This window comes from Serinus canaria, chromosome 2 (assembly GCF_022539315.1).
Source record: "Serinus canaria isolate serCan28SL12 chromosome 2, serCan2020, whole genome shotgun sequence".
Classification (NCBI taxonomy): Eukaryota; Metazoa; Chordata; class Aves; order Passeriformes; family Fringillidae; genus Serinus; species Serinus canaria.
In genome coordinates, this window is record NC_066315.1 from 131,707,874 (window position 1) to 132,228,648 (window position 520,775).

General features: G+C 36.5%; 2 protein-coding genes across 41 annotated transcripts; both read left to right on the plus strand.

The window, feature by feature from the left end:
• The first annotated feature begins 20,365 nt into the window (after nucleotides 1–20,365).
• On the plus strand, nucleotides 20,366–469,254 carry RIMS2 (regulating synaptic membrane exocytosis 2). Of its 40 annotated transcripts, XM_050971289.1 has the most exons (42): nucleotides 20,366–20,535; nucleotides 107,015–107,225; nucleotides 114,978–114,989; nucleotides 134,957–135,264; nucleotides 212,138–213,063; nucleotides 254,215–254,423; nucleotides 255,776–255,895; nucleotides 257,731–257,830; nucleotides 258,565–258,688; nucleotides 263,383–263,429; nucleotides 264,576–264,688; nucleotides 270,200–270,247; nucleotides 277,651–277,781; nucleotides 280,512–280,683; nucleotides 281,224–281,377; nucleotides 289,171–289,197; nucleotides 296,178–296,246; nucleotides 306,595–306,751; nucleotides 311,334–311,450; nucleotides 321,290–321,355; nucleotides 321,951–322,058; nucleotides 325,699–325,764; nucleotides 328,213–328,275; nucleotides 331,623–331,697; nucleotides 334,135–334,206; nucleotides 335,709–335,888; nucleotides 337,007–337,116; nucleotides 337,937–337,969; nucleotides 344,069–344,122; nucleotides 345,479–345,523; nucleotides 356,138–356,227; nucleotides 364,662–364,694; nucleotides 374,713–374,748; nucleotides 379,715–379,815; nucleotides 399,275–399,447; nucleotides 400,404–400,643; nucleotides 415,119–415,360; nucleotides 462,301–462,442; nucleotides 463,813–463,925; nucleotides 464,701–464,802; nucleotides 465,762–465,901; nucleotides 466,365–469,254. In XM_050971289.1, the coding sequence occupies exons 1-42, from the start codon at nucleotides 20,366–20,368 to the stop codon at nucleotides 466,581–466,583; spliced, it is 5,718 nt and encodes a 1,905-aa protein (XP_050827246.1). In that variant the 3' UTR covers nucleotides 466,584–469,254. The 40 variants fall into 40 exon arrangements, with proteins under 40 accessions (XP_050827246.1, XP_050827247.1, XP_050827251.1 ...); XM_050971290.1 differs by lacking the exons at nucleotides 331,623–331,697; nucleotides 344,069–344,122; nucleotides 345,479–345,523; nucleotides 400,404–400,643 and adding exons at nucleotides 80,195–80,227; nucleotides 80,633–80,719; XM_050971294.1 differs by lacking the exons at nucleotides 254,215–254,423; nucleotides 270,200–270,247; nucleotides 289,171–289,197; ... (10 more) ...; nucleotides 374,713–374,748; nucleotides 400,404–400,643 and adding exons at nucleotides 80,195–80,227; nucleotides 80,633–80,719; nucleotides 254,031–254,098.
• Nucleotides 469,255–503,442: 34,188 nt separating this feature from the next.
• On the plus strand, nucleotides 503,443–515,899 carry DCSTAMP (dendrocyte expressed seven transmembrane protein). The gene is made up of 4 exons (XM_009090553.4): nucleotides 503,443–503,525; nucleotides 510,408–511,470; nucleotides 514,513–514,833; nucleotides 515,532–515,899. The coding sequence occupies exons 2-4, from the start codon at nucleotides 510,445–510,447 to the stop codon at nucleotides 515,592–515,594; spliced, it is 1,410 nt and encodes a 469-aa protein (XP_009088801.3). The 5' UTR covers nucleotides 503,443–503,525; nucleotides 510,408–510,444; the 3' UTR covers nucleotides 515,595–515,899.
• The last annotated feature ends 4,876 nt before the right edge of the window (nucleotides 515,900–520,775 follow it).

The window sequence follows — 520,775 nt, forward strand, 5'->3', positions numbered from 1 at the left end:
TTGCTTAACATCATCTGTGCAAAAAGCTCTTTTTAAGTCTGAACACTACCGTGTGTAATGACGTTCCCCTTGCCCTGAGTTTATGCACAAAAAAAAAAAGGTGAACTCAATTAGAGTAAACTTAATACTTCTTTTTTTTTTTTTAATCTGGAAATCGAGCACTTTGAGCACTTGCCTTCATATAGTATCCTGTTTAATGTTTCTGCTGACACTAATCCATATGCATTTCTGGTTCTTTAACTTGTCTCTTGCAGTACTGTTTGGGCAAGATTCCTGAATCATCATGGCAAAATTATGGCTCTTTGGTGATAAGAGGCCATAATGTATCTTTGACTCTCTGGATCACTTACCTTTATGGGGTGATGCAGGAAGAGAAGCAGATCTGAAGAGCTATAAGTAGGATGATGAGAAGAAGTGGAACAGATCAGGAAATAGGCTGATGCTGGCTGTGTGCCCGTTGTACTAATATGGTGCACTCTGTGCCAAATACAGTTTATTTTCTTCCTGAAATGCTGAAAAAATTGAGGGAGAATATGCAGTCCAAAATATGGCTTGTGACACAGCTGTAGTCAAGTCTTGCACGATTTGCAAAACCAGACTAATCTCCTGAAATGTGATTAAAAATTTTCAGCCTTGTCAGTTTTGCGTGAGTTGAAGCTGTTGATTATTGATTTGTTGAGTCATGGTAACCTCTGGTGTGAACAAGCCCTGCTGCTTGGAATTTATTAGCTTTGGTGCAGAACTCTGAATGTAAAGAGAGCTCTCTGTTGTGTGGTTGGTTAGGTTGTGGTGTGGCACTGGAGTGGAGCAATGGGTGTGAGCCATGTCCAAAGGATCTCCTCATGTTCTAACACCTTTGTGAACTATTGCTTTCAGAGAGAATCTGAGTGGTGCAACTAAAGTGATCAGGGTTAGCTAAAAATTGCTAGAAAGATTGTAACTATGCTGAAAAAAGGAATTTTAATGTTAGGAGAGTACTCAGAGTCTGTGCATTCAGTTATGAATTCCTTCTCCAAAATCTGTGGATGTAGTTTTACACAGAGATTTGTCTTGGCATCAAGTGGGGCACCCTCTTACCATTCCAGGAAAAAGTCTGTTTTCCAGAGTCAATTCTTGCTATGACTTCTAGAAACATGCTAGATGCAATATCAGTGTAGGTCTGAGCTGGAACTTTCTGCTTGGAAATCAGGTATTTGGAATTTTGCATGGATCCTTTGTCAGTTCAGAGGATCCCTGGCCATGGATCTGTACTCTGTTGGGCTAGCAGCTGTTGATTTATCCCTTTTGGAAACTCTTACAGTGTCTCTGGTGCTTTTTGTGGTCATCCACCTGAAGTACATAATGCCACAACACTCAAAAACATTTATTTAAATTTAGTAGTTGCCCGGTGTGCAACTGTGCTTGCAAGAAGTGCTCATGTAAGTCTGTTACAGGCCATTGCTGAAATGATTTAGAAATTAAAATAAAGGAGCTGGAGCCCTTAATCAGTTTTTATTTGGCTGGAGTTTTTATTATTTTTTTCCCCTCAGTGATTTGAGGGGTGTAATCAGACTTCATCTTAATCACCTCGATGGAGTTACTTAGATTTATCAAAATGATTGTATGTAAAAAGACTATGGATGCATTCATCTGCATGTATGTGTACCCAAGTGTATGCAGAATAAAATCCTTAGCACCACATAAAATATTGAAAATCAAAGGAAACTAGTAATGTTTCCCTTCCAAATTTTGGTGCTGTTGATTAAAGAAAAAAAGGAAGATGACGTTATTTTCCAAACTAAGGCATTGCCTACAGACCTGCTAATTAAAAAAAACCCAGACTTGTGTGTATGTTCTTTCTTTGGGAAAATACCTAGGGAGTGGTTTGAAAGCAAAATAGTTTGTTTTTTGCATAAATACTTACAGCAGTATTCATAGCCTACCTAGGTGAATTTCGCTGTTTCATGATACAGCAGCTATGGAGTCATCAATATCTTATTTCTATTTCATCATAGCCAAGCTATGTAATGAAACAGATATCTGAATATAGTAATTTCTTTTACTCTCCATATATTACAGATACCTAAAACTAACAAAATGACCACTCAGATATGTGAAAATATATAAACCTTTAGATCAATTGAAATTTTCAACAGGAGGGTTGTTTGCCTGTGTCTGTGTGACCCTTCTTCACTTTGCTCATGCTAGCAATACCTTAGCAATACCCTGGCTTTTGGGATGAGGGCTTTTTTCTTAATTTCCCCTACCAAGCCAAAGACCCCAGGCTGTTGTGATTCCTGTATCAAGCTTGTAACAATATGAAGCAATACCTGTGTGCACACCTACACGCAATACAAACAAGAAACACTGCCAGGCACAAATCCCAGGGGCAGAGTGCAGTGCTCGTATTGGCACCTGTGTAAACAGAGACTGGGCTGGGTACTGCTGCTCCTCCCTTTTCCTTCTCTGGCTGGCCAGGCTGAGCCTCACGTCTGGGTGTGCACACAGCTGCACTGGGGCTCTGGTGGCTGCTCTGGGAGATGCTCCAGGAGTGACTCCAGGCATGTTTCCCCTTTGCAGGCCCCTGGACCTGCAAGTGCCATGGCCATGTGGTCCTGCTCCAGTGGATCTTACTCCTGTTGTCCTGCCTGTGGGCTAGTCTCACTTGAGGTTTGCTAGCCTTGACAGGTACCTGCACACAAGACTAGTCAGAAATAGGGTGCAATAATAATATGGGATGGACTGCAGCAGTGCAGTGTAATTGGTAAGCTGTCTACATAGGACTGGTCTCCTTTATCCTCTCTGTCCTTGGTTTTCCTATACCTCTTTCTCTCCAGTCTACTTTAGTCTCTCCCTTTACACACTTTTGGTAGTTACCTTACACATCCCAGAGGAAGTTTAGCACATTGCTGCCATCCACTAAAAAAATAATCCTCTAATAAATTTTACACACCCCCTAAATTCTTATTCTTCTGAAGTCTTATAATCCCTCAGTTTTCAGAGTTTTCTAAGGAGTTTCCTATACTTGTTTAGTGGGTTTTGCACTAGGAGCAGTCATCTGTATCGTTCCCCTTCCTTGTTTTTTGGATTGGTGAGTCTGCACACTTGGTTTTTGCTAATTGTTCTGATCCTTGCTGTGGCTTTGTGTTTAATTGGTAACCTTTAGTCAGGTAACATGCTCTGTTATATGGAAGTATCTCTGCAGTACTTTCCCAGTGACTGGACCAAGAATGTGGTGGAGGCAGTAGATTGCACCTTGCTTAACCTTAGATGTCTGCAGTGCAGGCCTAGTGCACAGCTTTGCATACCTGATACGTACTCAGTGGGGTAAATGCTTATTTCAGGAGGTGTTTATCCCATGCTTCAGACATTTGTGTTTTAGTTAGAACTTTATACTTAACATTATGGTGTGAAATATGAGTAGTTAACTTTTGAGTATCTGTCTAGGTTTGGACAGAGCTGCACACAGAGGCAATGAGGTTCAAGATGAGCAAAACCAGGGACAAGCAAACACCTTGTGCACCTTCTGCAATTCTGCATCTAAAAGTCTAAAAATGTTTGAAGAAAGATGAATGAGGTTTTGTAACTGAAGACAAAGAAACTTCTGTGGATAATGGTTTGTGGGAAACAAACTCAGTGTTAAACTAGAGAAAGATGTAATGGTGTTTGAAGAAGAGGGACTTTAATTGGAAAGAAAAGACTGTGATGTGCTCACCCAAGACTTCTGGGCTTTAGAAGGTATGTGAAGAATTCTAGCACAAAATCAAAGATCACAGTTCAAATACCACCAACTAAAAACTGCTGAAAGTGTCATTGCTTACTTTAATAAATAAAAAAAAATATACTTCTCTCAGTTGAAGATCATGTACTTTATACACAGTTTGAAACAACCTTAAGGGCTTATTTTCAAAGGTAGTGAGTAATTACTGTTAAACTAACTTAAGGCAGAGCTGCTGTTTCCCAGTGCCTTCAAAGTTTGATCTGTTATCTCTGAAGTTTTTAGAATATAAAGTGGAATATCTTGAGTTTAATTTTTTTTTTAATATTAATGAATATTAGTATACTTAATCATTTCATTTTGTCCAGGGCTGGAGCAGTTTCAGCAGGTACAAAAAATGTGAGCTTGTAGCATGTTGCATCATGTTTGATACTTTTATGGCTTGTGTGGGCAAAACCAAAGATCTTTCAGCAGACAAAAGAACATTGCTGATTATTAAGAAGATAAATGGATGGAGATGGTATTTTGACTGTCATTGTAAAAATGTGATTAAAAACCATAATATGATAGAAACCCACAGATTTAATATAGATTCAGTAGACATATTGTGTTCATGTATTTATTACAATACTGACATCCAAGCCTCTAACTTGTATTCAGTCAGAGTGGAATTATTTGAAGATGTGGCTTTTTTTCTAAGAGCCTTATTGTAGAATATGACATTTTTTTTCAGCAACCTGAAAAATGCCAATTACTTACAAAACAGTATATGAAAGCTGTAGTGGCATAAGGTACAAGTGAGCTGTGGGGTGTAGCAAGGGATGGGGGATCTGTTACACCTGCTAAGAGAGGCCATTGCATCAAACAACAGCCTGAAACAACTCCACTAGTTCATGACAGAGCCAAGCCTTATCAACAGCTGCAGAGTCCCAGTCTGAGCACTCCTGCTTTTGCTATCTGGGGCAAACATCCCCGGGTAGCTAAGCAGCAGCATTCGTCATTACTCATTTCCCTTTCACTCTGTCCTGTGAGAACAGCTGTTTGCTGTTTTTCTGCACTTTGAGATCTAGGGTAGAGATCAAACAGTACCTGAGGATGAAATCACTTCTTCCTATTTGTAAAACTCTTTTGATCTGAGGATTCCAGATTTTCCAGCATTATGGTTTTCTTTCTCATCTAGTTTTGTTCTCTTCACATCCCTGCTTCCCAAAATAGCACCTCAGAAATTCTTGCTTTCTCTGTGGTTATCATTGACTTGGCTGAATGACTTAGGTTTTGCTAATCAGAAAATAGAAATACTTCTTTCTTGAGGTTATTGCTACTGTATAATATCTGGGGCAGTATTACCCCTAATCCCTCCAAAAATGAGGACAGTTTTGCTTTTAAAAACCTATGGTTGCTTTAATCATTTGCAGATGCCTGTGAATCTACACTGTGGTGTGTGCAGTATTTGGGATGCATTAAGGGAAAGGAAACCTGGACTCAAAAGTTCATGGAGGATGAGAAGCCAGGAGAGCCAAAGGGGAAAGATCATTACCAGAATATAATTACAAACTGGCCAAAGGGGTGCAGTTTGGCATGGCAGGAGATGGGGGAGCTATGAGGCACAGATCAAAAAGAAAGGAGCATGTCAGCAGTTTTCTCACTCAGTTTGAGTGAAGACGAAAGGGAAATTCAATTCCTCTTATGCTATAAGAATGTAAGGTGAAATATCAAATATGCTTTTTTTTTTTTTTCCTCACACATGGGATAATCCAGCATTCAAGTCTGAAGGCAAAAAGACTCATTGGCTCAGCTGGGTATCTAAAGGTATCATATTTATAGACCAGCTATTTCAGGAATAGAGCCTGTGTTCTTTTGCATCACTTAAGGCAAAATATAACCTTGGCAAACAAAACCACTGGCAATATTTGGAGTTGCATCATTCTCAAGTGAGTATTTAACATCAGAAAACATTAGGACATTCATGATAAGCTGCTGTTTTTACATAATCCTATCAGTTATGGCTGTCCAGTAGCTGTGGTACAATATCTCAAACAGAAAATGTTCACTATCACAAGTTAAAGCAGCTTGGGATAGGTAACTGGATTATGATACTGATGTCAAACTGTGGAATAAACTTAATTCAGTAATTGGGTGTCTAAATGTGATTTGAAACCAAGGTTTAGTCAGAAGAGGGTTTTTTCCCCTCCAGGAATAAAGGAATAAAACCAGAAATCTGGCTTAGTGACAATTCCTTAAATTATGGACAATGTGTAGTAATTTGCTTCAAAAGACAAATACCTTTGTGTTTTGTGCCTTACTCTGTGGAGAATCTTTTGTGTGAAGAGCCCTAGACAGAGATTTTGACAGAGCTCTCTATGTTGAAGAAATGTCATAGTGAATTTTGGGCAGAGCCAAAATTCAAACGGATGGTCACACTAAAGGATGCAGTCACAGTAGCCGGCACAGAAAAATGTGGCAGAACAGATCAGAACTAAATTCTTAAAAAACGTATTAAAATGAGTTTTGCTAAAATGTTTAGCAACCAAACATTTTATTCATAAGATAGGAAAAACTAAAATAGTATGCAGAGGATTGCTAAACAGACCAGTTACATATTTCAGTGAGAAATACCTGAAGGAAGAAACTGCAAATCTGTCAGGTTCTCATTTTATCTGTCTTAATTCAACCTACTTTTCATATCACCAGAAGCATAAGACTTCAGCTGCCTTGAGGAAGTACTATCAGAAGCCAATGCCATCACAGTTTCCTAAATTTTCTTGCAAAACTGCTGCTTTAGTGAATACTGTGCTGAAAATGTCTCTGGTTTTCTTGTCTTTGGGGATGCCAAAGTTTGGGTGGTTTGGGCACAATGTCCAGTCCAAGATCAGGGCCTGCTTTTCTCTGTGCAACTCTTTCTGAGTAGCCAAGGGGAATACCAATGCCAACAGCAGTTTTCCATCTGTTCCTTCCTGACCTGCAGATATATGTTTAATGCATAGCTACAAAAGACTCTTAGCTTGTCATGGAGGGCGTTAGATTTCCCTGCTGGAGGCCGGCCATGGCAAAGCAAAGCTTTCCACTTGAGTCATTTGCTCACAGTTGAAATCGTGCAGAAGTTGCTGTTTTAGTGAGGTAATGATACTTTAGACTTCCCTCTTATGGAGCAATACAATTCTCTGAGGTCACACTGGTTTTTATCACCTTTGTTTATCGACTTTCCGACTTCAGGACATTTTATTCAGTTCTGACAGTTCTTAAGCAGCATGTTTTTTATCAATGTCTCCAGGAAGCAGATACCATCAGCAATGTCCAGACCTACATGTGCGTGACCTGACCACAGAATTTCACTGTCTTGAAGATGTGTTACCTCCAAAATACAGTAAATTCACTATTAACTTTTAGAGATCTTGGTCCATCTATCTGGTGTCTTAATGAAAACCATAACATTTTCTGGGTATTGTACAGATTCACTAACAAATTTCAGAGATCCTCTTTGAAAGCTTTCTGAAAGTCAATACCAAAGACCACAGTCTAGGTATGTTTGGAATGTGCCCTGTGTCCCACTGTGCACTGGTTGTTCAGTGACAGTGCACAGCCTGAAAGTACGGTCAGCGCAAGAGCAGCTGCCAGAAGTAATCTTAAAGTACCTGAAGATGCAGTGATGTTGCAAAGCCAATTCAGTGTAACTATGTAGGATAGTTTTCTTGAGAGGTCTGTGATGCTATGTCAGTCTTACAGTCACCAAAATTGTCTTTCAGGTAGGTTTTTCTTCTACATTCTTCTAAAGTGGATCCATTCTTTTATGCTCAGTTCAAGATTTAGAGCATCATTTTGTGATTCTTTTTCCTGCCTTTGAGCAGATCTGATCTGTTTTACCCCACACGGTGTTGTGCCTTCCAGTTCTTCACTTTTAAGCTATTTTTGTGTTAATGCAAGATTATTTTCTCACAGTTATTGTCTTATTTAAATTAGCCACATAGATTATTTTTCAGTTGATAGGGTAGTTTCATTATGAAGTGGAAATCTCTGCTTTAATTTGGGATAGGGTTTCTTTTATGGTAATGGTATTTCCTCCTTTGTTTTTTATTAGTTAATTCTAGCTATTATTAAAATCAGAAGCCCCCTTTTTCCTATCTGCCAATGTGATTGTCTTTTATTCATAAACATTTATTCACTTTTTCCATTTAATGGGATTTTGTCCTGACCATTTGGGAAGTTCTGCTTTGCTGGTCCCTTTCTGACACTGCCACTCCATAGTACTGCAGTGACCCAGCCCTCCTATTTTTATTGAAAAATACCAGAGAAGTCTTAGTTCTACTAACATATTTTGCTGAAGATCCTCAGGTTTTGTTTTTGTGAAACCTGAAAATTATGCCTTTTGGTAGAAAAATTACTTTTTAAAGAACTGACATTTAAACACCATACATTTGAGTGGCTATTTTTTATTCACTTCTGCAAGTATTTTATTTAAATTTATTTTCCACAATGGCAGTACATATGTCACACTCACTGTTGGCACCTAAAACTTACATGCCTAAATGTTCAGAGGAACAAATAAAAATTAATATAGGTTAAAACCATGTTGTGCCCATATTTTATTATCACCAGTCTGATGTGATTTTGTGGGCAGAAGAACATGCTCTTGCCATCAAGAGATAATTTAGTTACCAAAGCTGGATAATGTCTTTATTGGTGCTGCTGTGTGAACAGATTCCAGTTATCCAGTCATGTTCTGGCCATAATTAGTTCTCCCTACTTTCCCATTTATGCCCAGCCATGTTGATGCTGGTGTGCTACTTTTAATAAGGTTCTGTAAGATGTTTTAGGAAGTGGTTTTGTATCATGGTACCGTTTGGAGGGTTTTCATCCTCACTTACTTGAACTGTGTACCTGCTGCTTTGCTGCTAATTGGTTCCTCATCAGTCTCACAGGGCTCTTTATGTGGTGTCACTCACAATCAGTGCAACTTCTCTGTTTTCCTCCAGCAGGGGAACCTCAGTAGTTCATGATTTTATTATTGTTCTTCAATTTGATACAATCTGTTCCTGACCATCTGTACTCACTCATGCTGAGAATATCAATACTGTAATTTTCCATCTCCCTCAAAACTTGAGCTGATTTTTCCAGCTTGCAGCATTGGATGTACATGCTAGGATCTTGTACATAACATGGAGCAGCAGATACCTTCAAGGTTTGAGCTCTTTGCTAAGATGGGATTGGATTGATGCTTGTTGCACAGATTTGTTTGGGGCTATCCACTAATCCAAGGAACTGAGAAGGCTATTGTCATGGAGACAAAGTGAAGGCTTAGCCAGCAATATTTCTAAAGAGGAAGGTGGTCAGCCTTGCATCTAGCTCCCACGCTTGAAGAATCAAGAGAGAAATTTCTGTCTGGCCTCTATCTTTGATTTACCCAGCCTTGGTAGACCTGTCGGGAGCTTCCATAATCCTGCTGACATAACTTTGGATCAGAGTCTCCTAAGCAACCCAACAGAGCAAGGTACCAGGTTCAGAAATGGGGAAAAATGTGGGTTAGCCCCTGGGTGGGGTGCGCGTGCATGCGTGCGCGCGTGTGTACTTTGCATAATTCTGGCAATTTGTATTCTACTGTACTTAGAATTAAGCAGGTTAATTTAGCTTTTCCTCTATTTGTTCATATCTGGTGCTTAGAGGATTTGCAAAATCCTATTCTCAGCCAGCAGCTAATTTCATAGAACCTACCACAACTCTTATATGTTGTCTGGTGGACTATTTTATGATTTCATTTTTGAATTTTTTTTTCCTTCACATGATGTCTTGAAGTAAAATGCTTCTAAATGACATATGATTAGAAATCTGATAAATTAAATCCTTTCAGTATTGAAGTAATCCTTCAGGTCATGCAGACTGCTACATTTGTGTGTGTGAGAATATAAGGGAAAATGAAGATACATAATGGACTATAACAGGAGGTTTCAGTGGTGTTATAAAACACAGGAGTAAAGTTCAGATAATTTATGGTCCACTTAATAGAAACTCGTAATGGAATAATACCTCTATAAATCAAAATTTGCCCATTGCTTATTTTAATATGTGATTCCGATTCATTAATCCATGCCTTGTAGAAATTTCGATACCTTCTTGAGTCATGCAAATGTTGTCTCCTATCACCCCAGATATTGCTTTCTTGAGTGATTAGCTCTGTTTCACCCTACACAGTTGTCATATATTTTTTTACTTAATCTAACTTCACCATTTTGGGGAAAATATACTGTGCTAATTTTTCTTTTTCAAATATAGTGTAGAATTCGTTGTACCAAATTTGGAGAGGTACAAGAGGCAATCAGTATGTACACATTGTAGAACCAAATATGGAAAAAAAAAAGTATACACGAACAGAATAATTTGGGCTGCTTTCTTCATGTTACCTTTTTCCTGCTTCAAAGGTCTGGTCAGAACAAAATGTATTTTTGAAGGACATGTGGACATCATCCACTAGGGAGACAATGTACTTCTCCTCAGCTAGTGAACAGGTTTATCTTTTCCTCTTTTTAAGTATTCTGTGAGAGAATAAAGCAAAGCTGAGACACTTTGCATGTCCTTCTCATCCTAGAAAGAAACATGACATAAAACATTGGAATTAAATGCTTGCTGGATATGGAATTATGGACAGTAACAGTGTAGGGCAAGAGCAGGTAACTGTATAAAAGCTGAAGATGTTACATCAGGTGGACAAAGTCAGAGGAAGCAACTTTCTGACTGAAATGAGAAGGAGTTCCTTGTAAGAGAAGCAAACAGCCATGTGTCCATCATGTCCTCTTTGCTCTCAGGATGTGAGTCAGTAGCGTTGTAGATGTTTGCAGTCATCTGCTACTGCAGGTTAGGGGTTAGGCTAAAAGGCTTTACTGAAGTCCAGACAGACAACGTCCACAGCCTTTCCCTCACCCACAAAACAGGTCACACCATCACAGAAGGAGATCAGGTCAGTCAAGCAGGACCTGCCTTTCATAAAACCAACCTTGCCAGGCCTGATTCCATGATTGTCCTGTACATGCCCCATGTTGGCACCCAAGATGATCTGCTCCATGACTTTCTCTGGCACTGAGGTCAGGCTGAAATCTCATTGAAACCTTGTTCCAGCCTTTCTTGTACCCCTTGGCTAGTTTCCAGTCAACTGGGACCTCTCCAGTTACCCAGGACTACTGGTGATGACTGAAAGCAGCATGGCAAACTCTCTGCCAGCTCCATCAGTACACTTAGGTGGATCCCATCTAGCCCCATAGACTTGTGGGTGTCTAAATCACATAGCAGGTTGCTGGCTATTTCCTCTTGGATAATGGGAGCTTCATTCTGCTCCCAATCTTTGTCTTCCAGCTCAGAGGACTGGATATCCAGAAAGCAATTGGTCTTGCTGTCAAAGACTGAAGCAAACTAGCCACTAAGTACCTCAGCCTTGTCCTCATCCTCTGTCACTTTTTCCCTCTGCACCCAGAACTGTCAAATGTTGATTTGTCCTACACACTTTGTGGACTGCTGTGATTTGTACATAAGAAGCAAAGCTTTATTTTAGTGTAATAACTCAGTTTTCTGTATTTTTATGGCTGAGTTTTGAATGTGTTACAGACTCTTTTTATAGGTTTTGAACTCTTGACAGCTATGAATACTTTTGAAAACAACTGTGAATGATGGATGAATACCTATGAAATCCACAGTATAACCAACAAAATGCCATCAGCTGTTATTGATGTTTTTTGCTTGGTATCTTTTGAAATAGCTGGCACAGGGGAGACTATACACATAGAACATGGCTACTTATTAGACCAGCTCATATTCAAGACAGAAACATAGGAAAGAATGCACCCAGATTACTAGAAAAATTTATTTGGATATTTAATGTTGACACATACAGTAGGAATTAAGAAAGGTTATTAATCTGCCCACTGTTATGGAGAGAAGTACAGCAGTAGTGAGACATTTTAAGGACAGGACTGCTTTACTGAAGCAACTCTAAACATGTGTTCCTAAGCGCAGCTGGGTACTTGCCAATACCTGCTCAGTTTGCTTTATGGGAGTGCATGTACAATTGCTGTGAAAATATTTCCTATGGAAAAGCAGAGACTAGGCTGGGAAGTCTTTCTGCACAAGTGTATCCTCTTTGGCTTTGTAGTATATCAATTCTGTAGCAATAATCTGAACTGTAGTACAGTGGTTAATGACATTTAAGCTAAGCAGCTGTGTTAACTCAGTGTTTCATACTTCAGGGTAGTTACTGGTCTTGTTCTTTTCCAACTCATAAACGCCCTGTTTTTGAAAGTGTCAGCCACTAATTTTATAGTGGATGTACTAGTACCTTTTTAAGAGACAAGGCAGACTTTAGCAGCTGATAATCTAAAGTATTGTCTCTCTAAAAGATTCTCTGCACACTAGCAATGGAATAACTCCTTTTGCATTCAAAGAAGGAGATTCCCTACACCTTCTTTTTTAGATATACCTCTTTGAAATGCAAGAGGAAATGTCAAAAATGAGCTCATATTTTATTATTCCTTCCCTTCCATCCTTCCTTTGTCAGACCATTTTTATAGAGAATTTTTTCCTGTCCACTATAAAACCAGACTGTGTTCAAGTGCTGCTGCTTATATTTCACTATCATCAGGAAAGCTGGAAATAGAATTGTAACTTATATTTTAAATACCTTTGTCTGACAGCAATCCTAACGTATACTTTTTGTATCAATTTGTAAGATGCTGTAGCATGAAAAAGGTAATAATTGTACTCAGAGGTTGTGTATTTTCTGAGACTAATATTGCTAGTAAAAATAGCCAAGCTTTTCTGCATGTGAATCCCTCCTCAGAATGTTTTGATTTTCTACTTATTAGAAAATCATTATGAATGTAATTATACTAATGTAGCTAGTGAATGAATCTTGTTTTAATCATACTTGTACTTCTAAGTATGGCAGAATCCTGGTCTGGAGAGCAGAACACAAAGCAGCCATCATCATGTTACTACACGTTTGCTGACTTTCATTTGGCCTAATGCAATTTTCCCCTTAGCCTAGTAAAATGCCAAAGTTGATTAATGTTGATTAAGACTGTTCATAAACTTTTCATGCTGTACAGTTTGATTTTATCTGAGGCATGTCAGCTAGGATCTCATGGGGAGCCCTTTCAGGGAAACAGTGCTAGAAAGTGTCAAATAAGTGCTAATGATCTCAATGAACAAGAAAGAAATTGTTTTCCAATTAGACTTTAACTTTCGCCATTCTAGTGCCTTCTGTCTCTGGAGTGTAAAATGAACTTTCACAAGATACTGGCTCCTTTCTTCATGTAGGCGAGCTAAAATTGTAATGTATTCTTGCTTGAATTTAAAAAAAAAATTAAATTGCCTGTGCCATTATGGTTTTAGGAACAGTTTCACAATGCTACCACTTCTGCCTTTAAATATTATTTGAATTAATTGAACTTCCTGATAAGTTTGGTCATTTGACAGATGTGCAACCTAGAAAGGTTGGTTTCTAGATAGAAAATACCAGATGCTAAACTTTAATTATCATCCCTTTCAGGCATGTTTTCATTATCAAAGCTACAGTAGTCCGGGTCTGTAAGACTGTAGCTGAAGATCCAAACAGCTAATGCCCTCCTGCCTTTGGGTTTTGAGGAAAGCAAAGAGTCAAACCAGAATTTTCTACCTCTTGCCAACGGAGAGGTCAGAACTTAAACTGGATGCAGTAAAAAAGGAACCTCAGTAATGGACTGGTTTTGCATGAATGGATGTTACCTTGAGAACTTTCCACTCAAATGCTTCTTTGGGAAAACTCTAAACAGTTCTCCTCCAGCTATGATGCTCTGTCTCCCAGATTGTGTCTCATTTTTCTTCAAAGATCAATTTAATACCATCTTGTAATAATGTCTATGAAAAAATAGTCATCTTCTAGTTCTCTAGCGTTTTAATTACTGCTGTCCTCCCATTTCAATTGCATTTGTCTGAGTTACCCATGTATTGTGCTTTGTCTGTGGCTCTCTGAGTTTTCTGTGGCTGTTGCCTGTGCTATTTTTTCTATTGATTTCTAGGGCGCTAGACTCTTCAGACATGACTAGGCTTTCTAAGCATGACCGTAATAATAATAATAATAATAATAATATAATAATAAATAATAATAATATAATAATATAATAATAATAATAATAATAATAATAATGGTTCAGGATATTATTAATACTTCTAATAATGAATAATAAATTGAGAGACAGAATCACATAGTGCAGTTCACAAAAGAAAAAAAAAGAAAAAAAAGAAGAAGCGAAAAAGGGCAAACAGTCATTTCTATCTTGTATAAAATCAGGAGATTTGGGACTTTCAAGATGTCACTACAATAAGAATGAATGTATTCCTGAGATCTGGAACAGGATATTCTGTACCAGCTCTGGAGGACAATCTTATGACTGAATAAAAAAAAAATCACATGGGACTTAAGAATACTGGTGTTTCTTCTAAAACAGCTTGAGTTTCATAAATGCAGGAGGGGTCAGGGAAGAGGGATTAGAAGGCAGCAAAGAGGGAAGACAATGCTGCATCCATAACTTACAGGAACATATTGTAATGTTCTAAGCACCAACTGTGCTAATGTAAGCCTGTGCTTTATGTGTTGAATAATGCCTATATATTCATCATTTAGAAACCAGTGTAGTATCTGACAACTCAGAACAATTGAAAAGAAACCAGAATGCTCAGGCTGGGGACAATTTTTAATACCAATAAAGGTATTAAATACCAATTAATGGTAACTTATCATTGGTATTAAATACCAATTAAATACCAATTAATGGCAAGTGACCAAAAGAAATAGACTTGTATGGTTTTGGTAGGATTCTTGATTCTACAATTCTTTTAGCTGGACAATTGCAACACTGTTGATTTATTGCTATCAGGACAGTTAGATTTTAAGAAATAACTTGCTGCCCAGTTACTTAGAAACATTGCTGGTACAGGTAGAGAATCAAATAGAAATGAATAACCAAAGAACTCTCATTACATGGGAACTTTTAAAACTTCCTTCTTTGTTTTTCAATCAACTAACTGAACAATCAAAATTGAACTGTCAAATTCAGACAGAAAATACTGATTTAAGATCCTGTAAAGATTTTAGCCTGCAAATTCAGCATGTTTTATGTCACAAATATGACAGAATATTTCAAACTGAGCATGGAAACAGAAGTGCAGGAATGAGACATAATAAAGTTTATAGCATTGATCATATTTACAAACTTATGTACCCTGTGTCTGTGTATAACTGCTCTCGACAAAACATCCAAGCTGCAGAAATCATGTTTAGCAAGTATCCCATCCATAGAATAGTTTAGGTTGGAAGGAACCCTTAAAGGTCATCTAGTCCATCACCTCTCTGAGCAACATGTTCCAGTTTTAACTACCCCTATGGTAAAAAAAGGTCTTCCTTCTATATATCTACTTTAGTCTGCAACAGGCTAAAATATATTTCCCCATCTAACTTACAGACCCTCTTTAGGTATTTACAGGCCACATTAAGGTTACCAGACCCTTCTCTTCTCCAGGCTGAACTGCCCAAATTCTCCCAACCTTAAACCAGAAAACTATCTAATTGATCTGAACCTCTCTTCAGTTTTCAGCCAGCTGTGCTTACAGAAAACCAGCGTGCTAAGGCCTCTACCATATTGCATTTCAAAATAAAACATGGATCCCAGCTCCTTGGTCCACTGAGAGAAGGCAAATCAATCTCTTCCTAGCAAAGCTAATTCAGGAATAAGGTTGGACATCCTCCGTAACCCAAGCAGTTCCCATGATGCCCACGGAGAGCCCCCAGTCCACTAATCCAGAAGGTTTTTGTTAATGGTTCTCCATTAGCAGGGAAAGGGTTTGGAAATGAGTAAAAATTAAGTTACACATTTCAGCACAACTTAAGAAATTCACCCTTCTGACTCAGTGAAGACACTGATCATATGCATAGAGTGGAGGAAAAAATGTGTTCTCTAGATAAAAGACCAATACCTTTCCATCTGCTGCAGACAGATCCTTAACACCAGTTAAAGTGGGAGGAACTATTTCACTGGTATAGTTGGTTATGGTCAGTACTGTGTATACTATGGATGACCCTCTTTTATAGGGAATGAGATTAACAAATAAAAAAATCTAACTTCCACCCCTAAATATCTAGTATTTTTCAAATCACTTGTGGGGAAGTATCCAACTAATAGAAATTTGCTTGGAGCATAAAAAAATTGCATAGAGAGTAGCAAAATCCTCCTGAAAGCAATCAAATGACAATTTAATGACATTATATAATATGTTTCCTCAATTTAGACAGGAGAAAGCTGGGAAAGATCCAAGACTGCACCAGAAAACCAGTCCATGATGGTTGGGTAGCACTTAGTACAGGACCTGGAAAACACAATTTGTTGCAGTATAGTTTTTCCTTCCTGTATGGGAATTTGAGGAGTCCCCTGCAGATTGCTTCCATGAAGTGTCCTGCAGGAAACATTCCTTGTTGGTTATATATCTGATTTGATCCACTGAGAGTCTGAGTACTGGTCATTTTCAGCCAAGAATATGGTTTTTATTTCCTCCATTCACTGATCCATAAGAGAATACTTCAAAGTTCTCTTCATGTCAGCTATACAAAAATGCTTTCTGAGCTTCAAATTGGGACAGAAATAATAAATAATTAGTTACACTGGATTTTTTTCCCCCTTATACAAAACATTATAAAGCAGATGTTAGCACTTCCTTTTCAGAGAAGACATACTTGACATGATTAAACAATGAATCTACCAACTCATTTACTCTTGTAGTTGCTATGAGGAAGGAAATGGGAGTAAGTATAATGAGACCCTTAGAGAAAGACATTTTGTGGTGATATATAAAACTAGGTTACAATATCACTGTTTCCTTGGGAACCCCTCATGTCTGGCAGAACTGAAAAGGAACAGATAAAAAAGGGTATCAGAAAAATTATATTAATAGCACTGCTGGTGTCAGTACATTTAGATGACTTACAGAAGCCACTAAAAGAAAGTATCATGTGCCTTTGATATACAATTAGAGTGAATTTTCATTTACAGATTTTGCAGCGAAGAACAATTTCAGCAGAGGATTGTAAACCAGGAGTGGGAATCTGTTTTTTTGGAGGCTTATAGTGATTTCAGAATGAGAACTGAAAAGAACAGGAAGGGCAGGGAAACTGGAGACAGATGAATGGGAATGTCAGAATTAAAAATAAATGCTCCTTAAAAATAATTTTTGTAAATGATCATACGACATGATAGTATGGTCATTTGTTGGTTGATTATAAACTGCTGTTGACCCCATTACACTAGAGTGGGTAGGGAAGTCTGTGCTGTATGTTTTCATTAATATATCACCTGAGTAATGTAAATAACAGAAACAACATGAGACAATTCTGTGCAGGCTGACAGGAACATGAACAAATAATGTTTGTTTTCAATTGCAGAAAAATGTGAGGAATGATAGGTGGAACTGATTGTGAGAAAGGAAGGTAGAAGCTTAGAAAGGTCAAGCTGAACCATTTTTTCCTTGTCATCAAGATAGGATGTCTTCTACTCTGAATCTGCTTTCTCTTTTCAAAACAAATAGCTAGATAACATATGGGGATTACAACTCCTGTCCCTGTATTTGTTTGTTTACAGTTACCCAGTAATGGCAGGGGATTTAGGGGAAACAAGGCAAATACCAAGGAGAAAAGAAAGCTCTTGAAATTCTACAGTAATGCTGAGAGCAAGTATTTGTCATTTGTGGATGAAACATCACAGGAACATTGAAATGAAGCAAGCACTGTAAATCCAGAGAGTTCAAAGGTAAATATCCAACGGGAAGAATCTCAGCTGAATGAGGCAATGCACAAAACACTGTAGTGATTTCTCGCAACTAAAACTACAGCTTGAATACTGCTTGTGTTTATGGTTGAGGCACGGCATGAAATATTCTTGAATCAACTGTGTAACCTGACAGGAGTGGCTACTTTCAATTGGTCTGGTTCTTTGTAATCATTTTTAGAAGTGATTGACTGATTTCTCTTGTTCTTCACTTCCCTGGGATAAAATGTATTTTCTAAAGGCTTCTCTACAACATTCAACATTCTTCCATTAAACATTCATAGATTGATAAAGAATGTACTATCTTTGGGAATCTGGTGACACATGGTTCTAAATTTCCTCTTCTTTTTGACTTCAGTGCCAGATTTATCTAGTGCCTGGAAGAAACCAGGAATTCAGTGAGAGCCAGCTGGCTGGAATCCAGTCCGAAAGGTGAAGGTGATGTGAACTGGAGGAGCAGAATGCTTTCAGGACTGAATGAAAAATCATACACTTTATTTTACAAGGATATTTGCTTAAATATAATACGCTCAGTGTCTTACACAATGGTTTATAGTTTTTACCATAGGATCTATAAGAATCAAGTTTACATCAAGAAATGGAACGGTCTCCTTTAGCTAAGGATGCCAGTGACATTTCTAAAAAAAATTTAAAATTCAATTAATATATGTGCCTGATAATAGGTAGAGATTATTGTTAAGACCTGCTTTACCACAGCAAACCTCTCATGTCCTTCCAACAATCTGTTCCTCCAGAATTTGTTTCCACAAAGGAATGGTGTTTTCACACACAGGCAGAACTCTTTAGTTTGTGGACCCTCATCCTAGAATTTATTCTCTGTGGAAATACAGCTAATGAGGACCATAAAAGTTTCTGGAAGATGACTTATTTTCCTGTGTCTTTGCACCTGGTTATAAATTGATGTCATGGCAGATAACAAATAACACCAGCTCCAAGACTATATGATCTGGGATGAGATTTCAAACTGCTGAAATTAAAACTTTAAAATCACTTTTTTATCGCTGTATACACTTCCATGTTAACCAGCACTGATGTTATGTCTCACAAAATGAGAGAACAGCAAGCAGAACTCTATTGTCTCTTACAGAGTAAAAACATACAGATTTAGATTGAATTGTTTCTTTGGCATTCTTGGATAGGGTATTTCCCATTTATTTGGTCTGAATGGCATTTTGGGTACTGTAGGATGCTTTTCCCAGAAATTATTTCTTGCCACAAATTGATTGCTCAGGTGGGGGATTTATAGGTAGCAAGAGAGTTTTGAGAGGTTTATTTCACCACTACCCATGTGGGAGGAGGACTTTCTTCTCCAAGCTTCTCTAATGAGTGTCACGGTCTTGCTCTTCTGGGTTGTAGGAATCTGTCCAGATAGAGGCTGGGGTAGAATTCACACCTTGCATGGGGTGAAGGACACTCTAGAAGTACCTTATGTGGGCGATCGTGGAGCAGCAGGTCTGTTGGGCTGGATTCGCACGGCTGAACAGCGATGCTGTTCCCAGCTCGAGGGAACCGGAGGCCGGCCCGGCGCACACCCCGCGTCAACCTTTATGTTGCTCTGAGGTTCTCTGCCCGAATTGTGGACCGTGCCGTGGGGCTTAGGAGGGGACGGAGGTATGGGTGCTCCGCTGCCCTCCCGGGCCGCTCGCCCTCGCCTTTCCCTCTGCCTCCATTTCCTCCTCCCGGGGCAGGCGCTCCTCAGCGCCACATCCTCCTCCCTAGGGCTGCACTCGGGAACCGGCCCGACCGAGCGGGTGCCCCTCTCCGGCCACCCTGCGGACGGCAGGGGCAGCGGGAGCGGCGGGAGATGCGGGAGCGGCGGCCGCGCAGCGTCTCCCCGCCCTCCCCCTTGCCCCCCCGCGGCCGCCGGGCTCGGTCCTCCCAGCGCGTCGCCGGCGCCTTGGCTCCTCCTTGTCCTTCCTCGCGTGATTTTTATCGCGTCCATTTTTTGTGCGGGGATAAATAAATAAATAAGGGCAGCTGCCATCCGCTGCCCCCCGCCGCCAGCCCGCGCGGCGCCGCTAGGGGCGGCAGCCGGGCCCCGCATCGCCCCGCGCCGCTCGGCTCAGGAGAGGGAGGCAGCGGGGCGATGCAGAGCCCCCTCCCGTGACTCCGGCTCTTCCGCCATGCCATGGGTTAGGCGGACTCCATCCCGCAGCCGAGAGGGCACCAGCCAAGCGAGGCGGCGGCAGGAAGCGGCGCGGTCCGGCAGAGGAGCGGCGGGAGACGGCGGCGGCGGCGGCGTGAGGCGAGCGCGGCGCCCCGCGGCCCCTTCCATGGACGGCGGCGAGGAATTATGAGCCGCGGCCGGCGGCCGGGACTGGCGCTCGCCCGCTGGGGCTTTCCCCGCTGCGCGCCCCGGGGCGCCGGGGCTCCGCTCTCGTACGGCGGCAGTTGCCCCCGTCTCCTGACCCCCCGACGCTCGCTCTGTCCCCCCTCTCCCTGCCTGGCGCTCGGGGTTGGGATAATCTCGCTCGCACCCAAACCCCAGCGCTCCCGCGACTAATCCTGCCCTCTCCCCTCTCCTTCCCCACCCCGCCCCAGGCCCTTCCTCTGCTGCCCTCTCCCCTCCCCGCTCCCCCTGCTCACCCCCCGGGGCACCTCCGTCCCCGTCCTCCCGCTGCCGCCGGCGGCCCGGCGGGTGGGTGCGAGGTCGGGGCTGCCGGGCACCCCGCCCCTCCCCGGCGGGGCCGTCATTAGGCTGCCGGTTGATTACAGGGTATTGATTTGTATGTGCTTCTCCCGGCGCCGGCCGCTCCCGCTGGTGCTGCTGGAGTTCGGGCAGCGCTTCTCGTAGCGGCGGCGGCAGCTCCTACCAAACATGTCGGCTCCCGCCGGGCCCCGGAGCGGCCCCGCCGCTCCTCAGCCTCCTCCGGCCCCACAGCCCGAGATGCCGGACCTCAGCCACCTCACGGAGGAAGAGCGGAAGATCATCCTGGCCGTCATGGACCGCCAGAAGAAGGAAGAGGAGAAGGAGCAATCCGTGCTCAAGTAAGGGCGGGCGCATCCCTTTTTCGTTCTCCCGGGCCCGCGGCCGCGGAAGTCTCTCCTCTGGCCCCGGGGGCGGCACGGCCAGGGCGGGAGAGAGGAGTCGGGCTGCCGGGGTCGGGCAGGGGCGCTCTCGGCGCCGGGCGAGTGTGGGGCACGGCGGGAGGGACCCACGGGAGCTGCCAGGGACGCGGCAACGCTCGGCGCCTGCCTCAGTCGCGCTCCGCGGGGCGGCTCCGGCTCCGCACGCCCCGGCGCCGGCGGGAACCGGGCGCCCAACATGGCCGCACAGGTGCCGTCCTCACCCGGCGTGTTCCAACGGGAGGACGGGGGTGGGTCGGGGCGGCGGTCGGCGCCGCCGGAGGGGGCGGACCGGCAGCATCGGGCCCGGTGCCGGCTGCGCGGAGGGCTCCGCGCTGGTGGCGACGGCCCTGCCGGGCGGAGCGGCACCACCGGGGCCTGGGCTCCGGCCGCCTGGCTGGGTGGGTTTGCCACAGCCGCCATCTTCCCCCGACAACGTGTCTGCCGCCCGCCCCCGCCTCGCTGCTCTTTCCAAGCGTGAGCCCGGGCGCCGGGGAAAGCGGGACGCCTTCCCCCTGCCCAGCGGGGGCGTGGGGGTGGCCCCGGCCCCAGCACCAGCACCAGCACCAGCACCGGCACCGCGAGCTGTCCGGGGCGACCTGGCTCAGCATTTGAAGCTAGCTGTCCAAAGCCACCCTGCCCAGCTCAGCACCGGGAGCTGTCCACGGCCACCCTGCCCAGCTCAGCACCGGGAGCTGTCCACAGCCACCCTGCCCAGCTCAGCACCGGGAGCTGTCCACGGCCACCCTGCCCAGCTCAGCACCGGGAGCTGTCCACGGCCACCCCACTCGGCCCAGCTCAGCCCCGGGAGCTGTCTGCGGCCACCCGGCTCAGCCCCGGGAGCGTCCGGGCAGGAGCGCGGGGCCCGGGAAGCGAGAGCTTTCCCGTACGCCGTGCCCCGCTCCCGGGGTGACACCGGTCTCCTTGAAGGCCCGGGGGTCCCGCTGCCGTGCACAGCGTGGGTCACGCCCTGCCACAGTCGGCTGGCAGACACTGAGTAAAGTCGAGAAAACTGTTCTCCCTTCGTGATGGAGTAACCACGCTGACTTCTAGTGGCTTAAAAATAAGCAGAGCTAGTGCTGTCATGGACTTGACTTTGATGAGTGTGGTGAAGCTGAAGCTCTAAGCTCTGAGCGGTTTTTTTTTTGGTACCAAAATTAGCGTTGTGTCTTGGACATGTTAATTGCAGCTGGCCTTTCACACTCAGCACCTGGAAGCTGTCTTCTGGGCTTTAGTTGCTGACTTTGGAAGTCTGTTTCCAAGATTCATTGCATCATACCAAAAACTTCAAATATATTTTGTGTGACAGCTCCTAAATGTTGAGGAGATCTCCTAAAAACATTTCAAAGTCTGTTTAAAAAGGTTTTTTGTTGGATGAACATTCTGAAGCACGTCAGTGTAATGTGAGCACTGGAAATAAAGTACCATACCTTCTTTTGTCACCACATCTTAATATCTTGCTCTACAGTTTGTTTGCTATTGGGATACTTTTATTTTGAAACAATTTAGACTATTTTATTAAGTTGCATGATATACCAAAATAAATGCAAATTTTTGTCTAAAATTTCTGCACTCTTAAAAATCATTAACAAAAATGAAAGTTCAAGTTGGAAGCTGCAGGAATTCAAGGAATTAAGGTTGCTATTATTACATATTTTAAATATATAATAATAGCATTAAAGTTTTAAAGAAGGCTCCTGTCAACTTTTGCTGTGGAGAGTAATATTTATGATCAAATATAAAGTAAAACATCAGTACAATACGAGGATCAGCTTGAATGGTTAAGCTTGCAAATGAAGAATAAACTGTTCTCAAGTAAGGGTAAGGTAAAACTAACTCAAGAAATTAAGCAGAATTGTTTTCATTTGTAATACTGAGAATCTTGGAAGCAGACAATGGGCAAAGAAAAGGTCTTGATCAAACCTAAGGATAAAATTTATGTGGGGTTTAGTTTCTCATTATGTCTCACTAAAGTGTCCTCTTGTGTTCTGTGTAAGCTGCGAGAGAGATGGTAAGGTGTAAAGTTTATGCATAAAAGATAGCTTAAAGCAGTGCTATTAGGAAAATGCTATTGTCAATGGAATTTGAATAGATGGCCCACAACATTTTAGAGGGTCATGAGAAGTGAGTTGGTGTCACATGAATAACTCACCAGTTTCATTTTTCTTAAAATGAAGTGTCTCCTTGAACCATCAGGTACATGTTTAATCTAAAAATATCTACTGATTTATCAAGCACAATGCTCCACCAAAGTCACACCAGCATATTTATGTAGATATTACTGAGTTTAATTCTCTTGAGAGATATTTTCCTTCTGAGAAAGAATAAAAAAACCCTCCCATGTTTATATGAATGAACTACTGTTATTGCATAGAGATAAATATAGAGCTAAATCCTGTAGTCTTTGTTCAAGTGTAATTCTCCTCGAAGGCAAGTTTCTTTTGAAGTGGAAGGTATTTTTGCCTCAGCAATAAAATTGTGTCATTTCGTTCCATGGAGAAATATAGCAGGATTAAAAAAAAATGCTGAAAACAAGAGCTGACATTTAGAGATATTAACACAAGAACTGTTCAAATGTTGAAGAAAGCAGCAAGCATGTATTCCCTCTATTTATTTTTAAATCATATATGGTGATTGACTGTCAGTATGAATGGCTACTCCCTGGGCTCTACTTCCTTTCTCCATTCTGTTTCTATCTTGTGTTTTTCAAATTCTTATGCTGTTCCCATCACTGTGGTATTTGAGCCTTTTCCAAAAGAGCATTAAGTAGTGTGACTCACATCTGTAATGTGGACTATTTATTCTTTTCCTTTCACTCCCTGGGGTAAAGATGTGTGGATTTAAAATAGATACATAATTTCTCCTTATGCTTGTTTTACTCTTTTTGCGGAAAGGAAATACAGATGGTGTTGAGTTGTAATCTGTAGCAACTAATAGTGATCGGGTCAGCATGAATTCTTGCCAGGATTTGATGGAACATGATGGCATGGAAAGCAGAAGCTTTCCAGATTTGCTCTGTCCTTTGGCCTGGTTTGGTCTGTGAAATACGCTGAGCTACAGTTGTGCACTGTGTTCCTGAGGTGGAGCTTCTGCTTTAAAAAGGATGGGTGGCAAACTCTACCACCTCATTCCGCTCCCTTGTAGTAGTCTTTGTGGTCTCTCCTTTCTTTTGTTTTAATAATTTGTACTGCTTTTTGGGCCCCTCTCAAAGTTGTCATTGTTCCTTGCTCTTCACTCTTATCACATGCTTAGACTGATGACAGCTTTGACTGTCTCGCTTCTGGAATTTTTGGGACCCTTGGAGTGCATTTTGAGTGTTATGGGCTAAGAAGTTGTCTTTTTGACAAGGTTATTGAATATAGATTTTGCATAATATTTAATATGCGTAATGCGTGACAGAGTGAATTTATGTCTGTACTCTGAGTGTAAGTCTTTGCTGTTTGAAGAATATTTACATATTTTCAACTTTTTTCTTTGTGGATATTTGGATATAGAATTTTTGATGATCACTTTTCCTTTAAATTATGCACATCCTTCCTCTTATAAAATCTGGTTTTGTGTGTGTAAGCTTTTTAAGAGATTTTAGACAGCACATTTCCTCCATACAGACTGATTTATGAGATCAGTCTTGTGCTTTTTTTACTTTTAATTTGTACTTTATTTCTGTGTTGAAGAACTGCGTTGAGAGAATGCACACAGGAAAAAAATAGATGTTAGGATGCTGCCATTATTTATTAAGACTTCTGTTTCAGTCGGTGTGATGTGCATCTACACTTTCCTACTTGAAAAATCACAAGTTTCCATCTTCTTTGCTGAGCAATTCTAAAGATAAAATGCTCTCCTCACAAAGTCAAACTCATGGCTCTGAAAAGACATGTATTTCAACTTTTCCCAAGTGTTTGGCCCAGCAGTAGACAAATTTTCTCAAGAAATTTTTTTTAATGAAATATCAGCTTTTCATATATTTGCAAAGCATTACAGGTCTACCCTGTAATAGATTTATTGTAAAAGATTTCTTTTAAAAGTGTGTGGCTTTGTCAGCTGATTTACCTAAGAAAGGTGGAAACATAGAGGATGGTGGCTCTCTGTGAACCACCACTGTCAAGTCCAGAGTGAACTTTAGGAAGGTACAACTAATTGCAGGTTCAGTTACTGTGGTAGTGATTGCACAGACGTGGTAAAAATGGGGTAGCTACACTGAATGAAACAAAATCTCTGACAAGCAAACCTCAAGGGAGCTGGGCTTTGTGAGCTCTGTATGACACTGTGAGTGAGGTGTGGGGCAGGATGCTCACCTGGGGAAGAGGAAGCAATAAGTTGATGGCCATGACTTACGCAAGTGTAAATATCAGACTCACAAAGCTATTGTACTATTATATATATAATTATCCTACTTTATAAATAATCAGCTCTGATTTAAACTGTCTTAAAAGCATTGTATGTTTTGGATTTGGATTTCTGGGCTGGAGAGAAGAAGGACATATATGTGGTGATTATTAATTTTGCTTTTGGAAAATGGACATATGTATAGGAATTCCTAAAGTTTCTAGAGAAAAAGGCAAAAAGATTTGCTGTTGACGAAATAGTAACTAGGACTCCAGGCAATGTTAGTTATGTTATGCTCCCATAATTTTACATTGCATTTTGTTTGAATTTGGAGTGCTGATTAGAACAGTTTGTTCTAATCTACACCACTTATAATTTTGCCCTTGTTTCTATGTGTTATAAATTCAAATATGGTCCAAGTAACATTAAAAGTAATAACTTTATGCAGTATAAAATAAGTGATAGTGGAAGTTACACAAATATATATGTCTATAATTGAGGAGGATACTTGCCCTCTTTCCTGCCCTGCCATGTCCTCTTCCCTTCCTACCACCTCATTCCACTCCCTTGTAGTATTCTTTGTAGTCTCTCCTTTCTTTTGTTTTAATAATTTGTACTGCTTTTTGGGCCCCTCTCAAAGTCATCATTGTTCCTTGCTCTTCACTCTTATCACATGCTTAGACTGATGACAGATTTTATACTGTAGATAATACTTGTCGGGTTGTTATGGCTTGTACCATTTGCTCTTCAAGAAGACTCATTATTTACAATTCTTCTCTGAAGAACCTAACTCACTTTTAGACACTGTCTACCAATGACTAAAGCAGTACTTCCTCTTAGTGACTAAGCAGAATATATTTGGAGATTATACAGTGCCAGTTACACTAATTATTTGGCTTGATAATTTTCATGTTGAGTAAAATTTTAGAAGACTGCAATAGTGCTGATGTTCCCACAGTCAAGAAGTACAAGTAGGATTGGTTGGATGTAGAAAGGCTTGACATCATATGGGGCTGAGAAATAATCTAACAGATACAGAATTTAGTTAACAAAGAACCCCCAAAATAGACATTCAACACCAAATAGTATGTTCTTTCTGGAGTCTTGTCAAATAAATATCTTTCTGCACTTCTTTGAAAAAAAAAAAAAAAAAAAGAAAAAAAACCATTTTATTTTACATCTAAAAGAGAGGAGTGGTGATCATAATTTTAAGGTGCTGGGACTGTATCCTAGAAAGCAGTGACTGGGTGAAATGCAGTAGTCTCTGGAGGTGAGGTTAGCGGACTGAACAGTCCATTCTGGATTTTGTCTGCATGCATCTCTGAGCTGGGTAACACTTAAATAACTGAGAATGTCAAATAATTGATTTTTCCATTGAAACAATGGCTAATTAGTGTATATATTGTAAGTGTCAAAATACACAGAAGTGATAAGTTACTGCAAAACTGGTGTAAAATGTGGTTTTATCCTGCCAGTGAAGTATTAAAATACTTGCAACATATTCAAAGTTCCATAATAGGGAGGAAAAAGTAAATTGATAGTTTGAACTTGCAATTTAAATCCAGTGGAATGGGATTTTCTTCAGCTTAATGCCACCCCTCACCCTTTTGCTTTACTGGCTTCCTTCAAGTTTTGTTACAGTCAGAATGCTAGGGCAGTTTCTAAGACCATTAGACCAACTTTTTCCAAGAAGGAATATTTTGGTGTGATCTTTTCTTTTCCCTCAACATCTTCACCAATGATGCATTTTGACAGAAATTTTGGGAGATAAAATCCCAAGAACACATTAAGTGATGGGTTATGATCTCACCTGTTTTGCTGCAACAGACGTTATATGTTAGCAATGAGCTTTGAGGTGAGGGTGGTTTTTTAAGTTAAGTTTAGATCACAAAGACTGTTTTAATAATATGTTTTACTATATCAAAGTTATTGGCTGCAATTTACCTTAGACAACCTCATCTCTCTAAGAGTGGGCAAGTCTTTGTTTTAATTTAAACTCATAAGCAGGAAGAATCTCTTGAAATACTAGTTGTCTGCAAATGGCATTCAAAAGCAGTCATTGTTCAGGCAAAGTTATTCATATTACAAATCTGAAGTTCATATTAACCTATATTATTTTCAGTGCTTACTGAGCTTAGATCTCTTTTGCAGGACTACATGGTGTAACAGGAGGAGCTGTTACATCCTTGAAGTAACTCTGTTGAGGGTATATTATAGTTTATTAATAAAAACAGTTTACACCAAATCTGGTAGTGCATTTGTAAACTCAGTAAACTCCATCAACTTCCTCTCAGGAGTTGTTTATACTTTTGGTGATCCAGTAACATTGCAAAATCAATGCTGTGCTCAACAGCTGCCTCTGCATGATGTCATGTGGTGACTGTCCTCACGTAGTTTCTCCAAGCTATGGTCTTGAAGCTGCAAAGATGTCAGTAAGGACTGAGACTGTAAGAGTTAATGTAACAAACAGTAAGAGATTGTATAGGGGAATAGCAGAGCATATAAGAAGTAAATACATGTAATTTTTGGAGAGTAAGAGTTCAAAGCAATTTCTGCTTGTTTCTGTAGTTGAAGTTGCATTTTGATAAAGAAATCAAACTCATATATTTTGATAGAGGAAAAGTAATAGTCATAATAGTTGACTTTATGTATCTGTATCTTTAGGGGTTTCTAAGTTTTGATATGAGGCTATAAAGATTTTTGATTTAAACTTTAAACTTTCTATTAAAAATATAGTGAGATATCGTGTTTGTTCTAGCAGGAGTTAGCAAGTGTTTTAAACGAGTCTGAGTACTTCTTTTTTGAAAACTCATAAGAAAATCTTTAAACTTTAAATAACACATAAAGCCCATTATTTTCTTTGCTTACTGTCTCTGTGGGGTTGGTTCTTTCTTCTTAAATCTCATATGAGGTTGTTTAAATACTTCCTGATGACCTATTCTTTATTTGACATTAATATCTTTAAGGTTAATAATTTCTTATAGCAAATATTATATTGTATTTGTACTCAGAATATTTAACAGGTCATAACATTACTAGATATTTGATATAATGTGGCATTTTGGTTTTGTGTATTTTTGAGGGCAGACTTACTTTAGAATGTGTACTGGCTTAAGCATAAGAAGGACATAAAATTTTTTCACCTTTAAATAAAATTGTGTGTTTGAAGCAGTCAACCTGTTTTGGAAAATGGCTCACAACCATCTTTCGTATAACTTTTCAGAAATGTGTACTCCAGTGTGTTAGCAATAAATCTTTTTTCATATAGTGTTTATCTAACTCTTTGTGCATTTATACATTTTTCTGATTACAGAAAGGATGAGTGAGAAGAAGTGATTTTAAAGCTGTTTAAAGGCCAGAGAACACATAGAATAATAAAAAACATAGCTTGTTGTGACCTCAACAGGTCTTCCAATTAATCCTTTGCCTCAAGGCATGACCAGCTCTTAAGACAGCAGTTTCTGACACTTATTTGTATAAACTATTGATTTGCAATTGTGAGACACCACCTAACCAGTGGAATAAATAGCCTTACTGGCTGAGGCAAGGGCACATAGCAGATGATGCATTGAATTCCAGCTAATCATCTCTGCAAGTGCTGTGTTGCCGATGTAGCAGAAAGTGAAGAGTGGGCCAAGCAGATCCTAGGGTAAAGCTCCTGTATACAGTATGAAAATATTACATTTTTCAAATTATAGATTGCTACTGAAAGGTGTGAGAAGAATGACTACACTACCTACTCAAACAGGGATGGAGATTTGGAGATTTCTTGAATTCCCTAGATAATTTGTCTCAGTTACTCAAAGTCCTTATCCTTACCACTAGAATTTTCCCCCTACTGTTAAACCTAAATCTCTTTTCTGCCATTTGCTACTTACTCTGTCCACAATGGAAGTGCAATGCAGTTTGTTATTTTTCTGTTTGCAGCAACCTTTTATGTATTTCATAAATGTGATCATATCTCCTCCTATGTATTTTCATCACTCCTTCCTGTGGATTCAACAAGCCATATTATCTAGATTTCTGACCGTTCTTGCTGCTAGTCTTCATATATACTTTTTGACTGTTTTTGTTTTTTTTTTTTTTTAATAGTACAAACCCAGACACATATTCCAAAAGTATGGGGAGAGCATGAGAATAAAACTGTCTTGCACAGAACTCTTTCCTTGTACAGACACTGTCACATGTGTTTGGGGTTTTTCTTGTGGTACAGCACTTATGGATTCATGGTTAGCTTGTGATCTACTATCCTTTCACCATGCTTTTCTGCAGAACTCTTGTTGAATCAGTCATTCCTCATTTTGTATTTTGAATTTGATTACCTCAGCTATGCAGTGTTTTTCTTTAGTGCCATTGAGTTGTATTCTGTCTATATCAGATGCCTCTTATGAATTTTGCATTCAATTTGCTTAAATAAAATGCACAACAGTCCTTGGAGCAGGAATGAGGACTTGCCTCTTGAGAGAGAGAATGCTAATCACAGATATTTGACTTCCTCTTGCCTGTCCATTCTCATTCCACACTTGTATGCCTTCATTGACAGGATGCAGAATAAACTTTTCCAGTTTTACCCATAACTTGTTTATTTTGGAAGAGAGAGCTGTGTTCAAATCTCTTCCTGATAAAGGAGGTCTTTCACCAACTTGGAAATATACAAATTCTATATTATTTTAAGGGAAACAGTTGCATCTGGTGCCATATTTATTCAGTAGGTTCAAGATTTTGGTTGACTTACAAAAAATTTGACAAAAATTTGAGGTCCCAAAAAGACGTAATTATTAGGGGTTGAATGAAGATAAGAAGATGGGTAAGTGGAAGTGATTTTCCATACTCCTGACTGGAAAAGTCTGCTCACACCATTCTACATACCAAGGAGCTCTTACAGGGGAGAACCAACACTGGCATCAAAATAAATCCATCATGAGGTGTGAGTCCTCCTAAAATCAGACTTCTTTAAGTTCAGCACGCATAGAACTGTTTGGTTAATGAACATCGTTGCCTCAGTTTCCGTATCTTTTTCATTCCCACAATACATTGTTCAAAGCTTGGATTACACTATTTGAGCCCAGAAATTCTTTGGGATTCTTCTGACCAGATCTGAATGCCTACAGAGGAAGACATCCATTTCTGAAATCACTTAGGTTCAATTTGAAGCAAATGGAAATAAAGAGGTGCCTTTAGGATGTGATACATCTCATCTTAAATTAGACATTTCAAATAGGCCAGATGAATTGCAGAGCCTATTTCTGGCTGTGGACTTAAAAAGAAGATAGAGGGAATATGTCAGATGAAGAGGTCTATTTCACAGACTTCTGGAGCTAGGTTAGTTGAGTCTGCCTTGCAGAGTTCTTCCTTTGAGAGTAACTCTTCATTATTTATTTGGTCTAGTAAGAATGCCATAGATACTTTGCCAGCTGGCGCTGATGTTTATGGTTCCCTAGAAGCTGTTTGTGAATCTGCATATTTTGCTTATATTTCTATCAATTATTAATTAGGATATGCTTATTTATCCATAACTTTACTATTTGAGAGTCACTGCTGGGAACTTGAGTATGCTTCCCTTCTAGTCCATGGTTATTCTTAGATTTGGCATATTTTTTATACTGAATTCAGAAAGCCTTTGAAGAATGAGATCTAAAAGCAGACCTTGGGATATAGTATCTTTCCAGCATGTGGGATTAAGCATGCCCATCATCAAAAGAACATTGCAAAGAAAACCTTCCAATGCCATTCCCCAATAAGAATAACTAACAAATATTTTAAGGTAGAATTTCATAGATGAAACTAGTCACATTACTAGATGGGAAGTCGCAAACAGGATTTGTCTACTACTTGTAGGATTAAACCAGTGTAACACTAAGACCCAAAGAAAGCTCTATAAACTCAGTTTGACAGTTTCTTTCCTTAACTCACACACCATCTCTCTTTTGCTATGTATTGTTTTAATGGGATTTGTTTAACTACTGTGCATTTACAGGCTGATGGGTCACTTTTGATGGTAGGGTGTTAAAAACATTCTGTTGTCCTGCTATGTATTCTGAATTCAGCATTTACGTGCTTTGAAAATCTTGATAAACAGGTATCTATAGAATATGCTATATGGTAGGTAAATCAAATATATTTTTGCTGAATCAGGCCCTAGGACAGTTTGGGAGCATGAGTTTTGATTCAGCATGGTTTCATTAATTTGGCTAGTCATTGCGATTGTGATTCATTTCATTCTGTGTAACCGACTGCTGCACAGTAAGTGACATCTGAACCATGCATTATCCAACAGCTTGAAAAATAACATCACTGTCACTTTTAGAAGGCTGAGGATTATGCTTTTATCAAACACATGTTTTTTACTAAAGTTAAAATGCTTCAGGAAAATACTGTATTTTTTCAAACTACTTGTAACGTTGCAGTAATGAAGTGATGAAATATCACGGCAAACACTATGAACTATTTAAAATTAGAAATTTCATTTTATTCTGTGGATAGAATGAAGCAGCTTGTACTTGTTTTTATTAATGTATTAGCTTTTTGGATTGGTAGTAAGGTTATGCCTGTTGATATTTTGATGGTAGTCTGATTTACCTATAAGTAGTAAATCTGATAGGCTTAGTTTAAGTCAATGGTAAATATTTCTAAAGTGTTGATATTACTTCCATGCTAATGTATATTACATCAGAAGACATTTCAAGGGAAGTAGTAATTCTAATTTCTTTGTGGAACTTTACCAAAAATTCCAACAGATTTTAAAGTTAAGCAAAATCCCAATATGATTGAAAGAAATCTGTATTTTTACCTAGTACCCATATTTCTCTTAAAAAACTGTATCTTCCAAGTTTAAAAATATATATAAAAAATCCAACTGTATTTTTTTCCTGCCCTTTTTTTTTTCCTGTTTATGGTTCATCTGAAAATTTGCTGTAGAGGATGCTTTGAAGGCACTGGGCCAAGAAAAGGTGCTTTAAGGGTAGAGTACAGAGAAAGTACTTGTTATTTGAAAGCCTTGAATTCTGTCTGGTTGATATCTGAAAATGCAGGTGGCCAAAGCTGAATGAAATTCAATGTGCTACAGCTGAGCACTAATGTACATTTATGTATTTTGAATTTATTTAGACATGGTTGGAAGATAGGTGTTTTTAGCTATTCTGTAGAGTTTATATGAGCTTGTCTTCTTCAGAATTTGCAGAGTGTTCTTGTCTGAAATTTGGTCTGAGTTATATATTCCCAAGCTTTTATTTGGAGAAAGACAAAATAAACATTTAGTTATATTTTTAACTTTTAGTATGAAGGGTGATATTTGTTCTGCATAAAGAAGAGTGATAAAAATGATAGAATTAGTCAGTGATAACACCGTGTCCTAACTTAATGCCTCAGATATAAATAAATATGTCTTAATTAAGTAAGACCAGTTAGTTACAAGTAAGAAGTTTGTTTATTAAAAGGAATATGGGTTAAAATGGTGCCTTTGTTTAGATTTATAATTTTTCCTAATAAAACTTTAATAATCATAAATCATTCACTGAATCTGGAGTTTCACCATGGAAACTAAGTTGTAGTTCAATAGGTGTTGATCATGTGGTCATTATAATAAGTAAAAGCACTGATGTATATTTTTTCTTGTTATTATTGAAATAATTAATGATATGCTCCTAATTTTATTTTTAAAATAAAATTAGGTTAAATATGAAAGAGCAGTTTAGAATTGGTAACATGTTTTGTCACTCTTCATAGCCACAAGGTTTTTCTTTGATAAGGGCTTAGGAGTGTTTTATTATAGTAATCCACAAAAAATTTGTATTTCAAAGGGACTGCTGGTCCTAACATGAATAAGACTAAACATGATGACCTATTTTAAAACAGCTCTTGCCTGCCATTGAAACTGCTAGATTTTCAGTAAAGCTGCCCAAAAGAAAGATGTTGGTTTGTGTTAAAAGAGCGAAATAGCCATTAAAAATCTTCTCTCTTGGACATAAGTACATTTTATTTAGGTCCTGAATGGTATTAGGATGTGGAAGGAGGTTTGAATTCTACAGTGCCTTTCTACTGCTTGGTATGTTTGGACATTGTTAGTATGTTTTTAGTGACTGTTTGAACATCTGCATAACAGTTTTTGTAATTACGTCACCAAAACCTATTCTACCTTTAGTTTCAGTTTAATAGAGATTGTCTTCAAAATTTTTCCCAGTACGCCAAACAAAGGAAGGAAAGGAGTTATTGAACTGATGCCCACCAACCCAACTATTCTTTGCCTTTTAATTCATATTTAAGTTTATATTGCTATAATAAAGGGAAACTTATATAAAAACTTATATGGAAGCATGTAACTCACTAGATTCATAACTAAAAATGGTATCACTTCTTCTGGTGTGAAGGAAGTATTCATGCTGCATTTACATGTCCAGGTGTTGGGGTGAAGCTGCAGGGTTTGCAGAAGACACCAAAACCTGCCCACATGTCAGAAAAATTGGTTTCTGCCAGCTCCAAAATGGATCTGCCACTGGCTATATTGTCCATTAGTGACACTGCTGGACAGTCATACATTAACTCTGTGGATAATGTATAAGAGAAGATTAAAAAATCTGTGCAACAGCTGTGAGAGAGAGGGAGTGAGAAAAATATGGGTGAAACAGCCCTGAAGATGCCAAAGTCAGTGAGGAAGGAAGGGCAGGAGGTGCCTCCAGGCACCAGGGCAGAGATTGCCCTGCAGCCCATGGTGAAGAGCATGGTGAGGCAGCTGTGCCCCTGTAGCCAGTGGAGGACCTCATGGTGGGCAGGTGGATGCACCTTGTATGAAGCTGGGACCTCATGGAGAGCCCACTCTGGAGCAGGCTCCTGGCAGGTACTGCAGCCTGTGGAGAGAGGCACCCACACTGAAGTAGGTTTTTGGGCAAGACTTCCAATTCTCCAGGGGCCCCATGCTGGAGCAGGATGTTCCTGAAAGACTGCATCCTGTGGAAGAGACCTGGAGCAGTTCTTGAAGAACTGTAGGCTGTGAGAAGGACTATGGTGGAGCAGTTCAGTAAGGACTGTATCCCATGGGAAGGACCCCACATTGGGGCAGGGGACAAGTATGAGGAAAAAGGAGTCACAGAGATGAAGAGCTCTCAACTGACCACAATGTCCCTGCCCCCTCCACCTGCACTGCTCCAAGTGTGGAGGTAGAAGGTGCATAAGTGAAGCTGAGCCTGAAAAGAAAGAAGAGGCAGGGAGGAAATGTGTTTTTAGATTTTTTATTTTCACTGTCCTACCCTGTTATTAAGTGTCAATAACCTGAATTAATATTCCAAAACTGGAGTCTGTTAACTGGTGAGTGGTCTCTCTGTCCTTATCTTGACCTATGAGCTTTTGCATCATGTTCTCTGCCCTGTCCTGCTGAGGAAGAGGAATGAAAGAGTAGCTTGTTGGGTGTCTGGCCAAGGTTAATCCACCACAATATTTATTTAGAAAATTTATTTGCAAAGTCTAACCTGAGCATAGATGATACTACTCTTCCTGGGTCCCTGTGGAATCAATACAGTATGAAAAAGAGAGGCTTCTCTAGAAGGCAGATCTGAGAGGCTAAATTCAGCTCCAGAGCCCCAGGCAATTCCTGCTGTCAGTGCAGCACCCGCAGCTCCATTGCCAGCCCAGCTGCTCCTTCCTGCCTCCATGACACCATCATGGCCCTGGTGCAAGTATCTGTTGAACTGCCTAACAAAACTATTTCAGGGAGGTTAAGCTAATGAAAAAATATTTCCCCCCTTCATCACTTTGGCAGAGCATCTTTTTAAGCTACAGAAAGGAATTCATCTGATTTACTGTACAGTCCTACAAAATGCTGAGCTAGCACAGCTGAAGGGCTGAGAGAGATTAGCTACAGTACTTTTGGTGTCTCTGAGAGCAATGGAATTATTCCATTGCTATTCCACCACTATTTCCACAGTCTACAAAGACTGGTTTTGTTGCAGTCATTGAGAAAACCAGTGGACAAACATGTGCAAACTAACTTTTGATTTTGAAGTTGCTGTTTAAGGTCTGTGAATCAATGCCACCAAAATCAGTTTTGAAAAAAATTTTGGTGAAGAAAACAAAATGCTCATAAAATTTTTCTGCTGAATAATTGGAATTGGAAAGTCATTAGTGTTATTACTTTAGATAGAACTAGGTTTTGTATCTCCATATTAAACAGCAGGTTTTCTTCTTTAACACTTCTAAAGCTCTGATTTTCAGACATAAGTTAGTTCAGCTCACAGGAAGAAGACAAAAAGGCGAGATGAAGTACCTCAGATGACTCGGTTTGAGTGAATGAGCTCTGTAAAGCTGTGTTGTTCCATTTTCCAATGTGATCTGGGACATAAATAATGAAAGGTGTGTAGCAAAGGCTGTAGTTGTAATTGCTGCACACATGCAACAATTTTCACAGGTGACTGGACAGTCTTTTTGTTGTGTAAAATAATGGGACAGCTGCTTCACCCCTAGTATTTCAGATTTTGTATGGGAAGATCTTCTGATTATTTAAAATGTGCGATGGCTTTGGCTCTAAGTTTGTTTGCAATTTACTTGAAATATATGCTACATCAGTATTTTTCAAAAGAGGACACAGAAATAGTTTCTGTTGCTGTTGCACAATGCTACTGTCTATGCCGACACATAAGAAAAACATAGACCTTGCATCAAAGCATTTAATTTTTTTTTATAATCACAATAAAAGTAATTGATTCTCCTAAGTTGCAGGCTTGCAGACTTACTTGTGCATTTGAGATGTAGCCTCATTGGCTTAATTGAATTAAAAAAAAGTCTGAGAAATGTAGCAATTAAAAATATTGCCATGCTAGTAGCAATTTTCTGGATGCCTACCTAGCATTCTTATTTTTAAGCAATGCTATATTTAGAAGGACATTTCATTCTTTCAGAAGAGAAATGAATCTATCAGGACTAGGACAATTATGTAGGAATATTAAATATTCACATATTTTGTACTACTTGGTTGCTAATATTAGCCCAGTATTCATGAGGACCTACATTCTACTATTGGTTAGAATTTTTTTCTCTTGGATTGCTGTAACTTTCATCTTTGATCTGCATTGTATTGAAAAATAAAACAGATGTCTCCTTTCTTATGTCTCCCCTCTAGAGTCCTGGTAAAAATTACAACAAAAACAATATTTTAACATGTTAAGATGTGTAATATCCCCAAATAACTTTCATGATCAAAGCCCACTCTTCTGCAAAGATTTGCTGCCCCCACATTGGAATAAATTATACATTTAAAAAATGTCGTATTCATTCAGAAGCCAGTAATTTTATTACAACTTTGTTTTGAACTTTTTTCCTATCAATGTCAGAAACACATTTCTGGAGGATATAGTGAGCTTTTAGCTTCTCACAGGTTAATATTTGGACTGTTTCAGTGGCTGGTTAAAAATTTCCAGTGCCTGACTGTACAGTAACTACATTTTTGTAGTACTGGAGCCTAGAATGTCTGTGTTAGTGTAAAATGAAATACCAAAAGGTCTTTCCTCCTAATGCTATATGTAAAGAAGGAGCGCTTATATGAGATGTTTCTCTTGCTAGAAAATGAGAATAGAACTTCTACAGAGATCTACCTGAGATGATAATGGGTTTATTCTGAAAAATAAAAGATATTTTGAAAGACATGTTCACGTTTAACAAGAACTTTTTCTACACAAGAAGTTATATATTTCTTCCAATGCTCCAAATAAGTTTTAAATCAAGTAAATTGTAGTTTAATATTTTTATTTTACTTTCATTTGAATTGCACAAGATAGGATTTCCAAATTTTTTCATTTTAAATCCATTTTGTAGGGAAAAGTATTCTGGGAGATGACCATTTAAGTCTGTCAGTTCTTTGTATTTTAATACAGACTTATTTGAAGCTGTTCATTTCCCCCATCTCATTTTTTAGAGATATGATGAAGCTTGTAAGAAAATATTTGGTTTAGACCCTCTCACTGGCAAATAAAACACTTCATAGCTTTCTTGTTTTGCTTTCCTGAAAATTTTGTTTCCATAATGAAACAACAGAGCTGAATTTTGGTTTAACTTGAATTCTTTTATTCAGTTAGAAGTCTACTAATGTCATTAGATCACTTCTGATTTAATCTTATTGTGAAAGAAAAGAAATTACCCCCATCATTTCTCATCATTTATGTCAAAACCTCTAAGGGCCATGCAGGAGTGAGAGACTGCAGACCACCTTGCTCCAGCCCTGTAGAATTTAAGCCATGAATTTGTACTTCCTGAGCTGTCTCTGCTGCCTGATGAAGAGTGAAGAGAACAGCAATCTGAAGTGAGGTGTAGAGCCCTTCCTGGTGAAATCTTGAAACAAATGAAAACACAGTCTGTCACATTGGAATTGTAAGATTTTTTTGCCTTCTTACTTGATAAAAAGTATACTTATTTTATTTTATTTTCACTGTACAGTCTTCCTAATTTCCCGTTAGCAGTAAATTAACATTTACTGTTACCATTGCTGGAGCAGGAGGTGCATGTAGTGAAAGCATGGGTTGTGGATTGACTCCTAATATTTTGTGGATGTCTTTGTTTTTCTTACACAGTAAGGGGTTTTCTGGTAATTTCTGTAAAGATTGATATTATTTTCCCTTCTAGGAAGTGAATAAACATCATAATAGCTAGTGTTCCAGCAAATGTAGATGAATAGATAAAATATGTAACTATTCATATGATAATACGATTTTAATATATAAATTAAAATTCACATATTTATATGTGAATATCTATATGATAAATATAAAATAGATAAAAATAAAAATTGACCCACCTTGTCCAGAAATAACCTAGCAAGAGTAACATGACAGGTATCTGTTATAACTATTGAAATTCATCTAGCTGTCCACTGTACCTGTAAAATGTGAAGAAGTTAGCAAGACTTGGAGTCTTAGTGGTTTTCACTGTTGCTTCTAGAGCATGCTCCTTTATTTTTTTAAACTCAATTGCTTGATTAAACTGATACATCTTTGACTATTCTGCTACCTCTGGATACTTTTGTGTATCATCAATTTGTGCAATACACACAGTATAAAGGTTCACAATTTAATAAACTGAAATTAGTGTGTGTTTCACAAACATGATAAAGCCTTGGGTTAAAGTTCAAGAATAATCACATGTGTAGCAAGTATTCTGCTTACAGTAATAGAAAGAGAAGGAGCTGAAGGAAATTGCAAATTGATATTTTCACTTATGACAGCAGCTTTTATGTAGATACAGCTTCAGGTTTTTGTTTGTTTACAGTAGATAAAGCGAGGACAGTGGGGCTTTCAGTGGTTCTTGTTCTCTACAGTTAGCTCATCTTTAAGGGCACGCACACTATTTGAGTTACATGAATCAATTTCTATAAAAATGTTTCTGGAAAAAAAAATATTTGAAGAACATTTCTGATTTAAAGCTAAAAGAAAGTAATTTCAATAATAAAGTGTAATATTTGAAGAACATTTCTGATTTAAAGCTAAAAGAAAGTAATCTCAATAATAAAGTGCAAAGTAGAAGTTATGAATGCACTTAACTATTACTAAAAATCTGAAATGTCATCTGTATCTGTGTACATATAATTTTAATAAAAAAAAATACAGCTATGTTTAAAAAATAAACAATAGCTAGTCAATATCCTTTGGGGTCTCATTAAGAAAATCTCTCTGATCCAAAGTTTTTTACTTTGCCTTTTAAAATGTCTTAACACTATTTTATCTGTAGTAGACAATATGTAAATACAGCTGTCATATTGCCTAGAATGATCTTTGTACCTACAGCTTTCTACTAGCTCTTTTTGGAGGAAAGCCCCTATATTTCTCTTGCTAAAGAAATGGGTGCTAACAAAATTAACTGCTGTCCTGATAAATTCATCCAGTTTTGTCAAGTAAGCATCAAAGTAACATTATTCTAAAAGAGCCTATTTATTTAATGTTATTTCTAAGAGCTGGCATCTGATAGTTGAAGCTTTTTTTTGTGCTGTCAGCTGCACCATTTCCAACTGAAGTACTGTTTTTAATTTGCTTCTGACAGACAGCCTTGCCAGTCAAAATGCGTGAGCCTGGTTCCCATCAGTTTCTGTTCATTTGCTTATTCACTTCCTTGCTTTGCTACAACCTAGTTGTGCTTTCTCAATCTGTCAGATACTCTTAAAGGAAGTTGTAGTCTACATTTCTACCCTAGTTTTGTTTCCCCATGTTTCTTTATTTTAACAATTTGTTTTATCCAGTTTTAGTTAGTGCAGATTGATCTACATTCTTTGGAGGATTGTGTCAAGGTGCTTGTAAGAATGACACCAAAATGCTGAATGTACAGTGAAATCACCCAACCCTGTTTCTGCCTGTACTGAAGAGGAATACAAAGCTTTTTAAAGGACTGCTACTTTCCATCTCCAGCTGTTATGTGGGTGTTTCCTGGACAAAAGTGGAGAGGGAATTGACCTTAACATTTGTTAGCAAGTTTTGGAATTGTCTGCACTCTCACAAAGAAGGAAGTGATTAGAAACAAGAACAAATCTGACTTAGATTATCCTTTTGCACTCCCAAAATTCATTTTTACTACTTTGAACAAATGTTGCCCCTGAAGCAGCACAAGTAGGTTTTGTTCCTTTCTCTGGGCTTTTGGTAAAAATAGAGCAAAAGCGCATCATCCACGAGACTCATATCTTAGTGTGCTCATCTTTGTCTCTCTCTTTCTGCTTCTTTTATTTTCTGTCCTTGAGGAAGGATGTTATTATTGCAAAAGTTTTCACTGGGAAGTCTAGTGGTTGAAAATAGAGAAACTTATGTTTCAGGTAGAATATTATTTTCTACTGAGTACTGAAAATCCAAGAGCTTCTCAGAACACATTTCTCAGTATCTGCAGCATGGTACATGTTCATGTTCTCTGGATTCAGATATGCAACTCAACTTTGTGGTATTACTCCATAATAGCACAAAATTAAGGTGTCTATCAAGTCTCTCCATGCTTCCTGTGTCTTGGTTTCCACAAAAAGGAAGCCTCTCTGTGACAGTCATAGTATACTATAAAAAATAGCTGATCACAGAGGTGAGGATATCTGAGTCCTGATGCATCATAAAGGATTTGTTTAGGTTGCCTTCGGTCCCCTCCTAAATTCCATTACCTGCAGGGTGCATGGCATTGTAATATCTACTACCCATGTAATATAGCAGTATCTATTGCAGCAAAACCTGTAGCTTGCCCTGCAGTCATGTTTTTAACTGTAGTGTGTGGTGATGTGGTTCTTCCAGGTTATTCTTGTTTCTTGTTGCACATGGAGGTTGCTGAATTTTATACAAGTTAAGTTTCTCATATTTTTTAGGAAGAGTTGAAATACTCAACATAGAAAATGATTAAAGCATGAAAAAAGGTGACATTGTTCTCATTTGAAAACAGAAAGTTCAGACTCCTGGATACTTAAGGTTTTAAAAACACTATTTTGTCATCAGTACAACTGTGCCACTAGGAGAAATGAGGAATCCAGAATAACCCCATGATAGTGCACTTGATAATCATTTCACTCTTAATAATCTAATCTGTCCATTGTAGTGAAGCAATCAGCTTGCTCTGCCCCTAGCTGTAATCCAAGAGTGAATAATGACATTTATTCTTGATTCAGCAGTTTTGCTGTTGAATACTACTAGGTGGGGTTTATTTGACCTGTCCTTTCAGGCCTTTTACGTTGCAGGAAAAAAATGTTTTTATATGTCAGGAAATCTGTTGCAAGGACATTTATGATAGATGAATTTAGCTTGCTGTCATAAATTTCCTTGGTTCAGAAATAAAGGTGACATAACATTGGAGGAAATAAAATGGAAAAAAAATAAAGAAAAAAAGGGCAAGGAAAGGAGAAACCACAGCTACTAATATTTCCTCAGGTTTCATTTGAAGTGATTAAAGAAGTGATCTGTGACAAAGTATTACTCTTTCCTGATCTCATCAGTGAGCTTTGGAAGCTTCCATATATTTTTCAATTTCTTTTATGGTCTTACACTCAATTTCAATATATATTATTTTTCTAAGTCTGTCTGGTTAAAATAGGAACAAAAATTCCTTGTATACTTTTTAAATGGGCTAAACACAAGATTTTATTCGATGCATAATATTTAAGGATTAAGTATGTCTATTTTGACTTCACAAGAATTTGGTAGCACTTGTTTTCTTTCTCATATTATTTTTTTCTTTCCCTTGCTGTGCTTGTTCCTTGTAAGAGGTTTTTATGATACATGTAAGTTTTGTCTAGTGCAGCTCTTACTCCACTCCTACAACGACAAAGAATTCAGCCTCAAATACAGCCTTTGGGAGATGTCAGGAGAAAGAAGGCAGGAGTGTTTGGGTTTTGTTCACTGCAACCACTGAAAGACAGTTCCAGGTAAAAAGTGATATTAGGAAGTTTTTAAGAGGAGAAAGCACCTTTCTTTTGTGTAGAGTTTTCAGGGGTTTATTTACCTTCAAATTCTACCTACAGATTTTTCTACTGCAGTGTACTGTGCATGTTCTTCTAAGCTCATGGGATCTTTTCAGATCCTCAGTAAGGTCTTGATGTACTTAAGGCTTCCTTACACCTTCTCAACCTTTTTTGGGAATTTGCATTTCATTGAGGTAACGAAAGATTATTTTCAATTTTTACCGGGATTTTTTGACAGAACTTTTCATGTGATGCTAAAAGCCAGACAGGTTTTGATATCTGGATTCTGATGGAAGAAATCTGAATTTCTGCCAGGTCCTTTCCCCAGCTCTTTGGCAGCCTCACTGGCAGGCTGGTGGGAAGCCATATTCTGCATCCTTTGACTTGTTCAGTCCCTGGTTCTTCAGCAACAGAGACAGCTGGAGCTTCCAGGATCCTTAATTCTGGGCAGCATGTCAGGCAGCTTTTTGCACAACCCGAACTCCTGATTGAAGTGGGTCAAAAAAAAAGTAATTCCAGTTTGTGAAAAAATTCTAAATATGTGTTCTTCATTCTTCCATAAAACAGAATCGCTGCTAGGCTTGCAGCTTGTATATTCCTTTCCTTATGTGAATTTTGAATGTTTTGAATGCCCTCCTCTCTGAATTTTTTTGGTATCTCAAATGAATGTAATGCCTTTCTCTCATTTATCTTTCTGTCTGCCGTCAGTGACAGAACAATGTTTATGGGTAAAGAGCACTTTCACAAATGAAATAGTGAAATGATAAGAATGTATGATCTGACATGTTTTTCAGGTAAGACAAAAATTTCAACCCAGTTAGTCTATACAGTGAGAGATTATTATTAAATTTGACTGCCTCTCTCTTTACTGGGGATTGAAGTCTCTGAAATAACCACTGAAACTGCATAAACCAACTAAGTTTTCATCCTGAATAGGCATAAAATGTAAAATTGGTTTTGTTCTATTATTTGATTAAAATGAACCAATGCTTCATTCTTATATCAATCTGGCAGCACAGTGGGCAAACCTCTGCTATGAATATTGATATTTTCTATACCATATAGTATTTAAATATATTTTTCTGTGTATTCAACGCAGACAACAAACAAAATGTACTTCTAAATATTGTTATCACTGAGTAAGTAGCCTTCTGTTGTCTATTTTAGAACAAGAAACTTCTTTAACTCCTCAGAAAACTAAATTAGTCCCATCCTTACAGAATAGTAGAAAACAAATTTAATTGCCTGCCATTCCTTGTCTAATTTATATTGTTAGCATTTGGGGGCAGCTCACAGAGTTTTTATTATTTTAGATGTTCATGGCTACTCTGGGTTATGCTAAAATTTGTGGTAACCATTTGCCCTTAAGGTTTTTTTTAAAAACATAACTATGATTGGCATTCCCCAAAGGATCTAATCTTAAATTAGCCTCTGCTTTCATTAATTTTTTGGACAATCTGGAAAAGATCTCATGCTGAAAACATATAAAGAGATATGAATAAAAATAATAAATGTAATAGAAGAATAGTAAACAGAATTAACACAAATCTTAACCTTAAATTTATTTGAAGGCTAAATCCACGTTAATCAGCTTTTTTAAATATAATTGAGGCAAACTGCTAAGTCAGACACATGGTGGATTTTTTCTTTTAACATTTATCATCAGATATTCAAAGATATGAAGATAAAAAGTATGTAAGTATGTTGTTTCACACTTTCACCTGTTTTTTAGGGTGTTTTTTGTTTCCTTTTTTTTTTCTTTTTTTCTTTTTTTTTTTTTAGTTTATGGGTTTTTCTTTTGTTTGTTTGTTCACTCAAAAATGTTAGGGCCAGAGAATAGCACCCTTCTGTTTCCTGGTTTACAAATTCCTCTACCATCTGAATTTCATGTTGGGTTATTTTTGCAAGACTGCTTTACTGGAGCAGCTCCACACACTCAGAAAGCTGCCCTTTTAATCAGGGGTCAATCTCTGGAGAAAGAATAGGTAGATGCACAAGAAGAGGTAAAAGAATAAGAGAATAGAAGGAAGATCTCTGAGGTATTCACAGATAAACAGTTTGGAGAAAAATGAAATTTCTTCTGTACTATCTTTGGAATTTTTTCTAAATTATGAAGAGCAAGTGTTCTAGTCAGAAAAATGCTTTGGAAGATGCTGAGGGTGTGGTCTTTCATCTATAGGAAAAGAATAAATTACAGTCTCCTGATTCTTTCCATTGAGGAAATTATCACAACATCCTAAAAAACTGGAAGATTTTATTTTCATATTTTTTCCCAAGTTTATTTAACATTCCAAGTGAGAAATCTTGAAGCTTGACTTGTGGGTGAAGTGTTCATCCACACTGGGAAGAATATAACTAATTCCCTCTGCTTTTCACCATTCTTGCCTTAAGCCTGAGTGACTTTATGGCACGTTTTTCCAGAATTGTGTTTATTCCTTTTTGCAGGCTACACGTGCAAATCTGCATGAAAGGTTGCAGTGCTGTGGTGCTGTTGCCAGACTATTTCATATGTATAGAAGCAATTTTCTTGGAAGAAAAAGAGGGTTTTTATTCTAAAATCCTTGAAACTGAGGAGGAATTTTTTATTATCTTGGCATTAATTTGGGGAGTGGTGATCAGTTTGGATGTTCTGGAAGTTTTTGTTGTTAATCTCTTCACCTGATATCCATAGCAGACTGAAAACATACAAAGAAATTTTGGATCAAACCAGACTTTTCACTTTTCAGCCTGGCACTTAATTCGTATCTGGTATTCCTTGCTCATTCTAAATAAGAGTTGGATTTTCTGGGAAGGGTTATGTGTCCTGATGGTGTCTACTGTGATGGAAAGACTATCAAGAAGATTATCAGGGCTTCTCTCTAGACTGCAATGTAGTGATGGAACTGAAATCATGTTATTTCTGTTCTTCAGAATTTTTGGTTATTTAAACTCCTCCTTTTTCTTCAGTTTCTATCATAAAATGGCATGCCAACCAAAAAGTCTGAAGGAGTAAATGTCAGAATATTAGGCTGAACAAAGAGACATTTGGAGGATTCTGAATAAGTAAAAAATTTGAAACTTCCTTGTGTCTTTTTTTTTGTTGCAATGAGGTGGAAGATTGTGTTGAGGTGGGGGGTTGTGCCTCTTCTCCCAGGCAGCCGGGGATAGGACAAGGGAAAATGGCCTCAAGCTGCACCAGGGGAGGTTCAGTTCAGGTTTTATTATGATGTGGTTTTGTGAGTATCGTGGTGTTCATATTCAGTCTAAGGTATTCAGTCTAAGGTTGAACTTGATGATCCTGGTGGTCTTTTACAATTTTAATGATTCTGTGATTCCACTGTTTTGGAAAGGAGGTGGTTTTCCTCCAGGTACAAGTTAGAAGGTAACAGCAGAGCAGTGGGAAATCTCTGGCTTTCCACCAAAAACCTTTGCAGAGTTTAGTCTCTGCCCATTTCCAGGAAGAGAATGAAGAAATTGATTATATTCAATCATTATGAAGTGCTAGCATAATAAAATTCTATAGGCTTACTTTTTAAGAATATCTATTGAAATCAGGATTTCTATTTAATTTTATGTTCATCTGGTGTCTTCTATTTTGTCTACAGAACATTTAAAAAAGAGGCCACCCAAAAGGTTATGATCATAACCACTTACAAGGAATATTTTGTGCTATGTTATGCACAAATATTTTGAAGAACTTCTCAGAACACAGACTTTTAGGGATTGTTGGTTTTTGATTGTTTTGTTTTGTTGTGTTTCGAAGTGGCATAGATCAAAAATTCTTTAGTAATATGGCCATGAAAAATCACCAAGCATGTTTCATATTTTTTTTTGTTGTTTGCTATAGCTATGTCTATATTTAGCCCATTTTCACCTGTTTTTTTTTTTTTTTTTTTTACATTATTGATCCAAAGCTCTACTGGCATATTATTGCCACTTGTGTTTGAATGACTCTGTGGGTCTTTCCTAAATGCTGTTTTGCCACTTCTGGGATCCCTATGGACCTAGCTTCACTTGTAAGTTCTATCCTTGACAGACTGGGTGTGCTGTTTTACCTCTGTCTGATTATGGAACCAGAAAAGCCTTTCTGTTTGCCAAATGCACAGTGTAGGAGTTGGGATTGCTATCATAGGCTTGTAATACCTGTGAAAACTAAGCTATTAATTTTTCCTCAATTGCTAAAATAATTAGAAATTTTAACTTGTCAATTAATGAGGCTCGTGTGTCTCAGGAAGATCAGGAATTTCAGTTTCTAATTTTTATAATTATTTTCCAAGCTAAGGGTATAAATTGATAGAGAAAGCAGTCACATTTGCTAGTGTGCACTCCCAAGACAGCTGTCACAGCTAGGAATTTGGTTTAATATTGCCAGGAGTGTGTTAGAAAATATACATGAAAAGGGATATAGGAAAATCAGAGATTGAAAAATCTAAGGGGAAAGCTATAGGCCATTGTTTTGAGGAACATGACACCAAAGAAATGTTATGACATCTCTCAAACTTTGTAAGACATACTGGTGGTAAAGGGCATGGAAGAATCTAACGTGGGTGAGATACAAAAAATTAAATTATGTGGTAAAATAGTCACAGATGTGTAAATGCATGCTGAGAAAAATTTTGCTAATTCCAGACTGCTATTTTCACTTCCTAAAGTTCTTTACAATTTGGCACTGCAACTGAAGGGGTTTCTAACCCAATTATGTATGGTAATGCTTATCAACAGATCTCTTTTCTGGGCATGAGTCATATAGTTTGCAATATCTTTAAGTAACAAGTCTGTAACAGTAGGCCCTGTTGTTCCCCTGGTTGGTGAGGAATAGAATTAAAAATAATGTGAAAGCTCTTGATTGAAGCTGGGAATATAGAAATCTGTTTATGATTTCTGAAACATGTAGTATATTCATAGTGGGATGCTATTTGCTATGGAATGATATTTTATTCAAGAGAACTGTAATAGAATATAACAGATGTATTGGGAAAGAAAGTGGGGTTTTGCAGAAGAATCAGACATGACTTTGTTTTGGCTTGGGGCCAAAGGAGGCTTTCACTAATTCAGTAAATGATACAGTCCTGTGCACCAAGATGAACAACCTTCAACATGGGGGATGTCATGTGAGTGCATCCTTAGACTTCTAATATTTTCACCTCCAATAGTGGTGAAGAAATCAGTAGAATTTGTCAACTTCTGCAGGAATATTTGGTGCTAAATTCTCTGGAGAGAATAATGGATGGGCAATAGTAAAATGAGGTTAATACAGATGTGATTTACTATGGAGATAAATACCTGAAGTCCTGTGCTAAGTAATTATTGATTATTCATTGATAAGTATGCTGGGAAAGAAATGGTGCACTGTGCCTTTCTCAGTATTCTGATGTACACTTTGCAAAGGTTGGATACATCAGGAGTTGAAACAATAAGAGAAACCCCAATTTCCCTGATTTGTAATAACCTGATGTAGTAAGAACCTAGAGTGGAATTCAGGAACAAATCTTTAAATACTAGAAGAGATATGTCTTTTCCCCCCTCTCTCCATAGAACAGGAATAAAAATATTTTTTCAAGGTTTTTCTAGTTTTTGTGTAAGAATTGGAATGTAATAACATTTAGTCCATCTTGACTATTAATGAGGCTGATCTACACTGGTGTTACAGTCCATTGCAGAGTGGAGAATGATCTGGATTGCCCCGTGGATTGTAAATCTCATTGAATTTTTGCAATAAATGCCTTGTTTTGCCTTACCTTCTCAATAACGCAAAAGACAGGCAAAATAATTTTATTTGTGAATGAGAGACTAAATGATTAATATGTACAATGACAGACTAAATGATTAAAATGTACAAACTACCCAAATGGTCCCCTGCATTCATATACAGGCTGATATCTCTGACAGGGGCTAGGCATAAATATGTAAGAAAGAATATCTCACCAGGCAGTTTTATAGCCTTTTTTGCTCTATATGAAAAGAAATTTGCCTTGACCAAATTCATTGTGTTTAAATAGAATTTTCTACATGTCCCCATAACTGTTTGATTTTACAGTTTATATATTTTCAGCTTATCTCAGTTTGATCTTGGGCTCTTAAAAGTACCACACGTGGATTTTTTCAATGTGGAAATCATTCTCTGCTTCTGATCACCCTTACTGTCCTTGTAAGTTTTTTTAAATACATTTTTTTTTCTTTTTGAGGGGCAGTAAATAGATCTGAAAGGTGAAAGATATGAGAATACCACATATTTATCAAGTAGTACAGTAGTATATTGTCTTTCATAATAAATTCCGAAGTTATTTCTTTTGCTTTTCTTGATTACTACTAGAAACTGATTTTTTTACCTGAAATATAATAGCTAATTTATCAGAGAGCTTTAAATCTGTTGGTAGGGTTATTTTGGTCATGTGCATTACTTTTTTACGTACCCACACTGACTGTTATCTAGCATTTAGTTACAAAATTACAGCAAGTCTGTACCATTGAGGAATTCATTCATTAAAGTTTGTATTTTGATGTTTGCCTTGTGTTTGGATGACAATATTCAGGCTTTGAGAACTGCCTTCTTGAAATGAGAATGCACTAGATATGGAATTAAACACATATATTTAATTTAAAACTTTGTAATGCTCCCAATGGAGGTTTTCTCAGATTTTTCGTGTCCTAGGTACAATCTGGAAGAGAAATTCCTGTAGTTTGATAATTTTATTGAATTGATAAGATCTGAAGTAGATTTGAATACAACTATTGCTCACTTGCCTTCTAATGCTCCAGTTACTGAACTTAAGTCTTTTTGTACCTCAGAACTAAGACATCATTTTATAATTAGTGTTAGACTGTAGTAGTTATCTATGCAAATGTTAGGGAAATGCTGGAAAATGTGGTCTAAACATAAGTATGACTTTATGCAGTAAAACTTATCCCTTTTTTCTTTAGAGTTTTTTAATGTATTTGGTTTGCCTTAAAAAGAGCAAAGCTCTACTAAGTGGAACAATTTAGTGAGTACAGACATATGTGTATATGGTCATAGTACAAGATTTATTTACTTAGCTGGAAATCCTGTTAAAATGATATATGTGACTGTAATTTAGATAACAGAACAGATGGAGTGCTGCTCTTTTTAGATTAAGGTTTAAAAAATTATTTATTTAAATGTATTTTCATCTCTAGGTTTTCAAGGATTTTTTTAAATTGGTTGGTTGGTTTGTTTTGGTAACATTTAGAAAATTTGGCATTACAGTGCTTTCTGATAGTTTTGGGAAGATTATAATGTACTTGCTGTGTTGCATTTACACTGAATTCTGTGAGAGCAGTGCTTGCAAAATGTACAAGGCTCTTACAACCAGAGGATTCCACATAACACAGAAATACCTATTGAAGACTATTCCTTAAGTCTCACCAGAATATTTAAATATCCAAGGCACCTTTATAGCTGACTCTTAAAAATGTAGATTTTTTTTTTTTTTTGAGTGGGTGGGTGGATGGGGGCATGTGTACTTAAAAATATCTGGAAGTGTTTGAGGAAAAGAGAGAAATGCCAAGTTTCTGTTGGTATACACATATTTAGTACCAAATAAAAAATTCATTTATTCTTTTGATTTTAAGAGGAAACATGATAATTATTCTTTATTCCTGTTCTTTTAGTATGTATGGAATGAATGGAAGATGAATCCCTAGACAGGATGGATGATTCTTAGGTCATCTGGTCCAAACCCTAGCTCTCAGTCAAGCAGCCTTAATAGCCTCTTTGAAAACTATTTGATAGGTAGAGCTTGATTAGTTTAACTGTATTTTGCTCTCACTATTCTTACTTGAAGATGTATTAGTGTACCATTCTCTTTACAGCTAGAAGCCATCTTCTAATTTCCTGCTTAAACCAGTCCCAGACAATTTATGCCTGTTCTTTATTGTTTTTCTTGTTTCTATGATATTTGGCTATACCTTTAGTCCAACTTTTTATTTCTTATTTTACTACAATTAAATTGTGCTCTGTATCTCCTAATCATCCTCCTAACTCTGCAGGTGTTAAGTTCATTTTTCTTGAAGATGGATAAACTGGACTCTGTGTGATATTCAAGGCAAAATTTTTACAGGATCACTGAGTTGGCATTAACACTTCTTTCTTTACCATAAGTGACTGTACTAGTTCTCTCTCTCCTCTTTTATCCTGCCTGTTCTCTGGTATGAATGACTTTTGTACACTGCCTTCCAAAGACCTGATCTTGTACTGGGTACAACTGTAGCACTTTGAGAAGGAACTAGGAGCATGGAGACAAAATGATCTTGTATACCAGCAGCACACTTAATCACAGATATATTTTATGTTAATGACTTACATGACCTCCCTGCTCCACCAAATAGAGGACAAAGCCTAGGAGCAAAGCTGGGGGGCAGCATTACAAACAATTCCTTACATGACCTTCTGTGAGCAGAGATTATACAGTCATGAATGGTTTGAGTTGGAAGAGACCTTCAAAATCATTGGTATATGGTAGACTGGGCAAGGAATAGATTGAGAGAAACCGTGAGGAGACTTTGAGGTGTTGCTGCATGGAAAGCTGGACACAACGTGGCAATGTGTTTTTGCAGAGCAGAAAGCCAGCTGCATCCTGGGCTGTGACTAAAGAAATGTGGCCAGCAGGTCAAGGGAGGTAATTCAATACCTCTACTCCTGTCTTGTGAGACCCCACTTGGAGTACTGCAACCAGCTCTGGAGTCGCCAGCATATGGACATGGACATACTGGGCTGAGTCCAGAGAATGGCCACAGAGATGCTCAGAGAGCTGGAGCACCTCTGGAGTCAGAAGACAGGCTGAGAGATTTGGGGCAGTTCAAACTGGAGAAGAGAAAGCTCTGGGGACACCTTATAGAACCTTCCGGTATCTGATAGAGGCTCAAAAAAAGAGGGAAAAGGACTTTTTACAAGGACATGTAGTGACAGGACAAGGGGGAATGGCTCTAAACTCTAAGAGGGCAGGTTTAGATTGTATATTAAGAAAAAATTCTTTACTGTGTGGGCAGTTAGACACTGGAATAGGTTGCTCACAAAACTTGTAAATGCCCCACGCCTGGAAGACTTGAAGGCCAGGCTGGTTGGGGTTTTGAGCAGCCTGGTCTAGTGGAAGATGTCCTGGCCATGAGTGAATTTGATAATGAACTCAAGAACTTTGTTATCCTTAGTGACTTATGTGCAGCATACTCCTCTTCAAACTTACGTATTTTCCTCAGAAATCCAAATAAATGAGACACATCCTGGATGCCATGTCTTTAAGATGGAAAACCTATCTTCATTTTTATAATTTTTTTTTTTTTTAAATTATTTCCCCCCCCATTTGCTTTATTTACTTATGTCTTATTTACTCTTTTTTTCCTGTCTGTTCATAAACAGTAGGAAAGTTAATTTCTTGCAACTTTTCCCTAGAAAGTTGATTTTTTACAAGTTTTCCCTGGACTTTAGTTTACTTTCTTCACAAATCTGCTGCTTAAAAAAGTGCTCTGGCTTCTGGCCTTGCTTGGCATGCAGTACAGCAACCTTCTGTCAGACAGCCATTCTTACCTTCTTGGATTGTGTGTCTGGGAGCAGACATGTTTGGAAGAATTCAGTGATTGCCAGATGTTTGAGCTCAGAAATAGGAAAGAACTGCAAAAAAATCTCAAAACTTCTTGTCTGAGAGTTTCAGCAGATATTTTCCACTTTGGCAGCTTAGGTCAGAATGAAAATGAATGAATTAATTGGAATGTCATGTGGGTTTCTCTCTGGACTTTTGCTTGCATAAGTGAGGAATTTTCAAGATTAGTCTAATACCTAGTGTATTTCATGCACAGAACTAGTCTTTAGAGCATATAATTTTGACCTTGTTATCATCTTCTTTCCCACTGCATATAGTCATTAACACATACTCTTCCTCTTCTGCTTTGGTGGTATGACCCTGGCCAACAGCTAAAGAGAGTTGCTCACTGCTTCCCCTCTCCTGTGGAATGGGGGGAAAAATCAAAGAAAGGCAGTAACCTTTGTGAATCAAGATAAAGGCAGTTTAATAGGTGAAGCAAAAGCTAGATCTGCAAGCAAATAAATTTATTCACTACTTTCCATTAGCAGGGAGATATTTAACCAGTTTCTGGTAAGTTTGGCCTCAGGGAGTAACCATGAGTTTCCCTGCTTACATGCATCTTTCTTGAGATTTTATGGCTCAGCAAAATATTGTATGGTATAGAACATCCTTTTGATCAATAGGATCAGCTCTTCCAGCTGTGTGTTCTTCCAATTTCTTGCCAACACCAGCCTACTTCTGGAGTGATAGACTGGGAGAAAGCCTTAGCTCTGTGCAAGCCCTGTTCAGCAGTAACCAGAATTCTGCTCTGTTATCAACAGTGTTAGTCACAAATGCAAAAAACTTCAGGACCATTCAGGCTGCTGTGAAGAAAATTGACTCCATCCCAGCCAAATTGAGTACACCTGCAGAGATCTTATCTAAAAAAATCTCCACAACAGGAACAGGAGAATAGGGGATTATTTGGAATCCCCTGGTGTTGTGTGGAACAAAGTTGTGCCTTTTACGTGTGACACACAGCTATTCAGCTGGTTTGGAGATTGAAGAAACATTCCTTTGTTCTACTTCCAGTTCCCCAAGAGATTTTTTTTTCCTTACTATACCCTGAGGTGACCTTTCTCTTCCATTTAGACATTGATAAATAATGAGTGATGGTAGGTTCATTTGGTGCCTGTGTTTTATTCTCTGGCAACACAGTAATTCCTTCATTCCTGGATCAACACTTCTTTTTTTGGTTTTTGGCTGCCATTTTTGTCTGAAATGTAGAAAGTCTTATGGAAGATTATCCCTATAGGTTTTTCTCAATAAGATTTCACTTAGAAAGGGATCCAAGATAAGTTCTAAAGTGTTTGTTTAATTAAGATAATTGAAAATTGTATATTGTTCCAAAACTGGAACATGGCTTCACATCTTGGATGTCACTTTCCATATGGATTGTATAGAATAATTTACATTTTATATATATTAAGCAAAACTATTTTGCCTTTCTGTCTCTGAACTGGAGGCAAACAAAGACCCTCACAGTAAAGTGCATAAAAATTCTTGACTAGTATGAAAGCACTAAGAACACAGAAAAAGCACCAGTTTTCTAATATGTTTTCTAACTCTTCAGGTCCTTCTTTTATAAGCAAAAGTGAAGGTGTACAAAGATACTACATCAGGTTGCCTTGCACTGGTCCTCATAAGGATGGAACCTTCAGAATGACAGCTCTGATCTCTGTTCCAGGAGCTAATAAAGAATTAGCATTGACTGTTCCTGATTTCTCCTGAATGCACAGAAATCATGTCATGGGATATGTTGCCAGTGACTGTCAACAGTGTTAGCAGAGGAATGCTCTGAGTTGTGGGTTCTGAGTTTAGGTGAGTTAGGAAGTAAGTGTAGCATATATTAGGTTTTATAAAGGATTATAATGCATCTCCTGTAAGATGCCTGAACCCAGCAGGGAGCTCAGGAAAAAGTCTTTCTGTTCTTATTTCAACTGTCTGGATCAAAACCTGATATGACTCACAGAAGCTCAGATCTATCATTATGGATATGGTTGTGTTCAGCCCAGGTTAGAAGACTCTCCTTGCAGACGAAATGTCTGGAGGATTTGTCTTCTAAAATATAAGAATTCTCTTTAGTATGTGTGATCTGAAGTTACTCTCAAAGTAAATTTTTTTTTCCTGGCTTGTGTTTGATGTTCAATGGCACATCCTTTGTTAAATGTTAAGGCCTTCCACAAGAGATTGTTCCTCAATATGATATAATATTTTGAAAATTTTAAATTTTTTTAAAATAAAGCAGTTTATTCTCTTGCAGCTTTATTTATGTAAATACAGGCCATTATAGAGGTATTTAAAGAAAGAGGGAATTAAACCCCGTGATGTGGAATGTCAGGTTGAATGGTTGAAAAGTGACAAAGTTTTATGCAATTGAAAACAATATTTTATAACAGGAAGTGCATTATCAATCTTGTCTATTAATAATGAATAATATTTGTTAAACTAATTGGCTCAACTAAACATTCGTTTGTGTGTGTATATATATCTTTCTTTTTCCCTTTAAAATTATAATGTATTAATTTTGTTTCTTACCACAGAAAAATAATTTAGGAGCAGGGCACAGATGTTGCTAAAAAAAAAAAAAGAGTCCACGATCTACTCTGAAAACTCCATAAGATTATTTTTATATTTGGTAGGATGTAGGGGCTGATGTTGTCTGTATGAAATAACATTTCTTCTCTACTGTGAATGAGAACAGGAGAGGCTAAAGGGGACTGATCATGTGGTTATGTTTGAAAAATGGCTAAGTGGAAATGACAGTATGGAGTTCCACATAGGTGTGGTGGAGTCTGTGACCTTAAAGAAAGCAGAAAAAACACAAAACAAAACCTCTGGAACAAAATCTTAGTGCTTTATATTTGATAGACTTTAAATCCTGGGAATTTCAAATTAAACTCATGGCTTTTTTCACTTATGTTCTTTATCATATGCAAATTCATGTATCAGGAAAAAGAATGTCAGTAAATAATTTTCCTGAAAATGAATTTAGGTTAAAATATATAAAATATAGCACAGCTATAAAATATATAGGTTATAAAATATAGCACAGTAAAAAATTAGGCTGTAAATTGAAATAGAATTTATTTCATTGTCAGAACAATGCTGGGTAAATTAGTGGAGGTGAAAAATTCCTGAAAACATACTTATAAATGTAGGAAAGTGGCTTAAAAACACAGTGGAACATATTAAGACAGTAATTTTAACTTAAAAAAATTATACATTATAAAAAAATTATACATTAACAAAAATTTGCCATTTTAATGGTCTCTGACAACACTGGGAGAACTCTAGAACAACTCACAAGTGTAAAGGAAAGTTTTTTTTCCTACTGTAAATGTATTTGTAAGAGGTTGTTGTCTGTGAATGTACACTTATACCACAAACATGGTATGCCTCACATATTACAGAATTGAAATATAAATTTGTAAAAAGAGAATTGCAATTTGTTTTCAATTGTGCACTGAAGAAAACCTTTTACATAATGAAATTAGTTTTTATGTGGAGGTAGGTAGGATAGTACCCTTAAATGTCTGTATTACATATATTTATTCTTTACATTTGTATAAAATTTTCTTGTTTTATTAAGGAGAACAAAGCAAGAAAGAGTGCCAGATTTTTAAAGAATACTAAGTGAGGCAGGTATAGTCAGATTTGAAGTTAAAAGAACATCTAGCTTCATTGGTGTAAACATGGAATAAAATAATTGACTTTTAGAACACATATCAGTGTCACTCTCCAGAGCAGCCTGTGCTTACAGAGGTTCTGTTCTACCTGGCGTGTGCTCACGTGCATGATGGAGTGGGGACCCGGAATGGTCACTTCCCATGGATGGCTCCTGGTTGGAGGGGCAGTGCTGTATCTCAGCTGTGATGCACACAGCCTTTAAAGCACAGAAAGAACCAGTAAATCCAGCTAAATGTATTTCTAGATTTTCTTTCTAAGATTCTAAATAATCCTGAAATTTTATTGAAACCTTTTTGCAGTGGGTCAAGGTCTATTTTTTTCTGAGATGGAAACTTTTACTTAAAGGACCTAACCTTCTGAAGTTTATGTAATATTTATATAAAATTCAATAATATTATGTGTTTTGTATCTATACTGCCTTATATGAGCCTAAAAATAGATAATTGGTATACTTTATTAATGTTGTAGTTGTTGATAAAATGGAAGCCTTAAACAGCTGTAGTTATGGGCCTTTCTGTCTTTGCTGAAAACCAATAACTTCTACATCACAATGTAATTGACAGAAGGAATAAATTCCATTTCACTTTTTTGTTCACTGTGTTGATTTTCTCAAATGGAATTAAGAAACCAATTGATTTGCTGCTTGTTCTTCAGTTAGCAAGTTGTGTTTCTGATCTGATGGTGGTTACCTGCCCTGTCTGTATATGATATTACTAAATTACTGAATATTAGGTTGCTTTCCCCTGTCTTTTTTTCTGTTTAGTGGTTGAAAATTGTGATTTGGTGCAGGAGGGGTCATGCTGTCTTATACTTCATACAACATTCAACACTCAGGAGGCTGCCAGAGCTCAGGTTAATAATAATAGACTAGCTGAGCTTCAATAGAGGAGTGATATTCAGTTTTGAGGGGATAAATGTGTTTAGCAAATAATTTAACAGCAGAGCAGAGCCCAATGTCTTGGCCTGGAGGATCTGGTACTCGCTGTTGTACTCGGTGCTGGCTCATGGGGGTGCTCCAGTCCTGAGTCTGGGGCTCTGCAGGAGCTTTCTGACCTGGTGCCAATGGGAGGTCAGATGAAAGAGGAAGTAAATGGCAAAGAAAAGATGGACTGGTTATATGTCTTTCCTCAAAGTTTTTTCTGTGATTTATGAGCAGCTGTTTGAGATGCCTTTTATGACAATTTTGGATTGGCTGGGATATTTCTTAGGATCAGCGCAATGAATGCTTGTTACTGATCCTTTGGTTAGTGGGTCACAGGAGATGAAGGGATGCAAATAGTCCTTCTGCCAAATGATGACTGAAGACATAATCCAACATAGCCCATTCTTCAGCTGGTATTTTCCCATCATTTAAAGCTAGTTTCTGATCTTCTGTTTAGTTTGCCATGCATCATTAACATATTGTCCTTTGGTGATAGAAGTAAGTTTTGAAAGAAAAGTTCTTTTCAGTTGCTAACTTGCTTCTTCTGCCTACTCTATCTTTTCCTGTCAATATTAATTGTTCTAAGACAGCAGAAATTTTAAGAGCAATTTAACATGCAAGACTTATGATTTATTGCAAACATAGGATTCCTTCTTGTACAGTATCTTCATGTCCTGAGTTGATTAGGAATGAAGCACAGTGACAGAACAGCTGAGACTTCAAGAAGTCTCCAATACAATAACCTAACTGGTTATTTTAAATTGAAATTTAGGTCTTCATATCTTGTCAGATTCCCATGTACACTACTCTTAGACCGACAATTTTTTTTGTATTTTTTTACTCTACTCTTATCATTGCATCAGTTGTCACATAAACCTACTCAAGACAGAGAAAACTGCATGCTTGCACTGGTGTAAGCAGACCTTTTTCACCCTTCAGAGTTCCTTCTTTATATTTTTGTACCAGTTAAAGTAAGAGAAGAACAAAATAATATATACATTAATTATATATAGCGTAATTATTACTTAATCAAGGTGGAGCTTAAATTTTTTGCTGATTTCCATTCTTTTTAATGAAAAATTAAAAAAACCCTCAAAAATATTTTAGTGGAAATAAAAACATTTGCTAGAAAAAAGTTAATTCAAACAAAGTTTAGAGGCAAATAGCTGTACTGCTATATTTAGGATAACTTCTAAATATTCTGCATATCAGTGTCATTCCTTCAAAATTCAGTTCTATATTAAATTAATAGTGAAAGATTGTTACCCTTTTGTGTCATAACTAAATCACCATGAAAATTAAGAATGACTTCTGTTGTAGGAGAGAACTGAATTTTTTGTACTTAATTAAATATTGAAACAATAGTTATTGTTTGACATAGTTAAGTTTTTTTCATGTGACGCCTTAGGCTTCCTCTTCAGAAAGAAATGCAAAATTGCTGTCAGTAGTCAGCTCTACCCAAAAAGTGTCAAGCTGCTGTAAACTTAATTCAGCATGTGTCCTAACATTTAGTTGTTAAATGGTTAGGTCATTGATTTTACAGCTATGAGAAACTCCTCCTAAAGAGGTGTCATTGTGACCATATGGTCTAACTTCTGTATAACACATTGCAGAATTTTTGTAGTAGTCTGTGATAAAAACTTTGGCTGTGAGAGCTAGTTAAAAATTACATAGCTTGTCTTCTATATCTTCACCTTATTTTGGGTGTTCAACTTTGTGGTTTGATTACTAGCAGAATTTGTGCCCTTTCATTGTTAAACTAAAAACAAATACTGATAAAAGCCAGTACTCATGCTTTTATGAATACACATCATAGGATCTCTTGTCTTTCAAATGGGTATTAGTGTAAGCCCATATTTTAAACATATTTGGTCAATTGGAAAAATCATGAAATATAGTCTTTAAAAATTTGTCCAGATCTCCTGAGAATTTTTCATTTGCCTGCTTATTTTAATCCTTAGATTTGAGCAACATTTCATTGTGGGACAACTGTTGGAGCTCTAAATCTCTTGTTTTCTATTAGAAAGGAAGATGTCTTTTATATATCAACTAATTGAAACACCTTAGATAACTTGTATGAACTTCTGTGGACAGTCAAAGATGAAATACCTATTTGATATCCATAACATCAAGATGATGAATTTATCCCTTTTGTACAGCACATTTTGAAAATAAAAATAATTTAAAAATGGAAGTAGCCAGTCCAATTGTTGCCAGTTGTGGTGAATGCTTTGCAAAGCAAATGTTAGGCATTTGGTTTAGTGGTGGACTTGAGAGTGTTAGGTTAATGGTTGTACTGGATGATTTTAAAAGTCTTTTCTGACCTAAATGATTCTTGGAATGTTATGTTCACTTTGTCACATAGTGATAATTTGCTCTGTATTAAACAAAAAAGGATCGATAGCATCTGTTAGAACCCACCTGCCATGTTACTGGATATAGTTATTTGTTAGATGTGTTCTGTAAGAACTATTGCAGGAACTGTGTTTGCACATTTCAGTGCAAATATTCATTACCCTATTTAATTTTTTTTAAAGCTAGTTCATTTTGTAATAAGTTCCAACAATAAAAAAAATGGAACTTGCATAGATTTTGCTGTTTCAGCTTTTCAGATGACAAAGCTAAGGTGATACTCTTTCATTTGGACAGTGTGTACTTACAAGAAAAGCACAATAACTTTTTTTTACACTAGTACTTATCTATAATTTAGAAAGATGGCCTATCTTATTTTTCTAGAAGCTTCTTTGAATCCTCCTTCAAATATTTGGTTTTGTAGACTGCAATAGTATTTGGTAATGGATAGGTAGTGCAATGAATGATGACAGAATAAAATGTAATTTAAAGAGTGGAGCTGATACTTGTTTGTGGAATGAGCCATTTCTGTTTGAAATAGAATGAAAGCAACACTGATACTAGCAGGGAACAATGAATGTACTACTTTGCCTTGAACAGCCATGCATAATTTGAGAAAAGCGTATAATCTCCAAAATTGCCAAGGTTACTCACAGTCTTAGGAATATTTGCAAGATCAGGATGTCTAAGAAATTTATTTTCTGACCTATGCCTACCCATCACCGTGCAACCTGGTATTTGCTCTAGACATGCTCTTGCATGTCTAAATTTGGGCCTTAGCATGTGCACAGATGTGTCTTAACAGGAAGAAAAAGGATATTCAGCTTGTCACAATCAAAAAACACCCAGAAAAGTTCCTAAACTCTGTCTGAGCATCATCAGACATACAGCAGGCTCACCTTATGACAATAGGCTCACCTATGGTTTTGAGTCTGTCATAAAAGATATTTTAATAAGGAAATGAAAGAAGGTGACCAGAGTACAAGCCCAGACAACAAAAGGTCCTGGGGGAGCATCACTAGTTCTGGGCCACCAGTTAGACTTCAATGTCTGTGCACTATACCCTGAGCCTGGCAGTCCAATCAGTTTTTCATCTGCTTGTCCAGTCCATGTGTCCCCAGTTTGTCTAGGAGGATGCCATGGGAGACCAGGTCACGAGGCTTTACATTGCCCTCACACAGCCAGTCATTTCATCAGAGGTGGCAATCAGATTATTCAAACACATTTGCACTCTCCTGTGCTTGGGAATGGCATCCACCAGGATGTGTCCCATAATCTTCCATGAATGCCTGATAGGACCTTCATTCTCCAGGAGTGGAACCTGTGATATGCAGAAAATGCAGAGCCTCAAGCTCTGTAGTCCTACAAGTACAGGCTTCATCTGAGAGGGCAAAACAATCCAGATTTCTATCCCAATAATTTTATTTCTGGCCAGACAAGCTATTAGCCAAAGGATCAATACCATATTTATAAACAAATAAATTTGTTCAGTTAAATATTGACTTCTACAAGAATATTCTGTGAAAAGATAATCTGTGGTACTACTGCACATAATTTAAAAGTTCATACATGTAGAGAGGCTTCAGTTAGCTACCCAAATTAATGGAAAAGACTGAAATTCAGAAGAGTAGTTTCCTTATCTTTCTGCTAGCTAGATCTATAAAGCTTATTTGTCAGATTTTAGGTGTCTGCATTATATTTTGAGGATACTTCCTTTATTATACTAAGTGCATAATTTAGTTTTCTTGGGGTTCTTTTTAGGCCTCATTAGAGTGCAGCACAGTAGTTGCTAAATCTTGCTATTAGTCCTTGCCTGTTCAGACACTTGTGTGAAGTTGGAGATGTTCTTATATATTTGCAGTCTTTTGCTGTATCTATGGACTTTAACATATAAGTGGAGGAAAGGAGTTGCCTGTGGCCTCCATGTCATATCATTATGCAGAGAAATAATATTTTTTGTTGAACTCTAACTCTGTTTCTTGAAGGTTGATTTAGCCTTGCCTTGTGTAAGACTTGTGTATTTGCTTGCCTGATAGCTGTGTCTGTATTATGGCCACAGCATATGGATATGTCCCTGATGGAGTAAAAACATATCAGACATGTATAAAATAAAGCTGTGATTTTTAAATGAGAAACCCAAAAGTCTAAGGCTCTTGCAGTAAGATTTTTTTCTCTGAGTGCTTAAAAGCTCTAAGCTGTCAATTGTATACAAGACCAGTAATTCTGGGGTAGAATTACTTCCAGGAATGATTACAGGGAATTTGCTCTTCTTTCCTGGGGAATGAATTTGTGTTTTGTTTGTTTTTGAAAGGACTTGCAGTATACAAAATTGATTTATATTTAAAGAGCTATATAAATTTTAAGTGGTCATTGACATTCCAACCAGAATATATTTTTGTAGAGTTATCATGGAGGTGGCATTTTGAGATAAAATACATTCATTATAACAGTGTCATCACAGATGCTACTATTCTGGCCCATTTTAGATAAAATAGCTTACATTTCCTGTCTAGTTGAAGTTTCATAACAGAAAAGGCTACTGTGGCTATTCCACAGGGATGTTTGACATCATACATATTTTTTTAATTGCTAGTTGACCACCTGCTTTAATAATTCTCTTAACTTCAACTAATATTTAGGAAAATGGCTAGCATTTAAAAATATTCTTAAGGATATTCCAAGGCTTTTAAAGTTTATGTACTCTCTTTATGGGTGTTCATGTTGAGCTCTGAGGTTTTTAAGTAACTGCCAATAAATATTATTATTATACAGGTTTTTTAGACACAGCTTTAGATTTTTTTTTAATTATAGCTTTTTCAAAGCTACTGTTAGTGATGCACAGAACAAATTCCCTTTTTTTGACCTGCTGTAATAATATCTGTAATTAATGATACAATAATTATAGGAATTTTGGCATTTGCTTGTGGTTTCAGTAACTAATTTAGATAATGCTTATGATGAAGTCTACCCATTGACATCCTGAAACTATACACAGGAACAACAAAAGACAAAGGGTATTATTAGTGTCACTAAGTTTGACCACAGTGTTGTGGTGTGGTCATCTGTGGCATATTTAATGTTCATTTTGAGTTATAGGTTTCTGGGCTTTTGACAAGCTTTATAGCAAATTAGAAGTTCTGATGTGCCTTTGTTGGTCATTCTGTAGTTCTCAATTTAATTAAATGTGAAAAAGAGATTTGGCTTTGCTTTTTATTTTATTCCGTTCCCTCATTTTAACAATAGATACCGAAGTGCTAATGCCATTCTGTTTTGCAGAGGTTCCTCATCAACATATATCTTTAGTCTTTCAGTCATGCATTACATGATATGACTAACATCTGTTACATTTGGTTTGTCCTCTCATATTCTCTCCCTGGGGGAGGAATTTCATGTGCAGTTAGTGGGGTTTGTTGTAACACGGAGGGGTTTTTTTAAAATGTGTGTATTTCCTTGAGTTCATATTAGAAGATGTGAGCTCTGTGCCCTTTGCACCTACGACAAAAGACAGAATTGTTTAGGAGTGGATGATTGTTGTAGGAAAGTTCTGTCTCCATTTATATGGACTAGAACCATTGTTATGTCTGAGGAGGGAAATTGCTGACCATGATCTTTATCTTGGACATGTTGGACACAAGGTGCTGAGCAATTTCAACATAGGAATTGAAATGTCCCACTCCATGCTCTCTTCTCTTAAAAATCAATGCAGAGAATAGAGGAGTAGGCCACAGAGCTCATGGTGGAAAAATGTTAAAGGGAATGTGATAATGGCTGATGGTTTCTTGTTAATGAATTTTGGATTACTGTGGTGAGGTAGGTAATGATAATGGCAGCTGATAAATACTGGCACGATTAAAGATGAATAGCAAACTTTCCTAGCAAACTAGGAAAGGAGAAAACTGCTGGAGGTGCTGTATGGTAAACCATTGTCAGGAGGAATTCCAGGAGAATTCTGAATTTAGATTGACTAAACTGACTGATTTAACAGTTTGATAATACATATGTCCAACAAAATAGAAATGCAGAAAGTGGTCTCTTGTGCCCATTTACTTGTTGTTCAGCTTGCACCAGCTGTTCTTCATTCCTGAGGTGATCTTGTTTAAGTAGTGAAACCCTGTAATCACTATAAAAGTGATAAAAATCAGCACATCCAGATGCTAAGCTGAGCTTTGAAGCATCTTAGAAAAATTAGGCAAGATTTCTAAAGCCATGATCAGTGCAACTCTTCTGCTTATTTGCAAAGATATAAATACATTTTATTTATAGAATGTCTTTTATTGAAATCAAAAGAGCTTGCTATTTCCTTCTGAGAACTGTGGAAGATGGCAGAATACTTCTAGCACTGCTTTCTGTTCTAAGAACATTTTGCAAATCAGTGTTATTCTGCAGTGTTATTGTATTAGCAGTGAGAAACATTATGTGTAATTAATTAGGTAGTAATTTTATGTGCTTTTTATAGGTCAGGCTAGAGTGCTAATATTCTTTGCAGAAGTCAGGTCCATTATCTAAAGTAATATGCTAACCAGGTATGGTTTCTTCTTTGAGCTGCAATAGAAGCCACTGTATGCAAGTTCTCCACAAAGCAAAAAGATCCATTTTCTCATAATTTGGAAGAATTTGCTAATTTCTCCTTCTGAAGTTCAGTAATTTTGTATGTTTATAGTCTTATTAAATGTAGCCCTTTCTTTTGTGCAGTGCTATTGTTTTTAATCAATGCAGGCAGTGAGATAATATTGCATTTATTTGGGAAGGGCATTGTTTGTATTACAGCTATTATCAGAGATACTGAAACAATTTTAAGCAAACTAAAAAAGGACTCTCATAGTTTTAGCTGTGCAAACTACAGAGATTTGTCTGGATAGTTCATGAAAAAGATGGACACATAAACCCCCAAATAGTTTTACATAATTGTTATTAATTGCAATTTAAAAATATTTATATAGTATACATTTGAAATAGATTTAGATTTGTGGTGGTGGTGTTCTATTAACATAAAATATGCCTCATGCATAGAATGCAATCTTTATTCTATTTTCAATGCATCTTTTTTATCCTCAAAATGTTTAAGTTGCTGTGAAAAGTACTCACATAGAGTTAATTTCAAATATATCTCACTTTTCTGTTAGATGGCTGTTAATTTATCATTAGGACATAGATAGTGACATATATGACTTACATGAGAGGGTGTGATCAATTGAAAAAGGCTGCATATTTGAAATCCCACAGAGGAAATTTGCTGAGTTCATAGTAAGAGAAGGAAAGAATGGCTAAGTAGATTTTAAAGTCAGATGAGGAATCATTAAAATCTGATTGCATCACATATGTGATCAATCTCTGAGCAATTGCATCAAGCTCAAGAATGTGAGATTGAAGTACAACATATTTTGAAATACAACCAACATTAACAAGTTTCACTACTATTATGAGTAAAATGTTTCAATATTTACAAAACTTAGATTTTAAAAATTTGCATTTTATTTCTGATCTCTTCCCTCTTTCTTCAAAATGTCCCTTCCTCGAGAACAGATATTTCAGTTTATATCAATCCTATTCTATTCTGTATGTTATGGTAGAAGCCCAGGCTTCCAAGCCAGCTGGGACTTGTATTCACCACACAGACCAACCTGCATTATCTTGTCATCCACAGCTGCTTTTCCTGGCTCAAGGTAACAGCTTGGTTCAGTCATGATGGGCCTAGCTACAAACTGATATGTGCACACTTTGAATGGTCAAGGGGCTACAGTGCCAAAGAGAAAATGAACCAACTTCACAGTCAAAATGCTTGTTAAAGTGCCTGTGTGAACATAAAAATTGACAAGATTGAGATCAAAACAATGCTTTTATCCATTTTCCAATAAGGTTAAAAAAATCCTGAACTCAGGTCTCATATTTTCCCAATTCTCATGTTACTCCTGCCCATTTTTTCTTTAATGTTATTTGTCACTTTTCAGCCCTGTTTTGTGTACATGGTTTGGAAAGAAAGGTTTAACTAAATTTTTGAATTGTGTACACTGATCGTGAATTTTGGGATTCTGCTTAGCTGCCTTTGTCCTTCTTAGAGGTGATGTCTCTTTTAAAAGGAAAAAGAAGTGCATTATTAGCTATATGAAAAAAAACCTGAGACTATCAGTTTCAAAATGTGTTGTTTCTGCACCTATGATAAGCACATCCATATCTCTTCATTTTCTATGCTCCATCAGGGCTGGCTTTTAAAGTAAGAGTTCAACTGTGACTAAGAGTACTGAGATCTTGAGGGAATAGACCAGATAAGTTAAAGAAAATCTGGAATGTTTGATACAGGCAAGCAGTGCCACAGACAGGCCTCACAGGATTATGATACACATGCCTACTCTGTCTTTGGTGAGTAGGGATCATATGTAAAAAGATGAAACCATTGTGCTTTCCAAGACAATGTTGCCCAAAAGTATTAATCAGTTTTAAATTTCTTTCATTGGTTAATATGATTGTTTTCAGAGAGAGCACATTGTACCTACACAGGACCATTGCCTTTTTTATCAGCAATGGGAATGAGAAAAATTTCAGAAGTGGTTGCAGATATTCTGTACTTTGTCTTTTTCTAGAAAGTCAAGATCATGCTTCTTATTAATGTTTTTATTCAGATCAAGGTACCTGAATAGACAAGGCTTTAGAAAGTAGTTTTCTGTTGGCTGAAGGAGTATTTTAATTGCCATGCTAAGATTAACTCTAAAATTGTGACTTTAAATTTATTTGTAAGTCACAAAGGATAAAATTACTGATTATTGTGGTCTTGTGGATTTTATTGTAAGCTATTTTAAGAGTTCGGAAAATCTGATGGAATCACTTTTCTGAATACGCTCTTATATAAGACTAGAAAACAGCAAGAACAGAATCCCCCTTTAGAAAACTTGGGTGGTGTGAATGGAAGAGCCAAGGTTTAGCAATGAATCAGCCTACTGGAATTCCAAGAAAACCAGGGGAAAGAAATAAGCAAAGTTCTTGTAATTATTTAGAAGATAAGAAATAAATGAATAATAGTTAATGTGGATTTATCAAGAACAAATCATGCCAGAAAAATCTAATTTAATTCTGCAACAGATATCAGCTTCTGTAGACAGAGAAGTGGTAATAGATAGAGTATCTTCAGGAAGGCTTTAATATCTTCTTGAAAAACATATTCCTAAGTAATCCAGGGCAGGTGATACAGAGAAAACTACTGCAGAATAGTAATATTCACCCATGAGTAATGAACCAGAAAGTTTTACTTCCTATATATGGATGATTTTCTGTCTAAACAAAGATTTACCAAATGAAACTTTGCTAACATTGTCAAGGACATCCATTAATGTTCAGAATGATGGAATAGAGTGCACTTAGAGGCATGTTTGAAAAGTTATAAATGATTTTTAGAAAATAGAGATGTGGTCTAAAATTACTGAATGATATCCAACAGGGACATTATTCAGTAAGTACTATACTTAAATGTAATCATACATTGAAATTGAAGTTAGCTACTGACTATGGATCTATTCCCAAGTTCAGTATCTAAACTGCCTCTTCTGCTGAAAATGAACTTTATTGCAGATGTGGTTATGGAAAGGATAATTGCTATCATAAGTTGCATAAACATTACAATGTCCTACAAAACTGTCAGGCAATAATGAACACCACTAAATGCCCAGCTAGAATGAGCTTAGTTTTCAAAACTGCAGCTGAAAATAGCAGTGGGTAAGTTGACAGTAAGTCCAGGTGAGATCTCTAGGAAACAGGCCGTGAGGAAAGGCTAAACACTTTAGATAAACTTAAGGCCAGAAGACTTAGGGGAACTTCAAAATTTCAAAGAAATGAAAGGCTGCTGCTTTTCATGCCCTGAGTAGATGATGGGACAAGAAGTACTGAGCTTAACTTGAGTTTGAGAGATTCAGAGAAGATAGAAAATAGAAGGTCTAAGTTTTATGAGACATTCAGCTACTTGATGTACTGTTTTCTCATTTGCCTCTCACACAACTTAGTGCATTGAACTTGTGCTTGGGGTAGACAATGACTAATGAGAATAACCTTTCTGAAACATAGTAATCTCATCCCTCCATCATTAATTTCGGTAGTTTTGAAAAATCTACTCCTTTTGTTGGTTTTGGGTACGTTTTTCATCTAAGAAATGCATGCACCTCTTTGCTCAGAAGAAAGGGGTGAGTATTTTTGTTACAAAATAGCAACATAGAAATTTACTCATTTGTGAACTTGAGAATCACTTTTAAACTTTTTTCTGTAGATTGCCTTTACTTCTCATTTATACTACTAGTATAGGTATTAAAAAATACTGAATTTACAAAATTTAATTTCATACACCCAGCTGAAAATTTATACTGGTATTGTTGCTCTGCAGAATCTGTAAACTTGTGAGTTCTTCATGGATGTTTAGCATGTGCTACATTTTAATTCACGGGACTATTATCTGAGCTGGTTTTGATGTCACTTTGTTTTTTACTAATTTTCTTTTATATTTACTGTCTTCATGAATGGCAGTTCTATTAATTTTAAGTGTACTCTAATTGCAAAAAGACATGAATGAATGTTTGCAATTAGCTAGGAATGAGAACAATGAGTGTCTGCATTACAATAAAGATTTAGGACTCAAAAGATCATTCAAAGCTGCTATGCAGGATTTCCTTATTAAACATTTAGAACTTTTGTTCAGATAAGAATTTGAATAACATATGTTTAGGAATAATGATGCTCACAAAATAACTGTTTCTACAGGTAGAATTCTGTTAATGCCTCTAGTATAGGTGTAGTTTTGCTGAAGGAGGAATTTGAGATCTGAAGTTTATTTTTTCTATCCCTACCTTCCCCCTGCTACAAATGCCTTTAACCTATTATAGCTAATCCCAAGTTTCTGGAATCTCAGACTGATCACTCTTAGAAAGGAGTAATGAGTGTTGCAGGTAAGATGTGTGTCAGGGAGAGTGTACTGAGTTCTTAATTTGCTAGTAAATTTATTCCCAGGAAACAGAAAACAAAGGAGGAAAACTACAGATTCTACTTTATAATGCCAAGCAAATGACATTATATCCTTTCAGGAAGGTCAGGTATTGAGTCAAAATGCTAAATTTTGAGAGAATACTGTATTCTTAAGTAGTGTTGGTGAAAAGGTTTAGAGGTTACCAGCACTTGAGTTTGTGTCTTGAAGATTGTTTGAAGATTTTTTTCGCTGCCTGACTAGGAAAGTTAATCTTAGTAAAAATATAGAAAAAAAGTCAGACAGAAAATGGTAAGATTGTTACAAATTCAGGGGTACTGTATTCAGTTTCAGAATCAGAATGGTAAAAGTGATCACACAATTGATCTTTTTCATCATTCTGGGAGAGAATTTTGACATTTGTAGGAATGAATGTACTACTTTCAGGAACCACTGGGATATACTTTTTGAATCAGAATAAGAAGGAAAAGAAATGTCCCAACAACTTGTATTGATTTAAACAGTAATTTATGTACAATTTCAGAGGTTAGATTGCTCAGAGGAATAGTTATAATAATTTCTGAGTAGTTGCCCTATGAAAGCCAGTTAAAGAAGTTTAAATAAATATGGAATTTACTAAATAGTAATACAATTTTTATTTGATTGTGATCTTGCATTTTTTGGAATCCAAAGTTCTCTCCTGGAGTGTCTGTTTAGAGAATAGATATTTTGTTTTCACTGAGAAATAGGAAAAGTTGCACACATCAGATTCTCATTTCTTTCTTAATTCTACAATGCAGGCAGAAGTGAAATTGAAGAGTTTTTTAATTGGTTATTAAAACAATATTTTGAATAAACTGTAAAAAGACACTGAAAGAAAATTAACACCCAAAGCAAAAATCAATTTTTAATGTCACTACAGCCTTGAAATATAGAACAGTCTGATTAATCAATTTGCATTGTACTCTGGAATGTCAAACCCAGAGGACCCACACCCATAAGATTTTCATAGGCTGACTAAATCCACAACTCCAACCTGGAAATGTCTCAGATTCAGCCACTGGCCACTACAGAGGATCATATGTGGCAGGACGTGATGCAAATTAATAAAAATTATTAATATAGTTTAATGGTTAATACAGTTTAAGCTTTTAAAACTAAAACTTGGCATTTTCAGCCAAGACAAGATATTTTGATGAGAAGCCCTTACAGCTTAGATTGAAATAAAATATTTTAATTAATTTTTATAGCAGGCCATTTATATGTTTTTAAGCTTCTGCTTAGAGTGTTATTTGTGACATAGAAACTATTTGAAAGAATTTCAATTCTGATAAAAAAAAAAAAATCAAAATTGTTAAAGATTCATTTTACCAATGTGTTCTGTATGAGGTTTTCTTTTTCTTTTTTTTGTATGTGTTATTTCCTTTATTAATTAGACCCGATGAGTTGTTTTCTCTTTAGAAGGCATTTGCTAAAGTAGTTAATTTTTTAGAAGACTGGTGGTATTCTCTGAATATCAGTTTTAAAACCTTAGAAGTTGGATGTTTTAAGTGCAGAGAGAGTGGAATGTATGCAAAATTGTCAGTAGTTTCAAAACTGGCTGTGCTCATAGATTTGGATTATATTAATCTCTGGATCCCAAAGAGATTGTATTTGTTTTACTCACTAAAAAAAATACAACCCCCAGTTTAGTTGGCATCTATGATGCAGCTCTAGTATACTTTGCTTGCTCATTGTAGATAAGTCTGTACAACATAAAAAAAAGAAAAATGTGCACAAAAATGATCAATTTTAATAAACTCTTCAAACTAGGAGAGCTTTACTCATGCAAAGCATACAAGACATGGGCATACAAACAAAGTATCAGAAAAAAACCCTGGGAAAATGGTGTTCCAAGTATCATCTAACTTTGGTTCACTTTAAAATAAAGGTGCAAATAGCAAGCAAACCCCAGCAGAATACTGATAAAAAGAGAAATGTAGACAGAAATAGCAAACAATTCTGGAATATTTTCTTTCTTAGTGGAACATTGTTTCAGGCATATAAAACCAATGGGAAAGAACATTGCCACTATTGTAAACTGTGTTGCTGTCAGTAATCATGCAGACAGTTTATAATAATATTCTTTTTATGACTCTAACTTTTCTAGTCATCAAATGAATCACCACACAACATCCGTTTTTAAAGAAAACCACTCATGCTTTCTCTCAGTAGCATGTAAACTGGGCATTGTGTTTACTTCAAGCATCTCATGTGGTCAGACACATCACAGATAGATAAGTTTATATCACAGTAATTTCCTGTGACTTCCAGATATGACCTATAAATGATGCAGAATATGTGAATAGAGAATTCAATGCTATCTGCAAGTATTCCCATTTATATTTTTATTCAACAAAATATATTCTCAGGAAAAAACCCAGTATTTTATGTTTTATTTTCACAAAAGAGGTATTAATAATAATATAATAATGTAATAATATAATGATATTATAATCATAATATCATCCTCAGCATCATATATGTAAAATAGCTTCTATATTATTATGTGGAATATATAATAGAATAAGGTAATAACATAGGCATGATTATCTCATAAAATATTAAATAAAATATATTTATAATCATATTTCTAACTATCAAGATTTATGTGAAAAACAACACCAAATCAGAAAAAATGAATGATTTCTTGATAAATAGACTATTTGAAAGGAATGTCATTAGTGTGCATTACTGTTGTATTTATCACTCATTTTTCTTTTCTTGATTTTTCACTTCTTTTTTAAATCTTAGAATCTAATTTTTTGTTTGTTTGTTATTGTAGCAAAAGTTATATTGTGATGCATTTTTGGTAGGGAACTTGAATTTTTCAAGTCATTTGGTAATCCAGCCTCACAGCTGAAGCACTTGTCCTGCCAACACCATGTTTATTATGCAATAGTGATCCAGAGGGGCTGCAGGACACAAGTCTGCTCCAAAAAGGGGCTCTGTGCTAAGGCTGCTTTGGAAGATAAGAGGAACAAATTAGTGATATTTTTTATTTCTGTTCCTGTTGTATCCTTTGCAATAACCCTTCTCTAGGATTGCCTGAACTCTGGAAGAAATTTGAATCCATTTCACCCAATTAAACGTCACAGTCTGAGAAATACTGGCTTATTGTCTGCTGTGTAGTTTTTAAGCTCTAGTGTACATGATTTTCAGCTGGTGGATATCTCAGAGATAATAATATTATAAAATAGCTATTTAACAGGCAAAATAACACATCAAGTCCAATGTAATTACCAGTGCATTTAAAATTAATTACAGAGTTAAAATTAATTGTTTTTAATTCACCTGCTAGCATCTGAGCCCAGGGTTGCATATTTCACTAGCAGCTGGTGACAGAACAAGCATCTATAAAAACAATTTCTGCTGGAGATGCTTGGAATGCCATCTACTGTTGAAAAAGTAAAAAATCCAATCCAAAAGCAACTCAAAACCCTTAGGAGAAATTTCTTTTTTGATGGAAACTTTATTTACATTAGAATTCAACTAATGTTCTAGAAAGGCCCTAGTGTGTTTGATTTCAATATCCTGGCTTTTGTATCAATTTTAAAATCAGGCTTTCTGCTTCATTTTATGAATTCCTTGAGAATTTCAGTTAATTGCAAAACATTTTGAAGCAGAAGTAAAAAATAAAGTCTTATCTTTCCAATACAGAATCAACAAAAATTGCATTAAGTTAGGAAAGTTGTGGTGAAGACACTGAAATAAATCTCCCTTAAAAATCATTATGGTTAAAATTTTAATTTAAAATATTTAAGCCTGTTTTGAGTGTTTTATAAGAAAAGCTGTTGTAGGACAAAACCTTTTTTGGTATTTGATTATCCATTACTGAAGTTCACTCTGGTAAAGCTGTGTTTGGAGATGATAGATTTACTAAAGTTTGAGTAGTCTTGTACACATGTATGTTACATTTGGATGTATTTATGCATGTGTTATTACTATAACAGTGGGAAATGTTTGCATTTTGGTCATGAACAAGACTATAAAATTCACAGTCATCTTTATTTCCAGAAGTAAAATATGGCTCACTGTCATGGAGCTATTGCGGTACATTTCACACATCCTTTAGGCAAGAATGTAAAACATTTTTCCTTTTACAAAAATATGTGTACAAAAATGCACATAATATTTTTTTCCTCTTTACCCAAAATATGTGGCAGACCTAAGTGCTATTCCAGCACTTTGGAGAAACCTGACCTTTTGAAAATAGATACAGTCAAATGAATGCTAGCTGTCAAAAATTAATCTTTTCTAGAGTTTAGGTTGTAGAGGTATCTGTAACTTCAGCATTTTTTTCATGCAAATCTCACCCAAGGCTTGCTATATGGTCCTCATAATGATAAAAAAATTGCATCTAATAACAAATATTACATGAAAATTAGACAACTATGTCTCTATTCCTTCTTGGAAAATTAGAGGAAAGTCAAACATTTTTTTTCAGATTTGATGCCTGCTCTCTCAGATTGATTTCTTTCATTCTCTGTAATATCCACAGCCTGAAATAGCCACATAGCTGCAGGACTTAGGAGAGTAACATTTACTAAATTGGAGAAAAAAAATTAATCCAAATAAAACTATTTCCCACCAATGAATTGAAATATGCATGTGCTTAAAGCTCAATCAGCTAAAACATCCTGAGTGAAGGCAGTTGCTGCTTACCTAGAGGCTGTGAACAAGTGTCAGGCTCCCATGTGAGGTCTTTCTGCCTTTTTAAAATATGAGAACTGGGATGAGAGAGAGGTCAGGGCTTTTCAGGCTGTGTGAGGGAGACTTTAGTGTGACCAAATACAGAGCAGGACAGTGACTGTTGTCTCAAAGTTGAACTTTTGACAGAAATTGAAAGTTATTTGTAGGAACATTGCCTTTTTTTTTTTTTTTTTTTTTTTTTTTTTTTTTGTCTGAAAAGGGGTCTACTGACAGAACAAACTGATTGGATTCAAGAAGGTATTTACTTGTATCTCATGTCCTTGAAATGGATTTGGAAATTCATCATAGTGAAGAATGATGCAACATTAGCTGCTCTTTAAATGAGCTGATAGAAACTAAACTGGCAAACTACTTTTAAAGGAATATTCCCTATGGTTCAAGGATTCCTTAAACTTGTGTGCTTTTTTTATCTGCTGCCCTTGACATCCTTCATAGGCATTAATTTGATCTTTGTTTTGTTCTTACTGCATTTCTAATACAAGCTAATTTTTGGCTTTATGTTGCAAGCTGGCTGGTCCAATCTTGCAGCTATTATGTATGATGCTGGAGATGAACAACTGACAGATATTGGTTGCTTTACCCAGAAAAAAGCAAATCTGTGGAACTCCTAAATCAAATTAGTGACATGACAATCTGAAAAAAAACTTCTGAAGTTTTAGGATTGAAAGATACAATTTCACCCATTATAATTCCTTTGTTAAGATTGTTTATACTGTTTTCTGGTTGTTGCCCCTCTTTGACAACTTCATGTGATCCAAGACTTTCTATTATTTATTACTTTATAATTTTTTGTTTTTCCAAGTTTTTGTACATGCCTCATTCCCTCAGCAGACTCATGATACTTTCATGGGAAGCAGCTGGTCTGCTGCAACTGGGCAACAAGATATAATGCTGAGGGCTTTCAAATTCTCTCTAAGGAATTCCCACTTGCTCTGTGATAACCAAAGCACTTTTTTCCTTACTAAATATAGGAAAAAGCTGCAGTAGTTAATTTTAAACTACGTGGTAGGTTTGGAAAAACATATAGACCTTTTAATATCACCTCCCTGGTCTAAGTCTCCTGCTTGCAGTTTTTTATAACCTTCAAAAGAGAGCATTGATTGGTGAATTAATTATTGGAACTGTATATAACATATTTATATGTTATTTACAGTATGTGTATACACTGTATATACATACAGTATATGTGTAGCTGTCTATAACACAATGGCTACTGTTCATTTTAGTACTTATTTATTATTCCAGTTGTACTATAATAACTTTCTCATGTGCTGATTGGTGAGTTTGGCACTATTTTTTATCATTTTACTCTGAACACCATAACAAATATCAAGGAAGAAGTCTGGCTGAGTTAGGACGTGTGAGAAGCCAGGGAGCTTTCATTGGTAGAACACAGCATCTCCATCTCCCATCTCAGAAACGAATGGTAGGAAACAATTCTGCCCTGAGGAGTTCTTATCCTAAGATAAGCAGAATCTGATTTATTCTGCTGATTCTGAAATAATCAAAACATGCTGTCATTTCTTCAGTTTTAAAGTTCAGGGCTGTTGAGCACTGCTTTTGGTCACAGTGAACCACATTTTAGTAGACATTTTATAAAAATATTAGTGTCAAAATATCACTTTGCAACTTGTTTGTCTGGAACCATAGATTAAACCATCCCATTTCTAATTAACATCTAAATGTCAGAGCAGGCTTTATCTCACAGCACTTGGTATGTTTATGGATGATGTTCATCTGAGGCTCATTGAGGGAGCTCATTCAGCTTAGACTGTTATACAGGAGCATGCATATGTCGGTGCTTATCTGTAAAGTATGTATGGTGCCTTCGTGTTGCTTGTTCTATGTCTTTAAGGCAAATTTAGTTTGGATTTCAAGGAATGTTTGACCTCTTAAGCTTGGATTTAGGTAGGTTTTAAATTTTTTCTGTGTACCAGATATTGTTTCTAGCTCAAGTACCCAACTTCTCCACCTGCTTTTCACTTATATCAAATATCCGATTACCACTCGGCCACCGATTGTGGAAGTGCTTTTTTGGAAACTACTGGTATGTTTGTTACAAACAGAACAAAATTACAGAAAATTCACCTCCACATATCTTCAGGAAAATATTCCTCAAGACATCACTTTGCTGTCAAAAATATGATCCTTCCCAATTCAGCTGATTATATTCTCTAAATTAATAAAACACTTGGAACAGTAATATAAATTAAAGAATTTAAGTTTGATCAAAATAGTTAAACTGCATGTTTTTATGTGTATGCTTTTATAGCATCAATAGGGCAATCAATGCAAAGAATCAATTCAGTAATACATAGTATTTTAGGGTTATGTAATGGGCATGGATTTATGTTTGACCTCCTTTCTTGGAGTTAAACTTACTTACATAATTTAACTTAATTAATCTGTAGAGATGCCTTCTCAAGAAAATAGGTGGTTGTATATGAATATATGTCTGTGTTAACTCCCCTGTTCTGTCAAGAGTGGATGCAGGCAAAGTTATATACTGTGCTTGTGTCGTGTTTTGACTTCCAATGTGTGAATGTAGTCACTGCAGTCACTGCAACTAATCCTTTTTTTTTTTTTTGTTCATTTGGTGCAGGGCATTTAATTGAAATACTGTTATGAAGATTTAGGGAAAGAAAGAAGAAAGAGTCCACGGCAGGCAATCTAGGAAAATGGATTAATGGACCTTACATATTAAGACAGGGTGGTGGAAACCTCTGAATGTTGCTGGAGCTGATGATCTCTCCTTTTCAGCACAATTAAAATGAGGGAATGGGTATCTCCACAATGGTTTGGATATAGTTATGCATGGAATGCAATTTTTTGGACAGAAATAATGGAAGACACAGGGAAGCAAGAGGAAAGGGAGGTTAGAATTTTATCATTGTTTCTTTAAATCTGTTTTATTTTCAGTGCCATTTTCAAGGGTGTAAGTTCCAGGAGAGGAAGTTGTTCTAAATTAAGAAATACTGCCAATGGTAAATACTTTTAGAGATTATTATGTTCATATACTATGAAAATGGGAACATATAAATTCCAGAGAAAGCTAATTACATACCTTCCTTAAAATCGTTTCACTAGTTCTGCATTGAAAAGACATTTGCTAACTATGCAGTCATTCTGGAATATTTCAAATCTGTTCTTCATTGTGGACAGTTATTGGAGAGAGAGAGAACACTTCAAAGATGTTGGCCCCTTGACTCTTGAGAAAGCTGCCTCTCTGTACTATCCTCTGGGTTAGTGGGGTCTGGAATGCAAAGAAGTTAAAATACTAATCCTGAGAATAATATTCAGTTTAATTCACCTTTTAACATAATAATTGGTTATGAACTAGTTAGCATTCATGCTGCTGGTTTTATTTGAATAATAGCAGCTTAACAGATTTTTATTGCATGTAATATAAATCTGGGTTTGAGATGAAATTATTGCTGCTGTCTTCTCTCAACCATTTCTATTTCTTTATTGTGAACAAAGCTGGAGGTCACTGTCAGTATGGTATCTGCAGAGGAAGCAAAACGTGACAATTCTTTTTATAGATCTGAGACTGCCCCTCATCCTTCCTTTATGATTTGCTTTAGGAAAACCAGATAGTTTGGTGCATTAATATTTAATTTTATGTTGATTCTTAATCAAGTTTAGTGTAACATGCATTGCTCACTGAAACTGCTGTACATATATCCTGCTTTGTTATTAGGATCTACGTTCTCTTAACCTAAACATTTCATGCAAGTTTCCCACTCTCTGGAATTCCTAGGCAATACATTTAATAAAAATAACTACTCTAGAAGCATCAACAGCTTCATTTAATTGATACTAGCAACATTACAGCATTAATCGTAATAATAAAATACATTCAGATTTTTTTTGTTTTCACACATGAGTTCCAAGCAAAAGATTGACTTGCTTTTCCAATCTTCTCAATTTCAACAAAAAGGGCTAGAAAAAATTTCCATCTTGGTCCATCCTTGTCCACTGAGTTGGTGAGGAAATACAGAAAACATAGGCTATTATTGAGCAAAAGACTGAAGCTACTTGCCTGTAGCATTTTTAAATGAAACTGATACAGATTTATATAGTGTTATATGCTATGTGCTCCACACAGTGTTTCTAGGAGACATTAGCTACACGCAGTTTACTCCTGCAGATTAGATCTCCTTGTGCTTGTAGGTCCATGGATGGCAAGTTGGGAATCTTGGGAGTATTGCTGGGTTAGAGGTAGATGTTATGATGTTTATCCCTGCCAAGGATGGCTGATTCTAAAATACAGATTCCCCAAACATCACTTGAGTAGAACTAATACAAATATCTAGGAGGTGTAGAGTTTGTTTTAAGGGTTATTTTCATAGATTGAGGCACTTGAGTTCTTCCCCTATGCTTTTGTGGCTATGCAGCCAAGTATGGGAAAATAGAGATGAGCTCTGGTAACAGAGTGCTTTTTAGTTTACCTGTCTCCAAAGCACCTTGTGGAAAAATTATGGTTTTGACATAGTAGATTTTAGAGAGGAGCTTTTACTGGTGGCAGTTGTTGAAAAATAGAAAAGTATTTAGAGTTTAAAGGGATAATAGCAATTTTTATATTGATGTTTTCGTTACTTAGTTTTCTGCTTCAATTTTTCTTGTTCTCTTCCCTCTTCATTCTGTTATGTTCTCATATTCATTCCCTGTGCCAGTGGGAATAGCCTTAATCTTTGAGGAAATTTTTATTGCACGGAGAGGATCTAACATCAAAAACTGTTCACTGAGACTTGAGATTTAGCTTAATGATTCCAGCTACTGGAAAAGATCAAAGGGGTCTGGCACTTGGACTGTGTAGACTTGCAGAAGAACACAAGAGTAATGGTGCTGTGTATGTTTCAAAGGGCAGAGGTTCCCCATAACAAAGTGCTAGGTGCAAAAATACTTTAATGTTGGCAAGTAGAAAAATCCTGGCTTGTTTTCAAGTGGAGTAGTGTATGAAGTATTGATCTTTAAAAAAAAAAAAAAAAGTTGTGACAATATTTTCAAACTCCTCTAATGTTTTAGAACAGGTGTTAAAATACTTAGTATTCTGTACTGTTAGAATACATTGTTACTCAGTTACTGTTGATCAGACACATTATCTGCAGCCTGTTGGTGTTTTTAGATCAGAATTTTCTTCTAGTGAATAATGAGAACTGGCACTGTTCTTGGTAGAGTTTTGAGTGGATAGAACTGAAAAGACATAGGAAGGTTAAATGAAGACAGGTAGCCTGGAAGGAGCAGAATGTAGTTATACTGCATGGGGTATTTCAGTTGGTCTCTTGAGAAAATGGAAGTTTGGGGGTTTGCTGACCTGGCAAGACACTTTCAAGCGATTGTTTATTGCTGATTTGTGAAAGCAATGGATAAATATGGGAGTACACAATCCAATGAAACACAAACCAGCTCTTGTAACCAAAGGAAATACAACTGTATGTGTACATGTAGACAGAGTTCAAGTTATCTGGAGTCTCTTTCGTCCTTTTCTGTCTAGAAAAAGATATTTAAACCACAGCAATGCTAAAAATACATTCAGTGCATTTCATCTAATATATAATTATTTCTATCAGTTGCTACAACTTGTAATTTCATCTGAATGAAGTCTTTTGGAAAAAAAGAAGCAGAAATTAGTCAGTGGGTTTTGGATTTAGATCCAGAATCTGTATGCATTCTCTGACCTTGAAAGATAAATACCTGGCTGTACACCTGAAGGGTTTGGGCCTGTTGATCCACAAGGTTAATATTAAATTAAAATCATATGGTAGAATCTATTAATTCAATAAATTTTTTAATAATTTCTTTTTGAATTTGTACTTTGTCTTCTATGCTCGTTATAAAGTCAAGGAAGATAATTTCCTAATCCAGGGACTGAAGGATGTATGGAGAGTGCTCGAGGAATGCGTCACTGTTATATAATAATGGAAGCTCTTGTCCTCACATAACTGCAGTGTTGGAAAGTGGATAGGGAATGAGACAGAATTCTAGGAGGCAAAAAGATTAATTTTTAAGGGAGATATTTTGAATTGTAGGGTCATATCATATCCTGACTTAGAACAAAGTGTTCCTATAAAGTGCTGAGGAATTAATTTTAAATGCAGGTTTTCAACATGTCCGATAATGGACAATACATTTTATTTGATGGTGCAAAACTGAAATTGCTTGTAAGATTTTCAAAAATACCAAGGGTTTGCAGTGCAATTGAAGCCACCATATATATATGTACTATAATGTAAATATGCTAGATCTTGTTGGGAAAAAGTGTACCAAAGATTTCAAACTACACACTTAGGATCTTACAGTCATTTGATCTCAGTTCCACATGTGAAAAATGATTGACCATGGTCACTATCCAAAGGAAAGATGTTGGTTGTAATCTGATTATGTGAAGGGCTTGGATTTCCTTTGTTTGGTTCAATAGAGCAATTCACAATGAAGTAATAAAAGAGTCGAGTACAGATGTTTGGAAATCGTGTATGGAAAGGAATATCTAGATTAGTGATATATTCCGTTTTCAATGTCCAGTTGTCAGGGAGGTCACATTTCAGTGTCTAGTTCTGTGTAGGCAACTTCAGAACTCTGAATTGTTATCTAGGAGTTTTCTCCTCACAGCTGACCATGGAGCTGTGAGCCTTAAGGCTCATAGTGCTGTAAATTAAATATCCTGAGTCACCTAGAGAGAAAAGTATGGACATGCTTTGATTTCCCAACCCTCCCCTTTCTCCTGCTTTGAATTTTCTACATTGAAAAACAAGTGTGGATTATCTTGATTAAAGATAATTATATGATTAAGGTGCATGGTAGAGTGGAATTGCAATGGCATGTGACATTATAGTTTTGACTTTTTTTTTACTTTTTTGTTTAATATACCTGCTTTGTGGACTTTATTTATTTATTTGTTTTGGTTTTTGTACTGTAATGTTATTTTTTATATACATTTCCAAAATGCTGAAGAGGCAAAACCATGCTAGAAGACAGTTTTCCCTTTCGGTACTCAGTTTTGGAGAGATATTAGTATTTCTCATTATCCACTTATTTGAATCTTATGTAGTCACTGAATCCTGTTTATGGAGTTATTTCCTGTCATATCATATGGTGGATGAGATATGGAGGTATTTTGGTGAACTTTATTTTTATGTGCAACACCAAGCACCCACTTAAAATTATGAGCCTGTGCTTCCTGTTTAGTTAGGTGAAAGTATTCTCTATAGAGAGACAGTCAGAATAGCTATATAGGAACCTTTTTGGGTTTTTGAACATACAGGAAAAGTAGATCCTTACTTGATATTTAAGACCAATACCTGCAATTAGAGGATGTAAATATTCCTGTAGGTAAATGTCTCTATTCTTGGGTTTTGTCAGGTTAAACCCCAGTCAGTAAACAAGGCCCAGGCAGCTGCTCACTCATTCCCTCACCAGTGGGATCAGGGAGAGAATTAGAAGGGTAAAAGATAGAAAACTTGTGGGTTGAAATAAAGGCAGTTTAATAGGGAAAGCAAAAGCTACTCACACAAGCAAAGCAAAACAAGGAATTAATTCACTGTTTCCCCTGGGCAGGGAGATGTTCAGCTATCTCCAGGAGAGGAGGACCCCATCAGGTGTTACAGTTACTTGGGAAGATGAACTCCATCACTCCATATGTCCCCCCCATCTTTCTCCTATGTCCCCCAACTTTATTTACTGAGCATGATGCCACATGCTCTGGAATATCCTTTTGGTCAGTTTGGGTCACCTGTGCTGGCTCTTTCTCCTCCCAACCTCCCATGCACCCCCAACTTCCTCACCAGGGTGGCAGTAGGGGAAGCAGGAAAGGCCTTGGCTCTGTGTAAGCCCTGCTCAGCGATGGCAAAAACATTTCTGTATTATCAACGTGTGCTCAGCACAAAGTCAAACCACCCATATCAGCCACTGTGAAGAAAATTAGTTCTACCCCAGATGAAACCAGCACAGGTTTGGTATAGAACATCAGCTTGCTTGTTTAAGTTAAAGCATGTATTTTAGATGGAATATTTTGCTTAAGACAGTGGACAACTATTAATCAGTACTAAACAGACCTACTGTATGTATTATCTAGTTATTTCTTTAAGAAAGTCCTAGTAAAGTTCACTGATGAGTAAAATTCCTTAGCTTTCCTTTCTTAGTTCTTAGTTATGTTGTCTTCAGGTTCTGGCATCACTGTAGTTTAATGAATATAATGCAGATTTTCCTTTAATCTATTAGTTTAGTATATTGCATTTTAAATAGCATATTACATGTTATAAATTTGCCTTGAACTCTGACAGGCAATTTGGTTGCGAATAAAAAAGAAATAGATTGTAGTTCACATAATCAAAGGACCTTCCTTTGTATTTGCAGCTGAATGTATTGCTGGAAATATTTTAATAGGGTATTATGTGCAAAAAATTGGAAGTCAGATAAAGTATATTACTGACTTAATTTTTAGATTAACATAATTAAATTTTCTATACTTGGCACTCTCCATTTTTAAAACTAAATGGAAATAAACCCATAGTACAACTTAATATAAACATACAACAAATGTTAAAGGAAATCATTTTAACTCAAAATAGGAACTTTTCCCTTCCCATTTGGTACAGATTTTAGTACTGCAGGGTAGTTGTTTTCAACATGTTGCACTCAGTTGTGCAAACTTATCTTTTTAGGGTCAAAGAAGAGCAAAAACCACAGCCGACACAGTAAGTAAAGTATCTTCAAGATGCACTAGGCTTGACTTTTCTACCTTTGCCATGTTCTGCTCTCTGCACCTTTGATGGTATTGGCTTTCACTGATACCTGATAGGCTGCAGGTAGTTTGTCATCTGCTTCCTGACTGGCTTGTAAGAGAGCTGCCTGTAGCTTCTTACTCCATCCACACTTTAGCTGGATGTAGGCTCTTGCTGCCTGCTTGTGAACTGGTGACTTGTAGAACTTTACTTCCCTTACACCCTTAGTGGCTGACTTAGTTCTTTAGTTCTGCAGCTCACATTCCCATTGGCTCTAGCTTTTCCGCCTGTCTATTTCTACTAATGTTGGATAAGAAAGCATTTAAATTAGAGTGGTTTTATTGGTTATTCAGTCACATTATTTGCTTGTTTAAACAGGTGGTTTCCCTTTAGTGGGATCACTGAGCTGGTAAATAACGTTCTTCAACCACAGCAAAAACAGCAAAATGAAAAGGAGCCCCAGACGTAAGTAAGCTGCTCTCTGTAGATTAAGTAACATCTGTATAGCATTAGAACATCATGGAGAGTATGTTTAAAATGATTGCCCCTTTAGAACATGCAGCTGAGGGCATTTTACAAGCTGAACACCATTTGCTTTCCAACCCTTCATTTGCAAAGGGAAAACTGAAAATCAGGTCTTACTCTCCTTATCAGTAACTTAAGTAATTGCATTAGAGTACAATTTAAGGAGTTGCTGGTACTCTGTTTGTTTTTTGGTTTTTGTTTGTTTGTTTTTTTTTTTTTTTTGTCTTGTCTGTCCTTTGGCAAATGTTCCTTATAATGAAATTTCTGGTGAAGTGATGTGTTTTCTGTGCATGAGGAGCTGGAATGATAAGACATGTAACATTATTTATAGCATGTCTATGCACATGCGTGGTCTCAGTCATTCATATAGGATGCTATATGAATCTACATAATATGTCAGAAGAGCTTTCTAAGGACCAGGAAAATATCATGTCATTTTTGTCATGCTTTTAGAATATCTGTAAAGTTTCAGAACTTCGACAGATATAAGGTGAAATCTTGGGTCAATCAAAGTGGAGGAAATCTTGACTTTGATGGAGCCAGTATTTCATCTGTGAACATTTTATATGATTATTTTTGCTATCTGAAAAATTAAGTTTTGACAGAAACTGGCAAAGCTAGGGCATTGTGTCTTAGAGAAGACCTTAAAGCATGGAGAGGAAAATATTCCTTTCATAAAGAGAAACTAAAAATATTTATTATTATAAATTTTCAAATTGCTAAAATGTATTTTGGATGTTATTTGAGCTTTAAACAGTTAAGTTGCTCTCTCTTCTTTCTTCTAGAGTTTTATACATTGTAAGTTCATGTGATAAAAGAAATGTTTGTTTTTGAACTCATGCATAACTGGTTTAAAACGTGCATATAACTTGCTAATTAGTTTCCAGGCAAAGTCAATTTTTGTTTATTTTTCAATATATGTATTTAAGTGGCTCCTCATACTTGTGGGTCATGAAAGCTGTGATGTTTTTTGAGAATACATGGTGAAAACATTTCATGGGTTAAAATGGAAAAATAGGAAAAAAATTTGATATTCTGTAAAGCAATGTATTATTCTGAGCTCTCTTTCTGATATTCTTACTTAACTGCTTATAAAATTGTGCACATATTAATAGATTTTTTTTGGTTATTATTAGATACTGGCAATATTACATTTTTTATACAGTACTTTGTACTTCCAATTTCCTTAACAATAAAAGTTGTTCTGCTCACTAGTGTTGTACAAATGAAGCATATGGCTTTCAAGAAACTTAAAATACTATGTGGGCAGTGTAAATAGATGAGTTACAGTTAGCAAAAAATATTAGTAAATGGTTACTGTTAGAATGGAAGGACCTTTTCAAATTGTGACCTCTCAGGGAACCTGTTTTGTTCAGTGTTTTTATTATAAAACTAAGAAATTAATTAATTTGTATACTCACTGAAGTTTTAGATACACTTCTCCCAGTCTTGTGTTAACACCTCATGGCAGGATTATATTAAAAAATTATCCTGAAAACCCCAAGAAATATTAATGATGTTATGATGCTTCTCAAAAGGAAAAATGCAAAGGGATATTCTCTAGGGCTAGTTTATGTCGTTGACATAGGACAAAGAAAAATTGTAAGGAAATGTTCTTTGGCAGAGAATCAGGGAGCCCTAATAGTATGTTAGTTGAGCTGTAGCCATTATCCTGAAAGAGATTAATATCATACAGGAATGTACAGACACTCCCCAGGCAGCACTGTGAAGTTTTCCCACTGCTAGGCTTTGGTAAGGTCTCACCTGGAATAGCATACCTGTCAAAAAATATGTGGAACAGTTGTAATTCAGTGGAGAGTAATAGGAATGAATAATTACGCGTCTAAAAACCATGGTAAGTGTTAGGAAAGAATTAAACAGATGAGATATGTTAGCCTTCTAAAAAGAAAATTCCAGGGAATGAAGGAGATGGATAAGTGAAAGGAAATTATCAGTTTTCCATGTTCATCTCATAGTGAAGCTGAAAGGAGTAAACTTAAGTTGCATTAGGGAGGACAGAACTTGGTAGGGAGAATTTTTTTAATTGAAAGAAAACGTAAAATGCTTGCATACTTTGTTTAGGACTTGTTTGGAAGCTATGAAAATCTTAAGTAGCAGGTTTGGCAAATACCTGTTAGAGGAGACACACGTGTGGCTGATCCTGTGCTGGAATCAGGGAATGCACTAAATGACTTTTAAAAGTGTCTTCCAGCACTGCTTATTTGTGATAATTTCATTAATGTGTTAATATTCAGGATTTGTTATAGTGATTATTGTAAACATTCAGGGAGAAAATTGAACAGGAATACTAATGGTGCAGCTTTTAAATTTTATTCATTTTTCTGACATTAATGGCTTGCAAAAAAGTGTTTTAACGGGGAGCACTGTGGGGACACTGGGGAGGAGAATAAATGTCTCTAGAAATTTTTACCTATTCATACGTTTGGGGTATTTTCCACTTGAAATCACTGTCAATATTGGAGTCTAATTTTGACATATACTGGTTGTCCACCTTTGCTGATGAAAAAGCTTATTTACAGGGAATCTGGGGAGGGCAAAATGTGCTGATAATAGGAGTTAGTAGTGTCTGAAAACAAGGTATCATGTTACAGACTTCACTTTTGCTCTGGAAAAGGTATGTTTGTAGAACCATTGACCATGTGTGCCTATAGGCAGAGGTTGGGTTAGTCTGATGCTCTTGGACATGAGTTCTGTACCACAAAATCACAGAATGGTCGAGGTTGGAAGAAACTTCTGGAAGTCATCTTGCCCAACCTTTCTTCTCATGCTGGATCACCTAGGGGCATTGTTTAAAACTATGTGTAGCTGGATTATGAGTATATCTCGGGATGCAGACTCTGGAAAATCTCTGGGTATGAGATACATGTGCTAGTACTTGGTCACCCCTAGAATGAAAAGTGTTTCTCTGCTCAAAGGGAACTTCCTGTGCTTCAGTTTGTGCCTATTGCCTCTGAACCTGTCACTGGACACTGCTGAAATGAGCCTGGATCCATTCTCTTTGCACCCTTCCTTCAGGTATTTGTATTTATTGTTAAGATCTCCTCCCTGTACTTTTAGTCTGTGTCTCATGTGAGAGATGCTTCAGTCCCTATATTTTTGGCCTTTTCTGGACTGTCTCCAGTATGTTTCTCTTTAAACTGGGGAGGCTGGAACTGGACACAGAACTCCATGTGTGGCTTTGCTGAACAAAGGGTAGGATCACCTCCTTCTGCCTCATGGTAATGTTTTTGCCTAATACAGCCCATCTACTCCCTTTTCTCAAGGCATGCTGGCCCATGTTCAGCCTGGTGTGCACCAGGACTTCCAGGTCCCTTTCTGCAGAGTTGCTCTCCAGCCGGGCAGTTCCCATTGCACTGGTGTGTGTGCTTCCTTCCCAGGGGCAAGACTTAGCATTTCGCTTTGTTGAACATTGTGACATCCTGGTCAGCCTGTCTCTCCAGCCTGTTAAGGTCTCTCTGAATGCCATCATGACCTTCTGGCATATCAGCCACTCCTCCCAGTTTGGTGTTATCCTCAAACTGGCTGAAGGTACCCACTGCCCCATCATCTACATCAGTAAGTTATTGAGCAGGACTGGACTCAATAATGACCTCTGGGATAAACCTCTAGGAACTGGCCTCCAACTAGACTCTGTGCCACTGATCTCCTTGCTCTGGGCTCAGCTATTCAGCCAGGTCCCAGTCTACTTCAAAGTCTGCTCGTCCAGTCTTTACCTCATCAGCTTCTCTATGAGGATACTATGGGAGACATTGGGAAAAGCGTTATTGGAGACAAGATGGACAATAGTCACTGCTCTCCCCTCATTGCAGTAATTTCATTGTAGAAGGTCATTACATTGGTTGAGTATGACTTCCCCTTGGTTAATGCCTACTGACTCCTGATCACTGCTTTGTGTTTCATGTTCCTAGAAATAGTTCCCAGGATTAGTTGTACCATCACTCTCCCAGGAATCGAGATCTGACCAGTCTGTGTTTCTGTAGATCCTCATGCTTCTTCAAGATGGAAGTGGCATTTTCCTTCCCGCAGATGTTAGGCAGTTCTCCCAATTTCTGTGATCATTCTGATACTGAGAGTGGTCTTGCATATCCTGGCTTGATGAAGAATACTTCTATCTCCAGCACGTGTGTACTTCCTCAGGAGTTTTATCAGGAGGGTTCGAAATATTTCCCTATTTTAATCCTTAAAGAGTAGAAATTCTTAGCTGGCCCCTGAAGCAACTGTTTTTGATGCTTAACAATCAGCCTACCAATTTTTATTTCTTCATATTTATAAGGCATATATTTTGTAAAAGGTGTATTCAGGTTGTTCCTCTCTAGGATGTGGTGGTCTTGTGCCTAATAGTTTGACTTGCGGTTTATAATGTTTTTCAGCATGAATCTTGGAATGTTATGTAATGGTGTTAATCTCCAATCACAGTAAAGGATGTTCCATGCTAGAAGGCACTGAAGATTCCACTATTGTAATATGGTATGCTGGCAGAGTTCAGCAGTGAATACCTGAGAATACACATAAGGAGAAGGGTGTGCATAGAATGGTTCTGATAGTATTTTAGTGACTTCCTGAGGCAGTGGCTGCATGCGTACTGCTGGATTTATTCCCTGGCAATAAGGAATCTGTTTGCCACAGTTATTTGCAGTCCTATATTAAACCTACTTATATTCTTGTTTTCAGAACTTGGTGAAAATGAATTCTTCAACTTAATTATCTGTATAGAGACAATGTCACCCTTTTGTTGTAAAACTGCTTCCTGATATATTCAATGGGAAGTGGTAGTGTGTGTTATATAATTTATCTATAATATGTATAACCTTTAGACATTTCTATTATGTTCCATGCAGTCTATTATATTTCATACAGTTTTAGCTGCAGAGTTTTTTCTTCTAAGATAGGAACTGCTTCTGGTCATCATTGTTGCCTTATCTCCTTTTAAAAGCCCAATCAGATCTTTTTTAGTTAACAGTGATCAGTCTCACAGTATTCTAGATATGAGTGCTCTGTGTTTTTAAGTAGTGATTTAGGAAAGTTTCTAATGTTTGTTGCTTAAAGATATCCAAATATTGAAAAGATGGTGGGTTTTATCCCTTTTCCCATAAACATTTTTGTTTATTCTCAGACTGGAAGTTTGGTTGACTGTAGGAGGTCCATCATTGAATTTGACAGCAGAAATTGAGCCTCTCTTCTCTTTTTGATAGTTATGAGCACATTAACAATGAACAGTAGACAAAATACAGTCAGCATGAAAATTCATTAAAAGTAATGCTTTTTGTAGCTAAATAATTTCAAAAGAAACACATTATTTTATTGCCTTTTTGTACTTTCACTAGACTAATTCTAGGAGAGGTTAAAAAATATACATTGCTTAGCACAACATAGACTTTTTTTCTGCTAAAACTGGTTTGTAAATAAATAGATATTTATGTTTTTTCTAGAAGTCATGTTATCACTTAAGGAAATGAAGATTGAAAATTACTGTAAGATGATACCTAGTAAAATATTTTCTGGCATATTTTTCTGTAAATTAAATTAATTTTTCTATCGTGGTAGACCATACCAGCAAAACAGTAAAATTTTCTGTTGATAAGAATTTCTGATGAATTCTAGTTAAACTAGATTGACTTTTCTCAAGTACTTAACAGAAATCAATGGATCATTTACTTTGAATTCTAAATTTACTGCATAATGAATGTCTGCCAACCACGAGGTAGTTTTGAATGTCTTCAAATTATCTAATGGACATGTGATAGCAAGCCCACATCAACAATTATTTAATTTACACTATATATATATATATACTCAGTGAGTTTATTTGCAGTCAGTGCAGTTCCTGTTCAGGCTGCTTTTTTATAGAACCTGTTAAAAACAACACACTCTACTTGAAAGAATAATTTCTGGAAAGAGAAAAATAGGTCTCTGCAGCCAATACTTGTGACACTGGAGTCATGAGAAATCTAACATTCTGCTGTATTTTCTTGGGCAGTAAGATAGATAGAAAGAAAACAGAGAGTAAAGGAGTTAAAATTGTAATTTGAAGTATATATATATAAAAAAAAGAATACAGGGAGATTGTAGCTATTGCAAAATAAAATAGAAATCCACAAAATACCTCTTAACTATGAAACTGCATTTGTCTCCTTAATATAGTAAATATGATGGACCAAAATAACTTCTGTTGTTGTGGACATTCTGATGTCATTTTGATGGCTTGTACATCTCTTACTGAGACTATTAAATTAATCATTTGCAACATGACATGATAAAACCTACAGTTTCCTGACTGTAGGTTGCCCTGGACCTTTTTCTCAAAATATTTAATAAAAGAAAAACTTGTTTATGTTGGTTGGATTGTTCACAATGTTTATGAGGTTAAGATACCCTTTCAGTGAAGAAATGGCTTGTTAAGCATTGGAAGAAGCTGCCTAGGGAAGAGATGGGCTCACCATCCCTGAAGTGTTCAAGGAATGACTGGATGTGCCACTTGGTGCAGGGGTTTAGTTTGGACAGTGGTGTTCAGTCAGAGGTTGGACTCAATATTGGAGGTCTTTTCCAACCTTAATGATTGTATGAATATAGTAGAACTAAGTTTTATCAGCAGACATGCTAACAAACATGTATAAATCATTATATAAATAACAAATACGGAACAGGTAAATATAATAATCATAAGAAACATATTTCTTAATTTTAACCCAACTTATCTATTTTAATCCTAAAGCATACATGGATTTGTAATTCAGCAGAACCACAGAATATGGTTAATTAAAAAGGAAGAGATGCTGCACTTTAATATAATTAATAAATTTTATTAATACACTTTATTAATAGAAAATTTTAAAGAGATCAAGGAAAATGTAAGAAACCTATTGTCTGTTTGTGAAAGATAGAACTAAACTTAAAAGAAAAACCAAGTAGTATGGTATAATGAAGAATTCCTTGAGGATCTGGAGCTATAAAAACAGACTTGCATACAGAAAGAAGAATACAACCAGAAATACTTACCCAGCCAGCAGTTGGCATCATGGGCAAGGAACAGGTGAAAGTCCCCCAAAGTGACACAATCTGTGTTTATATACTTTACTGTGTTTATATACTAAACTGGATAGAAGAATAATGAAGGAAAATACCCACTTATTTATAAGGTAGAGCTGAATTGGAGCTATATCTGACCTATTTTGTGTACTAAAATCTCTAGGTGTTTTGTGTTATGTAACAGAAATAGTAAAACATAATATATGTTTGAAGAATAGTGAAAAGAACATATACATATGTTTCCATATGTATATGCATAAAGGTGTAAGGTGATAATTACTAGGCAATATATTAACATAGAACTGCTCCTAAAAGCTTTGTGGGAAGTATTTTCACTCTAATTTTTGCAATTTCTCAGGGTCTGTGAATGTCACAGGCTATGGCACTACTAATATGCTGACAACATCCTGATTTGAACTGCTTTCCAAAAGAAATAGACAGTATCCCTAGAGGGATGACAGGTTGTCTGAATGAGATAAGCAAATTTAGAAAATGCTGGCTTAAGCTTAACTTAAACAAGACAGGAGTGATACTCTTATCATAAGAGGAAACCACATTAAGCCTGCAGCCGAATCAGCAAACTCAATTTCAAATGCAACATTTGGGACCGAGGCAGAAGGTGTTCTTGCAAGACATAGAGGCTGTACACTCATTTTGGCATTAACTGTAACCCTAATGAATGCTTTAATTTTTATTTTCCAAAGAAGAATTGTGCATTTCATTCTGTGAAGAATTGATGCTAAAAATCATGCATCAATTGATATGATTTATCAAGTCTTGATATTAGGAAGGTCAAAACTTCTAGAGAAGATCAGACTCCAGCTTCTGTGCTCTACTGGCTCTACATTATTCATGATAATTTAATGTCATTCTCCTTAAAATGGCTGGGCATGTTGTATTCTGTGAGTGGAAGTGATGTGAACCCGATTTTACATGCAATATTGCTAGTTCCAAGTAAGATTATTCCAAGAAGTGGCATAAGATGGTTTTTACTTGCTAAATTAAATATTTGGTTTTTTAAATGAGAAGTGACTATTCAGTGCACAAACAGCTGCTTTGATGCATAGAGTTTTTTTAAAGGATTATCTGTAAAATTTTAACCATTCATGGTACCTAAATTTTTATTTATTTTATTCAAATTTATATTTTGAATTTGAGAGAAATTCAAGTTTGTGGAAGTAACTTTTTAATAACTGTTTTTTTTTTCTTTTAACCAAGGCAGTACTGCAATAAGTGACATATTCTTAGTTTTTTTATATTTATTTTGATAAAATAATCTCAGTCCCATTCATGGAGATGACTTGGCAGAGACTAAGTAAAAGGAAAGAAAAAGATAATATCTTATATTTCTTATATTTTGTTAGTTTGGTAGAAAATTTCATCAGCTTTTTAAATATGTTTGCCTTTCTCTTCAATCAGGGAACACCTGTCTTCTCATAATTGGATAGAAAATAAAAAATACATGTGTGATATTATGCTGATAAATTGTGGTCAGGTTCATGATTCTTATTGTGAAGATAGCAAATACCAAAATCCAAACTTCCATGGGGTTTATATTATCTGAATCACTTTGCATGGCATGCTTCATGTCATTATTTGCCCTCTTGTAATTTTTCATTTTGAATTAATATTCCCATGAGCAATATAAGCTCAGCACAAAAACTTTCTGCTATAGAACAGCAGTTAGAGTGCTTGAAGCTGAAGGGAAGCTTGGGAGTTCAGCAATTCTACAGCCTTCCTGCACAAACAGAATCCTAGTCTGAAACCTAACAGAGAAAACCAGAATTTAGAGCCAGGCTGTGTTTCATGTGTATGATTTCTGGGTGCCAGTTAGTTGAGACAATTCCTTTTAATAACACAAAAATTGTTTACATAGACCATCTTCTTCAAACTCCAGACTACTGTTTTTCTAGTTTAAAGATTTTCTTATCACTCTTTGGCAAGTTTCCAATGTATTTTATTTTGGCTCTCTGTGCTGCTCCACTCTGTTGAAGTTTTTCTCACCATGGATATTTGTTCTTTGTCAGTATTTTCTGTATTCTAAAATTTTAAATTTAATTTAATATTATTGGATTAAGAGAATAGATCAATATGTTATAGTGTTTTATGCATTATCTAGTTTAAAAATTTGTTGAAATAGATGCTTATAGGTTAGTATTCTTCTTTTTGGTTGAATTTTCCAAGAGAAAATAATAAGCTTAGCAGTCAGAATCATAAAATCAAAGGATGTTGAACTAGTAAGACTTTATTGGAACTGATCTCTCTCTACCCTGAAGCCATGCTTCTGTGAGTCGTGCAGCCACCCTCATAATACTGTAAATGTGAAGAGTATGTTCAGGATGCACTCATACTAGACAGCAGAATTATGAGTGTCTGTTTTCATCACTTGGGAAGAATAATTGTGGCTGACTTGGGCTTGTTTTGGCATTACAGCTTCTGGTTTTTTATAAAAACTGCTGACTCGAGCTTTTTAGTGTTCAATACTTGTAATTAGGCTCACCTGGTATTATAGGTTAAGAGCTACTTTCTCCAGGGAATATTCTCTAGACATTTGCATGAGGCTGTAGATCAAAACAGTCCTTTGGTGCCTCTCCTCAATATATTTCTCCTTATCTCCTTCTTTCTATTTCATAATTTCAATATTTTACCTGCAAAAACTCAGCATGGCTTTTACCTAGGAAGAATAACCTCCCAGGATTTTGAGGTTATTGAGTTATCACACATGAGTAAGGGTATGAATAATATAAAAGTGTTAACTTGTATAGTTTTTGGAGAGCAGTATCTTTATCCCAGAGTAATCCCAGGTTTGGTTTGGTTTGGTTTGTTTTTTTCCATATAAACTGTAAGAAAAAATGAACAGAAGATACCTTCATTTCTTCTGCTGTACATACTACTGAGTGATTGAAAAAATTCTGGAAATAACTGGAAGTTTTTAAATTATTGGATGAATTGGGAAGAAATTAATCTAACAAGATGAATTGTAGACAATTCTGATGACAAATTTGAAGTCAGAGATGTATAAAAGTTTATTTAGTAGTAAAAAATAACATTTTCTGAAACAATCTAAGTGGCTTTACCGATGACTTTTAACTATTTGTATCAAATACATCAGGCTTATTAAATCAGTAGTGATTGGTGTAATAAAAACAGATTTCAAAGGGTAGTTTTAATGAACAGTAATTTGATATTAAAAATATTCTAAATATTTCTATTTTGCACTACAGGTGGAGATATCACAATAGAACATAATGAAAAATGTTGAATAAATATTCAGGAAAGAGGAGAGATTCAGTGACTATGGTTGAATCAATTATAAAACCATAACTGCATAAATACCCTCAAGATGTTGGATTGAATTATTAGAAAACCAGCAATGAGGTTAATGGACCAATATCAAATTTCATAACCAGGAAGCAAGTTCGGAAACATTTAATGCCAGTATCTCCAGACATGGATCTGGTGGATACCTTTTAGCTCTGTGGAGTTTCTTCATACTGAAGATGTTTGGTACTTCACAAAGGCTTCCTGTGTGGTCCAAGCCATATATATTAAGGTTTACTTCTGAATGCTGGTGCTGAGACTAGTTTGTCTAGAATGACAAGAATGACTTCTACAAATGAGTCAGCTGTGGGCAGTGCTGAATGCTAAAATGGGCACTTCCAGCTGTTAATGATACCAGTGGGAAGAGGGATGGTTTTCATACTTAGTTTCACTAGCAGTGGGTATTTTTGCTTACTTGCTGGTTGAAAGCAGAACCAGACCTGTCAGTCAACAGTATCTGGGGAATTCCTGTCCCCTGGAGTCAGAAAACACAATTAGGCTTGCTGAAAATACAATTAGGCTTCCCAGCTGCGGAGCTTTTCAAATGAAAGTTCAGTAATGTTAGTTACATGCTTTTAAACTCCCAACTTCTTTCTACAACATTTCTGTTAATTTGATACCCGTGAGTTAATGCAGTGTTTGTCTTTGGGAGGGTTTAGTCTCTCAGTTGTGTACTTTTATTTTGATGTATTTGCAGTGGTTGTGGTACAATTTTCAGAGTGAAGATGAGTAAAGCATTATTATCACTGTTGTCTTGTTTTATTCCTTTGATAAGCAATAGTTGTAGTATTTTCTCAATTAATTATAAAAATATAATGCTCATTCTTTAATTGAAAAGTTGTTGGGGGGCAGCAAGGCTAGAGGAAAAAAGTGTCTATTTGTTCTCCCTTATTTAAGGCAGGAAAGGATTAGACTGATTTAGAAGGGCTATCTACAGGATGTGGAGCTCTGCCATGTTTACTTACAGAAGACATACTAGATGAGACAACTGTCTTTTATCACCAGGAGAAGATTTTTGTTTTGTGATGGTAGCCTTCACTTTAGCTGTGGTTTTAGAGATTTAAGGACAATTGCACAGATAGTCAGAACATTCAGGTATGCTCCAAAAGGAGGCCAGTCCACAAAATATTTATATAATGAAACCCTCCATCAGCTCTTCTATTTTACTGATGAGTGTACCTTTTTACTTTTTCAACTTCATCGTTCCCATTTGCTTTCACTTGTGCACTTATGGGTGCTTTCTGTGATTAAAGAAGCAGCAATATTGATTTTTGAAAAGAAGGAAATTTACTTATCTCTTCCAAAAGATGTTTTTCTGATTATATTCTGTATAGAGGGAAAGTCAAAGTAAATTCATAGTGATGTGGCTCCTGGAGTATCTTGGACTCAGAACAAACACAGACAGATGGTGCCAGAGTGAGCTGATCAGAAGCCTGGGGTGAGGAGGAAAACTACTGGGTACAAAGTCTCATCTATGAATAACATTAACAGACGGTGAAGATTCTCACAGAGCAAAAAATGGCACTGTCACAGAAACAAATACCCAGTTTTTACCAAGGCCTATTCGGAATTTGGTTTGTCACTGACATGATTCAATTACTCCAAAATTTGAAAGCTGATAAATAACTCAAGATACTCTTTCCACGTCACTTTTTTCTCATCCTCTAGGAAGTTTTGCATCCATGTGTATACTCTCTGTTACAATAGCTGATTAGTAAGAATAGGTTTGTTGTAGGAAATGGATTTTCTTGTTGCATTGTGAGGCTATTAAGCAATGAGAACTTTGATTTTGTCAGCTGGAAGAGAGTCAGACCTCTAATCTCAGGTGTACTTTATCCATGTATACAGACCATGTCAGAAAACAGTTTTGGAACAGTTGTGGACACCCCTCCTGACAGTTATAAGAGTCCTAAGAGCTAAACATGTTTTATGTTTATAGTGCAGTGTTCACCAACAGGGTGAAACCCACTAATATTTGTATGACAAAAATCTGATTAACAGGTAACTTCAGAAACAGCAGCATGTTGTCTGTTTCAAGATGAAATTTGAATTTAAAGTAGCAAGCATCCTGTAGTCGTATTTCATCATATCTAGTGCTGCATTCTTCTCTGTAGAGTATCTATATTGAATTTCTTAAGAAAGTATTATGCTATGTGTTCTGTTGGAAACTATTCTTTAAAAGATTAGCTAATGGATTTGGGATTCCATTGTGTACATTTCCCATTTCCTAGCTGTTACAATACCAATTACCTATGTACACTAAATGAATATTCTTTCTTTTCTTAGACATGCAACATTGATGAGTTTTGATAATCCTGGGATCACAACTTTATCTCCTCTGATGATTTGTTCAGGTATTGGCTGTGATATCACAGCCATGCCTTTGCCTCTCTTTTGACTCTACCTTCAGAGGCCAGGGAGAGATGAAAGTAAGATGCAGATATGATAAGCTGCTTCTTTGGGTGTCTATATTTAAAAAAAGCACTTGTTTCCAATGTTGGAAACAGACTGTTACAAAGATTCTGTTGTAGCAGCTTAGTTACAATAGCAGAAAGAATTGGAAATATATCTGTATTGATATTGTTTAATATTAGAATAGTGATATCTGGTCAGTCCTGCCTACAAAAGACATACAATATAAGAATGGCAATTGATTTTGAACATGATGGAATTGACCACATTCTGCAGTAGGGGGGATAATAATTCCCTGCCACTCCCTCACAATTTTATTCCACAATGTCTACTATTAGGATAGTAGATTTTTTACAAAGTCATGACAGTTGAGGGTACCTCTGTGAAAAAGGGCAAAAAGAAAATCACCTAATAAAGTAAGGGTTTCCTTCTGCCAGAGTCTGCCAAGTTTGATTTGCATTAAACCCACTCAGGGATTAGGCCTGCAGATATTATTATTTAAAAAAAAAGGAAAGAAAAGACTTCTCAGAAATTTATATGATGGCATTACAAGATAGTAATCTATCTGCCCTGATCAATAATACGAAAAAATGAAATGCATGAAAATAAGAACGATGATGCAGGAGAATAAGTGCTTGATGGGGAGCAGAACTAAGATTTATTCTTCTTGTTTAAGTGCAATTGTGCTAATACAAATGTGAATACAATCTTTTTATATTTACAGCAGCACTCAAGCTTTGTAGGAAAACAAACAGATATGCACAGAGCTGTTGGTGTCCCCGCTCCCTCTGGTAGCTTCTGGGGCCCGCTGCTGCTGCTTCCTTCACTCCGTGGGGTTATGGGCAGCAGGCCAGCTGGTGGCCTGGCTTCATTCTCTTACAACACTCATGTATACCCAGTAACTCTGAGCTCTTAATGGTTAATTAATAGGCTTTAATTAAGAGGTTAAAGGATTTCAATATAGGATTAAATTCTGATCTTCTCTCTGACACTGATTAGTTGGGGTGGTTTTGTACAACTACACTTATTTGGAAAACTCAAGCATTATCTGCCAGAAATAGTATTAGATTTACTACTATTTATACAGTTTTTGATACAAAAAATTATTGTCTTTTACCAAATACTTTTTATCAAATACTTTTAATCTTAAATGAAGAAATACTGCTGCAACCTAAATTGACATATTTTACTTCTGAGAAGTGAAGTTTGAATTCAGTGCTCTTTTACAGTAAAGGGGAGGTATGGAGGCCTGGATTTAGATATAATTAGTGTGGGGGAAATCATTACACACCTAGTTCACTTAAAAAAAACCCTCCTGCAGGTGAGAACATCAGTCTCACTGAGCTCCTTCCTCATTAAAAAGAATTATATTAGCATGGAGAAAGTAATTTGTGTTTTGGCCTTACTTCCTGTTACTTTAAAATATGAGCAGTATGGAAAATAAGTCTTCTGAGAACTGGCAGACTTTCAAGAGGCTCTCCCCCTGGAGTGCTGCTAGCAATGTGGCTTCATTGGTTCAGCTTTTACAGTAAGAATACTGACACAGTTCAAAACTGAGGTGCATCAGAAATAATTGCAAACACCACTTCTAGTGGTGATTATTCAGCATCAAACATGTTGGTTTGGTTTTCTTGGGTGAAGTTGAGACAGCCATGAGTTGAGCACAACCAAGACTCGCTTACATTGGCTTTCCCAGCATTGGTCACATTTATTTCCTGTTTGTTAGAAAAGGAAAATCATCAAGATAGGAACTCTTCTGTCACAGAGGTAAAAAGATAGGGGCTACTTAATAATTGAAAATGCTCATGAATGTTGTAAACAATGTGGAATGAACTCACTCTAATCATGATACTGCAATGTCAAGAGGTGTTACATTTCGGAGCCGAGACAGTCTGACCTATTATTTAGTGTGTGTTTATTTTGGCTATGCATGTAATTCTCCAATGAAAAAGTAATTTTTCTATTCATAGTAAGGATAAAAACATTTGTCACAGTACCTTACTTATTTTGGACATTTCTAAAACTACAGGTGTGAGGTGAATGGCTTCCTATTGTAAGTCACCAGATGATGCAAAAAAAGTAACCCGAGTTACTATGAGAAATACTATCTCTGCTGGAGATGGCCTTTATAAATGTAATAATGTTGCAATGTGCTTAATTGACAACAACTGAGTTTGCCTCTTTTTCTGTCACATTTGGTAAATACTGTATCCCTTTAGAAGGAAATTTAGAATAAAGTTAATAAAAGTGTCATTTGTGGAAACAAGTAAAATATAAAATAAACTGAAATGTCTTCCGAGTGAATAATTTAGAACTTGTATACTTCAAATAATAGCTTGTATACTTCAAATAATAAGGCTGTATGAAAAATAACTTCTAGTAATTAAAATATTTATAAATGTGCCTCTGGTCCCCTAAAACTGATAATTAATATAATTCCTAAAATAAGCAGTATCAGCAAAAATGTAGAGATAATTAAGGGGCAACTAGGTTTCTAATGCTTTTATATTGGTGTAATATTTCTGCTTCAAAACAGCATTCAAGTGAATCAGGAAGAACTATCTAACTATAAAAGTATGAGCAGCATGTTTTTATCAACATAGATACAAAATGTAGAAAGATAGGATAAAAACAATGTAAAAGGAAACTTTTATGGGAGCCAAGTGTATTCCTATAAGTTTAGATTTCAGGTGAGAATTTTTGTAGAGGATATGAAAGTTTGTATGCATCCTATCTCAACTGTGTGTGAAAAATATCCCAATAGGAGTCTTGAGTTTTGCATAAGGCTCATAACATATTAAAGGTGCTGCAATAGCTGCAAAATAATAATAATTCTAGAAAATAAAACACTTTTTTTTTTTTAAGTCATGAGATGTTATTTCCTTTCTGGTCAGTAAGGAGCTCTGACCCTTTCTACTTTTTTTTTACCTGGGGGTCTTTTATGGTTGATTGACTTGCAGGTCTAGAGACATTTTGGTTTCTGGTTGGGATTTTCTAATAGATAGACAACTGCAAGTGGTGGTGGTTGAGAGTGTCATGATTCTGGATGTGAATAATGCTATGCCTGATGTTGTTCTTTTCCAGCAATATACAGGCTACAGATCTTCCCTGTCCATCGTGCCTTTTCTTATAGAAATTAGGGACAGATGCTGGTTGTCATCAATATGAGACAGAATGCAGAAAAAAAGGCTCACTATTCCTGTGCACAGTTTCTGAAAATTCCACTTTCAGTTGTCCAGAGTGCTTAGCAGCAGTAGCACACGCTAATACTATGGCATCAGTAGAACTGAAGATTCAAATAGTATCACCTATTGTAAGGTGTCTCTGATGGAGTCCTTTTTAATATTCAGTAAAGCTTGAGCTCATGTTGCATTGTTACCCTTAAATGAGAGAGTTCTAAAAGGTTCCATCAGTCACTAAGACTGTTCTTCCAAACTTGAAACACAATTGTATTTGTGACAATTGTTTTTTTTTTTCCTATCAGAATTGACAAAACTTATTTAAGTGAAGTTGAAGGTATCTGGATACGTAAAGCATGTAGATTGACTGTTTACATATTTTTTTTCCTAATGGGTTAGTTAAAAAAAATTACCATAATTATCTGTAATTTTTACAGTTCCTGTCAGCCTACTTTTGCAGTAAGTTCAACTGCTTGCTCCTGATCTTCATTGTCAGCTGAAGTTCAGTACTTACAGCTTCAGCACTTTATCAAAGCAGCTCCTTTGGGATAGTGTGGATTACAAATACAGGGACGAGGCCATGGAACTGGAGATAAAATATTTTTAACTGCCTGAATGCAGTTGTGGAATGAACTTGGAGAGTTTCCTTGGAGAGTCAGGCACTTTTTCAATTACAACTGGCATGGTTAATCTTACTTTAAATGAGACCTAAAATTACCTGGGAGGTGTTGGCCTTGTTGCAAGGGTAAATAGCAGAAGGAGAACAACCACTGTTGTGTGAACAGTATGGATTTATCTTACCCACTTGATTCTTAGACATTAAAACTAGAGTCACACTGATACTTCCAGTACAGCTGGAGAGGGTAAAAAAATAGATGAAAAAATCTATTAGAGGAAAAATGAAGAATTTGTTTATGGAGAAAGAATTAAAAATGCAGCTAAGAAAGTTTATTTTAGAGTCAAACGAGAAAAACATGGTAGGAATAGACAGACTCACAATGGTTTAAGAAAGGATTTTCTAATTTTTTTTTTTAACTATGAGCAGCTATGGAGCAGTATGAGCAGCTATGGAAAATGAGGAAAAATATCACAGCAATCACCATAAGATTTGCATGAAAGTTATGGAAACTTCTGTTGTAACATAGAATTTTAAATAAGATCCAGAAAAGAATAGTTAGAACCTTCTCAGTTACATTAAATAAAAACAGAGTGATATGAAAATATTCAAAGGTGTAAAGTAGTTTCCATGTGGACTTATAAAGGAACTGTACTTGTTTACAGGTGGTTACTCTCATAACTATCAGCTATGGAGAAACTAGGGAACTTTGTCTGAATGATTTGGCCATTAAACTTTTGGAGCAATGTGGTATTATCTTTAATTTTAAATGCCCATATTTCTTATTTTCACCAAAGAAGTTTTGGAAAAGGTCTTGATAAATTGTATGTTTTACTATATTGTGTCTGTTTAAAACTTAGTTGTAACTTTCTAGCCTTATGTCTATTATAGATTGTAAAAGTAGAATAAACAATTCAGTTATAGATGAATTTTAATAAACAAGAAACAATTAGAAAGACATCACTTCTCAATTTAATCTTGCAATTACTTTGAACTGCTGAGGAAAAGGTAGGAGTAAGTATCTGTTGTTCTGAGGAAAACTGGGAGTAACAGGTGCAGCCAGGAGCTACCTACTTCCTTTTTCCTTTTTATGCATCTTGTCTGGCCTATGTCAATATCATTAAACCCACACAGAAATATGATAACATTAATTGTGTCAGTCCTTTTTAGTCCATATGTTCATCTTCTTCATGCTCACTTTTTCTTGTGTTCACAGGACTATTGTGCTTAGCTATTGTTCCCTGCTCCCCTGTTAACAAAGAGCAGGTTCACTTCTGCTAATAAACAAAGTTAATAAACAAAGGCTGCAGTTTTATTCAATACTGAGCATTATAAAAGAAAAAAATAGGTAAAGTAATCCTGTCTGTTCCAGGTAGGTTTTTGTCCAGCTGGTGTGTTTTCTGTTGATTCATTTACAGTCATAGCCTCATTTATTAAAATGCAGGGGCTTTTTTTTCCCCCATGTTCTTGCTTGTCTTTTTTTTTTTTTATTGACTTTCTGACTGTATTAAGCTAAACTAGGATCAGTGACATGACTTCATCTGTAGTTAAAAAATTATTTAGGGTCATACCAAAGTACGTAATTCATTCTGACGTCAGGAAGAATGCAATGGGAGAATATATTCTAATTTGTGAGGGAGGTCAAATAAACTGTGAACAAAATGTGATACAGTGTGACCTGTAAGCCTTTGCAGAAAGCCCTAGTAAGTGGGGAAAAGAGAGAATGGAGCCAGGCCAACTCTATGATATTGTATTGGCCATGTATTTTACTTCTACGAACAGCCTGTTATGAGGTCCCCACCAGCAGAGAATATTTGGGTTCATTCTCCAACATGAAGCAAATGATGTTACGTCATAACAGAACATCTTCACATTCTTTACATCTTCATATCTTTACCCTGCTCCCTTGCATGGAAAAGAGACACTGAAACAGAGATCTGGTAGTTTTGGAGGCTCATTAGCTCTGATATAGTTGGCTTTTCCCACTTGAACTATAAGTGAGCAGCAGCACTGCTCTGAGCCATGGGCAAGATCATTTAGCAGCCACATTCCTTTCTTTCCATTCTCTTGACTCTTTTTCTTCTCTTCAGCATTTCTGGCACAGTCAGTGTAATTCACTTCGATTTAGAATATATTTATGCATTAGACTAGAAAGTATATGAGTTCTAGAGTATTTTTTCAGGGAAACTATCCAAAGACATCAAGTTCCATGTGTGTGAACTCTTATTATAACTCTGTTCAGGCCCTTTTTACCTAGGATCCAGATTTTGGCCATATTGTGGTTTTTTTTTGGGGGTTTTTTTTTTTTTTTGGTTTTTTAAAGGTTTTTTTGTGAATTCGTTAAGAGTATGATATTTATAAATAAATACTTCACTGATTGAGAGGCAGGTAGTATTTTTCTTAGTGTGAACAAAGTTATTTCTTTTGCAAGTAATAAATTTTTCACTGTATTTAGGGCTGCTTTATTCTGTGACTAGTCAATGCTGTAGGCTCTTTAAAGATGTTCTGCACTTAAAAATTACATCATTGTTCCTCTGTGTCTCTTTCATATGATAAATATCACAGAATATTTAAAGTAAAGAATAATTCCTTAATAGGTTAGAGATTAGGAGACATGAAAATCATGGGTCTTTTCCTAGGTAGCTCCACCTGTAAACCAACTCAAAACATAATAGGTGCAAAAGCTAAAAATTTCAGATTTGTTTCCATGGACATTTTCTGGAGAATTTACTCTATTAATAAAAAATTTCAAAGTGAAATATCACACCATTTGAGACTGATGAATAGGGCTGTTATTGTCATTACATGGCTTTTAACCTTCTTTTTCTAAACAAAATACTGAAAATTCCAGGAAAAAATCTGTCAGTTAATTTTTATAGTGGGGAAAATGCATTTCCCACCTGAAAAAAAAAATAGTAGAGTTCATTTTCTGCTACATTCTTTGCTTAAACAGATTAAAATCAGAATATTTATGCCAAGTACAACTCACAGGAGAAACTATGCACACTTCTGAGATAAGCTTGGGAGTAATTGTTTCTGAATAGATTTCTTGGGATCAGGGCAGGTGGAAATTCAAATGAATTGGATTTTATGGTATCTTTCTGCTTTAAAAAAAAAAGTTTGTGAAAGTTTAGGTAAAACTGGTACTTTCAGCAGAAATCAAAGTAAGCAGTTGTGTCTAGCTCTTTTCAATATCTTAGATTTCTCCTATTTATTGTAAATTCCAGTGCATAGATTAAAAAGCAGCATTTTTACTTGACAGTTGTATTTTTTAAGCTCTCTCAATGTGAATGTATTTTTTTCAGTCTAAGGTCTTAGCTTAGATATTTCACTTAGATAGGTGCCCCTGAAAGTAAACCCACTGACAGTAGAAAATAGTTAACTTTTGTTTGAGGAAATCAGACAGTTAGAAACAATACAATTCCAGTGAGACATTTGAGATCTTGCCAGCAAGAAAGTTCAAGTGCTGAGAATTGAGTGAATGTGTGCAGAGATCTCTGCTGACATCTACTTTCTATCAATATTTCATTTTCACTGATAGGAAAGCTGAAAACTCTGAATTGTGAATGGCTTCAATACTCAAGTTGTATTATCTGCCTGGGTATGATAACCCATTAATTTCAAGTAGAATTAGATGGAAGGTTTTTGTTTGAAGTTAGATTTGAGTCTTTGGTTGCTTAATAATTTTTCTTTATGTGGTAGACTTACAGCAGAACCAAGGTCTCCTGAGGTGGAGTTTTGTGGGATGCCCTTTCCCATTCATTTCAGTTGAATATTGGCAAAATCATCATTTTTCAATTAAGAAATGTCCTATTTTGCATTGCTGAACATTGTTGGTTTTTGTATTTTCATTTCTATTTTACTGCTTATGCATATCCATATCAAAGCATAAACTCAAGGTTTTTCTGCCCTTTGCACTTCATAGAGTTGAAAGCAAATGTGGGTTCATTGGTCAGACTTTGAGAGAGCTATTCTCACAGTAGTTTATGAAAAAAATAAAGATCTGGGTTTTTTCTTAGTAAAAGTGGTTATTTTTTTTCTTTTCAACACTGCTAAACCAAACAGTTCTTGTTGAATATTTTTCCTTATGCTTCTGCCTGGGTTTATACTTAATATCTCTTCTCTGATTCCATAAAGCTCTTGCCAACAATGTAACAACAGGAATGTTCTCTGAAGAGAATCTCTGAACTGACCTCTTGCTCAGAGCATGGTTATTGCCAAGACTCAGGGCAGCTGGAGTTCTATCTGGGCAAGTTTTGAAAAGCTCCAAGCATAGTGATCCCAGTGTCTTGGGACAACTGTTTTCAGTGTTGCATTGCCTTCCAAATGTATGTGCTTCTTCTAATGCCCCGCCTGACCCCCCTCACAAAGTGCCGTGTTAGTGCCTTTTGTTGCTCAATTTGGATTTTTCACTACTAGGAAGAATTTGGCTCCGTAATTTTTCTTTTCAGGTAATGTTTAGATTAGATAGCTAGTTTCAGACAGGTGTTAAATCACTCCTTAGTCAATTCCTCTTCACTGGATTGAGCAAAGGCGTTATCATTTTCTTTTTGTTGACAAACTGGACTTGTCAAATGTGTCCAACTTGTCCACATCCATCAAAAACAGGCAGACACAAAGCTGGGCACAATAGTCCAGGTGCAGCCTTGCCAGTACCAGTCAAAGAGAATAACTTCCCTTAATCTGCTGCTCATACTCTTGCTAATGTGGACCCATATGTAATTTGTGTGCTTTGTAATGCAAGCACACACACCACTGGCTCATTGCCTGGTTTCCACCCATTGCCCATTCCAGGGGTTCTTATCAGCAGAACTGCTGTTCAGCCTGCTGTTTCCAACCTCTGCTAATACAAGGGGTTATATATATATCAGAGTAATATCCATTAAGATGTGGGTGTAGGCAGTGACAGGTTAGGTGGCACAATTGTAAAAGCAGGAACTTCAAGAGTACAGTACAGGAAGAATGTCATATGCTACCAGTCATTGCCACCAGCAGAAAAATTTTTAAATGAATGGACTTGGCAGAACTGAAAGTGAACAAACCCTTTTTGAAGCTGGATTAAAGCCACATCCGTGCTCCATGCCTGGTAATATGAAATGAGTCAAGTGCTACATCTGTAATAAAACTTTGAGAGAGAAATGAGGAAATGAGAAGCAGCTTCTATGCTTACATCTGGCCTAAACATCCTGGATTCTTTCTTAGCCCTTGCCCTTCTAATGGAAGATTTTTAGCAGATTTAGAAATTTCAGAAACATTTGTGTAAACTTTTGGGAGGTAGGTATAGTTTCAGAACTTCTTGTCAGTAATTTTGTGGTTTTGTGTAAAATGCTGAAAGTTTTAGGGATATTTCTGGAGGGAAAGAAAAAATTAAAATTTCTGTACAGTAATAAAATGTCAATAATAAACTTGCATTTCTTACTTGCTTTTGGCATGGATCAGGAGAGACTCACAGTTTGCTGCTTTTTGACTGATATTGAATTTTTCATTTCTGGAAAGGTGTGGGCAATCAGGAAAAGTAGAATTAAATTAACTCTGTTCCAGCTCAAAGCAAGTATTCCAATACAAACTATATCTTGATGCTGGCAGAGCAATCCAAATTCTTACAAACAGTTGCTTTTCACACTGAGATGTCTTCTATGAATTTATCTCAGGTATGCTATTTAAAAAGAAAACAAACTTGTCTAGTCATATAAGCCCCATGAACTTCCCCACTGTAACTTCCAGCCGATACAAGTGTGGTTCAGGGAAGTAATTCTTACAAGAACAGAACTTAATTACCAGTTTCCCATTCTAAATTTTCAGTATCATTAGGTGTCTGTGTAAACTCATGCCAACTTCTCCTTTTCCCCTAAAATTTATAGCAGTTGTTAAAGTACATACTTGTATTTTTGAAACAAATGTAGTAAAGGAGTGAGACTTAGCATCAGTACAAATAGATGGCATGTGCTATATTTACAAACAAAAAAAGTCCCTATCATGTCTAAAAATAAGGCTTTTCATTATGGATAAAATTTTGGCTCAAAATACAATTCTTGGACAGAACAATTTTTTCACTACTAGAAAGACATTGAGGTGGTGAAGTGTGTCCAGAAAAGGGCAATGAATTTGGTGAGGGGTCTGGAGCCCCATGAGGAGCAGCTAAGGGTGCAGGGGTTGCTTAGCCTGGAGAAAAGAGAAGCTCAGGGGTGACCTTATTGCTGTCTGCCTGAAAGGACAGTGCAGCCATGCTGGGTCAGGCTCTTCTCTCAGGTAACCAGTGGCTGGATGAGAGGAAGTGGCCTCTAGTTGCACCAGGGGAGGTGCAGATTGGATATGAAGAAAAAAATTCTTCATGGAAAGGGTTTTCAAGCATCAGAACAGGCTGTTCAGGGAAGTGTTTGAGTCACCATCCCTGGAGGTATTTAAAAGATGTGTGGATGTGGCATTTGGGGACATAGATCAGCAGTGACCTTGGCAGTGCTGGGTGAACAGTTGGGCTCAATAATCTTTAAAGTCTATTCCAACCTAAACTGTCATGGATGGCTCTTGACCTCTTGCATTAACAGAGTAACTCACTGGATAATGGGACTGGAAATTGTAGTCTTGGGATATTTGAGTTTGGTTTCAGTGTCTGAAGTTTGCCTTGGTGGTACTTACTTTCATTTCCCTAGTAAGTGAACTTCTGAGCCCCTCAGGCAGCAATGACTGCAGACAACTTGAACAAAATGGAATTTTATTTTGCATTATGTTTTCTGAAAAGTGTAAATTATAAAGTTTTTGCTAAATGTGCTTCAGATACTGCGCTATTCTAAAGATCCAATTATTGCTGTGTGTTTTTAGCTTAAATTTTGGCTCAAACCTGTGCAGGCTAGATGATAAAAAAAAAATTATTTATCTAAAAAATAGATCAAAATTTTAAAAAGGAAATTCCTAAAATGAATACTCTGTATTTTGTTTTGAGTACATATTCATCTCAGATAGTTCTGCTTAGTAAATAGAACACACGTTGTGTCTAACTGAATATTTCATAGATTCTTGTCTTTGTTTAATTTTTTCTGACAGCTATTGATACATGTAATATTTTTTTAAAAACAGAAAAAAGATGTAGTAAGGAACAATTTTGGCAAATGATGTGTTTCCTACTAGAATAAGGATTTTGGAAAACTGCTCTGTATAACCTTGGAAAGTTTATACTTTAAAGGAAAAGTTATGACCTTTACATAGATTCTTGTGCTCAAGAGGAAACACAAGTGAAATTATTTCAGGACATGAGGCTTAAGATTTGGCAAAAGCCTTGTGCTTTTTATGCATCAGTGAGACTGGTAAGCAAGTAATCATACAAACAAAGGCTGTAGATTATAAGGAAGCCACAAAACTGAATGCAGCCTAAAAATAAACTTGGAGTTCAGCATAGATAATATGCTTTAAATGAAGAATGCAGTGTTAAGCAAAATTAAAAGGCAGGCAAGGTCTCAGAGATTACATGTGTTACTGATGGAAACAGGCCAGACTACCAACTACCAATTATATAGTGTTGTCAGTGTAAAAACTGAAATGTGTCAGGTTTCCAGACTTCCATTTTTTTCAACTTCATTCAGCTCTTTCTTATTAGTAACTCATGTCTTCCCCATTCAACAAAGAGCACTCAACAGTGAGCTCTTTGGAAGAAGGGAGAAGGCAGAGGAAGCCCCTTACTCCTGACTGCCCAAAAGGTTTTTAGGGCAATGCCAACTCTGCCATCCCTCCTGCAGAGGTCTCAGATGAGCCCATCTCCCTGCTGGTGCAGGTAGGAAAGGGATGAAAGCAAAGCAAAAGGAGCCACTGCTCCACTGCTGCTGGGAGTCCACAGTGCTGGACTCAGGATTGATCTTGAAGTGACAAGAGCAGGAACACAGGAAGGTGACAAATAAGCAAATAAATAACCCTTTTTCCCTCTCCCTGGTAAAGGGTTGGTGGCAGCTGGGAGCTCAGGCAGCAGGTCAGTACAGAGGAGAGGAATGACTCCAGCCTCCTGTCCTTCCTGCTGGAGACAGGGAGCTGCCTGCTTGTTCCTACAATTCCTCTTTGGTCTAATGTAAAGTACATTCTTAGGGGAGTTTTCCTGAAAAACAAAGTAAATCCCAACAGTTCTTCTCATATGTGTGAATATCCACCATAAATAACTGCTTAAGTTAATTTTTAACTGGCTTGTGTAATATTTGTTTTGGTATGTGCCTCTGAAAATTCTGATGAAGTAGTTTTGCATCATTAATTTATATGTGATCTATATAAATGATATATTTGTGTTTAAGGAAGTTGGTCTCCTGGATTTAGTTGTTTTCTAGGAGGTTATTTTTTGTTCTATCTTATGATTCATGTGTGGTTTTTATTAACTTAATCTTAAGATTCTCAATAAGAATAATTCTAAGGGAAAATAATGCCTTTTGAATTTTTTTGGTCTTATGTTGCCTTTTTAATGTTTCATAAAAAATGCTTAATTGTTTGGGTTTTGCCTGAACTTATTCAAGGAACTAAAAAATCTGTCTAAATTAGATGAATAACTTTTAATTCACTAAACTTTACAGTCTTGATTGCAAAATTAGGCAAGTTGTATTCCATGCTAAGAATTTAAATATCACTGTTCATACTCCTATAAAAAAAAAAGAGAATAGTCAAAGTTTTTTTTTTTTTTTTCTCAGTGGGTTTGAAACTCTTCTGATATGCAATGTCACCCTTCCTATCTTTTTCAGGATCTGCAAAAGCTAAAATATTATGGCTATTTATAATGAAAATTAAATTTCCCATGACATCATTTACCTTTAGAAATAGAGCTTTTGAGAAAAACTACCATTACAGAGCATTAGATGTGTCTGTAGGTTTGGTCAGCATGAGACACTTCCCATTATCATGTATTGAGATTTGATGATTGTGGACTCAGAAATATGGGTGAATTAACATGATAAATTAACATTGCAGTTCTGGACACTCATGGCCACTGACTGCATTTGTTTCTAGCTCTGGAAATAGATGGTAAATGTATGTGTGTATCTTAAGCAATTTTTCCTGGATTTTACACCTTAGGCTGTGTTCTACTTTACATTTTACATGAGATGAGAGTTCCTATCCAATGATATGAATGGCTTAAATGATTTATAATAATTTGTTAATATGAGGTAACTTATTATGGGCTTAAACCTGGTGATTGAAAAGTAATTGAAAATAATTTTGGAATCATTATTTTATGCAGTATTGTTAGATAAATAAAGATTAGCTAGATCAAGAAAAGGTATTTGCATCTATCTCGTGGAATTCGATAAAAGTATATTTTAAAGAATTAATTAGGTTTTTTTCCTCCTCTTAACCAGTTTATTGTTTAGCACCATGGGCTCTTGGATCACTTATCTTGTGTTTCCAGCTGTTGTATTTATAGCAAACATCTGGTCCCATCCTAAAGCAAAGTTACATCTCTTTGTAACAGCTGGACTGTGAGCTCAATGCTCAAGGTTGAGCTTCCTCCTAGAGTTTAGTTATAATGAAAAAGAAATAATTCTTGAATGTAATACTTCTGCAGCATCATAAACTAAATATATTTGCTTTACTACAGTATTTCTCTCTGATTTGTAAAAATGATTACGATTTAATGACTGTGAAGTGTTTGTGGGCAAAGGTAAACAACAACTAATGATCTCCTCTCTTCTGCAGAAAATTACATCAGCAGTTTGAAATGTATAAGGAGCAAGTGAAGAAGATGGGTGAAGAATCACAGCAGCACCAGGAGCAGAAGGGTGATGCCCCAACCTGTGGCATCTGCCACAAAACCAAATTTGCTGATGGCTGTGGCCATAACTGTTCCTATTGCCAAACGAAATTCTGCGCGCGCTGCGGAGGAAGAGTGTCCCTGCGGTCCAACAAGGTATGGAGCTCTGAGGCTTGAACAGCAGGCTTCTCCTAAACTCAGGGTCTCTTGCTCATTGCTTATGAATCCAAATCACATTACTACTGAAACAGATTTCCTTTAAGGGCCTCTTAAGAAATCTGTCCTTATTTTATGTAATTTCCAATTGCATATGAATTTGTGATTATGGCTTTTACGTTAATGCATGTCCTTTTTTGACTTACAAGTACATTTCTTTGCTTGGAGAATGAGTCTCTATTTGAGAAACAGAAGTATATCTAGTAATCTAGTGATGCTAATATTAAGATATTGATTATGACATAGTAGAGCAAGGATTTCTTTCCTGCTTGCCTAGGCTCTTCTGTTCTTGATTATTGTAAAATTAGTGTTAGAACATTTTATATAATATAATATTGTGCTTTAAAATATTTATTACCTATTGTAAATTTCCACACATATTATGCATATTTATATGTGCAAACGTATGTGAGTGTTAACCTGTTTCAGGGAAGTAATTAAATGCACTTAGATATATTGTTCTGTATATGCTGGTGTTTATTGCATAACAAATGGTAAACCAGCAATCTGAATTCTTAAAAAAGCTGAAGGATAGAGTAAATAATTCATCACAACTGATGTAATCACAGAAAACTCTTTTGAGATCATTTTACTCAACATTTTAGATAAAATGTTCAGATCTGATACATAGAATCTTTCTCAGATTCTGACAGATACTTATAGAAGACATATGGCAATATTGAAGAAGTATTATGCTAGTCTTTTTTTAAAACATGTATTTTGTAAACAATACAATTTTATTATTTTAATGTTTAATTATGTAATATTTTTATACAATTTATTTACATGAGTAATTTTTTTCAGTAATATGCTCATTGCAAATACCATGCAATTGGTAAATATTATCTTTTGTAAGATAGGAGACAATATTATGCATGTTATGTATTTCTTGGCCTAAGATTGAAAAGTAGGTTTAACTAACGGACTGAAGTTTTTGACTAACAAAGTATAAAATAATAAAAAAAAATTAATAATAGTTCCTGATAATTAAAGTAACTGAGATGATGTGTAAATGTTTCAAATTGTCTTGGTTTTCATTAAGGTAACTTTAAAATGCTGCCTTCAGTGGGTTTATATATTTTATTTGTTTTTTCTAATGACTGACTAAGTCATGTTGCTAGTAATAACAGAGATAATTTCTGTATTCATTTCATCTGATTACAGAAGCCAATTAGGACAGATATTAGAGTCATTATGCCTACATCCTTAGAAACAAAGCATTAGGAAGAATGCTTCATTTCCTAATGACACATTCTGATACACCATTTAGATTCTCCTTGAGATGGATCATTTGAACTTGACAGATAGATTTATGTCTGACTTCTCTTGACAGATTTCCAATGAGATTCTTCCACAGCGTCTTAGGTAATTCCACTGCTTCACCATGCTCACCACAGATAGCTTTTCTTACTGTCTAACCCAAATCTGTCTTTCAGTCAGTCAACTTCTCCATTCAGTCTGAGACTGTTCTGCAACACTTCTCAGCTGGCATTTTCTTCTATTACTTTTGCTAATTTAGTGTGAGGCTGTCCTGCACCTCATTCATTTTTGTTCTAGATAATTTATGAATAAGGTGAACAGAGTATCTCTAGACTCATCTCCTGTGAGGCTTTGCTGGTGAAAACTTTTGATTAAAAACCCTGATCGTTTATTGCTGTTTTTTTTTCTTGTCCTTTCATTAATTAAGTTTTCTCATGGATGAATTTATTCCTATTCAGTGGCAGCTGAGATTCTTTAAAAGCTTGTAATCCCAACTGAGCTGTAGGACTAAATCCCATTTTCTCACTTTCTCTGTGACTACTTGAAAGAATTCTAATACATGTAACAGATGTGAATTCCCTCTACTAAATCCATTCTGACTTCTCCACATTTTATCATAATTTATTTATATGCTTGCTAATTTTATTGTGTATTTGAGTTTCTAAAAATCTGTCCAATGTGGATGTCAGACTCATTTATCTATTCTTCAATTGATATAATGTTGAAATTCCTTAAAAAATTTTTGGTATTTTTGCCAACTTTTATACTTCTTATCAGTGAAAGACTGCATTACAGTTACTAATTATTTTAGACTGGAGATTCTTTACACTAACTATCATTTATTAAAAAAACGTGGGGTTTTTTTGTTGACTCATTTTATAGCTTCTTTTCTGAAATATCAGTTCACAGTGTGTACTCCAGTTTATTCTGCATAAAATAATATTCTAGAGTAAATACTTTCCTAATCACTGTGAATATGAACAAAAAAGATCTAATTCAGAAAGACTGGCAGTCTCCCTGCTTTATGCCTACACTGATTATTCTATTAAAACTGTTGTGGAATTCCAGAATTCATTCTTATCTCTTCTTTTCTGAATACAACTTCAGTTTCTTGGAGGATGACTTCTAATAACTTCCTATTTTAAATTTGCTTTTTTTGGTTCTTGTAGACATTTTATATATATATATATATATATATATATATATATATATATATATATATATATATATATAATGTCTGCCTTGAACCTTATATAGGTGATATTTATACTTAAGGTATCACCTTATGAGGTGATACTTATGCTGTCTGAAATGTCCTTTGGTGGATCTGTTTAAGATCTTCATAATATCAAGTTTCAAGCTAAACTCCAGCCTTTTACTCCAGATTCTCCTCCTTAATTGTTTAATACAGACCAGTATTAGCAGGTTGCACCTCAGATGATGGAGAATTGCAAAGAATGCTCCTTTTTTCAAAGGTCTCAAGGCTGACTACTGCTTACAAGGTTCATGGCCATGACTAGGAGCAGGGAGGGGAAATGTTTTGACTGTTGCTAAAGCATTAGATTAGGATTCTCAAAATGTTTGGATGATTTATTCCTTTTTCAGTTTCATTAAAGTGCCTTAAATATATGGGCATTAGCATTCAATTCAAGCTGTAGAAAAATTATCATTATGTGAGAGTTCCTTCTAGCTCAAACAAATAAAAATGATAATGGTAGCACTTCTTCTGCACAATTTATTATCTTGGTGAGTGGTGTATTTAGCTAAATGGGGATTAAATTTCAAGGGAGTAAAAAAACCTTGAACAGTCATCTTTTATGTTTATGAACAGTTTCAGACTGATTAAAATTTAAATAATAAATCATGTGAGAGCAAGCAGTAAGAGTTCTTAGTAATAAGAGTTCCACTGATATATAAAATATACTCCTCTTTTTTTATTATATACTAATTTATATAGGGAAATGCATATTGAATGAGTCAGTTGACAACAGAATGAGGTTTATGCAGGTGAGAAATCTAAATGCTAAAATGTTAGAAAAATCCAGCCTCCAGATTTGATACAATATTCTGTGCAGCAAATCTAAATTTTAACACCTCAGAATGGCAGTTCACTAAACCAACCTTTTACTTGCACAGAAAGGAAAAAAATGCTTGTCTGGAAAGTTAACATAATGCATGCTGAATGCCTTCTTTCAGGGTATTTGACAACTTACTAGCACTTGGAGCCACTGAAACATCCTTCTTTCTTTGTCTTTGAAGAACAAAAGTAAGAGATTTTCAATTATTTTATAGGACCCAAAACCAACATGGGAAACATGCAAGGTGTAAGTAGGGAACTTCTCTCAGTTCTCCTGGTTCAGTGCAAGCTTTGCATTCTGATCATTTCCCTGGGTTGTTTGATTTTGAAAAAAACCATCAAGTTCCCTTTACTGAATGATTCTAACTGCTGGACTTGCAATGTGATCTGTATGGAGTTGCAACACGAAATTGTAGCATACTTGTGGTAATGCATAATCCTTTCCATTCTGTTGAGAATTAGCAAGAACTGAAGAATTAGTCTGCCACAATCAGGTTTTCTAAGTCACTAGGATTTGGAATAAACTCCATGATTTGTTATTGCATACAAGTAAGCTGGCCTTTAGGAGATGTTGTTTGATTTTGCATTTCTCTACAAAAGACGCATAATACTGCAAACATGAGGAAAGGGTTCCTCTAAACAGTTTGTGTGGTTTTTCTTTTCAGTTTAATCCATGTAATAAAAGTATCTCTGAAAAAAAACCAGAAACTCAGGGATAAATTAATCCAAAGACATTCCACTTCTTAATCAGAAGTTGTAAATTCTCAGTTGGATGGTGTAAAAGTTATGCTTCTCATTAGGATGAACTTCACATCTCAGTCTCCCCATGGATAGAATTTGTATTATCAGATATGTTGAAGACTTAAATCTGATCCTGATTATATTGGACCAATATTAATGCCATAGGAACATCTATGATAGTTAAGATATCTCTAAGCGATGATCATTTAGAAATGATCAACCCTCCCTGTTCTATTTGAGGTGCTCAACCTCTTTATTCTTTTGAAAGTTATACCCAAACTTAACAGGACTACAGTTCAGCTACTGTGCTTCATGGTCCTTAGTAGCTTTCCCCACTCCTTTCCTGGTGGAGTTTGGCTTCTCTGATGTGGTACAGCTGTAATCTGGGATCAGCCTAGTGTGAGGATGATTTGCAATAAGCTCCCTTGGGAGCTCAGCTGCTTTGCCTTGGAGCTGCTCAGTGCTCAGCCGTGGTCCCTGCCTCAGCCATGCAGCTGCCTGGATGGTTCCCTCACTGAGCTTAATCTATTGACTTGGCTTCCTGGGTTGCCTCAGCTCTGCCTTATGACCCTGGACCCTGCTGGGGACCTGGATGCTTTGTTCACCCTGGGCCCTATCCCTGGGTTCCCCTTGGGTGCGTGCTGTGGATCACAGGTCTGCAGGTGAGGGCATGACCTGCCTCATGCCTCCCTTTCTGCCTTCTCCTGGCCCTGGCTGAGCTGCCAACCCTGTTTCTGCTGGGACAATATTATAGAAGTGGTGTTGCCCCAGCATAACCTTTCAGCAAAACACTTCAAATTGTTGCATTTAATGCTGAGAGTTAATACCTTGCACAAGTACCATTTTGAACCAGGAGATATTGCTGCTTTCCAGTCTGTAAACTTTCCTTGCAAAATAATACCTAGCAGAACTAATATTCAGAATCTGCATTTCTGTACTGATCCTTCAGATTATCTTGACTGTTAAAAACCTCTTTGATTTTATTACAAGCTATGTGGATATGATCAGTCCCTTAAAATGACAACTGCACAAACTATTTTTGTTATTAATTTTATTTATTTGAAACTATTTTGAAGTCATAGCTCTTTTGATCTCAATAAACAGCAAATGATGGTCTCAATTTCAACAGAGGCTGCATGTTTGAACTTGTTTGAACTCTTCACTATAAAGCTTTCATAAACCTTAGAAGTTGTTATGATCCTGATACAGTGAAGAACACACAGTTTTATCCAGGCTTATAATTTTAGGCAATTAAAGTGAGAAACATACAGCCTTGAAGAGTAGCTTTGGCTCATGCAGTCAGATGCCAGATTGACCTTGTAACAGATCTTTTTAAAAAAGGATAAGGGATAAATACCAAATCATTCTAGGGTTTTTTTTTTTGAGTATAGGATGGGGTTCCACTAATTTTGCTAACATTTCTGTGTGTCTGAATACTCACAGAGGTAAGGCCTTTCTCCTTAAATCCACTGTTAAAATATACCTGCATTTTCATGTGGAACAGGACAAATATCCCTGTTCTTTGAAAACTGAATGGAATGATTTCTCTAATGTCTTTGCTATTGAAATGCCTGACTAGGTTGACTTTCAGATTGTCAATCATGTAATTGTTTGCAGTGTATTGCTGTGAAGACAAGAATGTTTGACAGTGTGTGTGGAGGAAGCTGAGAGGCTGGAGGAAGTCATAGGTGTTGGGTAAACTGGGGTGGCCTGCCTTCAACTTCTTCACATTTCTTTATATTTTGTAGCTTGTTTCTTAAAAGAGATTCTTCATGCTGGACATTATTCAACATAGGTTGATTGTGTGAATTAAGTCTTGGTTACTGTTATGATCAAAGTATGGATGACAGGATTTTGAATTATGGATTGTAATTCTCTTGGATAGCAGAGTGTATTTCTTCAGAGGTGAGGATGAGAAGTCAAGGCTCTAGGTGTTTCCATATGAACTGTCTCTGAACACTGCTTTCTTTCTTATTGCAGTGGGACAATAAGAGAGTATGAGACCACCTGGGACTGAGCAGAAAAATATATCTGTGCACACAGAGTGATAAGGCATGGTTGTTCTGTGATTTAGATAGCTTCCTATGCTATTTCCTGTTTGTATAACTGAGAATACCACTGAAACCCATAGCATCTTTAAAATACTTTAATCTTTTGCCACTGAACATAGGATCATAGAATGAATTGGGTCAGATGGGACCCGTGGAGGTTTTTCCAGACCAATCTCCTGCTCCATGCAGGATTAACTTCAAAGTCAGATGAGGTTTTTAGGACCTTGTTCAACTGAATTGTGAAAACTTCCTGGGAGAGTGAATCCCTAACCCCACTGGACAACATCTTTCAGAGATTAACAACTCTAGTGATTTTCTTTCTTCCTTACATACAAGGCAATACCTTAATTGTTGTATTTTGTTTATTTCCTGTGCATCTTCAAGAAAATTCTGTCTTTGTGTTTCCTATAGCTAAACTTCAAATAGCTGAGGGATGGAAGTAGTTCTTCCCACATCCTTCCCTATGCCAGCCTTCTTTAGGCTAAACAAGCCTATCTCAACTTCTCCTTGTATACTGTGTGTTTTATTGCCTGACTGTCTTGTTTGGCCTCTGTTGTCTTCTCTCCTGTTTGTTTGTAACTTTAGGATTGGAGGGAACTTAAGCCTTCTCTAAGACTTACATGTTATAAAGTTACATTTCATACAGGTATCGGAATAACAAATCTATAAAATTAATTGTCACCCTTTTGTGGTAAGCAGTTGTATTCCAGCACAGCCAATGCTTAACCAAGTGCATTGATTTAGTCTTTGTATTGGCATGTGAAATTAAAATACCAGATAAAAATCATAATTCTCTTCATTCAGTAAAAGAGGGAATATTTTTTGACTAAAAATATTTAATTTTTTTATTCTAAAGCATTGTTCCATTTACAATTTAGACAGCTAAGAAGACAATTTCTTCAAGGAAAATAACAAATAGAAATGTTTGTATTTAATATTGATGGGTATGAAAAGAAAAGTATATGTGTTATATTGGCATGACATGCAGTAAACACTTGTGACAAAATCAGTTTCCTTGTGCTTTATAACTCCAGGATTTTACAGATCTCTTGAGTGACTAACATGCAGCTTTGCCATTTGAATACCCTCTAGATGTCTGTAGTAAACAAACATTCTTAGTTTCACTGAACTCTTTGCAAGTGCAAAGGATGGATGAATGCTCATAGTTTGCAGTACTGGGGTCCAAGGTATGAGCAACACACTGCATCCTTTTGATGAGATGACCCATTCTTTGGTGAAGATAATTCAGACATGACTCACAAATTGTTTTTATGAAAATTGTTTACTTTGAGCATTTTTTCTACAATTTTTTATTCATGAGATAGTCTCAATTTCCCTCATGAAAAGACAATGAAAATTATTAAAATTACTTTTTTTTCACTACATCTCCTTCGCCACCAGGGAAAATAAAAATATATATATATTACTTCCTTTGATATTTATTTGTTTGTCTTACTAAAGAATTCTAGTACTTACTTTCAAAATGGATGTGACTCTTTCCTTATTTGTGTTTTCTTTTTCCCCCTGTCCTTTCTTTCTTGCTTTCGTGGATATGAACTCCAGGAGGACAAAGTGGTTAGAGCCTTTTTTCTGTTTAAAGTTCTTTTCTTTTATGGTCAACTTATTTCCTGCCCTACATTTGCTCTCATTTACACAGGTGTAATTCCTACTGAAGGCAAGGGGAATTACTGTCATTAAAATGAAAGCAATGCTTGGCATAAAAGGCTTAACTGTTTTTCAAATAGCTCACTAATAACCTGTGAGTTGTTGTGAACAGTATGCATGATATTCCTCTCTGTTTGCAGCTTTTGTGAGCATGCCCCTGCCTTTCCTTTGCTTTTGCAGTATATGTGCACAGCTTAAAATAGTTAAATGTCGTTTGTGTCACAGGTGTTTCTTTGATAAAATTCATTTGTGTTCTTGTAGAAGTGCCATAAAGTGACCATAATGATTTTTCCACTCTGTATCACTGATATGTATGCTCTCCACATTTTAGGTTGTAATTTTTTTGGCATGGTAGTTCAGTTCTGATTGTCAATGACAATGCAATTAGATACCAGTAAATATTAAGAAAAGCTATCTATCCTAAACGTTTAGGAATATGGCAGCAATGTTATAGAGTTATCCACTAATATGAATTATTTTCCAAACTGGTTTTTAGGCTTTAGTAAAATGTAGTGCACATATTGTATTCAGTATAATGTCGAAAAAATGTTAAATGTTATGTGTGTCCCTGGCATTCTGTTTGTCTTGATAATAATACACATAGAGGAAATATTTTATTTGAATCCTTTGGTTTAGCAAGGTTTAGAATGGCAGTATAAATCTGAATTTGGGAGTAAGCCTAGGTATGTTTCAATATTTTCAACAATTAGTGCAATGGTTTATAAATAACAGAATTGAGAAAATGACATGAGCTGGTGTAAATCTGTTCATCCATCAAACTCTCTGCTGTATTCTAAAGAACTTAAATTACAAAAGCAATTTGCCCTGTAATGCTTGGAAAAAAAGTTCGTGATTTAAATGGAGTGAAGAAATTCTTTAAAGTTCATGTACTTTTAGTTAATGTATACTGAGAATGGCTCTTTCTATAATAAAACGTAATTTTTTCTTCCTGATAGAAGTGCCAAGGCTCACATTTGACTTGCACATATGATTCAGAAATGCTTTTATTCACACAGAAGTTGTAAGCCCTGTGCTGTTGTTACCATTGAGGACATATCTTTAGTAGCAGGCAAGTGACATTTGAGGTGGGCCATCTCCTGGTGGCCCAGTCTGTTAGAGGGTACACAGCTTTCTTTTGGCCTTCTTCCTCAGCGTTTCTCACAGTTAAAAGGCTGGGAAAGTGCAAAAGCTGTGAAATAACAGAAGTTTGTAGAATACAGAGGTAGCTGTTGAATACAAAAAGCAGATGAAGAAAAGGAACAATTTTCTCCTTGAAGAATGTACTCTTTCTGTATAACCTGGCAAGTAATTGATGCATGCTAACAGTGCTTATTCCCACAGTCAGTCCGGCAACTGATGCCTGCGCCATCATCCCTGTTGGAACCATGTAAAATACTAAATTCACATGGAAAATAAAAAAAAAAAAAAAAAAGCAGAAGGTTATATCATTATCTGGCTTTACCATGTCCATTTGTTAGGGAAGAAAGGGACAGGAATTTCTTTAGCTAATTAGTTTGTTAGATTTTTCCATGAAAAAGGGCAATGGCTTAAGTTGCTTTATGTAGTGTCTGTTTCTGCTGATTTTGAAATAGGTGTTTTAGAAGTTATGGAGGCAGAAAAAACAATGAATATATTAAGTCAACTTTTTCTCAACTGTAAACATTGTAAAGAAAGAACAGCAGTGGTATTTATATTTTAGTACTAACTGTAAGGTTAAAAGTCCTGGTGTATTGAATGCAGCATAATGTATCAAAATAGATATATTTTGATACATTAATATAAACAGTATTATATAAATATTATGATACGTCAATATAAACAGTATTTTTTGTATGCTACAGCATTTACCAGTATATTAACATACCCAGAGAAGCCTAAATATTATTTTTTATTCTTCATTTTCCAGTGTTAGTGTAGAAAGTCTGAATTCCAGTATTTCTTAGGAGGCCTATTCTGTATTTTGCAACCATAGAATGGCAAGTTCAATAGAAAATGCTCCTTGATAAAGCTATCAATCCTTTCTGACTGTTGATGATTTGTTGACCCAATTTAAAAAATAGCTTTGGAAAATGAGATGTATTCAAAGCATCAAGTCTGTAAAGAGTTAGAAATATTTTTTTGTGTAGAAGTCTTGTTACATGTTTTGATAAAGATTAAGATTGCAGGGAAAGGCTGGGACTGCACATGGAGTTGTATAATTGGTACAACCACAGAGTAGTTTACTGGTGCTATTAATGCTGGTGGGGAATGGAGTTAGACATGGATCCTGACTGTATTTTAGTGTTGTACCATTAAACACGCACAGAAGGGAACTTATACTACATCTCCTTTTATTCCACTTGTGTGACCCTACCTGGAGTGCTGCATTCAGCTCTGGGGTCCTCAGCACAGGAAGGACATGGACCTTGGGATGAGTCCAGAGGAGGCCACCAAGATGATCAGAGGAATCAGAGCACCTCTCCTATGAGGAAAGGCTGAGACAATTCTCCAGGCTGAACAATTCCAAGAGAAGTCTCTGGGAAAACCTTGTAGCAGCCCTCCAGCACCTAAAGAGGTCCTACAAGGAAGGACAGTTTTAAACAGTTTTAGCAGGGCCTGCTGCAATAGGAAGAGGGGAATATGGTTTTCAACTGAAGGAGGGTTGGTTTATTAAGATGTGAGAGGTTTTTAGAGTGTGGGAGGTCAAATGCTGGAAGAGGTTGGTGACAGAGGTGGTGGAGTGGTGCTCTGAGCAACCCGATCAAGTTGAAGCTGTTGCTGCCCATGGCAGGGGGGTTGGACTAAATGAGCTTTAAAGGTCCATTCCATCCCAAACCATTCTATGGTTCTATAATGAAAAATAGCACTTCAGAGTTTACAGCTCACTGTGACTCTAGCCACACAGAACATGGGAGTGACTTAAATTCAGACTCAATCCTTCCTTAGTCAGGTATATAAAGAAGTACTTTTACAAAATTGAGACCCCAGTGTGCCAGAAAGGAATAATTTAAGCTTAAAAGGGTTAGATTGCATCTGAGAAGAAAACAGTTGATGTTTTAAAACTGAAAAATAGTGTGATTTTTTTCCAACTTCTGGATGATTGTCTCTAAGAAACAGAGGTACATTTTAAAAGATTTCCTTCATTTCTGTCACTAACTTTCAGTCAAAATGTTACTATGAGGTAGAGATTTCTTTGAGAAACTAGAGTCAATTAAGACTGCTAAAAATGAAGTTGATTTAAAAAATAAAGGTACACAGGATTTCTCCCTTTTACTTAGATTCTGACAATTATATTCCTAAGCAAATAGCTTTATTGACATGAGCAACACCATTAGCTAGAATAGTGAAATTTTATGACTATATCACTGAAAATCATGGAATGTGTGATTAAACTGATGAGGAAATAGGAAGTGCAATACAGTTTGAGCCAAAATATATATTTATTTTAAATAGTAGGAAATGAAAAAGTAGTAGAATTTCTAAATTTTTACTGAATTTTATCCTGAACTTAAATTAAATTGTAGACTTTTTACCTTTCATTGGAGACCTTCATGACCTTTTTACCTTTCATGACTTTAAAGTAACCACTGATACTTTGCAGACAGCAAATAAGTAAGCAATATAATACATTTTTGGAAAGAGCTGACAGGAGAAAATGGGGTTCCTTCACTTTGCTGTTTATTGTCTGGCTTTTAAAAGCTGATAAAATTCCAGTGGAGTGTTTTGTTATGGACATTTGAGGTTTAGATACATTGATTAATATTTTTTAAGTGTTAGTTTTCAAGTGACAAGTTTTGTAGTGACATGAAATCAGCAGTGGCATGGTCCTCAGATCTTCTGATACTTTTTTGGTTCATTCATCTCTTCTAGTGGATTCAGGAACTTGTTTATAGAGAATGTGTTTTAAACTGCTGCAGATCAGATCCTTCACCAAAACTGTTTATAATTTTGTACAGGATTAACCTGAGGAAGAATGCAAGGGAACTTGCTTTTTGTTCTCTTTATTTCCTGTGCAAGGAAATAAAATTTTTGGCACTTTCTTTGAAGTAAGTCTTCTACCTTTCTAATTTTATTGACTTTGAAATACTTAAGACACAGACAATAGCTTGTATTTAAAAATCTATTCTGAAAACTCCACCAGTCCTAAAAACTTTTTTCCTTAAAAAAATTCTAGATAAAATTACAGTAGAAAGGATAAAAAGGCAATTATCATAGGGCATTATTCTTTATCCCTTTATCTTACTGCAGTTAAAACTTCCTATTCCCCAGTTTTACGTCACCATGTTCCAAAGTAATCAACATTGTTGTTCCAGTCAGGAGAGACCTAGGTGTTGATGATAATGTTTTTTGTCACTTTCGTGAAAATTTCACTGTTAAAAAAGAAAGTTTTTCTCATTTTACTTCTGCCATTCTGAAGAGGTCTTGCGCCCTACCAAGCTCTGTATTATTTCTAAACCATCAGTGTTGTAGTTCTGTACCTCCACAGCACCTGAAAATTTTCTCATCTGGAATTAAACAAATGTGAGAAATATTTGTAGAAGCCACAGGTTGTTTTTTCTACCTCTGCCTTCTTGCTATTGGAAAATATCAATTTGGGGAAACTCTTGCCCTGTTCTTGGCACTTGACTCAAGGTGATTTTATGTCTTACGAAGAAACAGAGTCTCATCAAGATTTTCATGGCCTGTGTATGCTCTGTGTGTCTTTTTTAACATTTCCCAGATCACTGAAATTTGGAAAGAATCCCTTTTTTAGAAAGAGACTCACATAAACTATAGAATATTTCCTATACCTCGAATTCCTCTGACAAAAGTTTCCTGTACCGGCTATTACATAGGATTGCTTTCTGAGATATCTCTTTGCTATGGGAAGCTTAATGATTTTCCTCAGCTCTTGAGTATTGTCTTTCAGATTGGGATCTCTAAAAGTCATTCAGAGAGTTGCCAACTTAGATCTTCCTGAATCCACTTGGGCCACTTGTCTCAGCCTGTTCTCTGATCCTGTTTCTCACATATCCATTTGTCTGAGTTGCTCTCCTTTATCTTTCTGCATTCAGACTGCACTCTTGTTTCCTTGATCACTAACAGAAAACACCTCCAGTAGCAGAAGGTGAACAAACTTCTTGGTTGAAATTGGATTGCCAAACATATTTCAATACTATGTTCTCCTTTTGCCTGTCAAAATTACCCTGCAATCAAGGCACGTCCTCTACTCAAAATATGTTACCCAGCTTTATTTTCAGTCTTTTCAAGACTGTCATGATAGAATGTAGTCAGTGTACGTAGGTTTTTAAATCTGCAAGTAGCAGACTTAAACTTGCCTGCAATCCTGGTGAAGACTATACAAGGTAAATACCTCCTACTAATGGTTAAATTGGCATACAAATGTTTTCTCTGTATTAGATCTCCTGTGTTGCTAAGTTTTAGGGCCTTACTATCATACCAAAATACACTGTTGGTCAGCCATCACAGTCAAAGAGCAGGGAGATTACACTACACTGTAGTCCATAGTCCAACTTTATATTAACTGCTTTGAATTGGAGATGTTGGGGGATTTAATTTTTTATTTTCTTCCTTTTTTTTTCCCTCTTTTTTTGCCTTTTCTGCAATGCTCATTGCCCTATTTTCTCATGCACAGATCATTGGCTTACCCTCCACATGGTTCAAGGAAGGGGAAATGTCTTCCTAGGAACTTCCAATCTCCTTTTCCAGCTTTTGTTTGAAATTTAATTGGAAAATAAAAATAAAACAACTCCTTCACATGTTGTAGCTGTAAAATGGTCTATTTCAATCCAATGGCTACATGGGGCTTTAGATCCATGTAAGGAGACTTTTCTTTCATTATCTGTGCTCCGTGCTTAAAGAACATACTCAGATATGTTTCTTGCTTTAGAACAGAAGCAAATACCAAAAGAAACCGACTATGAGTGAGTCTGAAATTCTTTTTACAGTCATATTTGTACTTCTGTACTAGATGAGCAAGGGTTTAAATGCCCAAAAACTTTGTATAACTTTTTTTTCACCCACAATAGTCAGGGTAAAAGACACTAGTTCTTCCTATAAACCTTTTCCTTTACATATATACTATGGTGGTGTAATTTTACAGTACAGAAATTAGAAGCAGCTGGTTTGGTTTTAGGTGTGCTGAATTTCTCAAAAGCAGTAGGGGTAATTTATAGAGAGTCTGGTGAAATTAGAGTGACCTGTTTTTGTTTTGCTAGCTATTTTTCTTGTCCTGATGGCAATAGAATTTTATCTTTTAACTTCAAATTACTCAAAATAGATTAATTTTCCATTGAAATTCTTCTTCAAGCTATCCTAAAATAATCTTGTCTTAAAACAATTATGGAAACATTGCTATATCAATAAAAACTACAGCACATCAATGAATTTTCACTTTTGTTCAAATTATTAGAGCAAGAGCAATTACAAATAGCAATTCTGGAACCAGAAGATGAAACAGTTCTTGAGCAGTTAGTTTTATTTGCCACCTGTTGCAATATTCAGAAACATTACCATGTGCTATTAAGTTCCAGGTGTAGACCTTTATCAAAGGTAGCTCAGCAAATTCCTCATTTCAGTCCCAGGTGTGTAACAGCACACCTTAGACTCTTTGGACACAGTTAGACATTATGGCACAGCAGGGGGTGGTATAAATGTTTAATTATCTAGATTCAGCTTCAGTGGCTGGAAACCAGTGCCTATATATATAAATAATGAAGACATTGCTAGTAATAGAGTAAAGCAGCAAACCTCCCAAGGTGTTTTTCCCTCCCTCAGCTGTTTACTTAGAGCTTTATTTAGCTAGTGCCTTCAAGGAACAGCTTAGTGGTAGGTTTAGGAATTAAATGAAAAAGGCCTTGCATCTGGGTTAATATCTGTTTGCTCTTTAGATCTGCTGTGTGAAAAATGGAATTTGCATGGCCAGCATCTGTTGATATATGAAATATTGTATGCACAGACAAGGCAGTTATTCAGCTTAGTATGAATGCACTTATGTAGACAGTTTTAGCAGGTGTTGAACTTCAGTGCATTGAAGGAAAAGTTTAGATAAATGTGAAAAATCCTGTGTTAAAACAAGATGTCACCTATGAACTATAAAAAGGGTATTCAAAAATTAAATTTTCCCTGGTTTGAATTATTATAAAAATGCTATCATTCAGCATCAAGAAGATCTACAGAAAAACCTGGATTTCAGGTAGCTAATTCAATTGCAGTGAATTTATATGTGTTACTGTTTGTGGCTTTTTGAGAATTAGTTTCATGTAGTTCACAAGCCCCTTTTAGCATTTTAGATCTGCAAGAAATAAAACACCAAAGGCTTGTAAACCAAATACATATTAAAAGGGTTTCTGTTTGATATGGGGGATAATATGCTTTCACAAAAAAAAAAAATCCCTGCAATATTTTAATACTGATAGAATCCAGGTGTACCTTTATTAAATGGGAATCTGAGTAATTTTTTTTTCCTATGTATACATGTAGCTCCCTTTTATCTTTAAATGTTTAAAGTGGGTCAGTGTTAATCACTAGTGTTCATTTAACCTGTTCATCTTTCAGTTTCAGTGTAATTGCTACATAACTTCAGAGTCGTGACCTGTTTAATTAAGGTGTTCTTGCTCTCAGATACTTGGTCATGTGATTATGAAAGATGATATTTATTACTGTTAAGGATTTGGATTTCTTACTGTTTTAGGTAGACAAAGTATAGGATCTTTCAAAGGGATTAGAATAGTTTAGCCTCTACATTGCAGATAGGATTCCAATGCCTATTTCTCCCAATGTGTGCAATTGCCTAGTGTCCTTGCATTCAATATTAGTTAATTTTTAGCTTATAACACCTTGATGATTATATATTTTTTTACAAATTGGTTTTGCTCTGTAGATGTGAAGCAAATTCCTCCTACTTTGCTTCAAATTACTTTTTTAGTTTTATCTAAGCCTTGTTTGACTTCTATTTTTATTGACATCATTATGAGTGGCCAAAGAAAACTTTCCTTGTGGTGAATGTCTGGCCTCAGTAACTTGGGAGGAACATAATTGTTTGCATTTTTCTTACATTGTTGTATAGCAAATAGTAAAAATTAGTTCAAAATGTAGTGTATGGATTCAGACACCAATCTCAAGTACTCGTTAAAAATGAAATTTGTGTTAGATGAATATGGTTGTTTTTGTTTTATAGTTTATTCATGTGTTTATCTTAACTGGCTATTTATAAAAGACTTTGAAATAGAATAGCTATGATCCTAGAATGTTAGACTTCTGCAATTTTCTTGTACCATAAGCTCAAAAAATGCTGTAGATATATTTAGTATTATGAATGGGATTCTGATACCAGGGAAGGGTTTGTTCATGCCCCAAATCCACTGAATGGCTGCCTGCTGTGTAAGGCCCTTACTCAAAGGAGAACTGCCACCAGTTACAACTTGCACTTAGCAGTTAGGGAAGAAACAGAGCTTTATCAGAGAGAAGCAGACCACCATCTTCACTTTCCATGGACCTAAATGTGGGTTAGGTCTGGTCCAGAATTGGGAATTCCAACATATATAACTTAACCTTCTGAGGAGATTAAAAATTGTTGCATAAAGAAACTGTTGTGTCAGGATTTAATCTCAACAAAAGTGCCTATTCAACCACTTTTCTTTCTAAAGCCTCAAACATTTAGTCTAGCCCATTTATATGGGCTGCATGTGGTGCCTTCACAGAGCTGACTTGCTTCCTTCAACATTGTCTGTAGTGAATATTGTAAAAATGAAGGGAGAAGCAGAAGCCACATGGAGATGTATCAATAGTAAGATTCAGTGGTTTAACAGGGTAAATTGATAGGAGCTTCCAGCTGTGAGTTGGAATGTGAAACTACACAGCCTATTTAGAAAGAATTCCCAACAAATGACATGTTTTTTTTAAGGCAAATTCTAGGTCCTTTCTAAGGCACAGACATAGTTTCCAGGATATACTTCTAGAAAGCCTTTAATTCTTGTGAGAGCTTCAAATACTGGTGCAAAGTTTTTCAGGACAAAATTATTTTTGTCATTCAGTAATATTCTTTGAAAAGAACTACTTAGTTCTACTACTTAGTTGTTAGCTGCAAATTGCAATTCTAGTGTGGGTTGTTTTTTGAAGCGAAATTCAGTGGTTGATCTTCAAGACACTTTGTCCATGACTTTTTTGCTGTTCTTGCTTCATCTGTGTTCTCATACTAAGAGTTTGGAAGAACATGAAGGACTTATTAAAGTATGACTCCTTTGTACTGTCAGTTCACATACACAGAATATGTACATGAAGAGCTCTATCATGATATATTTAACTTTTCCTGCCAGAGGCAATGATACAAAAGAACTATAAAGCAGGAAGTGGTCATTAAATTGTAGATACAATTATCTGAGTGAATTTGAAATAGAACTAAGTTTAGGGAAGGTGATAATTCTCCCTAATAATGCTTTCAAAGCCTGCTAATTTATACTAGCCGAGAAGGAGAAACATTCACCAAGCTGTCACTGCTGAAGTAGCAGAAGGACTTTCATTTGTGGAATTTGTAGCTATTTTAAAGTAAGAAGTACTTATGGAAGTACATAAACATATCAATATATCAATATATATAAAGTAGAAGTATAGGCAGTTAACCATATCTTCCTAACAAAGGGGACTATTTGACATTGGATTTTAAAAAAAGAAAAAAGAGCTTTATTTCATAGTTCTTTTTTTCCTTTTGTTAAATACAATTGTTCTCTTCAGCATATGGACAGGCAGATATACCTGACTGTGTAAGGTGTCACTAAGTCTGTTGCACCCTTAGTCTATTCTATTTTGAAATTCATGAAACAAAAATATTGGCATACATATAGTTTTTTTTAAATGCTAGATTTTCTTGCTGTTCTGTCAGGGTTACCCATGACTGCATCTATTGCAGGCATAAGATGTCATACAGCTTTTGCAGTATGTGAGGCAGTGTAGGTTTCCAGGCTGGGATAGCACAGCACCAAGGATGGTGCAGGGAGGTGATTGTCCCACCATACCATGAGCTGGTGTGGCCTCACTGAGTGCTGGGTGCAGTTTGGGATACCACACTGTACAAAGGACATCAGACTGACTGAGTGAGTCCAGGGGAAGGAGATTACAGTGGTGAAAATTCTCAAGGGCAAGACTTATGGGTAGTGGCTGGGGTCACTTGGCTTGTCCTGGTTGGAGAAGAGAGGGCAGAGGGGTGACCTCATTGCAGTCCATGGCTTCCTCACAGGCACAGGGAGGTGGGCTGGGGAGCTTCAGATGGGACATTAGGAGAAGGCTCTCCAGCCAGAGGGGGGTTTTTCAGTGGAACAGGCTCCCCAGAGAACTGGACATGGCACCAAGCCTGTTCCAGGAGCATCTGGGTAATGCCCACAGGGATATGGGCTGGTTGTAGGCAGTCCTTTGAGGAGCAAGGAGTTGGAGTCTGTGCTCCTTATGGATCCCTTCCAGCCCAACATATTCTAAAATTCTATATGTTTTACATTTTGTCTGAGAGCTGTCCTGCTGTGACTACATTGTCAGAGCCCAGGCAGCAAGTTCATGTAAAGTTGAAGAATGTTTATGTGGGATTCAATGCAGCAGTAACTACATGATAAGCATCTCAATTTTTCTATTACCATTATGTTACACTTCATTAGAGCTGGATCTTTCATTTTTCCCAGACAATTTCAGTAATGAATGATGACACAGATGATGTAAATGGTGTAATTCTGTTGATTTCAGTTTAGTGCCATCTGCGTACAGACGCCAGGCTTATTGTGGTCCTGTTACATTTCCTCCCTTTTGGTCCCTTGTTGATGTTGATATTGTGTCTTATATTTATAAATAACTTGTGAACACTTAGTGCATTCATCTTCAGACAGTTTACATGTGTTGATTAACGAATATGCTCAGCGCCTCTGAGCTGTAGATAATTTGTTATTTTTATTAGCTGGTCCCTTAATGAAGCTGTGACATTAGTACAAATTTTTTTGAACATAAAGAGGCATAAATAGCATCTAATTGAGAACTGTAGGAAACAAAAGTCTCAGAATGAAATCACTTTATGATACTTGAATATTATTTAATGTAGCCTTCGAGAACAAAGTCTTGGTAAAATAAAACAACTTGGAAATGTCATTTGGATTGTTTCCTTTGTTCCAGGTTTGTTGGAAAACAAGTATTTAGTGTAATAATAGCTCATAATAATTAATTTTTAATAAAAAAATTAATAAAATATTTCAACAATATTTTATTTTAAAAAACCTTTAATATTTTCAGACATTCAATATTTGTGTAAAAAATGTTAATATCACTCACTTTGGTAGAAAAATTTTGAAAATTAGTAATTCTAATGCCTATTTGTATTTCCTTACTGCAACCATAATTGCCTATTTGTATTTTTTACCAAAAAAATTTGCCTTTTCTCCATCAAAAATTTCTAATCCTAATTTTTAATGGGCAAAGTTGCTCTGACAACAGTCTTTACAGAGATAATTATTTTTTGAGGCATTAAGGAAACAAACAGGCAAAAATGGACTGAGGAGTTAAATAACTTGTTTTTGTGCAGGGATAGCTAAGGGTTAGTGTAAAAAAAAAACCCAACTTCTTTGCACAAGCTTAAATTATAGATGACCAACAGAAATTACTGGTTAAACTGAAACAATAAGGATTAATTGAAGAAAGAAAAAGGGGACAAAGCTGTAATCAACTTCCTAGATGAGTTCCTCCAGCCTTAATACTGGGGAAGACCTTTAATATTGTCACTAGTGGCTTTGGCAAGAACAAGAAAGCTGTAATTAAATACATTACAAAAAGTTGGATACTTATCAGCACAGGGGAGCAATGGGATACTGCACAACAGAGAACCAGATGACCTTCTGAACTCCCATAGTGAAAATGAGTGCAAGAAAACACCACTGAGTGTAAAATCAGGAATTTAAGAACTAATAAAGTTTTCTTCTCTGAACTGCAGGCCAGGGACTCCTGTGTGGCTCAGTCTTGATTAACAGTCCTGAATTCTGCTTTTCATAGCAGGGTAACTGAGTCCAAGCTGCTTATTAGGAGCAGTTTTTGCTCCATGCTGTTCCCCTACACTGTGTGCTGGCATTGTCTGGGAGATGCTGGTTAGCAAAGGCCTGACTGTGCCAGGAAGCATAAGAATTAGCAGGAATCCTGGGCCAGCACCTGGCCCTGTGACAGGGTTATGTCTTGCTAGTATAGGCATGGTCTCAAAGAGCAAAATCTATTTGGTCATGAAAAATGAAAGCAGAGAGGGTTTGTGATTGGTCACTGTGAAAAAATCAGGCAGCAAGCACTGAGGAGAGAAAGGAGCTATTTACACTTAATGCCATAACTGGTACAAGAATAAATAGTGATAATCTAGTTTGGAATATGTGAGCCCTGGAAATTGAAAGGCATTCTTTCCATTGTAGCTGTAGGACTTGGAAGTGTTTCGACTGATTTTGGGCTCATTATTTATAGCTAATTTTAAGAAAGTTTATTATATTATGAAGTTTTAGGAAATATTTTCTTTGAAACAGCAGGCAACTGGAAGCAATCCATGAGGTTTCTTCCTATCCAGTATACTTAATGAGCTTAAGTTTACTAAGAAAAGTGCAGGAGCTGTGTGCTCCATTCTTTTGCTTTTCTGAGACTGTTACAAACCTGAAAGTTTGGTAAACATGTAGTTAGGTCATCTGTATATTATCAGTATATTAAGTAATTATTCAAATTTCCAAGGTTAAAGACAGTCTTTGTGAGCCATGTTGTGAGCTCTGTTCACTTAGAGCAGGTTTATTTCATGCCAAACCCAGAGCACTAATTTAATAAACCCTCATGGCCCTCTGGAGTACTGTGTAGGTTTATGGATTCCCTTTTGGAAGGAGTGAAGCTGTATTCGTTGAGATATAATACTGACCAGCTTGTGCTAGCTCCAAAGCACACCCCATGTCACAATAGCCATTTTCTCACTGGAAGTCTGCACACCATTCTAGTTCTTCATGAAATCATGAAAGCTCATGAAGGAGCTAAGAATGGTAAATATGGCACTGTGTAGGAATTTTGCACTGTCTTCATTGGCATGGACTGGACAATTTCAAGTTGTGCCTGTGCCATAATGAAAAAAACCCAAATTATTGCCTTTACATATCTTGAAAAATATCAGATATTTTACACATTAAATTCTTCATTTATACAATATATTTTAGCAAGGATGTGCTTTGGCTTATATTAACCCAGCTAGATTAGTGTTCTAACCAACAGTTTCTAGTCCTACTGTGCATCTAGAGGGGTGGAAAAAATTAATGAACAAAATTACTAGTGTATGTCTTAAGGATAGTAAAAAAGTGATGCAAAAGAGATAAACTGTCCATTACCATTAGTACAAAAGAGTGCACCTTTTAAAAACTGTAGTCACATAATTTTCTCTCCTGCTAGAAAGGTAGTGTCATGTAAATATATACTGTATCACATACATGCACAAGAGGTGATATGCTTATTTCACTCTGACTTGGTTGTTTATGGCCATTATAGCTTTTCATACATGATGTATCCATTCACTACAGAGTCAAGAATAAATACAATCACTCCCCCAGTACAACAAATTTTTGTAGTGCAAATACACACATCCTTTAAAATATATGTAAAGATGTTTGTCTCATACCAGTATTATAAAAGTTCTCACTTTTCCTATCTGGTATTGGAATTCTTATGTTATTTAATACAAATTTGGGGGATAGATATCTGTTTGTTATTACAGATATAAGACAAATAAATATTCTAGCAGTTTTGACATTCAGTCAAACTGATTGTAGCATGAAAGTCAGTACCATAGCACAGACTAGTGGCATAGCAAAATATTGAAAAAAGAGGTAATCTTTATCAACTTTTATAAAAGTCACAAATTCAGAGATTAACTTTAATCATGTAATGTACTTCACTGACTTAATGTGTTAATGTAACAGAAGGAAATGAAAAAGGGACTTGTCTGTACAGTCAGAACAATAAAATGAAATGGAAGATTTTCTGTTTCATTAAAGTTATAACCAGACTCTGCTGCTTACAGTGCATGAGCATAAAGATTTATTCCAATAACTCCAAAATAATGATTTTGTTTTTTTAAAATAGATCTTAGCAGCTGCAAAAGATTCATCTGTATTCTGGACCCAAACCTCTAGAATGATGTCTCTACAGAGAGATTGTACAGACATTGCAAAAGGCTCTGTGTTTTCCAAAAATATAAATGTTGGCTATGGATAGCACATGCTATATATAAGTCTTCTACAGTCATAGACACTTCCATCAAAAAGGAATGTCAGCCCAGAAATTCTTAACAGAAACACCTTATAGAAAACAGCACAAATTTTCCCTCATCAGAAGTGAAAATCAGTACTCCTGGCTGGAAGGGAGCAGGTAGACTTCAGATGGGGAGAGCAAAAGGAAACTACTGTGTTTTTAATGCCAACATGAGACATGTTTTGATAGTGTACAGAACCAAGTAGATGAGATTTTATGTTCTATCTAACTTCTATAAGTCTTCCAGTTTGATTTGAGGAATATTGAATTCTAAGTAATAAGTAGGGTACTAAAACATTTTACTTCTGACAGGGACAACTAATAATGCTGTTATTTTACTGAAAATTTTTGGGAGATCTTAATGTATTCTGAAAAAAAACCCCAATAAACAGAAAAGCAGTTCCTTGTAATTTTCTGGAGAGATGATGTTCAAAGGGATCCTCATAGTCCCAAACCCAAGACACTCACTTATTAAAATTATAGTTCCTTGGAAGCAATGCTGCCTTTCAAAAAGGCAAAATGAGGAAAGATTAGCAGAAATGGGGGTTAGAGGTAAGATACCATTGACCCTACTGATACTGGGTCTGTATTCCCTGAAGATGGACAGATTTGCCACAGTAAATTGTTGTTTCCCTGATGCACAGAGGAGGGTGACTCATGTTACTTCGTGGCAGTGCTGGTTTGGCAGTGTCTGTTCCACACTGGCATGTGGACTCTTTTGGATGGTGTCCAGGAACAGGATAAGGAGCAACAGCCACAAACTAAAATACAAGAAGTTCCACCTCAGCATGAGGAAGAGCTTATTAGCATTGGAGGTGGCAGAGCACTGGAAGGGGCTGCCCAGGGGTGTCGCTCCCTCTCTGGAGACATTCCAAACCCACCTGGACACGTTCCTGTGTCACCTGCTCCAGATGATCCTGCCTTGGCTGACTGGCTGATCTCCAGAGGTCTCTTCCTACCCTAACAATTCTGTGAACCTGTCATCAACATAGTGGCTAATGGAGAGATGTACTATGTCCTTGAAGAAACTTCCTTAGTACAGGGTGGCTTCAAACATTGCACTGCTCCATGATGTAATGAAGTTTTGTTCTGGTGACAAATTAGGAAAAAAAAAAAGGACTAGCAGTTATGTGTTTGTAATCATGATTAATTACCTTGATGACCCAAGTAGAGTTTTTCTACTCTTCCTTTTGTGTCCTTCTTCCTTTCAGTGCTGTTGTCTTGTTACCTTGTATAATTTTTAAACAATTATATCCTATGTAAAATATGAGAGCCAAATAAACCAACAAAATCATGAAATTTGCTAAAGAATACCAGCAGCAAGTGCAGCAGTTAATATAATGCTAATAAATATTAGATGCTTCTACCAAGCAGGTGAACTCTAATAGATTTGATGAAATACTGTGCAAGCATTGCACTAGAATTTTTCTTCTCAGCACACCAGTAATTTGAAGTAATGCTCAAAAGGCTGATGAGGATTTGGTGTCATTATTTCTTAGGCTGTGGTGTCACAGCTATCAAACTCAAGCTTCTGCATAATCAAATATACTGAGCCTTTTAATCTCAAATAAAATAAAGTTTCCATTTTCTTCTCAGGATTCAGTGTTAGACCATCTCTAACTGTACTTACAGGGACAGTGAATAGTGTTTTTAAGATAGCTGTCTTTTCACACGATCCATCTGAAAATACTAAATGAATGTCATACTATATCCTTTTCTTGTGTTTTGTTTTCACTTGAAATATCTGCAGATGTAATTTCTTGATATATATATTTCAGATTTATTGAAGTTAAAGTGGTATGTCAAATATGTTTTGAAGAATTTTCTCTAAGAACAAAAATTTTAGTATCTTTTTTAGGACAACACAAAAAAGTGATTTCTTTGCATTATTTATTTCTGATATGTAGATGTGAAATGGCTGATTACTGTAGGTTTTGCAGGATTTGTTTTATGAGCCCATGTAATAATAATGGTTAATAATGTGTCATGAAAGCTGCTGGGCAGTGTTAGAAGTGGGAGAATATTATGAATAATTTTGCCAAAAACAGTGAAGAAATCAAAAATGAGTTAGAACTTACCAGTTCACTGTATAGAACTAACCTTTGAGAATGGAAAGCAGATGGAAGGTTTAAGGTAAATCTGTCTAATCCAAATTCGGAATACTTCTTTTCAGTGTTGTGTATTAAAAAAAAGAAATTATTCTTTGAAAAAAGAAAAGGGTATAAGGGGTAATGTGAAAATGTCAGATATGTTTGGTGCATTCTTTTCAGCCATGAGAAGTTGAACTGAACGTGAGCAATGCCTCCAGCATGCACTAGGTGGAGTTTCAGCCTTTCCTATGGAAAAGAACATCCCGATCCAGTGCCACTAGCACCTGAGGGTTTAGTTTGGAGCTAGCACTTAGCGTTGGAGAGATTTTTTTCCCCCAAATTTCCCTTTTCAAATTGGCCGTGTTTTCGTTGGAGGATTGACACCCACAAATTGCAACACTGATTTTTGTGTACAAAATGTGCTCATGACTGTTTTTAGGAGGGTGGTTAGGAGAGCTGCAAATGTGTTTAATAGATAATGTGCCTACCTGGAGTGCACATTTCTGGTGTAAGGGGTTAGTCCTCTTTTATTTCAGTTTTAGAAGGGAGAATTCCATGTTTTCTCTTCCCATGTTTGCCAAAATGCCTATATTGAGCGTGCAGTCCACTCGTGTGGCCTTTGCCTCTGTGCAGTGCTGCTGTCACAGTCCCAGGAACAGCTCTGGCCTGGCAGGGACCTGGCAGGGACCTGGCAGGGACAGAGCTGCTCTGCATGTGTGTGAGCTGCTGAGCACTGTGTCCCAGGCACCTGGGCAGGAGGAGAAATCCTGTCCAGGGGCATGCCACCGTGCCGTCTGCGCCTTCTGACACCGTGTTACACGTGTGTCTGTATTTAATTGAGAGGTCTGCACCATCAATTACCAGCATTTGTTAAGTTGTGAGAATGCTTCTGCATGCTGTGATAGGATGGGGAAGGCAATTCTGTCCAGGGCTATTTGAGGGCTTGTAATTTTTGTGCTCACTGAAAGCACAAACATTTCTGTCTATGTGACAGTTCCCATTCTTCCCACTGTGTGTGATCATTTGAAGCTAAAATTATGTTAGGGTCAACACTATGAAATCCTGCATGTTGGAAATAAAGCTTCATCAGAAGTGTGGCTTGTAATTATCATTAAACGCCCCTAGAAAAACAGAAAAAAAATTCTGCTAAATTCATACATCTCTGCATTTTAAATGCCATTTTTTTTTCCCCCAGTCTGAAATACCCTAAATAAACTTTTCAGGAATCAGGTTAGAACAGGAGTACTCTTTCTGATACTACATTTAGAGGAGTGGATCGGAAATCTTATTAATTCAGAGGGAACTTTTATTCTGTTGGGTACAGGAGAATAATACTGATCATCCTGGAGTCCATTGTCTGGGGACAAAATTATGACTGTCAGCCAAGGAAAAAGTTGCCCAAGTGTTTTGACTGTAGTATCTAGCTTTTCTGCTATTTTAATATCTACTAAAAGAAGTGAAAATAGCAAGCGAGAACTTTGGGAGATTTTATCTCATTGTCACTCAAGTTGGTGTATATTTGTATACTTACATAACTGCATCAAATCTGGTCCTTTCATTGCTTTGATACAGACATGGAAAGTTTAGAACTACTTTCAGCTGTGTACAGACCTAGCAGAAATATTAAAGCCTTTTAATTTCTTTTGTTTAAAGAGGGCAAAAATATTTCTGTCTTGGATTCTGAAATTTCACTTTGCTGCTTTCTCATGTATTTTCTAGCTTAATTAGAAAAGAAAAAACAGACCTGTTCTTAAATACGTATTTGAATGATGTCCAGTCCTGAGGCATACACAGTTTTGTCCTTTGAATGTCCTCTGAAGACATGAAATATACCTCAGAGAGCAAGCTGCTTCTTGGGCAGTCTCTCTTTTTTGCCCTCAGTGCTTTGGTGGTTTGTTCTGTATTGTTGATGTAAGCAGACACGAGTTCTCATAAATGATAAGAGCCCTATGAAAAGATGAGAAGGAAGTTTACTAGGATGGGGCATACCACATACCCATTAAATGGGCAAGTGACTCCTCCTTTTCCTGCCCCAGCCTGACAGTTTGAGAATGAGGCAGTGGGTGACTTTAGTTTGTGTCTGACCCTTACATCCAAATAACCTTCTTCATGGAGCTTTCATTGACAGATTTTTCGTGACACTTGACCAGAGAGCATGGCCCAAATTATCTATCAGATAACAGCCTGGAGAATGAAAGCAAGATACAGATTGCAGCTTCTGAAATATTTTCTGGAGGACTGAGCTAGATTTATGGTGGAGGTAGAAACTACATCTTCCATGTGATCCTATGGAGCTGGCTGCATTTAAAAGAGTGATGAATGTTGATGTCCTTTGCATGTCCTAATCTCCAAACTATTGAAAAAAAACCTGCTTGCTGTAGGATTAGAACTGGAGACATAGATTGAAGGCTGAGTGTAGACATTCAAAGAATATATAGTAAAACTGATACAATTTTGTCTGTGAACTTAGACAAAAATGTATAAAGGGAAGAGAAAGAAAAGGAAAAGAAAGTTAAGGCCTAAGAAAAAAGAAGACTAAAGAGTGAAGGAAAAAACTTGCAGTGAATTATTGCTGTCTACAATCCAAATTTTAGGGTAACACAATAATCAGTTTGAATGTGTTCATATCTGGTGTGTTGTGTTTGATTCATTGCATTCTGATTTATTCTCTTATAACATAATAGCTGAATGCTATTAAGAAATTAACATACAGATAGTTGGTGTTGTTGATTTCCTGAACTGCCATGTGACTAGGGTGATCAGATACAAAAGCTTTGGCGAGAAGTACGTTTTAGAATATTAAAAAAATCTCATTGCCATATGCAGGATCACACAACAGGGAAGCTGTAATAATTTTAATAATTTAGTAAGCATATAGTGAAAGCTAAATTGTGAGTGTGAAGTGGAGAGAAACACCACCTTATACATTGTGTTATTTTAGTTATAAACAGCTTTAAGTTAAAATTTCTATGAAATTGAAGTCACGTCTTGAAGTCAGCATCTTCAAGTAAGCATTGGCTATAGAGCACCATGGAAGAAAATTAGCAGAGCATTTTGGAGAATAATAAAATTACTTGCTTGCAACAGCAGATGACCTTTTCTAAAGTTCCTTTTTCTAAGTGGGTGAATGATATTGGATTGAACGTTCAATGATTTTTAAATTAATTTTTTCTGTCATCCTCAAATTATAGTGTTAATTTTCAATGCTTACTGTTATTACTGTTGGAACCTTGGCATCAGAACTTTTCATTTCTATTGCTATTATCTGTTGTCTTTCCTTCTATTACCAATTATGAAAAAAAAAAAGACTAAAAGTATTTTTCCTTGTATTTTTTTCCAAAACCAGTTACTCCAAGGTTGTACAGACATACTTTATTGTATTGTAGCTAAGATATGGTAATTTTAATAGAATCAAGGCTGTATTCTTTCTAAATTTGGAAATGGTAACAGTCAGTTGTGTGCTTGTTGGAAATGCTGCATACAGTGTTTACAAGCTAATGGATTTTGCATTTAAATGTGTCTGCACAGGTGATGTGGGTATGCAACTTGTGCCGAAAACAACAAGAAATCCTCACGAAATCGGGAGCCTGGTTCTACAACAGCGGCTCGCACGCGCCGCAGCAGCCGGAGCAGGAGGGAAGCAGAGCTCTGAGGAATGAGGAGGCACCTCAAGAGAAAAAAGCAAAACTGCAGGAGCATCCACAGTACCAGGGACCACCAGGTGACATATCCACACAAGCTTTGGAGAAAAACAGATCTCAAGGGCTCATAAGACAAGACTCAATTAAGAATGGTTCAACAGTAAAGCATCCAGTAACAAGTGACACATCAGACAGGTAAGAAAGTATTTAATGGTTATCCTGGTAAGATCTGATTAATTTATGTTACAAAATTGATTTTATCTTTTACAATTTAGTCTTATTTTTATTCTGTAGCCTATAAAATACATACTGGGCATTTTGAAGCAGCACTGAGAAGTCTCTTGGTGGTTTCAGATGGTCATAGCCAGTGTGTGCTCCTCATTTCTTCTCACTCAAAAAATGTGGGACATGACAGTTGCAGTGTGACAGAGTTTGTCCATGTGCTTGCAACTTGGTCAAATAACAGTAATTATGCTGTGCAGAATGTTACCATATTTCTTTTGTGGTCACTATAGCAAATCCAAAGTAGGACTCCAAAAGGCAGATTAATGGAAGGCAGCACCCATTCAGATGACTAAATTAAGATCTGTGGTTGTACTTGCAGTACATAGTATTGAGGAGGGTGAAATGTTTGTGTAATGACCTGAGTCTTTTCATGGTTTCTCAGTTTCTTGCTGTTAGCTACTGTCATTAGTATAAATATTTTTTCCTTCCCTGATTTACATTAGTGTTACTTGTGTTGTTTGAAACTGTAACTCTATGAGTGCTAATGTAGTAAGAGTTGGTTTAGCCAGACTGGAACAAGAACTTCCCTCCCTTTTTCTTAATGTGATTATTCCAAAAGGCACCAGAAAACTCTCCATCTCAGTGGCCAGGTTTTATGGGAACACTAAAATGAAAATGGTTTCATTGAATGGATTTAATTTTTTCATAAACCACACTGCTGTAGAATTTTAAATATGGTGGGAAGAGAAAGATGAGAGCGCAGTTGCTCAGGTGTTTCCATGGAAATGTTATCCTCACGCCTGTGTGAGAGACCTCCAACTGCCTTGGAATTTGGCAGCCAGAGCAGTATAATCTGGCAGCTTTTCTCTGCTGCCCAGATACGACCTCATTAAAGCATTTATTCTGTGAGCTTGAAACAAGCTAGACATATATAGCATCTTTACATTTAGCATAAGGAAAATAGTTTTAGTTTTTCTTCATGTCTTGTATTCCCCCATATTTTATTTCCTATATTTGGTCTTACATGAGAGCAAATTGAATGTAATGAATCTAACCTTTTTTGTTTAATGTCATCTGCCTTTTGCTGTTTTGTCTGATTTCGGCTGTTGGGTTCAGTACTTAGTTGTCCTGAGTGCTCCTCAGTTACAGGTATAGTGTCTGAAAAACACAGCTGGCACCCTAACCTGACATTAGAGAGCAGGAGAGACAGACTGACTCTTCTGTGGTTCATTTTTTCCCACTAATTTTGCCAGGAAATGGGTATCATAGATAACATGATAATAAAAAAAAAATCCCAAACCCTTGTTAGCAGCAGAAATTTAACTCTGAAAGTGTTATTATATTATATACATGCAGAAATATGGAGGTAGAGAGTGATATATGAATAAATGTATAGTTGAGATATGCAGTATGTATTTACCCTAAGTAGAGTTAAATGATAAACATGGGCATTATAAAGTAATACTTTCTAACAGGAGGAATGTAGGTTTTGTGCCTGATATCAGAACTATTTTTCTGATTGTGATCACTTCTACTTGATAAATTATTTAAGCTCAGCTGGTTTTTTCAGTCATTAGCCTTTTCATATTTTATTTGGATAATAATACTGATGTTCCCTAATTAACATATACAAGCATGCTTAGAATATGGTATTTATTATATGCTACTGAAGGATAGAGGGTCTTCTGAATAATTTTATTCCCTAATGCTCTTCACATAGACTATTTTTCTGGGTCTAGTGAAAAAGATTCCTCTGTGATGCCCATTCAAAGTATTACTGGTCAAATGGGCTTTTAGAGGAGAATATCAACAGCTCTGACAAAGACTATCCCAGAATTGAGCTAGGTATCTGTAGAAATGGAGCAACTAACTAGTATATTTTACGATTTGTCTACATGAAGGAATTCTTTGAGAAAAACTTGGCCATTTAAAATGTCCAAAATAATAAGGAAATAGACAAAAGAGTCTCAAGTATTTAGAAGTGGTTGTTGCTTGCCTTGCACAATCACAATAATAGAAGTATGTAATAGAAATGTAAGTAGAAAGTGAAAACTATATTTTCTGTCTTATTTTTCATCAGAAAGACATTAGTTTTGATGCAAAAAATAATTTAAAATGTTAAAACCAATGACCAGTTGTAAAAAGAAAGGTATTTCTAAGCCTTTATACATTTGGGTTATGATTTGAGCAGAAAGGTGAAATATATTCTTTTTCTCAAAGAATTTTACCTCTTTTTGTAGCTTTCATGGGTGTTGCAGCAATCGTTGCTTCAAGTTCTTTAAATCAAGTATCATATATCTTATCTTGGTCATCTGGAGACATGTTGGTCACAGAGTAAAGGGCAACATTCACTCCTTTAATCTCAAGATCATCAATGTCCTTTCTGTCTCACTCCTTACCATGTCTTTTCAGGCTGTGCTTTTTTGTTTTTCCATCCCTGAGTAGTAGTCACCATATTTTTTTCCTGTTTTCTTTACTAGTATTATTCTTCATTAAAATTTTATTGTTTCAACCGTTAGAGTAGTATTCTGTTTCCTTGATGTAAGCAACAGTCCCATTTGCAATTGATAGATCCCAGCCTGTTTAGACAGATAGATAGGTACTTGTTTATAGATCTTCTCTGTCTATTTTGATCTGTATTTTTTTTGCCTGAAGAAGCCTGGAACGAATGATTTTGGATTGCACATTCTCCAAGAGCATGTTTCTTATACTGGATCCATTACAGAAAAAAGCAAAATGTTAAAAAAAAAAAAGTTCAGAAGTTGTACTTAGCAAAGGCAGAACAGTTTTTTATTACTTTTTTTTTTTTTCTCTAGTTCATATAATAGAATCATAACATGACTTAGACTGTAACCTTAAAGTCACTTAGATCCCCCCCACCTGCCATGGGTAAGGACAGCTTCCACTGGACCACTGCTCAAAGCCCCATCCAGCCTAGCCTTGAACATTTCCAGAGATGGGGCTATCCACAGCTTTTCTGGATAACCAGTTCCTGTGCCACACTACCCTCACAGCAAAGATTTTCTTCCTTATATCTAGCCTAAATCTACCTTCTTTCAGTTTAAACTCTTTACCACAGTATTTACAGTCTGGCCTATGGTGCTTTTACTGCTTTTTATGTAGTAAACCTGTGGGTAGGGCAGGGCCAGCAGGCACACATGTATGACTCACTAAATGACCATGGTGTATTTGACATTGTTTGTGGTGAGAATAATGGAATTAGTCCCACATGGAGCTTTTGTGCTAAGCACAGTTGAACTGTTATCATATGTAGTGGTTTTCACAGACTTAACCTTGTGTGCAGGTTGTGTGAATGCTGATACAGTGTAACACCAGATTCCCTGAAAACTGCAAAAGATGTGAATCCAAGAAATACGAAATATCATTTTAAGTAATCCATAGACTCAGAAGGTATTTTCTGAGGTCTGCTGAGCACAGATGGTAGATTTGTAGCTGCAGTTCTTTGATTTGCAGATTCACGTTAATTCTGGATTAGGCAAAGGGGTCGGTCTTATTTTATTTTATTTTCATCAAATCTTTCATGTAGTCTATTGTTACCAAGACCTGCACTACTCATCATACAATATGTGTTTTATTTCTAGCAGAAAAATCATTTGAACAGACAGAATCTCTTTTTTCAGTCCTTCTGCAGGAGGCAATCAGCTTGTGAAATGGTTGGTTTCTTTATTCCAAGCTCATGTCTATAATGTCCTATTAAAATGTGTGCAACATCCTAAAATTAAAATCTGGGAAGCAAGGAACCTATGAAGCTTTTTTCATTTGTCCTTCTCTTTGCCTGAAAGGTTAAATCTTTATGTGGTGTTGCCATACTTTGCTTTTAAAATAGTTATTTTTCTTGCTCTCAGTAGGATCCATTGTAAAACCATTCCAGTAATTTTCCACATATGAACCTAATGTTTTAAACTGTAAATATTCTGTGACATTCCAGAGGTGTTTCTTCACAAACCTTTATTCTGTACATATTCATAGCTCTCTAGAAGTAGTAAACGACTCATGCATCTTCCCAAAGCAGGGTTACAATGACACAGCTATTAATATATATCTGAAATGGTGTTATGAAGTTCAGGTAGATATGTGAATTTTTGAGGGTTTTAAGAAATTATTATTATATTCCTAATCTGTATTTTATGAATCCAAAATGTTCTTCAAAATTTGAAAATTACGACTTTAATTTTACAATATATATTTTTCAGGCATTATATTAGTGGAAGAAAAACTTTGTCAAGAATACTTTTCATGAGATTCAATGAAAAAAAAAGAAAGTAAAAATATTATAAGAATGTTCATTTTCATGTGTTATGAATCAATTTATTCCTGCTATATCTATCAGAAGTTGAGCCTTGTCACCAAGAGAGAATTGGTTCTTGGTATAGGAAAAGATCATGATCTGTAAGCTCATGATCTGAAGGAAGACTAATAAATAAAGCTGCCTGAACCCTTTTCAGATTAACTGTAAGGATATGAGATTAAATCATAAAAACCAGAACGAAAACAACAAATTGAGAGCGTGAGCAGCTGCAGAGTTGCACAACAGCGGTATTTATTTTCCAGGCCAGCAGACACAGTAATGATATATCCTACTTCCCTCTCCCTTGTTTACTCCTTTCAGAGATCCATGTGTATTTGTGGGTTTATTTTCTACCAACCCTCTAACTTCAGAAGAAAAAGAGGATTTTTAGGGTGGTTTCCACACACTATACAGGAGGCTAGGAGAACGTATTTTATTCTGAGTAAGAAATGCAAACAAGAGGCTACTTGGGTCTGAAGATGCAGGATTTGTGCATGTGTCCTTTATGAAATGTATACATGTGCTTCCCACATATAAAGGCTTTATTCTGTTGTCACCAAATAGCAGTAGCTTGAAAGTGGTTTCCTGTGTCCCTTTCCTTCCATTCTTGGGAGGAATGCCAGTATGAGCTGGCAGTGTAGGATCTGTCTTTTGGGACTGCATTTGGGGATGTCAGGGTGTGAACAGAGAGGAAGAAAGAGACCAAAACAAGAGAGAAAAGGAGGAAAGAGGAAGAAGAAGGCATAAGTGAGATGAGAAACATGAAAGAGCAGCATGAATTTGAAAATGAAAATGTGTGTCCATCTGTTTCATGTTTATATCTTTTTAAAATGATTCTTCTTTAATTGCTGGATCATGAACAACTGACACTGAGAATAGCACTGATGGTAGTTTATTGCAATTTAAAATATGACAGTGTAACATTAAAGTCAGTCAATTATACTCATTTTTGAAAAGCTAAAACTGCCAACTTCTTGAGATTATCACTATTTTCTGCTGCAACACTTATGACAGGTCACTGTAGTGCAGCCTCTGGTTTTGATTGTTTCTGAATACCTGAGTTGATGGACTTCTAGGCCAGATGTGTTAAAACCCCTTTACTTGGACCCATGGAGACTAAGAATATTTGAAAGCCAAGTATTTTACCTGATTCTCAAGTAAAATAGAGGTATTTTAACTTTTTTTAACCTATTTCTTTTAGCTGCTGATATATTTAAATACATTGAGAAGTATTAAAATAATTGTGTAGATAAAGTATTTAAATTGTGTTGGCATTCAAGAGTCAGACTGATAAAGCTGTGTGCTTTATAAGATTTGTTCATGCTCAGACAACAGTGTCTCTAAACCTTTTAGAATTCTTTATGTAAGGCATAAAAAATATGATTTTTTAAAACATTTTGACCACTACAGTAGCAAAACCCCACAATTGTTGATAAGCACAATTATATTCTTTCACTTAATGAAAAAATTTTATACTCTATACAATAAATTTGCAGGTTGAGATTAAAACTGAACCAGTATTCTTTTCCATGCATGACTGCAAAGGCCTCACAATGACTTTCCCTGGTTCTAGAACGGGATGCAAAGGTCTTTAGAGGTACTTTACAGTATTTTTGACATATTAGCTAAAGGTTTAAGTTTTACAGGATTGGAACTGCATCTGAATAAGGTTTTATATTCTTCTTCCTACTCCCAATCCAGCATTTTTTACTACTTTAATAGTCCTTAGAGCTGTAATGTAAAATGTCAATCTGAAAACTAGTCTCAGTAGTTTTCCTTCTGTTTCGTGTGCTTTCATTTATTGTACGCTTTCTGTGATTCTTGAGATAATAGTTTAGAACAAAGAAATAAGGTATTTCTTCACAGAACTGCTATTTTAATTATTTAAATAATCTACACATAGGATTATGGATCAGCATTTCATGGCTGTTTCAGTTTTTAGGTAGAAACTGAAGTTAAGTTTATCTGCAGTCTCAATCTCACATGACAATAAAATATAATTAAATAATAGCTATGGCCAGAGGAAGCAATCGAAATTTATGGGAAGAGAGCCAGAGAAAGTGCAGTATTTAATTACTGAGAAGAAGTACCGTGGGTCTAAGAAAGTCAGAAATCCTTTGGTGCAGAAATTTTAATGAAATAATTAGACACTTAGGACAAGGATTAAGCTACACCCCCTTGTGAAGATGAGTAAGGATTTTGATATTCTTTGTAAGGCAAGGTCTCTGTCAGGAGTTCCTGAAGGATATTTACATTGTCCATTAACAGTCCAGACTACCTATGGTGGGTACACTTTGTTTCTACCTGGCATTATTAGGTTGCAGTGAGTTGTAGCATATTCATTCTGTTCTAACTTCTGAAAAAGAGGTGGAGCTTTTTCTCTCCATTCCCTTTGCAGAACTGTCTGTTTTCTGAGAAATGAAACTCCTTGCACAGTTCTTTGCCTCCTAACATTGGTTTTGTGGATCTCCTGCTCTCATGGGCAGTGTCATCTCTGACACAACGTTCAGGACGTGCAGCCACACTGTGACTTCAGTGGGGTTTGTCTGAGCTGTGCTTTGCTTCCCTTCCTCCCCTTTTACTCTCTCTAACTGATTATGATTTATTGAGATATACTTTTTGTGATTATTTTAAGGAGAACCTTATCTAGCTGTAGAACCTATAATGAGTAGCATTGGGCCTCCGAACAATGGCAGCTACAATTTTGGATCCTTTTTTTGAAATAGAGAATCTGTTTGTAAAAGAGAGAAAGAGAAAAGGAAAATTCTGGAACTGTAGCAGAACTACCCTACTTTAATAAAGAGTCTAGAACTGCCACGTTCCTTTTGTAAACAGCAGAGTGTTTTAATTAAGAACATAAAAAACTATTTAATTCCAGATTTCAGTGACAATGTTAACTCAGCTGCAATCATTCTCCACAGTGAGCTAATCTCATGTAGATTTTAGGGAATATCATTTTCACAGCTTGTAGTAGAGAGCCTTTTCAAAAATAATTCCATTACAATATGATGTTTTTGTTTTGCTTACTGTTACTGAATATTTTATTTTTTCTCAATCTCTAACTCAGGGAAGTCTGGATATTCAGTGCTGTTATTTGGCATCTTTGAAGGGGAGTTTGGGCCTCATTGCAGTGTTACATTTTTGTAAAACACAGCGATGTCTTTACCTGTGCTAAAAGACTGTTAATAACTTTAATCTGTAAGCACAGATATCATCTGTATAAGAATATTTAACATTTTTATTAAGTATTGACTGCAGCTAACATTTATGACACTAAATGCAGTTTTACTTTTAACTAATCTGACACTATAAAAAAGCAACATCAGAAAAAATTGAGTGAGCAGCATTTATAAATTATTTCTTATAATTAATAAGGCAAATACCTTTTTGGGTTGACCATGTCTTGAAATGCAGTTTTGTTGACCTTGCATAAACTTGAATGTTAGAGTTCACTGTGTGCTCATAATCCTTTGTGTTACTGTCCTCTGTTCTTTGGAGGCCAGGTTCTCTTAAGAAGTATAAATAAGAGATTTTTAAAAGTTCATATTTTAAAAGGAATGGTGTGTAAGGGTGAATAAGATACATCTGCGGAGTGTAGCTGAGGGAAATTTCTAACATTTGGTAAAGAACTCTGCTAAGTCAAGTTTATTGTTTCTAGCAGCCAAGTAATTTTGGGATCTGCAGGAAATAATTAAATGAATGGCTTTATGTTTTCATATTTTTACCATAGCTATATAGAGTGAAATAAAATAAAAAAGTGAGCATGCAGATGGTCTGGTGCAAATGGTCTGGTCCAAATTCTTTGGCTTTTCCTTTGTGTCTCTAAAAGTCACAAATGATAAAGAAATCACTTCTGTAGTGCAATTTAGTTGTCACTTATCTTTTAGATGGTAAGATTAAAAATTTTAGTAACCATCACTCTATTTTATTAAGTCAGATTTGAGGAAAAAATGTAGCAATAATGAATGTAATATGACCAGGGTGACCATATTTTCATAATTCAAAGTTACATTATTAAGCAATATTATTTTCTTTTTACCTTTTCTTCAGCATGATTATTCGGTTTCTTTTTCTGCTCTTCTTCAAGACAAATCTTTTCATTCCCAACTCTGGAATATCCTTATAGAATGATTTATTTAGTTAGTTGTTTTATTAACTTTTTTTTTTTGTGTATCACTATCTCTTTTCCACCAGTGTGAGAAACAAAACCAAACTCTGGCTAGACATTGAAAGTGGTTTCAAAGATATACCCGTGATCTTTTTTCACCTAAAGACAGACATTCTTTTCTTCTCTGAGCCTCTTCTTTTACTTTCCCCATGATGTAGTTCACTTCTTTTCCTCACTTTAAAACCAACAATTCTGAAACTATTCCTAAGTGTCCTTTCAGGTTTGTGGTGAAGTAATTGGATATTTCTCTCCCAAGCTTTGAGAAATTTTAATTTTGTGCCTTTCAGAAAAAACAGAGCTCTTTACATTCTTTACTAACCAGAATAAAGACAGCCACAGACATTTTAGGGGAATAGTTGAAGCAAAGTAGTGCAGTACAATGTCATTTCCAGTTAAGTAGGAAATGTAGGTGACCTGAAGTCAGTGACTCTTAGAGTGGTGTTCTAAAATCCAAGGCAATATCCAAGGATATGATATGCAGTGGGTTGTGTATACGTGCAGCTTGTTCTGAATTCCTGCACTGTGCAGCTCTGTTCCCTGTAACCATGCCCTGATGTTTTTAGAAAATGACATCAGCAAGTGCCCAGTTCTGCAGCACTGAGCTTCCTGAAAATGCTATTAGGGACCTCAGAAAGTCCATCATCTTCACAGAATATCAAGAGGTTAAGTTGCTCCAAACACAGTTTTCCAGATTTCTGCTCTGCTGTTTTGTCAGCTGGTATTGTCTGCTTGAGTTGGCCCCCAGATGTAATTTATCTGCCTAAGCAAGTTTCCATTATGCAGCATGTAATAGGAAAGCCATGAACTTTGCTGCAGAAACCCCTTTTTCTTTGTAAAAAAAAAAAAAAAAAGGCAAGAAGAAGAGTTCTTATGGTAAGGTTGTGATAGAAAGAAATGCGTTTTAGCTGCCAGAGGTTACATTTGTAATGACTTTGTGAAAAGACTGGACTTTGAGTTCTTGATGATCACTTAAAAAATTTTAAAATACCTAGCAAAGCCAAGGAGATTAAAGCAAAAAACATCTGATTTGCTTTATAATGCCAAATAAGTTGGTAAGTTTCAGAAGGACATTGCATTCTAAAGTTCCAAGTCAGTGCACAAACCTGATGTTTTTTGAAGAGGTAGATTAATTTTAATTGAATCTTTTTGAATCTGGCATGAGGTGCTGGGCTGACAAAAAAATGACCTGCTTGAGTTGCATCTCTGTGCTGCAGTTAGAACTCTGAAAAATATTTATGCTAGATGAGGAATGAAAATTAGTTCAACAATCTCAACCCTTGAATATAAGAAATTTGACAACTCAAAGATTAGTTCAGTAATTCCACCTCCTCACTAGGATGAGATAATTGTATTTTATTCCTAAAATGGACATGCAGTGATTAATCTTCCTGTACCATTTATTAACAGGGTCTAGAACAAAAGTGTATTCTTGAAAGAAACCAAATTTAACTTGGATATGCATTTCTTATAAAACAATGTATAATTTGGGTGCTTCTTGTGTCTCAAGTACATGCAATGAAGACAGAAGAATTGACTTTCATTTTCAAAATATGTATCAATGTCTGAAGCAAGAAATTTGATCTTCTGAATAAAGTAAAATTGAACTAAAGTATAATTTAATTTCTACTGTATATTTAATTCTACAGCAGATTTTTTAATGCAGACATTCTTTCCAAAATTAGAATGTCAGTTATAGACTCTGAAAACCAGAGTAAGGAGGAAAAGATGAAGATTTGTCAGTTAAATAATGGAAAAGATAGGAATATTTTGTAGATGGGACTCCAACTCTCAAGCTTTGGGTATTAAGTACAGTGCTAATAGTGTCTCAACTTTTCAAAAAAATTGTTTTGGATGGTGATAAACTGCATTGCAGTCATGATTGATGCACTAACACAGATCTGGATCATTTTCACCTACTTTACTTCTTTGCTTCTCCTTCAGGTGATTAAGAGAATATATAAGAATGTTCATATATAAGAATGTTAGTGTCCTTTTGGTAGATATTCCCAAAAGCTGTCAGTTGTTTTCAGTGTTAAGCTTGGCAAAGCTAACTAAACCAGGAGATTTCTTAAAAAACAAGGATTTGAAATTTCACTCTCTTTGTGGCATACCGATTTTTCTTTCACAGACACTTTTTTTTTCTGTCTGAAATTGAGACTTATTTAGAAATTTATTCTGTGGTATGTCACCAAGTATCATGAAGCCTTACAGTTACAACGATCAATTATGAAATTAACCCTAACTCCCTTCCCAAGTGGCCAATGATGCCTTTATTCCACTAAAATAGAACTCCTGTATTAAATGGAAATCTTTCCAAAGTAAAATATTTACACAGCCTTAATGCTTATAAAGTCCAGGCTCCGTGACACTGTCAAAGGAATTGAATTCCAGAAGTGTGTGATCATCAGAAAAATATTCTTCTGGTATTCCAATCAGCTGAATATAGGAGCAACCCAGGAGACCATAAATCTCATAATGACATGAAAGGAAGATAAATTAGTCTCTTTGAACTCATCCCCGAGAAATGGAAGGCTCAAATTTTTAACCAGTGGACCGAGCAGCAAAAATTAATAAACAATCCAGTGCATAGATGTGTTATCATAGCTTCTGTTATATAAATGAAAAGACTGATTTTAATCTTACTGTTGTTTGGACAATGATCTCTCTTTTAGTTTGCACATGTATTAGTCATTGTTTCCATGACAGATCACCTGGGCACATTGACACCCAACACAAGTTTGGACCTTTAAGAACCAAATCAGTCATCTGGAAATAGAGATATGGCAAAGCATCTCAAAATATTTTCTGAGTGAAAAAAAGTAATTTACAAAATTAATTAAACTTCCAAATTCTTTGGGAATGAGAGACCATTTCTGCAATGTAAAGCCACCATGGATTTCAAGATCAATGTAATTGTTGTTTTCTTTGTATAACAAGGAACTTTTTGATCAGACTGCTCACTAAAAAAAGCTCTTGTGTAAAGGATGTTGTGAGTGTGGTAACTGTCTTTCATGAAGAAAACATTATCTCTTTATCTGAGTGCATAGATTGGAATTATTTCTGTTGGGGGCATTTATGTAGTTGATAATCATTGTTGGACTATTGCAGGATTTATTTTTTGCTGACTCTTTGCTTAAATTTCTATAACTTGGAAAATAATGGGTATAAGTAAAAATTGCCTGTGAGCACTGAAGAAATTAACTTGCTCCTTGAATACTTCATCCTTAAATGGAGAGGAAAGACAGGTATCTGCAAACTGTTAGCGAGTGTATTTTCAGGTTTTGTTTTTGGTATTTTACATTACTAATCATGCATAATTGTTTTTTTAGTAGTATTTAAATCACCTTTTGTGTTTTTGAAAGGTGAAAAACGATCACTTTTTATAAAAGTGAGCAACAGATATCTCTTCTGTAGCAGATGAAGTTTTCAGTGCACTGTTTCAAAAATCAATCAAATCTCTGTTCTAGGTCAGCAGTTCTTGTCTAGTGAGACACATCTCATTGGTGAACCATCCAGAACTGCAAATGAGGCATAAAGCAGCATTCATGTACTGTAATGAGGGGCAAGGAAATATCAATTGATTGTAAGTCAGCTGAAGGTAAAATTGGTTGAAATATACTATTCTAAACTACACATTCTAGAAGGTGCACACCTACTGAATATTGAGCTTTTGCATCCTGGAGTATTACACAGACTTCTCTACTTCTTCAACCAGTGTGTAGAAAATTTGATGTTCCCGTTGGATAAAGGAGATGATCCTGTAGCCAGGGGAATGAGGTTTCACTTAGACATTTTCTTACTCTGATTCTTCCACCTTAATAGTACTCCTTTAATACTTCTGGAAATATTATTTATATATTATATGCTACATGTATGGACATGGACAAATGTATACATTCACACTAAAAGGTTAGGATGCCACTTCAGTAAACTATCAGAACTCTAGGAAAGCAGAGATCTGATTATGGGACCATCATCTGATTCAGAGTTTCAAGAAATTTATTTTGTGGAGATGTATTTCTCCTGTAGGAAGCTGACCAGCCCTGCAGAAATGAAAAAAAATCAGTAACATTTATGAGTTATTTTACTACAAAGTAGAATCATGCTCTTGCAGATTGAAGAAATGATTTGTACATTTATTAGAAAAATAGGTTGGTTTTCTTGTTTACCAAATACAATTTCTGCCTCAGTAGGTCTTTATATAAATTATGTCTTAGGTCAGGATAGTTGTTGAAAAACCCCATTTCCTTAGATTTGAAGGCTTCTTTTTTATATGTGGCATCTGCCATTTATAGGATTTTTGCTAGAAACCTTCAAGATCCCTAAAATACCTGTGTTATATGTGGGGAAAATGTATGAGTTGGAAAAAGGGAGAGAATGCACACACCTGTATTTTTTTCAGATATGGTGTCAGAACCCAGCTAAGGCAGGAACTGGAAAGTGTTCTCAGATCTAGCAATAGAAATCAACCACATATTTATATTTCTGCGTCCTAAATAAAGTAATTAGACAAGCACAAGAACACTTCATTAAATCTGCTTTTGGGTGCTCATGCAATTTTGGGTCACCTGATCTTCCCCCCCACCATGTTCCTCTTTCTTTCTATTAATTAAACAGGAAGGGAAAGGTGGCCACCTTTCCAAACTGTGCTCCTTAGTCATCTACATTTAGGTGGGAAGAATCTGGGTGTTTTTGTTGTTAAGGTCAAACAATCTAAATTCAAACTCTCAATTTACCTAAAATCAGTAACATCTTCATTTTTAAACATAGACTTCTCTAAGCAAGGAATACTTAGAAAAGGCCAGAACTGGCAAGTGAGGTAGAAGGTGGCCCTGGAGTTTTATTGCAGACCAAGCAAGCTGTATATATTGAGTAATATTCAGAAGAAAAAAAAAAAAAGAGAAATAATTAAAATTATGCATTTTATGTAATTATTTGCAAGTATTCTATGCCTTGTCATATTTAAGTAATACTTCCCATATTGCCTTTCAGCTAATTTATTAAAGAGAATTCCACAGAGAAGTTTGAGAAGCCATAATCTATACTGAGCTAAGGAAATTAAACAATAAGTCAAAGTTATTAATGTTAAAGATATTTTAAAAATAATTATACTGGGAGGTATACCCTGCTGTGAGGCACACTTACTTATTCATTTCAAGAATTAGTACTGTTGTGATATAGTCTATCATAATAAATAACAATAGGTTTTTAAATTATAATTTTCCTATAACCTTGGTCTAATTTTTTGGGTTTTTTTTCCCTGTTTTACTCATCCTCAAATGCGCAATTTGTGTGGTCAGTGCCAGTTTTTGTATGTGTCCATACCAGCCCTAACAGTAGGACTTCCCAAGTGAACATATGGCTCATTTCCTAGTATCTGAGTAATGACCAAAGTTAGACTTACCATTGTGTTATCTGAGTTTTAAAAAAAATGTAGAATTATTTTATCAGTGAAAGTATTTATTTTAAGTCATCTGACATTTAACTTTCACAAGTTTATTTTTTCACTTTATTTTTTCATTCCACAGATTTAAAATTTCATTAAAAAGAAACCGATAAAAAAATACGAAATATCAGCTTCCAAGTATTTTGTTTGTAGAATATATTCTTTCCTAAGCAGTAAGTGTGCAGGCAAATGATCATGTTTAACTTGTTGGCCACTTTCTAAGAAGTCTTAAAGCTGTCCTGATCAGTGGATCATGATTATTTCTTTAATTTACTTAGACCACGATGAGATGTAGGGAAATGAGTTGTGTCCTCACAGAACTCAGCACATCTCATACAGGACAGTTGGCACTTTTCTACTTAGAGAGTCCAAAGCTGCTCTGGAATTTACCATCAAGACTTAGCTTTTTGGGCTGTTGTACTTGTACTCCTTGACTTGAGAATCTATAGATGTCAAGTTTAGTTTTGTCTTATATTAAAAGGTAGACAGTTGTTTACCTTTTTTCCCTGTGTGTTGAAGACATAAGTACTAAGAATTTTCAGAGATGGGAATATACAGATACCTGCAAAGGTGCTAAAGGTAAACTGACAGCTTATTTTCTCCTCAGTGTAAGTAGGTTAATGAGAGCATCCTCTTTACCATTTTGGGTGTTGTTGTACTTGCTGGGCGAGTTCGTGACTGAGGAGCAGAGCACAGGCTGCTTCCGCTGGCACTAGTGCAGTTCCAAGATCTGGGAACGTGCTAGAGGCACAGAGCTGAACTGCGCTTTTGGGCCCTAATCCAGAGACTGTTGGCATGCAGTGTTATCCCTGATTTTACTGGAATTAGGCTACTTAACACTTGATGCTACAAGGAATGTATCTCAACAGACTTTGGAGTGGCAAAGTTCTAGTATCCTACACAGCAAGTAAGACAAGGGCTCGGGGTCCACACTTCCTGTGTGGACCACTGACCTTACTCTTACCTGCAACCTTAATCACATCACTTAAGCTTCATATCCTAAAGCATTTAATAGAGAATATGCTTGCAAGGTTTGCAGTAATTAACTGTTTTTTGAAGCTTATTCTAGGAATAAATTATTAATATTTCATTGTTCAATATTACTGTTGGTGGAACAGGAGATAAACTTTAGAGAGTCCTTTGTGCATGGGATGCCTCTAACAGCAAGTCTGATAGAAAATGAAGAAGAGGGAGTTAAATACACCTGGGAGGCAGTTCCATGAGCTCCAGAATCAGTACAGCCTATAATGTTATTTTACATTACGGAATGTTATTTACGGAATATTACGTTTTTTCATCCTAATTCTTCTGTAATGTGGTGGAGGAACACAGTAACTTAAACATCTTTTCCTATCACTTTGGATAATTTGTCAAATTTGGTAGTGTTGTGGCTATTTGCTGACCATGCTCTGACTGTCTTTCTGCTGTGAAAGTCAATGAGTAATGGCTCTCAACCCACTCTTCCTCCATGCACACTGACTTGGGTCTTTGTCCTCCTGTGATGATACAAATTTTCACAGAGATTGCTGGAATTTAACTATATAAATACTTATGCCCTATGAAATTATCCAGCCTCCTCAAGCATATTAGTCATGATGATAGATAGTAAGATGGAGGAAAAAAGGGATAAACAGACTGTCCAGATTTCTAAGTCTCATCTATTGGACCAAACAGTGTAACTTACACTAGAGGGAGAGTATAGATTAATTTAAATGGCTACATGGGAGAAATATGAAGAGGGACACTGAGAAGAATTAAATAAATGGAATGGAATGCCTGAAAAAAGAAATAAAGAAATGTGAAGATACTGAGAATAAAATGCAAGAAAAAGACCCCAATATGTTATGGTGTAAGATAAGGATGAATTTACTTTTTTTTTACTACACTTTAGTAGTGGATATTTTCTGTAACGAGGTTTGGTCTCTTAGCTGGAATTTCAGTATCTTCCATTTTAGGTCTGTGACCTGACTACCAAGGATTAAAATCAGTATCACTTTTCCATTCTTGATTAATGTTTAACTCAGTGAATTAAATAGTTCTTTCAATATTTAATTATTTTACGGGAGAGAGAACAGTGTCAACAGCAAAGACAGCAAATTCCCTTAGGAATAACCAGAGGTATGTTGATAAGAACTTTGTGGGCATATTTTAGGAAGCCAGTAGAGAAACCTGGGACTCAGTTTTCCATGCTTCCTGACACTGTCCTAACGGCCCAACTACCTGTAATAAGAAGAATGGTGTATTTTGAATGACTGCTCAGGTGCCAGCAGAGCAAGAAGATTCATTTTTGCAGTTCTTGGACAGAGACTGATGCTTCCCTGTAGCCTGGATTTAGGTACTTTTATCCTTTGGGGTTTGAGGCTTTGTCGGTGTCCCTTTCTTTATTATTTCCTATAGTAAGTATTCAAGATACTGGCTTCTATGAGTTCTGTTGTTATGTGTTTAAATTTAATGTTATAGATTTTGCATTAGTTGATAAATTTCTCTTGTGAAACTGAAGCTTTGAACACTGATGTGATGAAATACAAATGGGTGTGTGCTTTATCCCAAAAGAAACTGTGCTTGCATTTCACTTGCAGTAGTGAAGTGAAATGCCCATCCTTGTATGGAATTTCCAATAGTCCTTAAAATCATGTCCCACCTTGGAACATCAGTTTGCTGACCCAAAAGGAGTAGTCTTATAAACAGTAATAATGCAACACTATCTAATGTCCAAGGCACTGTTGTTAAATTACCTCTTTGAAAAGAATTTGTTCAGAAGTTTATTCCTTTCATAATGAATGTCAGTCGAAAATTTTTGATAATGAGTATTAAACTAAGTGCTTTGATAAGGACATATTGGAGAGTGATGGTGGTGTCATACAGGTATTTATGTGCTATTAATTACAAAATTTTATGTAGTATCTAGACGGAAAAAACAGTAGACATTAGATTTTCTGTACATTTCAAAAATCCCATTTTTATCCTCAAACTCCAAGTGACTCAGCTCTACAATTTTCTTCTGCATTTCCATCAAACTATACTTACATACTATCCAGTAGATTAGAATAGAATTGAATCCAAAATTGTTCTTGATAGTATCTTTTATCACAGAAAAATCTTTGTCCTATAAGCTGTAATGTATAGCTTTAATAAGTTTGTATGACTCTACCTTGTTTAAACTACGTCATGTGAAATATTTTTTATATGCCTATAATAAGAAGTGATGCATGTAAGTAATGTTTGAGATAACATATTTATATGTATTGTCAACTTTCTTGTATAATAGATTTACATTTCTGAAATCTAGAATCAATTCAATGAAGTTTAATCTTATGTTTGACATAGAAATATTTTATATATATTTGAAGACCTCATATTTGGGACATTTCTAGGTAACTTTTCATCTTAAAAACTTGTTTCTGGTGGACCTTTATTAAGATTCAGTTTGGCTACAGAGAAAGGTATCTGTATGGACCTCAGTGTAGCTTGGCTTAATGGATCCAATGATGCTTTCTCAGGCTTGTCTTTTCATTTTGAAATAGGCTGTTAACCATGTCAGGTAGTTGTTCAGACTATCTAGTACTCATTTTGCTTTTCCTCTGCAGTATCTTTAAAGTACTCGGTCTTCATTTCCATAAAATCCTTGATAAAATTGGTGTGAAAATGGAAGATATTGTTATTAAACCATAAATAGCAAGAGCATGTACACTCATCTTTTTGCAACTATAAATACATCAAATACCATAATAAAGATCACTGTCAAAATTATTTTAAGGAGGCCCTCAAAGGATAGGAAATGATAGAAAGAGAGGTGCTTGAGCAGTGCTGGCTTACCTGGTGCTTATTAAGTACACAATTAAGGGTGTTCCAAAAGAAAGAGGCCTTCAGACCTCTTTTTCTTCTAGTGTGGGTATTGGAGAGTAAGACTGAGAGCCCTGAAGAACAGAAAAGGAGATCTCAAGTTAAATATCAAATAGGCAGAAAAGTAATCCCTGTCTTTTTCAACATTCCTATGTGAAGCTTTTAATTTGGGGAATGCTGAGGGTATAATTTCCTGAGCTTTAGAAATTACACTGAATCACTGCCCTTCCCAACAGGAAGTTTTTAGTGTAAGAAATGGTGACACATTTGAAGATTTCTAACAGCATTGAAATAAGAGAAATAGTACCTGTATCATTTTGTTCTCAAACAATATCAATGTACAGAGAATAAATTTTATGTGGGTTCTACTGACTTCTTCTGATTTTCAGTTTCATTCTGGTTCTCAAAGGACGGGCACTTCAGTGGGCAGAACCTACTCTGCTCATGCTCCTTCTGGCTGATTCTCTGCAGCCTCTTCTTGTTAGGTCTCCTTACTTCCTTGATTCTTCCCAGATGAATGATGACATTTTGGAAAAGGTGGAAGTACCTAAAAGAAATCTTACTAGAAGTCACTACTTTATAGGGTCACTATGCTACTCTAGGCCACATAATAAGTACAGGAAACAATTTCTTATTGGCTAAAGGATCTCTTGGAGCGCGTTAGAAGGGTCAGGAAAGAAAGGCAATTCAGTTTTATTCGGTTCCATTCATTTTTTTGAAATAAAAAATAGTATTTTAAATCAATAGTACAGTCAATTTTGATGAAAATTCCAGATAACCAAAAATATTTGTATTTGCAGAAACCTTATTTTTTAATAGATGAATTTTCTGCTAGCAGCAGCTATGAAGTATTTGCCTTTAAAAGTATTCTTTTACTTCCCTATGTAACATTTTGCATGCATGAATATCTGCAGGGTATTCTTTATTCCTTACTCCAAAATAAAATGTAAAAACTTAAAGTTTTAAATATGTGTCTTTTGTCAGTAGTTTTAGGAAACTCTTAAAAAAAGAAATTAGAAAGAGAAGAAAAAAGAGTGTATGCCCTAACTTCCATCTTAAAAATCTGAGAATGATGACATGGAAAGATGAATGTCAAATGTTCAGCATTTTGTTGCAACTAAGAGAGCATTTGGCTGTGATGCCCATTCATAAGGCACAGAACAAAAGGGTAATGTGCTTGAAATGTATGATAAAATACTGGTCTTGTACCCACTCCATGGCCAACATTGCCTCTGAACTGTGAAGTGGTGCATATTATACTGATTGGAGTGACTTGAACTTTTGTGACAAGATGACTGTTTCTTGGAGGAGATTAGAAAATTTGGGTTTTTTTGATGGAATTAAGTAAAGGCAAATTTTCTTGCCTTTACTTAATTCCATCAAAATTCATGTTTGCCTTCCAAACATGAATTCTCTGTAATATAAGTAGGGTGGTTACCAAGTATTGCTTTTTCATTTTATTATAGTAAGATAGCTACAAAAATCCATTGGTTCCTACTTCAGGATCTCAAAAGTTACCAGCTTTGGCAGACATAGAGCCTATTATTTTTATCATAAATTGTAAACATTGCTCAAATACAAAGGCTTTCATAATGGAGAGAAAAATAGGTATTAAAAACTATTTCAGGTAGTACTTTGTAGGGTTTCCCATAAGTTTTGCAAACAGAATTTTTAGCAGATGTTTTCCTGATTTTTAAAAAAATGTTCAACATGGCTGTTAGTGGGGAGTCACATATATATCCTTTTCATGGGGGCCAGGAGATGCCTTTGTTCCCATTTCTTTTTTTCTTATAAAATCTGTGTGGTAGCTGCCATCTTTCTGGCCAAAGAAGCCTGGATGGCTTCTTCCTCCAGAGCACATCAACACACTTCAATTAACTAGAAAGATGCTTATTCCCACATCATCTGAGATTCAAATTGCTTTCAGTGGAAGAGCTTTATAATAGACCTCATTTTATGTTTGTTTATTTGGAGATTTTGTAATTAGTGCTAAGATGTTAAAAGCTGTATATAGAAAATGAGGTATAATAAAGAAAATATTTTTGTTATTTTTAAATTTGACAATGATAAACTATTTTCTGTATTGTTATGTAACATCATCCTCTGGCACAAGCACTGAAGGAAAAGAAAAAAAGGTTTTTAGTCAGGGATACTTATTTTCTGCACGTTTCATGGTATTCACAGTGCATGCTATGTTGCAAAAGCTCACTCTGTTCTGTTAGATGACTGATTCTGCTTCTTGCTCTTTGATATCTGATACTTCTGTGTACCAGTACACAGGCTCCTAAAATAGTGGGTTTTCCTGGAAGCAGATGGGTTTGGAGCAGCCTAAGAAGTGATTGATTTTCCTCGGTTCTATCATGGCTGATTCAGTGCAATAAACTTTTAAAAGATACTGAGGACGTTTCATTTTGAAATGCAGTGCTCATATGTAATGCAGCCATTCCTTTTAGTAGTTGTTCAAGTTTGCATGGTAAATCATTGCCTTGATGCTGTATGTACAATCCCTGACAGAATGGTTACCTATAGAATGTATACAGTTTGCTTTAGTGGTGAATTGATACTACATTTAAATGTTTGCACTAAAATCCTGTTATCTCAGATACAGTATAGCTTTTCAAATGTGAGACAAAAGATCTATTGTTACAGTCTCGGTGCTACATGTTGTTTATTATGTGCAGATTTATTTTTAGAGTGGTCTTTCAGTCCTTTAGAATTGCCATTACATTAAAAAAATTAGAGAATTCTACATACATGGTCACGGATATTAGTCAGTTTTACAGGGGAGGGAAGGAGGAGGGGAAGATGCAGAAATCCTCCTCCTTTTAGATAGTAGTAACAATGTGAGGATGCCTTGTCCTCCTTTTTTTTACTTCTGAGATTTTACTGCTGGCAGCCAGATGTGCTGAAACTCCTGACGACAGCATCTATTCACTGCGTGTTTTTAATAGGCTTAGAGAAATATGAGTAGAGTACATGAAAGCAGCTCAGCTTCACACTTCAGCTGGGAATGCCCAAAAAGCTTACTGCTGTTTAGAATTCTTGCTACAGTCAGGAGAAAGCTGCTCGGGTACTAAATCTCCTACGACTGAATTAGAAGAATAATGACTGTACAATTAACTATCAGCCCCTGCTCGTTTAGGCACAGTTTTTACAGAGATCAGGAGAAATATGGAACTTGATTGGCATATTTGTATTTGATGGTGTGTAAAAAATAGACGACTTTTAAGACAGGTGGTGAAGAAAAATAGAAGGGAAAGAAAGGGAGAAAATGCAATTTGAAACACTGCGCCAGGTCTGCAATTCTGTTTTATCTCATTTTCATGGGGTTTTCTCATCCCCTCCAAATATTTTGCAAAATGATCTTTTTGGACAAACGTTGAACAACACTAGGTAAGTAGAAATGAAATATTTTTGCTTTATCATTTCTCTTTTTATGCTGATGGCAATCTCTCTGCATGCTTTTCAGTGGGGTACTTATAACTGCACTCCTAGATATTAATATTTTTATGGTAGCAGTGAGTCTGTTAGTGTTTTTATGTTTTATATAAGGGTTTACATGGGAACTCAATCTGCAGAAATAAAACTAGCAAAGATAGAATAAAATGTTTAAGATGGTTATATATCTTTCAAGTACATTAGCTGCCATTAGAAGCTAGCATTATTAGCTGTAATCCTTAAAGCATATTAAATATTTATAAACAAATTTGTCAGAGAAAATGATTTCTATGTGGATATGGCAGTGAAAAGATTAAATGCTCAGAGATGTGTCTGTTTAACCATGCATAATTTATTGGAAGATGCAAATTAGTAGTCCTGCATACCTTTTGCAAAATAGAGAGCAGTTCCTTATTTTTAGAAGATTTAGATCCTGTGTGTAATGCTTTTCAATAATGTTTTTAACTGGTCAAATTATAGCTGATTAGTGGATGCTTTGCAGCAGGTCAGTCAGCTCTGTAGGGTATCCTTTTGTGAATAGCTGTTGTTTTGTGGGAATTAGAAATGATAGGGTGAAGTTGTTGTTTATTGGTGTGAGACAGTTTTTGAATAGGATTCTTAGGATTTTTGGAGGGGTAAAATGAATTAATAATGCCACATTTCTGTGCCATTTTTCAGTAAACATATTATAGTACTGATGCTTAGAACTTTTTCATACTGCTATTAGATATTAGACATAAAAATATTAATAATTTTATCCAAGAGAGTGGAAGTGTAGGTCAGAAAGAAAAAGAATCCTGTAGTTTTTTATAAAGATAGTGCACTGATGGAAACATTCTGGAAAAAGGGTGGAAGTAAAAGGCAGAGACTATATCCAGCATTTTAATCTTCTTCTCTGCCTCTGTGGGAGAAATCTCTTTTAAATGGGATATAATTTCTTAAATACAGGGATATTTGCACTTGATACTTCAGAAGATGGTTATATTTTTATTTCCCATAATTTTGTTGTAAGGATTCTCTCCCGTACTGCTGATATTTCCTTTTAAAATATGTTCATATTTATTTAATGTTACTGTTCTCAAGTTTTGTTATCTTGGTTATGAATTTCTAATTAGGTATGTAAAATTATGTAGGTGGTTTTAGCAATCAAATCACAGTTATGAATTAAGGTATTTTTAGGTATATATAAAATCTGTATTCAATGAGATTTTTCTTATATCCCTCTGGTATACTGTGAAATATTTGAAGCTCTACAAAATGGAGCAGTAATTTATGTATTATCAGCTGTGATTGTAAAACTGCATATTTCCAAGTGCATAGTTTCAGGCCTGCAGCAACCAGCAAAGCCCTTAGCAACTGTTCTAATCAGCTACCATCCCAGTCCTGATTCCCTGGATCTGCTTTTGCAGATCAGAGTACATGCTTTTTGTAGATCAAGGTGCAGGCTTCTTGCTAATTTTTTTTACAGATGCATGTACATGGTGCTTTTCACTGTTTATTTTGCTTGTGAGACTTGGGTAAAAGCTGCATATAGTATCAGATCAAAAGACAGAGTTATTTTATTCATTTGCTGTGCCTTTGATTAAGAGTATATTTATTCTAGAAGACTGGCAAACAAGAAAGGATTGTTAGGAAGCTGTGCCACATACCTAGCATGGACTGTTTTGCTTAGGATGAGAATATTTCTGTATTTATAAGGAGCAATGCCATGTTTTTCTAGGTATCAATGCTTTTGGCTTCAAGAAAATTTTGTGCAATTTTTAAGCAATATACAGCAGTAATTGTGAGAGACTAATTCATGCTTTCCCTGTCTTCTGATGCTAAGGTTATGTGAAAGTATTTTAAGATTTGAGTAAAAGATTCCCTCTTCCAAAGAACTATTTGTATTTTAAATCCGATCTTGATAAAAGGTTTTTGAAGAAGTCATCTATTAGTCACCAAAAAAATCTCACTGGCATTTATTACAGAGGGTAGTCCTTTGATTGTCTTACTGATTTAAAAAATCTGTTCTATTTATTTTTTAAATTAAATTAATGTAGTTTATAATTTAGGTACATTTTTCATTTAAAGCTTTGCACGATCAATGTAGGGCCCTTGCTAAAAACTAAACGTTCATGCATTGAGAGTTAATGCTTCAGAACTGTGGTGTACCTCCAGCATGTGAGTGTGCTTTGATGAGGTATAGTATGCTCTGTCTCTTTAGTCTTCAAAGCTTTATATTTTGTCCTTTGATGATCCTTTCTCTTTTGAATAAGGTTTTTTTCTGTTTTTACATCTGAAAAGTACAAGTCAGAGTGCAGAAAGATAACGGCTGACATTACCCACAGGGTGATTAACTGCTACTGCCACAAAGTAATAATGTCAGGAAAACAGGTTAATGCATACAAATTGTACAGTAGATAATGGAGAGTAAACTAAGTCATAGGAAAGGAGGTAGTATACAGATAATTTTAATTGAATAGACATTCCTCCTAAGTTTCACATCATTTTTTCTTGGAGTTCTTCAGTTCTTCAGAAAGTTTAGATATGCTGAGATTTTGTCAAAGGAAATATAGGGAACTTGGGCCTTGCTTTCTCATGCTACGCTAACCATTGACAGAAACATACATTGAACTGGTTTTTATAATTTCCCATTAAAAATTTATATGAGTTGGGTTTTTATTTGCATAGTTTTGGCTTTGCAGTAGCTGATGTGAGATGGTCCAAATGATATTAAGCTCCTTGTGAGTTAGATTGCTTTTAGCACTCAAATGGGTTTAGTTATCCCCTCCCAGCAGCTTCTAATGGAGGAATATTGCTGCTGAGTTCCTCTGCCAGCTGCAGGGCAGCACTTTGCTGTAAGATGCTATTGTGAGTGTAAAAGAGAAAGCTGGTTTGCTGGGCCTCCCTCCTGCTCCTACACAGCTCTGTCTGGCATTACCAGCTCCAGCCAGCTGAAGCAGTAAGAGCTATCATTTTACCTCAAAATTGTGTTTCACCTGTGTTGGGGATTGTAGTGCTATTTCCTGGGTAATAAGTTATTTTTTATTGAAAAATAATTAGAATAGCCTCATGTTGGGAAACCATAAGAATTGTTCTGCATTTTGAGCATTTGGCAAATAGCTAGTTTATGGAATAAATTCATCATGTGTCCAGAAAAGAAATCAATAGACCTTTTATGAAAACAGTGTGTGCTTGCAGTACATCCAAATTTTACAGCAACATCTAAAGGAGGTTTACTTTTTGTGGCAGTCTAAAATTTTTCTGATTACTTTGAATGACATGCTATTTGTTTAAATGACAAAAAGAATTAAATAAAGTTTTAAAACGTATTTTAAACCTTTAGTAAATTAGTAAGCTGGATTTTCAGATTTCCATTCTTCATTTAGTGTTCAGTGTACAAATATTGTGCTGTTGGATGCTCTATTTGTAGCAACATGCTTTGAGAAGTCACAATTGCCTTGGGCAGTATTGAGATTCACACTTTACACCACAATGACAAGCATCTTTTGTGACTAAAATTGCTACAAAATGTACAGAGGACTATCAATCCAATTTTGCAATTGCAGTTTATATTAGAAGGTTTTCTCATCAAATGGAAAGTGGTCAATTTACCTAAACTTGGTTTCTCACATGACATATTGTTAGAAATTTTTTTACAGTTCAGTGAAAGTGAGTTTACTTCTAGCCTGGCCACACAGGGGCATAAGATAACTGATATATTGAGCCTAGAACCAGTACAAAGATTGTTCATCAAATTCCATGTACAACAGAGGAAATGTCTTGACAATACTTAGGAATTGTCTCATTTTGAAATTAGAAACACCTAGCTGAAATAAACAAATTGTATTTTCTTTCATTAAATTAAACTCCAGTGTTTTTGAAGACTCTTAAGAGTTTTCACTTTTGAAATTCATTGGTAAGCATCTTTTACATACACTGATTTTAAAAGATGAATAAAATGCCAAAATAAATTAGTTAGTTTGGAAAACTAGATATTTCCACTGAAAGTATCATTTTAGCAGAAACATATGATTTCTTTTCATTATTTAATTTTCTGTTTTGTTTCCTCCAATATATCTAACCAATATATCTACTAGCTATTTACCAAAGGTCCATTTTATAATGAAGCCATCAAATGATGTCAAGAATTACTGTCACAGGCAGTTGTTATTTTTTCTAGTGTTGATAATTTTTACTTTGACATTGAAGGAAAAAGATCATTTTCCCTTCCTTGCTGGGAAAAAAAAATTGTCATAGTATTTCTGTAGAATAGATTTGAGGTTTTTTTTTTCCCTGACTATATTGGTTCAACATAGCAAGAGGTTTTCTAATACTCTAAGAGAATGTTGCATTTTAAATATTACTAGTCTAAGAGCCAAGAAGAAAACTGCCACAGTTGTGTTAGAACTGACAGTATATTGTCCATATTCTATAGTGCAATACTGCTGAATACTGTAATTGAAACTGCCTCTCCTCCCTTTTCAAAACTAGCTTGTCTATAGCTACCTTTAAAATTTTAGTTTGATGGGATTTTCACAGCTGCTCCTTTTTACCTATATGCTAGATTCATAGAATCCTGTTTTAAGTATATTCCTCAAATTGTAGCTGATGTGCTTTCTCAAGTAAAGCATACACAGTGTTCATAAATACATTTATTTGTGTTCCTACCTATAATTTTCCCTTAATGCATTAAAGACATAGCAAAGCTATTTCCTCCCCTTGTTCTTAACAATGTCTTGCCTCAGACACAATCAGAATTCCAAAACTAAGTTGATTGCAGTTCTAGATCTCTGTATTACTGTAGAAAAGTTGTCCAAGACAAATAATCCTCTATCTTATTTTCTTCCTAAAATTAGAGAAATAAGCCATATTCAGGTGAATCCTGAAAATGTGAATATGTGAATCCTGAATATGTGAATCCTGAATATCCTATGTGCATATATGTATGTGAGCTTCTCTAAACACAAAGGGAAGACTGGCAGCTGGAACAGCAAGGTGTGTATAAAAGGCAGAGAGAAACTCACACAGCTGTGTGTTTGGTCGTTTCTGCACCTTTGCCAAACATTCCTCACAGAGCGCTCTTATGTCCTCTTTGAGCTGCAAATAGGTGTATCTAACTTTATCTTATTTTTGGCCCTTGATTAGCTTCTTTGGGACAAAGTGGGACAAGTAGTATGATTTTTCTCATCTTCTCATGTTTCTGTTTCCTTTGGAGGAAGCAACTGAAGGTACTAACTTGCCCCAAAGCTGTTTCTTTCTCAGAGGAAGTTGTGTATTCCATCCCGTCTAGGCGGCTGTTGGGTTTTGGGTTTGTTTTTAAGTCCCTATTTCTAGGAAAAAACCATCCCTGTAACATTCTGTTACAGATATTTTCAGAGAGAGAAAAATAAGAGATTTCCTTACAGAACTGTTTCTTTTCCCATCTCTTCCAGCTCTGGGGAGAGATACCTTCTGTTACTTCCACCTCAGTTGCTACAGATTTAATAAGGTGACATATGCTTCCTCCCTGCATCTCACAGAGCTGGGGATATTTGCAGCCATAACAGGTTTCTCTCTATTCTCATTGTGCATCAACTGCTGTTATCTGATGATGGCAATAAAATCCTAGCTGGCATATGATCCTAACCTCCCACCAGGAAGAAAAAAGAGGATGGATCAGAGGTGGATAATTTGTCTCAATTCAGCTAGTATGTTAAATTCAGAAATTTAAATAATCCTAAATTTAGAAATTATTAAATACGCTTCAAAACTTGATTTTTTTTCTCACCTTGGTGAGAGCAACAGAAATCTAAGAAATAACTGAGTTACCAATTACAACTTTTTGAAAAGAACATGTAAAAAAATCTCTTTCTATTCTTGAATAACTCAGATGATTCCTGTCATTTCTCAGAACAGCCCAAAAAGATGTAGGTATAATCTTCTTTTTCTGGAAAAAGGCAGAGCGCACAATATTAAAAATGACTATGTATGACTATTGTAAAGCTGACACATTTAAGAGATTTGTTCGATGACAAGAGCCCAGTATTTTATGGGAACAGCATGTACCAACATCCAGAAACCAAGGTTGCTAGTCTTGACCCTTGTGTGGATAATAGGTGCATATGAGGGCAGACTGAGCTGTGGTGACTACAACAATAAATAGCCCATTTTACTCTTCTTCAGGGTGCTGTCACTCTGATAAAACTGGCATGAGTGCTAAGCAAACCTGCTCTATCCTGCCTCAGCTGGGAGTTAGTTTTTTGTATTGGTGTGCATCAAAGTCAATGCCTCAGACTGTTTCCTGTAGCTGGTCAGGCTCATATGCATAAATAGTTCATTTCTCCCAAATGTGTGGTCCTAGTGAGAATCTTCACCTTCTTTGCTGATTACCAAAATTGTTAAAAAATCACAGAATATTCTGAGTTGGAAGGGACCCACAAGGACCATAAAATTCCAACTCCTGGCCCTGCACAGCTCCATCCCCAGGAGTCACACCACGTGCTCAAGAGCACTGTCCAAACACTCCTTGAATGTTTCAGGCTGATGCTGTGACCCCTTCCCTGGGGAGCTGTTCCAGTGCCCAACCACCCTCTGGGTGAAGAACCTTTTTGTGATATCCAACCTAAACCTCCCTGACACAACTCCAGTCCATTCCCTCAGATCCTGTCACTGGGACCACAGAGCAGGGATCAGTGCCTGCCCCCCTTCCTCACTTGAGGAAGTTGTACCTGCAATGAGGTCTCCCCTCAGTCTCTTCTTGAACAGAACAAGTGACCTCAGCCACTCCTCATATTTGGCTTCCCATCAAGGCCCTTCACTCTCTTTGTTGCCCTCTTTTGGATACTAAGAACTTAATCTTTCTTATGTTGCTGGGTCCAAAACTGCACACAGTAATGGTTAACAGCACTCATGTAGCCCTCACCTTCTTTACACTCCTTTATCCTTTTAGCTTTTTTCCTTTTGGGTTAGTAATCACATGCACATTTATGGTAAAATGTGCCTGCTAATGGCACTCTCCCTTTACCAGGTCAGGAGCAGTAATTATCCTGCACTGTAGCAACATGGGCCTTTCAAAATCAAAACTTTCCTTACCAGAAAAAAGCTATGTCTTCACTTTGTTCCTTGATTGAGTAATTTTGCTGCTGTTCCTGCCACAGTTACTTATTTACTGAAGCAGTGGAATGAAGACCATTTCTGTTGGTGTGGGTTTGAACATTTCTTCATTATTTCTTTCTGTTTTGTTCCTTTGGGTATAGTATAGTTACGGGTCGAAAGACAACAACTAAAAGGGAAAACAGACTTTTTTAAACCTCTAATATCACATCTTACAGGTGAACAGAATAGCACAAATTACATTGGGATGTTTGGCTGTGTAGGTGTGGCTAAGCTGGGGAGAATGGAAGGGAGGAGTACTGCAGTCAGGTGTGATGGGAGTGTCCTACCAGTCACTAACTATGGGCCCATCATTCCTTTAGATTTCTCAGGAATATACTCTGGATTTTCCTATAAAGGCAGAAGGAAGATTTACTCACAGAACTGTGTGAAACTGTGTTTCAAAGCGGTTCAGGAAAGATTGGTATTGAGCCTCAAATTATCTGCAGGGTTCTGAGAAAGGAATCAATGAATATAATATTGATCCCTAAAAAATTGTGACATCTAAGATGAGTTTTGGAGGTAATGGCATAATTTTAACTTTGCCCTGAGATAAAAGGTTTGAAGCAGAACCTGGAGGTATTTCAAGTCCTTGGCTACACTTCAGCATGGGCTTTGTGACAGGGAGGCAAAGTCAGCCTTCTGAAAGCTGCTTTTTGGGTTCTGAACCTGAGAAGAGATTGCAAAATGAAAGAAAAATATTATGTATTGGAGAAATTTGTACCAAAGTTGCCTAAGTTGGAAAGACATTAGAGATTGAAATGCTGAAACCTTAACTTTGTTTGTTTTATAATAAGAATTGAGGTGTATATATTGCAAGTCACAGGGAATTTGCATGGTGTCTTTATTCATAAGAATGAAAATATGTCTTGATTAATACACTTTATCCTTGCCGCAATATTTGAGTCATCTTTCTGATTAAGATATACTTCCAAATTCCCATCTTCTGGTATTCAAGACAATTTTTTGTCATGAAACTTCATCAATATTTTGAATAAATAGGTTTTAAGCCCTTGTGTCTTAGAAAGTAGTAGTCACATATATCATAATAGGAATAATAAACTTTAATTGTTAAAGTTATACAAAACCAAGTTAACAAGCAAGTAATGCAATTATAATTCCTTTAAGATAGTTTTCATTACTAACCTTTAAAACAGAACATATAGTCACAGAGAAATGCTCTAAACCAAAAAGTTTAGTCTGTGGTTTAACTACTGTGCACTAAATATAAGACCTTTTGGCATGTATTTTGTGTCATAAATAATACATCATTTCAATATTAAATAAATAATAGAATAATAAAATATGAATATTTCTTGCAAATTTTGGGGTTTTTTCTATATAAGACATTAAAAATATTTTTAAAGTGACCAAAGGAGATGATGAATAAGACATTACTACAAGATGGAACCTCAAAATTTCAGGAAGACTTAACACTACAACTATTGATTATTTCTTATCCTACAAAATATACTTACAAGTATAGATATACAAACAAAATTAAAATAACATTAAAATCTTTGTCTGAAACAGGATGTTTAAAACCTCTCTTCCCCTCTTACCCTCTCCTCTTCTATACAATGATGTTTCTTTTTATGTTTCTTGATTTTCCTAATATTGTGTTTTAGGTTGTTGCTCCTGTGGCTTCAAGTTGCACTCAGAACAAGTGCATTTTGTGTGGATTTGAGGACCCCAGGGGTAGTCAGTCTTTCATTCCCTTAAGGACCTTCATTTTTTCCCTGCTAATGGTGGCATTGTTCTGCTACAAAATTACAAGAACAATGAGTGTTTTAGAGAAAATTCTATTTTTATTGCTCTTCTGCATCACAGTGACTAACACAGTTCAAGCATAATTCAAATAACTTACAGTAAAATCCTCTAAGTGCCCTGTTTGCAAGATCTTTTCCAGTAAGACATGCTTCATCTACCTGTCATACTTTGGAAGTTTTTGTAAAATGTCAGGGAGGACAGAAAAGGTTTTAAAATGCAGGAAGGCTTACAATATAAAAAATGAATAATTCAAATTATTTATGTCCACAAAAGCTTGCTTGTGCTTAACAGATATCTTTCATGTTGAAGTTGCTCATTTGTAAGACACAGCATAATCAGAATGTATAAGGACTACCTGCAAACATAATTCAAATCTTTTTTTTAATAAAGTATGGGAAGAAAGTATAGTGTTGTTCAGTCAAAGAACCTGGCAAGTACAGAGGTCTAAATTCTACACTTGCCACTGTCAACACCTCCTTTGTAGTGCCAGGAAAATCATGTGAACTTCACAGCTGGAGTTCCCAGAAATATATGTCTTATTTAATACCTCAGGTCAATCTATGAATTTTAATTTATAAATATTTGCAGAAGTCTTACGATCATGAATTTGTGAGTACACACAAATGAAAGTAAAAATTAAATTTTCCCTTTTCTTTTCGAATTTAAGTACATCTCTAGACATTGGAACATGTGGCAGAGTAATAAGTACCTTAGAGATACACAAGGGTTTTTGGCCTTGCCCCTCCTTTGCACCCTTAGTCTTAGCAGCTGCAGATTATTTCAGATTACTAACCAGATTGTTTCCTTAGGTGCTGCCAGCTACATGGCTGATGTGTCCTCACTACAGTGAGATTTTTTTCCTGAGATGGTCTTTCAGAACTTTTTAATTCAAATATTGGACATTATTCATATACAAATAAAGCAAATGCATTCACAAAGAAATTTTTAACAATTGTGAGGATGTACAGTAGGCATGTTAAAATTGTAGAGTCATAGAATTCTTTAGGTTGGAAAGGATCTTTAAGGTCATCAATTGCAACTGTTAACCCAGGACTGCCAAGTCCACCACTAAATCATGTCCCTGAAAGATAATAATAATAATAAGATTTATATGATAATAATAATATGATTTATTATCTATATTTATATAGATAATAATATGATATTAATAAATAAATTTATTATATCACATATAATATATTACACACATAATAATATTATAAACATTTTAATGTAATATACTGTATAATGTAGAGTGTAATGGAGACACTAAAAAATTGGATAACCGTACAAGATACTCAGGAACTATGCTCACAGGATTGCAGTAGTGTACAAAAAGAACCTGTTCTTCTGTTAAGCACAGACAAAGAAATCACATTTTTCATGGAAATTATGCAAAATAGAGTAGTTGTATTTCATTTTGATCACATGTGGGTGATATCTGACCTGCCCTTTTGGCATACAGAAAAAAGTCTCTTGCATATATTCACCTTGATTGGAGCAAGTGGATATTGAAACCAGAGCTTAGGTCAGGTTGAGAACTAATCTCAAGTCTACTGCTCTTTCAGCTGAAGTGAGATGAGATAACTAAAGAAAAGAAAGAAAGAATTAGCTGTCTTTTAGTATGACTTCGGCAGGACATCAGCTTTACTTGAATTCTGGGAGTTTCATTATAAAAATTCCAAATTTGGAGTGATGTGGCATTTATGTGATTTGGTTTTGTCTCCAGAACGTGATGTTAACTCCAATGAAAATGTGTAGAAAAAGTAGACTGCACTGTAAGGAGTGCAACAGGGTGGAGGTAAGATAGGAATAAGGATTTATTGTATCGACCTATTCACTGAGTTGCAGTTATTTCTGTCTTTTGCCCATCTGTATTATTTTCTTCTCCTGCTTTGGTGAAAAAATGCTGCAAAATAATAAAATATCTCATTAAATCCTCTGTCATATATCCCTTGTGCAATGCAAAACTTAAACTATGGCAATAGAGTGGAATATTTCATTATCTACATGTACCTAAATAAGACATTACAGAAACTAATTTCTCTCCTTATTACTTTATATGGGGTTGAATCTGAATTTATTTCATAAACCCACTTAATTTAAAGTCCAGTGTCTTTCTTTGCTCATAACACTATCTAAAACCAAATAAATTACCTTTGTTTAAAATTTTAAAATGATTTTGCACTAATGGCCATTGGTAGGTTTTTTTTACTTACCAGAAGAGAATGTACTAGTTAAAGTTATATAACCAAAACCAAGAGAAGGCTACATGTTCTCAGCCTAATAAATTAATTCAATTTTTTTTTCCAGCGCTGTGCTGGATTAGTCTATGTACTGAGCACATCTAGAAAGAAAATTTTATTTTCTATTATTTGTTTTATTAATTACTTCATACAGTGTTATTTTAGGGCATGCTTTACCAAAGACTGAACTAGATACACTAAATAAAGAAATGCTACAATCATCAATCTGAATGCACTTTATACTGATTGCAAATTGACTAATGCCAGCATGACTCTGATTTTATGTTTATATGCCTATATACACCTACAGAAAAAAAAGAAACATCGTAAGGACCTTGCATATAGACCTAGACTTTCCCTTTAATTTAAACTTACTGTGAAGTCCAATTTAGAAGCATTACTAAATGGGAAAAAGAGGGTTCTGAGAGCTGCTTTGATGGAGAATAATGCCAGTATCACAGCAGAAGTCTGTATTAACTCTGCAGTGAAAGCATAGTCTCCATTTCACATGATTTTATTTTCTATCTGTGATGCACTGTGTGCTGATTAGCTCTACTTTCTGCTGCAGGGCTGCTGCATTTTATTTGTGCTATATAATCATGTATAATAAATAAGGCTGTGTGAATATTTAGCCAGTAATGATACTACATTAATGCAGGTATCCATAAATTATCATGAATTAATTATGGTTCTGTAGGTAATGTAATTTTTTTTTCCTTCATAGGAGAATATTTAACTTTGCTGCTTGCTTGAAGGAAAACAATCTCAGGTATTCCTAACATTCTCTCAGGAAAGTTAGATTTATCTGAGTATCTTGAAATCTCATATTTAATCCTGTAAAATAATATTATAGATATATGTATATAGAGTCTCTTTGTATTTTAAACTCTGTACAAACACTACAAGGAAGAAGGTATTAGGATAAATTTTCCCAGTTTCTCTGTAACTCTACAATCTGCTAACTGAAAAAAGACTCTCACTGGCTAGGGCTGCTTTCCCTGAATCATTATGGATCTTGATTAGTCAATTAAGTTTTTTTTTTTTTCACTCTGGTGGTTAGTTTTATATTCAGAAATAATTTATTTGATAAAAGAGGATTCAAGATCTATTGTTATGGACTGGCTTGGATTGAAAGGGACCTTAAAGATCACCCAGTTCCAACTCCGCTGCCATAGGCAGGGACACCCTCCACTCGATCAGGTTGCTCCATGCCTCATCCAACCTGACCTAAATATTGTTGTCCTCAGGAAATATAATACAACCAAGCAGGTGTACATCTTGCCATAAAATCAGTATCTCTCCCAAGTAGCCTTATATTCTTCTGTAAACCATGTTTCTATATGTTGATGAAAATTTTGGCTTCTACAGAACAAGTTGGAAAAAGGAACTTTGTATCTGAACTCTTAAAGATGAACATGTGTTTATTGTATATCACTTAGAAACTGAGCTTGAGATAATATAAAAATATTTTAGAAACAACAGTGAACTTTAGATAAACATAATTTGTAGCATGGCAATTTAATGCTTTCCACAAAAAGTCCACAGATGCTTGCTGGGGCTGACCATGATTGGTAGGTTATCAGCTAAATAAAAAGATTTGAAGGCTGTCTTTGGTTTTGCATAGTATTTCTAATTGTTAACTGTAAGGGGTAATACGCTGTCCTACATGTCTCTGAGACCCTGATATTTGGATCATTGTGCATAATTCTGAACATGCATTTTTAGCAAATCTGGGCCTCAGCAAAAGCATAAGGTAAAAAATTTCAGGAGAGAATAGTGAAGAGACATGGAAATATGTCCAGGTTAGTTTAGCTAGCATTTTAAAGAGACAGACTAACAGCAGCTATATGTATGTGATTACTTAAAGCACAAGAAGAAAGAAGATTTATTTGGGAGATTTAAAAGAAAAAAAACCATGGAATGTGGTGTAAAGAGTGGAAGGCTTCAACTGAAAGCCCATGCAAATTTTTTAACCTACCTCAGTATAGAATTCATCCCATAGGAAATGGTATAAGCCTTAAATTAGATTGAGTAAATTCTAGAAAATGTACTGTGGGGAAAGAGCTTTCATTGTCATGGAAACAAACTAGATGATCTAATAAATGTTTTCCTTCTCTAGCTGTGTTCTATTTCTGCCATTCACTTTAGGGGAATTTAGAAAATTGAGGTATTTTTTATTATTTTCACTGTTAGGCATTACAGGATAGTATACAACAGCTGAGATTGAAGTACTATCTCATGAAGTTTATATTTCATTATGATCAATTAGCAATTATTGTTTCCAAGCCATAAATGCCTAATTAAAACACATGGACTAAATATCATTAATAAAAGGTCAAATATTGCTACTATTATTCCTGTTTTTTCTGCATCATGTGAGCATCACTTCTATTATATTTGTCTAATTTTGCTGTTTCTCAGTCCAATGCAAGGCAAGACAAAGAACTGAAATGAAAATTAATTATTTTTATTTATCCTTTATCTAAATTATCCCTTTGACAAGAAAGACCTAGTTTTCAGAAACGTGTGTATCATGTTTGTATGTTACCCATTACACAAGATTTTATAAAGTAAACTACTTGCTTGGAGGATTCTCTAATGAATAATATTGCAGATGAAAAATGTGTTTCTTCCCATGAGGTTAAAAATTAATTTGACCTAGCACCAATCTAAAACTCTTTCCTCCAAAGAGGCAACTTTCACCTGATCATATCAGTAGTTAGGACATCATCAGCAGTTGTGTTTGCTTAAATTCTGATTTTATATTTAGTCTATCTTCACACAACTTAATTCTGAAATCAAATATCTATATAAAGAAGTAGTAAAAAAATCCAGGGACAGAATGTAGAGATTCTGAAGGCATTCTTAGTGCTTGCTACACTTAACTGCAGTTTCTAAATTTTCATCAGAAAGGTTTTACCCTTTGCATTGCTAAAATAATTTTCAGTTATATAAACTTTATGAGTCAGACAGAGTATTTACCAACACATGAAATGGAGCTTATATTAAAAGTTCAAAATCTGGAAGGAATATCTCAGAAGCTAACACTGTGTTACAGAGGCTGGTATTGGGTACCCAGAAGGAAATGAGGCTGTTCTCTCACCTGACTTCCCATGCTGCTTGGAAGCACCACAGGCCTCCAGTGAAATCAGTGGAGACACATCAGTATTTTAGGGCAGGGCCATGTGCCTTATTTTAGGCAGCTGCATTAAGTTAAGTGTTTGGCTGACCTGAAGAGGGGAGGCAGTAGTAGCTTCATTGTTTTGGGGAGCTCATTTACAGAGGGATGAGGGTGTAAGGGATGCAATTACTATTCCTTGAAAATTTCCTTGATGCCTAGATCCCCACTTCATGCTCCTGGCTCACGTTGCCATCTAGCATTTCACATGCAGAAGATAATTAACCAGTTAATGGCAATTATAATGAAACTCAGAGTAATCAGAGAAAAGGACTGTGACACAAATATTAATTATCTCATATGAATATGACCATTAGATGCACCCAGATTTTGAATCAGTTGTCTAAATGAGGTCAGTGTATCCTTATAGGGATTTGAGTGGTTATTTTGGCATTGTAATGCATGGAAATATTTAATGATAATGTAAATCTAAAGAAAACTGAAGTTGCTAAAGAATAAATTTGTTAATAACTATTAATGCTATTTGTTTATAACATTAATAGTTTCTTTATTTTTCCTTAGGAAAAGCAGTTCCTTTGACTTAGGTTATATGAATCATACAGAGAAAAGAAATCACGTCTCAAACAGTGTGATAAAGAATGCTATCCTTTTCCTTAGCAGTTGATATGGAGTGTCTATTAAAAAAACCTTATTCTTTTCTCTAGCTACTTTGATTGTTGATAAGAGCAATGGTGCTGCTTAGAGAATAAGCATTAAAATTTTATTATGTAACAGTTAAATGAAATACATAATATAAGAATAATGAAATTCTGCCTGACTCTGTGAAAATGAAAATGCTGACTGAGGCTACTCAAATATGTCTGTTGAAATCCAGAAGTAATCTCTGAATGTTCTTTTAATGGAGGGTCCAAGCCTGCATTAACTTTTGCTTATCCTTGTATGCTTTGAGAGCAGTGGAACTTTTCAGAAGGTAAATTTATCAAATCATTCACTGCAACCACAAGTTTATGTAGTTTGTCAGCAGTGAGCTCTATACTGTAATACTTGCCATAGAAGCAGATTATTTTCAACTAAACTACATATCAGAGTAGTAACTCAGAGTTATTTTTTCAAACACCTTCACTGTTTAACACCATTCAACTTCCTGCACTTTACAGAGATTGATTTCTAAACTGAAAACTTCAAATATAATCTTGCACAAAGAATTCTCAGAGAATAATTCAGACTCATAAAAAATCATCATATTCCCGATGAGGGTACATTTTAAATGAGTCTATTTCAGCTTATTTAAATTTCTTTTAAATCTGTTCTACACCCATGATAGCCTAAGGATAACTACAGTGCTGCCTACCTTTGCTTTCCCTATGGCTGTCAACAGCAGCTGCTGCAACCAAAGACTGAAATGAAAAAGAATCAGCATAAAATATAGTCACATTTTCCAGAATATTAATTTAGGCTCTGTGGACCAAAAGAAATACTAATTCATTGAAAGTAATAAGAAATGCTTGTCAGATATTTATTTGTCTAAGAAGATGTTCGCCTTGATTCTGATGGTGTTTAAAGAATAGCCACAGGAGAAAAATATAAGTGCTTAGAATTAAACTTATCATTGCGTGTTTATTTCTGTTTTAATTTCATTTTGTCTCCTGTGCTACCGTTTCCAGAAATTTCTCCTTATTTTCTTTTTCTATAAAGTAGAGGCAACATAAAATTTAATTTAATAGCTCTGAAACACTGTGCAATTAATTCCCTCAAAAAAAAAGCACTTCACCAAATGCTTCAGAACGCAGTTCCAACTGTACTGTCAGACTGTCTGGTTCCAGATAAGTTTTCTCTTCAGTCATTTAGAGATGCAATGTTAGACTGTAAATGATTGTAAAAATTCATCAAGGATATTTTTCAGAATATGTATGCACACACTGGTACACATTTTTAAAAATGGATGTAATAATTAACAAAAATTTGTGACTATCCTAAAGAAGAATTACTTTTTTTTAATATTTGGCATACATTTTGAAAAATAAATATGTGTGCATCTTGTAAATGAAGCAGGTCATAGAAATCTGTGGATAAGTATGTAGGCAGTTGATAGATCATGGACACCTACACTTTTATGAATCAATTTGCATAATTCTTACATAGTTCTGAGAAATTCCTGCCAGTTCTGCCATGGCTTGTCACCTAACAAGCAGGTAGTGCTGTATGAGGTTCCTGAATGTGATGCGTCGGGTTTTAGCTTTTATATTTTTCAGATTCTTTGCTGTTTTAGTGTGCAGTTCTGAGCTTCATCTTAGGGGATAGTGATCTCTCTTCACAGAGTAGGTGGACAAAACATTTTTTTCTCTATCTGGGAACTAAGGACAAATGATCTAAATTTCAGGCTCAAGAGAATAAACAGCAGTGGACTGAAGAGAGAAAAACAAGAAGGATGAGACTTCATAACCTAGAGCTATAATTCTGCAATTAACTCCAATATGCAAATGGACCAGAACTTATAAAAGTGTGAGACCTAGTGACCAATCGTCCATTTTGTGACCATTTTGGGTTCATTTTGGGTGTAGCCCTGGCTGGGCTCTTGTGCTGCCCAAGGTGTGTCCATTGGGGCCTTCTAATAAATACCTGCTTTATTCTTTAACTCCATCTAGCCCTCTGTTCTAGGTCAGCCTGCAGAAGGCATCAAGTGGAGCACTCTGGGGCAGTAGGAGTGCTCAGAGGCAGAGGACATTCCCAGACCTGAAGGCAGCACAAGGCACTCTGACCTTGACCCTCACAAACACCCAGAGAATCCTCATAACAGCTTAGTTGGAGGGTGCACAGCTGCAGCCTGGCATCCTCTGCCCCTCTGTTAGTGAAAGAATAAGGACATCCTAGAAGGTGACCACAGTCAGAGGCTCAAAGGTGAGACATGAAGCAAAGCTCTCCAGGCAGTGGTCACTACTTCCTGGAAGCACCAGGGAGGTGGGGGATGCTAAGGCAAGGGAAGCAGGGGATGAGTGAATGAGAGTACATACCAAAAATGCCAAAACCTACAAAGAATTTTCTCTGCTGGTGATGATAGTGGGGCCCTGGAAAAACGTTAAGATAGACTCTAAAAAGTTAAGCTTTGCGTTGTACCTACGTAAGTGGTGTAATAAGTGATATAATTGTTAGATGTGATGATTGTTTAGTAATTAAAAATAATTATTGTATAATCATAAGAAAGATCATGAGAAACTGTGTGTTCCTAATCTAAGGAGGCTATGCTTGGCTGAAATCTATGTATACAATTGAATAATACAAGTTTAATAATTAACATGAAAGTTAATTATTAACATGTTCATCCCGAACTTATGTCAGAGTCAGATTTGGGTTTGTACCCCTGACATCCAGAGCTCTTCAATAAAAGCACCTGCATATAATAATTTTTTGTGATTATTTGTTCCTGAACGCTAACAGTGACATGGCCTTCTTCATTAGGGCCAAGGATCTGGTCAATTGTAGGAGCAGGGGCCTGTATTTGTTGAGTTAGGTCTCCCATATACTGCTTAGAAACACAGAGAGTCAAATTCTCAGATTCCTCAATCTTCTAATTTGCTATATAAGAATGGTTAATGTTTAACTTTGCATTTTACTTCTCACTTCATAAACTACTTAGGAAGACATTGTCATTGTTCTCATACTTAAGTTCATGCAAGGAAGGAAGATTATGTTGTTTTCTCCTCTTTGACTCTGCAACCTTAGCATAGTCAGACACTATTTTCTGATTTTAAGATATGATTTATTAGAAGGTGGGACAAACAGTTGCATGTATTTTTCCCTCCTATGTGTAATGGATATTTATGCACATATATAATAAAATCTGACAGTAGCACATTTAAAAATATATCATTATCTCCTAGAGTAAGAACAAGTAAATGTTTCTGTTTCAGTTCATTTCCTGTAAATGTGAAGCTTATAAAATTTCAAGCAAAAAAAATGTATTGCAAGCAGGCTATTGACGAAGATAGACCCCATGAAATTGGAGAAAATAAGGAAATCTTAATAGGCTAATAGCAAGTGATTAATGAATTATTTGTTGGGTTTTTTTGTTTTACTTTGATGTGCTGTTTTATATACTCCCTCTTACATAAAATATTGAGATTTTGGTAACTGTAATTAAACAGCTGTTGATATGGACTGCATAAAATTTACTTGCTAAGCACATTAAGCAATATGTTGTAGATAAGTTCTTGTGGGAAGATACAATAATACATAATACACCAGGTCTCTACTGATGGGCAGTTTGAAAGAAGATATGGGATAAAAAATTATCCTACCAAGTTAAGTTTTGTCCAGGGAAAAAAATTATCATGCCAAGATAAGTATTGTCCAGCTTCTTGAGCAAATGGATGAAGTATTGTATCTTAAGAATATCAGCATGTCATGAAGATAAACTGTGAGGGATTTAGTCTAATCATTCTCCCTCCTTTCTAAGCATTCTTTCTCCCTGTCTTCCACTCAGAGGAGCTCAAAGGAATCCTGAACTACCAGTGGAGTATTAAACTACCAGTGGAACCTGCTTATATGAATTTTCATAGTTAAAGATGTTATCAGGGAAGTTTAAAGACACCTGCTAGAGTTTAATCTACAACATTAGTAATTTCTGTGTAATCAGCAACTTTTTCCCTAATTTTCAGCTCTACATGGTATTAGACATCTAGTATTTAATGGTTAATGGTGTTAACCATTAAGTGTTAATGGTATTAACACTAGTGTGTTAAGGTTCTAGCTAGGGATAATGAAAAGTTACCTTCCTTCTGTTTTCTCCTCTTTAGTGGATTATTTACAGGGGAATGGTGGGATGGATGAAGGAATATTGGTAAAAACTCTTTGTATTATATTGATCTTGATAACCTGATGAACAGGTTTGTTGTCAGAAGCAGTATAACAGGACTGATTCAAATACTTTCATTTAAATGAGATTGTTTATCTAGAACGTGTTCTCAGACTGTAATAAAATGTATTAATTACATAGATGAAGGGATTGAGCTCACCTTCAGGGGGTTTGCTGCTGATGTTAAGCTGATGCTGATTGACACACATGAAGAACAGGATCCAGCCAGAGGGACCTGCACAAGCTCAAGAAGTGGGCCTGTGGAAATGTCATGAGGTTTAACAGGATCAAGTGCTGGTGCTGCAGCACCCTTGGTATCAATCCAGGCTGGGGGATGAACAGATTGAGAGCAGCCCTGCCCAGAAGGACCTGGGGCTGCTGGTGGGTGAGAGGCTGGACATGACCCAGCAATGGTCACTCACAGCCCAGAGAGCCAAAGGTGTCCTGGGCTGCATCCAGAGCCCTGTGGGCATGAGGGTGAGGGAGGGGATTCTGCCCTTCTGCTCTGCTCTGTTCTGGTGAGAGCCCACCTGCAGTGCTGCACCCAGCTCTGGGGTACCCAGCACAAGATAGGACATGGACCTGTTGGAATGAGTCCAGAGGAGGGACACCAAGATAATTAGAGGGATAGAATGTCTCTACTAGAAGGTTAGCTTAAGAGAATTGGGATTTTTCTGTCTGGAATAGAGAAGGCTTCAGGATGATCTAATTGAGGCCATCCAGCAGCTGAAGGTAATCTGCAAGAAAGATGGACAGAGACTTTTTATGAGGCCATGTAGTGACAGGGCAGGGGGAAATGGCTTCAAACTGAAGGAGAGTAGGTTTAGATTAGATATTGTAAAAAAAATTTTTAATGTGAGGATGGTGAGGCACTGGAATATGTTGCCCAGAGGGGTGCCCCATTCCTGGAAGTTTTTAAGGCCAGGTTGGATAGAGCTCTGAAAACCCTGATCTGATGGAAGATGTCCCTTGGATGGCAGGGGCATTGGAACTAGATGCTGTTTAATGTCACTTCCAATCCAAACAATTCTATGAATCTGTATTTTTGGGTTTTGATATCTCAGTAGCCCTTGAGATTTTCCTAAGGAGCAGAAAAAGAGTATGTGCTGTTATTAGTATCAATTACGTATTAACCATTTGTCCATAGGTTACAGATGACAAGGTAAGCATTGGCAACAATGAAGCTGTATCATACAAATATATACTTTCATTTAAAAGAAACTCCGTTTTCGCTGTTTGAAGATTGATTTCTAGGTTAGAAAGAATCCAGTTACTGATGTTTGGTCTAAACTGCTCTGGGAACATTTAATTGTACACATAAGAAGAGTGAAAAATGTCCATGAAGCTCTCTATTTAAATAAAACTATTGTACTAATAATACAATAATAATAATAATAATGGTCCAGCATTAAAAATATTTTACTATTTTTGTAATCCATAAATAGATAATTAATTACTTAATATATTGATAGATTATTATTGTATAAATTTGTTGACCCAGTTCTACATTCACTGTAGTCTTGTACAATACTGTAGCTCTAAGATGCTCAAACCCTAACAGAAGTAATCACTTTCAAGTTGTGGAGGAGGGTAATAAAGCAGATCATCTTCCAGCATGGTATATTGTGGAAGTGGTTAAATGATATCCAGCTGGCCTCCAAACAGTGCAGTCAAGGTAGTCAACATGATGGATTTAATGAAGGGAAGTGAAAGAGCCTGGGCTTAGAGTCACAAGGCTCTTTCCCATGGTTTTGGCATAGGAAGAAGCCTCTCTGTGGATATCATAAGTGAAGTGCAAAAAATCTGTCACCTTCTCAGCAGTATGTGACTTATTATCATCATTATATTTATTGTGCTAAGTTGTTATGGTTACTGTAATTAAATCTTACATGCAAGAAAGGATGCTCAAGCAGGACTGGAGGTGAGGTACAGTTTGGAGCAAGAACATGAGTATCTGAAGAACTGAATGAATTACTAACATTTCAGGAACTTCTCATAGGAATGTTGCAATTCCAAAGTTCACTCATGATCTGGATAAAATTCAAAGAAAATTAGGTGGGTAGACTACTAATAGGGGAACAATAAGAGTTTCAAATAGGTCAATTTGACAGTGGGGTAATGGCTTGACAAGTCAGTACCTTTCTTTTGGGAATGACTTTTGGCTTGTGTTTCATGACTTAGTTATTCATTTAGGCAAAATTCTGTTTTTCTGAGAGGTGTGAATATAAATCAAGTATGACCAGATTCACCCATGTGGGAGATAAGTATGAAAAATATTAGTAAGATCATTACCTGTAGCCAGTTTTAGATTCAGTTCTTCCATAGGGATTTTCCCTCCTGGAAAGAGCTTAAGAAAGCTCAATAGTGGAGTTCAAAGTCTGGAAAACCTGCCTTAAAGTTTAAGAGGCTAAAGATACAGCTTATTTAAGAAGGTGAAATATTCATTTGGCAGTGGTTGATAAGTGTCTGTTTCCTGAAAAGTTTTCTTAGGTGCAACAAAATCCATTAGCTGCAAGGAAAGGAATATCTCAGAATAGAGTAAGGAGGAAGTTTTGTTCTAGGATTCAGAGACTTGACATCAAAGTACTCTAAATCGAAACTGAATATTTTTCAGAAAATTGTTTTTCAACTTGAATGCAGTTTATGGTCATGTGTAAGAAATCTTCTAGTCTTTGTAATCTGAGAGAGCTCAGAAGTTTATAAGAATGATTCCCTTACAATGTAATTTATATAGTAACTAAAGACCAAGTGGAGGATACAAACCTACAAAAATCTATATCCTCAGAGATTTGAGATGAAGGAAGACAAGGAAGTCTGAGTAAATATAAGGGAGTAAGTGTCTGGGTGGAGAGAAAACCATGCCATAGGAGCAGAGTGTAACTGTGCATAGCAGTAAGGCAGTCTGCTTATGGACACACAGTACTTCAAAGCTGGAAATATATCAGGCAGCATGGTCATCTTAGAGATCTTTTTCCCCAGACATTCCTGGGGGAAATGGTCACTAAGTTTATTTCTTGTGAACATGATATTCTTTCTGTTTTGTTACTTTGTCTATATAGAAGAACAATATCAACAAAAACATGAAAAAACAGCAATATTAATTTTGAGTGAAAACTGGTGAATATGATTTCACTTTTGAAGTGAAATTTTTGAATTTAAGAAATCATTTTGAATTTAAGAAGTCATCTTGATAATAAAATGTTATACACAACGATGTTATTTAATTTTTTCTGCTTAGACATTTGCTTTGTATGACATTCATTTTTTTCAGTGAAACAGACTATTGGATTGCAGAAAATTTTGCTCTTCTTTTGACATCCTTACTAATAAATTTTTTAGCTGCCAGCAGTCGAGAAGATATATTTTAATTCAAGAAAATTTTCCATAGCAGACATTTCAAATAGTATTAATTTTATAATTAATTTTGCTTTAAAACAAGCCTTAAGGCAGCACTATCTTGCCTGAAATATAATTTTATATCTTGTTTATTACTTAAATCTATACTGCTGTATGTTTTAATTGTATTTATTACATGCCTTATATACAAATTTAGTAGTAGATTTAGTAGTAGGTTTCTATGCTTTTTAAGAAGCTTTTCCAGGTGGTGTGTATTGCTGTTTCCTGTAGCCTCCATCAAAGTATTTATGATGATTCTCATAAATTTCTTTGTCCTTGTTCATCTCATAAATGTTGAAGCTCAATGGACTCATGCTTTTATATTGTTCAGAAAATATTCATATTTCAAGCAACAACTTTCATTACAATCCATTGTAGTCTTTTCAAATCATTCCACTTCTAACAGAGTTATTGTTAAAGAAGCACAACTCATCATTTGGTTTCTATTTCCATGCATTAGATCATGTTACTATTTCTCTTAAATCAAGGGAAACCTAGGAAATTTGTTTCTCTTTTGATAAACTAAATACACTGCATTGATGGAGTCTTTCTGAAGTGATGCATTCCCAGGGGTTGAACTGTGTCTATCTGTGCTTTCTGGAACTCAATAATTCTGTGTAGACCTGATTTTCAAAGGCAGTCGCAATATAAATTTATTATAATGATATGACATCTGTAATCAATTAAATTTCCTCAGTTCTTAGTTATAAATTCAAGGGTTGTATCAGTCCCTCTGCTCTTTTTTGAAAATTGAACTGACCACTTCCCAGTTTGGAGTCTTCCATTCTAATGTTATGACTTGCCTGTTTTATCTTTCTGTTAAGAGTTGCATTTTTAGCTCTTCTGCAACATGATTTTTGAAGTTATTCCTCCCTTTAGTCATTCATTTAGTGTCATCCTGACAAGTACATGCCAATTTGGGAGATATATAAATGACAATGTGTAAGTAACTATTGGCACAACACCCCCAGTGTTGTGGGGTCTAGGAAATCACAGTTAACACATCACCTTGCTCACTGTGTAGCCCATTTGAAGCTACTGTGTACAAACTGGGTACAAATTCTGTATTATTAAAAAATATAAGCCAATCATTACTAACATTAGAGTAATGTTGGTACTGATGGACTGGGAAATATTGTGATCATACCACCTATTATTACCTAATATCAATAAATCATGTGACTTCCTTCCAAACCACAGGAGAGCAATACCTGCTGGGTGTTTCTGTCTGCCAACTGAAAAGAATTTCCATTTCATAATAAGGCTCATATAATTGTTAGAATTCCTGTGCTCTTAATGTACTTCATGCCTCTCTAATCTCATCTGACAAGGGATTTTCCTTATATATTTTTGGCTCCATTACTAGGTTCTTGATAACTTCTACTTTATGTTAATTATTCTCATATTTTCCTATTTTCTGTGTGTTATATTTGTGTAACTGCTTTCACTAACCATTGAAGTAAAGGACAGGTGCTAAAATGTTGTTAAGAGCAATAGATCAGAATTTCCACTTTTCAGTTCCCATTTTTTTCCATCATTAGGTTTGGTTCCTGATTTAAAATTGTTTTGAGCTTTGGAGTACAGATGAGTTTAAACCCCATTTTATTAAAGACTAGGATTTAGCTGTCAGTCATATAACATATACAAAGTAATTGTGATCGTTGTACCTCGGATGTTACTCAGATTTAGCTCCTGTTCTTCATCATCCTCTCAGGATGATATCAGTCTTCTGTTGATGAAGTATTTTTTTTTCTCACTATTGGTAAAATCACAGCTTTCTAAAAAATTCTAGGTTCATTTTGGCATTGATAGCCTGAGATGTTTAGTATGTGGCATATTTGCTTATTCTAATGTTTCCCCATTATTGAAAATGTTGTATTTATTACTCTATAGATTATAGTTTATAGTCTTAATGAATATGTCATTTTCTCAGCTAGTGTGACTGGATGTTTTGTAGATAGACTGAAGCTCAGCAGCCACTCATTAAAGTGGAACAACTGATTGATGCCCTGTCACATGACACAAAGTATGGGCATGATGATCCTCATTCATGGCTGGGAAATTTTAGCATGCTTGTACTCTGTCTCTTGTTTTATATGCTAAAACATTTGACTTAATTTCACTGAAAGTTATTCAGAGAATGTAAAACAGGTAAAGGAATTAAAGGAAAGTAATTTAGAAAGTAAATTATCTGACCCCCATTCACTGTATGAAGGTACATACATTGAATGTAGGAAGAAATGAGTCTTTTATGAGATGCTGCATTTATTGTTTAAATCCACACCTAGACAAATGTTCGGTTCCAAAATGTGATCAATAATGTCTTCAAAATTAGTAATTAGTTCTTAGTGTTCTGCAATCTTCTAACCTATGAAGGGGTTGTGTGGCAGTATCATTAATTCTAATCTATATCACTACCAGTGGCAGAAGCCCATCAAACAATAATTATAACTTGTAAATTGACTTTAGAAGGCAGTATAGCATCCAGTAGTGCATCTATTTCTCCCTGATTTTTAAAAAAAGTTTTCATTATATTCTATCAGCAGAGATCATCAGTGACCATATCTATTTCTTGAATATTTCCTGCTCTCTCTCTTTGGACATGTTTGTTTGGCTTGCTCTTTGGGCTGGATAGACCTTAAAACAAGTATGTGAAGAAAATATGGTTGCATTCTTCATCCCTTTACTTCACTGACATCTTGAAATTTTTAGAAGCTTTGCAAATACCTTACCTATGCTTTTCCGCTAGTGACAAAAGCAGCCCATTATCTGAAATGAAATTCAGTGGATTAAAATGCAAAGGCAAGCAGCATTCTTTTTCTCCAAAGCACTGTTCCTTTGCACAATTATTACTTAAAGCTGCCTTCTGATAGCCATAATAGTATCTGGCAGATATTTTGCAAGACAGAGGTTTGCACTGTTTTACTACTTGCCACAGCACATATAAACAAAATGTCCCTTAGGTCACTTTCCTACTTCCCTAGTATTTGCACACTTTCAAGTCAAACAGCCTATTTTTCTTTCTGTCCTTTTCCTTTAGGCTCCTGTCTACTCAGGAAAAAAGCCAACAAAGCAACAACCCACCAACCTTTGCATGCCCCTAATGTGAAAAAGAATCCTTTTTGAGAGAGAGGGGGGAGAAGGAGAGAAGAAAGACCTTTAAAAACTAAAATGGAATGTATGTACCCTATGGGGAAAAGTGCAAAGGTGATTCCATTGAAAGTTTTCCAAATCAATGAGATCATGAAATGAAACTTGCAAGAACACTTACATTCTTACTGTATAAAGAGCTCAGCCAAGCAGGGCTATGGCCACATTTATTCAAGACACCCATTCAATATTGCAGCCTATAAAACAATTCTTTGTAGCCAGATTCACCCAATTACTAAATACACTTTTGACTCAGTGGTACATCTTTGTTTGGATGAGAACCCTTTGGCCCTTCTCAGCTGGGTTGTGCTTCTAATTAGTGTCTTACCTTCAGAAATGTATAAAGGTTCTCAAAGGAGATCATAGATCTTCAAATACAACATAGGGTGAGAGGTACTGTGCTTGAGTCCAATCACTTTCATTGCTGTTTAGGATGCAAACTGATACTTCTGGAAGGTTTACAAAACACTGCATGCTACAAAGCACTGTGGGTTGCTTTTTTCTGTTTTTCTTGTCTTTTCTTTTTACACATAAAAAAAATCAAAAGAGACCTATGTGAGATTTCAAGGAGAGGGAAGGAATAACCAAGAGGTTTAGCAATATGAGATATTTTTGAAAGCGCTCATATAGAAGAATACCAAATGACAACACTAAAAGTAGACAATACTTTAGAGAAAGAATAAATAAGTCCCTGGTAATCTGACATACCTAAAATTCATTCTTGACCTCAATTACATCCATTAGGCTATCCATGAAAGGGTAAAGAAGATACAACAATAAGACAGCTGAGACTTTTTTTCATACCATCTGGAGCATGCTTGTCCTCCTCTCAGAAATCTGTCGCTAGATAGAGCCAGATTCTCACACATTGGTGAAAACTAAAGTCTAGCAAAACTAAAATCAAATTATGCTTTTTGGAGACAAAAATGAGATCACTGAAAGCCATGAAGTGCAGGACAACTTAATTAAAATGGTGGAAGAAGCAGGACCCAAGTCATGACTTTCAAAATTTCCTTATGAATGTTGAACAGACTTCTGTGTGCCTAAAACTCAGGCTCATATTTGTATATCTTGGTCAGATGATGCCTTACTTAAAAGTACTTTTTCTGTTGTAAAACAATGCAGATTTCATGCCTCTGTTACTCCATTTGGAACACAATCACAGAAAAATAATTCTTAGATGATTAGGATACATTTCAGTTTTTAGTCTAACTTTATTCATGACTGGTGTGTATGCATTTCATCTTGCTAGTGCATTGTCCTGCTAAAGTTGTTCCTTTCTCTCAATATGTATCTCTAATTAGACTCATAATAGTCCCTCTTGACTTTCATTTTCTATAGCTAGATAAGCCAAACTATTTTTTTAAAATAATTTTACTGAAATTCTCCATTTTCTAAGTCATTCCAGTAGGTCTTTGTGACTTACTTTTTTTTGAAGGTGACTCAAAGTATGCAAGGTACTCTAAACGAGGTCTTAACAGTGCATCATGCAATGTTATCAAACTTCTTTCAGTTGCCAGAAATAACTTTCTGATTAGTCTTAGAACCATGATTTTCTTTCATGTCTGGAAACTCTCAATTTTAGCTGGTAAAGGTGAATCATTCTGGGCTGCACATTTGCGTGTTTAGTTGCTGCCAGCCACTATATAACTTTACAGAACAACACTTGCACAACCAAGTTGTATGACTAAGACAGGCAAGGCTAAAGATTCAGTTCAGGTTGGTTTTAAAATCAGAGGTTTGGATTTTTTCTTCTGCTCCCAAGAATGGATGTCATGAATCTTCATTTTGGTATTTTTAGGATTCAGGGTCCACTGTAATACCTACTTAAACTTATTTTAAAAATTATATGCTTGCTTTTTAAATGAGAGAGCTCAGATTCCTCATTTTTTTTTCTTTTGCTTTTTTTTCCCCTACTAAATACATAGATCATCTAAGTAATATTCAACTTGCATGAATTTTTTAAAAAGCAATGAGTCCATCACCTAATAGAGGGTAAAACACAGTCTACTACAAAGAAATCACCATCTGATACTTAAGTGACAAAGTATTTATTAGATATGTTGGAAAGCAAACATATTTGGAGCACATAAAAAATCTATTTTGCCTGTATAGTTCCCTTTATAGCTGTGAACCTACTCTAATGCTCTATAATGCTGTATAATGATAATGTAAAAGTTTGGTTCCTTGTGCCTGTTAAAGGGCCACCTTTATATTTTCTTTTCTCATCCTTTGGCATTTTCATGATGTAAATGAGGCCATATGGGTCAGAGATTTCCATACTTCAATGTCTTGTCTCTGACAGGGATGAGCAACTGATGTTTAGGGAGGAATATGAACAGCAGTGAAAGTGGAGAACAGCTTTGCTGTCAAAAAATTCAGGGACTTTTTGAGGCATTGTTATACGTAGATGGTGTCTGGTAGATGTGTTCTCCCATTTTTCAACAAATGTCTTACTCATTTAGTGTTTTAGCATCCACAGACTACTACTACAACATGTGAGTTACATCCTTTGTAGAATAAAGTTGTTTCCTTTTTGCTAGTTTTGAAATCTGTAATTTGACAGTTTCATCTGGTATTTTCAGTTTTGTGAGATGCTGTGTTTTCTGTTTATCTTGTCCTTCTTATACACGATTTTATGAACTGAAATCTTCTTCCATCAGCCTGCAGTTTCTTTTCAACATTTCAAACATTATTTCTATGCTTTTGACCACTATTGACCACTAAGATTCTATTTCAGAAAAATGACCACAATGTCTTAGGCTTTGGAGTAGATAATAGCTTATTTATGGTTTTCTAGAAGTTAAATCTGCTTAGGTTTATTTTTGCCCTTCATGTTTTTTAGCACTTAGTATTATAAACCAGCTTTTATACAAACATTATTGTAGGAACATTGTATAGCAATGCGTAATCTGATCATGTGCTACATTTTTAATAAAGTATGTTGAGATTAATATTATGTGAATTAAATGTCCTGATAATGCTGAATGAGAGAAGTTGCTAACAGCTGAGTGAGAAAAAAAGGGTGAAATAGGATGGCTCCTAGTAAAATATCATCTATAATGAAACGAATATGATGAAATGCAGCTTTAAAAATGCAAGTGACTATCTTGTGCAGGAACATAAAAAAGTGTTTTGCCTAAGTTTGAATATGTGAGTCATCAATTAGTCTGCTCAGAATACAGTTTAGATGACACATTGTCTTTGACAGCTGAAGAGTTGTTGGTCTGTTCTCATCTGTCCCATATCCCATCTCACACATTCCCAGCTCTAAAGACACAATTTACCATCCTTTTGGACAGATGTGCTGCAAGTGCTCATTCATGGCTCCTTCAGCTTAGGTGGTGCATCCTTGAGCAGCATGCTGGACCACGTCCTACAGAATTTTAGATACTTAATAAATAAAAAAACAGTAGTTGAGTCAAAGTGAAAGCACAGATATGGGAACCCTGTGCTTCCTGTGCTCTCACTGGGGTCCTGCTGCACCATAGCTTTCTATCCCATTATTTGTTATTGATACTGAGTATTGATACTGACATTGATCATGGTAAAGAGAATAACTGTAAATAAAATTCAGAGATAATGTGTTAGTCTGCTTATACATTACTGGACTTATATTTATTTTCATGCAATTACCCTATAAACTGAATTTGTTTTACATTGCTCTTTCTCATACGTTGTGACTCCATAGTAGTGCTTAGGGATAATTTGTTATGCAGCTGTCCATTATACAGTGACTTTTTTTCCCTTTGAAAAATGTTTGTATTACAGATAATTTACTAGTTGTTCAGACTTCTGTTTTTACCCTCAATGCCCTTAAACACCTATACCAACTGTCTTTGAAGGCTGTGTAATTAGCTCCCATAGGCAACTTGAACTTTTGTTTGAAGCTTCATTTAGGAGAAAAATCCCATGTGAACCATTGTATTTTTTTTTAAATTTCATTTTTCTGGCTGAGTTAATACATAACTGGCTGCTATACATATAATGCTTACACAGCTAAAATAAGCATCTCTTACCTTCTCTTGTTACTTGTCTTTTTTTTTTCCTTTGACTAATGACAAGCTCCTCATAGTTATACCTCTTAAGTAAATGTGTCAAAATGATCCTTGCTTGCTGAAGTATTATTTTTGGGAAGTAAATTTTTAAATGAGATCACACTGTAAATTAATTAGTTAGTCATGAATTCTGCTTGGTAAGGTATTCTTGTAGCCTCTGGCTTAAATAGGCTGTTCCTACATAGAAGAAGTTTTAGAAGAAAAGTATAATTAGATCTTTTTATTCTTTTACTTTTTGGTTGCAGAGTAATTTTCTTTTACTTGGCGAGTCCCAGTATAAAGGACAAAAGATATTAGGCACATTTTATGAAGACATTTTACTTTCCTCACATTATTTTTGAATACTGAATGGTTGAATAGGCTTTCTATGTGGGGCACAAGCACACTAATATTCATGGAAGAGAATATAGAATGTAGCAAAGCATAATATTGCATACAGTATAATATTCCATTACCAAAAAGGTGGAGGTTATTCTCTAATGGTATGAATAGAGGAATTTTAATCAAGATTTTAGAGTTTGGGTTTTTTTCCTTCTATAAATTGCTTTAAAGTGAATTATTACAGTAACCTGAATGAACAAAATGTAAATGCTAAAGTTTTAGCTGAAGCTGATGTTATTTTGAGATGAATAGCTGACTAAGGTTGCAGTGAACTGTGAAAGCACAATTGAGAATGCCAAGAATGATCAGAATGCAAAATATTTCAGATTTGATTATACTTTAACTACAAGTTTTTCTTTTTTTGGAGTGCCTGAATTATTTGCCCAACTAATCTGGATATACTCTATTTAAATTAGACTGCGCATTACTGAAACATCCTTTTGTCTCTGAAGAAAGTTGAATTGTATTACCAGGATGTTCATGTAACATATTTGATACTTACCATTGAATCATGTACCTGTTCCCAGGAAATGACTTAAGAACCACTGTACATGCTGCAAGTGCTACTAGAAATTGAGCCTTCATTTGTCTTTTAAAAATAATTTGCTCTTAAAATATTCTTATTCCTTTTTTAGTGTTATTATAAAAGCCTTTAGTTTCCAACAGTTTTATTTAATTTTGACACAAGGCCCATTTGTTCCTTTTTTTTTCTTTTTTAATGGGCTCTAAATATATAGTATTCCAGCTTCCACAGCTTTTTATGACAAAGGTTAATAATTACAATTCTGTATTTTGATCTTAGCATTAAAAATGAACTACTATGGAGATTTAATTTTGATTTTGGCTTTAGATTCCCATAAAAATGTGAATTACCGTTGAGATAATATATTTTTTTTCTAACTGTGAAGGTTTATGGGCAAATAATATTGAGGTATATTTTGATGGAAGATGAGGAAAGGAATGTTTATCTAAGCTGTTTCACAGCTTTCTGAATATTTGCACTTCTAATCCTTATACTTGCTGGGTGTAAAATTAGCTGCTTACATAACTTCCAATTTTATCTTTCAAAATCTAAGAAAATATTTAAATTTGGATTCAAAGGTCTTTGTAAGAATACAAGCATCAATGTAGTCCTTTGGAACTAGAGTAGTACTGTAATTTCCCAGTGTGAGAGTGTGTTGAAACTGGGGAAGAAGGTGCTGCAGTTTAACTGAGGAGTGAAAAGTAAGTAGAAGTTTACTATTTGAAAACCATGATCAAAGTGATTTGATTTGATGTACATTACATGATACATAATTGGTTTTTGCATTGTATCATGCATAAAAATTTGCAAGTGATTTGCATTTTTTTCTTAGTAAATTTTCAAGGTATTTCCTGTTACTAAATAACTTGAATAAAGGGGGAAAAAAGGTGATTCAGGATGCTTATTAAGGAGGAGATACAGAAAATTAGATTTTTGATAGAGCTGTGAGTGTTATTTGCTATATTCTCAGCAAATAACAGTTGTAGGTGGCAATGCAGAAATGATTCCTTAATAACCATGTGTGACATTCAAGTGTACACTTAAATATTGTTTGTTTAAGGGACATTTCTTGTCTCACCAGCTGAGAATCTCTTAGGAAATGTAGGAGCTCAGATCTCATAGCAAAACAACACAGGCTCTATTGACATGGAATTAACTCCCACAAGAACCTGTTCTTGTCCCCGCTCTGTTCAACTGTGTGTATTTTACATTGCCCTGCATTTTGACCTTGTGAACATGAGCCAGTTGCTCTGTCAGCTCACATTAATGCTTAAACTCAGTAAAATATTTTAATGAAGGCATCCAAGCTCAGACCCTCTTAGGGAATGGGGTTTTCAAGACTGACTGCAAAAGTTCCCTACTCAAGCCAGATGATACTGAGCAGCATTATTTTTCTGAATGTCTCTCAGAAAAATAATGAATATATATTTCACTAGCATTTTCTTAAGAAAATTGTTCTACTCACCAGCATTTAGAAAGAGCTTTGGCTGGAACTGTTCTGTTGGATTGGCTATTATATTTGGGATAATAATATAGTACTTCAACAAACTATTTAAAAACACATATTGGCAGGAAAATTGCACATTATCTGAAACCATTGACTATTAAAGTTTATTTTTTTGGAGTTTTTTTAGCAGGTCAGTCTAACACAACAGACTGCAATGTCTGCAATGTCTTCTCTACTTAACAAAAATTTAGAATTTCCTGTAATATTTGATGCAATAATATTCACTTAATTTTCTCTAAACTGTTATCAATAAATTGTCACAGTAATATGGATTGATTCATGGGGCATTGACACACCTCAGGAATATGTATTTTGTTTTAGTATTCAAGGCAATATGGGCTCACAGCCCAGACAGCCAGTCCTGTTCTGGCCTGCCTCAAGAGAAGTGTGGTTGAGGGAAGTGTTCCTGCCCTTCTACTCTGCTCTCACAGATCCCACCTGGAGTACTGTGTCCAGCTCTGTGGTCCTCAGCAAAATAAACCCATAAACCATAAGCCAGAAAGAGAATCAGTGCTCGGCAGAATTTGCATTAAAAAAAAAAAAAGAAAAAAGAAAAAGAGAGAGAGAAGGCTCCAGAAGAATTTAAAGAATTTATAGCACTTTCCAAAACTTAAGGGGGGACTACAAGAAAGATGGAGAGGCAGTCTTTATCAGGAAGTGCAGTAATAAGGAGAGACAATGGTTTTAAACTGAAAGAGAGAAGATTAAGATAAAACAAAAGGAAAAGAAAAATTATGGGAAGGGTGCTGAAGCACTGGCACAGGTTGTCTTTGGAAGTTGTGGATGCCCCATGCCTGGATGTCTTCAAGGCCAGGCTGAATGGGACTCTGAGCAGCCTGGTCTAGTGGAAGATGTCTATGACCCTACAATTCAGTTTCTATGTTATTTAAAGCTCTGTACCCTATACAGAATACTATTTTTTACTAAATAAAATTGAATTGTTCTTATATTTGTAGGCAGAGCCTGGAGATACTCATAATTCAGGGTTAGAAACTGAAAAATTGACTGAATAATGTGAAATAGTTTTATTTAATATCAACTCAAAAATCAGAACCCTGCAGGAACACTATTGATTAAGTAATCAATGCTCCATTTTTTCTAGTTTACAAAACATCTTTAGGCTTAGGGCCTTTTCCAAGTAAATTTTTATGAAATTTTGATTAAAATATATAAAAGCATATTTTCCTGTTCAGAAATCATGAACTCTTTTTGATATGAACTAAAAATATATATTTTAAATTTTAAAAATTTTGCTCAAGGTACATCAATCCTTCAACAACTGTTTCATTAGTCTTTTGTTGTTTCCTGACATTTAAATTATTCCATGAAGCCACTTATTAATATAGGTTTAAAGCTCTCCGGGTTGTTTTGCAAAAAATTCTTTGAACTGTTTTGGAAAATAAGCCAAAACCAACTGAGGCATGATCAAGGAAAAAGGCCTTGCTTTCAGATCCTGCTTTAAACCTGGTGAGGTCTCAGTCAATTCTCTTTTTGTCTCAAAGTTCACATTGGACATTTGGAGGGCAATGTTGTCATCCTGGCTGTCAGTTTCTCAGAGAGAGAAAAGAACATTCATGCCAGATGGTCTCATCCTTTTATCAGATATGCAATGGTGATAGAGAGCATGGGAGTTGGGCAGTAAGGAGAGAAACAAGACAGAGGCAAGAAACATGGATGTCAAAAATATACTTTAAATCTTTTTCTTGTAGAACAATGGAATAGGTATCCTTTGCATCTCAAAAAGCAACATACATGTTGATTCTGGGCTTTCCAACATAAAAAGGGCAACACTAGGATAACAGTGATGCAAAAATACACTGTATTTTCCTCAACTTTAATTCCTGTTCTATGAGAGATTTTACTATTTTCAAAGACTCTAATTCTGCTTGAAGATTTCAGAGAAATATCTAGGAGTAAAAAAGAGCAGGCTCCAGGGAGACCTGATTGTGGCCTTCAATATATAAATGGACTTACAGGAAAAATGGAGAAAGACTCTTTTTTAGGACCTGCAGTGACAAGACAAGAGGCAATGTTTTTAAACCTAAATAAGGTAGATTGCACTAAAGGGGGGAAAAAAATGGAGGTGATTAGTTGCTGGAACAAGTTGCCCAGAGATGTGGATGCCCTATCTCTGGAAGTGTTCCAGGCCAGGGCTCTGAGCAGCCTTGTCTAGTGGAAGGTGTTCCTGCTCATGGCAGGGGGATTGGAGCTAGAAGATCTCTAAAATCTCTTCTTACCCAAACATTTTTATGTTCCTGTAAATGCTCCCTGTTCTAGCAGTAAATAACCTGCTTATACAATTTTTATTTCCCAGTGAAAACACCAGCAAAACGAGACCAAGACACACAGGGGTTCTATTAAACAAATTATTTTACTATTTTTTAATTTCATGTCATGAAAAGTTATATAATCATTGTCAGAGTATAAAAAGTAGACTCTTGACCAACATCCAGATCAGGTATGACTACGTGTAGTCTTACTTGTTTCTTTTTAGATCAATATGCCATTCATCTCAATTCATAATGCAAAAGCTGCATCACACACACCTCACCTACACAGTCTGAAAGTTAAGGACAAGATTTTTTCCCCCTTGTACTCTGATCCTAGTAAAACTTGCTTTTCTTATGAACTTATTTTATAGCTTAGAGCATGGCTTTTCTATTTCTATTTTTCTTGTTTTCCTACATTATTTGTTTGCCTTTATTTGTTTAGGATTTTTTTTTTTTGGTTGGGATAGTGTAATGCTTTTGTCTTCAGTTTGGATTCTTCTCTTTTGACATTATAAGTCTACAGAGTAGAAGTCTGTATCTTAGTTGTCTAGTCTTCCTTTAGAAGGAGATAAATGAGCAGGTCTAGAAAAAATAATCTCTTTCCATGAAAGAGATGAAATTTAGATTCTGTAAGTGCCATTCATTTCTAGTTAGTTTAAAGGACTGACTGATGACTTAAGGAGTTTGCTCTGGAGTGCCTAAACTACTGGTTCTTTCCAACAGGCGAAATCACCCGGTCCCTTGGATCTGGTGTTTCTTTTTTTCCTTTTGTTTTATGAAATTTTTCATTCTTTTTAATGAAAAAAGGGCACTAGTTCTATTGAAAACAACATTGCTAATGTTTTTAGGCTTCTTTCCTTCTGGATTCTTAGTGATGATGATGATTTCTAGTTTGGACATCTTAACATGCAAAGTTCAATATCAGGCAAAAGTTTCAATTTCATTTATAAGTTTTGGAAACTGCCTATGTAAATTAATGATTCTTCATGTTTTCTTTTCTCCCCAAAAAACATCACTGAGAAGAGGTGTCGATATCAGTTCTTAGCCATGATAACTGTGGTAGTTCATTCAGACCTTACACGATGTGGTAAAATGCAATAGGGTATAAATGTTAACTTTAGCTTGAAGGTTGTCTCTCTTGGCTCTCTTTATGGTCAAGGGAAAGGGTCTAGAGGGGATCATTCAGAGAACCTAAACTAAACTTAGTTTTCTGTTTTGAATTGCCCATTGGAATCTTCTGCCTCCCTCTCCACTGACTGTAGTGGGGAGCTGGGAGAGCAGATTCTTGGGTGTGACTCGGAGTGTTTGAGTATCCCCAGGTGAGCACACGGGGGGCTCTAATGCCCTGGCAGCATTACAGGCATTGTACACCCCTTGTGGTGTATGTTGAGAATTAAGGTTCTTGTCCCATAGTGTATACAGGGAGTTAACCACAGGCTATTTTCTTTGCATCTTTAAAAGCAGTGTCACACTGTAGCATGTCAGATGGAGTAAATCTGGTAATTCCAGGGTGAAATATACTAGATTTCATTTTTATTTTAAGATACAGAATTATAGGGGTTTGGGTGCCTGTATTATTTAGTTTTCTAGTTCTGATTTTTTCTGTGTATGCTGAGTTTCAGATAGGAGTTTTCAAATACACATAACATGCTCATTATGTGACAGATCACATTTTATTGCTATTGAACACAGCAAAAATTTACTTATTGAATTGAATGACTTTTATCTTGATATGATCTTTATGTAGTCCTAATAACCTTAGCCATTGTATTTATTAATTTTAATAGATAAACATGATTTAATAAAATACCATTATATAGATGCCTCAAAGTAAAATAAAAAATATAATCCCTGTGTATTTCTGATGTCATTTGGTAGTAAAATAGAAATTAAATTATTTTAAACTGATAGGGATAACTGGGTGAATGCAATATAAGGCTCAATGTGCAAAATGGTCCAGAAAATCACTCTTTCTTTGTTAGCAATACTGAAATTTTATGTACCTTTGACAGCATCAGGTTTATGTTCAAGTTTAATTTTGTAGTGAATTTGAGAAGAAAGATTTTGTTTGTGACTAACCCTTTCATCACTTTTATGACACAGGTTTATGAAACCCTGAGTTATTAGCTTTCAGTGTAATTTTAAACAAGCTTACAGAAGGATATTCAGCATTTTCCCTCTTCATTCTTTTGTTTTGGGAAGGCACTCTGTCTAGAATGCCACACAGTGAATCATTGAGTGATTTGGTATTTTGGGGGCAAGGATTTTTTGTTTGTTTGGCAGTTTTCTGGCTTTTGTTTATTTGTTTGTTTTACTATTTTAGTGAATTATTTTTAAATATTATGAACATGCTGGAACTTGAGTCTTTACTTTCTGAACTGGATTGTAGGTTTTCTAAAAACACCTCTCTCTGGGGTTAATATGGACATTTGTGGGATAGTATTCCTCTATAAAGGCTAATAGGTATGCTGCTCATTTTGGCAGAATTGTATGAGTCATTTTTAGATGGACTTGGAGCATCTAGATTCTGCATATCAGGTTACTGTTTGTGAGTCAGCAAAAACGAGTTGCTGATGACCTGTCATTTGCCAAAGACAGGGGATGTCAATACCTGTGGTACCCAGAGGCATCCTGTGCCTGTGCAGGCATGGTGCTTCCTCCCTGCTCCCACTGAGGGATCTCCCAGCTGAATCCTGCAGTGGTCCGAGCTGCAGGACCACACCTCACCCTCTCAGTGCTGTGGGGAGCAGGGTGTGATCAGTCAGGTGCACCCCAACAGAGATTGATGGCCTTAAGATTCCACGGTGAGTGCCTGAGGTGTCTGTGCACCAAAGCGATACATCTCGCAGAACTCCAGTTACTCTAAGGTCAGTAATTATTCTCTCTTTTGTTCTTGCTTTTTTTTCCCTCTTCCCATGGTTATTCCTACAAACAGGCAAACTGATTAAGTCTTTATGTATGCTTTAAAGGGCTTAACTGAAAAAATGATGGCTGCAAAAGCTCTCTGTAAAAACAATTTTGGTTTCTTTTAGCCTTTAGTTTTAAAAATAAACTACCAAAAAGTCTGCCTCTTCCTGTGAAATTTTATGGACTCCCTTATCTGCAGTGGCTAAATGATGAGTAGATAAATGAAATATTTATTGCATACACAGGTGGAAGAACTATGGATGCTTTCAAATATCCAGAGCTCTTGCATAATATCTGGTGATTCACAGAAGAGTAAAGATCAGAGTTTTCAAAAGATTTCAGTCTCCTTTTGAGGTTTTAAATTCTATGGTCACCCTACTTTTCTTGTAATATAATACTTCTAAATAAGTGACCCAGTACCTTAATTATTGTAGATATTTCTTCTCTTTAGGTGTCTGCTCTTTCAAAAATAAACAAAAAGCAGACTACTTATGTATTACTGTATATTTTCCTCTGATGATTTTTTTTCACTGGCTTTCTCTAAGAATTCTGCTGAAAATTTCTCCTTGTACAGGGCACTGAATTCTCTCAGAAAGCCATCTCTGATCAGATTCTTCTGTTGTTTCATCATCATTTAATTACATTTCTTAAGCTCAGTCACAAATGTAAACTCAGACACATCGTTTTTATGGTTTATTCAGTAGACTGCATTGCATATTTTGAATTTGTTAGCTATGTCCTGTTATTAAAAGAGTCTGTAAAGAAACGTATCTTTGTGATACTAGTGTGCAGTCACATTTTATATATTCAGTGACCCAATATTTTGTAGCATTTTGTATGTGCCATAAGAGAAAGTGAACAAAGACTAAATGCATGAGTCATTATTTGCTGAAAGGGTTTCTTATTCTCATTTTTATTGTGCCTCTCAGAGTGAACATGTATGTTTTGTGTTTTGCAGGGATTAAAGGTTTTCTCTAGTGAATATCAGAATAAATGGGCAGTTCTCTCCTTTTGCTATTCTTTCAGCTGGAAAGTACAATGCAGCCCCAGCATGTACTCTCCAGTATGAAAATTATGGAGTTTTAGAGAATATTTAGACACTAAATCCTATGGTGATTTTTAGAAACTGTCTCTGCCTGGAAAAAATCCTAACCCTTTAAAGGTTAAAAAAATACATGCATTAGTAGAATAGAAAACCACCTTGACACTAAGCCAGTTGCTTTATATAATTATCTCATTGTATAATTAATACTGGGGAAAGATAGGTAAAAGTAGTTAAATACTTAATGCCAGAGGGATGGAAATTTTGATAACGTATTAATGCATTAATTGTAAAAAATAGTTTTGGTTATGAATACTAGAAAAAATATAATTTACTTGTATTTTGGTATATTTTCTATTCTAAGCTGATAATAAAAAGTGGTCCACCCTCATTGTCTTGGAAGCAAGGGATGCTATGGATTTAAAAAGATGTGATGTGTAGAAACCTCGAGTTAATGAATTCACTGAAGTATGATTTTCAAGAGAGAAAAAGCATGTAAAAATATCCAAGGCTTTCTCACTCTGAGGAGCATACTTCAGGGGCATTTGAACCTTGATAATTGAGAAATTTCCATATAAATGTCTTTGGAAAAGTGACAAATGTAGGTGCAATACTCCAAAGTAGATAAAGAAGCATATCTCCCTCTCACATTTTTGATCCAGCAGTCATTTTATATCTTGCATAATGTCCCCATTAGATCCTGAGAGGAAAAACAGCTGCAGTTTTAACTACAACAGCATAGCATGTTTAATTTTACTGTCCTTTGTTTCAAAATGTTTTAGAAGCACTGGCAAACTGTTTTCTATTTCAGAAGTAATGTAATCTGGGATTTAGGAAAAAGGATTTGAATTCTAAAGACATTTACTTGTCATGTTTGGTTTTGTGTTCACTGTGAAAACATAACAGAAATATCTGTTTTACCAATCAGAGTGTGGAAAAATAGCAGTATTATGATTTATATAAAAGTATAAATCTTAATCTATGTAAAGTGGTCCAGAGAGTTCATAAACATGCACTTATTGAATGTTAGCTGTTTAAGCCCTGAAAACTGGTTTACAGCAAAACTGGCTGATGGAATTTTTCAACACTCTACTGGTTAAAAGATTTGAAACTTTATTAAACTTGTGGCATGATTGCCCATTGTCTCAGCCAGCTTTCATCATACTGACAGAGCTCTGGATGTCTTTTAAAAATTGGCAATATCTGTTAGTTGTGCCTGGAATTACAATTAAAGTTATGTCTACTTGGACATGTTTGTCTTTCTAAAATAAGGCTTCCCACCAATACTTACTTTTAGCCATTTACAATAAAGGCTGAGGTTATCCATTTAGAATTCTTTTTTTCTGTCATTGTGCTTTTCATCAGAAAATCTAACCTAGTATGAGGTTTTTTTTAATGGACTATTTTTCCAGATTTAGAGGGTTTGGACTTCTTTAGAGGATGCCATGTTATTGTTATTGGTGATATCAGCAGAAGATGATGAAACATGACAAATATCAGATTATGCTTTGTTATAAATGCATAATTTTAAATTTCAACCAATACTGTTAATTTTTGTCTTATTTTTATCACAACAACAGATAGGAGAAAATGAAAGTTTTAGTAAAGTCAGCTATAATAAACAATTCAATGATAAATGGAATAATTATTTCCTGTTGTCAGTTCTCATTTTTTAAAAATCCTGTTTTAAATATTGTTGAAATATCTTGAATTCTCTGGATATGACTGACTAAGTGAACTTGATTTCATAACTTCAATTTTAAATATGCTTTGAAACTTACTAGCTGCTGATAGTTATCCTGACTGGATAAATTTTGTCTTATTTACCACCACTATAATAGGTGTGACAAGAACATCAGCTTTCAAGGATTAGGTGACTACTTCTTCACAGATGAGACAATGCATGTTTTGCAGTCACAGAAAATTGCTAGTGATCCTAGAATAGTTTTTACTCTGTAGTATAATAAAGTCTTAAAAAATGTTTGTTAAAACAGTAGTCTGGATAGAAGAAAAATTTTTGTTTCAGCCAGTCACTATTTAGAAAAATCTTTTATACTGAATATTTACAAAGAATGTTTAGAGTTATTAATGTTTTTCTATATTACAGTTACTTTGAGAGGAAAAAAAATGGCCAATAGTCAGGACTTATTATTTTAAGAAACATGTATTTTAAACAGTTTTTCACTTAGATTTCTGATGTTCAGAGTGCTATTTGGCTGGGTACTATGGACCAGCTATAAAGAGGTTTTCAATCCCCTACAGCATTTCTACTGAGATAAAAGTAATAAGAGGAAAATAGTTTTTCTGGTGAAGATTAACTGTCTTAAAGTAATGGTTTTTGGGAAAGTCATGAAATATGGATGGAGATGTTAGGCATTTTTTAGAATCTCAGACTGCTTGCTGTAGTAAATTTGTTGATATCAGAACCACTAAATAGGCCTCCAAAAGAAGTAATGAAGAGAATGTAATTTACATTAGGTGCATATTATGGTGCACATGCTCTTTGGGTTCTCTTCCTATTTCTTTCTTTACAGCCTCCTCTTTGAAGTTGTGCAGATGTATTCTTCCCTCTTTGTTCTTTTTCTCCATTTCTTCTTGTGCTGAAGGCATTGAGGAGTAATCTGTGGTCTCATTCTGACTGCACAGTAGCTTGTGAAGATTGAGTCATATTTCCTTATAATTTGCATTTTCCATCTAAATTCCAGTTAAAGGTTTTATATTTGCCATGGAATTACTTCTTTTTGATCCATTACTAAAGTAACAAATTTAGAAGAATGTTACTTCCAATCAGAGTATGTGTGTGCTGATGTTCTATGCATCCTGGTTTCCATCCAAGAGAATATGGGCAATGAGCACTGAAACTTCCTCATACAGCTGCAGCACTGGAGGCTTTACTTAAGTGCTGTGATTTCACCTGAATTGTCTTCATGGCTAGCCACCACTCTGCACAAAATTGCATAAGAATGGTGAAGATAGCATGTTAAATAATTTTAGCTGGAAAAGTAATTTTTGGAAATTGGAGAGTAATTGTACCATCATTCCTCAGCGTACTACTTACTGTAAGAAAATCACACAGGTCACCTCAAACCGAGAATTCTGGGAGTTTTCTAATTTAAATTGCTGTATTTAATATTTCTGTTTTCTTATTATCCACTTCTTATATCAATGTGTTTCAGTCTTATCCCCCATGAAGATCTTGAATCATTGCTTGAGAAAAGCCTGCACAGTCCTGTTCATATGAGGAGATACCATTCAATCCAATGCCTGGTTTTTTGTTGCCTACCTCAGAATGGGCTGTCAAAAAAATGACCCAGAAAGACAGTATGATTTGTCAGAAAAAGGGTCTGAAGAGAAATACTTCAAAAATACACTTTGCTGTAAGGCCTGATTTGCAAACAGATTCTCTGATGGAAGAGATCTGATTCACGGCATTGCATCTGAAAGCTCATTTTTTACCTCTTCATAAAAAATGGTGTAAAATCATAGAGGTCCTGGATCCCTCGTGCTGGTAATATTGTGGTTTAACCAAGGTCACAAGATACTTTTGATGGCAAAGAACAGATGACATGTGGATTCAGGAAGATTAACTAAAATAGGAAAATGTGTCTATATAAAGTGTATTTTTAAAAAAAAAAATCTCTTTTCCCACCTGGCATTATTTGCCTCAGTATGCCAGTCAACTACTGGACATAAAAAGAATTTGAAAGTTTAAAAAATACATGAGCAGAAAACAAGTTTTGCAATAGAATTTTTGTTCAGGTTGTGTTGCTGGAAGAAACCTATGTTTGGGTCTTGGGCACCAAAACAAATAAACTTCTACTTTAGAATATTTGGAGTATTTATGTCTTGGTGTGCTACCTGGAACTAGCATAATTATTGTTAGACAGCAGGTAGCTTGACAGCAGAGGGGATCAGGAAAGGAAATCAAGTCTGACTTGAAGCTCCCTTTAATAGTCAATGAGCTTAAGAAAGAAGTCCAGAGGATTAATTGTTGCTTGATCTTTGGATGTAATATATATTAAAAACCCCCTCTTAAGCTGGTGCTTGAGCTTGGTCATGGAATCAGGCTATAACAGTGCTTTTTCACATGTAAGAAAATTGCCTGTTGTTATTCACTTCTGAAGGCTGTTCATGTGAACAATTTGTATGGGTTCCTAGTGCTGATATACTTATCCTAACTTTACTCATGCAGTTGTTCCTATTTTTTATAAGATAATCACCACAGAGACATTTTCAGGCACCTGCAAGCTTGCCATAAACAATGAAATATTGAGATTTGTACTCCTTCTTGTTAAACTCTATCATGGAGATTTACTGAAAATTAAAGAGTTTGTGAGTCTATATCATAAGGCCCTTTGGAATCTTGAATTCTTAATCTTGGCCATCCCCATATTTTTTGAGAGACAGGGCTGTTTTATGTTTGTGTGCTTTGTTTGCCTTTTTTCTTTTAAGGTGAGGAGTAAATTATCATCTTGTTGCTGGTCTAAGGCTGATTATGACATTAGTTTCTCAGCTCCCTCCTTTCCTTTGAGTTCATAGATAAGAGGGTGCCATTGGCAAGAAATGCTGTCCCATTCCAGGCCAGAAGATTCTTTGGGGCAATATCCAGTCAAAGGAGGAAGAATAAGGGGCAAATCATTACTAATTGTATAAAGCCTAACAAAATTGTATTTGAAAACTGGGGAGTGGGAATGATAAAGAACATTTAAAAGCAGGAATATTTCTGAGCATGTGTTTAGGTAAGTAAATAAAAAGGGGTATCATGATTTGTTCCTGCACAGGTACTTAGCCTGTACTTACACTGAGCAAATCAGAGCTCCTGTAGAATGTACAACACCCCACTCCTTTTTCTTTTGAACAGGCATTGTTATTACAGAGGATGAAATGACAGAAACTTAGATTAGAAATATCCTGGTTTGCATTTTATTTTGTGTCCATCTTTCCTAGCACTGTTTTTTTTTTTCTTTTTCTGCAGACAGTATTTGAAAAGCTGTAATCCCAATTTACAGTTCTTGTTGTTTTTTTTTTTTTTAATTGTTATTAATGACAATTTCATTATCATTTTGAGTACAACTTCCTTAGAGTAAGGATTTACCTTGATGAGATCCTTTGCCCAATGTACCAACTAGTGATGAATTCTGATTGCAAGACCTACACCTTCCATGTAAAATAATTAATACAAATGTTTTATTCCACTTCACTGAAATGCATATGCCTATGTTTGTTTGTAGGTCCTCTGTATTTTTGAGATAACAGCAGTTCCCAGTCCAGGTTCTTACAGGATTTATAGGCTCCTGTGGTAGTCCCTCTGTTTATACATAATTTGTGTAAAATGCTAATCATCTCATTGTCTTTACTAAAATCATTCTTTATTTTATTCTATGTGATAAATAGTTCCATTATTTTTGATAATCTGAAACAAAATCTTCCAGGCTCTTGTACAAGTTAAAGGCTCTTTGTTAAATCCAGAGTTTTTGAACCATACATTACCATTTGCAGTCAGTGAGACAACATGGCCCTTCTAACGTTAGGTTGACCTGACCTGAAAATGTTGAGAAAGAGCGAAAACAGAATTTTGCATTAAGTTGAATTAGGATGAATTAAATAATTGCCAACTTTTGCCAGCCTTGCAAAGTCCTCAGGTATTTTGACCAGCCTGTGAGTCTCAATCTTTGATGATTCTTGACGAACATTGTTCATAATGTCTGGCAAAATGTTGAATCTCTTGGCTATGAATGAATTTTTCATGTTAAATTTCTGTCTTGCAGAAATCTGTGTTGTTCCTAATGACTTTAGAAGTTTGACTTTTTTTTTTTCATATTTCAGTGTAAAAAGTTTCTACTTGACATTACCTTAATGTTGAAGCAGAGTAGGTGAATCTGCCTTGGCACTTGTCCCTGGAGGTCTCTGGGTGTGTTTCTCCCAACTAACGCTGGTGCAGTGTAACTTTGTTGTGTGGTCTATAGAACAGACATCACAAGGCACAAGAGCAAGTGCAGAATAAACAATCAGCAAGGCAGGGCAGTCTTACATCATAAAGCATAAGTAAAATTCTTCCCTCTTAGCTTAAAGGAATGAGGAAGAGAAAATACATCATAATGTGTCTCTATTTTTGAAATGAAATTTGTGATTTAATATAGTATTTTTATAACATTGAATAGAAAATGCTTCTGTATCAATAATGTCAGCTTTTAGCCTTAACTCTATTGATCAGCAACTGCACCTGAGTTCTTCACTCACAGACTGTTTCTAATGTGTTATTGAAGGTAGTGAAACTAGTTAAACAAAGGAAAAAAGGGCCAAAGAAGTGATGTCCACAGCCTCTACCTCAGGGATATCTTTCAGTCCACTTTTCACAAAACTTGACTTAAGAAAACCTTCTCTTTTCTACGAGGTATTGATGATGATAATTCTCTTGAGAATTTCCCTGTATTTTAGGGTTTTTTTAATCTGCTGTAAGAATTTTCCAACACAGCTATAATTATCCACTTCCTTTTCTTCTCTGCCTCTCCCTCCACCCTCCACTCCAAATTTCTAGGTATTTATGAATCAAACTCAATTCCAACAGAGTAGTGTTGGTTTTTCTCACCTTGCTACAGGACTTGCAGCAGTAGGGAAATGGCCAGCCAGTGGAAATGTAATAGTTCTTCAGGTTGTGCTTTTAATAGCACATCATCCATATAAAACAAAATAATAATCAAATCCATTGTTTTGGGAGATATCTCCCTAATGATGAGGGTAAATGAGCTTGGTGCCACTGTAAGGCCAAATATAAGGAATTTAATTTGATTTCTTATTCCTTCTCAGCAAAGTTTCATACATATCCAACATTAATCTAATTTCTGTAAAAGCATCCAGGAAGAAGAAATCAAACTACTTGATCATGGTTTCTCTTCTCTCATTTTTATATATGAGTCTATTAATATTGTAACTATTTTGTGTTAGTTCACATCAATATTTTGCATTTCAAAATTACTATATACTGTGAAATATTCTTTGCTAATTGTAAAAGTCAGATCTGCTCAACTATCCATTTTGACCATTTAAATTACAGTAACTAAATTACTGAAACTTGATCATTGTTTTCTGCTCTGTCAATTCAAGCATCTTGAATAATTTTTATAGCCTGGCTCCCCAGCCTGTTATCCAGTTGATCTCATTCTAGAAAAGTGCTTCAGTGAGCAAGTATTTAACCTTTCCTGTTTGGGTCAACAATGAAAGTAAAGTTTAACTTAAAACATACTCCTGGTCCCCAAAATCTGACAATTACAGTACTGAGAGAGATTAAGTCACCATTAGTCTCAAAAAGATTTCATGAGTTCAAAAAATGCTTTAAAATTTTCTTTTTCCCTTATTTTTTCTTGTTCCTTTCTCTGTTGCCTTAGCTGATTGATCACACTCAGTTTAAGACTGAGTTACTGAGCGTGTCCCGTAACTTTTGTAATGGGCTTGTGTTATCAAAGGTGCTGAGAACCTGTATAATTTATATTAACCTCTCAGTGTTTGTCAGCTATTTGCCATTTGAGTCTAGTTGGTAATGACAGGCCCTCTGGTCATTCTCATACCTTTTCTAGAAATTCTGTAATTGATGGAATAAGTGACCAATGTTATGTCAAAAATCTGCTAATAGCATAGCCTGAACTTCAGTCAGAATTTTATCATTTGCCTTTGTAGGATCCTGCTGAAAACAAGTTTATTGGCCAAAGCAGATAATGTTGGTGACAGGAGCTGTAAAGCATGAATTAGTTGGGCTGTTTATATACACATGAAGTTACAAAATGTGCATTAATTTCTCCTGTGGAATATAAAAAGCTGGCATCTTATTTTAGAAGTAAAACTAGAGTAACTAAGTCTACCTTCATTGCAGTAGAATGTAGAATACATCTATGGACTTGTTTATGTTACAAGATAAATTTTATTTTAGTTGCTTCATTTTAAATTGCCTTAAATTTCCACACAACTGTCTTGGAAGAAACATAGTCATATATTTCAGTGAATTTTATTCAGTGCTATTTTTTGCTAGTAGTTCTATAAGGACCATTCAGTAATGTTTTGCTTCCTGCTAGAAGTGGTTGCTATTTTCCTCTATGTGGTCTGTACTGTTGTCATTTAACTGGGTGCTACCTTTTTGTACAGAAGCTGCTAAGATGCCAGGTTACCCTTTTCACATCCAAGTGTTCACTTCCACACACTTCTAGAGTACTTAGTGATCTTCCATATGGATTTTTGCAGACATGCATGAATATATTTTCTTTTTAGAAGGCTTCGTATTGAGCCTCTTTAGGGAAGGCTTGCTCTAGTGCAGACATCTCCAACAGATGTTAAGAGAATGAAAGGGGAGGAATATCCTGAACTGGTCTCAGCACTGCAAAAAAACCAAGTAATGCTGGTAGAAATACCTACATCAGAGATCTGAACTGAGTATCTAAGGGTGCCTCTTTGACCTGCTGATGTTTCAAAAACCAGGCTGTCATTATCCATGTGAGGTTGTTATTGCATGGTAGTGTTGTGGGAAGTTTTTCAGATAGTGTCTCTGAAAACCCAACAGCACATACATGTTTCCATCCTAACCTTTTGCCTGAGGGGCTCTGAACTGAAGAAACTCTGTCTAGGCAGCCATAACCATTTGATCCTGAATATTTTGGTATGTAAAGCTGTGGATTGTGACCCCACTGCTTAAACTACTGTGGAGAAAGTTCCTTTATTGTAAAATCATGTCCTAACAAAACATAACACGGGTGCTATAGTTTTTATAGAAATACAACTTAATTTCCTCTAAACTTGTGCTTTGCTTCTATGATAGACTTAGGTGCTACTTTAAAATACAGACATTTAATTCCATCTCACCAGTATGTTGAGAATGATAGTTGAACCAGAAATTTAAAGTTTCATGTACCAAGGTAATTTCCAAGAGCCCCTGAATGCACCTGTCTCATTTCATAGTGATCCAGCTGATCACTGCATTTACCCTGACATCTTGGTCTTGGAGAAGCTGCTGCAGACAGCCCATCATTCATTGATGAGCCACCACTGATCTAATTCACAAGATTTGATAATGGGTCTTTACCTCCCATTACTGAGGCAACTGGACATTTTCACAGCAGTTATTTTATGCTTGCTCTTTTTTGGAGGTATCAAAACAGCTCAGTATGATCTATGTCGTCTCTTCCAGACTGAAATATGAATCACAGAGATATTTTAAAACTTAAGTTCATTGTATGATATCACATTTATATTGTAATTGTGGACATAATCAAGAAAGACAGAAAAAACAGAATATGTACTGACTCAAGATCATTAGTAAAGTTGGAGTTTTAAAAGTTCAACAGTCCAAAATAGCCTCCAGATGTTATTAGGGAAAACAATTCTCAAGTGACAATTCATGTCACTAATATTTTCTTAGTTTGGTCATTATTGAAATAGCTTTATTTTTTATGTAATGGTGATAATACCCACATAATGATAGAGTGTTTCTTTGAAAGAAAATTCTCCCTGTCATCAAACTTAAAGGTTTCCTTTGAAGAACCAGGATACTTCCAGCTGCTGGTAAAAGCACCTGCTGAACAATCCCTGTGGTGAGAAACTGAAATGCTTAAAAAAGATTAGACTCAAAATTAGATGAAATGATGTATAGATGAAGTCTATTATGATGTATTCTCTGTGATGGTTGAGCAAATAAACTTTGATGTCAGAATGCTTTCCTCGGAATCTGAACTCACTATTATTGAGGTGAAGAAAATCTAGGTTTCTGCTAAGTCTTTAGTTTTTCCATGTCATGCTACTTTATCATGGCTTAAATATATTGCTGTCAGATTTGGTTGATGCTTTATATTAAGCATAATGTATTCATGAGCTAGTTTGCATAGGTAGAAAATGCTGTGAAAAATTGTAGAAAAATGTGTTTACAATTTATTTAAGGCAAATGAAGATATACATTTGCTTTCTATTATTTTCACCTTTTCAACACATTTTGAATGTGAGTTTTGATGACTGTTTTTGGAAAGAATTAGTCCATTGATTTTCACTGGGTTTTTTTTTTAATCTGTGTAAGAAAAATGTTTTTAGTTTTATGGTATGTGCAGCACATCGGACTGAAATAGATGCCATGGCTATTTTAGCCTGAAAGTTGAAAATTATGCCAAAATTTGACTTCTTACTAAAACGAAAACTTCAAACTAAAAGTATGATAATACTTAACTTTATTGGAGACCTAGAACATAATTCTGGAAAATGCTGGAACTAGTATCACAAAATATGAAATACTGGAACTGCACAATTTTAAAAATAGTTTAAATGAAATGTCCTGACCAGCATGTACATTTGTAGGCAATAGTACTGTAGCAAGGCACTAATCAGCTAAGTACCATAATCCTCCTTATAGGGTAAATTCTTACTTGACCTCCAGCTATATACAGCACATGGTAACAGCATTAAACTATAACACTCCTCTCATGCTCTCAATAGCTTCCCATTGGGTCAGCTCTCTGACTTGAATTGCTGCTGTTGCAGATACTAAACTTTATTTTTTTTCCTAGATGCCTTATATTTTATAAGTGCATTTTGGGGGCAGGGAAGGGTTTGTAAAATATATACCTAAAAAATTGTGTCTGGAAATGAAGAGACTGCTTGTGTGATTTCCCTGAACCGAGAGGATTAAATGAAAGCGCTAGCGAGAACAGGAATTGATGTATTCTCATGAGCCCGAGGCTTCCAACTTCCCAGATGTGCAGTGGCTGATCAAAAGGTAAAGCAGGGAAGGAAGATGCAGAATGTGTTGTGTGAAAACAATGTCTATGCTCAGCATTTCTTGTTCTTCTGGGGGATGATTAGGGAGATATTTTATACTTTTAATAAAAAAACTCAATGGAAGTACTGAGAAACTTTTTCTTGTGCTTCAGATATATGTAAATATTATTGCTAAAAAAAATCTTTTGCTACCCTATAATTTAGTTTCTTAAATTGTATTCTATTTTCTGTGATAAAAATAATTTTTGAAACATTATATTTATTTTAATAAAAATAGTATATATAGAATTTTGAAATGTTCTTTGTATTTTTTTAGTAACAGCTCAGTATTATATTTACTCATTCTTATGTTAGTGTTTCTGTGACCTACTATTCTTTTAACACCCTGTATTTTAAAGTAATTTGAATCCTGCTGTTAGACAGCTGTTAATTGGTTCCACCCTTCTGCAAATGGTTTCTGTAGTGTCAGTACTGATGCAGATAACAAGAATGCCCATTCCTACCAACTATTCTTGAAAAAAATCTATTAAATTTGCTATTTAGTATAGTTTTTATTATTATCTTTTTTGAGACAAAATCTTTACTGAAAAAAGGTGCAATATTGCTTGTTTATATATTAAGAGGAAATAATTAGCAAAATATTAATTTTGAAAATGTTCAGAAGTAGAAATAATGAAAAATCTTGGTGTGTTTAACCTCTTTTAAGAGGTAAGCATTCATCAATATAGCTGAAAGAACACTCAGTAAAATATAGTTGTTTTATTTCTCAGTTTGCAGTTCTCTAAAATCATATTATATGATTTAAGGCTACTGAATGCTCAAGTAAAATAAAGGAGGATAAAATAATTTCTAATGTTAGTCCAGGTTTCCTATTTGTGATGTTTTTGATTTAAGGAAAAAAAAGTGAAACAAACGTATTAGCTAAATATTTGTAGATTAGCCATTGATGCTTACAATCACCTCTTTTGTTCAGCAATTTTTTCTGTGTTGGAACTCTTTTCCTCATACAAATTGAAAGTAGCCCTGCTGCAATGATGAATTTTTGCTGAACTACTTGTATAGAATAAAAATGTATTGTTTCATATGTCTGTGCATTCATGTCAAGTTCAAAGCAAAATTTTCAGTGGTGACTTTAATTATATTAATGTTTGGTTACTGCAGATTTCCTTTCGTTCTGTTGATGCAAGCCTGCAGCCAGTGAATTCTTATTTTCAGATAAAATCTAATAGAGACCAACATCTGCTCTACCAATCTCATGCTTCAGTAAATTTTTAAATTGCAAACTTAATTCATATTCATTGTAAGCTTAATTCATATTCTTTGGAGATATTTAGCTGGAATGTATTCTAAGGTTTCTAGGTATGGTTTCTATAAGAAAAAATTGCAAGGCATGGCTGAAATGAGGAATGAAATATTGTCTCCCATGAACTTTACCTAGTGGATTCCTTAGATGTGTGAGTGTTAGATGTACTTCAAAACAATTTAAAACCATATTGGTCAAATGCAATAAACACCTTTTCTATTTATCAAAGTAGGCTGTTTAAATTAATTAACTTGTGAATTGTGCACTGGTGGATTATATTCTTCAATTTTTTTTTTGAGGGGGTGAGAAACTAAGGAAAGGGGAACTGACAAAGCATAAATTTAATCCAGTATAAAACTAGACAGCACAGAGGAACTGTAAAGACAGATCTTGGTGAGAACTGGAACTGCTTTGAAGTAAAAAAATACCTCTTTTTTTCAATAAGGAGCCACAGTTCCTTTGAATAATGTGCAAAGTGAATTTTCATGTACAGTATGACTCAGCAGAGGAGAAGTTATGAGGAGAATGAAGAGTTAAGTCATTACCAGCTAGCCTCTTAAAACCACTGCCAAAAAATTTGCAGATTTTTCAGTCTGGCAAAGGAAGTCTGTGGAGATGGTTTCCTAAGTGAGAGAGTAGAACCCTCCCTGTGAAAGGCAGGCAGACCCTAAAGGTGCACAGCAAGTTTTCTGGGTTCATTGCACTCGTGGGGCTTTGGGTGCCAGGTCCAGATAGAGCTCAGCTCAGCTCCTGGCAGCCTGGGAACTGTGTGACAAGCGCTTCATCTGCTCCCTGTCACTGTTGTTTTCAAACAAGTGTCCTGACTGTTTGTTGTATTCAACACAAAGAAATACAAAATTGCAAATAGTAGAAGAACTGTTCTTAAATGATCACTCAGGGACCAACAAATGCACTTTCCCTGCCAGAAGCCATATAGTAAAGGAGAAATGAAGCTGTGTTCAGGGTATTTGATGAGGTCTCTAACAAGAAGCTCTGCATCTTGCATGGCTTTTGTGAATAAGTTCTGATGGAAAATGTCAATTTTTTACCTTCTCTGAATTATTCTTTCATGTATTAAAAGGGTCACATTTTGAGCTAAGCAAAATTACAATCTATGCAGGAGAGATATTTTCAGTTTTAATTTTCCATTCAACTTTATTCCTTGATAATTTATAGGAAAGAAAGAACAAAATTTGAAAGTATTGTCTAGTAAAGTATAATTAGGTCTTACAAGTAGATGGCCAGTATTCATTTCCAAGTAGCTGGTGGCTGAGGCCCACTGAGAGTATTATTTAATTGACACAAACTATCATTTTTTAATTGACCCAAAGCTTCTGATGAATAATACTCTTCAAGTAAATGCAGCTTGCTTCACGTGGTCAAACACAACTGTAGAATGATATTTTCATGAAGGCTTTCTCCAGTTCAAATGTGTGTTTTGTTAGTCTGAGGAAAAGATTTTTAGCAGGAAGGTCTGGTATCCAATTTTGACAGTGATATAAATACTTTACATATTACAATGTTTTTTCATGTCTCTGACTTCTGAAATGTGATGGAGACTTAATTTTTTAATACCCTTTTCTACAGTACATTTTGGTCAATTTTCTAAAACCTAAATCAAAGCAGAAGAGTTTTTCTCTTTAAGGCAGAATACAAGTGAATGTCAAAGAGTTTCAAGATATTTAGTTCCATTATGGAAATCACAGCCATCAAAGCTGAAGAGCTGTCTTATATTCTTCTATGTTATATTTTAAGCACTTAATTCTATTGTGATGTGGAGGAGTTGAATAATTTAACTTTGTGAGCAGGAGTACAGATTTCAGTCAAGCTATTTGTTTTTCCATAATATTAGTGATATCTGTAGTGCACTGCAAATAAGGTTTCCATCAGTGTAGGGTTATGGGTTGTGTATTAAAAGACCAAATGTCATGTATTGATAAATTACAATAAAAATAAATACACAGTAATAAATAAGAAAAAATAAGTTTCATATTCTGCATCTGAAAAAAACCTCCATTTATAGAATGTGCCTGACAAAGAGATTTTTGCAGAGATTTTTAAACATAATAGAGATTTTATTTTATGATTGTTTCAAAGTAGCAACCACAGTGGCCTGAAGGATTTTTCAGAAAAGGTGTGATAACCTTTACAGAAAAGGTGGTAATCCTTCTGACAAGAGATATATAGTGCTTAGTTCAGCTGGCAGCTGGAGGGTGCATATCACACCCTTTAAGTTCACTTAGCTTTCAAAGTTCCAGGGAAGTCCTGGAAAGGCAGGAATAGTCATTTTCCATGGTGTATCCAGCTGGGGGTACTCGATGAAAGGGTTTTATTAAGGTATCCTTAAGGTAGTTAATGGTGAGAAATGGATTAGACAGATGCTCATGAAGGTGAGGGAGAATTAGCTAGTGATCTAAAAATAGTAGCAGATTTTTAATAGTAGGGACAGGTCATAAGTTTTCATCAGTGTCATCAGTACTAGTTGCCTCCTACTGTGATTTCATAACTCTGATTTAAAATGTATAGCATTCACTGTACAACTCTGTATATAGCAGGTATTTTTAAAATTGAAAAATTGTTGAATATTTAATATTAAGGGTCTGGTGACTGTGGGGCAGGATGAGCCCTCTCCTGGCAGAAGGTTTCTGGCTTATAATGTGTACAGGTACAGTTAATTTATTTCTGATGGACAGGACTACAGCTTCTGGTTAGTTCAGTAACTTCAGTAGTGAAGTAAGCTGACTTCAACAGGAATGAAATTATTTAGAAAAGGGGTTTGATGATGTCAGTCAACATAGGCCAGGAATTCAATTAGTTACTCTTTTCTGTTAGGCTGCTTTCTCTGAAGAAAAGCACTATATTTGCAGGTAGGTCCTTTTTCTTGCATGTGCCCTAGTAGTTGCCATACACAGGGCAGCCATGCAAAGCTTTTTCCTTCATGAAAGGTCAGAGTAGATTGAGGACCCAGCTGCTCTTCACATTACTGTCAGCTATAGATGGTTTCCTATTTTCATATCTTAAATGGGGGAAGGAAAATTACTGTTTGTGGTAAATGTAGCACGAGAGGTTAGAGAATGTTTGTACAAGTGGTATAAAAATACAATGCTAAATCAACACATTCTCCTCTCATTAACATAGTTAATGCTAGAAAAAACAGGTGTACTTTTTAGTAAGTCATGTGCCAGTTTATCTGATGATGTATTTCCTTAATAGAAATGCATTTTCCTCAGCAACAAGTCTACAAAAATGTTTTTATTTGTACAGAAATCCATGTCTTTTATCCCCCTCAGCCTTTCCCCCATGACATTATAGCCATAATGTCATCAGAAGAGGATTGCATCCATATGAGGACACTGTGACATGGAGTGATATATTTATTTATTTATACGTATATATTCACATGCACGTGTTTTGTGTATGTTTATATAATCTATTTGTAGCTGAAGCAATTCCTACTGCTGTGCTGTTTGTATTGCTGTAGATATATAGATATGTAGATGTTTAATACTGAAGCACCTGTACACTCAGGCTGCTCCAAGGCACATGTGAGATTTGTCAAACTAGAATCTGTATGGCTTTGTGTGTTACACTGTTCATCATGGAGCTGATCCTATAAACCATATGTTCTGGAGTGTTTTAGTGCTTTGGAGGATCAAATTGATGCAAACAATGTGCCTCTGAAGACACATGATCTATAGGTCATTTAGACTGAATATACACAGTGTGAGTATTAAAAGTGTAGTATGTGTACATTTCATGTGTATATGTATTTGTCTCGATTTTGCAATGAGATTCACTTGGATGAATGCCTGTATCTGATGAATGCAGATTTTTCCTATATGGGGCACACAACTGGGTGAGGAAGTTATGCACACTTTTGCTATAGCCTTGACAGAAGTTTTCAGGGATTGGGTAATTTGCTGTTGGAACAACTTATTTTGGGATGTGGCATAATTTTTCATGATCTGAAATATTTAAATGAAAAATATTTATCTTCCTTATAGAATTTCTGCATCTAATCTCTGTTTTCTTAATGAAGCTTCTATTTCTTTGCAAACTGTCTGCATCTGGGTAGTTCTGTTGCTCTAATTGCCCCTTCCTGTTGGCCATTCTGGTTTTAGCTTTATTCATGTTTAGCTTTATTCATTATTTAGCTCTGTTCATGTTACATTATTCAAGTTGAGTCCCCAGTAGCAGAATCTGTAGGGATTTTGTAAAATGAACAAAGCTTATAATTTGTGCTGGTACTAACACGCCACTGTAACAAGACAGGTGGAACATCCTAGCTTCACTGTAAGCAAATAGGCATGTGCATGATGCTTACAGAACTTGTCATGCTTCACACCAAGAGTTTCATTTTTGCAAGGTTGAATTAGTTTTCTCATTTGTAGATGCCATTGCAAAGCTAAAGTACTTTACTGTTTACAAGGCAATACTGGATCCAAATCTTTCAAGCACAGTTTAATAATTCTGCATGGTACCTAAAACAGTACAGGATGCCAGTTTGCCAGTCACCCCACAGGCCATGCACACTCTGTACTGACAGTTGTTGTTTTTCCTTGTTGAGCAGAGACTGCATTTCCTTCCTGGCTGTGAAGAGAATGTTTTCTCTCCTATCAGATAGACAGAGGCAGCACTTTCAAACTCTTTCCCTTCACAACACAAAAAAGTGGTTTGTTTTCTGAGTTCATCTGATTTAGAAAAGCGCTGCCATTGAATCTCTATCATTTTCTGCCCTTGGCACAAATTATAGTTTTGTGGGAACTGAAATGTGTGTTTTTGAGCAATAACAGCTGCTAAAAGAGTAAACTAACTAAAGGATCCTTCTAGCCCTAATTTCCATGGTGATTATAAAACTCCATGAAACAGAAGTATACGATCAAGTTATATTGCTGTAAAATGATTTCAAAGGATTATGAAATTTTGGTACTTGTAAAGCAGTCTTGACTACAAAGTAGCCAAAGTATTTGTACTCTATATTTTATAAAGTCGCATTAGCATTTTTCCTTCAAAGCTGTTTTTTATTCAAACTGTCCACCGTAAGCAGATTTATAACATGACATCCTTTCTTTAATTTAGTACAGAAAATGTGAGAGCACATTCACAAAAAATGCATTGAACGGATTTTTTTTCCATCAGCTGGTCATTTTATCTTTTAACTAGCATTAACTGTATATTTGTGCTACCTAAAATATTGACAGAATTCTCTTTCTGCTTTCTTGCCATGATCGTTCAGGAAAAGAAGCCCTTCAATATCAAGAGAACAGAGCAGAAGATACGACCAAAGGGACGAGAGAGACGAATATTCACAGTATGCTACATCAGACAGTGCGATGCCCAGGTCACCATCAGATTATTCAGATAGGCGGTCACAGCGTGGGCCCCAGTTATATGAAGAGCCTGAACTGGGTGATTATAGAGATTCCAACAGGAGGAGCCGCAGGCGTTCCAAGGAGTATCCGGTAGAAGAAGAAGATGCGCAAAGCAGGGAAGAATATGAGAGGCAGAGGAGGGAGGAGGAATACCAGGCCCGATACCGGAGTGACCCTAACTTGGCTCGTTATCCAGTCAAGCCGCAGCCATATGAGGAGCAAATGCGTATCCACGCTGAAGTGTCCCGTGCACGACATGAACGCCGGCATAGCGATGTCTCCTTGGCAAACACAGAGCTGGAAGATTCTCGGATGTCCATGCTCAGGATGGAGCGGCCATCAAGGCAAAGATCAGTGTCTGAGCGCAGGGCCGCCATGGAAAACCAGCGTTCGTACTCTATGGAAAGAACTCGAGAGGCTCAGGGACCAAGTCCCAATCGGCAGAGGACCACAAATCATAGCCCTCCTACACCTAGGAGGAGTCCAATTCCTCTGGAAAGACCAGACATGAGGCGTTCTGATTCTTTAAGGAAACAGCACCATTTGGATCCCAGTTCTGCTGTCCGGAAAACAAAACGTGAAAAGATGGAGACCATGTTACGGAATGATTCACTCAGCTCGGACCAGTCTGAATCCGTCAGACCTCCACCACCAAAGCCCCATAAAACGAAAAAAGGAGGTAAAATGCGCCAGGTTTCATTAAGTAGCTCAGAAGAAGAATTGGCATCCACTCCAGAATATACAAGTTGTGATGATGTAGAGATTGAAAGTGAAAGTGTTAGTGAAAAAGGTAAGATTTCTAATTTTTTAATTGTTTCGCTCTATAGATTTGATTTGGTTTCTATTACTTTGGACATTTATTTTAGCTATTTAAGTGGGTTGCAACCACACCTTTATAGCCCTTCACAGATGACTCAACTTTGTTGTGATGGGAATCAGGGATTTTTTTTTTCTGATTTTGTGTTTCATTTACATAAATTTAATTATTTATGTGGAAAAGAACATCACAGCTCCTGTAAGTATTTGGATAAGTTCAAGGAAAAAAACATGCCTACTGAAAAATCTATCAATGAAATCTGCAAAATATCTAAAGCTGGGCTGCCATATAAGGCCATGGTTTCATGTTCTTTAATACCAGATTTGTGTGCTCCTGGATCACAATGAGCGCATATTTGATCTGGATCAAGTATGGGCGCATGACCACGTTTTTGTTGAATTAACTGGAGCACATTGTACAGCTCTTATGCCAGTTTCATGCTGTCTGCTGCAGGTTGAAGAATGTCTGATCTGCAAAAAGACCCGTGTCTATAAAGTTAACCCATTGAAGTTTTGAGACAAATTTAAATGACTAATGCGGTTTACACCAATGGAAGTTTGTTTTTCTTGTGGTGCTATGATGATTTTTGATTTAAGTGCTTTTTAGAAATAGTTTTGGAGTTACTCCTATGTCAGAAAGAAAACTAAGATTGCTTGAAATTACTTCCCAGCCTATAAAAGGATAATTTATAGTAACATATGAAAGTATTGGGGGCCATGAATTTAAACTCAATCAAATGAATATTATGAGTTCGCTTGCCTTCATGTATGTTCTTTTAAGTTTTTTTTGAGTTATTATTCTTATACTAGTGAACTTTTATTACTTCCCCTGAATGGTTATCTGCTGTTGTGGATTGTGAATAGAAAATTTACTACTATTTATTTTTATTATTATTAATATTGCTATCAAATTGATTCTGAACAAATAATTAACTTGAGTAAGTGAAACAACTCTGAATTTTCATATGTCAATATCCACAGCCATGGTCTGATAAGTAAGGAGCAAGATTGTGTAGAAGGGAAGGAAATTTCACCAGGTCGAAGTAGAAATTTGCATGTACTTAGGTGAAACAACCTTGACCCCCTTAGTCTTCCTGATGAGTAGAAAAAACTTATACCAACTTTATGATGTTCATGGTTTTGTTCTTAGAAGCAACCTTGAGGAAAATAGGACCAATGAATACAGGGGAAGTAGTAACAAAATGTTTATTTAAGGCAAGTCAGTGTAGAAAATGTAGTATACAAGATAAAGTAGACAATATATTTTTTGTACACATAACACACAAAACATATACATTTAGGATTACAAAAGCACAGAATAATTTAGGTTGGAAAAGATCTACAAGATTATTGATTGCCACTAATTTAGCACTTCCATGGTTTCTAACACATCAATAACCCTTGTGTCTGCTGCTGCGTGGCTCTCTATCCCCTACCTCCATGGAGACAGCAGAATGAAGGACCCCACTAGCACAAAGTCTCTCAGGCACTAGAAGGCTGCTGCCTAGTTTATCTGTAACAAGTCTGGTTTCATGCCTTTCCCCTTCAGACCTAGTTTAAAGATCTCTCCATGAACCCTGCTAATGCCTGAGAAAAATCCTGTTCCCCTTTTGAGACAGGTGATCTCCATTTGTCATCAGCAGCCCTGGTGTCATGTAAACTGTAAACACCAGCAAAAATCCACAAAATTCTGCTGGTGATGCCAGGCTCAAAGTATTGATCTGCTGGATCCCCCTCTCTTTCCTGCAACTGGGAGAACAGAGGAGAAGCCCATTTGTACTCCTGATTTCTTAACCTGTCATCCTAAAGCCCTGATGTCTCTCTTTTATTGTTGTTGGACTTCTTATTGCCGCTTTGCTGCCCACCTGAAAAATCCACAACTGCTGAGGGCCTTGCCAGGATAGGAACCTTTCCTTTCACAGCTGGGTCTCAGGGATGCACCAGACTTTGATAAAAAGTGGGTCTGGTCTGCATATTGGGCCTTCTGCTCCTTTCAGGTGAGAGTTTAGAACATGCTCTCCAATTCTAGGTTCTCTGTCATAAATTCTAGGTTCTCTGTCATCTTGCAAAACTTACAGCTTTCACTTAAATAATTTTGCATTTTAAGTGTCAAAGAAAACATTCTTATTGATAACAATAGTTAATAATAATGACAGTATCATGTCTGTTCTGATTTCTGAGGGAGTGAATGAAGCTAGATACTTTTTATATAAATTAACTAAAAAAAGCTTGCAAAAAAGTTAAAAAGCTCCCTACTATGCTTTGTTAATCTTGATTGAATTAGTGTAAGCATTTTGTCATGACATACAGAGTATAACTGGGTCAAAGTGGTCTAGTGGTGGCCTGCAGCTGGAACCATTGTGGAGAAAACCTTGGTTTTTCATAAAGGAGAAGAGCAACTGCTTGAACTGGGGAAGGATGTGACTGCTTTGTGTGTGCTCCCAGCTTGTGCTGGGGGTCCTGGGGAGAAGTGACCATGCTTAGCACAGGAAGTCATTCCAGCAGTAACTCCTGTACCTGGAGCCAGAGCCAGCTGTGCCAGCCTCAGTACCCCTTGTCACATAACCAAATAATATCCTCAGACCCTCCTACTTCTCCCCTGCTCTTTAACCACTGGAGTGGCATTTTTTGCAAAGAGGGACTGGGACACTTGAGCAAGGAAAGTGGACCTGGCAGCATGGGCATGAAGGGCTAGGATGGTGTTTGGTGGGATGAGATGTGCTAAGACCATGGTCAGGAGCTGACACTGATGAGTTCATTCTTTAGAAGCTCAGGAAACAATGCATGAGAGCAGTGTTAAATGGACATAGCTGAGATTACAAATGTGTTTACCTGAAACTTAGGTTGTGCCAGAATTAGACATATTTTTCAGAGTGAATTTTGTGCAGGTCTTCACAGACGTTGAAACTCTCTTTAGTGACATAACTGAACCCCAATTTAACAGAGGGCCTCTGCCTTTTTCTGTGAATAGGATGAACAATTCTTTCTTACTGTGTTATTTGAATTTTTCTGAAACTCTCAATATTTTTTCCACATTATGTAAGAGACTCTTCACTCTTGCTGTGAATACCAGGCTTCTGTAACTGCAAAGATGTCTCAATTTACAACACTTATTGCCAGATCCTGAGATCAGCGTAGCAGGCAGTTCAAAGCTAAATCTCCATGACAGGCACTCCTGCCTGTCTTAGGAAATACAGTTTGGAGAGGATAAAAAGGATTTGCCTGTATATTTTGGACCAAAACATTAGGTATATTACTATTTTCCCTAATAATGAATGATCAAAATTGCTTAAAATGTTAGAGAAAAACAATTCTTGAAATGCCAATGTTTTTATGAACTTGTAAATTTTAAATGACTGTAAAACAGCTCCTCCATCATTATACCCAGGGATTATAATGACATTATAAATGTTCTAGACTGTTCAAATCACCAGTTCTTTCTCAAAACCATTTCAGTTTACATGCAGTTTGAAGGCTTTGAGAAATGTGACTTATAAAAAGAGAACAGTTGTGATGGTATTGTAACAGAGTCACCTATGTCACTTACAGAGGTTGAAATAAAGCTGCATTTTGTGGTGTGCAGTAAGGCCAACCTTTCTACATTGATTGTCCAATTTAAGTGTCTTCTATTGTGAGGGACTTTTTTACCTTCATGTTCAGTTAGTTGTCTCTCAGTACAATTCTAAGGGGTAGGTCTCAAGGGGAGGTTTGAAAGGTCCCCCCCATAATTTGTTAGCCAGCATGAAGCAGATGTGAAACAGAGTGCTACTGGCTAATTCTGAGTGTCCACAGGCTTTACAGGTAAATTTAGAAAATCTAACAGTACCCCTGCCCATGTGTTCCCTATGGCAATGCTGTCACTCCTGCAGTCTGCCAAAGGACCCATCTGAAGAGACTCAGGAAAGCTTCTGATCCCTGGGGTTGTTTTATCCCCACTCAGAACAAAGACCCCAGAGAGGTGACCTGTGCTGAGGCTGGGGTTCTGTCTGCACCTTCCCCAAACACTTGAGGGTCTTAAAAACAAGTCTTTACAAATCTCTCAAACTCTGGGGATTCAGCAAGAGACAATCTCTACATGGAAGAAAAGAATTCATTCAAGGAAATCTAGGTGTGTGATAGTTCTAAATATTGCCCTAATTTGTTCTAAATATAAAGTAGGACATAGTAGATTCTCCAGTGATGGTAAACAGTTCAGGCATACATGCTTACCATGCTCCCAGCACTTTTTAGAGCACCCTGTGAGAGGTATCTGTTTGCACAAATGGTGGCTGACATCTAATGTGGGTGGAATCTGTGGTGGGAAAGCCAAAAGTGTTTGTGTTTTGTCAGTTCTTAAATTTAGTGTTTGCTTTCACTCTTATTTTATTAAAACATGATAGCTAGTTAGCTTTTATTATCAAAGAAACTCATATGCATAGAAAGATAGAAACCTTTAGGCTGGAAGAGATCTTCAGGATAAAATCCAACTATAAACTTAAGAATGACAATTTCACCACTAAAGCAGTGTCACATCCATGCCTTTTAAATACCTCCAGGAGTGGTGAATCATCTGCTCCCCTGGGCAGCTGGTTCCTGTTCTAGTGTTTTATAACCCTTTCTATGAAGATTTTTTTTCCTTATATCCAGTCTAAATTTCCCCTGCCACATCACAAGGCTATTTCCTCTCCTTTCTGTTGCTTGTTGCTTTGGAGAAGAGTCCCACACCCACGTGGCTACAACTCCTCTCAGGTAGTTGTAGAGGGCAATAAGGTCCCCCCTAAGCCTCCTTTTCTCCAGGCTAAACAACCCCAGCTCTCTCAGCCGCTCCTCCCAGGACTTGACCTCCAGACCCTTCACCAGCTTTGTTACCCTTCTCTGGACTCGCTCCATGTCTGTCCTGCAGTGAGGGCCCCAAACCAAACCCAGTATTTGGAGTGCAGCCCCAGCAGTGCTGAGTACCAGAGGATGAACACTGCCCTGGTCCTACTGGCCACACTACTGCTGATACCAGCCAGGATGTGACTGGATTTCTTAGTCACCCAGGCATGCTGCCAGCTCATATTCAGGCAGCTGTTCACCAACCCCCTAACAAAACATGCGGATAGACTCAGCCAATCTTAGAACATTAAGCATCCCTGTGTTGTTGATTGAAAGCTGCAGAGCACAGGCTGAGCAGAAATGTCTCCTTACAGGACAAGGTGGAAATACACTGTTCAGTGTCACTAAGCACACTAAAACATAAATATACAACCCTGCACTGGCCGTGTTGTGGTCATTTACAAACTTGGAAGATCTGCCCTTTCTCATTATAGAAATTAAAATGTCCTCATGTCTGGAACAGCTTCCAGGACCTACTTGTTTATTGCAGATTTGAAACCAATCTGGTAGACGTACAGTTTTTTTTGATGGAGAATTAGGTCTATTTGAAAACAATATGCTTGTCACAAGTTAGAAAAAGTATGGTAGCTCATGGTGTGAGAAGCAGAAAGCTCATTTCCCGAATGCTACTGCAAGAACAGTGCGTGTCTTACGTGAGCTGAGATGCCAAGGAAGTGGGATTCCATCAGAGACCTCTCACTTTTAAATTCAGAGAGAAAAGGGACCTGATTTCAGTCTTGCTTGTGCCAGTTTCATACATCTTTAACAACTCTGGCATCAAAGTTACACTGAGTTAAATTAGATTAGAACGAGGTCATTGTTTCTAAAATTTGTTTCATTCAGGTTAGAGAGTTCCTGAAAGTCTAACTTCTCTGGAACAAATTCTACTAGAAGGCAAAATTTCAGGACTGAGCTGCAGCAGTGGAACGAAAAGACTTGGAATTTTCACACAGTTTCAGTATAGAAATATCTTACAATTCAAAGTACAAATTTTAAATGATCAAAAGAAAAGTGGGTATTTAAAATGATTAAATGTTTGACATGTTTTATTAAAACAGATTTCAGAGAGTGACAAAATTTCCTTTTATTATTTCACCTAATATTGAAGTTTAGGAGATTGTGTTTTGCTTTTGTAATTAAATGATTTTTATTTTTATAGACACCTATTATGTAAGATAAATATGACTTAAATATATAAAGAGTTTGACTAGAAATTCAGAATGCTGTATTCCATTTTTTAAGCTTACTCCTATGAACTGCCTCTATTTTGAGTGCAAATACAAGAAATATTGAGAGAAGAAATATTTCACTTTTCTCTGTATATTTTAAGAAACATAAAATCACTGCTTTGAAAGTACTTCTCATAACATTGACTAAGTAGTACCTAACTATAAAATATTAGTATTGCCTGTGATTTTTTTTCTAAAAAAATATTTTTCACAGCTGTATAGATGAGAATAGAGACTGAATGTTTAAAATTAAAGAAATTTCTAATTGTAGAGAATTTTTATAAAAAGTTTTGCTCAGCATTCTCCTACTTACACACTTCCATGGTACTTACAAGATATGAAAAGGGTGTGATCATTTGCAGCATTTAGAGGATTCTACTGTAACATACTTTAAATTTGCAGTAATTTGAAATATTGATGTAAAGCAATAAGATCCCTCACTGAAAAAGCCCAGCCTTTTCCCTATTCTTGGCTGCATATTCACATCCTTATTATCACTCCTGCTGGCAGAAGCATCCAGGCAGGTACACACTGCTTCTAGCCAGGAAACTTTTGTGGGGTAACTCTGACTAGGTGAAAAGATGGTAAATATTAACATTAGAAGCTTCCTTATAAAATGATGATATTAAAATACATGCTGAAAAAATGGTGTATAACTTATGCATCCTCAGAATCTGAGGATAGACAGGGATTTCCTGAAGTCAGGAAGAAGAAATATTTTCCTATAGTAATCAGAGCATACAGAATATTTTATCATAGGTAAATGGACATGAATATTTTCCTAGCACTTAAATTCAAATAAAAATGTCTAATAATAATTTTTTTGAATAAAACATTGCCTAAATTGCAATCTGAGCCTTCTGTATACAAATGTAAAGGAATACTTAAAACTGTAATTCTTTAATCATGTTTCCCTTTACTCAGTGACTTTGCTGGAACTGTGGCTGTAGGTGAAATAGTTAGGTTGAATAGAAATACAGGTAATCTGGGCAAAAGATTATTCATCTTCTGAGATAATGTAACATAAGAACTATAAGTTATTACTAAAGTATTGTAGTGTATTTGTTGTAGTTATCTGTGGGTTTAGGTGAGATTAAGTTTTTTATTAGCAAAACAACCTGGTTTTTAATATTTTTAACTTATGGATCATTGGAACCTAGCCTGAGTTTAACTTTTTAACACTAACTGCAAGATGTTGTTTCCCCTGGAGTTTGTGAAAATATTCTATTTTGAAGGTAAAGATTGTTCTTTTTCAGTTGAAACTGTAGACCACTGAATTATTTGAGTGACCAACATTAAAAGTATCATAAAAAATTTTTGCTTTCTCTGCACCCCTTTTTTATCTTTTCCAAATTTAAATAGAAATCAAAAGAAACTTGAATTATCATTCCAAGATGATTTTTTCACTATCCTTTACCATCTTGGCAGGTGGGATATATGCTGAATAAAATCAATAAATATTCATTACCTATTTAATAGTGATGAAAGAAATTTTTGTACAAACATGGCTGGAAAGGGTGTCATCCTATGAAATGCAAGGCTTCCAATGTAGGTAATTCTTATCTTATTCAACCTGATCCACTTTTTCTAACTACAATTACAGTTTAACTAAGTTAGAAATTTTTACTTGATAACCAAATCTTGCATCAGGGCTAAGTGTTAATAATTAATACAGATTTGGCACAGATAAGACAAAATGAAGACCTGCTGGATTCTGTGTGAAACATTTCAGTTCTTTGCAATGCCATGCTAGAACAGAAAACTATAATGGAGTTTTTCTTTTGAAGGTTTTTGAATATTTATGTAAATACTGTGATTTTTTAGTCTTCTTCCCAACAAACAGAAATAATGACAACACAAAAAGAAAAAAAACCCCATATGTACTATCTCCAGAATACATGAAGTGAGTGTTTTTCAAATTATAATTTTCTTCATACTTTGATGAAATCATTATTCTTCTAATAAAGCAAAACAAATCTATCTGTCACAGATTGTACTCTGTGTCATTTTAGATTATGTCAGTGCTTTCCCATGGAATATTTAAATTGATTTTGCAGGTAATTTTGTTACTTCTGTTAAGTGTCAGAAACTAAATGGGTCACTGTCAAATGAATTTAATTAATTAAAAAAAAAGATTATTTAGTTGGTAGTATTTTATAAATTTTATGGTTTGGGTTGATTTTTTTTATTTTCTGTAAAAGCATGTCTTTCTTGTTCTGTTTTTATTTTGATGTGTATTTCATTAGGGATAGGATAATCAGTATGGGAGAAACAGAGAAACCAAAGTGAAGGGGGAATAAACAGAACAGGCTGTACATATGTCATTCATATGAGAACTGTTCCTAAGATGCTCTGTCCTTTGGCCCTGTTGTCCCAAGCTCCCCAAAACCTGTCATTCAGGACCTGGAGTTATTCACAGAAACTGCTTGAGATTAAGCTGAGTATTGTCGAGGGTGAGACCTGGGAGCATATGCTTGTCAGAGGAAAGCATGTTCTTTCCATCTTCTCACAGTTCTCACTCCATCCAAGTCTCATCCATTGCAATTCACAATCTGGGCACCAGGAAGAAATATTTTATATGAATAGTCTGGGCAAAGTGGCACCAATTTCTGTGTCCTTCTCTGCCTGGCTGCAGTTTCAGCTGCAGCTGTTCTGGAGCTGCTGTGTAACAGTGGAGCTGGTCCTGGAGGAAAGGCACTGGCACAAGTGGGAGGGGTGAGACAGACACTTTGGGCAGTCCCAAGGACAGTCCTGCAGAAACCCTTCCCAGTCAGAACCTCAGCAGGTGCCGAATGATGAGTGCCTCAAAAATCACTCCATCTGCCTAGGAATCTGAGTATTGATTTAGGAATGCAATTTCACTCTATTTCTAGCTGAATTGAAAATTCTAGCTAACTTTTTCCAATAGTAATATTCTCTTGAAAGTATATTTAAAACCCTTTAAATGTGTTTTAAAGCTTTTGGTGTCTGTCAGTAACATCAAAAAATTATTAACACATTTCTCCTGTGATGGTCCACTGATGATGGAATACTTATTTTAGGGGGAAGATAGAAAAAAAAGCAACATAATGATAATGACACTTATGATAATTAAGAAAATATTAAATGAAACTGTTTGAGAAGGATTGGGTCATTGCAGACTATCAAATTAGTGCTAAGAGGTTTTTTATAAAGTTGTGTTGATGAATTTGTTTTGCTTTGGAATACAAAGTATATACATCTCTATTAAGAGTGAAGTTTTATGCTAACATATATAATAATAATTTTACCTTTTCTACCGAAGTAGTCATCTTTCATGGAAAGGGTAAAGACTATTGCACAAAGAAAATAAGAATGTTTAGCCCCCATTGCTTTTTTTTTTTGGCTGTAAATCATAACTTTTATTGCCATAAAATAAATGGCTTTGAAATGTGAAAGAATTAAAAAAAATAAGTTTCTAATTTACTTCAGAAAATATTTCACACAAAATATATCATCCTTTTCCACTAAAATAGTGACGTCCTATAATATTCAGCTGTATTAAGGACAAAGCAGGTCTGCAGACTTTTGGTCCTAACTAATACTAAATTGGTTGGGCATTGTCACATTTTTACAGAGCCATTACATAATAAAGGAGAAGGGGGAAAATGGAGAAATACATCTCAGAAATTTCACTGAGTTCCCCCATTACTTACACTGCAGCCTGGTCCCCCTTTTTAAAACCCATTAAAGTCTATACATTACTCAGTGGTTTTTCTTCCCTTTACTGAATTTTCAATTTTTCTCTTCTATAGTTTTTTTCACCCTTCCCTCTTTTTTGAAGCCATGTAATTTAGGCAATTATTTGTTTGTTGCAGCACTCAACAAGGCTTTCAGACTTGAAGATACTTTTAAAAGAGTTTATTTCAGTTAATATTTAACTTGCTAAATTGTCAGAAGTGCTGTGGAAGCCAGATACATCTGATTTCTCCATTTCACCTCACTGATTAAGTAAGGTGTTTCCAAGGAACATTTGAGTAGCATTTATGAGCATGGAGAAGTAGATTGTGAAAGAAGTGTGTGCTATTGGAGCTTCTGGTTTATGTCTCATCTGTTGCAATAGCAAAGTGAACCTAATAGCCTGTATTGAGGCAACACTATGTTCTGTGTTGTTATTCTTTTGAAATGTGTAAAGGCAGATGATCTGAATGAACACGTGCATAAAAACCACCTGTGTCACACACTGAGGTTTAAACCAGATTGAAGGCACCAATTCTTATGAAAATGTACTCAGATCTATGGTATTCTAGAGACATAGTCTATAAGAAATAGTTCCTGTGCTTATATTTTCTGCCTTTCTAAACATTTAGATTATAAATATCTTTTAGGTTCCTAGTTATATAATCTGTTTACTTGGAAAATGTAAATATATGGGCATTAGTTATATAATCTAAATAGGATCAAGTGAAAGTTTTCATCACAAACCTCCATGACTATTTACTGCTTTGCCTATTTGTAGGCCATTTTCTGTATACATCTGTAACAAGGAAAGGCTGAACTTGTGATGCACTATGAAAGATCTTTAGATACCACACTTCTTACTACTCCTAGGAAGTGAATGTATGCAGTAGGTTTGATTAGATTTTATAATTTCTAATAATTTTGCCATTTCTGCATATTATAGTTTGGTTTTAATTTTTGTTCCAAGTTTAGTTCTGAAAATCTGTTCATACTGAAAGTTTCTAATAGATGAGCTCCTTTGAATCTCTGTTTTAATCACACAATTCAAACACACTTTAAAAAAGAATATTACAAAGCCATCATTTTTTAAAGCTAGTATATTGATGTGTTGAAGAAATTGAATTTGTTCTTAAAAGCTTCTGACTGAGGAAGGTCATCAGAATTAGGTTTGAACTTCACACTTATAACCCAGCACAATTTAAAGGGCTGCTTCTTTTTTCTTCAGTGTACAAAGTATATTTATGAGACTGAAAGTTCCTGGTTTTCTGACATGCATAATCCATTGCCTCAAGTCAGTCACTATGAACCTTTACAGAAGCCGAGGGTGGTCAGTAGTTGAAATCTTCATAGATGTAATTCAGTATATGCAGAGGTAGTGGGAGGAGATTTTCTCCTCTTTGTGTGTGTAGTATTACAAGAAAAAGTTAATCTCTTCAAACCCATGGATTTCATTGTAAATGTATAAAATTTTCATGGGAACTCAGGCCAGTACAGTGGGTGAACCAATTTAAAGACCCATAAAAAGTGAAGTCACCAAGAGCTAGGCTCCCACTTCAAGAGACTGAGAACACAAGGGTTTATCTTGTAATGTGGCTCAAAAAGGTGAGCTGTGTTGAGCCAGAAGCTCGTTGGCATCTAGAATGAAATCATCCTATCATCCTCATCCTACATCATGATTGTTGATCTGGACTAAATCCATCATTTACTTGACTTTTAGTGAGCCCTTTTAGGTGACTACACTGGTATGAAACTAAGCTGCTACAACAACTGAACACATTCCTTTCATTTTAATAAGCTGAAAAATTACTATGGCATATCACCTTTACCAGAACTGGCACAAAAGAGCACAGTCACACTGCTGGGGGCAGCATGGAGAAGTGAGAGCCATGCCCAGTGACAAAGAGCTGTTAGATAACTCAGCTGCCTAATGGACCACATTTCCACTAGGCAGTAAATAATAGTATGACTTTCAAGCAACACTGGCATCACAGGCAAAATTGCAAATTATGAAGGGTGATGTAAGTGACAGCTTGAGAGGTGACAGAGTAGGTGAGAACCTCTTGGTATTCCTATTTTCCTAAAATTGAAACCCCATATCTTATCTAAAGATAGGTCTGCACTGCAGCCCAAAGCATGACTGCAGCTCATCTTGGCACATGCAAACTAGTTTTTAGGGCAGCAGTTAAAGTGCTGGTAGCTGGAGCTGCAGAGTGCTGACTGCTGAGACCCTGGGTAAATATTCACGTGATGAGTGTGTGCTGAGCTGTTATGTCCATGTCCTTGTTACTACAGAGGCTCTGCTGGTGCACAGATATTCTGTGAGATAAGCAGCTTTTCAGCCCTGGCCTCTTGGAAGAAGATGACTACTCTAAGCAGTAAGCTTGTGCAAATAAGAATTCTTTGTGGCACCTGTGTAAGATGAGAACGAGCATCTAGGAAAATGCCAATACTTTCTGTTAGTACTGTAGGTTATGGTCACAAAATATATGGTTGTGGCAAACTTTGTACCAGAAAAATGTATTATCTACTTAATGTTGTGGCCTTTTTCACTGAAAATTTTCTGTAAGAAAGGAAAAATGCAGCAAAAATGGATACAAATTAGGGCATCTTGACATGATTCTCATTCAATATTTTCTGGGCCTGAATTACTGTTGTTCCCTTCTCTTTTTATCTGTACAAAGTAACTAAAAAGTGGGTGTAAGAAATTAATATTCTGATTAGCTAGCATTAATACTAACACCTTCCTTGTGTTCACTCCACAGTAGATCAGATGATTAGACAACATGCATTGCAGGGGAAGATAAAAGATTTATTTTTCAAGAGTGGTAAAGTCTCAGTGTGTCTATGAAATTCAATGAAAGCACAGAATGCTTTAGTCAACACCTTTGTTCTTTTTAAATATCTGCAAAGAGGCTTGTACACAGTGCCCTGTCTCTTTGAGTGGTTTACATTTGTGTTGTGTGAGTGTGAAATCCCATCACCCTTTGAAGGCACTGACCTTCAGTGACTCTGCACAGATTCAGCTCGCTGAGCATTTGACAGAGCTGTGTGAAGCTCAGGTTCCCTTTTTATTGACAACAGTAGATTGTGCTGTAATAAGTACTATGAAAGTACATTGTAATTATGTAATTTTTATTCCTAATTATAGATAACAGTTGTAGGTCACCTGTTTGAAAAGAACCCCCAGGTTGTAGCACTGTCTCTGACTTGCTGCTTTGTTTCTAGGTTCTATATCAGTGAGACTTGGCTGTGTGTGCTGGGTATGTGCTATGGGCTGATTTTTTTTTCTTCTTTTTTTTTAAATCACCATAACAATTCAGAAAATGTAATTCTGTCATTTGAAGAGTGATTCTGCAGGAAAATGTCTTGTTTTGTCCATGTTAAAACACTTAAGACACTAAGATGAAGTGGTGCATAGCCTTCCTTCTGAGGGTGTGCAGTTTATGTCACTGAGCAAACTGGCAGAGTTTATTATAAGCCTCTGAACAAAAATCACAATTCACAGAAGCTTAGGAGAGAATTGTTAGTATTTTCTTGCTAATATCTATGGCTCTGCTGAACTTCTTGAGGCTGCTGAGTATAACTGCAATATGTAGGGACCTTTCATAAGGAATTAAGTTGTTTTGTTTTGCATGCTCATAGCCACAAGAGGATTTTCCCTTTAAGTGCTCTGAACCAAGGCAGTACAGGATTACAAAAAAAAAAAATTATATATTTTGTGTTCTTGATATGTCTTCATTATCTTGTTGACCCCAGAACTCCTTGTGTTAGTTGGTGAGAATTATGTTAAATATTGTAAATAGTACTCTCTGCAACTGTAAATTGCAGAGAGTACTATTGAAGATAGTACTCTCTGCAATTTAATTAAAACCATTATTATAAATTATTTTGACTTATAAAAATATTGTTCCTTAAGTAAATTGCTACAGCCTACACCTCTGGCAGAGATGCACTAAAATACATTATTAAGTGATTTCTTTAGCAATAACAAGCCATAGAAACTGTCTCTCCTGTTCTCTATTACATGGTTCTTGTCAGTTTATTGCATGGGATAAGCAAGCTCAAAAAACAAAACTTCAGAGATTGCATTTTGCTAAACGAATTTCAAAAACTTTTTAGTTTTTAATATATTTCATCATTCCTTTAGCTGCTCTATATTTTTCTGAGTATTTGCTGTTCTTTAGATCTTTCTAGCTGAATGTTTTTTCTCCAATTTTGTTTTGAAAAATCTGATGCTGTAAGAGTAGAAGTTATTAAAGATTTGTCTTTGTATGATTGCAGCTAGTACAGTTGCCAAATCTTTTCTAAGCATATTTGTCAAGAGAGGTTGTAAATAATTTTCAAATGGATTGCCTAATAGCAAGTGACAAAAGGGAATTCAACTCAATTGTAGAAGATTGATGGATTTGAGTTTTCCCCTGCATTTTAGGCTTTGGATCTGTATTCTTTTGTAGATCCTACTTCATGAGGTTTGTTTATTTTATCTGTCACTGAATTTGCACATACAACAGCTCCCAAAATCTTTGCTGTTCTTGGAGGACAGAATAGGTAGGGTGTCAGTGTGACTCCTGGTGGATACAGCTGCAGTTCAAGTGTTGCACAGCTGTGGATGGACTGGATCACATCACCTTGTGAAGTCCTAGTGTCCACTAGAAATGTAGATACATACTTTTGCCTGTCCAATTTATTCTTTATCAGGCTGAGCCTTGCTGGGGTGCAGAAATATTTTGGTTCCACAAGTATATGCCAAGTAGCTGGCATTTTCATTTCCATGACACCCCAAAACTTTCTCAGCCCCTCTGGCTCATCAGAAGCCTGGCTAAGCCTGCTTGGATGGCTTAGGAGTGCACAGTAGGTCTTTTTCAAGGCCAGGGATCTGGCCTGCCTATCAGAGGTTTAAATTTGGTATTACATAGCATAATCCACCAAATGCTTTGGCTGTTATATTCCCTGTAAAAATAAAGCAGATTTTGCTGAACTAGACAGCCCCCTCGGATCATGTACTAGCAAACTATTTATGATAAAAACATCAGCATAAAATTGTGGCTGCATTTCCAAGTAACAGGCTGAGGAATAGTCAAGAGAGTTCTAATCCTTGACGGCTGCTTTTAGGTACTATTGCAATAGAACCAATATAGTGCTGTCCAGAGTCTACCTTGGTGAACTGACAATGCTTTATGGAGCAGGAGAGCTCTGCTTTAAGATTTGTGGAGTGTTTCTGCTCATTTTTTTTAAACTGTTTTTATAGCTTCACAGAATTTAGAATGAATAATTACCATTACAACATCTAATGCAGCCTGCTATTTATCACAGTCCATTCAGTGACATGCTGTTAATTTGTTATTGAGCTCAATAACTTGTATTACTGAAGAACATGTCGTGCTTGATCAAAGGGCATTTCTTGAAAGGCATCCAGCATTTGTGTGAAGGAGAGATGAGAATCTATGATATCTCTTGAAAGTTAATTTAAATAGATTATTTCTGTTGCCATTTAAGGTGAGAATTTACATTCAAAACATTAATCTTGCCTTGCAAGAATTTTAAACCTTCATCTTGAAAGATGTAGTCTTAATTTTATATATTCAAAAGCACCCTGGTAAAGTCAGTGGAATTAATCTGAAAATAAAAGTTTCTGCATTTGCCCAAGACTGTGTGTAAACAGAAATAGAGAGCAACACTCATAACTGTATGTAATCTGCTCCTAGGATTGCTGCAAATGGTAAAACTAAATCTCATTAAACTTGAATGCATCTTCATTAATATTTATGAGGACTGACCCTATTTAAAAAAGACAAAATAACCTTAATTCAATACCTAAACGGATCTCCTAACTGCTCTGCTCTGGAGCTCAGCTAGATGTCTTTTCTGTCTTTTAATATGAGGAGTTAGAATTTAAAAGTTGTGAAGAAATAAGCAGAACAGATTATACTGTGTTTTAATTGTAGAATGATATCTATGTTTGAGAATACTCATTGCTGTGTGTCTCATATGAACTTGATGATTTGTTTAAGGTTTTCAACATAGTCTAGATGTTGTGAGCTGACAACTTGTAAATAGATTAATATTATTAAAGAGGAATATTAAAATTAGATAAAAGTTTATGTGGGAAAAGACCTACAGAGAAGAGAACAATGGGTTTTTTGGGAAGAAAATTTCAAAACCAATTGCATTTAGAGTAAGTTCTTTCCTGCCCTTTAAAATGAGGATCCAAGAAAATGCTCATTTCTATCATTACCATTCCAGTAATAAGAGAGAATAAGATATATGATGTAATTAACTATTTATTTTATTAGAAAAAGATATTTAAAATCAGTGAGGGGAGTCAGTTCTAAAATTATGTGATGAGAAAATAGAGATTCATAAATTAGGCTCAAATTATTCATTAAATATGTTTTGTATACTTGAAAATTGGAAATTTACTTGGAATTACAGAGTTCATGACACTTGAAGTTCAATATGATATTTTACTAGATCAAATCTAAAAGATGAAGTAATTTGATGAAATAGATCATATTTAAAAGGGAAAAAATGGGTTTTGTGACAACTGAAAGTCAAATACTGAAGAAAGAAAGAAAAAGAGCTCAATTTCATCATCTATTTCCTGATTAATGCATTTGTCAAAGAGTGAGAACAGACATGAAGTATTTTTCCTGGGGACTGCAGAAGAACTTTTGTTCTTTCTGATTTTATTTTCTTCCCCTGCAGTTTTTATTGCTGACCAACACATTGTATGGCATGGGGCACCCCTTTGGTCAAGCTGGGACCAGCTGTGTCCCCTCCCAGCTGCTTATGCACCCTCAGCCTCTTTGCTGGTGGGATGGGCTGAGAAGTGGGAAAACAGTCCCTTGCCAGCTCTTGTGGGGCAAACCCTGAGCTCCTGGTGGCACAGGGCATCCTGCAGCAGGCTGATGCCAGGGAGGGTTTGTACTGAAGACACGTTCCTTCCTGACAGTATGAGCAGGTAACATCTGCCTGAAGCAGCACAGGCTGAAATGCTTGGTGAAGGTACTTCTACCTTGAAGTACTTGCAATGAACTAAAGCAAAAAATATTTATGTAAACTGTGGATACTTAATAAACCTGGCATCACATGCCCTATGAGGCTTTTTTATGTAGAAGTGACATATTGAGCCTATTAAAATAAATGAAGTATTTCATGTTTGCTGAGAAGAACTGGATTTTCTGTGTCTCTAAGACTGATGTATTGTGTTACTTGGATTGGCTTGAATTTCTAACAAGATGCAAATGAGTAAAATTAGCAATTGAATGTATCCTCAGAGGTAAGTGCCATCCCCTGTGAGCTCTGAACTAGAGCAGCATTTGCCATCAGCTGTTTCTAGTTCCTACATGTTTGTGTGTGACTGGTAATGAGCTCAGTAGAGTGGCTGGGGTTACCAGCATGAGATCACAGTTTGCATAAATACAATTATGCCCTTTCCAACTGAAGGTTTGTTTGTGCACCTTTGGCAGAGTGGTAGAAGAGGAAGAAAGCATGTCGGACTTTGCAGCTGATTGTGTAGATAATGTCTTGGATGAATTTCAGGACTAATCTAAGTAGGCAGCAGCCCAGAATAATTAGGGTTGGTGAAATTGCCCAGCTGATTATTTTTCATGCTGAGCTTGCTGTTGCTGCTGTGAGAGAGGTTCATGTTTGGTGCAGTGGCTGCTGCTGGGAGAGGATGAGCTGCGTGGTCACCTCAGGCTGCAGTGGCTTCATGGCCTGAAGGAAGCAGGAACAACAAACCTGGCCCTGAATCCTTAATCTTCACCTCCATCTCCTCTTCCTCCTTCTCCCAAATTTCACATCTCTAGCCCTCAGTGGAGAAAATTTCACTTCTCTCTGCAAAACTGAGACATTTTATTTGGCTCTGTACATATCTGCTAATATTTCTGGTCTCCTGCAGAGAAGAGGGGATCAAAGGATGAGTAGATATATTTCTAATGAATTTTTTCAGATCATAATCTAAACCAGCACATTGACCACCCACCCTTTGTCTCTATAGATGATACCTATTATAAGGGTGGGAATAACATGTACAAAAGTACTATTGCAGCAACAGAACAGCTCTTTATGGTTGGTGGGCCCTTAAAAACAGTTTTTTCTTCCACAGAAAAAAATTTTTAAAATTATTGCCACTGACATGTATAATACCTACCTTCAAAACCAGAAAATGAAGTGATGACTGGAATGTTAAAGTGAAATAATGAATGACTCTTTTTCTTTCATATTCTATAACGTCTTCAGAAAGAAAAAATCCCACCTCTTAGAAGGAATCTCACATGTGAAAACTATTACTACTGGGGAAAAGGAGAGGTAATAAAATGAGGATTTTGGGCTCATTTGTATTTGCTAACTTTATTTCTTCAGTTTAGGACCATAGTACTCATTAAAAAAAAAAAAGAAAACACAAATAAGGAAACTCCTTTCTCATTGGTGGTATTTTTGGTTGGTGCAATAGGTCAATAGGTGCAGGAATATGAAAACATAGTATTTGAGAATAGGTAGGCTTTAATCTCCAGACTTTATTTTGGGGCTATACTAATTACTTAGCTTTTCTTCTTTCCTTTTGCTATCAGTCTGGACAATATTGCTAACTATGTCTTGAGTTTCTCATACTAGTCATGATGGTGGTGATAGCATGAAGTCAATTCAGAAACTGGGCAGTTTTGGAGCTGCTTATATAGAAGTCAAGAAAATGGCAGAGATGGAAATTGAATGTGGTGAAAGAGAAAATGTAATAGTGATGGTGAGTGTATTCCTGAAGGCTGTTTCACCCAGCCAGCCACCTCACAGGCTTCTGGTGGGACCCACAGAGGGAGTCAGCAGGAAGAGCAGTGCCATCAGGAATGGTGAGTAAAGCAGCCTGAAAACAAAGGTCTGGTCTCCAGGATGGCAAGGTGGGAGCTGCAGATCCCTGGTGGCCAGTGGCATCTCCATGGTGCTCTGCAGCAGAGAAATCTCACCTCTGCAGCCAGTGGGAGTTCTGCTGCTTTTTTAGGTTAACCAAGTTTATTTGTTGACAGGGGCATTATCATTGATTATAAAACCATCAAAATGTGTTTCCTACATTTAACTTTAACATCAATTTATATTTCAAATGTGTATTTTAAGAGTTTGCATGAAGACATAGACAATGAGGTTGTTTTTTGTTGAATCAGTCTGGTCAGAATATTTTTGACTTCCCTGAATTTAGTAGGAAGTTTCTCAAATGCATCAACTGGAGGGAGGATTTGTGTTTTAATTACAAAAAATTAATTCAGTTAACTTAAGCACTTTCAAGATAACCTATTTTAACAAATGCAAATGCTCAGCCACTTTCTTGCAAAGACTAATCAGATTGGATTTTTCTGCTAGAAGCCAACAGAAGCTGAACATCACAGTTTGTGTAAGTTTTAAGTGGTCATTTGACTCAAATTTCTTAGGAAATCTTCTCAGGTAGAACAACATAAAAATTGAAAGTGGTAGAAAATTTTAATAACAGGCACAAGCATGAATGAAAAAAGATTGTTAAGTAATAAATATTTTAATACCTGACTTTGAAGCAAGTCCACATTTATGTGGAGGACCTGTAAAATATCTGGAACAACTTCTGCTTGGTATATACTAAAAAACTTTAAAAAAGAAATAAAGAAGAAAGTATTTTGCTTGCTTGTGCACTTTCAATGACAGTATTTAAATTTTCCTAATTTTTATTAGGAAAATAATTTTATTTTCCCAATACTTTGGGAAAAGTCTTGAAAGTCAAACCTGTTTTTCCCAGGAGCCATAATTTTGAATTAAATATTTTTTGCCTTGAAGAAAAGTCTGAATTAGTTTCTTTAAGAGAAACCAAAACTATGATTAATTATTAGTATTATAAACCTTTGCTGTAATAATGTATTGGCATACATAAGGTCTCTCAAATGTCTGTGCAGATGTGACTAAGTAAAGCACTTATACATCTGCTGTGAAAATCATCTGCATATAATTATTAATTGCATCTGTGCCAAGACTGCAATGTTTTTGCAAAACTCTGCCTCATCATTGATTGAAATTTTTAGTGTTCTTTCCAATTACATTGATGTTTTTTGAGGAGGTGTTTGAATTGCATCTATACAAATACTTGAATATGAAGGCTGGTGAGTTATCTTTATGATTTTCTGAGAGTTTCTTTTTATGAGCATATTTAGAAAAAAGTGTCATCATGAATGTAGTTTCAGCCCTGCTAAAGAAAAGTGTATTGGTGGAAGAGTAAGATTCAAACCAGGGAAATTCTGACTGGTTGTGGATAGCAGATGGACTTTTGGAGTCCAGGGTTAAAATATCTTTCTGATAAGAAGGTTGTAAGGATTACATCTTTTTATAGCATCACACATATGACTAAACAGTAAAAAGCATGTTATTTACATTCTTTTTTCTAAATTAGGTTGTGCTGTAAGTCTTGATTTATGTCATGATGCAATGTAGGATTGTAATGCAGTTGAATATTGTGCATCTGACATGTTTTGCTTCCATGAAGTGCATTCCTCATAAAATAAAAGGGTCACAGTCTGCATAAATTATAGTGGGAAAAATTTAAGTTATATTTTGCTTTCAGCCAGATGCTTCAGCTAGAAAATAATGAAAGTGTTTTGGCACTACAAGTTCTTATGTATTACAAGGCTAAGGTAATGTAAGTTCAGAATTTAAATTTTTAATACTATGCGCAGGTAAACTGACGATAAAATATAATGTTTAATCCAAATTAACCTCAAAGTTTTCTGTCCCAGATTTTATTTTTTGCAGTTTTAGATATTTATATCTACAGGAACTTTAATTTTTCATAATTAGCATCTTGATTCAATTTATTAATAAACAACCTATGCATTCTTATCTTTTGTTTGACATTACTCACATTTGCAGAATGACATCATTTGAGATGGAATGCTCTCCTAAGCCAGTGAGAACAATACAACATATTATTTGTTAAGAATGGAAAGGATGAGAGAATACAATCATTATAATCTAGTGCTCATTCACTGAGGTGAACTTCAAAGGGCTGGTTTGTTAGTTGTGACCTTATTTCCATGCCATAATTTCTCTGAGTGTTAATGATTTTCCCTATGAATGCAGCTTGTGAAGATTTGCCACACAGGACATCTGAAGTGTAACAGTTATAAACTGCTGAAAAGACATGGGGGGTATAACTGAAAACTGAGAAACAAAACTCCTTAGTGCCTTTGCAAAGTCTGTAGGCAAACCAGAGTTTGTTGAGAGGTTTTGAAGAATGCCTGTACTACCAGGTGTATCTAGGATGTTGAAATCTTTAGTCAGTGAAAGATTATTCATTTTTCCCCCTCTGTTTACTTTTTATGTCCTGTGACATGAATAAACAGCCATCTGCCCTACAGAAGCCCCATAATCCTCTAATTCAAGTCTTTGGGATTAACCACCTTTTATCCAAACATATTTCTGTGTCTAGTCTTTAGTCTTTTTCACGTTCTGGCCTTTTTTTCCCTGCTAGTCCTGGTTAAAGCATTGCCCTTAAGTGAGACTTTTAATGTAATAACTGTCTTGGAAGATGTAAGCACCACCATTAAAATTTCTTCTGGTTTTTCTTATATTAATATTTTTACTTCTAAGCAAACAGAGAAACTAGGGCTTTTGTTTGTTTGAGGGGAAGAAAAAGGCTGTTCATTAAATTTCCAAACCCATCATTTTGACACAGGATAAGATTGGATCAAACAAAGTAATTATATTCACATAAGAAATTTAATTAGGAAACAGACAACTTAGAACCTTTATATTATGGATAAAAAATAATGTTCGTTTGCTTGCGATTTGTTCACAGTGGATTCATTCCCGTGGTATTTGGGTGGTAAAACACTTGGCAAATCATTTCCTAACAGTGATGGTTTAATTATATGAAAAAAATATGGATAATGAAGTAGTCAGAAAGTATCTGCTAACCTGAGGAATCAGAATCATAGAGCAGGATCTGTCTTTGCATTTTCTGGCACCCTAGTAAAGAAAGGGAGATAAAACATTTGGAACAGAGAGCAGAGAGAAGAAAAAAAATAATAGTGGTAGCAAGGAAAAAGGAGAAAAATGGATCAGTGTGGACCTGGCAAAAGGCATTTGCAACACAGAGAACTGGGCCACGGGGCTGATGTAGGTCTCTGCAGTAGGATAGGAGGGCAGTAAATCCAGGCTAACACCCTGGATTCGCACGTAAGAGCACAGAGTTGCAGTGCAGCAAACAGAGCAATCATGAAGATAATGCCTGTCATTGACATGAGTCAGACTGATAAAACAGCTAAAAGCATTTCTAATGCAAATCTTCCAAGTTCTCTCATGGCTGCTCATTGCACGGCCCTTGTGAAAGATAATTCAAATGATCTGTTTCTGGAATTTTGGATCTTTTATTGCAATTTCAGTTTCTTGAAACAGCTGTTCTGTTTTCCTGAAGTTCAGTGCTGGTTTGGTCAACAAACAGGATGGAATGACATATGTTTTTGAAGAGAAAGTGAATTGCAGTGGGAATGAGACATTTTCTACTCTGAAGATTTATCCTTTTGCTTGTTTGTATCAGATCAAAATAAGCCCACTGACAGCTAAGCAATTAAAAGAGAGATACAAATAAGCAGTTCTGCACACATAGAAAGTAAAGGCATACTTCCTTCTTTCAACTTTTGAATGATAAATTTTGAGAGAATTAATGAAGCAAAATTTGTAGTTTATTTCCCTTCAATGCTTAAGTAAGTCTACACAAATTGCCACTGTTTTGCTCTTTCTTACCTAATTTTTCTAATTTGAAATTTTTTTGTGAATGAGATGTGGGATCCAGTGCACTCTCACAAGTCTGCAGACAGCAACAAGCTGAGTAGTGTTGTTGACACATTTGAAGGATGGGATTCCATCCAGAGGGACCTGGACAAGCTCAAGAAGAGGTCCATGGGAACATCATGAGGTTCAACAAAGCCAAGTGCTAGTGCTACACCCAGGTCAGGGCAACCCCAGTGTTGATCCAGGCTGGGGGATGAACAGATTTAGGGCAACCCTGCCCAGAAGGACCTGGGGCTGCTGGTGGGTGAGAGGCTGGACATGACCCAGCAATGGTCACTCACAGCCCAGAGAGCCAAAGGTGCCCTGGGCTGCATCCAGAGCCCTGTGGGCAGCAGGGTGAGGGAGGGGATTCTGCCCTTCTGCTCTGCTCTGCTCTGGTGAGAGCCCACCTGCAGTGCTGCACCCAGCTCTGGGAGTCCCAAAATAAGGACGTGGACCTGTTGGAATGAGTCCAGAGGAGGCCACCAAGATAATCAGAGAGATGAAGCACTTCTCCTGTGAGAGAGGCTGAGAGAATTGGGGCTTTTCAGCCTGGAGAAGAGAAGGCTTTGAAGAGACCTTAGAGCACCTTCCAGTACCTAAAACAGGCCTACAGGAAAGATGGAGATGGATTTTTTACAAGGAAATGTAGTGATAGAACAAGGGGGAATGGCTTTCAAGAAGAAGAGGAGAGTTTTAAACTAGATGTGAGGAAGACAGTTTTTAAAAAGAGGGTGGTAAAACACTAGCACTAGCACTAGGATGCCCAGAGATGTGATAGATGGGAATGGGGATCCCTGGAAATTTTCAAATTTAGGAGGGCTGGGCCTTGGAGCTACCAGGTGCAGTAGAAAATACTCCTGCACATTGCAGTGGAGTTAGACTAGGAGTTTTAAAGATCCCTTACAATCCAAACTATTCTATGAATCTACAGGATTGTATTTTTAAAGTATTCTGAGACTAAAGGGTGAAATTTGCTATACTGGTGTTTGGTGAAGAAAATAGGCAAGTATATGGCAGTGGCCCTGGTGATGCTCTAAATCCATGTTGCATGCTACTAACATTTAAAACAATTTTTAAAATATATGGAATAAGTTCATTATACCAGAGAGATTTATCTGTTAAGGCCTTCATTGCAATTTGAATTGCAATTTGAATATTTTCATATTATTTCAAAAGAAAAAATTACTAGCATCAGGAAATTCAGGAACATCCAGAAAAATCCATAGTTTTAGAAATGTTTCCTAAACAGTCAATTCACTAAAAAAAATGCAGATTGTATACTATGCAATAATCTAAGCTTGCTGTACAATTCACCTTTTTGCTTACATCTCTGCATTGTTACACAGAACTCACAAGTAAAGAAATGGAAAGTAGAGACAAAGCAGAGAACTTGACACTATCCAAGCATTTGCCATTTCTTATTAATTTGTTCTGTGACTGTCATGATTTATAACAAAAATTGTTTTCATGTTTCATAATGTTACTCTTAGTGGTGAGTCCTATTATCATTTGATTTATATGCAGATTTATAAATAAATTAATACATGGGGAACAAATAAACTCTGAAGATACTTTCTCATTCAATGTAGAAATTCAGAAAAGCAAGGTGTTCATTAATCTTATGAGATGGTATTCTTAGCACAATAAATTTGTTTAATGTCAATTGTATTATTCCTTCTTTAGCCACAGCTGAAAGTGTTTTATTTCCTCTGTAAGATGACTTTAAAATTGGTGTCTCAGTGAAAAGAGCATCCATCCCTGTCAAATCTCTTCACTCCACTAATGCTCATTTGCTGCCCTCCTTGTAAACACCTCAGAGATGTGAGAGAAAAAGATGGTTTATTTCTCAATTCCAAAACTCAGAACTAAGTTCTGCCTGCAAAGCAAGTTCCAGTTGGAGTTGTACAAGTTTGCAGAGGCACTTGAGGTACAGGCTGATTTTCCTGTGGAAACAGTGCCTTTTAAACTTGCAGCATGAGGAGATTTCATCCAGAAATCACCAGACTTCAGTATGGAGCTCCACATTTTTGTAGGTTTTTTTAGCTGAACAATGATTGGAAATCTTAGTTCTATTTGTGATGTTCATTGGCAACTTTGGCATTTTGTCTGGGCAAAGGTGACTTTCTGAATTTCTTGTTTTGAAAGTTAGAGTTCTTTTATGCCAGCTTCTAAGAAGTTCTGTGTCTTTTACCCAGCATCAGGCCGTTAGAACTCTGCAAGAAAATGGCTGAAAAGCACCAGCAGTTGGTAGTGAAAATCCAGCACGGCAGGTGCATGTGAAACTTAATGCTGGCAGACTGAAAGCTCTTCATTAAAGTGTGGAACTTGCCTTAGGGAAAGATTTTAATATGCATTCAAAGATACTTTCTGCCTGTAGTTGAGAAGTATTTCTACTGGTAGGAAAGGGTACAAAAATTGAATTTTCTTTTCAATTTTAAATGTTAATGTGTCCTGGTATCTGTTATCTGGAGTCATGAATAATGAACAAGGCAGAGCAAAGGGCAAAATATGCAAGTCATGAATTCAGAAGTCAGCTGAGAATTTTTCTATTTCCTTTGGAGGAATTTATATGGATTTTGGCTATCTTCTACTAAAGTATAATGTAGTATAATGCATAGTGAAAGCTAGAAATCTAGTGAGCTTGTTTATATCTGTAACTTACTCCATTGTCCCAGCAGCAAACAATGTGAAACAATATGGTAATATGAAATAAAGGAAGTAAATGTCCAGGAATAAGTATTGAAACAGTGTGGTGATGTTTTAAAATGTTGACAGTTTATAGTAATGTTGAAGCAGACATAATACTATCATTTTTTCTCTATCAAGTGCATTGTGTTCTCCATAGTGTGCACAGTGTAGTGCAGATTTTGGACAAAGTTCTAATGAGAAAGAAGCTGGGGATTTATGTGCATTGCGTGCAAAAGGGCTAAATAATGAAAACAGTTGCTGTAGAACTGATTAAGAAAGCAGTATTCAGCATCTGAAAAATGAGCATTGTTTTACTGCAATCAGATCTTTTTCATTGTGAAGTTCTGGAACAATTCCATTAAATACAGCATTAGATGCTTACAGAAAGACCAAGAATTTGCAAATTTTTATGTTAGGCTTTTGTAGCAATGCACATTCTGGCATAAAATACCTCATGTGACTCTAGTCACCAAAGGCAAATTGTTTCAAGCTACGAAAGTAATTACTCTTGACAGATGAAAATGATGTATTATAATTTTTACTGAATTTTATAAATTAAATTACTGTAATTTAATTTATTTTATTTAATTACTGTATTTCATAAATTAGGAAATGAGAATTTTGTATATGAAGAAACACATTTTTCCTCTCAATTCTAAAAAAAAAATGTGTCCATGAATACCTTCAGTGTATTTAATGTAGTTTAATTAATGGGCATACTTCTGTTTCAATGATCTTCATTTCTCTAGTGTTAGCAGAAAGGAAAACAAAAAAAATCCCCATCAACACTTACTTAAAAGGGCTATATCTATATAAAAGCCAAGCATTTTCCTAAGCCAGAAGAAATAAAGGGCTCCATAAATACAACGCGAGAAATGCTGACCAAATTCTTTCTCACATCTGTATTTGGAATGCAATCTGACAAATTCTGGGTGATGTCAAATATGGACCGAGAGCAGTATTTTGATGTTAGTAAATACAGCATAATACTTGCTGAGGTACAATAAATATTTTTATAATATTGACATTAACAATATACAAATTGAGTAAAAAAGTACGTGTGTATACTCCCAAGCATCATGGCTGTGATCACATTTATTTATTTTTTTTTTAATTTACACAGACTAATTTAATTTACATTAGCTTTGTATGAAATGGCCAAACTAGGTGAATTTTTAATGTAATTTCTTTCTCTTTTCCAAGTTATCATTCTAGAATGTGATTTAACTCAAAAGCAAACAAGAACTGTAAAAAAAAAACCCTGTAATTTTTAAAAAAAGTTACTTGTGTAAAAAATTCAGGTTATTCTTGAAAACTAAATTCACATTGTGTCAAAAAAAGAATCTACAAGTCAGCCTGATGGATCTAAACTCTGGGCTTTCACCTTTGAGTAGGGATTTGCTCCTTTGTGGACAGAATCAGAGCCCATCTCTCAGTACTTCTTCCCTTGAACAACATTGCTGTGTTTCAGCATCACATATGAATTAAAAAATGGAAGTAAGTAGATTGCATGGTCAGCTATACTTTGCTTCCTGAAATATTTGAATGTACCAATCTCTTTTTGCTTATTACCCCATGGTCTTTTTTCAGCATCTGCCTCTTTCACTGTAGGAAATGGATGGTATATGGAGAAATGAGACATATTTATTCTTTTAATTCTTATTAAAAGAGCCTGGGTTATTTTAATGGTCCAATCTTTTAATGGTCCTTTGCAGAACACTCATCACAGTAGTGTTTGAATGGCTTGCATTCATTCCTTTATCTCTATAAGTAGAAGAAAGCTTTATTATCTTGGTTTTATGGGCTGGAAATCAATGGATCACTGTCAGAACTAAGCTTAGCATTCAGATCCCTTGTCTTTTGAGTCCTTTGCTCATTACTCTTTTGTGAAGAACTGAAGATCCACATTTCAGCTAACTATTTTTATGATTATTAGATTTCAGTTGGGGTTGCTTGCCAAAATCTGGGTTCTGTTCAGGCACAAAGCATTTAAACAAAGTAAGAGATCAAATAGATCAAATTTTTTCCTTCATTCAGTTCACTTTCCTCTGCCAGACTTGCTTCTTCAACTTTCTGCGTGACTGTCTTCTTCCTTCTTCTGGGTCTTGTAAAATTTGCAAAAATCAAAATCTCTAAATTCTTCAATTGCGATATGCATTTCACTCTCTTCTATTAGCATTTGTTCATTCTTGTGCATTGACTTCATAACCCTTTTTCTGTGTCCAAAGCTCTCCCAAATTTGCTCTTGTTATGATTAATCTCCTCGAGCAGATTAAGTAACTAAGGCATTGTCCAAGGCCAGGGCTGGGAACAGGGCCTGAAGTCTCCAGTGTGGAATGTCTGCCTTTGTTACGCAGTGTTTGAGGAAGAACAGCCCACATGGTGCCTCCTTGTGCCCTCTGCCCACGAGTTCTCCTGATGGGTGCCTTTAAACCAGGCAAAGAATTGCAGTCTTGACATCCACCATACCCCATTTGCTGGTTACACAACAGCTCTGGAGTGTTTGCTGCTGGGGTAGACAGCTTCCACAGAAGCTAAAAAGTGCAGGAATCTTGCAGAGTCAACTATTTTATTATGCCTATCTTAGATGGCATAGCTCCCATTCCTCAGTGCCCCCAAGCTGTCAGGATGAGGTCAATGGTCATGTAGATGTTACACTGTGGTTTGGTAGCTCATAAGCTATGACTTACTCTGAGGTGTCATCACCTGCAATGCTTCCTGGTCATGTTCAGGGACCCAAAGAATGAAGTATGAACGCAACAGCTGCCAGTGAGAAGACTGTGGCATTGTACTGGCTCAGGAACTTTCCTCATGGTTTGATGCAGGTTGAGACAAGTAGCTGAGTAAAATTGTATTGAAAGTTTTCTTGCTCTAGGATTTCACTCACCTATTTATTTAACCCAAATGTCTGGTTACACGATGTGGATTGCATGTGGAAATAAGAAAGTAGAAAAGATTTGGAAAATAAGTATAAAAGATTTTATGGTTGCAAGGGTTTAAGTTAAAGCCTTTGAAGGATCCTATTGAACTTCTGTGCTCCCTAGGAGCAGGCAATCTCCTACTAAGTTCTTGGGGTGGGCAGTAGCTGAAATTAAAGACAAAGTGCAGTGAAGTTTTAGTTTACTCCTATTGGAACACTTTTATATTTGGAAATACATGAAGACAGGAAATAGGATTTTTTTATTGTAAAAGTTTTTGCTTTTGACTTTACTTCAAGAAATAACAAATTCCTTATTATACTTTCCTTATAAGAGACAGGATATTGCAAAAACAAGCAAAGAAGAAAGTTACAAGAAACATCTTAATAACACGGTCACTTATGAAATTGAATGGTGGAACTAGAGAATCTTCCCATCCAAACAAATCTATGATTCTAAGAAATGTAGAAACCATTTTTTATGGCATAAGATCTCATTTGAAATCAACAACAAAGAAGAAAAGAAGCTGACTTGTGGCAGAGAAGCAGTTAAAATCTGTAACTGTTTACATTGAGATGAGTATTTTGCCAAAGCTGTTATTCCCAAAGCATATCATACTTTCCAGTTCTTTATCAGATTTGACAGAGGGTGATCTAAAAAAAAAAAAAAGGAAAAGCAGAACAGCAATGTCACCCTAAAAGTCCTTAAATGCTTGTGTTGTGTACAGTGTGTAGCTGTGAGCATAGCAAATTCTACATTGGCAAAATCCTGTGGTATCTTTTTCAACAAATTAATCTGTACATTCACAAAAAGCTGTGGTATCTCCTTACTTTAACAAATTCAAGAAAGGGAATTACAAACTATAGTTCATTATAAAATGAAAAAATAATAAATTTTAATGATGTCACTATTTGTACATTTTCAGTATTACCAATCAAAATCTCATTTGAATCCAATTTTATTTTCTTTTGATAGATATGAATAGGACAAATTTACTTGCATGATAATAAGCAGCAACAGAAAAATACTGACAGATAAAATTATTTCTAATCACTATAAAATAAGTAAAATATTATCACAGACTTTTAAAAAATGGCAGATTCAGGTAATACCATAGTCTAATCCTAATAAATTTATTATAGCTTATTCATGCTCTGCATTTTTATAAAACCTTCACTCTGACAAGACTGCAGTTCTTCCAGTACAATGAAGATGCTCTGTGCAATTTTGTCTTTGCTGAGCAGACAGAGGCAGAAGAATCTTTTGAGGAGGCTAAGAAAAATTTGCTGAGCAGTCTTCCAAGGGTCTAATGGAGGCATTTCCAAGTGTTCACTGCCAGATTTAAATCAGGGGAATGATCCTTTTGTTGTTTATAAATCAGCTGGCCATATCTGGAAAGGTCATTGTGTTGGCACCTGTGCCAGCTGTATCCCACATCTGTTTTTTTCACATCTAAGTGTTATATTAATTCATATTAAGAATGCATAATGAAAAGAGGCATCCTCTTTAATTTAAAATTAAAAAAAAAAAAAGAACCCAAATCCTCCAATCAATCAAAAATATTTACATGTAATTTTCATATTTCTTGCTCTGTTTCTTCATTAAGGACTTTCAGCTTCATACTGCATAGAGATGAAAAAGTAGTTCATGAGTGAAGTGCATAAGTCTTTGGACAAATTATGGTGATAACATGATGCCTTTTCTGTTAGTCTTCTTTAGGCAGTAGCAGGTTAGTTTGCTAGCAGTTTATCTGAAAGTGAAAGTGAACTGGACAGTCACCAGACAAATGTAAAACCTTGGTTTGAAGAGTTGTGTTAATCTGGATAAATTATATTGCCAAGTAAGGTGTGTACCTAAGAAAATGAGCAAATGAAGCAAGGGAGAGGATGGTTTGAAACTGGCTGTACTAGAGCTGTCTTACTCAACTCTATCTGAAGTCAACTGAAGCCTTTTGAAGTATATTGCTTTGTTGTCTTAAATACATTTGTAACTAGAATAAGTTACTGACCTCCCTTTAGGCGGCAGTCTCTGTGTTCACATCACAATTGTTCACCTTCTGTTTTGTGATGTAGCTCTTCTACTGGAGAAGAGAAGGCTGGTCCAGCCTCTGCTACACAATGTGATTCCTTCTGAAAACCTCTGTGTGACCCAGACAAGTTACATTGTCTGAAGGACTGCTTTGAGCAATCAGAGCCTCCATGGTGTAGGGCCTGGTCCAATTTATGAGGCAGAATTCCCTGATGGTTTAGCAAGCATTAAGTATTATGAAATAGTGTTTTTTGCTTCTCTTATCACAAATTTCCAGAAATTTAAACATGAACAAGTAGAGGATTTGAGGGAATTTTCCTTGAAAAGTAGTGGAAAATACTGACCTTTTACTTAAACTCGTTCTGGAAATATTTAGCCTCAGGAGATATATTTTTGGGTAATTGTGATCATAGAAAAACAAGAGACTGAGATTAAATCCCTTATGTAACCTTTATTGCAGCTTCAGCTACCATGAAGGTTATAATTATGAGTGTAGTTCTTGTTGACTGTGGAAAGGTCCCTGAGCAATGTGCTTCTTTATGTATTCAGCCAAATGAAATAATTGCAGAGCTAACATCCTCTATTCTTCTGTGGACACTTCTTCCATTGTTCTATATCCTTCTAAAATAATGAAGACAGTGCAAATTACAATGAAAAAAAATATACCTTTTTTCATTAGGATTCTAAATTAATTTAGAATGCAAATTGCATAAGTATCTCTCTATTTATTACTTTAACAATCTTACCCTTAAATCTCCACAACATATTTTAAACAATATTGGTTTTTTTGGAAGTTTATTCTTAGGGAATTTCTGTTTGAAGGAGGTTTCCATCTAGCTTGTATACATAGACATGAGCAATCTTGTATAAATGTTGGGAATATGATTTTTTATGTTTATTTTAATAATATAATAAAATTTCCTGCATATTTTGTGAGTAGATTTGTGTAAATTCTTGCCATTTTCTAAGAATAGGTATAATAGAGCAGGGAAAAGGCAGAACTAAAATCCTAGAAAATATAAAAAAAAAAAAAAAAATCAAGCCCCATATTTCTCATGTTTGGCACTGAAAATTGTTTGGAACATTTCAAAGTGTTTGCTGGTACGTCTGTATTTCAGCAGCTCATTTTAAGAGGTTAATTGTCTCATCTTGTTCATTTCATTATGCAGACAGTCCACAAAGAACAATTCCTTGAATTTAACCCTGACTCCTGGAGAACATTCTCAGAGCACCAGAGCTCTCAGGAGACAAATAACTTTGCATTTAGATCTGCATTTAGATTATGTTCAGTAACTAATGACAGGGGTCATTAACTGAAGAAACAATGATATTAACTAGTTACTTATTTAAGTTACACCTTCCTTTCTGTGCACAGAAGATCCATTGTGGGGATGGGGGACTTTGCCATAGTATTATGCAATATTATATGGAAATACATTTGTATAGGGACTAAATAAATGCTTCATGGCAAGCTAAGTCTTGTACCACCCTTACCTTTGACTATTTAATTTTTCAACCTGAACTTCCTCTTAATGTAATGTATATGTGAATTTTCCTACATATATGTATAAACGTGTGTACATGAGCAAAATAACCTTCATTGTGATTGTCTTAAAAAACAACCACCATCATTGGTATTTTATTTTTGCACATCTGTTCTTCAAGCTGTAACCCAGGTGTAACAGATCATTGCTCTGAACTAATTTGATTATGCAGTATCACACTGTCAAGCCTATGCACAGAAGGTATGAAACTAAATAAGACAGTTGATTATGATGTTTACTTCTGGGATTCACTGGAGTTTCATTTTCAGATTTCTGTTCCTCTTTAAAGAGATAATTAATTTCCTTCAAAGAAGATGGTTTGACAAAAATAACATGTAAGCAAGCTTAAAACAAAAGGTGTTTTTACATATACCAAATTACTTTCTTCATCATGACTGCTAAAGGGGAGATCAATAATTAATGATCCAATTACTAGTTTACAAAGGCTTTTATTGCAGTGTCAGGGTGATGAAAGAGCCTCTTGCACTGTTTTGTTTTTGCTTCCACTACAGCTAACTGAATCAGCAAATGCACTGCATATATCTAGATCATTTAAGGCATATGTGCTGCCAGGGATGGATGATGCTTTGGACTTACACCTGCTATTAAGCTCTTGTGTCTTAAAGCAAATAATTTTAAAAGTAAAGTGAATGTATGTTGTGTCTCGTGCAGTTTAGTTTTGAGAAGGTAGCAGGTTAAAAATTATACTTGTTTAGACAACCAGAAAGTTATTTGTTCTCCGCGTGTGAAATGTTTGATCAGGTTTAAAGTAAAAAACCTGCAATGACTTGTAAAGAAATGCTGCATTTCTTTGTTGCACACAGTTTAAAAGGTGACATTTGCCACAATAGTTTTATTTCCCTCTTGATTGTTAGGTAGAATTTTGTAATTTGCCCATGTCGTTCTGCATAATGTAAGCTGAGAGTTACAGACAATCAGTTTAACTTCTGAATGATGATTTACTATTGAAATACTAGTTCAAGTATGTAATTCAGAGGATTTTTTAAAGGTTATTTTTATTTCTATTTTGAAATGTGCATTTCCTCATCAGTTATCAAGACATTTAGACTGAATTTAGACTCTTCTCCTGTACCCACTGAGCGTTTCTAATAAATTATTGGTAATCCTATGCTTAAAAACATGAACTGGACCTTTTTTGCATTACTCCTTCCCTTCAGCTGTCCTTGTGGGATAACAGCCATATCCAAGGGTAAAAATAAAAATGTATTTTCATCCCAAACAAAATCTAAAAACTGAACAGAAAAAGGCAGCAAGTATCTGGAACTTAGATACTGGCTTGATTATTTTATGACTGTTTCACCTCAAAAATTTAATTTAAAATTATTATTGTTGTTGATGATGAATTTTTCTATTAGATAAAAATAATTATATACATTATTATTTACATTGTTTATATCTTACTGAAAATCACAAAATGAGTAATTCTTAATATCACTTTTTGGTAGAAAGATGTCAGTGATCTTGACGGGAAGGAGTGGAGAGAAAGGAAAAAGATCTGATCAATGAAACAACTGGGTGATCCTCAGTCATGATATATGTGGCTGCTGAGCTGCTGATGGAAATTGATTCTAGATAATGATGTGCCTATGAAAGGAACCATCTCTATGCTAGCAATGTCTCCTTTCATTAGGATTAGCTCTACATGACATTGGGGATAAAAGATAGGAAACTGTTATGAATAAATATATTTATGTTTCTTTAAACCTAAGCTAAGAAGACTTTTCTTCCTGACATGTTCACTATTTCAGTTTTACTTATGGTTGATAGCTCTCTTGATGAAATTGGTACAGCTCTGTCATGAGTACAACTGGCATGTTAAGTCCGTGTCCTTGTTTGCAAATTTCATGTTGTGCCTCAAGAAGAATCCATTCCTTGCTGTCTTTCTTAGTCTCCTGTTGTCTTCATTTTGCAAATTTGAAGCTTACTTATTAATTAAGATATACTGATTCAGAGTAGCTTGGGGTTATTTTCTGTAGTAATTAGTGTTGGCATCAAAGCAGTAAAGATTGAAAGTAAATAAGTACATAGTATAGGGGAGGTTTTTTGTTGTTGTTGTTGTTTTTCTTTGTTGGTTTCTTTTTTCTTTTGTTAATAAGTATTAGAAGGAACTATACATATAGAAAACATTATTATAGGCTCCCTGTCAACATATGCCCATTACTAAAAGGGATGAAAATGCACCTGGTTATACACTGCCTCGCAAAGGTGGAGAGCTTATTTCTGTCCAAATAGAAATAGGGTCATATTTAGGATTCAGTTGATGTGAATTAAATCCTATGGCCCTGAGACTTGGAGATGCCAGGCAGCCTTGTTGGAGCTACTCTGACAGTAATTTTGGCACAGGATGTAGAAAGAGTGTATATCTGCAGAAAGCTGAGTAGAGGGTAAGCCAGCACGAAGTGAATTGCATAAGCAAATATGTCCAGTAATGCTAAATGGAGTTTTCCTGAAGCTACTTATTTCTTCAGTTTAACCAAGCCTTCTTCAGTGAGTGTATATAAAATGGTAATGAAAACTCTAATGGAAATAGGTACTGAGAGCACACAAAACCTCAAACCTGTTTCCTAAACTTTGCAGCTGTTTCTCACAAATTTTCAGAGTGCTCCAGTTATGAACTGTCTTCACTTCCAGGGGGTTATAAGGCTTGTTTCCAACTGGCTTGTCAGGTTTTACTGTTGCTTTCCTGTTGACAGCAAAACAGTTGAATTTGCCTGGACTGGTTTCAGAGTCTGAGGACAGAATTTCTTGTGCCTGTGTGGTTTGGTTCCCAGTTGTGAAGCAGCTCCAACACATCACAGAACCGTTGGATGCTGTGCTTCCTCAGCAGCTGTCAAGATGGCTCATTTTTCTGAATCAGGGTTTCAGTGATTCAGGAAATACAAGGTTTTTCCTCATCTTCTAGACACCAAATAATTCCTCTGTGTATTATATCTAAGAACTTGTTAACTTCAGTAGACTAGTCTGTGAAAAAGGTTGGGCTCATTGGGAATACCAAACTGGGCTATCTGGTTTTAGCTGATGAGAACATTTTCACAGTATTATACAGCATTAAGCTGCTGAAACAAGGGCCAGATGTGAGATTCTTTAATAGGATTATTCTCCCCTGTACTGTTTGCTCTTTACAGGAGTTCCTCATTCAGGTGTAGGCAAGCTGGTATTGCTGCTAGTGGTTGCAGGCCTGAGATGGTGAAGAATTTGTGGTCAAGCTGTCAGTTGCAACCCTAAGATGAAGGGATGCATGGTCATAACACACAATCAGGGAAGATGTGTGAGGTCAGCCCAGGAATACACATGTGGTCTTAGTGGATGTGGATAGAGGAAAAAAAAAGGAAAAAATACGTATTTGAAAAATAATAATTAAAGAGTAATAAATTGCTTTTGATTACTTACTGCTGGCCATGATCCAGAAATACTGTCCTATTGAAACTTTTCAATGTGTGTTTTCCTTTGCATTCTGCCAAAAGAACTTCCTTTTTTCAGGTACAGGCTCTAAATTTCCTAATGGCAGAAGGAAGAGAGGAAAAAGTGAAAATGCTACAAGTAGGGTCAAAAGCATAATTTGAAATAAGCATCTTCCTAAGATAAAGTCTTAAAGATAATCAGGAAAGAGAGAAACCCATAGGATATTATACCTAATTAGTTTTAGTTTTCCCTGATCTTATTAGAGTAGCAGGGATTGTATAAAAAAGGTGTGCAAACCTGATAAGTTTAAAGCCTAATAAGGAAACAAACTGGCAATGGTAGACTGGGAACCACAGTATAAAATGTCTGACTGTCTCCCATAACTAAACAGTACCTGACCATTTTCTTGTTGATTAAGTTTGTGTACTGAATCATATGATAGAGGTCATGGTGGGGCATATAGGGTCACACTTCAGGTGTCATGTGAGAGACATAATCTTAAATGTATAAGGTCATCCAGCTTGTGTACTAAGCTGTGACCAAGTGTATTTGCCATGTTGATATGCCTTCTTTCAATTAATTCCAAGGAAAGACATTTATCAAAATATGTTTGATGAAAGGACTGAGCCTAATTTTGTTTTAGAAAATGTAATTTTGGTGAAAGTATTCTCTGCAATTTAAATACTTCCAGCAAAACATAATTTAAAAATACACTCCCAGTAAATATTCTATTAATAGTGATCCTAAGTCTCAGTTTCAGAAAGAGAATAAGAATGAAATAGACATGCTGAAACCCTTTCACCTTTACAGTAGGTAAGCCTTTACATCAAGAGTAATATCTTTCCTGTTAAGCAGTTCCTGTAGTAGTTGAAAGCAGGGCTACATAGTTTTTGAGGGTAAACTAGGGTCTTCAAGTAAAATCTTTTAGTAATATTTTCCCCTGAACAGTATCCCTTAAAACAAAAATACAGAGAAATTCAGGACATTACTCAGTTCTCAGTGACTAGCCCATGAGGTCTAGAGACATTTCTTTGGTAGCAGCATATCTGTTCAATAGTTTTATGATGTCAGTGTCATCATTCTTGCCACATGGGTATGCACTTTTACCTGCTCCCCCCTCCCTCAGTCTTTTCTCTCACCTGCCTTGTGGAATGCAGCACTCTGCTATTCACTAATGAAGATTTATACATTTTTCTCCTAATTGCTGCATTTCTCTGTATTTCACATAATAAAAGCCAAAATATATTTCATACCCTTTACATAAAGAACAGCTTCTCTTATTTTGCTTTGGTAGACCCAGATATTTCAGACATTTTCCTAGGCTGTTCAATGTTGAAAGTTGACAAATCCAGAGAAATAATAGTTTCCCAAGAAGAAATGTTGAAATGCATGGTAGAAATTTTCAACGCCCTCTGCAAGCCTTGCAGGAAGGTGCTTCTCTTTTGTAATCAGTGCTCAAACTTCATCAGTGACTGTGTTGGAAAATATTTCTGTGCTTTACAGTCAGCTGTGTGACAGGCAGCTTTACGTTTGCCCCTGCACCAAAGGCTAGAATGTCCCTGAAATGTCCAGAGCTGACAAAGCAATTGTTTAAGCACTCATATAATCACCCCCAGGCAGTTCTAGCTGTGTAGCTCCTCTTAGGAGTCACCCACTGTGTGGCAGTCTGGATGGATAGTATTGCAAACACAGAAAGTAACCTGCTTAAATGGAAGTTCTTAATAGCTGTAGTTCACTTTTTACTTCACTCCCTCTGGTACAGGGCTGCATGGGAGCTGTGCATTCAGGAGAAGGACATAGACACATGGGATGTGTTCAGCTCACTGTATCTTGAGCTGAAAATTACCTTGAAGGGGGGAAATCCTTAATTGCAAGGTTAAATAATTTGCAGTTTTGAGTAATGACGTGTCTGTACCATTACTGGCTCAAGAAGTCAGAAGTGTGTGTTCAGTATACACCATGTAGTCAGGTGGTCTCCTTACCCTGAAGAATTTAGTCATGTGACCTGTCCTTTTTGGCAATGAGATTTGCATTTGAGCACAAGTTTTTGGTTTTTGTGGTTCAAAGCAAGATTATGTTTTTATTTTACTAAGGGAAACAGTTTAGAGACATCTTGCTTTAGGTAGAAAGGGCCTGGGTTATGCTTATATCCAATGTGAAGATTTTGGGCACTTCAGAGCCTCCAAATAACTCTGTATGAGTAGAACAGCCAACTACATGGAGTGCTCTATGTCTAGCCTGTTTGGAAGATAAATGGTTCTGGACTTGACCATGAACTTAAACAGCATTCAAAAAAAGAGCACCTTGTATGTTAGATACAAATTCCTTAATGCTTTATATAAAATACTCAATTATCATATTTCTTGTGGGTAAGTCATTATAGTAAACAAAAACCAGAAACTGACCAAAATTCCTTTAAAATGTACTCTAACATTCAAAGTTCCAGTTGCTACAGGAAGGTCCCATTGCTGGAGGTTCATGAATGTAGAAAAAAAATCTTTTCCTCTGCCTGTTTGGCTTTGTAAAGAGAAAATAAGAAAAGCACACTGAACACCAGTAAGGTCACAAAGGCTTCAGCTTAACCCTGTTTCCACAGAAGGGCAGGGTTACTGATGGTGTGGCTCTCCCAGCCTGATTAGTCCATGGGAGCTTTCCCATATACACATGGAGCTGATTGACATTATTAAGAGCAGACCTCACATATGTCCTTTCCTATATCCAGCTGTACTCCTGAACTCAAAAAGCATCTGAATATTGTCTTAATGGCATAAACTAGGACTGTATTTTCCTTAGTAATGTATTAGGTCCCTTCTCCATGAATCATGATTTTTATATTATATCTTTTTTAATTTATCAACGAAGTGAAATTTTTTTCCTGTGTAATTTCTGCTGCATACCCTAAATGTATATATTCTCAATAATAAATTATTTTCTGTAGTGGATGATTAATTTCTAAGAGAGCAGCAAGTGCATTTTCTGGTACTCAGAGTTACAACTATGGTGTCTGTGTTACAAAAGATCATGGTTGACTTTTATTTCTTTACTATTTTTGTTTCTTACTTATTTTTTTTCTGGTATGCAAAGATCTATGTGCTTTACATATATTACTTTTAATTTTAAAAGACTTCAAAAATCATTTACCTAGTCAAGATTTTTATATTTCTAGGATTCCATTGAAAAACTGATGTCCAGTGACTTTATCAATCTATTAGTTTTGTTTCAAAAAGTTGTAGGTATATATACTAAGCCATACATGTCTGTCATAGAAATGTAATACACTGCAGGGCTTCCAGACAATCATCCTTTAATTACTTGCATAGTATTTATGCCTGTCATTTAGATCAATTAATACAGTATTAAGGGCAAAATCTATAAGATATACAGTGCCTTTACAACTTCTAATTTATATGATAATTTTTGTAAACATGTAACTGCATATTTTACACAGATCAAAACAGTGTTTGGATGGAGTTGTTGCTTGTTTTAATTTTTCATTTTATAAATGCCAATTATTTAGTATTTAATGTGGGTCATCTACAATAAAATAAAACCTTCTACATCTTGTTTGAAAAGAAGGGAAAATGGTCGAGCAAGATGAGGGAGTGCTTTTATCAGGTAACAGGCTCAATTTTGCAAGAGTTCCTCTGTGCAGCTTTAGTTCCAGGGCTTATCATTTGAAGAAGAGTAACTATTTTTGCAAAAATGACTGAATCTAATCTTGGACACATCCTGTTTGTGGATGCACTGTACTGTAATAAATGGGTAAGAGGACTTGGAGTAAGCAGAAATTAGCCGTACCAGCAGATGAGCCTGGGACCAATGCTTGAGGGCCCTAGGGAATTTGTAGAACAGGCAATATGTAGGCTGGAACTCTTGCTATCCTCTGGATATCTCTAAATGCATATTTATGAGTAAGGGTTAAATCTTCATCAGCTCACTGATGATTTCACACAGTTCTTGAAGCAATGTCTGGAGGCAAAAGTGGCACTGGAAATTCCATTGCAGAACTAGCTTTAGCAAAATGTTACTAGCTTTCAAAAGAGTATTTCTTTCCCCATTGGCAGGATAGCCACATTTTTATCTGTAATACAGGCAAGATGTTAACATTCATGGCAAAGAAATTTTGGTAACAATTTCCCATTTTTAAATGTGATCTTCCTTTCAGGAGTCAAGAAATGTAGTTAATAGATTTACAGCCTACCTATTATTTAAAAAATATGAATTAATTGATGCCTCAAAATAATTTTATGAAGTTACTTTATCACTGTTTTTAAGAAAGAAAGGGCTATTTAATATACTACAAGATTTCTGCAATGTGTAAGGGACTAAGTTCAAAGTATCTTTTTGAAATTAAAGCCATTGTATTTTGAATATTTCCTTCTTTAAAATGAAAATGAGACTTGATTTTTTTCTATACAGCATATGAAAGTCTCTATTTTAGGGGGAAACAAGTGAAAAAATTGTATTTCTCATTGTACATTTACAATATACTAAGTTGGACCTGATAATCTCAAAGGGCTTTTCCAACCTAGTTAATTCTGTGATACCTCTCCAAGGAGAATGTTTTACTTTACTAAAGCCTCTTCTGGTTTTTTGTATTTTTTATGGGGCTGTATCTTCACATCCTTTCTGTAAAGTTTTCTAGACAAGTGTTAAGACAGTGCTAAGACTTGTTAGTTGCATTTCACCACTCTACTGATGTAGTTCCAGAGGAATAGGCTGAGCAATGTTGAAGCAGGATCTGAAGTAACAGAAATAGAAAAATGCTTTTTGAGGTCTGTATTAAGGAACTCTGAACTACTTTACTTTAGTTTGGTCAAATTTGATAGAAAATGAAACATTTGTTTCCTGAACATGGCAATATAAAAATATTATGCAGCATTCAGTAACAAAATGTTTTTCATGTAACATGCAGTGACAATGGTGAGGGGAAAAAAAAGACAGAAAAATATTAGTGCAGAATGTGTGGGCATAATTTACAGTTTAAAGTACCTACATAAAAGAGAATGTTTTATTAAAATACATGAGTCATTCCCTAATTCTTTGGACAGCAGCATTAATTTAGATCTCTGCTCAAACTGTTTTTCAAACCTTTCTTTCTACTGTGTCTGCCATGGAGGTTAAATTCTGACTCTATTAAATATTTATGTTGTGTCAAACCCTAAACACTCCCGTTTGTGGGGTACCTGCACTTACTAGAATTCATCCTTATATTTGGCCAGTAGACAAAGCAAAGTTAATATGCTTTTTTTCTCAATATAGTTTCTAGATTTTTTTTTTCATTTAACCTTCCTTAACATCATCTACTGCAAAGTGAATACACTCTGCCATTGTTTTAAGTATTATTGATGTGATTAGAATAATTTGTGTTAGAAAAGCAAAGAAATAAGTTCCTTAAGACATTCTGTGTTCAAATGCTTTCCCTTCTGGATATTCTATTAGAAATACAATTTCCCTTTTCATTTAATTTACTGTAAATAATTTTATAGGGACGGTTAATACATCTGGTGCAAGGATGCTTTGCTCTGTACATGATTTTTTGCACACATCAACACATACAAATGTATCTCCTTCCTCACTGTTTTTCATATTACATGTACTCTGTTGTTGTAACTTTAACTCCTTCTTGGAAGCCCTTTGCAAGTCCTCCTGGCAGAGGTTATGAACCAGACAGGATAATCAGAAGTCTTGACAATTTTACTGTATCTTTGTTTGTCCTTTCTTTCACCTTTCCTTTACTGCACTATCTTGTCTGTCTGATTCTCGCAGGAGACATGGATTACAACTGGTTGGACCATACGTCTTGGCATAGCAGTGAGGCATCCCCAATGTCTTTGGTGAGACATGTGGAGCCTTACCATTTAGTTTCCTTGATCATTTTACATTTCCTTGGTTTTATTTACACCTTTGCATGTTTCTTTTTTTGTATCCTTTTTTTATCCCACACCTATAGGGGACAGTCAAAGGGGAAAAAGAAAAACTAGTGAGCAGGCAGTTTTGTCGGATTCTAACACCTTATCCGAGAGGCAAAAGAAAATGGTGTGCTTTGGTGGCCACTCCTTGGAAGAGGACTTGGAATGGTCTGAGCCTCAGATAAAAGACTCTGGGGTAGATACGTGTAGTAGCACAACTCTAAACGAGGAACATAGCCATAGTGAGAAGGTACTGAGATTATGGAGACTGCATTTTAACCTGCTCATTTGGTCTTTGTTTGCTCTCTGTCACTCATTAAAATAGTGCATAAAATAAAAGATAGGTTGTTTCTAGAGACAATATAGCATTTCTTAAGGTGCAGAAAAGAAAAACAAATGAAAAGTCTTTGCATGCTTGCAGCTTTTACTGTTGGCAGCCCAAGAAAAAAACATTGAGAGGCATAAAGGAATGTTGTTCTTATGGTTGCAAATTAGCATATCTTGATATTACCTTCAAGAACAAAGTAATTAACAATAAGGATTCTACCAATTGGCTTATTTGATTTACTATTTCCAAACTCCTGGGGCTGAAATTAAATTAATAGTTTAAAACCCAGGTGAAAAAGGGAGAAAATTGGGTCTCTCTGCACCGAAAAGTTGTTTTTCTTTTTTCCCTTTCACTGTCATGGTTGTTCATTTGTTTTGTTGCCATGTAATTTTTGTGCAGTACTGTGCAGAATTAAAGGCTTTGCCATCTGCTTTGGTATTATTTATTTTTGCTTTCTGTTTGGTGGAGATTATGATAAATCTTTTTAGAGTTATTAGTTGTAATGGGAGCAGCTTTATCTGTGCCTGCTAATTTTGCATGAAATAGAGCATGAAATAATATTTTTCTGTGAGAAAGTACTATGATTACACAAAAGAAAATCTTAACAATTAATTAATTAGGCCAACAGACAAGTATAACTGTGCCCATGTATAGTAATGGAATAATAATGCTCACTGTAACTGCTTTGTGTGTGAATTAATTATTCCAAGAAAGAAACAGAATGTTAAAATGAATTAATGAATATACCTTTTAATAGTATTTTTTAATTTGAATCTGCTACTACAGAGAGAAAGTAAAACACTAAAAATATTTGTTGGTTTTGGATAAAAATTGAAATCTTTGAAATAGTGGAAAAATAAGATATTTCTTGTATCAAACTTTCAGTTTGAGTAAAACTTCTTTTCCAGTATTATTCTTATACTAGACTTCAGCAATGTTTTCCTCAGTACTCAGGTGTAAATTTCATTGTGTGTAGATAACTATGTGTAGTTGTCTATGTCTGTCAAATCAAGATTGAAAGATCATTCTAGATGTTTATAAATTGGATTTAGTAAAATAGATAATGGTATTAAATATTAGACATCCTTTTTGATGAATGATATGTCCAAATAAATATTTTCCAGCACAGTTTTCTGTCATTTTTATATTAAATTTTAGTGTAATCATAATACATTCATAGCATTTTTAAAATATATCAGCAAATGAAAAGTATTACTGAAATATTTTTCATTAAAATGCTATTCACTGTATTTTCCATTAACACCATCTGATAGCATCCAGTAACTTGGCAACCATCCAAAGATGGAGATCGTCTCATTGGTCGGATTTTGTTAAATAAGCGACTAAAAGATGGAAGCGTGCCTAGAGATTCAGGAGCAATGCTTGGATTGAAGGTTGGTGGTGAATCATTTTGAAAGTAACAACTCTCTCAGTTAAACTAGCTTCTTTTATAATTAAAGTATTCTCATTCTATATAGTGCATGCATACCAATATTGATAATGCCTTATCATTCTCAAAATTACAATGTAGACATTTTATAGTCATTTACCTAGAGTAATTTTTCAGGGTCCTTGGCAGAATTAAAAAACTGTATTTTTCTGAAAGACTAGACATGCTTTCAGAAGTTTTCTGAGTGTGTCTTCTTAGCAAAGTATGAATTGCACCCTTGCTAGGCAAGCCAGGTCCTGTCTGTGTTCTTCAGTATGGAGCACTGCACCTAAGTCTAACTTCTATTTCCCAAGAAAGAGGAGAAAAGTGAAAAATAAATTATCTCTCTTGAAGACCTAATCTGTGAATTAATGACATTTTGATCCAAGTCAGAAAATGCCAATGGAACTTCCACTTTTTGAATTTTTCTCTCCTCTGATTGTTTGATTTGCCACATTTTAAAAACACAAAATGGAAAGTAGTTTAACATTACTAGGTTTTATCACAAAATAATATACTCTTTTTCAATGCATTAACTTCTTTTCATGATGCAGTGCTCTTTAAAGACATTATGAATTATTTCTAGCTCATATATTGATCTCAGTTTTGTGTGATATTATTATTTGCAGTTCCAGAAATACTAGTACAAGAATGAGAACAAACTATAAACAGTGAAAGAAGCAATGTTGTGTTTATTTTGATTCCCTATCCTTGCTGTAAGAAATGATGAAGGAGTTTAAATTTTCTGTTCTCTATTTAGCATGACTCTTACTTCTTTTAGCATGACTCTTCTTCAGGTATACAGATTAGCTTATTGTCACAGCCTATGAGTAAGGATTAAATCAGTGTAGTTCTGTATTACGTATACTAACATGTTTTGGAAAGATTTCAAATTTTTTATTTAATTAATAAAGAATTTTATTTGAAATCAGTAGAGAAGCCAGTTAAACATCAAGTTTTATATATTTATTTTTGTCTTATTGTCAGAAAATTCAAGACATTAACAGGACCCTTAGGAAGCACTTTTTGTTTAAACATCTATATTAAAATTTCTAAAGTCTCGTACTATGAAGGTGAACTCTTCAGAGAGATTAATTAATAGTTCAGATTCAAGAATAATTACTTTTAAATTTCAAAAGACATCTGGAAAGATTGATTTCCAACACTGACCTGAATTTTCAAGTATTTACATATTGAAAGTAAACTAAACTGGACTTAGTATGACAAATTTTAAATCCCAGTATGAAGACTGTTAAGAAACCTTAAGAATTTGAAGAATATTCAGTTATGACTGGTTCTGACATATAAGTCTGATTCTAAGAAAAATATTAAGGTCATACCTGTTGAAATTCCCTGTAGAGAAATCTTCAGTGTGACAAGTGTTTTCATCTGACTTGCCAAGCCAAAGGGAATTTCATTGCTTAGTGTGAACATCCTGAATTCTGTTCCATTAATATATCTTTCTCCAGTTTAAAAAATATTGAAGTGAGCAATCAAATGATCAATAACTTACATTGTTTTGGGCAGTAATTTATAATATAATGAGATACTATGCATGTATTTGCTAAAATTTCAAAGCTTTAGGATTTTCTATTTTCACTGTTTTTCAATTGTACAAATATACAGCTACAAAAATAACCTGTCATGTCCAAACTTCTGTGGTGTTTTTTTCAAGTGTATGTGTGTTACCTGGACTGCATAAAACCCAAGGAAAAAGCTGAATTATTCTTTCTATTGCCAGAACATTTGAATAATTTAAAGTCATTTTCATACTGTGAAAATACTTCCTATTTGAAACAGGTAGTAGGAGGAAAGATGACTGAATCAGGTCGACTCTGCGCATTTATCACCAAAGTTAAAAAAGGAAGCTTAGCTGATACAGTGGGGCATCTTAGACCAGGTATGTATCTACTATAGATCTGTACTGCTGAGTCTCTACCCTGAAGGTGATAACAAGTCAGCAAGTTTAATTATGTGTGAAATTGTATTGAATAGATGTGGAGAAATACTGCAGAATTCAACCTGACACTGTTACTAGATGGTTGCTTTTATAAAATATATATTCTCATGTTGTTCAAAAAATATTTTAACATTTTTGCTCATTTTTATATTCAAGTAATATTCCATTGATGTCCTCCCCAGTCATTTTGTGGTGTATATTTTGTTTTGAGCAAACCAAGCTATGACAAAGGTATGAGCCGAACCATGTTGCCTAGGAAGCTGCTTCTGTTCCAACATGCAAACCATAGATTGCTACACTGGAGCATGTTCAAGAAATATTAACTATTAAGATAAGAACTATCTGAACCAAGTTGATGAGATATGATGTTTTAGTTATGAATTTTCTAAAGAGCATGTTGGGATTTCTGTAAGCCACAGCTGCCAAAGCAAGTAAGAGCACTGTCTAACTCTGTAGGGGTCCTACTGATTACATCACTGTTTCACAGAACTTCACATGTTTGAAGCTGAGCTGCAGAAAAACTTTAATACTCTGGTTTTCCCTGCATGGAGACCTCCAAACTTGTTCTATAACACAGGTTTCACAACACAAAAAACTGACTGTGGAATGACTTAAATTGTTATTTTAAGTGCTGCCCCCAGCAAACTTCCTAAGCAGGGTGTTATTACTTACAGGTGATGAAGTATTAGAATGGAATGGAAGGATACTACAAGGAGCCACCTTTGAGGAGGTGTATAATATCATTTTAGAATCCAAACCTGAGCCGCAAGTAGAGCTTGTAGTTTCAAGACCAATAGGGTAAGTAATTTCATGTATTTTTTATATTAAATATTGTAAAATTGTCCACTTTTAGGATGGAGTATATCAAACACTCATTAGCATTGAAAACAGAAAAATATTATACAAAATTCTGTAAACCAAAAGTGTAGCTAGAATGATAGATCATGCCAGTGAGTAAAAAGAGCTGGTGTAAAATCCTGTGTTCTCAGAGTCTCAGGCATCATCTGCTATTATGGTTAAAAATAGGTTCCCTTCTCAGCTTTTCAGTTGGTGAGCCAGCCTATATTAGCTCTTAAACTGTGTTTATATTCGTTGTTGTAATTCTTGACTGTTGATATTTATTTCTCCATTCCCATTTTTTATAATACATACATAAAATTATGAGATCATATTTGGTCTATGCAGTGATGGTGAACACCATTTATTGAGAATCTGCAATGTAGAATTTTGTGTGAAATATAGTATGCTAATGAAAAAAATCAATATGCTTTGGAAAGTCTCAAATCCACATTCACATCACGTTCATCTATGGAACTATTAAATTATTGCTTGTTATGCAATACAGAACACACCTTAATGAATAGTTAGAATTGTATGGAACCTTTTCTCTGGTCCTGTATGTTGACCATTTTTATTAACCTCCAAACCTACCTCTCAACATCTAAACTTAATTTTTTCTTGCATAGCAATAGTTGCTTTGTTGTACTGGACTGTGAGTACTTCCTCTTCTTCTGTTCTTTTACTTCCAAGTTCCTTCACCCTAAAGGCATATGCATCACATTTTTAATTCTCCATTGGAATGTGACCATATCTGGACACACCAGGGTGGTGAAGAGGGGAATGATTATCACTGATTTTGAAGACATTTACAGTTATTAAGGATTTTCTTTTTCTTCCTCAGAATTTTTTGTGATATACAGGACACAACTCGACAGGGTGATATGTAATATCATTTAGATTCCGTTTTCCATTTTAGGTTGGACCAGATGATTTTTTAAGATCACTTCCAACCTAAACTGTTTTAGAATTCTATAATCATATTTTAATAAATATATGTATCCCTTTATTTTGTATAAGATTCACATTGACTTAATATAGGAAAATGTGACTAAAAATTAGGAAGTAATAAAAAATATCTAGAACTGTATAATCTGAGAATGGCATTTCAGTGAGAATGACCATTACGGTTACAGCTATAATAGGACATTATTGTGTTGGACACATCAGGAACTTAAGGTGTAGGAACTTAATTTGGTATGACAATTTTAAACAAACTTGATAATAACAAAAAGCCAGCTTTATCTTGTCAGTGAGATGAGGGGTTATGTCCTACATGCATATGGAATTGCAGCCCCTTTAGGGTAATGACTGTATCATCTGTCACGTCTTTGCACAACTTGGGAGGTGTGGGGATAACAGTAATGCCAAGGGACAGACTGCATTACTTGTCTCAGAAAAGGAGGTCTCAAATTAATTTCATACACAAATCTTTCATAGTGTCTCTCAAAAAGAAGTTTATAGCAAACGCTTCAAGGAACAAGTCACATCTTGAAAAAAACATTTTTAAAAATCTTTCTGCATTCTTTTAATTGTGTAAAATCTCCTGTATTATTTCTTGTGCTTTTATATTTGCTGTCTCTTGTTCAGCTTCTTTATCACTATGCCCTCCATTATGTTGCTGTCACTTGAGCAGCTCATCTAACATTCCTTAAACCAGATGGTGTGGGCTCTCAAGATGCCTTTTTCTGCATAACCACTTGCCTCATAGTCTGAAGAACTGAGCTAGATCAGTGATAAAGGAGTTGTTCAGTGTATTTGATTCGCAGTGTCAGTTTGCAGTAGATGTAAAACAGTCTCAGTGATGAATACTTCCTATAAGCAGGCAGGTTTTAGATTTTGGTTAGGTGTGTGTAACTCTTTGGAGTTTGATATTAACAGCATAATGCCAGAAATGTTTTTCATGAGGCTAGAGCTGGTGAACTAGAAAGACTATTACTTTTTTCAGTTTAGAAGACTTTAGTTCATAATCAAATACACAACAAAAATAATAGGTTATGTTTGTCCAAGGAACCATAACTTCATAGGGTTGTGTTCTGCTCTGGGAAATAAAGTTTCAATGTATGTACAATATTTAAAAGTTCTTATTTCCTAGATATCAGAAGTGATATTTATTTTATTAGAATTATTGATGCCCAGTTGAAGGGTTTTGCTTTTGGATTTGGATAAATCCTATTATTTATATGGCGAATTTCTTGATGGATTCATGGCAACACTTTAAGTAGTGCAAGAAATCTTCAGTTACCAGCAATTAACTTAGCTGAGAACCTGTTCATACCCTGATATTCTGAGAACAAAGCCAAATTCCTGTAAACACAGTTATTTGTTTTTTCTCTTTATTATGGGCTGAGTGCTATGAAAACTGAAGATGACAAGCTAAGCTGACAAGGCAGATAAAAATTGAAAGCCATTCTGAAAAAATCCCAACAAAACAAAACATGCCAGTTTGTCATGCAATTTATCACTTTTTTAAATCTTAAAATAAAAATTGATGGCAAATTGCTAATCAATGTGATCTGGCTGTCCCTTTATGCACAGGAACTTACCTATTTTCTGCCTTCTTATTCTCAGAAACAGATAACTTAAAATGCATGGTTTTTTCATGGTTTCTTCAGTTTTGGATTTGGAAGAAATAATGCACTCTATACAACCTGTCTGCAGTGGAACATAACTTGCTATGCAAAGAGTCTTTATGAAACTAATTTTATTTCTCCTCCATCTGTTTATCTCTGAGAATTCCTAGTAAGAAAAACCATTCACACTACCATGAAATACAGGGATGTGTCTGCTTTAGGAGTGTAAATGATGATGTTCAAAGCTAAGTTTATTTTTTCAGCTATCTATAGAAAACTCCTATTTCACTCTGCTCAGAATGATTTATGTCTTTTATATATATCTATCTTTTTTTTCCAAGGTTTTATTTTCAGACTCAAATGGTAGAAGTTTTTTGTATTTATGAGTTAAGCTCAAGAGTGCAGTTCTGAGTCAATTGCTAGGCAAGTGGATCCTGTTATAAATTCTCCTTATATATGAACTTAAATATTTGCTTCTTCAACAGTGCTTGTGAGTTTCTCACAAGTTTTGGGTACCAACAACAGAGATTTTTTTCTTGTCTGTAGTGGGCACTTAGAGCAGTTTCATGCCTTCTGGTTTACTTCAATTATTGGATACTGTGCATCAACTCACTTGGAAAGATTCCTCAGTCTACTTAGTAAAGCTGTCTTTCTAGTGAGTCTTGAAAATTGTTTGGAAAAGATGTACTAAAGGTATTCTGGAAAAGCTTTTCTAAAGAAAATAAATAAGTTATTTATGCCTCATACTGACTCTTTCATTGTATAGAACAGTAGATATCTCTGGAACTTTTTTCATTTCCCTTTCCTTTTCATTTCTCTTTGTGGGGGGTTGACCTTGACTGAGCACCAAAGACTTGCTCTCTGCATTTCCCTCCTCAGCAGAACTCGGGGAGGAAATAAGATGAAAAAATTTATGGGCCACTCAGCAGTTACCATTGTGGGCAAAACAAACTTGAGGAAGATTAATCTGTTAGGAATTAATAAAATAAAAGGATAGTGAGGAACAGAACCAAAACTGAAGCTCCCTTACCCATACCTCTCTTCTTCCCAGGCTCAAATTCACTAATTTTTTCTTGGTTTTTCTGCCTCCTTCTCCACCAAGCAGTCCATGGCATGGGGAAAGGGATTTGCAGCCAGTCCTCCTCCTCAGTCTTCTCCCCGACCTTGGTGACATTGACAACAACAATTCTCTCATGGCCTTTTTTTCTCATTGTTTTCTCTCACAGCTGCTGCCCAGCTGTTTTGTCCTTTATTAAATATGTTATCACAGAGGCACCCAAGGAGCCAGCTGGGCCCAGCACGGTGCAGCCCCAGCCTCTCCTCACCATGGCCTTGGAGAAACCAACTGCACTGAAACACACAACAGGATTGGAAATATTGCTTTTGCTGTGACTCAGAGCTGGAGCTCTTCATCTTGCTTGGTTCTGCTCAAACAGCTCTGAAACTGTTTATTAGCATATTGATAGCTTTTATTAGCATACAGTAATGTTTTCCCCCCAGAGGAATAATATATTCCTTTGCCTGGGGAAATGTGATTGAGTGCTTTAAAATGACGTGGCTCTGCACACAATTTAATACAGGTGCTGCAACATGTCTTGTATATGAAAGAATGCAATTTTGCCAAATGAACTTGATCATTTTATTTGGTTATGGAAAAGGTAGGATTGATTAAATTTGTGATTTGAGTTCAGTAAAGAATGTACTGGGATAGCCATGATTGGCAGCCAAGTATGTTTCGGTGAGGGTCCAGTAAATTTAATTAATGTATAATGTCATTGTAAAAGCTACTACTCACAGTCTACCATTAACTCTAAGATTGTTCTTTTATTTACTGAATTATTTTATTTGTGACTGTGCAGCCTGTCTCCTGCTTCCACCTAATCTTTTCTGTAGGATTTAAGTTGACACTGAAATTATTTATACTGGATAACAGATAATCATCCCAGTAGCTGAAGATAGCCAGCAGATCATGCACCATTCCTGAGGCATTCCATGGTGGATTGGGAAGTGTTATAGTGTAACTGAAATTTAAATATGCTTGTTAGATGAAGGATCAGCCTGTCTTAATTTTCCTGATTTCAGGGACATTCCCAGAATACCTGACAGCACACATGCACAGCTGGAGTCCAGTAAGTTTCAATTGTGGGGTAGGAAAATCTTCTCTCTCTTTTATGTAAGCACAAATAGAATGAAAAATGTCCTCTGCAGTCAGTTTAGGTCTTGTCTTTTTGTCTAAATTTGTCTCAATATGTCATCTTACTGTATTATCTATCTACTTTTGTTTAATAATAAGCTATAAAAACTCAGGATATTGTGATTTAGGTTCGACATTGGTTATAAGCTTAGATGAGTTTTGATTGAAGAAAACATAATTCTAACTAATGTATAAGAACATTAATAACAATTTTTAATTTCCTGTTCTCTTGCTTTGCATTTCAATTGCATCTTATAAACTAAAAATGAGAAAGGAATGTTCTTTGTTTACAGCCTGAGTGATAGCTACTTTGAACTCAGAATACCCTTACTTTATTAGAGCCACTCAATGCTACTTGAATTGACTAAACTCATATTTCATGCAGGGAAGAATAACTTGTTCTTTGGCTTGGATCTGATAAGATGGATTTCAGCCTGGAGTTATTTTTTATCATTGTTTGAGAATGCTTTTATAATAGAAGCCATGAATAAATGAAATGGCATAAGCTTGATTATATTAATATGAAAAACTCCTTCAATGACTTTTTACTCATTGCCCAATTCTTAAAATTAATTTTATGTTTTATGAGATGTGGATTGTCTGTGTATTTATAAAGATGTTTCACTTTTCCTCTATGTTTTGTATGTCAAAACTTGTCCTCTGACCCTTTTCAGACCTTGAATATTTGAAACAAAATGCACAAAAAACATAGCATACATCTTGATATTTTTGTAAAAATCTAATTAAAAATTAGTTGATTGTATGAGATAATAAGTCAGAAGACTGAATTCATTTGACTATGGTAAAGTGTTTATTTTTGGGCCTTCAACTCTTTGACATAAGTACAGGCAGAAATATCTGAATAATCTATATTCCATTCTATAAATAAAAGCTCCTGATTGCATCTGATCACCAAAAGATTGAGTATCATCATTTGGTAATTTTAAATAGGTTTTAAAAAGTGATATTTATCACAACTTTACTGCATGTTTGGTTATATTTCTACAACTTCTGTTTAAAGAAAGTTGAAATATATGCATAACTGCTACTATGTATAAAATATTTTTGTTTATGATTACAGGTTCTAGTTCATTTGAATCTCAAAAAATGGACCGACCTTCTATTTCAGTGACTTCTCCTATGAGTCCTGGCATGTTAAGGGATGTTCCACAGTTCTTGTCTGGACAACTTTCAGTATGTAAACATTTCATTGATATTAATGTTGTACTTTTTGCAGCATATACAACTCTTACTGTTGTGCTAGCTACCTTTAACAGGAATTTCTTGTTAAACTAGATACATTTTTTGTTTAATGCTAGGCATCTCAGTCTAGGCAGGAACAGAATTTCATAATCATATTCCATTTTATTAGCTTTTGGAATTTTGATATATTAATGTATATGTATATGGTAAGCTAGACTGGTAGAGTCAAATTTTCAGAAAGGTCTTATCTTGGCCTCCAGTTATGTTTGTGTTGTTGAGAGTAAACATTTTTTCAGCTGTCACTCTTGTGTGTAGAGTTGGTAGATTTTATTACCTGTGTGCCTGGATGTTATGACTATTTATTTCTTATGCACTAACTTTCACATATAACTTCCCCAGATATCCCTCTGGTATTTTACTCATGTTGTGTTCTTTGTACTGATGTTACTCAGTTTTGTTCTTCACTCTCACTGAGAAGAAAGTTCATTATGTGAATATTTTCTTTTATAGGGTACTTTTTTTGTAATAAACTGAAAAAGTTGGGTTTTGTGCATCTTTCCATGTTATTTAAAATTCCAAAGTGTGATTTTTCAAAAGTGCTCAGTTGAGGCCCAACTATTGAAAAGGAAAGGCAAATGGAAGGGAAGCAGTGCAAAACTGGTGTTAAAGAAGTTTGGAAATGCCATATTCATGTTACTGACAAGTTTTATTTGTTGAGTGTACCATAAAAACATGCATAAAATCCAAGCAGACTGTTTCTCACAGAAGGTCTCACAGAAATGGTTTATGGTATGGATAGAGGAGACAGAGAATATTTTTGTCTCTTCAGTGGCCATGTTGGCTCCATCTTGCAGTGCATGAGACATTATTTGTTTGCTCATCAGAAAAACCATTTACAGTACATAATTTTCTGTAGTTGTTGTACTTAACTACTTTGAAAGATTCAGTCCTTTGGATAAATGGAAAACTAAAAATCTTGACTGCAGAACGCAGAGTGCTTTGCAAAAGTACAATGACAAGGGAACATGAACTGCCAAAATACACACACCAAAGTTTTCTAAAAACCCTCTTATTTTTACAAGACAGTAAAAATTGTTGATAGGGGAGACAGGGAAGAAAGAAATTCCTTTTTTCTAAACTTCATAAAAGATTAGGCTGTCAAAAAGTTGTGGCGCCTAGGTTCCAGCAGGAAATTGAAGAGCCAGAGTTATCTGCTCAGGTGACCAGTGCACACACACAATGGAATAATTGTCCAAATAGAAACCACACAGAACTGACTTTCTCAGTTTCAGATCAAAATCATCATGAGTTTAAGATTAGGATTTTTTAGGGAAGTCAGTAAGGCTTTTGATTTAGTGGTTTCATAGGATACTGAAGTTTAGGGTATATAATCATAGTTTTGGGAACTTTTGAGGTATCTTCTAATTTATTGAGAATAACAGAAATCCAAAGGTTTTATTTCTCGGAATGGCATACAAAATTCAGTGTTTAATTCAAGAAGACATAATTCCTATTTTTATTTATTTTTTGAATGTTTCAATATATAAATGCCAATTCTTAAATGATTTTTTCATCTAAGGAAACCCAACAATATTAAAAGACACTAAAAAATCTTTCCTTTTTTGTCCTTATCTACTGTTTGCAATTACATTCAATACCCCCTACTTCATATTATCTCTGTTTCCCTCAAGAGAGCACCTGATATCAATCTGAGAACACAAAGCTCCAGCTGGGTGAATCTGAAGGCAGAAATACTCTGTAAATCTCTAAAGTTGCAATTTAGACATCTAAAATTAGTAGACAGTTTGAAAGTTTGGATGCTTGCCTTGTCTGCCCAGCTAATGAAACATTGGAAATAGCTGTAATTCATGTTAATCATGTTAAGGGCACAACCCAGCTCCTGCTGCTGTTGAGTCAAGACTGTGGGAGGCAAGTACTAAACTTTTTGCTTTGCTAGCAAAGGTGGCTGTCATAGTGCCTGAAGATGCTCTGGATAGGTGGCAACATGGGATCTAAGTGGGCAAATTTCAATATATAGGCTAATATGCATTTTTAGAAAGAGAAGATTTTATGAGAATTTCAGTATTCTACAGGAAGATTGTTTTCAAAAAAGCAATGTAGTTTCTTTTTGGTCTGATCCCTTAAGATAGTTTGAAAAATTAAAAATGTTATGACATCAGGTTTAGGTGTTTATATTCTTGAAAGTAGTATGATGAATAGTTTTTCCTTCACTTTTTAATATTTCGGTTTATCCTCCTACAATTTTTAGAAGTTTTGAAACTTTAGAAGAGTTAGTAATTTTGGACCTTTAACAAAGGTGAAGTAGTAGGGTAAAACTGAATTTTAAAGTTACAAAAACTATTTTATTTTGAATAGTTCAAAATGGATGTGCTTCGGTATTTTGGTTTTCCATGTCTTAATCAGCTCTTTTCTAACAGAACAGTTGATGGATCATATATTCATTCAAAATAGCTGAGTAAGGTAGAAATGAAAGGAAATACTAAATTCTGAATGTGATTGTGAATGTGCTTTTTATGGGGAGTGCCTAGACAGGAGAATAACTGCAGGACCCTGGCAATAAATGAGCTGTAAATTAGAAAATGAGGATGCTGTTCTTCATGGAAGTAGTGGGTCAGTGATGTTCTGGATGATGGTGGCTGAATCCAAGCAGGTGTGATGGATCTGAGGAAACAGATGAAAGGCAAGATTTTGGAAGTGTTTTCTGTATTTTCTGTGCCTTTGAACAGTAGCATGTATCCTGAGGGGTTGGTGTTAGTGCACCTGTGGTTGCTGGCATAGGCAGTGAAACAAGAGCAGAGATGGAGATACAACAGTTTGGATGAAAGTCTGAAGTATTTGAATGAATACTTGAGTATAGGCTTATTCAGACAGTGCTGTAGATCCTTAAAGCATTTTTATGTATAAGTAGGATTTTGGAATCTATTTTTCTATGTTCAGTATGGTTGTGGCTGGTTTAGCAGCAATGCCACCGTAGCATTCAGGGATGTCTTCCTCTGTCTGTTCAGTCTGCCATGTTTTCCTCTGTTTTGGCATTGCTCTGTGTAGGTGTTTTCCTTGTGGAGGTCACAGTGTCAGTCTAGAGCAGGCTAATAGGATTGACCACAAAGCAAACCATCACACAGAGAGAGAAAATCCTCTCTACATTAATCATTATTCTGCCCAAGTACATATCTAATTGAACAAATTATATGCAACTACAGTAAACTATTGTGTGTTATAACTTGCTAATATAATTTATCCATATTATCTGTGTTTTATTTCAAAGCACTTTTTATTCATGTTTGTTTACAGGGGAGTATCTGACTGTTATTGCAATTATAGTTTTTATATTATTTGCTTTGTCTCATTCCTGTTTCTGTATTTTTTCACTGAGTTGTTTTTCCTTTAATATAATTTTGAAAAAGTCAAAAGTATTCTTTGTGTGTTGGTGCTCTTAGCTACATTTTTGATACTGTATGAAAAGTATAACTTGAAATTCTTTTCCAATAGTTAGGTTTAGGGAATAATAACATAACTATAAGACCATGTGAATGGATGCAAGTATAAAATCACAGTATTAAATTTTTGTACTGGTGGAGGTTTTACCAGAAAAGGGGTGTCATTTATAAAATTAATCTATTTCCCTGTACAACTGAACCCCAGAACTTCAATATATTTTCCATACATATTCAGTTTATAAAGCAATATAAATAAAGTTATAGTAATTATAGTTGTAATATGTGCAACATAATTGAAAGCCTTTATGGTACATTATGAAGGGCCTATATGTCAGCACATTGAGGGGATGAGATCAAGCACAACACATGCTACCCTCCCCTTTCACATGTACTTTTTTTTTCTTCCTTCGCTTTGTACCTCTATAAAATTAAATTGATGTTGCTCTAACATCCAAACCTGGAAAGTTCGAGGTAGTGCAAAAACTGTGTTGATTTTCCTCCATTTGCAAGTCAGAATATGATAGGTGAGGACCCTTGGTGCATGGTGGGAGAGATTCTGTCCCTCTTAGGATTGCAATATCCTGTGATAATTTATTTTTCCCCTGTAAAATGGAACTGAAGCAAGCTGAAGATCTACTTCTATTGTGACTAGGTCACATTCTGACACCCTTAACCCTGGGCTCTGCAGTCCTGCCTATGCAGAGTGGCAGGTAGAGTGCAGCTGCTGCACCTTGCAGAATGCAGGGAGCACATCAGACAAAACCCGTGATCCAGACTGTCAGGTTTTCTTAGGCATCCTCTTTCTTTCATATGAGAACAGATTACTTCACACATTTTATAGAACAGATTCCTTGATCATCTGTGCATGCCAAATAAGCAAGGAGGGCGGCAGAAGCATCATCACAGTGCCTATTTCCATGCTTTGAGTACATTTCTAATGGAAGTGAATATTGAGTAGTAGCTTCTTTCTACCATTTTGAATTAGATCTATAATCTCAGGAAAACTGAGCAGAGGTAAAGGAGATTCCAACCTGTCAGATGGCTGTGATTATTGTGACCTACTCCCTGCTCCTGTTCTCCCACTCACCAGCCCTCTGAGGTATCAACACAAGCTCCTTCACCTGCCCATGGCCCATACTCCTCACCAATTATGTGCTACTCCATTAGCTGTTGCACTAAGCTGAAGGTGAGGAGTGGTTGCTTGGAATTTGCAGGTGGTCCAGGAACTTGTGTTGCCTGTACTTGGTGTAGTCTTGTTGTAGCCACTGGAGGCCACAAGGTTGTATGCGGTCTGAAGTGTTACAGCACAAAAATATGTTATAAATGCATCCATATATGCAGTTCATTAAATTTTCTAGATCCCATTTCATGCAAGGATTTTGTGTGTATACCATATGTCATTTCTGTCATGATTGCTAGAGAATTGGAGTACGCAGATTGTACCTTCCCCCATGTAAAGTTAATATCAGAGAGCACTAACTTTTTAAATTGTTTTCTAAGTATTTAGGAGGACTTTCCATAGACATGACTCTTAAAGTTGCAAAAAGAGAAAACCTTTTATTTTACTCACTTTCCTAAGTAACCAAATCTGTCAGTATGTGAACTGAACTTGTTTCTCTCTGAGTATGCATGTACAATCTCCCTGAAAGAGATGATCAACCCTATGTTTCCAACCCCACTTTTAAATCACACTTTGCCTACCTGTTGTTTCTGTTACATGTTATTTCTAAATCTATTGTAAATGTTGTCTGTAGACTTGCAAAGAGAAATCCTTGCTCGTGGGGAATCAGTGGCAAAATTCCTGCTGACTTCCCTATGGCAAGAATTTCCACCAAAGGGTTTTGATATGATTTGGTAACAGATTTGCAGATTTAATTTACGCATTGCACTAAAATACTTTTTGTTAGATAAATATGTTGTTGGTGTAAAGCTGTGTTTAAAGTAATAGTTACGTGTCTTTGTTTTTACTTTTGGTCTTTTAGTTTCCAGCGTGTTGTCGTTTTTGGTTTTGTTTTATTGCTTTTTCTTTAATTTTGCTTACCAGAGCCAAAGCCTTAGTAGAAGAACAACGCCTTTTGTTCCTAGGGTTCAGGTAAAGACTTCGTCTGCCTGACAGAAACTAAAGTTGTGGGTTTTTCTTTTGTTTGTTACGGAAAATGCATAGTAGGAAAACGTTCCATTATAGTCCGTTTTCCCATATTTTGAGTGTGTTGCTTTAAACCATATTAACAACTTTCATGACATCTTGTGAGCAGCTTGTAAGGTTCTGCATGGGGGTTAAAATACAAAATTAAAATTTAAAGAGACATTTAGTTTTTCTAGTTGCTCAATATTAAGCCTATTCAGGTTTCATCAGTGATGATGGCTATGCATCTCACATACAAAATTTGTGCATTGTTTAGGCAATAAATAATTTTGTGCTTGAGTTTATGATATAAAGATGAATGTCTCTTTAAATCATTCATTATCATTACTTAACACATATTTTTTTTGCATTTTCCACATAATAGTAGCGCCTCAAGTAGAAGATGGGCAAAAAATTTGTACCTTGTTTAAATAAACACATTTCTTGTTAATGGAACTTGGTTCTTGCATTTTTAAGTACATCAATATAGCCAAAACTTTACTTGAATAAAAAATGAATTCTCCCATTGTCTTACTGACTTTATTTAGCTTTGATATTCCCTTCAGGTACAAGTTGTTTGCCTTTTTTTTCATTAGGAAGCTTCTAAGGTACTATAGATTTATGCAAAAATAGGTTTTACTAATCTTTTACAATGCTTATCTTGCTTTGCTGCATGTTTTTCATTTTTTTTTAAACAGAGTATTATCTGATTTTCTTACAAAATATCTTTATGGAGATGTTTGTTAATCTTTTGTGTGGCAGCTTTATAAATGTTTTTCTTTGATTAATTGACCAAAATGTAAAGGATGATCTAAGTGATCAGAAAGAGATGACTATATTTGATTATGAAATGGAAAAGAGATCATATATATATATATATATTTATAAAGGAATTCTAAATAAGACTGTAATTAAGACATCAAATATGACTCATATTTGATAAAGTACACTTTTATTCCCAATGCAGTATTCTCAAAAGTATTCCTTACTACTGCCTAAATATAAATTCAAAATTAAGAACTTCTGAAGAAAAAAGAGATTATAAAATAATGCCTTGATTGTATGATTTAATGCTAATATATTATGTGCTATTGACATAAAATGGCTTTGTATGACAAATTTAAAACACCCTTTAGCATGATTAAGAAAGTTGGATTCTGCTCATGATAATGAAATCAGAGAGGTACAATTACAAGATGTTAAGTAATTAATAGAGGTAAATAATATATATGACATAAGTAGTTTTTAATATTTATTTTCTTTTTATATATGTGCTAAATAAATTAACAATTATATGACAGTTGATTGTTCAATTTAAAAAGGAAATCTCTGCCTGAAACTTGCATATTTAATGAAATACTGTAATGTAGAAATAACATGTAGTAGTTCCTTATTTTAATTCCATTATACAAAATAAAGACATAGACATAAAAATTGTCTGTTCTACTTAGATTAATATCCTCTAATAAAATGATTATGGCTGCTGAGAAAGGAAAAGAAGTATCATGTTTGCTAGAAAATATCTAACAAGAGGTGAAAATGTTTAAGGTTTACTTGCTCACCCTTTGGATGCATTATTTTGTGTATTGTAGGTAAGAATTGTCCTTAGCCCCAGTTTTGTCTACACCATCAGTGCCTGTGGAGTCCTTGTGGACCTGCCTAACAGGTTTTTTTTGCAGAGCCTAATAACAGTCCATGCTAAACATGAGGGTTTTGACAAGAGTTCCTGAAGAACTCAAAATTATGACTTTGGCAAAATCTTTACTACTACTCTGAAACAAAAAGTCATCCATCTGCCCACTTCTAGTGGTGCTAGTAGATAGTATAAAAAGATTAATGTTAGATATAGTTACCATGCAAGCTGTTGAAAGAACAGGAATACTCCAGTGGTCTTCAAACAAGGGAACTAGGATCAGTCCAGCAGCAGTGCAGAACTCTGGTTACTTTTTTGGCATGACAAATTTTGGCATGACAAGCACTCAGATCAGAGCTCTGAGCTGCTGTTTCCAGTTGTCAGGAAGTATAGATTTCATTGTGGGCTGAGGTGCAGCTGTGTCTGTAGAACTCCTTACAAGAATGAGAATCTCCAAACATTCTGTTTCTATTTATTTGTTTCATCGCTCTCAACAGGAAACGTGAATCTTTATTCTTGCTTGCATCTTCTTTACTTGGTAGTCTGAAACTGATCCTTTCTGGCAAAAACTCCTCTTCCACACTTCATGACATTCCATTCATCTTTTAGCTCCCTGGATGATTTCATAGAATCATCATTATTTTATTGGGAAGAAAAACATTCAGTTTCTTTCCTATCAAAAGCCCACAGAGCTTTTACTAATTTTACAGTACTTGTAAAAGTGCATCTTTATTTCCTGGAATTTTAGATTCAGTTTGGCATACCAGTAATTTTTGAACTTGCATAGGGATGCCTTATGAATCTTTGTAGGGAAAATTCTGTTCTTAAAATTGTTTTTTCTATGCAGTATCTCTTGTTTACTTAGCAAAGCATTCTTTTGAGCCAGAGTTGCCTCTGGGTTTTTTCTAACTTCAAAAATGTTGGCCATCCTTTTGGCTTTAATATGGAACATCAATATATTTGATCATGTATAAAAATATGTAAAAGGTAAAAACATTTAAAAAGAGATTTAAAAAGAAACATAGATTAGGGCAGCCTATATACTTCTTCTATTTCCTGGCCTTTATATCCTACAAGCTATTCCATCTACAGCCTTTTCTTGCAATTGTTCAAGCATGTTAGACAGCAGCTGAAGCAGAAAGCAATAGTAGGTTGATTTAGCAACCCTCAGTGCTCAGGATTTTTTAGAGGTGTATTTAACAACATTCAAAACTGGCCTCAGCTATGCTAAAGACATCACCACCTCAGGGCAGTTTCAGCATCTACATAAGCTTAAGTCCAATAAAAAGATTACTGCAAGTATTTTTAAAAATAAACTGAGATTTTTTTTTTAAACAACAGATTCCACTGGTATATCTTTGCTTTCAGAATATTGTGAGAAAGAAAAGTAGTATATAATTTTAAAATAATAATAAGCATAATAAAAATCTATATTGGTTACATGAAAAATTATAATGAGCAACAGGAAAAAAAATAAAAAAGCCTGGCCAGCTGTCTCTAAAAGCCAGTGATGTTTGAGTAGGTTGTGGTGGTAAAAATCAGCTGTAGGGCAGATGGTCTCTCCCAGTGGCACAAGTTTTATCTCTTTTCATGAGATTCATGAAGTAACCCTTATATAATAAAGACATAACTGTAGCATAGGATTTAAAATTTCATATATTATCTGTTTCTAAATCTAAATTATGCCTGAAGATATGTTTTGCCTGTATGTCCTGTGTATCAAAATACATTAGAATTGCACCGTTGAGCAAACAGTCAAACATTCATGAGACAGGAGTATAGGAAGTGCAGCAATAATGTTATCTAGAATTTCTTAACTGATTACCTTATCAGGGAGAATAAGAGTAGGGGTTCTTATATATGGTTACTTCTTTTCTAAACTCTGACCCCAGTCAGTGCTTTAAAATTTTTAGTGAAGATCAGATCTAATAGAAAAAGACAAAATCTAGTGAGCTGAATTTATATCCTTAATTTATATAACTTATACTAACTTTAAATACATTTGAGGTGCCTTGAGGAAGAGCTTTCACTTGTACAGTTGAAGGAAAGATCCAAGTACCTCAGTACCTGCAGTGGGTGATTAACCCAAATAAAAGACACTTAAGCCCATTAACTCTATTTGAAATAAGGCTGCTCCAGAGGGTGAGTTGATTCTCCAGGGGAGGCACTTCTACTGAGGCTACAGGGGACCAATCTTACCCATTATTTTGTGATTCTGTGAACCAGGAATGCTAGCTAGATGTACTGGATATCTGCATCCTCACTTGTCAGAATGCACCACCAGCAGACAGCTTTTATGTACTGTTTGTGTAGGATGCTTATTCCAGGAATAGGACATATGCTGTTTAAATACTCTTTAGACTAAAGAGGTTAAACCTGTGTATCAAAATAGTGCCTTTATCATCAAACTATTCCACATCCCATTCTTCTCTGGAGTACAAAGTCTCATCTGAAGCTGAGATACACTTTGGCTGGGAATAGGAGTGTGTGGTGTTATCAAAGCATGCTTCAGTTTAGCATAGCAGGTTCCAGACCTGATACCCTACATGAGTATTGCTCTTGTGTTAGACCACTACTGGTTAAAAACCAGAAAGAGTCAAACTGGGGTCAGACCCACATCTCTGTTCCCTTCAGCCCTCTGAGTGCAGAAGAGTTCCTCCCTCTTTCCTGCACTCTGTGGCAGTTATTCCTACCTGGCAGCCTGTCTGCAGCAGATGCACCCCTCTGTGAATAACAGACCATCTCAGTGCATCTCAGTATCAGGATGCACTGAATTTAGATGCCTGTTTGCCTAAATGTAGGTCACAGCAGAAGCTTAATAAAGCATTAGGTGCATGTCTGGCTGCTGAAGGAGCCCAGGGATGGAAAGTATATGAGCATGTGTGTGGCTAATTGGTCTCCAGGACTTTAGTGCAAAGTGGGAAAGTATTCAGGTTGCACCACTTTCTAAAGGTGTATTGCCTGCATCCTGAGTTATCTAGACAGACAAAATCCCATTTAAGAAGGTTTTGTTCAGGTATTAGTCTCCACATTAGCATCAGCCAACATGATATTTTATATAGCATAATTTATGTGTTGTTAGTTTAGCTTTCCCTTCCCTTAATTTAGATCAGGATTGTTTTGTTGAAGTTTCTTAGATGTTCTAAACTTATAAAAGTGTGTGTGTGTGTGTGTGTGTGTGTGTGTGTGTGTGTGTAAAAAAATCTTACTAGATTTTTGTTCATCCCAGTTTCTCTTTCAAGATATTTTGTGCCAGTTAGCATGGCTAGTTATTTTGTCACCTCATAGCACTTCTCTCACTCATTCTATTTTTGGCCTTCTGGTAATCTCTGGTCCCTGACATTAGTGGTTCCATTCTTCCCATGTTTCACCAAAAAAGTATCCTGTCTATTTTACTTTCACTGTAATTATAAAGCAGCTTTTTATTTGTCCCTTCTTCCTTCTTCTAATTCCATAAGAATGCAAGCCCATTCTCCCCTCTATGGGTTTCTTTGACCATTCTCTCACAGTCTCTTCCCTTCTTCTCCTTGCATCCTAGACAAATGACTGCTTGGGTTACAAGTGCCTGTGCTGTGTATTGGAGTGCTAGCAGTGTGAACACAGGAGAGAGAGAGCTTTCTGGTCTTAATTCTGACTCCTGGCTTTTCCTGTAACAAGGCAAATTAAAGAGCATTACAGGGAAAATATGCCCATTAAGTTCAAGTTTTTCCAATTTTTTATTTCAGAACATCAAGGGGAAAGTAGAAGGTAAAAGTCAGTGCAAATTTTGAGCTCTTGTTCCAAACTACAGATGTTAAAGCATCTCAGTGAAGTGGTCTCAGATGATTTCAGTTTCTGTTTAAGTAATTCTCTAAATATTTTGACTGAAGTTTTCATCTAAAAAATTCAGTCTGAAACAAATACATTTAGCTTGCATATGAACACATAATTCTGGTTGTATTTTTGGTGCCTATATCCAGATGATTTCATGTTCATCAGTTGCAGTTTGTGATGGTATCTATATCACAAATATATTTCATTCTCCTTAAGCAAGCATAATTTTCCACAAAAAGCAAATGAAAAAGATTTTCAGTGCTATTCCCTTTGAGATGTGGGACTAGCCAAGTCTGTCTTTTGCTTCAGGACTTCCAAGGAAACCGGCAAGTGGATACATTTAATGTCAAAGAGCATTTAAGTTGACTTGCACTTCAGAGGTCATTAAAGGTTTACTGTTGGTACAAAGCTTTCTGCTTTTGATCTGTAGCTGGATGGAGATAGCTAGAAGTCCAGATAATTCTCAGTGTAGAAAAAATACTGTCAAAGCCCCTGGCTTGGAAGAATGTAGGAACAACATCTAAAATTCACACTGAGATGAGTAGCCACAGGGCCCTTTAACTATTAGTACCAGAAACCTTTAAAGTCTGTAGTAGGGCCAATGACAGGGTAATGGAGGACAAATATCCTATTTTTAATATCCATTCAAATGGTTAGTGGCTACAGGAATTGCAAGATCTGAAGCAGTGAAGGAAGAAGTACACTGCCACCAATAATTGAGTTGGCGTGTCTTAGTGTAATCTCACTTAGTGAAGTATTAGGAGTGGCAGAGAGCTAAATTAGCCACTTCTTTATGGGTTAAAAGTCTTGAGAATTACAACAAGACCTTTCTTTAGGAGACTGAAATGTTGATGGTGAGGAGCTATGATAGCAGAAGAAAACCCTGTCTCTGAAATTGAGTGAGATTGTTTCTATAGAAAGTGCACCCTCCCCTCTTTATGTCTACCTTAGCTAGGGTATATTCATGCCTAAAGGTGCATTGCCTGGTTAGGTGTGCAGCTGGGCATTATCCTCTCTGATTCCCCTAAGTTCAGGCAGGGTCACTGTTTTCTTTAAACGTCCTGGTTTGTCCTGTCTTGGGCAAAGTGCTCATGAAGAGAGGCTCCTCAGTGAGCTGTAGCTAGTGACACTGCACTGCTACCACCATGCAGTGCCTCCCTGGCCATTTGGAAGGCTTTGCTTTGCCCTAACTGCACCATTTCCCCCTTCTGCAGTGACTGACTGCTCTGGAGAAGCTATATCCCTTTCTTGGCTGATGTACTTGCAGTCATAGAATTCAAACTGAAATAGCTAAATAGCAACTTGTAATATCTGTAGTAAAAAAGGATAGCAAATCAAGCCTTAGACTGGTTAATAACAATTTCTACAAATGAATAATAGTGGTTTTTACCTTGTTACTGAGCTGGACTATGGAGAAGTTTGGATTACTGAGCCTTCCTCTCAGTATTTATGGAGGACTTTTATGATTTCAGAATAAGAGTATCTATGTTGAAAAATATTAAGTGATATGAAATATTTACGGGTTTATCCCATAGTCTCTTTAGCACAACAGCAGGTGAAAAATTATTAATTCATTGTGCATAAACTCCTCAGAGATGTATATGTATGAATACCATGCATTAGTAATGCAAGTAATACAATACAAGGGAGAATAATCCAAACCAGAGCACCATGTGAAAAATAATTAGTGTGAAATAAGGTAGTTATAGTAGAGAGTTTTAAAAAAAGAGTAACTTCTGGTATATACTGAAGCTATTACAATAATAACCCATTTTTATTCTTGGTTATCAATGAAAAGTAGAATATAATATTTTCTGTTTAAGTAACCAATATAAATAGAAGCTCATTAGCAACATTATTTTAAGGATTAATATGCAACTTCATTGTAGAAATGAGTTCACTAATTACTATTTTCTTCCTACAGATAAAACTGTGGTATGACAAGGTTGGTCATCAGTTAATAGTGACCATACTGGGAGCAAAGGATCTTCCTTCAAGGGAAGATGGGAGGCCAAGGAATCCTTACGTAAAAATTTACTTTCTTCCAGACAGAAGGTAGGGTGAATGCAAAGACAAGGAATATTTGAATTAGTCTGATACTCAGGTGACATGCACAGCTGAGTTTATCAGCCATAGTTACATGGAAAAAGACTTAAAGTGCTGAGGTCTTGTGTTGAACGGGGTATGTAACAGCAAAGTGTCTTTGAACACTAAGCACAAACTTCCTTTCCCTGGTTATATGATAAAATACTGAATAGAAAGGGAAAGGAAAGGTAAATATATGTCTTTGCATGGGGATCTGTTATTTGCAAAGAATGTTATGAGTGTATTATGCCTTTATTTCCTATGCCAGTTATTCTTCTCTAGAGCAAAGAAGATGCTACAAGGTCAGGTTCATAAATTTCTGGACTGATGAGTCCAGCAGTTTGGTTTGCCCCACCTTTATACAATAAAGCAGTAACAGGTCTGGCATCTGAAACCCACACATTTTTGTTCACAGTATAAGTGAGTTAAGGCTAAAGGGGACTCAGCTGAGAGTTCCCATTTGCTCTTTGAAAACTTTCCCTAGAGCACACGGCTCATGTTAATCTGGATGGTATCATTTATGCACTTAGGAAAAAAATTAACTGTGGTAGGACCCCTATTCCTGAAAAACTCCTCCACTTCTTAGTCCATTATTTTCTGTGTTTCAGTTTAGGTGTTGGGAAGAACAGCAGAAGGGATAGTGTGTTTTCCAGTTTATTTTTCAAATTGATGTTTCCTCAGATTGTGTCAGTAGGGGAACATGTTTACCTTTATTTTATAGTGTACCAACCAAATAATTCAAAGCTTTAATGTCACTCAAAAGAATAGATGGATTATAATTATAGTGGATTGCTGAATCTGTAGAACAGAATGTAACTTGTATTTCGACTTCCTTTGCTTTTCCAAAAATCTAAACTGGGAAGATGCTAGCTATCTCCATTACCATTTGACTCCAGCAGGAATTAAAGCTGTTCAGTATTTTGGAAGATTTTTCCAGTTTGCTTTTTCCACTCTCATTGTATTCCATATGTTGACAAGCGAATTTTCAGTGACTACCTCATTTGCTGTGTCATTGATGATTAAAAGGTTTTGGATAGATTTTCTCAGGCTCACCAGTATTTGAGTAGTTGGTTTAGATCCCTGGTTTATTCAAACTGCTGTGGTGTGTTTGTAGCTGTTGAAGCTGGGCTAAACTGAGAGGTCTGCTTCAATTATCTTATCTGCTTTTTCAATAATAATGAGTAATTAACAGGCTAACAAAAGTGTGTTCACAATGTTTCACAATGTAAATTGTGATAACCAAAAATATATTGGCATAAAATTTTACTAATCTATAATTTTTTTCCCATTTATGAGAAGTGTTCAGATCTTTTCTTTAGTTGTTTTATGTGTTTTTGATCAGCAATTTGTCTTATAGAATTGTGGGGTTTTTTCTGATGTGGAAATAATTTTTATTTTCTTTGATTTAAAAGCTAAGTAAGCAACAGTATTTTTCTTGCGTAGTAGAAAGAAATGCTGGAGGTAAAATGCTCTTAAGTAACTCAAGCAGTTAATTAGATGAAGATGCTGAATTCTCTTTGAATTAAGAAATTTAATTGAAAAATGTTGTACAATGTAACTTATTTCAGTTCACAAGGGTAAACAAACCTTTAGTATGCCAGAAATAATTTAAGTTTTAACAGAGTGTCTAAAAATAATATTACTTCTGTAATTTTTTGATCCAACTTCCAAGTAACAGTTCAGAAATATAATGACTTTATTACAATTGCAAGTATTAATGAATGGACTGCATCTGCATTTCCTATTAAAAAATCCTTATAAATTAGTATGGCAGCTGCATTATGCAGCAATCAGCAAGTTTAAAATAAGCATTGTTATGAGGACTCTTGTCAGTATTCTCAGTAGGAGCAGTGTGGGTGTTTTCCAGCAAAAACTGTTTCAATCAGAAAATATTAATTCTTTCAAGCAGAAATATTCTGCAAAAACATTGCTTTCAACAACACCCTGGAGCCAGAGCCAAGGGTGCCAGGGTAGCCTTGCCTGGAGACCTCACCTCACACTAGAGATCCATCTTCAGCCTTCAGGGTGATTCACTGGAGGGACCAAAGGAATGGGAAGCCGTTTTGGGAACGCTGTTTGTTCCAGTATTGCTGAAAAAGAACATGTAACTCGTTTTGGGGGCTTCTGCTTTCCCAGGTGGATGAGGAGCCCTTAGTAAGAAAACCCTGCTCTGCCCCCAGTTTCCTGACCATTCCTTCCTGTGGGTCATCTGCTCCTTCCTGCTCTGCAGTTGGAGGGAGCCACTGTAGGACTGGAACTTGAGTGAACCAGCTGGTCATTTCTTTGAAATGCAGGTGTTTGCTGTGCCCAGTGTTGTCTGTAGAGATGTTCTGCTGTCAGACAGTGCGATGTGGAAATCCCATTTATGGAAGTACATTTTACTTAATAAAATGTAGTTTCCAAAATAAAAGAGAATACACAGAAAATCATATTAAAACATTTGTGGTTTTTGGGAAACAGCTTAAAATTGGAATTGACACATAAACGTGAAATCACCTAACCTGATTTTTTAATATGAGCCTATGAATTATCCTTAATATATGCACAGACCATATAATAAAGGAAAATTCGTGATGTGGATTATATTACCCCTGATCCTACAAACTGAACTGCTGATTTAAGATTTCCTATCTTCCATTATATACTTAATGCAGTTTAATGGTGTTTTGAACATATTTAATATTTAACTGTTTTTTTCAGTGATAAAAATAAAAGAAGAACAAAAACAGTAAAGAAAACATTGGAACCTAAGTGGAATCAGACATTTATTTATTCTCCAGTTCATCGGAGAGAGTTTAGAGAACGAATGTTAGAAATCACTCTTTGGGACCAAGCACGAGTTCGAGAGGAAGAAAGTGAATTTTTAGGAGAGGTATACAAGTATTGGTAGTTGCTATAGAAATACAGTTGATCTCTCATACTCATGTATAGATACTTATTTTCAAAAAATTGCTAACTGTGCAAAGCAAAGCTGGTTTTATTGTTTTATTTTTTCTTTCACTTACTAGTAAATGAACAGTGATCTCACACAGATCACATAATCCTGATATGAGATTCTTTCTGTGATTTTTCTGTTTTAGTAACAGCATGAATGTGGTTTCTGAATTTCTAATTGTTTATTAAAATCCATATTATCCATAGTCATATTTTACTTAAACTTTGGAATGTTGCTCGTTTACTTATTTGAAAGCTGTAAAGGCTCTCATAAGGTAATAAGGGTTTTGTGAATGATTTTTTTGGTATATTTAGTTTCTAAAAGGCACAGAAGATTCTTCCATATTAAAGCAAGGTTTTTATATAACTTCAGACAAAGTCTTTAGCAGCAAAAGAATAACAGAATAAAATTTATATCTATTTTAAAATATTCTGCCACGCAATGCTTTCCTACTTTTAACCATTCTTTCTTTTTTAGATTCTTATTGAGTTAGAGACGGCGTTGCTAGATGATGAACCCCACTGGTACAAACTTCAAACACATGATGTCTCTTCATTGCCACTTCCCCATCCCTCACCATATTTGCCACGCAGACAGCTCCATGGCGAGAGTCCCACACGGAGGTTACAAAGTAGGTTATTTTTAGTTTCTCACACTGTGTATAGTAAATTTGAATTAATGCATAATAAAATCTATTAAATTATTGCAAATGGAAAGCTGACAGAATTTTTATGTTAATTTGTAGCTGTTATGAATTAGATCATTGTGGTTACTGATGAGAGTCTGACATGCTACGAATGGTATCAACCACTGTGCATTGCACCATTTTTTTCTTATAAGACAACTCAGTTCATATCCTCAGCTTGAGTAAATTATCTTGGTTTTTGCAATGTGCTCCTTTTTACCATGAAGCTCTTTCTTTTGTAATATGTTCATAATTTTGCTGTTTAAGCAAAAGCAGATTTGCAGGACCTCTCTCTTTAACTCATACTTCTTAAAGTAACCTGTATATAACATCATATGTAGATAAATTAATACCATGGCCTGTTGCCTTGCTTTGATATTATTTAATGTGCTTAGATTCACAAATGGAATTTCTTTAAAAATTCTACTTTGTAGAGTTTGTTATACTTGGTCCATAGTAGTTATCTGTAGATATTTTGAAACTAGAGTATATAAAATATGGTAATAAAAGTAGATACATAAGAAGAAGATGGTAAAGGGGAAAAATCTGCTTCTTCAATACTTCATGGTTTCTCCAGTTTAACTGTTCAATACTGCCAAAGCTCTTCTTCACTGAATAAACTTTATAAATACCAGTTGGCAGTTATTTTAAGAAACTGAACCAAGCAAGTGAACCAACCAAATTTATAAAACTCCCAGAACCCAGAAGATCACCACCACCACAAAAACCCAACAAAACAAAACAAAAACCCCAAAACAAACAACAAAACCCCTAATAACACAACAACCCAAATCCAATTTCTAAGATTTACTTGGAGTTTCTCTGAGTCATTGTATGTGAGTTGTGTGCATGTTTCACACAAACTCACAGAAATTTATGTGTGTAGTCATGAAAACAAGCTTGGATATTTCATATGTGCAATGTAGAGTCTTTATTACATAACTCATTGTATACAAGTATTTAAAGCAGTTGATCTGTTTTGCTTCTGTGCACTTGATGGTGAGAAGGATTAAAATGCTCCATATCATAATATTGTGAGATAGACACACTGTCAGAGACTTACACAGCATAGCCTTGAAATTGTAAGATTGTTCTTGTCCCCAAAAGGATGAAAGAAGGGATAGTTAAAAGGTAAGGAGTTCTATTGCAATTCAGTCCTCTTCAGTCTTCTCATTTGCCACGACTGTTATTTAACTTTTTAAATTATACTTATATGGTCTATGCCATCTTTTAACATATTTTAAGAAGTTTCCATCTATTACAACTATTTTTACAAACCATTTGGACTCTTTGTTCGTAAAGTTAGTGAAATTCTGGTTTTCAGGAAATATTCAGTCCTGCAAACAAATGCTGTTTGTCTACCAGAATTTCTGTCTGTGCAATAAATAACTGCCATTAAGAATGAATTTATGATTTGTTTTTTAACAAATTTTAGTGATGGTTGAGTAAATATCTGTTGGATGATATTGCCTCAAAATCTGAAAGACATTTAGGTTTTTTTATATAGTAATACCATGATGTAGTAATGAAAAAATAACTAATAAATACAAATACTCATAATGTGCTCTACTGAACAATTTTGTTCAAACATAAACAATACATGCTTGTCTATAAATATAGAGGAAAGGACTTAGAAAAAATTCTGTTTTGGTGAAATACTAAGATTTGGTATAGAAGTCCTACGTTTCAAAGAAGATGATTTAGCCTGACTGTTCCCAGAGCACTAGTTTTCAGCCTCTGGTTCTAAAAACTTCAATCAAATAAGCAATTTCAGATGTTCACTATTATTGCTGGAAAATTCACTTGTTCCTAGACTAAATTATGCTATTTCCTTTGTACAGAGAGAAGGACCCAATAAAAAAGGATTTTCTCTAGTGGATTTTCTCTAGGACTATATTCATGTCTTGAATCCTTGTGTATCATAAATAATTTTCAGTTTAAACAGATAGCTTTAAATGTACAGAACAAGGTATCCTGGAATTAAAGTCCTTGCTTTCTGGGTCTGAAAAAGTATATAACTGGAAATCTAGCATCCAATCAGAGCTCAGCTATGGCAGCAGAATCCATTTAGCAGTGGGAAAATACGGTTTTTCTTTTATTGCTGTCACACCTCTGAAATGAAAATAAAAGTACTTGGTATCCAAAAAGGTCGTGCAATATCCTACTGAGAGGTCCAGTACTCAACTGAACAAGGCTGTAAACAATGCAGTATAAGTTGGCCAGGCCAGGCCTGAAAGAGGCACTGCACCAGATGGGCTCCAAAAATGCTCTTCCCCATCTAAATGTCATCACCAGGGACTGGTGAAGGGCACACAGCACCTCTTTAGACTGTGTGCCTTCACTAAGTAAAATATTTATACTATATAGAAGTCTAGGATTTTTACCTTTTTTGAGGTGTCAAAAGAAAATGAAGCCAATATATTAGTTTCTTGTGTCTAAAGATGTTTTTGTATTTTTCAATAACATTCTTGTGTATGATGAAACAGAAGATGTTATCCAGCAGCACATTATGACAACGTGAAAAAAATCTCTAGAACAAGGCATGTCTAGCATGTTTGTCAATGATTTTCAAAGCACTTCTTAGAACATCTTCTGGGCTGTTGTTAAGCAGTCTGATTTCAATGTTTTGGGGGTGCAAAATCTCAGCAGTTCAGTCCTCCTACCTTTTGTTCTTTTCTGCATTGCCTCTATGTATAGAATTAGGGACAAAATAATTTATTGAATACCCCCAAAAATTGTTAGTGTGAGAAATGATAGGAGAGATATTTTGAATTACAAAGTTGTTTTTTATTTATATAAATACACATTACAGATCTAAGCTTTTTTATCTTTATGATTGTTGAGTTGGGATAAACATATTTATTTGAAGACAATACTGAAGTGTTACTCTCTAAAGGTAGTTTAAAAGAACCACCCACACTTACCACTTCTATTCTCTTTTTAATATCACTGGATTGCAGTGTTCCTGAAGAAGAGCAGACTGTCAGCCCTGAAGAGTGAAGTTGTATTTACAGATTGCCAGTAGCAAAGTGCAAGCTTCCCACAGAGCCCCATATGCTGGTTTTTTAGGAGCCAGCTTTCAGTGACAGTGGCTTAGTTTCTACATATATTTATCTCTCAATATCTTTGAGTGGGCAGTGTGTTGTGGTACAGACTGATCTAAGTCAGCTGTCCACCTTCTCTTTCCCAGTGCTCTGATCCATACATTCCATTAAGTTCCTAGTGATAACCAATCATTCCCATACTTTCTCCTTTGTGTTTTTTGACAGGCATCTACTTAGAAACTGGAACTAATACAACACATAGGATTATGACTTACTAGCTCTTTCAGCTATATATTTGAGATTTTCATAACCTGATTCAATGAGTATATTTTAAGCTTTTTCTTATGAGAAATGTGGGGTAATGAGTAGGTCTATTGTGCTCAGCTTTCAAAGTGAGTTTTTAAAAGGCATTTTTTTCTAACACTTACCATAAAATCAGCCATACACCCAGAATTACAGACAACCTTAATTAGAATTACAGCCAAACTGAAGTTCTTTTTTATATTGCCTCTGAAAAAGATTGTGACCAGAAAATTAAAAATAATTTTAGAGAATATTTAGGAATTCCCATTTTTGGTAGGCTATTTTTCCATCTCACATTAGCTAAAAATCTTATTGGAGAATACATACAAAATTGAATGTGCTTTGGGTGCTGCGTCCATGGTTATTAGGATGTGGAAGTTATTGTTAGTATTTCTGTTTGTTGAGAAATGATACAGAAATCAAACAATGTTTATACCATGGGATTGTGTATCTAAAATTAGTTCCTCTCCATGAGCCCAGAATATAGAGATAAAAATCAAATTGGATATGATGCACTCTTATTCCATCTTTTACAGTTACAGCCATGTAATGTGAGCATTTGTGCAGTGTGAGCTGATATTGCTGAGTTGAGAAAGAATATGGGCTTTTTATGTTTTGAAGAATAACAGTATTTTAGTTTTATATTGATGCTGAATTTGTTTCAGAAGCAGCATTTGTTTTACTCCAAGTATTTTAAGACTTACCTAAATAGTTAGGATTGAAAAGTGACTGACACATGTTTTTTTAAGTCAGATTCTGCAGCTTTAAAACAAAGCTGTCTGAATTACTGATCTGCAGCCCAGAGAAAGAGTGCAATGTACAGTGTAGGTACAGAGTGCAAAGTGTAGGTAACAGCCAAGTGTGCAAATGAGAAGAAATGTGGATATAGCAATAAACCCAGACACTTTTGGGTCTCTTGCTGCAGCACAGGTCTGTACAGAAGCAGGTCTCAGTAGTTTTGGAATACCATGAGAATTCATAATATGGTTTGAAAAATAAAAAAATTTATATTTTGAGCATCCTTAGTAAGGGAAAAAATAATAAGTCTATGGGAGATGAACTCTGCTATGAACAAGATCTCAAAGATTTTAGAAATTACAGTGTTTGAAAATCAACATATAGAAGTCCAAAGCTTTTTTTTCTCCTAAGATCTGAAGACCAGAAAAAATCAATCAAAATGAAAATAAATATAAACAAACAGACTTTGGAGTAGTTTTCTTGTAAAGAGAATTTCATTACTTTTAGAATGAAATTCATCAGTGACTCCATTCACTGAATTTCATGATTTTCCCATAAAAAATCTGGAGGCCCATAAAAATCTGGAGGGACAAAAAATTATGGTAATGAGAATTTAAAGTCTCTGAACAAAATTTGAATAAAGTTATGTTCTAAAAAAGTCTACATATAGTGTGCAAAAAGCTATCTATAACTTTGCTTTTTTTTCAAATAGTATTCTTTTTCTTTTGAATAAAGGAAACCTATAATGTGTAAACAAAGTGTTTTGAGTAGCGTGAAAAATTTTGTCATCTTTTCAGTTTTTTACTTTGTATATTTTTCCATCAGACTGTATTTTCTCCAGCAATGCTGAGACCTTAACATGATAAAAATTATTAAATCTGACTAGAAAAAAAATCAAACTAATAGATTGAATTAAAAAATAAATAATCCCATTGCTTATTAATTTTTGAAAAAACATTTTTAGATGGACTTGTCATTGCTGAGTGCTGACAGTTTTTAGTTTTTAGTTTTTGAGAGTTCTGTGGCTCTACCATCTGATCAAGGAGCAATGTCATAACTGTTAATTTAATCCCTCTCTTCCATTATTTAAATGGTAAAGCTATCAAGTCTATATTATAGAACATCATGACATACATTTTGTAGTACCAAAATCATGAAAGTTTAACAATAATTAATTACAAATGTATCTGAAACCTTAATCTGAGAAATAGGAGCCCCTGTAAAAAATGTTGGCCAGTCTTCTTCCACTGAAAATTATTCACTTCCTTGGAGCTCTGTAGAGACTCCTTTCACAGCAGAATCAGGATCTTGCTGTCTCAGCAATTTCCTGTTAGTTGTTGTGAGTTTGGGAAGTCAGCATGATAATTTCAATGAATGTCACTGAAGCTGGCTTGAGGAGATGATAATAGTGCTGTTCACTTGTAGGTAAGTGAATTGTACTTTATGGACACACACATCAGAGACTTTTTTTCCAAATTATAATATGGAGCATTTTATGGTCAGTGGCACAGGCCATGATTAATTTGTTATATGAATTTCACCCTAGAGAGCCAAAATGACAATTAATTTTCTCCTTCATGCTTCTTCCTTAGTTTTTCTCTTTCTTTAAATGGAGCATAGGCCTTGGGCATGTTATCTTTGTTTGCATCCATTGATATTTTGTTCACAGATTATGGATATTTATACCAGGATTGTATTTATTGTACATCTATTATTTATTTATTATATTTTATTGTACATCTATGGTTTCTTAAATACTTTAATTAAAAGGTATTTAACATGATACAGGGATGTCTAAAAAGGCCTTAAACTATCAAAATATTATTCTTTTTCTAATAAAAGAAACTCATTTAGGATATTAATTTACTAAATTGTAATTAATCTACAAAAATACTTAAAAACCTGTTTTGAAGCAGTTTAAGAGAATTACTTTTTTTCTCTGATACTTGATAAAATCATGTTATTAAACTACTCTTCTGTTGTGTAATGAAGTTTTCAGATAGTTTTAATACTATTCTGACTTCTTCTTTCCTGTGCTGTGACCATATAGAAACAACCATTGCTTTCAATCCCATGATTGCCCTCAATCCCATTATAATCTCACTAATTTTATATTCTTGTGCTCTTCAAGAAGCTCTACGCTTTTGAAGATCTATCCAGCAGTTAAATTCAGAAAGCCCATAATTTTTAACTAGATCAATCATTTCTACAGTGTGTTAATAATTTTTTTTGGGCACTTGGCACGCTTCCACCTTCGGTGTTCGAGTAACACCTGATGTTGTCAGAGTAAACTAGGTAAAGACTCTAAACTGCATTTTTTATATTTTTGTAGCCAAATAATTGTCATTTTTTAATGAAGTTAATAACCAGAAGAGATTTGTATTAATGAATACAAATATTAGAGATGTTATACAATAAATCACATCTAAAAGGTTGTAAGTGATGCTGAAAAAACCCTTATAATTCACTTTGAAATTATATTGCCTAATGGAAATCTGGGTCTGAGACACAAAAATATATTACATTTACCAAGAAACCAAAGTTGAAAATATAGGGAGTTAGAAATTGTAAGTAGTAGGTGATTTAGTAATGTGATCCACATATTAAAATAGTTAGCACCTGGATGTCAGAAAAAGTGTGACTTGCCAGAAGGCACTTAGTCATCCAGTGAATCCATTAACAGCACCATTTGGCAAGAAATTGAAATTTTCTCTAGCACTGTCATATCATATCATCTGAGGTACATCATTTACTTACAGACTGGCACTCTTCTGTTTAGTATGATGTCTGTGAGATTTTCAACTACAAGGAATAAAAATATTCATAAAATCTTGCTAATGACAAGATATTATTAGTGTTATTCTGGCTTCCTGCCTTCTTTGTATTATGACATCTTATGGAAGTCATACTTCAAAATCTGCAAATGCAATTAACATTTCCTGTTTCCAGAATTGTTCAGATGTCCACATCCTATTCTTTGGCTCAGTTTAGAAATCTTGGTATAATTGTTTGGAAAGCTAAAATACATAAACCACTTGGACTTAAGGAATGCAAACAATAAATCATGTATTGCAAGCATTTAATCATTGAGCTCATATCAGGATTCTAAAATTCAGTGCTAACAACAGTATATAATTAGGTTCTCATGTATGTACCCATTTACAACATCAAGACCTAGCAGGAGGGAGAAGATTGACTGGCATATCACTTCAGAGTCTGTTAATTTTAAAGTAGGACTCAAAACTGCATCTTGGGAAAGTTCTGCTAGAGCTGCAGTGCCAACAGAAGTGTGCAATATTTTTAAGGGTAGTAGCTCATATTGTATGCCTAGCTGAATATACATTTCCCCCTTATAAATTTAAATACTTATAGTAAAATGTGCAATTGCATTTCAAAATTGGAAATTATTGAAATTGCTCAACTAGATCTCTATGGCTGTTGATCCAGAAGTGATTGGCATTTTTCTGGTTTAATTTCTCTTAGCTGCTTGAGTTTTATAATTTTGAAGGAGTGTGGCCTATGCTATCAAATTCTCAAATTCTTCTATCTCTGGCAGCTATTATAAAAAAGTTTAAGGTTCTAATCATCCCTGTTACATGTGTTACTTCATGTATTTTTCCCTGACACTACTTCATTTCAATATTTTTTTTCCAGATAAAGGCTTATATTCATATAATTCAGGTAAATTTTCAGCATGCCAGAAATGCTTATTGCTTCCATTTACATGCAAAATTTAATTTAATATTTTATTGGTGTGCTTTTGCTACCTATTGTGCAGATACTAAATTGCATAAAAGTTCTTTGGCTTTTCTTGTCTGCTTTTGAGTAATAGGTCTTTTGTTGGCTTTCTTTATTCTTAATGTCTCAGTATTGAAATTGGAGCAATATTGTTACACCATACTTGCTTTGCTTGCCTTCATTTTAGGTAGAGCTATGGTAGGAAAGCTGTAGTGAGCTTTATTAACTATGCTAGGAAAATGCTATCTTGCTTAAACTGGATTAAAAGGAATGCTATTATATTACAGCTGTTTGAGAACTAGTGTAAGTATATTTAGAATACAGACATGGGGTAAGTGAAGTGCTGGCAAAAACAGTATTTACACTGGTATATATTTTTACAGTTTCTTGTTGATATAAATCCCCATTAAAAATCCAGCTCTGTCAGAGGAATTTGCCTTAATTAAATATAAGTAAATTAATAACATACAGTTTTTACCAACTTAAATTTTGTAATGCATTTCATTTGGGACTTTTTGCAGTTTTTGCAGTTTTAATTATTGGAATCTCTTTGAGAATTGGTTCAACTAATTATCTTTTAGTTATGTTTAAAAAATGAAACTCACATTGTTATGAAAATACATCCATACCACGATGGAGAGAAACAAAACCCCCTTAGGGCAGAAATTTCTTGAGAGTAGTACAAATAAAATCCATTTTCCAATACATCTCCAAATATGTCTCCCATATTTCTTCTACTCCTTTCTCTCCTGAAATAATCCCACATTCTTATCATGTTTTACAATATCTTCGAATGGGGAGACACCAAGTTTGGTTTGGCATCTGTGGGCTTGCACACATGGATTAGCTGCAAATTTTATCTGGATAAAATTTCTTTTTGATTAAAGTCTTCCAATTTTTATCTCTCTCTTCTATCCAGAAGTTGTATCTCTCTCTTTTATCTTTCTCATCTATCCTATTCTAACCATTTTCAAAGACCTGTAGGAACTTGATAGAATTTGATATTTAAACTCCTCTGTCAGTGTAGATGTGGTTGGTTGAAAGCCTCTAAACCCCACTATTATGTGCAGGATGATAAAGTGACAGACTGACATGGAGACAGCAGGACTGCATGAGAAATTAGCTCACACTAAGGACCCTTGGGCACAGGCTGGATGAATATCAGAGAGCAAATTCTTAAAACAGTTGTTATGAGACTCTTTTGGGGGTGCTTATATGTCAGCTCTGAACACAGAAGAAATACAGGCTATGCTAAGTGACTTTAAGTGGTTGTGAAGGCTCTCTGTGAGCTCCAGGGAAGCAACTGCAAGCATGCTTCACTACCCTTGCTTGCCCCAGGGAGTCCACAAAACCTTGTAAAAGCTTCCTTCATTGTAAGGGACAGGATTGGGAGCCTGGTCTGCTTTCTGTTTCCTTTTCTTTTTTTTTTTTTTTTTTTCTCCACAAGAAAAGCACAGAATTCCTGAGCCATAAATTTGGCACTTTCTTCTGTATTTAGGCTGACTCACACTAATTCATTTCTCCTTCTATCCCCTATGCTAGTCCATTTTGATAACTGTGTTGGATGGTCATATGCACTTTAGGAGAGCTTTGAACCTCCTGTGTTAATCTTCTCCTGAGGTCTATCAAAAATGTCTCTGGGGATACATGAAGCACAGAAGGGATTTTGTTTTCTTTCCTCTGTATATTAATAAGAGAGTGAAGAAAAGCTGTGTGCCAACTTCAGTTGTCATGTGGAAGGCGGAAGATTTTTTGGAACCCTCCACAGATTTTGGTTGCTTTGTAAGAAAATATTTTTGTTTGCATATAATTTCATTCATCTGGGAGAGTTCCAATTATTTAGAATGTTATGGATGGAAATGTGATTCTGGTGAAATAGAATAGAATATTCCAGTTGGCAGGGACCTACCACAATCATCTAGTCAAGAGCCCAATCATGCAGTGCTGACTAAAAGCTAAAGCAAGTTATTAAATACATTGTCCAAATGCTTTTTAGACATGGACAGGTTTGGGAAAACCAAAGAATATTCTGTAGACATTTTTTCAATTGTCCCCATAATTTTTTTTTTCAGAGTTGTTAAAGCTTTCCATGGCCACCAACATTGCATCCCATGAAAAGTTTACAAAAAACCCCTATTTCATTAATGAAATTGAATGAAACAACTCATTTTTTTCTTTATATTACTTCATCCCTGAAGATGAAAAATGGAAATGTTTTTATACTAAGAAATTACTGTATTATAAATTCATTTTACGTGTAATAGAAAGTAAAATTGAAAATACAAAAAAATTAAATAGAAAGTGCTTGCTGAATTGAAATTGAAAATAATGCTCCTAGTGATTTTTAGGTGACAGGGTTTTTCCCTAACCCTGCAAGTGCTGTGAACTTCCAGTTCTGCTGTGCACATGTTCTCACAGAGCTGTCGTGCTGGGTGAGGTGGTAGCCTGAGCAGCACTGCAGGGAAGGAGTAGGGAGGTGTGGAAGGGCAGGAGGATGCTGAACTTTGACAAGTTCTGATGGGGAGGTTTTCCAGTGTCCCCAATGTAAACTCTCCCCTGAAAGTTTTATTGATACACAAACTTGCTAAATGGAATATAAAAAAAATATTTTGATTTCCCTGGGGCTATGCTGCATTAAGGCATTTTTGAGGGTTAAAGTAGCATGGGATCTATTTTACCTTCCATCCCTAACTGTAATAATTGTTAATCTGGGTGGAAGGGATTTGAAAGTCTGTATTTACCATCTATTACTGCCCAGTTATCAGACAAAAGGTGAATAATACCTCCAATAAAGTTTTATAAATCAACTACATACTAGTGGAATGGCATCAAAGAAAAAGTTAACTACAGCAAACCACTGGCACCAATCCATTCATTTAATGTAGACAGTATCCTGGAATAGAAGATTTTTACTGAATTCTGAATTTATGTAAGAATGGATTTAAACTCCTTGCTCTTGATTTTTGGACCATATTTTATAATGTATATGTTAAAGAGTTTAAGATATTAACTAAATACTAAATAACAGTTTTTTTTCACGATATTAATTTGCAATAATTTTTGAGAGGCTTCAGTGTCCCATTTCACAGATAAGATATCAATTATTCTTTCTCTTTTTTGTAATCAGTGGTCCAAATTATTTAATGAAGTAGTACTTTGAAAAGACATGGCTAAAGTGGGACACATGCCTAAATCTTCACATTTACATTGTCAATAGGTTAAAAAGAAAAGTACCATCTAAAATTGATATGTAGCAGATGAAATCACTCTTGCAAAAATTCCAAGAACTATTAAACTAATCTGCTAGCAATTATACTGACATTTCAAATACTTGCTTTAATAAAAGATTTTGACCTGTGCACTTTCTAGTTTGTTCCATTTCTGAAATTAATGGAAGATGTTTGAAATATGTATAATATGAATCCTGTGCAGAAATTATGCATTCCAGGCAGTAGTTCTTGACATTACACATTTAATTGACATAGCATTGCTTTCCTTCCCCCTTCCTGAAAAAATTGATTGCCAAAGATAAAACCAAGTCATTAATTCTGCTTTAAATTTCTTCTGACTTCTTTACTATCGTTTAAATTTACATTTGTGAGGAACTGAAAAATATTACTTAAACGTGATTATTTTTTCAATTGGCTTAAGTCTGTTAGTTGTTAGAGCTGGCTTGTCGCAGCTTCAGGAGAGAGAGTGGATGATCTGAGCTAAACAAGCTTCATATCTCATCTTGCAGTTCAAGTTTTGATATTTCAGGATGTCAGGTGTTACAAGGGACTCTCCTCTTTTCAGTGGCAAAGACAGTTTAAGAAATCACTGAAATCTTCCTTTGCTTTCTTTCTTTATTCTTCTTCATTTACATTTATTCTTCTTCTACTCCCATCTTTTGGGCAGGTCTCAGTCCTGGCCCATTCACTTTTTCTTGCACTGGCTCTTCCCTGAAGCTCGGATCTCTAGATCCTGGAAGATGCTGTGGAGCTGAGGTATTAGGGGATTCTGGAACAGGTGGATGTGTCTTGAGAAGACAGAGAGAGAGAGAGAACCTTGTCTTTTATACCTGTGCTCTGTTGAAGCTTAATCTCTCTTTTCTGCCAGATGTATCCTGTGACTACAACAATATATAATTTTAGCTACACAGCTGGGAAGTGTAGAGCCCACTGTGACAACAGCTGACTATTTTCATCCTCAAAGATGCAAATATCTCCTCCTGAATACAGAATATGATATTCTAAAAATATGTTAAAGCAGATGTACTTAGCTGTAAATATAAACATAAATAAAAAGCAACCTCAGTTGTAATTAATTAGATTCATTCATAAGAATGAATTAGTTGATGAGTAAATGACATCTATTCAAATCATAGTTGATTCAGCCTTTTTACATCTTTCATGATGAAAACCTTTCCAAGCAGCCACGTGATGTGCATCAGCAAACCCAATTGCCCTCATCTTCCCATTCCACAATCTCCTCTCTGACAGGGCCTTAGTAACATTATTGGCATCTCTGCACAGCAGCCACAAGCCCACTGCAAGATCAGTGTCAGGCTACCAAAAGACAGAATCCCACTGCTTTGCACTCCCTCTGGGGCCTTTTGCCTTTCAGGTCCCAGCCAAAGCCCAGCCAGCTAGTAGGGCTCTCTTGCTTAGTGCTTGGCCACAAATATTGTCCTCTTTTAATGGACCTGGATTTGAATCAGTGGCTAAGAAGAATGGAGACTAATCCATCTTGCTCACTGGCAGGTGTATCACTACACCATTAGAAGCTTCTCCTGAAAATGGCAACAGGGACAGCATCACAGGTGGAATGGATCCTTTCTTTGGGGAAAAAGAGAGACTGAGCCTTTGTAATACTCTAATTAAGAAAATAATCAGAGGAGATCAGAACCATTTCCTTCATTTCTGCCCTCATCTTGTAGGGTTTTTTTTTTTTTTTTTTGAGTGCTAATTGTCATCACTTGCTTGTAATTTTTTTTGTTTTAGAGAAAGACTTTTTATTTCTTGAATTCAAATATATTTGTCCCCTACCCATTGTAGCATGGCTATTTCTAAAATTTTGTAATAAATTGTGCTACCATATAAGAATTGCATGACTTTTCCTGAGCTAATTTTAATTTCCTATTTGTGAGGAAAGCATCAACCTCTAGTGTAATTAAATAAAGACAATTAAAATTTCCTTATGGAAATTGCATTAAGTATTGGCCAGCTAAATTGTTTTCTAAGAATTAGCACATATCACACTTACACCATTTTTTAGTTGAATAAGTTTTAAACTGAGAAATTTTTATCCTCAAAGAAATAGTCTGTAGTCCAGATTACAAATTCATGCACCCACATCTTAATTGCTGCAGTGACTTCTGACTTCTCATAAAAGGCACAGAAGAAATAGAAAATGTACAAACAAATGCAGCAGGAACAATGAGAAATTTGGAAAGGTTTGCATGTGTAAAGGAACCAAAGAATGATATTTCAGCTCAAAAAAAAGTGCAAACCAGAGAGATAACTGTAGCAGAACACAGAATGCTGATTCATGTTTCTCAGAATACAAAATCTTGGAGGGCATTGTCTGAAATGTTATAATAGAAACAAAATATGGGGAAGTTGATTTTGCAGAATGCATACTCCAACCGCAGAATTCACTGACGTAGAATATTACAGAGGCCAAGATAAAACTGTGACCAAAAAATGAAATTATATGAATTTGTGGAGAATAAGTTGATTACTTATTGTAAAGAGGATGGCTTAGGAGAAGTCTCAGATCTTGTAAGCACACTCTTTCTGCTAAAGAAAGACCTTCCACTATCCTCTAGTGAGTAGGATGTTCAGCAGTCTGAAATGACAGCAGTTCTTACAATTCAAATAATTTCTAAAGTTTCTTTAAATTGAAAACTCTATTTTTGTCAAAACCACTCTAAGTACATGTCCTCCCCATTTTTTGCTGGAAAGGAGGGTAGACATCCTTCTGTGCCAGTCGCTCAGACAGAGCATCAAGACTGCTTTGTCCTGGGCTTCTTCAGGTCAACTCCAAGTTTTTTACTGATATTTTTGTGTCTACATTTTTCAGAAAAATTGTCCCGAGGCAGGAAAAAAATCTTGCATGTGATTGGAGGTGTGGTGACAATTAAAGTTTCTGCCTTCTGATAACCCATTTTTAGATGGTCAGAAACTTAAAATAGACACACCATCTTGCTGAAAAACAGGGATTTTTTTTTTCACATTTAAAAGAAGTAAATGAATAATTATGAATCACATGCCAGTGTTTAACCCTGATATCAGCTGTCAAATACTGTTTAAAAATGCCACAGAAGACTGAAGTAAATTTAGGCTGAACAAAACCCGACTTTTTTATTTTCCTGTGTGACCTACCTTTGGGTTCTCATTGTGGAAGTGGAATCTGCTTTTGCCAAGTAGGCTCTAGATATTTTGGCAGGTATACATTTAAAAGTTTGTTTGTGTTCCATGGCACACTATATGTGTGAAGCTCTCTTTTTTCCTGATAATGCTTATTAAGAACTTGAAAAAAGTACTACATGCATTTAATATTATTCCTATTAATAATCTTTCTGTTATTCAGAGACTTTGAAAAGGGATGGTGCCTTGTATATAACAGTGTGATGCCAGTTTCTGTAAAAAGTGAATACAAATATCTGTGTATATGGAATTAATATAAACTATATAAAAATATTTCATAAAAGCAATGTTGTGGAGATGTATTTCAACATTTCATTTTATATTACTTTTAAGGTTTAGCTGAAATAATTGGTGCAATCATATATATTCAACAATTATAAGTAATTACCTTTATATGCTGATGTTAATGCTTCATGGTATAGTATGAAATCCATACATTAATTTATGTATTATTGACAGAGGATAGTTTTAACTTACAGGAAGGAAGATGATACATGTCTTTTCTTTTTCCAGGATCCAAAAGAATCAGTGACAGTGAAGTCTCTGATTATGACTGTGATGATGGAATTGGTGTTGTTTCAGGTACTAATGTTTAAATTTACTTCTCCAAGTTCAGTAGAAATATTTCTTATTTATAATTTGTTATGAATTTTGCAATGCTTTTCTGATGAAAAACAAGTGAAACTTAAGTATATATTTTTCTAAGTGACACAAAATGAATATTATGCATCATGCATATCTAATCTCAAAAATTACTAATGGGGGAAAAAAAGTCAGTGTGTGAATGTCCTTATTGCTTTTATATAACAATACAAATAGCATAAAGATAGTGTTTTTAATAAAAGCCCAGAAGTGTTCAGTTAATTCTTTTGACAGACACATATTGATATACCCTGTAAAATTTCATGATGGAATAACAACAATGCCAAAGGTTTGAAGCATGAATGTTTAAGGCAGGACAGGAGACAGCAGATAATCTGTTTCACTAAGTATTGGAATGGAGCCCATTGAAGATAAAAGCTATGTCAAAGAGTATGCCTCCCCTTCTAAGAGAAAAGATAATACCAGATAGAAAATAATCATTGCTGAAAACAATAAAATCATAACCATAGACTTTTGATGACTAAAACAGAGAATATATTTAAGAATCATGTACATTTTTAGGTTGGATCAAGTCCAACTGCTAGAATTGCAAAGTCCACTACTAAACCTTGGCCCTGAGTCCCCCAGCCACATGTCTGTTAAATACCTGCAGGAGTGGCCACTCCACTCCTTCCCTGGGCAGCCTGTTCCATTGCTGGACAACTCTTTCAGGAAGATTTTTCCCAGTATCCAGTCCAAAGGAGTCAGCTGTGTCACCTGTAACCTGTACTGAGGGCTGCTGCTATCATCACAGAGTGGGGTTTTCCTCTCAGTGCATGTTCTGTTACCCTGCTGCTGTTGGGAGGTTTTTAACACACAGAGCTTTCTGTGCTAGACAGTTTCAGGTTCTCTTGGCTGAGGTCCAGCTCCAGTGTTAGACTGTGGGGTTTGGGAAAGGCTGAGCTGTATAATCTGTCTGCTCTCCACAGCAGCTGTGGGAGCGTGATCCGCTCAGGTCAGTCAAAGCCACCCATCAGCACATGGGCTGCAGGACCTCCTGCTGAGGCTAAGGAAGGGAAGACAGGACAGGGGAATGAATGAGAGGAGTACAGCTCACCTTGGACTAAGAGGGAATAAAAAGAGCTGAGGTAGGCAATCCTTAATATTGCAAGATGGTGTGAAGCCAAGTATTGATCAATCAAGACATTAAGTAAACTATTTAATTATATGAGTTGGCCTGGTCCTGTTTTAAAATCTGTTACCAGTCTGAGCTCAGATGTATTTCTGTTTTGTCTACATAGTCATGCTTTTATTTCCAGCTTTTTCATGGTTAGCTTATAGACTGTGCCTAATTCTTGACCCTGGTATGTTACTATTCCATACTATGGGTCTTGCACTTGCTAAGATAAGGAGAAAATTATTTTTTTTAAAATAATAAACAGCTTGTAAGTTTTATGAAAAAGTCCTTTCTATAAACTGATAAAATTTTACAGACTTTATGATATAAATAGGGCAAGTCATATTTGTTTAGGTTCCAGGAGTTATACCAGATAAAAGAAAGAACACTAGGCTGCAAAACCACTAAAGTTTCTGTGTTCCTTAAAACATTTATCTTCAAACAGTAACAGGCTAATTTTTCAGATTATTACCTTAATTAGAAAACTATTAGCGAAAATTTACAGCATTTTTATATTCCCCCTCCCTGTTTGCTTTATTACAGTCAGAACACAGGAAGGATAGACAGCCAGAGTGGTGTGAAGTACTGGAACCAAAGAGGCAGCCATCCTCAGAAGCCCTTTGTTCCTATTTACTGTGCTCTCACTCTTTGATGAGCTTTCTGTCTGTAATTAGCAGTCTCTAAGGCATTCAAATTGCCTGCCCTCCCAAAAATAAGGGCTTTCATATTACCGTGTGTCAGTTAAATTAAAAATGTATCCATCTAATTTAGGAGCTTACAAATAAAGGTAGGAAATAACTGGATTTAATGGATATATTTAATGGATGGAGTATAGCATAATTTTGAAAAGTGAAAATTTTTTCCTGTCTGGAAAGAGGTACCAAGTTTTGCAGATTTTTTTACCAGGTGCTTGAACATCAGCAGGATTCTTATGAAACATCTAGATTTAAAACACTGATTCAATAAACTTATCTTTTGACAACTTGTAAAATTGTGGTCTCAACAGTTCAATGAATGAGCCTACTTCCCTTACCTGAGTTTCTGACATACCTTTAGTTTTTTAGGATATTTAAGCTATTGAATTTTCCTGAACAATTCTACACCTTAGTTGCATTTTAACTCAGCCTGGCTGTGTGGGTAGGAAAATTTGTTGGATTTTAGGTTTTGAAATATTAGTTTAGTACCTTACTTTTTTGTGCTGCTTCCTCTATGTTTGTAAGTCTTCTTGTTTAGTCTTGTCCTTACCATCCACTCTCCTTATCATTCCCTCAATCTTTTAAAGTTCCTTTATTCATTTGTAGACTCATCACAATCTTGTTTAAATATATGCACTGTTTGCATGAAACCATTTGTCTCTCCTTGTTTTCTTTCTTTCTCACTTACCCCAGTTCTTTAATTTTGTATTTTCAGGTTTTATTTAACATGACACTTTGCTCTTCTTCTGTCTGCTGTATAAATAGTGCTTTACATGAAGTAAGCTTGCCAACATCTTTCGAGTACTCTCAGTGATCCTTTCCATAAAATCAATTCCTTGTATCACACCTGTGAACTAAATTCCAGAAACCATTAAGAAGAATAAAATTTAACTCTTTGCTCCTCTTCAATTTATTTCTATTCATAATGGTCCTTTAAAGTTCCCTTCCAATTCAAATTATTCTGTGATTTTATGACCTCTTGGAGAAATTATTTACCAAATCTGTCACTTCTTGTGGCTTGGATCTTAGCCTAATTAGACAAATGTAATAAACTTCAGTCTGTTGCTTCTGTCAACAGGAAAGGCCTTTAAAAAATATTCATAAACAGATTGAAAAATTTCAGTGTCTTTTTTTCTGGCTACACATGTATTCTCCAACAGCAATTGTCACAAAGAGTTATAGCATATTACATATTTAAAAAGCAAATTTTTACTAGGTTCTAAAATAGCTCTCTTCAAATATAATGTACATTCATCTTGGAAAACACTAGAATAGAGTCTCTATTAATATTTCATTTTTGCTAGCATTAATCTTACCATAGCATAGTGGAATGAGCAGCCTTCTGGTAATGTCTCTAGAATGGTTACACATAGCTCTCAAACAATTTAAAGCATTTATTTTGCTGTCCTTAACAATAAACCTTGCCCCTCAAAGTTGTCTGTCATCAGCAGTTCTGTGTAGTACACCTGCCCTTTAGAATGCTCATATGTCATTTTTGATAAAAGCTATACAGTATTTTTATATTGATTTTTTTGTAATGCCAGAAAGGTTTACAAAACATCCTTTATATTATAACAATAAATACAACTCAGTGAAAGGCAGGTTGGTTTTTTGGTGTTTTTTTTTTCTTTCTAGTGTCCAAAGTTCAGCATGCATTGCAGTTAACAAATTCAAGGAATATGGACTGTGATTTCTAAATAGTTTTCTTCCCAGATTCTTTCTAATGTATGTTGAACCTAGGGAATACAAGCAGCCTACTGAGTCTGACTTTATGAACAGAGACATGTATTGTCAAGACCATTTAATCACAAAATTCTCACCTATTGTTTTTGTAACACTAAAATATTAAGTAAGATAATAATGTTTAAAATTCACTTCTACCCCAAAATCTCATCTGCATTACAACAGATTATGTATTATGAAACACTTGCAATCTGAGATATGTTTGAACAGAAACGACAAAGGAATCATGGAAGAATGTAAGGCAGTGAATTCTGCATAGACTGCATTACAAGTCTCTTTAGGGAAGAGCTTTTCTGAGTAAAAGAATGCAGTCTCCAGCTTTGAGAAGAAAAATATTTATAGTGATAAGTTTTTATCATTATGCAGACGACAGCTGGATGTTTCAGGAGGAAATAAGAATATTTATTCAGATAGCTGAGTCCATGTAAATTAGGAAGAAATAGTAACCATCAGTAGAGAAGTTATTACTGAACATTCCAAAATATTTCTGTGTTTGAAGAAGAATGAAAAGAAATTATCCATTTTTGGTTTTCACCTCTCAACACACCTGAGGAATCCTTTGTTCAAAAGAATATTTTCACTGTCATGTTGCAGCCTTTGCTGCAGAGGAAATGTCTTTTTCTCTGTTTGCTGATAACATGGGCTGAATTTTTATGCCTGAATCCTGTGGATGATTGCTTCTCAAAGGAGATGCAGAAAACACACTTTGGTTACAGATTAAAATCAACTAGATTTACCACTGCCTATAGAAAGATATCTTAGAGCATTAGCACATAGAGTGGATTACTTCTATCCCTACTGAAATACAGATTTCATTGTATTACCAGATTACCAGCTAGCCCTAAATGGGAGCCTGTAGTGACCCAAAAGCCCAGCACCTTCAGATGTAAACACTGACAAGGTTTTTATTTGATTGTATGTTGATACCAAGTGCCCTGCTCTCTCTTTCTGGGCTCTCTCTTGATTTAAAAATGTTAGTCTGTGTATCACAAAAATCCCACTTCCAAACTGAAATTCAAGCCATGTTAAATAGTCCCTATGCTGACTGCCTAGATCAATGGATCTTTAACCATTTTCCTTTCTATCAAAAAAAAAAAAAAATTATGTATTATTTACAACTTTTTGCCTAATGTTCTTTACACATTATTATAATTCTTCAAGCTTTTCTTCCATTTTTAGTTTTCTTTCTTAATTTGTACTTTCCATTTTACATGTGTATTCTCCTTTTTAAATTTTGAATGTAATACTTTATTATTTTAAAAAAAGAGAAATTCTTCAGTATCATTTCCTCAGCTGACAAATCATCTTTCTCTTCAAACATCCAAATTCTCTCAATGCTTTTCTTTAAACTAGTCAAAACTAGTCAAAACTATTTTTAAATATAAGCTATATCACTTCACTTTGAAAATAAAGATGTAACTTGATTCAAGTTTTATTTTCAAATAATTACTAATTATCAGCAGCACTCTCTTTGAGGAAAGTTTAGGAAATATGAGCTTGGTGTGTTAGTTTATATTTCACCAGTCCTGTATCTGTGGAGTGACAAAGGCATTAACAGGCAATGAAAATTGCAATGAAGTTGCATTCCTGTCAGGGATGCTCTTAGTGGATACCTCTCATTTAAGGGGGTCACTCATTGGGGTGAGTTACAATTGTGGTAATTTAGAAGAGCACTTCTAAAAAGGAAATGTAGCAAGAAATACTGATAAATTCCAATCCAGTGTGAAGAGGAGGCCAATTTGGGGGACTTGCTGGACAGATGCAAATACACAAGGATGAGTGCAAGGATGAGTGCTTAACTAAAGAAACATCTTTATACTACCTGTGGTGGTTTGGGTTTTTCCCCCCCAAGCTTTGCATGTCATGCTGGGTGTAGGAAGAGCACTGAAAACTCAGCAAGCTCTAGTTATTGAGTGGGAATGATTTTCCAAAGGAAAAGAATTGTCTCAAGTGTAACGGGCCCATAAATATGATTCATGCTGTAGAGGTAGAGCTAAATATACCTGTGAGGAACAGAGTTGCTGTGCAGCAAGTAACCAGTTGTTCCTATTGTAATGTTTACTGATTCCTTTGACTGTACATTCATCCTTCCCATGTTTGCAGAATAATATTTAATACAAAAAAAATCCCAAAAGCAATCCATAATGTATCTTCAACTTATAAAGTATTCAGATATCATAATAATTCAATAATTATTATAATAATTCAATTTATTTGATCAGTGACTGTCAGCAATTTTTTTAGAGGACATCTAAAATCTTCATTTAGATGTGCAAATCACCCCAGAAGCTGAGCACATTTGTATGAAAGAACTGAACTGTCTCTAAAGTGCCCATGTGTGAAATGTTGGTATGTTAAGCATTTCTGGTGATTTGATTATATAATTGTTTTTAATTAGTGCTTGTTCAAAGTCCAACTGCTGCAAGTATTAAAAAGTTAAATATCTGATAGCTTGATGCCTCAATCAAATACAGATGTTAAAGTGGAGAAAACACCACTTAACATCAGTGTCAGAAACAAGTCAATTACGTTGCCTATGATGAGCAGCCATTCTAGTACTGCCTTTCTAGAACAATTTTCATGCTAAGAGTTTCTTTCAAGTAAATCAAGCAGCAAGGCATCTAAATTAAAATCTTCATTAGTACACTTCAGTTAATTCTTTTTAGGCATCTTTTAGGGCTGTTGATGTGAACTTAATATTTGGATTAAAGTTTGTGATTTCCTGCAATTTTGACAGATTCATAATTTATTAACAATTCAATCATCAGTATTTACTGAACATGTTCCCTGCATAGCATAATATTAGCACAATGCAGCTATACTCTGTGGATTAATATTTTAAGTCAAATATATTAATAGTCTCTCTTAAATCAGATAATTCTAAAACTTCAGGTCTGAAGAAGCTGCATTTAGAGTGCTTTGTAAAATCCCTCTTTTCATATGTGTCAATTTTTAATGCAACCTTCCCATGACAGAAGAAGGTGGTGGCATTGCAGTTATCTTTGTCATGTGTCTGTCTTTTAGATGTCTGCAGCTCACAGTTGTTTACCACTGATTATGTCTACACTGATTATCAGGTTCTGTGTTCTCTCTATGTTGATTTAAGAGGCTTGCCATAGTTATAGAGCCTTTGATTCTATGCTAATGACTCAATATTTATAGCTGCAACCAGTATAATGTTTATCCTATTTTTACTATTGCTATAAATATCTGCTTTGCTCAATAGCAACTCATTGGTCAAGCTGCCCTTAGGACCTGTCTTTTCTGTCTATCATTTCTTTTCACAAGAAAATGTTTTCTACTTAACTTCTCTAACCTTGTTCCAGGATGTGCAATAATTTTTGAAATTGGAAGTTAAATTACACCTACAGTATAGGCAGTTAAATCAGAGCTACATTAGATCTACAAAACTGAAGGATAACTTTGAAATTACCTCATTAACCCATGTTGGTGGGTTGTCTTAATTAAACAGTTGCTTTTCAATGTGTGGCCTGTTAGAGAAAGAGTTTGTAAATATAACTATTTTTTTTTATAAATGTATAAATGGATTATAAATGTCAGGGTTTTGGCAACAATATTATTAGACAACGTTAATCTATTTATTTGATCACTGCTAAACACCTCTAGTTTTCTTCCAAAAATGTAGCAAAAATTTATCAAAATTTAACAAAATTGACAGGAATGCTGATTGTTTCTGCCTTTGTTACTGTTATAATGAAGCAGTACCAGTGTTAGTTACAAGGAAGCACTGCATGACTACCTCAAAATTAATGTAAAGCATACATCTGATCAGGATTAGACTTGACAATTAATTACAAAGTCATATATTTTGATTTATTGCCACAATACTGCTCATTTGGTCAACTGCAATAACAAATTAGAGCTGGAAGAGGCTTTTTGTTCCAAAGTAATTAATTTGTTACTGTGTGCAGATTTAATAAGTTCAATAATTTTGATTTACTTGTTCTCACTTCTAGGAATTTTTTAGACTTTTTTAGAATTTTAAAGGAGGTTTTTGTTTTTGTTCTGTTAATTGATTACCTTGCCCTTCATTATGATTATTCACCTAGAAAATCTTACAATATTGCTAATTCCCCTCATACTTTGTCTGTATATAACAAATATTATATAAATTGCTGGTTTTTTTCAAAGGATTTGCCTATTTCTTCACATTACTACTCTACAGTATTTTCCATCTCCAAATGCAACAAATTCTCCTTGTGTATACAGAATACAAAGAACTATCTCTGTATTTTCTGTCAATAGATATGCATTTTTAGGATAATAAGACAATATTTCTCTCTGTTCTTGTACTGTAAATACTGGTTTTTTTTAATTTCAGTATCTAGAAGTTTATAATAACTTGCTGTTCATTTACGTGTAGTGGATTGACCCTGGCTAGGTGCAAAGTGGCTGCCAAAACTGCTCCATCACTGCCCTCATGAGCTGGAAATGGGAGAGGAAATATAAGAGAAGACTTGTGGGTGGAGATAAGGATAGGAAGAGATCACTCCCCATTATGGTCTTGGGCAAAACAGACAATTCAGAGAAATTATTTTATGGCCAATAAAATCAGAGTAGGATAATGAGAATATAACCCCCTGAAATTTTAAAGCTTGCCCCCATCTCTTCTTTCTCTCTGGTCTCAACTTCACCCCTGGTTCTCTGCCTCCTCCCTCTCAGCTGCACAGGGAGATGGGAATGGGGGTTGCAGTCACTTCATTACACGTTGTCTCTTCTGCTCCTTCCTCCTCAGGGGAGAACTCTTCGGTCTGTCCCTCTGCTCCAGAGGGAGGTCCCTCTCATGGGACACAGTCCTTCATGAAGCTCTCCAATGTCAGTTTATCCCATGGGCTGCAGTTCTTCACAAACTGCTCCAGCATGAGTCCCTCCCATAGGGTGCAGCCCCTCAAACTGCTCCAGGCTGGGTCACAAGTCCTGCCAGCAAACCTGCTCCAGGGGGGCTTCTCTCTCCACAGGTCCACAGGTCCTGCCAGGAGTCTGCTGCAGGATGGGCTCTCCACTGCTGTTACTTTAGCTCTTTTACTTCTGGATAGAGAATTGCAGATTTGCAGAGTATATTGATTTCCAGGCTGACTTGCAAAAATATTATTTATCTCCTACATTTTAGCACTGAGTGAATAACACCCTGTTTAAAACACAGATAAAATTTCCCCTGTCTTGCCTTTGGTGATCTCAGAATTATGTTGCACTGGCCCCTATATGTTTTAACAGAGCTTAGAAAAATAAATTTACTTCATATGTGGGATAAAAGTCTGTATTTCATTACTGACTCTTAGCTGAGGACACACATAACAAGATTTGACAGTGGTGTAGTGAGGAGAGACTATGTCATTCTCAGCATCATTATATTGGTGGAATGTAATGGTGATGTGCTTTCCCCCCCCCTTTATGTACACACAAAGAAGTTTACACCTAAATATAGAAGGAAGAAGTTATTTATGAATTAGGATTGTTTGTATATATCCTTGGTTGTAAGGCTATATAGTAAATATGAGTACTCAGTTGAAAGTATTGAACATACTTGGAAACATAAAGTGGAACGAATTAATAAGGTTTTGTTTAGGTCCTAATGAACATTTTCCAGGAAGAAAAATAAGAAAATCATGAGCAGAAGATTATTCTACTCTTGGAAGATTCTCATGGGAAAAGTATAACAGTTGCATGAGCCAGAATTTTTCCGGTGCTGGGTGGATCTCTCTAAGTATTCTTTTCTTGGTTACTGTCTTTGGAAAAAAGAAATGAGTTATATCAGTTGTCATAGCCACCAGGAACTCGCTGAAGAACAATTCCTGCTAAGCATTATAATCAGGTTAACAATTGAAAATCTTCAATTTCTTATAATTATGTTTTAATTTCATCATCACAAAATTTGGGAAACTAATTTGAAATTGCTGTATATCTAGCATCTTTTTTTTCCACAGAGAGTATTGCACCATGGGACAGTGAATTCAACTTTTTCAATTATATGAAGACCATCACTTTTACCACATCCATCTTTTAAAAAAGATTTTTATTAAAAGCCCATGTTAAATGTCCAAGTGGTAGCCTTTTAGACCAGTGTAACTTGGAGGCTTTTGCTTAGACAATTTATGCCTTCTGTTAGGCTTGTTCAAGATTAGGTCAGGGTGCTTGCTATTTGTGAAGGAAATGTGTTTTTTAATACAGAACTGTGAGTGAAATATGATGTCATTGAGTCATTGCTACCTTGATTATTTCTGGAATACAAATCTTTCTTGAACACAATCTCATTATTTAACTCCATAGTAGCTTCCTATCCCAAATTTGTAAACTAAATTTTGGATTGATTTTTAATTATGGACATTTTTATTTGAAAAACATTATGCACAACATTTGCAATATAATTTTAATTAAAAATGTAATAATTAGCTTTTTTATTTTAAGGAACAAACGGTTTAATTTGTTTTATTTTTAATACATCGTATTAACCAGAAATGGTAAGTCCCAAGTTTGGTGCATGGTAATAGTAATTTCTATACTTCTGAAGTATAACTATAGGAATTGTAATTGTACTTAAAGCATAACAACAGGAGTCAACTTTACGTATGTATGTTTTATTATAAAACCCAGGAACACACGATAACATTCTTGATCAAATCCCACCTTTTACTGAGAAACTCATTACTACAGACATGGCAGGAAGCTGAAAAATGCAACTTCAGATTCACTGAATATTTGCATTTCTTTTTAGATTACCGACATAACGGGAGAGATCTTCAAAGTTCAACCCTGTCAGTGCCAGAGCAAGTAATGTCATCTAATCATTGTTCTCGATCAGGGTCCCCTCACCGCGGAGATAGTATAGGACGGACTAGATCGTGGTCTCCCAGTGTCCCTCCCCCACAAAGGTAAACTCTTGTTCAACTATGCAGTTAAATAAATTAAACTGGTATTGATCTTGTACCAGCACTGGAAATCATCTCCAGACTTTTAAAATGACAATGAATTGGTTAGATCTTACAAAATTACGTAAAGCCAATAATGGGGGGTTTTTTACATTATAGTGATGTGCCTGATTTATATATAATTCTATGTTATTTATGGTTTATTATTACTATATTACTTATTTTTATTATATTATTACATAATTGTATCCTACTTCTGCATATTTATGTCTAGTTTTTCACCAAAATTCAGTACAGTTTATACCAAGGAAAGAAAAATATCTCTCCACATTTTCATTTCCTGGAGCTATTTACAGATGCCATGTTTTATAGTATGTGATAATTAGATATTTCCTTAGCATTCATATGACAGTGGATGTTTTCCACCCTTTTATTTCTGTAGAATTAAGATTCTGGGGAGCCTCCCTTGCTGCCCAGAGCAGCTTCCTTTCTACTATTTCTTTTTCTTTCTACTATTTCCTTTCTACTATTTTTCTACTAAATCATCAAGAATAAACTGACAGACATGCAATTTTATAGTGAAAGATATCAACTCCTGATCTTGGGAGATCTCTGATAAGTATTTATCTTGAGAAAATTAGACCAGGAAATCTCTTCCAAGAGCTAGTACTTTTGGATAACATGTAATAATTGATTTAATACTCTGCAGGATAAGCTTTCTAAAGAGAAAGGAAGCAGAAGGATAGATATAAATGGGAATGATACCTGTTTTCCAGCCCTTTTATTGCTATGTATGGGTAGGTTTCCAGATGATGTAATTCAGTTGAAATGAAAGTGGAAGTTTTCTCTTTTGCGCATAATGGTCACAATTCCCATTTGACACTGAAGATCTGTTATCCAATATTTCCTGGCAGGTCCATGTTTGTCTCCTTTTCTTTCAGACATCCTGATTCTCTTGTGTTCTGCTTTCCTTTCTGTTGTCTTTGTTCTTTTCGTTAAAATTCTCTTGACTTCATAATATCTTACCTCTGTTTTTACTTACCATTTCCTCTAATGGATGTAGCCTATATGATATCCTTTTGCATTAGTGAGATATTTGGATTTCAGATTATCCCCCATCATTTCATACAGCAAAGAGGCAGAAACTGTGTGTTTCTATTTGAAATCTAAACCCATCTAAAACCAAGCCAGCCTGACTTGAAATGAGACACAAGTGGTAGACACAAAGGGGCCTATTCTGATTTTTAATATACTGATTTTAGCCTAAGTAATTGCCTATGCTAAATCTCCAGATGTTATTTGTCTTGGATATAGACATAAATGCGAGCGAAATCACTTTGTGTGTGTGTTTGTGTTTTTATTTTTTTTCTGTCTGTATGCATGCTGTGTGCATTTTTGGCAGAACTTTTACCCAAGGTGGTGACTAACACTTCTTTAGCACCACTGAAAAATCTACTTTTCATTTTCTTGTAGTCTTGGATTTCTTTACGTGTTCAAAATCTCTTGCTTTTTAACTTTCCTAAAACTAATTTTTTTAATATAGTTTTGAATTCATTGCAGCTGTTCCCTACAGTGTCAGAATCAAATGCATTATTTCAGTAATATTTCCCTGACCAAACACCAAACAAGTTCTTTGAGGACTTGTTGAACTCAGAAAATTGGGTTATGAGAATTTGAGGATTTGCAGAAGAAAAGTATAAGCTATGGGTTACAGAAATATCTTTGAAAATGCGGGTCTACTCAGGAAATCTCTAAGAATTATCAGTCACATTTTGCACCCTGTTCAGGTGAATTTGTTGTATATGTGTTGATGCCCTAACTGCAGTGAGCATTCTGCATGCCCAGAGATTTCCCATTGCTGACACCTCTGCAGGCAGGAGGTTTTGGGCCATAGAAGTTGCTGTTATTTCTTAGAAACCATTTTGCAGTCCTCAATCCTACTTCGTTTTTTAATAAACTCCACCAAAGGCCCACTGCATTGTAGCTGACAAGATCTTGTTACTGCTCCTTCTACTCTTTACTAGCCAGAATAAACCCAGTATTTGGATTCATGAATGCCAGAGTGGAAAATACTTTATGACAAATGAGGCAGAGCTGAAGGCAAACATTTATGTATAATGCAACATCTTTATAGCACTTATATGCAGAAATAGATAATGTCATGGCAGCAGCAGTGAAGGATACATGTAGAAGTGCCATGGTTTGAGCCTGGGACAATGCCAGTGCTCTTATGAAAATGCTTTTTCCTTGGTGTCTGCTGTGAGATGTGATCAGAAATAGAGCAAAGAAGACTCTAGCTTAGGAATAAAAGGGAAAACAGAACTCAGGATGAAAACTTTCTAAAAACATTTTTCTTCTCCTTACTAAATTTCTAATACATTCACTTTTCAGATCACTCACTCTCAGTCTAGCACTACTCTTCAGATAATTCATTCTCAGTTCATCAAGGAGAAAGGAGTCTCTCTTGTACTATAATCCTCCCAAGAATACACAGTTGAAACTTGTGTTTCTATGCCACACGTGGCACCGCCCGGAGATTATTTTGCCATCGTGACATCTTCTTTCTATGCCTAGTGTTCTCACCATCTTGTATGGACCAGAGCTGCTTCTAGGGTTTTCTTTTTTAAAGGGTGCTTTGCCCAGTTCTAAAAAGAACACAGTCTCACACTTTTGGGACACCTGTCTCCCCCAAATTTCACCCCCTGGGGCTGAGGGGTCTTGAGAACAGAGATCTTCTTCTTTTTCTTTCTTGAAGACAGAGGGCACTACTACTACTCTCTCCACCCGTCGTCTCTGTTCACGCACTCTTTCACATCACATCACTGCACTCTCTTGGCTCTGAGCCATTGCCTCCCCCCTAAATGCAGTCTCTGTGTCACAGGAAAAAAATGGTTCTGTCCATGGCTATACAAGTCAAAGGCCACTCCATCACCTCCTCCCACCTAAGATTCTTTTCAGCTTCTTTTGTGGCCCATTTCTTCTTATCTCATTTCTATCTCTCTTCTCATTGAACTCTAGGAGGAATCAGCATTTACAAGGTTTCTATCATCTAAGAAAAGGGTTAAAAGTCTCAGGCTCTGCCTGTCCAGAACTCCCACGGCCGGCCGGGCACCTCACCACAACCCCCCCTCTCCTTCACACAGGCCATGCTATCAAATTTCAAGGTGGCACAGGCACAGACCCCAGCTCTCTCCGTCTCTCTCACCTGGCCAGGAGGGCTGCTCGAAGCTTCTCAGTGCTCCTTCACCCTTTCATCCTGCAGGGGCCTTCACCTCCCTTCTCTGTCCCAGGCCCGGCCTACCTCAGTCCGGCCTCGTGGCTTCCCCTTCCCCGGCCAGCTCAGAGCCGAGCAGGGCAGGTCTGATCTCTCCTTCATGGACAGAACCCAAAAGAACTTGCCCCTGGGAGTTCTCAGCTTTTAACCCCCCTGTGTTCTCAGAGGTGTATCTATGTCCTCACTGGCCATACCAAGTGCCAATATTTAAATCTGAGTACCTATTGGTTTGACCACAGCATCCTAAAAAACTCACTTCTCAAATCACGACAACAAGTTAACACTAGTCAGCAAGTGGTAAATGATAAAGGGCAAATATGACAGGTACCAAAAGGGCAGACAAACTGACAGGAAAGGAAAGGGGAACTGAGCGATACAAAGCCAAAAAAATAAAGGAAACTGAGGCTCACACTAGAGTAGATTGCAGTAAAGGATAGGAGACAAAAGAATTTATTGGTCTTTAACGTGTGGGGAGGGAAGCATCCAATTTGTTATTTTCAAATCAATACAAAACAATTATGTTTTCAATATCCAATAATTAGTACAGTTTACCATTGTCTCCTATTTTCCCGTTCTTGTGGATTTGTTTTACAGAGCACAAATAGTCAAGTGTTTGTCAGTAGGTATTGATAGATAAACTGAGCAAAGCAATCCAGAGGCAAAGCTTTGGTCTCAGTTAGTACAGGTGATTGATGCTCTTTAACCAAGCCTGTACTATGGGTACCACTTGGAGCTAATTAAATGGTTATTGGTTTTTTCAGATTTTCTGCTAGTGAGATTACAGAGTAATTTTTCCAGGACAAAACAAGCAGCTATTTTTAAATTCAGATGACCATGTTTTCAGCAGGCTGTACTCTGCTGTAACAGCCACAAGTCCCCATTGTGTCTTACTACAGTTTACATCTTTATAGAAAAGCCAAAATCAAGAACTTATGAAAAATTATTTACAGTGTATATTTCCATCAGAAATGAATTTTTGCTTGAAGTCTGGAAAGACTAATGAAATGTTGAGCAGGATAAACATTTTCAATGAAGGAAATAAAAAAGCTTTTCACTTAAATCTAGAAGAAACACACTGGAACAAAAAAAGGGAGCTCTATCCCTTTCATGGACTTGGCACCATTTTCTGAATTAGAAATTTTTATTTTTACTTTAGGATTTAAGATGATTTTACTTTAAATACATAGAAAAGTCTGGTCAGCTAACAGATCTTGTTACCAGCATGATTGCTGATAATTGTTTGTACAAAGCAGTGAGAGGATGTCATCCAGGCACTCTGAAAACTCAGACTCTGATGTCTTTTATCCTCAGTCGGAATGTGGATCAGGGACTGCGAGGGACTCGCTCCACCCCTGCGCACTACAACACCCTGAACCGGATGGACAGACACCGAGCTGTAGATGACCACTACTCCCCAGACAGAGAGAGGTAAGCACCTGGCTGGAATTAGGAACAGCTGTAGCCTACAGGCATCAATGTGAGTAACTTCAGCATGGTAGCTTGCTAAAATAAATTACATACCTAATCCCAGAGATTAGCATTTCTCCTTTATCCACTGGTCGCATGACACACATCACAAAATCTCAGTGCACATAAGGCTGACAAAACTGTCCAGTGAGTGTGTGTGCCAGGAGGGAATCTGAAAAAATCCGTGAGAAAATATATAATATAATAGCTGAATAGTTTAGTTGACCTTTTTAATAAAAGTATTTTTGTTTTGTGTGTTATACAGTGAATTCTTTAAGTACCAAATATTTTTTAAAAATCCAATAAACTAGATTGTTTTTGCTGCTGAATATAAAAATAAAATAAAAATAGATAATTTCAGCTCAGTGTTAATGTAATGCTCCCTTTGGATACAGTGCAGTTCATATATGTAAGAAAAGTACATTCTAGTACTGTGTTCTGGCTTTGTCTATGCTCAACTTTCTGAGACACTTGGTAAAAAAAGAAAAGAAAAAATGATTAGGACAGCATGTATGAAATCAGAGTCTTTGTGTTTAGAAGCACATCTGACTATGAATAATGTTTTGCCTGATGGACCTTCTCAAACAGTCAGCAGAGTTTTAGTAACCTCTATGAATTTTAATGATGTAAAAAAGAATTGCAGCAATAATTGAACAATGTAGTTAATTTAGCTGAATTAATTGTGGCAATGACTTTGTTACATTAAAAAAATTATTGGTCTTTTCCACCTCATTGTCTTCAGGTAGAAAATCAAAACAGAAAGCATTTACTATTTTTAATTTTAAAAATATTTCACCTGTTTTGCACCAAGTTGAAATTCCTGCACTATGTAATGAGAGGTGTAATTCTAGCTTTTGTCTTATTTTATAATTGCATATACCAAGGAGTAATGCAGATATATTCTGTAATCTTGAGCAATATAGGATTAGCATTTGCAGTTAATGTTTTTACAGATAGCTATCACAGGTTATTCTTTAAGTGACATCAAAACACCTCTTTGGGGTTTCTAACAGTAATACAAAGAATCTGAGAAATCAGTGGCTATTTGTAAGCAATATTGAACAGAAAAGATCAATATTTCTTAAGAGACCATATTTCCTAAGTAATGTGATCATCAATGATAGGATGGAATGCAAGGCAATACTTTTCAAAATAATATAATATTTTAATTTCAGAAGATAAAAATAATAATTAATTTTTCCCAAAGACACATTACAAAAAAAAGTATCAAAAGGAATTAAACCCCAAATTTAGTCAAAGTGATTTGTAATTTAATTTGGTGAATAAAAAAGTCAAATGGGCAAAAATAAAGCTAATGAAAAACAGTGAAGTGTTTATCATCTAGCATAGGAACTGTATTCATCCCAAGTATGGTAGATCATAAACCAACCTTTTTTTGCATGAAACTATTTAATATTTCTGTTTAAATTATGGGAAAAAACCTATTCACTTGATTCATTAGAATATGATTTTCATATAGAAGGCAATAACTTGAAGATTCTGAGCTTTTTTCTTAAAAGATGATTACAGAATGCTTTTGGGATACAATGTTATGTTGATTTTTAGACCGGTCATCCTTGAAACAGAATCTAAACTCATCCCTAGAGCCTGGGCATGCCTTATGGAATGCTCTGCATTTGCTCACTGTGCAAGTTCATTTGCTGCCTCCCAGATAAATACAGAGCTGTGAAAGGTTGCCTGAAGTTTGGTACCACAATGTTTTTCCATCCCTTCAGTCAAATAATCCCTCCTGGACTGACTTGATTTAGAGAGAAATAACTGAGTTTTTTAGAACATGTCAGAAAAACAATGTCAGAAGGTTGTTGGAGATGAGATTATGGAATTTTCACCACCATTCTAGATTAATAGGTATTTGCTTGAGAGGGGTGCTCTGAATCTCTGTACATGGTTTCATATGTTGTCTGTGTTTTCCAAAACACACAGAGACATTCCCCTCTTTGCACATGGGGAGTGGTTGACTGTGCAAGCAAATTATTGACTACTTATGCCTCTATTGCAACATGCAGTCTCTGAACAGGAAAGTACTATTTCCAAATATTTATATATTTTTTATGTTCCTTGTTAATTTGACAGTGATTTTACTCATGGGAAAATTATTAGGTTTCAAATTTTTTTAATGAGTATTTGGAAAAATTATTAGATTTCCAATTTTTTTAATTATTATTTATGATACTGTCTCTGTTATACAATAAAAACCCAATGGAATCACTAAAGTAGCTCTTTAGTGGTATTGCTCCTGAAAACTTCTAGACCTGCAGGCAGTTGAGGGAAGTTGAACTGCATTTTCTCATAGGTTTTTAATCTCTCTACATGTCATCCACATTTGGCTCTGAAAACAAATCACATATTTCCTTCCCACAGCTCTGATGGCTTCTTGTTTCCATGAAACAGCTTTGGAAGCTGCTTGCAAAAAGGATATTTTGAACTAGTACCATCTTATAGCCATGCTCAGTTGCTAAGTTAAAGTGGGACTGAGAATATGAGTAAAAAAATTCTTTCCTTCCTTTTCTAGGTAATTCAGCATTAAGTTCTCAAAGGTATATTGCACTGAGGAATTAGTTGAAACCACCTACAAAAAGTCTAATGACCTCAAGTCTAGTGGCAATGAAACATTCCTTCAAAACTGAATGCATAGTTAGAATAGAAACTAAAATTATTTTTAAAAACCCTGAAAGAAACATTTGGAGATAATTTTAATTTCAAACACCAGACCCTTAATTATGTAAAATATGGCCATATAATATACTTATTTTTGTAAAATGTGAGAGTAAATTAACAGTTTAGATTTGTATCTGTTGCTATATTAACAAAAGTTGAAATTAGTGTGTGCTGCTAAATCAAATTGAGAAACCATGTCAATTTTTATCCTGTATATTTAATATAGGTCTGCTAGTTAATTGTTATCAAAATGTGAGGTTTTTTTCTGGGTACTCACTCTCTTATGAAGATTTTTAATGTAAAGAAATATGAATGCTTATGACCTAATAAGGCCCCAATTTCCTGAAGAACATTTATGTGTAATGGGATAACCTCGTAAATGTCATTTTGACAGGTTTAGATACATTTTCTGAGACTGGTTTTACCTCTTTTGAGAAACTGAAACTAATCAAACTATAGAAACTATTGAGAAAATTTTGGAAACATTTGGATTTAACCTCAGACTTTTATATTTAATCAATATAATTAGGTGAATTAGAGGAAAAATGTGAGAATCTTAGCATAGTTCCAGAAAGAAAGAAGACAAACAACAACAAAACCACCAAACAATATCTGCGTATTTCTTTCTGAAAGGTATATCAACAGTTAATAACAAGTACCAAGACAGTGTGAGAAAATTGTACGCAGGCCCACAACTTCAACAAACTTAGATGTTATTTAGCAACTATTAAATTAACTGTATTTGATATCTGAGGTGGGTTCTCCATGAGGAATAACATTCCTAGTGGTGAATTTAGCATAGATTTGTTAAGCCAGAGCATTCTGAGAATGTATAACTCAAATAGTCCTGCAGGAGAAATGTATGAGAAAGCTCCTAAAGTAAAAGTTTTTTTCTGAGAGGCACTTACAAGAAAACAAGAGAAAAGGGAAATTATCCACTATTTGTTCATCAAAGCTATCTCACACCTTCCATTTGAAAGAAGAAAAGTTGCTCCCTGTTTTGTTAAACTAACAGGGTAGTCATAAGCATGGTTATTTAGAGAAATGTTGCCCATTACTTTAAAATCACTTTAAAGATGTTATCTGGATGTGCTGGGACTAGCAGGATTATCACACCCTGTTACTGAGAGGAGATTTCCTTCACATATTTGAATACACACTTCTTTTTTTATTTTTTATTCTGTTGAAAACATGTGGATTGGATTTTTAACATGAAGTGAATGTTGAAATACAGCCAAACAATTGCATTTGCTAAAGTCAAACCAGTGAGGACCAAAATAATTCACTACAATGAACCTGCTAAATGTTAGCTAAAACACAGTGTAGGTATCTTCTACTTTTTGACACAAAATTAAAGGTGGGGAAGAGCAGCATAAATTTTGCATTTCTAAAAGTCATCTTAAACTGTGCAGTTGCTTTATCTGTGGGTAGAAATATTATTAAATAGATGCCAGATTAGGTCAAACTAGGTAAAGATTTTTTGATACATTTTTCCATACTAAAACACTGAAAAGAACTGATTTTTTTTTTCAGTCTATATTAAATACAGACCTGAAAATTATGTAACTACATTTGCATTTATTTATAATTTACTTAAATTTTGCTGTAAAATCATTTAAGTTCAGATTAAAATAAAAAAGATATTATAAAGTATAAAGGGTTGCTGAATCTTTGTTTGGGAATTCTGGGATAATTTTTTCAGGTTTCAGTTGTGTGTATCATGTGGGTAATGTACCCATATGGGATATGTAATGTCACTGCTTTGCTTCTTCAAATGCCCAGTAAAGTAAAAGAAATGCATTGCTGAAAATTTGCTTATAGCTATGGTATAAAATGTTTGCATAAGTTTGAATCTCAATAATTGCAGTGTGTCTTTAAGTTCTTTTTCTCCTTTCAAATCACTGTTTAATTGCACAATTATCTGCACCACCCACCTGGTGCCTCTATGAGTCTGCTGAAGGGTGATTATCTCCAGTAGGGATGGAGGAGTAGGAAGGTGGTAAAGAAGAAGCTTTGAGCCTTATTGTTTAAAAAAAAAAACCACTAACAAGAGCCATCAATATATTCCTCAGAATAAAATGCACAAAATGCACACATGCACTTCTAAGTAAAGAAAATCTGTTTTTCCCTTAAAAAATTATTAAATTAAACTATTAATAAATAAAATAGTTCCCAATTATTAAATAAAACTATTCTATTAATGCATTCAATAAAATGTAGCAGGGGAAATTACATTAGCAGTGCTTTATTCTTGAATGGCATTTGACATTTTCTAAGAGTTAAGGGCTTGACTTCTCATTTTGTTCACTTAGTTTTTTGGTGTGATTTGCCAGGTGTTTGGGAAGCAGCATGGAAAATATTCTACCACAGAGAACATTAACTGTTGCTTTGTTCAGATGAGACTATAATCTTTTAGAAAGGTATAACTGGACACTGGAAAAAATGACTAGTTTTAGTAGTTGCTTTCCATTGCTGAAACAAGTTAGCTGTTCATAGAGCTGTGCCTTTTCTCTGAATCCACATTACTTTATTATTCCCAGCTCCTTGTCCCTTGAAAAATTCTGTGCTCAACCTCACAGTCAGTGTGAACCCAAGCACAATTTTTCACTTCCTTCCCACAGTACTTTCCCTAAATTTCATAAGGCAGCTTTCTCTTTTCTACCACTTTCAATGGCTCTTTCCCCCCTAAATTTCCAACTGGTTGACCCCAAGAACCACCTGTTTCTTACTCTGCAGTCTGATTAAGAAATTTCCATTTTATCACATTGCTAGTTTTTCAGAAAATTGTAACTTGGGAAATTGGGGAGCATTTGGTTAAAGGCAAATTCATACCAGTAAAAAATTATATTTCTTTTTAACAATTTAAATAATTTTATAATTTTGCTACATTTAGTCTGTTATTTCAGTTGAAAAAATGTAAAGGAGTGTTACTAAAAATAGAGAATAATACTATTGCAAATGATACAATAGATTGCTTTAATTGCAATCAGATAATACACTAGAAAAAGCTGAATGTAGGAATAGATCAACAGTGACAGGATGAGAAATTTCTTGTGTCAGCTGAGTTTCATTCAGGCAGGTTCTAACAGAAAGGAACACAAAAACTTTTTTTGCATTCAGAATTATTTATGGATATTCCAATAAGCGCAAGGGTGTAATAATGCACAGTACTTTAGCCTTTCCACAAAAACACTTGGGAGTCTACTGCCCACTGTAGTAGTGAAGGTGGAATGTCAATCAAATTTTAGGACCTGGTCACAGAGAGTGAAAATTGAATGGAATAAATTATCTCCTAAATGCCTCTTCTTCACTATTGAATAAAATATCCCAAGCAATGGAGAGCAGGTTAAACTCCCCTTGCTGCACAGGAAGAACAGAAAGGTATTCCATGAAGCTCAAGTGGGGTACTCTGTGTGTGAGTGCTTCCAAGCATGCTTCTGAGACTCTTCTGGTATGCTAAGCCTGATCCTGGATACTAAGTACTTCCAATTTGGCAATCTAATCAGTTGCTGAATTGCTGATTTCTTACCATAATGGTTCAATTAATTTTGTAAGAAAATGGACAAATAGGTGAAAAATATCAGAAAATTTTTAAGTAATTTTCTGTTCACTTTTAAAAAAAGGAAAGCTATCCTGTTTACCTATGTACCTGGAATCTTCTTGTCAGAACAGTGGAAATCACATTTCACCAGATAAGATGTGGAGGGGGATATAGTTGTGTGTGTGTTTATGGTAATGATCATATTGCGAAACCTATTATCCTGCCTCATTAGACTGAGTTCATTATTTTAAGTAAAATGAATTGTTGCTGCAAATTTTCTGTCTATTCTATCTGTAACAAAAAAAGTAATGTTTCATAAGTCTGTGAGGATGCAGGTTAGGTTCATTACTATGCCATTATTTTACATACTAGCACCACAAACTAGTATAATGTAGGAAGTAAAGAATGTCTGATAAGAGGCTAGAAATCTAAATCAAGGTTGCAAAAAAAAAAAAAAAAACCAACCAAAAACCAAAAAGGTATCCTGGAGTTCTTTTGTCATATTGAAAATCTGACATATCTAAATTTTATCCATGTCTCCCTTGTCTTCTGAGCATTCTCATGTATGTGTGCATATAGGGTAATGATTTTTATTAATAGCTCTCATGATATATTTAGTTGAGATGGAGATCTGGAACATACCTGGAGTTCTTTTGCACTTAGGCAATGCAAAGCTTAACGTTTTTACTCCATTGTAATACATTTACTTTATGATTTTAAGCAGTTTATACTGGGGATTAGCCAAATAAATGTGGTGTATGTTTCAGTTTTGGACATTGAGAATAAGTCATGGGCATTTTTGGTGTTGCTAACATATTTATAAAAGAATAAAGAATTTATTTGAACCTAAATATATAAAAATGTATAGTGATATATTTAATGTTAATCAACTAGTGTGGTATTGGCTGGATGCTCAGAAGAAAGATGGCATTGAAGCATTTTGCTCTGCATGTTGAATCAGATTGGATATTAACAAATATTTCTTCACTGAAAGAGAGGAGAGTCTATGCATTAGAACACACTCTGCAGGGAAAGGCTGAGTCGTCATTTCTGGAAGTGTCCAAAAAACAAGTAAAAGTGGCACTTTACAATATAGTTTAGTGGGTATATTGGTATTCAGTCAAAGGTTGTGTTTGATGATCTTTGATAGTGATTCTGTGATTCTGTTAAGTTAGATGGCATGGTTAACATGGGCTCTGAGAAAAAAGGAAAAGTATGAATAGCCAGTAATTCCAGAGGGTCAGGTCAAGTATAAGCTCAAGTTAACCCCACTCCCATATATAGATAGGCAAAGTTCTGGGTGATGAGGAAGCTTAATTTATACTTGTCACAAGTTATTGCATATCAAATTGTATAAGTGGTTGTATCTAAATGCCATCAAAATGCTATCCTACTCTGATTCTGAAATCCTGAACTGAAAGAAAAGAAAAAAACAAAAGAAAAAAGGGAAAAGGTTAAACTTCCCGCCTGAAATTCCCATGAAAAAAATCTCAGAACTTGGTAAGCACACTGGAGTTCTGAGTTTCTAGAAGTATCAGAACAAAACTCAATACCAGAAGTTGGGCAATCAACATAGTTTGGTGGAGATATGAAAAGTTATTAGGACTGAAATCCTAAGCAGAACACAAACTGATGGTGTCATTCATGTACAAAGAAGTGAAGTGAACAGTCTGGGGTGTTCCTTCTTCTGGGCAGTAAGTAATCTACTTGCAAATAGCATGTGCATTTCTGTGCACATTCATTTTCTGCAACACATGTTCTGCCTGAAATCCTAGTTTTGTTTAAGATATTGTTTATTAAATAATGGTTAAATATATTGCATTTATTGATGTCATATATTTTTTCAAAGACTACCAGGAAAACTAGTCAGCAGTTCACTGGAAAGATAAAGTGAATTGTTAAGATTAAACTGTCATCTACCAGCTGGAAACACTTCATTGCTTATTAATAGTAGAACAAGAGTTTTGAGATGTTAATTCTGGGGTTGCACCTGAATAATTTAAAGGCATATTTATGTGGACATAGCCTGGAAATGTATCCATGCAGTAAGAGAATAACCTGGTATGCAGTTGTTTTTGCCGTCATTGTACATTTAGCTCCTGGGGGCCTAGACTCCTACATTATTATTTGATTGTTCTTCCTGTGGGTGTACATACATTCCAAAGAATATTTTAAGATCGTGGTGAATTTTTTTAATGTTTCTTGACAACATGCTGACTGACAGCCTGTTATGGGTAGACTGCTTTTGATACTTAAGTCTTTATATTACTTTAGAAACATTCATAGTTTTTCACAGCTTGCAGTGTAAACTCTATGACTGTTATAAAAATTATTAGTCGTTCTATGAATTTTAACTATACCATGTCAAATTGGGCCCTGTTGAATTGTCTACAGCTCCTAATTCTTGTAACAAACTGCAAAGTTTAAATTGCATAATCAGGGATTTAAGTTAGTTGTTTACAGTGGAAACTCTTTTGCATTTATTTGACAAGAAGCAACACCAAGACATCTCATGCTATATATAATTGACCTAAGAAAAGGAATATTTTCCTATGGGTGATGGTGCATTTTATCCTCATGCAAAAGAGGCAAATATAATAAGTGTAGGTAATATACCTACTGGTAACAGTGTGTTTGATTACTGGGAAAACAGTAATCATAAACAAATTACGATACGAGAAATAAAAATGAAGGATGAGATTTTCCATGTTTCTGGAGAAGTCAATTTACACTTCCAATGTGGACAGTTGTGATTAAACTTCCCTTTGAAATATCGCAGCTTTATGGAAACTGTAGTCACAAACTCCTTGCTAATGGTAAACCCCTCTCTTTTCCAAACCCTTTTCCCTGTACTGTGTGCATATATTTATAGAAAAAGTAAAATGGCTTTTTTCTATTTTTGATAATTGGAGAATATTTAGTGTAACAAATATATTTAAAATATATAAATTTTGACATTGTTTCATAGTACAAATAAAATATAAATAACTTAGTTTTATTATACGAATTGCATTTGGGTTTTTTTGGCATATTCTGGTACTGATGTCATATCTCTTAATTATTTATTTAAATAATGAAACACTTTGATCTAAATTCACCTTTTATCACAATATGATCAGTATTAGGAGAGCATACACTTAGAAATGGGAAAGCTCTGGAGCTATGTGGGGACAGATTTCAAAATGGTGGTAGCCTTTCGGACAGATTGGGTAAATCTCTTTCAAAGATGTTATTCATACTAAAGTTATGGCTGCCTTCAAACAAGGAAATAAGCAATCCAACTTCATGAGTTGCTTTCAGAGATTTATGCATTTTTTTCTTCCTAACTGAAATACTGTAAAAAATCCCAAATTTTAGCAATCTCCTTGGTCCATAATATCCCACTGGCTTCTCAGAATAAATGTGTGAATCATCTAGATAATTTTATGTTTTAAACCCTATATCATATTATTTTGTTAATAAGTCCAGTGTTCTTAAACCATCATGTTATGATTATAATGTTTTCTGGTTTGTGTTGTGTATCATTCCTTCTCCATCTTATTGTCTCATATCTGTATTTTTCTTTCTGCCATCACCTCAGTCATTATGTTACTTTACCTCGTTCCCGGTACACCCAGTCCTCAGATCACCATTACAGGGATGTCAGGTATATTTTTTCCTCTGTGTGACTATGTGTGGGTAATGCATGTACTTCTGTGTACCTACATGTCCACTTCTGGCTTTATTTGTCTGTGTCTAGTGGTAGAAAACTTAGAAGTTGAGTTAGTACCATCATTAGATTTGTTAAAATAGTGTGCACACAAACACTGGGTAATTCTTCCTGTGCTTCACTTGAATATTTTCTCACTGCCAATAGTCTATAATTGATGGTCCTCAAAGATAATTTTTTATTTACATCACTCTGATGTCTTTTAGAGAATATATAAAGAAAATAATTTAAACCAGCAAACACTAATACCTGCTGATACTGTGATTTTAGTATGCATAAAATCATATATGAGTGACTGTGTTAAAGGTAATGATAAAACTGGAGAATGATACCTTTCTCAGTCTAGTAGATCTTGTAGCTGTGAGCCAATATACTTAAATTTTTAAAAGTAGTTTTGCAAAGTTCACCGAAGTTCCAGTCATGTTCTGTTCCAGTGTTTTGTTCTGTTGCTGACATTGCTTCCTTTTCATGTTTTGTGCTCGTTTCATCTTTTTGTTGCTTTTCATTGTGTTCACCCATTCTGTTTTGGCAGCCAGGATCACACAATGTACCCTCTGTTTTGTGAAGATGCAATCAGATTGCTCCGCTCCCGTACCATGTGCCGTACCTATTCTGAGGGTGCTTACTATGATCTGGAGAGGTATAACTGCTATGGAGTGTGCCATTAGCTCTGCCACACTGACAATGCCATCTTTGATTTACAAACTGGGAATGGGACCTGTGTTTTAAGAGATAAACACATGCAGTGAATATGTTTTTACAGTATTCTGCATCCTAAAACTGACTACTTGGGGCCATGGGTATATCCCAAGAGGTACCAAATAGCTCTGCAGAAGCCAGCTTTAAATAGATTATATGGATATTATATATCTGTGTCTTTTATAACCCTTATTTTTGCTGGAATTTTCCAGAGTTCTTGTAATATTTATTATTCTCTTTGAAATAACAAGGAAAAGCCTATCTACTTTAAAGTACACAGAAAGAGTGTCTTCTGAAGTCTTATACTATGTTTAACTGAAAAATAGAGTGAAAACTGTAAGTGTATGCTTATGTAAGCTTATGTTGTATATATTTTTATGATGCATATTCTGTGATTTAGGAATAATTGTACACACTCACAATACCTGTGTGTGATTGCAGAGCATCATAGTTCCTATTTACACATGAAGTATATGGAGAGAGAATTTGAGCCCATAACAATTTCTGTGAAATAACTTGCCACTTGAAATACAGTGGCTTTTAAGTTATGCTGCTCAAGTACTATAATTAAGATATTTTCAGAAATGTTGCAAACTGAAAAAGTTTACATAGTTGTGTGTAAACAGAAATAAGAATATCAAGCTGAAAACTGTAAGCCAATAAAAAGGAAGTGGTGACTTCAGATCAGATACAATAGTTGATCGAGGTGCTACTTTACAAGAGGGGCCACATAAACATTTCCAAAGCATAAAGTAAAGAACTCTTTATATATAAACTTCATGGCTGCCCTCTGGATATGAGTCTGAGAAGTTCATTAATGCTTGCTCTGTATTCAGATCATGTCACCATATTTTTAAGTGAATGTGAAATTACTTTTGGATGCAGAAACAAGAAAGGATCTGAAAAATCCTTTCAAAGAAATATTTCTTTTTCAAAATTCTCTAAAGCTATAGTATATTAAACATTTTAACATTTAGAACTCAGTAAAGCATTTGTTTTGAAATGATGCTCTTTTACATGAAACCTAGTATAAAGACAGTGTATAATTAGTTCTGTCCACATATAGAAACTTTGATAAGGAGAGGGATTTTTTTGTTTGTTTTCTTCAAATGCATGATGAAATGTGCTTATTTTTATGTTATTTCAATAATTAATTTTTATTTATTTATTTTGTTTTGCCTTAGATATATACTCTGATTTGCACTAGATTGTCTGAACCCATTTCAGGTTGCTGGTTATGTCTGTGACTGTTTGGATTTTAGTGAAAGTTGGAGCTATTCTCAAATTATTTTACTTTGAGGTTCTTGACTTGTAAATCTCAGTCTTCATTTCTGAACTTAATCTCTCAAAAATACAATCAATGAAAATAAAGGGCAAAAGTTACAGTACTTCATAAAGATGAAAAAGCTAGGATTCAAGCAGCTGGAAAATCTTTTCCAGGGCTTTTTGGAACAGAAGGCTATTAAAGCTAATTCTGTCTGGGATCAGAAATGAAATCCAGCATGAAGTGGAATTTATCTAGCTCACTGTTAGAACAGTATCTCAAGATTCCTTGGGCCTAGAAACTGATCCTGGATTCTATGATCCTCTTGAATCTAGGCTGCCTGAGGGTAAAATTAGTGTTCAAGTTACTTGAGTCATCCTACCAGATATGAACTCCTCTCAATACCTCACAGCTGCAATTGTAGTTCCTGGATTTTCATCCTTTTTGTCTTCCTGTATTCTAACAGCAATTTAGGAACAGCATAATCATTATCCAGGTTCTCCTTAGACATTGAAAAACATGAAGTAATTTTCTATTCCTCATTTTTATTGTAAATATATGAACATTATTTTTAAACAATATTTCCTCTTTTATCTTTACACTTTTTCCCAGTTCAGTGCTTACTCTAAAATGCTTTTGTAGGCCAAGGTCTTTTTCCTGCCTCCTTTGTTCCACCTTCTTAATCAATGTCTTGTTGATATCAAGCAACCACATTTCTTCCTGTCTTTTACTTTGACTATATCATGCATATGAAACAATTTTCCAGTTTCCACTATTCACCAAAATAGCAAATACTGCTCTGTACAGTCCAGCATTCAGGAAAATCTCTCATCTGGGACAGAGAGTTTTTTATCTCATGTCACTCTGAATCCATCAGTGTCTGCGTCCTGCAGGCAAATAAATGATATAAACATATTAGTCAAAAGTACTTGCTTTTGTTATTCATGGCTCCTTTAATTGCTTATCTTGTAGTCATTCACAGCCACCCCATTAACTCTTGTGGTCTCTTCTAGCATTTTTTTCCTTTTATTTTTTTTCCCCACTACTTGATTCTTGAGTGACTACTTGATTCTCTTCTGTCTTTTCTCTGCTGAAGTTTGTGTCAGTCACTGCTGATCTGATATGACAGACTTCAGTTCATTACTGCTAGGACACATTTACATTACCAAAAACCTTAATTTCTGATCTCATTCTTAGGTTATAATTTTGTTTGTCTGAAAGCTCCCTCCTTTTGAAGAAGTCCAACTCTTTCCCTCCCAAAAGGAACAGCAGCCTTGACAAGATATTTACTCCAGCCTATGCCTAAGAAAGGCAATAAGCACCTGTGCATCTTCAGTGACTTCAGAGCCCTTAGGACCTTTCTGGGGTCTTCCCAAGAACATCCTGCTGCTCAGCGCCACACCCCAGTTTCCCTTGACTCTTCAAAGTTGCAGGCAGCAGGGCAGCACCAGCTGGGATCAGTTCACCCTGCTGCAGCTACTCACTCTGCATGTGCACAAGGCAGCATGGTTGGACATGTTGAGCTTTACTTACACTTTTATTTATATCCCCCAGTTCAGAATCCTACAGAGATATATGGGCTAATACATAATTTGACAGTAACACATTTTGAATTGTCTGACACACCAGTGATCTCAAAAACAAAGTAATGTTCTCAAGGTTCTTATTCCTAACCTTTTTTTGTGTTTAAAAGAATATTAGCAGTTAATTCCAAACAAAATTATGCTGAAAACCTCACTGTATGAAATTCTTTTTCAGCTTATCTACCTCAGAGCTCAGCTTAATCAGCAAGAACACCACACTGTGCAATTTATTGTTTCCACTTCCTTTGAGTTTAGCATTTGTAGGTCCATAAAAGCTGGTTTGTGTATGTTTTGTGCAGGATGTGAGGTTTCCTTCAGGCAGAATTTCTGTTCTTTCACTTAAGGAATTAGATTTTGCTTCCATTTTCTTTCCTGACTTTTTTTTTACCCAGCAGACATTTTCTAACATCAAAATCCTATTTTGTGGAACATTCTCTGTTGTTCAAACACTAGTTTTCTGTCTATGTAACTTTTTAGTTTTATGAAATACGTGTGCATTGATCAAGTGTTCTTAGTAAGTTGTTAATTATTTCTGAATCGAAATTGAAAGCAGAATTTTAAGTTTCATATATATACATATATATATGAAAATATGTGTTCAGAGTACATAGCTGAATTGAAGATAAATGAACTCTACCTTCATCACATCTTAATGATGGAGTAAGGGAATACATAATGAAAAAAAGTGCCCTCTAAAATGTCTGAAATATCTGTGCTATTTATTCCACATTCAGGAGGACTAGGCAGGAGAGAAGAGTGCCTAATTCATATTATGATGACACAGCCTATACTCCTGAAAGGTATTTTAATTTATATAGTAAAAATAGATGGAGTTGAGTAATAAATTTTTATGAAGCGTAGTCTAAAATTCTAATTGACCTAGACTAATGATATTTAAATTTACAGTGCACTTTATGCCATATTTCTCTAAATACAGAACAACTAATCTCCATAGTTTTAAGTACCTCATTTCCTTTTTAGCCCTCCATTAATTTGACTTTGGATTTTTTAAGCATAATTCTTAGCTTGAAAATTTTTTATTCATTAGATGTGGGAGGAAAACTGAATAGCACAGAGGAGCTTAGGTACAACTGAAGGTTTTTTCTAAACTTAACTGCATCATGATTCTAATGGCTAACCTTTTCTGTCACTAGGAGTGATTCTAGGGCAATTTACAGTCCTCAATTTCATTCTTTCAATAACCTGAGTACCCTAAGATGGTACTCAGTTTTTAGCATGTTACTGCCCACATTGACTTAAAAAAGGACAGCTCAAATGCCTTCAAATTGGTTTTGAGTGTTTAGCATGCTAGGAACCTCAGTACTGTTGCTCTTCCTAAATTTTGTTACGTATATAATGTATCATAATGAGCATAATATCACTGAAATCTGACATGCAATCTAAAATTCTTTGGAGTGTCTCTGGAAATAGTTATTTGATAGCAGCCATTCATATTTAAAGAGATAGGCCAAAAGAGAAGGAAATCTGAAGAAAAGAGCAAGTCAGTGTTCCTCTCCCTCTTTAAAATTAGATGTTTTATACTTCTCTGTGCATTTTAAAGTCAATGTCTGATTTTTGTCTATGTTATGGGAACAGGTAAAGCAGGGATCTTTTCCTAACAAATAGCAAGAAATGTTTGTTTTTATTTGATTGCTATAAATAAATACAGTCATATTTAAGAAAAAATAAAGTGCACTGCAATTTTAAACCCATATTTATGTATTTATGGTGTCTGCAATAAAGTAGTTTTAGCAAAAACTCCTATTTAAAATACTGGTTAACTGGAGAGACTGGCTTTGGTTTTGAGGATATGGATTATCAGGGAGAGTGTAAAGATGTACCTGTCATACTCCAGCAGTATTCTAATTGATACGGGATTAAGTCTAAATCTAATCTAAAACTTAAGTAGATTTAACTGAAATGACTTTCATCCAGCCATTGATCTGGCTATAAACCATGGGAAAAGAAAAAGAAAAGCTGCTCCCCATGCCATCCAATTGGACATAGAATAAACAAGGGCATTTACACATTGACATTTACATATATTGCGCCTCATACAGTCTTCCCTCAACATAATATCCAGGAGATGTGGGATTGTGAAGTTTTTGAGTATACTGCAACCCTCAGATTCTGCAGCATGAGGAGTTTGGAGAAAAGGCAGACAAGCAAAAAATACTGCTGTGATTCCCAAGAACAGATTAATGAAAATTCTTGTATCAATGTATTCAAGCCATTAAAAAGCTTTTCCTTTAGCCTACGGCTAATATTTTAAATACATATAAATGATTTTTTTGGTCCAAATTGACAGCATAATGGTGTCTTGATATTTTCTGATAATCCCTGTCTGCTCACTCACTATCATGTGGAAATCATTGAATACACACAACATAGCAGTTCCCTGGCTTTACCCTAGAGAGATCCAGAAAGTACAAAACTCCAGAGATTTAGTTGAAACTCCTTAGCCAAATGGTGGATGATTTTTATATAGTTTTAATATGCTGGACTAGTGGCACATAGGCAGTTTATCCCCTGATTTCTTAAAGCAGCTTTTTTTTTTTTTTTTGTCTGAATATTTCTTTTCTCAATGGTTTTTCTTAAGATAAAATACTTCTATATGTGTTTTTTGTTGTCTTCAACTGATGTGCTGCTGCAAATGCTTGGGCAGCCCATATTCAGTACCTGGAAGAACAATTTAAAGAACACTTTAAAATTTACTTAGTTTTCATTGTTTGATCATTGAGGTGAATTTTTTCTGCTTCTTACATACCTGTGAGAAACCAACTATCCTATCAAATAGAAAAAAAAAAAATTACAATTGGCAAGGTCATGTATTTGAAGTTAAAAGCAATATTTTGAATTCTTAATGCATATTAGGTTATTTTTGTTAATGTTTTGTGTCACAATTAGTTTATTATCCCACAAGCTCAATGGCTATTGAAAACATAAGGACATTTATGTATGAAAAGATCAATTAGTAGTAATGTAACTGAAGTTTATGACTTAACTGCTGAAAAGACTAGAGGTAAAATACAATGATTATATAAGAGAAAAAGCCCTGTAATCTTCTTTGTGTTTGGTTTTGAAAAAGTTGGTTTTCTTCATACCTGAAAGAAAATATGAAATGTACAAAATTATGTTAAAACATTTGAAAATCTTCCCATTTTGTTGAGATGTGGTCATGTCACATGAATTAGAGTGAATATAATCATTTTTTAATAACACTTCTTTATTTTGGCTGCATTGTAAAGGTGGTACAATGGTGCAAGTTCATGGGCAGATGATATAGTCAATGGTTCAGCTGAAAAATATGGGTAAGTAAAGAGTGTAGTGTTACAGATAAAACTAAAATGTATTTTGGATCTTCATGATAAGAGTTCATTTATAATTGTACCAAATTTATTCCTAATAAATGTATTTTTCTTGATGTCTTTCTTTCTTGACTCAGAACCAAAGCACTTATGTTCTAGTCTTTTTTCGAAGCTTAAACTGTTTTATTCAGTTAGAAACAGAAAAAGAACATTAATTATGTTTGAACTATTTTTAAAACCTGTTCTCACTGTTCAGGGCTGCTTTAATGAAAAGAGGTTTTTTAGTGATACCTGCCTACATCTGCAGTGTTGGGGAAGGTGTCTGTGAAACCTAATCCTTTTTTACTTTTAGAAATAATCCCAATTCTATCTGTCTAACCTGTCTCCTTTTGTGATTGATGCATAACCTGTGCAAAGTGCTGTGTGCCTTTAGAATCTGTAGCTCTTCCCAGTTGTGGCTGGTTTCTGATCAAGAAAGCACAGAAATTTTCATTGCTTTTAGTTCATTGACTTTACTGCTTCTCCCTCATTTTCTTATTGCTCTTGCAAGAATTTTCTTTTTTTTGACTTCCTTTGTGAATGTGAACAGAGAACATGAGAGACTGTAAAATTAAAATGTAAAAAAATCTGATAAAACCCAGAATGAATCCATCAATATTCTAATGTGGGGTTCTCTCTTCTTTAGAGAGGAGGGATTTGTGCAGGTCTTTTGCCTAAACATTAGTGCAGTTGCAGAGACTTGAGACCATATATATTCTCTGGCTTTGTGAACCACAGTGCCACTGTTCTTTGGCTCTTCATTTTTAAGTGCACAGCAAGGGTCATACTTATTACTTCACCCTGGAAACTGCATAAGCAAACTGAAAATGAACAGCATTTAAAGGAGGTTGTTAAGAGCTTGGTGTAACTAAAGCTTTTGCTTTTGACAGTCACATGAAATAGTCTTGTCTTTCCTCTGTTTTCTTACTTTTTATGCTGAATAGATACTAACATAGGTAAATATTGGGGTTAAATATCTAAAAATAATTTTTTAACATGAAAAAGAGACTTATTGGTTACTACTCTCCTTCTCCCTTTAAATTTAGCTCCTAAAATGTTTGGCAAAAGAAAAAAAAAGATAAAATCATTTGTTGTGCACCATTATGACTTTTAAATAAAACCTAAGGCATAGAAAACACTTTAGTAAAGACTGCTGAAATGGATCAGATTCTGTAGAGATCAATGGATTTAGAGAGTGCCTTTAACAGAAACTGAATGCTATTTTGCTCATTCATAATTTAAGAACTTAAAAGATTATAAAATCTTACATACCTGCTCCTGTTTGAATGATCTGATGGAAATCCTGGTCTCATCAAGGGACAAAACTCTTGATATCAGAGAGGTCAGAATTACAGATCTATTGCCAAAAGTTAGGAAGAAGATAAACATGTTGCTGCAGTATATAGAACTGCATAGTTGCAACTCTGGTTGTGGTAATTTGCTATTTAAATATCTGGCATATTATTGGTGTTTGAAAATGTCACTGAAAAGAAAGCCAACTATGTTTATGTGCCATATAGAAATAAAGTTATATTTAAGATCTGAGGAAAAAAAATCCCACAAAATCCATCAAAAGCCAAGTACTTTTCGTATTTTGCATTTAGTACTGCACTTTAAAAAGACATATTTAAGTTTTATGCTTAGTTTTAAGCCTACAACTACTTCAGTTGATTAGTTTATAGTCTAGGTGCTCTGCGTTTGAATACTCAAGCTCAACTAGGAAACTCTTCTTTTTCATTGCTTCCCTCTCAAGGTCCTCTATGCATTGTCTTATGTACCACTATACTTCAGTCATGAGACATCTTAATTGAAACCTGGCATGGTCCTGATTTTGCTCATCCATCATAGTATAATATTCAAGTTGAGTGGGTGAAATATTGTGTTCTGAAATGGGAAAAACTGTGGAATATATTTGTAATATAAAGCTGAAAGTGTTATATTTTGGAATATTTCCAGTACTTTAATGGAAGTTTAGATTATTATCTAGAGAGAATCACTGCAGTAGATTCAGTTATGCAACTGAGCTGGGGTGAAGGAGAGGAGAGGATTTCAGCTCTCATCTTTGAGAATTTTGAATTCCCAGCTTTTGAATCCTAATCAGCTTTATCATGATCTTCAGTGAGTCATCTCATGAACATAGAGATGCTTATTCCTGCAGGGTGATTCTTTTACACGTGTCAGTTGAGGGTCTGTGTTAAGGATGTTGAAAGTTAGAAGTAGTTGGCAAAATACAAGATATTATATAAGGCAGCTGGCTATATAAGTCAAAAGACACACTGCAAGTACCAGAAGAAATAAAGTAAAAACATCTACAACTTTTTTGCACATAAAAATGATATGAAATGCATATCATTTCAGTCTTCCAAGGCTTTACATTACTTATTGGTTTTATTGATATTTGATTGTAATAGCTAGTTAAAGCTCTAACTGCATCAGAAGAATCATAAAATAGTTTGGGCTGAAAAAAACCACTGTCTGCTCTAACTCCCTCTGTGAAGTACGACTTTGCTATTCCTCAGCAAATATATCAATGATGACACATATTTTGGAGAGTACAGGTGTAGATCTATATGCTTTCCTTAAGCATTTTTATGATTGTACCATGCCACGTGTTACCATGGTCAGCTGTGTCGGCAACACATGGTCATGAAGTGACTGCAGTGTCAGGTCCAGATGCCTGAGCAAGCTGTGAGCAATTGCAGTTCTGTGGCTGCAGCATAACACAGGAGTGGAGAGTGCCTGGGATCATGGCAGAGTTCCCTGCTTTGTCTGCTTAGCTGAGTTAGCAGAAGAGTTCAAACTCTGTCATTTTGCAGTTAATCATGCCTGTCACTGGCATGGAGATATAGTGGTGGTTATCCCATATAACACAGGGCAGTTTGCATGTGACCAGATCATATCAGTGTATGGATGCATGTATATATGTACATATATGTGTGTGTGTATATATATTACATATATTAAAATTATTACAGCAAACAAAATGTCTTGTTTTACCTTGTTTTTAAACCAGAGTACCTAAAAGCTTTACATTCCTGTCTTTTAAAAACTATAGCAGTGCATGGTTTTATATTAAGTTCCTTTATGAGTGTAGAGGAGCTTTCCTTTATGAGTATAGATGAGTTAGTTACTTGCTGAGATATCCTGTCACGAGTTTTTCTAGAGATTGGACAATGTACTGCTCTTTCCCATTTTCCATTGCAATATTTATGACTCAAATTTAAGTTTTTTGGTACTAGAAATATCATTTGGTTTTAGTCATGCTTATCTATGTTATGCTAACAGAGGATCTTGTGTCTGTGACTAAACAGCAAAGTTCCTATAGCTAGTAGAAGAATAACTTGTCCAAGGATTGAAATTCAGCAGCCATCCACAGACACTGACAGGTATTGCCATTGTGTATTAGCTGGAGTTTGAAATTATGATACTTAGAAAGTGTGTTGTTGTCTTCTTGTTTTGTTCAGTGTTTCTAGATGAAAAAGATACACTAGGAGCTGAATTGTAGTGGACTGTAATCCTACAGCACTTCTATTTTTATTTCTTCAGTTTTTTGTTACAAGAAAAAAGCCTAATGCTAAAATGGTGATTGGCGTGATCTTATCATTTTTACAGAGTAAAAATATTTAACATGGGCTTTTAAATAAGTGGTTTTCAGTAATTTTTTGGGGAAAAAAAATTCTATTTGTTATGTAAGCTGTTACAATTGCTTAATGTTGGAAAATGTTAATTTTTTTTATAAAACTTTCTCTATCCATAAGTTTAGATCAATGACTAATAATTTGTTGAAAATTCTTTTTTATTTGTTAAGAAAAGTAACAAATCTGAAAAATTAAAAATCAGAAAGTCTTATTTACTGCATTGGGAAAAGAGTTCTCATTTGAAATTTGCAGTATATATATATATATAGATGTGTGCGTGTGTGTGTGTGTGTATGTGTATATATATATACATATATATATATATGTAAATTGAGATCAATCAGTATATAAAATAAAATCTGAGAGCACCTTTGGTTAAGTACTACAGCAACTAAAGTTTACAATGATATTAGATTCTAGTTCTAATACTTGAACAAGAAATTAGAACAAGAAATTAGAAAGAAATTAGGTTTGGAACAAGAAATTAGACTGTGAATACTCACAGAGCTTTCTGTCTAGTGGCTTACAGAGAGCTCAGACAGTCTCATAGGGATTGGCTTGCTTGGTTTAGAAGCAAACACTGCTGTACCTGTTCCTCAGAGTAAGGGAGAGTTATTCTTACAAGTCTTGCAGACTTTGGCATGGAAATTAGCCATCTGCCATGCCCGTCTTCCCTAGCAAAAGGAGAAGGGTGCTACAATAGGCAGTACTAGATGGAGGAAGTCATTATTTGATGTTTCATTAACTGTATTTTCATAATGAAAAGTCTGTTAGCAAAGTTAAGCAGTGCTAGTGTACATTAAAATATTATATTGATGTTGAATAGTTTAACTAAGACTACCATATTTCCCTCTTTAAAATCAGTAATTCATATAATATGATTTATAAAGAGAAAAGAAGAAATTTTCATCTAGAAAATTTATAACTCTAAGTCTTTAAGAATGATGTCTGAAAGTTTAGAAACTTCCATTTTTAATTTAACTTCCTTCCATAAGTATGGCTGGATTTAGATATTCATGCCTAACTGTTTACAGTGGTAAGGAAGGGGTTTCACTGCACAAGCAGGTTTTCAGATCGTTTTCCTGTAAAAGAGACAGTTACTGAAGACTGTAGTACATGTGTTTACTGTTTAAAGGATAAAAGAATAAGTGAGGATGAAGACCAGAGAGTAAAACTATTTTTTGGATTGCTCCTTATATGAGCAAAACCACAAAGTGAAGCTTTCAAATGGAAGACTGTCCCCTTGTCATGGCCCTCCATTTGCTGTAGTGGTTATTGAGAGGATTGCAGCCTGTAGCCTGGAACCTGAGAGTGACAATCACTTTGGCCTCAGGACTCAACTTAGTCTTCAAATCCTTCAGTCTACAAAACAGCATTGCCTCAGCTTCAAATTTTTCTGCCAAAATCCACTCTCTCCTTCACTTCAGGGAACTCCTGGTTGGTTTTGCACTTGAAGGAAACGCCAGTTGGAGATTGTAGCAACTGTGTATTGCCTTTATCTGTCTGGCTGCAGTTGCTCCATGATGTTCTGCAGAGCACAAAACCTGCCCACTAAGCCATTAGTATTGATCCCAGTGGTAAGAATGCCTCCTTCCTTCTAATCAGGCAATAGGTCAGAGCCTTAATATCCTAAAAACTATTTTTTATACCTATAGAGCTAAAGAGAATGAGGTCTTAAGAGTAACAAATGGGAGCCTTAACTTCTCATAAAGTCTTTATGAGAAGTATGTGGTTGCCACTCACCTGTTCCTCTGTGGGTCCTACTGCTTGTTGGAAGGAGAGAGGGATGGAGCATGGAGTGATACCCTCACCGTATTGCCCAGTCCCTGCTGCTGGGTGATCCAGCAGTCCTCTACTCAATGACAGGAGAAATGCTGACAGGCCCAAAAAAGTCTCTGTTAGCTAATTAATATTCTTAAATATGTGGATAAATAAGATGAGGGTGGGTTTTTCAAGACCTGGATATAATTATTTGTAATTTTGTTGAATTTAGGAATATTTTTTCTTGGACTTTATTCCCATAGTCAAAGAATCTATTCTATGGTCATTTCTTGCCATCATGCAGATGGGTGACATTTTTATCACCTTCCATAACACTGAAACCTCACTTAAAATGTTACTTAAACTAAGCAGCATTCCTATTAAAGCTAAGGTTGTGTTTCTCTGTCTATCAACAATGTAAAAGAAGCGAGACAGTGGATGTTTTTGCTGATGAAGCTTCCTATTCAGAAACAGAGCTGATAGAAGAAGAAGTGAGGTAATCTTGTTGTGGTTTCGTGCCAGGCTCATTGTACTTTTCCTATGATCTTTAGTGCCTCAGCTTATAATTACCATTTTTGTGTTTCACTGTGGCGTGTTTGCTTGTTAGGAGCTTATAGATGTAGGTTCATGATGTACGGTATGATTGTGAATCTGTCTGTGGCAAGCCCTTTGTATGCTCTAGGAGTGCAATTATGACCTCATGGAAGGCCTGAATATTGAATGAAAATGAATATTTTATAAACACATTCAGCAAAGTCAGCCACTACACTCTTTTACAATGCTTTTAGAAATAAAATGCTGTTACTAACATAAAAATCTTCATAATAAGGCTGTGGTATGTCTCTCTCCTTTTTGATACTAATTAAAATTTGACTTCTTGTTACACTTAATCACCATCAAGCCACTCATTGTATTAACTGACTTCATTGTAAAATGCATGACTTCGCTCAAGGAAAAGTCCTGAAGGGTACACATTCCCCATTTGTATTCTGTATCTGTTCAGTTACTCAAGGAGAGCTGGGAGGAGTGTGGTTTTAATAAATAGCTGCATTAGGGTATGGATTTTACTTTTTAAATTGCCTTGATTTAATATATTTCAGGATATTGCTAACAAATATTACTCCTTGAAAACAGACCAATTACATTGAGAAAAAAGGTGGGGCTTGATTAATTTCTGAAATAATGACCTGATTAATAGCCTAAGATAGTGAAAGATATCACTGCTTGATCAAGAAATTCTCTTTTACTCAATCTAATTTCTTCCCATTACATCTCTAACAATAACTTTTTCCACTGCTGTTTTGGTACAGTTCCATAGGCTGTGAGTTAAAAGAATTTTTAAACTGCAAACCAATTTTTTTCTAGTTGTTGGAACCTCTGTAAATACTGATGATGTAGATTCATCTGGTTACAGTCTCAGCACCACATATGAATCTATCACTTATTGACTAGCCTGTATATAACAGACATCCCCAAGTCTAAGAATAGTTAACAGTGCTACATGGTAATTATAACATCTAGATTGTGGACTTTCCTACAAACAAGAGTGCTACCTCTAGAGAGAATACAATCTTTTAAGAAATCTGTAAAAATCTATACATATGAGGGAAAAAAATGCACAGCTAAACTGCTCAGTTAACAAGTTCTTAGCTTTACTGAGACTTAATATTATGTCAGCTACTCTTTTATTCACAGGTTAATACATTAGTAGGCAAAATAATAATATTTTAACCCAGAAATTGTCAGGAAACAGACTATTGCATGGATAGTCATTACTGAGACATTGGAAACATTTCAGCCCATTTATCAAGAGTATGGAGCAAGTCAAATCATATGTGTAAAAAAACTGTATGTTATCAAGAAGTTATCTCAGAAAATTTATTCCCCCTAAAAATGTATGCAATAAATGATTTGCTCCAAACCAGTATCATGCAGCATATTTTATACCTGATAGAAAAGTCAAAGTTCAACTGAGCTGCTTTTTGACTAACATTACAGGAATTGTGAAGCAGCAGATAGACAGCCATATCAAAGATCCAGATCAACAGAGCAACGTCCTGTGCTAGAGCGGACCAACTCCCGCTCCCGATCCACAGAGCGTCCTGACTCAAACCTCATCAGGTCGATGCCTTCATTAATGACTGGAAGATCTGCCCCTCCTTCACCCGCCTTACCGAGGTGAAACAGACAAATAAGTCGGACTAAACCCCTTCTGCCCCACCAGCTCACCATTTTATTTTCCCAGTAGCTGATTGGTATCGCGTCATCCTTAGCCTATCACTAGCAGCAATAGATACTAACCCTTTCAGTGTGAACACACTATTTATATTCTACTCTGGATATAATGGTGTGACTGCCATTGCAAATTGCTTGCTAACAGTATCTAACTACGTTTGTTTATGATTTCTCATTTGTCAGGAATCCTGGATGGTTTCCACATAAAGCACCTCATAACTGTCATATTCTTCTCTTACAGAATGAGAAATTATTTGTGTTCATCAGACATTGCTTATGGAACAATCATCATAACATCAAATGAAACTATTTTTTTTTAAAAAAAAGTTTCTGTAGATGCACTGTACTAACTTTGTCTATTACTTATCATTTTAACCACCATTTTCTCTGACTACATTTTACTGTGCCATAGTCTGTACTGTTCCTGTTTGAGTACCCCTTATTGATATTTTGAGGATTTCTATACATTATTCTTAGCTTAAATAAAAATAATACAATAAAAAGATTAGCATAATCTGTTCTAGATCGTGTTCAGGAAAGCCTCTCTGTATTTTAGAACTGCAGAATACATTCTTTTGTTTTCTGAAAGTTAGAGTTAGTATCTTCAAATCCCCAGTGAAAATTGAGTCAAATATCATTGTCTTTCCTCGGTTCATTATTCTGTTTAGAAAAATTCATGTAATCTCACTGCAACTCAAAGATAATTTAAAGAAAATACAAGCTGAGTAAAGATAATTGAATTTGACTTGTGAATAAATTTATGTGTATGTGGCTGTTATATCCATATGCACATGAATATGTGGGCAACACATTTTCTGGTTTGACTGTGTGATAAAGAACCTTATGGAAGCATCCTCAGCCTCAATTTGGCTTCCTTTTAATGGAGAGATTTCTCTTTTTCAATCAGGTCTTTTTCTGAATAGAGATAATAGTTTCCCTCTGGGAGTGCAAGGGTCCCAAGTGATGTAAAGTCTGCTTAGTCACGTTATCAGTTCTTGACGATATTTAAGAATGACTTTGTCATTTAATGGCTGTGGTTTGTTTTGATATGTGTCTCATAGGTCACATCCTCGAACTGGGTCTGTCCAGACAAGTCCATCAAGTACTCCAGTAGTAGGGCGAAGGGGCAGGCAGCTACCGCAGCTCCCACCAAAGGGGACCTTGGAGAGAAGTAAGTGGATGGTTTTCTCCCTAGTGACATTACCAAATTGCTCATGGAGGTCGGTTATTTCTTTATTTTTCTTTTGCCATTGCAGTTAAAATCTCTTGAGTTTTTGTGTACAGAGTTGGGATTTGGTAATGGTATTGCATTTTTTACTGTGTTTTCTTCTATCATGTTTTAACATCTACGATACTCTTGGCTGACATGAATAATCAGCAGTATAATGCACACAGAACAAGGTGGACTATTAGCATGATCCTGTTCCTTTTGAACTCAGTAGGTGTTTTGGCATTGACTTCAACAGGCACAGGATATGATCTTTAGTATGTTGTCTAGTGACAAAATTCTGGCTCTTTTGGGAGTCAGGATAATTGATAATTTGTGGGCTCACATGGAGTGTATTACAGAGTGCTGATAAAAAACCTCTGCATCTTGAAACAGGAAGAGCAAGAAGACAGGTAATAATCTTTAAAATAAGAAATGTCAGATATTTGACTATTCATGTTTTACTGGTAGCGTAATTGTGCTTATCTTTAATGTCTGTTAAAAGCACTGGTTGATAGAGATATTTTCTGAAATGTTTAGAAACAAAGGTGTACAAATGCATTCTTGACAGCAAATACATTTTAACACTTCTGTTTTTAGTAACTAGGTGTGCTGTGCAAAATCAGTCTAAATGGCCATATACACTCCTTTTTTTTGACCCTTCTTAACATGTATATTGTATCTTTAAAAAAAATTCTGTTGTTTTTTAACCCCTGTGCTTTGGTTCCTTTTTTTTTTTGTTTTTGTTTTTGTTTGTTTATTTTGTTTTTGTGACTTTCCGTAGACAATGGAGACAAGGAGATAGAGTCTTATGAAGGTCTGTACATAAAGAGGGGCTTGTTTTTCACCTGAAAGCCTTCTTTCAGAGGCTGTATAGGGAAAAACAAACCCAACTGCAATTGATGTTACTTGATTGCACAGACATAGTCAGAATTATTTGTCATAATGATTTAGTCTTTATTTTTAGACCTGTGGCTCGTACATTTTACAGGATTCTGCATGAAAAAAAGGCTATATAAATAATACTATCTAAATATGATTGTCATTAGAAAAGTACCTAGACATGTACCCATTTTTAAAACTTAGAATTTCCTTTATGGCAAATAAAAGCATTTCAGCAGTTATGTACATACATTTCCAGGATTAGCAGACATTCAGGCACATGTTTATATATAAGCATTGAAGGATACTTGACATTTTTTATGTTAGCCATTCATTTAATCAGAATAATTTTTTTATTGCAAATATTTTATAGTGCAATACATTTGCTGAATTAGTAGGTAATTTGCAAATATTATGGGAAAAATATTGAATTGAGATAGTCTTTCAAAAAGTTAAAATATTTTTGCTTAAAATAAAATCCCCTTTTATTTTACAGTATTAAAACCATTTAATTTACTTAACAGCAAGCCACAAGATATCAATTGCAGTCCTTGGTTGTACCACTGAGGGTCTTTATGTAGTATTACTGTGTTTGTCTCATCAGACTTTTTAATTTAGTATTTCAAATGTTTACAGTATTTATTTCCATATTGGAAACAAAACTTCATGAAAAGAAAACTCTAGTTTTCTCGGATCATCACTCTATGATAATAATTTCTTTGTCACCTCATGTTTGTGAATTGCTTATATGAAATAGAGTCTAGATATTCCAGGAAATAATCCCATCTAATCACATGATGTTTGCTGTCATTGCTGTATATGCTTTTATGTTTTACCACTCTTCCCTGCTCTTTGCTTAGTATATTTATTTAGACTGTCAGCTCCTCAGAGCAGCAATTGTGAAGTGCTGTGTATTTTTAATGTGTTTGATTAGAGAGGGTAAAATCTTATTTCTTATTTATGTCATAGGTTCTGTAGAGAGAAATGTAATAAATACAATAAAATAACTACTTTTTATAGGAATTCTAGAATTTTTTCCTCTGGTAAGTATTGCTGGGACTTGAGGAAATCTCTTTTTACTTGAAAACTGAGTAATAGTTTCCTTTTACTTTGTCTGTTGAGAAAAGTAGTCTTTTGGAAAATCTGGGTTATGGAAAATTGTCAGATCCACAGATTCTGATGTTCTAATATACAATCAAAGCATTATAAGTGACTCAAGATACAATAACAAGACACATTTCATATTGAACTTACACATATAAAGTTGGTAAACACTCTTAAAAACCTAATCCATAGGTACAGCTTTCATAGAGCATTCTATATAATTTTCTATCGTGAATTAATACCAATAGAGTTTTTCTTTGAGGATTTTCCTGTCCTTCTCTAGCATTTTCTAAAAATTTTCTTTAAAGGGAGTAACCATTTTCTGTAAAAAGGATAGTGCTCTGCAAGAACAGTAGATTACCTAACTTTGTTCAGTGACAGAATATAATTAAGATTAATAGCAGTCTTTTTACTGTGGAGAATTGAATTTTACAGAAAGTTATTTTAGGCAAATGAAATACTAGTTACAAAAACTGAAATTTAATAGAATTGGAAACACTGACTATCATAGAAGGAGCTTATGTTAATATTTAACAAATACAGGATCAAGTAAACCTACAGGTTTTGTAGATATTTGAGGAAGTTTCAATGCCTTTTTTTTAAGCCCCAGTGATAATCAAAACTTTTGTGTGTGGTTGGGAAGGCTATGTGACCATACCAAAAAATGTTGTCACATAGTAGTCCTTTCTGCTCTTACAGGACACATGCTTGACTCAAATGAGAGAGGTGTTTCTATATTGCATGGGACTGTGCTGTGAAGGTTGAACTTTCTGTATTTTGAAATCAAGGATTTTATTGTCAACTAGATAAAGTTAAAATCTAACTGATGGAAAGAGTTAGTTAAAGGTACCTTATAGGCAGTGATGAATTGGAAGTCATCTCAGCTTTGTAAAAGAGAAAGAGGGAAAACTTATCTGTAGCAGACTCCTACTGTGGGCTCATTTAGTTTGCATACATTTGAATAATTTGTATTTCTTACAAGGTTGTATCTGCATACCTTTTCTTTAAATGTTGTACAAATGCCAGAACTCAAGTAGAAAGAAGGGAGTAATTTGCTGCTGGAGATATTATTTTGTTACAGGGCAGCATTCACAAGGATGTGGAATATGGTGTGCTTATGGCTGTGACTAGAAATGGAAGGGAAGGAATCTACAGGGAAAAACCCAACCCTTTGGGTAATTGCTTTCCCAATTAGGATCAGAATTAAAAAACATTGATTTGGGTTAGATTTAGTTCCATGAACTGTATTATGTGGTTGGGAATTTTTGCTCCAGGACATGAAGGTGCCTCTTGAATACTTTATTTCAAAATAGCCCAAACTGTTTGCTTTCAAGAAAGCTACCAGGGAGTAGCTATGAAGGACCACACCTACCTGTGGTGTACTGATCCAAACAGTGTCCCACATGCTCAGTTGAACATACAATATCCTTAGTTATGTTGCATTAACAGCATTTTATGGTTATGATATTTTTGCTAATTCCTTAGGTTGCCACTGCTGTGTTTATTGCAGTATCAGATTTGGGTATTTCTGAAATGCATGTCATTACCTTGTTTACCCAGGCTATACCTCAGCATCTAGGCAGTCTGGGTTTTGCTTTAGATTTTATTACTTTGGTATATTTTCATGTTCAGTGGCTTGAAATTAGTTCTGAAAATATATCTGGGACCACCTAAAGAATTTTCACTACTGAAGTGTCAGAAGACTTTTTTCATCTAAACTCTTGCTTGTATATTTTTAAATTACACGAGAGATAGAAATATCTTGTTTAAATGAACATTTGTAGAAAGTATTGTTAAATTCAACTTGGTTTTAGTGCTAAAATGTTGATGTACTCTGAAGTGTTCTGTATTTTTTGCACCAGTTGACAAGAAGTGGACAGTGAAGTATTTATAGTTCTTAAGGGTTAACATGATTTTTTTTTTCATTTATATGCGGCTCCAATGTATTTATCTTTCCTTACTTGCCTTGGCAGAAGGATGAAATCACTGACCACTTGCTCCTAATTAAAATGAAACACCATAAAGTGAAAGTATTCAGTATTCACCCATTCAGTTCATTGTAATTACTATTCAGAGAGTACTTTTTCCTAATATAAATTTTTACTTTTCCTTTTAAAAATAAGCACTGCCCTTTCTTTCTTCTTTCCACAAAAACAAACCCCAACCATACACCCAACGCTAAAAAAATAGAAAATCATGTTAGCTAAACAGATGTTGTAAAACATTAGAATTTGGAAATGAAGTGCTCAGAAATTTAACAAATAGTAGAGCTCAGTAAGGATTTTCCTTTCTATTTATGCTCTATCATAAAGACTTTAATTATACGATCTCATAATAATCTTGTGTCTTGGGAAAATTATTTCAGAACCTGTTAGGCCTGAAATTAATGCTGATTAACTGTCCTCTCTTAACTTCAGGTGTGGGTAATCTTTTTCCAGAATAAAATTAGATATGAAAATTAGCAGGAATATGGAATTAACAGGAATACTTGATTAGGTTTAATCATGGATAGCTAGAAACATTAGTTAGTGTTTGTATCTCTCAGATACAGATTCCAGTCTCTAAAAGGGTAGTGACAAATCTCTAAATGCATAGTGACAATGTACTGTTCCAACTCATGCAGTCTGGAATGGAAGCTACAGAGACATTCTGATGGTTAGGAAGGCACAGATTCTACTGACAGAAGTACATGCCGTTTATTTTAAGTGGTTTTATCTCATTTAGAATGCAATTTCTTTAAATGGAATTCATTTTGCAAAATGAAAAGGAATTTTATAGCTTTTTACACAGCTCTACCCTAGTTTGATGGGAGACACAGAAAGGTGGTTATAATGCAATTGCAGAGGATCAGTATTAATTGCAGAGGACTGGTCAAGATACTCTATCAGCTCTGATTTTGCAGGGTTTTAAAAATATATGGCATATGGGTATTTTGTTTTATAAAAATGATTAATCAGTTGTTTAAAGTATAGAATATGGTCTTAGATTACCTTCAGCTTGGCTATGAACTTGATGTCTTAGGCAAACACAGCAGCCCAAAAAGATGGACATGTAGAGCTTTGCACCATCCTCTTTTTTGTGTGGATACTTCTGTGGTACTGGCCTTCGTACTTGCATGGTGTAATTTGCATTTTGTGTGCTTGACAGCAAAGTAAACAGAACAGTTTAGTTAGCATCAGTAACAAGGCTTCCTCAGGATACTTTCTGAGTCTGCTTTGGGTGTTTGATTTCAACTATGAATTTGCAAAAATACACCTTTGGGTTTGACTGTGGATACTTAGTTCACTGCCCTGAGAGGCAGCAGACCTTGAAGAGTATTAAAATATTTAAGTTGCATTGGTACAATTTCCACAAAAAAGCTTGAAGAAACTTAACCTATAACCTAGAGTTTAAAGTGCTTACTTAAAAAGCTCTGATCCTTCAAGGGAAATAATAGTTTATAAATTTCTCTTAGATTGGCAAAAGGAGAAATTAAACAGCTCTATGAAAAAAAGATCTTGCTGTATAGGTCTGAAACTACAAAGGGCATAAAAGGAAAATGACTGAGAAGTCATACAGCTGTGCTTATGACAGCCATTGTTCATTTACCTTTCAGGGTGCCTACATGCCAAAAACATTTCAATTCAACTCTACTGAAAATGTTTTTTTAAAGTCCTAGGCACATCTTCTATACATTTGTTTCTGTGAGAGAAGGTTGACTGAATAGATGACATCCCTGCTGAAACTTTTAATTGAAATTTTCAATGTCCTGATTTCAACTGGAATTTAAATGTCCTGGTTTTATCATGGAGCTGTAAAGCAGAAATCTAAGCACAGAGTAGTTTGCATTGCATTGCATTGATTATAGGCTGAATTTCTCTAGTAACAATACCTTCCTAGAAACAATAATTTTAAAATCACTATTGCATGCTAGCTAAGCCTAAAGTCAAGTAATTCAATGAGTTATTTAATTGAACATAAACTTATACATGTAGTGAGAGAACTGGAAAGAATTCTAGAAACAGAGAACACGAAAAATCAATAAGCAATCAAAATCTGAGCCTTGAAAAACTACACTACATTGCATCACATCAAAGCTGTTTAATAAATAATTGACATTTAAATTAAAGCAGGCATATGTTTTATCAGTAATTCAGTTTGACACTCTTCAATATTATTACTGTTGTTACCCTCATGAGCTTTGTCATAAAAGAAAGCTGTGGTTCTTTATTAATGACATTTAAAATATATTGGTGTTTCTTATCATTAATAGCACATTTACTGTTGTTCCCAAGAGTATTCTCAGTATTTAAATGGGCTCTAAGCAACTGTAGGTACCAATGGAAAATGTCTTTCTTTTTACATTCTAACTACTCTGAAATCCAGGTTAAAAAAAATATTATCTGGCAAATTGAGGATGTTTTGTTTTCCAAACTGAAAAAGCATTTGCTTTCTTTCTTCTGCTCTTTTTTAGGTACAAGTATTTCCACTAGTTTATGATTAATATGCAATTTTAAATATGGTGTTTGAGAATGGAGGCTTGGACTTTATTCCCATATAAATTTAAACAAAGCCAAGCAGAAGATTTAAACTGTTTACCTACCAATATCTGTCTCTTTTCTCTGCTTTGCTACTTATTTTCTGCATTCCAGTGATTAAAAATTTAGTAAGAAATTGGTGACAAAGAACATTAAGAGCTGCATATGAGTATCATTACTTGCAGAAAGATCTCATTGGAATTAGCTAGAGCTATAAATTAAAAATAGCACAACAATTTATTTGATCTTTGATTCACTAAAAAAATAATTTCTGCCACAGACTGAGGGTTTGTATGTTATTGTGGATGTCTTTTGTTTGATGTTTTTTCTTTTATTTGAACAGCTTGTAACAAAGCATGCGTGTTTTTGTCTTGCTTTTTCTCCCTCTCCCATCCCTTCCTTATCTAATGCAGCAGGAGCAGAAGAAAACAAGCCTGCTGGAGTTGAGGAGGCAGAGGTTGAGGCAGGTCTGTTGGACCACAAGTGCCTATCTCCTTTAGATTTGTTTTCCCCTGAGTATATAGGGAAGCTTTACCAGCCAGCTTGTAAATATATTGAAGATAAAAACCCCAAAGAATATTTATATAATTTCATGAAAGAAGAATACAAACAAATTCATTGAGTTTATTTTAAGCTGTGAATGCTTAAAATAATTCAATGTGAAAAAAAGTACCCAACTATTTTACTCTTTTTATTCTTTTTTATGAAGTTACTCTGTCATTATGCTCAAGTAACAGCCTTAGCAGATCTGGGTGGGTACCTCTGAATTGTGGTACAGTCTACTTTACGTTAATAATTTTTACATGCAGGGAAGTAAATTTTTTTGTATCATGACAGGTTTTTTTTTTTTCCCTTAATTTGTGTAAGCAGATTGATGCTGAACAAAATTATTAGGCAACTGCATTAGGTGGAAATACTTCAACCATTTTGTTTGATGTCCCCCATCCTGCTTGGAAGACAGTTGCTAGTCTGATGACAACTGATAGTTCATGACAAAATCAAACAGTTGCAAATCTCCGAATACAATGTGATTAAAACATAAATTTAGCTTCTAATTTCAGGAAACACCCAGTACATGTCCAAAGATATGCCGAGATCTAAAGATAGAATTTCTCTCTTCAGTTTCCTTTTCAAAGGAAGAGTCATAAATGCATACATTTGCATTTACATGCCTTGTTAATAGGTTACATTTTATTGTCCATAATTAATTAACAGTTAATAATTGCCAAAAATAGTGGAAGCCTGGTGTACCAAAAAAAAAAGAGTTGATCAAGAAACACATTTAGTACTAGCTGGTAGAAAATGTACGCCTAAGATGCTAAATGCTGCTTAAAAGTGTAAGTGTTTGAATCCCGTGCCCTGAACCCTCTTCCCATTGTTGTTGAAGAGAAGAAAATGCAGATTAGTATTTTCTTCTATGAAGAAAAGTCAGGAGTAATTGCTGTGATGGGATTCATTACTTGCTCAAAACTCTGGATGCACAAGTAATTTCACAATTTCAGTGCTGGAAAGCAGGTTTACTTTTTTTTAATTTTAGTTCTCACTTAGGCATCCAAAGTGTCCTTCAACATCTTTGCCTTCCCATTTTTTGTTCTAGTACAGTTTACTTTTTTATTGCTTTTGTTATGATTCTGTCTCTGTGGTGTTCAGTGGGTTGTGTGCTGTGTGCTCTTCTCTCTGTGTGGTTTGTGGTAACTCAAGCCTAGTGCATGGAGTTTTGCTCACGTAGCTTGCAACAGGTTTTGTGTGCTTGTAGTTACATTGTTCTTCATAGTGCCTGTTCCAACTGTTAATCATCATTGTCTGTTTTTAATGTTGTAAAGACTGTGAGGAAAAACATCAAACCCCACCTGTTAATGGGCGAAAAGGCAAGTGGATTATGATATTGTTTATGAAGTGTGGGTGCTTGAGAAATTTAATTTATTTTTTTGCTGCATGTGTGTGTATTCCTTAGTTATACTAGCTCAAAATTAGTAAGTTCACATATGTTCAATTCCAGTGTATTGTTTTCTACTTCTTGGATATAAATATTTTGAACTGAGGTTTAAAAATATTTCTTGGCATCAAAACCTCCAGATGTTTATGTTTTTGCAGTAGCTGTATTACTGAAGATATCGTTTACACTAGGCTGATATGTGATCAGGTTGGCTATGGAGAGCTAAGAGGATAGGTTATTATTTCTTATTTTGGAATTCCTAGGCTGCCTTGCCCTAAGAGGCTAAATACAGTTTGCAGACACTTGAAAAATTGTCTGTATTGTCTTCCAGTTTTTACCAGGTCTATATTCTTTTATATTGCTTGGATACATATTTTAAAAGCTTGGCACTTTTTAATGTGACTAGAAAAAATTGACCATTTTAATTATCATATACTTCTAGAGAAAGGCTTATGTTATTAGCAATCATTTTATTGTCTAGTTTGTAGTCTTCTTTGATGTTCTTTTCTAAATTCTGTAGAAATAAGCTTAATTCAAAGCACTGAAATGTTAACATGGAGATTTAGATTTCTTATCTGAAAATTAGAACAAGAAAGTTACAATGAACAACCATAGCTTACTTTGAAGTTATATTTGAGTTCATGGTTCTAAATTGCTTTGACAATTTTGAAGAAGTATGTTAATACTTTTCCATGTACTTCTAAGACCTTATTACGCGTATATTTTGTGTCATTGGTGTCTTCTGCAAGTGAATGAAATATAAACAAGTGTTTTGGATTTCTTAAAATTTGGATATTCACTCTTACAGTTCCATCTCTGCCAGGAGCCTACAAGGGGTATAGACCCAGTTACACTGTTATGGACCATTCCTAGCTGTCTATTCCACAGAACAACTTAGCAGAGGGAATACAGATATCCGGAGAGCAGGGATTCTATTTTCCCTATGCTAGTTCATTGTCTGGGAAGGGCAACCACACCATTTTTACTGTCTCCTATATCAAGTGTAGACAAGACCAAATGGAGTGTCTTTGCAGAGAAGGGGCCATGTCACCAGCCTGTCAGAGCAGTCTGAGGGGTCACCTCACTTGTTTTGGTGGCTGTGCCAGCATAGTCCTGAACGAATTCAAATCTGGGAGTCTGCTGTTGTAACTGTAATCCATACTACTTACTGGATAGTTCATTGTCATACTTTTAATTTCTAAATTCCAGTTGTAGTAAGATTGAAGGCTTTTGCCACTGACCTGACAGAGCTGAAAAAACAATCAGCAGTGATTTAGTAAGGCTAAAATTGGTTTTTTTCTTTATTTATCTTCCACCACTTCAACAAAAATATTATTTTATACACTTATAGAGGCTGAAAGATGTACATTGCATAATAAACTATCTACTAACCTCTATTTAGATAGTTTGTTTCGTACTTTTATTAAGTTCTCTAAAGCGTCCATTTTATGTTTTAAAGTTTTTTCTGCAGAGTTCTTATGCTCCAAAAGAATGATCAGTGTCTACTATTGAATTTCAAATATTTATTACCCAAACTTTTCCCTTTCCAATGTTCCTGAGGTCTTTTGCATTTCCCTTTCATGTATTTTGTATGGCATCTTTTGATCATTTGAGTTTGTGGGAAAAGGATCCACGTAATTCTGCCCTTTACTGTCTTAATTTAGGGTGCGTAGAAGATGATGTAGTTACCAAAGCAAAATTTTAAGTGTTTCATATTCCCTCACTCTTCAGAATATTTTATAGGATTACATTACAGCTTTGTCTATATTATGGGAATTAGGAGTGCTTTGCAGTTCTCATCTTCCAGACCGAGAAGTGTCTGGAGCATATTTGTGTCTTGAGTTTATAGCAAGACAAGAGCCAAATCTCTCAGTCCTGCCCTTTCTGTGCACTCTGTTTTCCCCATGCATGGGAATCCCACTGCTCTGTGAGCAGTCTGGATGCCTGAAGGAATAGAACTGGAACTATGCTGTATTCCAGATTATTCTAAACTGTTGTACAGTTTAGACACAATCTAAAGAATTTAGGTGACTGAAGGGCAAACTAGGCAGAATAGAGGGACTCCAGTCAAAGAAGTGATGACAGATGGACCTGCTGAACTGACTTGCAGAAGCAGTGGTCAAATACACTTTTTTGAAAAACAAGCAAATTCCTGTCAGGCCAGAGGGCATTCTCATCCTGATGGCTGCTCTGAGCATCTTTTTCCATTCTAAGACCATTTGGATTTATGGAATTGGGGCCTACACTTTGCTTGAACTACTGAACATGACTGCTGTGAGTCTCCTAGGTACTTTCTCTTCCTCTGGCTCACTGACTCCAGACTTCACTAAGAGACCACAACAGCTTCTGAATTTTGCATGAGAAATGATACTGGCTGTGTTTTACGTGGGCTGTGAGAACACTTAACATATTCCTATGTGTTATGAGTACCTAGAGAAACACTGCATTTTAATTAAATTCTAGCTCAAGCAAAGTAAGGTTTAAATAAAGACTTGGTTAGATTGTGCTAGTTGTAGACAGGCACATAACTTCAATTTGCTTGCTAGGAAAGGAGAGAAATTAGAGTACCCCCACAATACAATAACACAAACCAGGAAAAATAAAGTACCAGTAAAATGCTCTAGATGGAGGAACCTACACTCTGCTAAAATTCCTTATGATATAGGGGGCTATTTTACAAATTTAGCTCTAAAACTGCCAGGGAGATGTTACAGATGAGAAAGAGTCTAGCTACTAACTTGTCCATAAATACCTTCAAATTTTATTATAAAAAATTTGAGTTTGCATTTTTCAAAAGTACATGGCAATGCCACATGGCATTTCTAAGACTGGAAGGTGACAATGGGATGTCATTTTATCTGCTAGACACACACAGTTTGTCTGGTTACTAACCTAATGTTTCAGAAGTAATGCAGAAGAATGAAACGGGCCTTTTGGTGCAGAGAGTATTTGCATGTAAAGATACATCTACAATTTGCATGCAAATTTGAGCAACAAGAAAATTTTTATGTTATTAAGTAGTAGTAATTGACATTCAGAAAAATCTAGAGCTTTCTGAAGAAAAATACCTGGATTTTTCATCTTTGTGTAAGCCATTTATTGTATTTTTCTTATTGGTAGGTATTAGTGCTTACATCTATTGGTTTAGTTTCAGACCCCTTTTGTGAACAGAATGACTTTTTTTTTACAATTTAGAATGGTACCATGAGCTTCAATCTTAGCTCATCTTAGCACCTGTGATTGCTTGCAGAGCTTTTCTTTTTTGTGTGTGTGTTTGTGAGAGATATGCAATCATATAATACAAAATTATCTTTCTGCTTAGAAAATGTTTGAAGACATACTATAAGATTGCAGCTTTTTCAATAAATATAAAAATAACATGGAAAGAAAATAATAAACCCTATATCAAGCAAAACCTTCTCATTCTGCAGAGTGAATTTGTAGGCTGTTGATGTTTCCTTGCATGCACAGAGTATTCCCTGACATCCAGGGCATGGAAATGCAAACTGAGGAGACACTATGGAAAAGAGGTGTAGAGCAGAAGCTTGTACTTTGCTCCATGTTTATTTTGGACATTACTTTTAATTTTCTTTTTTTTTTTTTTATTCATTATTCATTAAATTCTGGAGATATTTTGTGTTTACTTTTTGCAGCAGAATGAGGATTGCCATATGAGCTCCTGACTAAAAATCCATCTAGCCCAATGTCTGGTCTTCAGTAGACCAGGTGTGGATGCTGAGGGAAATTGATATAAGCAGGACAAGTATTTCCGTACTGGGTACAGTGTGGCCAGCATGAGCAGGGAGGTCATCCTTTCATCCTTCCCCTGTACTCAGCACTGGTGAGGTCACACCTTGAGTGCTGTGTCCAGTTCTGGGCCCTCAGTTTGGGAAGGACATTGAGACACTTGAGAGCATCCAGAGGAGGCAACAAGGCTGGAGAGGGGCTGGGAATACAAACCCTGTGAGGAACCACTGAGGGAGCTGGGGCTGTTTAGCCTGGAGAAAAGGAGACTCAGGGGTGACCTTATCACTCTCTACAACTTCCTGAAAGGTGGTTTTGGTCAGGTGGGGGTTGGTCTCTTTGTCCAGGCAGAAACTGACAGAACCAGAGGACACAGTCTTAAGCTGTATCAAGGGAAATGTAGGTTGGATATTAGGAAAAAGTTTCTTATGGAAAGAGTAATAAAGTACTGGAATTGTCTGTCTGGGGAGGTGGTGGAGTGACCATCCCTGGATGTGTTTAAGAAAAGACTGGATGTGGCACTGGGTGCCATGGTTTAGTTGAGCTGTTGGGGCATGGGTTGGACTTGATGATCTCAGAGGTCTCTTCCAACCTAGGGTTCTGTGAATTCTGTGAACTCTGTTCGAGAGTGTAGTGAAGCTTATCCAGGATCCTGGCTGCCCAGCCTCCTATGCCTTGTGCCTAGGGAATCTACATAAACAACAGTGGTGTCTTTGCAGGGTGTCTTCATCTCCCTCATAGGTTCTCTGCGCTGTTTCTTCCCCCTTAAATCAGTGCTTTCAAAATGCCCCGGAGTGCTTATCCAAACAAGGGCAAACTGTCCTTCCAGATGTCCCAGAGAAGCCAACTGAGAGCGGCCCCGCTCCAGCACAGCCTGCAGTGATGCAGGCATGTAACCAGAAGAGGGAGCAAAGCTGCCGTATTTTAAAACATGAAAAAAGATGTGAAACAAACAAACAACTCCTCCCCATGCCCCAAATGGTACTGGAAAAAAAAGTCTTGATAATGGCTTACAAATAACATCTTTAAATATACTTTACTAAATATTAATGTACTCATGTTTAATGTAACATTAACTGACTATTTTCTTCTAAGCCATTTGGAGTATTATTTTTTTTCTGGCGTTTCTTCATGTTTTACAAATCCATTGTATTTATAAAAGTAGCCAAAGTTACTCTGATTTTTAGCTAAAGATAGGCTATGACTTTACTGATTGTTATTTCAACAAGGGCTCTCTGGGAACTTGCTTGAGTATATCTAAAATTTTTATAAAAATGAGCAATAGAAGATTACAATCAATTTATTTCCCATATAAAGGAATCCACTAGCAAAAAATTTAAAATAAAAATTTAAAATATAATTGACCAAATTTGCAGATAGAGAATACTATAAGAAGAGACTACTGCTGGTCTAGACTTAAGTGATTTACAGTTACAAATAATGAATGTAGCCTTGGAGTCAGCTTGAAGAAAACATTTCTGGAGTAAGAAATAATCTACAGTGCATTATTATGTTTTTAATGTTAACAACAACAATATGAAATGTGGGTATGTTGCAGTACTTTTTATTGCTGACCTGATGATTTACACTGAAGTTCTTTTAATGTATTCCAACTGCAGCCTCAGGAAATTAAGCTCAGGGTTTGGGTATTGGGGTTTTTTTTGTTTGTTTTTTACTCTTTTAAAAGACTGTGTATGTAGTTCAGTAAGAAAGATGAAATCAAAACAATAAAAAATAAATAATTAAGACACGTCAGATTTTATTGGAACACTCTATTCATTAAAAACCATTATATAAGGCATTAATAAACAATTTCTTTATTTTAAAATTATATAACATTTCTTAACATTCACTGGTTGATTTGGCACTAATTTGCAAACTATTTTCATGTGAAGGTTGTGTGTACATATGTGTATGTGTGTCCCTGCCTTTATACTGTCCACCCTTTGTCAGCATTCGGGGCAATGTTGGAAGAAGCATTTAAGATTTTGAAGGAAAGACAGATCATCATGTCTCAGATAAGTGCCTTGGTCTCTAAGGTACAGAAACAGTCTGTAAAGTATTCTTCCAGTGTATGGAGAAAAAGATGTAGATCAACTGTTACTTTGACAAAAGAGGAAGCTAGAAGATTATATCCTTAGGCTGGCTGTGGGTTACCTGGGGAGGCAGGAGGTCTTGTTCTGTCTTTGTCAGAAAAAGACTAAGTGTGTTCCTGCTGTGTTCCTACACGTGTTGTTCTTGGGTACTGGATGAGTCTTCCTGTTACATCAGGGTAGGGAAGCCTCAACACTGTTTTAATGAGGCACCTGAAGGTTTCTCTGGTGTAGGAACATCAGCAGTCTGGCATAAAATCTCGATTGCTGACTTTGTGTCACTTCGAGTTGGCCTTGATGCCATTAGCAGCACACTGGTGCTGCAAGGTGGGACTGGATTAATTCCAGATACAATTTAGTACCTCTGGGAGGATTCATACATCATGGTTTGAAGCCATTTGCTTTCCCTTAGTAGAGGTTTGACACACTGAAAATATTTCCCTCTGTGTGAGCTCTAGAGACTTATGTCTCTTTAATTTTCCTAGGAACCTTGTTTCATAAAAGGTAAAACTTGTATGCCATGAATTTAGTCTTAATTAATTCTCCTTCTTGCATTCTAAATGCATGAGTTGAGATATTGAGCATATGATTCAAAACAGTTTCTCAACTTTTGACAGTTTATCCCACAGTTTTAATGACTTCTTATTGTGCTGCATTGGCTTAAGAAGCACTAGCCAAATCCACTTTTGACTTATTTTTACAGTAGTTGTCACCATATATTATTAATAATATAATTTCTTTCTGAGCATTCTTCATATAAAATTAAAAATAGAAAGAAGTTCTGAGTACTTTTCATTTGCAGAAAAAGATGACTAAATTAAGTATGTCCTAGTGAAAAAGTGAAGACTTTATGATAACCTAATCAAGTCTAAAAGTAGGAATGCACTGATAAAAATTGGTTCCCAGAAATTTTAGGTGCTGAAAAAAAGACAAAAGCTGAAGATGATTTAATTTAAAAAATATTTTAGAAAAAGACAATCCAGTAAAAGAGAAAATGTATCAAAATGTTTCAAAGGAAGGATAGTTGTGAGAAACTCTATTACTCTTTGTGGTGTTCAGAAAAGAAGAGAGGAGGCAAGTATTGGCATAAGAAAAATCCTCATCATGAGTGTCTGGTATTTTGCTGCATCATCTTATACTGCTGCATCATTTCCAATTCAGCTGCAACATTCCTGGTGCTAAGCTGGCATGGTTAGAAATTCAGAAAAGCTATATATGTGCAACTATTCTTCTCATATATTATTCCCACATTTTTAATATTTTTCACATTAAATATTCTAAACAAAAGTGTAAGGAATGCTGAGGTTGTACCTGATACTGTGTACTGGAGCACACCAGGCCCCTGTCCCAGGCAGCACAGGTGAGTGTCATTCTCACAGGGAATGGCACAACACCAAGTGTCACTCCAGCTGCATTATTCACTGTGGTGTGCAGTGCCCAGGGGTAGGTGCAACAACTCAGTCTAAAGAAAAAACTGCATCTAAATATTGTCCATTCATTCTAGTGGGAAAAATCTGCATTGGGCACCTGTCAAATCCTTCTAGCCCTAAAGGTACATCAGCTGGTTGAAATACTCTGACTCAAGAATCCCATATTTTATGCAATCTATGTAAGATATTTTTGTAAAAATATTTAATAATTTTTCATCTCTCTTTATACATAATCAAAGCTGATTATCACAACAGATGACAGGATGAAGTTTATGTTATAGGAAGTGAGAGTGATAGCAGGAGACTGATGATCTCGAAAATGTATGGTTTCTTTCAAAATGTTTACTATTTGACCAAAGTTGGCTTTGGTTAAAACAACAAGGGAATAGATGGTGGCCCTTTGCCTTGGGGAAAAAAAGAGATATTCAGAAACAACATTGTGTAAAGTACATTTTAAACTAAATCTATTTGTCTAACCAGAGAGTATATGGGCAGCACTGACATTTTGGCACTTTGAATAAGAATCAGCATCTTATGCTAGTTCCCAAACAGAAAGCTATCCTTTAAGCTCTACTTAAAACATGTTTTCTCATCTTTGTAAAACATAGAAATGGAAATTAAATTAGAAAATGTTGAAGAAAAGGTCAAATGCCTGGTTAAAAAATCTGATGGGTATATCTATTTTTATTTCTCAGTTGAAACAATAACCATTATTAGTAAAACTCTTGCAGTGTTCTAGAAGTTAGTGAAGCTTTTCACTTGATCTGGAGTACTGCCAAATCCCATATACTCAATATAAACATTGTACTTAACTGCTGATAACACTAAACAGCCATTTGAATTTAATGCTGATATGCCATAAATATAACTGAAGCTATAGAAAAGAGGTCATTTGGAACACTTTCTGGAAGTGTCTGCATGCTCATGCTATGACTTTCCTAAAAAAAAAAAAAAAGTAGCCTGTCTTGCTTTTCTGTAATGTTTTTGGTTTTTCTTTTTAAGGTTAACATGAGACAAAACTATTTATTCAATGAATGATATTTGTTTTATTCCTGCTCTAGTCATTTTAGTTTCCTGGCTGGTACATTTTAATATTGTCTAGAATTTATTAAATTTTTGTAATTATTATCTAGAATTGTGTTACTGAGATGGTTAACTATTTTCTAGATGCTGAGCTCTCAAAGAATTATCAAGGTTTAGTAAAGCTTTTCTTTTGATAGGGAACTTTTTTATAATAAGTGATTTTGGTGGCTGAGACAACTACAGTTTTTAGGTTCAGAAGTAAACCAGGAGCTCTGAAAAGGATTCTTACCTAGAGTCGAGAGAGAGAGAGAGAGAGAGAGAGAGAGAGACTCTTCTAAAATTTGCATTAAAATAGCATGGAAATCAGTGGGCTTCCTGATATTCTTCAGTATTTAGATTATTTGTTGTATATAATGAAAAATTCTTTTGGATTACTGTATGCCCACTTTTTATCTTATTTTAGGTACAATATCCACTATTTGGCCTGAATTACAGTACATGGTATTTTTTTTTTTCTAGCAGTGACTATTCCTTAAATTAAAAAGTATTTTTACTAAGGTCATTGAGGTTTTTGATTTGCCAGTTAAGAAGATACTTCTGGACTCATTTGAGAAAAAGAAAACATAAATGGTATCAGTAGATATTTTATTGTGTATATTCATAAAGAAAAAGAAAGAATCACATTCTTGCTAGGAATAATCACATTAAGATTTTATTTCCATGGTTTGGTAATAGAATGTTCTGTTTGAAATTTCTCATTTAGTACTCACTACACACGGTACTTCAAAGATGATAGAGTCTGTTTCAGCTTGCATATCTGTAGTGTCATGAAATCATTACAGTGACAATTTACTTGAACCTACATTTCCATCCGTTCCAAAAATCAAAGCAGCCTTTTATAGGACAGCAGCCTGTCATGGACCAGCAACAGCCACAGAGAAGAAGGCTGCAGGATGCACACAGATAACATTTTCACAAGTTTACATTTTGAATGTTAGATATCCATCAGTTTTCTTGAAAAAAGGAAAATAATAATAATAATAATAAAAGTCATAGGCTAAAATACTTTATGTCAGTTTACTTTGAATTGGTAAGATTAAAAATGTTTTCCATATCTGTCATATTATTCTCCATCACTGGCTATTTCTGTGACTGTAAAAGTGATAACATCTGGGGGTACTGGTTGCGAGGAGCTTTGCACTTTACATGATAAGCAAAGTAAGCAGATTCTTAACAGCCCAAAGCAAAAATGGAACTTGGAGTATTGGATCTCTCCTGTTAATTGGTGTAGATTTGGTGTTGCCATGAAATCCCAAAAGGTTTAAAACTGATAATATTAATGCTAACTACCTAGTTTGTCAGAAGATAGAGAATTGAAGTGTAAAAAAAATATTTGACAACCTTAAAATGCTAACAGCTCTCAGGTCTAGAGAATGTAGTTCTGTGGAGCAGTGCACATGATTCTATCTGTAGCTCTTTTCCTGAGCAGTGACATCAGAAATGCCAATTTCAGATACAGGAATAATTGGTGCAAAAGTTCTTATTGAGTAGTTTAATCTGCCCAAATTAAAAACTTCGTTTAAATCAAGTTCCAGATTTTGGAAATAAATTGGACTTAGTTTTGGCTTAAGAATTAATTGTTAAAAACACTTTTTCAGCTTAAATTAGGCACCTATGGTTGCTTGTTCAGGGTTTTGTTTGTTTGCTTGTTTGTTTGTTTGTTAATTTGTTTTGTTTGGTTGGTTATTTTTGTTAATTATATCATTGCATACATTTTTTTACCAAAATATTTATAACTTCTTGTATAACTCACAGAAACACAATGATAATAAGAATCTATGGTAAGAAGCTATATATGTATTATTATATATATATATATATATATATATATATATACTATAAGCTATATATATACTATAATCTGTAGTAAGAAACTATAGAATGTAAAATACAAACTTTTAAAAATGGACCAAATTATTGTGTAAACAAGCCCCTGGTTTTTATGCCAGTTGTTAAATATTAAAGACAGCAGAATATTTGACAAGTTACCTAGGTACTAACTTTTGGATAAGATGTTCTATTCCAGAATGTTTAAGATGTGTATTTATTCTCTTCACCCCAGGCCTCTAAGAACTAATCTAAAGTTTATTGTTAATGATAATACATTTGTTTAGATCAAGTTGTTCCAAATGATATTAGGTGTATTATAATGTAAGTTACATAATATTTCTGATTTTTTTTTTTGATTTACACTAGAAGTTACATGGGAAGACCAGCAGAAAAAGGTGAATGGTACAATAACTGATGACAAACCATTGCCGAAAAAGAAACACCATTCTGAGACAGGTTTGTCAGGGTTTGGAAAACCACATGAAAGCATGAGACTATAAAACCACATTTCATGCTTTTGTAACGCGTGTGTGCTTTCTGTACCTTATTTTTTCACTTTGGTGTGAAATATTTAGCATGTAGAGACCATTTAGATGACGTAGCTCTGTTTTAGAATAGCCAAAATAGATCTGCTTTTGTAAACAATTGTGTTAGAATGCACATACATTAGAAAAGAAGTGTTCTGGCACAACACTGGACATAGTTTGCTTTTAGTTTTGAATTATGACTTAATATATTTGTGCAAGCCTCAGGAATCCAAGGATAATCTTTGCTAATTCTTATTTAGTTGACCAAACCAAGGTATCTACTGCATGTATGGTGAGAAAATCATCTTCTACAGACTTAAATCTGAAACCTTCTTTCACCATCACACATGGCAGAAATAATGTTCCAGAGTAATTTTTTGTATAAGCTGCAGTTTATATCTCTATACTTGGAAATTCTCAAATCTAAAACCCCTCTTCTTTCCTCCATTCTGTACATGAATGGATTTCTTCTGAAACTAAAAACTGTCATAAACTTTCTTTCACCCCAAATGGCAAGTTCAATTATTCATCTGTCTTTGTTCCTACAAATGCATAGCAATAAAATGTAAAGCTAGTAATAATAATGCTGATGATAATAATAGTGTTGTTCTGTCTTCATAATTAGAGTATAAAAGGTCCTAATCATATTAATTGATACACTTGCAAGGGCAAGCACACTTTAAGGAGCAGAGAAGGCAGGGAGGAGAAAAGGAAGGGGAGGGGAAAGGAAAGGGAAATGGGATCTTCATATTGCAGGTTTCAGCCTGTATTTAAAGATTGATCCAATGTACTCAAGTCAATGGGATTTTTCATTTGCAAGAATACCTTGGTTCAGTTTTGTGTTTCAAATAACTCTATTGGTCATATTAGTTGTCTCACTCTAATAACAACCCTTCTCCCAGTCACACAAATTAAAATTTACAAGATTGGCTGGCTGTGTTGCCTCCTAAATTAATAATGTAATCTCACCTAAATAATAATATGATACTGATAATCTCCAAATGTTTTGCTGAAGTTCAACGATTGTACAGCTGAAAGTGCAAGACTCAGAAATGAAGAAAACCAGCAAAGTCTGTCTTGATTCTAACCTAGGAATTAGATAACCTAGCTGTAAAAGTCCAAATGTGCCCTTGCATTTCCTGTTCCCCAACTTTTGAATGCATCAGAAAAAGTTACAGCATAAAACAAATTCTGTTTATGAGAGTCAAGATCAGAATGTGATATATCTTCTTTTCTAGCTGTTTTAACTGTTGCATGATATATTAAAAATACAATGTCTACACATCTGCACTGTTGTCTTCCCAGGGAGAGTTGAGCAGAATAGTGCCTCTGCCCTGAATTTTCCCTTATGTAGTATCTAGGTAGGAACATTAACTCCATCTTCCAGTTGAGGTGGGCTTAGGAGTGTGTTCTAGACAGAAAACTTATAGTTATTGGTAGTACTTTTAGGGCCATGTTCTTCATATTTTAGAAAGAGGTAACATATTTTTTAGATGGCTGCTCTTGGGTATTCTACATTTTGGAACATGAGTAAAATCTTATAATTGAAAGACAAAAAGAGGCAGAAGACTAGAAATGAACAAGTAAAAGTTCTTACTTTACAGGTGTTCTGTATATTAAAATGGTAGTAATCTGATTTCTATCTATTTTTCTGTCTGGAACAGAACCACTGTTCTCCAGTCAGAATTGGGTTGAAACGACACAGTCACCCTTATCAAAGTCTAGAATAGATAAAAAGTTAAGTAAAAGTTGTGTTCTTTATTTTACAGTCCTAAGTCTTTCTGTGAGGGCTGATGCCTGATAACAGCATAACTTCTGTTTTAATTTACATAATCAGTAATGTCTTGTAATCAGCAATGCATGGGATGGTGATACATAGGGAAGAAACATTGAGGTGGTTCTGAACAAGCTGCAATGGGCCTCAAATGGCGCATCCCTAAATTCCTCAGGTGCTTTTCCAACCTGAATCTGTCAAAAAGCTTTATGTACTTCAGTGGTAGGAGTGGAGTAATGCAACTTCCAGGACTGGCATAATCTGCTATGTGTGCACACTACTGTTCCCTATAGACATCCCTGTATCATTTCAAACAGTTGCCTTTCCAGGCATAGCAGCCAGGCCATCTAGAAGAAGGTGCCACAGCACTGCACTCACATCTGGATGTTGAGCTATACTATATCTATGACCATGATCTGATGGTGATGGAGCCTGACAGAAGCTACCTAAGGAGGCTTCAAATTCCTTGAACCCTTACAATATGGGATTTACCCTCTGCACAGGACTGTGCTTTCTTTCACCTGTGCATGCTTTAATTGTTCTGTCTGCACAGAAAAAAGTGAAGCAATACTAATGAAACTGAATGCAGAGGGTGCAATGGAGGCAAGAAGGTATAGGGACACCTCATATTCCCCTGTTTTGAGTGCCTTTTCATCTCTTGATGGGTTTTCTGATATGATCTGTTATGAAAGCTTATCCTGTCTTTAAGTGCAGTTTGTTTGTTAAGAATTTAACCTAACCAGTGCCATGGAAATAGCCATGGCAGTAGTATAGCTAAGAAAACCTGGGAGAACAAATAGGCATTGATTAAATGAGTAACAAGAGTGCAGAACTGAGATCTGTGAGCAAACTGTGGAGAAAAGAATAAATAGATAACAAAAGTAACTTCAAACCCTAGAAAAATAACAGTAATACCGTACCTTTTAGAGCATAAATATTCAAGAAATATGCATGACTGGAAATGGGATTAGCAAATTTGTTGGAGGACAATTGAAGGTCATTAAATAACGTAGCAAAATGGATCTTGTGTTGCAGACTTTATAATAGAAGATGATTAGTTTCTCTTCCTGAATATCAGAAACCAAAAGGATGGGTTTTTTTCAGGTGTCTTCAAGCTCTAAGATTTGATGCAATTTGCAAAACTAGTGTTAAGCATATTTCAAATACTCAATTGTATTTATGAAAGATTTTGAAGGATTGGAAGGGTAAAACTGCAGAATCACAGGTAAGCATAGCATAAAAATTCAAGCCATATTTTGAATCTGTCCCCTTCCTTTAGCTGATGTCAGTACTCTGTCAGAGAATACTGCATTCTAGACAGCACTAAATCAAAAAGCATGAGAAACAGTTACCTGTTCATACCTGGGATTATAAAGTACCTTCAGCACTCACCACTGTCTGAGCTGTAATAGATGGTATTTGAAAGAAAGACAATAAAACTCTAGTCCTCTAATCAGATTTCATTTGTCAGTGAAAAGAAAAGAAAAAAAAAATTACAGCAGGCAAACATTTTCACATGGTTTTGCATTTTTATATATGAGGCCTTAAGAGAAGTTGGAAAAGAAGGTGTTTGTAGAGAATGTGTCCTGTACTGATACAGATAAAGCTAGGCAGGATACTGGTTTCCTTAAAAAGCAATTCTTTTCATCAGTATCATCACTAGTGTCTTTTGAACCCATTGAGGTAATTAAAATGGGAAAAAGACACAGTTTAGGGTACCATGGCAGAGATACTCATTTCTGTTCTATTTCACGATCCAAAATATTGGAATCTGAATACAGCCTAGCAACCTGTGTCTCCATCCAGAAATGACAATACAGAAACTGCCTTTGTAGGATAGCAAAGAAGGCAGTATTGGCTTTCCCCTGTTTTTCCTACAGAGAGGGAGTAGGTTTGATGGGTATTACCTGAAACCCTCCTGCAATGGTTTCATTATCACTGGCTGTTGAGAACATCGCAATGTCATCAAATATCCAACCTTTGCCACAGAAACTTTAGATTTCCAAGGAGCAGTTGAAGAACAGAACTGTGAGAAAGTGCTGACATATATTATTATTATTGAAAAAAAGTACACAGGGTAGTTAAAATGGATTTCTAAGTCTTGGACTGGAATTAAGTACAAATTGAGTGTCCTTGTAATTATTTTGGGGAAAGACATATTTCTGTAGTATGGAAGTAAAACAAAGTTTTAGAGAAATCATAGCAATGGTAGGTTAAACACATAAAGGTAATGTATGCTTACAAATAATAAGTCTTTAGATGAGTAGATTTGCTTTCAATTTAAAGGGAATCATGCTTATTTTTATCTGTGGAACATTTAATTCTGTCTCCTGAGTAGGACTATGCCATGACACCCACATAGACAAAGAGTTTCAGAACCTAATGTTATGTAATGAAAACTAATTGTAGCTTATCTATAACCATGAATTCAATTGTAGTGTGAAAACAGTAGTCAAAAATCATTCCAAATTGTGTTTATTTTAATAGAAGTCTGTAGTCAGAATTGACAGTATGAGAGACTGAAAATTATGAGAAGGGAGATATGGTTAGAAATGGGTTGGAAAAGGCAAAGTAATGATAGGGAAGGGGGCGGGGGGTAGTTGTCTTCTCAGGATTTGTAATATTTCCAATTGAATGTGTAACTATAGTGCATTAATATTTTGAAGCATTACTATTTTGTCTTTTTCCCCCTTATAAAATTACCATGAACTTTAGTCAGAGAAGCAAAACAATAAAAGCTCTCTCTTCTTGATTTAGTTTATCTCTTGAGACTTTTGAAAAAGTTATGCAATCTACATGGTTTAATTTGAATTAGAGAGTTTATGAGACTGAGAATATTCACTATTTCTTCTGTTATTATTCACTATTAACTTTGGATAAGAGTAAGATTTTTCCTACTTACTGTTTTTACTTGTTGCATTTTTTTATATAGTGTATGTCACTTATAATCTATATTATGTAATTGCAGATTTAAATGCATTGTTTCAGTCTTTCCTGTATTTTCTTTCTGTATTTTTGAGTAAAAATGTCAGCATACATCCAGTATACAGATCCTATTTTGTGCGTATAGGTTTATGCTTTAGGGTAAAAAAACTATAACTAAGAGATAACTACTTCATTTAAAAGTTCAGAAGTGTGGGACAGGCGGCTTAATGCTTTTGGAGAATATTAAGTAATACTGATTTTATTCACATCTCAATGTGGTAAAATGGCCTTTTTGTCCAAATCTTCTGCTAACAAATATTGGTACTCTTAGCTTTTCTACCTACTCTTGTATATATGTATCCTTAGCATCGCAGAGTTAGAATGGTGTCAGGGGATGTCTTCCCTGAGAGTTAAATGTATTATATCAGTCTTCAGGTCTAATCTCATCCAGATTAATGACATGCAATTATGGAACATACAGACTTTATGGAGCATTTCTGTCTTAGGGTCTCTTCCATGTTTTAAGATGATGCTTACTTGATTGTGCTGTTGCAGATGGTATTTTATAAAGTGTCCAGAAATTAGACTTTACAAATCTGAGCTTCTGTTTGCAGTGAAAGATCTTTGGTTTTTGGGAAAAGATAAAAACAAAATTAAGAAAACTCTTGAGGGAAAAAAAACCCTACCCAGTAATTAACTTATGTCTCTCTGTCCTCTGCTGCTTTAAGAATTTTAGTTGAGTGTGTTTGCCTTGTAAAGATTTTTTGCATACTGAGTTCCTAAATACTTCTCTTCAATGGGTGACATTACTTACAATGAACAGTTCTATGTTGAAGCATGATAAAAGAGATGATATTATTTTGGGCAGGTTTCAGACTTAAAGTTTTTGTTACATTTTTATGTTTATATATTGAGATTTTAATTTCTTTCTAAATCTGTGTATAATAGCCTTATACATACTACTCTCATACATTGAGATGAACAATTGGTGCAAATAAATGCTAGTTCCACAAAAAGCCAATAACTACAAATGGAGACTGACTATTGACATGATGTAAATTTAAAAGAAGTGGTGACATTGTTTTATTCTTGCATTTAAATGTATTTCTATCAAAAATATTATTTTGTAGATTGAAAACTACAGAAACAGAGAATTTTCAAACTATTGTTTGAGATTTGTGGCTTGGACATCTTAATCAAGAGAAAAAGTGATTCATATAAGTCGTACTGTTTTTAAATTAATCAGTCTGTTAGTACTTTCTTCTTCACATCATTATTTGAAAGAAGTTGGTGCATTACCATGCTACAACTTCTACTAATTCTTTAATATTTCCAACAATAAATACAAAAATATTATAATCCATTTATCTCAACAGATGAGGTAGCAGTTGATCAGGTATCCACAGTAGGATGGCAACTATTATGTTTTTTTCCCCTCTGGTTTCTATTAAAAATATTCTTCTAATATTTTTGATAAGTAAAAATCTAAAACTGAAAAATATTTGTAATTAAGAATGATTTTTGATTGCCACTTTGATATGTAAATACTTTTTTCATAAAAAATACTTTGCATGAGGACTTTTAAAAAATATTGGTATATGTGACTGATATGCATGCAAATACTAATGATTTGATTCTAGAATATTCAAAGAGCTTCCTTGCTGTTCAGTTGTCTTTGTCTGGCATTACTGGAATACCTTGTATTATCTTACCAGACATGTTCCATCCATTATTTATTTGGAAATAATGTGATTCAATACTTTGAAAACTTATAGAGAATGATTTCTCTTACTGCAGTACATGTCTCAGAGCTACTCATTCTTATGGATATTAAAAAAATAAACCAAGGATAGTGGGGTCTTGGTAGAGACTTTCTAATAACTGGTTTTGCTATAGTAGGAATGCTCACTTCAGGGCTATACATAAGTAATATCAAATGTTTTCAGAACATTTTGAATACTTTTAGCTGTGTTTTGGTGGTGCTAATAATAATTTATTTATTTATTTAGCACTTAGAGCAACGATAACTGCATAATATTAGTGTGAGTGTACAGGACACAGAGGAGTAGATCTTTCTATTTGCTAATTTGTATTTCTTCCAATGGATTCTTTGTACTTGCCCAGTTAAAAAAAGATTTATACTCCATTACTGATTTTTTAATGTGCAAAGACGTAGCAACCTTTGTCAAAACTGCAGCTGCTGTGCTTTCACACTATATATCTCATATATAGCTCTAATGTGTGTTCATTCTGTAAGCAAATTGAATTGCCTAAAAATGCATTCTAATTATGTATGTTTCAAGCTGGTTGGTTTTGCAACAATTTTGGTGTCTTGACATTTGATAGTAGATTAAAATATAATCTAACACTATAATATAAAATTATTGAATGGTTATCAGATAAAACTTGGTTTTACATTTAATTTTGTTTTACTGATTTATGTTGCTTATTCTAGTTTTTCATTTTTTCAATGGTATCTTGGTATTGACTGTAAAATGATGATAAAATTACAGATATTTTTGTGGTGTGTAAACTTTCTGGACTTCATCTAGTATCTTCAGCATTAATAATTCATGAGCAGTGTTTTGTGATTTATTAGAAAACTGCATGTTGAAATTAGACCCAGTTTATAGATTTTTTTTTTTCCATTTCTGATGATTTTTGGAAGACAACATTTGTTCTGCTAGCAACAGTGGCTTCACAGTTCTTTATAATTGTTATTACTTTCCAAGATGAATTCCTCCCATTCTTTTGCTACAAATAGATTTTCAGTACATAGCATGGCACTGTCCCTCAGATGTTTTCCATGTCTAAAATGGCAGTGTGCTTTTGAATGTGAAGTAACAACGTAAGTAATGAGATAGTTGCTTTGGCATTTGACTTGCATGCATTTGTAGTAACTTGGACTTGAGGGGGATGAGACCAGCTTTGCTTATGAAAAAATATCCTGAGCTGACCATGAGAGTTAATAGCTGTACATTCTCTTTTCACATGTTTTGTATTTGGTCTTAATAATTTTGCCTTTGGCAGAGCATTACAATAATGCAGTCCTTTCCAGAGTGTGTTATGTGGATTCTGAAATGTCTGAGCTTGTACATACATTTGCAAAAAAAAAAAAAAAAAAAAAAAAAAAAAAAATTCTGTTTTGAGTATCTAAAGTTTGGTTCAGCGTAAATGACAATAATTTAATAATTGAAAATCTGACAACAGAAATCCCTTGAACATTAAACTGAGTTTTCAATACTTGAAAGAGAAAAATTATATTTGCATTCAAGTAGATAATATTCAAAACATTGAACAGTCATGAACAAAAGTATTTATGCTAGTTAACATACCTTTTACTATCCAGCTTTTTCTTCAGCATCATTACAGGGATTGACTTTGCTGTCAATTATAACTTTTATTATTTCCTCAGCTTCTATACTAACTCTGTCTTTACTGTTCTTTTCTAACAACAGTAGTTTAACCACTTCTTTCTCAGCTTTCTTTTTTTCTTCTAGTGTCTTTTTTTTTCTTTTTTTTCTCCACTTACTAACTCTGCTCTGCAGTCTTCTCTAAAACAATTTTTGGCCCTTTCCCTCAGTGTCAGTTTTAACCTTCTGAATACATCCTCTCACGCCCATCTCCTTTGTCTATGTCTGTACATTACACGATGTGATCACAGAAGAAGCGGAATCCTCAAGGAGAACAAACTCAGGTCTGTCTCTTCTACTGCTTTTCTCTGTGTTATTTTTTTCATTTTACCTTTTCTATAGATTTTATCACAGTTCACCTCACATACTTTTCCCTCTCTTCCCCCTCAATAAATGGCAAAATATTGTCAAGCTTTAGGAATTTTAGTGTAAGACACTTATGTAATTTCTATTACCTATAAACTGTGAACTCTGTAAAAGTCATGAAAGGTAGCTGATGACAAGTAGGCTATACTTTAAGACTTTAAACTGATTTGAATTCTGTCACATCAGTTCTTATTTCCCATCTCAAATAATCTGAAAATTATCCTTTAAAGTTCCAGCTAACACATGAAAACAATCTATAACTTGTTTTATCTATGCATTTGAAAATTTCTACAAAAACCGCAGAAGCTCGTCTATAACTAGTTCTTTTTGACTCTGGGAGGATATAACTTCAAAACTGAATAATTTTAGTAAGTTAAATTTTATGCACTGGAATTCCAAACTTAGTGTTTGAATAAAACCTGTTTAGAATAAAACCTGTTTCAGTTAGAAGTAGAGTTTTTTCTCATGCCAAAAAGTGCAAATCCAAAAGTTTTGATAGTATGAGAGCAAGAAGTCAGAACACTGAAGGAGTCCTCACTTAGCTGCATTGTTTATGAAGCTTTTATTTCATATTGTACATTACTTATGGTTTCTTTCAAGACAAATTTTAAGCTGCCATTTTATTGAATTTTCCATGTATTTTTTATCACTGGCAGAGAACTAATATCTATCAAGGCATCCTGGCTCTGAAAATGCAGTATTTGCTCACATTTCCCTGCTTGTTCTGTTGTGGTATGTAGAACAGTGAAATTCCCCATATTTAATTAAATTAAATTCAGCTATAAAAGTCTAGTTTTCCCATTACTGTTTAAAAGCTTTAATTAATTTCCTGTTTCTCTGCTATTATCCCAGCAAATTAGAGAAGCCACTTGGATGCTGTTTAGGTTAGCAAATCTGAAGAAGTTTTGGGGTACATTGACTGGCCCATTAAATTTAGGTGATATTTAGTGAAACATTTTTTGTCTTTTCTCTATTATGACTGGCTCCTTCAGAGCTCAGTTTTACCTTTCATACTGCCCTTGTCCTAATTAGAGTCATAGATTATTTTTACAGAATCTTGCAGATGTTATTTGCTGTGGTTTTCATGCTAAACAAATCTCAAGATAGAAATTGTTAAAATTAGAGGGTAAAAAACGTTGAGGATGGGTAGGGAAGACAACTGGCAGGCTTTTCTGAAATTGCTCCTTTGTCAATCACTACTCTTAGGAATTAATAAATTATGCTGTAGAAAGACTGAGTTTACTTACCTTGTGCTTATGATTCACTGCCAGTTCCTGTGCAGTGATTCTGCATCTCTTTTATTATAAAAATGAACTTAGAAGATTGGGTGACCCATTTCCTATCTATTCATTATAAAAGCTGTAGGCCTTTTTATGCAAAAACCTTCCTCTGGGTTATTGATTGAATCCCTGTATTAAATCAGAATGTGGAATCAGTCCATATCTCTCTCAATGCTGGAAGAAATCAGACCATAAAATGGTCAGAAAAAACCATGTATTTTCATCACCTGTGTTTCTTGAACATATATAAGTAGGTAATACTCTGTATTATTAAATCTTTTGACATTGCAATTCTGCAAAAGCACTACTTAGCTCACAGTGTTAAGTAAATGTATTAGGCACTGATGAATTTTATTGTCTAGCCTACAAATGCGCAAGCATGATCAGCTCTGCAGTTGCAACAGTTGTTATTGCTGCTCTTAAACTCAGTAGAAAATTGTTGTCAGTATAGTAACATATTTTCAGATGCACATTTGAAACAGGTCCTCTTCCATGTTTGCCTTAGTAACAAATTAGATTACACGTTTCAGTACAAGGCACTTGGAGCACAGCTAAAAAGCAAGGGTTTCATTTCAAAGGCAAATGTTAGAACAAAGTGTTTCCCATTGCTTTAGAATTTGCTTTAAGAAGAGTGAATCGAGGCTTATCAATTTACTGGTTTTCTTAGGAAATCGTTTTCACATACTTTAATTATCATGTTTTATTTTTTGTGCTATCAAACATTCATGCATTCCAGAGAATTAACTATTGATTTGAGGTGTTATTAGACCAAGAAGTCTTGTGAAAGCTAAATATCTGAATACGTTACAATTGCATTGATAGAAAAATGCTGCAATTTCCTCTCTCTGGTTATTATAATCTATAATTGTAAAGAAAAAATTTATTCCTTGGAAAAAAACCTAGATTTTCTTATTGAAAAGTTTTATGAAAGTGTGTGCAAAGCTTTTGCTGTATTTCAAGCACAAAACAAGTTCAGAAAGATAAAAAGCACAAGTATTTTAATATAAATGTTGTTATCTGACAGCAGTAGAGCTTGATAGCATCCTTAATGATTAAACCCTGTTTTTCTTAGGTGAAGGAGGAGCTTTGTGATCCAGGGTTTTCATATTTTTCAAATTAATGTGTTCTATAGGTTTAGATGTGAAAACTGTTTATAATGTCTTCACTAAGAGTATTTCCATTCAGGAGAAGTGGAAATGAGCCCTTGTCTGCCCAAGAGCCTTAGTGAGAAGCAGACACCTTTATTTTCATATCTAAGATGGGTGAGACCAACCAGTTATCATTGTGACAAAAATTACTGGCAGTTGCACATAGTACTTACTGTGTTCTTCAAACATGTGGAATACAGAGAACATTCTTCAGATTTCTAACAATTGATCTAGCTGACTCAAGTAACTGCCCAAAAAATGATCATCAAAACATTCCAAAGGTGAATCCATGCCAGTACAAAGGCAGTCCTTGCACATACAACAGAAATAGTGCTGAGTGAGTAATTCTAGGATTAGAAGGGGTGGCATAGTGATGCCCAGGCGTTCTAAATTTTCTTACATGAATTGAAGTTAGAAGATAGTGGGGACTGTTCCATTTCTAAAGGGCCATGAAAGGCATGGGAATAGATATTGAAGTCCTTTTTTTGCAACCTCTGGCACAAAACTGTCATGTTAAGAGCACACAAAGGCTTGATTAGAGTTTTTGTTAACTTTCAGAGTGAAATTCAAATAGACAAGGGCTTTGAAATACCTTTTTTTTTGGTGCTTTATTATGAAGTTACTTTGTAATAACATGATTGATGGAAATGAAGCCTTCAAAAACTAACAAACCCCATGAGGATGAGTGACCAAATTGAAAGACCTCATAGACCTGGACAGTGGAGGGCCAAACAGTGAAAGGGTGTGCAAATTTACTGTAGGAGAAAACAAGGACAAAAAATGGTACAGTTCAGAGTGCTTAAGAAATCAGCTGCAGTAGAAGACAAGGAACACAGGTCTTTTAATTCATTCTTATCTTACAGAACTGTGAAAGGTTTTTCAAGTCTTCTAAAAGTGAATCTACTGTGATATACTTACCCTTTATAAACAGAACATGACACCCCTCTGCTTTTGAGTTATTATTACAGTCAGTCTTCTGTGACACACTTTCTTTTATAGAACAGGATGATGCCCTGTTCTGTTTCCATTTTCCTTATGCTGAAAAAACATTTCTGGATAGAATTTGTAACATTTTATAACAAATATGATTAAATTACTTGTGCATCTCTGAACTCTTCCGTGATATTTAGTTTGACAGGCTTATTTAAAATCTGATGCCTTAGACTGTGAAAGAGACATTTAAAGCATCTAAATCTCTATTTGGTCAACAAAACCCAAAGGGTAAACTCCAAATTCAGTCTAATTTTGTAAACTCTGAATTCAATTTAGAAGTACTTAGCATAGTAATAGATGCATCATAATGGATGGCTGGGCAACTCTTTGTCCTTATTTTTTATTTGGTTTAGAATTAAATACAGAAGCAAAAGACTTCTGAAGTAGCCATCTGTACTAAACCACAAAAATAAATGTTGATGATTAGTCTGCTGAGGCTAAAACAGTAAATACATCAGGTTATGTAATTTAGAATGACAGCATACAGCATAGTTTTGCAAAATGTTTGGTAGCTTAATTTGTATCTATTCTGAGTTCCAAATGCAGGTGATCATTTTCTGTTCTTTGGTTAAATCTTTGATTATCTTTCTAGTTACTGAGATGCTAATGAATATGTTTTGCATTCTTCAATGACTGAAGAATCTCTATTAATACCTGTTAGCTTTTCTGAGAGCAGAAGCACAATTATTACCAAATGTTTATGCCTAAGATTGGAAGTGGCTGTATCAGAATGTGAAATTCTCTGTGGTTATGCAGTGGAGTGTACCAGTGGTGGGAACTCGGAGAAGCATGCTTGGCAAACAGGATATTGGAAAGCTTTATAATAAGACTGCTCAGATTTTCCTGAAAACAATGAAAAGCTTATAGGGTGGCTGATCTAAATGGATTTTATGAGTACAGAACATAAGGGCCTACTGGCCACTCAGATATTTTTCTTTTACACTTTCAAAATCCTATTTCATGTCATTTACAAAGGGAGGATGTGCCAGAATTCTTGGGAGAAGCAAAATGGGATGTTTTAGCTAACATTTGACTTACTACTTCTTTCTTCCATGCTTTTTCTACGTAGACCTCAGTATTTTATAAAAGCCACCAAAATGTGTGTACACCTTTGTATGAGGCACAGAAAAACATCACCGGCTACCCCGCAAAAATCACTGTGGAAAAGGATCTAAGCAGCATTAAAAAAAGTCTAGCCATAGCCCTAATCATCACTTTATTAAATATGCAAAATAGAACTTTCCAACTTGCTTAAAAAGATCTTTGTCCTTTACCATCTGCACTGATCTGTACCTAATGATGGAGACCTTATCTGACCCTGTCAATTTATAAACCCAGGATTGTAGAGATTCTTTAACTTCCCTGTTTAGATTACCACTCCATTTTATTCAATTCTTTTACTAAACAGTGCCATGTATTCTGCAAATGATCCAAAAAAACATTGTTAACATGCTTTTAGCATTGTGATAAAAATTTATATAAGTGGGAAGAAATGTCCCTTGGGTTTTAGTCTTTCTTTAGTGTGTCAAGCTTGAAACCAACAAGAAAAAAAACCCAAAATAAAAAAGCCATCAAACAATCCTCAAATAGAAAACAGGAATGTGAAGCCATGTTCCCTGCTAGGAAGCTGGCTGGCTGAAATAGTCTTCTTTTGAGCATGCCCTTTTAAGGGAAATACATTTAAAGTTACATTTAAACAGTAATATTAAGTATCAGGAATATATAATTGAAGAACCCTTCAACAACCATTACTTATTTTTTCTTTTCATTCAGACTGTGATGTGGATCACAGACTCGGAAAGAACTTTTTTGGTGCAGCATTACTTTTTTTATATTTGCCACAGATCAGACAAAAAGGCCTGGAGTGAAGTTCAGTAACCATTTATATCACAGCATCTGATACTTTGCTAGACCTGTACCAGTTAGGCAGTTTTGTTTTTCACACTGTTAAAAGCCAGAATGGCAAAATTTAGAGCTGATTCCTTAGAGATAGACTTGGAATTTAATAACTCAGCAAACAGGAGGAAATGTTATTCTTTGAGTACAAGACTTTTAACTGGCAAGTTTTGATGTTCAAAGCAAATACTTCTACATTTTGCGATTTACTTTTAGGAGACAATCTTCTTTCCTTTGCATGATTGTATGATAGGGCTATGAGGATGGTGCAGGGGCTTGAGTAGAAGCCATGCAAGGAGTGACTGAGGTGACTTGGTCTATTCAGCCTGGAGGAGACTGAGGGAAGACCTTGTGGAAGTGTGCAACTTCCTTGTGAGGGGAAGAGGAGAGGCAGACTGATTTCTCTTTGTGGTGCCCAGTAACAGGACCTGAGGGAATGGCCTGAAGTTGTGTCAGGAGAGGTTTAGGTTGGATATTAGGAAAAAGGTTCCTCAGCCAGACGGTGGTTGCGCACTGGAGCAGCTCCCCATGGGTGACAGCACCAAGCCTGACAGAGTTCAAGAAATCTTTGGGCAATACTCTCAGGCACATGGTGAAACTCTTGGGGCTGTCCTGTAAAGGGCCAGGAGTTGGACTCAATGATCCTTATGGGTCCCTTGCAGCTCAGATTACTCTGTGATTTTTCAAGACAAATGTCTAGTAAGAAATTCCGCTAGCGTATTTTGAAGTGCTTACTCAAAGTTAGGATACTACAAGTATATTCAATTTTAAAAATAAAATTTTATTTAATAATTTGGGCTACTTTGAGAAATCAAATTCAATTTTCAATAAAGCACATAAGTAGAGGAGATAATTTATCCACTGTAGAAATAGAATTCATAGTCATATTGCTGATATTAAGTGTCTGCAAATATGAAAAATAGAAGGATAAAACATTTTATGTCATTGTCATATCTTATGCCTAAACTCAGAAACAAACAAGGGCTTCCATATCTGTCTCTTGCAGTGACATGTGTATCCTCCAGCATTGGAAGCGAGGAGGTCAAGATTTATTTTAGACCTCTGTTCAGTTAATGCAAAAATCATTCACCTGGATCCTAGGTGAACGAGAAGAGAAAGGTCAAGACAGAACCAGGTTCTAACCTTAATTTTGGAGCAGTCACCTGTGAGAGAAGGGAGCAACCCAGGGAAGGCCAGCACCTCCCAGCTGTAACCTTAAGGCTGCACAATCAGGTTGCCCCTTATCTCCACCAGGAAGCCAGCAAGTTTGAGCAGCTGTTCAATGCTGCCATCAGTAATTTTTGAGCAATTGTTCAATATTGCCATCAGTATCCATTACTAGGCAGAAATCTGCTATGCTGCTTCTTCTGCGGAATTGTTATTCTATTCTCTCATCTGTTCCAAGGAACCTGGAGTCCCTGCTCCATGAGACTTCTTGGTGTGACATGGGTGAAGTCTGATGGGGCCCTGGCGCCTCCAGGTACCCACCAGAACAGCAAATCTCATTAAATTAAGGCATTTCCAAGAAAATAAAGGCCATTTTAGATCAGTTTTAGTTCTTGACAAGTCTGCTCTTTGAGGCTCTTGTATTCTTTTCTACTCATTATATCTTCCAGATACATATTAGATTGTTGGATATGTCTCAGATATATTAGGACAAGTTAGAAAAAACAAGAAGTTAGACCATGGGAGCATGGCTGTGTTTACTATTTAAAAAAAAATGTAATATAATAGCAATGTCTGCTGGGATGGTAGAAGAAGGTTTTGAGAGAGAATATTTTAGCATTTCAATCTCTCTATATCTATAGTTAATTTTTATATTTCATCCATCTACTTAAATATATCTGTATTCTGATCAAGCAGAAAACATACAGTTATTTTCTGTAATGTGCAGAAATATTTCCTTCATGAAAGCATTGATTTATTTTCTCCAAAGTACATTGCTCTGAAAAAAATTGGTTCTTGAATTGAGAACATTACACCACAGAACACAATATATGCTTTTCACTTTGTAAATTAAGGTTAAATTAAGTAATGTAGAAAAATAATGACTAACGTGATGATACTGGTCATATTTCAAAAAAATCAGATCAAGATTTTTTAGGAAGGACTGGTGACTTTGTCTTCTCATATTTTTCGGTTTCAGACATTTTAAAATAACTTCATAGTGATTTATGGGTTTTCAACAGTTTCAAGACATTAAGACTCTCTAGACCTTTTATGTTTTGAACAAATAACAAACAAAAGCATTAATTACTGTAGTATCACCATCCTGAAACTGCTCTGAATTCCTTTAGAGGGGATGAATAGGTCCATAGCTGCAGTGAAGATCTTTGCTGCTGTGATGTTAATATTGTTTTATTTGGTAAATGGATAATATAAATTTTGTTCAGTTCTGCTGCTTCCACCCAAAGTAAGATCTTCCTCAATTCAATCTTCAGTCCTTTCTAGTACTTTTTCACACAGCTCTTCACAATGCAAACAAAACCTCAGTTTGAAGAGTCAGATCCACTGTGTTGAGCCTTCTACTAAAAATCTAAAGAATATATATATTTCAGAGATTTGTCATAACACTTCAATTACACTTTTAAAATTCAAGAATCTAACAGACTTTTGTGTTTGCTAATACTATGATATTAATTTCTACTGTCTGGTTTGAAAATATTTTTTTATATACTTTGTATATCTAGAACAAAAATGAGTGAAAGTCTGACCGGTTTCAAACTTCTTTATTTTGACTATGTATTTATTTAAAAATACATGTTTGAAAGACATTTTGACATAAGGATGAATGGACTTCTAGGCATCTTAAAAATTATTACCCTATATAAGATTTCTATATTAAGATAATATTTAGATAAAGTAAAAATTTCTTTTCACTATGCATATGGACCAACCTAGAAATGCCATCATTCTCTCTGAGCTCAAGCTCATGGGTGTTTTAATGACTCAATTCACTTTCCTCTATTGTGCATTATGTTGGATCAGTGCTATTGCTATCTAATTGCTTTCTGCTTTAGAAAGTAATGCAATGATAAAAGACATTGTATTTGTAGATTTTATGTTGGCAACAGCAATTTAAAACTAAAAGAAAAATAAAAATATTTTGTTGAAGAAAAAGGTTGAAGAGCAAAAAATCTATAATTCTCTGCTACTTTCTTAGCACTATCCACAGCCCACATAGATAGCAAGGCCAGAGTGCCCAAAGGCCAACTCAGAAGAACACAAAAAGCCTTATTTAAAATGGTGTAGAGTGTGGGGCAGGAAAGGTCAGGGAATGGGAGAAGTTCCAAGAACTGATTCAATAGCCACTGATTGCTGAAAGTGTAGGCTTATGACCTGCCATATCTCTTTCCCATTAATTTGCCTAATAGTTCCACTAGAAATTGCCAGCAGAACAATAATCTTGATCTCACACACGATAGGAAGCCAGATCCTATTGAAATGTAGCATATTATTTATGCTCGCTGTAGGAAGACATTTTTCCTTCTTATGATTCTACCTTGCTTGAGTATGATTTCTCTCTGAATTTGACTTCACCCTCTGCTTTGATACCCATCTACAAAATGATATTTCCTTAAAATACAACAACTCTTGTTTTCTTCTTCAGTCTGTGTACTGTAAATTAGATCATAATTTTTTGAGCTATCCTCCACAACCAATAACTGGAAAATATTTAGTTCTAGCAATGCATACTATTTTTGGTGTGTAGCCTAGGGGCTGTTGCTCCATATTCATGGGATTGTTTTAATTGAATTTAATATAGTTTTGAAAAGGAAACAGAACCTACTTCAAAGTTAATGTATTTCTAATTAAAGTAATTTTCATTTGACTTGAAATTCTTTCATATTATTTACCAAAACTGGATTTCAGATTATTTATGGGCTGCCAAATTATTTGATAGGGATCCAATATATTTTCATTTCTTTGCGACAGATGAATGCCCTGAGCCATTTACAACCTTTGATATGTATTCAGAGTTGGCATCAGTCAGCTGAGTTTTTGTGCATGAACTGGGTTTCTGAGTATTGATTATAGTGTCTTTTGTTCTTCATAATTTTTAACTCTGAGACCAGTTACAGTAATATCATTATTAAACCTTTGAACCTGTAGAAGCTATGAGAATTAATTAAACCAATGAAGATTTAAAGTAATTGCCAAAACCCATTCTGATACATTCAATTTTTGTGCCTTAACCATTAGACTGTATCTTGTGTGTGCGCTGCATAAAACCTACAGCACAAGCAAATTTTTTTTTTACTTCTTTTTTTGTGTCATCCCGATTAAGGAAACTGGAAAGTGACTCTACCTGACACCTGCCTTGCTCTCTTTTTCTTGAGTGTGTTAATGATTCTGGAAGTGCACAAAACATCCATGGGTTCCCTTCAGCAAATGTTCAATAACAGTACACAAATATGTGCACTAGCATGCAGTGAATATGCCTCTAGATTTAGAGCACCATACTTGGTTGGTTGACTAAATTCTTCATGTTATATTAATTTGGTGAGTTTTGTTAATGTTTTCCTTTTTAATGCATTTTATATTACTTTTATTATTATTTCTGCATTTTTTTCTCTCCCCTTCTTTTTGCTTTACATATTGCTTTCATTTGTTTGTAGAAGAAAAGAAAACAGATCCAGAGAATGGGGATACAGGTAGGGTGACTTATTAAAAATATTTTTGTGTTTTTCCCTTAAATTCTTTGATCTGTTATGTTTGAGCAAATATGTAGCAAATAGTTGGAGTGCAATTTTTATGTATTTTACAGATTTCAAATAGACACTAGGAAATGGAATCTAAGAAAAGACTTTCCCAAATTTATTTCCTTTGCTATTTTAAGGGTGTCAAATAAGAAATGGTGAGAAATGGTAAGAAAGAGACCAGAATCAGCTAAATGCAGATATCATACACTTTAAGACCTCTGTTCTGTCCTCCCCTCTCCAGACAGAACATGTTCACCTGCACACGTTTTTCTGATGTATTAGAGGTTTCTGTTTTCCAAAATATCAGTCTTTATCAGACTTTAGTCCCCTCATCTGAGTTTTTCCCCCCACGCCTTAGTGGCTGTGCCTCCCAAATTTTCTATCCCTTTTGTTCATATGTCTTCAAAACTAAATCTGTTCTAATATTAAAAGGGAAACTTCACTCTTCTACCATACCAGATTCCCTTTAACTCTTTGTGCCATAGAAGCCTCACTGTACAGCAAACTCCTCTTCCAAACTCAGATCCTGCAATAGGATCTCCATCACCAGCATCACTAGGAACTAGAATGGTTTAATAAGTCCCACTGGAGAAGACCATGAAAGAAAGAATGAAAGAGCAGAGGTCCCAGCTGGTTTTATTTTGATTTTTAACCAGATAAGCTTGCCCTAGGCTGAGCTGGATGATAAGGCCAGTTTGTCCCTTTTCTCTGGTGTGGATCAGGCTATCAGCTGAAGAATCTTACCCTAGAGACTAGCCAGTAGTTGACCTGAAGAGCAAATAACAGTCTTTAGCTCTAGGCTGAATTCAATGATTGCTTATCTCCTTGTAAAACTGTGACTCAGTGAGAAGCTCAGGGGTTAGGAAAAGTTAGATATTAACCAAATCACTGATTACAGCTCTTCACTTTAGTGGTGAAGTAGCTGAATCTTATCTTGTTTCATCTTAGCTTATTTCAAGTTAAATCATAAAAATAATGGTTTTTATTTGAAGGTGAAGCAGTGATTTTAGTGCTTGTCCTGAGTCCTGTTGTAGGAATGGAATTATACAGCCACCCCCTAGACCATGGCAGGAATTATGTGGATCTTACCTTGACAGGGCTTATCCCTAGCTTCCACTTCAATAAAAGAATGAAGCAGAGTTTCTTTTTCTACTATGTTTAATAAGTAATAGTAGTTACAGTTCAAGCTGGCTGCCTCTTATTTGGGGCCCTGCCTGTTGCTTGTTACTGGATTTTATAGTCTCTATAGGTAACTTCATTTTCTGATTGCACTCCTGCTCCTACAATCCTGTTTGTAGCATCTGGGGTCTTCTATTTACTCCCACAGCCTCCAGGCACCCTTTTGTCTGTGACTTGAGAAATTCCCCTACTTTTGTTAACAAAATATCCTATAGCCAAAGTAGAAATTATAGTTCATTGTCTAGTGGTGACATTTCCATAGGTAAAAACAAGCATCACATTCATGTGGCCCAAGGTTTAATTTACTGTAGTCACTGGAGCTAAGCTGTGGCACAGCAGTCTCACTGCAGTCCTTGTGGATCTGAGAGATTACAGGGCTGCACTGCACAGTGCTTCTGTGCTAACTCTGGCATCTCAGGAGTCTTTGCTCTGTAGTTATATTACTTTCCCTCAGCACATTCTCTTCTGAAAATATGGGGAATAGCTGGTAATGAGTCAGCAGTGTCTGTCAGCCAGGAATTACCTTGTGCCCATGAAAACCCCACTGAACTAACCTTCAGGCCATGGGTTTTTAATGCAGAGAGTTCAAAACAACCAAAACTCCAGAATGTTGCCTACAGTGCAATGCCTCCAGTTATGTCTGGTGAGCAGCACCAGGCTTTGTTCTTTCCTTCGGTCTTAATTTTTGGTGTTCATATGGCTGGAATTTTAGTCTCTCATTGGATATTTCTGTTGGAGGCACAACTGCTGTTTATAAGCAAAATTCTGGAAGGATGTTCATGAAGAAATGAACTCATTTTACCTTGCCCAAATTTGGTTGCATACACTTTGATATGTTGTGGCAGGACTTCAGTATATCAGAAGCAGCTTTAACTTTTCTAGCCACAGTCTTTATAGTTCTGAAAATGTGCTGTACTGGGCTCCAGCTCAGGATCTAATGACACAAGAGCTCAGTCAGCCCTTGTCATTCAGGTGTGTGAAAGCTTATGCTCCTACATTTTAACTAACCACTGTTGATAACTAATGGTTAGATTCAGGTTAGTTCTGATTTGTTGCCACATGCTCCATGAACAGCTCCTGCCTGCTGTGGAGTCCTTAGGGTAGGACCAATGTTCTGCCTTGGTTACCAAACTCATGTCAAAAGCTGAAGCTTTAATGCACCCAGACAGTTACTGAGCTCTCTAGAAGTATTTTCTTCTCCTGATAAACCCTCCCACGCAGGTGTGAGCTAGGCAGAGGTTTGCCAGCAGAAGTGGAGGTGATGATAGCCCTGCATTCCCAGCACTCGGTGGGACACAATTTCATGCCATGGGAATGGGAAGTGCCATGACACTCTCCAGCCTTTCCTGCTGCCATGCAGGTCCCAGCTGCATCTGGCTGCAGTTCCAGTGAGCTCAGCCCCGGGCACACAGTGACCCTGCACTCTCTGCATGTCACTTCCATGCACAGCAGAACCAGAGCTTTCTGCTGCTTCATGACCTATCCACTGCCCTCGGGTTTTCCTCTTTTTGCTCATAACTGAATTCACTCACTTGTTAAAGACAGTTTCAAAAACACAAAGGAAGTTAGATTTTCCTTTAATAAGATTTTATGGGAACTGAAATTTTTTTTTTCAATATTTTTCTGTTTTGTTTTTCTCTTGAGAAAAAAAAAGCTACAAATTTTATTTGTTTTGTTGCAGAGGACTCACACCAAGGCCTTATATCTAATGCTTCCTTTTGAATGGCATATTTTGTGCATATCATAGGCAATTGGATTTGTGGAAATCTAACTTTCACTTTGCCAACTGATCATGGATAAGAATTGATATTTATGCTCAGGAATTGTTATTTCTTCACTTGCTCTTTCCTGAAATTTGGCAGAATGTCTGGAGACAAAGAAAACGTGCCATGATTTCATATTAAAACATAAGAAAAATTGAAAAAAATGTCCCTTTTTGTGAAAATTGTCTCCTTTCTTACATTATTGAAAAATGAAAATAAGATTTTGATTTCAGCAAAAGATGATTTCTTTGAGAGGAGGCTGGAGTCTTTTACTTCAAAAAAAGTATGTGTTACTTCTGTCATTGAAAAAGGAAAATATTTTCGAGTGTAATTTTTATTTTCAAGAGACAAAAAAATTAGAGCTTTTAAAACTAGATCTTAAAAAATTCACTTCATCTTAATTATAAATTGACAAACACTTGTACGGGTTCTATAATGGTTGAGGAATATTATGATAAGAAAAATGAACTGTATTTTATTTTAGAAATTTTCATCTGTTGCTCTCTTTTTTATTTTATTTCTCCCTATTAAAAACATTTATTCTTTCTCATTATTTTTTCTTCATTTTAATTTCTCTTAGAATTTTTGATGAAGTCTTTTCTTTCATGTTGTTGTAGGGTGTAAAGATAGAGACTTAGAATACAAAAACTAGAAGCCAAAGTGCTTATAAAGAACAGAACAGCTTAGTGTTTTTGCTTTCCCACTTCCTTTTACTTCCTCTCCTTCCAGATTTCCTATGAAGTGCCACAACATCTACCTGGCAGCTCTCATAGTTTGTGCTACTACCCCTATTGTTCTAAAGAAAGAAAACACAAAGCTGAGAGGCCCAGGTTGTCTGCCAAGCCCCACTTTGCTGTTAGATCATGATGAACAACTGAGGTTTAGAGTTTAAACCAGGTTTCTGTAGTACGCTGGCATCTAATATTCCCATCTCAGTTCCATAAAAGCAGTCCATATTGCTCAATACTTACAATATACAGAAACTTCTGTTTATGATTAGTAGGATTCTGAAATTTTTTATCTTGGACAACTTTTGCATTGAAATTATGGATATTTTAAGACAAATGTAATTCAAAATGAATGCTTTTTAGCACTCGGTGGATAATGTTTATTCTTGACTTATAACAGGTTAAAGTGGAAAAGAATCATACTTATGTGTGTATGGGAGCTAATTATATTTTGTTTGGAAATCTTTTCTGAGCTGTTGTCTTCCTCTCATTTTTCTATTTCTCAATCTTCCACCTCATCTTTGGCACTTCCTTCTTATTTGACATTTTAAATGGTGGTACAGTACCAGTTTGTTGAAAGCAGCTACTGCCTGAGTCATGAGTGAGACTAAAGCTAATCACATATGTTATCCAAGATGAGTGAATCCTGGAACTGTTCTTGAAGCTGTTTCATTAGAATTTAATACAGTGATGCCACTGGGTGGCTCTTTAAGATTCCTTTAGTCATTCTTTGCATTTTTTTGAGCATACTAAGAATATACTCAAATAGTAAATGGAAGGTCTGCTGGTCCTTGGTGGTTACTTGATTATTAATTTGATATGTCAGACTATGATAAATGCAGAACAAGAATCTCTTCCCAAAATAAGCAGGTTATCTTTGCATTCCTCCTTATTAAATAAAAGACTCAATTTCTCTTGAATATTCTTAAAATAGTAAAATTATATCCTGTGGAAACAGCGTGTTTCATTTATATTGATTTTTTATCACAAAGTTGGCTTCATTTGAATTGTGTAGATAATACAACATTTATTAAGATTCTGCTGAAATACTTACCTGCTATTTTCCTCCTGTTACAACTTTTTTGGTTTTCTGCAAGATCATAATTCAGGAAATTACATGCAAGGAACTTTAGTAAATCAAATTTCATCTCTTTCTGTTAAAACTTCCATGAGCATAATTTTAACTTCGAAAATGATGACTGCTTGTGTATTTATTTTCTTTTTTTCATTCTGTTTTTAACTTAACAGGTGCACTGGATGTAGAAGAAAGGAATCGCCAAATGAAAATGAGCAAGTACAAACAGGTAGCAGGATCAGATTCCAGGCTGGAACAAGATTATCATTCTAAGGCAAGGGAGTTTTGTTTTGAAAAGCAACAAAATATGCTAAACTGAAATATCCAACATCCTATTAGAAAGTAATAGATGAGTGCCAGGTTGTTTCTTCAGTAAAAGCTTCTTATGTGTCTATAATAAAACTTTCGAAATGTGCAGCAAAACTCTTGACACACAGTGCTCTTGATTATTAAAATTTAAGAAGGATAAGTTAAAGCAAATGAAAGAAGCAATGTAATTGTCTATCAGAATGAACAATAGTGTCATGATTTAAAAACTCAGAGAAGGAAAAAAGATGTTTATTGAGTGACAGATGGCACGAGAGCTATTGAAACTTGTTCATGGCATTCATATAGTTGAGCAGAGAGCTATCTTGATCTATTGAAAACTGGAAGATACAGTGTGGCTTAGTTTAATAGTGGCTTTTTAGTGCTTGGAAAAGTATTTTATACACTAGCAAAAGCTTTTACCCCAGCTGTGGCAGATTGCCAAGAATCTGAAAATCTACACAGTAGTATAACCTTAAATATACTATCCAAAATTTCCTGCTATCAGGAACAGGGTCATGTCATATAGAGTATGTTAATTAAAATACTCAAGATATTTTCAATTTAAATTTCTATTATGCAAAAATAATTTAGTGTCCTCCAAAAGACTTCATTAATTGAGGTCATGTTTTAAGTGGAAAACACGAGACTTCTGACCTATAAAATTTGGCTGAGGAAAAGATATCTGGTTTAGACATTTATTTCCATGTCATTTTTCCTTGCTCCCAGGATTGGCAAAGCTACTGTAAAATGAGACATTTAGTATTTGAATGCAAATAAACCATCACATTTATTAATTATTAACTATTATTATAATTAATTATTTGTTTACAGATAATTTAGACTAATACACTTCATATAATTACTTTCTAGAATATACATTTCAGTGGGGGAAAATAGAAGTGCTTTAGCAAAGTCCATTTCCAAATGGAAAGCCCTACTAATGAAAATAGATTTGACAAAACCAAGACCATGAAAACGGCTTAAGATACTTTAAAACTCTGTGGATGTGCTGCATGGTTATTTGGGTATTTTGCAAATGTAGTTTTAACTGCACAAGGCATAGGAATGTTTATTAATGTGTAAGAGGGACTTGGATACTGTTGTGTTTAGCTGTGTTTTTATTCTGACACTTCTGGAAAGCCTTTCTATATTGTTGGCTTTGAAAGGTGCTGCCTTTGAGAGATGAGCGTAATACTGTGAGTGGACCTTATCGTAAGTGTTGTGATTGTATGTACCCCAAAAATATGACTTTATGTATTGTATGTACAACCAGACTTAATCTGCTGATTTTCCTGCTCCCTCGATGCTTAACTGAAATGTGAGTCAGAAGTAGGACTGGTGCAGATTAAATTGGTTCTCATGTAAAGGAGTGAGATAGAACAAGACTACCTAAGGAAGTATTTACTACCCTTGTTTTTCCATTTCACCTACACCATACTACTGGGCATCACTCTACATCTTTATCTTTTTAATTAAAGTTTTGCCTTCAGTATCATTGGAATGTATTAAAGAGGAAAATTATAAATGGAATTATTTGATGAATATGGTGGTTTATTTATTGCACACATCAATCAATGTCTCCAGAAATAAACAGTTAATTTATTCTTCTGCTTAAGTGTAGTTTCAGTACTTGAAAGTGAGTTTTTTATTCTATCAATGAACCTGTGGAACTAGACACTGAATATTCACATATATGCAGTAATTCAACATGCTTCTTAAAATTGTGTAGTTTCAAAGCCATGTGAGAACCATAAATCTCATAAGCCATATGAGATTTCTGTCTTCACCTTTTTACTACCATTGCTTCAATTCCTCTTAATTAAATTCCTATATTATCTAGAGACAGAAAACAAGTAAGTAAAATTTATCTACCTGGTTTCTACAAAAATTCTTTAGAAATCATGAACTGAAACATGAATGTTGAATGCTGACTGTAATGTTCTGTACAGTGACTTTGGTTTTTTTTAGACTTCTCATGGCACTCATGAGTGCCATGCCTGAGAAAAATATCATTAAGTAGGCATTAAGCCACATTCAGAAACGCCAGCACATAGAATTGTTTTTTACCTTTTCTATTTCCTTCTTTAAATGGAAGTCAACAGGTCAACAGCATCTTTATGTCCCTCTTGATTACTTTAACTTAAGAAAAAATATCCACTATCTTTCTTGCTGAGAAGGCAAAAGCTATAAAAATAGAAGTTCTATTAAATATGAAATATTAAAATAGGCCCCCTGTGTTGTATCTCTCTAGCTTTGTTCTACCTGTGGAAGCCAGTACTAGAGGCTTTAGAGGAAGGTACATACCCTTCTGTGGTGCATAGTCATACATTTAGAAGTTTGTGAGAAAAGTTTAATTCCAGATCTCAATGTTCTTAGAAGCTGCTGAAATATGAAATTTATCCCCCTTATATTTTTTCATCAGGATTGATAAAGATTGTATTTCTATTATTCTTATACATGCCTCATTATTTTTGGAACAAGAATTATTCTGCTTCCATAATATTTTGTATTTATTAGTTTAGTAGAGAGCAAAAGATATTTCCTTGAATAAGTTCCTTCAGAAGCTGCTGAAGTATTGTTTCAGGACAGACATATGGAAAGCAAGTAATATATTAACTTTCATATAAATATTTACAGCTAAGCAGATGAGAGAAAAACATTGTAGGCACTAAGGATGAGGTAAATAAATTTTTGGTATTGGAACAACTATTTATTTCTGCTTATTGGGTATTAGTAAACTTGCACTAAATAGGATATATATTAAAGTCTGAATTGCAGTGCTGGTAGATGCTGACTTAATGGAAAACATGAATTGTGGAAATAAAGAAGAAATGCTCAGTAGCACAAGAGTGTTCCACCAGAGGCAAAATTAGCCATTTACCATACTGTGCCTCTGCAACCCCAGCCTGATTTGTGTAATTTCCCTCCAGAATCTTCTTGTGACTAGTTTATTGTTTAGCATAGGAGCTAAGCTTCTCAGTTCTAAATTACTAAGCAAGATGTACTCTGCAGAGGGAAGGGCAAGGTGGGAGCTGAACGAGCCACATGCTGGACTCCCACAGTTCACATTTTGTAGAGCTGGCTTTTGGAGTGACTTCCCAAACTACCTCATCAAACCTCCCTGAACCTCTCTGCCTTGATTCCTGCTTTTTACTCCCACCATTCTGGCAAACAAATTGGTAGTGCTGTGTTTGGTGAGAAGCATCTTCCTCTGGCCATTCCCACCAGTGCTCAGATACAGGAATTCCTGCTGACAAATTGAGGATGGAGGATGTAAGAAATCCTGTCATTCCTCTCTCCTTGCCCCATGACTAGAACATGCACAGTGGATCAGCTGAGGAGAGTTAAAAAGCTTTGGTGTTACTGAGTAAAAAAGAGAGAAGATATTTCATGTATAAAGAGCCCTAGAAATGTTTGCAATCAGTGTGAAATGAAGAGAGAATTCCATTAACTTGGGCTAATGTTAGCCACTACAGAGAAGTCTGGTCACTGATGTCAAACTAAAGGGAGCTGTATTTATGCAGGAGTTGCAGCAGTGAAAAACTATGGCTTTCTTTAGGAACAAAGGTAAAACAGAGACTGACAACTAGCTGACACACATTTAAACCTCTTTGTATCTTGAGACTTGTTTTATTTGTTTTATTAGGAAAAAAATAATGACCTACAAAAAGGCAGAGCAATCCGGTTACATAATATAGCAATTAGTAATAATCAGTAATGTAGTAATTAGCAAGAGAGTCTGTTAGAGCAACAAGGAATAAATTTGGGATAAAAGAGGTAAAAGAGAAGATAAAAACATGGGGTTTTTTTGCTGAACAAGCTTATTTAACCAAATGTAGAAAAGACTACGTCAAATACAGAATAATACAGAGCATCAAAGAGGATTTCCTAACTCCACCTTTAATGATTCATATTGATTATAAGACTGAATCTTGCTGCATCATCAGAGATATGTAAAGCTGCATTTCCTGATAATCAATAAGCACAATTCAAGTTTTACATACAAGCATAATTCTCTGTGTTTGGTGTAGGAGAATAGTACAATCAGGCACACTAGCATGCTAGTTTGTGATCTTCTAGCCTGGTAACAAGACCAAGACAAATCAAACTGTGGAAGAGTCAAGCATTTGTTTAGGTTTTTGAGTAGTGTAGATGCAGCGTGCAGACACAGAACAGCTGCAGCTCTTCAGAATGAGACACTTTGATTCAGCAGTGAATCAAGTACAATCCTAGGGGATTTCTGTGTGAGAGAATGTGAAAAAGGTAAGATCTGGAGGTGGAAGAGGATGAATTTGAACACCTCAGAAGCAGATCTTAATTGTAAGGTGTTGTAAAGTGCAAAAGCACTGCCAAGAGTTGCCTTTTCTCTCTGAAACCTGCAGTAAGTAGTTTTGCCATGGGTACAGCTACATGCAGAATCCTTTGACCTTTGCTGTCAATGGAAAGTTTTCATGTAATGGTGTTTTGGGAATCCCTTTGTCTCCTTTAGAATCAAAGCAGAGCAGTACACAGAGCAGCAAAGAGTGCTAGCAGAAGCACTTGCCACCTTTCTTCTTGAAATGCTCGTGGAGAAGGGAGTTAAACAAACATTCAACTAAAGGGATATTGGGAACTTTGATATTTGGCTGCATATAAGATGTATTTGATTTGTATTGGTTTTATATTGACAACTGTTTCAGAGTTCTTGGAGGATCATGAGATGCCCAGTAATAACTTGACAATTTATGACAATTATGAATATACCTCTTTGATCTATAATTGTTTCTTACAACTGATGCTGTTAAAGATGTAATTAGAAATATTCAAAATAGTAAATACAAAATGGAGGCTACTTACATGTCCATATGCCCTCAAAGCAGTTAATAAATTGTTTTGTATATACTTCTTTTTAATATACCAGTTTAAATTTTAAAATTTTAAGTATCTGAATAAAACTTGGAGAAACAAAATAATTCTAAAGGAGCTGTGCTGGAGAATAGTTAAGAAAGCAAAGACTAACACAGATAAGACCACACACAAATATTCAGTGCAGCAAATTTCTGTAGGATGCCCATAGAGCTAAGGGCCTTGCCAGTAGAATTTGGTAGGCTTACACAGGGAATGGCACTGTGTGGTTCCCTGCACCTTCCCATTGCCCATCCCCACACCACCAAGCTCTTGTCTTCAGAAAATAAACCAAACACCAATTAGACCAACTGAGAACTTCCCAGGTGAGGAAACATTCTACTCATTGCCTGTTCCATGGCTTTTATGCTTTCCTATGGATTAATGAGCATTGTTCTTTGGGCCAGAAACTTGGCAGCTCTGCCAGCTGGTCTGGAGGGACAGGTCCTGTCACTGCCAACAGCCTGTGGGTGCTCAAGTCATCTAATCCATCACTCATGTATGTGTGTGATCTGTAATGAATTTTACTGGTCAGTGGCAGAGAGTCTCTCTGGCCCATAGTGCTGGTAGCATTTATATTTTCAATCAAGTATTTTATTGTATTTTTAATATAATTTTTTTTAATTGCTGAAATGGAAGTTCTGGTTCCTATAAGTAGAGGATTTAAAGCTCAATTTAAGTTTAAGACTTAAAAATATATCTAGATGAAACAGATTCAGAATTCTAGAATTGAACTCTATATGCATGGTAATGTAGAAAATACCTCTTCTTTAATAATTTCTGTTTTTATCAAACTGTATTTTGCAGATGTGTTAGAATTCATTTAGTGATTTTGAGTATAGATATGGGTTGCTGTGACTTGTAGTATTTTCTTCTTCAGTAAAAGGTGTGCAAACTCTTAGAAAGTATTTCTGTTGCTGTCATTTTTCTTTTTCATTGAGTTCAAGCACTATTTTAATTTTTTTTGGCTTTGATAATTTCTCAATTTATTTTTTTAATCTTGAGTATCCCTGTCTCTATCTGAAATTTAGGGTATTTTTAATTGTAATACTGTGATTAACAAAATTACTGCATTCACATATGATGATTGTGGCTGAAATTTAAACATCTGAAAGGAGACTGATGCTGGCTGTCTTTAGCTGTCAACAGGTATTTTCTGTTGTCACATTTTCTTAGATTTTGTGTAAGCTTCTATTAATAATCATATTTAGAAAGGAGAGGATAATACATTATAGAGTGTTATTGAAGTACCTTATAACTTTACAATGAATCTCAAAGAGAAAAAATGACCCCGAAGTTAAAAAAAGCAAACCCATCATTTTATTTTGGCTCTGAATTTTCATTAGTTATAGGAGTCTACTAGGGAAAAAAAGGACTTTTCTATTGCAGAGAATTGGGTTTCCATTAAAAAAAGCACAAATTCTAACTGTAACACAGTCCTGTGTTTTATAGGGATGAGTTAAATATTCTTTTGCAAAGAGCAAGTATTTTCAAGAAAAAGTTTTAGTAAGCACATATGTATATCTATTATACAGCAAAGTTTATATCAAAAGCATTCTGTAAAAGCCAAGTTCAATTGAGCATTGTAACCATTCCATTAATAATCACATTTTAAACTCACCTGGGAGATGTTTAGATCAACTTCCATCCAGAGCAATCACTGCAATCTCTTAAATCCTTTTATCCTTTTTATAATATAATTTATTTTCCTTTCTGAATGGCTTTGTATGGACAAGTGAATTGCTAAACTGTCAGTCTTTTGGTTCAGAGCCACTGTCTTTTAACAGTAAACTCAGTTATTTCTGTGTACAGTTTTTATCTGAATTTAAGCTGTAAGGTTCCAAGATGCTATTGAACTAAGTGGCAATTAGTGTGCAAAATACTGTGACTATGCTTGAATTAATTATTTTAGTTGTTCTGAAACTGATGTTAGGCTGATAATATGTGAGAAAATCTACAGAAAAAAAAAAGAAAAAAATTAACTCAGAAATATGTTTTTAATATCTAGGTGCCAAGGTGTGGGATTCAAAAATGGAGAACATATGAAGTTAATTGAATTGCTGCAACAATCAGGGAACTCTGAAAAATTGGAATAATAATCTATGATAACATTTATCAACCAGTGTGTGCTACTTAATTCTGTGCCATGCAAATATGTACAAAAAAGTCATTATTCACATTTGAAATACAAAAGAACAGTGGCTCCATGATGGAGAGAGGTTTGCTAGATCAATCTGCTAGATGCCAGCCTTGAAAAATCAAGGAAATTGTGGTACACACTTAAGAGGGAGAGACCTGAAATCTCAGTGCAGGGTTTGCACAAAGCCTGCTTAAATGTGTAGGATTCAAACTGAACCATAGAATCATAGAATGGCCTGAGCTGGAAAAGACCTTACAGGTCATCTGCTTCCTGTCTCCCTGCTTTGGGCAGGGACACCTTCCACCAGATCAGGCTGCTCAAAGCTCCACTCAGCCATGTCTTGATTATTTCCATGTATGGGGCATCCACAATTTCTCTGGTCTACCTGCTACAGTGCCTCACCACCCTCACAGTAAAGAATTTCTTCCTAATATCTTATCCATTCTTTCAATTTAAAGCCATTACCCCTCATTCTATCACTACAGGCTCTTGTAGAAAAGTCCTTCTCTATAATTTTTTGCTGAAGGCTTCTGTAAGGTCTTCCTGGAGCCTTCTCTTCTCCAAACTGAAGAAGCAGGACCTTTGTCTCCTTCACAGAGGGTGGCTCAGAAGGGACAGAACACTCAGATTTGCAGGCAGGAATGCTGGCTGCACCCTCACCTCACACCCCTCCTGCCCTGCCCAGCTCCAGGAGGTGCTCCTGGGACAGCAGCCCCAGAGAGCTGCTCCTGTGGTTTAGCTGAGCACCCCTTAGAGGAAAGATTTGCCCAGAGTTTATTCTTATAATTTGTGACTCTGACTATAATAGTGTTTTAGTGGTGTGGATGTTTTATTCACATCTGGGAATGTGAATTTATTAAATAGGTTGATTTTCTTTGATAGCAACCCTAAAATTATCAATGAAAATTCAACCAGCTTATCAACTTTTTTTCCAAGCAATAGGTTTGTGGTTTTGAGGATTCTTTGCTAGTTGTTACATGGGAAAGAATGCTATGTGTGTGTGTCTATCAGATTTCTCTGTGGATTTTTGATTCTTATTTTAGTAAGTACCTTAACTACCTAAACTCTTTTCATGAATATAACTTCATGAATATAACTTCATGAAGCAGGTGCTTCAAGCACCTGTACTGCAAGTAGCTCATATGAAGGATTTAGAGAGATGTACCACAGAGCCATTATTCTGAAAAAAGTGGTTCTGCACAATGGAGCTAACCAAAGTAGGGTCAGGACCTTGGAGTCTTAGCATTGGGAGGGTTTTGTAAAGCCTCAATGCCTTCAACACAACTCACAGTGACAATGTTACTAAGACATGAAATTACCTCTGTGTCCTTTCTAACCTGTGGTTTTTTTTACTGTTGTTTCTGGGAACTAAAGGCTTTTCTTACATGATTGTTTAGTGCTGGGAAACTGAATATTTTCTTTAGTAATTTATCAGGAGGAGTATTATCCTTCTTCTGCAGATGGAAATCATTGTTTTACCAGAGATTTCATTGATAGTCTGGAGTCAGTGAATAGTAGCAGGAAATAACACAATTTTGTCTGAGGTTCTCTTTGTTCTATCACAGTAAAATTATTCTGATATATCTTTTTTCTTCAAACTGTGTAAAATCCTTGAAGGGTGTTATATTTGTTGCATCATTTAGAGCATCTTAGATACATTAATTTCAGAGAAGCAGGATACATAATTCTTTTTCTGCTCTCTCTTGAGTGACATATGCCACCAGGTAAAAAACAATTCTGGTGATTTGCATAGTTCTGCAGTTTAATCTGAAACTACTAGCTAATTAATAATCTGTGACCTTTAATTAGCATCTGATTTTCTATTAACAAAATTCAAAACACCGTGACATAGAGTTCTGTAAGTAAGGGACAAAAACTTAAATTCATTTCTGGCTGACTCTGAGTTTCAAGAATTGTAAAGAAGCAGATTGGGTGATATCTAGGAGACATTTTAAAATGTTACCTTTCCCTCATCTAAGCTAGTTTCTAGTCACATAAATTTGGGAAATATTATGCTAATGCTATTCTTAGGAATCATTTATAAAATGAAAATAACTTCAAGATCTGAAGTTATTCTAAGAATTCATAGACATTAAAGATCTTCAAAAACGTTTACAGAAGTTTTGATCTCAGAATAGTTCTAATCTAAGTACCTGTCTTCTGAAATGAACCAAATTCCTCATGTGGTTTCAACTGATATTTTTTAATTGTTTCTTTTCTGCAAATGTTATGTATTATTGCCCTACTGTTTCAGTGGTTTCTGTGGTGAGGATGAAATTGTAAATAATATTAATAGATGTGGCATGTTTTCAGTAAAAGTAAACTCAGATTAACCTTACAAGCAAGCAGAGGTAGATCACAGTATTTAAAATGAGATATGGGAGACAGAAGTAGTAAATGTTTTCAAATTACTCCCTCAAGGACAATGACTGAGAGAAAAAGAGAGTTCAGTTTTTCTGATCTGTAGGGGCAGTTTGCTCAGGATCTCCCTGCAGCATTTTTTTTCCTAGTTGCAATAAAACAAGAGTAAAGCTGCTGAGGAAATATATTTTAGACAAAATAAAGTTTTCTAAGCTGCACACCTTGTTTATGGATTGATAAGGAAATGATGGTATCTATATCCTGCAGATTTGTTCATCCTTGTTCTGAATCAACAGAAAATTTTAATGGAAGTTATCAGCTGAGCTTAAATTTTCTTATTGTGCAGAGATTTTCCAAGATGCATCCTAACAATCAGTGAAAACAAAACATTAAGGAAGAAGATTATGTCAAGTCCCCTCAAATCATGCTTGATTTTGATTTATCTCCTCTGATATCTATGCATTTAAGTACTTGGAAAATGAAATCATAGATGTATAAAGATATATTTATATCCTGTTCTTGAACAATTGTGGCCTTAGGCACCTCTGCTTACAGGAATAAGCACTCACCAGATGGCCATGTGTCAATCCAGCTGTTCTCTTCAGCATGAATTCTTTTGAAGGTGCTGTGTCCCAGGACAAATTTGGTGAAAGGCATATTAAATGTTACATAATGAAGGTAGGATTAAGGGGAAAGTTTGTATTTCTGCTCTTAAGCCATCAGGTATGCTGAAACAGTTAACAGGCTTTTGGGTTGAAATCAAGTGTAATGCAATAGAAATTCTGTGACAAGAAAAGATACCTTGCCATCTTTTTATTTTATTTGTACTTATTTTCAGGAGACTGAAGGACTGAAATCAAATTATGGAAATAAAGTTTAAAATCCAGGTTAATGTATAAAAAATGCATAAACTGCAAATGATTTGATGTCTTAGCTTGCATTTGCAAAGTAACATCTCAAAGAAGCCCAAATTAGGTAGAACAACCATAGACAAAAGAGGGTTTTTTGAAACAGGAATTCTGCCTTGTTACTCCCTTTAAAAAATAGGCTGTTGACTGCATTCCAGGACTATATGAAATGCAAAAGTTTTTGAGCGCAGTGGTAGGAGAAATGGCACATGAACCCCTTGAGGAATGGAAACAAATACAGGAAGCATGCTTTGACTCATTTTATCCAATGTGAGAAGGATGTACTGGTGTTAGAAGACCAAAAATGAGCAGAAAAAACAGAGTTATCACTCAAACTGGACCCATTAAGCAAGTGTAGGCTCACCAGGCTGTCCTACAAACATTCTGAAGTTCAACAGGAATTAAAGCAGTGGAGATATTGTTAAATATAATTGCACAGTAAAGTGGGATGCCCCTGGATACCTGTTTTTTGCAATTGCCCTGACTTGAACAGTCCAGACTTCTTACAGTGAACTGTGTCCATGATGATTCATCTTTAGGAGTCTTGACATGGTGCTGTGGATTGCTAAAGGATTGCTGGTGTCTATTTTAAATAAATTTTCTGCCTTCTTCATAAGAAGAATAGTTAATGTGTGGCAGTCAAAAAGATTCAGGGAATGTGAGAAGATGTACTTTAGAGTTTATTACTCACCACCACATAGCCAGACTGTGGACCCATTTCTGTAAATGAAACTTGGTAACTGACTTTGCCCTGTTTTAAATAGCAGTTAAAATTCTGGTGGAGATCAACAATATGAAAGGGAAATTGGATAGTAAATGTTTCAAAGAAATAATTGGAAGGTTTTTGTTTTATTTTCCATTTTGTATAATTTTCTGAATTCCTTTCACATGGAAAAGGGGGAGTGATTGTTGGATATCCTAATACCCTTAATTATGATTGCAAGCTTCTTCCTTTGAAGCTCTTATTTGTTCACCTTCATATTAGATAGACTCATATTTCTTCAAGATCTTGGCTTTTTTTCAAGAACTGTTGGGAATATTTTGGCTAGAGAAATACATTCTGTGATTCACTTATAATTTGATACAAGCATCAGTTCTTGGACAAGCTGAAGTTCATCCACAGGGCACATAAAATTTTCTATTCCTTGCAGCTTATATGGTCAATTATAGCTGTTTCACCCTAGCCATGTGCTGTACCTGGGTCTCTCTTTTGCCTCAATTAATCTGTCAGAAACAAATTTATTATTCCAGCTGTCAAAACTTCTCCTAAATGTCTCAATTGCCCTGATAAATAATAGAAAGCAGTTACCTTCACTTTTAAAGATGATGTCTGGTTATCTAGTAGATGAGGCATATCACCAAAGGGGTCCATGGTATTTCTGTGGTGTTGTGTCCCATGCTTCAGTTATGTTTATGATTTGATGTAGAAGCTCTCTCTATGTGTAATTATTTTAAGGTAGCTTTTGATGAGATATTATGAGTCACCTGCTTGGCCATCAAAACCCTATATTTTCACTCCAATAAGTAACACATCTTATATTGCCTTTTCAGAATTTTTTGTGGTGATGATTATAATTATTCCTCTCTTGACTTATTTGTCCTTTACTTTATCTTAAACAACAGTTTTTCACCCTCTGTGTTTCTCAAAGAAGAGACGGGATTTTAAACAATGACTTTGTGATTTTGAACAGTCTGTAATAATGTGGTAACCTTATATATTCCAGCAGAAAGTTTGCAGTTCTCTCTCCTTGCAATTTTTTTAAATGTGGTCCTGACTTAAAGTAAGATTAAATAATAATATTTAGCTCCCTAGACTAGATGAAAGTATATTTGTGAATTAATTCTGCATCAATATCAGCTTGATTTCAGAACAGGCATTAGTGCAGTTGAAAGTAGAGGTTGCCTTGATATTCCAAAAATCATATTACATGAAAGAAATGCATGAGAGGAAAAGCTGCTTGGTGTTTAAAAATTACTGCTGGGATAAATTCTTTTGTAGGAAGACAAATTTGTTGTCAAGCTAATTTTCAAGCTCACCTAAAGACACAAATACTTAAGAGCTGCCTTACTGCTTCCTACCTTACCAAATATTTACAGGGTCTGTAAGTTGTCTTGAAGTAATGCCAGAATATTTTATAGTGCTCCCCTGTATTTATATAACATTGTGCATTTTTAAAGTTGTTTGAAAAATTACACCATATGCAAACATATGTGAAGCTGATGATTTTTTGTCTTTTGATTTGGCTTGCCTCTGGACTACTTCCTCTAGATTGCCTGTTGTCCCTAGGCACTGATATATTGGTGACTTCTGTATTACTTCTGCCCTTGAAGTTTTAACTTCAACTCCTGGATCACCCTGAGTAATTTGGGTTGGAAAGGACCTCAAAAGCTGTCTAGCCCAACCCTCAGCAGAAATCCAAGGCAAGGTCAGTGTGACATCAATACAGGTTCCTCAGGGCTTTAACTGGTCAGGTCTCAAAAATATTCAAGGCTCAAAACTGCCCAACTTTTCTGGGTAACTTGATCCATTACTTTACTCTGCCTATGGTAAGAATGTGCCTTCTCATACCAGTCAGAGCTGCTGTGAATTGCTTGGCTCTGTCTTTTTGAAGTTCTCCCCTGTATGACCTGATAAACTGCTGTTAGGTACTCCCACAGCCATCACTGCTCCAGTCAGAATGAGCCCAGCTTCCCCAGCCAGCTTGGTGGCCTTCCAATAAACTTATTCTAGTTTATCGATGTTAGTGTTTCACTTTGAGTCTCAAAACTGCTTACAATATTCTAGGTGCAGGCTAGTGCCTGCTGAATAGAGGGGAATAATCTCTCCTCTTGTTTTACTTGTGCTCAAGTCAGTACAACAAAGGCTGCCCTTCTTTCCTGCAAAGGCCCACTGTTGAATCAATCTTTTCCATTGTTGTTTTCCTTCCCCAATTTAGCAGTAGGATGCTATTTGCAGCATTGCTTAGTTCCATAGTGAAATCAGGTTTTAGGAACTCTGTAAGACTGCATATGTGAGTATTGGTTAGTGAAATTGATAAATAGATGACACCACACTACAAAGGAAAGGATGTGAAAAATTTTGAAGAAGTTTTTTTTCACATGTTCAATAGAAATATGACTGTTTCTTTTTATTGATGCTTTAGTTGGTGGTCTAAATTTATTGGAATTTGGATGGTTTAGAAGATGGGTTTTGCAAATCAGGGTACAGTCAGCTCTTTTTATTCAAGGTAGAAGTGGATTGGAATGTTTTTACTGAGCCAAAAAATTATTGCATAAGGAATGGGAGTGATGGATGAATGTGTAGAGAATCACTGTACATCCAGCTAGATTTACTGGTCCAGGCACTGTATTGCTCAGAGGTGGCAACACCATAGCTCTCTTCTTTGTGCTAGTGCAAGGCAAGAATGCCAGTAGTGGTGCACAGGGCCAGGCTCAGGAGATCAGAGGGTGCTGAACACAAAGCAAGAATTGGGTGAAGGGAGAACAGTTGGTACAATGCCAATGTGACTCATCAGAAGAAAATTATAGGGTTAAAATGTAGGATCCAAGAATTAGAAATAAAAAAGAGGAAGATAGAATAGGATCCAGGACTACAAAGCAAAAGACAGGGTCAGCAGCCAAGAATGAGTCTAAGGTAGACTGGCTGAAGCTCCATATTGAGAAGCCCCAGGCAACTGTGGATCTCATTATATACTTAACATCTAATGCAAGAGCAGTGCAACAATTAATGTCTTGAGGGACTGCTGTGTGCCATGTGATAGCTAAAGCCGAACTGGCAAAGGCAGACCTGGCTGGCTGTACCTCAATTTTCTTGATCAATCTTGACAGGAGTGGCAAATGTAAACACAAATTATTGAGCTGGCTGTGTATGAATTACATAAAAGGGCAGATTAATAATAGCCTTCATCTTGAGTTTGTGTGTATGCAAGCTAAACGTGTACTCATCTGTATGTGGTATTTTGTAAAAACATCTGAATTTTTTGGTTTCTATAAATCTAATGCTATTGCTGTAATTGTTAGCAAGTATTTGGCTTTATTTTTAATGGCAGACTTCATTAGGCAGCCATTAACAAAAGTTTTAGAAAGAATCAAACAATCCAGTAACATTCATTCAAATGATGTGTGGTAATAACTAAAATTTTCAATGCCTTTAGAGGTTGTGAATTCACACCAAGAGGTATAGAACATTTCAAATTGCTGTGCTCTGGCTGCTTGAGAGCTTTTGTTAGTGAGCCAAAGAACTATTGAAATAGTCCAGAATGGTTCTTTAATCTTCTGGTAGTAGCACAATAGACAATTGTCTGAAACATCTTCCCAACATTTTGATCACTGAAAACATTGACCAGATTTGTATGTCCCCATGTAAATTCTAGCAAATAAAACCTGATGAGTAGACTATAAAAAAAGAAATGATAATAAAATAGAAAGACATTTAGAAATCACTGACAATTTCAATTGTCTGGACAACTGTGTGACTGTATAGTCCAAGATAGAAGACTGGTAACAATAGAGTAAAGCAACATGAAAAATTTTAAAACTCCCTTTGAAGTAGAAGTTCCAAACCAGTTTCTTTGCAGAAATAAGAGCATCAGTGTCAGAGAAGTTGCAGCTCTATGTGTCCTGTCAGCCATTTACTGGTAGTTCACAAAGAGGTCAAAATGTTTGCAGAGGTTGTTATAGTAGAAAGCAGAATAGGTATTTGTTTTTCAACTTTAATAATCATGAATTTTTCACTAAAGGACAGTAATCCTTTGAAGTTAAAAGGCATAGGCACTAACAACTAACTGTTCTTTTGTTAGGCTCTCCAGCTGATTATTCTGCTAACACAGATAAAAATGCTTTTAGAAACTTAGGAATACTTGTTTGATAGACTGCAATAATGAAATTTATCTCATTCTTCAACACTGCAAAATAGGACAAAACCATTTTACTATTAAAATTTCAAAAGCAATTTTAAATCAACCCATCTGCTTTCAGCAGACTTCCCATTTTTGAAGCAGCTTGAAGAGGTTGGGTTGACTGCTTAATGGGTCGTAAATTCCAGAATATTGCCTTTATTATATGAGTCTTTATTGGAGTGGAAATGAAAATTTAACCATATTCCAACAATATTTCCAGCCTGGGGAAAGGCAGGAGATTATTTTCTTACTATTGTGGCTGGCATTTAAAAAAAAAAAAAAAAAAAAGAAACTGAAAGAAACCTTCTAGCTAATCTTTACAGTGTGCAGGTACATTTCACCACATCCTGGCCACCTGACTGTTCAGCCCAGGGTAAGGTGTGATGCTCATTACTGTCCTTGCACTCGTTTTTTCTGCTGAGGGATGTTGGAGCACACAGGGTATTTGCTGGAGCTGAAGATGGAAATCAGTGGCCATGCTGATCCAGCCATGGGGACTGCAGTTCCCTGTCAATGTGCAGTCAGCTGGTGCAAATCCACCAGCACAGGAAACAGGAGCAGCACTGGAGAGGGGTGGGAAGTGGTATCTGTTTTTCAGATATAATGGGGAGATAACACTTGGTTAAAAATTACTTTTCCGTCAGTTTTGACATTTGGGAAAAAAAGAAAGTGAAATTTGGAGGAAAAAAGAAATTTGGATGTGAAATATATAAAGATGTGATGCCTTAGGGCAGCTTTCACCACACAAAAGCTGAAAAAGCAGTAGCACAAAACTGAAAAAAAAGGTTGCATTTTTCAGTTGGAGTACATGACATGAGGACTGAATGCTTTTGAAAAAATAAATATTTGCACAGTGGAAGTGCAATTTTACTCTTGAGGCAGTCAGCAAAGGAGTGTTTCAAAAGCTGCCTTGTATAGAGCTGCAATTTAAGAAACAAATTTGAAACTAAAGTGGCAGCATGGCTTCTCTCAGACAAGCAAAGTGGTTCTTCTGGTCTTCTGTGCTGGAGTAACAGAAACACTGATGTGCAATATCTACTGTAATCAATTTCCTAACAAAGTTAAGTCAGATATAAGGTTAAAAGTACACCTCAGCAGCAGAATAAAGGGTGATCAGGAGCAGTTAATGAGTGAATATGAGGTATCTGAACTTTGTCCAGCAAGAAAGACAATTTGTTTTCATTTAAATTTAATTTACATTTCCTTGGTAGGCAGCTTTTTTGTATATATTAGAGCAGGTAACTGTAACTCAGACAAGGTACAAGAGACTGCAACTGAGACATGGTATAAACAAAACCTTCAAAAATATTGTATATTAAGACATTCTGATTTAATGAAAGGATCAATTAACTTTCCCAGTTTTAATCTTAAAACATCCTGAAGCTGTAACAGTCAAAAAATATTTCAGTGACATCTTTCTTAACAAAAAGCATTTAATAAGAAATACCTTTATGTACAACTGAGAAAAAAGAGACAAGGTAATGATTTGATGACCTTTTCCACATTATATTTCTAAAATTATTTACTTTTAAATTGCTTTTCTTGCCAAAACAATTCTCAGTCCTCACTATATATTACTAGATTATTGCTATTGCACTGGCTAAAAAGAAAACCCAAGACAACACAATAAGGGTTTTTTAATTTATGGAAATGTCTGATTTTCTATATACACCATATTGCTATGGAGTTTAAAAACTGCCATTCTCTAGGCATGGAAATGAAACAGAAAATCAAACCCACATATTTTTGACACTTTGTGTACTGCAAAATGACTCCAGAATAACTTTGCAATGCTGAGTCTGTTTGCCACTTTGTGTTTAATTTAGAAGGGTTCATTTCCATGGTCTGCTGTCCTGTTATTCTATGAGTGACCACACCTAACTGTCCATCCCCCAGCTGCAGTGGGATTAACAATTCCATCAGTGGCTCACACGTGGTGCTGTGTCCCCAAAGCAGAGCCACACCAGCAGCGTGCCCGGCGCTGCAGGCAGCAGGACCCCTGCTCACACAGGATCCATGTCCTGGCTGTCCCCTGGCTTGGGTGGCAGTGTGGCCATGGCAGCACAGGGTTTGGCCCAGCAGTGACATCTGCCCAGGGCTCAGATGGTGCTGCAGGCCTGAGGGCAGCTCTGTGTTCCTTTTCCATTGTGTGTGATGGTAGTCCAGTACACCAGGCTGAACTTCCCAGTCTTGGTAGCTTTAGGCTAAATCAGCAGAAACCACATTCATAACTTGGTCTTAAATGTAGAATCATCCTAGGGAAGGTTAGGTGGGGGGATAGGACTCAATACATGAACATTTCTCTAAGCATAATTATTTTTTATTTCTCTAAAGGGTTAAGTAGCTGCTCCTTTAAAATGACACTCCTTTAATTCTGGTATAATGTTCCATTATCTCAAATGATCAGGACAGCTGTTTAATCATTGCTTTTACATTCCCAGTTGAATATATAAGTAAAAATAGGCACTGTCTTCTTCATCAAGCAAAACCATTAATGGCATCAATAGAACCAGTCAGTAAATATTAAAACTTTTGAACATTATCATCACAGAGGTACTCTGAGTTTATGGGTGGCAAAGTTCACTTTTACTCTTAAAGGCAGGGAGGGACTTGAGTGGTTGTTGCTGAACACAAGTATGGTAAATTAGTACAGATCAGGAAGAATGATAAATATTGGCATAGAATGTACAACCATTTTTGTAAGTGTGGAGTTATGGCTGTGATTGGTCACTCTCTGCAGCAGATGTACAGTCTAACTTGCATGAGCATTTTTGTCTTGTTCATCTCCCTGTCTTAAAATGAGCAAAATAACTTACTATTTCTACATGTAAAAATAATTTTTGAGGAAAGGCACTGGAATTATATTTTGAAATCCTATTCATATATATCTGAAATCCTATTTGGATATTGCACTTTCTTTCAGAATATTTCCCAGTGTAACATTCCTTGCAAGAGAACAGAAACAAATTATCTGTCTAGTTCACAAAAGAGTTCTTCTAAATCTATAAAAAAGGGACCAATTTAACAGCCAAACCTGGACACCCTTCTCTTCTGCAGTACTAGACAGATCTGCCATTTTACATTATGATTTCTTTTCTACATGTGGCTGACTACTATGTTGCTATCCCCAAGAGTTCAGAAAGCCACTGATGTGTTTGGTAGATTATTTTTTCCCATTGTGTTGTTACAGTTCTGTCTGTGCTGCTCTTCGTCTGAACTACTCTGTATTGTCTTATTTCCTAGGAATCACCTGGTGAACATTGTCAGTTCATCTTGAAGTACTGTTTTCCTGAAAAGGTTACCAGTAGCAGCCCATCAGATTTCTGTATACACAGAAATGACTGTATATGAAAAGAAGGAAAAAAATCTTTCTACTATTTACTATATTTGCATATAGTGCCATTCAGAGTGGCACAGATTTAACATTAATTTAGCACTAATGTGTAGCAAAACCAAATACCCATTGTATTTTGGTCAGATCTAACCTGAATACTGGTGCTGGATACTGTCTGTGTTGTATGGGCTTACTGCTGATCACCAGTCACCTGCCTGTTCCATGTTTGATATTACTGTTAACAAGCTCAAATACCTTTGTAATCTTTTAGTTTCAGAGGCAAATGTACCTTTTCCCTACAAATCACCTCTAGTCCAGTCCCATCCTTTTCGACTCCCCAACCCAGCTGTTCAGCAAGATGCGGGTTTGTTTGTGCAGCAGCAACATCACTTTGTCTTTTGATTTGATAAACTTATCCCTCTATTTACTCAGAAAAGAAAAAAATTAACTTTTGTCAGTTAGAAGTTCTTGTAAACAGGTTAGGGCCCAAAAGAGACTTGTACTTTATAGATAGCATGCAGCACATTCTGTCTGCTGTTTAATCTTTCATGAGCTCAGTAATCATAGGCAAGTCACTAATCTCTCTGCTTTCCTTTCTGCACTGGTGAAACAGTTGTGGTAAGAATATCCTGTGAGGGTTTAAATGTCTTTTATAAGCTTTGTGAAACTTTTGGACATGCTGGAAATTTTGTACAAGTTGATACTGAGGACCGGGATAGCAAAGCAGAGTAAAATTAATAGATACCAAGACATAACTTCTATTCTGTATCAGGGAAAACTTCATTTTAAAGTTCAGGCGGTGACAAAGGCAGTTTAGACAGCAGGAGGGACCAGGTCCACAGCTGCTCTGCGGTAGCATGTCCCAACAACACCGTATCTTTGTCCCTTTGCTCTTGCAGTACCGGCCGGGGCGGGATCCTCACCGAGGCTCGGACAATGTTTCCAACAAGTCCTCGGACAGCGATGTCAGCGACGTCTCGGCCGTGTCCCGGACCAGCAGCGCTTCCCGCTTCAGCAGCACCAGCTACATGTCTGTGCAGTCTGAGCGCCCAAGGGGAAACAAGAAAATAAGGTGAGCATCATGAGCTGTGGTGGCAGCCATAGCTGTGTAATTTTAGCAATGGAACACTTATCAGTGTTTGTGTTTGACATTAGCATTTCGCCTAGAATGACATTTGCAAAATACTGGCTTAAATGTCTTTTTTATCTAATGCTTCTTGAAGTCTTCATGGAATTTGTTTTTAGCCAAGTTTTGTTGTCTTGGATTGTCTAACAGACACTGAAATAACAAACATATGCTGTCAGCAAGCATTAGGCACGCTTTCTGAAAACCATTTTGTAAAATATACTTAATATGGCTGAAAAGACAGTTTGACTCAAAATTTGTGCCAACAGAGGCATCTTATTTTTCTTTTAAATAGAATGCTGAAGTTTTACAGATGTATTATTTAATACAGAGACCAATTCAATTTATTTAATAACTTACACTAGTCCGACTTAACTGTAGGTGTACAGTCATCGAGCTGCTCTTCAACAAGATGTACATTGTGTATCTGTGACCAAAACACAGCATTTCCTTTGCCTGTACCCTCTGAGCACTCAGAGGAGCTTTGGGTTTCGTTTGGTACACAAATGAAAGATAACTTTCCTAGAAGGTGTAACCCACCTCCATCACCTATTGCAATTCTCAGAAAATTGTCCTCTTAAAAGAAAGCATTTGCAAATTGAAGCATGAGCATTGTTAGGACCATGCTGTTTATCTCACACATATCTTTCTAAATGTGAGGTATTGCCATGAAAGTTTTATTTGGATAGGGACTAATGAAGAAAATGCTCCAAAGCATTAGAGTAGGCATAGTGTAGGCTGGACTCCTAGCAAGCATGGCTTACATTGTGTCTGCTTCTATCCTTTAGTTTTTATTTCATTTCTTTTGCATTTCCTTTCTTCATGCATGCTCTATTCCTAACTTTAATTTATTCTTTTCTTTTTCCTTTTTGCATGCCTTTTTCAATTTTTGTTGACTTCAGAAGGACTAAGGATATAGAGGGGAAAAAAGAGGGAGGGCTTGAAGGGGATGAACAAGATGAAGTATTTCCTGAGGAGGAAGAAAAAGAGGAGGAGGAGGAAAAATCAAAAGAGCAAGAAATTAATGAAAAAGGGGAAGGGCAAGAGGTGACAGAGAACTGTGATAAGGAGGAGATCAAAGAATCAGGGCATGATGAAAAAGCTCAAGAAGACCAAGCTGAGGAAGGGAAAGAGGATGACAGGTAAAATGTATTTCTTTTTTATGCAGATCTAGTCTTTTTCCTCTACTAGCACCCTACTTGTCTTCCCTTTTTATTCCCTTTGCTTGCTTATTGCCTATGCTCTCTGCAGCTCTTATTTTTGTTTGTTTGTTTTTGCTTTCAGTCATCGTGCTTTCATATTTAATCAAGTTTCATTCTCAGCTTCAATGAACTTGTTCTGCATACCAAATGAGGCAGCACACCAACTTGACTCATTAATATGCATACAACTGCAGCATATTATTTTTTAAATTAGTTTAGACTAAAGTTTGGGTTTGACTGTAATAAACAGTAGAAATTTTAAGCTCCTTTATTAAATTTCCTACTTGAATTATTATTTAATGGAAAAATGTTTTGTTGAGTAAAAACTCAGCAATATCAAAATTATCTTTACTTATATTTATGGCTGTCCTAGAGAAGAAAATTTGGATTCTTTTTTCAGTCCTCTTTGTGGTGCATACTGATTGACAATCAATGTGGATAAAGCATAGTCTTCCTTTTTCTTTTTTTGTTCCATGTGATTAATTGCCAAGGATTGCTGAATTGTGGAAGGGTTATGCACTTCAGCTGCTGTTTTTTCCAGAAACATTGCAGCACAACTGGCTCTGGTTTTATCAGATAATATTCTAGAATTATATATTTTGCCACAAATCTTTCAAACAATGTAACTGTCTGACTTTTTTTATTGCAAAATCCATGTATGTCCTATTGAGAGAAATACAACATTCCTCTTTTCTTGGTTAGAAAAAATGAGTTTCAGATTTGATGAATATTCTGAACCCATTCTCAGTCACACAAGAATGGCAGAAAATCTCAGAAAAAATACATTTTGTTTTAGCCTGACAATTTTGCACTACTTCTGAATAACTTATGCCTGTAAAATTGTGCTTATATATATTAGGGTAAGCACAGAGCAATCCATGGAAATCCATTTTCTTTTCTTGCTACAAACTTTTACATGTGCATGCTTGCATATGCTTACATACATAACATTCTCAAAACAAAATACTAGTGTATAGTCATTCTCAAAATGGCTTTACACTAGGCATTTTGATTGTCTCTTTGAGACAATCAAAATGCCTAGTGTATAGTCTTGGGTCATATGAACTAACACAGCCATACTACTGCTTTTATATATTGTGCCATGACTCCTTTCACTCACATTTGTGCATTTTAGAGTTTAGCAAAAACAGTTGTTTAGAACCAGCTGTCTCTAAGAGTGCCATGGCATATGTGTTCCAGGGCCTGTTGTATGGTAGTGTGTAAAAGGAGTATTGAAAGACCTTTTGCTCTTCCATTTCTCACAGATTTCCCAGTCTAATGGATCTGAAAGTCCTGCCTTTCTAAAGCATGACTCTGTTCCAGGTTTCTAGATTTCACTCAAGCTGGTCTTTAGCCAATATGCTGTCCCTCATAGAAAGTAAAGTCCTTTTTGAGGAACAGCTCCTTGTTTCCTGAGCCAGCTTGTTCTTCTGGTTGCTAGCTGCTCTCTGCCTTCAGGAAGAAGTGACACAAGTCAGGAATCTCTATAAAGAAACAAGATGTTATTAAGTGACTGTTGTATAGTGACTTTTGTTTGTATTAAATTTTGGCTCCCTTCATGGAAATCAGTCTCTATTATAATTTCCCTACTTTGTACATTTTGACCACTTTTAGCTTGCAAGTTGTGAATGAACCGAAAGGTTTTTATTCACCTCTTTTACTATGGTAGAGTCAGTGCTCATTTTTTAACATTGTCTGAACATTTTTCTAGGGTAAGAATGAAACAGAAAAGCCAGATTGATTCCTGGATAGGGGCAGCCATAGATATGTATACACATTTATATACACACATAGCTGTGTCTTGTTAACATATTGAAATGTTATGACTTGTGTATTCAGGGGGCAAGCCCAAAGGCAGGATCACTTTTTGAAAATTCAGTGCCTTCTGCGTATTTCTCTGGCAATTTTTAAAATAACAGACACTTGGAAATTTATAAGATAAGGTAATGACTTCAGCTTCCGAAAAAGAATGTTTTCAGACACACCACAAATATTAAAAGTACCAAAGATATCAATTAAACATATCAGTTTGAGAGACCCAGCAGAACAAAGGCTGGCAATTCTTCCTTGATAGAATAGTAGTAAATTATCATGTAGTTCTTGAGATCTTGGGCATCAAGGAAAGTTATATTGCAGATGGGAATTTTCAAGATATTTTTTACTTCAGAGGTGCATCTGTAGTTGGACAGCAGCCACCTTTCCTCTGGGAAATCCTATGGAATGCAGAGGCTGCTCACAATCACTCCATCATCAAAAGTTACCTTGTTAAGGATATCTCACACCTCTTGATGTTACTGTGTTTATATACTTCAGGAGTAATGACAAGAGTCCCACAAAGGTCTTCCATCTGCTTGAAATGACCATGGGTGGGTTGAAATGACTGTAAACACAGACGTTCATCACTAATTCATCCCATGCCTATTTCACAGAGTACCTTGGCACAATAAAAGGCATTAGCTTTTGGAGCACTGGAGTACATTGAATCAGTTAATTTTTTTTGGCAGAAATAGTTGCAGCATCAGATTTTGCCTTAATTAAACCTTGTAAAACTAAACTTTGGCATATGCTTGACCTGTAGGGAAATTATAATCGTGTTCCTTCTCTGCAGTAAATGTTAGCAAACAAAGGGTGGCTCTGGCTGTTGAGTGTTTATTATGTAGAGTTCACTGACCTTTTTTCTTACTCTATCTCCTTGATAATCTCAGGGCTAAAAATAAAGGCTTCTTAGATATAATCTGTGATCATTAATACTTTTTATTGAAGGTAATCTGTTTAAGACTGCCCTAAATTTTATCCCTTCTTAATAATTTTTAAATATCAATCCCAAGCATTAATTCTGATAGCCACAATAGTTTTGTTTTATCATGTGAGTACACAGCAAATATAGTGACAGAGCAGGATTTCACTGTTGAAATACAGTAGAAAAATACAACTTCTGTTCCAAGAGCACCGAGTCTAAATCATGAAATAACATGTGAGTCCCGAGAGGGAAGCACAGAAGAACAAAGAGGTGTTCCAAAGGAGATAGGTACGACACAGTGTTGGGGACATCTTGCCAACAGAGAAGGAATGCTAAGAGGAGATCTGATGAGAGAAAAAAAGATGTCTTTGTGAATGTTTCTGGAGAGCTGTTTTCAAGCATTCAAGACAATGAGGTCCTTGCTAAAAATATATCAAGTGCATGAGGGGCAAGTTTGACTATCAGGAGTTGATCTTTCAGTCTTGAATGAGAGATGATAAATATGATAAGGAACAAGTGCCAAGATACTAGGAAATAAGGATGATTTATGTACAACTGTGTAAAAGAGAGAGTAACTTTTTACTGATAGGAGGAGGAAGATGAGACAACCAGATAGAAAGGCTATGAAACTTAACTTTTTTCTAGTATCCTGGAAGGGGTTATTGGGTAAATTGCCAGGGCTGGAGAAAAGAACTGCAGTATCTGTCATTTGAAATGGTGGGAGAGTGGACAAAGAAATTGTCTGTGTGGGTGAAGAGAGAGGGCAGAGATGGGAAAAAAAGCATGTGCAAGTCACAAAGTTTTGCTATGTATTTGGAAGGAATCAGTGCTATCCTGTTTGAAAAAAGGAAGTGAATTCTAAAGGATGGTATTAGGAATAGAGCTGATTAAGTAAGAAGATGACACAACCAAAAAGGGAAAATTTGTAGTGGAAAAATTCAGCTGGGATGTAATTTTACAGAGCACTTAAAAATTCAAGAAACAGAGTGCAATGTATGGCTTTAAGTAATGTATTTCTTCAGATGAACCCCTATTTCTTTCTAAAGGTTCCTAATGCTTTTTGTGCCCCTTCCATTGTTAGGTATACAGATTAATTTCAAATTTACTTTCTAGTTCTAGTTCACTCAGTTAAAAAAAGACTTTAGAGAATTTAATTTGTAAGTTTTAAAACTGATTCCTGATGAGCATTTGTTCCCTAGTTTTTCATTAAATTGTAATTTTAGTATTTCAGATTTAATGACCCTTCCACTGTGACTGGAGCTATTGCACTATTTTTCTGGAAGAAAAATCATGTCAATGTAGTCTTTGCAAGCTCCTCCACAGGGATGGAAGCCAGGAATAGTTTTGAAAGTCTTTATTCTGGTAAAAATATAAAAAACTGTACAAAAGTTGACAGACACTAATAATCCATTTTCAATGTGTATGTGCTGTTTGATTTTTTAAAACTATTTCAAAAGTATTTTAATGATTGCCTCAACTGCACTATTGGATGAAAGAAGTTAATTGTGTCTAACCTTTGGAGCCAAACAGGCCACATGTTTGGAAGAGAAAATGGTAGCCTGAGACTCTTTCCCCACTGCATGATCAGTCTTTTAGCAGAATTGCAGTACAGGTAGTCTGTGCTTCCAACAGAGATAGATAGATAGATAGATAGATAGATAGATAGATAGATAGATAGATAGATAGATAGATAGATAGATAGATAGATAGATAGATAGATAGATAGATAGATAGATAGATAGATAGATAGATAGATAGATAGATAGATAGATAGATAGATAGATAGATAGATAGATAGATAAGGTTCACCCACTGTCGTTTCTGCCGTGGAAGGAGAGAGAACCTGGGTCCAGTATGTCAGTGTTCATGGAGGTTTTCGGGGAAAGCTTGCCAGCATGCAGTTTCCTGCAGCTCTCAACAGAAGTTGTTGGTCTTTTTCAAATTTTCAGCATGACAACCAAGTGATCTTGCCATTCCTGGGATGAGAATGGCAGGTTACAGTACAATGTTCACCAGCTCTTTTCAGCTGTAAAATATTGCAATATCCAGGCAGTTGGGGCAGGTGTGATGCACTGGGTCCCTATACAAGAAGCAGCAACTTTGTGTCTCTCTAATATAACTTTTCTGTGCTCTTATGACTAGATAAGCAGAGCTCCTTGCATATTGCCAGTTTGTGCCTTTAAAAAAGGAGGACTCAAATAAAAGGCTTTTTCAGTAAAATTTTCCTAGTATTATTGATCTGGGTGGAATCTGTTAGGAATTTATGAAAAACTCTTGCCCATTTGAAGCATACATTCAAAGCCACTACTTTTTAAAGATTTTTACTTTAATTTTCTACAGAAAGGCAAATATTCAAAATCTATAAATTCATAGAGCTGCTGGGTCTCTACCAACACAAATGGACAATAATTTGGTTTTTTATAGTTTCATAGATGACATTTAGAAGTAAATTATCTGTAGCTTCTGAAAAAATATTATGGAAAAATATGCAGAAGATCAATGGTTCCAAACAGAATTATATGAACAAATATATTTGTTATGAAATCTGTACTGAGAATAGAATAAAAATAATTTAAGAAATCTAGTAAAGTGACCTGTTTCTAACTTATTTGTCACTGTCTAGAGAACCCTTAGGGACTTATATTTCCTGCTACTTTGGAGTAAATACAAAAGATATATAGGCTTCTTTTCAGTTAGTAAATTCATTTTGATATGCTGGGATATAATAAATTAATGAATTTGTAAGAACACATTAGTAACAGGTGAACAGTAAAAATCAGTAATTTTAAACAGTCTGCAACTTTGATAGAAGACATCCAACAGAGAACTGACATTTTTACTTTGACTCAAATGCACTGTCTTTGAGACTGCTTCCCTCTCAATGAAATGAAGCCTGCACTTTTACCTCTGTTGGGCCAGCTCTGACCTGTGATCCATAAAGCATTCCTGATCCATGAGGCACTCCTGTTGCTAAAGTTTATTTTAAAACTGTGCATCAAAACAAAACCACAAGAAATGCAGGGAGAAAGCCCTGTAGACACTCAAGGAAGCAGAGATAAAGGAAGAAATTAAAATGAGGGTTTGAAGCAAATATAAATGTCGAAATTAGTTTTTGCAATTTTAAGTGTTATAAAAAGATTAATTTTCTAAAAATATTTAAAGCTAGATAGAATCATGTGGTTTTTAATAGACAGACTTTTTTATCTTTATTTGTACAGGATTGAGCACAACAGATCTGGTGACAAGAATAGCAACAACAAAAAGTGGTGTAGAAACATATGAAAACAAGGGATTGAATGTTGAAGTTTGTAAGACTTTTCTTTTTTGGACATTATGATTGGACAGATATGGCTACGTCTTAATGATGCATGTTTTCACTCTTTTTACCTGAGTATTATTCTAATAGAAGAGTGACAAGAATCTGTAAAATTAATACAAATTGCTAAAAATGTACTTCATTAAAAATGAATAATAAGCTTATCACTTAGCCTTCTAAGAAGCAAACACAAACTCCTTCATGTTACTTCTTAGAAGTATTTTTCAGATGCAGTTGCTGGAGTTGTGCTATTGCCTTTGAAACACATTGCCAGGCCCACCTAGCAAGTACTGTATTTAACTAAGGATAAGGGGCCCAGTGCTGGTCTTACTACTGTGTGCTTAATAGCTATGAAAAGATAATGCTCCAGTGGTTGGGCATTGCCCATATATCTGTTTTTAGTGGGTTTTGACCAAACATCTTTACATTTTCAGTAATTTCTCTGTACCTGTTTCATGTTCATACTTCTCCTAAGGTCCATAAGGTGCCAGCTAAACAAGCTGGGAGGTGTGTCATCAGGTAGCCCTAGGAGGAAATCAAACTTCTTACAAATACCATGAGAGCCCTACTTCTAGCACTTCCCAGATAGTAGCCATGACATAAACACAATTCCTATGGAGGCCCAAGGTAAAAAAGAGGAAAGATGCTTCCAACTTGCATGGTGTGCCATGTACACATTGTCTCAGCAGGGACATTTGGGCATAGACCTGCCTTCTCCAGCTCAGAAAAACAAAGGTTTCAGGCTCGTGTTCAGAAGGATGTGAGACACCTTTCCTCACATTTTCTTTTTTATGATGATCTTAAATTTTCTGTATGCTTTTAGAATTTCCCCCAGAGACTAAAAGTGACTCAAAGTCATTTTGTCAAAGTGACAGAAGGCAAGATCATGATGTCCCAGATAATGTCTCTTTGGTTGAAGTAATTACTGCTTCAGATCTCTTGCTGGTGTCCATTTAGTTCTCAGTCCCAGAAGATCAATTCAGAGACATGCTTTGAGTTTTGGAGATGTTAGCAGTGCCTATTCTCACCCTGATTTTTCAGAGTCCTCAAGCAACCCGCATTCACAAGGATGAAGGAAATGTTAGAGTTGTTTTATTCTTTAGACAGCCACTGCCACATACAGGCACATAAGCATTAAAATGAGCCTGAGCATATTCCCTTTGTGCAGTACTAATCAAAGAAATACAGTCTTTCATGAGTGAAGTATAGATGCAGCTATAGTGAGATCCATATTGCTGACAGAAATTTATTTAAATAAAGCCCTTTCAAGACATAGGATAATCCCTATGTATTATGTGGTTTTTCTCTTAATGTAGTCTCAATAGTTCATCCTGTCTAGTTCCCCTATGCCTATCTTACAAAGTTTTCCAACTGTCAGTGAGTTTTCTAAATAAGTAAATCTTCCTCACAGCAATTTCAGTTTAGCAAGATGATAAGTCATGGTGCTTCTTACCCTCAGGCAAAACATGATGTGTCTTACCTCTGTATATTTTTGAGCACTTCAGCCTTCAAGTCTGAATTTTTTTTCACTTTCCTGACTTAATTTTACATTATTTCTCTGGTGATTTGAGGTTTGGGACACATACTGGATTTAATGTCTGGTTTAGCAATTCACTGCTTGCTTTCCATTTCACAGAGCTCTATTCAGCTCTTCAAGAAACAACACTGAGCAGCACTAAGCAAGTTTGCAGTGTAGATTGTGACATAGCAGTGTAAATAAAGAAAACTGGGCCCTCTCCTTCATCCCTGTTGGAAGCCTAATTAAACAGCAGGCTGGAACAGGCACACAACATTTAACTTGTAGATGAAGTACATGCAAGGCACATTTCTGCAAGAGAACAGTCCTGGTTAAATCAGGTTGCTCAAGATCAGTTTTAATTTAGCAAGCTAGCAGGTACTCAGCTTTTACAAACTGCTTATTTGCCAGACTGGGTTAAAAAGATGCTTTCTAAACTCAAAGAATTTGGATGTTATTCAAAGTTCCCTCGGTCTTTGACTGCAATGCACTTTATTGTCAAACCTTCAGATTTCATATGGACTTCTTTTATAACCAATGAATATGACAGCTGACTAATGCAAGACTTCTAGACTTCAACAAATTTTCTTGCTAGACTTTTTTTGCCTCCACTCAGAGTAAATGACAGGGTTAGTTCACTGTATCAAAGAAAGGGATTTCATCAAAGATTCATTACTCTTAGCAGGGAAATAAAGCTTCTCTGTAACTTTGTACAGGAAAACTTGAAAATTTATTGACACTAGATGAATATTAATGTAATCTTCATTATAAATGCAATTTAAATTAACAGAAAATATAAACTGTAATTTTTTTAAAAAAATATACAATTATTCTATCAGAGAAGATGAGAAATTTTATCAAAAATCTCTGAAGCTCTGTGTATAATTCAACTGCTAGCATTTGGAAACAGCTAACTGGTATGGTGTTTTTTCTGCATCATTCATTTGCTGTGGCTATAATTTGCAAATAATCTAATGCCCTGACCCCAAGTGATTTTGCCATTTGTTCCTATTTGAAAAAATTTTGCTAGAGATGTCATGGAATACTTCCATTAATTTATAATAATAAAGCAGTGTGGACAGCTTTACATGTACCAGAAAGGGGGAAATACAGCTCAAGTCAAACTACATACTGTAGCAGGTGAGGCATTCCTGATTTGTAGTGAAAGAGACCTTCGAAAAAAGAAATTTCATATCAAAATATTGCTACTTATGTTTTGAGGTGTGGTGACTAGTTTTATTTTAACAGCAATATATATAACAAAATAGATTATAAAGACTGCTCTATTTTTTCCCCCAACTTTCTTGGTATAATTTCAATAAAATCAACCTAATAATTAAGTCAGTCCAGTAGCTATTAGAGATTTATACCACCAATAAGTTAATAGAATAATTTTTGACCATGTGGATCTCCAGAGACTAAGTCATTATAATTTTGAACCTGCAGTGTCTCTCTTGGATGTGAATTGGCAGACAAGTATGACTATTGGCCGGAAGCGTTGTTCCCATGGAAATGTTATTTCCTACATCACAGCTGTCCCCATCATGCTGGTTTGGTTAAATTTCTTCAGCAAATTAATGAAATAAGAGCATCTCTGATTGAGTTAGCAGGTCTATTATGAATGGCATTGAAATTCATCTCCTGCTTGTAAAAAGCAGTAAACAAAGTCTTCAGTGGGTCTTCCAGTCTCACAGGAGACATATATTAGAAAAGATATTTTACAACAACTGAAAAATTGTTAAAATCCTAGGACAGCACAGCCCACAGCTGTACTACACACTTGGCAATGTGTGTAGTTTCACTATTACGGTTTCACTATTACGGATGCCTTATTTTCATTAGGGATCATTAACAGAGAACTAAGCTGGTAAGCAATAATAGTAATTTTGCTTTGACTTTGAAATAAAAAAATGAAGAAACCTGCAAGGTCTGCCAAATGACTTGTGTAAATCTGATTCTCTGATACAAATGTTTATGGCAGAGCAATGAGATTACAAATTGTGATTTCTGATACTGCTGTAAAGACTGGTCTCCCCTCAGTCTCCTGTGGAGTGAACACACCAAGTAACCTGATCTGCTTCTTATATGACTCCTCCTCAAGGCCCTTCATGTGTTCATTGCCATTGTTTGGGTGCCCTCTAATGCCTTTATATCTTTCTTATTTTGTGGTGCCCAAAACTGTCCCCAGCACTCGAGGTGAGGCTGTCCCAGAGCAGAGCAGAGCAGGACAATCCCCTCCCTTGCCTGGCTGGTGATGCTGTGCCTGATGCCCCCCAGGACACACCTGGCCTTCCTGGCTGCCAGGGCACTGCTGGCTCATGGTCAGCTTGCCAGTGACCCCGAGGTCCTTTTGGGTGGTGCCAGTCTCCGGACTCTTGTTTCCCACTCTGTATGTACAATCCCCACCCCAGGTGCAGAATCCAGTGCTTGTCTTTGTTAAACTTCATATAGTTGGTGATTTCCCAGACCTCTAATTTGTCAAAGTCTCTCTGCTGAGCCTTTCTGCATTCAAAGGAGTCAGATGCCTCTTCTAATCTAGTATCATCAGCAAACTTTAAAATACCTTTGACATCACAGGTCTCTGTCAGTCTGTCTCTCCTCAGCTGGCTAACATAGTGTATTTTTAAGAATACCATTTTGTGGCTAGGACTCTCATACTCCACCGTTGCCTTTAAATTACAAATATAAATAGATATCTTAGTGTAATTTCTTTTGTAATGTCTTTTTTTTCTCCTGTGTTTTTTTTTAAGGACTTTCAGCTTTATCTTTGAGAATGTATTCCTCTAAAATTTATGCATCTTTTCCTTTTTTCACTGGAAAACTGAAGTGTCTGAAAAGATATTTACACTAAGACCTGTCTGCAGCTCTTGGTTTCCTCAAGAGGTTTCCTGGATTTTGGGATAATGCAGGAAGCAATGTTCCTGTGTGAGCTTTGCCCTTCATTCTGCTCTTGTTGATACTTTGGTCCTGTTAAGCCAAAGGCAGTAGCCTGGGTGCCACCTTCACTCTGCTCTTCCTGTAGGCTGTGGGTTGCCACAAAGCTGGGATTGTGTGCTGATTTTGTTCCTGTTTTGGTTCTAATAATGGTATTATTATGTCATTATGCACATATTATTTGGATTAGGATATTTACTTTATTTCCCCCTTTATTTTATTCTTCCCCCAGCATTTGGCTGCATATTCTCTTTGCTGAAGATATTTTTTAAATTATTATTATCCTTTTAGACACCTTCAGAACCCTATTTTTTCTTCATATCTATTCATCACCTCATACAATTTCATAAATTACTTTTATATAATTTCTGTTTTAAAATACTGTTGACCATATTTAATTGGATGCATGTGAGATTAGGTTTGTGTATATGTACATATGAAGTAAATTTCCAGTAATTTCTGTTTCCTGTTAAGGAAACAGGTTGTATGATTTACTCTCTAAATTTTACTCTGAGGTCAACCTTTCTTTTAGCTCAGACAGGAACCAAATCTGACATACAATACCTGTTTTTTTTTGAGAATGATCCATTTGTGGCACTGTCAAAAGGCAGGCAGGGTAGAAGGATGATTTCTACCGAGAGGGTATCAAGTATCTGCCAAGAAAAATTAGTAAATGAGGGTTTGGATGGACAGAAAGGATTCAAAGTGCTGATGAAGGAAGTGCTCATGACCATTCTAGGTTTATTTTGAGGTACTATAAGCCACTCATAACTCTCCTAGTATGTATTTCTCAAAGTTTTCTTTGATAAGAGAGGAATTGCAAAAAGCCAAATTCCCTGCTATGGGATGGCTTTCTCCAAGGGTTGTTTTATGTTTAGGACTGTAGCAAAGATGTCTTTTCTGCTGCTTTTAGAAAAGGGGAAAAACCCCAAGCCTTTAATTGAGGAAAATAGTTTTAGAGCTTGACTGGGAAAAAAAAATAGAGGTTTTTAGTATCAGCCATTTGCACTAGTATTTGTTATATCCACTTAAAACTAAATCCCTTCCTTTCTCCTCATTTGAATTCCCTTTCCCACCTTTCTCAAAAAGTTGGCCAAGAGAAGGTGTCTGACTGAAGTCTACATCATTACTGGCAGGAGTACACAGCAAAACATTTTGTGGTACAGAAGCCTTTAGACAGCAGCCAAAAAGCAAACTTTAGTAATTCATAACACTTTCATAGATAACTGCACAGTTATCTTTAAAGATACTGATTTCTTTAAAGACAATGATTTCTTTAATAAGGGCAACTGCTGTAATCTATTCCACTTAAATAGAACTACACATCTTGGGAAGGACACAAAAAAGCACCTCAAAGACACATTCAACTCAGGAAATGGTGACTTTCTTTTCTGTGTAACTTTTACAGTTAAAGTAACTTAGTAAAACTTATAAAACTTAGTAAACCTATAAAAGTTAGTAAATTTTATAGTAAAATGCAGAATATTTCTGTTTCCACTGATGACATAGGACCTTTATTGAATGGCATTATCACTTATAAAACAATTCATATTTTCCATATGACAGGAACTCCCTGATTTTCTGGGTATTATTTTTGAAAAAACTGAATCACTGAAATAGCTTGTTTTGCAAACAGTGAAAAACTTCCCCCACCAGCCTGTATCTGTGAATGAGGAGAATCTCTAGGAGAGATTCAATAATGGCTTCTCCTGCAGTATTTCCCCAAAGAGGCATGCATAAGATCTCTCTCCAGGGATCTGTTTTCAAAACAGTTTTAGAAAAGAAATAGCTTTAGTTTCCTACTGCTCTGTCAAATTTTATCTGATTTTTAAAAACACTGAAAAGAGAGAGACCTGACTGAAAGCACACATTAATCATATTTCCTTTGAGAATTTGGATTAAAAACAGCATTACTGGATTAGGGGCTCTAATTTTCTGATTCTTAGTAAAATTTTGTTTAAGATAAATTTGAAGATACCGGCTCTTCACAACCATGTTTCTCCTAGACCTCTAGTATTTTTTACATGCAAGGTAATATTGAAACTGAGAACTGATTTCTGTGTCATCTGTTTTCTTTGACTGAATTCTTAGAGGTGTTAGAGTCATAAAAAATACAGCATGTGATGTTATCATCTAACAAGTAAGGTAACATAGTGCTAATAAGACACAGAAATACAAATTCTCTTTTACTGTTTCCCTGCCTTCCTCTCTACCCACATGCTATCCCACTCCTCTCTTGGTGATAAAGGTACTGATGATAGTGTGTACTGACACATAACAAAGAGACCTAAAAGAGGGTAAGGGAAAAAGCTTTCAGGTTACCACTGTGTTCATTTTTTTGTGATTGTGTGTCTAAGGAAGGTCACTATAGCTCTCTCTCAGCTTTGTTTTTTGCTTCTCTACTTGCTGATCCAAACTCTCATTCATATTTTTCCCTGTGCCTTTCCTGAGAAGTGCACCCTGTATTTTTCAATGGTAAAGGTCTACTTCTGCTATGGACCAACTCTTATCTTTCCCTCTGGGTTGTAGCTAAGCTATAAGTCTTCATTTACTTTTGAGTGCACTGCATTAATTCCATAGATAAATTACTGACAGAATTTGTATTGCAAATAAACTTCATAAAGAAATAATAATGCCTTCCTTTCATGAAATTGATTTCAGGCCATAATAGGTAAGGGAAAAGGAGTATATATGTTTTTTTTTCTAAACTCAGAAAAATTTGCTCTAGAGACATTTGCAAAGCACTAAAGCTCTAGCAAGAGCTTTTGCATGTATTTGAAAATCTGCTTAAGAAGAAAAAAAATGTTCATTTTAGCCTTTATATATTGGTGATTTAACAAAAAAATTCATTTCCCCAGGGTTCCAGAAATATTCTGCAGTTTTGTGGATTGTTTAAAATGGCATCTCATGGGGACTTTTTGGTGAGAAGTACTGTACTGGAAAAGCTAATAATGGTCTAAGTTCTGTGCAAGATCTTCACTGATATAGAAAATTCTCCATATATTTTCAGCCCCACATGTCTCCCAGAGCTTCCAGTTCTGGATATTTGTTAAGACACCTACAATTAGATGTCAGGACAAAATTTGGATAAGTGCTGTTGTCATCAGTGTAGATGGCCATTTCTGAGGAAAGGAAAGGTCTCTTAGCCTGGACCACTGGTAGATCAGGTTCCCCTGGGACACCTGAAATGCTGCAGCAGACAGTTTAGATGCAGCCACATAGAGCACATTTACAGAGTCTCTAAATGAGTACAAAAGATACATTAGAATTTAATTCCATTTTATCAGTACTGATGATCTATGCCACCTAACAGTCAAGTGTTGTGTGAAATACATTTCTAGTACCTGTATTTTTGATGCAGAGATGGAGGAAAAACCTGTGGGTGTTAATTACTGTACAATGACTGAGCTAAGCCAGATTACTGAGAACACCCTTGAAATGTCTGAATGTTTAGTAATCAAAACTGGGCTTCAGACTGATGTTCTTTCCCACTCAGTTATGAATCAAGTATCTGTTTCCCAGAGGAATATAGGTTATTTGCATGTATATATGTGAGAAGAGGCACACAGCACTGAGGCCAGAACTTAAATTTTCCAAACAAGAAGCGGTTATATGATATATGGATGCATTAATTATTTGGTAGGCTTTTGCTGGTCAGTTTTAAGTCAATCAGTAAATAAGAGCTTGTTATTTAAAACACAATTTTGATGAGTCAAGTATTTTTACAGTGGACCAACCAAGACCCTAGAATTAAAGTTTCTCCTTTTACCTCTTAAAACTAAACCCCACCTGTGTGATTAGCTGCTTTTACCCTCTAGTCTCCCAAAACCTTCCATCTGAAACCTGTCCTTTTCTGTCTTCCCCTTTTTACTCTTTGTCTGCACTGTTTATCCGTCAACTGGCTGACAGTGTCTTTACATCCAAAATGCAAAGCAGACAGATGGCCATCTCAGGAAAGAACATGACTAAGAGCACCAGCATCAGCGGGGAGATGTACACGCTGGAGAAGAACGACGGCAGCCAGTCGGACACGGCCGTGGGCACTGTTGGTGGTGGCAGCAAGAAGAGGCGCTCCAGCATTGGTGCAAAGATGGTGGCCATCGTGGGGCTGTCGAGAAAGAGCCGCAGCACGTCACAGCTCAGCCAAACTGGTAGGAACTGGATTTTTCTCTCTCTCTGTAATTATCGGTATAAATGTACATAATACTTATGTATTTACAGTTTAATCATTTGAAGATCCTGTTGAAGTTGCCTCATCGACAATATTCTGTGGAATGAAGAAAATGGTCCATTATCTTTTTTCCTCTGAACATTTACTAAACTTTTTTTTTCAGCAAAGATCCTTTTCAGGTTGGACTGAAGCTTTTATCTTCTGCTTGCTGGAACCTCCTTAATACACTAATTCCTTACTTTTCAGCTTTTCAGGAACCAGCATGAGCTGTACTTTCACTTGGGGGGATTCCTTACTGAAGTTTCTGAAGGGTCACTGAAATGCTGCGAAATGCCTTTGGTTTTGTCACAGATAGTGTTTGTGTATTTCAACATGAGGTTTTTTCACCTTTAAACATGCAACCTTATTTCAAAACAAAGCAACTTTCCTGAACAAAATGATATAATATTACTTTTGTGCAAATGTTTTATTGTGTTTTAATAACTTTCTTTTCAGCCTACAAGCCTATTCCCCATCCGTAGAAATTTTCCTCATTTCTGTTTCTCTCAATTCAAATTGGATACTTCAATGTGCTGCCTAGGAAAATGGAGAGTTTTTCTGCTTTGATGCCTAAAGTACTTAAAATCTTACACGTTTTTTCTCTGTTTCTTCCTATTCTGGGGAAAATCCATATAATGCACTCTGAAAAGCTCAATGTCAAATAATGACACTGTATAGGACAAGTGTATTTTACATGGAAAAAAGTTACTTGTGTTTGAAAAACATTCATATAAAAGAAGTATTTAAGCAATCTATATAAATATGCATATATATATATATATATATATATATAAAATATTTATTTCAAGGTGTATACAGAAGATATGTTGTATTCTCGGTATTTAAGAAAAACAAACAGTTGTGATGTTTTCATACAGTTCAATGTAAGTTTACAGTGCCCTGCTGTGTGAGGTCCCATCTGAAGGTCTCCATTGTGCTAACCACCATTCAAACACAGATAAGAGATTTCTCAGTTTTTTCCAAACCAAAGTGATAAGAGTTGTAATGTACAACAAAATGGAGCAAAACAATGATTTGCACTGTCAGAAAATGTGGTAAATTTTTAAAGTAAACTTTTGGAGGGTGTGGGTGGGATTTCAAGTACGGTAAAGAGTAGAACTAAAAGAGAAAGGAAAGAATGAGAGGTAACAATATGGAAGAGGGTGGAGAGCTTGAATGTGTGACTTAATGAATGCAGTATGAACAGGACAGAATGAAGAAGAGGGGAAAGAATGTCTATAGGGGAAGCCCTGAATATCATGCAGAGGATGATGCCTCCATCAGTAGGCAAGTCTTTGCAGCAGCCTTGTGTTTTACCAGTTCACTTGTAGGTTATGGAAAGGACAGGTTCATGTACATTTCTGTTTTCTTTGGAGTAAATGACAGATAAAAGATGAAGTCACCTTTAGACAAATCTGGGAAGTGTCTGGTTAGGCAAGAAAAAAAATTAATCACTTGCTTACCTGGAAATCTAAATGTTTGCCTTGTGATAGTGCAGAGCTAGCTGTGTAACTGTATAGACACATTTGAATATCAAATCATATACAATGCACTACATTACTTTTTATTATCTAATCTGGTCTCTCTTGCCATAAGAGCTATTAAATGAAGGATGTCAGCTCTTTGTACATTGCTCAAGTATGTCTCAACACTAGAGAGAATCTGTTTTGTGTCTCTGGTCTAGATCTGGTTTAAATACCACACTGTCTTTGTTATTTGGTACTTTTAAGCTAAGTTTTTCTCTCAGTTATATCCAATCAGTTGCCCAATGACTGATTAGATACTCCAGTCAGGGACAAATGTGAAATACAAATGTCTCAAAGAATACTCAAAGTCTGTAGACCCACTGACTGTGAGTAGGGTGTTCTGACAAACTCTTGAGTGAGGAGCTGTAATTCAGAGCTGTGAAAGGAGTGGCAGGAGCTGGGGAGCTGGCATGGCTCTGGCTGGCAGCCCCTGTCCCTTGGCTGCTCCCTGGGACTGGCCTGGGCTCAGGGCTGGCCTGTGCCTGGCCCCGAGCAGAGCAGCCAGAGCAGCTCCTGCTGCCATCTCCCCTGGTGTTGGTTGGGTACAGGTAAGGGCTGAGGATTGTGTTGTAGAGCTGCTACTGCACACCTGCTCCTGCTGCTCTGTTGGACAAGTGTCCCCAAGGGGCCCTTTCTGGTGGCCACATGTGGCTGCTGCTACAGGACAGCACAAGCATCTTTAACAGCTGGGTCCCAGAAGCATTGCTGGTTGTGGTGAGCAGGCCTGTGGCCACATGTCAGCCCCTGGATGAGGTGTGTGCGTGGTGCTGTGTCTACAGGGACACAACCTGATGGCCTGTCGGGTTGGTGAGGCTGAGGTCACACCATGAAGAAGTACTTGCATGTCTTCAGATCCTTCACAAAGAGAATGGTGAGACACCAGAACAGGCTGTCCCGTGGATGCCCCATCCCTGGAAATGTTCAAGGCAAGGTTAGATAGGACTCTGAGCAACCCAAGTGGAAGGTGTCTCTGTCCCCCCTGCAGGGGGGTGTAACTAGATGGTGTTTAAGGTCCCTTCCAACCCAAAGTGATCTATTTCCATCCATTGGTACATCTGACAAAAAATGCTGGACACCAGCATTGTATGTTGATACCAGAGGATAAAAACTTGCAATAAGGGTGTTTAATGAATTTATAAATTTTTCTGGCTTGTCTTATCATGTTTCTTTCTCAGATGGTGGGTGCCTGCACAAGGAATCATGTATTGGTACAATCTGGAACCAAAACACTAATTTCCTGTAGGTTTCCTGTAAGTACAGTTTTCTGGAACTGAGAGTCTGGACATATTCAGGTGTCAGGGCACTGGCACCATGTAGAAACTGGATTAAGTATAAAAGTTTAACTTAGGTACTTTCTGAAGGTCTTATATCATTCAATGGGCTGGCCAAGTATCTCCTTGCATATCAGGCTTGAAAAAGCATACCAATATCAGAAGATAATACTACTTCTGTAGAAAGTTGTGTGCTCATGTGGAAATCAGTGTAGAAATGTCTGTCTGTAACTATGAAGCTTCTTTCAAGTGTTTTATAAAGCATAGTTTTATTTCAGTGGTTTTCTTCATTCATATTTTATAACTAAATCTGTGCCAGAAATTTTCCTGAAAGTAGGTCATCATAAACATTTTCAGGACTGTGTTTCAGACTTACAATACATGCCTTATAAGGTCAGTTTTAAATGCCTTTTCAAATTATATTTTTAATGTTTCTTCTTATGTTATAGTGCTAGGAAGTTGACACTCAGATACAGAAAGTATTTTTTATTCTGGTCTGTATTCCTTTTCAGGTAGGAACCGTTGTTTTATGGGTAAAAAGCAGGACACAAAAGTAATTCTGCATAAGTTTTTAAGACTTCAGTAAATGACAAGATTCTGAAGAGTAGAGTAGAAAGGTAACTTAGAATTTATTTTATTTCTGGTTCCTGTAAGTTTCCAGTGCTCTAATAATAGCTAAAAGTATGCTCCATATTCTTGAGTCAAACTATCAGTTCTAGAAGCTAAAATTTGATGGGTTAGAAGGAGTTTATATTGCAACGTTCAGGTCCTGATTCCACAGGCACGTTTCCTTGTGGAAAATATGGCTTTCTTTACTGAGGAAAATACAATGCAAAATGCAATTCTTAATAGGCTTAGCTGTTCATATCTGGAATGAAATTGTTTTCCTGCTGGTTAGCCCTGACAGAACTGATCAGACTTCTATAGAGATGCAGCCCTAATTCTCAGGTATATTTCATTAATGAGTAAAATCTTTGCCATCCTTTTATCATGCCATCCTAGGCATCCCTTTCAATTTACACACAGTGTCTCTGGCAGGCAGATACCTGGGTGCCTTCACTGTCCTTATTTAGCTGATGTTTCTCTTTCAGCAATGTAAATATTTTGTCTTTTCTTTAGTTAGCCAAAACCTATTGTGTTTGTAGGCTGATTACAGCCAAGAGCCAAAGCAGTTTAATGAATGTTTTCAGAATCTGGGGCTCTGTGGATCATATACACTGAAACATCACATGTGTACATTGGGTCACCTGTGTGGGTCCAGCGTGCTGTCAGGGGCTGAGTCCCGTCAAGTCTTTGGGAACGTGATTACAATAGATGGAATCTATCAAAAGAGATGAAAAAAGGAAGTAACAGCATGACTTGAGAGTGATCAGGGCAGTAATGCCTGCAGAGAGGTGTAACTATGTTTGGATAGAAATCAGGGCCCTCATGTGTCTCTGCAGCATTGCTCCAAGGTGCCACGCTTCAGAGGACCCTGCACATGTAAACGTAGCAGGTGCTGCTGGGGGCAGCTGGTGCTGCATGAACTGCACTTGCTTTGTGCCAACATGTTGCTCCACATCATCAAAGAGCCCTTGCTAGGAGCCAAATGTAGCATGAAGTTATAGGGCTGTGAAAGTGGAATTTTGAGACAGTGTTAGGAGATATTTTGGCATCCTTCATAATTTTGCTGAGGTTAAACTTCACCATAAAATATTGAAATTATAGTTCTCTATAGGAAAAGTATAAACAGTAGTTGGTTCTGTGCCAATAAAATGATGATTGGTGCTGTGTGAACTCAATAGTTTTTATCAAAATGAGGCATTTCCATTTTAACAAATTCTGGAGAGGTCCCAAGTGAAAAGAGATTAAAGTATTTAGAAATTTTGATGTTTCATGGCTTCATTTTAGAAGAAGTGTAAGAGAACTAAGTCTCAGAGCAAAACATTTGAGGGAGATTTTTTTTTGTGTGTGTTTTAAACCAAATTTTGGATTCTGTATGGTCTGAAGAGTGTTGAAACTGCAGTCTGTACTTGTAAGTAAAACAGTCTCACTTATGTCTGTTAGGAACCAAAGATGTTGCCTGTAGAGGAATTTCCTCAACTTATGGAATAATTGAGAGGAACCTCAATTATTCCATAATTTCCTCAACTTATGGAATAATTGAATTTGAATATTGGTAATATTGTTCTTGGTGTGGTATACAACTTCACATTTCTCAATTCAATATTTGATTTATATAAAATAGTCTTCTACTACACACATAGTCAATGTTGTTCCTATTAAAAAGAGGGAGCTTAATCACTTGGAATTGTGGTGCTTAAAGGAGAAGCTACATTGATTGCCTTTCATTGTCTAAAATGAGTTACTATTTGGTAAGCATACAATTTACTGAATAAAAGTGTATTTGTTTACACAATAGACATAATTGTTTATAATGTTTACATAATTGTTATTTTTTATCCCTAGAATTAGTTTATGTGGTCAAAATGGCAACTGAAATTATCATCCACTATTTTTAATTTGGACATGTATTTTAATTTTTTAAAAATTATACATATAATACAGGCAATTTGAAACAAGCCATTTGTTTGGGGGTTTATTTTCTCTTCTATTCCAGAGACAGGCTGCTAATGTAATTGACTGTTTAATGTGTAGTATTACACTTGCATCAATATTCTTGATATGTAATCTGATTTACTTTCAAAATTAACACATAATACATTGATAGAAATATAGGATTAGCAGTTGACAAGAGATTAGGGCATATTTATCTTACTCATTAGTTGAGAATTGTGAACTGAATCCTTTACCAAAAAGAAAGCACTATTATAACAAATACATTACCAAGAGCTTTAATCAGCTTTTGCTAAATAAGCTCTGAAAGTATGGTAATAAATAAAGAGACTCTAATTGCAAACTAAAAAGGCTTTAAAATGTCAGTAAATTCTGTTATTTTTCTCTACATGTAGGAAAATACTAGGAAATGAGATATGGCAGTGAAAAATTTATGCAGCTCTCTTAAACAGATTTTCTGTAGATGAAGTGGGCGTGTATTTGATTCCTCACATGTTGACAAAGCCTTTCTGAGAGGTGGATGCAGTGAAAACAAACAGAGTTGAGATGCCAGAACTGAGCTCCAGCCAATGCTAGCTGTGATCTTATAGAAGTTGTCTGGAAGATATTTCTCACACACAAAGTGTGGGAGACACCTTACACCACATATGAGGAAAAACTCCAGGCAAATGAGAAGGAAGCCCTGGTTTAAAACTAGGGGGTAAGAATAAAATACTTAATTTTTGGAAAAAAGGTGCAGATCACGTGTCCCAACTGAGCCATACTGCCTCAGTTACAAATAACTCATCAAACTTTTCTGTAATATAGTTATCAATTCAGGGAGATACACACCTGTAAGACTTTCATCTGCCTGTGGTAGAAGTAGAACTAATCCCCCTAGTTGTAGGCATTTATGATATTAAAAATCCTTACTTATCATTAAAAAATTATTTTCTGCATTTTTTTACTAAAAAGAAAAGTTTCTTATATTACTACTTGAACTCATTAATAAGGGGAAAAAAGGAGAAAGTCCTAAGTGAGAGCAGAACATTTACCTTGACCTTCCACAAGTTTTATTCTTTCCATAATTGGAGGCAAAAATAGAGAGAAATGTAGGGTGATCTTTCCTAGCAAGAATACTGCTCAACTATTTTTCTTTTTCAGAGTGGAAGAATTCTCCTAAGATCCCTGCTAAAGAAATTATACATCTCACAATAAAACCCAAACTATAAAGCTGTTCTATTTCTGTTTTTGCAGTAAACAAGATTTGTTTTGTTTTGGTTTTTTTTTTTTTTTTTTTTTTTTTTTTGTGTTGTTACATAAGGAAAAATTTAGGCTTTCCTTAAGAAAGTTTTCATTTAGAAACTCCTTTTGGGATTTTCTAATCCCTTAGTTAACATGTGATATAATATATTAGAATTTCTTGCTCATTATTCTGTGAAAGAGGGATCTGATTTCAGTCAACTGAAACTTGAGAGTCAAAGAAAAGAAAAAGATCTTTATAGGGCAATCTCATGCCTTGGCAATTATTCAGTTTTCACCTTGCCTGAAATGTCTGTGATATTTATCTGTAGTTACAGTTCTGTGTATATATATATAGTTTATACTTCAAGGAAGAAAATTCAGTTAGGTTTTTTATCAGTTTAAATAATATCTCTAGTTTTGTCAATTTCATACATAACCACCTCAATGAATACTCTTTGTATTATTTTAGAAGGACAATATTAATCTATTCATTGCTCTGTGAACCATTGTCACTAAATAACATTGGGCTGTGGAGGGAGATTTACTTCAGATCTCCAAATGCCAGCAGGAAAAAGGCTGTAGTACTTTGCTGTTGCACAGTTATCAGAGACGTGATTTGCACACCAAAAATAAATAAATATTGCAGTTATATTTACAGATTCATTAGAGCTGAGTATTTTTTAAATTTAACATTTCGTAATAATACAGGATTTCTTTCTTTGTACCTAAATGGAATGCAGTATTAAATGTCTTTTGGCAAGTTGTAGCTTAATATTAAATTTATGCCTTTAACACTACCCATGCTATCAATGCTATTAATAACCCTTTGATAAATGGAATTCTCTTTCTAACGATAGAAGTGAATTTATAGAATGATTACCTGAAAGTAAAAAGTTATGAAAATAGCCTCAAAACAAAAGGTGGTAATAGAGGCATGCTGTGCAGACTAATCCAGAACAGCTCTCTGGCCTTGACTGGTATCCAAGTTACATGGACATTGCTGTGCCACAGAAGTTCCTTTGACTGCACAGCAATCCATGGTCTCTGTAGGATAAAACAGGTGGGAAAAGTTACAGAACTCCTGCTTTTAAACACCCCATGGGATGTACAGCCTGTGGGAAATCATGCAGGTGCTGAGAACACAGTTGTGCTATTCAAGTTTCCAGGCTCTCTGTGTGTAATGAACTGGGCTGTGACTCACAGTGCACCTCCAGGCTCTTTAGCCTGGCTTTGTCTTCCACAGAGCAAGTGTGATGATACTATCACCCAAAACTAACAGTAAACTCTTAACAGAGAACTCTACAGGAGAAATTATATTAACAGAGTAATTTAAAATTATTGAAGTGTACCATTGATAAATGCACAGGCAACCATTTGATCAGGAAGCAGAACCTTTTGCTCACAATCAAGATACCCTAAATATTAGCTTACATTCAAGTCTCTTGTCCATGCTTTATTTCTCATACTGGGTCATCCTTTTCCTTTTTTTTGGGTGCTAGCTAAAACTTCAGTTTGCAAAATAGTGCATCTTAGGTATGTGCCAAATGGTCGATGCCAGGTGTGGTCCAAGAAACTGGGAAACTTTTTATTTTCCTTCAGCAAGGGAGGGGCTCTGAACACAGATCTGCAGTCACAGATACATGTTGGATAGTTGCAATATGAGACAGACATTTGGTCTCTGCTTCTCTAGAGACATAAAAAAATAAAGCAGCAGTCAAAACTAAATTTCTTTAGCCAAGTTCTGCAGCTGCATTTTTAAAAGCCTGCCAGATCTGTCCCTGAGGCAGAATGTGCAGGACCTGTGTTTTTTGAATGCTCATGTGTAGGATGGGGCTCTGCCATCTCCATGGTGGCAAGTCAGTTGTTTCTCAGCTAGTATAGAATCAAAATTAGAAGGAAAATTAGGATAAAAACACTGAATCTGAGGAACTTTTTTTACTTTGGAATGAGATGACTGGTTCCTGTGCATTTTAGGAACTTGAATCCAATACTAAACTGTTTTTAATTAATATGTGATTTTGCAGTCTGTTTAGAGAAGTGAGACAAATACAGGAGAGGATAAGAAAAGAACAGAAAAGAGAAATTGCTTGAGACCAACAGAAGTCCATGGAGTGCCATAATATAAACTTAAAACTCATCAATATTCTACTTTCTGTTTTAGCACAACGAAAAGGATTTTGTGAAATTATTTTTCTGACCTTCTGGATTGCACATTGTGCTTCTTAACTATGCTATTGGAGATCTCCAGGTTAAAGTTTTGTTTTTTTTTTAAAATTTGAGAAAGCAAAACACATCCTTTTTACTTTACAAATACCAAATGCTTTGGCAGTGGATACTAAGGAAATGGATAGATTAAAGACATCCCAAGTGCATCTAAATTAAGTGGAAGCATGAGAATCTAGCTCAAGGAGTGCAGTGGCTAACTGTGTATTTTTGATGCAGTATTTTAAGTTCTAGTAGTTTACAACCGAGGAATTCTTCCACGTATTATTTGTAAATGTCAGTGCAGGTTTTGTTATTTCCTTTGGAGTATTGTTTGAACAATGTGATACAATTTTCTCTAATACTTTTAGGCATATGTGAGTTCATGAAACTTGCTTTTCATGCTCAGGGAGCCAAAAATTGTCATGGAGAACATTTCACAGAAGGACAAAAACATTTAAGCTGTTTGCAAACCATTTGTAATGCAGTCTATGTAGGAAAAGATTAATTGCCTCTTAACAAATGCAAAAAAACCCCCTTTTTCCTTATCACCTAAATAATTTGTGCATGATTCTTTGTCTACTTATACAAGACAAACAGATCCTTTGAGAGATTTTTTTTTTTTTTTGCAGTCTTACATTTTTTTTTGGTGAAGTAAGCAAAACAAAGTTTCCTTAAAGGTGGGTTGTCCTTTTATATCTACTTTAAGGAGTTTTTTCTATGCTTGCAAGTGCTTCTGTGAATGATGATCAATTTTTTACTGTCATGATCATTTCATTTCATGAAATGTTAAACTATATATGTTTTCTTGTACTAATTAAAATTCTGCTCCAAAAGCTACAATCAGATTTTATTCATTTTTGTAACTATAGTACTCTAATATTTTGGGTTTGCCCTTGTCTGGTTAGAATTTGGTGCCAGCAAAAATTATTTTTAGCTCAGTCTATGAAATCATGTTGAGACTTAATTGAAAATATTCACAGTAATTAGTACTGTTCTTATTACTGTGTGCTGCAGTAAGACCTGTCAAGAACAAATTTGTACTGTGAAGGAAATATTACTTCCCTCTGATTAACTAAATTAATTAATAGTTACCAGCATTACAGATTTTTTCATAAGGTGGATGTCTTTAATATTTTTTACAATTTTAAAGTAATGCATAATCTTTTGTATAACCTGCAGTGTTAAGGCACTGACAATTTAAATATTTATGTAGAAAAGATAACATAGTAACACATTTAAAAAACAGCTAAATTCTATAGAAACTTTCTATTTTAGATGTCCTTAAATTTGTAACTTACATGTTCTAGCAATGCAATATTCTACTTTTTTTTCAATACAGCATAGAAATATGCTATGATATATGAACATCAGAAAAATACAATTGAATTTGATGATCTAGTGAGAAGCATTGCCCGCTTCACCAAAGCATTCTTTTTCTTGAACAGGACAAAGAACTTCTCCCTGCTACGGTCTGTATTTCCTTGTTCTGTCCTCTTTTTTCACTAGCAGTGCTGAGCTCCCTGCTGTTCTTGGACCTACCTTCATTTGGTAGCATTTGGTTCCTTCCTTGGTTGAGTTTGTAGGTAACTAAAAAATTTCTGGTCCTAATCTCTGTATGCCATGAATTGCATTACTGTCTGAAAATTGAGCTCCCATCCAGAGGATGAAAATAAAATTGGTTTGTATGAATCTGCAGAACTTGATGGAAGAAAAACATTTAGGCAGACTTTTTAGTGTTTGTCAGCTTTACAGACATTCTGATTTTATTTCCAATGTTGATTTTATTTCTGAGCTCGAAAATTATTAATGTTGGCAATTAGCTATGTACAGTGATTACTAAAAAGCATATGAGTAGCTCCACTTCAGTTAGTAGTTCATTTGAGGAAATCTGACCCTCACACCAGGGAGGAAGATGTGAATCCACTTTTCGCGCACAGGCAGCCCCGATTCTCCCGGTTCCCTGTGCCCATCCATCATGGCTGGAGACCATTGTGCCATGGGAGTTACCTTTAAAAGCAGCACTTGTTAGCAGTGTGCAGGCTGAGAGCCTCCTCACCTTCTGTGAGTGCACTGCCAAAGCCAGGTGCCAGCAGCTGGTAGCCCTCAGAGGTCAGGCCACATGGAGGTACACAAATCAATCATTTCAGCAGCTTTCCTATGAAGTCTTAGGGCACAGGGCTCAGTAGAAGTCATTAACTTGCAAGCCTTTTGCTATTTCATTTAAGCAAATGCTTTCATGCAGTGTGTTGGCTGATTATAGGAATTGTTGAACAGAACCCTACTGGGAAAAGAATTCTTTGCAATTTTGAAATGAATTTTTTTCAGATGGTTAAAGCTGGATCCTGGATTTTACAACCATGCTTGTCTTTTCTCAGTGGGGAGATGAATCTAAGCATGTGCCAGTTTTGTTCAAGTTGCACATCCTAACCCATTCAAGATTAAGAAAGAAAGTTTTTGTCATTTATTTTGACCTTAGTGTCATCCCATACTCATTTGGCACTTGAAGGCATGCAGTATATGCGGAAAGGAACCTGAGGTTCTCCTTCTGGAAAGACCTCTAAAGCTCTCAATCCTATAATCATTTAAGGTTTTTCCTGTAAGGATAAATAAAATTATCACAATCTCGGGTATTTTAAACATAGCCTGAGAAAATTATTTTTGTGCAGTCACCCATACATGATGGAGGATTTATTTGTCAGAGTGCACTGTCCATAACTCCTTACAATTTTATAATGCCTTGGCTAATTTCATCTACATATTAATAAGTAGACCGCAAAAATAAATAACTTGAGGAGAATAAGGTCGATGGCAGAACAATGTGCTTATAATAAGTACCTATTGCAGCCTTTGTTTCCACATTTTTTTATTCTGATTTATAGCTTTTTGTTTCCTAATTCTTTTCTTTTACACACACACACACACACACACACACACACACACACACACACACACACACACTCAGATATCTAACTAAGTGTGGACAGCATAGAAGTGGCCAAAATCACAGTCAGTGATCACACAGGTAAAATGCATTAAAATCCTTGAACTTATTTTCCATTTAAATTTTTGCCATATCACCAAGAATTCTGTTTCCATATGAAAATGCTTTGTAGGCAGTTAGTTAGCCATTTGCAGCTAATTTAAGCTCCTTCCCTTTAGCAGAGTTAACTGTGTTTTCCAGTTCCACCTTCAGCCCATCAATTCCTGCTTTTTCCCTATCTCTCATCCTGAGCTATGGCATGTCTGTCCAGTGTCTAAACACCAAAGAAGTGAACATATTTGGTTGCTTTTCTGCTTTCAGCACAGACAGTTTGGATCTCACCAAAAGTAAGTATCATTGGCATGATATCAGACTTGGAAAAAAGTGGCCTCCTAGGAATTTTCTAGATTTTAGAAAAAAAGTCTTAATAATTAAAAATATTAAGAAGAAGATTTAATGTTCTGTGAAAACAGGTCTTTAAGATGTGAGACTTAAATCAGTATGAAGGGAAGTTGCTGATAATGTGGGATAATGCTGGCATCAAAGGAAGGTAGCGAGGTGGATCTGCTCAGCAGAAGTGTGCAGGTCCAGGCTGAAGGGCTCAGGGTCGGTGGCTGGTAGCAGGGAGCCTGTTGAAAAGACTTTCAGCAAAGATGAGCCACAGTCTGAGAGCAGCAGTGATTGATGAGGATGAACCACAGCAGGAGGCAGCAATGCAGACTTTAGTGTGAGAGAAAGTCAAGAGGTGAGGGAAGTGGAGTATGGAGAAATTCAGCAATTATAGCAGTGAAAGAGGGAGAAGAAGGCACACACAGGAGGGGACTAAATGACAGCATGGCTCTGGCTGCACATTAGAGTGTGGGACTCAGAAACAAGGCAGTTAGAGGAAGACTTGCAGCTGGGAAAAATTATAGCAAAAGACAAAAGCTTTTGTGAAGGAAAATTGTGTAGGACAGTTTGGAGTGACCAAGGCAGTCCTGAGAAAGCAGAGTACATGAGCAACTCAGAGAGCAATTCCTTTTCTTTCCTTAGTGTTATGCTTTCTTCTTCCCCATGCCTTGTAACACTTAATTAGCTTTCTGCTGTTGTTTGGGCTCAGTAAAAATATTTACATATTGTTAATATATCCCCTGTTGGTTTTATTATTAATTATTAAATAATTAATATTAAAGTAAATATAATAATAAAAAAGTGTTGCTGTTTCTAATAAGCAAAAATAGTAATTGAAAAGCACTGCTTTGTTGGGGACAGGAAAAGAGATTATAGTTTCACAAAGCCATCCTCACTCAACACATTAAAAAATAAGACAGCTGTGTTAAATTCTCTTTTTATTTTGATTTAAAAGTTCATCTGGATTTTTATATTACCTTAAGATGCCTCTGAGGTGTTTTTTTGAAATATCTCTTTTAATTTTATAATGAAAAATATAAAATACTTGATTACTTGAAAAAAAATTAGATTCAACAGTCTCAAAGCATATCTGATTTAGCTGTTTCAGTGGTACCCATTTCTGTCATGGATTCCTAATAAATACACCAACATGTGCATATATGTATTCTCTGTGTACATATTTTAGGTTTTTTATTTCTTCCTAACTTCAGTTTTTCTATAAATATTCGAAGCATTGGAAGCTACATCTCTTGTTGGAACAATAAGATCACATCTCTCATTCAGTTCTAACCTCCTGCGTTCCTGGAGGTCCCTGAGCTCCCTCCTGTGGGACACGAGCTGTGCCAATGGTGACTGGCACAGTCCAGCCTGGCTCAGGCTCCTTGGCCTCATTAAACCCCTAGGAAGTTAATACCTCTGTCTACCATGGATGTAAATGAAAATGTTTCTTGGGTTGAAAAGTTGGCTAGAGGAGAATGCCCACACAGGCAGACAGTGTGAGAACCTTTTACTGGGGTTGTCAATGAATTACTGCCCTGGCTTTTGTGCTGGGCAGCTGCAGTGACCCTGCCTGGCTGCAGCACTGGGCACTGCTGGGTTCTTGGTGCATCAGGGCAGGATAACCAATATTGGTGACATAATTCAGTCCTGAACCTTAGCTTTGCTCACAGTCACCATCACTTTTCACTTCTGGGCTGAGCACAGAATTGCCAGCTGGATGTGTGAGTTGGCTAGGGTGCTTGGTCATGGAGTTTGCAATATCTTTCTGAGGGACTGTGCCAACTGGTTTCTGAGCCAAATTTAAAGCCAAATGTAAGTGAAGCCAGTAAATTAATGTCTTCCTTACATAACAATTAGTAGTATATTGTAGAAAGGCTGAGTTATTTTTAAATATGCAATTTGTGCAACATACAGTAACTAACAGCTTCATGCTGATAGAACTTTTGCTCCTTTCCTGAATGGGCTTCCTGAGAGTATGCAAACTGGTTCTGGCATTGGCAGTGGGTAGCTGGATTAAGAGATTTCTCTGTTTCTAATTTCTGTCATTTTCTTGATGAAAAGTGATATATTCTATATATGTGATAGATATTCTAACTGACCTCCACTCCCATCTTCCAAACTGAGACATGCTGAGAAAGTCACCATGTAACAGTGCCTTTGCTTATGCTTTCTCTGGAAGCTGAGCTACAGCTTCATTTCTGACTCATCCATGCAAGTTTGTCTGCACTGTGGTAGTTCTTCAGTTCATTTTGCAATAAATTTGCACTAAAAGGGTATGGGATTTTTTTTCTTCTCATCTGTCAAGGGACAGCTTCAGGGATCATCTACTGATCAATCTCCATATGCAGTTCATATGCAAAATTTAATACATTTCAGTCATGAGTGAAGAAGGCCATAGAAGTGCTCCAAGAAAGAAGAGTGAGGTTTACATGAAGGCATGGAAATGATTTCTTAATGGTGACTATTACTTCCACCCACTCTTTACCAGATTGAAAACACACCAAAGCTTTGTTTTGCAAAAGCCTAAGCCCTAAGCAGGAAGAAGATCAATTGAAAGAATGACTGAAATTAAATTAAATTGAATTAAATTACATTAAATTAAAGACTTCACCATTGATTATTCCTGGAGCTGTTTTTTCCTCTTACTTCCTTCAGGACTGAATTGTAGATCCTTTCTTAGCTTCATAAGCACAGAGTACATATTTTTATTAGGACAGAATATGACAGACACGGGAATGATGAGACTTGATATTGGTCAAAAAGACATTAGTTTTAGTAGAGAAAATTACAAACAATTAATTTTTGAAGGCAAATACTATTTTACAGTAACACCCTTTCCCAGAGTAGTCAGATTCTATTGTTGTACTGCAGAGCTCTGTGCTGTATATGCAGCTCTGTCCTGCAGCCCAGAACGTTTTGGTTTCTCCTGTCTGTCAGCAAACCCTCATGTACTTGGAAAAATAATTTTCCATACCTGCTGCTCTGACAGACTTTCTTCCTTTTTATGTCCATAAATTTAAAATCAGTGTCCTGAATTTCAACATCCCTCATGATTCATCCTCTTGTCCTAACTGAGTTTTGCTCCTCATCAAGTTACTTCTTTTCCTTTCATTCTCACAGCTAAGCTAGATGCACAGATAGAGTTTAGACTGAAGAAAAACTAGAAAATTATGTGGGTAGACCATGGCAAGGATTGTATTATCAATACCTATTTATCCATCATTTTTTAGTAAATTCCTTTGCTCCATTATAAAACACAGCCTCGTATATTTATAAACTTGGTAAATGATCTCTCTTTTATGTAAAAATCTCTTTTACAGTTTTAGGCCCTCAGGTTTGGGTTACATGATTGTTCAGTGGATAGAAAATAATGGAACATGTGAAAAAATTGTTTTGTCTCCATTAAAACAAAAGAGGGGGAAAGAAGAAGGTTTATTGTGGGAAGAGAAGACAATTGTTCTCTCTCTCACTTGCTCTGTTTACATATACACGTACACCACTATAGGTCATGGAAAAAATATTTAGATTATTATAGTTCAACAAGGCAGGTAAAGTGAACATTCAGAAAATAAATTTTGGGAAGATACTCGTTCAGAGATGGAGAAATTAATATAAGGTTGTCAGGCAGGGTAGAGCTCAGTGGAATCAACTTTTATTAGAAGATTAGTTCTATGCATGGTTGATGTGTAAAGTGTACTGAGCACCTAAATCTATTCTGCCTAACCTGCAGCTCTGATATTTTATTGGCTCCCCAGCTGTTCTGACAGAAATGTGGTTTTCTGCACACTTGGTGCTTTTCCCACTTCTTGAATGTATGTTGAACCTTCATTCATATAATCTGATGAGCATTAACATTATGTCAGTAAACTTATTTTTCATACACTTTTTGCACACTCTTTTGTCTTACAATGCCAGAAAACTGCACTCCTTTTGAGTTGAATCCTAACTATTAACACACAATATTTTGATACTTTTCTGAGCATTAATGTATTTTACTTCAGTATTTTACTTCATCTGGTCATACTAAATTAGAATTAACAAGTTTTGTGGCAATTATTAATTACATAATATGATCTTAATAATGTAGATCAGGACTTTACCCTTTCCTTCTATTTTGTCAAACAATACTGTATTTGCTCATAAAAGTGATAACTTGCAGAAGCAGAAATATAATATAGACAGACTGATGGAAAATTATATCAGTGGAGAAGCAGGCATAAGCAGAATGGAGCAATTTCACAAGTGTTTATGCCCCAGTGAATACCATGTGTTCCTTTTAAAACATTTTTAATACAATACCAAAACTGTTAGCATAAAAGGATAATTACAATGTTACTTTTATTTGTTCTGAAAATAAATTGCCAGTGCAGAGTACCATAAAAGGAACAGGAATGCAACTTCATTCCACTCTCAAATTCATCATTTAGACATTCAGAGCATGTACATTATCTTTTGATTTTGCAGAAGTATTTAATAAAATGTTAAATAATACATGTGTATTCTTGAGAGTGCAGCTTTTTAAAGAAAAGGTCACTAAAAGTATCTCAGTTGTAAGGAAGAACAGATGTGTTCCTTGCTATTGAACTCCAAAGTTCTTTTAGAAATCTGTTAGCCTGATTTTCATATGACTGTTAATCCAGATTCATCATATTCAGCACTTATGATGCTAATAATATTTTACCTCAGCATCATTATTTCTTACCCCATTTAATCTGCATTTGACTGTTTCCTCCCATATTCTCACTGGTTAATCTTCCTAAACAGGATTGTGGCAAAGAAACAGATCTTGAGCCTTAATGCACCTTTGGCACTTCTGTGGAAGTCCAAGGAAAGCAGGGCAGATGGCACAGAACGTTTAATGCATCTTGATGAGAGACTGAAAAATAACAATGTGGCCACCTGTAAATGCTCTTTTGTCAAACCTCCTGGATTCCAAGTCCTGCAGCAAGGGACCTGCAGCTCCAATGACCCAAGAAGTCCTTTCATGTTTTGGACTGACACCCCCTCCAGTGCCCAAGGCACTCAATCAGACTTGTTATTCAAAATGAACCTGATATAAACTGAGGTTAAAGGATCCTCTCTAATGAAATAGTTGATTTATAAATCAACTATCATATTCCACAGTATTGTTGCAATCCTGGATGCTGAGAATTTTAAACTTTCTGTTCTTAAAGGTACAGACTCAGAAGAGAACACTGCATTTGACCTGAGGCTGTGAAGGAAGCTTCCAAAATTGATCGATAGTGCTGGGATTAGGGGTGTGTAGTTGGTTAGAAATGTGTAATATCACAGAGTAGAAAACATAGAGTTTGGGATTTTAGAATATAGAAATAAATATGAAGCAAGATGGATGTTTTAGGGTGGAGGCAGGTTGTTCTTCTTTCTTCTTCCTTCTTCTTCATCGGTTTGTGTGATGTTTTGTAATTGGACAGAAAAGCCTGCATTGCAGGTTTCCAAGGATCAGTTATTGGGTTAAAAGGGAAAATAATCTAAGTGTCCTTTCTTTATTGGATAGTTTAGTCTTAAAAGACCTTGTCACAAGAGATAGTTAGCCATTTTGTGCCTTGCTAATGAAACACTGAGCTCATGGTTGTGAGGCTGTTTCACAGATAAAAAAATAATAAACACCTGAGTTTGAACATGACCTATCCTCTCAAGTGCCTTCAATCCAGACCCAGAGAAACCAATAAGTATCTCACAGACCAAACATTATTTACTACTATAATGATCTTTGACAAATTTCTTACATTTTCTTAAAGGATTCTTTTCATATAGTGTTGTTTCTAAAAATTAAATCCTAAGGAAGGAGGAAAGGTTCACAGACTCCCCTAAAATTCAGTGATTCCTGATCTCTAAGTAGAAATAGAGTAGAAAGTAAAGAATCCTTTTCTAAAACTAACCTTGTCTTGACATCTTTTCTGTTTGATAGATTAGGTACAGCTGACACTCTGTAGTGGAGTAATTGCAAAAGGAGGAGGTGGCTTTTGAGGTAGCCATGATACAAAATGCCTAAGTTTTCTTAATTTAAAAGTGTTGAGGTAGCTTTTGTATGATAATTTGTATGTTTGAGTTTAATCTGTGAATCAAAGATATGATGCCATCTTATAAAACAGCCTTCATGTGTAGGTAAAACAGCCTTCTAGCAGTAACCTTGGATATGATGACAATATGTAGGACCATAGTGAGAAAGCACAAGCAAACAAAAGAAAATAATGACTGAAAATCATAAAATCATGGGATGGTGGAATAGTTTGTAATAGTTTTTTACTTTAAAAATCATGTAATTCCAAGCCTTCTGCCATGGGCAGGATACCTGCAAAAGCACTGCAGAAAAAGAAGTTTGGAGTCAGAACTGCTAAACTGTAGTCACTTAGTCAGCAAATACTCCCTCAAAGTGACTGGGGGTTGTGATTTAAAGTGTAGTAGTTGGATCTCTGTCCCAAGAGCTTGCCACAGCTGGCAGGCAGAGCTGGTCAGGGTTTTAGCTGGAAGGAACTGCCTCTTTGCACCTTAGGGAACATGGACTAGGGACTCAGGGCAGTGGAAAAGGCAATGACCACATTACTTGATGCTTTAGCCAGTGGAAAACAAAGTCAAATTTGCTATAATGTCAGTTATGTGTGTTATCTGGGCATTTGGTTAGGAGTCCAAAACATAATCAAAGCCTCTGTGGTCTCTGTAACAAAAATAGGCACAATTCTCTGCTAGTTTCATTCAATCCAAAAGGATAAATTCTGAACCCTTCAGTGACTCTTCAAATTTCACAAGGTGGCCCTCCCAGCCCAATCTTCTGAAGCTGCCTTCAGCAGTGTCCTCAGTCTACTTTCCTCTGCAGTAGTTGCAAATTTTCTCATGTTCCCAATCTTCATATAATTGCTGAAGTTTCCTTTCACAGTTAACTTTTTCTGTTTTAAATTGTTTCTCTTCCATCAGAAATCCCATCCTTGGATATATGAATTCTAATACTGCACCAATTATCTGTCTTCCAAGTGGTCTTTGCATGTGCTTGCCTATACCAAAAATCCTTTTCCTAGGGTGCAGAGCTAGTAAATGACTCTTCTGACCTCATGTCCCTGCAGACTTTCACTACGATCACCGTCCCTCTGGAGGCATTAGAGTTTTTGTCTACAGGTTCCTTTATGTTATTTGGGCCACAGATTTCCTGGGTAGCTGACTATAGTCATTCTTTTAATTCATTTTTATCTGTCTATCCTGAACTACATGAATGGGATATTTTTTCCCCTTCCAACTGAAATTTGACAGTGAGGATCAGTGATTTCTCCTAGTCTCATGTAGAAATTAATTGTACAATCTATTTCAAATCACAGACTGAAGTATTTTCCTGTGTTTTAGAGTGTTTTCCAGCTTCCATATAGATTTTTGTCATTTCTTGGGGTACACCCTAGGAAGCAATTGCTTTTGTTTTATCATTCTCTTATATATGATGATCACCTAACATTTCTCTCTCCAGACATGATTGCTGGCTTCCTCTGACAGATCTCTTTAGCTGTTTGGCAACAACTATTTTTCCTTAACCCCATCGCAAAATTCTACTTACACTCAAAGACTTTCCTACTTAGGAAGACAAAAAAAGTTTCCCATTTTTCTCTATAGTTTCATTTTGCAAAATGGTCTTTTTTAATTTTCTCTCTGTCAATTACACATGGACTTGACATGGGATTATCTGATACACTTCCGTCATGCTGGATGCAACACAAATTAAGCATAGTACCTGAGTCAAATACTGTATGCTGAAAGAAGCACAGGGTCCCTGAGTTCAAGCACTCAGAGCTTGCTCACAGAACAGAGATTTTTATGTGTGAAGGCTTTCCAAAATAGAAAAGAAATTCCAAAATAGAAAAGAAATATTTTCATCATTCTTTACAGCTTAGAAGTTGTTAAAAAATGAGAGAGTTCACTTCTTATTTAGTAATCTCAAATTGACGATGTGGTTTAATGTTTTTCCCCTCTGTTTTGTCTCCAGACTCAAATTCCTATGTGCTTTCTTTCCCCCAAAATATGAAGCTATAATTGCTGGGAAAATAATATCACAAAATAGCACAGAAAATATAATTATTCTGATGTATGCACCTCTAATGGCCCCACAGCCTCAGAAAGTACACAGAGCTAAAGAAAGTAGGAAAAGATTGCAACAGGGATGATGAAGAATGTGAAACAGGATTTTTCAGTACACAAAAAAAAATGACTGAAGGAGAAGTTTGAGGCCTGTAAAGTCAGGGATACTGTGAAAAAGGTGACTACTGAATGATTTATTCATTGCTCCCACAATGCAAGAACTAGAGCATTGCAGACAGTTTCCAGGCAAACAAGAAAGAGGAAATAATTCACAGCACAAATTTAGACTAAGGGACCCATTCTATAGGATACTGCAGGGCCCTGATGTATATACTGGCTCAAAAAGTGATTAGAAAAAGTGACTTTGGTTCGATCTAGCAATGGCAATTAAACACAAAGAGGTCTAACTCAGCCTCTAAACCAGCAGTCAGCAAAATAAAGGTGTTCTTTCCCCTACTTTTCTTTTCTTACATATATTTCTTAGACATTGGTATTAGCCATGCTGACAGAGGATACTGAATAATTGGATCTTTGTTTTTTTCCTGTTATGGCCATTTTGATTTTCTTATGTTTGTTCATATTTGTCTCTGGTCTGGGACTTGAAAAAAGGAGTCTGACTGCTGGATTGTTGGAAACCAGAAGTTTGTGTGACTTATCTAGCATGGTAGATTCAGTTCTTTAAAGTAACATCTCTTGCCTCACTCTGAAGTCTTCATCTATTATAAATTTTGGTTGGCTTTTGGCAAAAGTCTAAGTAGCTCATATCAAAGCTGGTTTTGATCATCCCAGTTAAAGAGCTTAACATTTCATTAAGCTTTTTATCTTTACTACTGCTCAATAATATACTTCTCCTACCAACAATATTCTAACTATGATCTTAGCTTAATTATAAATTATTTTACATCAAATAGGTGCATAACTCAACTGATTGCTGTGCTGACCTGACACACTTTTATGAAACCTCAGATTTCGTGATACTCTAGAGAGGTTCATGCAGGAGCTACATATTTGCATGGGTACAAGCTAAGACAGGAGGTGTCTTTAGTAGACATTGGCACCACTTGTTTAGCTGTGCAGTCTGTACCTTTTGGCTATATATGACATTTCACAGAGTTAAATAAGGCTTAAATTAAAATTTAAAACATTCTCTAAATATTTACAGGGGAAAAAAATGTTCTCATATGCTCATTTGTCACATTCGTTCTTGGAGAACATTCTTCTCTCTTTCCATGCATACAGAACTGAACTCATCTGTGTATTAAATGACCCTGAATCTGAAGATACTCTCCAAACTAAATACAAAGATATTAAGATTATTATACATGGAGAGACTGAATAAGGAGAGCTATAGAGAAAATTTAGTGTATTGAATGAACTTTATTCAAACATTAACTAAAGACTTGCATTAAAAAATTGAGAAAAGTCAACTATTTTTGATGCACTGCATAATAGGCAGATATAAAAAAAGTATTCAAATAACTCATTTGCTCAACTTAGCGGGTTGCTTTTATTCTAATTGAATTTTGAAGAGCTCTCTAAACAAGAATGCTGGTGCAGAATCCTGACATTTGTTAAATCCACAAAGGATTATTTTAGAAAGTAACAATAGCCAGTATTCATACAGAAAAAAAAAGGAATTTTAATTAACAAAATGTGTATCTTTTTTGGGTTTTTTTTCTGAAACAAAAGAAGCAGAATAGAAGGGAAGAAACAAGCAAAGAATTAATGGCTTGATTTTTAGGGTTCTGAAAACCCAGAGTTCCTGAAGAATCACCCCAAAAGAAGTGGGAGGAATATTTCTCATCTCCTCTGTGAAATAGCTCATGTACTATTTAGCTGAAATTTATGGCGGAAGATGTAACAAACATACATTTTTTAAAGAAAAACTTAGTTATGTTGATTATTTGTGTGTTATTTTTAGCATATCATTTACATATAAGAATACTTCAAATTAAATATACATTGTTTGTGAAACATGCCATTCAGCTGGGCTGTTGCCTTGATTCCTTTTATCAGTCCAGCATCAACTCCTACATTTTTTCCTGTACAATTTTTCTCCTGTACAAAATATGATACAGACACAAGTGGGTGGGAATACACACAACATAGCATTTCTTTATGCATGAATAAAAATGTGCATGTGCATGTAGACAGACACACGAGTGTGTACTGCCAAGGAGGGGGCTGCAGGTGACCTGCCTATTTCATCTTTCTGTAAATTGGGCCCTGGGTAGGGGAGTCAGAAGTTGTGGTTTTTACCACCCTGCACTCTTGAGTTCAAATCTTGATGTGCCTTTACTAGTCCAAAAAGGTTTGAGAAGCCCTTTTACACAGCTGACAGTCACCAGCTGAGTCAGATTTTAGGGGTTCTGTCATCTTCTAGGTTTGGTTCTGATATTTTTGTGGCTGTGTGTAGTTCCTATTGGAGTCCATAGGCTTTCTATTTTCAGTTGGCATTGGCTGTTAACTCCTCTGGGACTGAGAATTCATTCATTTGCTATAGTTGGTACTCTGGCATTACAGTCATGTTGTTTCAAATTTTTGTCCATTGTGTACAGAGGCAGCCTAGGCAGCTGGCCTAAACTAGACTCCTAGTTTTGGTATGCAGAAGTGAAATGAGATGACTCTTGGTGCAAACAATGGCCACACAGCACAGCAGGGTTGCAAAGACCTGAGCTAACTCCAGGCAAACAAGTGACATATTCTGCAAAACTATTTAGCCTGGCCAGACCCAGCACTGATGTAGTTTCCAGTACCTGAGTTGGGGCTAAAGTACTGGGTCCATTGTGCTGTGTAAGTAAACATATTATGTCACTCAGCGTGAACCATTGGGAGTTGGGTTTTTTTCACTTTCTCTTTAGTTAAGAGACTCTTTTCTTCTCTAAATCAGAGAGACACCTCTGTCCTTAGGTGAGCCACTTACCACTAGCAATTGGGACTGCTATGACCCTTGAAAAATAATATAATTCTTTGAATTATATTGGTGCTGTATTTTATTTTAAAAAGCTAAAACAAGGAGATAAAGAAAGAGGCACACATTTCAGTGTCCATTCCACTGAGGAAATCAGAATTCTCACTTCAATACGACAGTCTGAAATAACACAAGTGAAAAGGAAGTTGATACAAACTCTCTCTTAATATAGAAACATATGAAAAGATTTGTAGGATGTTATTTGCTAGTACATTTGAAATATTCTATGCTGATGGAGATTATCCAGATGGCAGGAAGTTTTTGCTGCTGATTTACTGGGGATAGTGTAAATTTGGTGCCATTTCTTTCTCTGCTGCAGCCTGAGGTTTTTATCTGCTGTACCATTAAGATTGCAAACTCTTTTAGGAAAAAAACTCAAATTATGAGTTCATATAGTGTTATATGCAGCAAAAAGTAGCCAGATTCTGAAATACAATTAGCAAGTATTGTATAATCCTGGCAAAACTGATCAAAATTGTGAACATTATTCACAGACTTATGCTTATTAGTGGTTTTTCAGATGAACAAAATTATCTTGAGGTTGACATCAATTATATGCCTCTCACCATTTTATTTTCAGTTATTTACTCTTTAGGTGACAGCCTAAATTGTACATGGAAGATAATGAGACTCATATCTGAGGCATCTTTGGAAAGTATGATATTTTTAGATCCTCTTAGATGGGACTCCTTACTATCTGGCAAAGTACAATTTATTTCTTAAAGGTCAGCATAAGTAAAGAAGCTGAAGTTATTCAGTATTTTGTAGGATACACCGAATGCATTGCCAAATTTGTATCGGCACATCCGGTCTGTAATCAAAATTAGCTAGTGCATTAGTAGCAATAGCAACAGTAGTAGTAGCATCTTAGTCAATGAAATTTTACTGCTTTCTATCTGTTCTTTCTCTCAGTCTCAAAATGCTAGATTGTGAAATGGTGCCCAGTGTGGCCTTACATGTACGAAATGTGAATGAAAGCTTTCCAAGAGTTCCAGGTTATGCACACACATTAAGCCTCCATATATGGTGTTTTAAATCCCATTTGAACTCATTAACATGGTGTTAATGAGAACTGTGAACTGGCTTTCAAACAGCAAACTGAGGAAATGTTATTTGCAGCACAGTGACTCAGGTCAAATAAGTTGCTGTAAAACTTCATACTTTACATCTGCAATTCAAGTCCTGCCTGGCAGTTTTAAATCTGTAGCAGTGTCATACCTGAGAGAAGGTTCTACTGTATTACGGTCGGAGTGGAATCCTGGCACTGAGTCCAGCTGGCACAGTTCCACAAATCCATATTGTGATACACCAAATCAGACTTTGGATGTGATTTCTGGCCCATTTGAACTCCTGAATCAAAACACCTTTGGAGGTCCTCTACAACTTTAAGCTGATACTGTGCTAGAGACTCTTTTGAAAATTTAGCAGTAAAATGATCCAGAAGCCTTCCAGTACCCAAAAGGGGGCCTACAAAAAAGTTGGAGAATGACTTTTCACAAGGGCATGTAGTGATAGGACAAGAGGTAATGGGTTAAAATTGGAAAAGGGAAGGTTTAGATTAGATATTAGGAAGAAATTCTTTACTCCGAGTGTGGTGAGGCACTGGAACAGGCTGCCCAGTGAAGCTGAGAGGGTGCCCCACATCTGGAAGTGTTCAAGGCCAGGCTTGATGGGGCTTGGAGCAATGTGGTCTAGTGAAAGGTGTCCTTGCCCACAGCAGGCTGGTTGGAACTAGATAATTTTAAGGTCCCTTCCAGCTCAACACATTCTATGCATCAGAATGTGTCCTGATATTGTATTTGCTCATGTAGACAAAGCTGTGGATAATCAGATACAAACAAATGAAAGAGAAAAATAAAATTGTTTTTCATTATTGGCATTTAGGGATTCATGGATTGTGTGAGCATTTCTGAAGAGACACTGCTATGACTAAAACACCATGGAAATGAGAGACATTTAATGACAACAGCACACATTCCTCTGCCAGAATTACAAACAACATGAAAACTGACAAAATAAAACTGAAATCTGTGCTTTTGTCAGACAAACATGACATCAGCAGATAACAATATATTTAAACTTTGCTTGGAAAACATTTTTATTGTTATTTCTAGATAGATTCTAGTGCCCACCAACTGACTCAGATTCTAGTCAATGAGTTTAGTGCTGACCATTAAAATTAAGGTGTTTCATTAGTGAATATGGTGCCTTTGTAAAATCCTAGTTAAGGTTTAAAGCATTTGCACCCTATACATTTGCAGCCATAAGAAGGGACATTTATGACATCATTAAAATGGACTGACATTCTGGATCTCTGAGGCATTCAGAGATTTCAACTCTGCCAGCTGGCAGTAGCCATGTGGATGGTAGCCATAAGGTTATAGATGTAACCATATGATGGGTTCAGCCAGACTGGAAGCCAGGCAGGCTGATGGATGGAGCTGGTAACCTGTGCACTAAACAGTGCAGGCAGTCTGAAAGAGCATGATTTACCAAAGAGATGTGGCAAGGCTCTGCAGGGCTTTGCAGAGCATAAGGAGCCTCAGAAAACCCTTTTTGGTTGTTCTGCACTGAAATCATGCACAGGACTCTGGCACACAGTGTTTTCAATGAATGTAATCTGTGGTCTCAAGATAACCTAATAGGCACAGAACTTTGCAAAATCACACCACCTTAATATATATTAACCTTCTACAGGGTATTTCATAATTACCTGACTGACTTGCAAGACAAATGTGTTTTCAGTGCTGACATTTGGACTCACCAAGGCTTTTGACACATGATGATAACATATTACTTTTGAAAGACAAACATATTGAACCAGACCTGCTCTGTCCTTTGCAAACTATTTTCTCTCTAGTCACTGCAGTTCTTGAGTGCAGAGAACAATGTGTGACAGGTACACAACTTGCTTTTCATCCTGTTGTTTACATGTTCATAATTTTACATGTTGCTTGCAAAACATGTTTCATTTAAGCAGGATGCTATTTGTATTTTTTTTTTTTTTCTGGCAGAATACAAGCATAAAGATCATAGAGTGCTTTTCTGCAGTACATCCTCTTCAGTAACATCAGCAGATTGCAGCCCCAACAGAGGTTCAGGACACCATGCTCCACAGGCCACTCGAGTGCCAGTAGTTCTGTACTGGTTTTGTCCCTACTGAAGATGGAATTATACAGGAAACAAATCATTTTTTATGAAATTAGAGTGTCTGAAGCTAATTACACTCTCCTCCTCTAAGACATTCTGAAAACTTTCAGTGGAGTACACAGGCAGCTGCAATAATATAATTTGAGCATACAAATGAATAACTACAGCTTGTTTTTAAGTTGATGGGCATGATGAATTATGAAGGTCATTCTCAGAGACAAAAAGGTGGATTTGGATCAAAACAGAGGAAGCAGACAGAATGTATACATTTATAACCAAAAAAAACCCCAAACCAAATATAACAAAACCCCACCATTTGCCTTTAGTTTTTCAGACTGCTTGATATTTTTCCTATGTGTTTCTTTCTCAACACTTCTTTCCTCAAAAAAGCGTGTAGCTTTTTATTTCTGTGCTCTTGGTTTCTCTCCCTGATGAAGCATTATGAAGTAATACTTTTTTTCCAAGCTCCTAGACACCTTGTGATTTGCAGATCACCTTGTGATCATAAAGATGTGAAATTATTTTAATCCAAACAGAAATAGTCAGCAGTGTAGAGCTTCTCTCTCCAACCTCTCAGCTACTTGTGAGCTATCTCATTGCATTGCTTCATGCTAGCCCATTAAAAACTCCTTTTGTTATCCACAAAAATTATTGCTTTTTTTTGGTTTTGTGGTTTTCTCATAAACAGTGGAGGGGAAAGTAAATATATTTTGTTTAAATAAGAACAGACAGCTTTCACATGTGATTAATATTAGCATTAAAGCAAAAGAATTACTTGTATAGATTTCCTTTATGTTCATTAAAGAAAGCTTAATGCAGAAGAGAATGCCAACTGCAGGACAAGCAATCCAACTATATTGTTTAAGAAACTAAAATTGGTATCTTTATGCATCTGAAAGCAGCCTATGTTTCCAAGAAAACCAAAAGACTTTTCCATTTCTATCTTTTAAACCAATTTTTATGTTAGAATTTCTCAGTTTTATTTTTAGAAACTGAAATTTGTAGGGTGTTTGAAAGAGATGAAGTGAGAGTAATTTCTTTCAGCTTTTCAAATCTGTATCCTTTGAAAATGTGCAAGACTTTGAAATTATCTCCACACAGGCTAAATTACTTGAAGGTAGAGTCCCATTGGCAGAGACTGTTAAGGTGATGGGATCGGTGGAACCACTCTTCCCATGCAGGAATGCTGGAATTGTCTACCAGTGAAGGACTCCTAAGGTGGGCATGCAAAACAAGCAGTTCCAGGAGAATCCTGTTTTGCTGATAAAACTGTACTTGCACTAACAACTAGGGAATCTCCCAGAACAGCTGTGTCAGTCAGCAAAGCTATTTTGGTATAAACCTGTACTGTGTACCTAGCTTGATGTTTGGGGTGGAGTTGACCTTACAGTAGAAAATGCCAAAAGAAGTGGGAGAATGGAAAAATTTACTGTTACCATGTAAGCAGACAGAAAAGTGTACCTTCATTCTCTGGGACTGCTTAGTAGGGGATGCTCAGAGAACCCAAAATGTATGATTTAAATGAAGTAGAATTTGGAAAACTTACATCTAACTGCTAGATGTAGAAATAACATAGGGATTATTGTTATATCATGAAAATCTAAGAAGAGTAGGAGACCCCTGCTGCATGGGAGCTATTGCCCTGGGAAGGAGTTCATGACAAAGTTCATGATGAGTTCATAATAGTCACCAACTATTTAGCACGGTCTGTTGTGATAGGACAAGGGGTAATGGTTTTAAACCAAATGAGGGCAGGTTTAAATAAGATAAAAGGGAAAGGTTTTTTATAACAAGTGTGGGAAAACTCTGGAACAGGTAGATGTCTCAACCCTGGAAACATTCAAGGTCAGGCTGGATGGGGCTCTGAGCAAGCTGGTGTAGTGCAAGGTGTCCCTGCTCATCACAAGATCATTGGACTAGATGACCTTTAACTGTCCCTTTCAACCTAAACCATTCTATGATTCTTTGATCATGATCAAAAAATACTAAATCAAGAACTGTGAATTTTTATAAGATAGGATTCAGTAAAAGCAGCCATTATTTTGTGAAGGAACTTGTAAATTTCTGGAATCTGACCTTTTAAAGTGCTGAGCTGGAGTTGGCACTTGGCTGTCTCTGTAGGGAACGAGGACAGCCAGCACAGTCCTAACATTCAGCAAATCATAGGCAATAGCAGCTTGTTACTACATGTTACAGGTTTTCATACATAAACCCTGTTTTACACTAACTGGGCTGTGGTTTTAATGATCTTTTCAGGCTATTGTTTTAGCTTTACACAAAGGAAAAAAAAGGTGTAATTCAGTAATAATAGCAATTGTATATTCCAGTGATACTTAATCTGGACAAATTACTGGAAATTGCTTGAATAATTGGAGACTCAGTTGGAGAATAACATTTCCTCCAACCAATACTGGTATTTAGTTTTCCTTTTGTGTCTTCCTAGAGTTACCTAAATGCTGGGTTTTCAAACTGGCTTATTTTTTGGAGTGGGAGACAATTCAGTTAACTCTTTTTGAGGCCCTTGTCAAGTATTTCTTCTCTGTTCACATGTTGGCTGTCTCTGATTACTGAAGACTGAGGGCATAAGAGGAGGCAAAAACTCAGTGAAATAAAACAGTGTGGGAGGTGTGGGGGACTCTCCCTCCTGTTTTAAGAGGAAGCAGTTTGCCCTTCTTGTAGCCACACGTTGCACAAAGATTTCTTATAAGTGGGAAGTCATTAAGAGTTTGAATTGCAATTTTAATATGTTATGCCTAATAGTTGATAGATGTGATGCAAATGAAAGATAATTAACCAGCATATAAAGCGCAGCAGCTGAATTGGTTTTTTCTGAAGACAATCATGAACAAAATAAATCTCTTCTGTAGCCAACAAAAGAAGTCTGTGGGCAATGCTTGACAGAAAAGGTGACAAAGAAAAGTCAATAACTCCTTTCCAGTCCCATTCCCAGGATACCTTCCTTAATTGCAGGTTAAGGGAGATACTTTGGATCACCCTTCCATAGTGACTGCCCTAGGAAATCCTCTACAAAATGTGCACAAGGGCTCAAGAACTCTTTTATGGCAATATGTGCTTTTATCTTGTGTTCAGAAGCTGAAGCAGGCTGCAGGAATTAATCCATAATACAGGCAATAATAAAAAAATAATCACCATAAAAATTATTGAGTTCTTCACTCCAGGGAATTATGACCTCTGGGTTCAGTACATAGAAGTAGAAATGGAAAGTGAAGAAATTTCATTTTTCCTTTTGATTTTTCTTTCCTTGATAAAAGGTATAGTTTCATGAAGGAAACATCAAATCATTATTTTTCCAAAGCATCCCCATTTTAAGTCTAATAATTAGTGTTTACTTGAACCAAACTTGCTGAAATACACCCAGCTACAGCTGAAACATGGAAAAACATGGGGAATACATTAATTTCTATGCTACTTTTTAAATTACCTCACATGGCATATCTACACGAAAAGAGAAAGATACATTTATTAAACTCAGAATTCTATTATTGGCTGGCTGTATTTAGAGTAGGTTGACACCAAATATCCAGTGCCACAAATTAATCTTTTAGTAATTTTCAGGGAACACAACTAGTAAGCAATTGCTGCCACAGTTCTTTAGATGAGCCACGAAAATGTTTATAATAAATCCAACCCTACAAATAGCATTTCTTTAGGACAGTACATACATTTATAGAAGGTGGTTGACCTTGTTCTGTTTGACCTGGATTCCTACAACATAGTTTCTTTCAGCAAATTATGAAAATGTTAAAAAAATAGCATACCTGGGAGTCTCTCGCTTTGTCTTAATATTTAGCATTGAGATGGGAATTTGGGTGCTGTTCCTTTAACAGGAATTTTATTCACTTCTACTTGGTGAAGCAAATCAATGAGTGTCAGTTAAAATTTAAACAATCAGCAAAACAACTGGGGGATGTTGTCAATGTCAGGGTAGTAAACTTGTTTTCTGCATTTCAGGATGTGTCTAGATTGCCATCAATTAGATTATTTGTATAATGCAATCATTAGAAACTGAAGACAGCCTCCCCAAATACCATGAGAATTTATGGATTTCTCACCTCAGTTCTTTGTGTCTGTTTTCATTCTCTCATTTAAACATTTATTTTAAAGAAAGAAAATTAGGACAGAAGCATATTGAGGAAGCTTGGATGGGATGGTGAGACAGTGTTTTGTCACAGATTTTTTTGCATAGGTGCCTAACATCCCAATGTCTATTTGGGGTAATTTGCAATTGACTACAGATAGTTGAGGTTTTAAAGTGCTTTTCTTGGTATAGGCTGATTTTATCAACGACAGTAACAGGTTTTTTTTATATACTATGCAATATTAGCAGAAATGTAAATTTGTTGTTAATGGCTTAGAAGCCTCCTGGCTTCTAAGCAGGTATTATTTCTTTGACAAGAGATACTTCAAAGGGGATACTTACACAAGAATATTTATAAATGTGAAGTGAAAGTAGATGAAACAGATGTTCCAAATCAGTTGCTCTTTTTTGAATATGTATTCTAGAGTTTATTTATATTTTTGTATCTCCAAGTCACCCAACTGTTGTTTTGCCTTTCTCTGCATTCTCAATGTCTTTTCAGTTTTATTCAACTGTTTTTGTGAAAGTGACCAGTAGTTCATCTGAAATGTAATGAACATTAACTCATTTTTATTATCCAAATTCTCAAAAGCAGTCATGAATTATTATTTAATGGACATTTACTTTTCTGCCAAATCTTACATTCATAAAAATGTTGAAGTAAGTTATTTTGTCTGCTTTAATGTTTATAGATAGAAAATTCTATTGCCACCAAGTCTTTAAAAATATCTTTAGCAGTTATTTCAACACATTTTATTGGGTTTTGCCAATTACATAATTTTGTATATTAGATATTTATTATTTTTACTGCCATTACACTTTCTTTTAGAGTTGTTTGCTCTAGAGTATTTCAGTAACATCTTTTTAGAGTAAAGTGTAAACAGAAAAAGCTCACTCTGTCACTTGAAAATACTTTAAAGGATGTAATGCACAGGGTGATTTTAGGGGAAGAGGTACTGCAGGCTGACCAAGTGTCCACCACAGACCTTGGCAGGTCTCTGTCCTCATGGAGTGCCTGTGGCCTGCCTGTGGCTTACAAGAGAGGTGTCTGTCTGTCTTGGCAGCTCACCTTCTTGTTAATCTGTAAAACATCACAGGGAGGGGACAAAATTGGGCATGTGGCCAGAGAAACAGGATGAGCAGCTAAATACACATTTTGGAACATGACCTGAATGAGACACCTAAAAGATGTAAAGAGGAAAAAAGAGATTTCTGTTCTTCTAAAATAAGTTCCTATGATGTTACATGAAGCGTGCTTTATTCTATTGTAGTTTTCTAGAAATCAAGTTATTGGGTAAATTGTAAAACTAGCTGTAAAAACTCACTGCTTTGCTGTAGATTGAGTGATGATGGTTCCATCCCTGAATGCTAAAGTTCCAACTAGTTTTCATTCCACAGCAAAGTATGCCAGTGATAGTGTTGGCTGGTTTTAATGTCTTATTGTTATCCTTTCCAATCCTCAGCTCAAGGAAATACACGTGAGGGGTGTGAAGTGTATTTCACTCTACACACTTTCTTCATGAAGAGTTTCAGTTCACTTCAAACCATCATTCTGTCTGCAAAGGTTGTTAGATCAAGCCCTAAACATTATTTAGAGAGAATTCTTTTTTTTATTTGAAAGAAAACTGAATGCACCCCAAGCCCCAATGACATTTACTGTTATTACTGTTCAAAGGGCCAGTAAAGAAAAAAACAACCATGTGCAAAGTTTGAGAGCACTTCTGCACTGTCATGAACTATAGTGGAATAAGTTACTGATGCTTCAAAAGATTGATACAGTAGCTAGTACCTCTTTTTAATCGTGCCCAGTGCTTTAATTTCTTAGCATTTTAGGGAAAAGTTTGCCAATCGCTATATACTCAATTACCATAACATACTGGATCAAAGATAAAAAGGTAACATTAAATAGTGTTGAGGAAGATATGTAAGTAAGACTGGATAAAAGCCCCAAAATTATGTGATGTAGCTATAAGCAAATCCTCTAAGGACTGAATTTAGAAAAGGTACACTCATGTTTGCTAAGGAGGCAGATGTGCTTTAGAGAAATACAGCTTGGCTTAAAGTGAAGAGGTGAAGGATTTGCCTGTGGCTTGCAGGGCCACTTCCTCAAGAGATGCTGAGCCACTGACAGAAGCCATGGCACAAGTTCACACCCAGAAGGCTCACGCTAAACATCAGCAAACATTTTTTCACTGTCAGGGTGAGTGAGCATTGATGCGTGAGGTTTCCCGGAGAGGCTGTGAGTCCCGATCCTTGGAGATACTCAAAGCCGCCTGGCCCCCAATCAGGGCAGCTGGCTCTAGTGACCCTGCCTCATGACCCAGGGACCCCTTCCCAGCTCAGCCTTTCTGTGGTCCAGTGGTTCGTTCCCTGTTTTACAGACCCCGCCCGAGAAGACTCTCGCCCGTAGGCTGCAGGTGTGTCCTGCCGGCCGGGACTGGGGGCAGCGCCGCTCCCCGCCGGGGCCGCTGCTGCGTTCTCCAGTCCGCGCCGAGCCACGGGGCCGCCCCTTCTGCGGCCTCCCCCCGCCTCCAGCACCGCTGCGAGCCCCCGGCCGGCCCCGGCGCGCCCCTCCCGCCTGCTGCCGCGCAGGGGCCGCTCGCCAGCCCAGCGGCAACCGGGCGGAGAGCAAAGTCTGCGGGCGGTGCCTGCGGGACGTCCCGCCGCCACCGGCCGCCGCCGTGCCCCGGTCCTGCCTCCGGCGCGTTCGGTATTTACAGCTGCCGCGGCCGGGCCGTCCCGCCCGCGAGTCTCGCACGACGGCGCCGTCCCGCTCCGCCCGCTCCGGAGCCCCGCGCCGCCGGCTGACTGCTCGCCCCGCTGGTAGGCGGCTCCGTGCCGGCCGCGGCGGCCCGCCCCGCCGAGAGCAGCGGGGCAGAGCCGGGCACAGCGGGGCACAGCGGGGCAGAGCCGAGCTCCGCGGCGCGCAGCCCGCCCAGCGCTCCCCGGCGCCCTCAGCCCCCGCCGCCAAGACGCCGCGCTTCTTGTACCGCGCCAAGGGCGGGTGCCGCTCGGCCAAGATGGGCCGGCAGACGGCGGCCGGCGGGCGCGCCATGCAGCGCTCGCAGAGCCGGAGCAGCCTCTCCGCCTCCTTCGAGGCGCTGGCGGTCTACTTTCCCTGCATGAACTCCCTGGAGGAGGAGGACGGAGGTGAGGGGCCGGGGCACGGTGGCCGCAGGTGTGCGTGGGGACCGCGGGCGCTCCGGGGTCTGGCCGGGCTCGGCGGCGGCCGCCGCGAAGGGCCGGGGGTCGGCTGGACGAGGAGCTGGATGGGGGACGCGAGTGATGGAGAGTGGCTTGGGCTGAGAGAAAGATTGGTAGCCCCCTACTTGTAGCTGGAGAGTGAGGTGAGATTTAACAGATGATGTTTATCGTCACATTGGGAATGAAGTTGCTAGCTGAACTTTAGTTATGTTGGGGGGAGAAATAAAGGATAGAGGGTCTTTCCATTCTTCCCATTTTCTGCTCATTCATACGAAAAACAAACCACACTTCCTCGCAAGTGCTTTTCTGACAATCTGCGGGCTTGTTCAGGTATCCCTTGCCTGTCATTGCAACAGAATTTTTATAGAACGCCAAAGTTGAGCAATTAAATACTGGCCTCAAGTACCCTTTCCTTAGAGGCAGCAGTGTAGGTGGAAGGCTAATGAGAGACATGCAGTGGATTTCGTGTCTAGCCATGCCCCCCAAAAAGATTTGCTATTTGGAATGTACAAATGTAATAGTTATGTATGGCGCCAAACTGTCCAGGATGGAACTTGTATTTCATGAGTTTGTTTTGAGTATACTGGTTTCATAAAGAAACTAATCTCTTGTGTTTAAATATGTTTATGTATAGAATGAACCGATGGGCTTTCCCTTGTTTTATCAAACTAATTCAAGATTTTTAATTTCATTAGGATTAATGGAGCAAATTGCACCTTCAAGAGATTTGAGCTCTATAAAACAGAAAACCAGTGTCCAGTGCTGCTATGCAAACATGTATCAGCTGTGTCTGTACACCATTCGTTATCTATTTTAAATATCTGCACGTTCATTTATCACCTTCCACATTTCAGGCTGAGTTCAGTGGGTAATGTGTGTCCTCAGTCTTTGTGTGTTTTATCTTTTCATGTGCAACAGTCTCTGATTTTTTTCCCCCAAAGCATCTCTCATTTCTGATTGAATCCCAAGGCATGATCCCTCACCTTTTCACTGCTCTTACTCTGGGGTTGGCCAGCTTGCCCCTTTCAGTGGAAAAGAAGTGGCTGCCCCCTGGGGCAAACTCTGCTGTCCTTCAGTACTCTCATCTGCTCCCTGCCTTGAACAATGAAGTGAACTGCAAAATATTGCCAGTAGACTGCAGGGTAGGCTTCAGATGGCATTTTTAATACTATTGATGTGCTAATAAACACTATGGCTGAAAGCACACACTGAAAATATCATAAATTATCCTAAACATGTTTAGATGTTCTTTAAAGATTATTTTTCTTTATCATTCCTGAAGCTTTTTCTTTTCAGTTCTGATTTTTAGATACAATAATTGCATTAATCCTGTGTGAAATCAGAGTATTGATTTGTTTTGTTCTACTTGGTTTTCTTTACTTCTCCGGGAAGCATTTGATTTATTCCTTGGTGGAATCTATGTTTGCTTAAAACTGTTCACTGGTTCAAAGAAATATAAAGTACGTGGAAGTCAGTAGAGAAATATCTGTAAATTTAAGGATAATTGTAATGATTTATTTATTTTGTGCCGGCAAATTATTCAAAGAGAAGTGTTAAAAGATTGTATAATGATGAACATGTCACATATTGTGTTGATTTATGTTATCTGATCCTGTTTAGTTTAGGCTACACTTGAAAATGCTTTCCAATAATTCCCATGAAAAAAATAGAAATGGAACTGCTATGCAGTTTTTTATGCATTTGAGTTTCTGCTACCTCAATTTAGACATACCAGGTTACAGAGGGAATGGCAGGCATGACATGACAAAGATCATTTACCAAGTGTTCTCAGTGGGATTAGAAAGAAAAAATTGTGATGTGCTTTCTGGATGGCAAGTCACCTCTGCACTCAAATTGGAATTTGTTGTCTTACGAGTGTTTATACAATTATATTGATGTAATGTAATTAAACTGGTTGTGGTACATACTCCCATGTTCACATACAAATGTTCTTTTATAGTTTAACCTGAAAAAGGTGTCAAACTCACTTCATAAGTTAACTGTCCTCGTGATGTAATTATTTCTGCATGTTGTGGATAGCTTAAAAAAAGATAACCTGTTACAAGGGTGCTTTTCTTCTTTTTTTTTTTTTTTCATTTCACACTCAGTCATATTTTTAATACAAATAGGAAATCTAGAAAATCTGACCTGTTGAGACATTTATTTGAGATACTCTCTTGAAGACTTTTTTTATTAACTGCTGAAGTGGATATACAGGTCCAGAGGTGTATCTTTTGGTGTGAAAGAATATGAGTACTGTCAAGTTCAGAAGTAATTTAGTAGCAAGTAACTCAATACAAGAAATTAATAATTTTTGAGGCTATTTTTGAGCATGATGATTAAGAAGTTCCCTTTACATGTCAGCTGATTAAAGGGCACCTCTTAAGCCCTGGCATCCAAGCTGTGATGTACTGAAGAAGTGGGGTGTGGAAAGGCTGCTGTTTGCTGGTAGCCATGAATTTGAATCATAGAATCATCAAGGTTGGAAGGGACCTTCAAGAACATCCAGTCCAGCTGTCCACCCAGCCCTGTCACTGTAACCTCTAAACACCATCACCCAGAACCAGATCCAGACACCTCTTGAACACCTCCAGGACTGGTGACTCCACCATCTCCCTGGGCGACCCATTCCAATGCCTGACCACCCCAAAAGTGAATTTTTCTTTCTAGTATCTAATCTGAATCTCCCCTGTCTCAGTTTAAGGCCATTTTCTGTCATGCTCTCACTGCAGGCATGGCAGAAGAGACTGAACCTCACCTCACTGCAGCCTCCTGTCAGGTGCATGTAGAGAGTGATGAGATCCCCCTGAGTCTCCTCCAGGCTAAACAAGCCCAGCTCCCTCAGCTATTTCTCATAAGATGTGGTTTTTAGAGCATTGTTGCCTTTCTCTGGATACCCTCCAGCACTTTAGTGTCCTTGGAGGACCCAAAACTGAGCACAGTACTCAAAGTGTGACCTCACCATTGCAGAGGAATTTGTCATGGCTAACCCTAAACTTGCCATGGTTGGCCAGGTTTGCAGTACAGGGAGCTGCTATTTAAAATAGCATTTCTTACCTGCTGATCAGTTGAGATGAATCCTTCGAGTTTATGCACATTCATTATTTAGGAGTTTATTACTCTTAGCCACATCTATTAAAAGGTGTTAGAAAGAAATTCTTTGCATCATCCATTTCCTTCTGGCATGTCTGCATGTATTCACACAGGGCTAACATGGTGCCAGAGAAAATTATTTATGTTTTCAAAGCATCGAGGATTTTAGAGATGTCTTTTGCATTTTATTTTGTTAGATTCATTGATGATAAAATGTATGGCCTGCATACTGAAGTGAGAATTGGTGGCAAATACCACTTAGAACAGACTTAAATTATATGGAAATTGTTGAAGAGGTATGGAGACAGAGTACAAATCAGTATCTGTATGAATGCTCTTGAAGCATTCATATTTTTTGTGAAATCTTGGCTTTGTTGGAGTTAAAGAAATTTTATGATTGTCAAAAGATAGGAGAATTTCCACTATAAATGTGTGTGATATCCTTTTATATGTCTGTGTAGTCATAGTGCAAAATCTCATACATATATTTACAAGTAGTGCACGAATGTACTAAACTTTCCCATGAACAACTGAGCGAATGAATTCTTATGTACAAGAAGCTTACTGGAGAAGAAGTAGAGTTATCCAACATGCAGAGAAGAGAGGCTCAGCTCACATGATGTAATCACTAGAAAGCCTACATCTGTTTTTATGAGTGGAACTGGTAACTTGGTACTTCCTCAAATTACACTGTGTATTGTTTACTGTAATAAATTTTCACTATAATTTCCTTTTTATACTTCACTTCTGATTTGCTTTTACACTGAGGTGATGTTATGAACAGTTAAATAGCACATTGCCAGGAGTGCAGCTGTGGAGCTGCTGGTCGTCCAAGGTCTGTATGCAGAACTGTGCCCACCAAAAGGGAGTATATTTCAGTTTAATATCTTCCTTTACTGAAGTTTTTGGGTGGTAGTGAAGCTGTGAGAATGAAGGGGAAAGCCAAATGCTTTGCAGGTGCTGAAGACAATTCAAGAGATAATTTATGATAATTTAAGACATAAATTAATTCAGAAAGAACTGGAAAGCATCTTGGTCTCCCAGTATGTTAGAAAAAAAAAGGGCAATTAAAAAAAAAAGCCACAGAATGTTCTTCAGTCCAAGACAATCATGCCAAAAATAGCAAAAATTAGTTGCCTTAGCTGAGGAGAAGTTACGTTACAGTTTTGCATATTGATGTCTACTGGAAGAAGTATCTGAGTGTTGCTGCAGGAGTTGAGCAGGAATAGAAGCACGTTGTACTCTCGTGTCACCTGGCTGGTAATTAGCTGGGGAACTTGCTGGAGGGCTTGCTGGATCCCACATAGGTGTCAGCGGGAGTGCTGCCCCTGAGTGAAGACTCAGGACTTATTTAAAGGTACGCTGAGCTGCTCAGCTGAGCCCTGGTAATGGCTTCAGTGGCATTTCTCACTGATTAAACACTGCACATTGGTACAGCTGGAATAAAACTCAGCAGTTCCTGGATTTTATTCCTGTGGTTAGACCGCCAGATCACAGTGTCCCTCTGGAGGTCCCAGTAGACAATAACAAGCAGACAATAATTTGACCAGAAATAGAAAATGGGGGAAGTAGTAACAATAAATTCATTAGCACAGTAATTACTAAAGTGAAGAGAATTCTGCACATGAAGTAGTTATCCTTTAAAATTACTGTCTTAAAAAGAATAAAGTAATATAGGAGTATCAGGCTATGAAGAAAACGAAAATAACTACATCATCTTGGGGGAACTGGCCTACATTTTAGCCTTGGTGGTAAAGATGACCTTGTTTATGTGGAATGTTCATAGGCAGAGCCAAGGAAGGATATGAAAGAAGGGTATAATGCCCTGTGACAGGTTATCCTGTAAGAGATGAACCTTTAAAGATCTTGGCTCAATTGATGCTAACACACCAGATACACATTGCATGCAGTGGTGGGGTCACTCATCTTGGAGAATAAAAAGCACTCTGAATATGCAATAATAATTGTTCTGTAAGAATCTGCATGACATTTAAGTTTATAGTTGATATTTTTTTCTGTTTGCTGTTAGGGCACAGTTCAGGGGCTGATTTGGGTCAGCCTTTCCATCATGGTGGTGGTTCTGTCCCATTTCGGCAGCTCCATGGGCTGAGTTTGAGGGTGGAGGCAGTATAGCAGGCATTTCAAGCAAGTCACAAGTGTTTTTACCAGTTATACTCAGGTACTATACTAATGAAGTGGCTGTAGATGCCAAAATTGATAAGACCTTTAGAAAAAATAGAAAAATAGACATATAGAACTATAGAAAAACTATACTGTTGCTGGCAAAGTAAAGAGCATGACAAAAAAAAAATAATCACATGTGTTCTGGAAAGCTAAGGGAAAAGTGGAAAAAAGTTAGACATGCCCAGTAGATTTTTAAAGCAGTATTTCTCTTACAGCTGTGTTTCTCTTCTGAGCTGCTGGTTACACTGCAGCATGTACCTGAATAGCTGACAGGTAATTCAGTTATGGCTGTAGCAGCAGCAGTGAGGCTACAGTGTATGATGGGTTGCATCTCTGGTGGTACCTACATAAACCTCTAAAAACCTGTTTCGTATCTGTGTGCTGTAATTGTTATTTTTCAGTGTCAAGATCAAGAATGTAGTGAGAACAGCAATGCACTGTGTTGTCATTGTTTCAGTTTGGAGAGGTAAATGTTTAAGAGCAGTAGTTTGAAAATAGGTCATTTCAGTGTGAAATCAGCTCCGTTTTTTGTGAACTGTGGTTATTTAAATAATGGTATTTGCATAGGATCATTATTCATTTTAGACAAAGCAATGGAGGAAGAGCTGTTTCTAATTTGTGTAATCTCAGTAGCCATCCAAGTTCTTGGCACCATCTACCTCATTAAGCCTTAATAGAGGGTGTTGAATTGTTTCAACACATTTGCTACATCATTCAAAAATGCTGCCCAGATCTGTCTGATAGTGTATGCAATGGCCCTTGCTACAATAAAAATAATAGAGGTTGGGATAAAGAATAGTGTTACTGCCATTATTCCATATTTAGGAAGAATATCTCACTTCATATAATGCAAAAAAAAAAAAAAAAAAAGGCAATTCTAAGCTCCTCAATATGTGTACTCTTTGCTGCTTAAGCATTTTTTATCTGCTCTTGACACTGCATGAAATAATGGTTATTAAAAAATACATAAGAATGGTATACATCCAGAAAATTGAATGTCCATGTAAACATGAAAATCATTTACCTCTTAAAACTGCAGAAATGGTTTCTATTTACTTTGGGTGATCCTTTGTCATTGGCAAAATCAGAGACTGGATGTGAAGAGTTCCTGTGATGAAGGTGTACACCTATCTAATTGTACATCTGTATTCTTTATATAAATGGTATACAAAATTAGAATGTAATTCCACAAAATTACTTTCTCTGTTTTTCAGGATTTTAATAGATTGGGGATGAGACTGATTTCCCACTGCTTTGCACTTTTTACTTATATAGATTGTTGTGCAGGATTTACAAAGTGGATATAAAATGCTACCATTCTGTTTTGTCACATGCACAAAATATACACAAATTATTATAGATTGATTACATTTGAATGATAAGAACATTTACCTGTGTTGAGATCATAACTGGTCTAACCAGAGTCATAACCAGTCTTCAGGAGAGCTCCTGAAGATCTGTTCATTCAAATAACTTGTTACATGGGAGATACAGCTGTGGGCTACAAAAACATGCTTTTTGTGGTCCCATCTCTGTGTTCAGGTTTACAGCAGGTAAATGGCTTTTGGCAGGTACATCCTCAGACCACACCTAGAAAACTGATGACCTTATCAGTAACAGAGACCTCTGCAGTGGTGCTGGAAGGGCCTGAGTGGCTGTGTGTAGTTCTATTCCTGATCTGCCGCTCACTGTCAAGATCTGTAATCAGCACCTGAAAAACAAAGGATCCAACCAGACCTGCATAGCCTGTTTGTTGTTATATAATCAGAGCCAGATAACCAAAAGAGAAGTGGAAATTACATCAGCACCAACCCTCCTCTTCCTTACAGCTGTGGTGAATTAGTTTTGATTCCCTGGAACAGCCTCTCTTAGGGTTAAATTCTTTGTCAAGGGAACAGCCAAGCATCACACCTCTGGGCTGTATATACTGTGTGTATGTGTGTGTATATGTGTGTGCGTATATATATATATATATAAATAAAATGATTCTGATGCTGGATATACTTACTTGGGATTACCAGGAATGTTACTTAATGATACTGAATGATACTGAAAACAAACCACAGTGTGTTTAAGATGGTTATTCATCCTTTTTATATGTAGTATGTGATTCTGAATAGTAATAGTAATGTTACTAAAATTTTAGGAACATTAAGTACTTATTGGGCATGCGGGAAAACAGCTCTTTGTTTACAGTTCAGTCCTCTAAAAATATTTCAAAAACTTTTTGGAAACATAAAACCATAAGTTGAAGATCCTAATGTGATGGGTGCCAAAACCAGTTTCTCTTTTCTGATGCTCGTAATTTTTTGCTGAAGGATCAGTTAAGACTGGAGAATGGACATCAAAGCACAGTGAAATTGCAGTGGCAGATGTAATTAAGATGTGGGAGAGAATAAGGAGCAGGTGCCTGCCTTAAACCACAGCATTGCTCGGAAGCCACGTGGCAAACTAACTTCACATCACATGGCCACACCAAGGCAGGGAGTTGGCTGAACATACCTTGACCAGCCCTGCCATGGCAGGGAAGCAGAATGCAGGCGAAGGATGCTGCAATCTGGCCAGGAAAAAATGAGGTTCATGATGCCTCTTGGGTCCTGCAGGAAATTCATCAGGAATGGCATGCCAAATCTTCTTTGCTAGCCTTTGACCAGGAGTGCAAACAACAGCTTTGCAGTTAATTATTGTTGATTATTTAATTCAGTTCTCAGTTTTACATTTTCTTAGGTGCTATCTTGATTAGCTATGTCTCCATTATGGCCAGAGGAAGAAACAAAAAGAGTAGGACAAGAGTGAAAAAGTGTTTCTTGACCAATAATGAAAAAACAGTGAGGCTTCCCAAGAAATTTAAAAATGCATGGGGCAGACTGACACTCTCAGCCCAGCCTCTCTCACACTTTCCAAACCTGGTTGCTCCCATACTGAAGAGCTTTCTTGCTGAAGGCAGCTCTGCTCTGGGCATATCAGTGCAGGCCATTCCTGTCCCAGTCAAAATTTATCAGTATTTTACATTCAGATACTCATGGAAGCAGGAACTAGAGTGAAGATCTTCCTTTCTTCCTTATAAGTAAGAGAAAGCCCCTGACTACAGTTTCCCCTGGCTCTGAAATGCTCTTTGGGTTTCAGAAGTGCTGACAGCCATGTGCTGTGAAAATGTCCATTGGAGGGACTGTAACACAAAACTTCATAAACTGATTGTTAGTGCTGGCCTATGAGAATCAGTGAAATGAGCTCAAACTCAAGTGGCAATGGAATATGTGTTGCCCAAATCCTGCTTAAATGAATAGATCCTAAACTGTGTCTTCTCCTTGGGGTCTGTGGGTAACACAGAGAAAGAAATAACTTGGCTGTGCTTCCTAGTGCTTCAACAAGAGCTAAATGCCTTGTTCAGTGCAAACAAAACTTGGGCTACTCCAGAAACAGCTGTGCAGCTGCAAGGGAATTTGAGACCTACCCTGTCCCCCTTTTCTTCTGTAGGTTCAAATTTTCTTAGACTGTCTTTTATCTAGCCAGTTGTTAACATATCTGGAGTAGGTAACTAGGTATGTAAATCATTTTAGTCTTGAAAAATGGGCACTTGAAGGCAGCTTATTCTCTTTGTGGATGTAATTCCTGAGTTCAGATGACAATGCTGAAGTAGTTTTTATGCAGCTTTTCCGATGAGATGGGGAGAGCAGAGAAGAGCCACCTCAAGTGCTTAGGTGTGTTTCTGAAGCCACAGCTGCTCTGTACTCCCTACAAGTCCTACCAAGAGATCACATACCAGCTGGGGACTGGCATAGCCAGCCTGCCTGGGACTGTGCTTTGTCTTCTCTTGGCTCTGTGACTGCTGGGAAGACTTTGTAGGAAGCTCCTGCCGAGAGGAAGCTGAGAGCTCTCACTCTCACCACCAGCAGCGGATTGCATCTGGCTAGATCCCAGATGATGGAAGGTAATCTGTTGCATTCACTGCAGTTTTTGACTTCTCCTCATCTGCTATTGAAGCTTGTATCAGTAGTTTTGCGTCCCTTATTTGTAAGTGATTTGCACTCCGAGTTGTGGGAACAAATAATTCTGTGCATAACTTAGAAAATGTGGCCTGCAGAGTCTATTTGCAGTAACCATATTAGTTAAATTACCAGTGTGATTAACTGTAAGAATGAGTGTGCTTTCATAAATACCAGTGCAATTATTTCTGGTAATTTATTCCACTCCTTACGATATGGCTGCAAGAATCTGAGCTAGTGTTTTTCAGATAATATATTCCATATTTTGTTGAGGGACTTGAGAGAAATTTCTTTTTGCTAGGGCAATTAGCTTATACAATTTGGAGAACATTTTCAGTGTTATTTTTTAGAGTTTAGGAAATGATGAGTAAAATGATTTTGATTGTAGGTACTCAGCAATGTAACAAAAAAGTACACTTCTAAGCTCTCATTTTCGTATCTTTTCATTTGTTAAGATTAAAACAGCATGCATAACATGAGTGTATAAGTATATATCCTTTAGGATTATAAAACCAACCTCCACTTTTACAGTGACACCAGTTAGATAGTTATTTCTGAGTGAGTGGTACATTCCCAGGTTACTTGTGTAGCTAGAGGTTAGTACTGCCTTAGTTGGGTTCATTCAGCTGTATGCTTGTCTTGACAAATATATTCTCCAAAATTATCCGTCTTGAAAGAAAAAGAACGACTTTAAATAATATTTTTTGCTTCTTCCTTTTGATTTGGGTCCAGTATGGAATGCAGCCACATGAGTAGTTGAATTAACACAAGAGAGGAGGTTTCAATTTCCAGGCAGGAATGAGGAAAACAGTTTGGCTTTAGTAGAGTGATATGATCTTCAATCTCTACCAGCTATAGCTTGGAAGTATGACACCAAAGGCTATTTTTTTAAGCTGAGTAGCTGCTTTGTGGTTTCATTGCTGCTTGAAACCTTTTTAATTTTTTAATGCTGAATTTATGAAACATAAATTATGGATGACAGAAATACTCTCTTTGCTTTTAAATTGTTTGAGGAATTGTAGGATTATTTTTGATTTATTAAAATTTTTCCAGGGACAAATACATTGCTAGTATTGGGGGCAATCAAGTGGGGATAGTTCTCGTGTATTATTATGTATTAGTTTAGCCAAGTTGCATCTGAAAGAATATTCATGTCAAAAGCAGTGGCTCAGGAGTCACGCCACCCAGATCCGGGTCTTCTGTTAATTTATTCCAAGTTGCCATTTTGCTGTTAAAATCTTTAATTCTTACTTCAAGAAGCATCAACATCATGATTAGGAGCTTTATTGATGAAAGGTCAGATCTTTCTCTTTGGAGACCATTCAAGAGCACTGCCTTTTTCTATTGAAAACTGGGAAATAGTTATTCACATAACCTCCTTTCAGCCCTTCTTAAATTCTGTGTTAAGGTCAAAATAATTACTCTTTACCACTCGTACTTATACAAAAGTTGGATATACTACACATCTTACTATCATGCTGTACCAAGGTTGTATCTTTGTGTGCCTGTTGTCAAGTGAACCAGACCACTTATTTCAGTTAAATGAATGTGGGAGAGTGAAACTGCTTTAAATTAAGGTTAAGAGGGATGTTGTAAACACATGTGTGTCTCTATGAAGACTTGAATGGCAGTTGCATGAGTTCTGCCTTGATTTCTCAGTAAATTGATGTGCAATGGTTATGTTCATTTTTTTTATTCTGTTTTTTTACAATGAAGGCATTCAGACTTATAATTCATGTTCAGAAAAAAATCTGCCTTACTAATAAAAGTTACTATATACTCCTTCACATATTACACAGCTGAGCATGTATTTCTCCCAAACTCCCAAATCTTTGAAAGATGTGGAAGATATTGAAGAATCATGCCAGATGGAGGTGTTCTTTTAAATTTGCATTAGGGGCTTCATGTTTGCAATAATGAATTGAGAATGACCGTCATTCAATGAGGATGAATGAAAATGAATGCTTACTCATCAAAGGAGTTCTTAGAACAGAAGAGAAACGTCCTGTGGGGCTTCAGAGTTGTATGCCTTTCACGTGTTACTATGATGCAGTGTACCTTTTCTACAAAGCTACAGCACAAGATTTTCCTGGCAGTTTGTGGGAATATTTCTTTGAAATTAGTCCTTGTATTTTAGAACACCTCTGAACCACTGTTGGAAGTCAGCTGCCAGCTTTCATTAGTTGAATATAAATAATAAATAAATAAATCAGCAGGCACTTGGAATGGGGCAACCCAAAAGTAATGAAGCTGTTGATTTCTAACCTTCATTTTTTGTATGTTGTAGTAGCCTGGTGCCTTTTTTATTTACATTTCTTACATCAGGTATTGATGGCATTTTTAGAAGAAATTTTGATGCAATAAAATTTATTTTTTTCATTCTCCTGTGTACTGAATTCATTTGTGTAGCTGAAGTTCTAGAGGAAAATTGTTGCTTCATTTTTATTAGTATTTGTATGTACTGATTCAAAGTGATGGTCTTAAGGAATATGTAGAAGGCTTTTAATAAGCAATATGATTTGAACCACTCATGATACTGCTGTAGAAATGTCTCACTGCTGCTAAGTATTGCAGTCTTTCTTGACAAGGAGGCAGTGGTTTTCAAGGTATTTTTGGTGTCTAGTTCCCACATCACTACATTTCCCATGTTCTTCATTGACCTAATATTCCTCCTGACTGAGGGGCCTGGGAGACTTCAACCCACGCTGCAGCCTGTAAGACAGTGACGATGAGTGCACACGTGGAAATTGAGGTCTCTCTCCCATTCCCTGTCCAAGGGTGCAGATCTCTTACTCTAAGCCAGTCCCTGTGCTCACACATTCCTCCTGGGGTGTGACAGTCCTCATCCCAGGACAATCTCCTCCCTTTGCTCATTTCCTTTTTCAAATCCCTAAAGCTTCGCCATCCTCACAAGTCCAGAAGTTCTTCTGACCTTGATGAGGCAGAGATGGTGTAAAGGGTACCAGATGCTACAAACAACTGCACAAGGAAGTTGAGTCCATTGATATCCTAAGATATTGGATATTGCTCTACTCTCACTGTATCAGTATTTAAGAATTGTTATTATTGTAGTGTTTTTAAACTTTTTTTCTCTTTTATAATATTGGTATATTATACATCAGTGTGCTGCATTCAGAGCTGTATAGAACAGATTGAAAGAAATAAGTGTGCAGAATTCCTTGCCCCATTGCAGGGAACAGCATTTAAAATCAGAAATTACATGGAGTGGCTATCTTATTCATGAAAGAAAAACTGAGGCTTCATTCCTACTCATTGCATCCAGTTGAGGTCTTGATCAAAATTCCTACACTAAAATGCTATTATATTTTTTTAATATTTTTTTCCCTTATCTAAGTGAAATTAAACTGTGCAAATAGATAGAAAAAATGTTATTCTTGAAGGTGATAGTAAAGTTTCTTATTGTGCATAAAAATACTGGATGTTTTAAACATAAATTTAAATTTATCAGCTAGTGAATAGAGAAGAAAACATAGGAAGGCTTCTTGATTTTTAATTTACTAACCTCAATAATGGATATCTGTAACTTGATTTAGGAGATAATGACCAAATGCTTTTAAAACAATAATCCATCTTAATTAGAACATTTCTCTTCAGGTTTTGACATCAGGGTAACATTTTAATTGAATTCCTGAGAGGGATTTATTCATACAGGGAAAATATATTTTAAACACGCTAGACTATGGATTGTTTAAATCTGGTTACCTCCGTGGGCAGGCTTGTGTTGTCTGACCTTGGAAAGCACGTGGTGACAGAACTAAGATCCAGTAAAGAGATTTATGATGCTGTTTTCCTGTTACTAAAAAATTGATTCATTTTGAATGGAAGTTCTGTTACAGGTCATTAATTTGTGGCTCTGACTGTCTGTGCCACATGGAGCAGGGGTGTGCACGGTTGCCCAGCTGCGGCAGCACAGTGGCATGGGGGCTTCTCTTTTGTCTCCAACAGAAGCAGGGGGCAAGAAGCTGCGGAGCACCGTCCAGAGGAGCACGGAGACAGGGCTGGCCGTGGAGATGAGGAACTGGATGACTCGCCAGGCGAGCCGGGAGTCAACGGATGGGAGCATGAACAGCTACAGCTCTGAGGGAAAGTAAGCACCATTAACAGCTGTGGTTTCCTGACGTTTCTCTGTGAAGCTGGGGGTCTTTTCTCCATGAAACTGGTTGTTAGAGAGAAGCACAGTGAGTGCTGTAGGTCCTGTTAAGTCAGAATTCCCTTCACAAGCCAGTGTCATTGATGGACTAAGCCTAAATCTTGCCCTGTGACTGAAAAGAGTCTCGCATTGTTGGTGCAGGAAGGAGGAGGATCATTTCTTCTGTGCCATGAAAAGGGCACGTGCTGGGTCAGATCATCATCATGAGGTGTGTCAGGAGGGGAAGCAGGTGCAGTACACAAAATAAAACACAGATACGGATAAGTTCTCTTCCAAAAACTCCTGGCATATGTCAGTGCTATGCAGAGCAAAACATTTCCAGAGCATTTCCAGGTCACTGGCCTCAAGAGTTTTTCAAAGATTCTGCTGCTTTTAACCTGAAGAAATTATCTGGGCAGAAGTACCAGTCTGTCATGTATCATGGTTATCATAGCATCATAAAAGCCCAAGTTAAAAACTTCCGAGTGATGTATCTGAGACATTGCCCAGAAAAGTCTTATTGAGGGTTGATTTATTAGTGGTGTTCACAGCACTGGACACTCCATCTATGCTGCACAATATATATAATGTTTCCAAGTTGGTGCACTATATGCATGTGAAATTGACGTTTCTTAATGATTGGTCATTACAAATTTCATTAGTTCTTATTGCTCTGTAATGGGTCACAGATAATTTATGAAAAGCATTTTAATTTTAAGTTACTTTGGTCATTTGCCATAAGGAATTTCAGTTCTGTTATTGAATAGATGTCATTCTCAAAGACATTTTCAACAAAATACTTTGAATGTATGGCAATTTTGAAAATAGCAACCAATATTTGGTCTGATGTCATCATTTCACTGTGCACATTTGATATTTAACCATTGAATTCACAGTAACTGAGACGTGTGAGCAATGTAACCTTCATGTAACTAAATCACTGGTAAGGGTGTGTCTTAGTATCTTAATGAACTGGTCTCGTATCAGTACTGATAACAGTGGTCTTTAATGTGCTAGAAAAGGAGAACATGATGGAAGAATACAAATTTGGAAATTACAGAGGAGAGTGCTTTCTTTACCTATTTGTTATATGCTGGAGGCTAAATTGCTGCTTGTTGAACACTGTGGGATTTCAAAAATTACAGTAATTGTTTTGTAAGTTCCTTACAGTACTACCAAACCCACAAACATTAAGTGCAAAACATCTAGAAAACAAAAAACAAACCCAAGCCAAAACAAAACAAGAACAAACCAAAGAAATAAAAACACAAACAAAGGGCAAATTTAAATGTATTTTTGTTTGGTTTCTTTTTCAATATTGTTTCTAGTTTGATCTTCCCTGGTGTGAGGTTGGCTGCAGACAGCCAGTTCAGTGATTTTCTGGATGGACTTGGTCCTGCCCAGCTTGTAGGACGACAGACATTGGCAACGCCATCAATGGGTAAGTGTTTATGCCCTCTAGGTATGGCATATTCTATTTGTTCAGGTAATTAGAACATCATAAAATTTAACTGGAGTCCCTTTAAGTATGGTCCCTCTTGTGGTTTTGAACATCTCAGTTAAGACCAAAGCTGTAACCTTGGCCAAAGTTGAATGTAATCACGGATGCTTATAAAGACATGCAGAAGTAGAAAGTTGTTTGGAAAAGTTCAGCCTTTTACCTCTTCTTCAGTTTTTCATCTTTAAAATGGGCCTAATGAGACCAAACTTTTCTCTGAATTACTTGGATAATATTGTATAAAAATTGGTAGTTTAAGTGCAAAATATTTGTTATTATTGTGTTTACAGGCTTGTATATTCACAAGTTATCTTTTCATAACTTGTCTTTAACTAGAGGCATGGTGAAGAGGCATGCAATTCTACTTATGGTTTAGTCATGTAAATAAAGTTTTACAAGGTGCTTTTTGCAAGGGAATTCCCTTGCTGCTTTTTTTATAAATACAAAACACTTAGGAAGTAGAAATTAATTTGAAGTAATAAAGGCATGGAAGATGGGAGAGAAGGTATTCTTGCAGAGGTTTTAAATTGTTTATTAACATAAACAGCAGTGAAGAGGGTAAATATTAAATTACATAGTAATGTTAAAATCCAGATCATACTTACTGATGGAAAACAGGTGATGCAAGTCAGCACATATTCATCCTAGAATTTTTTTCAACATTTCATATATTAAACTAGATCTGAATTACAGTGCTGGGATTTCTTTTGTTATCTAGGAGATATTCAGGTGGGAATGATGGATAAGAAAGGACAACTGGAAGTAGAAATAATCCGAGCCCGTGGCCTTGTTGTAAAACCAGGTTCAAAGACACTGCCAGGTAAGGAGGAAAAACCTTAGTAACAATCTTAGCACAGGGCCAGGGCTTGGACTCAATAATCATAATGGGGCTCTTTCAAATCAGTACATTCTATGATTCTGAGAATAGCATGCTGCCAAAAAGGTCTGTGGCTTCTCTGTTCAGCTTTGCCAACTCTCAACAAGTTCAAGTCCCAGTAGGTTATAATGTTGTATACTGAAATGCATGCTGTATTTAAATGATACACCAGCCCTACTTCAGGAGGAAATTAAAAATCAGGTTGCCATAAGACCTAGAAGTATTTTTGGTAGTAGCAAAGGCATCCTTAGTTATGGTATAGGAAGAAAAGTATATTCTGAAGATTTTATATAGGAGTCTCGGGAATGAAGAGGGAATCAAGAGATGTGGAATAGGTATCTACTCAAAAAGTAGACCAATATTTGATACTTACTCCTTTTTTTATAATCTGGTGTCCTGTAACACTATGTGAAAAGGACAATATAATGATATTTTTAGCAAGCTCTTCTGCCAAAATAGAAATTGTGTCAGAGTCCTTTCTTCACTGATTTTCACCTTGTAGATAATTTTAAATTATTAACAATTTGGAGCATTGATCCAGATTTCACCAAAGTCATTGCAAGTCTGGCATTTACTTAATAGGCCTATTTTGCATATTGTACAGTATAGGGATGCTATATATAGGAATACTTGATTTGTTCAGGTCAAAATCTGAATTGTTTCATGGTAAAAGAGACATACAAAAGAAGTCAAGAAAAAAATACACAGTAAAGGGGAACAGTAAGAAAGTGCATGGATGCTTTGTATGGGAGTAATTGTTAATATTGCTTGTGGAGATTTGTTCTTGTAAGCTATATATCCTTTAAAAGCAGATTTTTATATGGTGATAGAAAGTGTGTGTGTTACAGAAAAAAAACTGGACTTCTTCTTTACCCACTGTTCTCTATTTTTATTCTTCTAAGCACCATATGTAAAGGTGTATCTATTAGAAAATGGAGTCTGCATAGCCAAAAAGAAAACAAAGGTAGCAAGAAAAACGCTGGAACCACTTTATCAGCAACTTCTATCATTTGAAGAGAGTCCCCAAGGGAAAGTTTTACAGGTAATTTGCATAAATATTCCTCTGAACTTATCACCTGTACAGTTTTCACTGAATGAGTTTCAAACTTCTTTCAGGTTTCATTTGGCAGTAAATGCTTATATTTTATATACTTGCTGAGCAGATAAACACAACAGTAATAGCTGTTTTTGCAAGTAAAAACTGAGTATGCAAATAGAAGGGAGCAAAAATGAGTTATAGATTATTTTTGCTTCTGCTGTACATATTGGCTCCTCTCACTGGGCTTTCCCTGGTATTGTGGATAACTGTTTGTGCCCAGATCATTTCTGTCACTGCATCATGATTAGGATACACAGAACTAAACTGTGGCAGCAGTTGGATATTTCATTCCTTCCTGTAATTAAATAAGCAGAGATTTTTGACAAATCAGATTAAAGTTTTTTGACTTTTTAATCTTTAATTTCACTAATATGTTTCTATTTTCTTGTGTTTCTTTACCTAACAGATAATTGTTTGGGGAGACTATGGACGTATGGATCACAAATCCTTTATGGGAGTGGCACAGATACTTTTAGATGAACTGGACCTGTCCAACATGGTGATTGGGTGGTTCAAACTTTTCCCTCCTTCCTCCCTAGTAGACCCAACCTTAGCTCCTCTCACTAGAAGAGCTTCCCAATCATCTCTTGAAAGTTCAACAGGACCTTCGTATGCTCGCTCATAGCAGCTGTGAAACTGTTGTCATAGCAACCAGCGTTACAAAAAAATAAAATTACAGGTCGCAAACCCTGGTAACACTGCATGCTTAATGTTGTGTCTTCTGAGCCTGTTTCTAGGGCTGCAACGCGATCCTGTGTTCTCAAGGAAGTTGCACACATTGTGCCCTACGGAAGGCCCTCAGGTGATGGACTGAAATCATGAAGAACTGATAGGTTTGGAGTTCAGGGACTCAGTTTTGGTCCAATCTGAAGCCATGGACTTAACTAAAAAAAAAAAATCAATCTGTTTCATGCAACAAAAGTCCTTTTCAATGGCATATCTGTTTTGTTGCTCCCTTTTCTTTATTTATCTGCCCTCCCCTCCTAAAGTTTGGTTATGCCACAGAAATGGAGCTACCCTCCCATGGAGCCACGTTACAAGTCAGTGGATTAGCAGACATTGGAAGAAAAGAAGAATCTAAGGATGCTGGAAAAGTCAACTGGCACTTGCAGCAGTTGCTTGGGATCTGAAAACTTCATATTGAAAAGTTTCAAGACTTAAAGTGGCGGGCTTCATACCTCCAGCTGTTCACTCGGTGAAACCCCAGACATGATGGACTCTCTGAAAAATAAAGTTCTGTGGATATACTGTACTGTATGAAATTAAGAAACTTTTTTGCATGGACACAGATTTAGCTGAACACTTAAATTATTTTCTTGGGGCTGCAACTTGCAAAAAAAAAAATAAAGAATAAATCAGCCATTTTCAACAGTTTATATTATTTTTAAAGATAAATTTCACTAGTGCATGGTTTTAAAAGGAAGAGAATGCAACAGGGTGATACAAAGACACACCACGTTTATCATTCTTTAAACCAGTCATGGTCTGTGTTTTTGCAGACTTATATTAAAAATAAAAAAATAATTTCTAGCAAATATTTAAAATTCTGTTTATGTGACAAGAAATAAGTGTAATATATTAAATTTATTTAAATGTAAAAGGTACAAGCCTTGTAAAGTTCAACATAATGTGCAAATTGTACACTTCTTTTACCTCCTTCTTTCTCTATTACTCCTCCCATTCTCCTTTTTTCCTTTTGCTCTTTTCCCCCTCTACCTCCCAGGATGATCAGCATATTCTAAAATGGCTACCTTTTGACTTATTACTGTCTTATGCCCCATATTCGGTTCAGGGTTGCAGATTGTTCTGCATTTCTGAATTATTTGAGAAAAATATTGTTTAAGAGCTTACTTTTTTTCAAGCATGTTGAAAAGGATTTTGCAACATGGCTTGGGAGTACATTAATGTAATTCAGCATGTATTTGATAAAGAAGATATTTGAAATTTTGCAATTTATTGTACAGTGCATGGTAACTTATTTTCATTTTTTCTCACCTTCAAATTGAATTCTACAGCAAAATACTGGAATCATGTGGCCATTGTAAGATGTCTTCAATAAATTTGTGTTCAGCACCAGCATCTTTCATTCAAAGACTGAACTATTATTTCTTGAAGGTTTTTGGAAAGAGGAAAAATTAAGTACCTGACTGATTTTTAGGAAACAAATTTAAGCACTTTTATTTGCACTAAACCAAATAACAGAAATAACAGAAGCAACAAAGGTTACAAATCCATACAGTTCTTCTGCTGTAAAGTTCAATTTTCATTAATTACATTTGTGTTGCAAAAGACATAATTAGATAATATCAGTCTGGAAAGTATCAGTCTTTGGTTGGTAAAATAGCCTTAAAGAAAGCTTCTCAGTACCACTCTGTCAGCTATTTGACACCATTGCCAGAACTTCACTGCAGTCAATGGATCTTCAGAACCCTGGGTTTTGTAGCAGACAGTAACTACCATTGGGTGGTGCTGCAAGTTCAAGCTTCTCATTAAGTTCTTTAAAGGGAATGTAACTGGCTAATGTTTAATAACAAAATATCCTTTTCTTTTTTTTTTTCTTTTTCCTGGGTCTTTGTATGCCTTTAATACCTACTTAAGATTTAATATTGAAATCTTGCAATAATTTTTGAAGTACGTTACATTTACCTTTATGGCCACACAGAATTATTCTGATTTTATTTGAAAATCTGTTGAAGTTTCCCATTAACAAATTGTACATGCCTCGTAAGAGGGAAAAAGTAATAACAGTATCACTTACAATGCCTTTTACTTTGTGCAATATCATAGAAAATGAGATTGTGTCTTGTCTTCAGAGTTTATATAATGGATTATTGTTAAGTTAATAGACTGGTAAAATTATATTTATTGAAATAATTTAGACACCTGTTGACCAGCAGCAAATAAATACTACTAACATGCAGTCTACAATATCCCCTAGGATATTAAACAAAAATACATAACCATTTTCCTGACGCTGTGAGATGTGCTCACACATTCTTGTATGCATAGTCCTCTATAAATTATTTCAAATTTTAAAATCAAGGACATGACGCATGGAAGGTTTGTACATAATTGTCATTATGCAGTATTTATTTTAAAAAAAATTAATGTATTTTTTTTAATTTTCACACGTCTGCAATTCTACTTATGGTTTAGTCATGTAAATAGTACTATTCCAGTGATCACTGCTGTCTTGTAAATAGTACGTTTTAAAAAGTTAAAAGGAACTACAGTTGGGGAAAAAAAGGGCAGATTAGGCCTGTAATGAACACCAACTAATGTAAATCAAACTCATTCTGGTGATGGTATTTAACACTTTAAATAAAACATTTTCTTTACAGAATTTGTGTGCAGAATTTTGTTGCTTTTCTCTATGGTGGTCAGCAGCATCCTTCCACACCCTTTGGTGGGGCTGGTGCAAGCAGCTCAGGCAGCTGGAGAGCAAGCTGGAGAGCACGGTGCTTTCCTTCTCCCACAGGGCTGCAGGTGACACGGCAGTGTCAAGGTGCCACTCTCACTGCCAGGCTCAGGAGAGGTGGGAGCCAGGTGTGCCTGTCACCAGCCAGGCCCTGGGCTCTGTGCTCTGGCCACCCTCGGGCTCCCAGCACACGGCTTCCAGGATGGAGCTGGCTCCAAGCTGCCAGCTCTGGCTGCCAGGACGTGCTCCAGCTCTGATATAACCAGTGCACTCAGTGTGCTGAGACCATGAGGAGGTCCCATCCCCTGCTGTGCAGTGGCTGCACCATCCAGTCAGAGTTCCACCCTATCCCAGGATACCACCTAATATTAACTGTCTTTTTCCTTCATGAGCAGGGTACAAATGAGGACAGAATGCCCATCTGACAGTGGTGCCTGCAAGGGCTCGTGCAGCCTCTGCAGAAGGGAGCAGTGATCCAACACCTCTACAGTGATGAGAGGGGTGGGTGGAGATGGAAGAGTAGAGGATTTATCTACCTGACCCCTCAGAGGCAGTATCAGCTCAGGCAGTGGTGACTGGGCAAAAACATAAGCACTTATGACTTGGAAATTTACTGAAGAGTGAGAGGCTGGCTGGCAGTTTGCACAGCAAAGTGTATTTACTTCCAGATATGAGGTGAAAGAAAAGCACTGCAGTACTGTCATGAGACAAAACCTCCAAAAAAGCAAGCAAATGTATTTTTGGGCTGAGAGCAGTTGTGGGAACTGTGAAGATAGGAACTCCATTTGTTGCACTGTATCTGTAAGTGGGTTGCTGGAGGAACAGACCCAGGTTTCTGGTGTGTTAAACCACTAATACCCCAGCAGGTTCCTCTTCTGCTGATGCTGACATTGCTGTTGCAAGCGTGTCAGGCAAGTCTCTGTGTGGGAACTGGACTTTGGGGCAGATGAGGCTGCCCCATGCCCTGGAGCACATCACTTGCAGCAAAACACCTCCTCCCACAGCTGAACATGAGACTGTGTCTGTCTTTGGCACGTGTTAGAAATGGACACAATTACACTCAGCAAATCCTTGAAAAGGTCCTTTGTGCAGAGCAAGAAAGCTACAACATACACTTTTCTAAAGGGTCCTGTTCTCTGAGACAATTTCTCAAGATTGCTTGCTGTTTCCCCTCTCCAATTTCTTCTTATCTCTGTCCACTTATTTTCAAACCAAACAAAACTAGATCATTTTAATATTAATATTACCACCTTTCTCATGACTACTAAACATTGGCTCAGATGGCTGATTCATCTGATTATGCTGAGAAGAGTTTGTGCCAATAAAAAAATGCAGTAAAACACCATGGTGCCCTAACTGTGGGGCTTTTCTGCTTCCATGCCTTCACTTCAGATTTACAAGGCTTAAGCAGCATGATGGCATAGCAGCAGTATATCAGGCACCATGTTGATGGTGAGCATGGGGCCAGCACCTCCTAACCAGCACACCATTGCATTCTCACAGTTTCCCACTTCTATCAAATATCTGTTCACAACTGTATAATACTTAAAATGCGATAGTTTTTATATAGAGGTTTAATATGGCATAAAAGATGACAAAGCAATAGATTTGATAGCTTCCTCACCAAGTTAGATAATGCTGTGTGGGAGTCTAGAACAGTTTGTACTTCTTCCCTTGGCTCATTTCTGTGTGATTCTCACCTCTCTGATACCCAAGCAGCAAAGAGCAGACACCATAGCTGTAGATATCACAGTCAGCTTCCTCTCTGTCCCTTCCTTGGTAAGGATTTACAGCAATGCTTCAGGAGCAAGCAGCAATGCAAGAAAGAAGATACATGTGTCCAGCAAAAATGGATCACCTTCAAAGGACAGGTTTCTGGAATCTAGCTTAGCTGGAAGGAAAAAAATTACAGCTATCTGCTACTAATACCAAAGATAAAATAACTTCTGGCATTGTTTGCTTAATACCTGCCTATTTTTGATGTCTTGTTTAGGATGGGATGAGTCACACTGGGGCATTAAGACTCTCTCCTTCTCTCTCCATTGGCCACAGAGGCAGAAAGTGATGACTGACTTGTGTTGAATTTCTACCTTCACAGCAGCTGTGATTAGGAGAAGCAGATCCAGGCATAGCAGCCAGAAATAAGAATGAGGATTCCATAGTCCTTCAGTAGCAAGACCTATCTGAACTGCCTGTATAATTATCAGGACTGAGGGCAGCAGGCAGCCAATAACTGATGTAGGAGGAAATGGGTGTGAAATAATTTCCCAGATCTGACACACTGTCATGTCAGGTCACTCCTCAGCCCAGCCCCAGGGATAAAGAGAAGCAGCCATACTAATTAAACCACAGAGCACTGATGCTCTAAAATATGCCATGAGGTCACATGGAAAAGAAGCAGCATCCTAGATCTGCAGAGGGTGCAGGGCACGGGACTAAAGAAAAGTTTGTCATAAGTGCTTGTCTGCTGTGACTATTCCTGTAACCAAGAACAGTTTATCAAGTGCTATCCAAAATGTAGATATAATAGAAGTGATGTTGGCATGAAGATGGAATAGGTGAGTGGTGCTGGATGCCATTAATTTTACAGATATGGAGGTTTAGGATACCTTACTGAGGTAGGAGCAGGTTTGGCGCTGGTAGAGTGTTTCAAGCGCAAGACTCACGAGCAGTGGCTGAAGTCACTTGGCCTTTTCAGATTGGAGAAGGATAAGGAGCGACTCAACCACAGTCTAAAGCTTCCTCCCAGGGGCCAGGGGAGGAGAGTTGCTGATCTCCTCTTTGGGGAGCAGTGATAGGACATGGGGAAATGAAATGGAGCTGCACTCGTCAAAGTTCAGATTGAATAATAGGGAAAGTCTTTTCAACAAAAGGGTGGTCACCCACTGGAACAGGCTCTCCAAGGAAGCAATCTTGAGTTCAGGGAGTGTCTGGAGGATGCTCTTAGTCACCTGGCTTAGGTAGTCCTGTGAGAAGCAGGGAGTTGCGCCCAATGCTCCTCAGGGATCCCTTCCAACTCGAGATATGGTTTCTTTGGACAGGTGTTAGGGCTCATGTAAAAGTTGTTAGTCGAGGTCCTTCTGTCTAGCTACAGTTTTGGTAAAGGAATGATCAGTGTTTTAAAGATGATATTTATATTAAGGTGGCACAATTCACTGAAATGAAAACAAACCAAAAAACCAAATCTTGCTAGGCCAAAACTCAACCAGTAGGTCCTGCTATGATGATAGTGCAACTGACAGATGAGGGAAAGGGCCAGTACTACCCTTGCCAGGGCATGTTAGATCCCCCCCTTTTGTTTCTCGTTTATTAGTATTTTTGCTGCAACATTTCTGAATACTGGCAAGACAGATCCCTGAAGATGAGGAAGAGTCATTTATATCAGGCACCACGTCTCAGCACACTGTGAGATCTGCTGCTCGGGAAGAAGCTCAGTTAAGAAGCTTGAGGACTTTTGAAGTTCCTCCTTACAGTCTCCCACACACCGGAAATTACAAGAAGGTTTTCTTTATCTGACAGTTTCTCAGCCCATATTCTGATTCCATACCGAATTCTGAGCTGTGACTTTGTGTTTTGGAACTTGTTCTCAAGAACTGCTTACTCTCAGATCTGCTAACCTGGCCTTCCAGACGCCTTATTTACCATCTGCCACATGCCTGAGGTGTCAGTGCACACAGCTACACAACCAACAAATGAGTCCTGTCCTTCACTGTGTTTTGGCTGTACAAACACTGTTTTGGCTCAACAGTCTGGAAGCCAGCAGCTCTGGCTCTCTAGGAACAGCCCTGGGGTAGGATGGCACTTCACCAACAGAAAACTTGATTCTTCACTAACAAAAATACGACTTCGAGAATTGACATTTTTATATATCCTCATGTGCTTTGGCCATTGAAATAAAGTGAGAGCTAAGAAGGGTGGATCTGAGAGTGAGCCAAGAAGAATTTGGGTAACATGAAGGGAAAAAGGCCACTTAAATCACTTAAAATGCAACCACATTTCTAAGTTGTCCCCTAAACACATGGGCCAGGTGATAGACGAAGAAATGCTGAATCCCCATTCATGCAGAAGCAACATATTCCTGTCAGCACCTTCAAATATCTTAAACAAAACAAAGCAAAACAATCTTGGGACAGTTCCAGCTCTGAAAGTTTCATTAAGACGAAAAACTAAGGAAAATTAACATAAGAATCCTCATTTGGGATTGCTGTGAATTCTTCTCATTTCTAACCCAGGATTTCTTGTTTTCAATTAGCATGGTATCAGTAAAAATCACAGTATCTGTGCAGCTGTAGGACTCGTTTCTTTAGTTATACATGTTTAACTAAGAACATGTTTTTATATTGTTTTACCTGTTTAGGCACCATTTTTATTTCCTTGTTTTCTTTAAGAAGGATCCAGAACCAAGATGCTTCATTGTGACTTTTCCACATCACATATCTGATACTTAAAATATGAGCAGGTGCCTTAGGCAACAGATTCAGAACACATTTTTCTTGCACCCTCAGCAGCTTTGCTTTCCTAACCAGTGCTGAGTTACAAACTTAGTTGTGACAGCTGGGTGTCAACATCAAGCCACAGTTACAATCCAAGATGGATACTCAGGCTGTGCTCAGACATCTAATTTAGATGAAACTCAGAGGGCCAAAATTAATAGTCTATTTAATTGCACTCAATGAAGAGAGGAGAAACTCTAATTTAGAATCTTCTGGAAAGCCATTTTGAACACTTTTCAACATCAGCTGCCTATGAGGTCTGAGGCAGTTCAGCTCCAGGGTAGGTAATGCAAATAGCTCCTAAAATGAGGATGCCACTATGGGTAAGACATAGAAGAATATCAGGTCCTTATTCCCTTCAGTACTTTTTGCTCCCAGAAAACCACTGGGAAAATCTCCCTCCTGAGAACCAAATGACAATGAAATTGAACATTGTGGAAGCAGAAATGTGGGGAAGAGAAGAAATGCAAACACTGAAGCTTCTCTATCCTCTCATGCAAACCTCAGCCCTTCAGACTAACACCATGACTGACCTTGGCCTCAGTCAGAGGTCACAGCATGAGGTTTGGTCATATTCCTGCTCTCAAACAGCTACTGGAGCTCCATTTGCAGACAGCAAAGTGTCAGCTGGCTGCTGGAGCCCTACAACAGCTTTGTCCTGGCATCCCTGCCTCCTTTCAGCCTCTGGCCCTTGTTCTAGGTCACATCTGCACTGCTCCTGAAGCATGCCAGCTCCATCTTGCAGGCCTGGAGACCCAGCAGAATGGTGTGCTTTGCATCCATACACCTGAACTCTCTTCCTTTCCTCTTGTTCCTTCCCTGCCCCAAATAAGTTTTCCTCTCCGAGATTTCTGGGAGCAAGGGCTCGCGATGCCTCCCTAACGCATTTCCCGGGAGAGTGCTGTCTCCTGTGGGTAAAACCATGGCAGGGGCCATGCCAGAGATGGCACCGTGAGTGTGGCACAAGCCAGGGCTTTAGGACATGGCCTGTCCCTGCTTACAGATGCAGCCTGGCCACCTTGGCATGTGGGGAGGCAGAGCCAGATGGGAGTCCAAGTGGATGAGCAGAGGGTAAATCAGTCCTTTTCAAACTGGGAACACAGCACTTCTCTTGCCAGGTTTGGAGCCTATTCTTTCACTCCATGGGGTCTTAAACAAATCTGCAAATAAATGCAAGGCTGTTAAGGGAGAAAGGCTGAAATCAACAAGAATTTTTAAATTAAAAGCTATTGTGAACAAAATTGGGAATTTTGGTCTAAAGCACGCAAGGAGCTACTGCAGAGGGTCCAGAAGAGGCCCCTGAGATGATGTGGGGATGCAGCACCTCTTTTATAAGGAGAAACTGTGGGAGCTGGGCCTGTTTGGTCTGGAGAAGACTGAGAGGGGGTCTTACCAATACATACAAATAGCTTAAAGGCAGGTGCTAAGAGGATGCTGCCAGGCTGTCTTTGGTGGTGCCCAGAGCCAGGATGAGGAGCAGTGGCCGCAAACTAAAACACAAGAAGTACCACCTCAACAGGAGGAAGAACTTCTTTACCTTGAGGGTAACAGAGCTCTGGAACAGGCTGCCCAGTAAGGTCATGGAGTTTCCCTCTCTGCAGACATTCAAAAACTCTCTGGACACGTTCCTGTGTCACCTGCTGTAGGTGACCCTGCCTTGGCAGAGTATTGAACTGAATGATCTCCAGAGATCAACAATTCTGTGATTTTGAAACCTCAGGATGGTGTTTACGGAGCACAGTGTGCTGCTGCTCCACAGGAAAGATGGAAGGTCTGGGAGGAGAAGAAGGTACTAAAAAGCACTTTAGCACATACCCTGCTTCCCATCAGCAGGAAAGGTAAGAGCAAACAAGCTTGCTGAGGAGATGCTGCAGGAAAAGTAAATTACAGGATCCATTCTCCACTTTTCCAGAAGTCTGCTGTCCTGGCTGAATATTTACCTTGCTCAAGTGGGTCCTACTTGTACAAGTTTGCAAAAGGAAAACAGACTCTTGGTCAGTCAATTAATCAGAATTAGTAAGAATAACATGAATGAACCAAGCAAACTAATTAAAGCCTGAGGAAAAGGCAAAAAACCAAAACACCTGCTAAGGTGTTACTTATTTCCTTTCCATCCCATGGCTACAACCACAGTGTTGTCTTGTCTTGTTCAGCACCTGTGATACAACCCCATTATTGTTTCAACAGGTAAAAAACCAAGCAGCATGCTGGTGAGTTTTCTCATAAAGAGCCATCATTGATCTCAGTATTACAACCTCTCCTAACAAATTTCTGGAAGTGATGCAATTACTCAAGTTTCAGGGCTGAAAATGGTTTCTAGGCACAAGAGAAGATAAATTCTTTTGTTAGGTCGGGTTACCCTGCTTCTATCCAAAGAATAGAATGTACTTTCCTCTGAAGCATTTAGCAGGGATACTTGTCAAACTAAAGTGAAACAGGAGGCTGGGATCCAGGATGGTGACGCCCATGCTTTTCAAGGCCAGCTTTAGTCTTGCTGTGGGTCTGTCTTTATAACAGTGAAATGAGATGGTCCAAAGATGAGATGACTTGTTTGTAAGTCATCAATAGACACCTGCTTCCTTTCTCAACTATCCTTACATCCAAATGTGATTTTGTCTTATATTTTACTATGCTATTATTTACTGACAACATGTATCCAGGTCATAACTGTTAATACTACTTGAATTGTTCAAGATAAATTCTTTTTTAAAAAAAAAAAAAAAAGAAAAGAAAAAAAAAAGTGGTTTCTTGAGTAAGGGCCAAGAAGAATGTGGCAAATTGGATGGAAACAGCACACAATTCATGCAGAAAAGGAAAGTTAAGGAATAAGTGCCTGCCTTGCAAGGCTCCACAATGGGCCATTGTCAATTGATGCCAAATCACATACATCATGTTCCCTGGAAGTGAAGATCTATTACCCAAAACTCCGCAGGGGAAGAATAAGCTGGAAGAAGCTGTGATGCAGTCATCTCCCCCTGAGCTTTCTCTGGAACTTTCCTTTGTTGAGAGAAGAGCTCAAGTCAGCCTCAGAGGAACCACTTGTGGGGGTTGTGAAACCACACAGATCCCTTGAGATCTTCAGGGATGATGGGCATGGCTGGCTAAGTTGGATGCTGATCAGAATGTAGTTTTGAGACAAGACCTGCCCTCTATCATTGCTCCAGTCAGCACTGAGTGATGTTATTATGTTACCAAACCCTTTCAGTTCGTGGTCTGAGAAGTGCCCTCTGCCAAGTGCTCCACTACCCTGGATGACTGGCACCCCTCATGACAGGTAAATAAACTACACATTGGTATCTGCATGAAAGAGGTACCTTACCTGCCTCTGTCAGTCCCCCTGTGAGAACTGACTCTTCCAGCTCTTTCATCTAATGGCACTGGACAGATTTTGTGATGGTTGATACCTGATACAGACTGGGCTCTCTGCCTGCCCTGACATAATGTTCTATTCCCTGCTGCGTGAGCTTCCTAAATACCTAGCCTGGGTTATGCATGCCCCTTAACTGCATCAGCACCTGCCCTGTGTTTTGCAGTGCCTTCACCCAGGTACTGAAGCTTAAGGCTGCTCTTCTCTCTGGCAACTCTGTATGAATGTGACTCATCTCACCTAATTTCAGTGGTCAGCCAGATGGGCATGTGTCTTCTGGTCTCTCTGTATAGGCAGTGGAAATGGTACTTTTGAAACATACTTTAGACATCTTCTTGTCCTGGGTACAAGAAGATGTCTAAATTTTAATTTAAAAGTTAAAAGTAAAAATTTTTAATTTAAAAGTTTTGCACAGTTTGGGTGTAACTCAAACTGTGTATTCTACTCCCCTCTATATGATTTCTGACAAGCTGTTAATCAAGGGTGTTTTGCAGGAGCTGCCCAGTGCACATCTGACACCTCAGGCTACAAGCTGGGTGTTAAATGAAACAAAGGAGAAGAGGCAATCCTTCTAAGCAGGGCTGTGTTTCTTTTAGTTCACAAACAACTCAGCTGTGATTACTCCCTCCAGGGAAGCACCAGCATAGTCACACCCTTCCTGAGGGTGTCAGCTCTGCTAGTGGGCCATCATGGAGACAATGACAACACCATTCCCATCTAAACCTGACCGTTCATAACTGGGAACTTGGGACATCACTACCACCACTCAATGGATCCAGAGGATGACCAGAACTTCTGCAAGACCACTGCTTTTGACTGCAGCCATCACTTCAACAGGACTGTAACCACCACCCTGACCAATAGGGTGCAAGGCTGTACTCTGACTCAGTGGGTTTAAGCCAGTTTTCTGGGCATCCTTGCATTTATTGTAATCTTTCTATTGCATTGTAACTCCAACCTGAAATCTCTCCTAAGGTAACTGAGTGGGATTCATTTCTCCTACTAGTTTACATTCAAACCAGCACACTCCTTTAAGAAGAAAATGAGTCATAGCTTAGCTGTACCTATTCTTGTCACTGGCTATAAAGGGAATAGCTCAGATGCACATCTAGCCCACTGGAACCCATAAACTGAGTCTTGCTGTTGACTCAAATGGGCTTTTGACTGAAGCCTGCTACATTGCCCTAGCACTGAAGAGGCCCCACTGTGGCATCCACTCTGAAGCCACTGGAGATACATATTGAGTGCTGTAGGACAGCAGCTGGAATACCCTGTGGCTGGGGAAGGTGCTATTATTGTCCAGACTGACACTTCCAGTGCTGTGAGGCTGTCTTACCGTGTTGTGCTAAAGGAAATCTGGTTTGTGTATGAGCTGCAGAAGTCACTGCTACACTTGCGGGTTAAGCTTTATTTTAGTGGACCATTTTTGTAAGACAGAGCTTAGCCTAAAATACACATATGACATTAGTTGAGAAAACCACAGACATGTAAGAAAGGTTTCTTTATGTTGCTTATGGACAGCAACAGGCCAGTCCAGCTCAAGAAGGGGACAGCACCATGTTCAGAGCACAGTCAGAGGATGAGTGCTGCCTCCTGAGGCTGCTCCAGTGGCATGCTACCAAATAGGCACTGGAAGAAAGCAAACCAGAACACATTAAGGGAAATAGATTATTTGTATTTCTTAAAGTTCTCCCTGTATACTCCTCCTGGGCTTTCCTTCCAAATTTTCAAACCTGGTCTATTCAGGAACAAAATGTCTGCTAATTGACAGGTCTCCAGCCCCACAGAAAATGCTCAACAAGACCAAAGACAAAATGGTAAGGCTTTTAGCACTTTCTGATAATAAAATGGTAACTTTTTCTTTTTCTTTTCTCTTCTCTTTTCTCTCCTTTGATATTATTGGTTAATATGCTGCTAGCCTGCAGACATGATGCTTTCAGCAATACTGTTAGTTTTTAGGGCCTGGTTGTTGTACTGAAAAACTACCTTCAGCATGAGGGAAGACTCATGACTTCATACAGGAATTGCAGAGAGGGGTTCTGTGGCCTAAAAGTACTCATCCATTCTCACATTCATCTGTTTGGCTCTGCACTCAGAGGATGAGGAACTGATCATCTGTTTGAAATCAGCTTTGTGCAAGCATGTTTGTAAACAAATATAACTGGTACCTTGTAGACCAGATTTGTGTAGGTTTATTTTTAATATTAGATATTATTTCTAAAGCAGATTGAATTAAACTGAATGCCATATTTCTGCCTATGCCACTCTCTCTGGCCATTCTATGGCTCTGCTATTAACCTTGGGTTGAACTGGCTACTACTTTACTTGAGCCTTATTTGAGCCCAAGTTTGTAGAAAAGATGAATAAAGGAAGATACTGGAACTTGCAAGTCAGTCTGCATTTTCAGTACATGCTGAGAACACAGAAAAACAATGCAAGAATTGTTCCTTCTGTTTTAAAACAATTTACTGTTTAAACTTGAGGAGCTCACCCTGGAGATACCTGTCTCAGTTCCTTCTTTAATCAACATCACCAACAAAATTCCTACCGACTGTGGTGGTTAAAACTGTATCTGGTGGACATCTGTCCATTGATTTTAAGGACTTTGGAACCTTTGAGTGGAAAAAAAGTTTACAATGTTTTTTGGTTGGTTAGCTGGTTAGTTGTTTAAATATGGTGACTATTAGGATTAGCAAGACAAAAAGATACTTTCTTGAATTTTCTCCAGAATGTAACAAAGGTAAATAAAGTGTTACACTGACAGGAGAGACAATTTCCAGGATGGATGATAGAGCCATGGAGAGAAGCAATCAGCTGAGGGTGACTGATTGGAGCAAGATTTGCAGCCTCTGCTCTGAGTCACTAGGGGCCCTGCAGAGTCCCAGGAAACTGGTGGGAGATAACAGGCTTGCCTTGTGCACTGAAGAGTGGCAGGGCAGGAAACCAAAACATAAAATGTTTTATCTCCACTAAAACCTCTCATTTCCTATATTAAAAGGTTTTATCTCTAAAATAAATTTCAGTTTTAATGGTGTTCTGAGTATTTTTGCTTTCCCTAGCCCAAGAGAGGAAAAGTGGAGAGTTATCTATCATTAGTTTATTTGCAAATTAGTTCTGAGGGCTTTGCACCACCTGTGGAGAAAGAGGTTTTCCTTCTCTTCTATGTACTGCAGGATTCATTTATTCCACTGCAGATCACAGCATACTCGAATTACAGAGAGGAGTTCTACATTAGATGCTTGTGCTAAGTGTTACTGGCACACGAGAGCAGAGCCACAGGCTGGCAGCAGCCTCTCCTGCCAGCGCACGCACAGCCCTTGGCTGCCTGTCCGTGTCAGGCTCTGCAGTCACACTCCCGGGCACGTGATGTGCAGGACAGAGATGAGCTTCAGGTTAGATTATCTCACCCTTCAAGTGCAAGGCTCCATGGAAAGGGTGGCTGCAATGAGGTGCTCAACCACCACAGCACTTCTCTGAAAAGCCTTTTGCTGAACTGTGCTACATGCACTGCTTTTTTCCAGCTAGAGAAGGACATTATTTAGCAATGGGCTTTCATGTATTTCTCTGCGGTTTCTTCCATTCTACTCTTCCCTGTAGTTTAGGATTATCTTTTGCATGTACTGCATTTGACAGACAGAAGCCAGCCAGGCACACACAGGGACAGTGAAGACACCACTGTAAGATAGGCAGTGAAATGAATCTGTTCAGTGGGCTCCTGACATCTTTCCCATCCTCTAGCTCTGATGGCATTTTTCCCTTTGGTAGATTTAAGATGCATCACTGTCCCACTTAACCCTGTTATGTGACCACTAAAATACATGGTTTAATATTCTGACCTTTTTCTTGGAGGAGAATCCCATATTAACATTTACTGAAGAATCAATACTTACAAATAACAGCCATGAAATAATTAGATAAAAGAAGGAGGGAAGACAAGAGAAACACTTGCAGTCTACTCAGGCTGCATTACTTTCTGTTCAGTTATTCATCTCACACACAGTGCAAGCTAGATCCTAAGATCTACAAACCTCTGATGTTAAGATGGTGCCCTTGTTTTTCAATCACCGTTCTCTAATAATTGCAGAAATCAGTTTCACTTCGCAGATGTATCTCCCTAACACCTATGAGGCAAGGGTGACTGTGTACAAAACATGTGCAGTACTGGACTGGATTTCAAAACTGTTTTTTAATTTCCAAGGGTTTGGGTATCAAAACCCTCAAAAATGCAGTCACAGTATGGGCATTCAATGTTCTACATGCTCCAGACTAATTAATAACTGGGCTATTATATCAGTGGCTACTTGGTTGAATTGCTTGAAAGTTTTGCTCAGAAGGAAAATGCCATAATCACAACTTCCATCACTGAAAATTGCATGACTATTTCTAGTCACTATGCAAGGGGGTTTTACCCCTTCATCATCTTTTGGATCACCTTGGATCATTAAAACTAATTTCACAAATTCTTCTCTGGCCAACACTGAACCAAAGCTGCTGGAGACATTCTTAGAGCCAGCTCAATAGCCTTGGACATGGAAGTTTTCCTTTTACCTACAAAAGTAGTAGGTAAAGCAGTAATACAAATAACCCCATGTGGCCTTTAAGTGCTGCTAGACTTTAAAGCACTTATGCTGTTGCCAGAAAACATCTCATGAGCAGTCTTGCACTAAAACCTTGGCTCCAGACCTCCCAAATGCAACAGAAATCAATAGGACTCTTTGTGCCTATTGGGACTCTTTTAGGAACTGAATGCATTCATGAATTGTTAAGGTTGAGAGGTGAAACAAGATTTCTGGATGGCAAACAGTAACCATAAAAAATATTTTCCCCATATTTCCTTAGTGTCAATAATATATTTTATAGGGTTAATAATATTAATATCAAGTCAGATGGTAAAAATGGTCACTAAAGGAAATGAAGCTCTATGTCAAGAGGGAGGAATAACTAGCTCCATTTTCTGTAAATGGAGAAGCAATTCTGTATGGATAGACCATGGGTGGTTTCAGAGTTATCTCATAGGATGGATGTGGGGCCTGCATCTGGAAGGACCATAGTCAGTGACTTTTCTGAGATGCCTGCATTTCACAGACTTTTTGTGAAGTCATGAAGTAGTCATTGAAGCCATATGTAAGTACAATAAACATTCCTGTGGAACTCAGTTCCAAATTTAGAAAAAAATAATTACAAGAACAATAATAATGCCACAATTCAGAGCACAGAGGGTTTCTGTGTACCTCGCTTTTCTGCTTAGAGGGTGATTCCCAAAACAAGAATCAAATTAAAAATTTTTGTACACACATTATTTTCTCCCGCTTTTCCCTCTCATCCCTCCTCTGCTCCAATAGATCTAAAGGCTGGTGGCTGTGTTCTGGTGTTGATGGGAGAGATTTCAGCAGCTGGAGTGCCTCTCTGAAGGAATATAATGTTAATATATATGGTGTCTTCTTCCTCTTTCCAAATCCACCCAGGCCATCCTTTGCTAACATGCTCTTGCACCTCTGTCCTGTACTCACCAGTGTGCAGCTTCACATTGTGTCCACATTTACTGTAGATTCTACCTTTGACATTGGTTAGATACTACCTTTTATTCTCTTTGTTACCCCTAAGCCCACTTTTCTCCAGATTTGCCTCTGTGCTCCTTAACTGACCATTAGGGCACTGTTTATAGCTACAGTGTCTCTGGTGACAGCCTGCACCCCATCTCTTATCATGCCTTGCCTGTGCTTCTCTGCATTGCATTCCATGTCCCTGCTTCTCAAGATCTCTGCTGTTGCCCCAGGTCTGTATTTCTCTGCACTGCATCTGCTGCTGGAATGGTGCATCTCACTCAGGGCAGACTAGCTGCTTGTTACTCTGTGTCTCACAAAATAAAGGACATTAGCCACAGACATCTGAGCAGTCAGAGAAGGTGCTCTCTCAACTTAACTCTGCTCTTAAGTAAGCAGAGCTGGAGGAAGGTGAGGAAGGGTTTAGGCAAGGCAAGCCTGACCATCCTCAGTCCTGAGGGCTTTCAGACTTGTATCAAAGCTTATGGTCTGTTACTAGGGATTGCAGTGGGATAGTCCAGGGCCTTGTGCTGTCCAGTGTGGTGCTCTAAGGATGTGCTGCCTGTGTTAGTGAAAACAGAGCAAAACCAAAAACAATTGCAGAAGCAGACATGAATTTTTTTCCTGGTAAGACATTTGTGACCAACATTATGCTTATCAACTGTCTGTAAGTAAATGCCTCTATAACTTAGATGGAGCAAATGGCTTGGAAAATCACCTTAAGTACCACAGCCTACAAAGTCCTGAGGCACCAGGATTCCATTTACAGAATCACAGATTGGGTAGGGTTGGAAGGGACCACAGGGGGTCATCTGGTCCAACCTCCCCCCTCAGTCAGGGTTGACCTAGAATGCACTACACAGGATTGTATCCAGATGATTCTTATATTTTGCTACTTTTATTTTATTTAATTTTATTTATTTATATTTACATGTGTTTGCTCCCAGTCTTTCCTCCCATGTTTATAAATCATGATTTCCTGCTTTGCTAAGTCAGCCATAAAAACAGAAATGCTATAAAACAAACTGGAGAAAGACTAGAAAAAGGTTCCTCCAAAACACAGCTCCGAGCAGCCTAAAACCATTATTTATCTTGCACACATGTGTTTTATGTAAATGTACGTGGCTCAAGAAATTACTTTTGTCAGCCTCGCCCAGGGCTGTGAGAGCACCATGGTGGTGACAGACAGACAGTGGCATACAGGAGGTAACTGGCAGGGCTACCAAGACTTCTTCATGGTGCTGGGAAGGTTTCTGAATACCACGGAGTTTCATGCTGTAGGCTGGGGACAGCCTCTTGTAATACCTGGTATTACACTTTTACATAACAAAAATAAAGGAATGTAAGAGCTGAACACATGATATCCTGGTTTTAATAGGAAGGAAAACCACAGCTATGTTGTGCAGCTGAACATGTTCTGCAGCCAGACCAAAAATGTGAAGGCTGCCTGCGCCAGCTATTGTGTTTTAAAGCAAAGGGACAAAGATTCACAAACCCCACCACAATCTGTGAAAGCTTGTATTCCTACAGGGTCAAATGAAATACAACACTTCCATAACTGGTGTTTCTCCATAGGCTATGAGAAACATCTGAAACAAAGTTCTAGTCACTGGAATGTTTCCCATACCCTACCTTTGACTCACCCGAGCAGATCTGTATCTCTCATCACAGAAGTCATAACTAGCAGTAGAGACATTTTTTAAGTTCCTCTCATTGTGTTATTTGCCAAACATAACCATTAAGTGATCATTAGCAAATAAATGCTACTCAAAATCATGTTCTGATGCCACTAGAAAGGCTTACTCCAATTTTTTATCAATATCCTTGTAATTTTTTGTTTACCTGAGGAAATGTGCCATACAGAACTTATTCAGTTCCCTTAAAACTTAAAGCTAAGTTTTTTCTTACAAGTTAAAGGGAGGAAAATAAGCCCAGAAGAGGCCTTAAAAAAACATGAGCAGAAATCTGAGACAGGGACTGGCAGAGAGAACTCACATGAAAAATCTGCAAATTTCCTTGGTAATTATTTTGGTAGTGGGACAAGATGAATTCAGTTATTATTCACACAGTCATCATGTGATCCTTTGGGATGCTAACAGGTCATCTTTGCCTACCTTGTATTGAGTTTGACCTGGGGTTTGACCAACCCCTTGTTCCTCAAGGCAAAGCATACAAATCTGAGTGGGATTTCAGGTAAGTTAGGCTGAGCTCTGTCATACTGACAATAAAAGCTGTATTATGCCCAGGAGGAGATCTCATTAGTTCTCTGATCCAGTAACCATGTAGTTGGGGCTAGCAGATGGTGTTGAGAATACATAGGCACAGAGTAAGGGCAGGGAGGAGCCACCTTCCCTGGAAGCATCTTGGACTCTAGCTGCAGAGCTGCACTTTAAGGGTGGGTCTGTTCAGGGATTTCAGTGCTGCTCCCGGGACCTGGCTTCAGGCCACATACTGAAGCAGCTTGCATGGACCTCCTGAGGAACAGAGCAGAGTCTTGGTGCACAAGTATCTTTAGTCTCTGCTGACTGCCTCTGTTAACATTGGATCCCCATTCTGCAGCAGCCTACAGCAGCACACTCAGCTGCCCTCACTCATAACAGGGAGCAGGCAGGTTTTAAGCAATAAAGCTGCATTGCCATCTGATGATTTAGTCAAAACTGTTTGCTATCAAGTCTTACCTGGATTCTCTGTATACATTGGCAGGGGTCACAAACTAAGAAGCATTTTCAGAATACACTACCCATATGATTAAGTTTCCTCATTTTGGTGTAAAAAACAAATATTCACTGGCCAGAGAGAAGTACCAGACCATGGCACAGCTACACAACTGTTAAGATCCATGCTTTAGGCACTCCTTCCACAAATACTGCACTCCTTCCACAATTCCTTCTGCCTCTGCACTTATTTAATTGTTCCCATTCACATCTTCATCCTCGCTACCCACAGAACAATTTCTTGTTCTGTGCTTTGTAGTAACATGTGCTCACACATCTGTAGGTCCTACCACCTAGAGTTAAGTCCAGAGAAAGATGGTCTCTCCAGCTGTATGGTTGTGTGCTCTGGTTTCATCCATCTTTCTGGAGCTGAGCTGTTCAAGTGGGATATCTCAGGGTCAGTAGGAGGCTGGCAGGAAAGCTCTGAACAACAGAGATGAAAAGCAGCACTGTTAATGTAGGATTTGGACTTTTCCCACTGAGAACTGCTGCACTGATGCTGTGCATGAATTTATGCACAGCTTTCTCCTAAAAGAGTGGATTTGGTTATGGGTTTGAAGGTGAGCCATTATGGCCACTGGGATACGTAAGAAATGTGATGGGAATTCTCTGCCCCAGGCAACTGTGTTTTCCTGGCAGAGGGATCTCTGCAGGTTCAACTGGGAAGAGAGCTTTGCATTGCTTCTCTCCTTGTGAAGTGGCTGATGTGTCTAAAGAGTCACTTATTGCTCCTACTGAATAACCTTACTGATACATGGCTGATTTATACCATTATACTGTGCCTCACACACAAAAAGCACAAGTATAAGGACTTCAGTAATCTCTGTTAAAAATTCAGCCATAGTATCTGACCTGACATTTCTATAATTTCATACTGCATATTTTTCTACATTAATATTATTATTAATCTATAATATATTGTTTTATAATATGCTATTATTACATTTTTTCCTTAGGAAATACATTAACCAATTATTAAATTATATTAATTCAATATATTCTATATTTTTTCATATATTGTTTTCTATACCTAGTCCTTACATGAAATTCATTGATTGTAACAGACTCAAGTGCTGTGAAAGTGAAATCTACACAGAATTTAGAAATCCCTCAGCATGATTCATTGATTTTGGTGATATTTTTTCTGATTGACTGTGGTGCCTTCTCTGCTTGTAGTTGAAGAGAGGAAAAGACTGTCTTTACATGCTCAGGCAGATGTCAAAGGCACACCATGAATTTCACCCACTCTCAGAAAAGACCTGAAACAGAAGCAGAAAGCTTTGCCATGGCATCACAGACAATGCAGTTTGGGATCCTTTGGTGATTCAGGAGATATTTTTGGATCACTCCAAACCAGCTGCTCCTAAAACCTGCAGTCACTGTGCACCCCGCAGCTGAGTCATGGCAGCTTCTGTGCAGGAAACTTCTACTTTCAGAAGGGCTACAACACTGTTGTAGCCTTACCCTGACCCTCAGGTTTTGCAATGCCCAGTGGCTCATACATATTCCAGGCAGAAAAGCCTCCAACCTTTTGTCCTTGCTTCAGTAAGCTTAGGCATTCCTAAATGTACAGCTTCAAGAACACAAATACTTTATGACAAGAATAGTCAGAATTTGGGGAGTGTTCTTAGCAGTAATACAGAACATGTATCTATAGAACTTGTAGAGTGAGATGCAAAGCAACAGAAAAACTGGAATTAGTTTTCTTGTTGATGTCCCAGATATGTTAAGATGGCATTGAAGGAAAAGGAAGAAAAGGAACCACAGACCATCAGAAAGTTATAACTTTATTAAAACTGTTTGTTACAGACCTGGAAAATGGTATTTGGATTGTAACTTGAGATGAAGTAACTTGTAATATCCTTAGAACATCCAAGCATCTTTGGCTCTGCTCTGCAGAGATGAAATCCCATAGCCACCCCATTTGTCTTGAGAGGGAGATGACAACAGTACAAGAGAGGGAGGAAAAGCACAGAGAGAGAGGAAAAAGAAATTATGATTCCGAAGAAGCAACTGACTTTTTCTCCCTCTTTCTCTCTTTCTTTCCTGGGCAGAAGTGCTTACCTGCAACCTTGAGGTGCTTTTGTGGGACTGGATTTTGCACCATCATATTCTTTGGATGGGAATGACTGGCTTACATTTCCTTCCCTAAAAACTGAATTAGAAAGAAGCCATTGTCTTTTCTCCAGCGCCTCAGTGGAAGGAGGCGTTGTGTCAGGTCCTTGCACTATCTAAGGTGATTAAAAACAATTTTTCTATTTCTTCCCCATAACATGCCTTCAGCACAGGGCAACGTGGGCAAGGGCTGAAGAGCGAAGGAAAAGTAACACATTCTGGTGCCCTGACCACTACAGCCACAGCAGTAAGAGGCAGCATCACACCTCTTTGGTTGTGGTTTTGTAAAATGTGTTGTGAGCACGTGTGAGACACTCAGTGCACCCCTGAAAGGAGGCCTCCGACCTGGCTTTGGTAATCTGGTGAATGTTACCCTTATTTTTGGTCATCTGGTAAATGTTACTTATTTTTTTCTTGACATACTGAAAGGATTTTCATGCACCATCAAGTGCTGGGGCCTGCTGCCTGGGAAGCAGTTTTGCAGAGAAAACTTTGTGAGTGTGGGCAAGAGGTTAATCATGAGCCAGCACTGCTGCAAGGAAGCCAGTGTACCCCAGGCTGTATTAGGTCATGTATTGCCAGCAGGAAGAGGTAGGGGATCCTTCCTCTCTGCTCAGCACTGGTGAGGCCCATCTGAAAGCTATACCCCTGCTTAGCTTCCCACTACAAGAGAGACAAGGACATAATGGAACAAGCCCAGTGAAAGTTCATGAAGTTAACAAAAGAGCAGGAGCCTCTGGGATATGAGGAGAGGCTGAAGAGAAATGGGTCAGAAATATCTCATCAGTGTTGTAAATATCTGATGGGGAGTAGATGTAAAGAAGAGGATTCAGACTAGGAATCACAGGATCAAAGAATCACTTTGGTTGAAAATGACCTCTGAGATCATTGAGTCCAAGCTACTTCTCAGTCCAACCTCTTCCTGAAGCTCAACTCTTCTCTGTGGTGCCCAATGTGGGGACAAGAGGCAATGGGGATACATTGAAATGGGAGATTCCACTCCCACATAAGGAAAATAATATGTTTACTCTTCAGTTGGTCAAACAGTGGAGCAGATTACCCAGAGAGGTTGTAGACTGACAATCCTTGGAGATACTCAAATCCTGACTGGAGATGGTCCCAAAAACCTGCTGTAGCCACACCTGCTCTGAATAGGAGGCTGGACTAGATGGTTTCCAGAGATGTCTGTCAGCCTCAAGTACTCTTTGATTTTGTGACTTTTTAAAAGACCTGCTTTTAAAAAAATCTTGCTTTCACATTATCACTGCTGGGAAGCATTAAGCTCTTGGGGATGTCTCAGTGATGCATCACTAGTAACAAGCTAACACTAGTCACTAGTAACTAACACTAGTCACTAGTAACTAACACTAGTCACTACTAGTCACTACTAACACTAGTCACTAGTAACTAACTAGCTTGACTTTGAATTATCTGGGTTCAGAGTAGGCAATATGGAGTGTGTGTTTGTTACTCCTGTCTTGCTGATGAGCAGCTTTATCTCCATTCTTGTCTAGCAATGTCTTTGGGCTTTAACAATCAGCATTGAGTCTATAAATAAACACTGAACAACATCCCTTGCTATTTTTAATGTTTTCTGTTATGGAGTCTGGTGGCAAAATCATTCAGATTTTTTCAACTTTTAAGGAAATATTCAGAACGGTCCATAGCAGGCAGAGTTCACTGGCCAGCAAAACCATGTTTGCATTGTCAGAGCAGCAGACAACCAGCCAGGCATTACTTGTCTCTAGTTTTCAAATGTCTGATTTCCTTAGCACAGTTTTAAAAAGACCACTATTTTGTGAGGGACAGAATAGCCTCTTGTTCACCTGTCCTTGAGCCATTACAGAAAACACAAGCATTGCAGGTCAGTGGTAACAGACTGGAGAAAGCTCTCAGCTGTCAACTACAACTCACATAAAATAATCACTGAAAGAGCTGTTGTCTAGAGTGTTTACAATGTAGTGGTTTTCTAAACCTAGTTGACACATAAGATTACTCTGACTTTAAACTCCAGGTAAAGTTTGGATAATCAGTGATTCAGATTCATTTGAGACAGATCCTAGACAAGGAAAGGGCATGCAATGAAGCTCTTAAAGACTGTAGAGCTGACGGGAAAAATGGATCAATGGCAGTTCTTAAAAAGCTCAGGCAGTAAGAGCTGACAGAGCTTGTGCTCTGTTTTGCAAACATGAAGTCCGTCAGAGTTAGGATGTGACTGTCTAAACGGATAGACAGCTGGATGGGTAAAAAATTGATTGTGCAGTCAGGATTAAAGAGCAGTAGTTAATGGGATATAATCCATCCAATTCTGGATGCTGCAGGAGTAGAGTTCAGGGGTCTGTCCTGGGACCTGTCAACTTAAACATCTTTCCTGATGACATGGTGGAATCTGCTCTCAGCAAGTTTGCATTCAACACCCAACGGGGGGGGCAGGAATCAGACAGCGTGCTCGAGGGCTCTGTGCCATTGGGCCAAAAGCACAAATTCAACAAAGAATAATTGCAAAGTCCTGTACCTGGGAAAGAATACTAGAATCATAGCAGGGTAATTCAGGCTGGATGGGACCTCAGCTGGACTTTAGTCCAGCTTCCTGCTGGAGAGGAGACTTGAGGGGATATGGACATGATTGTACAGGTGATGTGACCTGGTGGAGCTGGCTGGGATGGGAGGGTCCTCAGTTTGACATGGCACATGTTTGAGAAAAGATAATTTTTGAGATTCAAATACTGAAGTGCAAACTGTAGTGAAATTTAAACTTACAGGATTTCTGCAAAAGTATGCTTGTCAGGATTTATTACATATAATAGTTTGCTAGAGGAATACATCCTGGTTTTAGTATGAAACAGGAGTATTTGAAACAGTGTAGAACAGAAGGTGTTTAGTGGTGGTGTTTTTAAGGGAGAATGCATGCCAGTTTTAATCTAAATAATCTGTCAGCACTACTGCATGCCAACTTTTGATATTAAGTGCAGAAGCTCTTTGGAAAGGTATTTCCAGAGCATTTCTGCAGAAGCAGGCACTACCTGGCATAAGGCACGGTCTGCGGCAGGCGTGGGCTGGCCCAGCATGGGCTGGGAGCTCAGGGAGCTCAGGCTGTTTGCAGGGACGTGGGTGCTGCCAGCCCAAACTCAGGCTGGCTTTTCAACAGGATCAGCCAAGACTGAAGGCTGGCAGTAGAGGTGGCAGAAGGGACAGCCCTGGGATCCCCAAAGGAGAATGGAAAGGACCTGGGGAGGCAGCAGGGACTTTCAGGGTGTGGAGCTGGAGGGTGCCAGGAAGTGAGCTTGGCAGGTGTCTACAATTCCAGAGCCCTGTGGGAGTTTGTAAGGTCCCTCTCTGTGTCCCAATGAGTTTGTGGGGGTCAAGGAGCACCTTGGGGCCCTCCAGCAACCATGTGCAGCTCTGGATGTGGCTCACTGTGGCATTGTGTGTTTTAAAGAACGTTAATGTTGGTTCTGTTAATTTTTTTCTGTTTAGAAATTGTTTGATCGTCAGTTCCCCCCTGTGAATCCTTCATGATGGCTCTTCCCAAGTTGTTTATTGCCTACCTTTCCCGCCAGTGGCTTTCCCCTCAAAGTGAGCGATCCTCCGCTCCTCCCCTTATGCCCTTATAAGTTTCTTCCTCTTCTTACAGTTCCACCCACTCCCCCTGCCTGTCATTGTAATTACCCACCCCCCTTTTATGTTGAGAATTTTTTGTATCAATCATCCCTAACCTGTTACATTATTTGCCTCCGGGGCTTCTTCCCTCCCCTGTGTAATTCTCATAGGTTCAACTGTGTTTCACGTTCCTCCCCTGCCCTTAGCTAATTGGCTGTTTTGTGTCTCCTCCCTTCATGCCCACTCCTTTTATCAGTGCCTCCCCAAATTCTCTTCCTTTCACTCTAGTCCCTGGACCCGTCTGGAAGTAAAGTTTCCTTGACACCCATGCAAGTGTCCACTCTTTCCTTCCTTCACTTCGGGACTTCGTAGCCTCGCTCTCGCCTGCGCCACCCACGCCAGACGGTGGCACTGCCAGGGGTTCCCGAGGAGGAGCCGGGAGTGGGAGCAGCCAGCCGGATCTGTCCAGCTCCCATGGTCACAGAGAAGGCTACAGCTCACCACCAGCGGGCAGGTATCGCTCTCCTGAATTCCATTGTACCACTGGAATCCAGATCTGTCCTGTGTTCTCCATGGACCCCAAGAGTGCAAAGTTCTGTACTGTAGCATTTACCTCTGTGGGAACTCGCTGTATGGACTTGCACTGACTTCAGCACTTTTGTCTTGGAATCCATGCCCCTTTTTCTCCAAAGTCTTTGGTTTGGTAGCTCATGGATGCCTGTGCCATGCTGCCCTACCCGTTATATTTGTGCTGGTGAAGGATCACTCAGTTATTTCCCCTGTGACAGCTGGTAAGTGGCCCTCAGCATCACTGCTGGTGTGCTGCAGCATTGCTGGCTCAGGGCAGAGCCTCAGCCACCTGTCCAGGCTGCATCTTTAGTGGATCCTTCAAATCCAATCCATGCAGTATTAGGTATGGTTGATAAAGCCTAAATTCCTGTTACAATGCAAGTTGAGAGTGGTATCCATGCTGGTTCTAAGGACAGCAGGGCAGCTTGGAAAATTCTCAAAACATAAACATTTCCAGAGACAGCTGTAAATGATTTATGAGCCATTCTCCATCCACACTGACAACTAGCATATGAATAATAAAGAATAAACTTAAATAATTCCGTACGATTACTGCTTCCTCAGATGGTCATATTATATTACTTTAAAATGTAGTCTATTCTGTTGTTTAACTCTGCTTTGCTTGTGTTAATACAAATGACTGCTTTTGTCACCGGTTGGCTAAACTAATGCAGTGCTTGGAAAATGTATTTCCTGAGCTAATGGCACAAACAAATAGCCACAAAAGAGTGAACCATTTACACATTTCTCCTTTGGGATACAAAGTTCGGCGTAATTACCACAAACACAAAAGATGCTGTACTGGAGTTTTAATTAAAAACAAAAACAAAATAAAATACACACAATCATTCTGAGTTTGGGAAACAGAAACAAGTTCCATTCTTCTTTGCCACATGGGCTAATTACCAGTTTTAATATGCTGCATTTGTGCCACCAAAGCCATTTATCATAACCTGTTTTAAGTAAAGAACTTTAATTTTGAAGGAAAAACATCCACAGGCCATTTACATAGTCTTTCAAGTATTGCTTTGTAGTTAAAAGGGAGAAAAATATATAAACTATTTTATGTCATAATTTCATTCCACTTCATAAATAAAATCACAATATTCTGCAAAAAACTGCAACTTCACAGTTATACTGAAAATACTATTTAACTCTGGGCTGTGGAGAGAACACGTCCTGGCCAGCTGCATGGAGTTGTGCCTGCACAGAGGTTTTACATCAGTTTAGTGTAGTTCAAAAGCGTGTTATTCAATCACATTGGGGTGAAAGACGAGCAGCCATCTCTGTGGGACATTCTGAGTAACCCTGATTTTGGATAGGAAGTGCAGTGGACTCTTTTGCCACTGGATGTCCCAGGAAGGCCCTGCCTGCCCACTCAAAGGTACCTTATGGCACTGTCAGTGATGTGTATCCCACTGGCATCCACCAGGTATGGCCAGCTGAAGAAGTGTTTTGCTCTTCTTATTCCATACAGCTCTTAGACAAGTGAAAACAAGACATTTTAGTTAGGCTCTAAAAGAGTCTCATGTTTCTTCTGACACACACCCTCCCACAGGCACACCCTGCCACTCTGAAACAGAAAAGCAGCCTATTAAATACAAAGACATATAAGAAAGGGCCATCAAAGAATAGCCTTAGAGGCTGGGCAAGTATTTTATAGACAGAAGGTCAAGTAAACTTCAAATGTGCATAAAGTTGTTACCCAACTTTACACATGTGTAAAGCTTTAAATGATCTTTGGGAAGCCAGCTCCACACTTCCACCACAAGCCCAGCTGTTGATAGCCAACGCAGCTTGAGAGTTTTCTTTATATTATATGAAAAAGGAGATACATATCCTGGACAGGGGAAAAAAAAAGCTAAAACAAAACCCAGACCAACCAAAGAGAAACATCAGCAACAAAAAGACAACACAAAAAATCCCCAGACAAACTGATACCCAGCTGTGGGACTGGGAGCTGTGGGGTTGGGAGAACCTCCAGTCCCGTTTAAGGAGGGAACCGTGTAGGTGATTGACTATGATATGAGAGTGGACCAAAACTAGCAGCCAAGATTAAAGTTCTCCTTCCTCCCCTGTCCCCAGAAAATTCTTAAAACTACCTAATTTAATTTTTCCTCTTTCGTGCTGCCTTCCCCACGAATATCTCCTCTCCCACTGTGTGGGAGGGGCACACTGAGCCCCTCTGGGTTGGTCCTGAGGAGATGCAGGGAGCTGTTAGGGCTGGGTGCTGCAGGAGTGCTGCTGACTGGGCTGCTGGCTGGAGGTGGTGAGGGTGGCATCTGTGATAAGGCTGAAGCAGTGGGTGCTCCTGTGATGCATGTAACAGCTCTGACCCTGTAGCTGGGTTCCAGGAAATCATGGCAGATCTGGCCTGGGTCATTTCACATGAGCACTGAAGACAAGCCCATTTTCAGCCAGTTTCTAATGTATCTGGGCTGAAGAATACAACCACCACTTCTGGATTGCAATTTTGTGATCTCTGGCCAGTTTATGTTGGTATTTCCAGCTGAAGACATGAACTGCCACTGCTATGTTGTTACTGAAGTAGCCAAATCTGCAAATTTTTTGACTTTACCTTTGACTGAAATTTTTGGAAGTGATGACACAGAACTAAAACCAGACTTCTGTGAAGCTCCAAAACATTTCTGCTCTGATCTCTGGACAAGAGCATGGCCAGACCAAGAAGGTCCCTGGATTGTCTGGTGGGGCCAAAGGTCTGGTGGGGTCAGTAATGACAATCTGAAAAGGGCTTTTTCTTGTCTTCATCCTGGTATGGATTATAAACTACACAGAAAGGAAATCTGGATGTTTTAGAAAGGGACAAGGATATGAGAGGATATGATATGCTCCATGATTTGAAGAAAATGCCTGGTGTGGAACATGAGGTTTACTTCCCAGGGAGAAAGATAAAGGCCCGAAGAACAGTCAGGAGTGGGGAAGCATGGAGGCATGGAAAGGTGCATTAAATAGTTTGTAAAGGAATCCTTTTAGAAATGTATTTTAGTGTATTAGAAATGTTAACATAATTTGTGTGTTTATGAGATATCATGTGTCTAAATCAAATCCTACATATTCTGCTTGAATAGAGGACTAGAGCTGTAGGAAAAGGTCCAAGGTGGGGATTTATGCCAAAGAAGAAGGCAAAACAATTGACTACCATCTACATAAATTCCACTAATGTGGACTAGGTCTTTCCCTTCTAGGGGCTCTGGAGCAGTGCCACTTAGGAAAAAAAAGTTTTTCCATTAAAAAAACAAAACAAGCTAACTGTATTTAATAAATATTTAGCAAACTACAGGGAATGTACGGTTCATACATAACAGACTTCAATAGTTACTCATCATACTAGAGCGAGATTAAATTCTTCATGGCACTGGTGTTCTGAATAAATGGTAGCAAATCAGTTTGACTGAAGAAACGACAAGGATTTTTCTTTCCAGTAACTAAGATATAAATCTTGTTATGAAACTTAAGGGAAACAAGGATGAAATTCACTGACTGTTACTGAAAAGACTTGGCTGCACTTCCTTTTACAGTCATTTCATCTCATTCATATTTAAACAATCTCTATGGAAAAGACATAGAAATAAAGAGCTTTAGAAATAAAGAGTATAATGGTGACGAAGAGGGAAGATCCGTTGAGAACTGGTAAATCAAGAAATAAGGAAAGTAATTACAGTGTATTGAACATCTTCCTTTATTCTCATCCAGTTGGGTAAAACATTTGCAGCATGCCAAAAGCAAAGAAAATAAAATAATTATGTCATGCCACTGATGTTTTCTTTGGGAACACTGAAATGTAGGGCATTTGCCAGCTAGAAGCAAGTTCTTCAGCAAGAATTATTGACTTTAATTATCCTATGGTAGAGTTTTTAAATAATAGTATAATCTATATTTTAGATTTTGAGCATATCCCAGGCTAACTCTCTTTGCAAACTCTTTTCTATTACTGGCTCAGGTTCCCAGAGGGGAGGGAGGAACCGCCTCAGGCTCGCTCCCTGTCCTGCTTCCAGGAGGTTTGGCTGGTGTCTAAACAATCCTTAACAGTGTCATTATTGAGCTCTTTCAGCAAAGTGTAATTCATCCCATTAGCAATCGAAGTTCAACACAAAAGTGTCCTCAAAGCAGCTACCTGTCCTATAAATCTTATTGTTAAAATCAGTTTTTAACCATGTTTTCCTGGCGTTGGAGTATGATCTATGTTGTTTGAGTGCTTGTAGAAAGCTCAAGCTCTGATTGTCTAAATTCAGTTGGAAAATTGTCTTCCTAAAAGCCTCCTTACTCCCCTGTTTTCTGTCAAATGCCCTCTTGCCTTAGAAGTCTTTCATGCTGCAATCTGTTTCCCCCCAGTCTTTCCCATATTTACAGAAAATTTTGTAGTTCCAAATTGGCTTGTCCTGTCCTGAACAATCTTTGCCTGATTGCAGGAAAGGAAATGGCTCATGAGCTGTGTTCTTCCTAAAAAAATACAAATGTTGACAAATGCTAACTGAAGTTTTGATTACTGAAGAAAGGATGATATATAGGAAGCCTGAATGTTGCTTTTCATAAAAATGCAGAAGGAAGTACATCTGCAAGAATAGAAACTCCTTTTCTTATAAACCATATACTTTACCATTTAATGTTGGGTTTTATATTTTGCTTCACTTGATATATGCTGTTTACCTGTAACAACTTCAATAATTAATTGCTGCAATCACTGTATGAGACTTAATTCAAAACTTATAATGAATCAGTTTAAGATTAAAAAAAAGTTTGTAACCACAGGAAATTTCTTTCATTTTCCGCTCTTTGCAGACGACTAGCAGTATTTATACCATCAAGAAAATGCATTTCTTTTACTTTTTCACTACACCAAATTTCTTTTAAGGTGTCTTACAGCTAATCCTCTGATTTTATTAGTAAATATTTGGGTCAAAAAAATTCTGTGCAGGTCAGAAGTAAAGCAGGATCCCACCTTTCAGTTTTTCACGCTGGGAGCTCACTTTTTACTAGAATTATAATATTATTTATAAATAAACATTTACTTCTCCATATTTGAGTTATCCTTCTTCTGACCAGAACTGTCATGAGCTGCAACTTCCAGTGAGTAGGCTGTGTGCCATCTCTCTTTGCTTGCTTCCATAAGGAATATTATATTTTAAACTGACAGGGAGTAGATTTAGATGAGATATGAGGAAGGAAATCTTTGCTATGAGCGTGGTGAGGCACAGGTTGCCCAGAGAGGCTGTGAATGCCTCCTCCTTTGAAGTGTTCAAGGCAAAGCTGGCTGGGGCTTTGAGCAACCTGGTCCAGTGGGAGGTGCCCCTGCCCATGGTAGGGGAGGTGGAACTAAATGATCTTTAAGGTCCCTTTTAACCCAAAGCAATAGTTATCCTGGGAGATAGCAAGTCCTATAAAGCTACAGGGCAGATGGGATTCTGTTAGTTAGTATCTCATGAAAGTATAACTATTTCCATAACTCTGCAAACTCATATGTGTTGAGGTTTGTTTTATAATGCTCTGTGGGTTTAATTCTCTGTCTTCCTCTTTGTTTTACCACTTCTTCTTTCTCATAACACCCTGTTTCTCTACTGATTTTAGTATCATATATTCATTGTGCACAAAAACTAATTTCATTGCATCAACCACTTCCTCCCTCATAATTTCTTTTTAATATAAAGAAGCCATTCTTTATATTAAAGCACAACCATGTGAAAGGCAGACAACAGTAGACAGACATTTCAGTCTTTGGTCAAAAACAGGCAACACAAGGAAAGGCTTTGGAAAGAGCTGTGCAAGTATTGCCTTATAGAACTCGGTCTGCCTTATTTCTTCTTTTTTTGTTTCTTTTTTTTTTTTTTTTTTTTTTTTTTTTTTGTCAGAAGGCACTTTCTTATTAGTCATTAACAATACCCAAACATCCAAGCAAGACTGGAAAATAATACTTTATTACAAGTTTCAAGCAGGTTAGCAAAGTTATAAATGCCTTCAAAGTAACTGAGGGGTAAAAATGGAAATGCCAGGCCTATTTTATAGCAACATTGCCAGATGTTTTGGTAGATCCATTATAAATTCAACTTACATTATTCTAAGCCAAGATTGCTATCTAGTTGCTGTTCCTTGGATATATTATTTCCTTTCTTGTCTCACTGACTCTTTTCATAGCATACAGTAAGAAATTTATTAGTAATGTATCAGATTTCCTAGTAAGATATGGTCCAACAAATGCTGTTATTATATTTTACTCTTTTTTCCATATAACCTTTTTCCTTTATCATTTTGTCAGTCTTTGCTGTTTGGGCATCTTCACTGGAGCAAAAAAACTGGCTTCAGTTATCTGGAATAGCATATATTATAGAAAAATGAGATTGGAATTGTTTGGTATTTCATTACAGTGTAACTGTCTGGGGTAAAAGCATTTTGTGGCACATCCTCTTTGTTTTGCACTTTCTTTGGGTCTTTTAAAGAATTCAGGTCTTATGTCTGGTGTGTGTTTGCTTTGGTATAAAAGCTAATATGATATTAAGTAAATATTGGGATGAAAACACCGAGAAGAAAAAAAGGAATAAAAAATCAATTATCAATGTATGAATAGTTTGAGGGTCACTTTAAGCTGAAAATAATCTAGAAGCTGCTTCTTGGAAATGTGCCTTGGGAGTACCCCCAGGTGTACCCTCTTCAAGCAGGAGTGCACAAGCATCTTCAGGCTGAGAACTTTCTGTGCTCTTCCCAGTCCATTCCCATTATTGTGGCTCAGCAGAGAATACTTCCCCTCTCAAATTTTCTGGAATAATCTCTTGTTCAGTCTCTAGCCACTTTAACAGTGTTAAAGTGATGTCACTTATTTTAAGGGGTTTTAATAATATATTTTTTCTAAGCAGTGTGATTTTGTCATGAGTTAAAGCAGGAATGGGTGAGCAGCTGGGTACATAATGCTAAGGAGGGTGGGAATGCTCAGGCCAGGGACTCACATGAGTCCAAAACAAGGTACATGACTACACCAGGCAAAACTCCAGCCTAAAAGTGTGTGCCCATGAATCTGCTCAACAGTTCAGTCTGTGGAGTGAAGGCAAGAATCCCACAGGCAGCTGTGAGCCAACCAGCATTTATTTCCAAATAAGGTTGTTGTTACAGACCCCCTTAATCCAGGATCTCACAGATGCTGTATCCTGTTTTTTGGAAGAGCTAGTTTGGCAGGTGCAGCTCCTCATTATAACTATGAAACTGCTAAAAGTGCTTTTTTAAACTTTGATTTTATGTTCCATTTGAAATGCCTATTCTCTCTGCGTTTGGAGGTAGCAGCTGTAGCTGGCTCTATAATTTGTTGGAAGTGGCATCTCCTACATACAGGAGGTTATGAAATATAAACAAAGTAAAGTAACTTATAGCAGCAAAGAGAGACACTTCCAGCTTTCGTGAAAAGAAGGTTGTGATAAATTTGCACCTTGGGCAGTCACTTCATGTTATCTCTTGGACCCTCAATCAAGACTCCATAGATATCAAGAACTCATTTTCCTGGGACAAGTCAGAAGCATTTATGTGGCTATCAGTGACAATTAGTCAGCTGAAAACTCCCTGCTTAACTGCTTTCCTGGAGGCTTTTAGGAACCTTCCTCAGCTCTGCCTACAGGAATAGTTCTTTATAGCAAACATCCAGTCAGTGTTTTCAAAGATTCAAACAATACCTGTATATCATATGAAGATTAGTTTCAGCTACCAGCATCAAATACAAATTTTACCCAAGCTCAGCAGTATTTGGATTGGGTTTTTCACTGAGGCCCCTCAGAACTGAGTTTCTACAATCCTGATCCAATCCAAGAACCATTTTCTCATAGCTGCTTTGTTGCTGGCTCCAGACACACTGCTCATCTGGTGCAGTTCATTGGGAATAACAATCCACTGTCATTATTTCATTTCCTCAGATATTTAGAAAATAAAATGCAATTGTCTTTTTTAATCTGAATTTCTGCTGTAGCAGTAAAACAGAAATAATAATTAAAGCCATGACTCAAAAACAAGGGTGCAAATATTCACAAATGCTTTTGTTTGTTTCTTTCCTTGCTCTCTGGAAGCCAGCCACAAGGAAGGACTATTGGTTGTTAGCTGATGTTCCTTAGGTAGGAGGAAGCTAAGCAGAATAGGGAGTGCCTTCAATGAGATGTGGTGCTCAGAGCTCTGAGCTTGCTTTGGTTTTGCCACGCACAGCTGCCACTAAAGGAAGCAGTCTCAGTATCCTAAAGAAAAGCCCAAAATCCTCTCATCCAGCCTGCATGTTACAATGGTCAAAGCACAGTGTTATCCAAACTATGCAAATCACAGTTGAAATTAACACACATACTGTGTTACTCACATCATTTTCTGTTGAAAAGCATTGAGCAATTGCCAGAGCAGTAGGATCTCAAGCAGTGACATTTTTAATACCTTTTATGTGCAAGCAAGTTTTGATAGTCATTCTGCAGGGGTTAAGAAGGAAATTGGGGAAATGGTCATAAATGCACAAATTTTGAAATGATTGTCATTTTTTTGAGTGCAGAAGCACCTACACAGCACTGGCAGACAGAGCAGAAGAGGAAAGAGCAGCCATTGTTGTACTGTTGTTCAAATTTGTGAACTGTCAGTTCCTCCCATTTTACAGTGGCCAGTAGTCGACAATGTCAGCAGGGAAGTCCAGGAACCAGACAGCCCCAGCAGCTGATGTTTGCCAGAAGAGGGAATATTATCCCTTATCCCCCCTCAGCCACCACCAGCCAGCAGGCATCCACCTTGATCCCAGAAAATGTGGTACTGACAAGAGTTTGTGAGGGCATGCTGTGAGTGGGTCACTAAAATATTCTCTGTTAAAAAACCTACCAAAAAATGCAATGACACCAGCACATCTGGTTGTAGCATATGGGTTGAGGAAGACCAGCTGAATCTCTTTATCAAAATGCTGTATCTCTGAAGGGAGCTGTGGCCTTAGGTAGCTTTCAGACTGTGGGGTTGATTTCTACATTCGCTGTATGTACTTTACAGAATATTTGATTCTCAAGGAGACACCAGAAATGCTGCCAGTCACTGCCAGCATTTGATCCAAATTGGTGGGTATGGGTAAAGCCTGCCCATACAACTCCTCGTTCTTGTAAGTGTAAGGGGTGGAAATAGTCCATCCACATGACCATAAACAACTTTCTTTCTCATATATAGCCCAAGGGAATGCAAAAATTCCTTTCTTCAACCATGCCTTTACTAGGAGGACCAGCCTTTAGGAGCCCTAGGCCTTTGAGACAAGGGCAAGGATGGAGCAAGGACTTACCCTTGGTGGAGGAGAATCCTGTTGGGGCACGTTTAAGCAAGTGTGCAACCATGGGACCTGATGAGAGGCACACATGGGTGCTGAGGGTTCTGGCTGGTGTCACTTTCAGGCCACTTTTTACTGTCTCTGAAACATCATGGGGCTTGGGAGACATTCCTGGAGAGTGGAAGAAAGCAGATGCAACTCCCATCTTCAAGAATGGAAGCATGATGATCCTGGGAACCGGTCAGCCTCATTTTGATCCCAGGGGAGGTTACAAAACAACTAATCTTGTAAATCATCTACAGTGAGTATTCAGCATGCATTTACAAAGGGGAATTCATGCTTACTCAGTGTGACAGACTACAACGAGGTGACTAACTGAGTGGGGGAGGGGAGAGCAGTGGATGCTGTTTACCTTGCCCTCCAAAAGGCTTTCCACAGTGTCTCCCATAACATTCTCATAGACAAGCTGAGAAAGTATTGGGTAGATGATGGACAGTGAGTTGGATTGGAAACTGGATGAGCTACTGGGCCCAGGGGTCAGCCACACAAAGTTCACCAGTGGTGTGTGCCGTGGGTTGATACTGGGGCCAATACAGAGTTGCATCTTCAGATTACATCTTCATTACTGACCTGGAAAGGTGCACCCTCAGAAGCTTTGCAGCTAAGAGGGGTGCCTGGTACTCAGATGGTTGTACTGCCATTTGGATTGGCCTCAGAGGATGGAAAAATAAAAAGAGGAATGTCAATGGTCATGGAATCAAAGAACAATTGAGGTTGGAAGGGACCTCTGGAGGTCATCTCCACCCCTCCCTCCCCCTCCATGAAGGGTCACCTAGACCATGTCCAAATGGTCCATATTCCCCATGTGGGATTCTGTGAACATCTGCTATATGCTGCTATCAAGGTTGAAATGCTGGGTTCAATGGAGGCTTGGTCTGATTTAATATGCACCTACCTGCATCCCATAACAGAATATTCCCTTATTTCATAATAGGAACAATATGTTCTGCTAAAAGATCATTTCATCCATTCAACCTATAATAATCAGAGACTTTCTCCAGTCACAGATGGTCCACTGTATCTAATTATAGCCCTATATTATGCATAATTTAGATGCTATGAACATTGTGCTATGTTCACCATTCTGTCTGCCAGCTTCCTGAACTTGTTCAGTGGCTGCTTTTGGAAGAGCAGGGGTATGGCTGCTCTGTGGAGAGGAAACCTGGGCTCAACCTGCTGCTTCAATACTCTCAGTATCTGCTGGAAAACCAGCTGTCTGGAAAATTATATGCAGGGAAATTTCAACCAAGGGCAAATAGATAATGTGCAGGCCAGCACTACAGTCGCTGCTGATTGGATTCTGCAAAGAGTCCAAGGACAGAACCAAGACTAGTGTACAGCTCTGGATCTTTGAAATCAGAGTCTAAATGAGAGTCAATCTCCAACTCAGAATTCCTCACATGTAGCAGGTTACACCTCTGCAATGGAACAAACCACCTACAACATTTTTGAGAAAAATGAATCTGAAAGGTTAAATACAAACCGCAAAACCATAATTGCAAGTTAGTTTTGAAAATGGCTGGAAAAGGCAGTGTATGAAGGATGTTATTGAAAAGGTTTCATGGGTATGTAACAATCCTCTTACTCTTTTCATTGCTGTTGTCCTTGTGAAGCTGTGTATCAGCCTTTGATTTACTTTAAATCTATTGTCCTCTTTATCAGATGGTCCTGAAGACAACTGAATAAAAGGACTGACTGGTTCAATAGATCAATCCAATAATTGGTAGGATCTGTGTGACACATTTCAAGTGGAGTGTATGGGTGTCCAGAGTTATCTTTCTCCACTGTATACACAAATGTACATGCAAACTGTGTCTGCAGAAACCCACAGCAGATTTAAAATTCCTCTGCATAGCAGTTGTACCCTCCTGTATGTAAATTATCTTCATTGTATATAACTTGTGTCCTTATTGTATATTTAAGGTGTGTCTTATTCTAAGGACCAAAATCTGACAGACTGTCTACAAAAGTATTTGCACAGATCTCAGTTGGAACATTTTTTGGGGGTGAAAGTTATTAGAGCTTTAAATTTATTTGGGCACTGAATTTTAGCAAGTTTCAAAGGAAGTACCAAAATAGTTAAAATGTTCTAGACCTAAGGCATTACTCAACATAATTTTAAATCATTGAAATTTGGGCCCTGAACTCATTTGCTGATATCTATTACCCTGCCAGAAAAAAAAAGGTAGAAAGTGGCACTTGCAAATTATATACTATTCTGGTCTTGTGCATAAGTTACTTCCTCATGGATCTTTGTCAAAACCAGAACAATTTCAAAATTTTAGCGTGTCTGACTCATTGAGGGAGGGTATAGGAAAAAAATTACTCATGTGAGATTTTTTACTACTGTCTGTCTCAGTTCCCCACCAAAGTCAAGAGACATACAGCACTGGGAAGAACCTTCAAGTGCTTTACAGGAGTGCCTGTAAGTAACACTTTAGGGTTAATAAGGAACTTTGGACAGTTATCATGAACTGAGCTAGCTGTTCTAAGGTAAAAGGACTTGCTTTAAGTTAACTGTTGTCACCTTAATGATTGGAGAGTCTATTCCTAAAGTTTGTGAAACTATTTACTCCTAAACTCTCCCAAAAGTATGTGTAGAGCCATTCTGTGTAGGAGAGGGACTGTATAATCTCATTTGTTCCTTTCTTTCCCTCATACTAGAATTTTCTGGGCTTTGTAGAGTTGTTTTTGGCAATAGGCAAATTGCCATTTGGGTTTCCCAAACTGGGCCTACATTCCTTCCTGTGTTCTAAGGGAAGAATATGTCTGTGGGTTTGTTGCATCACAGCTTCCTAACACAGCCCATAGGGTTATGAGAAAATTTGATTTCTCATTCTATGTCCCTTCCATAGCTGTCCATTTTCTGTGGGTGCCCACAACACCTTTTCTGTGTCCTTCTCTGAGTGCCCAGCTTAGTGAAATAAAGCCTGTGCTGGCAATTAGGGAAAACAGGGAGAGGTTCATCTTCCCAGGCTTTGGATAGCTCTGTCTGAGTAACTCAGACACTTTTCACAGTTGAGCTAAAGTTCTCATAGAATGCAATCCATCTTCTGTGAGGGTGGACTTCTAAACAGGTCTGAAGTAATGGTTCTGGGTGACTGACCTCTTCTCTTCACTGACATACAGACAGCTCAGATGGGGACACCACAGAATCACAGAAGAATTGGGTTAGAAGAACCCTTTTTAAAGATAATCGAGTCCAACCTCCAGTGCTATAGACATCTCTATAGATGACATTTAATCAATTAGTGGTGTCCTACAGAACTTGTAATATCTTGCAGTGCTCAGAATTATCCCAAGCTGTTTTCAATACATGAAGAGAAAGAGATCTCACTCAGTTGTTACTTTTGCTTGTTTGTTTGTTTTTCCTTGTGTATAAACTGTTATCTTTACATTGCTGTGTTGTTTAGTATTTCAAGTTCCTATGTGCACATACGTGATTAGATATTTTAGTCATCCCTTCTGTTTAATGTGTTTAGTACCATTTCTTTTCTTTCCTCATGCAGTTAAAAGCGAATAATGTGAGCTTGAGAAATTGTGAGGGTGTCAATGAAGCCCTGGGGATAGCTGCAGTAATGTTGCTGGATTTTTTGCTTGGGCTGTTATTTCTCTGTTGAATGCCCTGCATTGACCAAAGGAAATAATGTGGGACTCCCTCCTCTATTTTTGCTTTTACTCTGCCATAGTTCAGCACTGGCATCCAAAAAAGGGAAGTAATTTTCTTACATTTCAATGTAACTGATTCAGGCTTGAAAAGACTCCTGAAACTGCCAAAAAAGGAAATATTTGTTTTAAAAATCTTATTGTGTGCTTTCTATTCTTTAATTCCTGTATAAAATCCCAACATGATTTATTTATGAGGCAAAGATCACTGTGTAGCTGGGCATCAATGGGATCTAATGTTTCTCTTAATGTAAATTTGTTTTTATGTATAAGGATCCTGCACACTATTCCAGGCAAAGGGCCTACCAAACTTCCATAGTGCTCCTGAGATCAGCCCATACAACAGTGCTGTGCAGAGGAAGTTATATCAGACTTGGTGTGAAGGTTCAAAAACTGGGTGGTACTGTTCAGTCCTAAATCAATGGCACTTGTAGTCCCCAGGCTCTGGCTGACTTAGGTCTGGATCAAAATAGAATGTAGACTTAGAGATCTGACTCCTTTTGTCATGCTTTGCCAAATCAGCTGTGTCTCTGTTCAAAAAACCCTAATTATTTAGTAAATCCCATTCTTTTACTCCCTATATATTTTTAGGAGATATCTGCTTCATCCTTTATATTAAAAATTGGCAAGGTGTTTGCATGGGTGACAAACATGCAGACCTGCAGTTCACCTCTAAGCAAACAATAGCCCATGTAGAAAAGATTTCACAAATACTCTCTGAAAGTATTTAGAGTTTCAATCTACAGCAGTTGGACTAGATGGTTGTTGTTGGCTCCTTCCAACTCCATTGTCCTGTTCTATTCCATTCTATCTGTAGCGAGGCCATCATCAGCTGCAGGGTGAGCAAGGGACTAGGACAGGACCAAGCTGGTAGCAGAGGCAGCCACAACTGCTTGGAGGATGAATATGGAGGAGTCTCCACAGAAGGCAGGGAAGAAATCATACATAACATAAACTTATACTATCAAAAACTTTCATAGCTCTAGCACAGGGTTCATGGCTGAACTGGAAGGACATTTCCTAGGGACTCTTGATGTTATGTACTTATCTTCTGCTTCCTCAAATCTTTAGCCATATCTGAAATAACACAAACAGGACCTTAAAATGCTTTTAAATTTTTCTTGTTTATTTTAAAATGAAACTAGAAAAATGCTTTTTAAATATATTGCATAAAATTCAGTACATCACAAGTCTTAAGAACTGTGGCCCAACCTCCTTGCCAGAGAAACTCCTTTGGAGAATTTGTTTTTATAATTGCTCCTGCCAGCATTCCATATGGTAGAAGAATATCATGCTTCCAGAGCTGAGTAAATATTTCCTAGAGAGGGAAACTAAAGGATAGAGAGGTTCCCCTTGGACCCAACTAAAAAATCAGTTACAGAAGCAGAACTGTAGCACAAGAATTTCCAGCTCCCCTCTGTGGGAGGGGGAGTTTTTCATCACTAGAAACTATGGTGGAAAGAAATTGGCAGTTCAGAGCAAGAAACAGCTTTCCAAGAATCATTCTTTCCTTATGCTACATAAATAATGGCAGCAGCCCCCACCTTAGTTCATGTTACAGGACAGGAGAAAAAGTGCTTTGCTCCAGACTGCAACTGAAATGAAGGTTTTGTTCTTGTCAGCCTCCTGTTATAATTTCTAACTGCACCAAACAGCTTCAGGAAACTTTTGTGATTTATGTTTTTAAGAAGAATCATTCCAGAAAGCTCTCAAAGTTTACTATTTCTTTAAGTTCTGAATTAGCCTCTTCGGTGATGCCGAACAATTTATTTCTACCTCTAAGCCAGAGTATTATTTTCCTTTCCCAAGCATTCACAGCTGTAAAAGTGCCCGATGATATAAGAATGTTCAGCCTCCAAATATTTTTTTTAGGTTTAGAGTTTTCATCCTTTGAGTGGTTCTCCTGTACTAAATGCTGAATATATATATATATATATCAGACAAGCCACAGAAAGGCACACTGTGTGTGAGCCTGACTCTTACCCTGGAAAGGTTTAAGCTTAGAGATGGGCTCTTGAGGGGATGAGGATGCTCCCTTTGTGACCTTCAATGACCATGGAGAGACACCTGAGCATCCATGGCACTGGCTCCAAAATTCACTGTGTATTTACAATGCCTTTCCTGCCTTAAAGCTGTGGGTTCATGCAGGTCAAGGACAAATTGATGATGTATGTTCTGAATGCTGCAGGAACCTCAGGTAATAGCATTGAATCTGCCCAGAAAAGGAGACTTTTTGATTCTTTTCAAGTTCTGTCTGTATTTTGAAAGTCTCCAGACTCCCTGTCCAGAAGTACTGTTATTAAATCTAAGGATGCAGTCATGCCAAAATCCCAGTCACATATTGCAGTCATTTACTGAATGCTGAAAAGCATTAACCCAAATTCACCATACCCAAACATACAAATGCTCAAAACCATGTAAAAACTGTGCCTGAGAACAGCTGTGAAGTTGGTGCTGCTAAAGAAAACTGAAAATGTGTTATTTTCTTACACAAATGTTTTGGATAGTATTAGATAAATGCTAGCCTTTTTGCTTTTTATTTTGTTAAGTTTTCTTAAATCAAGAGCAGAATGCCAGATGTATTCACTGTGCAAGGCAATTTTTCTTAGCTCTACAAAGAAGTTGTGGCAGCACATACTGTGTAACGATCTGATCACAGAGGTGCAGGATTTGCTGACAAGGTTTGCTGGCTGTTAGGTCTGGTTCTGCTTGATTTCAGGACCATAAACCTCTCCCTTTTGATTACGTTTCCTAAAAACGTCTTTCAGTAGAAAAAGGACAAAGCAGACCATCCACATCAGCAGAAGGGCTGCTCTGCTCATAGCAGAGCTGGAGGCAGGCAGCTCCTGTGCTAACTCTCCTCCCCATTTCACTTGCAGCACCTTCCCAAACATGGTGACTTCTACTTACTTCTAGGGCATTGACTAACTAATTTTGCTTCTGTGAAGGAGCTGTTAATTGCTCTTGTACTTCATTTACAGCTGAGTTCACTTAGGCCCTGGAAGGGAGCAATTTTCTCAGCCTTCCCAGGCCCTGTGATAGTGCTAGGAATTAAACACCCCAAGGGCCTACTGCCCACTGTTTGCCTGTGCTGAAGTGGTTAAACACAAAAAACACTCAGCATTTTTCAGAATAGTCCTCAGCACTATAAAGGATCAAGCCCAAGTAAGGCCAAGGAAAAGAAGCACATCAGTACAAGAAGGTGCCAGCTGGTGATGGATGCTTGCTCCAGTTATATTCAGCTCCTGTTGCACACAAAGGAGATAATGACACAACTAAGAGGGGGAAATGGTGCAGTGGATGTTAGCAGGATTCATAAAGGCTAATGCTAATAAAATACAGTATGTGTACAAAATTATAGTTTACTTCCTGGCTACCTGCTGTTTTCAAGCTAAGCAAAAGACAAAGTAATATCTTCAGGATGAGTTTTACAAAGACAACTGCTCCCTATTTAAAATAAATTTACCACTGTTTATATTATTTAATTAGTATCTCATTTATTCTAGAAGGCTACAATGCTAATATGCATATGAATTGACCTTGCTTCTTTGGACAAATTGCATTATAAATATTATATTATAATATCTCCCATCCAACAGAATTGAATCACAGAAATACTCTGTAATTTACATAATGGGCATACTGGTAAGCAGGACAGATGGTGACAAGCACAAGCTATTAGTCTTAAAAAGGGTTAAACACAGAATGGTAAGGTTGGAAGGGAGCACAGTGAGTCATCTGCTCCAAACCCCCTGCTCAGGCAGGATCATCCCAGAGCACATGGCACAGGATTGAATCCAGGTGGTTCTTGGATCTCCAGTGATGGAGATTCCACAACCTCTCTTGGAGCCTTTTGCAGTGCCTGGTCACCCTCACAGCCATGAGAGGCTGGAATGATGGATGTCTCCAGATGTTTTGGGGTGCATGTGTGTGGGAGAAGGGGCAGGTGGAGCCTTGTCCTGGTGAGGCAGTGCCCTGCCCCACACCCCATCCCCAGAGCCTGCATCACAGCCTGGCACTGGCTCTAATCCCTGGCACACTGGAGGCACACCCCACCCCTGGAGCCCCTTACCCAGCTCCTGAGTGGCCAGATGACTGGAAGTCCACCCTGGGGAAGGGCCAAGGGGTGTTTAAAGTGGAACATGAGGTAAGCATGTCTTGACTCTACAGCCTCTTAGAATTTCTATCAGCTGCCCACCACTGGAATCCAGGAGTGGGAGTTTTGTGGCTCCTCTTCCATGTATTTTCTGTCTTTCTGTTTCTAATTCTTTCTTCTCAGAATTTTTGTGTAATTTAACATCAAACAGACTTAGAGTTTCCTAAGTTAATACTTTGAGAAGTCTTTTATATTGATTGAATGTTGCAGTAAATATTTTGCCAAAGTTCTCTGGTTTTCTAAAGTTGCCGGTAAAGTTTTTTAGTTGTTTTGACCTCTTGAGAATATCTTGTCCATATTTGTCCTGTGCATCTAACTCAGAGCTTACATGTACAATGGTAAGCCCTTCTAAGAGCTGTGTCAAGCAAGGTTTTTGGGGACCTTACAAGAGTAAAGAAGTTTTTCCTCAAGGTCTGGTGGAACCTCCTGTGCATCAGTTTCTGCCCACTGGCTCTTGTCCTGTTGCTTGGCATCACTGAGAAGAGCCTTGACACTTTCCCTTCAGCTCCTTGTATGCATTTATGAGATTCCCCTCTCAGTGATCTCTTCTGAAGGCTGAATGGGCTCAGCTCCCTCAGCCTGTCCTAAGAGAGATGCTCCAGTTCCCTCTTCATCTCTATAGCCCCTCACTGAGCCTGTTTCAGGAGCACCAAGTCTCTCTTGTACTGAGGAGCCCAGAACTGGACACAGCACTCCAGATGTGCCTCACCAGGGCAGAGCAGAGGGGCAGGGTCACCTCCCTCAGCCTGCTGTGAATGTTCTTCTCAATGCCCCCCAGGACTGGCCTTCTTGGCCATGAGGTACCCTCTGGCTCATGGACAGCTTGTTGTATAGGGACCAATTTCTTGGTGTGCTATGCCAGGAGAGACCCAAAGAAGGAATAGTGCCTCTGAGGCACACTTCCTTTGCTCTGTACTAACCTACCCCCACCTGAGGAAGCTGTGCTTCATTCCCCATCCCTGGGCAGTGTGCACATGCTGCTCTGCCAGCTCCTTCCTCCCTGGCACCTGCTCCAGCTGCTCCCTGCAGATAGAGCCATACTCCCCTTCATGGGGCTACCAATAGGAAGTTTCTGTGCTCCTCTCTTTCCCTTCTTGGTGCTCACAAGGCAAAGCTGGCATCTATGGGGAGCAGTGGGTGCTACAGGAGGCTGGAGTCTTTCTTATACATGCACTCACACCTACACACACATACACATGTGCATGTGAACCATTGTCTCTACATAGCTAATGAGAAATCAAAGTGTGCAAAACATAAAAGGACAAAAGATAGAAATCCTTTTAGAGTCACCTCTTCAGTATTTTTATCTGTGACACTGGGGACAAATATTTTGGTCTCATGTGTGGTGGTTCATCCTCAGGTCAGTCAGACCTGCAGATTTTGCAATGTGAAGAAGTATCAGACAGTCAGTTAAAAGCATATTATTGCTTTTAGTAGTAGTGTGACCCAGTAAATAACAGTGTTTTTCTTTTCCTTTCCTTTTAGTTTGAGCCATTGCAGTGTCAGCAACAATCAGAAGAAAATGCAAAAGTTCATCTCAATAGCTCAGAATGCATGGGAAATTTTTATATCTGAAAGGAAGCCTGGCTGGAGGTGCCAGATACAGCTTTTTGCAGTTTGCTCTGCAGTTGCCTTCCTCTCCAGCTTTCTGTTTTTCCTTAGCATGCACTTCTCCTTGGCACACCATTCCTTGGGGCCCTTGCTGATTTCTGGATCCATCTGGATTTTGCTTTCTATCATGCTCTTTTGTTTCAAGCACCTGCGCTGTTTTAGTGTTCTGTTCCTCCTTTCTTGTGGACTGAAAAATGGCAGGGATGCTCTTATTACTGCTGGCACAGGTGTTGTGGTGGCCAGCAATGTTCAAAATATTTTTCACAATCTAAAGGTTCTGGCAGACAGTATAACCTGTCATTTAAAGCAAGAGCAATTTGCCTTGATAAAATATTATATTGAGTCAATAAGATGGATTTATGAGGTAGCCAAGATTCCTTCTGAGCTACCTAAAGATATAGTGGTCCTAAAGCATGAATTCACACCATCTTATTCAATTTTAGATGATGCATTAAAACAAGAGCTAAATGACACAGAGAAAGAAATCCAGAGAATTGCTAACCAGATATCTTTTATGTTGACTATACTGCCCTATATAGGTCAGAAAGTATTGCCCATATTTGGGGTTTTTCTAGTTTTTTTTGGAACTGGCCTCTTTATCAAAAAATTTGTGGGTTCTCATAGTACCAAATTTAAGAATACTTATATCACAAAACAGTTCATTGCATTTGATGAGCACCAAAAGCAACAGCAAAGACCCTGTCTTCTGCCACTTAACAGAAAAGAGAGAAAAGATTATGTGATGATCCCATCCTTCTTCTTCACAAGAAAGGACAGGAAAAAAATCCTGTGTTCTTTTCTCCCTATAGTTATACATCTTTGCATCTGGCTTCTGTTTGCTGCAGTAGACTCTTTGTTTTATTTGTTAATTATTTCTGTGAACAAATATCTCCAAGAAGTACCGGATCTAGACATTCAACTCAGTCTCTTTCAGAATGTAAGTACTTACCAGTACCATACATTTCTTAGTTCAGTGTTGAAAAATTTCCCTTCATCTTCAGCAGCTTTAAGAGCAAACATATAGCAGTGAGCCATCAATTCTTTCCTGTAATATCATTCATTTCAAAAAGGGTCATTGCCTCCACAGATACATTGGTTGGATGGAACCAGACAGTTCTTTCCAGAGCATGGTCATATTTCTAGAGAATGGTAAATTTTAGAAGAAGGATTTTCATTTCTCCATTTATATATATGAAGAAAACCAGAGGCTTAAAATTGGAAACTCACAAAAGTGACATTCGTGAAGCACTGTTTTTTATAGTCAAAAGTCACTGTGACACTGATGTGAGAGATGCCTACCTTTCTGTAACTGAGTAGTGTGAGGAGCTCATCGCTTGTATGGATGGGCACATACACACTAAATAATGTCTTGTTGCCAAAATCTCCAGGTTCCTCTAGCAGGAGCAGCAGCACCATAGAGAACCATAGATTAGCTAGGTTGGGAGAAAAGTCTGGAGGCCATCAAGACCAACCTCATGCTCAAAACAAGGGCAGCTGGTTAGAGCATGGTGCTAATAACACCAAGTTTTAATGGTGTTGTTTGGTCAAAGATTGGACTCAATGATCTTGGAGGTCTTTTCCAACATTAATTGTGCTATGATTCTGTGATGTTTCAGTGGTCCACCGTTCAGAGAGAAGAGAAAATTAGGGCAAAATGAAGAAAATACATTTTTTTTTACTCTTCAGGTGTTCAAACAATAGAACGAGTTTCTGAGATTGGTTGTGGGATGTCCATTCCTGAAGATAATAAGGACCCAACTGATCACAACCCTAACCAACCTGTTTCTGTGTACTTTGCTGTGTACTCACTATTTGCTGTGTACTGTTGGTAGTTTTACCTGTGTTTCTATCCTTTGTACCTTGAAGGCAGCCTCTTATCATGACCTGCCTTGGCTGTGACCCAAGTCAGGGCAAAGGATCTTAGTCCCACTACCCATGAACAGAAGTCCTGAGCACCATGTCTGGCTGATTCATGGCTCCTGTGCTATGAATTTGCTCTCTTTATGTGCATTGTTCACTCATGTGGAAAGCTGCTTGACTCCTTCAAAACAGAAAACTAATGCCATCATCAGATTGTTTCTAATTCCCCAAGGAAAGCTAATTGCATTACAATGTAAAATTTAATCTCAACAGATTTGTTATATCAAGTCTCAGGGCTGCTGATCTCAGGGAGTCCCAGAAGCTGGGTGAGCAGGGCAGACTCAGACAGTTGAGATGTTTATTAATTAGCATGAACAGTAAGTTCTTCATGCACTAGTACCCCTGTTTCATACTCAGCTCCTAATGAAGATTTTCTTTGCCTATACATCAGTTCAGTTTAGGGATAAAATGGCCTGAGATAGTTTGGAACAGGATAATGTCAAGGAAGGGCTAACAGGCTCAAGATGGGTAGCATGCTTTGGGAACTTCATTTCTCCAATGAACATCTAACAGCAGTGCTTGGCCTCTGTAGGGTAATTAGAAAAGCCACAAGGAAGAGCTTATTATTCCTTTGACAAGATTAAAAAAGAGGCTGGGTTATTCAGTGACCCTACAGTGTTCTCATTCACAGAACAGAAAGTTGCCTGATAGTATGGTCCAGGAGCATGTCTAATTTACCCTTCTTATGGAGCATTTCAGTCCACAAGCAGTGAAAGACATCAGCTAAGCAGAAGCAGCTACAAGAGGAGGTCAGACAGCCTCATTTGTGTGACAGCCTTTGGTCAGAGCACTGCCTGGGCAGTGCAGAGAGGGACAGGGCTTAGTGCCATGTGTGCATGGCTGTATTGCTGTTCTATACCACCCACAACATCACTGCAGGTGTGGTTTCAGGGGGAAGAAAGGGTGAGCACCCCTGAACATGAAACGTTTTTGCCTCCCTCTCTCCATTGGGAAGGTTGTCAGGATCAGCCCTGCCCCTCTGCTGCCCATTGCCCTCCTGTTCATTCAAGACTTGACTCAGGCACACGGTGCTGTAAAGCAGGGCTGGTGTGGGTGGCAGCTGCAGGGAACAGAGTGGCAGAGGCGAGCCCGAGCCCAGCCAAGTCTGAGCTGAGCTCAAAGGAGCTGAGTGGAGCTGGGGGGAGCTGGGAGGAGCAGTCAGTAGTGCCAGGGCCGGTACTGGAAACAGCTGCTCAGAGTTGAGTCCAGTGTCTGAAGCAGTGGCGCAGTGTGCAGAGGACAATCATACTTTCACACTTTCAGGGCTTTGTCTGTCATTGTTTTCTGCTGTCTCAGGCTCAGGCACAGAGAGAGTGCTGTGGTGAGTGACTGCCACCTTGTCTTTGTCTGGGGACAGCCATGTGGTGCCAGGCATAGGAAGAGCCACCATGCTGGCTTTGTCCCAGGGCCACGTGGAACTAAGTCGAGATGGTGAATACTTTTTGTAGGTAAACCACCTTCTCTTTTTATGTACCTTTGTTAATAGTTTTGCTGCTGTTACTGTGCATCTCATTCCATTTCTTGCTGCTTTCAGTAACTTGCTATCTCAACCCATAGTCTCTGTCTTTGTCCCTCTCTTACTGGAAGGGGAGAGGCTTATTTGGAGTTTGATTTCTGGCTTCTGTGGAACCACCATGGTGTGGAAACTCTGCTGATCATATGCTGAGACAAAGCCAAAGGGACAGACACTCTGCTCTGCAGTTTTACTGTCAACGAAGGACCCTCCAACAGGGCATCAGAGCAGAGTCATAGGAGTGGAAAAATACCAAACCATTATAACCAGATTAGCTAAATATTTCCATGTCAGAGCTGCTGAGAAGGTAAGTTTTTAATGGTCCAAAGTGCTGGACATTGTCCACCAAGAGAAATTGTGAAAATAGAGTCCAAAACTTTTATAAATAGCCAATATAGATATTGTTTTGAGCATACTGTATATAGACACTGGATGGTCTAGATGATTTAGAGTCCTTTGTAAATCTGAATGTCCAGTGGAAGAAATATTAAGATAGGAAGGAATCTGTCTTATAACCAGCACCTTTTTTCCATTTTTTTTGTGCAGAAGAATGAGAAAAGCTTTGTAATTTCTATTAAAGAGCATATTGCCAAGACTGATTCTTTCAAGATCCTTTTGGTTAAGAAAAACTGCATCCCTCATCCAGAGCTCACTCTCTCCACAACATGGATTCAGCTGGGAGTCATCATCTTCTTCTTAATAATTTTTGGGTTATTCTCTGGCCTCCTGACCCAACTAAAAATACTCGTGTCAACTGCCTTTTATCCTGATACCGAGATGAAACGGGTACATTATTTACACACAAAATTACTCAAAAAAAGAAAAAAGCTACAAGAGAAAACTGGGAAGAACATGTTTGCAAGAACGGTAAGCCATGAGTTCTGGGGAAAAAAAATAAACCTTCTCATTGGGTGATGGCCAGATCCAGGAAATACTTAAACACTTGTTAACTTCAATATGTGCTAATAGACTTTTCCCAATGCTCAGGGGCCGGAGACATGTTGCCTAATGGTATGATTAGATCATCTAATCATTTTGTTCTGTGCTTCTGTACACATGCCTCAGACATGACACTGATATGCTCCAATGACTATGTGCTGGCAAGAAAATACTTCTCAGATTCAGAGTCCTCCAGAGAAGAAACTTTGTTGTCATGAATGTATGAAAAAGCACTTAGAGTATTCCTGAACCTAGATAGCAAGTGCTAGGCAGTAAGCGCAGCCCTAAATGTAGAGAAATATATTCTGATATTGCTTAGCTATATGGAAGTTGATATTTATCTATTTTAAAACACAGTGTGACTGCATATACTATTAGGAAACAGAACTTTTGCTTGCAAAAAATTTTATGCTATATATATACATGCACACACACACAGACACAATAATGGAAACAACTAACACACATGCATATACCTATGGCATATTCAGATAGAAAGCTGCAGACATACAATTTGTTTAAGTTCATTTTTTTAACAGCCTTCAGTACTGACTATACAGGATATTAGTGTCTGGGTGATCTTAACTCAGTAATACTGTCATACAGTCATATTTCTGTTTTTTCAGGTCGACTTTTGGTTTCCAATACTCAAGGCAGTGAGTAAGAAAGAAAGGAGTGTAGCAGAATGACAGGATGATGTGCAAGAGACCAACTGAATCTTTGGATATGGCTGAGCTGCTTTAGCTCCACCTATGATTTGCACCATTTTTCCTATAGAATGTCAATTGTAAAATGTAAAAACTTCACACCCAAAGGCTGAGCAGCAGTACTTTGGAAAAGATGCCATTGTGGATAGTGTGCAGTTCACCACAGGTTGCTCTGGATTGCATTAACAGTTGTTTTTCAGCTTGGGGTTTGCATTATGTGGTACTTGAGGAAATCATGGATGATCTGTTATTCTATCTAAAAGCAATAAAATAGTTTGGACCTTTTAGGTCTACACCAGAAACCTCTTTGGGTTGAGCTAACAGAGGACGTAATGACAGCAGCAGGTTTGTCTTCTTCACGTTTGCCAGACACTGAAGAAAGGACTGAAGATAGAAGACGCGGCAGAGGCTCTGCATCCATTGCCTTCTGGGATGGCCAAGAACTGGGACTTAGGTGTTTCTAGACAGTTTTATCTATTTCTAGACAGTTTTCTCAAGCCTCAAGCCCTTCAGCCTGGATCTTTGCCATCCCTAGTTTCTAATCTCCTACCTAGTCTCCCACCCAGAATTCCTTACTTGGTCTTAGTCCGCACTTCCACCTATCCATAGACTGCATCACTAGTGCAGATTGTTCGATGCTTTGATAATCATGAGAGGTCAGGTAAGTGAGAATGGTCACAAGAATGGTAGAAGTGAGAATGGTCACAAGAACTAGAACGGGGAGGAACCAGGTGCTGTGGGGGCAAACAAGGTATCATTAAAGAGTGAAGCATGTAAGCAGAGGTGAACAATGTTTCAGATCTTGCAGACTGAGGAAGATTGCAGAAGAGACAAAAATGGGCTTAATTATGTTGCAGAAGCACCAATTAACTTCAATTCAATTAAACTGAGCCAATGCTGAAGTGCTTCACCTATTCAGCCAACATTGCTGATGTGACCTTCATATGATATAAGAGCAAATGCAAAATGCCTAAAAATGTAGGGATGACTTACATAGCTTTAGAGATTGAATGTAGAGCTAAAAAATGTACCCAACAGGCAGTGTATTTCTGATTTTTAGCCACAGCCAACTTCCTTTTTTAGTCTGAATAATAAGAAATTCTGCTCTCTTCCTCTATAATACATGCATGGTTTCAGGACAGCCATTGATCAATGTCTCTGTTATCTGAATGAATTAAGACTTAAAACTCTCCAGTAGCAAGTGTCAGAAGTTATTTTTCACTTAAACCACAGAAAAACACAAAGATTTTTTTTCTTTGGGCCTTCCAAAGTCTCTCTTCCCCATGCATACAGGTGGTCCAGGTTGCTTGTGTGACAACAATTTGTCTTGGGAAAAGAGTGCTGGATTAAAGCCATGCATTATTGAGGGTTGTGCTGAATGTCTCTTAGAGGCCTGACTACGTCCTTTTTGCTAAATTGGAACAGCCCTGAAAAATAGCAGAATATCAGCTTGTATTTTAGGTGCTACTGTCAAGCACCAGCATCAAGAAGCATTCTGGCGAGAGAGAAGCATTTAGAAGGTTGCTCTAAATTTGGACTCACAAAACAGAATAGCTATCCAGGTACTATTGATAAGAGGATCACACTCTTGTTATCATTGCAGATGAAAGGGGAAGAGCTACATGTCAATAAGAGCTATATATTTTTGGCAGAGTTCTGACTAATTGCTGGCAGGAGTTGGATGTGCTCCTTTCAATCCCAAAGGACAAGCTGGTGAGAAGCCCAAATATAGGGGCAAGCCTGATTGACAGCACTACCACAGAACACCATGCACTAATCATTAGGAGCAAAACTGGTTTAGAGTTTCCTGCCTGTCCTGTTTGATGGTGTTGCCACTCAGAATACCTTTTCATTCTCTTGTTCTATGAGGAGCACACGAAAGCTTTGCAGCCCATGAGAATGGTTCATCAAAATGGCTCAGATGTTGGCCCATGAGAATGGTTCATCAAAATGGCTCAGATGTTGGCCAATCATTGGGAGAGGTGCCTAAAGTTGTTAGGATTTTGAGTTCTGCAGTACTCTCTCAGGAAAATGCCATGTCCACATTTTTCATTTACCTGAGGAAATTCAGCCAATGTTGGATGTGGACGCTCCCCCCACTACCTGTCAGGACAATTAAACATTGCTTAGCTTGCCCTTCAAACTGATAAAAACCAATCCTTATTGGTTAACTGACTATAATTCTGTACATGTTCAGTTGTGGTAAATATTTTACCTAGATGCTTGACCCCACTACCAGTGACAGAAGACATGGAAAAGCCCAAGGTATTTCTTTGTCTTGGTCCTTAGCCATAGACCTCTCAGACCTGAAGGAAAGGCTGGAGCAAGGGAGACTTACCCCTTGTAGTTAGAGAGCACCCAAACACACAGGAGCACTCAAACACCGTGAGACATGAGGAGAGGTATCCATGGATATTGAAGGTGCTGGCTGATGTCACTGAAAGGTGTCTTTTTTGTAAAAGCTCTTGGTGATCAGGAAGCATTACTGAGTACTGGAAGGAAGCATGTCACTCCCATTTTTAAGCAGTGCAAGAAGGAAAACCTGAGAAACTTCAGATTTGTCAGACTCATCTCAATCTCTGGGAAGGTGATGGAACAATTTCCCCTGGTAGCAGCTTCCAAACATCAAGGCCAGGAAGCTGACTGGTATAACACTGAAACACAAGAAAACTTTTTTACTGTGAGGGTGGCCAAACACTGGAATGGGAGGCCTAGAGAGGGTACAGAATCTCCAGTCTTGGAGAAACTCAAAAGGTACTAGACATGGCTCTGAGCACCTCAGAGCAGCAAAGCTAGAGCAGGTATCTCTAGAGCTGCCCAAGAGCCTCAGCCATTATGTCATTGTTGATTTTAACACAGCACATTTCAGGAAAAATACTAGATATGCACAGGAAAAACTTGTTTTAATTTGTGACTATGCTGTGCCAGCATCAAGGGTGCCACCTGACAAATATTATTACAATTACACTCAGACAAGAGTCACGTACTTGAGTGGTCTAATGCACACTTTGTTTCTGTGATCATACACATGCATACCTGTATGCTGAACATGACCCAAATGGCAGGTAAAAATGAGATAAGTTTGCTCTCCCCCCATCTCCCTAAATCTGGTTTTCAGGGAAAATGAAACATTCTGCACCTTTTTTTTTTTTAATAGTTTTTTTAGTAAATCAAATCTACCTTCTCTGCCTCAAAGGTATTGAGTTTTATCTCAGCAGCAGGACAGTTCTGACCCTGACCTACAGTACTAGAACTATTCCTTCAGCTGCCCAGTGTCTTTCTTTAGCTGTACAGATGAAAAGACTGGTCTGTCACTCCTCTGAAATTACACAGAGACACACTTCTCATTCTCTCCAGACCTTTTTTTCTTTTTGGTTTCTTCCATTTGTTTATGTCATATGAGTAGGGGAAGTCTAGGGTTTGTTTATCTTCAGCTGTCTCCTCTGCAAGTTGTTCAGCTATTTCCTTGGTCTCTCTGCTAACCATAATCCTCAACCACAGGATTCAGTTGTTCCTTTTTCTAAAAAAAAAAAAGTCTACTAGTTACAATTAAAAAAACAGCATTCTACCCACAATTATTTCTGTTCCTCTTCTTGCCTACCCTCTCCTCAGATTTCCTACATTTATTTTGGCTCTTTTCTTCTGTCATTAGTAGTCTTCTTTCCTCTTTTAGTAGGTTTTCTTCACCTCCAACAGATCATTCTTTCTCATCCATAAAAACATACAATGCTTTCTTTTCTGCTGAGCACAAGGGAATTATAGGTGCAGTTTAAATTAAGGATTTTTATTCATTTGTTGGTGTAATAGAAATTTTTATTATCTATTAATATCATGTTACTGGGCTTTGTTTCTCAATTACTCTCTAGGGCATGTCAGAAACACATTCAGCACTAAGACCAAGAGCTGAGAAGTCCAAATTTGGCTTTTGACTCAGTCATCCCTGTCCTCTCAGCTCACAGCAGAAATCAACTCCATTTTTAAACCTCCTTCACTAGTGGAGGAGCTGTTTGATTTACTGAAAAAAATCCTCCAACTGGATCAAATCTGGTTTGTAAAATTAATGAAAGGCTGACCTGATTGTCTTGTGAAGGTAATTCAGAGAGACAAGCTAGTGCTCCTGACCTTCCTGACAAACAAGGACATTTCCTTTCAGCAGCTGCATTTATGGACCTCTCCTTATCAGCACCCCATACCCCCAAACCTGGCTGGCTTCCAAAGCCAAGCCAAGCTAAAGGCTTCTTTTCCTCTCTGCTGGTTTTGTTGCAGCATTTCACATGAGCACATGCAGGGTGTGCAAAGGGTGCTGGGTTAAAACAGCTGTCACTGTGACCCCTGCTCTGTCAATATTATCACATTGACTCGCTGCTTTCATGGCAGTTTAAATAGCCCAGAGATGCAGTTAAAAAATAAATGGATAATCAAAGCTTTTCCTCTAATTCTGTTTTACATTGCAAATGTGGAGAGTAAGGATCAAAGGATCTCTCTCTGCTGCTGATAAAATAAAGCCTGAAAACAGGGATGTTACTGTCGGCTTTAGGGGCACAGATTCCAAGCCATGAGCACACTTCTGGGTGCTGCTGTGCATGGCAGTACCTTCTCCTCGTTTCACTGCTCATACCTTGTACCTGCCCTGCCCTCCAGTGGCCCGGTGCAGCCACAGGGCCCAGGACTGCTGCTCTGCAGAGATGCACCTGTGATGCTTCAGGCTGAAGGAGAAGTGCTGCAGGTGTGGGTGTTTGCACCACAGCCATGGGTTTCACAGGTGGTGAGCTCGGTGCCAGCAACAAGCACTTACCGTCCGTGTCAGGCTTTCTCTGGCAGAGGATGGGGATGAAAGCAGCACTGTGCCATCAGGGATCAGATCTCCCAAATTGCTTTTTTTGGTCCTGCCTCTGGAATCCACATCACCGGAGAGAATGGAGTATTAAAGATCCCAAATTTCTGTCTGGGTGGGGAGAGAGATGAAAATGTGGTTAACAGAATTTTTCCTTACTTTAACAAAGTGTTTGAATCCTCACGTTTTGCACTTGTGGCTCTCTCCATAGAGAGCAGCAGGCACGACTTCCCCAGGCATTTTCCTGGGGAAGGTTGTAAGAAAATCAGAGAAAAGAATGATGAACAGTTCTTATCTCCACTTGCTGCACCTGTTTTGTGCACATGTGG

Excerpts from the sequence above, each read along its gene's own strand:
- RIMS2 (XM_050971289.1), top strand. The coding sequence starts at position 20,366 with ATGTCGGCTCCCGCCGGGCCCCGGAGCGGCCCCGCCGCTCCTCAGCCT. Across the intron at positions 325,765-328,212 it reads ACAGCCTATACTCCTGAAAG|GTGGTACAATGGTGCAAGTT; the intron begins GTATTTTAATTT and ends TGCATTGTAAAG. Across the intron at positions 331,698-334,134 it reads CCATCCACAGACACTGACAG|AAGCGAGACAGTGGATGTTT; the intron begins GTATTGCCATTG and ends ACAATGTAAAAG.
- DCSTAMP (XM_009090553.4), top strand. The coding sequence starts at position 510,445 with ATGCAAAAGTTCATCTCAATAGCTCAGAATGCATGGGAAATTTTTATA. Across the intron at positions 511,471-514,512 it reads AACTCAGTCTCTTTCAGAAT|AAGAATGAGAAAAGCTTTGT; the intron begins GTAAGTACTTAC and ends TTTTTTGTGCAG. Across the intron at positions 514,834-515,531 it reads AGAACATGTTTGCAAGAACG|GTCGACTTTTGGTTTCCAAT; the intron begins GTAAGCCATGAG and ends CTGTTTTTTCAG.